Raw genomic sequence first — 576716 nt, forward strand, 5'->3', positions numbered from 1 at the left:
GGCTCAGTATTGGCCGACACTGTTCACGTGAGCAGCACGATGCATAAGTGTGATGCTGACGCAGGAGCCGGCCAATAGAGTCGCCGTTCTGACGTGATTACAAGTTTGCCATTTTTTTCTCACTTGGACTGAGCTTACTTGTTTGTTTTATAATAATAATAATAAATAAATCTATTTTTTGGCAAATGTAAAAGCCCTTTCACACAAAAAGTGAAATGAATAAGCCTCTGGCTGAATGAAATGCAAATTCAAGCCTGTACAGTAGAGGGCGCAGCTCAAATAAACCTTTCAGCTGTGCTGCTATTCTGGATGGCCAAAGAACAACGCAGGAGAAGAAAGTTAAACACTTCAGCAATAAAAAAAAAAGAGAGAAAGAAACACAAATGTGAATGTTTATCTGAAGTCATTTTTGCTTATTTAGTATGCTTGAATATGATCATCAAAAGCCAGCAGCAAAGACAATGGTTAATAAAGTGAGATTAAATACATAAAGTATATTTGTATTATTTAGGCCGTTGTGGCCTAGTGGTTAGAGAGATTTTGTGTACTGCTAAGCTGCTAGTGTGCATTATAATCACTGAACCACTAGTCCAGATGCAGACTGGGAATGAATTTGCAGTCACTGATAATCTTGTAACAGGGGAGAGTTTTTGTATTAGACAGATGTGATTGTGAGCACTGTGTAATATGCTGCACAGAAATACACTGCACTGTCAGTTAGTGTGAGGTCGTTGATAATCAGAGTGCCATTATTTCTTCCATCTCCTTTCATTTTGATCTTGTTTGTGAATTCAGGCTCTTTATTATCATCTTTGTAATAAAGGTATCCCATCAACTTGAGGCCCGACATGTCCTGACTTTGTTTGTACCACTGTATGACATTATAGCTTTGTTCTTTGTGCGAACATTCAATCTCTGCAAATTCCTTTTCTATCTTCAGGAGATCAGGAGGAGTCTGGACAACACGTTTACCAAGAATGGTCACTGTAAAGATACATATAAATGAATAAACAATATAAAGCTGTGAAGAGCTCATATATCTCAGTGACACAAAGTATTAGAAAAACACCTTTAGACTAAAAAGAATTACCTGCAAGACACAGGACAAAGAAAGAAACACTGAGATGAGGAGCATTACTCATGTCGTCTCTCTCTGCTGATTGATTCCACTATGAATTAAATGCAGGTGATGAAGGAAGTGATGTCATCTAGTGACGCATTGCTGAATTCTGAACCGCATAAGCCTGTTACTCTTACTGTTTCTGCCATAGAAATATATGGAAAATGTAGTACAAGAGGTAGGTGTATATAGTAGTATGTGGTTCTGAATTGTTGAACAGGAAAGTATTAGCTGTCATTGCACAAGACATTGAATGGAAGATGCTCTTCATCTGTACTAGAGTGCCCCCTTTTGGAGAGTATATTCATGATATGTGTACAAGCTGTTTTTGTACATCTGCCTTCAGTGTTTGATTCACTGTGTTTGCTCACTGAACAGAAATATATGGCACTATCATCTGGCTGTGCATTCTTCACAGTGAGAGATCCATTTTCAGGAACACTTTTATGAACGTCAAATTTGTTTGGATCAGAATCCCCATAGTCTGGTTTGCTCAAACTGCTTGTGAACACAATAAGAGTCATAGTTTGTCCTTGCCGTTGTCGATACCAGTACATCTGGTTTTATGTAAATTCCTTTTTGTGTGTGCAGTTCATTTGAGCTGAACTCCCCTTTACTGCCATTAAAACATCTGGACTTTGTGAAACATCACTGGAACCTGCAATTGGAAATAAAAATATTTCTGTAGCAATTTCAAAAGCTTATTCTGTTCTGTATATTACCATTGAGATGGTTTGAACACCTTGGCTCCAATGTACTGAAAGAATCAACAGAATAATGTTCCTCATCATGTTACGTTGAGGCTGGATGATGATGCGTTATATTATAATCTTCAGTGATGATTCAAATTATAGTTGTTAGTACAGGATGTGACATCAGTATCATGGTAGTGGTGATCTCAGGGTGGGGCAAAATTCAGAATTTATGAAAAAGCTTCCTTGAATTGTGATGTGAATTGAATTGACCACATTCTACAAGACATTAAGCAACACTTTAAGCAAGACTAAAACTTATTGTGTTTAGCATTGGCACTGAGTCAATATCCACAGGTGTGAAGAGAACTGCAAATATGCTTGTCACAGAAACAAGACATTTAAAAGAGGAGGTTTTTGTATTAGACAGATGTGATTGTGAGCACTGTGTAATATGCTGCACAGAAATACACTGCACTGTCAGTTAGTGTGAGGTTCTGGATAGATAGAAAATGCAATTTTTCTGTGCATCTCCCTCTAATTTGATCTTGTTTGTGAATACAGGCTCTAGGTGAACAGCCTTAAAATTAAGGTATCCCATCAACTTGAGGTCCAAGAAGTCCTGACTTTGTTTGTACCATAGTATTCGGTTATAGCTCTGTATATTATGAGAGCATGTGATCAGAGCAGATTCATCTTGATTCTTCAAGTGATCATCAGGCGTCTGGTGAACAGTTTTACCAAGACAGGCAGCTGTGGAGAATATAAAACAGGTGTTAAAATGAATGTTTACAATGAAATAATCTGTATAATGTCAAAGTATCCTAAAATGATTACTTATTTACTTACAAATATTTAAGTCCATATTTGTCCATAATTACCTGTTATCATCATTAGATACACAGATATGGTAAGGAAAGTGTTTATCATTTTAGCTCTTTTTACGAAGTGTTTCTTGCTAAGGCGCAGCTCTATCAAGTTCTCAAATAGTGAAACTTGGAAAAAAAAGGTTGCATTTTGATGCATTTTTTTGTATAGCTGCTTTGAAACCACACTATCTTAAATCAGTTGTTGGGCAGGAAATAAAACCACCTCCATCTGGAGGTGAAGCACATTATTTTATACGTCTAAGTTATTTTTCTGTGGTAATAGACAGCATGCCACAGATGCTGTCTATAGATCATAACTTGTATTCAGCTGTTTTGACATGCAGCATATTGGTTGTACCAGACTGCCACCTGTTGACTAATGCGGTCACTGATCTTTCATGTACAGAATGTTTTTGTACAGCACTCTCCAGCCTATGGCACTGTATTCACTCACTGAACAGAAATATATACAGCTCTGGAAAAAATTAAGAGACCACTCCAAGTTCAGAAATCAATGTTAAGAGGTCTCTTAATTTTTTCCAGAGCTGTGCGTATGTTCGTTCTCTGCACACACATCTGAGAAATGATAAGATCAATGGTTTCTACGCAAAATTTTATGAATGAAAACCCAGAAAACATGCATTTTTATTAACTTTTGTTAACAAAGATTAACAAATACAGTAACAAATGTATTGCTCATGGTTAGTTCATGTTAATTAATACATTAACTAATGTTAACAAATAAACCTTATTGTAAAGTGTTACTAAATATTTATACATCAATCCTCAGAGATTACCACAGATGTTAATTGTTGGCCATTTTTCTGGCAATCGATGTCAAGTAGACACAATAAACAAGATGACATTAAATAATTTATTTCCCTTTCTTGATAATACATGCTTTTGTATAAATTGGGAAAATGACCTGTACATCTATGTACATGAAATATTACCACTTGAAGGAGAAAAAAAAAAGAAAAGTACAATAAATATTAACATTTGAATTAGGAAGAGTTTGAAATATGAAGCTAAAATTAGCTGTCATTTCTCAATTTTGTGGCATATCAAACTAACATTTACTCACACGAGCAATGATGTCATAAAGACAAAAAAAAATTCTGTCAAACTACGATTTTGATAATCATGAAGAACAGAATATTAAAATTCTTGTCTATTTGACAGTTTCAACAAAAAGGTAAACTATATAGACAATTTATGTCAATCTAAAGATTCATTTCATAAGACTCGTTTTGTAATGCAGATGCTTAGGGAATGTCACTCAAGCAGATGCCGTCTTGACAGCTTAATAGAATTGAAAAAAAAAAAAAAAAGAGAAGAGAACAGGTGAAAATTTCTGGGATCACTTAAGTACAAAGTGCAAGTGGTAAATAATAACCGCAAAACATTCCACGTTTGAAGACTAGTTTCTAACACAGTATCTGTAAAGAGAAACACTACACCATATTGTGTTACTTAAGCCATAGAAATCGATCCGGTGCAATTTAAGAGTCGCTGTCTTCCATTTAAATTGTTAAAAGTGTGGTTAGGTAAGAGATGATTATTGTAGTAGAAATAAAAAGAATGATACTACTAAATGGCTCATTTTTGCCCTTTTCATAGTTTACAATAACTTCAGTATTTTTTAGGTTTAGATTTTGATTCTCACAAAAAACTGTCAAGAAATGGCACCCCAAATTCAAAAGAATAAAATAAAATATATTTTTAAATTTTAGGGTTTTTTTTTTTTTGCATTATTATTTTAATCAAATTAGGCACTATTCTTGAATTCTCAATTCTACGGAAGAGGATTAGGGCCAAGCAATAATAATATAAAAAAAAAAAGGTTGAGATAAAATGTTGAGAATAAAGTCATTAAATTACGAGAAAAAAGTCGTTAAATTACGAGAACAAATTCTTTAAATTATGAGAAAAATGCCATTAAATTGATAAAAAAAAGTCATTAAATTACGAGAAAAAAGTAATTAAATTTTGAGAACTCGTTAAATTTTGAGAAAAAAGTCGAGATAAATGTTGAGAATAAAGTCATTAAATTACGAGAACAAATTTGTTAAATTATGAAAATAAATAAGTTAATTTAATGACTTTATTCTCAACATTTTATCTCGACTTTTCTGGAAATTTAACAGCATTTTTCTCATAATTTAACGAATTTGTTCTCGTAATTTAATGACTTTATTCTCAACATTTTATCTCAACTTTTTTCTCGAAATTTAACGACTTTATTTCTCGTAATTTAACAAGTTTATTCTCAACATTTTATCTCAACTTTTTTTTCTAAATTTAACAACTTTAATCTCGAGATATTTTTTTTTTTTTTTTTTATTATTATTGCTTGGCCCTAATCCTCTTCCATACAATTCTCAGTACTGTATGCAAGTCAATATATGAATCAGCAGTGAAGTATACATCATAGAAGTATTTGTTGTAATTTAAGTTGATTTTATTTTTTAACATTATATGACTGTTACAGTAATAAGAATGTGTGTGTGTGTGTGGGGGGGGAGGTTAAAACAATATTAAAACCCGAAATGGTCCTGAAATAGGCTTCATTGTCTTTATGCACAGTGTTACTTTTTTTGTTGTTTTTTCTTTTGATTTTGGGGTGAAATATGACTGTGATTTTTTGTGAGATTCTCCCTTGCATCCAACATAAGACGTCATGACGTAACCAACACAAGTCACATTTTAAATTACTTGAATGCTGTTGTATAAATTAAATGATGAGAAAACCCATGGCACAGAAATCTTGTTCCCTACAAGACACTACACCACATCATTCATAAAACAGATAAACATATGATATTAATAAACTATGACATGAAGGCACTACAAGGACGTTTAATAGGGGGCTGAGATGAGACAAATCTAGTTAAATCTACTCCAGCGGGAGCTGTGCGTCTCCAGTTCTGCGGCTCAATGACTCCAGTTACATTAAATGTCAAGCACAAGTGCTGTTGAGAAAAAAGCTCCAGTCTTTCTCCGGTACTTCATTTGGGGGTTATATTTGTGCTATCACAGCCTCTAGCTGTCTGTCACTCAGACACCACAAACGCTTTAAACTAAAGCATAAGCAGCAAAACAGAAAAACTGGTCTCATATGATCTTTACAGGCATAAACACACCAATACATAAAATCCAACACACATATCTGGGCTAAAAGGCCAGTATGAATATCAATTTTGATGTAATGCAGGCCAGCAGAGTAAATTTCAGTGAAGAGAGCTCACTCTTCTCCTAGGCGCCATTTTTGGGACTCTTCCTGACGTGCATCTGGGTGAATCTGGTTCCTCATGCCTCCCAGCACATTGGACGTTGCTTCTGTGGCAACGATAAGAGGTTTAACAACAGCTGGAGGAAGCTGCCGCAGGACTCCGCCCACAGCGCCTGTCATGCCCCTCTGTTCATGTTCGCGTGTCGCAGTGTCATAAATGGTCAGAGCTGTGTCGGTAATGCCCTGCAAACACAGTGCATAGGAACGGTTAATATAAACAAACCAGTATATACCTCAGTCACTCTTAAAGGGACAGTTTGCCCCAAAATGAAAACTCTGTCATCATTTACTCACTTTGATGTTTTAGAAAGTTACATAATCCATATAAATTGAGCAGTTTACCCCACGTCGTCTGAAAGGACATGATCGCTTTATCTGATGAAGATGTTATTTAGGCTATTATTCACATATACACAAACCTCATTTGTTCTCGCACATGAAACAAACAATGTTTGAGCTTTTGTTTACCATATTTGATGTTCTCTATGAATTTGCGCTGATCTATGCTATATGTTAATAAAAGGCCTAGGTTAAATCTGTTCATTATATAAAATGACTGAACTAATCAATTCACATGGATTACTTTTATGATGTCTTCATGAACTATAAAGGTTTGGTGAAATGGACTTTCAATGGGGGGACAGAAATCTCAGATTTCATTAAAAGTATCTTCATTTGTGCTTCAAAGACATGTGGATGAATACATTCTCCTATTCCTTAAAATGCTGATGAATTGTGCAATTGGGAATGTGCATTAAAAAAATGATTTTATATTAACTTTCTATGATTACACATACAGGGGCAAAAATGTATATTATGAGCCAAATAAGGGGACAACAAAGTGCTCATACCTCTTTTACTACGCTGTATGCCTTGGCCACCCCCTCTCTGAGGTCCACTGGCTGATGGGCCAGACAGTAATGCGAGTACCGTTTAATCTTTTTGGATTCTTTCTCATCTGGCACGGGAGACACCATGTCATAAGCCGTTTCAGCAGCCGCCTACACAAAACAGAGCAAATTAAGTTTAATGTGATCAGTATGATAAATATATCTATGCTCATCTTCCATTGTCATATGTTGATGAAAACATTCACATACTGCCACAGTCGCCCCAAAAGGTCACACACTAAAAGGAAGTAACACAAATCAGGGTTTACCTGTATTGTTCGCACCATCCGATTGGTGAGCTCCAGAGCGGCCATTGCGGTGGAGGTTCCGAAGGAAGCTGTGCCCCGCTGAAAGCCACGCACTATTCTTCCATCCTTACGGTACTGCTCAATTGGCAGCCAAACTAGATCCCTAAAACCTTGAACTATAGTTGCAACAAAGAGGAAACAATGCTTAACACTGAGAACTCTGATTAGACAACTTTATTTACATGGTCAATATAAATATTTGGACAATAAAACTTTATAACAAAAGTACTTATTCAAGTGTGGATGGAATAATGTGTGTACGAATGTGTTGTGCTAACCTAGCTGAACCAAGGAATGAATTGGCCCCACGCCTCCCAGAAGCCCCGGCAACTGGTTCTTCTTTATGTCATTCAGCCACTCATTAATGGCATATGAAAAGAGTTTGTCAACACCCAATAACCTGGGGGAAAAAAAAATCACATTGAATATATAGGCTCAAATAGATTTGTGAGGTAAATATAATAAATACAATTTTTTTAAACGCTACATTTTGTTAATTTTTCTTACCCTTGTCTATAACACAGGCGCCGTAATTTAAGCTCTGAGCAGTTCAGTTGTGTCAGTCCAATCACAATACCAGCAAATGTGCCCTGTAGAAAATAAAAAGACAAACATTATTTTATATACACATTATAATTAATTCATTGTTTAGTTACTAAGAGAAAATGAAATCTACAAGCTTGTTTTGTAGCAAAATATTGTGTTACTTGACCCGTGCTTTTTATTTAGATCAAAATACCATTTATTACATCTAACAGTGCAGTTCAGGTATTAACCCACTATCAAGTGAGTTTTAAACCTAAAATCTGGAAAGATTTTATGTGTTTTGGCCGTTCATTTACACAACAACGCAAACTTTTGAAAACTGGTTTCAAAGTGCAAGTTTTTGAAAACGATACCATTATTGTCTCCATGTAAACTGCAAAAACATGAAAATGGTGACGTCATGCATTTTATGTAATCAGTCTATAAGTGTGTAGTCTCTTTACAAAGTGACATCGCCAACTACTGGCCTGGCATGCAGAATACAGTGTTTTTAGTCAGAGATTGTTTTACACTGCCGTCGCCTGTAAGTGAAAAACACAAAGGAAAAACTTTTCTGTTTTTAGCACATTGTCGTTGTGTAAATGTAAATGATTCATACCCAAAAAAGGAGTTTTGTTGACTAATAATTGCATGCATATATATATATATATATATATTATGTCACTATGCTCTTGTTACAATTCACAAATTCAAAATACATGGAAAAATGACGCCAAATGTATTTGATATTTGTATTTGATATTTGATAATAAAGAATAAATTCTGAATGAAATATGATATTTAGCAAAAGAGTAAAACAATTTGTTGTCATTTGGATTTTGTAGATAGCTCACCTGCTCCATGGCCATGTGTTTTCCATGGTAGTCTAATCGAATTGGCACCTCTGAAGTGAATCGGAACTCTCTGGAAAACAACACGAGTAAATGTTTAATGTTGTAAATGAGGGGTGTCCAATCCTGTTTCTGGAGAGCCACCGTTATTTCCAGCCCTAATTAAAACAGCTGAAGCAGCTAATCCAGGACCACTAGAAAACTAAAGCTAGACATCAAATTTCTGGAGGAAAGTGGCCCTCTCACTGGACACCCCTGTTGTAGATGTGTATGAATACTGCTTCCTCTCACACACCTGAAGAATATGGGCTGGTCTGTGAAAGATGTGGAGGCAGTGTCTGTCTCAGCAGTGCTGTCTTGGCTGCAGGTGCGGAGGAGGCTTGGACTAGAGCGGCTTTGTGTTGGCACTGAGATGATGGGCGCAGGGTCTTGAGCCGCTGCACCGTTGTACTTGGAAAAACTGCAGGAAACCTCCGGGCCAGGAGGCTTCTTCATTGACACACAGAATGCTACAATACAAATCAAATAGTCACATAGATGAAACAATTGCTTGCAGAACAGAACTGCTGTTGCAAGATCTAGTGAGCTGCCTTACTGTCTACTGCCTACATACATAGAAAGCAACTCTGCATGCCAAACAAACAGCGCTCCTCAAGAGAAGTGCATAGACCAACTTGAATATTAGTTTCAATGGCTTTGTCAGCATAAATAAATATACAAAGTACATGCCAAGTATTGGGTATAATACTACAATTTTAATTCAGTTCATTTTATCAATGCTTTTTAATATTTAATTAAGTATATTGACATTCAACTTTTCTTAAAATCACTTAGCTTTCCATTTATGTGTTGATGCCATGTTGGAATTACCATAAAATTCCAACTTGTGAAAAGCGTTCTTTGTAGAACTCATAATTACAACTTAGGTAGTAGTAACAGTAATTAGGACACGGTGTGAATGCAGAATAGACATCTTTTTGACTAGTGAACCTGCATTGCCATACAGAGTTAATTTTGCATATTGATTGTTACCTTCCTGCTCTGGTGGGGAAAACAGTTCAACCTCTGCTGCCAGACTGGTGAAGAAGTTCTTCAGGAAGAACAATGCATCCTGTACAAAAAAAAAAAAAAGTGACAAAAATGAGGGGGATCACTGACATTTAGTCATCAGTCTGAACTATGCAGTTAAAAATGTGATTTGAACAGTTTTGTTCTGTACCTGATCAATGTTCAGACGGAGGGGCATTAGTGACACACGTAGACAGCACTCCTGAGGTGCCTGTCCTGCTTCCGCACACAAGTGTAGGGCTCTGATGGTCAACTGATGTACACAACACATGCTCAGACGATATCATTTGATATTTTAGAAACCATACAAACCACCTCTAGATCATGTAATATATAAAGATAATTATCTGTCTGTGTCTATTTAATCGTACCATGTTGGAGTGAGCTTTCCTGGGCATCTCTTTACTGGAGTACAGGTAGAGGAACTTGTTCATCATAGAAGAAGCCAGCCTGTCTCGTATCTCCAGATCCTGCACTGAGAACACCTGTCTGGACACCGGCTGCTCCGTCAAAACGCCTGCCTCTGGAGCCATCTGAGGATACACTTCATGCTGGAACCGCACCTAATATAAGACATGAAGAAGCCTGAGACTCATGCTCACGACTGCACATGCTCATCGGCTGGTCTAAACTGAAAAATTCGCTTTTTTAATGCTATTTGAACATAAGAAACTACATTTATGGGACAGTTTATGTCAGATTTTGTTGCAGATTTTAAATAAGTTATTTAATTCTGAGTTCGGCCAGCAGCTTTTGAGATTTCAGGATTCCCCCATTCAAATAGATAGGACTTGGTCTTGGATGCCTGAAATTATGGAAGCTTGTTTGCGCCACTGAATAAAAAATAAAAAGGTAACTGCTGCATTTTATCTCGCAATTCTAAGCTTTTCCTCAGAACTGGACTTTAAAACTTGCACTTGCGAGTTTTTATCTCAAAATTCTGAGAAAAAAAAATCTGAATTGTGAAATAAAGAGTCGCAATTATCCTTCAATTTTTTTTATTCCGTGGCAGAAACAAGCTTTCATATGAAATAGTTGCCCAGGGGGGTTGCAAATATGGTCGCAGAGTGAACGGACTTCCCTTGAAATGGACAAAAGGGCTGCTGAATGCTTGATTCTGATTGGTTGACGAACTAAGCTTTGCAATTATTTTCCAGTAAACGCATAACTATGAAGTAGTTCCAGGTCTGTTGACGACTTTTCAGTTCAATATAACTTCAGTTATTTCAAAGGTCCTTTTAGCCTACATTAGTAAAAGAACCATCAACCAATTTTCATATTTTAAGCATTATATTCATGTTCATATATTAAGCAGGCAGATGATTATGTTTTTCTGACCTTACTGAGTTGAATCTCCATCAGAACATCAGGGTTTCTGCCCCATCCTCCAGCACGAGAGCCTCTTCTCACCTGTCTTACAGGAGTCTGTGATGGAGAACTGTGAGGAGTGCACCTACACACACACACAAACATGCTCTCTGAATACACATTGATAACACAAGCAGATTTATATGAAGCATGACCTAATTATGTACCCTTGACTGCGAGCTGGTGATGAGGACAGTGCGCCACCGCTGAAGTCCTTTCCTCCGTAGAGGTGCCACACAACAGAGATCTCTTTGACCAGGTATCTGATTTCCGGCACAGGGAAATGAAGCGGCCCCTTATTCGAAGTGCTGCCCTCCAGGGGGAGACTGAAATATTCTTCCTTCACCAGGATAGGTTCAGAGGTTAGCTTCTTTACCACAGGCTCCTCATCCCGTTCCTGATAGGCAAAACACTTTTGATCAAGTAATGCATGCACTAATTAAGATGCCTATTTTAAAGAACAGTTCACCAAAAAATGTGAATAACGTCTTGAAATTCAGTCAGTTCTTCACATAAAGCTATTGTATTTATTCAGAAGAATAAGAGATATGCATATGTAAATACTTTCACCTTTCATAAATGCTTGAAATATGTATGAAATTAAGATCTCACCTCTATTCTGGAGCCTGGCGTGTCCAGGATGCAGAAGTCATCAGAGTCGTGGAGCACAGAGGGGGCAGGGGGAGAGATGAGTGGGGAGTGCAGGGTTGGGTATGTGGGGCTCGGGTCCTGCCCCAGGTTTCCACTCTCATCAGGGAAAAGGAAGAGGTCAGAACGGGGTGGCTCATGATCATGTGAACGGTCTTCGTTGATGCCTATACAAAAGACAGATGTAATGTGAGCAGTATTATTCACATACTATTATAGTATTTTTTATTTTAGTTTTTTGTAATCTTTTTATGTGCTTTTGTAATTTTTTTGTTAAATATTTTTATTTAGCTTAAATTGATTTTTATTTCAGTTTTAGTCATTTTAGTACCTCAACTTATTTTATTTCAGTTAGCTGCCAAGGCTTTATTAATGAACAAGTCTGACCGTTCTGTTGCAGCATATGGCTCTGCAGGCTGTCCGTCTCTTCCATTGCATCACTCATCAGATCCTGAAGAATCTGCTGCTCCGCTTCAGGAAGTAGAGGTGCCGGAGCTGGTGGGCGGCTCACTGCTTCCGTCTGGAGAACATTAAACGTTCATCATGACAACAATAGCTCAAATAAGCTAACAACTACTCAGCTATCAAAACATTTGGCAAGATTATAATTACTTTGATAGTTAGATTTTAAATATTAAGCTTAATGGAATGCGTCACTGTCGAATTTCTGTAGATTTTCGATTGACCTGACCTTAACCCTTTGTTTAGTGCTTCTGCGCTTGGCCTCCTGTCCAGAAGGGGGCAGTAGATCTCCATAGCTGGCTATGTACTGAATAAGGTTCATAAGAGCAGCACAGGAGTCTGAACAGGTGCGAATGTGAATAACATCACTTGAGCAACGCAGCTCAAACCTTGGCTCCGTCTACAGAGATATAAATGGCACAAGATAAAGACATTGGAACATTTTGCATAAGAGGGTAGACAACTTTTTGATTTAACGGAGGACTTTCACACCATTTTGCCATCTGCTCCTGGTTTGACTGCAGTGATCCTCAGTTCCAGAGTCCCCATATCAACCACTTGCACATAATCTAAATACACAACAATAAGAAAATGAAACCAGAGTGCTCTGTAGACCTATTCTGAAACAGCACAGACGAGTAAAACTGCACACCTCGCGCCAGATTAACAGACACAGCGTTGATCTTGTCAGACAGAAACAATGCAGCTTCATCTAAAATTATTCTATAAGGGAAGAAAGCATAAACCATTAGAGAAAAGTAACTAGGAAATGTTCAGTTATAGACAGAAAAATATTTCAAGAACTGATGTTGCATCAGTGCAAGTTTTTACCTCAAACTGGAGGAAGAGTGATCTAAAGACACACTGCTGGAGATGCTAAAGGTCTCCACAGTCAGCAGAGATCTCACAGGTAAATACAAAGGTCTGGAGAGAGAAAACTACTGCTTAGATCAAAAGTCTTTTAACAGAAAAGCACATATCATTTCTGTGTAGACTATGAGGATTATTAAATATTAAAGTTGAATTTATTTAAAAAAAATAATAATAATAATAGTATCACAAACACCTTTACAGTAAAGTTTGTTACGTTCTAAATAAAAACAACATATGTTGTTCAAAATTTATACTAAATTAATTTGGACACTTTTTGATGAAGTTCTATGCCTCACGTGTTTGCAGATTCACCCATTTAAGTGTCCAAACAGTTTTGGGAGGCACCGTTTTCTCTTTAAATACCGGATAGATGTATTGGAAAAGATAGTGCTAGAATCTAGCTAAATGCATCACCTATAATCCAGGGAGCAGCTCCATAGATGCAGGTGGAGGGTGGATACAGATGAAGGGGGTGTGTAGCCAAGCACCGGCTCATCTGACACATTTAAAAAGTCAACTATCTACAGTGGAAAGACAACCAATAATGTTTAGCACAGATAAATTAACTACAGTCAGCAATTACTTAGTCGGATTGATAATAATTGAGTCAACAACTCATTTATCAGTGCAACTTTATAAAGGTGACCTAGAACTTTTTTTAAAAGATGTAATATAAGTCTAAGGTGTCCCCTGAATGTGTCTGTGAAGTTTCAGCTCAAAATACCACATAGATTTTTTTTTAATTAATTTTTTTAACTGCCTATTTTGGGGCATAATTAGAACTGAGCCGATTCAGGGTGTGTGGCCCTTTAAATCTGGTGCTCCACGCCCCAAGAGCTCGTGCTTGCCTTAAACAACATAAAAAAAGTTCAAACCGCTAATATAACCCTCAAAATGGATCTTTACAAAGTGTTTGTCATGCAACATTACTAATCGTGTAAGTATAGTGTTTATTTGGATGTTTACATTTGATTCTGAATGAGTTTGAGGCTGTGCTCCATGGCTAACGGCTAATGCTACACTGTTGGAGAGATTTATAAAGAATGAAGTTGTTTATGCATTATACAGACTGCAAGTGTTTACAAATGAAAATAGCGACGGCTCTTGTCTCCGTGAATACAGTAAGAAACGATGGTAACTTTAACCACATTTAACAGTACATTAGCAACATGCTAACGAAACATTTAGAAAGACAATTTACAAATATCACTAAAAATTCGGCTGTGCACATCCAGACATTCTGCCCTTGTCTAATGCCTTTCATAATTTTGGGAACATTGGCTGGCAATTGCAAATATTGGGGGCGTACACCCCGACTGTTACGTAACAGTTGGTGTCATGTTCAGATTCGCCTGTTTTTCGGAGGTCTTTTAAACGAATGAGATTTATATAAGAAGGAGGAAACAGTGGAGTTTGAGACTCACTGTATGTCATTTCCATGTACTGAACTCTTGTTATTCAACTATGCCGAGGTAAATTCAATTTTTGAATCTAGGGCACCTGATGTCCACAATCCCAAAGTTCATAGGCGCTTTTGTATATATTAATATTATTATATTATTTTTATTACCTGGTCATACCAGCCCAGACTTGAAGGCACCACTCTGTGTTCCAGTGTGACTCCCCTCATGCCAATGGCTATGAGAAACTCCTGAAAATACAGGAGTTTAAAAACAGTAATAATATAAAATAGTATAACAATTTTAAATAACTTTTCTATTTTTTAAATGTTATTATATTTAATGGATTCTTTAATGAATAGAAAGTTCAAAACAACAATTTATTTGAAACAGATTTTTTGTAACAATGCAAGAAAGTCTTTACAGTCTTTACAGTTATACTTTTGATCAATTTAATGCGTCCTTCCTGAATAAAAGTATTTATTTCTTTAAAATATATATATATATATATATATATATATCTTACAGACCCCAAAGTTTTAAACAGTAATTTATGTTAAAATTTTAAACAGCATTTGTCTATGCCAGTTATGTGGCTTACCTTGACGTTGCGCTCAGTGTTGTGGGAGGAAATTTTAACAGCGACAGACAGCATGCTGTGGGGCTCCAAACTGAGCCCTTCAGAGGGAGATGCCCTCTCTGGGGCAGATTCAGACGCATACATAACACGCTCCAGCCAAAGAGGACGCGTCCTACAGGGCAGATTAACACTCCACTCGGGGGCATCCCCATCCACCGTGCCTGAGGAATTAAATACGCAATTATCATAAAAAAAATCATCATACATACTTATTAATTAATAACTTATTATTAATACTTATTAATATAAATGAGATATGAGAGAAAAATAGTATCATACAAATAATAAAGCACTAAAATATAATGAAGTAGGAGCATCTATTTCTGTTTACACAGTAACAATAATGTACCAGGAATCTATATAGACCATTATATAACTTAACTGAAAAACAACAGGTAAAACTACTCAAACAAAATATCTTGTTTACCATGGTGATAGAGGCAGGCCTGAGATGTGTGGAAGCAGACATAATGCTGGTCTTTATAGCCTTCATGTTGCGTAACGCCAAACAGCGTCCCGTTTTTCACCTCCATCCAGAATTCACCATGTTTTTTTTGTAACACACTATTATCATCCTGCTGGAAGAATTGGCATTTATAACATGAAACATCCCTTGACTCAATATTGAAGCACTATCTTTGCGATGTTGGTGTAATACCTTTAAGTGTGTGTGCAGAGCTAGCAGACCATGGTTAACAGACAGGACGATGGAAAAGAGGCTCTGAGAGTTCTTAGGCTGCATCTTACTCCTCTTCTTCCTTCTGTTCCTATAACCCAGTTCAGCAGGGGTGTAATACTGCAGAGTCTCTTCTTCAGAACCACTCTCTTCCTCTTCACACACATAATGAGAAAAAAAAAAAAAAACAGAACAAAAGACCAACAGACACAGGATGTCAGATTATTACCTGAAAACAACACCTTTCCAAGAATAAGTGCTGGCAGTAGTATCAAAAAGCATGTTAACGCTTTTTCTAGTCTGATATTAAATATTCAAGTGAGCAGAAGGCAAAATGATCTTTACCCTCTGGGCCAGTGGATCTAAACTGACTGAAGCTGTCTTTACTGTACGTGTTGATGAGTTGACTGGCTACAGACAGGCCCACTCCATATGGGATGTTCTCCACAGTCTCGACTGGAGATGGAGCTGTGGGTTCCCATAGCAGCAGGTCGTTATTAATCCTGGTACAAAAAAAGGACATGGTAGCTGAAACTCACAAGAACATGAATATGAAGTTTTTAATGATGTACATTTATAAGACAAAGCTGTGAATTTGAAGTTTTCTTCATGCATTAATAATAATTACCTGTTGTGTAGTTTCTCATAAAAGTCTTTATTGGGCAAAGAGAGCTGCACATTAGGGAAAAACAGCTCAAGGATGTAGCGGGAATTGCTCATGGTTTTATCTTGGAATTCCATCATCTCCACCACATCTCCTGGGATAACCATCTGTATGAGGCGCAAAGTTATTATGCATAATTAATAATTACTATTTATAAGTCTATGTAGAAATTATATTATATTATCCAAAAAGAAAAATAATTAGAAATTAAAATACAAAAATAAAAAAATCGAAAACACACCAAAAAAATAAATCTCCCCATACCTCCTCGTTCTCATACATGACACGTCGTGAGGAGAAAGGGGATGGCTCAGGTTTGCCAAAATCACACACATCCTTCAGGGAGTGGGCGGCACCTTCTTCTTCCTCCTCTTCCTCCTGTGAGTGACCATCTGCTTCTTCTTCCTCTTCCTCAGCCGTTACACGCTCTAAGATGGAGCGCACAGCCTTGGGGTTCACCTTCAAAACCACTCTGAATGGGTATTGAGCAGAAAATATTTTAGTTTCTGTATCTGGATGAATCTTATCAGTAAAGATCCACAGAAAGACTATGAACAAAACAGGATACACAGAGCACAGTCTACCTGGGCCAGTCGAATTTGCCACAGTCGGACGATGTCATATCCTCCTCCATGGTGTTAGCTACTCTTAAGAACCTTGCCGCAGGGTGATCTTTGTCTTTTTGGAATGACCCTAGTGTAACAGAAAACACATTGTATGGTTAAATGTATTAAAAATCAACCATTCTAATATTCTTTGGATATTATGTTATGAGGTTTTGTATTGCAATATCATATATTCAATTACTTTTATACTCTTAAAAAAATCTCCCATTGACTTACATTGTTAGATTGTGCACAAATCTAGTCAGCACAGATGACATAATTGTAAAATTTGCATATTACAACGTATTGTTATTGTAAAATAATATATATTCACAAAAAAATGGTCTTTTCTTTCAGGCATCTATTAAACCATCTATTGGTGCCATTAGACTGCAAAGGCAGTGTTGTGAGGATTCTTGTGCACAGACCAAAAAAAAAAAAACATACAGAAACATTCAGGAAATGAAAATCTAGCTCACATTAAATATGGTTTATTCTTTTTAGAAAAGAATAAGTGAAGCTTGTATATAAAGGTATCTCTGCATCCTGTACGTGGGGTATGCTGCAGAGGAACATTTAAACTGTTTCCTCATCCAGTGATTACTTTCAGAATTCACTCAAAATGCAAAGCTGGGACATTATTTTTGGCATGATCAGGTTGTTTGTAAATTAGTACCGCTGAGCTCTTTGAAAGTGAGCTCCATCTTGGTCTGCTCTGATGAGTTTCCTCCAGTGAACTCCGTCTTGAGCTCCAGATCTTCCAGCTCCAGCTGCAGCAGCTCTTTCTGCAGGGACTTCTTAAACCAGGGGCCCCTTTCCTGATCTGAGCGCAAGTCTGGGATTGGAAACCGCACCACTAGCACCAGTAGAGGTGCATTTATTGACACAGACACGTGGCAGTGCGCTGGGGTGCGACTATCATCCAGGAAGACCTCTGCAAAGGCTTTGTGCTTGTGAGGGAAGCACACAACCACAATAAGATGCAAAGTGATATAAAAGTAAAAGAAAAGAAAGTAAATTAAGTGCAGGTAGATAGTCACTAATGTTTCTCACCAGACTGACATGTTTATTGTAGGATGTGTACATGTGAGATGCCATCATCTCTGTTGTAACCAGTTTCTGAGGCTGTAGTAGGGAGTTGAGCCTGTCCACAATGCTGACGTCACACTCTGAGCGGACTTTACCCAGCTCCACCTGCAAATCTGCCTTGCGAGGTACAGTACTCAGGCGTACCTGCCCACCCTGATTAAAAAATTAATAAATGTTGGACCATGTTGACTGTCTGCTGTAAGTGACTAGATCTGTGATTAATTTGAAGTATAAAAAGTAAAAATCAAACAGTTAATGTCACTATTAAAATATCATATAAATGGACTAGTCAAGAACATAATCATGTGGTCATTTACTTTAGTATGAAGAAGTACTTTAATCAGCTCCAATCAACACTTCTAAAGAAGTGTTATTTCAGGCAGTTACCTGCGGGCCTCTGCGTTCTGTTAGTTTGTAGTGTAAATGTAGGCATGTAGGAGGGGGAGACTCACTACTGGCTGGGACATCAAACGCAAGAAGCTAATGTTTGACACAGAAGAAATGAACCATTATTATTATGTAAAATAACTATTCTGGGTGCATACAACATTTGTTAACAGACAAAAAGTACCTCTGTGTACTGGGCTCCACTCTGTGTAGTGTGGCTGTCAGTAGAGTACAGGCATTCCAAAAGCTCCACCTGACTCAGAGAGAGATCCGTGTTCAGCGTACGTACACTGGAGCCTTGGCAGTGCTCGTATGTCACCTTTAATCCCTGACCAATGAACCTGAAGATGAAGAAAAATGCATTTTAAATTTCCTGCTATCTTCAGTGGCACCTTAAAACATATACTACCTAAAACAAAAGGAAAGGTTAAATACGGAGTTCCACAAGGCTCTGTCTTAGGTCCTTTCTTGTTATCATTATCTTTTGCTTTCATTGTTTCATTGGTGATGACTCACAGGTTTAAATTTCCTCGACCCATTAAAAATTTCAGTTTTTCCAATCAATGAAGTGCAATGAGGGCATTAAAGACTGAATGCAAAGTTATTGCTGTCCCACCTCATCTTTTTTGTGAACTCACATCCAATGTCAGCCATTCAAGATAATCTAAATATTGATAATTGCAAGAAGGTTGGTAACAAAATAATAAGCGACCATTCTTATAATATTCTGTATTAAGTTTATATTGCTTAAACATGCCAATGGGCTACGCCACGGAGTCTTGGTTTCTCCAGTTTTCTTCCTCATCATAACATTTAAAGCAGGGGTCTCCAAACTCAGTCCTGGAGGGCCACTGTCCTGCAGAGTTTAGCTCCAACCGCAATTAAACACACCTGAATCAGCTAATCAAGGTCTAATTAGTCATACTAGAAACTTCCAAGCAGGTGTGTTGAGGCAAGTTAAACTAAGCAGGACAGTGGCCCTCCAGGACTGAGTTTGGTGACCCCTGATTTAAAGGGTTTGAAAGCCGTTTTTTTATTTATTTATTTATTTTTTTAAAGCTCTATTAATTCAACTATCAGATAGATATGACGAACATTTTTAATTCGGTGTTAAAAGGCTAAGAAGTAAAAGCTTACCTGAGATGATCATGTGGACAGGCTTCATCAAAGATAGTTCGTGATTGGAGGAAACCACCAGCAGGGAGTTGATTTACAGACAGAATACGGAAAAACTCTGAGGCCATTGGAGCAAGATGGCTGCGGGAGGAGTCTGGAGGTGGGAGGGGATCGATATGGAGAACAGACAGGCAGAGATTGCCCACTGTCAGCCTGAGAACCAGCTCAGGCCTGGACTCATCACAATGGCCTTTAGATGGATGAGCTGGAAAGATCACACACAGGGTATACAATGATTAAAGATAGTCATAAGGTCAACAATTACCATAAATCATAAAGATTATGATGGGACTCACATGTCTGGCGTAGCAACTTGTGGGTAAGCTGAGAATCTCTAGAAAGTTGAGGTGTTTCATTGATCTGTTTCTCCTTCTGTCTAGGAACATCCATGTACTCATCCCACACCGTCTAGGGAATGTGTCAAAAATGTTTTACACTTGCAATATCTTAAAGTATGTAAAAAAAAAAAAAAAAAAATGTATGTTAAAATACATTCTCTAGTTTATTGTTCATTAACTGCTATTAGTATGACATTAGTGGGTTTATCTCTCCCAACAAGTGTAAACATTGAAACGTACTCGGTTACTAACGTAACCTCGGTTCCCTGAGATACGGAACGAGTACTGCGTATGGGGAAAGGTCTCCCTTTTTCCCCGCTGCTGAAGCCTTTTTCAATAACGCAGTGTAACTGCACCGTCATTGGTTCACTCATAGACAAGTTGTTGAACCAATGGCGGCGCGGCATAGCTGCGCGGCCTATGGCGACAAAGCGCGCGAATATTCCCGCCGAAATGGGCGGGGTATAGGGCTATATAAGCAGGCGTTTCGCCATAGGATTTCAGTGTCAATCGACTGAAGCGACGACCCTGAGCCGCAGCCTCGTGGCACGGCAAGTGACGCAGTACTCGTTCCGTATCTCAGGGAACCGAGGTTACGTTAGTAACCGATGTACGTTCCCTTTCGATACTTCACTCGTACTGCGTATGGGGAACGAATTCAACCACGCCGTGCCACGGCTGGGAACGATATAGCTTGCATTTGGCCACCCAGAGGGGGCAAAAAGGACAAGCGGAGGCAAAGCCTAACCGAACCCATGGTTACACTGAAGGAAGATACTTCCTATGGTGGCGTGAAGCGGGACCTGTTGGAAGCCGCTAATCACACCGACAGGACCCGAGCTTGTAAGGTCGGGACATCGAGGTGATAGAACCTGACAAAGGTGGACGGCGAAGACCAGCCGGCCGCCTCACAGATGTCTTGGATGGAAACTCCGTTGGACCAAGCCCACGAGGAAGCCATTCCTCTAGTGGAGTGGGCCCTGACTCCTATGGGGCAATTAGTGCCCAGTGAGGAGTAGCACAGGTTAATAGCATCCACTATCCAACGGGAAATGCGTTGTTTCGAGACCGGAGACCCTTTGGTGCGGCCGCCAAAACAAACAAAGAGCTGATCCGACAGTCTGAAAGACTGTGATCGGTCTATGTAGGTCCTCAATGCCCTGACTGGGCAGAGTAGCTGCAGCTCTGGTTCGTCCGCCGAGGGAGGAAGAGCAGAGAGCGAGATGACCTGAGCTCTAAACGGAGTTGAGAGCACTTTAGGGGACGTAGCCATGCCTAGGTTTCAGAACGACCTTAGAGTCACCAGGCCCGAATTCGAGGCATGCAGGGTTCACAGAGAGGGCCTGCAAATCGCCAACACGCTTTACCGATGCTAGTGCTGGTAGCAGAGCGGTTTAGTGTTAGGGGCCTGAGGTCGGCTGAACCCATTGGTTCAAATGGGGCTCCTTTCAAGGCCCTGAGGACCAACGAGAGGTCCCAGGAGGGAATAGTGAGAGGGCGAGGAGGATTCAAACGCCTAGCACCTCTCAAAAAACGGATCACGAGCCCGTTTCGTCCCACCGATTGGCCAGCAATAGGAGCGTGGAACGCTGCAATGGCTGCTACGTAAACCTTAAGCGTGGAAGGGGAGCGCCCCATTTCCAAGCGTTCTTGGAGGAAAGACGGTATGGAAGATACGTCACTCTCCACAGGGTCTATGTTGCGTGTTGAACACCAATCAACAAAGACTGACCACTTCTGGTCGTAGAGGCGCCTCGTAGATGGGGCTCTAGCCTGAGAAATGGTATTTAGGACGTCCTCGGGAGGCTAGTCGGCTCCCATCGAGGGACCAGAGGTGCAGAGCCCAGAGCTGCGGCTGTGGGTGCCAGATTGTTCTGTTTGCCTGAGAGAGGAGGTCCCGTCTCAGGGGAATCGGCCACGGGGCTCTTAGAGAGAGCCTGAATAGCTCTGAGGACCAAACCTGGTTCCTCCAGAGCGGGGCCACCAGAAGGACTCTGTGCTGGTCTTCTCTGATACGCCTGATGACCTGGGGGATCAGTGCGATCGGAGGGAAAGCATAAAGGAGCGTGCTGGGCCATGTGTGGGCCAGAGCATCTACTTCCTTCGAGAAAAATGTTGGGCAATGAGAGTTGTCTTCTGAGGCGAAGAGGTCTACCTCTGCCTTCCCGAAGAACTCCCAGATCGTGAGGACCACTTGGGGGTGGAGCATCCACTCGTCGGAGGGGATGTTGCTCCGTGACAACATGTCCGCACCCAGATTGTTCCTGCCAGGAACATGAGTCGCTCTGAGCGACTGAAGCCTCGGAAGAGCCCATTCCAGCAGTCGTTTCGCCAGAGCGCATAAGCGGCTGGACGAAAGACCGCCTTGGTGGTTCAGGTATGACACCACCGTCATACTGTCTGACCGAACTAGAACATGACGTCCCGTCAAGTAAGCCTGAAAGAACTGAAGGGCTTTCATCACTGCTAGCATCTCTAGACAGTTGATGTGTAGATGGCTTTCCTCGTGGCTCCACGAGCCGAAGGCCGGTCTGCCCTCGCACACAGCGCCCCAGCCCAAGTTGGAGGCGTCTGTTGAGAGCACCGTCCTCCGTGAGACCGCCTGTAAGGGGACTCCGCGTTGGAACCATACTGGATCCATCCAAGGTTTCAGGGCTAGAAGACAGGCCCGATTGACCTTGAGACATAGGCGGCCGTGCCGCCATGCGCTGGGAGGAACCCGGAACTTCAACCAGTACTGAAGAGGCCGCATCCGAAGAAGGCCTAGCTGCAGCACCGGGGAGGCGGAAGCCATCAGCCCTAGCAGCCTCTGGAAAAACTTCAGAGGGAGATAGGCTTTGTTCGTGACAGATGCCGTGAGCTGCTGAATTGCCAGGGCGCGCTCTGGCGAGACTACTGCCGTCATACGGACCGAGTCGAAAACTGCTCCCAGAAACGAGAATTCGTTGAGTGGGGCATAGCGAGCTCTTGGCTAAGTTGACCCTGAGACCCAGGCATTGTAGATGGCTGAGGAGCACGGATCTGTGGCGTTCCAGCTCGTCTCGCGAACGGGCTAAGATGAGCCAGTCGTCGAGGTAATTCAGAACCCGGATTCCCATCTGTCTCAGAGGGGAAAGCGCCGCGTCCATGCACTTGGTGAAAGTGCGGGGAGCCAGAGACAGCCCGAAGGGCAGGACCGTATATTGGTATGCCACCCCTTCGTATGCGAATCTCAAGAATCGTCTGTGACGGGGGCTATCTGGATGTGAAAATACGCATCCTTCAGGTCCAGCGAGCAGAACCAGTCCTCGGGGCAAATGTGCGCGAGGATCTGCTTCAGCGTCAGCATTTTGAACTTCCGTCTCATGAGGGAGTGATTCAAAAGCCTGAGGTCTAGGATGGGTCTGAGACCGCCATCCTTTTTGGGGACCAGAAAGTAGCGGCTGTAAAAGCCTGTCTCGCTCTCTGACGGAGGAACCATTTCCACAGCTCCTTTTTCCAGCAACGACATGACTTCGGCCCGGAGGACATGAGCGTCGTCCGGATTGACCGATGTTTGAAGCACCCCGGCGAAGCGGGGGGCCGTCGTGCAAACTGGAGCGAGTAGCCCTGGTTTACGATCCCCATGACCCATTCTGACACATCGGGGATGGCCTGCCAGGCCTCGGCCCGAGTGGCTAGGGGTTGAATAATGTTGGGTGACAGACCGCCGTTGAGAGGGTCGTACACCGCGAGGGGTGGAAGAGGAAATTTGCTCTTTTTGTGATGAGGTAAAAATTTGTCCGCCGTGAAAACGGCGTTTAGAGTGGGCGCAACAGGTGTGGGCCCAGCTGTCACTTGGAGTATGTTTCCCACGCCCGGAAATAAACGAGGCGGAGGGAAATTACCCGTGGGAGCTTTGGGGTGGTCCGGTCGTAACGGGACGGTCCCCATCCTCTTCCTGTCCGACGAATCAGGACGACTTCGGAGGCACCGGGTCCAGCACAATCCTGGGCCGGGGTCCCTGGCGCCTCGGGAAGGAGGGCGCTTCGCAGGGCGCGGCGCTGGCGATGCTCCTGGGGCGGCGCTGCCTGTGTTGCAGGTGGGGCTGGTTTTGTTCTGCTGAGCCGGCGCAGTCCTGGGGCGGCTAGACGCAGAAGCGGAGCTGGAGCGCTTAGGCAAGAAATGCCTCATAGCCTGAGACGATTTCTGCGCGGCAGTAAAGCGCTCAGTGAAGCCATCCACTGCAGGCCCGAAGAGACCAGAAGGCGAGACCGGGGCGTCTAAGAAGCCGTCTTGTCTAGGTCTTTGATCTCCGTTAGGTTGAGCCACAGGTGGCGCTCCAACACGACCAGGCTGGCCATGGAACGACCGATGGCCTGGGCCGTAGCCTTCGTAGCTCGCAGGGCAAGATCCGTGGCGCTGCGGAGATCTTTGAAGGCTGGCGCGTCGATTCCAGACTCATCCAGAGAGCGGAGGAGTTTGGCCTGGAATGCTTGAAATATGGCCATGGTGTGGAGCGCAGAGGCAGCTTGGCCCGCCGAGGTGTAAGCCCGTCCAGCCAGAGTAGAGGTGGTCCGACAGGGCTTGGAAGGAAGGGCCCTCTTCGTCTTCCAACCCACAGCCGCGGGAGGACAGAGGTGAGCAGCCACCGCTTCATCTAGGGGTGGCAAGCGCTCGTATCCCTTCTCCTCGGCGCCGTCGACGGCGGTGAGGGCGGAGCGGTGCGTAGTGTGGAGGCGGGCAGAGTAAGGAGCGCGCCACGACTTCGTCAGCTCTTCGTGGACCTCAGGAAAGAAGGGCGCTGAACGCTGGCGAGGTGCTTGGCGGCGGCCTGGCAGAAACCATTCGTCCAGGCGGCTGCGGGGACGGCTCCTCTGGAGGGGCCCACTCGAGGTCCAGCTCTTCAACGGCTCTAGACAGGATGCGGAAGAGCTCGGCATCCATGCCCTGGCCATGCTCGATGGGTTCCAAGGGGAGGCGGTGGAGCGGGGTCTTCCGGCTCGCCAGCCCATCCTTCCGCTTCGGAAGCCGCAAGAGACATGGAGTCGTCTTGTTCGTCGTCTGTTCCCCCGAATGAGACGGGTCACTCGCTTCTGCGGAGGGACGCTGCTCAGGGCGAGAGAACAGAACTGGAGAGAGTTCCCTGGGAGGAGAGGGCGAGGCACGCGGGGGCTGGGCCGGCGTGAGCTCGCTCAACTCCTGGCGCTGAGTCGCTCTACCCCGCTGTCTTTTCCTCGCCGGACCGCGGGAGGAAGGAGACGGGAGGGCGCGGCGGCGAGATCGCCCTCAGTGAAGAAGGCGACCCGCGAGCGCAGGGAAGCGAGACTCATACACTCGCAGTGCGGGCATGAGTCTCCAGCGAGCGCGCCGTCTGCGTGGGGCTTGCCCAGGCAAGCGACACACTCGCTGTGTCCATCGTCGTCGTGCAGGGGGGCCCTGCAAGTACCACATGAGTGGCGGGGCATCGTGAGACGCCGCTGCCGTGAAAACGGCAATTGGGTGGCTCTTTTAGAGCGGCGAGGGCCGCGGAAGCTCTTAAAGCGGTGAAAACCGCTGGAAATCGCTCTTTTAGAGCGGCGTTTAAGCTTCGCGGATGAAGCTCTCAGGCGGCGCGCCGGATGGCGGCAGGGGACGCACAGGAAGCGGCCGGAAGCGGGAAGCGGGAGGCGGCGGCTCGGCGACGGCGCTAGAAGCTGCAGTCCGCGAGGGCGCCGGCGCTTTCTTCCACCGGCGAGTCCAGGCGAGTCCGCTGCGGGAGCCTCTTCAGACGGCGGCGAGAGCAGAAGGCGGCGAGCTTCTTCGGCTTCAGGCGGAGATCAGCGAAGAGAAGTAGATGTCGTCGCTGAAGGAGAAAACACTGAAATCCTATGGCGAAACGCCTGCTTATATAGCCCTATACCCCGCCCATTTCGGCGGGAATATTCGCGCGCTTTGTCGCCATAGGCCGCGCAGCTATGCCGCGCCGCCATTGGTTCAACAACTTGTCTATGAGTGAACCAATGACGGTGCAGTTACACTGCGTTATTGAAAAAGGCTTCAGCAGCGGGGAAAAAGGGAGACCTTTCCCCATACGCAGTACGAGTGAAGTATCGAAAGGGAACCCCAGGCACCATCTAAACAATGAGAGCAGTCCGCTCAGATCGGTCAACCTCTTTCCAGCTCAACCAACAGAGTGAGTTTGGAGCATGGACACTCTAGCAGGCTGAGCCAGAGGGCGTTTAGCTGGTGTGGGACCATAGTTCACTTGTTACATGGGAAAAGGCATACAGTTTTGGGAGGAGGAATGCAGGGCCAAAACAAATTTTGCTGCATTTAGACCTTCAAAGACTGTGTTCCAGTTAATATTTTTTACTTTGACATGTCTAGTGCAGACAGTCTCAAATAGTTGTGGCACATCATGTCCAAAAATGTGCTGAGTACAGAGGCGTTGGATGGGATTATTATAAGCGAGATGCTCACATTCATTCTAGAAGAGTGTTAGCCTACTCTACTTAGGTGTCACAGAGTTCAAAAGCCAAGACTTACAGTTACATTTCCAGATGGCGACTCCCCCAGGGAGGCAGAGTAGTTGCTATTTACAGACAAATCTAGATCCACCGTGGGAGGATCCCCAAGAGGAGGCAGAGATGATAGGCTATGTGACATGTCCATATCAGCCATGGAGAAAAAGACATCCTCTGTCCAACCAATAAGAAAAATACAAATTAAATATGTAGTTAGAGATATGAAGACATTGTGCAAAAGCAGAATGTACTAAGAAGTAAAAGATGTGCTGTGTTAAACTAACCTCTGCTGGACACCGTTCTGGTGGTCTGGCTTTCAAACAGGTCCTGGTCAGTGGCACCTGTAATGGTGTCTTTCTTCAGGCAGCGGTTGAGCTCCATGTGGAGGCGATACTCATCCTCCTGCTGCATGGGCCGACTCTTCCTGTCCTTTCCTATTGCAGACCACTCCTGCCCGGCTGTATTCCAATATAAAAAGTCAGTCACATTCACTGGAAATCATTTATCACTAACTTTATTCAATGAGGGACACATATTGCCAAATCATGAATAAAAAATTATTTAAAAAAAAAAAAAAAAGTCACCCGAGCTGGAGAAGACCCCAAACATGTCCAGTAAGAGGTGGACTTGTTGTGGTGACAGCAGCATGATTAGAGAATCAAACTGTCCATCAATATCCAACTGTGAAAAGACCAGCCATTAAATCTTGCTATTAAAAAATTAACTTTTATTTTGAACAACATTTGTATTGTTTTATAATTTAGACAAAAAAAGCATTTAAATACTTTCTAGTTTTCAAATGTAGTGGAACACATTCAGTCAAGGAGTTACCACTGCGACAAAGAAAGCTAATCTCTGCAATACTTCTATAGCCAGCTAGAATTCAAATGAGTGTATATTAGAGCTGCACAATTAGTCGTTAAAAGATCACACCTACGCAATCGCATTCCTAAATAACAATGAATTCGCCTGTGTCTATTAAACCTTTGACAAAAATTACACCGGAACATCTGTGAGCGAGAGAGAGCAATTGTCATGTACAGTATAGGTATGAAACAAGCTTCACAAAGTACTTTCAACCACACAGTTTAATTATTTCTGTGTTATAAATAAACAAGGATATAAGTTTATAGCTCAGATATAAACACTGATGTCTACGGTAGCAATCAAAATAGAGCAAATCACCTTTTGAAAATAACAACGCTTTAAATAACGACTGCATCGATTACACTGTTACGCCACCAGGTGGCGACAAGTGACTTAAAAATGTCATTGAATCATTCATTCAAAAGATTCATTCAAAAACGCGGATTCATCCAGTAATTAAACAAGTGAAATATGAGTGAGTCATTGAATCATTATTCAAACTTAAATAATTCTTTAAAAATTTTAAATGGACTGCAGCAATTAACATTTTGTCAGAACCTCTAGTAAATTACATGTTATTTTGTTTAGCTGTATGTTCATAATCGTGATCTCTATTTGAAGCAAAAAAATTGTGATTCTCAATTTAAACAGAATTGTGCAGCTCTAGTGTATATTAACTGTACTGTATACTGCATGTACTCACCTTAGCTCCGGGCATAGCTTCATTCTGCTTCAGAACCACAGACAGCTCCAGTTTTCCACTAAGGCAGCACACCTGCACTGGTTCGAATGGTGTACTGGAAGACACAGGCTCTGGGAACTGAGGGTGAGGCTCACAGATGATTTTTGGGTTCCAACTCGGTGAAAGCTTGGGTTCAACCTCCTTTAAATTATAAAAAAACATTTGTCTAAGAGGGCTTTGGAATTGTACTGGTAAACAGCAACAAAAAAACTCTTGTGAAACTACTGTACTGCTATATGGTTAAGTTAGGCTTAGGTTGCACAACTATGATTGTGCAAGATGATTACAGCAGAGCAAACTCACTGTTTGAGTGGGGGATGATTTGGGGCCGGCGCGTGCAGACTCTGAAAACTCATCCCAGAACACAGAAGCTCCGTCCAGAGTGAGGTTTTTATGTGCAAATGTAGTAGGCTGATGGATATTGACACTGGAGGCCTCCTCCACACTCTCATCACAGTAAACCATTCTAAATATCACAAAATGTGCAGACAGCATGGTGATGATTAAAATGAAAGCATATGTTGTTGTGTTGAAAATATTTAGTTACAGCTCTAGAACTTACTTATTGATTCGAAGTTCGAGGGCAATGCCAGTTTTAGAGTTTTCAGGAATGTGTTCCATCCGCAGGACAGTATCCACAAAAGTGACCTTGACTCTTCTCAACACTAACAGAGAGAACAGGGAAAGGTTTTCAAAAAACAATGAGTAAATAAGATTTTATGGTCTACGGGAAGAGGCATACCTGTCTCAATAGTCTCGGCAAACTTTTCCAGACCCTCCAGAGGTTGGAAGCTCTCTCCCTGCTCATCAGTGAGTCTTTGGCTTAGACACTCTTTGGCCAGCTGCATACTGCTGGTCATGAAGCTGGACCAGCACATGGGCTCCATGCCTGATGCTAAAAAAGATTTACAGTAGGATAAGATACACAACATTAAAGGGTTAGTTCACCCTCATGTCGTTCCAAACCGGCAAGACCTTCTTTCATCTTCAGAACACAAATTAAGATATTTTTGATGAAATCCGAGGGTTTTTTTTTTTTTTTTAATCTCCCATAGAAAGCAACGAAATTACCACATTCAAGGTCCAGAAAAGTATTAAAGGCATCGTTAAATTGTCAATGTGACTACAGTGGTTCAACCTTAATGTTATGAAGCGACGAGAATACTTTTTGTGCACAAAAACAACAAATTTATTCAACAATTTCCTCTCTACCCTGTCATTCTCTTACACAGTTTATGTTGAAGACACATTACAGCGCTTCCGTGTTCTATGTCGCTTCATGGATGAACCACTGTAGTCACATTGACTATTTTAACAATGTTTTTACTACTTCTCAGATTTATTAAAACCTCTCGGATTTCATCAAAAATATCTTAATTTGTGTTCTGAAGATGAACGAAGGTCTTGCATGTTTGGAACGATATAAAGGGTGAGTAATTTATGACAGAAATTTCATTTTTGGGTGAACTAACCCTTTAAAGTAGTCATAAAATGGAAATTCACTTCAGTTCACTTCACAATTCGTTCATGCACATGTTTCTTTTATAAAAAAGAAAAATGACCTTGTACTTTTTAATCAAAATGTCATAATTTGATCTTCCGGGAAAAGGACTTCTCTCTCATAACCTTCTCTATTAATTAATTTCGGATAAATGCCCCTTTTCCTCCAATCGACTAGCTTGGATTCAGATCTGCTTCCATCTAATCAACAACCAATGGATGGAACCAAATCCCTGCCCAACACTTTTTTCTTTTTCAGTAATCTGTTTCACTCTGACGTACATCAAATTACGAAAGAAATGATCTGTCAGCACTCCCCTTACATTTCAACTTGATGGTCTTGCCAGAGAAAAATTATTATAGAAAAAAAAAAATAGTATTATAAAACCATTTTTGTATTAAAATGACTATACAATAGAAAAACAGATCATTAGACAATAATAAAATAAACTATTAAATACAAAATATTAGAGGGTGAAGATATCATAAATAAGAATAAATTTAACAAATGTGCAGCATTACAAATCAAAGAATTTGTCAAGATCATGGCATATCATCTAAAAAGAGAGTGAATTCAAAGATGATTCCTACCTATTCGAGGTCTTGGCCTGAACACCATCTCCAAGCCCCTCACTTCCAGTGCGCAGTTGTCCTGGAGCAGTGAGGCCCATGGCACAGTGAGAGAAATGGCCTGGATGAAGCCCTCACTCACCTCAAATGGTGCATCCACAGACTCCAGGATCTCATTCAGGGACTGAAGATGCATGAAACATGAATGTCACAGAAGACAAACTATGGATAAACATCCTTTTTGGATGGGTTTAAAATACTACTATGTAAACCATTCTCAGTAATATCTGGAAATGGAACGTCAGATTCCTTTGGAGCTAGAAACAGATAAGGTACCTTTTATTAAATTTCAGAAGTTAAATTACGTATCTGTTCATGTCTATTCTATATCTATGGCTATTTTCATGGGAAGAAAAATGCATGGCAAACTAACAGTTTTTTTTTAAAATCTATTTTTGCTAAAAACTCAGAAACTATATTTGGTTTATCTTTGTTAAAATTTCTTCCAAAGTGTTTCTCACAAGGTTATCTAATAAAACATGGTTCAGTGATAAAGGATTGTGATGAAAAGAACTTCTCTTAATATTAAAAACTTGAGTGTCATCCTGGAACGGCCTATCGGCAACAGGTATAAACAATCTGATAAATTATAAAAACTTCACCCAACATTTGGGCTGATTGCATGGAGTTTGTTCCATATGGAATCAAATACGGGTCAACATCACATAAGTAGAGAACTTACCCATTTGTCCAACGGCACTTGAGCGAGCGAGCCCGTGCCTTGATAGAGGTCCAGACTGAGCTGGTCCAAACTGAGCTTCTCCTGGAGGAAATTTCCAAGATATCGATGCAGCAGGTACCTGCAGGCCCGCTTCTTAATAGACTCAGAAAATGGCCAAGGCATCTTGACCAGCTCTTGGGTTCAGTGTTTACTGAAACACATTAAGACATCCAAGGTATTAAATGCCACAGACTAAAGAGCATTTTACTGTAAACCTCAATGAATAGAGTGGTTTGGTGGCGTATTAAGATAGAACATACAGATTAATACACCCAAGCATAAAAAAATCCTCATGGAAAAGAGTGACATTTATTCTCAGAGACTGACATTGTTTTGCTGAAAACGCACCCACACAATTATACGGTGAAGAGCTGTTGATGACAATGACTCAGTATAAATACATGTTCTGATTCTAGCTGACTAATGTAGACCTCCAACTGATGTAGAAGCTGTCTGAACCAATTACATATGCTGTACTAGTAATTCAATACACTGATGCGCGAAGGACTGTTAGAGCCTGAGATTACCTTGGCAAACCTATCAGTTCACAGCAAATGACTGGCATTTAGCTATTCAATGCCTTTACAACAACATCAGAATGTGTGGTGATGAGCTCACTTTAAAAGACTTGCAGTTATAGTTATTTGTCTGGCATACCTGACGTTGCTATCTGACCCCATAAATACATATACAGTATAGTGAGCACCAGTGTTTGCGCAATCCCTTTAAGGTTGGCGAGTTTGTTTTTTAGCAGCTAACAATGCCAAATCATGGAGAGACGCTGCACAACAGCAAAAAGGTTTGCCATTTGTTTGTATGTACCGTGGTCATTCAAAATAAGAATGTCAAAGAAAAATAACTCACCTGTATTATAAAATAGCTGACTAACCGTTGTTCCTTGGCTTAGGGTGAACTAGCATGGCTGGCTAAACACAATCCTTTATACCTTCATTCAAGTTAGTCTCTTCTGCTGATGCATCGCTCACTAATAACACCTATGTTCGGCTGGAGATGGTAGTCTTCATGCGCATTATAAGTCAGGTCGTGTGAAAGCAGCATCTCTGATTATAAGGCTAATGATGGTGTTTACAAACACGCTCGTGACTGCGCACTCTGTCGCGCGCCGCTCCACGCGGAGTGTTCACGAGCATCCGCTCTGCGCAGCCATTACACAGCTCACCCGCTCAGCTACAGGAGTGTATTTTTACTACGAATTGGAAGAAATCTTTAATAGTAAAGTCACTTTATTTATGGTAAGTAGGCTTAAATTACATGGTGTAACGGATTTAGTTGATGATCTGATATCAAGGTTTGTAAGTCATATCTTTTGTCTATTTCTTTAAATATGTGATCTGATCCGTTAGCCCGTATTTACATATTTCAAACTGATAGTACATAATACAGTATAATATTATTCCGAAATAGGTCAAAATTCGCCAGTATGTATATGTATATATATATATATATATATATATATATATATATATATATATATATATATATATATATATATATATATATATTTACCATTGTATTTACCATTACATCATAAATTGATTTTAATAACCTACGTTACTCATCTCACCATTTTTTTCGTTGGCGAGTGAATATACATTCTAAAGTTTAGGAAATAATGCGAATAATGGGATCTTAAGACATAAATAAGTTTCAATTCATGCATGAACAATCCAGTAAATTTCCATTAGTGAATTTCAGTAGTAACACTTGTGGAAATGCGAGTGATGTCACCATTGATAACGAAAAACAGTCAAATTTAAGAAAAATAACACAAATTTTTCAAATTTAATGAAGTAAATTAAATGTATTCACATCTTTGGACAATAACAATGCTTTGATTTTATTTGTGGAAAATAAAGAATTCTCTAGAAGCCCCTCCGCCCCCCCAAAGCTCGCGCATCCACCCGCACAATTTGTTAAGTAATGAACTTAGCTGTTAGCTTTGCATTATCTTAAACGATCAACAGCTAAATTATAGATTTAGATATTTTGCTACAAATGTGTTTCCTAAAATATCGTAACGTTTGTTGAGGCGGATACGCAGAAGCTCGGCTGCGCAACTGCTGCGCATAATTGAGTCACACATGAGTCCCAGCCGGCATGAGCCGGAAGTGTTCTGACGAACCACCCCAGGAGGAGGTTAGTAACTTATAAAATTATGTTAATAAATACATATTAATCGCTTCAGACTTTATCATATAACATATTAACTTCTTATGTATGCTGTCAGACTATTATTCTCTCAATATAACCCGGAATTGGCGTTAAATGGAACTTTAACGCTCCAAGAGCCTCGATTGGCAGTAATAATATTGTTAGCTAGCACTTAATACCTTTCAGATTGCCTTTATGCACGTTACATATTACATTACACCGATGATTTGCATTAAACTGAGTGTTTCTTCCAAAAACTAAGAGCAAAACGTACTTCGTGACTTGTTAGTTGAGGAATTTGAGGCGTTAGCATGACTTTACAGTGCTCGCGCCCCCTCATGATCAGACGACGTCAGATGTTTATGTACATGCAGTTCATCTCTGCGGGTTATTTGTCTGATAATCCATAATCTGGAGGCTCGCTGTTGTGTTTAGGGGATGGAGGTGGACTGTAAGCCAGAGGACCTGTCTATGTGTTCGTATGAGGAGCGCTGTGTGGAGCTGGGAGAGGTTAAAGACATGCGGCTGGAGGCAGAGGCGGTGGTCAATGATGTGCTCTTCGCAGTCACAGACATGCACGTCTCTCACAGTCTCACCAGCGGACTAGATATGGCGTATATAAACGTGGAAACCAGAGAGGGAAACCGATACTGCTTAGAGCTCACCGAGGCAGGGTTAAAGGTGAGTGATAAAGTATCACCTTCAACCCAAAAACAGCATTTTCTCTATAGCATTGATTGTAATATTGACAATCTGATGTTTTCCCAAAGATGAAGATGGGGTCCACTTTCAATCTAGGCCTCTACTTTAAAGTCACTATGAAATAAAAATTGACATTTCTTATTTTGTTAGGGAATATTGCAGTATTTATTATAAATTATCTGTGCACATCAATAATATATATAATGTGTGTTTGTGTGTGTGTATATATATATGTGTGTGTGTGTGTGTGTATTTATTATTATTATAGGGTGTTTTTATGCATTTACCCTTGTAATCTTTAATCAAAATAATTTCCCCTCCCTCTTCCAATGTCATCTCTTCTCTGATGATGTTTACAGGTGCCAGGGCGGGACAACCTGTCAATCACATTAGATTTCATCAATAACAAAAAAACAGATGGCACCAGTCTGCCTTCCATTAAATAACTTTGCTCTGTTTTTAACTTAAAGGTACATTGTGTAACTTTTGGCTCTCTAGCGTTAAAAAAACAAACATGCACTGCATGCATTTTGAGGAAGAACATTGTTTTGACTGTGCTTTGGTTCTGCCAGACTGTGTGGATAAATATGAATATGGATCATAAAGCATTCACTAAGCTACATATGGCAATTTATCTGTTCAATAATATACCATACTCACCTGTTAAGTATAACGGCATCTCTGTGTCACTTCTACAACATTTCAAATCCTTCAGTTCTCACCATCTCTGAAAAACCATTGACTCATTTAATTTTGAACTAAAAAAAAAAGGTTACATAATGTACCTTTAAACACTAACAGCTGAAGATATGAAATCTTTTTTTCTAATATTTGTATTTTGTATAGAAATGTTGCATAATTTAGAGGTGAATATTGTCTAGGACCATGAAGTCCCCTAAGAACAAGAACAAAAAACTTGTTTTACTCAATCCTGCCACTGATCACAAAGATGAAAAGTGAGAAATACCAGATGGTATGTTTCTACTGAGTCCTAAAGACTTGTTTGTTATTTGTCAGGTGGTGGGTCACACCTTTGATCAGGTGGACGAAGGCTTGAACACCCAGTATCATGAGACTGTTTACTCACTGCTGGATTCCCTCAGCCCCGGATATAGAGAAGCGTTTGGAAATGCTCTGCTACAGAGACTGGAGAGGCTCAAACAAAATGGACAGTGACGGGTTCAGTATTATTTTGCTTGCTAACAGTTTTACCATGTCCTGTGCCGCTCTCAGCTTTAAGCATCAGTGGTACCTTTATCAGTTTTTAGCCTGTGATATGTTTTAACAGAACTTCTTGGTGTTAATTTGACAAACTGACTTGCCTGTGATGTTTTAAAGTATTTTACTGTTATTTAGAGAGGTATCATTGGAGGCAGCGCTATAACACAATGGGCCCAGATGAATACTCTGTTTTTATTTAACATTTATGCAAGTGAAATAACCCTCAGAAATGCTGTTATGTGGGCTATGGAAAAATGTTTGAACTAAAATCTTATGTTAACATACAAGTGCTCTGATTTTGGATTAATTGAGTCCTGTAAAATGAGTTTGAGCTCCATACTGTACTTCAGTCTACCGTACAGCATGGTTCTTTGAGGTATTATCATTAAAAACATATCAGATGCCTTACTACTTTCATTCAAATGTGTACATTTAACATGTTTACCAGATAGTGGTTGTCTGAAAAAAATCCTGATACATTCACATTCTTCTCTTGGCTTGCTATTGATAATGTATCAAACTCCATTTGTGACTGTAAGAATATGTCTATTGCTTTGTTTTCTTTCTCAATCTGTCAAAAACAGGAGAAAGGACTGATGAGCCAAAACAAACAAACAAAAAAAAAGTATTTTTTGAAGAAAAGAGACATTTGTCAGTTTTCTTAAAACAGTGCATTTTAGCACTAAAACAGCAGCTTTATACTTCTGAGTTGAACAGAATCTTTTCCCCCGCAATTTCATTACATAACAGCATGTTTGTGTGGATGTCAATGCTTGACTTTTTGTTGTAAAGAGAGGGATATTTCCTATGTTTGATGATGGTTCTGTATCAGCAAGAGCCAATATATCATGGTGGCTTTTTAAAAAATATTTAAAATTTTTATTGTTTTGGGGATGAAAGATATTAAGTTATGTAGAACCTTTGCTTGACTGGTTAAAACATGTTCAATACTGCGCAGAATTGCACTAAAAGGTAATAAAGCAGCCATTTTCTGGCTTTCTTTGAAAGGGCTGCGTAAAAATATGCTACAAAATTTACATTCCATTTCTTTTAGGTTTAGAACAGCATTTAGATACTTAAACGCATACAAGTTCTTGTATGATGGGTTTCTACCTCATGTTGTTTTTATTTTGGCCATCTTCAGCATGCCTGTAAATTGATGTGTTTCCAGCTGGTTTTGGATAAGGTAGATGATAATGTTATGCTGTTTTGTGATAACGGGGCCAATGATCACGTGGTCCTTTAGTGTATTGTGTTTGACAGGAATTTGTTAAAACCAATCTCTGTCCCAAACAAGCATCCAAATAATTTACAGAATGTTTGCTCAAACAGCCAAGAGGAAAACGAGTATGATGTACATGGCACAAATAACTTCTGTACCTGTAACTTAATTTCTGTAAGAAATGTTGCTCGCTTTTGTTTCCTTGTAATAAAAAGCACACATTCAAATGTTATTGTGGTTTAGTGATTCAGTTTTGCCAATAGTCATATCCTGCTTGCTTAAGAGTTTATTTAAAGAATATGATGTTTCTTTTTGCAAGTTTTCAGTAAAATAATTGTGTAGTGAAGAAGTTATTGCTAATGTCCAATATTTAAACATTAAAGTTAACTACAAATTCTTCTTGGTCATAATACATTTATAACCTATTAAAACAGAACTTGACACAATTGACCTAGTAGCCCACAAACACATGATGGGTGACCTCAAAAATGAACAAAAAGCAGCTGTCAGAAAGCAGAACTGGAACAAGACACTGGACTCAGAAAGGAGAAACTGAACAGATCACTTTAATAGACAACACATCAAATAAAGATATCTTTAGCTGTAGAGAAAGCACTTTCAGCTTTACATTGAGCCTTTTACACACAGTATTATGTTTAACTGGTTTGCTTAAACTGGAGTGCACTCTTAGCTAACCAGCTGAGCATAAACAGATACAGTGTCCCCACTATTATGGAAATTTTACCATTAAAAAATGGTCATAGAAGTCTACATAATCAATATATACACAGCATTCCCACATCTTAAACATTGATCAAAAGGTGTGAGAACACTGGGAATATTTGAATTTAACATTCTGGATAAAAATACTCAAATCATTGTATACCATTAAAAAAATAGTTTACTTCAGTAACAGTACATAGTTGCGTGTCAAAACTGGCCACATTCGCCAATGTTTTAATAAAATATGCTCATTTTAAAGATTCAAGTTTTTATTAAATATGCAGATTTAAAAATGCAAGTAAAAATACACAAATAATTGCTCAAAGATGGTATGATTACAAACATTAGAACACTGTCTAGCCACACAGCAGCTAGTGCACACTTGATTTAATCACCGGCACTGACCACTGTCATTTGTCAGTCTCATTCTGGTGAATCATTGACAAATTTAGCAACAAACTAAGATTAGGCAATGTTTGTAGAGTGACACTGTGTGCATAGTTAAAGATAAATGTTAAAATAACAAATCTGTCAGGGTTAGAAACAAAAAAGTAGTAGTATAAATCATAAAATCTGTGTCTACTAATATTAGATCTTAAAAAAGTCCATAGAAAAGTGTTTAGGCACACATCCAGAGGCTTCCCTTTGTAAGCGTTTTTTTTTTTTATCCTGGCTTCAGTGTAGACCTTCAGTTCACAATCTGAACTGGGAACTTGATGCAAAATAAATCTTTGTTGGCGTCATCTCTTAATTCCCATTCCACAACCAGTTTTAGCTAATAAACAAACCAAAAAATAAATTAAGTGAATGCCTGCGATATTAAAGCACTGTTTAGAACCAGAGAAAGATGAGGAACTTAAACACTTACTGTTGGGTACTCGCTCTTGACGGGCAGCTGGTTGACGTAGCTGTACATTTTTTGTGGAGCAATAGGACACTGAATTCCAGACTTGCAACCATCATCACAAGGGATGGGGAAGGGCACGGGGACAACACCAATCACTCCATGAACCACAGCTTTACTGGTCTGACTCGCAACATCTATGGGAAATACAAACAAGTTGTTGTTTTCCTAGATTTAGATCTGATTTATTTAAGCTGCTACTAGATGCATAAAGCCACTCACTGCTGCTGAAGGTTACATTGACTGTATAGGACTGTCCCTTGTGAAGCTGGCATGGCTGTTGTGAGCAGGGCTGGATGTCAACCTCCACAACATTTCCGTCTACTGAACCTGTAAGGAAGTGCAATGATTGAAAAAACAACAGGGCAGAAAGACAATACAGATTATTAAATTTATTGAATATATAAATATGAGTGAGTACTTACCACAGTCCACAAATTTCACCTGCTCAGAATTAGTGTAGGCGAGGAAAGAGAGTAAAACAACGCAGAGCATACGGTAATCCATGGCTCAGACGAATCCTGTCAGGAAAGAGCAAACTACCTGACTGAGAGACTACAACAAACACAAGAACAACATCAGGTAGTCACATGACAGTGAATCTCTGCGTACTTTCGGTATACTTCCTCGTGAAGATGAATGTAACCGTTACCAATAAACACACAGAAAACTCAAAAAATAGCAAAACAGGAGCGAGTTCAAACGTTAAAACACTTATAATGTATTTATTTACTACCTTAAGTAATAGCTTACCAGTTCCTTCAGACCAGACTGTGCTCACACCCGATTTCCTTGTCACGAGATCAGTAAGTATGACTGTCTCCACCAATCAAATACTTTCTGTGTGGGCGTCTTTTTGACGCACGCGCCTTTCGGCGAACTCTTAACCAATAGCAGTGACTCATGGAAACAGGAGGGCATTCTGTTGCCAGATATTTCAAAACCCCCCTTTTCAGGCAAGAATGTTTACGCAAAGATTGATAAAGAGAAGTAAAACAATATCGGTTTTCAAAACGTTTACCAAAACTTGACTTTCTTCAAGTTGTTGATGGGTCATTCTTCATTTGTGGAGGCATGTAGTGTCCATCTACTCTGAAACAGCTTAAATAAACTTTTAAAACCAATAAAACATAAAATGTTTGCATCTTTAAGTTGGCTTGAAAAAGCCAACTTACTGTTGACTAAAATTTCCAACTCTAACTCCTCCTAGAGCTTTAACTCTGAACACTCCAAACTCGGGTCAGATCTTCAGACTGTTCTGACTAAGTGTGCTATATCTTTTCTAACTGACTTACGGTTTTCCTAAAAATGACTGTTAAATCTCTGAAAAATCCCATTGACTTTCATTTGCGGAATGTTCAAATGAGCCAAGACTGTTCAAACTCCAACTGTCAAAATTCTAATTTAAACTACGGAAGCAACCACCCCGAGTACCTTAGCAACCGCATAGCAACACCCTAGCAACCACCTAGAATACCTTAGCAACTATCCCGAGTACCCTAGCAACCGCATAGCAATACCTTAGCAACCACACAGAGCACCCTATCACTAGTATCAAAATTACTAAATTAAAACTGAAACTTTCAAACTTTTAAAACTGCTTCAAACTTGCTGGACCGGCTTTTTCAAGCCAACTTAAAGTTTGTCTCGACAAACTTTTTTTATCTAGTTGTATTCTGTAAGGTGAAAAAGAGCATTCTTAAAAGTTACATTGTTGTTTTAAAATAGATGTATCCTGGTGTAATTGCAACAATATAACAGGCAAATAAAGTGGTTATATTGCTAATAATGATTTTATGTACAATTTAATTAAATTGAAAATGTAAAAATTGTATTGTATAAAATCAGCCAGATTATATATCTGCGATACTTTACATACTTTACAGAGCTCAAATCTGGCATATTTGAGGCTTGAATGAAATTTTAGTCATAATTATTGGTACAGATATCAGTGTATTTATTTTCTATATAAAAAAGAGTTTATCACAGCAGGTTATTTTTACAATGTAGAAGTCATTTGTTTTGCCAATAACACTTGTCATGTTAGTTTTAAGGGGGATGTTTAATTTAACATGATGTTTAATTTAACTTCATTTAACAACTTTTTTTACTAATCATTAAAAAGTTTTTTTAATAAAAAGTTTTATTATTATTATTATTATTATTATTATTATTATTATTATTACTACTACTATTTATTACCTAAAATCACTTTCGATAACAACTAATAAGTCTTTATTTTTACTAATTAAAAGAGGAATTACTTAAAAAAAAAATACAATGGTTTAATTAGTTCACCCAAAAATTAAAATAATGTAATTAATTACTCACCCTCATGTCGTTCTACACCCGTAAGACCTTTGTTCATCTTCGAGAAAACAAATTAAGATATTGTTGATGAAATCCGTTGGCTCAGTGAGGCCTATTGAGAGCAAAGCCATTGAAGGTAACGTTACTAAAAAGAGTTAATGTGACATCAGTGGTTCTATCTCAGTATTATGAAGTGGCAAGAATACTTTTTGTGCGCCAAAAAATAAAATAACGACTTTTCAACAATATCTATATTGGCCTATTTCAAAACACTGATTCATGAAGCTTCACTTCTGAGCTTTATGAATCTTTTGTTTCGAATTAGTGATTCGGATCTCCTATCAAACAGCTAAACTGCTGAAATCACGTGACTTTGGCGCTCCGATTCACTGATTCGATTTGTAAAGCTCCAAAGCAGTGTTTTGAAATCGGCCCATCACTATATTGTTTTTTTTTTTTTTTTTAGGCGCACAAAAAGGATTCATGTCGCTTTAAAATATTAAGATAGAACCACTGAACTCACATGAATGTTTTAAATATGTTTTTAATAGTACCTTTATGGACCTTGAGAGTTTGAATGGGGCCATAATAGACGCCTCACTGAGCCATCGCATTTCATCAACAATATCTTAATTTGTGTTCGGACGTGTACGGGTGTAGAACGACATGAGGGTGAGAGTAATAAATGACATTATTTTCATTTTTGGGTGAACTAACCCTTTAACAAAAACCTGGCAACCCACACTGTAGATAACTCCGTCATGCGCATGCGCACTTGCTCAGTCCTATCTGAGTTATAGAAGATGTCATTCGCAAGAAGACTGCTCATAAGCGCCCCTAAAACAGCGTCATTTCACCTTCTGAAGTATGCACACATTAGCGAAATGAAATCCGGATGTAATGTCTAATATAAAACGACTTTGTTTGGTACCTGTTCTTCGGTTAATATAGCAATCGCAGGTAGCTTAGCTAGCTAGCTTGAGAACAGTTGCGATTGAAAGCTAACAGCACAGATGACAACATTGATAACTTAAAGTAGCACATCAACACTTTTGAATGTCGAATGATAATCGCCACATGTACGTTAAAATATTTGCTTTAATTAATTGCTATTAATTTAATTACGGTGAAATTGTTGTCGGTTGCTTAAAATAAATGTATCTTCTGTTAACGTACACACATTAAGCGTAATAAATAGTTTCATAGTTATTTTTAATGTAATATAACCATAATACTGTGCTGTGGATATCGAAAATGGTTAGTGTGATCAAGGGCATTGTGTGCAGCAGTTCAGTGTGTCACGTGTGTTTGTTTTTGTTGTTTAGCGTTTCCTCGGCCAGAGTTCACACAGTGAGAACATGTCCAGCTCCTCTCACCTCCACTGCGCGCTACAGCAGCGCCTCCTCCACCAAACAACTGCAAAACTCATCCATTGCAGCTGATGACATACTTCTCAGTGATTCCTGTGTCAAGGTTTGAACTCGCCTACACTTAAGCATACATCACATTTTTGTCAGTTACAAAAAAAAACCCATCATACTAGACATGGACAACAACAAATAATATTAATCAAATAAAAATGTCTTTGTTTTTTTATTATTCCTGCAGAGGCTTGGTGAGATAATGGTTAAGGGAGAGTATCTGAGGATATCAGTGGAGGGAGGGGGATGTTCAGGATTCCAGTATAAATTCTCAGTGGATGGTGCTAGAAACGAAGATGACAGGTAATTACAAAAATCAGTGCGAGGCACTGTCCTCAAACAGGGCTTGAAAAACTTGAATCACTCAGAAATCCATGTTTTTCATCAACCTCAGGTCAATATCATGTTATATTTACATGTACTGTATTTTATATGAGTTTTTGAGCAATTTTGTCTAACTTTAAGTGAGTTTAAACCCATGATTTTGTTGTTTTCTAGCAACAAACAATAAATAAACAAAAATTAGATAATCTAGGATTTATGTTATAAATTAGAATAAAATGTTAATTTAACTTACTAAATTATACTTAAAAATATTCAGTTTATATTTAATATACAATAATAGTATTCCTATATACTTCTTTTTAGTATCATATAAAAGAAAAAAAAAAATTTTTGATCATTTTATGTACAAAATCTTTGGAAGTTTGATGCTGTAGAAAGAGTCTAAACTGTGTTACTACATATTAAAAAATATATATTATTGCTAAATAATTCAAATATTTTAACACATTTTGGATGAATATTGAATAAGGAGGTGAGAGCGCCATTTTAAAGTCCCTGTAAAATCATTTTAAAGTATGTGTTTTGAGCTTGTCACACCACAGAAAAATGTGTTATTAACCACCCAGCCAAATTTGAATTATTAAAAAAATCTGCAAGTAAATGAAATAAGTTATCAAAATCTCAAAAAAATAGGCAGCGCTCTCTGCGCTCAAACGCAGGGGGCGTGTCCGCTGTCGGCGTTGAAACCACGCCCACTCGAGAGAGCTGCCGTCTCAACTGACTTTTCTAATGAGTCAAACTGATGCATACAAACAAAAGAACCACGTAAGAGGGTTGCACATTTTAGTAGAGTTACTGTGGAGTACCTATTATAACATAAGCACACACGACAACTTACACTCATTGGGCACGTACTGTTGTCGAGTCGACAAATGACGGTGCCGCGAGACGGGAGGATGAAGGCCGGGACGGGAGAGACTCTGTCCGGCCATATATATCATTGGTTATCATCGGGACGGTAAGAAGGCCGAGGCGGGAGGGATGGACGAGGTCTGTTCAGTCACATTCACCAAAAACAGCGGATTATCTGTGAATCCCAGCTGTCTGATCAAAGTTTGTAAAATATCCGGTTTACAACGATCACTTTAGAATCCTTCATATCGTTTTAGGAAATTTAAATAAGGAGACCGATATTGTATATTTTACAACCATGTAATATGCATTTGCGTGACGAAGGCATTACTAAATGTACAAAGGGCTGTATGACTGTAATGACACTCGAGACCATAGGCTCGAGACACAGCGAATGAACCGCTGTAGAGTTAGAGGCGGCGCCACGCTCGGTGCGTCATCGACAGTTGTATAGTGTCAGGGGTGGGGCTATGCTCGGGGGACGATGTGCGTCATTAGACCCCCGTTTTAGCTCCGCCCAAAAAATCCTGAGCAGAGACTTGGTGAAAAACTGTTTAATGCTCTAACTTCACAATTAAGCATTAATCAATTCACAGACTTTGTAATGTTTCAGCAATACATTTGTAACATTTATAAAGTGTTTAGAAAGAATTCTCAGAATTGACTTTACAGGGACTTTAAGGATAAGGGTACAGACTTTTAATCAATGTAAAACTTCATTCTATGTTAATTGTATCTTGTTGATCTAACTTTTCTAATAGTTCTCTCTAAAGAACATGAGATTTGTGCCTTCCTTTGTTACCAAGTCTTAAGATTTATACTGCAGAAATCATTTATGAAATGAATTTTTGATTTCTTGCATTTATTTCTCTTTCTTTCCAGAGTGTTTGAAAGAAATGGTGTTGGGATAATAATTGACCAGGACAGTCTGGAGTTTGTGAAAGGATCCACTATTGACTTCAGTCAGGAGCTCATCCGCTCTTCCTTTCAGGTGTTGAAGAACCCGCAGGCTGAACACGGCTGCTCATGCGGCTCGTCCTTCTCTGTGAAGTTCTGACACATATTCTCTCCATCACAGTGTTGCAATTTGTTAAGTTATTAATGCATGCATTGCTATGTGCTGCTTTAAGATCAGTCAGAAGCATAATAATAAGCTAACATTAGAGATTCTGATATATGGCCACAAATGACATGATGGAAGAAAATCACAACCTACAGATGTTAGTGTGTTGTATATAAGGAAGATTGTAAATATATTTCTAATAAAGTTATAAGATTATAAAATTTTCCATTGCCTGTTGAGATTCTTAAATCTGTGGAATAGAGCCTGTTGAATCACAGTGTTTGGAGGAATCATGTGATCAATAGGTTAACATTTCTGGAGATAAAGCTCAGAAAATGTGTATTTTGGATTGATCATAGAACTGAGTTAAAAAGCTTCCTGATTGCATTATAAAAACCAGTAAACTGTAAGTAAATATCATATTATATGGGTAATGAGGAAGTTCATTATCGTAGTGTGCTGTTCTTTTTTTTTTTTACACTGACAAAGTCTTTCCCTTGAAAGAAGATCAAATAAACTGTGCCAAAAGATTGAAAGGAATGTTACGGGTTCAAAACAAGATAAAAGAACTTTGACTCAGTCCTCATTTGAATTACATTACTGTAAACTATACTCTGATAATCAACAATATGACACAGATTTGTATTGAACCCGGAACGATCAGTCCACGTCGCTTTAGAACGAGTGAGATTTCTATAACTTGCAATCTGATTGAGACGATTCAATAACTATGACAATGTTTTACATGAATGTGTCATATATGTACATTTTTTTATTATTAAAGTTGGCTTTTAAGAAACATTTCACAAAAATATACAAAAGAATGTCTTTACAAATGATATTTACATCGATAACAAGAAAATCATAATACGCATTAAGCATCTCTTTCGATCAGAATGTTAACACTGAAGGAGAGAAAATGTTGCATTTCATATCTTCAGTTCACTCTGAGCCTCGACAATCCAGCAGAGTAAAATCAAATGGAAAAAAAACCCAACAATGATAAAAAACTGATTCCTAATCAGAATGATTGTGATGTCATAAAGGCTTCAGCAGCAAGATGAACAGTGAATTCAGATAAGACAGCATTGGAACAAACTCTTTTCATTCATTTTCTGAGGGATTGCATCACCATTTTTTTCTTTTAAACTTTGATCTCAGACATAAAACACGAAGCATACAGTTCATTCCTACTCACACACAGACATTTACTAGTCGAGCTAAAGCTGCTACATACGAGGTTAGGAGTGTCATCTACTGTTAAGGGAGATCAGATCACGTTCAAGATCAACATTAAAAGACCACTGGACAACCACAGTGAGCAGGTCAAGTATACAGTGCATAGAATGCTTTGGCATGCTGACATCCTAGAATATAACGCCAGTGTTACATTCAGGGAGAAGGCCACAGGAGATCTATTAAACCTTGAAAAGAATCACCCAACTAAACCAACATTAAGAAATACAACACAAAACAATCAGGTTATAATATAAAACGAAAATCTCCAACAAAAACACCACACCTAAATTAACAAAAAACACTCAACGGGTATTTTAAGGCTAATCGTACTTCGCTTGCTACAAGTTCTTTCTCAGTTGGAAGAGAACCTCAAAAACATTGATACAGATGGACTCCAAAATAAATTACGTCCTGCAACTTGTAGCTCAAGATTTTCTTTTAAATAATAATAATAATAATAAAAAAATAATAATAAAAAAAAAAGAGGGGTAAACACATACACATCTGACAGATCTTTTACTGTATGTTGGGTCTTTTGACACCTTGGCCCAACTATCATTCAAAAACGGCTCAGTTCAGGTATGGGTGACACATGCATCCGGTCACGGATCAGACGGGTAGTAAGACTCTGTGAAGATCAGCTTCTGATCTGTTCACTCGTGCTGTCAGCTGGGCTCGTGATGGTTTTGAGGCAGAGGGGAAGAGACCACATGTCCTCAGTGAGGAGCGTGAACACACCGCCAAACAAACAGGCTGTAGAACAAACACAGAGAAAATGTAACATTATAAATAGGAAAGTTTCTTTCTTCATTGTACAACATTTAGGACTGACTGACTGACTGACTGACTGACTGACTGACTGACTGACTGACTGATTGATTGATTGATTGATTTATTGATTGACTGGGCTTTTTCTAGATGCATCAGCGCCAATGCATCTCAAACAAGCTGATTGATTGATTCATTCATTCATTCATTTAAAGTTTCACTTAACATTAGCAAATATGGCAAAAAAGTACATTTTGTATCCTAATTTGTCATCTGTTAGTCATGTGTTGTTCCAAAATATTCATATACATGCACTACTATTCAAAAGTTTGGGATAGGTACTTTTTTTTTTATGAATACTTTTATTCAGAAATTATGCACAGTAAAGACATTAAAGACATTACATTGTTTTATACAAAAGAAAAATCTATTTTAAATTATCTACTTTAAAGGTGCCCTAGAACCAGTTTTTACAAGATGTAATATAAGTCTAAGGTGTCCCCTGAATGTGTCTGTGAAGTTTCAGCTCAAAATACCCCATAGATTTTTATAAATTATTTTTTTTTAACTGCATATTTTGGGGCATCATTAACTATGCACTGATTCAGACTGCGGCCCCTTAAAATCACACACTCCCTGCATCCCGAGCTCTCGACTATAATACAGTGCATTTATAAAGTTCACACAGCTAATATAACCCTCAAATGGATCTTTACAAGATGTTCATCATGCATACTGCATGCATGCTTCGGATCATGTGAGTATAGTATTTATTTGGATGTTTACGTTTGATTCTGAATGAGTTTGAGGCTATGCTTTGTGGCTAACGGCTAACATTACACAATGTTGGAGAGATTTATAGAGAATGACGTTGTGTTTGTGGATTATACAGACTGCAAGTGTTTAAAAATGAAAATAATGATGGCTCTCTTGTCTCTGTGAATACAGTAAGAAACGATGGTAACTTTAACCACATTTCACAGTACATTAGCAACATGCTAACAAAACAATTTACAAATATCACTAAAAATATCATGTTATCATGGATCATGTCAGTTATTATCGCTCCATCTGCCATTTTTTGCTGTTGTTCTTGCTTGCTTACCTATTCTGATGATTCAGCTGTGCACAGCCAGACGTTAATACTGGCTGCCCTTGTCTAATGCCTTGAACATGGGCTGGCATATGCAAATATTGGGGGCGTACATATTAATGATCCCGACTGTTATGTAACAGTCTGTGTTATTTTGAGATTCGCCTGTTCGTTGGAGGTCTTTTAAACAAATGAGATTTATATAAGAAGGAGGAAACAATGGAGTTTGAGACTCACTGTATGTCTTTTCCATGTACTGAACTCTTGTTATTTAACTATGCCGAGGTAAATTCCATTTTTGATTCTAGGGCACCTTTAAATAAATACTGTTTCTTTTTCTTCACCAAAGGATCCTGAAAAAATGTATTATGGTTTCAACAAAAAAAATTAAGCAGCATAACGTTTTTCAAAACATAATAAGAAATATTTCTTAAACATCTATCATCTATCTATCTATCTATCTATCTATCTATCTATCTATCTATCTATCTATCTATCTATCTATCTATCTATCTATCTATCTATCTATCTATCTATCTATCTATCTATCTATCTATCTATCTATCTATCTATCTATCTATCTATCTTTTGAGTTAACAGAACAGAATAAAACGTGTTAAAGTTTTTGATAAAAGTAAAACAAAGCTGACAACTTAGATTGGACCCTGAAACTGTAACACAGAAAACACACTGAAACTTTCTCTATATGTTGATTTTAAATAGGAATAATGCTAAAGAAAGTACAGAAAGATAGGGGCCTGTGAGCCCCTATCTTTAACGAAAGCACAAGTGAACAAGCACCTTCTATCATCGCCTCCAGCACTGACGACAAAGCGATCCCCACTGGTGAAGCGGATGTTGGTCAGGTGGGCAGAGTGGCCCAGAAAACGTTTGTGTTTGGCCTGAGGAAACAGATTCTAGTGAGACAATTTGCAATTTTATCCTTGATAAAGCAGAAATATGTGCTGCACAGGTCAAAAGAGTGGACGAGGGAACATTTTATTTTAATATATAACAAGTATGCATATATAATGAAAACACAAAAGATTTTACAGTCTAATTCAACAGCTGACCTTTGGCTGTTGTGAGAATGTTTTGTTCTGTGTTGACAAAAACTGTCACATCCAGCCCTTTACTGTCTTGTGATGTGCTGTCACATGCTAGGGCATTATACAATATGCAGAGACAGCGAAAGTGGTTTCTATTTATCTGTAGGAACAGCACTATTGACACTTGTGAAAAAGAAGTACACTTTAGCATACTTATTACTGAAATAATAAAAAATATACTTAAGGGTCTACTGAACATGTTTACGGACACTTACAGTAATTGCATGTTATTTACAATTAAATGAAAATGTATTAGTTTAAATTTATATTAAATGCAATCAGCTGAACTTTGGAGTGCTTTATGACCCAGTTTAGTAGGGTGTAAGTACATCAATATATGTAATTCCATAATTCTATTGTCTTTGAAATACAGTTAAAGTGTACTGTTGAATACTGGCAAGCAACTATAGTACACAAAAATATAATTTTATATATTTTTTATAGAAACTTGTATGTAATGTATTTAAATATATTTGTAATTACACATGAGGTTACAACTGAGTACATTTAAAATATTATTAACTTTAAATTTAAAATTATAATGAAATACTTTACATGTGCTTTAGTATGTTAGTCAACACATCAAAATAAGTGTACTTCTTTACAGCACAATAGATTATTAAAACAATGATTTAAAATGTACTATAAATATGGAGTACAAGTAAAAATGTGCACTTTTTAAACCTGTAGTCTAGAAAGTGTGTCATGAAAGTGTACTCTCTTTAAGTACACTGAAGTTGCGTTTGATTTAATTAGTACTATAATATCTGCAAGTACACTTTAAACAAAATACTTGGTTACACTTTATTTTAAGGTGTCTTTGTTACTGTAATTATACATTTAAGTACTGAGTAATATTAAGTAACCCTACAGTAACTACATGTACTTACTATAGGGATAGGATTACAGGATTACTGGTTTGGTTGAGGGTTGGTAGCATGTAATTATGCATAATTTGTAGTTATTACTATAGTAAATGCATGTAACATATGTAACAGTGAAAATAAAATAAAGTGTAAAATAAAGTGTTAATACTTTTAAGATATGAAGTACACTACAAGTGCACATTCAGTATAATAAGAGCACCTCTTTTTCACAAGGGGACTGAAATCAGGTCAGTTTTGGAACAAAAAGGACATCTTTGTGTTTCTTACTGTCGTATCGTTGAGTTACTTGGGTAACTTATGTTTAGTTAATCACAGAAACTAATTACAACCACAAATTTGAACCATTTCACATGTATAACACACTTATTTCATATGCAAAGACTTGCTGTTTAAGTTAAAGGAGAAATGCTCCTTAAACAGTGTTTAAATCAGAGGTTCAGAAAAGGTCGGAACATGGCCATTTATGTATATAATATGACTGCATTGCATCATACCAACCATACCAAATCATACCAACATTATAAGTGGCCACAGGGAACATGCCACATTTGGATGTTGTCTATTCAAATATGGCAATTGAATTTTCCTGATGCTTCTCAACAGCATCAGTCCCCATCCAATTTCATTGTATGTAAGAGAGCAGCGTGAACCTTCTTCAAAACATCTCTTTTGTGTTTCATGGAAGAAAATCATATGGGTTTGGAACAACATGAGGGTGAGTAAATGATGAAAGAATTTTTATTTTCAATCCTTAAGACCTCATGGATGAACGTGATTTCACCAAGTAGACCATGTTTCTGAATCAACATCTTTGCTGATCCTGGAACAACATTCCAATCAACCAATCAGATTTGAGGGTCAAGTTTACAGTTTAGGCTTACAATCTGGGTTAAGTGCTTCTACATCAGTGTAATTCACCTATCATTTAAGATCATTTATGGGTAGGGTTAGGTTCAGGGACTAAAATTTTCAGACAGGAATGTTGTTCCAGGATCAACAAAATACGTCTTATATTATTCCTGTAAAAAACACAGTATACTTACAAATTTTTCTGGACATGGAAAGTCGAACAGCTTAACCATTCCAAAGTCATCGCCTGTCACGATGTTGAGGCCGGAGTGAGACACACAAGCGCAGGTTACGTCTGCCTTATCTGTATTTCTGGACCAGATCCCCACCACTTCATCCCCTAGGACACTACAGAGACACCCAAACACTTCAACACTGCAGTACTGTCTCAGATTACTCTTTATTGATTTCATTTCTGTTTTATGGGACGCCCGCAGGGCTGGAACCACCAACTGTTACCAATGAGGTCTATAATAAAGGTGCACCAGACAGCAAAACAAGAAATTTAGCTTGAGTAACAAAATAAATGAAAAGCAATGCAGCAACCACAGACTTTCCTGTCCAGACAGGATTAGATTCCCTGAGTTAGCTGAAAACAGAAGGTAATTTGCTGTGTAATTTTTTATCACTTATGTGAGGAAAAACATGTTCAATTTAAACTGAATAAGATTATAAATTTATCTAACCTCCTTACCAAATGGATACTTATCATTGTTGTGAGGAGAAAAAATGCTACCTTTCAGAAAATGAAAAGAAAAAAAAAAAACACTGTATTTTTACATTAATTAAAAACTGTGTTGTCAAAGCAAATATTGTCGCTTTATATATGGCCAGACACTTGCATGTGTCATTATATTATTATCATTTTAAAAGATCAAGTTCAAATGGAGTTACAAGGTCTTTGGCCAGCAAATATCAGACATATATGGAATTAAACCACACCATGTTCGTTGATCTGACCAGAGGAGAAGTGTGGGTGCTTTGCAGCATTACCTTGTCCATGTGGCCCAGGTTATTCTGTCTATCACTGCTTGCTCAGTGACTTGCTTCCCAGAAGGCACCTCATAGACTACACGTTTATAAGCACCAGTAGACAACTGTAGAGAACACAGACAGTAAATACATTTGTAGAGCTGATCTAAAGCTGCCTAGCAGAGAAACAGCATAGAGAAAGTCATTACAATATCAACAATGTTTTAAAAAAGAAAAACCTTATATGTAATCAAATACTTTCTGTAAAGAATTCAGCTTAGGCAGTGATTCCCAAACATTTTAATTCAATTCAATAATTTAACAACACATTCACGTTCACGGTTCTTAGATGTTGTTTAATGGTCACAGGACACACAGGTAAACAAATAAAGTATTTGTAAAATAAAAACAAACAATATTTTGGTTTTATTTTGATTTTTAGTAAATAATTTATTTTAATTTTAAATTCTTATTATTTTATTGTTAATTTTATTATAACTTTTTAATTAATTAATTTAATTAACTCTTTCCCCACATATTTGATCATTTTCACAAAACTTTAATGGCCCCCAGAATATTTTATTGTATGTATATCTGAACATGCAATATATCAAAAGAAAAAACAGAGCCTCTGCTTTTAAACAACAACAAAAGATGTTTTATTCTAGCTTCATGTATTCTTTTTTAATCAACACTTGAATGTGGGGAAGTTTCATTAAAAAAAGCAACATTTTGAACAAAAAGCTGTTTTGTCTTTTTTGTTTGTTTGTTTTAAAGACCACACAATGTGCAAAAGCAATCCTTTTTTTTTTTGCCTGTGTTTTGATTCTGAGATTCTCTACTATTTGTGCAATAGCGCCCCCTACCATAAAAGACCTCAGAAGAACAGGCGAATCTCAACATAACACTGACTGTTACGTAACAGTCGGGGTGTACGCCCCAATATTTGCATATGCCAGCCCGTGTTCCCAACATTATGAAAGGGATTAGACAAGGGCAGCCAGTATTAATGTCTGGATGTGCACAGCCGAATCATCAGACTAGGTAAGCAAGCAAGAACAACAGCGAAAAATGGCAGATGGAGCAATAATAACTGACATGATCCATGATATCATGATATTTTTAGTGATATTTGTAAATTGTCTTTCTAAATGTTTCGTTAGCATGTTGCTAATGTACTGTTAAATGTGGTTAAAGTTACCATCGTTTCTTACTGTATTCACAGAGACAAGAGCCGTCGCTATTTTCATTTTTAAACACTTGCAGTATAATTCATAAACACAGCTTCATTCTTTATAAATCTCTCCAACAGTGTAGCTTTAGCCGTTAGCCATGGAGCATACTATCAAACTCATTCAGAATCAAATGTAAACAATATAACAGTATACAATACTCACATAATCCGACGCACGCATGACGAACACTTTGTAAAGATCCATTTGAGGGTTATATTAGCTGTGTAAACTTTGTTTAGGCACTGTTTAAGGCAAGCGCGAGCTCTGGGGGTGGAGAGCACGAGATTTAAAGGGGCCGCACAGCATAAATCGGCTCATATTTAATGATGCCCCAAAATAGCAGTTTAAAAAAAATTATTAAATAAAATCTATGGGGTATTTTGAGCTGAAACGTCACAGACACATTCAGGGGACACCTTAGACTTATATTACATCTTTTAAAAAAAACATTCGATGGTACCTTTAACTCTTTCCCCACCATTGACAGAAACAGGTGTGTTTGACTTGAAGAGGTGCTGTGCATGACACGGTGTATGACATCAAAGTACTGCAAGCGCGATTCGAAAGCATGTGTAGCCGTCTGCTCTCTAATTGCTCTTGCGGTACTTTTATGTCATACACTATTGGGTCTGCACAGTGCCGCTTCAAGTCAAACACGCCTGTTTCCGTCAATGGTGGGGAAAGAGTTAATTATTAGATTAGATTAATTATTAGATTCCCTCAGAAACCCAAGTGTGGGTAACCCTGGCTTAAGGCGCAGGTATAATTCGTTTTCCATGTTCTTCTCCATCTCTTTCAAAGTATAATCCTTTGACTGTGAGCATTAAATAATTTCAAGCACTCAAATCACTTGTACAAAAATCGGCTGCACGTGGACAGTGTGTGTGGACATCAACGGAATGAACCGATGATCAACAATCTGTGAGCCAGAGCAGAACAAAAACAAGTGAGATATTCTTTCAGCTTTAGGCCCCTGGTGGTGACATTTAGAATGTTGTAGCAGCCTTGTGAAAAACAGTACACTTGTGTATTTGTAGTGTAGTCCTGCTTCAAATCTTAAAATTGTATTTAAAAAAAAAAAAAAAAAACTGTGCTTGAAGATGGTATAATATAATTAAATAAAAGACCACTTAAGTGTACTTTGTAATAATGTCAAAGACACACATAAACACAGCCTAACATGCTGTACCTGCACAAAGCAGCTGTCAGCAGAAAAATCCATCTGCATGACAAAGCTAGGGATGTCCCTACAGCAGTTGATGCGGTTGAGCTGCGGTCCTAATGTCAGGTCGTAAAAATCCACAGCATTCTCACTGGAACCCACAGCCAGGTAGCGCGAGTCTGGACTGAACCTGAAGGAAAAGAAACTTTAGTTTTTGCAATGGACCACATTATTGGTAGAATTAAGCCCAAAGTATATTTCAGGTTCCCATGTTCAGCGACAGTCCGCGCACTGACGAAATTTTCATCATCAGGAGGGTCACTGGACATCTGCACACACTGTCCGCACAACCAATTTTTATGTCTGTGCAGACGGTTCGTGTACAACAGCGCATGTGAGAGACAGAGCGGAACGCGGAAAATGAAGTATACCTGGGGCTTCAAATAGCATTCACCTATGGAAGTTTGTTTCTGCCTCAGAGTAAAAATGTTTTGTGTACCTCATTATTGTGACTTTATTTCATATTTTTAAATTACCTTTATTTTTCATGCTGCAGTGGAAAATGGATTGAATTATTTTAGTGGCTGGAATTATTATGCATTTGTTTAGAATATTAAATAATACATAAGTCTCACCTGATATCTTGTATGGCAGAGCGCCGATCTCTCTTCTTCCCCCAGATCTTGAGTGAGGTGACGAGAAGGATGATGAACTCTCCATTCTTCATGCCGATGGCCACCATGTCCCCCTCTGGGCTATAGCTGACCGTGCGTGCAGGATGACCGAGGTTCACTTTATTGAGCATCTTCTGTTTTTCCACACAAGAAGACATTTGAATAAGCTTGTATCTCAGAAAACAAATTGACTATGCTTAGGCAGTATAGAATTTACCCTCTCTGAAATGTCCCAGAGTCGTACAGTGCCATCCTCTGCAGCTGACAGGAAGACGTCTCGGGTGGGATGAGCACCAAGTCCCCAGATAGGACCGTCCATGTGGCCGTTAACCAGGATGTTACATGCTGCATTCTTCTCACCGACCTCAATGATCTCAGCATTTCGAGTGCCTACAAGGATCTTCCCCTAAAGAATCAAGCAAGAGGACACAGGGTACCATACAGGCACTGTTCTAACTTGGGGAGCCACATTATTTATGAAAAAAAGGTTATTGACCCTTTGTAGGGAGTTCGATTGACAGGCCATCTAACCAATCATAACACCGAATTCACCATTATGTCCGACAAAGCAGTCAGGGGAGTTAGGAGATTACCTCGGTGGACTTGAACCTGCAAAATGGTGTGTATTTACGTTTTTCCACAGTTGAAACAAGATTCTTTCTGATGTTCTTTCATGTTTATTTGATGCTATAAATGAACTAGTAGGAAGAAGATAATCGGTTCACGAGCCACTTGAACTGAGGCGCTACAGCGATCTGTCACGAGTCACGACACATTAAAGAGCCACAAAACAGTATTTATTGTTTGAATTTCTTTAAAAATTAAATATTTTAAATTTGAGTAGTAACCGATAGTAACCTTCTCTGCCTTGTCTGTCGATGCATTGTCAGTGTCCTGTTTGCTCCGTGATGTACCTTTTTCACTGCTTGAGAACATGATGTGTGGCGTGAGAGCGGCATGGCTTGTCGGACATAGCAACAGTAACTAAAGGGGGCGGGTCTTTGCGAACGGTCAATTAACCATTTTCTCTTATTTCTATAGCATAATTGCTATATTAAATAATTATCTGTCTGTCTATCTGTCTATCTATCTATTTATCTATCAGATATCAAAAATATTGTGGGTTATTAATTACATATGCACACCAGTATCCCACACAAGGCATAATTCAGTGGAGTAAATCTTTTTTAAAACAACTGTAAATAAATAAATAAAAGTGGGTCCACACTATTAACACAACATCTGTTAAACACCTTAATGACTGCTGACCAACATGTACTGTCAGAGGTCCAGTAGTGTCCATCCTCTAGTCTATAATGTATTGATTTTGTATAAGCACTGTACCTTGCCCCTGCAGACAGAGCGAACACAGTCTATGATCTGGCCCGTCTCCAGTCTGAAGGCTCTGCATCGCTTCAACTCCTGATCCCACAGTTTCAGCGCGCCACCCTCCTTAGACCTGCAGAGGGCAGCCCACACAAATCCTCTCATTTACTACAACATCTTTTGAGGATTTTAATGCAAGTTCAGAAAACAAAATACTTTAGGTATAGATAGTCGGAAAGGTCAAGCCACTTACGGTCGTTCTTTGCCTCCCGTCACAATGAGTCCATCACGTAATGTGGTGTACATGGTGAACACAGGTCCAGTGTGAGCCTTAGCCACGATTCTCACTAGAATGTGTTCCTTCCACACACACACATCTCCACTAATGGTACCTGTAAATGTCAAGTTATTCTGAAAAGAAAACAAACCTGCACTAATCTAGTGACCTCTAAGAGAAAAACAGCACAAACATGGCAAAGCACAGCATTTTTTACATCTTTTTACACCCAATCTTTAAAAGTGTGAAATGTGATTTTTGAAGTTAAATATAATCATAAACAACTTTTTGAATTATTTCTTGACTTAACATCTTGTCCATTTAAGCTCTGACACACAAGTGCACAAACAAATGCACAAATGCACACATATGCTTGTATATATACATAAATACCGACTCGCACACATTCCCACATTCATTTAAAGGAATAGTTCACCCAAAAATAAAAATCTCAAATCTCATTAGTGCTTGTGTACATTAAAATATGGCATACACTACCGATCAAAGGTTTAGTGTCATTAAGTTTTTTTGTTTTCTAGTTTTTAAGTTTTTAATTAATAGGGTTAGGTTAGGGTTATGATTATTCAGCAAGGATGCATTAACAAGAAATGAGTCTTCAGTAATACCAGCCTTAGTTTCTGCACAAGCCTGTGTAGGTTTGTATCATATTTGCATAATGCCTGCCTATGGTCTTTTTTTGGCTGCCCATAAAATCTATAGCTCACCTTCAAACACTGTAGTTGTTGCTGAGGCCATCTGACCAATCAAAGAAGTGTAGACTCGTGGAAAGGAAGGGTTTAGCGAGACTGAAACCTTAATCGAACCCAGAATGTGTCTGTGAAGTTTCAGCTCAAAATACCCCACAGATCATTTTTTATAGCTTGTATAGCTTTTATAGCTTTATAGCTTTGGGTGTGAGCAAAAACATGCTGTTTTTGTGTGTGTGTCCCTTTAAATGCAAATGAGCTGCTGCTCCCGGCCCCCTTTTCAGAAGAGGGTGGAGCTTTAACAGATTGTGCTTCAATTGCTCAACAACAACAAAACTGGAGAATCTCACGAAGCCAAAATGAGGATTGTCAGTAACGGTGTTCAGCCTTACATTGTTCAAACCAGAGTCCGACACTGATGGAAGAAGTTACAACTTATAGAATACATATGGACGTTTCCGAATGATAAGTGAATAAATGTATGTAGTTGCTGTGGAGTTGATTCAGTTCATCGACTAGCATGTGCCGTCATGTTAATCTTTTGTGCAAATCAAGCATTGAATTGACCCTCATTTGTGAAGCAGTCCGGCGTAAAATGACGGCAAGGAAACAACACTGTACTACAACAACTCTTCCTCTTCTCTAAAGCAGCCCAACATGGCCTCACCCCCTTTGCTGTGTGTTCTCGAAGGCAGGGTTTATGTAAATTTTAGGGTTAGTGATGTCACTAACCCAGGAAAAAGATCATTGTAGTCTCTACCAGCCGTTTGATGTAGTCCTTAAAAAGAGATTTTGTAACTCTTTTGTAACTCATTGTAACTGCAGATATTGTTTGAGCTCTAACAGCAACATCACACACTAACTAAAGTTAAAAAAAGTGGAATCATAATCAACCACCTTTTAAAACTGCAATACTATTTATCAATATTACTGTTTTGCTGTTTTTTTTAATCAAATAAAATGCAGCCTTGGTGAGCATAAGTGACTTTTTCCAAAAATAATTAAAGAAAAATCTTACCTTACCCAACCTTTTCAATGGTAGTGCAGATAGAGCTTAATTTTGGGTGAACTATACCTTAATCTCTTAACATCATGTAAAAACAGAAGAATACTTACAGCTCCAAATGCCACTGAGAGCATGGTCTGCATACGGGCATCCTCAATGGAGCTCAGCACTCCTTTATTACTGAGCAGGGCCCTGCCGGCCAGCGTCCAGAACCGCACATGTTTAATCCCCACTGACACAAACTGAGTGTCCGAATCGGGTCGGAACTCTGCCACAAAGATCCTCTGGGTGTGACCGGCCCGACTTGCTACTTTGGCACCTTCAAAAAAAATTAAAACAGGTCACAAACCTGATATAAAAACACATGAAAGCAGCTGGAATGCTGTGGGTTGGTTGACCTGTACCTTCCTGCCACTTCCAGATGGTGAGGGTGTGCTGGGGGTCCAGACCCACAGAAAGCAGCAGTTTGCCAGTGGCACTAAAGCTTACAGAGCAAACGCCCCGAGAATGATGGCAGCGCAGCACAGAGAGGGTCTGTTTGTTCATGGCTTCCCACACGTGGATAGAAGGAGAAGTGGCTGCAAATACAGAGACTTTATTTGTATAAACTAATTTCACACTAAGTTTTAAATTTTTTTCTTAACCTCAGGTAAAGACCAATGTTTTTAGTGTGGAAAATTGTGAAGAGCCCAAAAGGGTTCTGAAGTATGCTAATATTTCAATAATGAAGTGCTAGTATGGGACAGCATTCCATGGAATTTTTTAAAAAACATAGAATGTCTCTTACCTGACATATCACCAGCATCACCTAAGTGAACAACAATAGCAGTTAAACATGGTAGGAGCAACACGTTTAAAAAATAAAAAATAAAATAAAAATTAGATAATTTTGAAATTAATTGGTGGAAAAATGTACTGTTTTCAAAAGTGTAGCACCACAATGTCCAAATTAAAAAATGAAATTTTTTTTTTTTTTTTTTTTTTAAATAAAGAACATGCTTCAAGCAATATGTGCAAATGGCAATAAAGTACAGCAGAGCAGAGGTGCAACTATTGGAAGGGAAAATTCAAAATTAGATTTTTTTTTTTTTTTTTTTTCAAAAATATTTTTCTCTTGAGGAAAAAAATCAAGTGATCTCATACACGTTTTGTCAAAATCAAAATCAAAATATTTTTTCAATTTGAACTTATTTCTCAGTAAAGTCTTCCAAGATCAACTTCTCTAAGCTATGCTATCCATGTTGTTTTTACAGCTCTATACTCTGACTGCATGTCATTGTCTCATTTGTTAAATGTTTTAGAGAAACATCCAGGACAAAGCTGATACCATGGCAGTCAAAGTGAGAAGAGAGGGTGAATGTTTTCACAAACATACCTACTTGGCCAGTTGCCACCACATTGGGGAACTTTGGGTGCTGATTAATAGTCAGGCACAGAATATCATCACTGTGTTCCAAATAGAAGCTCTGGCAGGCTGAAGGCAAGCAAACGGAAAACAGAATAATGATGCTCAACAACATTTTTGTCACGTCTTTATGCCTAAGATATAGATACCTGCCATATGTAGTGCATGTTTAATGCAATTTAATGTGCCAGAGTGGGTGGAAGTAGTGAGCAAGCATGGATTAGATATGAATTTTATTCATCAAAATTCATATCTAATCCATGCTTGCTCATTACTTGCGCCCACTCCAGCACATTAAAATGCAATAAACATGCATTACATATGGTAGGTATCTATGAGTTTTCTCCCCACCTGTTGTTAAGTTTAAGACGACCCCTACTGAGGCAGTGTGGTAAATGATGTCCGCCCCCTCATTAAGATAATGCACATTGTTACGGCAGTCGTTGCCTCGGTAACCAAACACCAGTTCAAGCACCAGGTCCTGCAGAGAGAGTCAAAGAGGGGTGTCTGAGGTCGTATCCATGACAACAGCAGAAAGTATCTGGCTCTCAGGATGTGAAAGGACAAGCACAGAGAAACTGGGCTGCAGTTCATTCAAGAGAGGTTAGGAAGATCATCTAACCACTGAGGAGACTGTAATGAACATTTAATGGATTGAAAAGTTATCCATATCCAAACTACAAACAAAACCACTACTAAGTAATTTAAAGTATAGTATAGTATAGTATTGAATAGGATAGATAGTACATGGATATGAATATAGTACAGTACTGTGTAGAACTGCATAGGATACTACAGAAAAAATAAGTGTGGCGTAAATGCGTAAGGCCACGTCAGGGAGGAGTAGGGCTATATATCCTGCCAACAACGATAGATAGATTGTTAGCACATTGTGTCAGTCTTTGAAAACCCCTGGTATATAGTATATGTAAGTAGTACAGTACTGTAGTACAAGACAGGACAGGACAGGACATGAAAGGAAAGGAAAGGAAAGGAAAGGAAAGGACAGGAAAGGACAGGAAAGGAAAGGAAAGGAAAGGAAAGGAAAGGAAAGGAAAGGAAAGGAAAGGAAAGGAAAGTGTAATAAAATAAAAGATGGGACAAGGCAGGAAAAGACAGGACAGAGTGGGATAGGATAGGATAGGATAGGATAGGATAGGATAGTGCAGTTAGGGTTCAGGTTAGTAGTACAAAATATAATGGGACAGGGCAGGAAAGGACAGGATAGGATAGGATAGGATAGTGCAGTGTAATAGTAAAGGACAGGACAGGATGGGAAAGGATATGTTAGTATAATATACAAAGAAAGGAAAGGAAAGGAAAGGAAAGGAAAGGAAAGGAAAGGAAAGGAAAGGAAAGGAAAGGAAAGGGTAATAAAATAAAAGATGGGACAGGTCAGGAAAGGACAGGCCAAAGTGGGATAGGATAGGATAGTGCAGTTAGGGTTTGGGTTAGAACAAAATATAATGGGACAGGGCAGGAAAGGACAGGATAGGACAGGATAGTGCAGTGTAATAGTAAAGGACAGGACAGGATGGGAAAGGATATGCTAGTATAATATACAAGGAAAGGAAAGGAAAGGAAAGGAAAGGAAAGGAAAGGAAAGGAAAGGAAAAGGAAAGGAAAGGAAAGGAAAGGAAAGGAAAGGAAAGGAAAGGAAAGGAAAGGAAAGGAAAGGAAAGGGTAATAAAATAAAAGATGGGACAGGGTAGGAAAGGACAGGCCAGAGTGGGATAGGGTAGGATAGGATAGGATAGGATAGGATAGTGCAGTGTAATAATAAAGGACAGGACAGGGCAGGACAGGATGGGAAAGGATAGGATATGATAGTTTAATATACAAGGCAAGGCAAGGCAAGGCAAGGCAAGGCAAGGAAAGGCAAGGCAAGGCAAGGCAAGGCAAGGCAAGGCAAGGCAAGGCAAGGCAAGGCAAGGCAAGGCAAGGAAAGGAAAGGAAAGGAAAGGAAAGGAAAGGAAAGGAAAGGAAAGGAAAGGAAAGTGATGGATGATGCATGTTTGACTTGATTACATATAGCTATATTCCACACAAAAAAAAAACAAACAAACAAAATAAAAATAATGGTTCTGATCTGCCATCGCTCACTTCAATAGGCCTCTTTTTCTTGCCCACGTTGTTGGTCTGTAGTTTCTCTGGCATTGGTGGAGCCCTGCTCACTGGGGGTCTACATCCAAAGACAAAACACAGCCACTTTATCAGACTTACAGCAGTAATAAGGTCGGTCAGTGACCGGGTGAAAAGGACACCAGACATCTGGCATGGTTATGTTTCACTTTAAGTGTTCACTGTAACATGTAACCAAATACTAAAAACAAACATTTTGAGTCAGCTCTATATCAGGTAGTTTGTGATGTATGATAAACGTTTGTGCAAAACTTTTGTAAAACTAAAAAAAATCCTTAAAGTATCAGGTAGAATAAGTTGTAATGGATCAGTCTAGTCTTACCTTGAGCCCCTTTACAAGCAGCATTAACAGAGAGAGAGAGAGAGAAAACATTAGAAGTGTCAATTGAGCAGTTCCCTCAAGTGCTCCAAAAACAAAGAAGCACAACACAGGGACATTGAGAACACAAAACAAAATACAACAAAAATGTATTCATGTTCACTTGACAGCATGTGTCAAACCACGGAATGACATAGAGCTAGTCAAGCAAGAAACCAGCTCTGTCTAAAGTTAGCTCAGTCAATAGGATCATTTCCTTACACTTAAAAGAATAGTGCACCTAAAATTCTTACTCATACCATTTGGTTCCAAACAACTATGACTTACTTTCTTCCTTATAATACAAAATGTGTAAGCTCCAAAATGACAAAAAGTCGCCATTAAAAAGTGTAATAAAAGTGGTACATATAATTTGTGTGCTATATTCCAAATCTTTTAAAGCTGTACAATAGCTCTTTGTGAGGAACAGACCAAAATTTAAGTTGTTCACCAAGCTCTCCTTGACATGTTCATGTAAGTTCCTAAGAGAAGTAGCCCCTTATTTCAATAGAAATTATATTAAAGTACATTTTAATTTACCATAAATGCTTTTCAGTATATTCAACAAAACACACAACCATATTTCAAAGACAATAAAAGTAATTATGACATAAGTGGGTCAAAAACACTCCTAAGTTCACACTCCTAAATGTATTTAAACATCGGTTTGCACTCAAGTATATTCTTTGAAAGTATTATTTCCGTAATAAGTTCTCTTTTGAAAAGTATGCCAAAGTGTACTTCTTTTTCATAAGGGACAAAATCTGATTCATAAACAAATAGTTTTTTGTTTGTTTGTTTGTTAGTTTTTGAGAAAGAAAGAGTCTGAATGATTTGTTCACTAATTAGACTGATCCTTGAATAAGAGCTGAAGATTATCAATGAATAACAAATTAAATTTTGATCTGTCCATCATACAAATATATAGTATGGCTTTATAAACCTTGCAATGTAGTGCATGAATCATGTTTCATGACACTTTTTTTGAAGATTGAAAAGCTTCAGTCCACATTTATTGTCATTGCATTAAAAAGAGTGACAAACTATCCATCCATCCATCCATCCATCCATCCATCCATCCATTTTCCAAACCATTTGTTCTATGTAGGGTGGTGGGGATACTAGAGTCTAAGTGATCAACTACATTATTTTAAATTTCTCCTTGTCTTACATGGAAGAAAGTAATGTTTGAAACAGCATGAGGGTAAATGATGCTAGAATTGTCATTTTTGGGTGAACTAATCCTTTAATCGTCTTGAGAGAGAATGCAGGGAGCAAAGCATGAGCAAATATCCCAGCAGCCAAAGAGGCAGCATTACTCTTTAAATAATTAGCAGTGGAGAGCAGTGATAAAGTCGCTTCAAAGCAATGACAAAATATCTGCCAGCAAAGCACTTAACGTAATACTGTGCCATCTACTCTAATTTAAGACTAAAATTACGTGCTTTTAAAGCAATCCGAATGTAAAATAAGAGCAAAAACTGAGCGACATGCGGTTTTATGATTCAGTTCAGGTAAAGGTAAGTGGGTTTATGGATATGATGGCTGTTGCCATGCGGCTTAGCAAACATCCAAAGAGCATGAGAGGAGGAGGCACATGAAACTGGTTATTTTCTGAACATATTACACGTTTTATTGATCTTCTTACCTGACTACGCCCTGCCTTCACATGGTGAGAGAGAGGAGTGGAGTTCAGAGACAGACAGAGGAGTGAGGAAAATTGGAAAAGACAGACATGAGGGTAGCATGTCACTCAAAGCCGAAGAGTTCCATGAATTTACACTCAATAATTGTAATACTTAAAAGAGCCTCTAGTGGACCCTGGTCACCATGGTCTATATCATAATTTTAGCAGTGACACAACTATTCTCAATCAATCAATCAATCAGTCTATGTATCTATCTGTTGCATCCCAATATAAATGCTTATTTGAAACCTACTACGTCAATTAACTCTCATCAGAGTATTAGTAGACTGTCTGCTTAATATCTGCTAACACTTTATTTTGATGATTACCCAACAGACATTCTACTGACTATAAGCAACTTTGCAACTATATGTCATCGTATCCCTACACTAACAGTCTACTAATACTCTAATGAGAGTTAGTTGACATGTAGTTGCAAAGTTACTTATAGTTAGTAGAGTGTCTAAAGTGTACCATCGAAATAAAGTGTAACTAATTCCTTAAGCTATTAAAGAAAGACAAAGTGATGAAAAAAGTGAAATCCGTGCTCCATCCAAAGTTGTTCGTCCTTACTGTTTGAACTTACTGTAACATTATATTACAGAATTGTCTTGCAGTGTCATTCCTAACCTACCTTTCGTCTACCGATGGTTCCTTCTGTTGGAAGTGGGGCTTGACCCCCGTCATGGGTCGCATGTTTGTGGATAAGGCCTTGATTACATATATAATCTCATTCTCCCGAGTTACATCACTGTCATACCCTACAGAAAGAGAGACAACTTACTTTTAAATCTTGACATATGGCATTTACATGAACATTTTTTCATATGATGGATGGCTTCCCTCTTTAAATCTAGATGGCAGTGAATGGCAGTGATGAATGATCTTTTTTACCTCCATCATCTTCACTCTCAATGTCTGACTCTTCGCTGTCACACTGTCTGGCCTCTCGGCAGCCCTCGGTCTCATGGCTCCAGATCATCAGACAGGTGTCAGAGCCACCGACGGTTGCCAGCAAAGAGTCATCATGTGACCAGCGCACATTAGTCACATGGGTACTGTGGGCCAAGTACCGTTTAAACTTGGCATATTTTCCCTATTCAGATCATGAAAAAATAAGTTATAAAAATCCAAAAAAGTTAACTTACCTATAATAAGTTACATTTTGCCTTATGTTTTGAGAAAGTATATTGATTAAGAACATGGTTTTATAATAAATATTGTTTTTACTTTGTATGAATCTTTTTGTCTTTGAGAACAAAAAAATTTGGATAAAAAAAAAGATACAATAAATAACATTACAATTTGATTTGAGCCATAATAGCACAGGTGGTGCACTTTAACTGTTTTTGCCCCTACAATGAAAGTCAGTAGAGTTCAAAACAACACTGAACCTCAATGACTTTCAATGTATAGTCAAAAAACAAATAAATTTTTTTTGTGTGTTCCACAGATTTAAAAATATATACAGCAGTCATTTGAAGTGGATCGAAAAAGTTCATCAAAGTTGTCCTAAGAACTAAGTTGTCCTAAGAAGAAGGTTTTAGGAACTTTAACTTTGATGAAAGGTTTTGTTCCACTTCAAATGTTGACTACTATATATACTATATATATAAAGAAAAGAAAGTCAAAGTTCTGGAAAAACATGAGAGTAAATGAGAAAATTTTAATTGTTGAGTGAACTATCCCCTTAGTATGAGTGATAGTAATAATCAATAAATAAAAAACATCTTAACCTTGACTGGATATTTGAAGAGCTTGACATATCCAAGGTCATCCCCAGTCGCTAACAACTTCTTGTCATTGCTAAGACATGCGGACGTAACTTCAGTAACTTCACTGACCACAGGCCAAATTCCCTCACAAGAACTTCCAAGCACACACGTCCATGTGCTCCAGTCGATCTTGTCCACCTGAGGAAGAAAAAGGCAGCATGGAATCTTCTGATTAATCTCAAAACGGCCAGTAAAAAGTTAAACATTTTCATGAAAAAATTTAATTGCTTGTGTCTTTGCCATGTCTTTCCCTAATTAGAACAATATTTTTTAACCAATATATAGAGTTTATGCTTTAAAGCTGAAGAATTGAGCAACACTTTTAATGAAAATGAATTGGCAGCACTCATTTGGATATTAAAATCCAACTCAGTCCAACAGAGACTGGCCAAAATGCTTACAGAAGCTGTGCACTTAGCTGAAGGCAGGTGATCAGAAACATTGAAGGGCTTCCAGCTCTTACTAAATCTTAAGTTATTAAGGTAAGCGTTCACTGTCTGTCCCAACGTACCATGGCCTTAAGCACGGCCTAATTCCCTGCCTCCAAATTTAGAGTCAAGCTAATGAAAAGTGGGCCATGTTCTTGCCCTAAAGAGTGCCCTTCCCCTCGCAGGGTGACACACAGTGAGATGTTCAAGATCCATACCTCTGTGGCAGGAATGGTTTGCTTCTTCCCACGAGGGGCCTCAAAAAATAGCTGCTCCTTCACCGATGTGTTGACCTGCAAAAGCTTCCCTAATACAAGACAACAGAAGAGAGATGCTGCGATGTAACAAAGTTAAGCAATGACAATCTCAAAAAATATGAATTCAGTATGAACAACCTGCAGTTTGTGATTATATGTAGAGTTACTATAGACCTTTTGCGGCAGAGAAACAAGTGTACAGCCATCTTTAGAATTCTGTTTTTGCGGTAGCTCTGTATATTTCTATGGCATTGCTGACGCTGGTAAAATGGATGTACTTATTGTAGAGTTAACGAAAGTTATCACGAGCATTGTAATGTTTGAAGTGGATGTCATAACAAAAGTCAGTAGATCGGGAAGATTTTAAAATGAGCGGTTCATTTATAAAGCTGTAAGATGTTACCTTCATGCTGTGGAAATACAAACCGGAAGACATGGTGAGGCTACATAAGGTCTTTATGAATCTATGTGCTTGTTTACATGAACTTCATATTAAGCCTTATTAGTAGGGAAGCAGTTTCACTCCTGAAGGGGGTGACCTGACAGGTTATCATGTGGCTACACTGTCAGTAGACTTCAGCTGTGGCATTATTTCCACTACAGTAAACAACTGTGCCCTTAATTAGATTTTTCTGAAGTCGGTGTACTTTACCAAGGAGACAACGGTGTCAATGAAGAACTTGGGATGAAAAAATAAATCAAAGAACAATCAAGCTAAATATCCTTTGTAAGCAGAATATTTTACTGTGTGTCATTTCCAATTAAGTTGTAATATTGTCAAATTATGCAAAAAGTGTGAAAATGTTATTAAATGTGAAGTATTTTGGGTACATAAAATGCTAGATGTAACATTAGCCTTATTAAGACAAAGTAGTCAGCCAGTTTGTTCCAAAAATTTTAGAAAATGTAATTTCACAGAATGTTGTCACACACAATTCATCTTTTGAAATATGGTGGAAATTACATTATAGTGGGAGTTTTCAGAGCTTTCACACACACAAAAAAAGGACAGATTTTCCCATGATATATACATGTATCAATTCTGGTATATATATAAATTTTCTATACATAAAAAAAAAATAAATGTAGAGTGTAGTTAAGGTTTAGTACGGAAGAGGATTAGGGCCAAGCAATAATAAAAAAATAAAACCATCTCAAGATTAAAGTTGTTAAATTTCGAGAAAAAAGTCGAGATAAAATGTTGAGAATAAAGTCGTTAAATTACGAATTTGTTCTCATGATTTAACTACTTTTTTTCTTGTAATTTAATGACTTTATTCTCAACATTTTATCTTGACTTTTTTCTTGAAATTTAACAACATTTTTCTCATAATTTAAAGAATTTGTTCTCGTAATTTAACAATTTTTTTCTCGTAATTTAATTACTTTATTCTCAAAATTTTATCTCGACTTTTTTCTTAAAATTTAACTTGTTTTTTCTCGTAATTTAATGAGTTTATTCTCAACATTTTATTTCAACTTTTTACTCGAAATTGAACAAGTTTTTTCTCGAAATTTAACAACTTTAATCTCGTGATGGTTTTATTTTTTTATTATTGCTTGGCCCTAATCCTCTTCCGTAGTTTAGAGTGTAGAGTGTAGTTAAGGTTTTATTTTCAGAAGGCCAAAATCCTCATATATTTTATTTGATTTCATAACCAATGACTTATAGAGACGGAGCGTTTTTAGGCCACACCCACACCGAGGGGAAAACAATCCAACCCTCTCCATTGACTTTGTATTGCGTGAAGCTGCCTCCTTTCTTGCTTCTAACAAAAGAGAAACAATGCCTAAAAGCTGCTGTGTGACAGGGTGTACAGCAAATAAGCTAAAAAACCCAGAGCTAAGTTATTATAAGCTACCGAACCGTAAAAGCCAGCCTTTAAGGAGACAAAAGTGGATAAAGGCAATAAGACGTGAAGCATCAGCAGGAAGAATGGGTAAATTGTGGGATCCTGACACAGCCTCATTATGCCTATGTGTGCAGTGAACATTTTGTCAATGGTTAATCAAATATCCAAATGTCAGTTTTATATATTATATTTTCTGTCGCCGATTACGTTCCCCTCCAGTGGGCGTAGTAATGTGACACGTTACGCTCTATCTCAATTGCCTGCACCCACTTTTGTGTCCTTAAATGCTTTTTTTTTTTTTTTTTTGGGTCGGCAGCTTATAAAAACTTAGTTCTGGGTTTTTTTAGCTTGTTTGCTGTACACCCTGTCACATTTAGAAATTTCTCTGTTTTTTGTTATAAGTCAGAAATGACAAGAAGGCAGCTTCATGCAATACAATGTATATGGAGAGGTTTGGATTAACCCCCTAACCCTTTCTGACATGGTTTTCCATCTTGCCTACACTCAAATCTACCAGGACACAGATCAAAAAGAACTCCAATGTCTTTATTTCCACTAGTCGCCACATTGCATAACTACTTAAAGTTAACCTCAGCTAGTCTTTCATCACCAGACACATTGCCTCTGTTTCTATCGCTCATTGCCTGAAATCCCCTACTCTTAGTGACGATGAATGACTTCTGGTCACTTTGTTGCTGTCAAAACTCTGTCAGTGTGAAGGTCCCTTGACTCATCCTCTCTTTGAAATACAGCCGCTGTGCCTTTTATCTCTCTCACCTCTCTTGTCCCAGTCCAGATGGGTGATGTAGTTCATGGATCCTTTGCACACACCAACCCTCTTGCTGTTCATCACATTGTAAATATCCACAAAGCTATCACCTGATGCCACAGCCAAATACTTGCCTGTTACTGTAATAAAAAATCAGATTTGAGCTCTTATCGTGACCCAGATCTCACGTTCTCATTAATATGTTAACACATTCCTGCAAATATTCATTAATTACATTAGCGTATGTGAAGGTACATAAATAGTTCATACTCTCTGTATCAGTCTTGTGTACTGAAATGAGTGTGTTAACTAACCAGGAGAGAAGCGGATTTCTGATATGATGTCTTTGCGGTGATGAAATGACACTAGGTCTTCTAGAGTGTCTGCGTTGACGATGAGGAAGCAGCCATCATTGAGGCCCACAGCCAGAGCTTTCCCATCTGGGGAGAAGCAGCAACAACGCCCACCTGCACAAAGTTATAAAGGTTAAATTCCATGTCACGTCAAGCATTTTGATGTTAAAAATCTATCATGACAGCTGAAAAGACTGGTTCTCTTTATAGCTGCTTATGAATCAATGTCGAAAAAGTAAGCAAAAGTATTCTGCATGCTACTATGTTTACATTTATATTCCCTTTGCTGACATCTAATGTTCACTTAATGTTAGTCTTAAAAACATTTGAATACACCGTTAAATGTAATCTTCAGAAAAATTCAAAATGTATAATTTTTCATATTGTACATTAGAATGTTGTGATGGCTAAATTCGTGTGTAGCATTAAAATGATTGATTTTAGTTAATGTTTAATTTTTTTTACTATCTAAACTATTTGACAAATTATTATAGAATTTTAATATCAACCATAAGATAAAAATATAATAACGGCCATAACATTAAATTAAAGGGAAAATTCTGTCATCATTTACTCACCCTGATGTGGTTTCAAATCTGTATGACTTTCTTTCTTCCGAGGAGCATATGATAAGTTAATTTGAGAATTTTTTTCCCCATCCATGCAATGGAAGACAATGGTAACCAAAATTTTTTTATCAACATTCTTTACAACATCAAAACATCACGCGAGTGAGTAAATAATGTGAACAATCCTTTTAACCCTTAAACCACCGAGGACTTCGTTCACTACTCTCCCTCTCATTCATTTTTTTAAGTTAGACATCAACCTTCTTAGTATTCATCAATCTATTTATTAAAAACAAAATAACAAGAAAAAAATAAAATTATAAAATAATTCCTGTTTTTACGGAAGAGGATAAGGGCTAAGCAATAATAAAAAAATAAAACCATCTCGAGATTAAAGTTGTTAAATTTCAAGAAAAAAGTCTAAATAAAATGTTGAGAATAAACTCATTAAATTACGAGAAAAAACTCGTTAAATTTTGAGAAAAAAAGTCGAGATAAAATGTTGAGAATAAAGTCATTAAATTATGAGAACAAATTCGTTAAATTTCAAGAAAAAATTCGTTAGATTATGAGAACAAATTCATTAAATTATGAGAACAAATTCGTAATTTAATGAATTTGTTCTTGTATTTTAACAAATTTTTTCTCGTAATTTAATGACTTTATTCTCAACATTTTATCTCAACTTTTTTCTTGAAATTTAAGTATTTTTTTCTCAAAATTTAACAACTTTAATCTCAAGATGGTTTTATTTTTTTATTATTGCTTGGCCCTAATTCTCTTCCGTATGTTTTCTAATTAATTTTTTGTAAAAAGTGTATAGGGTCACTAACGACCTGAGGTATGTAATAGTGCAAGTAAAAAAAAAATTCTGTGCAACATTAATTGAATTTCTGATGACTCAACAAGTGCTGCTCACCATTATTCCTCAAGGTGGCAATGTATGATACACAACAATGACATGATATTTCACTCATAACTACCGCAGGCATAAAACAAAAGAATACATAAGTATATGCCTGAGCTTGTGAATATGAGCTAGATGCTGAATGTACTGGGCAAATGAGTTATGATGATGACAGTGATGATGGTAAAATCATCTGCTCAAATTGAAAGTTGCTTTATATGCTTTTTTTTTTTATTTCTTTGTAATTGTTATTAAAATATCAGGTGAGATACTGTTGCAGCAGTTAGAGAACCATCCGTGTTAGATATAGATCCGGGTAGCTAAAGACCAAAAAATGTAATAATGATTGGCGAAACATTAAAACACTACATAAAAATACTAATAATCTTTAATCCCTAATGAAAATACCAGCCAAGCTTGTAGCCACTGGTTTTCACATGCCACATGACTGATTGCAACAAGTGAAGTACAAATAGCAGTCTGTTTTTCACAAAAAGTTAAATGGTCTACATTTATTAAACTTTATTTCAAAAGAACATTATGAACATTCAGTTTTTTTTTTCTGCAGAAAATATCTGGAACAATATGAGGATACATAAAGGTGATTTGTTAGGTGAATCTCTTGAACCCATTACACAATCCTCTGATCATTGTCAAGTAAGTTATCATTATTCATTAAAGTAAATATGCAAAGACCCAGTGTACTCTAAGGATGACCATCATAATATAATTTAATTAGGATTGATGAAGAGTTGATAGCTCATCTTAAGGATTTGGCCTATCAAGCTTTATTTGATTAAATCACTGGTCTATATGGTATTCCATGGATGAGTTGTACAAAATGTATTGCAACCATTCCCTTTAGAGATTCTGCCCTCAGGCAATCAATATGCTCTAAGGCTAATTTGCATGCTGAGTGTTCTTCACTTAAGTTATATTTTTCAATGCAAATTGAGTTTCTGAAGCATAACGAGGTCAAGCATGTAAAGGCCAAGCTTGGAATACAAATCACAAGGCGAGTTCATAGATAAGGAGCTATTTATAATCAGACAGAGGGGCTGTTTGTAGACGGTAATGCATTTGTGCTTAGAATGTATGTCAGTGAACAACAAGCTTAACTATATTTGGCCATAGTTATTTCTCCTTGTTACATCATAGTAGTTGCCCTAAGCATGGCTTATATTGCTGTAAGGGTTACTTTTTTGTAATTTACTTTTTTCACATTTGTGAACACAAAACCAGTCATAAGTCGCACGGGTATATTTGTAGCAATAGCCAACGATATATATAGTATTGGTCAATATTATCGATTTTTCTTTTATGCCAAAAATCATTAGGTTTATAAATAAAGATCATGTTCCATGAAGATATTTTGTAAATTTCCTACCATAAATATATAAAAAATGTATTTTTGTGGGTGGATATGCATTGCTAAGGACTCCATTTGAACAACTTTTAAGGCGATTTTCTCAGTATTTTGATTTTTTTGCACCCTCAGATTCCATTGTATCTCAGCCAAATATTGTCCTGTCCTAACCATCAATGGAAAGTTTATTCATTCAGCTTTCAGATAATGTATAAATCTCAATTTAAAAAAATTGACCCTTATGACTGGTTTGGTGGTCCAGGGTCACATTTATTGCACTGAAAGTTCTTCTGTCCCCGTGCAGAGGTGTTATGTGCGCTGTGTGAAAATGATGGATATTGTAGTTCTAGACTAAACATGCATTTACTCATCTCACTTGCACGAAAACGTTCAGTATTCCTTAGAATGAATAAAAACAGTGAAATGCAATCCCAGAATTTTAGTAGCGCAAAAGTAATGTAACGTGTTACTTTTCATAAAAAGTAACTAACACAATTAATTGCTTTTTTTAGGGAGTAACGCAATATTGTAATGCACTTTCCCCAACACTGATTGCAAGTAACTAATACCAAAACTAACCCTAAATCTATAGTAAGTACATTCTGTTAATTCATATTTTTAACTCATATTACTCAGTACTTACATGTGTAATTACACTGCAACAAGGACACATTCAAATAAAATGTAACTCAACGTTTTATTATGTTCTCTATGAACACATGAAACAGTGGAATTTTTAAATCTAGTGTAACGAGTAAGCCTTTGCTTACCTTTCTTGAGTTTGCGTACGGCGAGCATGCAGTGGCTGGGGGAGAGGTCCCATATGCGCAGGGTCTTATCGTCGCTGACAGTGGCACACAGTGGCAGATGTGGGTGAGTGGCAAGACCCCAGACCTCGCCCTCCATGTGACCCTAAGTACAGCCCCACCACCCACACAAAGACACACACACACACACACACACACTATTTAATATATACTAACAAACATACCTGCCATTCTTTTTAGCACAAACACGCCTCCATACTGTGAAAGTTATTCTCATTATAGAAAAGTTAGCAAATTCCATCACACTTTTACTGCATGAGAAATTTTATTTAAAATAGATGTTCAACTACATTTTTCTAGTGAACACGGCAGAAGTAATTCATCAAGTGATGAAGAAGATCATTATAACTGGGCATAAATCCAGACATATAGTGTTAAAGAGCTGATTCAGGAGTCTGGAACACAGTGATGGAGTGATGCTGTACAGTCCCTGTATGGCAGGCTATGTTCAGACTGCAGGCAAATCAGATTTTTTCTAAAATATAAGATATTTTCAGGCAGACTGTCCATACTATTAATTGCAAGTGATCAAATAAGATTTGTGTGTCCAGACATAACCAACCTATCTGCATGGGTTGCTTTGGCGAGGCTTTCATAACAGATGCAGGAAAAATGGATGTGCATCATACTGCTCTCCAAATAAATACCCTGTCGAGTTGCAGTGCAGAACTTTTCCCATCGCACAGGAAAATGAGGAAATCTTTGGACATACCATTTGAACACTGTATGAACACTTCCAGCATTTCCGTCACCAGTTTTGTTATGTTAAAAGTGAAGAAAAAGACAGTTTGGAATCTGACTGGATTGGAATTACATTTCAAACCATCTCCATATGTGGTTTGAATCAGATTTTAAAAAAAATACAATTTTGTGTGTTTTTTGCCGTCCAGACTTTCAAAAATTCATCTGGATAAAATATCCTCCACAACCTTTTTTGGTTATCTCTGTGGCTATACCTTTTTTTTTAATTTATTTTATTTTATTTAACCTTATTTTACTTTATTTTTTTTTATTTTACTTTAATTTATTTTATTTGTATATTGATTGCAAAAAAAATAAAAAATCCACTCAAATAAATAATGCTGTCAGTGTGCACAATTTCCCCACAGTGTATTCTGCTATAAACTGGAATTGATGCACCCATGAGATTCATAAAATGTTTTCCCAAAAAGCACTTTAGAGCACAATAAATAAGAATTTAATCAAGCTCAAATGTTTTCTAGCAGCGAGTAGAGCCTAGAAAAAGCTTTGACTAAGGCATATTTACTTACTAAATGCAACATGCATTTTTTTAATTCACCTTAATAATCACTGACATAATGCAATGCAATGGAAGGTATGTACCAACTGATATGTAACATTAATAGGTAAACAAGTACATCAATAACATGCACATACCTTTAATTAATGATTGTGCCTGACTCTAAAACACAAGTCGCACAAGCCAAACAAATACACATTTAAACAGCTGTTCCCTGCCATGCTGAAAACTAAACCATGACTGTCTGAGTACACACTAAAAATGTTGGGTTGTATCAACCCAAATTTGGGTCAAATATAAAACAAACCCAACCACTGGGTTCAAAATTTAATTTAAGCATTTTTTTAGAGTGCAGAAATATTGGGAAACTACTATTTTTGCCTGGTCTGCAGCTACTGCCATTTACCATTTATTACAACAACAGCCCCGGGACCATTCTATTTGTTTCTAAAATGAAACTGGAGCAATTTAGCTCCAGTGATGCTGACAAAACCCTTGTGCAGAACACAACATTACAAAGTGGTTCAGTGGTGAGGGCAGGTGCAGAAACAGACATCTGACTGACTCATTCATTCTCAGGGTCATTTACAGGTGCGGCTGTAAGAAAAAAAAAGTGTAAAAAGTAGATCTGAATTTCCAGAAGGAAAAAACAGTGCTTGCAAGTTTGCAACAGGCCTATCACAGACCTATCGTAGTTCAATATGCAAATATTACAATGATTACAATGATCACTCTCATCTAGATTTTGAATGGTAACATATTCTAACAATGTAAGTCAAAGGGAGATTAACTTAATTTAAAATTAATTTTAAAAATTTAAGTGTACTAAATTGTAACTTCATTATTAAAAATATTTAATTACAAATATATTTAAATACACAACATGCAAGTTTCAATTTTAGAACAGCTCTCTTAGTGTGTGTGCGTGTGTGTGTGTGTTCTTGTATACATGGTTAATGAGGACACAATTGTGTATAATGACATGGGTATTACAATGTAAACATGAGTTGCGTCCCAAATGACGCACTACACACTATGCACTTAAACACTGTGTACTTATGCATTATGTACTCACCCATGTTGTGTATGAATTTTATACGTTTTTTTTGTCATTCATCATCGGAGTCTGATCCCCCCCCCCCCTCCCCCTCCACAATGTAATTAAAACCAGTTGAATGCATAAAGTGTCCAACATTCCATTCTTTTTTCCCGTTAATTTAGTGCATCATCCGGATATTTAAAGCACACTTTTTTTTTTTTAATTTTCTGATGTGAACGCACTAGTGGTACAAGGTCTTGTACCACTCCGATAAACACTCAAATTTTAAAAATTAAAAGAAAATGAATTTCTGGTTAAAATGACCTGAGGGGAGGATGAAGTAGGTTCATATCCAAAGATGCATGTAAGTTTATGTAACATGACAAGCAGCTCCAGGGTCAGACTTGTAAAGCCCTGTTTAATGAATCAACAAGGCCAACTGAACATCTGAATTCTTCATTCAACCATTGTCTTATTTCTCACCGAGTTATTGTTATTATTTTTTTTAATCAAAATGGTCATGTTTTGTGGCTTGTAAAACTCATCAGCTTATTCAGCTTATCAACTTATTCAGACACCTGAATTTGTGCCTTACCTGAACCAGGAGAGTGATGGGCCCATTTTTGTCCACCTCCAGAATCTCTCCGTTCTTTGTTCCTACAAGAATATGCCCATGACCCAAAGATATGGCACGAATGGAGGGGTTGTCCTCTAAAAGCAAACCTGCAGGAAGGGACATGTTATAAATAAACACGCATCCATGACCTTGGCTTCCTACTTATTAAACACACTGAATGTTCTTGGAGGATGCATGGAGGTGTTTGACCTGATTAGCTTTAATTGCCAAGTTATTTAAACTGTTAAAGCTATACACCGCAAGAATTTTAGCAATTTTGTTTTGTTGTCCAGTAAAAAACATCTAAAGATTTTTAAATGCATAACTGTAAAATAATAACTAAAATAATTTACTGTGTAAAATAAATAATTAAAATATTTAAAAGAATTAAAAATTAAAATATTTAAGTTGTTTATAATTGTAATAAATTGTAATAACACATTAATAACTAACATTTATTTTATTTGTGCACAATACTTATAAATACTTAGAGTTAGGGGGATGTTTACATTTTTAATTACATTTAACTACATTCATTCATTCATTTATTTATTTATTTATTTATTTATCCAGCCACAGTTTTTCATTAACTTTATTTTTGCAACCCCTTTGACAAAGTATTCTTTTCTTTTTTTAAGCATAAACCTGATTCATGCAAGAAAGATAAGCATAGAAAATCTATATAAACTAGAAATACTCCCTGAAAAGTGTTATTAAAGAAATAGTTCACCCAAAAATGAAACTTTTGTCATCATTTACTTCCACTGTCTTACATGGTATGGAAAAAATACAATGGCTGACATTCAATACAATTCAATACAACAATACAATTACTGACATTCTTCAAAATATCTTCTTTTGTGTTCAGCAGAAGAAAGAAATTCATTTAGGTTTGGAACAACTTGAGGTTTGTAAATTTTTGGGTAAACTATCCCTTTAAATCTTATCATCTCACGACATTCTATTCTTTAAGTAAATGTATCTTGTGTTTCGATCATATTTTTTATTGGAAATCAGGACAAAAATTGCTCAGTTTACGAGGCATCATGTCTATAATATCTAAATTGTCATTCAAAAAATGCAAGTGACGTCCTCACCTTTGGAGCCTGGGGCCAGTACCGCTCGTTTTATGGCATATGTCTTGAGGCATCTTTCAAACGTGTCGTCCCACAAAGCCACTATTCCATCTTTTCCACCAGTCACAAAACCCTTTGCAAAATATATATTTGCATTTCAGTTCTAAGCATATTTAAAGAGAAAGGGACTCTGTTTGAAGCTAAATCTGATACCTTCTCCAGTGCGTGCATGCTGAAAACAGGCCCATCATGAGCTTTGACAGTTTTCACCAAGAACATATCTCTCCAGATGCAGATGTCTCCAGTGCAGGTTCCCGAGAACACCATTTCTTCGGTCCAGCCATACACCGCGCACATCATAGTCTCGGTTTTTCCCATGCTGCCCTTCTTCCCAATCAGTCCGCCACCTGAGAACATCAAAGGTTTGTGAGGTGACCTCCGATCTGCAGTGTACAGTGATTCACATATTTCACAAAAGGTTTATAGTCTTACCTGCTCTATGCCAAAACTTCATGTGTTTCACTCCAGCAGTGATCAGTTTGTCTGGCATGTAGGGGTTGATTTTAATGACAAAGATTTTGTCCTTACTTCCCCTTTAAATCAAAAAGAGAGGCATTTAATTTGTTAAAATGTATTTGGGATTCTTTTGCTTACGTGTTTAAAGGTTCACAGTAGGCACTGTAGGGCTGTAATTGACCTGTCTGCTGTGCTGTCTCCACTGTCTGAGTGCCAGGGGACAGTGGGTGTCTGCGGTTTTGCATTAGGCCTGATGCGAAGCGGGCAGAGCACTGAGCAGTGACTGCACTGTCAGGCTCTATTTACTTCCACCCGCACAAGCATCCTCGCTACCAGAGAAAGCCCCAGGGAAGAGTCGCTGGAGCCTTGCACTACCTCTGAACTCAAGAGCATCCAGCCAGGGGAATACAAACGCTTCAGACTGTAAGAGGAGGTACAGTATATGCTCTTTGAGACCATTCTATATTATAGCAATAAACCATGATAGGATGTACATTATAGTGTTTTACCACGGTAAAGAGTTGTAGTTGCTTGTAACTGTAGCAACAGATATTCTACACTAGATTTTGAGAAATTTTAAAGGATTAGTTCACTTGATCATTTACTCACCCCCATGTCATCCAAGATGTTTATGTCTTTCTTTCTTCAGTCCAAAAGAAATTAAGGTTTCTGAGGAAAACATTCCAGGATTTTTCTCCAAATAGTAGACTTTGCCAGGATACAACGGGTTGAAGGTCCAAATTGCAGTTTCAGTGCAGCTTCAAAGGGCTCTACATGATCACGGATGAGGAATAAGAGTCTTATCTAGTGAAACGATCAGTCATTTTCTACAAAAAATAAAAATTATATGCTTTTTAACCACAAATGCTCATCTTGCACTGCTCTGTGATATGCCACGCATTACGTAATCACGTTAGAAAGGTCACGCGTGACGTAGGTGGGAGTACCATGGTAGTACCATGGTCTCCTCCAACTTCAAAATTATCCAACATCATTGTTTTAGCCTTTTTTTTGTAAAGGTCATTTGACTTAGTCTTTGCACATTCGCTTTGTAGACACTGGATCAGTACTTCCACCTACGTCAAGCATGACCTTTCCAACATGATTACTTAATGCGTGGCACATCGCAGATTAGTGCAAGATGAGCATTTTTGGTTAAAAAGTATATACATTTTTATTGTTTTTAGAAAATGACAGATCGTTTCGCTAGATGAGACCCTTATTCCTCGTCTGGGATCGTGTAGACCCTTTGAAGCTGCATTGAAAACGCAATTTGGACCTTCAGCCTGTTGATCCCCAGTGAAGTCTACTATATGGAGAAAAATCCTTGAATGTTTTCCTTTAAAAAACTTAATTTCTTTTTGACTGAAGAAAGAAAGACATCTTGGATGACATGGGGGTGAGTAAATTATAATTCTAAATTTTAATTCTGAAGTGAACTAATCCTTTAAGTCATAGCCAACACAGTACTAGAATGTTATGGCTGTTTGCCAGGGATTTCCTGTTTAATATTTATAGGGAAATCTCAAACCCAAGTTTGAGCAATAATAATGATTGCTTTGGCATCACTAAGCCCCAAGTAAATGTATATTAATAATTAAATGTTGTTATAAATAACACTATCATATAATATCAAATGCGTAATAAGAGGCACTTTAACAACACTAATTAAATTATAATACAAATGATAATATTGCTTTGACCATGGTTTATCCACTCAAATTGTAGAGTTTTAAGGTTTTTTAATATGCTCTTGCAAGTGACGCTCTTTCTGAAATATTAAGCTTTATATTTTCATGTACAAAGACACATTTATATTGTGAAAAAATACAATATTATATTACAAATGTGATAAATATCATCTGGAAAGTATTTACTTTCTATTCAGTTGACTTTGTATCCATTTTTAACCCACCTGAACATAAAAACTGATGGCTGCCAGTTAATAAACTAATTAACATAAAATAATTTGTGATTGATCTCATGATTTCTTACAAATCCTTATAAATTTAAGACATTTTACATTTAAAAAAATATCCTTATCAGACTTCACACAACTTTAATTAACAACTAACACAGTACATTCTGACAGAAGGCTGAAACAATCCCTTGGTTTCCATAAATTAATCACGAAACGTATCATGAAGATCACTCTTCAGGGAGAGAAAATGAGAAAGGAGGTTTTGCGAATCTGTCCTGGGGTAATGATCATGCTGAGATAAAGAGTGTATGATAAACAGGCTAAAGTCATGAAGAAGTGCTTCGATGCTAATCTGCTGAAATGGACTGATACAAACATATTTTTAGAGGATGTATAACAGAAGAATAAAGGCTATCTGTAAAAATAAATATTTAAAAGAATTTAACTGCTTGGTGAAGAAAACTTGGTGAAGATTTCTCTTTATTCCCCAAGAAATAGTTTGATGAATGCAATTCACTTTTCGTGTGTTCCTTTTGAAACAAGAGGTTGGGACTGAAAATATCAAATTACTGGTCTCTTTTTTCAAATATAAGGGTTTGGTTTATGGCACACTGGGGGAGGAACATGATTCTAGACATTTTATCGGACAAAAATTTGTGTATGACATCAGATGAGATGAGTCATAAATATTTTTTGTCCATTAGACACTTTGATTTCCAAATGCCTATATCTGCCAAAATTGTATACAAGCTTTTAGGAGTACACTAGTATATAATTTGCCCCAAGCTAGCAAACATGCACTACTAGCCACAAAACTTCAACTTTAAGGAAGTAAAGCAGGTTTTATTCACACACCGGATGGTGGAGATCTTTTCTCCTTTCCTCCATTCCCAAAGGACGATGGTATGATTGTCATCCAGACCCACTGAAGCCAGCCTCTTCCCATCCGCTGCAGAGACAGACATCATACCCCTCTGATTACACTCAACATCAGCCAAATAACAGCATGCATATCATGCATTATACCCTCTCCACCCTGCTAACAATGAAACAAGACATCTCAAGTAATACAATCTGACAGCTAACAAAGACATCACTCCAGTGGATATTTCAGTTGGATGGAATCAAATGAGAATAATCATTTATGTTTAGGCCTTTGACATTGACAGATACTTGGAGGCTCTGCTATTTTTGCTTTGTCAAAAGAAGCTCTTCTATACACCTGACTCATTTATTTTAATCACGAAATATGTTGTTTAACATAAACTGTAGATAGTTTGTTCACAGAGAGTGTTCAGAATTATCACTAGTTTGTCCTAAATGGACTCTTCCTGTATACATTTTTTGTAAAGTGTTTTCAGAAACACTACTTATAATTAAGATACAAGAACTGAGTTTGTTACAGTTAGTTAAGTACTAATTAGCATTCCATACCTGAGAAGTCAAGTGCACACACCCCAAACTGATGGAATCCTTTAAGTACAGACAACGGCTTCAAGAACTCTGTTTCCCATATATGAATAGACGAATCACGGCCCACCTGTGTAAGAAAAACACAGATGTTAATGTGCCCAGACCATAAGGTGAACTGAAGTGATTCTGATGTATTCAATTGAGAAAACTCTCTGCTTTGTATGCTGCTGTTGACAAAGACAGACATTTGTCCAGTTTGACTGTACCTGGCCTGTGGCTACATAGTCTTTGACAGGGTGGATGGCCAGACAGAGGATGTCATCGTCATGGCCCAGGTAAAAGCGCTGTGTGTTCTGCTGTCTGTTGTACACCACTCCCACAGCTGCCACATGATACACAATCTCACCGGTCTGAGTGTAGAAGAGGTTACTTCTGCAGTCATAACCTCTGTAACTGAAACACACATTCACACACATGTTGGGTTTCCACGTTTTATGGGGACTTTCCATTGACATAATGATTTTATACTGTACAAACTGTATATTCAATCCCCTAACCCTAAACACAACCCTCACAGAAAACTTTCTGCATTTTCATATTTTCATAAAACATCACTTAATATGATTTATAAGCTGTTTTCCTCATGGGGACCAAAAAATGTCCCCACAAGGACAAGGATTTTGAATATTGCCATCTTTGTGAGGGCACACAAACACACACAAACACTGCAAATGTTTTCACAACCATATAGGTCACCCTATACAAGAATGAATCACTTTATGTAATACTCCATGTATGGATCTGAATTTTATAACCAAATTTGGATATTGTTATTGGTCTGAATCTTTTGAATCCATTCACCAAATCAGTTCACTCAGTAGGTAACTTCATTGATCCAGTATGTGGGAACCAGTAAATGTTTTTTTGTGTGTCATGTGTGAGTCACTGAATGAGTCACTCAACAGACTTGTTACAAAAAAGCATCGATCACAACTGAAAGAACATTCCATTATATGTAAATTTCAACATTACCAATACGTTATTAATATCTTCTTAACATTAGTTAATACACTGTGAACTAATATGAACAAACAATGAACAACTGTATTTTCATTCATTAACAATAACAAAGATTATTAAATACAGTAAAAAAAAAAAAAAAAGACATTCCATATTACGACATTCATCCAAGTTTAATGGATTATCAAAAAATTTGAAAATGTTGGATGAAGACTTGGTTCTATGCATCAGCTGTTGACTGGATTTTGAAAAGTGAGTGTTGCATTCCAAAGTGAAGGCATGAAATGAACATGCACTTGCAGGGGTGGGGCTTAAAGGTGCCATCGAATTGAAAATTGAATTTACCCCGGCATAGTTGAATAACAAAAGTTCAGTACAAGGAAATGACATACAGTGAGTATCAAACTCCATTGTTTCCTCCTTATATAAATCTCATTTGTTTAAAAGACCTCCAAAGAACAGGCGAATCATTCTCAACATAACACAGACTGTTATGTAACAGTCGGGGTGTACGCCAACAATATTTGCATATGCCAGCCCATGATCGAGGCATTACACAAGGGCAGGACATCTGGATGTGCACTGCTGAATCATCAGACTAGGTAAGCAAGCAAGGACAATAGCGAAAAATGGCAGATGGAGCGATAATAACTGACATGATCCATGATAACATGATATTTTTAGTGATATTTGTAAATTGTCTTTCTAAATGTTTCGTTAACATGTTGCTAATGTACTGTTAAATGTGGTTAAAGTTACCATCGTTTCTTACTGTATTCATGGAGACAAGAGCCGTCACTATTTTCATTTTTAAACACTTGCAGTCTGTATAATTCATAAACACAACTTCATTCTTTATAAATCTCTCCAACAGTGTAGCATTAGCCGTTAGCCACGGAGCATAGCCTCAAACTCATTCAGAATCAAATGTAAACATCCAAATAAATACTATACTTATGCGATTAGCCATGCTGCATGACGAACACTTTGTAAAGATCCATTTTGAGAGTTATATTAGCTGTGTGAACTTTGTTTATGCAGTGATAGAGTCGAGAGCTCGGGAGGGGGCGGAGAGCGCTAGCAATTAAAGGGGCCGCAGCCTGAATCGGCTCATATTTAATGATGCCTCAAAATAGGCAATTAAAAAAAATTAATTAAAAAAAAATCTATGGGGTATTTTGAGCTGAAACTTCACAGATACATTCAGGGGACACCTTAGACTTATATTACATCTTCTAAAAAAACGTTCAATGGCACCTTTAAGTGAACAGAGAGGTCTGGCTTACTGGTACAAGTAGGAGCTCTCGGAAAACTCCCAGCTTACAAGTTGTAATTACAATATCTTCGATGATGTGAATGCTTTTTACAAGCAGAAATCTTGTAATTATGGTAATTACGACATGGTGTAAAAGCTATAATGCATTTGAAAATAGATAGGGTGAATGATAATTCCATGCCAACTTTAAGTGTTTTCTATACAAATGACAACAAAGCATTTCTAAATTTTGACTTTTATTGAGCTTTAGAAAAGCAACACTGGCGTAAATACATTTAAAAATGTCCGTACATCATTTTAACTGTTTATGATCATTGCCATTTTTCATAATTTTTCCATTTCCACTTACAGCACTGTAAATGTAATTATTATATTTCAATAAATGGACAAATAAATAGAAACAAACAAATGGTATTTTATCTAGTGACCTAAATTGCCTTGCCTTGAATAAACTCATCTGAATATTCTCCTCACCATCATCTCTTCATCCTCTTAAGGCAGATTCAGGTGTGCTGTGGTAGCACATGCACATCTTCACTGAGCAATCACTATTACTGCCATGTTCTTGTTCAAATGTAAACATCCAAATAAATACTATACTTATGCGATTAGCCATGCTGCATGACGAACACTTTGTAAAGATCCATTTTGAGAGTTATATTAGCTGTGTGAACTTTGTTTATGCAGTGATAGAGTCGAGAGCTCGGGAGGGGGCGGAGAGCGCTAGCAATTAAAGGGGCCGCAGCCTGAATCGGCTCATATTTAATGATGCCTCAAAATAGGCAATTAAAAAAAATTAATTAAAAAAAAATCTATGGGGTATTTTGAGCTGAAACTTCACAGATACATTCAGGGGACACCTTAGACTTATATTACATCTTCTAAAAAAACGTTCAATGGCACCTTTAAGTGAACAGAGAGGTCTGGCTAACTGGTACAAGTAGGAGCTCTCGGAAAACTCCCAGCTTACAAGTTGTAATTACAATATCTTCGATGATGTGAATGCTTTTTACAAGCAGAAATCTTGTAATTATGGTAATTACGACATGGTGTAAAAGCTATAATGCATTTGAAAATAGATAGGGTGAATGATAATTCCATGCCAACTTTAAGTGTTTTCTATACAAATGACAACAAAGCATTTCTAAATTTTGACTTTTATTGAGCTTTAGAAAAGCAACACTGGCGTAAATACATTTAAAAATGTCCGTACATCATTTTAACTGTTTATGATCATTGCCATTTTTCATAATTTTTCCATTTCCACTTACAGCACTGTAAATGTAATTATTATATTTCAATAAATGGACAAATAAATAGAAACAAACAAATGGTATTTTATCTAGTGACCTAAATTGCCTTGCCTTGAATAAACTCATCTGAATATTCTCCTCACCATCATCTCTTCATCCTCTTAAGGCAGATTCAGGTGTGCTGTGGTAGCACATGCACATCTTCACTGAGCAATCACTATTACTGCCATGTTCTTGTTCTTAAACTTTAATCCGTAACACTTAATCCATTTTATGACCTATGGATGCACTTGAAATGAATGGTACACATATGCAGTTCAGCTGTGGTTGAAAATGCAGCCCTTTGAGTTCACCTGTGGGTTCTTCAGAAGGATTAGCAAGCCTTAAAAGACAAAAATTGAAGGCCAACTGTGTCCAACCCAATCCAGCTTCCAGCACAACTTCTATACTGATGTTCTGAAGCAGCAGGTGAACAGCACAAGACAGTCTTTCACTGCACTCCAACTCACCGCCAAGTTGGAAAGTATGAACTAGTTTTAACTACCTTCAGTCTGCCATATAAGTGTGAAAAGGAAAGCAGACAGTAGGGTTCCCTGAGGCACCTCAGTGCTGGTCACCATCTTCTCCAGAACACTGAACAGTAGGCTGTCAGAAAGGTGCTGCCTAATAATCCAGCTGACTGTGAGGATGTCCATCTGCATCATCCTGAGTCAGAGAGGCAGGCTGATTTTGAAGCTACTGGTAATGTCAAAGAAAATCATCTTAACTTTGAAGACAACCTTCGGAAGATGAAGTGTGAACTAACAACAACTGGTATATAGCTAGCCCCTAAGGGTGCTAAGACTCATCTTTGGGACTGACACTGGCACTTCTCAGAGCTGTGGCATGCATATTTATAGCTGGATAAACTTTGTTGCAGATATGCAGGTGCGTAACTAAATCATGTAAGCTTAATAGAGATCTCCTTACACTGTGTCTAAACTGGAAATGTGTCCTATTCAAAGCAATCGCTCCCAATAAAATGGAGAAAATACAAAAGATGCTGCAGAAGATGTCTTTATTTTCCACATCTCTCTGAAATAAACGGATTTTATTAACAAAATTTGTTAATATCTGGTGTAATATCTGCTATGAATTTAAATATAAGAAATGTAAGGTAATGCTTGAAAATATTTAATATTAAATTTAATATGAATATGAATATTTATTAATATTGATATATTGTTATATTACCTGAAATATTATGAGAGAAACAAAAAAAAATTTAGTGTAGGTGATTTTATAGCTTTGTAAGAGAAGATGCTTTTTTGCTAATCCTGAAAAGTATTAAAAAGTAGCATTTAGAAGTTATATTAACTAATAATATAATTTTCTACCATATGAATGCACCTAGCTAACAACAACTTGCTTTGTTCGGGTTTCACCTCAATCCAGCCTAAATTAACTGATTTTATAGGTAGGCCTAATTTACTACACATTTTCATTTAAATAACCTGAAAATATTGTGGATTATTAAGGCTAATTTTACTAACCACTCTTGCTAAATGGGGTCAGCACACTTATGTTCTCATTTCAGAGTTCGAGTAAATTATTCATTATAGACCGTGTGGACAGTTGTCATGATTCATTAAAATGAATCTGTTCAAATGAGTCATTAGGTTGCGAATTGGACATTAGCGGACGTTGACGCGTTGCGTGCGAATCGCGACTGTTATTAGGACATCGCAAAAGATGTCAACACAGAAAACACTTCACCACTGGATAGGATTTTCTTTTTGTTTACTGAAAGTGTGGTTTATGTCAGATGCACGTGCAGGGCGCCTGTCAGAGAAGATGAGGTGACGTTCTTTTGAGCACTATTCACACCCAGCGGTTATTCAGGAAAAACATTCTTCGAATGCGCCTCGTGAAACATGGATTCGGTCGTGCGAACTTTCAGCATTGTGTCAGTTGATTTAGATTATTATGTGTGAGGTAGAGAGAGTGCAAAGACGGTGCTTACTTTCTCGCACGCACGAGGGAGGAGCTCTGCTCGTTCTGTCCGTCAGCGCAGCAGTCCTCTCCCTCCTTTATTTTACAGTCGAATGGTGACTAGAACGGCTCCAGGTTCAAAGGTCAATACGAAATGGATTAATCTGCGTTATTTTTTTAATGCGTTATTTTTCTCAGATTAATTAATCGAAATTAACGCGTTATTTTGACAGCCCTAATTATATTATATTATATAACTCAGTATTACAAAATGTATCCAAATATTTTAACTAAGTGTTATAATAATGCCCAACAAAAATAAATTCCTTGCCAGAAAAAGCAGATCATAGTGGTCAGACTGTTTGCAACATGGTAGCTGGTTTGTGCACAAACTGCACACTACTAAATATGTTTATGTTTGAGGGACAAACTTTGCATGGTACTGATTTATTTGCTATTTGTTCAGTACTTTTGAGAGCTCAATAAATAAACCACGATGGCTGGCCGTGCGATGCTGGGGATCTACTGAAGCACTTACCCATGTATAAAGTGCAACCTCATTCCACTTGCTGGAGCTCTTTCCCTTTTCTTCATGGCCATGGCACGATGCTTCTCCTTACACTGCTCTTTAAGTTGAGGTAGATCTTCTTTGTAAACCTGAACAACACATTTTCATCATAAAACTTACCACACACAGAACTGAGGAGGGAATTTAACAAAGGATCCATGAGGAAGAGGATCTGCTTATACAGTATGTATAAAACAATGTCTTTTTTACTAATGTCATAACAAACCTGTCGGCGGTAAGTATGTTGTGTTTCCTGTTCGATTTCAGAGTCCATCTCAGGCACGTCTGACTGATCCGAGTCAGATTCCTCACTATGCGAGTCTATTAACGTCTCTGTAAGGTAGAGAGGGCAAAATTTCACCTCTTGCACTGATTATGCATTCCACTCAAGTAAAACAAATAAATGAATTAACAAATTAGCACAGATTCCATTTATCATGCTCTCCAGAGAAACCCTGAGTAACTTATTCGTCATTTCTAAGTGCTGCCCCTCCCCTTTATAGATTTATCACTAAGAAAACTGCTGATGGCTAATAAACAGAACTGCCAACGTGAGCAGTGCGAAAACCATTAGGAAAATGAACAGTGACATGGTAGACTGAGCATCAACATGCAAAGAAAAAAGACACAAGAAAAAGTAGACCCAATTTGCATTAGTAAAGGTGCTTTGCTTATTTAATCTAGCACATATTTCATGAGCACAGCCATTGCCTTGACATTCATTTATTTCTTCAATAGATTCATCCATAATTCAAGAGATTAAGGCTATGTGTCCACCATTTTTAACCAGCTGAAAACACCAGCCTCGCTGTGATTTGGTTGCCATGATATGGAATATCCGCGGAAGTGTTACTAGTATCTGATTTCAGAGGCAGTTTGTTTCTGAATATAAAAATGTATATATAATGTGAAGTATTTGCTCTGGCTCTAGTTTTAAATGAATTTGTTCCGTTGTTGTGCTTTTTGTTGTCGTCTGTTGCTGGTGTACAAGCAGGAAGTGGCAGTTGGTCAGTGTGGTATTTGTCCAGCCCCTTTTCCACTGTGATTGGACGGCTGAGTAAAAAGTGATAGTGATGAGCGCTGTGTTTTACCCAAATCCGAACATTCTTCAACTCTTGCCGAATGTAAAAAAACTAAATAGAAACTCAGCGGCTTTAAAAAAGGCGGCACTTCCATTGAAAATAACAGAAAAAAGCCTCAGGGGAAAAAAACAAAAAACATTTTGGTGGACACACAGCCTAAAAGTAATCTCTAATAATGCTGATTAAACTTGTCAAAAAGCCAGGCATCCAAAGAGAATATGGCTCACACCTTGAGGAGCTATATGAAGAGTTTCTTTTGACTTCCTTTCAGGGACAAACTTCCACTGGAACACTGAATGATCGGCTCCACCAATAGTAATCACCCACTGATAATCATGTGACCATCTGACATTGGTTATGTGTGCTGAATGTCCTAAATATTTTTTAAACTTTGCACCTAGAATGAAAATCACATACACTGAGTAGGCAAAACAATTTAAAGAGTGCAGTAAACATAAAAGAAGCTGAAAAAAGATGACCCACCTTTTCTTACACATGGGTACCGAAATAATTTAACTAATCCATAATCATCCGCTGTAACTAAAACTTGACTACTGAAGTTGGCATCTACAGAGTTGATGTCATTGATATCAGAGTATTTAGGCCAGATCCCGTTCACCTCCGGCCCGAGGACACAAGTCCATGAAGACCACTGGACAAGCTTCAGTTCTTCTCTGTTGGTCACTTCCTTGCCACCTAAACACATAGTCAAAACCATAGTCATCATAGTGCATCCGCTAACAGGAAATGCTAACCAAGTATTTGAAACTTGAGCTGCAAGTTCAATGGCTAGTGGATACTGATGCACCAATCAGCTGTGCCCTACAGACAATGATGTGATTGCAAGCAGAATGAGTTAAGGACCTATCAGCCTGCACCAGTTTCATGACAGAAATTTGTGATTCCAAGATGGCACAGAGCTCTTACTGGGCATCCTGTAGAAGAGCCGCCGACCGTTGCCATCATTGGTCTGTAGATACTTGCTGTCAGTGGACCAATCCATGTGTGTGATGAAGCTACTGGAGCCCACGCATTCGCCCACTTTCTTATAGCGCTGCACAACGCCGTAGATGTCCACTGAGTTATCGTTAGAGCCCACGGCTAGGTGCGCTCCGTCAGGGGAGTACTTCAGTTCATGAATGGCCTCTTTACGGTCCTTAATGTGGACCACCTCCGTCATGTCCCTGCAAAATGAGTGCAGTTATAACCGATTTGCATATTTTACTGCGTAGTAACATATTTTAGGTTGCTTTAGACCAGAGATACTCAAATTGTCCAGCTTAGGGGTCACTTTTAAAAAACTTGAAAAAAATTATCTGGTAATAGTAATAAATATTTGATTTGGTGGATACTTGACTAGCTTTAAAATGTGTAGCAACAAATAACTACAGCTTTATAAAAGCCTCATATTGTAATCACTTTATTCATCAAAACAGCAAGTGTCAGTTTATTCAAAGACCCTTTTCATTTTCTTAAAAATTAAACATGCTGGGTTAATGATATACTTTACTGTTCAAAAGTTTGTTTTTTTATTAATATTTTCATTCAGCATCAATTGTAATATTGTATTCTATTTTGAAAATTAACCTCTCTGTGACATCATTTCCTGTTAAATGTTTTTTTTTTTTTTTATATGCGTTGGTTGCACCATGACAAGCATTTTTCAAATATTAATAAGCAGTGAAGCAGTTTTGATAGCTTGTGGTATAGGACACATTTGTCGAGTATCCCTGCTCTAGGCTATTTTGCTTGGGTGTTTTTACCTGACTCTTAGCACTGTAAAGGATCCATCTTTCATGCCCAGAGCGAGGTGGATACCATCAGTACTAACAGCAGCACAGCGTATCGGCTCCTCCATGTTGCAGCGTGCTATTAGCGCATGATCTACGAGACTCCAGATCCTCCAATTTAAAAAGATATAGGCAGAGAAAAAAAGGAAGTAATGGCCCATAAAATACACAAATTAGTGCATTGAACATTAAAGATCATGTCATTAATAGTCTTGATCTAATCCAAGGAAAACTGTACTGCTCAGACCATCTATTATAGTCTATATTATATTATGGTCTAAGTGTTTAATGTCAATTACTTATTTTCTGTATCACTAGCAGCATCAAAAGAGAATTACACAAGTAATCCCTCATGAAGAAGGCTTAATTGTATTAAATGTGCACTTGTATGGTACTTGAAATCTTATGAGTGTATCATAACGTATAAAGTATATAAAAAAAAATGTGCAAATTATAATATAAATGGGCCCCTCAAATGTACTTTAAAAGTACATTTTCATGACTATGTTTCTTAAGACACTTAATTACACTTTTAAAAAAGTGTTACTTTACAGTACATTTTAAATCATCAATGTTCAGTTAATTGCATTTAATATAAATTTGAACTATAATACATTTACATATAATGCAGTTGAATGCAATTAAAACATTACATTCAGTTCACACAAGTATATTCCTTTAAAATATATTTTTCCATCACACGTATTAAAAGTGTGGACTTTTTCACAAGGGTTTCTTTAAGAAAAGCTTGTTCTCCATTTAATCTCATTACCATCTTAAAAAACAAAACAAAACAAAAAAAACACTGAGCAATTAATTTATTGATTATATATTAATTATATATCTCAGGGATGGGCAACATCAGCCCTGAAATGCTGCCATCCTGCAGAGTTTAGCTCCAATCCTAATAAAAAAAACTCACCTGCTAGGGCTGTCCTCACCTAAAGATTTTTCTAGTTGACTAGTAGTCATTCATGTAAGCGATTAGTCAACTAATCGTGCGTTTATATTAATAAACCAGACAAATCATAATAATGAGCCTTTAATCGCCTATATATAACACATACTGTGGCCTAAGGAGCGCTCAAACGCACAAATAAAGCTTGCAGCAGCGCACTGGCAAACGTAATGATTATGAATGTGGCGTGAAAAAACAGAAGGAGACTGTCTGAATATTTTAATAATTTATTGATAAATTAGCGTTTTGTGTGTTTTCGGCTGCAGATGAAGTTGACGATACTGACTCGTCATCTACGCAGTAGTGAACGTGCCTATATGCACGTTTCATATGGATTAAACAATCTGAGAATATTTGTTTTATACATTTCAAGTTTTCCATAGATATATTTCTCATGTCTGAGAGGCAAGTATATGCTAGGTTTCAGTTCATTTTTGTGACACGCTTCAAGTTCACTTGAGAAAGAGACAGCAGAAATCGCATCCTGTTTATAAAAACATTTTATAAAAGCACATTTTGTTGTTATTGTGAGATTACAGAAATAAAAGCAACCATTTACATTTTCTAATGTTGGATTATTCTTATCTGTGAGACCAAACATGTATTTTAAGTTTAATGTAAGTGATTGCACCAGCACCTCCAAGTCATGCAGTAAGCGCGCTCTCCACACAAACACTTGGATATGCGAAAATAATAGCACACATTTATCTAGGTTAATGTTAGAGCGAGCAGACATGTAAAGTTGCTACTACTCACATGTTTCAAGTGATAAGCCACATTGTAAAAAATGACCGTGATTTTAACAGTAAAAGACTGTAAAAATGCTGCGGTGAAAAACTGTCAATTGGTTTACAGAAAGTTTCCGTACTATATACGGTAAATAACTGTAATAGATCTAACTGTACATTTAATGTAATTTTACGGTAAAATACCATTAAATTCACAGTTTTTGGAAGTGAAAAATAACAATTCATTGTAAAATTTACAGTGAAAAACCATAAATTGACATTTACAAGTCCCTGCGTGACACTTCACATTTGATATATTTTCGTTGAAATAACTCTGTTTCTTCTTAGTTTTTCTCATTTTTTTCTAATCAGTTATGTACATTAGGGTTTTATGTTACATCTAATGTTGTTAAATTAATGTTTATTGCATTTTTAAAATTTCATGCATGTTACCATGATGGTGTTTAGTGTGTGTGTGAATGACACTGTGTGCACCTTCTATATGTTAGTGTTGTCCTTCTCAGCTTGTGGAAAATCTGCTTGTGATGAACTTTGATTCATCATGTGACTCTTATCACCACTGTGTTTGGTGACTGTCAGTGTATTATAAAGGTACAAAACAGATATTAGTACTTAATTAGGTTGGTAAATTAACATTATATCAGTTAATGAAATACGTTATTTCACAGTATATCACAGACTGCGTGATTTCTCCACTTCATGTGGAGTTTTTTTTTTTTTTGGCGACTGACCGACTAATTTTAATTTTGTCCGACTAAGCCTCTTCTCATCGACTAATGGCTAGTTGACTTTTAGGGGGCAGCCCTACCTGCCTGTAGCCTTAGTAATCTTGAAGACATTGATTAGCTTGCTCAGGTGTTTGATTTGGGTTGAAGCTAAATTCTGCAGGACAGCGGCACTCCAGGACCAATATTGCCCATACCTGATATAGCGAATGATTTCTCTTTTCTATAGAGTGATTCAGATTTATTATTCGTTATTTATTTTTTTTACTGCTTACCGAACAGAGCGGTCGTCACTGCCGGTCATGGCGAGGGGTTTGGTGGGATGAACAGCGAGGGCCCACAGCTCGCCCTCACAGTGACCCTGCATGATGAGGAAGGGCTTGGTGCGATCATGCACCACCACCTCAAAAATCTCACTGTCCTGCGTGCCCACCAGAATGTGGTCCCCTCTCCAGCACACGCTACGCACTGACAGGCCTGCACAGATCCATCACAAAAACAGTAAGTATGGAAATGAAGGTAATCGTGGAAGTAAACAGACATGATCCTGAAACATACTGAAGGATGTACACTGTAGACCGTCAAGGATGGAGAGGGTGCTTGGGTGCTTGATAATACATATAGACATCTGGGATCGGTGACAAACAGGGGTAAGAGCTATGGATATAACACAGGGCGGACAGCCCGCATAAAGAACACTGACAACTACAACGCACCTCTTGAATTTTCACCTCTAGCTACTGATGAGTCATAGAAAAAGAAAGTAAAAGAAGAAAAGAGATAAAGCTCTGTTAGAGACAAAGGACTTTTGCATTGTGGGATCCTGAGTATTTAACAACAAAAGATAAGTGGCAACTTAATGGATTAGACAAAATAAATGTCAGTGTAGAGTAATGCATTCTGGGAGTTAGTAGACTCACCCTTATATCCCTGGTCTGTTTCCCTGAGGTCAATGACGGTGATGGGTTTGAAGTTCAGGTCCCATAACCGGATGCAGCCATCCCTGCCTCCAGTGGCAAAGCCCTCTTCACATGCATTCATGCTGAAAATACCAGACTACACAAACACACACACACAGAAGCTCTGAGAGGCTGAATGTCTCTGACAACTGAAACAATTAGAGAACCTAAAGTCTCAAACTTTCACTGTAGTGACAGAACTAAGGGTCAAATAAAGTACACTTGAAAAACATTTGCAAATCTTAATGGGTTCATATCATGAGAAATCCAACCGTTCTCTTTGTTTGTAAATGAAACAATTAATTGCATTATTTAAAAATACAGTAACTAGTAAAATTCAAAACTTCATTTCCAGTTAAAAAAAAAGTAAGCCACAATACTTGGATTTCATCAGAAATCAAATTCAAATGATAACCACCCACATTTACACATCAACAATACCAATTTAGAGTTAATGAGGGAGTAGAATAGATCCGATTATTCTTAAACACCAAAGTAAAAAACAATAATATGAGGAAAAGATTGAAAGCTGTAATATTACTTTAATAAAAATTTATTTAATAAAATAATTTCAATAACATAAAATTAATAAATAAATTACATATACATGTATAATAAAACATAGTATGTTTAGTAGCCTAATATTAGTTAATTAATTTTAGATTAAAAAAATAAATATTACCTGAAATATTAATATTATGAGTGGACTTTAGGGGAAAAATGAAATGAATAAATTGCAATGTATTAATTATTTTAAGTAATACAATTTCTATTATATTATATTATATTATATTATATTATATTATATTATATTATATTATATTATATTATATTATATTATATTATATTATATTATATTATATTATATCATATTATATTATAAAAAATGCCCTTGCTATTTATTTGCCTTTTCATTTAATTTGAAATATTCACAAAAAAATCTAACCTTTAATTTAAGTAAAATGACAGAAAAATCTTTCAATTATTTTACATTAAGCAAAGTTTTGATTTTGTAAATATTTTGATTGAAGGACAAAGAGGTAAACAGCAAATACATTTATTATTTATTTATATATTTCTAAATACTATTATTATGAGCGGACTTTAGATGTTATATTGTATGATATGAAATGCTTAAATAAAGTATAAATAATAGTTTACCTACAAAAATATTATTGGTTAACTGGAAATCGGAAATGACTAACAGACATTAATTATTACAGTGGCAAAAGTAATCATTTGCATAGACCACAGAGTATTAAAAGCTGTATCAAAAATAAGCATTTAGTAGGCCAAACTCAGTTCATAAATCAGTGTAAGCAGATACCAAAGTCACTCAGGAGTCAGACAGAAGTCATTCTGGAGATGCTGTGGAAAATTAGCCCTCACTTACCCCATGAGCCCCTTGAACTGTCCGGATTAAATTGATTCCCTTCCAGACATAGATGTCCCCGTTCAAGGCACCTGAATATGTGATCTCGTCCCTTGCGCAGGCCAGACAGAGTATAGTCTGAAGGTCTCCAGTCTTCCCAAACACGCCACGCTTAGGAGTCAGAGCGTTCCCACACAGACTCCAAAACTGAGGGCAAGGGAGAGACATTAACAATATATGTAAATTTCATAAACACACTTGGGCTTCATATTTTAATGGCACTCACTATTGCACATAATTTAAGTCTGATTGATGAAAGATGAATCATAAGGGTCTTTTATTTTGGAAATCAAAGATTTATATAGCAAGACAATTGCTGTTTCCTGCTAAATTTATTGTAACAAATACCCTATTTAAAGGCCTTACAGAATAAATTGTGTGACAGCTTAATATTGCGAATGCGCAACAGCATACATAAAGGTCTATTCACAAGCTAAATAAATCGTTGCGAACACTCACACGCATGCTCACAAACATACTAATGCTTACTCTCGTTAAACACATCATTAAAATGCACAGACACGATCTCAGTTCAGAACAAACACGGAAAGCTCCAACAGCCACCGCATAATAATTGGCTCATTGATTTTGATTCAGCTGTGTGTGCATGTGTGCGACACCTCAGAGCTCTATTTCATAAGGTCACATGCTCCTGATTAAGAGAATGGCAGGATCAACTCTGCGTGTGACCTCATCCTCAGTGGTCGAGTGCAAGAAAACCGAGGTGTAGTCCGACATGTCATAACTATTTTTTAGGTTTTCCACATTCATAGTTGTAGTGGCACCTAGTTGCTTTTAATTCTTCTGTACCACTTTTTGAAGTCAGTCTACAACCAGTATTTGGAAACTCGAGCAAACCAACAGTCTTCTTTTTAGATGTTTACTTCCAAAACAATAACTTACATAGACATGGTATGCACAGTCAAAAAACTGTGTTGCTTCCAACGTCTCTTACTTCAAACTAAAACTAACTACATCCGATCGTTTACGCTATGACATAGTGCTATCTGATTGGAAGCACAAAATACAGAAATGTTATCAGATCCAAACATTACTAAATTATGCATTTTAAACCAATAACTTATGAATTTTCATGAAATAGTTTTTTTTTTTTTTTTTTTAGATGAACTATAGTCCTTATGTGGCTCTTACATTACCGAATACAAAATGTAATTTTAAATTGAATGTACTATTTCAAAAAAGAGAGAGAGAGAGAGAGAGAGAGAGAAATATTATAGAATTAGCTATTAAGTCTCAATTATGTTTGCATACTCCTTCAAATATGGCACATAAAACACAAAGTTATTTCAATCATCACAACTCTTTGAAGATTTTTAGCATGGTAATGGATATGACAATGTTGATGTATTTGGTCTTGGCGGAATAGATCTACTATGCTGCTGCTGAATTGTTGCTGCTGTAGATTATTGTTGCTGCTGCAGAGAAAGTACAGGAATTTGCTATTGCCAATACACTGATACGCTGCTGCGAGTAAGACATAGTGCTGCTGCACAATAACATATATCAATAACCCATTGCAGATCTTTACAGGTGAAGCTGGGGAAGGTATGTACACTACACAATATGTTTTCATGTCATTATAAATTAATTACCTTAAGATACAGATTTAAAACTTAGACAGTGAAACAGTATGCACACAGTACACTACATGTTTTCATATCATTATGAATTCAATAATTTGTTGACTAGATGCTGCATTAGTACACTGAAAAAAAAAAATCCCAGTAAAATTTACGGTAAAAACACAGAAGCTGTGGTTGCCAGAACTTCACAATAAAAAATACAGTAGCAACAAAAAAAAATCTGTTAAATTTACGGTAAAATAACGTATTTCATTAACTGATATAATGTTAATTTACCAACCTAATGAAGGACTAATATCTGTTTTGTACCTTTATAATACACTGACAGTCACCAAACACAGTGGTGATAAGAGTCACATGATGAATCAAAGTTCATCACAAGCAGATTTTCCACAAGCTGAGAAGGACAACACTAACATATAGAAGGTGCACACAGTGTCATTCACACACACACTAAACACCATCATGGTAACATGCATGAAATTTAAAAAATGCAATAAATAGTAATTTAACAACATTAGATGTAACATAAAACCCTAATTTACAATGAATTGTTAGTTTTCACTTCCAAAAACTGTGAATTTAACGGTATTTTACAGTAAAATTACATTAAATGTACCGTTAGATCTATTACAGTTATTCATCGTATATAGTACGGAAACTTTCTGTAAACCAATTGACAGTTTTTCACCGCAGCATTTTTACAGTCCTTTACTGTTAAAATCACTGTCATTTTTTACAGTGTAGCTTGCAGTTTTATAAGCTACAGTTTAAGATAGTTTCCCACTGACAGAAACATGTTATACTGTAGTATATAGTAAGGAAACTTTCTGTAAACCAATTGACAGTTTTTCAACGCAGCATTTTTACAGTCTTTTACTGTTAAAATCACTGTAATTTTTTACAGTGTAGAGAAAGGATGTTTCTGGTAGCACAGCTAAAATTACTATTAAGTTCACCTGTATGCACCTGTATCACCTTCTAGTATGTTAGTCAACATATCAAAATAAGTGTACTTCTTATGACATTTAAAATTACTTAAAAGTAAAACTTTTAATTTATCATTATTACAAAGTACACTTTTTAAAAGTGCACGGACTGTAAGTGTGTTAAGAAACATCCATGAAAATGTACTCTCTTTAAGTATCCTTTTATTTCATTATTATTATATTATCTGCAAGTACAGTTTTTTTTTTTGTAAATACAGTATATAATTAAGATTTGAAGTACACTATAAAGTGCACATTCAAAAAAAAAAAAAAAATCAAATTTTCTTCCCAAGGGTCAGTTATTATATATATATATATATTTATATATATATATATATATATATATATATATATATATATATATATATATATATATATATATATACACACACGTTTATGAAGTGAAGTATACCAAAATCATGAAGTGCCAATATCAAGAAGACTAAAGTTGTCACTGCATTTTTATGGTGAATTTCTGGCAATCATAACTGCTAGAATGAAAAGATGAAAAAACAGTCGCTGGCCCATTAGCAACCTACACTGGGGCAGACGGAACGGTTCCAGACAGCCAGGCTGCCTTACATCACGGAGATTCAAAGCCATGGTGAATCACGGGCTCCGTTGTTTCTGCAGGTCTGTGCTCTGGTAAAGCTTTAATATAATCAAAATGAGTCAGTGCTATTCATCTGCCAAGACTCCATTAGAGGCAGACTGTCTTCATCCTGAGGCACGTCCTCCCCCTGTCTTTCTGCTCTACGGGGACAGCAACCTCCTGCTCGTGTGTGCAAGCCATCCTGAATCCAGCATATCTAGACTAATCAAACAGCCTTAAAGTCACCAAGATGGCTATAATTAGCATACTGCGAGAAGGAAAAGGATAATTAGTCCAGGGTGGCCCACTACACCTTAATCTAGTTACATCTAATTGTGTGGTCTGCGGCTCCTGTCACATATCTGATTTCTAAACCACTGTTGTGATGGCCATGTTGTAAATATGGTGATTTTGTTGGACCCTGTGGGCGAGGCTGTGATTATGTTGTGTGTGGTGGGAGGCAGTGAGTGGGATTGTTTGAACAGGCTGCCTCAGTTTGCTCTAGTCTAACCATAAAGGATCATCATGAGACTTATTGCACTATATATGCAGTTAAGTGGATTGAGAACAGCCTGGAGGGTCTGAACAAAAACCTCAGGAAATTTGTCAAAAGCTCAAACACATGCAGGCTCAATGGCTATGGTCGGAATAGAATACAAGCTACCATTTATGGAATTTTGCACAGTATACGCAAATAAAATATTTAGTAGCCATTTTGCAATGATAAACATTTCAAATAGTTGTTTGCCACATTGTCAGCAGGTGTGTTACTATTCTTTGTAATGCGTCCCAGTAAAATTCTGCTGCGCCTCAATAATATTTGACTGACAAATTCATAAGCATTTTCCATAAGCTTATCTCACCATCATTGAATCCATTTGTGATTACACGAAGAAACAATGAAACTAAGACAAACTAAATCCAGAAGAACTGTGGCCGTTTCTCCAAGACGCTTGAAGAAACCGACCTACAGAGATACAGTACTGTGAATAGTTTTAGGCACTTGTGTAAAAATGCTGTGAAGTGAGGATGCTTTCAAAAATACTGTCATAAATATATTTTATTTATCAATTAACTTCTATTAACTAAATCAAATCAATATTTGTTGTGACCACCCTTTGCGTGTTAAATCAACTTTCATATCATGAAGCTGGTTTGCTTTATCCAGCCGAGAATCAAAGTTTTCATATCATCTGGCCATACAGCAGTGGGATGTTTCGACGTTCCGCTCAGACAGGAACAGCGCAATGCGGGAGGGCACGCGCTCTTCAGATACAATGACAGGATATGACAGAGTTTTCATGTTTTAAATCAAAAAAGACATTGGAATGAATAATTCTCTGTGCCTTCTCTGATAAAATCAGCATGGACTTTAAGATCTTCTAACTGCGTGACGTAAATTATGTTATGACGCAATTTCACGAGCTTCCTTAATTTTTTCATGTTAAATGCGTCAAATTATTTTAACCCATTAGGATTTTGAATTAATTGCATGCGTTAATGCATTAACGTTGACAGCCCTAATACATATACATTATATATATATATATATATATATATATATATATATATATATATATATATATATATATATATATACACAAATGCATACATACACATTTTATTCTATATATTTTAGTGTCAAAAATCAGTGCCATTTTTTAAGAGTGCGCATATGCATAAATGTGTAAAAGAACCCCAAAGTAAGACACAAGAGGGAACCTGTGATGAATCAAATATCAAAATAGTGTGAAGTAGTTTTCACATGCCAAGTTACAGCAGAATTTCAGAAAAAATTTGTTGTGAAGAAAGCTGCTGACTGAATGAATCATATGTATACAGTGTACGCCAATTACTTGTTAACATGTACCAAATACATGTTAACATGATTTTAATAAATGAACTGCTTTCTGTTGTTAAATTAACTATAATAATCAGACATTAATTGTGATATCAAATTAATTAATTAGCATAAATTATTACTCCATAACCTGCGCATGATGTCATTAACATGACTAGAGTTCATTTTTCTAACGATGAATTGTACTATGGTGGTTAAGCAGCGAGTTACATAGTTGTATGGAAATCACAACCATGGGTAGCAAAATAGTTCGATTTTCTTTAATTTTTTAATTGACTCACTCCCTCACTGAATCATCTGATGTGGTTTCTCATTTGCTGACATAAAATATTTACCTAAACTAGCCTTAAATAACCTCCAAGTGCATCCTATTATTTGGCAGCAGTGCAAGTAAGGTAAACAATTGCATGTAATGCTTATAAATTACTCACTTCAAGTAAAAAAAAAAAAAAGAAATTCCAATTAAAAGAGTATCAAAGCACTTTTTTTTCTCCATAGCTTAATTTAATTTAACTATGTTGTTTTATTGTCTAAATGGTAATTATAGTTGATCATTTATATTTTAGGTATGTTCTGTTGTGGGAGGCTCATGCCTGATCTCACATAAAGCATCAGGACTGCTAACGGTAGAGTGCTCCAAATCAGTCACTTATGAGGTTTAATTTCAGTTAATATGTATGTGTGTAATATGTAGAGTATGTCCAGTTTCTTAAATGAAGAGCTATCTTTAGCTTGCCTTGAATAAATTATAGAACCACACAAAATTTTGCTTTTCATCTGGCACCAAAGAGTTTCAGTTTCTCTAGGGCTCTCTCAAAGAGAGAGAGAGAGCGAAACGGGGGATTACAGCGCGCTAAATCTCTGGCATGTATTGAGTGCATAATCGCTGAGTGAGTGCGGGCCTGGGGAGCAGATGTCATATGGTTGAGGGGGTAAAGACTCAGAAATTATGTGGGACAACTGCCACACCATTCTAACTACATGGAGAGGTGGCTTATATGAGAGAATGGGGGATATAGTAAGAGAAAAATACTGACACAGTAAGAGATATAGGGGATGCACAGTGTCTAAGAACAGAGTTGTGAGAGAGAAATAAAGAGAAAGATAGAGAGACACAGAAATAAAGATTAAAAGGTATAGCCCATGAGGATTGTGGATTACTTCATAACAGGAACCTAAAGCCAAATCTTTATGCTAACTGATGAAAGAGAAAGATACTCTACGTAATCATAGACAGCACTGGGTTTTACGTATGGTGTGCGTATTGTGTAATATTTTACTTATTTAATGGTGAAATTATAAAAATTAAGATATCTGCTTATGGCCAAATTCTAAGGCAGGAGAATGCACTGAAACAAGAACCGTGCTTGCTTGACGAACAAGAACAAACCTCACTGGTTCTTGTGGAAGCTCAACCGTGCTTGCTTGCAATCAATAAAGGTACCATTTTATTTTCTGTTAAACATATTTAACGAGTTCTGTGTTTGTGCATTGATCATCATAAAAAGCGACTTGTATTAAACTGCTCAATAGGTTGTTTGCAATCACGTGGTTCTGGTAACGCGCAAAATTCCGGTGGAGGGCAAGCAGTGAAAATTAGAATGGAAGAGATGGGGAAAAGTCCTTTCTTTGCTGGTTCAGAAAGGTATAAACAGAAAAATCACAACATATGTTGGACGCGATCCTTATGCTATGAAGAGGAGCGACTTTTCCGCTGAATTAAATTACTTTCCTGCCATCGAGGAGGCAGATATAGAGGATGTGAAGCTGCCCTCACGCCGTGTTCAGTTCTAGTCTGTTTGTTTATATCGCGCTGCCTTTCTACTAGTGAAGTTAGAGCAGTATTTTGATTTTCTGTTGTGATTGTGAAAAATGTCGCCATTGTAGGTCATTTATACTGAATCGGGAATTATAATAGGAACTCACGATATCGTTCGTGGAAAAAAAGATGGTAATACATTTTCACCTTGGTTAAGAAGGTGAGGGAAGACGACTAGCAAATGTAATAATGTCACTAAATAAACCCACTGCCTTTCACTCAAAATAATCACATACTTTGTTGAGTTTTGTATTTGGTTTTTGTGTAATAATTAACATTATGTTTTAGAGTACGATCACTCGGCTTGTGAATGATTATAACTTGCACACAGCCACTTCAAAACTGTTCACAAGCTTCTATGGGTTTGATTTTGGTTGTCATTGGTTGAAATAAATACAAAAATACAGCGTGTCTGTGTCCTGAACGTGACCCTCTGATTCTCCTCCATGGTCATATGGGAAAGTGAATATTTACAAAAACAACATTTAAACTAGATACATTTACATGCTTCCAACAAATAAATGGATCGACTTCTGTCAGCTTGTTGAACACATTTATTTTATTTGGACATTTTCTACCATACGATGGCTGAAGCAGCAGCGCGTGACATTGTTCTCATGGTAACCAGATCAACATTGTGAACAGAATACTACAAAACTGAAGTGAAAATACCAAATTATAATTAAATAGGATAAAATATCTTCTCCTCCCTGCAAACGATAGCATGAATGTGAATATTTAACCAAGTCAAAAAGGTAAGCAAGTATCCATATTCATTTACGTTAAGTATCAGCAGACGCAAAACGCTATAAAAGGCGACAACTTTTAAAATTAAAAAACGAAATAAGTTATAAAAAACGGTATAAGTTATGTAAACGATATAAACACCATCTGGGTTCTCGATTTTATCGATTTGAGCAACCATAAACGACGCAAAACATGCAAATTTTAAGTTTTTGATAGGATTCCTATATAGAATCATCACTCCCTGCCCTCCAGACTCCCTGCCCTCCAGACACGTCATGTGCAAACAACCTATTCAAATGCATTACTTTTATGAAATTTTCGTTGTGTTGACTTTCAATAGATGAACAAAAATGATGAGAGAATATTAAAAAATATCTTCATTTGTGTTCCAAAGATGAACAAAAGGCTTATTTACATTTACACCTTTGACTTTCAACTGCTTTGTTGGTGGAAATTGCTGTTGGTGGGAATCTGAATTTCATAAAGATGACCGACAGGAAGCAAAGTAGCATGCAATTTTTGGAAAAGGGCTTCTGTCTCCTGAGAGAACAACAATGATGGTTTCACAAGAGCGGAACACCCTCTTAACCCATTTGAACCATCTCACAGTAAAGATTGTGAGATGAAGAGATTGTAATTAGATCAGTAGCACTGTACTTCAATAGTATGAATCAACAATTGAAAGGTAGCTGAAAAAGAATTCCATAATTGCTTTCATCAAGCTGAGCTGGAAAAGTTTTTTTGAGTCCTAATCCCCTTCCTCCACTAACACTTCTAAAGGGATGCTCATGTTTTTTTGTTTTTTTTCCAGAACTGAGGCTGCAGAAATGAAGAGGTACATTTCAATGACTCACTGTTTGACCTAGTTCTGCTTTAAAGGTTTAGTTCACCCATAAATGAAAATTCTGTCATTCATTTCTCACCCTCATGTCGTTTCAAACCCATAAAACTTTTGTTCATCTTCAGAATGCAAATTATGTTTTTGATGAAATCTGAGTGCTTTCTGAAGATGAAGTCAAAATTGACCATTTACTCTTAATACACATTCCTGGTTGTATTGTAAATAATTAATTGGAGCAAATACTGTAACTCCAAAGAAAGATGTTTAAACATTAATCAAATGCTCTGTAATAACTCGCTCTTCCTCTGAAACGAAGGCTATTGCTTAACATTATCTAATATCCATTCCAAATAGCTACTGGCAAATGGCGTTGTTTTAGCAAAGTCATCTCCATTCTGGTATGCATATCTCACTGAATATCCTCTTTCACTCAGAAAGATATTATGAAACTACAGTGGGCTGCCAACAGCAATTCACATTGACTTTCACAAGTACAAAAGTATTTCAATACAAACATTTCTGAAGCCAAAACAAGAATAGGAAAAAGGAGAATAGGAAAACAGAGAATGCAAAAAGAGAATAGCAGTACCTTGATATGCTTGACTCCGCAGCTCACTAGCTTGCTTTGCTGATACAGGTCCCATGAAATGTCAAATATCTTAAAAAAGAAAAAGTAAAGTATGATGTATTATATTAGTAGGTATTTTCAGAACCCAGTAAAGTATATGCTGCCTTCAAGTCCTTGAAATTCCTACTTGCAGGTTTGTAAATCGTAATTTTAACATGATGGTTAGAGTTATAAGGTTGTGCTTGTTTAGCACTAGTGCAAATTAAGTATAATTGATGGTATATACACAACTATTCTGAAGGATCGTGTGACTTATTATGATCAGTACCTATAAGATTCTGCCCTGATTTTTTGTGTAACTGACATAGCTTCAACTCTGAATATTGGGGCTCAAAGAAAAGGCAGCGAGACTCTTGGTTACAACACACATGCAGGATAACCAGAGGCTGGTTGAGCAGAAAATAAGTTCTCAGGAGATTATGCAGAAATTACTTATGGAATTTTATAGTGAAGAACTATTTAATCTGTTTTAACTATTTGTGAGTTACAGAGTTAGAGAAATCAGAAAGGAAAATACAGCATGTGCAAATGTGTTTTGGCCCCGAGTATGTACCATAATTTGTTGCAGTGTTAATTTATGTAAAATGAAATTAATTCTGTCAGGACCACTTCCGTCAAAGATAATGACAATTAGCATACAGTTTGGATTTTCAATAGCCTTGCATGGATAAAAGCAGGGAGTGCAGCAATATCACCCCCCATGAACAAAACCGAAACAACATTAATGATATCTGTAATAATGTTCTTGATGACATTAGGAAATTACATTAGGAAGCTAAATCCTGACTGTTGTGAAGAAAAGGAGGAGCTGAGGATGGTGGATGGTAATTAGCTCCTAAGCAACACAATGAAAGGAGCTGAAGGATAACTAAAATGGCAACTAGGAATGCTGTGATAGGCATCGTATTCCTATAAGTAGACATGCATTAGCTAAGCATCAGCTGATGTGAGCTTGACTATCGTGACACTATACACTTGATTTCAGTGCATTCCCAGATGCTGTCTCCTTGAGTCCAAGAACTTATTCATTGCTAACATGCCTATGGCAGTCTGCTTTGTTTTTGTAACATATGATTGACGTTAGACTTACTGAGTGTAGCCTGAATGTAACTAAATTATTGAAGAAAGCCCACTAGATAATGAGAAGACAAAAGAAACGTTACACTGCCTGTCTACTGTGTCTAATGATGTGTGTGTGTTTGAGTTCTTACCCGGTCTGTATGACCAGGAGCAGCAGCCAAAACTTTCCCCCGTCTCCAGTCCCACACACAGATTGTGTTTTTAGAGTCCAAGCCCACAGATACCAAACACTATAAAGACAAGACAGAAAAGAAATAATATGATAACTGTAATAAGTTGGCAAAATCAATATGATACAAGACACCAACTCTAATCAAACACACTTGAACCAACTAACCAAAGGATTACTTAAAGGGGTCATGACATCTAACACCGTGTCCTACACCGGATGTGAGCGGCGCAACGCAACACATCAAAAGACAGTAGAAACCATTATAATCCCTGATATTGTCTACACTGGATGCGGCGTGACGCGACATGACAAATTCCCGACAGTAAACGGATTTACCGTTCTATTTCTGACGTAGTCCAACGGTCATCTTGTCACATTCAGTGTAGACAGCTTATAGCAAGGTTGGCTACGCCTGCTGTAAACCATTTATTAAGCAATTGCAAAAATGTGCTTGTGGCCAGATTTAGGGCTGGTTTTGAAAGAGTTTCTTAGTTCACCTGGTGATAAAATATAAGCTCTGTTAGCCTAAAATGTCTTAAAGCTCATTCACACCAAGTGTGATAACTATAACGATAACTAACTACAAAGTATTAATAATCGTTGTAATTTAATGAGAATAACGAAGCCCACATCACAGCTCTAACCAGAGTCTAGGAAAGTTAGTTTAAAATGAACAATATTGCATTACTCCCTAAATTTACTAATTTTACAAAATTAACTAATTGGGTTAATTAGGTCAGCAGTGACAAGTGAGTTTTAAATGACATTAAATACATAAAGTATATTTGTATTATTTAACATATTTAAATATTGCATGTTTACATAATATTGAGAATTTGCATTTCACTGTTTTTATTCATTTACTATTATGTTAGTAACAATACTATTATGTTCACACAGCACACGCAACACTTCTGCCCTTACTCCTGATTTCTCTCAACATGGGCAAAGGGGAGCTGTCAGTCAAGAAATTTGAAAACAAAGTAACTTACGTTATTTATTTGAAAAAGTTACTCAGATATTTTTTTGTAAATTTAAAAGTAATACATAACTTTGCTCGTTACTTGAAAAAAGTAATCTGATTATGTAACAAGTTACTTGTAATGTGTTACCCCAACACTGGCTATAATGATAATGGCACAGAGGAACAATATCGTTAACCTCACTTTCATGTTTTTTTCCTGCCGATGAACAATAAAAACTTGGCTAATCAGAATCCGCCTGACTTTAAAGAGCTCAAGCATTTAAAGCTATTTTTTCTATGTTGTATGTTGGTGTGGACGCTAATATAGTTAAACTTATGACACATATATGAATCTATTACCATCTAATATACTTCCTACTACAGTAACTACTTGAACTAAATTGCCAGAAACTTCAGATAACTGGATTTTTCTCTCAAACGGTGCACAAATCCTGTGTAATCTTCCAGAATGTTGTTTGCTGATGGGACCTCATTAGTTCAGCGCACCTTTGATGTGAGTATGTTGTTTTCCACCTCCGTCCCATCAAACCTGATGCACAAGTTTTCTTCTAAGATTGCACTATGCTGGCTTAGGCTAAAACGGAGTGCCTTCAGTCAATTATGGGATGCCAAACCTTTGATGAATTGGAGAAGAAAAGTGTTGCTTTAGACACCCCGGGTCTTTGAGACTGCATTTTGCCGCTCATCTCTTTGCCAGTTCATCCATCGGTGTGAAATAAATGATGAGGCCAATTTCCTGCTGAAACTCTGCAAATCACTTTCTCAGCTCCGCTGGGGGGTGGTGAGGGGTCAATTCTCTCAGTTAAAGTAAGAGTGAGCTAAGAAATGTGAAATGTCAGTCTCAGAGGTAAAAAAAAGTTTAATTCCATCACTCTTTCATCTCTTCCAGTGATGTGGAGTGCTTTTGATAAATTGACACTGTAACGAAACTCTCATTTATTCTGGTCTTTTATTGTGCAATGTTAAGACTTCAATATATCACATTTATACACTGAAAGTATTACACTGCCAGCCGTCTACATTGCACAATATTATATTTGTGTTTTGGATCAAATCAGGCTGGCTGAGCTCCCTGTACTCCCTGCTGCTATTAAATCAATATCACACTTACTTGCCAGAAACTAATTTTAACAATAATATTACTATTGTATTTAAAAAGTAAGTGCAATTACTAAAAATATAACTTTTTTTCTTATAAAAATGAACATTTGACAGTAGGCTACAGTTTTAAGTAGGCTTGACAGTAGGCTGCGTTTTAATTGGGATGCAGATGAAAACTTATGGATATTAATAACAGTCTTTAATAATCTTTAACTATATGGGTTCTAACTATATGGTTTCTATAAAATGGTGTTGTCAAAAAATATAATTTACAATATACTACAATAACTATAGTAATATATTTTTGTCTTATGATAATAACAAGAAACAAGAAAATAATTAGCTTTTTCTCTTTCAACAAAGCAACCGCAGAATTGTTGCAAGTATTTTGTTCCTGAATGTTTCAGTGTTTCGGTTAAGTAAATGATTCAGGGACTCATTCATAAAGACAGTCTCTTGTTTCATTCCTGAATAAACCAGCATTTTGAATGAACTGATTGAGTGAATGATTCAATGACTCAGCCTTAAAGACAGTCACTTAATTCATTCCTGAATTAACCAGTGTTTTTGAACTAATTGAGTGAATAATTCAATGACTCACCCATAAAGACAGTCACTTCCTGAATTACTTCCTGAATTAACCAATGTTTTTGAACTAATTGAGTCAATAATTTAATGATATAAAGACAGTCACTTGTTTTGTTCCTAAATATATTAGCATTTTTGAATCGATTCAGTGAATGATTTTGTTTCTGGAATGTGCAAATACAGATATAAACAGTGAAAGTCTCAGTGCTGTTGACTCTTTCACTCTTGGAATACTGTTCAACCAATCAGATTTTAGGTCTGTAACTAACTATAGTAAAATGAGCTATAAAACACTGCTTGAATTGGTCTATATGGGGCAGTTCTTACTAAGTGCAGCATCAATAGTTTTGCTAAAACGCTGAAAATTAATGGGAAGCAGTTTTATTGAACAATGTTGAACTGTAGCCATCCAGAAAGTGCAGCAAGAACATTTTAGCATATGATGGAAGTTTCTAAAGCCATTAGCTTCTAGCCATTGTCAAACCTCACAATGCAATGTCACATTCAATAAGGAATAAAACTAGGGAACCAGCAGCTCGACAAGACACGCAGTTATACAGTCTCACACATACTGTCACACTGCTGGAGTCACACCGTTGGTGTGTTCACAGGTCTGACTTCAACAACTAATAATAAACCTCACAGCACCTTACAGCACCTCATACTGAGAGATTAATCTTATGAGTTGTTAACAGTGTCAACTCCTTGGTAAAGAAGTGAAATCTTTCTTATTGCAGTAAGTTATTGCTCACAACACTCACCTGTCCATCAAGATCGAAGGCGAGACAAGCGATACCGTGTGTGTGCATGTCTTTCAGGATGGAAACTGTCTGCACAGTGTACGAGTCCCACACACAGATATAAGGCTCCTTTCCAACCTGTCCTGTGGCCACCAGAACTCTCTCTGGATGAAGGGCTAAACTGTGGAAAGAGAAAAATAATGAAGTTAGGACATTTAAAGTCTAATTAACAAGCCAATATTTGCCTGGCAAAACAAATTCATAAGTGTATGTGAATGCATACACTTTTTCAAACATATCAGTTAATTACCATTTGAACAATATTGCCTGAAACATATTCTATGCAAATACTTGAACTAATAGAGGGCTGCAGGGATGACATTTTTGTAGGCCAAAACAGCAACGATTTAGCATTTTTTTTTATAGATTTTTTGAATGCCTAAAATGAGGTCTGTGGTTAACACAAGCTCAAGATATTTTCATTTTATATTCTACGACATAAAATTCATCAGTGTTATTTTTATTTAAAAGCTTTTACTTAAAAAAAAAAAAAGTGGTTGCTAAAAAGGGGGTAAATGGGACTACAGAGGTTGCTGAGACGTCATCATGATAAACAGGTAAACTCATACTCACTAGTCCGCTTTTAAAGGTGCCCTAGATTGTTTTTTTACAAGATGTAATATAAGTCCTAGGTGTCCCCTGAATGTGTCTGTGAAGTTTCAGTTCAAAATACCCCATAGATTTTTTTAAATTATTTTTTTTAACTGCCTATTTTGGGGCATCATTAACTATGCACTGATTTTTTCAGCACGGCCCCTTTAAGGAATGCGCTTCCTCTGCCACACGAGCTGTCGACTATATTACAACGCATTTACAAAGTTCACACAGCTAATATAACCCTCAAATGGATCTTTACGAGATGTTCGTCATGCATGCTGTATGCATGCATCGATTCCTGTGAGTATTTATTTAGATGGTTACGTTTGATTCTGTGTGAGTCTGTTTGAGGCTATGCTCTGTGGCTAAAGCTAACATTACACACTGTTGGAGAGATTTATAAAGAATGAAGTTGTGTTTATGCATTATACAGACTGCAAGTATTTAAAAATGAAAATAGCGACGGCTCTTGTCTCCGTGAATACAGTAAGAAACGATGGTAACTTTAACCACATTTAACAGTACATTAGCAACATGCTAACGAAACATTTAGAAAGACAATTTACAAATATCACTAAAAATATCATGATATCATGGATCATGTCAGTTATTATTGCTCCATCTGCCATTTTTCGCTGTTGTTCTTGCTTGCTTACCTTGTCTGTGCACAGATCCAGCCGTTAATACTGCCTTTCCTTGTCTAATGCGTCAAATGGGCAGGCATTATGCAAATATTGGGGTCATACATATTAATGATCCTGACTGTTACGTAACAGTCGGTGTTATGTTGAGATCCGAGTGTTTTCCGGAAGTCTTTTAAACAAATGAGATTTACATAAGGAGGAGGAAACAATGGGGTTTGAGACTCACTGTATGTCTTTTCCATGTACTGAACTCTTGTTATTCAACTATGCCGAGGTAAATTCAAATTCTGATTTGAGGGCACCTTTAAAACTTCAATGTGTTTCTAATCATGCTCTTGCAAACTCTTCTAATTATATTTCAAACTTTCAGGGATTTTTTTTTTTAAAATAAAGACCAAAAGAGTTGTCGGAATCTTAATGGCGGTGACATATAAACTGGCCCTTACAAGGAGGACCGATGGCCAATATAAAGCCGATATTGTAAATATATATATCAATTTTAAATATAGCATAACATTGTACAACATTGCTGTAATTAAAAATAATTCATATAACTAGAGTAATTTTATGTTATTTATTTTACATATTATATTCATTAAAAAGATTTGAAATAATAATTTATTTAAATCAAATAATTTACATTTTAGTTTAGCAACCTCTCCTTGATTCTGTTTTGTAATCATATTATACTATTTCTTAAAAACATATTAATAAAAATGAAAATAAGCCTTGTAACCAACAGGCCCCTCAGTAATCTGGTAATCAGGCAATACTCAAGTCAATTTGAATTGACAATTTTCACCATTGCCACAAGAGGCACTACAGCAGCCAATTTTCATAGGGCTTCTATCCTGTCAAAACAACAGTTGGTGGGGAATAGAGACATGACAGGTGGGGCGCGAGAGGAACGAGAGGAAACGAGAGAAAATTTGATAATTTTTGTGCCCATCTCTTTTAACCTTTTGAGTCCTGTCCCACATATGGGATTTATAACGTTCAATAACGTCACTTATATGCCAGATTCAAACTGTGCTTTCGTGCTTTGGCTAGCGGTGAGCCAGAGACAGACCCGTTCAGCAGGTCTTGTCATTTGTCACAACTATGCAGTGTTTTTAACAACATAATGTTTATTTTAGGTGTCAGCCATTTAAATAAGAACTAGTAAAACCATACATTTAGAGTTTGTAAAGTACATACTGATGTCTATGGAAGCAGCAGTAACAATCAATTCAAATATAATTTGCCTACGTGTTTTATTCATATCAGACACACATAGTATAAGTAACTATAAAGTTTACTCTATTTTCTCCCAGATCACCGGCCACTTGCTAACATGGATTTCGGGAGAAATTGATGAATTCACATGCTATAAATCCGACTGACAGGGCTCGCTGAACAACTGCGCAAACAAACATGACGGCGCCCATCTCACGTTATAACTTAGATCAAGATCATTTATTAACGTTTTTAAACGACAAAACACACTCACTTATACATATTTGAGAATCAGAATATCAGATAGTTTGTGAATATTTTGAAAAAAAAGGAGAAACGAAATAAAAGTGTTACATCTGTCATACAGTGTTTATTGTGGCTGCGGTGTGTGACGTGACAAGCATGACGCGTTGCCATGGAAACAATAAAACCCTCAAATAATATTAAATTTATAATTTATATAAGTATAATAAATAAAGTTTTTAATGCTGTTATTTGATGTAATGTTTTAAAATGTAATGTTAATAAAATAAATGAATACATTTTAAATGTATTAAACTTAAAGCCTAGTTTATTAACATTTTGTTGGGGCGACTGGGGACAGGTGGGGCTCGGAACCCTTCCCTACCTCCAAAGTGGGGAATGGCAGAAAAAGTTTGAGAAACACTGCCCTACAGTAACACAAGAACACGTTAAGTATTTACAACAGGAAAGACCACAGTGCACTGGCCAAAATTCCCTAACTGGCCATTCTGCCAATGTTACACATTCCAGAAATCCATCATTAAATATTTGGTGAAATGGTCCCGTTCGAAATGTGGCCTTGATTTATACAGATACCTGATTTAATAAAAAAGGACATTGTGGAGAGCTATAATAAGATTAACTTTTTCTGGTTATCATTTATAATAGTCACGAGTGAATGTGAGAAAAAGACTTTTAGTTATCAGATACCCATGAAGAGATAATCTGAAGACGATGCAGTCTTCTGCAACCTAAGACTCATGAAACCGAAGCTCAGATAAAGTCCGTCAAACCAAGAAACATGCTTTGTGTGCTTTAGATATAAATGTTGTCAACATCCATTTCTATTCTGTATTCTGAAATAAGCTTTTATTTTTATCCCACAGCATGTAGCATTATCCATAATAATGCCCTGGTGCACAAATGATATAGACGTGAGGTGGAAAAATCAGGTCATCACTGTTCATGGAGCATTTTTCAATCTCACCATCACACTAGTCCACTAAATTCATTCAGGCTTGCCTTTACATGCCTTAGAAATCCCAGAGGCATCCAAATGTTGCGTAACATCTGTCCAGCTTTACTGTGGTCTCTCTCTCTCTTTCCGTCACGCACATATACACTCTTTTTCATAATTATCAGTATAAGGCTCAGCAGGCTTGCAGGCTCAGGGTCGTACACTGCGGCAGGCTGAATACCACAGTCTGTGGTGGGCTCTAGTGAATCCTCGGGTGAAGAACGGCTGGGCTCTGGGTCTGGAGTGGGACTTGTGTAGTCCTTCGCCATGCTAATGGTGAATGTCGAATTGTTGTTCACCAGCACCCACACTACGGAAGATGGACAGCGTGTCTTTGGGTGCCTTCACACCTGGTTTGATTGCTTGGACTGAACCCGAGTTCAATTGCTCCACCCTCCCCCTGCCCCCACTGGACTGTTCAAATTATATTATTTGGGTCCGACCCGCGGTTCGTTTGCGTCATCAAACCAGCAGCTGTTTACTCCGTTGCTTAGTAATGACAATGCAGGAGAAGGCGGCAAAATGCATAACGTTGCTCTCTTCACTTTTATTTTGTTTTTGAACCGTTGGTTTTGTATGAAGAACGCTGAAGGCGAGCAGAAAAGAAAAAGGCTACACTACAGCTCTCTGCTTGCAGCACATCAGTCACGCTCATCGGGAAAGTGAGTGAAACACACACACAAACACATATTTTAATACGGCATTAATAGCGGTTCACTTCTGCAATTTGGTGTGTTTACATTCATATCAGAAGCGAACCGTACCAGAGTTCACTTGAACGGTAACCTCAGACCACCCTTTTTAAGCGGACTAAAACGGTTCAAGGGTGCGCACCCGAGTTCAGAAGACAGTGTTCACATCATCCAAACGTACCGAACTCTGACGTCAGTCGAACCTGGGTAAGCACCAAAAGTGCTAATGTGAAAGCACCCTTAGACTTAGCTCAGGCTGGTGTGGAAAAAGACACAGAGCGAGAGGTCCATGTACACTCTAAAAAATGCTGGGTTAAAAACAACCCAAGTTGGGTTGAAAATGGACAAACTCAGCGGGTTGGGTTAAATGTTTGCCCAACCTGCTGGGCAGTTTTATTTAACTCAACTATTGTTTAAAAATTACTATATTGTTAGCTTAAATTAACCCAAAATATGTTGGAAATTAACATTTATTAATGTTTAATAAAATAACATTTATTAATAAGTTTAATGAATAATAATTAAACAATAACCATTTATAAAACTGCCCAGCATGTTGGGCAAATATTTAACCCAACTGCTGGGTTAAAAACAACCCCATCACTGGGTTTGTCCATTTTTAAACCAACATGGGTTGTTTTTATCCCAGAATTTTTTTTAGAGTGTAGCAAGTTTGGCATGCTAGATCGATAAAGTGTGGTCTTCTTGAGGACATTCTCCCTGCTCCAAGCAGAGAAGATGGACAGCTGGGTCAATGGGACAAAAACCTTCTGTCTTGGTTCAGTGTTCTGTCACACTTTGTAGTAGTATTCCCAAAGACAAGGAACTAGAGTGAACCGTCTTAGACAAGGAACTAGAGGAAACCATCTTAAATTCAATAATCCAACTCAGAAAACACCAGGAAATGAAGGAGTAAACACAACAAACAACTGATGACACTGAACCATCAACTCAGGAAACACAGGGCTTAAATAACAAGGAGAATTAATGAGATAATTAACAGAACAGATAAACGGACTCGGTAGCTGAGGGAACAAATTAAACCAGATCAAATCATGACAGGGAGACACACTGATCAAAACCATGAACCTGGCAGTCCATGAGTTTTTTTTTTTTTTTCATTCCACTACCGTGCCTCTCATGTTTTTAAATGCAAAACATGCTGTGTTGATGGCCTTTAACTGTACACTGACTCCGTAAACCATTGGGCTGTTGGAAAAGAACATAACAGCATAACAAAAGTGCTTGTTCCCTATCAGTCTTGGATTGGTTTAGTAGATTTTTTGGTAACACTTTACAATACGGTTCATTAGTTAACATTAGTTAACTACATTAGTTAACATGAACTAATAATGAACTGCACTTATACAGCATTTATTAATCTTTGTTAATGTTAATTTCAACATTTACTAATACATTATTAAAAGCTTGTTAACATTAGTTAATGCACTGTGAACTAACATGAAAAAAGAATGAACAACTGTATTCTCATTAACTAACACTAACGAAGATTAGTAAATACAGTAACAAATGTATTGCTCATGGTTAGTTCATGATAGTTAATCCATTAACTAATGTTTAACAAATGAACCGTATTGTAAAGTGTTACCAATTTATTCATGAACTGCAGGGGGAATCAAGAGGAACATTACATAAATATTAGTTTTGTAACTGTCCTCTTTATTGTAAGTTCACATAATATTGCAAATAGTATGTATTTTAATAATCTGCAATAGTGTCCACATTGCAGGGGAAGACCGTTTATAATTATTAATCAAATTATTTATAACTTACAAATTATTAATTATAACTATTAAAAGTATTGATAATGGTGTCATTATTGATAGTGATGGTCTATAAATATTTAGGTGTATGTGTATCTCTTAATATTCCTACATTTAGACATTTTTACACAGATTTTTCACCAAAAACTTTGTATTTTGAGCTGAAAATTCAGAGAAACATTCTGGGGACACTAAGATTAATTTTACATCTTGTAAAAAGGGATAACCATAAGGTCCCCTTCAAATGTGATTATTTTACGCTGTTGAAAGAACTAGTTTTAACAGATAAAATCTTATAATAAATTATTTCTCTGTGCACATAATTCTTTTTTTTAAATTCCCGTGCCCTTGTAATCTTAAATCAAAAACATTAACTTCCCTTCCCTCTAGCAACAATGCCTCTTCTCTGATGAACAAAATCAAGACCTGTCTTACATTTTTTTCTCATTTGAGAAGCCGTTTCACTTGGATATACATTACAATAGGAAATATTTAATTAATGCAACTTACGTTTCAAGACAACTTTTTTATAAATGCTATTTTAGAAAGTGGGACCCATGGGTTCCTTGCCAAAAGTTGTCAAAACCCTTAGTGTACATAGTTACTTGATGGTCAAATGACAAAGTAGACAATTATAACCAGGCATATATTCAGACAAATATACTAGAACATGGTCTACTGCATCTTTCACAACCTGGAACTTTGAAACGATCCGCAACCGCAAGATGGCAAATTTTGCCATTTTCTCACCAATTTGTATCCAGCACAGTTTTTATGGGTGCATTCAAATAAGCAGCACAATCAGTGAGTGCATTTCATCATTCCTCCACCCTCAGTGAGTCAGATTGGTGTAGACGGTCTGTTGAATCTGTTTCTAAACACAAAGACAGGGTCAGCTCAACCCTATGGATTACAGCGAGGTCTGTTTAGCCTTCACAACTGCTTTGTAAGTATGTGTTTGCCCCCAGCCTGTCTCATTAGCACTGCTATTGCCAAGTGAGACCAAGAAGATGGAGGGATTAATTAGTATTAATTATTAATCAAATTATTTATAACTTACAAATTATTAATTATAACTATTAAAAGTATTGATAATGGTGTCATTATCGATAGTGATGGTGTATTAATATTTAGGTGTATGTGTATCTCTTAATATTCGTACATTCAGACATTTTTACACCGATTTTTCACCAAAAACTTGGCCATGATAAAATGTGTATTGGTTTTTCCATTCACACTATAAAAATATAAATTAAAATTCATGTAGTAGTAAGAGTCCATTTCACAACTCAACTTCTTTTCTACTTTTTCTACAATTACATATTGTAGACTCTTGAATACTAATGATAGAAAGACATAATTTTGACATAACTGGTAAAGTAGCTGCCTTTTTTGTTAGAAATGGTCACAATAATGTATTACTCTCTATTAATTTAGTTTGAGATGGCAGAAGGTTATTTATCAGTATTTAAAACATTCCTTGTCTGACAGGATCAGCTTATGATCCTTGCATATGCAAAATGTGCCATAAATGTAGCATTTTGTCATGTTATGCCATTCCTTGTTGGAAATAAGAGCTACTGGAAAAGCTAGACCATTATGAAAACATGCGCTACTGTTGCTACTTTCCAACAGTAGCAACTTGTTTAGCTTCTCCCCAAGACTGTTTGAAACTTTGAAAAGAAGAGGATGAATTGGAGTGGATGAAATGATGAAATGAGGCTGTTTTTGTAAACCCAGTAGACTATGTGAGGGAACGTCTGTTTGGAGTTCAATGAAAAAAAGATTTCCTTTGCAGTGTTTGAAACCACACTCATCTAGGCTCTTGAATTGTCCAAGAGACACAATTTCACCAACAATTTACCATTGACTATCTGTCAAAACGCCTCCCTGTTCTAGAGGGAGTTCTGATGCCTGTCTCCTGCTCTTGACGGTGTGTGTTTATATTCAGCAAGAGTTTCCAGCTCTCACAGTCTGAGCCTTCAGATGAAGCTTTTTAAGCCTGCCAGGGTGATTCTGCTTGGCACTGAGGAGGAGTGACTACATTAAAACCCCTCAGGGAGCTGTACCGCTCATGAACATCGCTGTGTGTCTGCCTTGTCTGCCTTTATTAATCGGTCTCTCTTGCTCCCAGAATCTCCTTTCTCTTATACCTGTTCCCTCTTTCTACACCAGTAATTCTCATCCAGGGCTACAAGTACTTTGTTAAAGCTATAAAATTCAAATTATGACTTTCGAAATAAAAGCATTAGCACTGTCATAAGAGTAAAATAAAAAACCTATTTGCAACATCAGTTATGCTTTTTTCGTAAGTTGAATAGGGAAGGCGTAGGACGTAGTTGTAAGACTAATGCCGGACTGTCTGGACTGAGAAAGGGCTACTTGTTGAGAAAACAAAGGAAATTAACATTCGAACTCTCTCTTGCAAATTAGCATCCCCATTTGAGACGCAATCACATTGAGTCAATCACACTTCAGTATTGCCTTAATCTACATTTCCTTTACTTCACCGCCTCTTCCCCCATTTCTTCTCTCTACATGCAGAGATGACCTGAAATTCACCCAAAATCTATATGGTTTAATGTGAACATTTAGCATACAACATTATAAATGTTTGGTATCATTTGAAATGTCTCAGTGCGACTGGTACAAAGGTCTCATTCCCACAGAAGTAAACCAGAAGGTAATAAAGGTTTAAAGATTTTAGAGTTATTTTGCCCTCTGTAGTGGGTGTGACCACCTTCACAGGGTCTTTCATGCAAATGCACTTCTGTCCCTGAAAGGTGTAAACTACTCAGTCTGGGACCCTGATTAATGCAAATTCCAATTGTGAAGTCATGTTTCCATTTGAAAGAAGTTTCTGTCTTGGTCTGAGTATTTAAAGAGGTGTTGCAAGAGGCTAAGGGCTCGATCCTGTGCAGATGAGCCCACATTGCTGAGTGTCTTTCAGACAATCAGCAATGTGCATTTTTCTAATTTCAGGTATACATCTTTTACTCTGTTTCTGAGCATTTGATGTTTGTGTTGATCATCTTTGAGATGATTATGTAATTGGCATGATACATTTACCTGACTAATAAATTGTTACATTTGACTTTATTCTGACTTACTCTGAAATTATTGGCTCTAGTAGATTACGTTAAGTCCATAACCCCACAAATCTACGCTCAGGTTAGTAACGGACTAAAGTACAGTTTAGGTGGAGCAGTGGGGCACACCAACTGATATTTTAGAGCTCCGACTAGCACATTGGCATTAGTTAAGTATACTTAGACTGTGTAGGCTAATAATGGTTTTTTTTCCTTTTAGAGCAACAGAGTGTTGCTAGATCAATCTAAACAGGGTGGGCCTCAACCTCTGGTTATGGTGAGATTATTCTAACTAAGTGTCTGTGGGTAAACCACTGCGTGATTATGTAAAGTTACCAATAGAGGAAGCTAAATTGGTCAGCCTGATTTTATGGTAATGGTCATGGCCCCTAGTTAAAAGTAATCTTACCTTAATTCAGTGTGTTCAGATCTATGGGGACTAAAAAAAAAACGTATTCTAGAATTCTACGTATTCTAAACGTATTCTACAAAGTGGGTACGGCCTCTAGAATATTAGTCATCGCCTCTGTCTAATGACCAAGACTGATGAGATTGTGCGTATGAGATCGTATGCCCGGCCGGTGCGAGACTCAAAGCGTTATAGGAATCAGAATGAACGAGAACAATAAGAGTAAAGAGTTAAATAGAATCATCAAATGTATAGATAAATCGTTATACAAATGACCAATAATCAATTGACATTCTAAACTAAATTTGAGGTCATAATAAAATGGAGTCAGATAAAAGTTTACTTGGAATTAAACTACTTTGCCACACTGAAAAGACTGAATGCGCAAGAAACCTTCCCCGCCTGGTGGGAAAACGCCGTTGGGCCGATTGGGCGGGCCTTACATAGTGTAAGCTTTTGAACTGCGAGAGTTTTACACTTTCTTCATAAGTTAAATATGGAAGGCGGTCTGAACTTGTTAAATATGGATATTTTTCTTACACAAACACATTGCTGTACTTCAGAAGGCCTTTATTAACCCCCCGGAGCCATGTGGAGTACGCTTATGATGGATGGATGTACTTTCTTCAGCTTCATACTCGTTGGTCTCGTTCACTGCCATTATAAAGCTCGGATGCGTCAGGATATTTATTAATATAACTCCGATTGCGTTCATCAGAAAGAAGAAAGTCATATACACCTAGGATAGCTTGAGGGTGAGTAAATCTTGGGGTAATTTTCATTTTAAAGTGAATCCTTTAACAAATACAAATTTTGATTTAAATAATGTATTAGTAAATGTTGAAATTAACATGGACTAAGATTAATAAATGTAGAAGTATAGTAGAAGTATAGTTCATTCTTAAGTTCAAGTTAACTAAAGTAGTTAACTAACTAATTAATGAAACCTCATTGTAAAATGTTACCACAATAACAAAACTGATAGACTCCATACAGTCGTACATTTATGTTTGTTTTCATATTTACATATCATCAATGTAAGACAATCAAATCATTATCAAACAAACAAAATGCAGTTATAAAATAACAGATTAAATGTTTCTAAAAAAAGAAGCTACCTAGTGAGTCTTTTTCCAAACACAGTACTGACTGTTTTTTTGTAGTTTAAAACTAAATCCATTCTAATAATGACCATAATATTGTAGATCATGCAAAATGATATTTAGTATTAATCGAAAGCATCACATTTTGCACTGCATTGTTTTATGTTAAACTCAGTTGTGTTGAGACCAGTTAAAAGCAGTTCCTCCCAAATCTGTGCTGCTGTGTGGCTTCCTACATATCCCTGCTGTGAACGAACCCTCGAGCCAGTCGCCAGTCCTTATTCTTCTCTCTGTGGATTACATAATCTCACATAACTGAAAATAGAGCAAAAGCACTGAGCCCCGACACAACTCTGCATCACAGCACAACCTTTCGCTCAATATGAACGCAAACTGATTTCATCTCAAAGAAATAAATAATTGATGCAATTTATTCCATCATTGACCAAGAGAAACCCACATATTCAGGGGGATTTAAAAAGTCCTTCATATGACTTACAGTAAGAAGGAATACTTTGGCCTCTCTTTGAGAAACTGAGTAAGAATTCTGCTCATAACATCATGTGCAAAGTGTTACTATGTTTTTTTTTTTTATTATTTATTTTTTTATTACATTTCACCTAATTCCTATTTTATCATGAGATTAAAGGGGAACTACTTGACTTCTACATGGTGTTTGAATTTAAACGTGTTGGCAGTGTGTACACAACCACCCTATAATGGTAAAAATCCACCCACTCTTTTTTTCCCATTTCCTAAACAGTGTCTCACAATGAATCATTCGCAATTTCTATACGTTGTGATGTCACAGTGTGTCCTATTGGCTTAGATCCTCCCCAGCCCTGAGAGAGAAGTATCACAGTCCATCATGTTTATCTACTCGCTAGAGCAGTGGGAACACAAGAATGTCTCAGCTATGTAATAAACTATCTAAATGTTCTGTTGTTGGCTATATCAATGAACACAGAATGTGTTTTTCCATTCCACTGCGCTACTTTTCCATTGCTTTTATAAGTAAACACTATAGACGGACGCATTGGACAGTTGCTCTCGTGTCTCGCATTATTTTTAGACGCAAAGATGCGTTGTATTTAAATGGCGTTGGATGGGAGAAAAAAAAAATGTAAGGGTCTGAAAAATAGCATAGGGAAACAGCCCCATACAGTTACTTCTGTTTTGTTTGTTGCCGGAGTATCCGAAGCATGAGTTGTAAAGGCACAGCCCTCTTCTGGAAAGGGGCGCAGGGAACAGCAGCTCATTTGCATTTAAAGATACACACACGGAAGCCTGCTTCCACCCAAAAAGGGTCATTTTGGGCATGGTATAAGAAGTGATCTGTGGGGGTTTTTTATGCTGAAAATTCAGAGAAACATTCTGGGGACACTAAGATTAATATTACATCTTGTAAATAGGGGTATAACCATAAGGTCCCCTTCAAATGTGATTATTTTACGCTGTTGAAAGAACTAGTTTTTAACAGATAAAAACTTATAATAAATGATTTCTCTGTGCACATAATTCTTTTTTTTAATTCCCGTGCCCTTGTAATCTTAAATCAAAAACATTAACTTCCCTTTCCTCTAGCAACAATGCCTCTTCTCTGATGAACAAAATCAAGACCTGTCCTACATTTTTTTCTCATTTGAGAAGCCGTTTCACTTGGATATACATTACAATAGGAAATATTTAATTAATGCAACTTACGTTTCAAGACAACTTTTTTATAAATGCTATTTTAGAAAGTGGGACCCATGGGTTCCTTCGCAAAATTTGTCAAAACCCTTAGTGTACATAGTTACTTGATGGTCAAATGACAAAGTAGACAATTATAACCAGGCATATATTCAGACAAATATACTAGAACATGGTCTACTGCATCTTTCACAACCTGGAACTTCGAAACGACCTGCAACCGCAAGATGGGAAATTTCGCCATTTTCTCACCAATTTGTATCCAGCACAGTTTTTATGGGTGCATTCAAATAAGCAGCACAATCAGTGAGTGCATTTCATCATTCCTCCACCCTCAGTGAGTCAGATTGGTGTAGACGGTCTGTTGAATCTGTTTCTAAACACAAAGACAGGGTCAGCTCAACCCTATGGATTACAGCGAGGTCTGTTTAGCCTTCACAACTGCTTTGTAAGTATGTGTTTGCCCTCAGCCTGTCTCATTAGCACTGCCATTGCCAAGTGAGACCAAGAAGATGGAGGGATTAACTCCAAATTTCTCATTCAATCCTGCCTAAGGAACAGATGGGTCAAATCTCTGTTGTCCTCAATACACACATTCTCCAAAAACAGTTTGACACTCACTCTAAGTGTCTGTCTGTAACTAAGGCTGAGCTGTCAGTGAACAGATTAAAACATGAATTTGATTTTAACTTTGTCTGATGGAAAAAGTGAGTGCTGCTTTCATGCAGTTGCTATGGTTATTCAGAGTGGTTTAACTAAGGATGCAATGATATTAAAATTCTGTCTGATAGCTGATAATTATTTTAATGTCATGGTAAATTATAAAATTAAGATAAAAATAAGTCTGACCACTTAGAAAAGCAATAGCACACCTCTCCTCTACAGGTTACATGATTTGAGGAATCATTTATGTCCGTACCACAAAGTTGAATTCAAAGAGTAAGGGGTTTGTTCAATTAACAATAGTGTTCATATTGAATATAGTCAGTAAACTTATACATCACAGTCATGTGAAATTGATTATTAATTAGCAAGAACTGCTTGCTCTCTAGACACTTTACAGATACAAACTGTACTAATATCAGTGTGTGTTCCTCAGTGACTAGATATAGCTAGTTAGACATCTCTCTGCATATAAATGCTGTGATTTTCTGCTTTGATTTAATATGATCAGATGCCACAAGCCCACGCTATGTGGGCTCAGAGGAACTTACTCTCTGTAGTATTTCATCAGATGATGACCTGCCAATTTCAGCTCAAACATCTGAATCTTAAATGGTAGATATGAAAACGTAGAGATTTGAATTTGTGTAAGTGTAAAAATAAATTGGCTTAAAGTTGCATTTTCTGAAGTCATTTAAAAACAAATTAACACATTTGCTACAGTGACCAATAGAAAGCTGATTGATTTGAAAGTGATTTGTACATTACTGCACTATTGACAACAGATAATGTTTTTTTTGTTCTCAAAATTTCGAGAAAATTAGACCTGGAGCGATTTTTAAAACTTTAAAAAAAATAATAAATAAATAATCAGAATCAGTGATTCGGATTGTGTATCAAACTGCCAAAGGCAGGCCCCCCAGTGGTGAACCATTGAAATTTCAAAACACTTATGACAACAAAGCCTTGTTTACTGAAATTACATGACTTTCACGCTCCAAATGATTCGAAACAAAAGATTCGTAACAAAAGATTCGTAAAGCTGCAAACTTCATGAAGCAGTGTTTTGAAATTGCCCATCAACAGATATTGTTGAATAAAGTCATTATTTTATTTTATTTATTTTATTTTTTTTTTGTGCACAAAAAGTATTATCATCACTTCATAACATTAAAGCTGCATTCCGTAACTTTTTTTGGTTAAAAATGATCCAAAATCAATTTTTCAGCAAGTACATAACCGGCCAGTGTTCAAAACTATCTAATTATCTTGTCTCGATTCACAACGGTAAGCTTGTAATAATGTTTTATAATAAGAGCGACATGGTGGATTTCTGCGGGAAATTCGAGCAAGTCTATAAACAGAAAGGAAGAAGAAGTCCGTCTAGGCTAGTCGGTTTTATCAAACGAGGATGCTGCTGGTAGCGGATCATTTATAGCCTTTTCTCACAGCAGCTGAAATAATTAAACTTATCATTTTGATGACGGATTGTAATCCAGAAAGATCCAAATGACAATCATCAGTGACTATTGAAGATTAACCTGTAGCCAAAAAGCAAAAGACTTTGGATTGTGGAGTGGATACAGAAATTGAAATCTACAGGTAACGCTAATATACACTAAATACACATAGTCACGCAATGCTGATGTTGTTAACATTAACAATTTGAGAACAATATAACAGTAATAATAATTTGCATGGTTTGGCATGATCCGAGCTAAGCGATCATTAGATCATGATTAGCAGCGCAATTTATTGTTGGCCTAAAGCTTTTTTCCTCAGTTGGTCAGAACAAAAATGGCAGACATGTTACTTATTTGTTCAGATGATATTTTCCAGTATTTTCCAGACATAGAATCTGTGATTCTGAAGTACAGTATCCACACCGGTACGGTGACTGACAGCAAGCATTAGATTAATCCGCGCTGATGAGCTGTGCCGAGGCACAACGCACGTACACTGTTCCGCATATGACTGCAATTGCAGGTTTCAAACAGAGATGGCGACAAAGAGGAAAAATCGCGGACTGCAGCTTTAAGGTCGAAACACTGTAATCACATGAACTGCTTTAAATATGTTTTTAGTAGCTTTTTGGGCATCTGAAAGTGTTAATTATCTTGCTGGCAATGCAGGCCTCACTGAGCCATCGGATTTCATCAAAAATATCTTAATTTGTGTTCCGAAGATGAATGAGGGTGAGTAATTAATTACAGAATTTTCATTTTGGGGTGAACTATCCCTTTAACTATGATAAGTAAAAGGGCAAATTTTGATTTTCATAGTGAATTTCAGCTTTAGACAGGAAGGCGATTTGACATGTAACCCGTTCTTCATGTGGCTGAATATTAAATCTGCCTCTCAGTGATCTAGAAGTGAGTAAAAATACATATAAGTGCCCTCAGATAACCTCTTGGCTAATTTATTGGCTACCAACAGTCCATCAAAATCTTTTTTCTTGTTTTGCACTAAAACACTCTCCTTTCTCTGTCCTCTTTCTCTTACATTACCTTTCTATTAGCTAATGAGCTCGTTTAGTAAGTGGAGTGTTGTCACGGCACTGTTCCTGTGATGTACAGCCGGCCGCTAGCCCAGCCTATTAGCTAATGGGTCCGATGGAGGCCTTTAGTGGGTGGACAGGCCAGCGGTGCAGGACTGCAGGGCTGCTGGACAGATATACTGCAAGGAGTCTCTCGCTAAAGGGCTTGATGACTGCTTAGGTGGGCAGGTGGGTGGAAGCGTTTAGCTGCAGAAGAGATGAAAACTAAAGGCAAAGAGCTTCAGGGTGAGAAACAGAAGCATATCATGGGAGCAAGAGGAGGAGTGGGAAGTGAAATGTAAAGTTGGACAGCTGGAGTCTGCTGTGCCACCTGATAGAGATCAGTTCACATACAAGTTCTGTTTAATAGAGCAACGTTGTTAATGAAGCAGTAGAAGCAACAATCCAGTATTTTCTAAGCTGCTGTTCAGCCATGAATGGCTCTGCAGTGCCAGAGCAAAAGAATCAATCGATTCAAAAATGTCATATTAATTTACAGAATGCACAGATTATTCATAGACAGAACTGTACATAGTTGGATAGCAATTTAACATGCATTTTCTGAATAAGAGTATTAATTTTATCAATAAAAAAAAAACCCCTACTGATCCCAATCTTTTAAATAAAATTGTATATCAATATTTACTAAGAAAAAATCAATTCAATTCAATTAAAAAACATTACTGTGGCAGACTAGTAGACCATTGAATAGACATCAGTAAATATATTGTTTTTTCCATTAACATAACATTAGCCTATGCCTTATTATGAATTTATGAGTCTCACAACATGGTAAATATAAAGTAAAAATTCTTCCTAAAAAAGAAATTAAAGAAGTGAATATTTTCCTGTCTGCTGTCTTTGGTGTCACGGCTCATGCGCCAGCTGAGAAACTGCTATTGAGATGAATGGGAATGAATAACTCTCTCCACATATTATAGACCTCTTTGCAATGACTAGCTATAGTAAACTGCAAAACATGGTTTCATGAGTGAGTCTAAATTTATCTCTTTCCCCAATCAATTGGCTGCAAAGAAAAAGGCTGAAATTTATTCAAGTGTCCACATTGCTTTACAAGCTATCAAATGTGTTTTGTCACATCAACACTAGCAATTCACTAACAATTCTGCGCTCATTAAATCAGTTCATTCAAAGACAAAACAAAAGTTCAGCTTGTAGATTCAGTCAATCAACAAACCACAAAAGGTCAACAGTCATTGAAGAGGAAGCCTAAGGTATTTATTAGATCAAATGCTCGAATAAAACAAATGTTATAGACCTTAGTCAAAGTAGAAGCTGTGGTTTATTTGACATGAATGAAAACAAGACTATGAGGTATTGAAAGTGCAGTCCATTCAATGTCAAATTGTTGTGTATCTGTCTGTCGATTATTCGGTTGACAAAACATTGGCAAAGCAGACATATTGAACTTCCAGTTTTATTTGTGTCAAATTAAAAAGAACTCCACCCTGTTGAAATGTATTTCTGATCGGTCAAATAATTTTACTTGTTTTTGTTTTCCAGTCAGCTTTTTATTTGATCTTAATTGCAGGTCTGAGATGGCAAGCAGGGTTATCATTGTTAAAACTATTAAAACATTTTTGTTAACTGAATAGTTTGTTGAAGTTCCAAAATTACCAGCTGAAAAAATATGAGCTAAAAAATTTGAATTTATGTAACATTTAAAAAAAGACTTTTAAAAAGAAAAATGACTTTTAAAAAATACTACTAAAAAAAAAAAAACCTTAGTTATTAATATTAGTACTAATATTAGATGAAAAAGTTAATAAATAAATCAGTTAATAAAATGACAAAATAACAAAAAGTCTAATAAAAATTACTAAAATTAGAAATAAGCCAATATTATTACCTGGAAATAGAAAAGCTGAAATACAACAAATTAAACATAAATACTGATATTTAAAAATAATAATAATAAAAATGACTTAAAAATACCAAAAAACTAAAATTAAAATAAAAACAGAATATATAGTATTCAAAATACTAATAAAAATTATAATAGTATACAAATAATACTAAAATAAGACTGGCTGGCAGGATGGTACGTCACATTTGGGTTCATTGTGTCACATCTGTGCGACCCGCATACACACACACACATTCTGGATGGTGTCCAAATCAGGTCATAGCAGCTACTGCAGCAGTCACCTTGCTTGCCCTTGTTGTGGATTACCAGGAAGGAGAGGATTAGCACATTTCCAAAAGTCAGTATTTATCTTGCTTGCCTTGGCTTCTATAGAGCAAGCTAAATCCCGACAACCAATAACACTTCATGCTCAGCACCTGTCTGCAAATAAAAAAAAAACAAATATCCATGTGTGCCTGATACATACTACAAGTGTCACAGCTGTAAGTGTGTTAAATGAAGCAAAATAACTGAAATGCTTTGTGACTTTGAGAAAATGTTGTTAAATGCGATGTCATACATTTAAAAATGTTAAGTAACCTTGGTTGTGTCATATGATTGGACTGATGAAGTCTGACGTTTAATCTCTCAGTGTTTCCTAATGCAGCCCTGCTATAAAAATTAAGAGATAAAAATGGGCTACAATAGGATCAGACATTAGAAATATAATCCAATGGAGACAGACCACGCGGACAGAATGATCCACCGCTGAAGAGCTGCATTTGCTTGAATTTCTGGGCCACGTTTTCCAGCGTTTTAATGTCATGCGGCCCCCTGGCTTGTACAAATGTGCATTTCTACTTGATAGTAGGCTGAAAATGTTTTTGTAGTCACAATCTGTGATTTCTAAAGAAAAGGAGCCTATAGAATGCAGTTAGAATACCCCTAAAATGTAAGATATCAGGGCAAAAAGGGCTCTATATAATTTTTGGTCTATATAGTTAAGCAATATCACAAGAGTGATGTTTTTATCCCGAATAGCACAAGTGCAAATGTGCTATTGATTTTATACAACAGTTCAATAAATAAGTTGATACTGCATTATATTTTAGACACAATATTGTCTGTTTTTGCTCAATTTTGTCAACGAAAATATTTCAGTTTTCAATATTAATAAAACACCCATTAAAGGTTTAGTTCACCAAAAAATGTAAATTCTGCCATCATTTACTCACCTTCATGGCTAAAATTTTGCGTAATAAATTCTATGTTGAATCAAACAAAACTAATTTTTGTAATGTCTATCTGATGCTTTTTTCGCATTTAACACAATTATGACTTTAAATTATCTTTCGGGGGTAATGTCTCAGCCAAATTTAATGTGCGATTAATTAGATTAATTAATAGCCACGTTGTGTAATTAATTAGATAAAAAAATGTAATCGCTTGACAGTCCTAATATATATATAACAAGACAAAGGACAAGCTCCCTCATCCCTTTCTGGTTTTAGAGCACAGGGAATGCTCTGAGTTCCTTCCCTAAGTGAATTTTCTGTGTGAAATTAATATTAATGTTCAATATTATTCATTAATGTGCCTCACTTTATGTCAGGCTACTTACAATTGCACACTGTGTCAGGACTAGTTAATAAAATGCTTCTTAAAACTGCACTCTATTGCCCACAATTTTTTTTCTCATTAATGTTACTATTGAAAGATGTTTAATAAATTTTTTCACCCACATAAGATGAAGACTCCAGGCATATCAGTAGTCTAATAAAAGTTTTATTTTATATGTAGTGTGTCCCCTCATGGAGACTGCTATGTTGAGATCATATGACCAGATGAATACTAAATGAATGAATACTAAATTTTTTATGCAATTTTTTTATGCATTTTCCTCTCATTTACTCGGATGTATGTCATTGCTTACATTGCACAAGTGCCCACTACTAGAGGAACCCTTGTAATGTGTTTAAATAAAACACCCTAAGCCCTTGATCACTTGAAATCTGATATGGAGCTGATTTATTATTTACAGTTTTTTTCCTTATGAATCTGTTTTACGCACCATTCTATAGGCCTGTATGCTTGGGCTTTTGGAGAAAATATTAAAGCTGCTGTCCGTACCTTTTTTTGTGTTCAAAATTTACAAAAATTATATAATGAGAATGTACAACATGAATCCATTTTCCAAACCGTGTTTTTGTCTTACACTGAATCATTATGGTACACTTATAATAAGTGTTTATATTCAGACTATTTCAGACTGGACTGGTAGGACCCGCCGCAGAGTATCACAGTAACTGCGTGACTCGTCATAGACATACATGGAGAAAAGTAGCTCCGGCTACAATGTTCTTCCGCAAGACGCTTGCAGTTCTGTTTATTAATCGCTAGAGGGCCAAAAATCGCGGACTGCAACTTTAAAAAATTACACAAACAAAAATGATAACAATACAATAAACTATAACAGTCAGTGGTTAAGTGTCAAAATCTGCCTGAAGTGTACATATTAAAGCTGAACTCAGTAAGATTTGCGAAGCTCCCCCTACAGGTTCCTTCAGTGAATCACACTGTCGTAAATAATCCAAGCGCAGCTCTGGACTACAACGACTACAACGCTCACCAGCGCAGTAGTTTTGCAAATACAGTACAAGAAATCTCAATGGAGGTGGGTAATTTTCGAAATTGTCTTATAAAGTCATAATATATACATTGTTTTTGAATTACCGTAAAGCATTTTGTCACTTTCGCGTGAACGTGAACATGAGACGAGATTGTGTCGGGTCGGAGAAGCTCAACTTGCAAGTGCTGTTTTCTGGCGTAGACGTGCCAGAGGGGGTTAGTGCGTGCCTCAAACACACCACTACAAGACAATTAAGCATCGTAAGGACTTAGAAAACTATTTATGAAGGTAAAAAAAGTTACTTAGTTCTGCTTTAAGTAGACTCATTCCCTCAGTCAAAATCGATGGTCTGTCCAAATAAACTTCCCTAACCCACTTGATGAAGTTGAACGCACTTCAAAATGGCGGCGGAGATTCCCCAAGGGGAAGTACTTAGGGAAGTTTAAGTGTATGTCTAAAAGTTGAGTTAAACGCAGCCCTGTAATGTCAATGTCCCTACAATAGCAGACCATTGTGTAAAACTTTTGGACTTATTTTAAAAAGTCTATGCTGCGAACTTCACATACTTTCAAAAATCCAACATTTAATCAACAATGGATTTCTTTTTCCATGAGGGGGTTTGGCATCATGCCAACTTTGCTTCCAGACCATTAAAGAACGTGATACACACGTCTTCCGAAAATCATACAGAATCCAACCAGATGATGATTTTGAATGTCCTTAAGTGTTTTAGCCAACAGACCATGGACATGACATCTAAGGCTGAGGCTATTTTTCTGGTAACCCTCCTGTTATAGGAAATTTTTGTTCATGGAATAAATTAATTTTAGCTGACTGCATAGAAATCCACCTGCAATGGATCATGGGCTAATGGGCACACAAAGGGATGCCTTTCTTGGTCTCAAAACGCTCAATGAAAGACCACTCTGCAAAGTGAGGACATTTACACTGCCACACAAAACACACCATATGCTAGTGTGTGTTAGTATGTCAGGCTGTTTGATGTGTGTAGATGTGTCAGATAAGCCGCTTTGGGATAATGAATGAGAGGGTGATTGTAGCGTTCACTGGAACTACTATAGAAGGGGTGGGGATTCCCTGCCAGAGGGGCGGTCCATTGCTGGGAAGAGGGAAGCCTAGCTGATCGCTGTGAAACCGGTAGGCACAGGACGCCTGTCACCCAGCATTAGCGTCACTCTAATGGGCTCAAACACGCATGACTGCATTTTGTCAACATATATGCAGCATGCTTATTATGCCCAAACATACTGACTCATCCTGACACACACACACACACTAGCGCATGAATTTTGAGGTCTACAAATCTCATTAAAAGATAATCAGGCTGTAAGACAAGAATATATATGATACACCTTATCATTCAAAAGTTTGAGGTCGGTAAGGTTTTTTAATGTTTTTGAAATAATATCTCACAATATGCTCACTTACGCTGCATTTACTTGATCAAAATACAGTAAAAATGAGAATTTATTGCATCCATTAGGAATTGATTAGATCGTGAAAACTAAAAAGGACCCAGGTGGTTGAGAGGAGGAGGTAAAAATATAAGAGTTCTTGGTGATATCATTCAAGAAGAAAAGTTTTTGTTACATAAATTAATTTGCATTACATTAATATTTGATTACATTATATTAATTTTTGCAGTTTTTTTTCTTTGGAATAACATGCAAATTGAGACCAGAAACATTGAGTCTGCCCTAGCTTATGATCTGCTTTCATTTTCAAGCTAAATAAACGATAACTTTTCTATCTTAAAACCATCAGTGGTGATTTTTCTACTTAAGGATCAATCCTAGCACTAAAACATGGTAAAACAAGTGAGAGAAATACCACTATTTCACTGATTCACATCCCTACTATACGAGAGTCTTACAACTGTCTGACAGTATTCAGTGGGCAGTGATTTCTGCCTCTAGAGGAGGTTTTACTCTGTAAGCCCACAAAGCAATAGTTCAATCACGTTAGGTGGAGAGCTGCCAAGGCCGTTGACAAAAAGCTAACAAGCGGACTGCGCCCAGAGGGGCTTATATAGAAGGTATAAAACCCCTACATTTAATCTCAGTGGCAACTGAAGCTTCAATTTCAACACACATACACAGGGATCACAATCTAACCCAAACCCTTGACAGGCATTTGTGCATTGTGCGCACATGATCTGTGCTAAATTTGACAGCCAAGACCACAAACGCACAGCGCCACACACCAGTACACACTTTCCAACAGTTAGACTCATTGATACTATTAGAGTAAGAGCATCAGGAGGCAGCGCAGATTAAGGATTACATTAGAAATGAGTGCATATGAGTGCACATGGCTTACAGATGGACTCGAGCATGACCGAGAGAGGGAGAGAGCTTCCATCTGATAAGATCACATGGTTTAAACGCGACACAATGTCCACCCCTCCCCCTCACATGAGCAATCAAGTCAGTCAGTCAGTCACACACACTCATACGTGGCTTTGCAAATGTTGCTGAAGTCAACAAATCCTCATCTCAATAAGGAAAGAACCTCTTTTGTGGTATTCAACCTCCAAAATATCCGGGACATGAACCTTTTAAAGGGACATGCACGCAAAAATTCACAACAGAGAAATCTAGTTGATAGACATTCACTATCCAGTCACATGAAAAAAAGGGTGGATGGATACAACACAGCAGGTCGACAGATCTTTTTCAGTCATTCGTTGCCCGACATGTCCAGTCTCTATCTGCCCCTATTAATTTTTTGAACACCTGTTGTAAACAAACAATTGCCCGAGAGCATAAGGCCTCAGGAGCATGACCAACATGCACCTGTCCATGGGACTCATGTATGCTCACACGTGGACATTTCTGGGCTAAAAACGTGATTTTCATGCATATCGGATGAGGTTACACTAAGCTATCATATCATGTGCTGTTTTGGAAATGTTTTAAACCATTGTTTTAAGACATACAAATTCTGCAATAATTTACTCACACTAATGTTGTTTCAAACTCATATGACTATCCTTCTTTCTGAGTAGAGACCTGCACGGGACAGATTTTTCAGTCCCACTCCCACAAAAATGTGTTACCTTCTGCTGCTCCCACTCGTAACATTCATGTTTTGTCCCTCTCCTGCCCACAAAAGCCCACAGTATACATCGATTTTTTTAGTACGTCTATGAATTTTCCATGAAACAGTTTTAAAGTTACGTGTTGCCTAGCCACAACATCCCAGCATAAACACTCCTGTTTGCTACATTCACTACATTCACACTCCTACATTCACAATCCACTGTTAATTTTAAGAGAAAAGCAAGCATATGCGGGATTTGGCATGGCAGAAAGTGTGCTCCCTTTATAATCACATAAAAGCTGTCACTCATTTTAGTTAATTGCGATCTCACAAAGTTTTGTTATAATCAATGAGGCTGTCTACACTACACAAAAAATCATTTATTTACATTTTGTCTATACTTTGTTTGTTTTAATAAAATGATTCACGAGTGTGCAGAACACTGAACAAAAACTTTTTGAGCGGTGAGTGGATTCTAACTTAAATACTGAATTGCCATTGTGTTCTAGAAATCAACAGATATGTTTGTGATTGGCTTCATTGCTCAATACTGCAAAAACACGTTGTAAATAAAAACCTTTGACTCTCTCCAGAGTGCATACACAGATAGGCCTACACACTGGACCGCTTGCCAAATCTGTTTTGCAATGTGAAGTTAATACACGTAATTTCGTGAGGAGTACGCCCATCTAATGTTCCAATTAATACCAAGGTATAAAACCAGCATCTTACCTCTTCCTGTTGTTAGTTCTTTCGGCATCCCTCCTCCTCCTTTTTGTACAATTTTGCCTGTTATAGGGGGGCTCGAGTAGAATATCCTCTCCGAGCCCCTCTATAGCAGACAGCAAGCCAAATCTGTTTACAACTTACGCTAAGATTATATGGGCACACAAACTCGTGAAATGCTATTATCACGGAGAAAACTGATCCTAGACTAACAGTTATGGGCAGCTTTTCCCTCTAAAAGCGATCAAAAGCAGCAGCAGGCAGGGGAAGGCAAAGCCTTGCCCAACCTTAATATACTTCAAGCGAAATCAAAGAACAAACTAGAATGAATTTTAAACAAAATCAGGGAAAAACGTTGTTCGCTAACAGTATATCGCTGCTCACGTATTCTGAACTTCTTTTTACCCCTAAGTAAAAAAAGACAAAGAACTTTATTGTGTATATCAGGGCCTTTACATACACTTTGTCTATGCTTATCTATTGACACACATTTGATTTATTTCCCAACTATGTTCATTGTTTAAAGGTGCCATCGAATGTTTTTTTACAAGATGTAATATAAGTCTAAGGTGTCCCCTGAATGTGTCTGTGAAGTTTCAGCTCAAAATACCCCATAGATTATTTTTTTTTATTAATTTTTTTAAATGCCCATTTTGAGGCATAATTAGAAATGCACCGATTCATGCTGCGGCCCCTTTAAATCGGGAGCTCTCCGCCCCCTCCCAAGCTCTCGACTCTATCACTGCATAAACAAAGTTCACACAGCTAATATAACCCTCAAAATGGATCTTTACAAAGTGTTCGTCATGCAGCATGTCTAATCGCGTAAGTATAGTATTTATTTGGATGTTTACATTTGATTCTGAATGAGTTTGATAGTGCTTCGTGGCTAACGGCTAATGCTGCACTGTTGGAGAGATTTATGTCTTCGTGAATACAGTAAGAAACAATGGTAACTTTAACCACATTTAACAGTACATTAGCAACATGCTAATGAAACATTTAGAAAGACAATTTACAAATATCACTAAAAATATCATGTTATCATGGATCATGTCAGTTATTATTGCTCCATCTGCCATTTTTCGCTGTTGTTCTTGCTTGCTTACCTAGTCTGATGATTCAGCTGTGCACAGATCCAGACGTTAATGGCTTACCTTGTGTAATGCCTTGAACATGGGCTGGCACATGCAAATATTGGGGGCGTACATATTAATGATCCCGACTGTTACGTAACAGTCGGTGTTATGTTGAGATTCGCCTGTTCTTCGGAGGTCTTTTAAACAAATGAGATTTATATAAGAAGGAGGAAACAATGGAGTTTGAGACTCACTGTATGTCATTTCCATGTACTGAACTCTTGTTATTCAACTATGCCGAGGTAAATTCAATTTTCAATTCGATGGCACCTTTAAGACAAACAAACGGTTTATGTGAATAACTGCTAAGATAGGCATTTTGACAAAAAATGTATATTTGAAGAGTTTCGTTGCAAAACGAGATAACTCCGTTTTTAACATTTGTCAAAACATGTTTATTATTATGTTATCATGTTATTATTTTGTTTTATGGTGCTACTTGGCTGTATTTTTTAAGTTATGAAGGTTTAAATCAAAACAAACCAACTGCAGTTGAATTGATATTAATTGGAATGCACAACCAAAAAGCAAGATTTTTGGAAAATTAAAAAAACTGAGTTATTTCGTTTTGCAACGAAACTATTCATTTGTATATTTGAAGACTTCAGATGCAAAAGCCTCTAAGTGCCGTCTGAAATTTTCTTATAAAATGAGCATTTATCAAGCTCGTATGTTTAGGTTCAGTAATTTTACTTTAATGGCAATTAATAGGTCCTTTTCATTGCCATAATTGAACATAAACATACAAACTTGATAAAAATGCTAATTTTAGAAGAAAATTTCAGATGGCACTTAGAGGCTTTTGCATCTGAAGTCTTCATGGTCATTCAAGTGTAATAAGCTGCAAAAGAGAACTGAATTTAATATTGCATGATGTCACTTTCAAACCAAGCAGTTTTCTGTTTGTCAACACGACGTGGAGAAATCTGCTTGGGGAAATCATTTGCCCTTATGTGAAATTCAAAACCGCATAGATTCCAAATAGAATGAATTTCTCCTGCAAAAATTTGCCAAACAACAGTAAATGTAATGTGATTCTCCCTTAATACCTCATCAACATCAAGCACGTCTTGTGCTTTATTTTTCTCATTCATGCATACATTTTTACTGGTCTAGCGTGTCAAGAACAAGCAGTCCTGCACTGCAAGGATATATTTACATCCCACAACACACAATGTACTCGATACACACTTTATATTGTCACCACAATATATATTGTCATACCACCCACCCCTATAGCAAGGACATTCTGCATATTAACATATGGGCATATGGAGATATGCTCATTTCAGCTCAAAATTCAGTGCTTACCTTGGTGAGTGTTGTCATGTAACATTTACAAAGAATGGGGACATATATCAGCAGTTTTCGGCACAGCACAGCATGATCACACAGCTTGCTTAATAGAGTTGATTCAGACCAACTCACAGTACCATATAAACAGAATCACGTCTGTTAGGTATGAGAGGGTCTCTCATTCTCTCTCTCTCTTTCACACACACACACACACACACACACAAGCTGCTGTTCAACATCTGTAGCTCAGTCTGGGCTCCATCCTCCACCTCCCACTGAGCATTCTACTCAAGGGCAAATAACAAAGGATACAAACCAACTCCACCATCAACTACCGATCCATGTCAACAGCAACTCAGACCGGCCACTACAAGAAATACCTGTATTTGAATGATGTATATTTCTACTTGGAAACATTATTTGGTGGTTTTTTTTTTCCCCATCTCAGAATATTGGAAGACTTACTGTGTCTTGATGAAACAGGATGATTCACATTAGATCATCATTTTAATTAGGAACACCTCAAATGGGGAAACAATGTAGTTTTTATTAAAATCTTTTTAAATTTAACAAAGTATAAATACTGTACAATAATTAATATACCAATTTGAAAAATGTCATTTTTTTATATTTAATATTTCAATGTTTTTTTTTTTTACCAATTTATTTTTTATGAAATGTGTGTTCCCTCAAAAACTCAAAAGAAAAACATCATGATGCAATCCTAAAAATTAGAAAATGTGCTGAATTATTATGAAAATATTATCATAATACAAAAATATGGTCCTTTTCTTTATGCATAACATACTTTCTTTTCTTTTTTCCTTTTGATTTTGGTGATGAAATACTGTATGACCCAAAAATATTCCTCACAGGCTTCCCACATAGAGGCTTCATATTTCTAAATTGTCTTTTTTCATAGTAATTCCCTTATTCATTTTCTTCACTGGAACGGAGTAAGTGGTGTCATTATAGAGTTATTGCTGCTTCTGGCAGCGGAAAAATGTTAAAATATCTCCTTTGTTCAATATCTTTCACTTAGTCTTTGTTTATTCATTTGTCTTGTATTGAATGTATGAATAATCATTTGGTTCTGAATTGTATGCTTGACATATGAATCACTTATGACTTCTATGTATTTAGATACCTGTGCTGATAACTTAATAATAGGGCACTGCTGGCATATGGACGCATCAGATATGCATGAATAGCAAATAATGGCTCTCCCAGAAAGTCAAGCATTGTGTCACATTCTGATACTGAAGTAACCAGAGATGGATGGGCCCCTATGAGACATTTGACACACAAATGCACACCGGGGACATACTAGGAGGTAGTAAATGTATGTAACTAGTCATGGATTTCATATTTGAACCAATTTTATACACCTGAGAACACTGTAAAAAAATGTTTTATAAATATGCTATGTACAAATGGCAGCACATGCACACTGATGTGTTCACCAGCCATTCACACATTCAAACAAATGCAAGGCAGCCAAGGTCAGTTACTCTGTCACCTAATTAATAATAGAGAATTGAGGCAGATGACCGGCGGTGAAGCAGAACGCCACCCCCTCAAGCTCTCACTAAAACACCACACACGTACAACACACACAGACACACCCACAGACACAGACATCTGTAGGATGCCATAACCTTGATGATCATGTGACTGAATTATAATGTCTTCACCATCAGTCGAAAGCACCTTCACATGTATATGAATACAGCTCTCCCTAAATAACTGAAGTCCTATTAAGGTTAAACACAGATAAACCTTGGATGATCATCATATATAAATTAAGAGAACATACATCAATATCATGACTTCAGATAGAGGTCATTTCATGACAATTAATTGTCAAGATCATTGGATAATATTATATTAGCTAATGAAGTAAAGCTAACCTACAAAGCTAAACATTGACATACTGGGTCGCACTTTGTCTATAGATAGATAGTTAGAGCTATTATATTTACAGTTAATAAATGATATTAAATAAATAGTAATTCATATGAGCAGTTGTGTACCGAATGGACAACTCAATCTCATGGCAACTATTTGACATTTCGTATGAATTAGTATGATCTCATTTGTACAATTTTATATGTTCTGCTTATGCCCCAGTGACCGTTTAGGTGTGAGGTTAGTGGTGGATCTTCGTGCTTAATTTTTTAATAAAAATCTTACATTTTTGTACAATGTAAAATCATCAGAATAGAAGCATGGCAAAGTACAGGGTAAAAGCCAGCTGGAACTTTGTAAATGAATGGAGTATATGAATGGAGTGGAGTGACAGAACTCCTCAAGATCCACTCCGGGATTTCCATTTCACCATCCCTGCACAGTGCTGTTATAGTAAATATGATCACTCTTCAGTGTTGCCAAGTCTGTGGTTTTCACACGGAATTGAGCTACTTTTACACTGTTGCCGCGGGTTGTTTTTCATGTTTGCGGGTTGAATCGACCCCAAATAACATGATATTTAGCCCCTGGAATGAAAATTTTACCAGGGGGGCGCCGCCAAAAACACACGGTTTTTACCCCCTGGAACGCGATTTTTACTGTAGGATCCCCCCTGAAATGTGATTGGGCTAGTCTTGAGGAACAATAGGCCGGGTTTTGTTGTGAAAACCTGGCAACCCTGGCTACATTTACACTGTTGCCGCGGATTGTTTTTCATGTCCATGGGTTAAAATGACCCCCAATAACGTGATATTTAGCCCCTGGAATGTGAATTTTGCCAGGGGAGCCCCGCCAAAAACACGGATTTTACCCCCGGAACACAAATTGTACTGTAGAAGGACCCCCTTTGAAATGCGATTGGGCTAGTTTTGAGGAGCAATTGGATGGGGTTTGGTGTGAAAACCTGGCAACCCTGTCACTCTTGGAACTGCGGGGCAATTTCATTTCAAGTAGTGTGTTCACAAACTCTTCAGTACAGCCCCCTCAGAACTGTGCTTGACGAATGTGTATATTTGAGGACAAAATGCAAACGTTATTGAGATTCTTGAAGTTTTAAGATGCAGTCAAATTAGCGAAATTTCGCGTTCAAAAAAGGTCAGTATTGTCAATAGTGTAGCGAAACATGAAGCACAGCTCACTTTCAAACCAAGCAGCTTTCTGTCGTTCAACGCGGCGAATCTACCGTCGCGAAATCTGCGTGGGCAAATCTTTCACCCTCGCGTGAAATTTCCGTTGGCGTCCATTCCTAATTGAAATGACTGAATTTCACTCGCGAAAATTCGCTTAACATTTGTAAATGTTATTTATTTTATTAAAATTTAAAATAGCCTGTCGCGATTTAAAAAGGGCTGTTCACAACGGACGCGTCGAAAAACAGCTAGTAACTGAATGATAGAGAACGCGTCGCGATGCGTTTTTCAAAGTTGAATTACTTTTAACTTGCCACAAAACAGTGAGACGCGACGCAACGTACGCCTGTCTGACGCATGTGTACATAGACCAACAAAATAAAAAAATAGCGCTGACAGAATTCAAGTCCCGTAAGTTGCTGCTCTGAGGCGCTGTCCAGCACGACAGCCTCGTGAAGGTGATCGGGCGACCGCTTAGCGTGACGGAGATCACCTTCAGCAGCCTGGCGTGCTGGACAGCGCCTCAGAGGAGCAACCTCCACCTCCATCTCTCTCCACTTTCTCGTTCTCGCAATTAAATATACAGCAACGTCTGGTGTACAAGTAGCCTGACACTGGCTTGAATGCATTAGCACCATTGAGTTCACTACTTTAAGTGTGATAGTTTGCGTGCATTTGTATGGATTTCCTTCAAAACATCCACGTGAATGTGCCTACCTGATTATGTCATCGTTATGTCCCAAATAAAATTTCTGCTTGTGTTCCCGTGTGTTGTACACAACTCCGACGCCGGCGACGAAGTACACGATCTCTTTGGCGGCCGTGTAGTACAGGTTGTTGCGGCACTGGTGTCCCCGGTAGCCGTAAACCCACTCGAGTCGCAGATGACAGTTCGGAGCTGTTCTGTCAGCCATGTTCGGACGTGTTTTGCTAAGAAGCGAACGGCTGGTGCTTCTTCATTCACCGACGCGACGAGCCGTCACATTCAGTCCCGTTTATCCGCTCAGTCCGCTGTCAGCAGCGCAGCTTCGTCCGGCCAAAGACAAACGAATCGACGACATATTTCAGTTCAAGTGAAGTGCACAACTTTAGGCTGTTTGCATGATGTTAGGGCAAATGCTTTGTTTTGTTTCAGACGCTGTAAATCGGTTTGAGTCTGGCGTGTACTACTTGTGACATGTGCGAGGCATGAAGCTACTCTCTCTACTTCTGATCAGACGGGTGGCTTTGCTCTAATGACATGTCAAAACCTGAGAACATGGATTTTTCGCATTAGTTAACTGGGACCGGCCAATCACGAGCGGCGGTAGTGATTGACAGAAAGTATGGCCAATCACGTCGTCAGGATGAGTTGAATTAAAATGTGTGGACCAATGGAGAGCAGGAGAAGGATGGCAAAGGGGTCTAAGCTGTGTATGGCCTGCTCATTTAGCACAAATGGCAGTTTAATAGCTTTTGTTGTAGGCCTACTAGAGTACACTACTCTGAACTCTTACTGACCTTAACGACTTTACAAAAAACGGGACTGGATATTTTGTAACCCTCTAATATGGGATAACAGCAAACTTTTTAAGTTTAAGTACATCAAGTTAAACTAAATTAAAATAAGAAATGGTGTCTTGTCAACTAGACTAGCTAAAATTAATTTACCCCGTTTCACAGACAAGGCTTAAAGGAACACTCCACTTTTTTTTTTTTTTTTGAAAATGGGCTCATTTTCCAACTCCCCTAGAGTTAAACAGTTGAGTTTTACAGTTTTCGAATCCATTCAGCCAATCTCCGGGTCTGGCGGTACCACTTTTAGCATAGCTTAGCATAGTTCATTGAATCTGATTAGACCGTTAGCATCTCGCTCAAAAAAAATGACCAAAGATTTTCGATATTTTTCCTATTTAAAACTTGACTCTTCTGTAGTTACATCGTGTACTAAGACTGACGGAAAATTAAAAGTTGTGATCGGCTGAATGGATTCGAAAACGGTAAAACTCAACTGTTTAACTCTAGGGGAGATGGAAAATGAGCCTATTTTAAAAAAAAGTGAAGTGTTCCTTTAAGCCCAGACTAAAATGGAGGTTTGATTGTATTTTACTGAAAGCAACTTGCACTGACATATCTTAAAATATGTTTATAAAATGTTTATAAAAGCTACTTACATGTCCTGATTGAACATGTCTGTGAAACCAGGCCTTAGTTTTTATATTTTATTTTGTAACATTTATTTTTGTTTCTTTTCCAGTTAAAGGTGCAATATGTAAGATTTCTGTCCACTAGAGGTCGCTAGAGGCCCATTCAAAACAAAGGCGTAGCTTGATGACGGCAAGTTTGAGCACAGTATCTTGGGACATGTGGTCTTCACTTCAATGGCTGGTGGAAACAATCGGGATAGGACTCAGGAAGAAATCATGTTCATGTATGCGATTATTAACGTTGCTGTAGTATGAAGCAGAGCAGGACCGAGTGTTGTGGGAGCTGAACGAGGCCGCTGGAGCGATTGCGCAACACACACCACGAGCAGCGGAACTTTTATTATGACACAGTCGCCGGCGCCGCTTCCGCTTTTCCCTTCAAGCTTATGCGGTAACACAGCTCTGTTTATCATAATAGATACATTTGAGAGTGTTGAAAATGTTATTATTACGTTACTCTGTGCGTTCGCTCGGCAGCTGCTATGAGACACTGTTACACACTGCAGTAAACTAGAACCATTTTAGAATATATTAAATTCTGGATGGCTTGTGTTGATAAATGACATGCAATTAATTTTAAAACATATTGTATGATGGAGAAAGTTCTGAAATACTGTTACTAAAAATAAAGCTGCATCTGATTATGCTATGTTAGCTATTTGACAAATTAGTGTTTTTCTCTGATGCATGGTAAAGCATGGCACTCGCAAAAAATCAAGAAAATTGATTTAAACAATAAGACAAAACGTGTTGAGCTATATAGGAATTAGTTTTCTGTCTATAAATATATCAAAACAGTTGTTCCCTTGTCTATTAAAGCATGTAATATATTAAAGCGTCTTTGGTGTTTCCATGGTTTCTACAACCGAGGGTAACGCGGGTATGACAATTGACATGCGACTCCTCACACGTCCCGGAGCCTTGGTTAAAATTGCAATTTTCTCACGATTTACAAATAGTTGCAAACATTTGGGATATTGTAAGTACTCAAGTGAACAAAATATATAACTGGCCTAGTGGTTTTTGGATATTTTACTGCAAAAATCTTACATATTGCACCATTATTAATTCAAACAGGTATGGAGCAACATTAAAGGGTTAGTTCACCCAAAATTGAAAATTCTGTCATTAATTACTCACCCTCATGTTGTTCCACACCCGTAAGACTTTCGTTCATCTTCAGAACACAAATTAAGATATTTTTGATAAAATCTGATGGCTCAGTGAGGCCTCCATTGACAGCAGGATAATTAACACTTTCAAATGCCCAGAAAGCTACTAAAGACATATTTAAAACAGTTCATGTGACTACAGTGGTTCAACCTTAATGTTATGAAGCGATGAGAATACTTTTTGTGCACCAAGAAAACAAAATAACTTTATTCAACTGTATCTAGTGATGGGCGATTTCAAAACACTGCTTCATGAAGCTTCGAAGCTTTACGAATCTTTTGTTTCGAATCAGTGGTTCGGAGCGTGTATCAAACTTTCACGTGAACCATTGAAATTTCGAAACACTTACAACGTAACGAAGCCTTGTTTACTTAAATCACGTGACTTTGGCAGTTTGATACGTGCTCCGAACCACTGATTCGAAACAAAAGATTCGTAAAGCTTCATGAAGCGTTAGGCTTGTTTGAGATGCATCGGCGCTGCGCAGACCGATCGGCGCATGACATCAAAATGGAGAGCATGCGACTCTTTATGCTTTTGAATCGCTCTTGCGGTACTTTGATGTCATGCGCCGATCGGTCCGCGCAGCGCCGATGCATCTCGAACAAGCCTAGTGTTTTGAAATCGCCCATCACTATATTGTTGAATAAAGACGTTTTGTTTTTTTGGCACAAAAAAGTATTCTTGTCACTTCATAACATTAAGGTTGAACGACTGTATTCACATGAACTGTTTTAAATACGTCTTTAGTAGCTTTCTGGGCATTGAAAGTGTTATCTTGCTAGCAATGAAGGCAAGCCTCACTGAGCCATCGGATTTTATCAAAAATATCTTAATTTGTGTTCTGAAGATGAACGAAGATCTTACGGGTGTGGAACGACATGAATGTGAGTAATTAAAGACAAAATTTTCACTACCCTTTAAGGTGAGTAAATTTGCTAAAAACTTAATTAGTCACTTCTAGCATATGGACACATCTGATATGCATGAATAGCATATAATGGCCCTCTCAAAAAGTCAAGCATTATGACACTGAAGTAACAAGAGAAGTTGACCCCTGGTCTTGATGGTTTACGGCCCTAGTGAATATGTAAATAAGGGGGCCTGAAATCTTATATGAGACCCAAAACCTTGAGGATGTCAATAAATAATGATAAGAGACAGAAAATTTAGTAGGTGAGGAGTTTTTCTATTTGATAGCACAATGAAGGTAAAAGTACAGAGACAAAAGGTAAAGCTGCGTTGAAGGCCGTCATTCTCTCTGCCTCTCATAGGACTCAGACTTGGAGCATTTTAGGTTATACAAAACACAACCTTAATCTGAACAACTCCTCATTAGACATATAAACATATTCCAAATCTCTTGATATAAATATCCATGGCAAGCAAGAGGCTACACGTTCAAAACAAACAAACAAACAAACAAAACAAAAAAAAAACGAATTCTTGTTAAAGTCAACATGGCTCACAATCTTTAAAACTGCATTTAAATGACAATGACCATTTAATTTGAATTCCATAACAATGGAGGGAGTTATTATAGAAAAAGACCTTAAACAGTTTTGTACACCTATGAAAATATTAATCTTAAATGTTATATAACATTAAAAAATGGACCCCTTTAGAACAAGAAAAGCATTAACATAAGGTGCTAAGGGCCGATGAAGTGGCACTAAATGTTCACTTTATATAAACTGAACAGAATGGGAGCAGATGCTGACGACAGCAGTCCATTTGCACCGCTCTTGTTTACCACATTAAGACATTGTGTCAAATATCTCCACACATTCATTCCTTTCACAGTGAACAAAAACAAGCTGTTTTCTGTTGGTCTTCAAATGTGTAGGTGTAACTTTATGGGCACTAAGTGGGCGAAATTTCTTTCATAAACATGAATACACATAAGATGAACTTCCAATCTACTGTTTGAAAAAAAAAAAAAAAAAAAAACGTTAACGCAAAAAACTGCTGTGGGATGTCTAAGGGTTTCATTACATATGCAAACAAGTGCTGCAAATCACGTTTTGGATTTATTACATTTTAATTAATGTAAATATTGTTCAGATGGTTTTAATTACAAATATTGATATTAATTAGTGCTAAACAATTTTTGGAACACACCACATGGCAGTTCACAAAACAAAATGAAACGTTCCGCTAACTACATGATGTATAAAACAAATACTTTGTATTCATTAGTGATTTTCAAACAAGCTAGCAATTATTCCATTTATAACTTGGAGGAATATGAACAAAATTGTATAAATCTATGTTAATTTTCCTTTTAATCCAGGAATGGTAACCAAGAATCAAAGCGTTTTAACCTTTATGGAAGAGATATGTCCTTCCTTGCAATTAGAACAAGAAAAAAATACTACCAACATATACATGAACATCCATCTTATACAGTTTGTTCAAATATTTCAAGGGTGTGTACTAATCTGAAGCAAAGTCATAAATGTGACTTTCAAAACTGAATCATGTACAAAACATTAGAACTTTTAAAGGAACGCCTGCTAAAAACATCTCTCTCTCTCTCTCTCACACACACACACACACACACACACACACACACACACACACACACACACACACACACACACACACACACACACACACACACACACACACACACACACACACACACACACACACACACACACACACACACACACACACACACACACACACACACACACATACAGGGAATGTCAATATATTCTCTTGCAACCGTCCAACCAAACTTGACACTGACAAACAACAGAGTTTAGAAGAATTTTTAAAAGAATAGTTGAATTTTAGCCTCTTCGGGGTCTTTCATAAAACTATCAAAACATTAACGGTACATGACACTGTTCACCTGGAACTTCATCATTCGATTTTTCTCCCACTTCATATAACACCTCATGATATAATGCGTTGAAATGCACATGAAAAATGTCAGGTGTCACAATGTTTATGGAAAGATGATGAAAGTCTTTCGGAGCATAATGGAAAGATTACGGAGTGTCACAAGATCAAACACAGTGGCACACAGTCTGCAAGAGCTGCACACTGGGCCTTCATTCGGCTTACAGGGCAGATTTGCAGACGTTGCACAAAGATATACACTGTGGATCATCACAATATAGGATTGCCACTAAATACGGAGCACAAAGACATTTTAGGTGTCCTGGTTGTTAGATTATTGGGTGTTATTTTCAGTGTCATTAAAGACACTGATATCAGTTAGTCTTTTCCATCATCAAGAAAAGAAAACTTTCAGAACCGTCTTCCAGCTTAAATATCTAACATGCCTAGTATGTTCACTTAACTAACATCCAATGTGACTAATTTAAACTGATTTAGATGTTGATTTCCCAAAAGTTCACATTACAGTACTGAGTTGTTTATATATATATATATATTATATATATATATATATATATATATTATATATATATATATATATATATATATATATTAAAAAAACTGTATGCAAAGGCATAGACGATAGAATTCAATGCCCATTATCAACATCATTATGATTCCCAATATAGTTTATTTTTGATTACAGATATATTTTATCAGTATAATAGTTGTCATTGTATATTATTCACTCTGTTTTCACAATTTGTTCAGGGAAGGATGGCGGAGGGGTGGGACAGTAGGGTGACGGCAGTCATTGTGACGAGGCTTTTGTGGCTATCGTGGACACGCAGTGCTGTTGGAAGTTGGGGGACATGGCCGAGTTGCAGCCCAGTCTCTGACACGGGCCTTTCAGACCACTGTCACCCTCCACGATCCAGGGGCTGCTGTCCGACTCCTTGCCCAGCATGCCACAGCACTCCTGGGAGGGGGCGCAGTTGCGCTCTCCAGCGCCTAAAGCGGGCAGCTGGCTGGGAGGGGGTGGGGCCGAGGGGTCGTTTGAGGAGTGGTCTTGAAGGACACTGATGATGTGGTTGAGGAGGTCATTGAAGAACTCAGGAACGCCCTCATATCCTGAAAGGAGTAAAGACAATGTGGTCATGATGTTTCTTGAGTGCAGATTGGTCAGTGAGAACATATTTCATGATGAGATACATGATGATATTTTTATTTTGATTAAATAAATGTACTATATGGTATTTCAATAATGTTTTTTATTTAATATTTTGTATTTTATGGTAGCAAATTATATTTATGCAGTAATTATAATCCATTTATTACCTGTTAATACCCTGTTAATACTGTGCATAGACCTGCAAATTAAATTTCCAAATTAAACGGTCAAGAATCTTGAATGCTTTGGAGTTAAGACTTAAGTCTGGACACTTTTTAAAGTACCTGAATATTGCTGAAGTGAAAACTGTGAAAATGTGAACTTAAAAAAGTTATAGATGTCTAAGTTTATTATGAAAAATTCAATGTTTTAAATTTTTATATGATAAACATTTTCTAAAGCATGTTTTATTCTAAAACTGAGAAAATCAAAGCTATAAATGTAAATCATAAATCTAAAGTTGTGTTTCCAAATTTGAGGTTTATCTCAAACTATGAGCTTTCAGTAAGATTTTGTTTGGGCGCAGTACCAAATGCTTCCACTAGATGAAATGAATTTCCAATGCGGACATTTTTGAGTGTGACTATTTTTTCAGGACCATTTAACCCTTTTGAATCATGTCAATGATTTGTGTGCGTCCGATGAAGTAAAACATTCTCATAAAAAAAATTAAAAAAAGTAAAGTAAACATTTTTTTTGTCAAAAATGACCGAAAAGCAATACACACACAATATTTAAAAAGTCATAATTAGTAGTAATATAAATGTATTACATTTCATTTTTAATATTAACATTTTTTTTAATTAACATAATATAAATACAACATGATTAGACAAACAAATTACTTATTTAAATGTCTGAATAAAGTTTTTGGTGACATGATGCCAAAACTGTCTAACTTGCTGGATATTGTACTATAATATTTTATTTTAAATATTATTAAAAAAAAAATTAAAAAAACCTTGCCTGTCAAATGTGGTGTAACCAACATGTAGAAGCTATTTTGCTGTCATGTGACAAGAAAACCACAAAATATAAAAAATACTAGATATATACAAGATATAAGACACTCACATGTATTCAAAATCTGAGGTAAATATATTACTTTCACAAGCAAAACATTTTATGTTTTTCAAAAACATGAAACCAACATAAAATTATAACTTTTGACAATTATACTGTCACAAATACAAATGATTCATTTTTGGGAGATGAATATCTTCATTTTCTACTGAACCAGCATGTTATCAAAACAACATACTTTGGGGTTGTAAAGTTTGGGGTCAGTTTTTTTTTTTTTTTTGAAAGAAATTATTATTTTTATTATACTTTTATTTAGAAAGTTTTCATTAAATTGATCGAAGTGACCGTAAAGACATTTATCATGTTGCAAAAGTTTTATATTTCAAATAAATTATGTTACTTTCATCATGCTTAATGATGAACATAATAGACGTTTTTTAAAAACATAAAAAAATTGTACTGACCCAAAAGTTTGCACGGTAGAGTATGTGTGCAAAATGAAAAAGTTATTAAATGTTCTCCAGGAGTTCTGGACTCTATCTGGGCAAGGGAGAGTCGTCTTGTGGTTAGCAGGATGTTTGCATAGACAGATACACACCAGGGAATGCATTGATGTCAATGATAGCATGTTGGCCCGTCTGGTTGTTAATGATGACGTCGATGCCAAAGAGTGAAACCCCGAGAGCTTCCCGTAGAGATTTACACAGTTCCCTGATGACATCATCATTCGGGGGCTGAGAAACACCTTCTACATTATCTCTCTGTCAAAATTTCAAACAAAAGTGAAGTGAATAAAGAGCTTTGGCCAAAAGCTTTAGTGAACACAACACTGTGTGCCGACTAGCGAGAACTGCAATTTATACAGGATGCTCACTTACAGATGTGAGGTCAGAGGACGACTCTGGCTTGGACACATTGTGGCTATTGAAGAAAATCGCTTTTCTGTCTGTAAAGGCATAAAAAAAGCAAACAAATTCATGTAAAAAATCCAAACACACTCAGCTGAAAGTCAGTTGAATCAAAGTGAAAGTGTAACAGTGCAAGTGCACAGGAAGCCACTAGACAGCAGCAGAGAGTTGCGGTTCAGATGAGAGATTCAAGACTTCAGGAGTGCCAGGCAGAGAGGGAGAGAAAGAGACAGTGAGGAGGAGGAGGAGGAGGAAAAACAAAAATCTAGTGCCAAGGGAATGCTGAGATTTATGACTTCCCACTCAAATGGCAGTAAAGAAATTCATTAAGGGAGACAGCAATCCACCATTTAGCCTTCCTTCTGCAGACATCAAAACACCCCAAACATTCACAATGTACATCTATTAATCCTCAAAGTTATCTTTTTGAACTTAAGAAAATTCTCTTCATCTGTATATCTTCTAAACATGGCTGTTATGCCACTGAATAGAACAATGGACAGAACCCAGGAAACAAGCCATTACAATGGAATATACTTAGTTGCAATAGAAATCCATGTTTTAAAACACATTTAAATAGAACATGTATATATAAACCTTAATAATATTTGTCAAACAATTAATCGTATCCAAAATAAAAGTTTGTGTTTACAAAATGTGTGTGTACTGTGTATATTTATTTTGTATATATAAATACAACACACATACATTAAATTAAGAAACATTTACATGTATACATGTATATTTATATATTTAGAATTTATTTTATAAATAAATATAAAAATTGTATATATAATTATAATATATTTTTTAAATATATACATGCATGTGTGTTTTTATATATACAAAATAAATATACACAATAAACACATTATGTAAACAAACTTTTATTTTGGATGCGATTAATCATTTGATTATATATCATTTGATATATATATAGCAATTACGGGGCCAAGCACAAAAACGTCAGAGTGAGGTGAGGTGAGGTGAGGTGACAATGACATTTGCAAAGTTTGGTGTCAATATGTCAAAGCATTACGGAGATACAGCTTCAAGAGTCGTTTTTGCGTCATGCCTCAAATTCGTTGCTCCGGTATATGAAAACGGTTTGATGTTATCGACTTGAAATCCATAACTTTTTGTCGGCATGGTCTGAAGATGATACAGTTCAATATTGGTGAAAATCGGAGCGACGGTCTAAGAGGAGTTCGAAAAAGTAGGTTTTTAAAGAAAAACAACATGGCGGACAGGAAGTTCAGCCGACTATGTCAAATTTGATATCTATGTTCTCAGCATGACCCAAGGAATCTACTAAGACCAGTTTCATTACAATGGGCTAATATAGTCAAAAGGTATTAGCATTTTTGTAAATTTTGTTATAACTTTTGACCACCAGGTGCACCAAAAATTTTTGAGTATTGTCAGGACATGGTGCCAAAAACCCATACCGAGTTTCGTAACGATACACTAATGTGTTCGTAAAATACAGCATTTTAGCACAAAATTCAAAATGGCCGACGGACAAAATGGCCGATATGGGAAAATTGGATATCATTCGACTCGACATGATGTCCTGAATCATTCAACCCAACATGATGTTGGTCTAATGAGACCAGATTTATGATTTTTGGACAAACCCATCAGAAGTTATAAGCAAAAATAGCCATTTTTCATATCTCCGCACCAGTAGGGGGCACTGTGCCGAAGCAATGCATGATGCCTCAGGTCATGCTTGTGATGACATGTACCAAGTTTAGTCTGAATACGATAAAGCGTTGCGGAGATACAGCCTTATGTCTATTTTCGCAAGTACTACGTACAATTAGTTTGCGTGTTTTTCGAAAACGGTTTGAGAAATAAAGATAATCTGGTTCAATTTCCGTGAAAATCGGAGTAACGGCCTAGGAGGAGTTCGAAAAAGTAGGTTTTTCAGAAAATTCAAAATGGCAGAAAAATTTTCATGACGGAAAATGACGACATAGGGTGCAATCGATTCGTCTTGACCCAAGGAATCAGTTGTTCTAACCCTTACAGTTCAAAAGTTATTAGCATAAACATAAGTGAAATTTTGGACAGCTGGTGGCACTAGAAGGATTGAGTTAGAGACTCCAAATTTGGTATGGACACATTTCAGAATGTCCTCTAACTGTGTACCAAATTTCACAACTTTTTACCATACGGTTCTATGGGCTTCCAGAGACTTCTATGGCGGAAACGGAATAATAATAATAAGAATGCCAACAAGGGACTTTACAAACCCATAAGAAATTCAATTCAATGTTTTTCTTCTCGCCTTCATTCTTAGAAAACATTAACAACCTAATCTGTATTTAGAAACACAGTGCCACCCCTTTTTCTTTGTTTTAATCTTCTAAACAGGTTTTTTTTTTTTTTTGAATACTGCTTGAAGGCAAGGCGCGATGACATGGGAGTTAATTTTCATATGTGTGTTCATGCAGAGTTCAGCATAGTTTCATGATTCACAGGTATGACCTCATGAATTTGCATTAAACTAACAGGTCGCCCTACCAGGAGCCATAACTGGTTTGCATGGACTGCAAGTACATATGCATATGCAAACGGACCATCCTGTACAGCGGCCTGTGGCGGAAACTAGACTTGAGTAAGCACTTTTGCTGACAGGGTAGGAGCAAAACACAATTGACTGTTTCCACTGCAAAGTCAGCTATGCAAAGGCATCTGAGTTATAAAGCAGGAATGTTGTAACGTAAATCATGCCTAAACAAACTGAACTGTTCAATTGCAGTAAAATGAACCCTATCGCAGGAGTGGCCTTTCATGGAAATAACATTTATAAAGAGCTGAAGTGTGGACTGAAGGTTTACCAGATGGTCCAGAGGGGAAGTTCTTGAGTGATGGTCTCTCCACCACAGTGTATGACTCGCCCACCACAAACACCTTATAGAGCACGGCATTGTGGTTTATAAAACTCTGAATGACACACGGTGGCTTCACGTCCTTTAGGTCCTCGGCGTTGAATATTATAGCCATCTGCAGAGGAACACATTATCTATTTAAAATGATAAATACACTCTTTACAAATAAAGGTTCCAAAGGGGGTTTTTGCAGTGATGCCAAAGTAACAACCATTTTGGGCTCTCCAAAGAACTTTTCAGAGAACAGTTCTTAAAAGAAAATTAAAGTGTTTTTTGACCTTGGATGCATATAAACCTGTTGTGTTGTACCTCCAACACAAAATTAGGAACTTTTAAAATAGCATAATAGGGGCCCTTAAAAGGTTCTTCATGGAACCATAGATGCAGATAAAAAACTGTGGTCACATTTCACAAAAACAGATTTTCAAAAGAGTATTACCTCATGAGAGTTAGTTCCGTGAGCAACCCGTGTTTTGCAAACTGTGCAGGATGAGAAGAAAAAAACACTCTTGTTAAGTCTAGTTATCAATGCAGCTCTTTAATAAACCTTAAATGCAGTGAAATCCTTGTGAAATGCAACCTAATAGCATTTTGGTGAGTTATACTGTAGTCACAGCTGCAGTTTTTAAAATCATTTACATATTAATTTATCAATACATACAAATTATAGGTTGGTCAGTACTGGAATTTGCTGATACAATAATAATTATTTTAATAAAAGCAATAAAAAGACTGCAGATATTGTGCAGATTCTACTAAAATATAAATATTAAATGTGTTAAACAACAAATGTGTTTTTAGTCATTCCTTCCTATGACCGGGCAAATTAAATGCCAGATACAGTTTACTGTTTAACCAAAATTCCAATAAGAAAAAACAACAGATTTTACACATAATGTGGGACTTTTAATAATAATACACCGTGACTCTTATTTTGAAATGCTGCATTACTACCAGCTGCTCATTCATAATGAGGAGTAAGATAAAATATGCACTCTTACAACCATCTACAGCATATTACAATATACAAACACTATATTATTGATTGTGAACTGCTCTGAAACCCGATCCTGTAGAACAAAGGTGTCCAAACCTGTTCCTGGAGAGTTACTATCCTGCAGATTTCAGCTCCAACCGCAATCAAACAAACCTGAACCAGCTAATCAAGGTGTTCAGACAGGTTTGTTGGAGCAGGGTTGGAACTGAAGTCTGCAGGACGGTAGCTCTTCAGGAGCAGGGTTGGACACCCCCGCTGTAAATACGCAACATCACTGCATTTTGACTTAGAACATTTATTAATCACATTAGGCCGTATTGCGCTTCCTGTTTTTCGGTCCCCAAATTTAACACCACATAAAATTATATGTCAGCTTTTTATGGCCTAAAATTTGAACAAAATTTTAAACCTTTTAAAAAATTTCTGTGAAATTTCAAGGACAAAAAAGGTCCTTTGTCCATTGTCAATAGTGTAGGGATGTATGAAGCACAGCTCACACTGAAGTGACTTTCAACCCAAGCAGAATTATTTTGGTCAACACGGCAAATTCGCTAAACCAATATGAACCCACTGCGAAATCTGCATGGAGAAACCTTTCGTTGAATCTTTTCTCAAGCAATATTCCCAATTCCTTCTGCAATTAATGGATTTTGACACCAAAAATTTGTAGAACAATTGTAAATGCAACCGCATCTTTAGAGTGAGATTTATAGAATGAGATGCCTTGGTTAAGCATTGCTTCCTGTTTCAGAAAGGAAGAGGTGAGAATCGTGAGACTTACTGAAAGGGAATGTAAGACCATGCTGCTCAATCTGCTCCAGTGTGTCTGGGCCACACTCACTGTTCAGCACCATAAATGGAGGAGAACAGATCCTTACATCTGCAGAGAGAACGAAAGACAGGAAGAGACAGGTGAGTCCTGCTGAAAAGACCTGGTTGAATCTTATATGAATTATAAAGGGAAAGGCAAGGGTTTGTGAAAGTGGAGTTTGTCATATGACTACTGTAACCAAGGAAGTATGTAATACCCGAAGAATTAGCGCTCTTATTTATCTCAATGGTAGTTGATTGGCTGGCGAAGGTATGTGATTTGATATGTGGCATCTTTGCTCATGGACCAATAGAACTTTTTTAGCCAATCGCGTGAGAGATAAAATGCCATGTGACTTGTAATCACTCTGGAGCTGCAGGAAAATGATGTCATGATAATACTGATTGGCTGATGGCACCACAGGAACGTACACAGTCCCAAAACCCTTCTGAGCTGTGACTATTTAGAGCATAAAATAAAATAAAATAAAATAAAATAAAATAAAATAAAATAAAATAAAATAAAATAAAATAAATAAAATAAAATAAAATAAAATAAAATAAAATAAAATAAAATAAAATAAAATAAAATAAAATAAAAAATAAAAAAATAAAATAAAATAAAATAAAAAATAAAATAAAAAATAAAATAAAATAAAATATAAAATAAAATAAAATAAAATAAAAAAATAATAAAAACTGACCTGTCTCTTTCTTAAAGTTGGCATTAAAAGAAACTTGCAAACATCTTTTCTCCACTGTTATAATGTAGTGAGTGAAACAGGTTTCATGAGTTTGAGCATGTTTAGGCCCTCAAAAATGCGATTCATTTCGGAATAGAAGAATAATTGACTTAGCAATTACAATAGGGTCCTCACAATATCGGTGCTCGGCCCTAATAATGATACATTATACATTACAAACACCACAATATTTCATCTGACCAATCAGAGCAGATTAGGATCTCAGAAAGGACGGGTTTAGAGAGACTGATATTTAAGCAGGAAAAAATCTAAATCAATTTAAAGACATGAAATTTAGAATAGACAGGACTAGTTAGGTGAGAGTAGTCAGATGAGTTTACATCACAGGAATAATAGTAACAGTAGAAGTTATCGGCAGCGACTCCTATAAAACAACTTGTGAAAGGTCTTCAGTCATCAGTAGCCCCTCTGGTTGCCTTTGCTCCCTATTTATTTTATCGAATGGAGAACAATGGACACAAGGCATTGAGCTCTGACTCACTCTGCATAATGCAGGAGCCAGTTAACAGAATCGCAGCAATTTGACCCGCGGGTTCAAGGCTTTGTTTGAAAATACCGTATTCTCACTGTCCTGGGGATTGCTCTGTTGAGCAAACAGAGCGATAGATGGAACAAAAGCATCAATAGCTGTGAATGAGTAGCTATGTTTGCAAAATCCAACCGGAGGCACATTATCGGATGGGGATGAATCATCAAAACAAAGATGCATACTGGGCTTAACTTGAGAATAGGTTCTTCTAACTTGGGCCAGTAAGCAACCGCCTAGAGGTTTAGTGAATGAATCTGCTTCCCTGCAGTAGAAATTGCTTTCAGTTGGATGCCAGTGTTGTTATCTAGGTAGATAAGGCACATTTTGGGACTTTTTAATAGTGTAGCCAGGAAATTAGTTGAAGAGTGAAGCCTCAACAGGCCGATGACACAAAGCGTTCTGATAGGATCACGGTAAACCGCCTGTGTGGAGGTAGCAAAACTGAAGATAAGATGCTTTTCAATGTTGTATATTGGAAATACTGAACATGACACCAGGATTAATATTTAGCACACATTACGAAATTATATTTAAAGCAGTAGAACAACAACAATTCATTTTTCAAGACTCTACAACCCTCTACAATGCAGTAAATTACTCGCATGTGTGACCAAATTTCACATTAGGTGACTAAAAATGTCTTTTATTAGACAATGGCTAGTAAATTGTACGATTACAGCCTGTAATTGAGTTAGAGGCAAAAAATATAAGTTTAGAGCAGATATAATTTCATTGCCTGCTGAACTTTATGCACTGTCACTTTCTCTCATACTTGCAATCATCATGCGAGAAAGAGAGCAGAGCACATGCAGGGCTCGGATCGGAGCTGCGTTGTCATGAAAGTTTATAATTTGCATGTGTTTTAAGCCTTGCCAATATAAACATTCGAGATAACTTTCACAACTGACAGGATGCGAATACTGAATTAAGCTCTCTTTCACATCTTGCACTTGAATGGACAATTTCTCACAAAATTATGTCAAAGTGCCCGTCTTGGCGAGTATTCTAGTAAACCTTGTCGGTTATGTGTTATGTGAAGGTAAACAGTTGAGAAATAAAACATGTGTATAGTATCAATATATTGGATCCGTGCATTATATCTTAAAGTGACAGCAGCCTAATAATCCTATAGCTTGTAGTTTGATTATTTGTTCTTATTTTATTACAGACTGTTTACTTGAATTTAATAGTGTTTGAAATATAAATTTTATATTTCTATTGTCTATTATATTTATATAGAATTTATTTATTTATTAATTTATTTTCATTTGCATTGTTCTTGCATTCCATGTAAAAAGTCTGGCAGGTAAAATAAAGCAATAAGCCCCAAGAAGCCGTGGTTTACAGTGAATTTATAACAGCCAAGGCTGTTATTTATAGCAGTTATAAATTCACTGTAAACCACGGCTTCACAGGGTTTATTGCTTTTATAAAACAGTTACTACACAATACAAATACTGAAGGCAAAAAATATGTAACATTGCAACTTTCATGAAGTAAAATAATTAAAAACCTTCCTACCGTTGGAAAAAATTACGCCTTATGCCTCTAGATGGCGGCAAAGATTCTCTTTATGAGGGAGTCATTCAGTTGCAAAGACTTTTATATTGAAACTTGTTGTGAACACGGAACAAGATGCAAACGACAAATGCTTTGCAGGACATGGGTTGCGGTAGGGGGTTGCTCAACCGAGAACATCAAATACACTAAAAACACTAATATTGTGACATTGTATTACAATTTGAAATAGCTGTTTTTTTATTTTAATATATTTTAAAATGTAATTTATTTCTGTGATGGAAAATCATTTTAGCAGCCATTACTTCAGTCAATAGTATTACATGATCCTTCAGAAATTATATATGCTGATTTGATGCTTCAGAAATATTTCTATTATTACCAATGTTGAACAGTTATGCACCTTAATATGTTTTTGTAAAACCATGATTTTTTTTCATTATTTATTGATGAATAGAAGGCTCAAACAAACTGAATTTATTTATTTAAATATCTTTACTGTCACTTTTGATCAATTTAATGTATCCTTGCTGAATACAAGTATTAATTTCTTTAAAATATGAATACACTACCATTAAAAAGTTTGGGGTCAGTCATATTTTTTTACTCAATGCAAAGAGGACTCTCAACAACAACTTAAATCTCCTCAAAGCTAGGAACTTCAACAAGAACAGTTAGTTCAAGACAAGGTCATCAGTGATTGGTCAAAGTCCCATGCAGGAAAAAAACTGCAAGCTTTTCATTCACTTCCTGTTTTGTCTAGTTTTTGAACTGGTAAATGATGTTATCGTTACCGAAATATCCTGTAGTGTTGAAATGGAGAAAGCAGTGCTGGTTTTCTTATCATAGCTGGTTCATTTATCCAGCTGCTAGACTTTTGTTCTCCTATTCCAGAGGAAGCTTACATAAGCGTTTATGAAAGCCAGTAAAAAAGGGCAATGGCAATCTCCTGTTTAAGACCAACAAGCGGTTTTGTGGTGTAAGCAACCTACTATTACCATTTACAAACATTTTAACCACAATGAGCACACAGACTTACATGTATGGTTAGAAAGTATTTCCAACTTGTTACACCTGGTCTTAAGATGAGTTTTGGTTGAACGGATCACAAGTAGATGTAAGAGACACATTCCCGTTTACACCTGGGTTTTAATCTGTCTCTTTTGTCCACTTTCGACTACTTCTGTCCTGATTTCTTCGAGGGAAGGGTCTGTGGGCAGGTAAATATATGGGCCTTTTCAGATCTTTCGATTTAATGGACAAAATAAGCTTGCGCAGTTTACATATGAAACGATGGAGAGCATCAGCTTTCGTTTCCGCTCTGATAGCCTCAAGAATCAGGAATCAGGAATGGTTAAAGAACATTGTGCTTAGTACATTTTTCATCTTCAAATCAAACTTAGGTCTTCAGTCGAGAAAATTTAAATCCCGTCTGGCTAGCGCACTTCCCATAATGTTTACGGCATTAGGTTAGTAGGCGAGAAAAGGTGGTCTTTTGTGGTTGTTTGAATGCATTCGACCACTACGAAAGCAATCCGGCCGAATGCGTTTTCGGCTATCTCTAGAAGTGTTCAAAAGTGAACAAGCTCAAAATGAACATTTTGTTATCATTTACTCACCCTTAAGTTTTTCCAAACTTGTATGAATTTCTTTCTTCTGCTGAACACAAAAGTTTAGATATTTTGAAGAATGTCGGTAACCAAACAGTTGATGGGACCCCATTGACTTCTATAGTACTAACATTCTTCAAAATGTCTTCTTTTGTGTTCAGCAGAAGAAGGAAATTCATACAGGTTTGGAACAGCTTGAGGGTGAGTAAATGATGGCAGAATTTTCATTTTTGGGTGAACTATCCCTTTGCCAGGAGTAAACAGAACCTCAGATTGTTTAAAAGAAACTGAAACCAATGCAGTAATGCACATACAATAGAAGCTTATGGGGCAAGGTTTAAGCAATGGAATAATTATGTTCTTTTAATGTTTGTCGCCATTTCGTCAATACCACGAACATGTATATTAAAGCTGCAGTCCACGATTTTTCCTCTTTGTCGCCATCTATGTTTGAAACCTGCAATTGCAGTCATATGCAGAACAGTTATCTGTACATGCGTTGTGACTCGGCACAGCTCGTCAGCGCGGCTGAATCTAATGTTTGCTGTCAGTCACCGCACCGGTGTGGATACTGCATTTCAGAATCACAGATTCTAGGTCTTGAAAGTATGACCAATATAAGAATTTTCACTGGAAAATATTATCTGAACAAGTAAGTAACATGTCTGCCACTTTTGTTCTGACCAACTGAGGAAAAAAGCATTAGGCCAACAATAAATTGTGCTGCCAATGATGATTAAATCTTACGATCGCTTAGCTCGGATCATGCCAAACCGTGCAAATTGTTATTACTGTTATATTTTTCTCAAATTTTTATTGTTAACAACATCAGCATTGCGTGACTATGTGTATTTAGCGGGTGTGTCTCATACGTTCTGAAAAGTGAAGCCACGGGCTCTTTGATCGCCCCCTGGAGGCTGGATGCAGTACAGGTCATAAACCCCGCCCTCTCAATGCAGTCGAATGAGACTTCAGTGAAAACTTAAAAATAAATTCTGCTTCAAATAAAACTTTCTGAAAGATGGTTTTGGTCATTTAAGGTAGTTGTTATCACACTGATATATATTCAATTGTTCGTTTTTGTGATGATTTAGATTTTAGCTAGCAATTTGATGCTTAAAAACGGGGCACGTCGTCATGACTCGAACTTGATTGACAGCTTGTCTGAGGACTGTCGGAGCTTCGAGGGGAGATTGACGGTGTTAACTAACTGTTAATTTTCGATTTCTTTGTTATTTAACACCAACAAAATGAGTTGTTCAGCAGTAAACTGTACTAACCGACCTACAGGATCTGACGGATCACTGAACTTTTTTTCTGTAACATCAAATGTGGCCGTTATAAGATAATTAATAAATGTTATTAGTTAAGATAACACACCTAATGTTAACCATGTCGGGAAAAAGCAGGTGATCGTTATCTGGCAGTTACTTATTATTTTTATGGGTATAAAATAATAATTAGCAGGACAAAACTAATGATAGCTTACTCTAATTACAGCAATCGATCTCCTGTAATGTTAGTTGAACTTGATTTAAAATGGCAGGACCATTTCTGACGATTTAGAGTTGTTTCTAGTGGCATATTATATTGATTTTATCTACTAAATTTGCTGTTTCAAAAATATTATTGCTCTAGAAACAGAATAGCCTATTATTTTATAGGTAGACTTTTAAATTGTGTATAATTTTTTATAGTCTATTTAAAATACATGAATGATGACGCAGTCGTCTGGGCGGAAGTTTGATATCGCGACTCCGCCTCCGGCTCAACTGACGATTCCTTCTGCGCATGCCCCAACCTTTTTTTTTTTGACGTATTGCGTAACGTGTCAGCGCCCATTCGTCTGCCCATTTTGGCTTCAGTTCAATACAATGGAAGGAAGCGGCGTCGCGTCGTCCATCTTTTTTTTACAGTCTATGGTATTTAGTCTATATTAGAGTTACCTGTAGATTTCAATTTCTGTAGCCACTCCACAGTCCGAAGTCTTTTGCTTTTGACTATGGGTTAATCTTCAATCCGCTTGTTAAGTCATGACGTAAGGAACGCCGTTTCCGGGTCCAAGCCTCTAATCATTTCACTTGAGAATGCCATCGATGGCTGTTTATGAGCGCTATTTATTCATATTAAACATCAATCATTTTAAAAATTAAACATCTTAAATACTTACAGTCTACACAACAGTCTCCGTGCTCACAGCATCACAGACATTAATATTTTAACGATTTATAAAAGATGAATCATTGTCTGGCCATCTGGAATTTTGGTATGGAGATAAAGGTTATGATTATATTTTTTTTGTAGTATTACACCACATCGTGTGTGTATATTAGCACCATTTGTTGTTTTCTTGTGGTATGAGATAGAGCGTTAGGACCCGGAAGAGCTGCCTCGTGACGTCAGACTTAACAACCGAATTGTCACTGATGATTGTCATTTGGACCTTTCTGGATTACAATCCGCCATCAAAATGATAAGTTTAATTATTTCAGCTGCTGTGAAAAAAGGCTATAAATGATCCGCTACCAGCAGCGTCCTCGTGTGATAAAACTGACTAGCCTGGACGGGACTCCTTCCTTTGTTTACGGACGTGACGTAATGACGCACAGACGAACTGCTGCATGCTTGAATTTCCCGCGGAAATCCACCATGTCGCTCTTATTATAAAACATTATTAAAAGCTTACCATTAGCAACTGAGCTAAGATAATGAGATAGTTTTGAACACTGGCTGGTTATGTACTTGCTCAAAAATTGATTTTGGATAATTTTTAACCAAAAAAAGTTACGGACTGCAGCTTTAAGTAAACTCTATAACTTTCACTCAAGGATGCCAAATGAGGACATTACACAACTACCCACAATTATTATTTACATGAAGGAAACCTCACCCACAGGAATCATGTTAGAAAATCATAACCTAAATACTTAACTAATACAAATAATCGATAAAAAAACAAAAAAAAAAAAAACAAGTTAGATGATTTACAGATAATGTCAAACAATAAAATGTTCTTCCTGGATATTTCATGTAAATGCAGAGAAAGTAGAGCTACATATTTCTGCTTTTAAACCTTCAGGAACACTTGTCTTATTAACTTGCATTGTGCTTTATTTCCTTCTTTTTTATTTTTATCATCATTATCATCATTATCATTATTATCATTATTATCATTATTATTATTATTATTTGATTTTCCAAACTGAGGAACAAGTTGGGATTATTTTCTGTGGCAATCGACAACACATCACAGGCAAAGCTCTAGAAGCGTTTTTTGTACAAGACTTCAATACAGAGATATTAAGCAGTTTATGGCTGTTAATACATGACATATTATTAGAAATAGAGATTCCATTTAAATTAACCAAGAGATGTTCCGTAAATAAAAGGGGAAGAGTAATGAGATCCTCTTTAGCAGGTACAAATGCTTAGCAATGTTCCCGTTTCTGGCTCAGCGAGGGTCCAGGATCAATCTCCGCTCTGTCTAAACACTTCAAACTCTCTGCAGACCTGCCGGAGCCAGCCAAGAAGTTTATGAGACGTTTATGGAATATTTAGAATACGTTTATAAAGCATCGCTATGGAGTTTTGGCTCTGGTCATGCCGGACAGCACAGATGGCAAGCCTAATATCATATGAGACTCGTCCTCCATCCATTCATCCCTTTCTTACAGCAAACACAATGGTGGTTTTGTAAAATCTGACATACTGCCTAATCTGTAAAAAAAAAAAAAGTTCAACTGAATCTCTGAGATGACAGAACAAATTTTCCCAAAAGTAGCATGGAAAAGTGCAGAGACAGACAAAAAAATGTAACCTTGCAATCCATTTGAGTTGTTTTATTTGATCAGGTTTGAATTCTGCTAATAAAAGGAATAGTTAAACAATACCATAGAAGTGGATCTAGCTACGGATGAAATAAAAGGTGCGAACCTTTGCCTTATAAAGTCTGAAACACTCTTATCTCCTGCACAAACAAATGGTGTCCTGCTTTGTCTCCATGGACAGAATGTAAGACAGCATGACAATGCTTAGGTGAAGCTCTTCAGGATGTGCATGAGTCATATGGACAAGAGTCGAGCCAGAAAATGTGGCACTAAACACATCACTAGGCGTCTCATTAAGAAACACACTGGAAATGAGTGCGTGCTCAGATGACAAACAGCATTCATTACAGCACCAGTGTGGGGGCGACTTCCTGTGTGCTGTTGGTGAACATTGGTGGGAATTCTTCAACTGATACATACAAGCACAGATCATAGCTCTATTCCCCTAGTGAGCTACCAAAAGGTAAAAAAAAATAAATAAATAAAAGTTCATACATTTTTTTTATTATTCTATACCTGTTTCCAGGCATAGACGCCTTAAAAACATTTGCTGAACATGATCTGTAGCGCGACTCCTGTCCTGCAGATGTCAGCGAGTCAGTGGCGGATCTTCACAGATTTCCTCCTCTCAGAGGCACATTCAGCCTCTATCGCTCATCTGCTTCAGTTTTATTTAACAGGATTTCATCAGCTCTATGTTCAGTCTCAGTTCATCCCTCTTACTGAAAAGAAACAGTGCTTTTTTCAGACAGTACTACACTTTTACTATACAGTAGAGTACACCATGTACTACACTCTCCAATTCATCACTCTCTCACTTGAACTGCTGTCCATCTGTCCGCTCATGAGATAAGCCTCCTCACCTGTATGCATGAGGTATGCTGTGTAATATATGCAAATAGTACTGTGCAGTACAGTTTTCGATTGAAGCAGTAAAAAATGGGATGCACCAATGGAGCCGATAATAATTTTAACAAATCAATTACTGGCCGATTCCAATGCAGATATTTGTCACTTGCTCTCTTATCTTTTGTCATTAAAATAGATAACACTGCATATTCTTCACTGTATAAATTAAATCCATATATTATTATTACATTGAGACGTAGCTAAATTCTACTGTACGACAGTAATATATTTCTGTCACAATTACTTCAAATTAAACTGAATGTTTATTTTAACGGGTTGCAGTGAAGACCTTTGAGTTTCTGTGCGTTTATGACATGACGATAGATTTTCTCAAATGAAATTGTAAAATGCTCACAAAGTGACTCTAGAGATGAAGGTCATGTATTCATGTCCTCATGTAGTGAGGTGGCAGAGGCTGAAAAACACAGCGAGCATCACGCGTGCTTCAATGTGTGTGCGAGGTAAATGAAACCGCGCGTCTGCGCCATTCATTCACACAGAGACACGCATAACATGCAGGATTCATGTTTAAATAGTCTTTTTATGGCTTAATATTCACAGACATACGGAAGAGGATTAGGGCCAAGCAATAATAAAACAATAAAACCATCTCAAGATTAAAGTTGTTAAATTTCGAGAAAAAAACCCGTTAAATTTAGAGAAAAAAGTCGAGATAAAATGTTGAGAATAAACTCATTAAATTATGAGAATAAAGTCATTAAATTACAATAAAAAAGTTGTAATTTAACGATTTTGTTCTCGTAATTTAACGATTTTTTTTCTCATAATTTAATGACTTTATTCTCAACATTAAATTTAGAGAAAAAAGTCGAGATAAAATGTTGAGAATAAACTCATTAAATTATGAGAATAAAGTCATTAAATTACAATAAAAAAGTTGTAATTTAACGATTTTGTTCTCGTAATTTAACGATTTTTTTCTCATAATTTAATGACTTTATTCTCAACATTTTATCTCGACTTTTTTCTCGAAATTTAATGACATTTCTCATAATTTAACGAATTTGTTCTCGTAATTTAATGACTTTATTCTCAACATTTTATCTCGACTTTTTTCTCGAAATTTAACGAGTTTTTTCTCGTAATTGAATGACTTTATTCTTAACATTTTATTTTGACTGTTTTCTCGAAATTTAACAACTTTAATCTCAAGATGGTTTTATTTTTTTTATTATTGCTTGGCCCTAATCCTCTTCCGTACAGACACAAGTCTATAATCGCGATTTGATTTAAACGTACTGACCTACTTTTTATTGCTCATCAAAACTTTGACAAATTCCGTGACATTCTGTGTTATACAGTAAATTACGTTTTTATGACTGGATTCCACAATTCTGTCTGTTTTATGAGATGTGGAAATCATAGGACCCTATACATATTAATCCTTATTATGAATGTTACAAAAGTTATTTAGTAGTGAGTGATTTTTATTATTATTATTAATATTTTCGTCTTTTGCCGATTTATTTACATTAAAATGCAGACAGCAGCACAGCAAGAATATTAGATTATGGATTGTAACACAGTTCGTAAGTATGGGAAGCAGAAGGCTGGAACCGGCAAACGTTCAAACAAAGTTTTAATTCCAAAATAAACAGAGAACAAAAGGAAAGTAATGCCGGCCACATAAACATAATAAAACATAAAATAAAGTCCAGGCCTGGTCTTCTCTCGTCCTTCACTGTCGTCGCTCCTCCTTTTATGCTCTCGGAGCTCCTCCGTGAGAGACTCAAGGCGCCACCAGCCTTGCGCAGTTCCCTCACGGCTCTCGCGCCATTAATTTTGGATTATACAGCTCAGTGCCTTCACACATTTAATTAATAAACCAACGGTTTGTTATATCAGCCTTTTTCATGCTATAGCTGATATGTAGATAGTTGTAAATCGATCTAAAATCGGCAGCCGATACATCAGTGCATATCTAATTTATTATTATTATTATTATTATTATTATTATTATTATTATTATTATTATTATTATTATTAATAATAATAATAATAATAATAATAATAATAATAATAATAATAATAAGAGATGCACCAGTCGAACGGCCATCAATTGGAACCGGCCAGCTTTTGCTCCAAACAAAATCAGCAACCGGAAAGTTTTTTGTTTTATTTTGGCTGATTTCTGTTCAGGACTTGCATACAAACTGCACTGTAATCATTTCCCAAAATGATATTTGTTTGCACATATTACTAAGTCTGTAAACACGACGTTAACACAGGCCAGAGAAGGGACATGACACTGAATGCGGATGCAAAGAGGAGAGGAGAGCACAAACGCAACAGCAGAGAAAATACTGTATTGAATTTGGAGTGGGGGATTATATGCATCTCTGAAGGGAACTGACTGCCTGCAGAAAAGTTCAGATGCCATTTTCTTTTCCTTACACCTCCATATAATTGTTTATAAGCGCAGCGCTGCTTTGTGTACAGCGATAACCAAAAAAAAGCTATATTGCTTTTCCATAAGCGCCACCTACTGTCAGAGAGTGAATTTGCATTTACATTCAGTTCGTCTGCTGTTTTTGTTCTGTGCAGGTATGTTCTATGCAGCATAGTTTCACAAAGCTAAAGACAAACCATTTTGTTTTTGCTTTGAATCTTGAAATTTACTTGTGTAGCATCTTTGTTTGGATCGTGATTAAAATTCAGTGGTTGCCTCTAATTTCAAATTGCTTTCAAATTTTAATTTTTTTGTCAACAAAAAGGTAAATCCCCCAATGCTTTTCAACACGTTTATTAAAAAAAAAAAAAAATGCATTGAAGATGACAGAAATGTTGATTATAAATATCTCATTCAATACTAAAAACTATTTTACCCAATATGGTGTGAGCGCTGCTATGCTTAGAGTATCTAGAGCGGCTGCCACTTGTGTTGCTATGGTAACCACTGTCAGACATGCTTACGGTTGCTAAAGAGAGGGATGTGGCGCTGTGTCTGCCAGTGAATGTGAGAGGACGAAAGAAACTGAGAGGGTGACAGATGGCCAGAGTGTAATTTGGTAGTCGTGTTATCTGCAAACAAGTACTGACAGCGTCCAATGTAACATTTACATTACTGCATGTTTAATGTTGCAACTGTCAATTTTACGTGTTACGATTTAATCTGTTATATGGATTTTCCTACCATTGGAGAAAGCTTTTTCTGAGCCTGCAGGTAAACTACCTTTAATCTTGACAATTGCCACGATGTGTCATAATATTAAAAAAAATAATAATAATTGCGGACAGAATTCAAGAATGCATCTTGTGCGTTTTTGAATTCTTCATTTGGGGCCTTTTTTAACAAATAATTATATATGTGAATAAATCACTTTTATTAAATTGACATATCATGTAATTAATTAAATTTAAATGTTTGCAGCGTAACTGAACATGTCTTTCACATTTCTTGAAATAAAGAGTGGGAGGCTTTGATATCAGGGCAAAAGAAGAAAAGGAGAAAAGGAGAGACACAGACTGGGGGCTTACAGATGATTTTGTTACATAACCATCTGCCACGTCTGGTTCAATAGAACCCGGACACACATGATGCCCACAAAGACAAATATAGCCGAATATACGCGTCTGCACAGGGTAGAACCAAATGCTTTCTGTGCACGAGGAGTTAATATAATATGGGTATTTTGGATAAATAAATTATTAAAAAGATTACTTAGGTGCTGTAAGGTGGATTTTCAGTGAATAATGACTCAAATTTCAGCCTGTTTGTCACACAAAACTACCGCATGGACTGTAGACCATTTTTATTATACTTTTATGGTGTATTTTGTCATTTTGGACCTTGACAACCCCATTCCTCTTTCACTTCGGCTGTATGGAAAAGATTTCTTTAAATTCACTTTTTTATTCCACAGAAGAAAGTGATATGGTTTGAAAAGAAACAGGGTGAGTAAAATCAGAATTTTTAATTTTGAGAGAACTATTTTTTAAAACGGAATGGAACATGTTGCATACCGGACTCAAACCTGCTTGACCTACATGAGCGCCACAGCTCAACATGGCCATTACATTAACAAGTTCACCCTAAAAAATTAAAGGGACAGTTGTTGGGATTAACCCAACAAATTAAAGGGACAATTCACCCAAAAATGAAAATTCTGTCATTAATTACTCACTCTCATTTCATTCCAAACCCAGAACACCGTGTCTACACCAGAAGCGATTTCTAAGCGACTATTATATAAGCTGTCTACACTGAACACGACAATATCACAGCTGATGTGAGCTGATGAATGTTTATATGTTAATAAAAGCCTAAATTCAATCTGTTCATCATATAAAGCAATCGAGTCTCTTCAGAAAATTTGGACTAAACCACTCAATTCATATGGATTAGTTTTATGATCTCTTTATGAACTTTATGAAGTGTCAAAGCAGTCTACAGAGGGTCAGAAAGTGCTCAGATTTCATCAAAAAGATCTTCATTTGTGCTCTAAAGATGAATGAAGTTGGTTTGGAATGACATGAGGATGAGTAATTAATGACAGAATTTTAATTTTTGGTTGAACTAAGCCTTTAAGTACCAACTGACGGCTTCATGTAGTTGGGCATATTACCATTTGCAAAACTTGAAAACTGCATAAACTCACTTTCACGAATATTGCTGAAATGAGGAAAAGGGGCGCTGGATCACAGTACCTCTCATACAGGCCTCTATCCTGTGCACCAGCTGGTAGGACCTGCAGCGATCTAGCAGAGTTCGGATGGCTGGAAGTGGGTCAAGAATAATGGTCTCTGGGTGAGCATCAATATAATCCTGCAAGACCAGTGGAATAGGTCAGAACAATGAAAGTGTGGTGGTGACATTTAAAGGTAAGAAGCTAAAACAGCAGTGAATAACATGACTAATCGTAACCTTCAAGTATAAGCATTTCTTATTGGTGTTGTTAAAAGGCATCCAATATGCATGAATGTACACGCCACACATACAAAGATATGTACACATGAAGCCCAGTTGCACTGCTGTTACATCATGCTAACTGAATGCAAGGCTGCGAGGTTGTTTCTTTTACATAACCACTCGCTCTCTCTCTCTCTCTCTCTCTCTCTCTCTCTCTTCACTGTCCCCATTCACTCAACCTCTCAAATCATGAGTAATTTTGACTGAAATACGTTCTGAAATACACTCTTTTGTCATGCAGTTTCCCATTTCTATCACTCATTTACTGTCCTCAATGGGAAATTTATTCACAGATCCCAGTGTATTGATTCTTAGATCAAATCACTTTCAAAATATGAATGTATTAATACACATTCTATGAGCACCGATTAAATGGGGAAAAACAGGTTACGCAATAGCAGAAAACAAACAAATCAAGTTTTTCAGAGGCTTTAAACCAAACACTGTACTTCAGTTCATTTTGTGTCTTACATAAATCTATGTAATATACATTAAGCGCATGCTTAGTGAGAGCACGGTCTTAGGAGGGAGCTTTGTTTAAGAACATTAAGAGGCTCAGCACTCTTACGTTCTCATTTAGAGGTGAGTACCTGAGGTGACATTTCATAAGACGACAAAACAAAAACAAAGTTGTAGGATGGGAATCTGAATTGAAGTAGAAATGTATTTAGTGCAATTTTATTACTGATGAAAACTAAACCTAAAAAGCAGTAAAAATATTAAGCAAAAAATAAATACATACACCAAATAATAAAAAAGATGAATACATTACATTACATTAGGTGAATTTTGAATAGAGTGGTGCAGGGATGATGTCAGAACCCAGACTAAAGACTAATTTTACACATTATACATTATATCACACTCACATCCCAAACCGTCACATCTAGTTACTTACATTTCCAAAAATAAACAAAATTCGCGTTTATGGTATGAATGTGTGCAATTTATGTTGTAGAACAAAACGTCAAGGTATCGTCGAGTTATGGTTACCACCAGCTTTATTTAACTCATAAATGGAAAAACCCAATTATAAAACCCCATCGAAAAATCTCGAAGGAACCAGCGGCAAATTAGTCTTCCAGTTTTTGACGTTACCCCTGCGGCATTCTATTTCAGAAGTCATGGATGCACCAAACACCGAAGTCAAGTGTTTTACTTTAAAATTTAACTGTAGGAAATAAATAATATGAATAGGGCTGGAACAGCATTTCGACGTAATCAATTACGTCTTTTACTCTGCACATTTTCAGGACTCACAACCACATTCAGCGACCGTATCAAAAATGTCCATAACATCGGGAAGTTTTATCACAAATGACAGCGTGTTATTAAATAAACGAGTCCAATCAAGGCATGAGTTTATCCATCAGATATTTTAAACAACCAACAAGTTCTGACGGCAGAATACGTCTGAGCCATGCGCCTCACAGCAGTTCTGTCGGATCTGCGGATGAATGCAAATAATTTCTCCATCTCCGTGAATAAACTAAACCCATCATGATTACACAGTTCACTGTGGCTCTCACATTATATGACGTGGCAAACAACTAGTTGTCCATTGCGGTTCCGTTCATTCAGCGCGGGTTTGTCGAGAATACGGTTGTGAGTACTGGAAATGTGCGGGTGTCAGTTCGGTCACATCAAGGATGATAACTATAACGATAGAATGGGGTTGTCAAGCTCGTAAAAAATAAAACGCTACATGAACGCAACCACATTAAGTGGCGCTGCCATATGAGCCATTAGCATCTGCTCTTGAGTTTTGTTTTGTGTGAAACACGACAGAGGATTCGGGACAAACATAAACAGCGAGTAATTGAAGTAATCGATTACTTTGACACGTCGTTCCAGTCCTAAATATGAATATACACAAATAAATTATAATACAAGATGTAAAGAATAACATTTTTTATATTATATTGTTTCGGTATATTATTATTATTATTTATATATATAGGGATGTGTTGATACAATAATAATAATATTAATAATAATAAAATAATAAAATAATAATAAAATAATAAAATAATAAAATAATAATACAATAAAATAATAAAATAATAATACAATAAAATAATATAATAATAATAATAAAATAATAAAATAATAATAATAAAATAATAAAATAATAATAATAAAATAATAAAATAATAATATTAATAATAATAAAATAATAATAAAATAAAATAATAAAATAATATATATATATATATATATATATATATATCAACACATCCCTAATTTGAGAATTGAGATCCCTAATTTATGATGCAGTTTCATCTAAATCAAATACTGAAACTAGAACAAATCCTAACAGTAGTCACTTTCAAAGAATGAAAATGAGATTAAAAGTTTAAAATGAACCAAAACTAACTAAAATGAAAACCCAAACAGATAAAGATATTCAAATATTATTAATTTGGATAAACACTGAGCCAGCACCTGAACCTGTGTTTACTACGTTAACTGCGTAGGAGACTGACATGGAAGAGAAGAAACTGAGTAAAGTTGCGCACAAAAAGTATTCTTGTCATTTCATAACATTAAGGTTGAACCACTGTAGTCACATGGACTATTTTAACAATGTCTTTTCTACCTTTCTGAGCCTTGGAAGTGGTTGTCGTGTTGCAGTCTATCGGAGGCCAGATAGCTCATGGATTTCATCTAAAATATCTTAATTTGTGTTCCGAAGAGGAACGGTCTTATGGTTTTGGAGCAACATGATGGTGAGTAATTAATGACAGAATTTTTGGGTGAACTAACCCTTTAGGACAGCTCAAACATGCATTTTAGTCTGGGACTAGGTTTAACCCTTGTCTGTGAAACCAGGCAATAGAGATTAAATTCAGGTAGATAAAATTCTTGTTGCTTAATCAGTCTGAGATTCCTGCCTCCTAATCAGGGCTGTAGATCTGCTACACACATGCTCAGACAAGCCCACAACATGCTTCTCACCTGCACACGCTGGACCAGCAGCAGGGACTGGGTGTCATTCTGGTCCGCCTCCAGGATCAGGTCTGTTAGCTTGTGAATGATGACATCCAGGGGACCCTGCTCCTCTAATGGCTGACTCAGGTCAAGCTGCAGAGAACAGAAAGGTGAAAGGTCATCATTTACACTCAGAGCAGTGCTGACATTGAAAAAATCCAATGATGTTAAATACCACTGCAGTTTAATACAGACTAACATTACATGTACTGAACAAATTAATGTCTACTGACAGCCAGTCTGTGCTTCCATAATAAAAAAATAATGCATTGGCTGACACACTGTATGAAGGTCAACGTGATTTCAACAAAGTACAACATGTTCCTGGATCAACATAGAAATCAACCAGATTTGAAAGATAATTTTACAGTTTATGTCAGGTTTAGGCTTACAACCAGGGTTAGGTGCTTCTATATCTGTGTTTTTTACCTATTATTTCCCTCTGATTTTAGCTATTAGTTATGGGTAGGGTAGGGTTAGGGGTAGGAATGGGGTTAGGACAAAATTTTCGGACAGGAATTTTGATCCAGGAACATGTCTTACTTGGCAAACTCAGGGTGACCGACATATGAATGTGTTCATATCATTTAGGTTCAAGAAAAACAGCATGGGGAAAAAAAAGATCAACTGAGAATGAGTCACTTATAAACAGCATTAAAGGGTTAGCAGGGCTCGACAATAAGGACTGCCCCATGGCTTGAAATTGTCACTTTTTTACATTTGATTGCTTTATTCAGTTTCTGTACCTGGAAACTACTGTTAGATCTACCTCAAAAACCTTAAAAGCACTCTTTATTACATTTTCATGTTTGTTTTATTGTATTTATTTGTGCTATCGCTATTATTTGTTCTTATTTTATTAGTTTACTTGTATTTAACATTTTAAAGTTAGCTGTTTTTGCTGTGATATCAAAATTGGAGTTAAGAATTGTGAAATTTCACTGGCATCTGAAATTTGGTATCATAACCTTATTAATTAAGACTGCATGGGTCAAACACAATGAAAACTATAACTATTTCAATTTATCTATTTATTACTTTTTTGTGGTGGGGTGAGTGAAAATTTTGTCAGGGTAAGGAAAAATTTGAACCAGCGTTGAGCACTAGTTTGTTCACCCAAAAATTTAAATTCTGTCATTCTGTAAATAAAAAAATTTAAAAAATGGAAGGAAGAAACTCGGGCTCAGTCGGGGGACGAGTTCTCCTCTGGCCAAACGATATATATGTATATTGAATTATTGTTCAATTCCCTTTCTACACCTTCTACAATCACAAAAATGCCATTAAACATACATTAAACAAGGGGCATGTTTGCCAATGTTACGACCCAGATTAGGGACCAACATAAGAAGCCGTTCAAAGAAAGTTATAAACGAAATTCGCAATGGCCAGGGCAAAAAGAGATCAAATTTATTGGTAGTAGAAGTATCAAAACTATAACAAACAATGAAAACAAAAACAAAGCAACAAATGAACATACAAAACTCAAATCAGGACTGGTGAGCTAACTAATCTAAACTACAACTCAGAGTTAAACTTTCCTTACTCCCGAAGAAAAATAACAAACACAAAAGAATCTTCCGGGTCAGCTTACTTACCTATACCTTCCCGCTAACCTAATATAGCTAAACAAACAAATCTCACCATCCTGTACAAAAACAAAAAAAACAAACTCCAAAACCACCAACAACAAGTTTCTTGAGGTAGGCCCCAGTGGAGTGCCACCAGCAGCTCTTAAATGGGCAGAAGCCACAGGTGTTGGACATAATCAGGCTCCGCCCCCATCCAATTAGCAACTATGCTCAGAAAGGGAAAAAGAGAAAAAGAAAGAGCAGGGGCTCGTAACAGCCAATAACCTTTACATTTAAAAAAAAATAATAAAGGGAAAAAAAAGTGCAATGCACTATTTATGGCTGGGAGCGGTGGAACACAATTAATTTCCTTGTATGGCTGAATGTCTATACCCATCTGACTGCCCAAAGTGGCTTTATATTTAGTTGTTTTTTCCCTTCCACTTTGTTTCCAGCACGAATCGTCCCTCGGGTGGTCGGATGTCGATGTCAAGAGCAACTCCAGACTACACAGAGCTCAAATCCCAAGGTGCTGATGTGCTGACAAACCTGTTCTGCCTCCGATAATCTCATGCTTACTGTACACGAACAGGCCGTTCCACCACAAGCCCATTTGTGGACAGTGGAAACACACCCCTGACAGCCTATTATTGTGTGTTCATCCTTGCTAAGCAAGGTACAACAACCGCAACTCTCTCTGTCAGACAGTTTGTTGGCTATAGAGCAGCTCCTCCCTCACGCTGAGGGGCCATAAAGTAACAGGAGACAGATCGCTAACATATAACTACAATGAAAATGTGCATGATACTTAATGAAAGAAAATTAATACAGTGATGTAACCAGATCAGATTAGTTCTTACAAGTATTTCATCATACATTTTTCAGGAAATCTCATCTCATGTATTGCACTCTACAGTTTGCTGTACAGTGAATTTTACATTTGAGAGAAGATTTTAATCTTTATTAGGGGTCTGTTATTAAAATAAACAGTATAACGTTCATAATCTAACAAAAGAGTCAAAAGGGACCCCTCCCTACAATATAAAAGCAGCTATATAATTGTGTATATAAACCAATTATACTGTAAAAAAATACAAAAAATGTAAAATTAAAAAAAAAAAAAATGTAAAATGGAATATATTTATTTTTCGTCCACCATTGTAGAACTGTTAGAGGCATAAACATGAAGAGAAACATAGAATTATGGCAGTCAATGGAATAAAATAATTGACTAATCATGTCAAATTATGATGATGATGAAGATGATGTATTATTTTTATTATTATTAACTATTTATATTTATTTACATTTTATTTTTACATTTAATTATTTTCGATGACCTTTTCCTTGGACGCAAGAAAAAAGAAAGCAATTGTAATAAACATTTTACTAAATAAATGTTTTATTGACCCATTGACAACAGTCCTCTAGTTAATAATTTAGTAAAATTTAACACCCAATTGTGTATTGCATTAAACAGATTTACGTATACTTCTACGGATATGCTTACTAGAGTCAAAGGTGTAAACCAACTAGGTGCTTACCACCTAGCTTTAGTAGGAAATACTTCTTAGAAAACTTTCAGTTATAATGGTATTGACATGTATTGTTCCCAGGTGCAAGGAATTAAAAAGAGTAAAATTACTTTTGGTTTCCAGTGAAGGATCCAGCGCTACAAGGCTCAAGGCTACAAAGAATCATAAATATGGAGAGAACACAGCAACAGAATATCTGAAAAAGCTCTGTGTTTGTAGTCAACATTTCAAACTGGATTACTGAGCACTGTGTTTTAGGCCAAACGGAGGGGGAAAAAAAACAAAGAAACTGTCATTCCGTTAGTTCCGCCTGAAGCAAAACGCTGTCACATGCAGGTAAGAAAGCTGTTGCTGTAGTGTTCCATTTTACTATAATGCTGTTTAAAGAGTAGACAAAGTACAATTCAATTTTCAGTGGTAAATCTACCCTTACACTAGCTGTTCTGTTAATAACCCTCTGGACGTGGACGGGAATACAAAAATGCAGAAGTATAAATCTGTCAAAACACGTTATCCAGGTGACATTTGCTGACAAATAAACATAAATTTATCAGTGTACGAATAACACAGAGTATGAGTAAACCTTGTTCATTTACATATACTACCATAACTGTAGCAATACAAAGTATGATGAAAAACTGGCAGTTACGCTTTAACTGTTTCTTCCATTTTGCCTTCAATTGTTTTTGTTTAGTCATCTAATTTTCCCTCACAAAAACAAGTCTATTCATGATGCTGTGAGCCACTTCTTTTTCTCCATGCACGTCTGTGTAGACGTGACCAATCAGTTATTCATGATGCTTTATGCCAAGTGAGACAAGTAACTAAACACTGACGTCTGTCTGCCTGCTACTTAAGGCACAACATGACCTGTGACGTCTGTGTCTGTTTTAAAATGCCTTTCCATGGCTCATTTGCACTAAACAAAATTTATAAGCAAATATATAACCAATTTGACTCCAAAGAATCTATATCTATTCAATAAATGTCAGATTCCTCCTGTCATTACTAAAACATACTGAGAGCTCATGACAGAAATGAGCAGGCAGAGGTCAGACACTGACCCAGTCCTGCACCGATGACTCATGCCCGCAGATGGCTGGCGGAGGGAGACATGCGCAACTCAAGAGCTCAAAGATGAATTTAGCTGAGTCGCTCGGGCAGTAACATTCTGAAGCCGTCGTTCAGAGTTAAAATCATCAGGACAGGAGCTGATTAGAAGCAGCAGCAGCAGCAGCAGCTTTGAAAGCAAGGCATTAATGAACAGGAACAAAACGCAAGGAAATGGATTTCTGCTTGGTTGAGGCCGATCTGAAAGCAGTTAATATATAAACCGTTTTCCTATAACTTCTGACACAAACATATTTGTCCAAACAATGAGTAATGCCTTTCAAATCTATCATCTGCCATAACATTAACCAGCATAAAATGAAGATTTAAAAAAAGATAAACCTAAAATATATCTAAATATCTATTTAGATAATGTTTAAAGGGATAATTAACACAAAAATGAAAATTCTGTCATTTATTTATCCTCATATTTCAACACATTACTTCCATTAATCTAAGAAACATTTATAAAACACAAATTAAGGTATTTTTTAATGAAAGATTTCGGTCCCTCCACTTACAGCGCATTCGACCAAAATTTTTAGGGTTTAATTTAGAATGGTATAGCACATTAAATATTGTAAACGTAAGCTCAACCTTACTTGCTTCCTATATCTGAATAAAAAAAAATAAAAAAAATACTTAATTAAACCTGTTCATCATATAAAGATGCCATGTGTACTCAGAATACTTGGACTATATCTCTCAATTCATATGGATTACTTTTAATATCTTTATGAATCATTAAAATATAAATTTGGTGGAATGGACTTTTGGGTGAACTATTCCTTTAATGGCCTTGGTGATGTCAGGCGAGTTTGCTGACCAATCAAGCACAGTAACACCACGGTCATTGAACCAGCTTTTGGTACCTTTGGCAGTGTGGGCAGGTGCCAAATCCTGCTGGAAAATGAAATCAGCATCTCCATAGGGCTTGTCAGCAGAAGGAAGCATGAAGTGCTTTAAAATTTCCTGGTAGATGGCTGCGTTGACTGTGGAGTTCAGAAAACACAGTGGACCAACGCCAGCAGATGACATGGCAGCCCAATTCATCACTGACTGTGGAAACTTCACACTGGATTTCAAGCAACATGGTTTCTGTGCCTCTCCACTCTTCCTCCAGACTCTGTGACCTTAATTTCCAAATGAAATGCAAAATTTACTTTCATCTGAAAAGAGGACTTTGGACCACTGAGCAACAGTCCAGTTCTTTTTCTCCTAAGCCCAGGTGAGACGCTTCTGACGTTGTCTTTGGTTCAGAAGTGGCTTGGTACGTGGAATGTGACAGTTGTAGCCTATTTCCTGAAGACGTCTATGTGTGGTGGCTCTTGATGCACTGACTCCAGCTTCAGTCCAATCCTTCTGAAGCTCTCCTAAGTTTTTAAATCGGCTTCGCCTGACAATCTTCTCAAGCCTGCAGTCATTCCTTTCACTTGTACACCTTTTCCTACAACACTTTTTCCTTCCAGTCAGCTTTCCATGAATATGCTTTGGCACAGCACTCTGCAAACAGCCAGCTCTTTCAGCAATGACCCTCTGTGGCTTACCCTCATTGTAGAGGGTCTTGATGATCTGTCACGTCAGCAGACTTCCCCATGACTGCTGTTGGGATTACTGACCTAAACCCAGTATTTAGACCCTGAGAATGGTAATTTAATAGAACTTGAAATTAAATATTCTAATAATTTGAGATACTGATTTTTTTATTTTGATGAGCAGCAAGCTGTAATCATCAAAATGAAAACAAAAAAGTCTGGAAATATTTTACTTTATGTCTAATAATCTAGAATATATTTAAGTTCTACTTTTTGAATTAAATTACAGAAAAAAATAACTTTTTCATGATATTCTAATTGATTGAGATGCACCTGTATATTAGGAGCTAGGTAGCATCAATTTCGACTTTAAATAAGCATTCATCAGCAAAAAAAAAAACACCCTTGAATAGAAGGAGGAAGCTAAGGCAGGGGGTAAATCTTTCCCTGCTGATGTCATCACTCTTTAATCTTCTTTCATTCATGAAATATTGACACTCTTCCCTGCCAGTGCTCATGTTTGATGGATCCATTTTAGAAAATAAGCAGTGAATTAGAATAAAAGCACACTGAAAGGGGAGATAAGTACCCTAGAGTCTGTATCTCTGGGTATAAAAAGAACCACATAAAATTACCCCCAGTAAATTGCTAAAAACGATAATAGAGGGGCTCGACTAATGATTCGTCCCATTATGCCCGTACAAATGCGTCAATCAAAGAAAAAAAAACTGACCAAGGATTCTTCATGCACCAATGCACTTGAGAGAAACAGGATATGTTCTTCATCCTAATGGAGCCTCACAGCCTGAAAGCTGGAGAATTAAACATGAATCATGTAGCATTTAGAGAGGAAATGAGCCTGATGAAGTCATTGTCTAGGTTAATGTGGTTGAATGCATTACAATATCACTGGATTACATAGACAACCAAATTGGCTGACAAGTAGTCTAAAGAGGAAAAGAATAAGAAAGAGAGATGATCAACATTATTACAGCAATACAAATTGTGACTGAGGTGTGTTTTGCTTTATGCTTGAGGGCTAAATTTCTCAAAATGTCCTCGGAAATATTGTAAAAACTCTCAAGACCTGCATTATATCATGAGGACAGTACACACTAGCAAATAAGGTTTATAAATGGGCCAAAATCATTAAAAACAGTTCCTTTAATGTTGGGTTAAAGTAAGGGTTAGAATATAGTTTCTAAAATTAAATCAAATTAAAGGGTTCTCCCATAACCGACAATATCATCAATTACTCATTACAACATTACTACACTACTGTTCAAATGTTTGGGGTTGGTAAAATTTTCTTAATGCTTTTTAAAGAAGTCTCTTAAAAACAGTTTTTGTGGATATTTTTTGTCATCTTACTGATCCTAAATTGTTTAATGGTAGTGTATTAGTGTGGAACAATAGGTTTTTTTTTCCATGCAATGAAAGTCAATGGCCCTGTTTCCACCTGGTATTAAAATGCGTTTTGGTTGATTGGATTACAAGTGGACAAGAGAGACACATACCCATTTACACCTGGTGTTTTAATTTGTCTCTTTTGTCCACTTCTATCCTGATTTCTTCAAGGGGAGGGTCAATGGGCAGGTAAATGTATGTTTTTTTTCCAGAACTTTTTTTTCCCAAAAACACAGAGAGCAACATCTTCCATTTCTACTCTGACAGCCACGAGACCATGCTGAATGCGGTGAGTGTGTGATAGAAATCAAGAATGGTGAGAGAACATTGTGCTTGGTACATTTTTCATCTTTAAGCCAAACTTGGGCTTCAGCCGACAAAGTTTAAATGCCATCTGGCAAGCGCGCTTCCCATAATGTTTACACATTAGGTCAGTAAGCAGAGAGTATGCGGTCTTTTGTAGCTGTTCGAAAACATTCAAACACATGAGTGTTTCCACTACAAAAGCAATGCGGTCGAATGCGTTTTCGACTACCTCTGGTCTGGAAGTGGTCGAAAGTGGACAAGCTAAAATGCTTTACACCCCATTTACACCTGTATTTAGTGTCGTCCACTTGTGTGATCCGATTGACTAAAATGCATCTTAATACCAGGTGGAAACAGAACCAGTGGGGTCCACTGGCAGAATTTGTATTTTAACATGAACTACCCCTTTAAGAAAAACAGAAGTGAATGGAAGGTCCTCAAAAGTGCATGTACTCAAGTTTTGTGTGTGTGTGTGTGTGTGTGTGTGGTAAGGCAATTCCAAGGAGCTGGTTCTGGGCTATTTATTCACCAGAGACTCCTGCCTTTGTTTTTTCCCACACTTAAATAAAAAGACGTGAGGTCAGCCTGTAGGGACTGCTCGGTTTTGAGATATTTGCATGCATTGATGTGACCCCTGATTACAGTGAATGTCAAACGCACACATGAAAAGTGATGACATCACTAAGAGCAACCAATGCCAAATGACAGAACTCAAGAATAGGACATTAAAAACTATAAAAACTACATTTTCATAATGCTGGAGTTTTCTGAGTGGCTGCTAGGTGGTTCGTTACTGTACACATTTCTATAATATTCTGGTTCCAACAACAGTTTGTTGTATTGTTTCCAGCAGGTATTACTGAGAACTCTGTGGAGGAACTAATATGTCATGTAAGTCTTCTAAATAATATGTCATGTAAATAATCTGGAAACACCGCTCTCTCTCTCTCTCTCTCTCTCTCTGCACTCTGGGTTAAAGGCACAATATGTAAGATATTTGGAAAACCACTAGAACAATGTTATATAAAAGAGTTCCTCAAATCCAGTCCTGGAGGAGCACTGCCCTGCAGAGTTTAGTTCCAGCCCTAATCAAACACACTTAAACAAGTGAATCAAAGTCTTCAGAGTTACTAGAACATTATGGTAGGTAAGTTTAATCAGGGTTTGAGCTAAACTCTGCAGGATAGTGGCCCTCCAGGGCTGGATTTCAAGAACCATGGATGGATTTCAAACAGAGCAACAGACAATATTCTAAAGATGGCTGTGCTCTTGTTTCTCTGGTGCATTAGGTCCACACCACTGAAAAGGTTTCAAACTTCTATTTTAAACTTCTTTTGCACCCTTATTCGAAAAAAAGTAAAAATTAAGGCCTTAAAAGGGTTAGTTCACCCAAAAATTAAAATTCTGTCAAATTAAGATATTTTTGTTGAAATCCGATGGCTCCGTGAGGCCTTCATAGGGAGCAATGACATTTCCTCTATCAAGATCCATTAATGTCTTAAAAACATATTTAAATCAGTTCATGTGAGTACAGTGGTTCAATATTAATATTATAAAGCGACGAGAATACTTTTGGTGCGCCAAAAAAAACAAAATAACGACTTATTTAGTGATGGCCGATTTCAAAACACTGCTTCATGAAGCTTCGGAGCATAATGAATCAGTGTGTCGAATCTGCTTTTCGGAGCGCCAAAGTCACGTGATTTCAGCCGTTTGGCAGTTTGACACACGATCTGAAACATGATTCAAAACACCGATTCATTTATGATCCGATGCTTCCTGAAGTAGTGTTTTGAAATCGGCCATCACTAAATAAGTTGTTATTTTGTTTTTTTTGGCGCACCAAAAATATTCTCATCGCTTTATAATATATTGAACCACTGTACTCACATGTTTACTCACATATTACACTGTACTCACATATTTAACTGATTTAAATATGTTTTTAGTACCTTTATGGATCTTGAGAGAGGAAATATCATTGCTCCCTATGCAGGCCTCACAGAGCCATCAGATTTCAACTAAAATATCTTAATTTGTGTTCTTAAGATTAAAGAAGGTCTTACGGGTGTGAAACGGCATGAGGGTGAGTAATAAATGACAGAATTTCATTTTTGGGTGAACTAACCCTTTAAGTCTGATGATCTTCAAAAGTTGACATTCAATTGTGGTCATTTGCTGAAACACTGCAGGGAGATGTTCTACTGGCAAGGATTTTGTGGTCTCACTGTGAAAGGAAAGCTTTCCAGCCCTTGGCTTTGTTGAATGTTCAAATTTTAACATTAGCATGCTTAGCCAAAACCAATGAGAACAATTTGGGCTTTACTATCAAAACAGTATCTCTAATGAAAACAAGCTAACCACATTTTCCACTTTCAAAAATAAACGTAATAGAAAACGAGACAGAAATATTTTGTGTTTAGCACTTTCCAGTACTAAACACCTGCTCAATCTCCTAGGAATCAGGGAATGGAGCCTTAGCCAATAAGATTATCAACAGACCCGGACCAATTCATTCACATATTCAGTTCATCTGTCCACTGTAATACGCAAACAACTGCATACCCAACACATCTTTCTACTTCTACTGTAAACTACTACCAAACTTTCTATCTATAAAATCAGAGCTACAATGAACGCAGAGGTTGTTCAGGCTTGGTACACTATATGCCAGAAGCCACAAGTCAGTGTATTTTGTTTAAAATATTATGTTTAATGTGTTTAATAGAGTGCCCGTCTACCTTTTCAGTAGCCTTGGTTCTGGAAGTATTTTTCCTATATGTTTTTTAAAGGCTTTCATTAAGGCATTATAAGGCAACCAGCCAGCTATGAAGGGAATCACAACATTACAAATTTGAAGTTAAAAGTATTTGAAAATCAGACAAAAAAAAGCATGCAATCCCATGAAGCACTTTGAATGACAAATTAAAAATGATGGATATATGAAACTATTGATTTAAAGATTTATTGAATATACAGATCAATCAATTTATGTTGATTGCAAAATATGAATATATACAAATATTTAAGTAATTTGAGAGTTAAAGTGTTCTTTTTTGTTACGTGCTTTTTTATTTTCTGATTGGTGAAGATTTCTTTGCAGAGACATTGGTAATGTAGTTTTTCACCAGAAATGACACTTGAAGATGATTATTTAAAAAAAATAAGTTGAAATAATGCTTCAACAAAAGCAAATACCATTGATTAACAACCTCATAACTTACAGTAGTTCTGTCTTTAAAGGTTATTGTTAAAAATCAATTCCGCTATGGAGACAATGGGATTTTTATTTTCAGAACCCTGCTGTTGCCGAAGTTGGATTATGGATATGGCAGACTAGCTTGGTAATGTAATGCTAATGCTAACATAGCTAGCTATTGGGTCTGCCTTAGTCTCTCATGGCAACCAAACTGCATTAGACAAACATTGATAAACAGAGCTAGCATTTATGTTTTTATTATTTATCATTTTTATTATTGTGTAACATAGGAACTGAGTCACTGATAAATTTTATTTGCATTAAACTTAAGATTTTTCATTAACTGAGTTTTCAACTTCAAAGTTGCAATGAGCTGAATGAGAAACAGCAAAGGAAATCTTTCATGAACATTTTTCTGAAATGCCTATGAACAAGAAAAATGCTTGTGGACTTAAACACAGAAAAAGTGGGTGGACACCGTTTGTGATTTTACACATTAGATAAATATCTGAAAATAAAAGTTATGGGGAGATCCACTTACCTGCACAACATCTATCCCTCTTTTCCTGAAACAAACAAACAAACAAACAAACAAAGTTATTTTTTGTACATGCCACATATGTTTACCAAAAAATTAGAGAAACAAAACATATATTACATTAAAATTTTACTAAATTTTTAAATTCAAGATACTATCATAACAGATTACATTTTGACATGAAAATGCAGCCTGAATAAAAATATCTGTTGCCAAGCAACAGAGTTGAGATCAGAGAACCCCTGACTGGCTGTAGGAAGGGAATCAACACCATAGAAGCTGATTTGTGCTCAAACCTGTCGGAAGTCAGAGCCATCAACCCGCCTGTGCTGTTAGAAAATCTCTGCATTTAGACAGTGCACAACAAGGATCGACTGTCACAAAGCAAGCGCTAGTCAAATGTTAGAATTTACCCCAGTGTTTCTGTAAACAACAGGATAAGCTGACACACAAGAATGCTCCGTTTTCGAGCGGTTATATTTTTGCACTACATTTTGTAAAGTTAAATATTTTCTGCATTTTACTTAGGCTTTGTAGTGAGATCCTGAAATTGGATCCTGATATAAATAAAGCATGCTGGTGGGGAAAACCTTTGGATGATTTTAAGGAGCCATTAAAGTCGACATGAAACAGAAGTTGCGGTAGATTTTCTTCCCTATTGTGACATATGTCCAAATGAAAAGGCTGCTCGAACAAGAAAAAAAAAATGTAGGGCGAGACTTGATTTTGTCGATCAGCAATTGATTGAATCACTGGTTTGCTATTGCTGTGATGTCATGTGACTGACAGGTTGCCCTGCCCTCACACCAGTAAACACATCATCAGAGAAAAGATAAAAGATGATAAAAGATTACACATGAATGTTTGAAAAAAATAATGGTAATACTTTACAATAAGGTCTCATTTGTTAACATTAGTTAATGTAGCATGAACTAACAATAAACAATTACAGTATTTATTCATCTTTGTTAATGTTAGTACAGTCGTTCGTTGTTCATGTTAGTTCACAGTGCATTAAGTAATGTTAACAAATACAACTTTTGATTTTAATAATGTATAAGTAAACATTGAAATTAACTAACTAATATTAATAAATACTGTATAAGTATTGTTCATTCTTAGTCCAACTAAAGTAGTTAAAGTTGCCCTAGAATGTTTTTTAAAAAGATGTAATATAAGTCTAAGGTGTCCCCTGAATGCGTCTGTGAAGTTTCAGCTCAAAATACCCCATACATTTTTTTTAATTAATTTTTTTAACTGCCTATTTTGGGGCATAATTAGAAATGAGCCGATTCAGGGTGTGTGGCCCTTTAAATCTGGTGCTCCACGCCCCAAGAGCTTGCGCTTGCCTTAAACAACATTAAAAAAGTTCAAACCGCTAATATAACCCTCAAAATGGATCTTTGCAAAGTGTTCGTCATGCAACATGTCTAATCGCATAAGTATAGTGTTTATTTTGATGTTTACATTGATTCTGAATGAGTTTGATAGTACTCTGTGGCTAAAGCTAACATTACACACTGTTGGAGAGATTTATAAAGAATGAAGTTGTGTTTATGAATTATACAGACTGCAAGTGTTTAAAAATGAAAATAGCGACGACTCTTGTCTCCTTGAATACAGTAAGAAACGATGGTAACTTTAACCACATTTAACAGTACATTAGCAACATGCTAACAAAAGACAATTTACAAATATTACTAAAAATATCATGTTATCATGAATCATGTCAGTTATTATTGCTCCATCTGCCTTTTTTCACTATTGTTCTTGCTTGCTTACCTAGTCTGTTGATTCACCTGTGCAGATCCAGATGTTAATACTGGCTGCCCTTGTGTAATGCCTTTCATGATGTTGCGAACATGGGCTGGCATATGCAAATATTGGGGGTGTACACCCCGACTGTTACGTAACAGTCGGTGTTATGTTGAGATTCGCCTGTTCTTCTGAGGTTTTTTAAACAAATAAGATTTATATAAGAAGGAGGAAACAGTGGAGTTTGAGACTCATTGTATGTCTTTTCCATGTACTGAACTCGTGTTATTCAACTATGCTGAGGTAAATTAAATTTTTGAATCTAGGGATCCTTTAACTAATTATTTAAATAACTGTTAAATAATGAAACCTTATTGTAAAGTGTTACCAAAATGATGTGCACAGACAAATAATTTATAATAAATACTACAATATTCCAATAATCCATTTTGATTTCATGGTGACTTTAAGACAGGCCACCGTTTTCCCCTTCTTATGTCAGATTATTCCACACCAATGTCAAAATAATCAAACAGTGTATAAGCCAGAGCTTATTTATTATTCTGTCAGGAAACATCGTGAGTGGGGCTTGTGGGAATAAGTTTCAGCGAGACAGAACTTTTCTGTGTGGTATCATTCATTATGGAAGGAAGAATATTTTTGAGGGAGATAGATTAAAAAAATATGGAAACTGAAAAAAACATTTATCCAAAAAGTATTAAGCAGTGGTTTCAACAGAGCACTAGTGCCTCCCTGAAAACCACTGGGTCTGTCACAGCGAACAGACGAAACATGCCTGAACTCCTCCTGAATGTGGAGTATGTTGTCAGTATTATATGAATCAAAATGTGTGCCAGGAGGCGGGAAATCCGTTGTGAAAGGAAAGTAATTAAAATGAAATAAAATTCATTGACTGTACTAGTCAGAGGTCCTTGACCAATGGAAGGCACTCAAATGTCAACGGTTGTTCTCAGAAACCAACCAGGACTGCGTTTCTCAAAAAGCACTGTTAGCCAAGTTGATCATTGGTGCCAATGGTTCAATCTGTCAGTAGTCATTTTGTGCTCTGTTCTGAGAGAAAACTTCCTGAGGAGAACTTCCTGAATGAAATTAGGGTTTGTATTACATTGTATTCTATCACATTACTGTTCGTTGTTTACATGCAAGTCTGCTTGGAACACTACCCTTCTGCAGAATACACCGAATCTACACTCAGAGCCACTGTGGAAGTTTCACCTCCTGACAAACAAATGCATGACCAGGGCTGAAACACTACACACCACCGCTGTAATGTGTAACAAAGCTCCACTGACTACAATAGGAGCGCTTCTGATCTAGTGCACTAGTCGTAGCTGTGGTCACGCTATATGTTTGATGGGTCGAAACTTAAATGAGATGAGATAAGATGAGATGGCACAAGTTAACTATTCAAACATGAATATGTAATTTAATGAACTGGAACAGCCTACTGATACCAGTTCTTCCCACAGATTCCCATTGGCTGCTCCCGATGCTCCTGTCACATCTTAAAATGTTTACTAAATGTTAGAGTTTTTTATGATTTTATGATTCTGATCATTATTACATTTACATTTTTTTGGGTGAAAATAGTCTTTTGCACAGTGTTGTATATGTATGTATGCACGCAGAGGACAGGAACAGTCATATAAATACACACACACAAATATACATATTTATACAGTATTTGTGTGTATTTGTGTGTGTGTGTGCGCACGCGTGCTTTTGTGATTTATGGAGGACACAAATTCGTATAATGACATGAACACTGAAAATGAAATGAAATATGAGGACATTTCCTCATATTTAAAATAGCTTTAAAAACATACTAAACAATGTTTTATTAAAAAATGCTTGGCTGAAATTATCCAGGAGAAGTATGGTGTGAAACGAGACGCAGAGTTTTGGACTGAGCTGGGTCACAGTGACAGATCAGGGCCGCTGGATTTAGAGATACGGACAGAGGAAAGTGTGGCTCAGATTTCATTGGTTTCATTCTATTATCCAAGTGAAGCAGAATATGGGATAGAGAAAACAAAACATGGTGAGCACAATCACTTTTATTATGACTAAGATACAAAAGAGGGTAAAGGAAACAGTCCAACAACACAATGTGCTCAGTTTCAAATATTTTCCTCATAAACCATCTAGGTTAAACCAATAATGTAATTTATGCCAGAAGACGAAACAATCTCCAAGACCCATTTTCTTGTTAAAGGGTTAGTTCACCCAAAAATGAAAATTCTGTTATTAATTACTCGCCCTCATGTCGTTCCAAACCCGCAAGACCTTCATTCATCTTCGGAACACAAATCAAGATATTTTTGATGAACTCTGAGAGGTATATTAATCATCCATAGACAGCAATATAATAAACAATTTCAAGGTCCAGAAAGGTACTAAAGACAAAACCTTCGACGTGACTTCAGTGGTTCAACCTTAATTTTATGAAGTGATGAGAATACTTTTTGTGCGCAAAAACAAAACAAAAATAATGACTTTATTCAACAATATCTATTCTTCTGTGTCATTCTCATACATTGTTTACATCCAGCGCTTCCAGGTTCAATGCCACAACGCCGACTCATTATTGGCCGGCTCCTGCGTCAGCATCACATGCATGCGTCATGCTGCTCACGTGTGCAGCTTTGGCCAATACTGAGCCGGCATTCAGACGTAAACACGGAAGCCTTCATTGTGCTTACTGCGGCAACTGGATAATGACAGGAAAGAGAAGAGATAGTTGAATAAAATCATTATTTTTGTTTTGTTTTTGTGCACAAATGTATTCTCGTCACTTCATAAAATTAATGTTGAACCTCTGTAGTCACATTGACTGTTTTTACAATGTCTTTAGTACCTTTCTGAAACTCAAAAGTGTTGATTATATTGCTGTCTATGGATGAGTCATAAACTTCTCGGATTTCATCAAAAATATCTTAATTTGTTCCAAAGATGAACGAAGGTCTTACAGGTGTGGAACGACATGAGCGTGAGTAATAAATGACAGAATTTTCATTTTTGGGTGAACTTAACCCTTTGAAAGGTACAATTTGTAAGATATTTGCAGTAAAATATCCAAAAACCACTAGGCTAGTGTTATATATTTTGTCCATTACTAACAATATCTCTAATGTTTTCCACTACTTGTAAATCATGAGAAACTTCCCATTCTAAAACAGTGACACGGGGCAGTGCAGTCGCCTGTCAATGACATCAGTTACCCTTTGTTACCGCCTTTACTGACGTAGAAACCACATGACAACAGTGTCGTGGACAAATGCGGAAGTAGCGTTTAGCGTCCAGCAAACCACTAGCTTGCGTCTTTGCATTGACTTTGTATGTAATCCACTCGCGCAAATCGGTTGGGTAGAAGACAACAAATCCCATCATTCCACGCACCTTCTTAGCGTCATCAAACCACGCGATTGTTATTGTTTTGGTAGTGCGCCCTCTAGCTTGGAGGGTTTCATTTAGATTTTCTCAACTTTTGACTATAGCAACAATGAAGAGATGCACAATTCTGGATAAATTGAGAATCATGATTTCTTTGTTTGTTTGTTTCAAACAGATCACGATTCTCCCACAATTCTGAACAGGCAACTGATCAAAATACCATGTAATTTACTAGAGGTTCTGACAAAATGTTAATTGCCGTAGTCTATTTAAAAATATTTCATTTGAATTAATTAGTTTTAAAAAAGGGTTGAATGAATGATTCAATGACTCACTCATAAAGACTTGACTTGTTTCATTACTAGAAACCCTCATGACTCATATAACGCATTTCATTAATACCCAACCCTTTTAAATGAATGATTCAACACATAGCTGACTTTGCTGTCATTAAGCGTGGGTGTTTAAAATGAGATTGCAATCTTTTACCAATTAATCGTGAAGCTGTACAACAAAGTGTCAAAAAGTTTTTAGAATTATTGTTACAATATTGTGAAAAAGAAAAATCAAATAGTTAGGAATGATCTGTACCACATCAGTTATCAGCAGTTATTTGAGATTTTTTAAATTTATTTATTGATATCGGTCAATATTGGTTCTGTCACCTCCTCTATTTTTACATTTTACAATTTTTACTCTTATGTTTTTTCAAAGTTAATTTTAACACTAATAATATAACAACACTGTAATCTTTAGCAAAACTCAATTTTTCATACTGTACATTATAATGCCAAAATTCATTTTTAAATTCATTTTTTTAATTTGTTAACAAAATAGTATAGAATTTTAATTATCAGCCATTTAACAATTATCAGTCATAACACAAAAATGTTTTTAATCGGATTATAAGAATTTCAATGTCAGTACATCCATATACATACAATGCAATGCATAAATATTTGGACCTAATGTGAACAATTTTTTTAAGTTAAAGAAAAAAAAACATCTAAAAAATCTGATGAGCAAAGTCAAAAGCAGCCTTGTGTGCGATTCAAAGATAACATCCATGCTTCACTGAGCACATTCATTTCACAGGCCTGTGTTATGGCACATGTGTGGTTACGCAGCACGCACATGACTGCACCAACCGTGATGGCTCTGCCAACTTCCTTAAACATATGATTATACACACACAAGGCAATATTGCACCTGAGATTTGTCAAATTTAGTCAAAAGACCTTCAGCAGTTTTAGAGTGCCTGTCCTGAAAGATTATTGAATGTCACTAGTACATAACACACATCTGTCAATCCTTCATCAGACTTGTTTAATATTAAACCAAATCTATTTGACAAGATTAACAAACATTCTGTGAAACGTTTGAGATGGACAAAAAGGGGGCTGGAAATCGTGACCTCATTTCTACGAGAACACAGTCATGACCTCTCTAGACCTCTGTTTATCTCTGCAGCTGTGAGCGAGGACTGCTTATAACCTCTGCAGGGAATATCACAGCCATTTGCCGCCTGGGACAGGACACACACTCGCACATGTTGGCGGGGGAAATACTTGTGGTTACCAAAAACACAAACCGCTTTGGTCTTACACCTCTGTTGTTGCTATGCTTCCCTTGTTGCCCTGGTTACAAACAAACTGGAACTGTTGCTTGTTTAGTGTGTAGCCCACAATTAATTATGAAATGAAGGCATAAATAGAGTTTGTGCTACAAACATTCATAATACTACAAATCATGCAGATTGCTTAGGGAGAGGTATGTTATTACTTTTCTTCATGATCAGATGATTTTTCGCCTGTCGGGCCAAACCGTTCTCGTTGCTTAACACAAGGCTCCAGAATGTGACCTTTTTTCCTGCTGGTGCGACTAAATTTTGTTAGAGGTCGCACTGGTGCCACCACCTCATTGGCCAACTGATAAGAGCTGCCATTTATGTTGCATATGAGAAACAGCAAACGAAACGAAAGTGCAACATTGTGCCATGAACAAACAAGTTATAGAAGGCTTTTCAATCCACAAGTCACCAACATTCATACATTTAATGTAGTAACGCTAACTGTAACCATGGTATTGTGGCAGAAACAGTCAAATGTATTCATCTGAGGGTTCGTACAGCCTTTTGCAAGTCAAATTCAAGCACTTTTCAGGGGCTTTTAACTTTATACCTCAGCGATACCAAATCAGGTGCTGGTGCTACCATCTGTAAAACTTATAGTGGCATCGGTGCTACTGCTCTCAAATGTTAGTTTGGAGCCCTGTTTACCATTCCATTTCGTGCCAATCCGGCCCAGCCGGTACGGATATGGTTTCATTTTCCAATGTGGGGCTGATAACAGCTCTTTTAAAAGGTGCCATCGAACGTTTTTTTTACAAGATGTAATATAAGTCTAAGGTGTCCCCTGAATGTGTCTGTGAAGTTTCAGCTCAAAATACCCCATCGATTTTTTTTAATAAATTTTTTTAACTGCCTTATTTTGGGGCATCATTAAAGGTCCCATTCTTCGTGATCCCATGTTTCAAACTTTAGTTAGTGTGTAATGTTGTTGTTAAGAGTATAAATAAAATCTGTAAAATTTTAAAGCTCAAAGTTAAATGCCAAGCGAGATATTTTATTTAACAGACGTCGCCTACATCGAATGGCCAGTTTGGATTACATCCCTCTACTTCCTTCTTTAATGACGTCACTAAAACAGTTTTTTGAATAACCTCCGCCCACAGGAATACACAAGAGTTGCGTTTGTAGAGTGTGTTTGTCGCCATGTCGTCGAAACGCTGTTATTTTCATCCCGCAGTCCAATCACCTTTGTTTGGCCTTCCCAGGGACGCTGGACTTACAATTTATGTTTAACTCGGTTCCCGAAAATTATAATTGTGGTATCCTTACTGCAATAGTTAATGTTGGACTGCAGTGCACATAATGGCCACAAGAGGGGACTATGTTTATGTATATGGCTGTTTTCCGTATGAGGTACTCTTCTGAGTGAGTGCTAACGTTGTACATTTTCTGTCGCTGCTTGTGGAGACTAAAGAGTTCAGTCTCTCTGGAATTATTGTCTTTTGTGTTCATTCGGCACAACACCACAATAATCCACATGTAAAACTATGTGCAGCGCACGTTATGGTAAGAGGCGTGACCTTTCCGGGCAAGGAGCGCTAAGCTGCTGTCGAATCACAACACAGGAACCGCTGGCACAATCAGAACTCGTTACGTATTTTGAAGGAGGGACTTCATAGAACAAGGAAGTCATCAGCCCGTTTTTATGACAGTGGAAACAGCGGTATACAGATAAGTAAATTATGTGAAAAAGACTGTTTTTTTACACATGAAACATGAACACATGTCATATTGCACACTATAAACACAATCAAAGCTTCAAAAAAACACGAAAAACAGGACCTTTAACTATGCACCGATTCAGGGGCTGCTGGCCCTTTAAATCTCATGCTCCCTGCCCATCAAGCTCGCGACTCTATAATACAGTGCATTTACAAAGTTCACACAGCTAATATAACTCTCAAATGGATCTTTACAAGATGTTCGTCATGTATGCTGCATGAGTATAGTATTTATTTGGGTGTTTAAATCTGATTCTGAATGAGTTTGATAGTACTCTGTGGCTAAAGCTAACATTACACACTGTTGGAGAGATTTATAAAGAATGAAGTTGTGTTTGTGCATTATACAGACTGCAAGTGTTTAAAAATGAAAATAGCGACGGCTCTTGTCTCCGTGAATACAGTAAGAAACGATGGTAACTTTAACCACATTTAACAGTACATTAGCAACATGCTAACGAAACATTTAGAAAGACAATTTACAAATATCACTAAAAATATCGTATTACAGAATACTGGCTACTAGCAACACACTTAAAACTACCGTACTGTTCCAAATAGAAGTCAGTGTTATTTTCTTGGAAATACATCCATAAAAATGGGGTCATATTATATTCAGGATCTAGACTTCCAGTTGAAGGCACTGGATATTGCCAAAGAGCTGAACATACCCATCAACGAGCCCCTCATTTATTCTTTCGTCTACGTACTGACACACTTGCCTGTCAATTCCTTCGAAGCCAATTAGATGCAGCATAACGGTGCATGTCCACAGGGCGGAGCAGAGCAAACATTTTCAGTTCATTGAATTGAATTGAAGACGCTCGCACCATAAGAATGATGTGGCGTAATGGATTAGCTTTACGCTGCAAAAGTCTTGCCCAGCACTTGACCTCCGACTTCAGGGAGAAAATGCTGTCTTTTTATGAAATGCGGATCAAACACCTGTGTTTTTTGACATGCCAACATCTGTCACTGTACATAAAAAAAGAAATCAGTCATTGTGAAACTAAAATCTACTGGAAATGAGAACTACAGGTTATTTTTATGGTATGCCATAAAGTGTTCATTTTTAAATGTGATTGCTGGTCCATTTTACCAGTATTTACCATTCTTATAATATAAAAATTAGAAATAAAAATATAAAAAATATGCAATATGAAAATTATTTTCAAATAAAAGCATTTTCTTTCTAAAAGATAGGATATGGCCCTTAAAAAGCCTTTTTTCCATCTTGAAAAGGGGGGGGGTTCTCATTATGGTCAGGGTCATCTTATATTCCAAACAATATGGTACTACGGTAACTTTGATCAAAGAAAGATTAAGAAAGCTGAAGAAAAAACAATGTTTAAACAAGCAAAATGCAAAATGCAAAAAGCAAAATGTCCAGCAACAAAGCAAGAGAGAAATATGAAGAATGAAAAGAAATAAGCAGACTCCTTTTGTCCAATGACATGAGACCAAGTAAATTTATGATCATTTTATTGTCAGGTGAACTATTTCTCTAAATCTAAAATAAAAGCAATAGGTTTTTATGCAACACCGTTATCTTGCAGGATCTCCAACATCAAATGGATCTCTAGAGAAATCTAAACTAGAGCTGATAGAAGACTAGCGGCACTGTCAGAGTCAGTGCCAAAATATGAAAAACAACAAGACAGTGCTAGAGAAAGCCTGTCCCAGAAAATTATACAGTCATTTGAAAGGTGTGACATGAGTTAGAACAGCTGAATAGATCTTCGCTCAACTCAGATTGATTGACTCTGGACAGTTCAAGTAATTTGGTTGAAGAGGTTATAAAAGGATTAACATTTTAATCCACAAAACATTTTTAATCTGTGCTAGTGTGATTGACATGCTCAGAGGGTCACCAATATATCCAAGTGACATTCAGACTTGCATTAACTTGATTTACTCAAAAATGTGAATGTCCTCGAGTGGCCCAGCCAGAGACCGGACTTGAACCCAATCAAACATCTTTGGAAAGACCTGATAATGACTGTCCACCAACTGCCCTCATCTAACTGGACAGAGCATGAGAGGATCTCCAGAAAAAAAAAAAAAAAAGGCAGAAAAGCCTCAAATCCAGGGGCTCAGTTGCACCAGCTGTGTGTAATAGGAGTGGGAATCTCTAGGCACCTCACGATTCGATCCAATTATGATTCAGAGGGCTGCGATGCGATGTTAAAACGATTATCGATGTAAGTGAACACTGTAAGCATAAAAAAAGCAAAGCGTGTGTTTCTCACAGTGCAATGAAGCCTGCAATTGCCCTAGTAATTTGCTTCAACCTTTTTGAAATGTATGGAAGATTATTTATATTTAATATTTAAATTATAAGGTTTGAGGGTTTTTGTGTGTGTGCAAGTTTATTGGAAGCAAACAGAATGGCTGTTTCTAGACCACAAAGGGACATTGCGCATCTGCGGTTAAAAACGAAACTCAGAAATTCTCAGAAATTATTCAGAATCGCTGAAGAATTGCAATGCATTGGAGAATCTTTTTTTTCTCCCACCCCTAGCTGCAACAGAAAACGATACTAAGTTACTTACGCACTATTAATTATTTTTAAATTGCACTATTAAACGTAACTAAGTATAAACTAAATATTTACAAAAATGTGGATAAAAATTATTATAAACGTTGACAAAAGTCACATGTAGCAGATTATGCATTTGAAATTGTTTTTGTCTCTCATCTACATAACGAATCAAAAATATTGATGACTCATGTTGTACTAAACAGATTTCTGTCCAATCAAATGCTCTTAACAATGAGAATGCCCCTTCCCCAATACAACCTGTCTCCAGCTAGCTAGCTCAACTAAAAAAAAAAAAAATTGATTTGGGTCAATGACATGACAGGTCTTTTTTTTTTTTTTTGTCCAAAGGCCATAATAATAATTAAAAAAAACAAAGATATGACATCCAAAGTATGTAAGGTAGCACAACTAGACCTCTTTTATTGAATCCAAAAGGTTTTAATTATATTTTGCTACATAAAAAAGGTATTTTAAAGATTCTGAAGTGTCAAAAGGTCATTCGGTTTAACCGTCCAAAGGCCAATACAGCCATTTCATTAGTGATCAAAATATCTTAAAATGTAATAAATGTAATTTTTTTTTTATTCTGGCATGATTTTATAACATCATATATTAACGTAGTACAAAATGGCATTAAAATTATGTGTAGAAGTCGTTGCTTTGTTATGAGAAAGAATGTCCGGAAAAATGAATTTCATTGATGTCATTCAGAGTAACAAATATAAAGGGACCATTTTGGATCAAGTCATGTAGTCAATATCATGTGACATCAGACACCTGCAAAGAACCACATGGTCATGAAGCAAAGTAACAAACTCTCTCTTAACTATTTGAAAATGTTTTTACTTGCTCATACGCATGTCCCGAAACATCAGGTCATTCGGTACAACCGCTATAAAACATGGAAAATGTTGTAATATTTCAAAACCTAAATATAAAATATTTGATTGTCCTTTTGCTAGCTAGCTAGATATCAGCCTGTTAGCATTGTTCGAAAATATCGTCATTTGGTATAACCAAAGGCGTCATTCGGTAAAATCGAAATTTTGGTTAAACTGAATGACTTTTTAGTGACGAATATTGTCCGTCTTGTAAAAAAAATTTAAAAAGCAGTGTTAATTGATTATAAAAACCACAATCTCATTGTTAATACTTAATAAAACTTCTAAATTAATTATATCTCCATTATGTTTTTTTTACACTTTTATAAACCTTATTCATCAATGACCCATTTAAAATGAATAACAACATATTTTTTTGTCCGTTTCTCAAACAATGCTACTTTATGGCTTCAGAAGACTTGGAATAGAAAAGTCTAACATTTTTCCATTGTTCAGAAATTCAAACAAGTTCGGAATGACATGAGGTTGAGTAAATGATGACAATTTTCATTTTTGAGTAACGTGTCCCTTCAAAATTGCTAATGTGTAACACACAAAAACATATCCCTTTGCTAACTGGCTGACAGAGTTGACCGCTTACACTGCACACATTGTTGTATTCCCTCGATCCCTCACTTTCTCCAGCTCAGTCACACAATTCCTCACACACAGTCACGGCCACTAAGGAAATCCGATGCAATGCTGGCTTCACACATTACACAATTGTTCATTCAGCTGGAGACAGAGGGGCACAACGAGCAAAGCGCAAGACAAAAAAAAAAAAAAAAAAGAGAAGACGACGACCAACCCCACACACATAATCTTTCACTACACCACACATTTACGACACACACAAAGCGCTGTAACCTTAACCCTTTGCAGGTCCAGCAATTCAGTTTGCTCAGGTTACACATGCAGCCCATACAAACACAGCACCCAAGTGCATCGTCCAAGTGCTTGCTATGCCAACTTTCACTCACTCATTCACTCTCTCTCCCTCTGAATGTTGGGTAATAATCCAGGGGCCCTTCAATGATGAGTAAGCCAATCTGCCTAACTGCAAAGTCATAGGGAATAGAAGTGCTGGCAGAGTGTTAAAACAGCCAGGCCAAGACTAGTCACCTACATGCACCATGTAAAATCAATCAAGGGTATCATAGTCTGGATAGCAGAGATACTTAAGCCAAAGAACAGTCAGAGCATAACAAAACACAGGCTTGAGGAAAATACTGCAAATATTTTACAGCAAGCTCGGTTTTAAACTGGCAAATTACCCTTTTGACATTGTGCATTGTGAACGGAACAAAATAGATGACTCTTTATACAAATTAGACCTGCACGATTAATCGCTAAAAGATCGCAATCTCAATTCAAACACCCACGCAATCTCATTCCTAAATGACAATGGTTCGCCTGTTTCTATTAAACCTGACAAAATCACCAAGGAACATTCCTATCTGTGTTTGCGCTGCCGCTGACACAGAGACAGCAGGAAACAGCTTCACAGACAGTCTTTCACAGTATAGTTGTGTTTGTTACAAATATTCAAATGATCACAGAAGTACTGGGATAAAAGCTTATAGTTTGGATATAAACACTGATGTCCACAGCAGTGATCAAAATACAGCAAATCAGCTTTTGAAAGTAACTTGGCACTTCAAATGACGATTGTGTCATTACATCGTTACGCCAGTAGGTGGCGACAAGTGACTTAAAAAATGTATTTGTCATTGAATCATTCATTCAAGAGATTCATCCACTAATGAAACAAGTGAAGTCTTTATGAGTGAGTCATTGATTTTTAAATGATTTTTAAATTTTAAATTAAATAGACTGCAGCAATTAAATTACATGTTATTTTGTTCAGTTTGTCTGTCCAGAATTGTGGGTGATCTTTGTTTGAAACAAACAAAAAAAAAAATTCTGGATTCTCAATTCATCCGGAATCGTGCAGCTCTAATACAAATAAAACCACTTTAGAATAACCCTGCAGAGTAAGATAAAATAATATATTTTTGGGAGGGGAAAGTAAGTATGCAACCATGCAAAACTCACTACCACAATGTTAGGGTGCTGAAAGTAGTAGCCAGGAAATTGCTATTCAGTTGCCAGAATGTTCTTAGTGGTTTTCACCATGTTGCTATGCAGTTGCTAGGGTGTTCTGAGCGTTTGCTTAATGGTCCAAGACAAATCAGCCCAAAACCCAAGTGTATGTTATATTCTGGCCCCTACATATGGCTCAGGGGCCAGAATTAGAAGAATAAAAAAATTGAGGACAAATTATAAGAAATACTTAGGTATGTTCTTAAAGGAATAGTTCACCCAAAAATGAAAGTTATACCATAATTTACTCATCCTCAAGCCATTCTAGGTGTATATATGACTTCTTTCAGCCGAACACAATCAAGGTTATATTAATTGATATCCTGGCTCTTCCCAGCTTTGTAATGGTATCACTGGCTTACGGCAATGGTCGTATGCACTTTCATAAAAGAGTAGAGTTCTGGTGGAAAAGTGACCTCTAACCCGACGTATGACGAAGGACGTAGCCTAATCCTGCGTTCCAGATGAAGTTGGAGCTGGTAATATCCCAAATTACATGTCCCAATTCAGACCTCAGTGAGTTTCAGTCAATCACACGTCACGTTCACATGTTGACCACATGATGTCGTCAAGCTTTGAAAACAGCTGACGAAAAGCAAAAACGAAGGTATCATTGTATAAACAATTTCTAATGTCAGTTTGTTTTTATGTTTATGCTCATTGGGAACAGGGCTTGGAGACATCTTGGAAGTGACGTCAAATGACGCGTCTCGCCAAGGTCAGGGTTGATCAATGTACAATGAGTTCACACGCCGAATGTCCGACTTTTAGTGGCGTTGAATACGTTATTTCCCCATTTCCCAGAAGGAGGTGGGAAAAATCCAAATTCTGATCTGTGAAAGCAAAAGCACAGAGGATAGAGCAAAAACGCCGGTCACTAATTAGAAGTCTAAAACAAGAAGTTTTAAAGAAAAATGTTGGAGGATTTCGACATAAGAGAAGATGAGCTACATCTATAATATCTATTTTTTTATATATATATTATATTATATTATTATATTATATTATATTATATTATATTATATTATATTATATTATATTATATTATATTATATTATATATATCACACACACACACACACATTAGGCCTATATATTTACAAACTTTTGTTAGATGCAATTAATCATGATTAATCGATTCAGTAACTAAGGATTTTATTCAAACAAACAAACAAAAACAAAAAACACACCACAATTGCTAAAATATTAACAACACACATTTCCTAAATAATTCATATTTTCGAGTAATCGAGTAATGTCATGCCTGACATGTCAAGATTTGCTCAACCAATGCATGAGTTTGGGATGGTCTATCCCTTTATCCAACCAAACACAGACAGGGAGTGTTTGGGAAAAACCATTTAAAACTTGCAAAGTTGATTATTTTAGCTATATAAGTGTGGTACGAGTCATTTGCGCACTTCTTTAAATCAGATACACAGTCTGTCAACCTAAACAACAATTTCTGCTTATGAAACACTTCCACAAGAAATAGTGTCTTAATATGCATCTTATGTTAACATGGATCTCTGCTGCACAGTATTACACAACCTCAAGCAAGCAACCTTCCTGGATCTTTCTCAACCACAGTTCAAAGTCCTTTCTAACATGCACAATGAAGAAAACATTCAAGAAAAAAAATCCTGTCACATTTCTTTTTATTCAAACAACTCAATCAACTGATCTGTCAAGCAGCAGAGTGATACTGGAACAAAAGCAGACACAGAAAACAGCTGTTCTGGATGAACCGCTGACCACAAGTACGGCCTAAGCCCAACAGCAACAGACACCTGCTGTGCTCTTACATGGAAACACATGCAGGAAGAGATCCAGGCTGATGGATCTATATTCACCTCTCACCTGCACATCTCTGCAAAGGCCAAGAAATTGAGTTTCTTCATCTTCTTCTCGCTGAGCCAATAGCCCACTCGTCTGCCTCTCAGGAAAGTCTGCATTTCAGCGGCTGATGGCCAGATGTGACAGCAGTGTCACTCCAGTGAAAACAGGAAACAGTCTTCTTATACAACCCTGTGAAATCAAAGCCAAGAGAGATTATCAGTGCCTGAAATGATGAACATTTTTTCATGAGGGTTAAATCAAACACAGCTAATGACTTACAGTGAACAATAAAGAGGCATAAATGTGTCTGTAAATATACTAGCCAGATTCTGTCCAATATTAATGCTCCACGACCAAACAAACCTAATGAACTGCCTAGAGAAACTGAATGTTTGGGTATCAACAAGTGAGTTTCAATGTTCTATTAGAACAGTCAATTTAGAACATCATGAGATGCATCATTCAATAAACAAATCATATGCGAGTTTAATTCAAAACATCATGGGAATCAAAGGTTTGAATAAAAAGTCAAAAAAAAAAAAAAAAAAAGATTAATTACAAGCAAGTTTAAGAATTTGTTTTGTTCATGCAATAGTCTTAACTATTTGACAATCTGATGCATTAGTTATGAGTGCGAAAATGTGACTATTATAAGCGTTATGTCTGAACATCTGATGCATTATAAGCTAATTCAAAAGGTTCTCATGTCAAGTGTGAAAGCTCAGTTTAAACATTCAATGCATTATGCAAACATTCTCTGGAAATTCAAAACCTCATTGGTGAGTTCAGCGCCTTGATTCGAAAAATCAAAACATTATTGGAGAGCTTATACTACGGAGCTGTTGAATGCTCGAATCTGATTGGTTGACCAACGTTCTAAGGCGTGCAATTATTTTCAGAGAAACGCACAGCTAAAGTAGCTCTAGCTAGGGCTGACCGATATATCACATGTGTTTGTCACGCGCATTTCATCAGTAAAGCCGGTTCCCTGATTACCGGGAAATCGGCATCACCTACTTTCAAATGGAGCGGCATTTAATAGACAGAGCCGTAGTTCACTGATAAGCAACGCAATATCGTGTTCATTATTGCAGATGAATCGCCTTCGATATTGAACGCGATATTGCGTAGCTTGTCAGTGAACTACGGCTCTGTCTATTAAATGCCGCTCCATTTGAAAGCAGGTAATGGAGATTTAACGGTAATCAGGGAACCGGCTTTACTGACAAAATGCGTGTGACAATCGCATGCGATATATCGCCCAGCCATAGTTCTAGCAGGTCTTGACTGCTTTACAGTTCCATATCACCTCGCCAAATGATTTCAGTTATTTCTAAAGGTCCTTAAGGCTGGAACACACCAAGCCGACGAACTAGTGGTGACAAAAGCAGACTGCGGGATTGGCTCAAGTTGGCAGCGTTTGTGTCCAAAGTTGGCCTGACACACCAAACCAACGCTCGACAGCCGACGGCCAAGTAGCACGTCCATTCTGCGCCTGCGTGAGATGAAATGCCTTTCCGAACCAGCAGGTGGCAGTAGCTGAACAGCCAATCAGAATGATCAGATGGCTCAACGGACAGACAAGCTCCGACGCTGATTCAACATTTCGAATCGGCCGAAAAAGGTCGATGAGGACCAACTTCAGCCGATGGTGCAGAACATACTGAGAAAACTTTGTCGGCCGACGAACAAAAACTTCCCGACATCCGACTGTCGGCATGGTGTCCCTGCCTTTACAGCCTACAACCGCAAAAGATGGATTTACCTGCTGTAGAGTTCATGAAAGTTATCATGAGCATTGTTATGTTTAAAGCAGAGGTCTTAACAAATGTCAGTAGACCGGGAAGATTTTAAAATGAGCAGTTCATTCATAAATACGTAAGATCACTGTGGAAATACAAACCAGAAGTCAAAAGACAACGAGCGCAGCGCTGAAAAGGGGCGGAGCTACATAAGTCGACACAAACTTGCACAGAAATGTTTTGTCAGCGCTGCTCAACGAATTTATTAGTAAAATATTTTAGCAACTTAAAAGCTACATGCCATTTCTCACCAGCGAGGTAATAACTGTGCGGTTCTTGAGGTAGATAAACTTACAGGTTTCGCTATTAGTAGAGACACTGCTGCTGTTAGAGACGCACAGACTCAGGTAGGCTAATTCACATATGCTGCTTATTCTCTCAACTGCGTTAATGACTGTATCAACTGTATTATTCTGCTATCAAGGCTCAAACCTCCGATACTAGTTCTTAAACAACATTTTGGAATCAGCAATGGAGGCATGGGATGAGATGCGTAAGAAATTAGTCCCACACCCAAGAGTGTTTTAAGGACAAAAACCTGACAAATGTCTTGAAATACAACATTGGAAGTGTGTTTTGAGGTGTGGTAACCATAGTATAAGCAAAATAATTGACTCTGGAGTCAAGAAAATAATGCACACCCGAGGTGTAACGGCCACAACGCATTACCACCTCGGGTGTGCATTATTTTCTACGAATTCAACAGCCCAAAGTCAATTAAAGCAATAAGCACCAAGAAGCTGTGGTTTACAGTGAATTTATACCAGCTAAGGGCCGTTGTTAGGCACTACATAATGCAGTAAAAGCTTCAATTAACAAAATCAATAGAGAACAAACATACGTTTACATTGCTATAAGTGGTTACTAAGACAGAAGCAGCAACATACACACTCAGTGGCGAAGCGATACTTATGTAATGCGGTCAGCTGAATGTTTTCAGGAATTTTACAACGGCTTCGAACGCGGCTCAACCAATCAGAATCACTATCCGTTTTATAATATTCCTAAATTAATACATAAGTCCTGATGTTTGATTAGAATATTTGATAATTATTCGTCTTTGAACTTTCAATAAAAGCGAGTTAACATTATATTAAAAAAAAATTTATTCACTACATAAATGTAAAGGGTTAGTTTACCCAAAAATGAAAATTCTGTTATTAATTACTCACTCTCATGTCGTTCCACACCCGTAAGAGCTTCGTTGATCTTCGGAACACAAATTAAGATATTTTTGATAAAATCTGATGTAGGGCTGGGCGATATATCGCATGCGATTGTCACACGCATTTTGTCAGTAAAGCCGGTTCCCTGATTACCGCTAAATCGGCATCACCTGCTTTCAAATGGAGCGGCATTTAATAGAAAGAACCGTAGTTCACTGATGAGCTACGCAATATCGCGTTCATATCGCAGATGAATCGCCTTCGATAATGAACGCGATATTGCGTAGCTTATCAGTGAACTACGGCTCTATTTATTAAATGGGGCTCCATTTTGAAAGCAGGTGATGGCGATTTAGCGGTAATCAGGGAACCGGCTTTACTGACGAAATGCGCGTGACAATCGCATGCGATATATCGCCCAGCCCTAATCCGATGGTTCAGTGAGGCCTCCTTAGACAGCAATAACACTCCCTTTTCAATGCCCAGAAAGCTACCAAAAAACGTATTTAAAACAGTTCACGTTACTACAGTGTTTCAACCTTAATATTATAAAGCGCCGATACTTTTTGTACTTTTTTGTACTTTTTATTCCACAATATCCAATAAACACTGCTTCATGAAGCTTCGATTCTTTACGAATCATAGGTTTTGAATCAGTGATTCGGAACGTGTATCAAACTGCCAGTCACGTGAACTATTGAAGTTTCAAAACACTTATGACATAAAAAGCCTCGTTTACTAAAATCATGTGATTTTGGTGCTCTGAACCACTAATTCGAAACTAATGATTCGTAAAGATTCGAAGCTTCATGAAGCAGTGTTTTGAAATCACCAATCACCAGATATTGTGGAATACAGTCGCTATTTTGTTATTTTTGGTGCAAAAAAAGTATTCTCGTCACTTTATAATGTTAAGGTTGAAACACTGTAGTAACATCAACTGTTTTAAATGTGTTTTTAGTAGCTTTCTCGGCACTGAAAAAGGGAGTGTTATTGCTGTCTATGGAGGCCTCACTGAACCATCGGATTTGATCAAAAATATCTTAGTTTGTGTTCCGAAGATCAACAAAGGTCTAACGGATGTTGGACGACATGAGAGTGAGTAATAAATGACAATTTTTCATTTTTGGGTGAACTAACCCTTTTTAAAAAAAAAAAAAGATTCGAACATACGATGAATCATATGCGAGTTCGAACTTTCTGTGCGAACATTCGAACATTTGACGCCTCACAGACCAGGTAAACCGTGAATCGAACATTCGATGCTTCACAGGAGAGCTGAAACTTTCCGATCATTAGAAAGCACCGAGATGCCCACATACGCTGTCCAGGAAGGCAGCTCACTAGAATTGGAAACGCAGCCCATGTGTCCCTTCTGATGTAAGACTTACTTTCACTCTATCATTGCTTCAGAACAGTAATACACTTGATTCTACTCGTTATACATACTCTGTTCATTTTAGAAAACACATCAATACCATGGACCCAGTAGGACTCATGAAATCCGCCATAAGCAACCCATTCAGCAGCAGCGCAAACAAGCTAGCACTGCACCTACTTTCACATACAGATCATCTCAAGTCTTACTGATGGATGTCAGAAAGCTTCAACTCTTGTTTTCTCCCCGGTGGACACAGTGATAAAGCAGATGCAGAAAAGTAAATACCTGTCTAGCGCATGTTTTCGGACTCCGATTAGATAGCGGTTAGCTAGCTGGAGGGCAGTCTGGTCTCCATGACTCGTGTTGCTGCCTGTCTGTCGCTGAGACTGAGAATTAAAGGCGCTTTGATGATGATCAGATGAATCGAATGCGTTCTGGTCTCAATCCAGACACCTAGAGAGCGAGCACTGCCTCCTCCTGAGGTGGGGCTGGGATCAGTTCAGTCCGGCTAGCGAGTGTGTGTGTTCCTCCTGAAGCATGACAGGAGGTTTGTTCTGCTCTGCCCCTCACTGCTGCTGAATCCACTGTGTGAATGTTGCCGCAAGGGGGCGCCAGTGCAATACAATCTCTGGTATTGAGAACTTCACGCGCTGACTGGGTTTTGAAGAAAACAAGGTAATAAATTCAAAGCACTCGATGTGGTTATTTTTTGCGCGATGGAAAATACTTGTTTTCAACGTGCCTTACATAAAAAATGACTGCTGTAAATTAGGCGTGATAAACAACAGGTGTTCCAAAATGTTTATATTTTCTTGGTTATGTGTGATTTTAAGCTCCTAGAATTTTTATTTTTTTTTTCAAAAACATAAAATCCTACCGACCCCAAACTTTTGAAGTGCGTATATGAAGACATGTATATGTAATCATTTTAAAAATATGTATTTGTGGAAAAAATAAAAAGCAAAAGAACTAAACTTAAAAAAATTACTATTATCATATATAACTACAAGAACTCATAAATATGCTTTACAATTTAAAAAAAAATACTCTTTAAGCATAAGATTGTTTGCACTGCAATGAGCAACTGATTCTTTATGGGAAAAAAAGTATTATTTCTATAGATTTTGGGGTAAAATATGACACATATTTTGAGTTTTTGTGAGATTCATCCATTTATACTTGAATTTGCATTTTGTCATTATCAATAACCAGCTGAATACTTTAGTAAATCCTGCCCACATGTGCTTTAAATAAACACAGAAGAGAGAAAAAGCAATAATACACCAGGCAGCAGATGTTTAATGCTTGTATGTTTGTACAGCTAACATTTCATTGAAGCACTAAGTAGAAAACTGGTAGACAAAAATAAAGGCACCACGCACAAGATAAACACAGGAAACCCATTATGTACAACATAAAAAATATATAATTTTCATAATCTGTGGGACTATATGTACAAAGGTTTAAAAATATATATTTACAAACACTCAAAGCACATTCATGAGAATTTGACATTGCTGTCGGTGCTTCCGACAGCAACACACAGGTCATATGAACAAGTTCATTTGTGCTCCTCAGCGTCTGGCGGCAGGGCTGGCGAGAAGGCCCAGGATGGTGGAGAGACAGTGGAGTTTCTCTTTGACCAGCTCTGGTAGCTTTTCATTCTCTTTATACCTGAGAGGAAACAGACAGCATGACAATTCAGAACAGGAGCATTACCAGCATTCATTCTCAAACACAATGTGCAATCAAAAAAAGACCTATTTTAATGGTTTTATGAAATGTCCCTGGCCTTATTATGCAATTATGGAAGTTATGAATGTTGCAAATGCAGTCATTGTCCTTAAATAATTTTCTTTTGATTTTTCTATGTGACAAGCTTTACCTGGTGATTTGTCCATCAGGGGAAGTAAAAGTGATGCAAGAGACGCCAACTTGGACCATCAGCTGGGATCCGTCATTAAATTGCACCCATACCTCACCACTTGTTAGCTAAAAAACAAAAATAAAAATATAAATAAACTGACTTCAATGATAATACTATAGTTTATATGAGAAATGTTATACATATAAAGTTTATTATAAATTATGTTGGTATATCATTTCTAAATATGTAGTTTATATCAAATTATTTATATGCATAATGGTAGATGGTAACACTTTAGTATGGGGAACAATTCTCACTTTTAACAAGGTGATTATTAGCTTGCATATTGGCTGTTTATTAGTAGTTATAAAGCATATATTAAATGCCTTATTCTGCATGATCATATTCTACATCCCTAAATCATACCCCATACCTAAACTTACACGCTACAACAACTACCTTACTAACTATTATTAAGCAGTAAATTAAGAGTTAATTAAGGCAAAAATCTTAGTTAATAGTGAATGTGTGTTCCCCATTCCAAAGTGTTACCATGGAGAGATATCTATTTATATAATACAGGGTTATTATTAAATAAAAATATTAAAAAAAACAATTGTATAAAAAAAAAGTCATTACTTGAAATCAAATAAAATATTAAAAAAAAAACTATTACTCATTTTCATTTAGTTTAGATTGATGAACTAAAATAACTAAAATTAGATAAACTAAAACTTAGACAAAATAAAATGACAACTTTAATATCAAAATGAACACAACAAAAAAGAAATCAATCTAATTCAAAATATTAACAAAAACTATAATAGTATATCAATGATAAATAACACTGGGATGACAAGGATAATAAATAAAAGCAAATAAATTATTATTTATGAATAAATAAATATAAATACATACATACATACATATAGTATCTTGCGGACAGCATTAAAATGTACTTTTTGATAGCTAATAATGGTGTATGCATATGTATATATTTATACATTTATTTAACATCATAAAAAAAAGTCTCCAGTTTCACAGACAAGGCTTAAGCATGTTTGAGCTGTTTTAACTGAAAGCAACTTGCACCATTGTTTTGTCCCAAGATGCACACCGGTGTTGTTTTTTCTAAGGCACATTTATAAAAGGTACTTAAATATCCTAATTGAACTAAGGTCTAATCCTCACTTAATCTAAGCCCTTACTGTGAAACCAGGCCTTTAAGTCTTAAATTAATTTATTCCTAAACTATCCAGTCAAACACTTTACCTGAGAGGCCCAGCCAATGTTCGGCACAAAAATGGACTTGAGCACCTTTCCTGTGTTAATGGTGCGTTCATCTTTGCCTGACTGAGGTGAGCTGCCTTTAGCCACACTTGCTGTGGTGAAGTCCGATCCCGCGTAGGAAATCATCTAGGCGTGAACACGACACATGAATTACTATTAATGAAAAATTGTATTTCAGAGAAGGACGTACTCAGAAATAAATAGATGTGCTTGGAGATAATATGCCTGCATGACTTACTGATGGTGTGATGTGGGGTGGCTGGGGCGGACTCAAACACACCTGAGCCACCTCTGCAGGTGCTGCTGGGCTGGAGCCAGAGGAACACTGAGGCTGAGGGGCTGGAAAAGCTGGATTGGTGGGTCTCCTGGTGGAGCATAAGACAACCAGTGTGAGACATGCCTCATGTATGACATTTAATCTCAACCAATAGCATGGGTTTATTTTTAGTTAGCTGGTGACACAAGCCTCACCTGCCGATAGTGATGGGAAAGAAAGGAGTGTTTTTAGCACTGCGCTGCTCCTCAGCAGTAATTGCTGCTTCCAAAGACAGACACATTCGATGCCCCTAAAAAAAAAACACACATTATAACTCTAGCAAGCAGCACGACCAGACATCTATGAGTCCTGAAATAAATATGAAAGCTTTAAACGTGCACCTATCAAAATGCATAAAGTCAAGTGCAACATGTAACCACAGTTGCAGTAATGCATTACCTCCTCAGAGAGCTCCATGTAGAGTCTGCACTCAGGACTCAGTCCGCTCAGCCCTACATCACCCTTCACTGTATACGATTTCCCGCTCTTCTCCACCACACGCACCTGTTCGCTCGTCTTATGGGTTTTTGCACCTAATGGACGAATAAAAAAGAAGAAATCCTTAAGCCTAAATTGGATACACTCTGCACTGCACACAGTTCATTCTGCATGAGATATTACTGAATCATTTGTGCCCCTCACCATCGTAGAAGCACACCTCCAGGTCTGCATTAGGAGTGTTCTCCATCAACATGCACTTGGCAAACTTTGTGTACAATGTGACTTTGGGGGTCTTCGATTTCACCAACTGTACAAACTTTGTAGCATACTGATATTTCTTCCAGTATTTTTCTGCAGGGAAACAGAGTTAAATATTGAATATTACATACACATCTTGCTTCCAAAAGCTTTTCCGTCAAGTCTTGTATAAGTCACTGTACCTGGTAAATCCTCATAGCTGCAGATGAGAATGTCTTCAGGTGGTGAGGGCGGGTGGTCCAGCACAGGGAAGCCTTTACCTTCATTAGGTTGGTACACTGTAACCTAAAGACAGTAAAAATACAAAAGCATGAGAATTAGAGATTTCTGGGGTTCTTCTGGGGTAAATTTCTATAGTAGTAAACGAGAGATAACAGCAATTTTTTGTATTTCTATTTGCTCCAATAGCAAAAAAAAAAAAAAATTGTGATAAGTGTTTCCACGACTTTCCAAAAGAGGACAAAAAATATAGAGAGATTGATTACACTGGTCAGAAACAAGTTATGTCCATCTCTCATGTTAAACTCCTTTCTGTGTTTGATCCATCCTGTAACTTCCACACATTAATTATACTATATTAATTATTGATTTTTTAGTCCCTCACCATGGATCCGTCACAGGATATCCTAAGTACTTCTTTGACTCTCTCCTGAGCTCCTTGTCCTTTCAGCAGCTCCATACACACCTCTCCAGAATCCAGGATACTGACCTAAGGAAATACACGTTGTAACATTATGTTGTTCTAAATGAGCAATTCTAACTTATAAGTTCTCTCTATCTATCCATCTATCTATCCATCTATCTATATATCTATCTATATACACACACACATAAATTTATACAGTACATATATAAAATATTATAAATATTAATGTCATGATTTTCTGTAAAGCTGCTTTTAAACAATGTGTATGTGAAAAGCGCTATACTGATAAATTTGACTTAAATTGTACCCATTATAGGAGATAAATAGCTTCACTCACCACAGCGTTTTTGGTCTTTTGTCTGATGGGCTTGAGTCTGGCAGCACAGAGCGGAGGGAAGCTCTTTGTAGGACATGCCTTCTCTTTCTTCTCTGTGTTTGCTTTGCCTTTGGAAAGGGGTGGACCCAGAAACTGCGGCTCCGAGTAGCCCTGAGGTTCTGACACATGTCCTGATCCAAACCCATCTTCCCTGCAGGGCCCTGGATTGTTGTGGGGGAAAAGGTTGGGTTGCTGCTGAGAATGAAGGCCGCTGGGTTTGTCGCTGCAGGAGGTTTGTGTTCCGACGGGCCCTCGTCCAGAGTGAAAACTACCACTGCTGCTGTGACTGCTCAAATCTGCTGGCCTCTTGAACATTCCTAAATGCAAAAATGTTTTAAGGTTTAAAATGTCTCAATATGCAAAGCTTTTAAAATAAGTCATATTAAAGTAATAATTCACACAAAAAGTTTTTTCTAAAGTTTTATGATTTTTCTTCTTTCCATTGTACAAAAAGGAGATGTTTTGTAGAATGTTCATGCTGCTCTTTTCCATACAATCATTAAAGCAATCCACATCTCATGCATTATTTATGTTCAAGTCTTCTGAAGCTAAATGATAGCTTTGAGTGAATACAGCTTAAAATTGAAGTCATTACTCTGAAAATATCTGCCTCTGTTATAGCTGTCAAAATCTCATACTTGAGCATATTTAAACATGACGCCTCATGAAGCATTGATCCAGGTTTGACATGATGATGTTAAACGGAACTGTTTCTCTCATGTCTCAGTCTCACCATGAGATTCGTTCGAATGCTTTAAATTTAACATTAGCATTAATAGGACTTGAAAGCTAAGATGTAGAGGAAGTCAAGCACAACAAATACTGTTCCGTTTCTCATAAAAATCAATTATATGGCTTTTGAAAACTTGGAATATAGTGCACAAGTTGCATGGACTACTTTCATGGGGGTTTTTTATTCTTTCTAAAAATGTTGGCAGTGTGAATCAACATTCATTTTCATTGTGCTAAATGAGAAGCTTCGACATTCTACAGAATAGTTCCTTTTATATTCTACAGAAAATTAAACAAATACTGTTTGTACGGAGCCCAGTACATGACATGCAAGATATCATGGCCATGAATTAAGAATTTGTTCACTTGTTTTAGGTAAAACATTTTATACTAATTTGTTCCCTTGTTTTAATTTAGTTAAGTTATGGCCACAAATCGGGGGAACAAATTCTTAATTTGTGGCCACAATATCTTTTTTTTTTTTTTTTTTCCATAGGATGTGTGGGGTAAACGATGACAGAAATGTAAATTTTGCTGAAATATTTCTCCTATAAATATAACTAAAAATTCAGCAGGGCATGATACCATCGTTGCTGAACCAGGCCTGTGTTTGAGAATCAGGGATCTGTGGTCTCATCGAATGGGTGGATGTAGAGAAAGATGATCCCGGACTGAGGAAAGAGGGGAACAAAAAAGAAGCAAAAATGTAATAATTATAAAATAGTGAAATGATGCTGAAATCCAAACATGCCAACTGCACTCAATACATTATTAAATTTTGCAGTCATTTTTGATAGTTTGACAGAATCACACGGCTCTTACTTTGCAGGCTGTTTTACAGGTGGAGAGGGAAGACGCCCATGCTCAGAGTAGCCATGGTGAACGTTTCTGTAACTGGATGTTGGTTGGAATGACCGTCCAGACCCTGAAAGCATCTCTTCCGAGTGGCATCTCTCGAGCTCCGCTTCCTGTGGAGTGTGGCTAAACCCAGCACCGGATCGATCTGATGAATGAGCCCGTCTCAAGTAGCGAGAATGAGGCCTTCCACTGTCAGCACCCAAGGGAACTCTCCCAATACCCATCCTTGATAAATCATCTTGAAAATTTGTCTGCCAGTCTTGCCCACTCTTAAAACTGGAGCTGGTAGAATGATGGGAGTGGCTGGGGATCGGAGCCATACGATTGGGTAATGGCTGTCCAATCATCTTCCTGGTTTTCCTCTGTAGCCGGCTACTGCTGCTGCTGCTATTGGTGGCATTGGAGGCTGTGGATATGGTGGCTATCCCGCTGTCTATGGACCCTCCATCACTGCTCCCAGAGTCTTTGCTTGCAGTAGGCCCAGTTTGAGTCATAAAAGGGTGGTCCAGCACCGCAGAGAGACTGGGCCTGAGTGCGGGGTTCTTTTGCAACAGCTGCTGAATCAGGTCCTGCGCTTCTGCTGATATGTGAGTGGGCATCTGATAATCTCCCAGAACAACTTTATTGAGTGTGTGTTTCACAGTGTCTGTGTCAAAGGGAGGTCTGCCCGTGAGAAAGGCGTAGAACATGCAGCCCAGTGACCAAACGTCCGACTCCAGGCCGTGAGCGCTGCGTGTAGCCACCTCAGGAGAAATGTAGTTCGGTGTGCCGCACATGGTGAAGTGCTTCTCGCTGGGAAGTTTGAGTTGCGTTGCCAAACCAAAGTCTGCAATTTTAATGTTCATGCTGCTGGTGAGCAGGAGATTAGATAAGGTCAGGTCCCTGTGCATGATCCCATGAGTGTGAAGATACAGCATTCCCTTTACGATCTGATGCATGAAGTGCCTCGCTGTTGATAACACAAACAAAAATCAAAATAAAGACTGAAAACACAGTGTTCAGAGACAAGAGGCATTTTTTATGAACAGAAACTGAGAGTTTTGATCAATTAAATGTATTAATCATGAATCATTTCGTTATTCTAAAAGTTTCAGAAACTTTGTTCTGTAATAAAAAAAAAAAGGTTTGATTTTTAGTTTTTAGTTGTTGATTTAGTTGTTGATATATATTTTTTGCATTTTAGTTTATATTAGAATTAGATTATTTTATTATACTATTTTTTTTTTAATGCTTTCAATACTTTTTGCTTTAATTAAAAGAATCCTTTAGGATTGTTACTTGAATATTAATCTAACTCTATGAATCAATATTTAAAGATGTGTTATGTTATGAAAGGTAATACTGTTTTGTTTAGCACACATTAAACCTGATGAGGAAGTGCTAGAAATGCAATGAAAAAAAAAAAAGAATTCTGCAGGAAACACCGATATAGACATTGCATACTAATAAGATATATATATATATATCTGTAGAGTAAAAGTAGCAGCAGCCACTGATTTTAAAATGGAATTACATACAGAAAAGATTTTTTTAACATTTATAATGCATGAATGTGATGAACTCACCCTCCTCCTCTGTAAAAGGTTTTTTCCTCTCCTTCAGGTAGCGGCTCATCTCCCCATTGTGACACATCTCCAGCACCAGGTACACATAATTACTGTCCTCAAAGTAATTATACAGCTTAAGAAAGGGAAATAACAGGAATGGTCAATATTTAGTTTATGAATACAAGTCATTCAGGATGGCAGTTTCCTTCAAGTAATATTGCAAGTGCATAATAATGTCACATTACACAAAAGCTGCAACATTCATGCATATAGTTCTTTCTTCAGTCCATATACATCTCATTGCTGCTAACAAATATAAAAGCAAAAATCTGTATTATACTTATTACTATATAATCTTCCATTATCAATCAGTGTTTTTGGTGTTCTCATATCTATTAATGCAGTCAGGTCTTCCACACTTTTTTGTCCAAATAATTTTTATGACTTATCTATGACCTTTGCAATCATTTTTTACTAAATAATGATAAAAATAGAATTATTAGTGTCCAAATGTCTTCCATAAGACCCTGATAAAGACAAATCTCTCTAGCCTGATTCTCAATGCATTAAAAAGACTAAAACAACTACAAATCAAGACATTTCTTATGTATAATTTCTTTTTATTTAACCCTATTTTTTCATTGAAGAACCAGGGTTTGCAAATGTCTTGAAAACTCTACATGAGGCAGCTAATTTAAAAAAAAAAAAAAAAGTATTTTATCATCTAGAAATAATAAAAAATATTTTTAAAATCATTATCCTTATTCAGTAAATCACGAACCAAACTTATAGTTAAAACGAGTGGGAACCTTGAAAAGCATTCAGCTCTGCAATCCCGAAATTTAATTCACACAAACAAGGAGTATTGCGCCTTCAAATACTGTTAAGGACAATGAGGAATCATCGCTGTAGCTGATGAAACATCATAATCAAAACAAAAAATTTTATTTCCACTATATATTTTTCTGTGGCATTTTAGGATTTTAATGATCTGTATAAAACTATGCAAATCTTTTTCTTCATTTAAAAGTAAAATATTAATTCTAATCTAACATGAGCATCAGTTGAAGTCCGGTTAGGTCTGTGATGAGTGTTAAGGGCTCACCTCAAGAACTGAAGGATGCTTTAACCGACACTGAATCTCCACCTCATTAATGACTCTCTGCACCATGCCAGCTTTGTGCATGGCTTTCTTGTCAATCTGCAAGTACACATGGGGATCAGTGGACGGTTTTGAACAGATGCTGCACAACCACAACCCTGGCACTATGGTTAATTAAACAGAAAATCTCGTTCTTACCATTTTGATTGCCACTTCCAAGCCTGTGTTTACAGATTTTGCTCTGTAGACACATGCAAATGAGCCTTTCCCCAACAAGGTGAGAACCTTGAAGTCCTGAAACATAAAAAGCAATTGTTTGAATTAGATGGGAAAATAACACACAGACCAAATGAGATCATTTTAAGAGCCTGTCCCATGAGATCGATCTTGTCCCCTTGAGAGTTTCTGTGCCCCTAAACCTCTAAATGACATCCCTATTGAAGCTTGGTTCCACCACAGAATAAAAAATTGCAACTTTTTATCTAACAATTCTTACTTTTTTCCTCACAATTGCAGAAATACCTCATTATTTGGACTTATTTTCCTTCACACAATTGCAAGGTATAAACTTTTAATGAGTTTCTCATTATTCTGACTTCTCTCTCAGAAAATTCTGGGTTTGCATCTCGCAATTCTGACTTTTTTTTTTTTTTTCCCACCACAGAATAGCAAAATAAAACAGGTATTTCTTACCTCACAATTCAGACTTTTCCCCTTACAATTCAGACTTAATTGAGAGTTAAAATCTAACAATTCTGACTTTTTCTCAGAATTATGAGGGGGGGGGGGGGGGAGTCAATTACCTTTTTATTTTATTATTATTATTCCATAAAAATCTCCTACCTCGATTTTAAGATCCACAGATGATGCCAAAATTCTGTCCTCATGTGGATCTTTTCCTTTAGAAGTCAAATTTATCAGGAATGATTGAATCACTTCCAACATGTTTCATAAAGTGTTTCGATCACGGATCAAGCCGACAACACAAAAGCAGCCCGTTGCGAGCACTGTGCAATCTTTGTTGACGAGTCACTAGTTACCTGCATCTGACAGTGACATCTGTTCATCACTCTCCCGCTCTCCTCCCGCGACTCTACCTGACACTGACGCTACCGCACGTCGCCTAGCAACAGTCTCCATGCTCCCAATCCCCAAAACACCTTTGGCTACACTGAAAATTTACCGCAGATGGATGAACAGAAGGCGCGATCCAGACGGAAGTGTAACCGTGTGTGGATAAATCAGAATGTTTTACTACAAATGTTATGAATTGAAGTTTTGTTACTGTTTAACATTGCGTTTTAAATGTTTGACCAACTAGAAATAACGAAAGCAACAACAAACCAAAGTAAAGACCAACAAATGGATAATTTTAGCTGGTTATGGGAGCCTAAAATATACACACAACCTCCGAATTTAATACAATAGTCAGTCGGGTTGGATGGCTCTCGAGCCGCTAGCGGCCGCGCTACTTACCTCAATTTTATCACCGATTGAGACACTCATTTTCACTTCATAATCTCTTCAGTCCGTCGACTCGTGTGTGTATTTAAAATATCCTTATTTTTCCGTGATGTTTTGACTTGAGCATGACGTATAAAAATGCTTTTAATCGATATATTTGTATTCCCCTCCAAAATGTTTGCCTTTCCTCCATTTTGAAAAGTCCGCCCGTTAGAACTCGTAATGACGTGATCGACGTCGCTGCGCAAACTGACCAATCGGTGAACAGCTTATAGCACAACACAAAACTCATCCAGAGCCTGTCAAAATAAAAGTTCTACATTTTCTACGTTAACGATATCAAGTTTTTAGTACATATACATATTTATGGAATACATAAAGTAATTCAATTTAATGGTTGTATGGTCTTGTTTATGATTGCAACACTGGCTTCTCTTTAATTAATAACATTAAATACAACGTTCACTTAAACATTGTTTAGTCAGGGATTCTCAAAGTTTTTTGTCCCTTTGACCTAAAATATTAACTATAAGATTTTAAGTTAAAACATTTCAGTGTTTAATAACACATTCACAGTTCTCTGATATGAGGTAATGGTCAAATGACAAATATTTTTATGGAACAAATTTTTTTTTAGGGCTGTCAAAAGATTAATTGCGATTAATCGCATCCAAAATAAAAGTTTGTGTTTACATCATGTATGTGTGTGTACTGTGTATTATTATGTATATAGAAATACACACACATTCATGTATATATTTAAGAAATATTTGGATGTATATACTGTATATAATTTATTACATAAATAAAAATATTTTATATATAAATATAACAGATTTTTCTTAAATATAGACATGAATGTGTTTGTGTATATTTATATATACATAATAATTATACACAGTACACACACATATATTATGTAAACACAAACTTTTATTTTGGATGTGATTAATCGCGATAAATTTTTTGACAGCCCTCATTTTTTTTATGATTTAATTATTACCTCTTCATCAACTCACTAACCCCAATTTGTGTAAAGTTATTATGCATCAATTTAGAAATATTTTGTGGCTCATTAATTACTCCAACAAGTAATACAAATTGAGCAAACATCTCTTATTATCGGAAAAAAGTATATTCGTCAGTTTAAATAAGACTGCAAGTTTGTAAATAAGGAAAACAATTTGTATATCCTTTGACTTATTTAAATCTAAATTAATTAAACTTATTTAACTTTAAATGAATACAATGCATTTTTGCCTGTATGTTTTGCAAAAAATAAATAAATAAATAAAAGTTCTAACACTTTTTCTATATATTTCTAACACTTCTACAAACCTTCCTGTTCTTATAACTATAGAATTACACTTAAAATCTCTCATATAAACTGACACAAACATTAAAATGGCAACAAACGCATTCAGTCATAAAGGCATGTTTTATTATTTGTGATCATCAAACCTCAAGACTTGATATGGGACTGCATGAAAACTGGGAAAAAAGGTAATGACCGGCTCAGTACATTCTACTTTCATATGACACTACGGAGCTGAAAGCATTGCAATGTCAACAATAGGAGTGTACCTATATCTAAGCACCCATAAATTCAAATTACTAAAATAATATTTACAGGCTCTAAACAACACATCCTTTGGAAATTTATATTTTAAATACAAATATAAACCATATATTTATATGTATTGCATACATATTTGCTTGTTTCCCCTCAATCTTAACGATTGATCGAACAGTATTTTGATTCATGTTCCCATAACAAGTTACCGTGTGATATGATTCACCTCAAAAAATGCCTTTGGCTCTCCCAGAATGCAAGTATCACATTGTTTTAGGGATAGCTTTTTGTTAAGAGCGGCAGCATCGTTTCAGCTACTGAACTACATCTATTCTATATGATCCTATCATGGACGTCCAATCCCGGACTGAGTTTCGAATACAGCTGCAACATTCAAAGGACAGCCTGTCCTGATCCCTTAATAGGTACAAGAGAAAAACCAACAGAGGAGCAGACTTCAACAAACAGATGCACAAATACAGCCAACTGAGTGGTGGACACAAAGAGAATGGTTCCAGCTATTGGTTCAGTGTAAGTTGAAAAGGTTTAATGGTGGCTTAAGTGAGAATGGCAGCAGAATCAGATGGTTGAGTGTGGAAGAGCTCAGTCCACCTCCATCTCTCCAGATGGAGGCTTTGTCTGCTGATTGCCTTTGCTGTCAGCACCTTGCTGCGCCGTGGGGCCGTTGTGTGCCCCGTTGTTTTTGTCTCCCTCTTCTACGGGCTCCTCTGTTTTGGGTTTGGGTCGGTTGAGGACAGGATGGCAAATTTCCTCTAGCTCCTACAATTCAACACAGAGCAGATGGATTAATTTATTAAATTATGCAGTAGGTTAGACTATTGTCAGCCAGTACCAGAATATAAGGATTCTTTATGGGGAACTATTTTGCATCATAAATAATATATATATATATATATATATATATATATATGAAAATGTATTAACTTTTTTTTTTACATGAATTAAAGGGAGTAAAACAATTACTGTGCTACAATGATGTATGAATACTTTAAAAATTACATTTAAATATTTACTGTATATATTTTGCATTTAAGTAATGAAATTAAAAGTTTTCACATTATAGTAATGAATTTTTTTTTATTTTTTTACTTTAAATTTGCATAAATGAATGACAAAAACAAATACTACCACAAATGTATAAATATTTCTAATTAATATTAATTATTAAATAAAAATTTGTAGTATACTTAAAATATACAAAAGGTATCAATGTAGTTATGTAGGACTTTTATTTTGACAGACGGTCTAGTTCTTTGTTCTACTATAATTAAATATTGTATATTTGTTTTAGAATAATGACAATTTTTTTTACATTACTGTAATGAAAATTTGCGAGAAAATTGTCACAATGTGGTTCAAATTTTGGCTCTAAAACACTCCTCTGTTCTGAAAAAAATTGGAACCAAATTTTTGGATTTGGAACCAAAAATTATTCAGACACTTTGACCTGACCATGTTTTGCTCAAGTGTTATCTGACATAATTAAGATTATTTTTTTCTGACACAGTTTAGCTCTGAGATCTTGTCATATTTTATTACCATTTTTTAAACTATAGCGAATATAATAAATATAATAAATAAAATATAATGTATTTTTTTGTAAATGTCAGTTAGCTATGTTTTCATGAGATTTAGTCATATTCATTCTCAAAGAAACAGGTGTGATCATTCTAATGACAGTGAAAAATTTCATTGCAACTTTATGGGAAAGCTAGACAAACAAACCTGAATCTTTTGAATGATCTCTGCTACTTTGACTGCTGGGTCTTGAGCGATGGTGAGTTTGCTCTGGGCGTTCATCTTCGCATTCATCCAGCCTAAAGCTTCATTTACACTCTTCTCAACAACACCCATCTCCTCAGTGCTCAAGTGTTGGTAGCGCTCGTCCTGTTGGTCAAATGGCAGACATTTCCACAGTATTTAATGCATCACAGCTCCCATTCATTTCAATAATATCCTTTTCAGTGCTAAGTGTACCTCAGCATTACATTACCTTTAAGTGCATCAACATTGATGATAAACAATATGACCATCAACAATATGTGAAGGAAATTAATGTGAAATGCTCTTAAAAATAAGTGAGCCAATCTGAACAATGCTAAAGATTAAGATTCAGTCATAAACACAATTAGTCTGACAAATACATCACTATATAATGACATAAATGACCAAAACAACTGATATAAAGATGGTCACTTGAAACTTCATCTAATATATTAAAAAAGAAGAAGAATTATAAAGTGAATATGTTCCCTAGAGAATAGTGGGAGACATAACAAGGTAAATTAAATAGCTTGTATATGATGAAAAAAAAATGTAAGCTGCGAAAGTAATTAGGCCAGTAGATATTTGGAGATATCCCAAAATATAACCCATTAACGTCTGTAAAAAAAAGAAGAAGAAGAACAAAAAATGTTTCACATCATTCTAATGCTGCTAAAAACACAACAGGCTGCTTTATAGTTACAAAAACAAAAGCTTTTTTAAATCAATTAATATTAACAGAACTACACAAAATCAAAAAAGTATGTAATTACAGCTTACCTTCTGTTTATACATGTCCACTGCCTTCATAAAAAGCTGAAGTTTCTTGCCCAGCTCATCAAACGCTCTGGGTCGGCCCTCGTGCTCTCTGTACCGCTCTTCAATGGGCTCACCAAACTTCTACAAAACCCCAGAAAACATTTTCAGTTGAGGTTTTCATTGGAAGAACTGACACTCATGAAAAACAAGCACACTTAAGTATACTTTTAAAAAGAGTACGTATTAAAGAGATAATATACTTTAAAGAAAATATACTTAAGTGCGAACTGAATATGTCTTCAGACACTTTATTAGATGTTAAATGCAATGGAAATGTATTCTAGTTTAAATTTATAATAAATTCATTTAGCTGAACACTTAAATAGGACTCAAGTATATCTTTATATGTCATTTCATAATTAAGGCAAGGCAAGGCAAGGCAAGGCAATTTTATTTGTATAGCACATTTCATACACAATGGTAATTCAAAGTGCTTTACATAAAAAAAGAATAATAAAAATAGAACATAAGGAATAGAAATAATTTTGCTATCTGGATGGAAGAGCTAGGAAGTCTCAGGGAGTTTGTTGTTGTTGTTGTTGTTGTTGTCGTCCATCAGAGTTGGATCTAAACAGATCCATTCATCAGAGCAGATCAGAATGGATCTTCCTCATCCAACAGGACTGCTACCTGTTAAGGCACTTCAAACTGATAAACATAGTTTCAATCTCCCCTTTTGCCAAGAAACCTCAAACTCCACCACACAGCCCTAATCCCCCTTCCGGAGATATCTTACCAATGGAACGCAGTTCAAATTTTCCCTTTGGAAATTTCCCCCTTTGGAAAGTGTCCTGACTGTAATCCAGAGATATCTTAACCATGCACTACAGCTTAAATTTCCCCATGGTTTGTCAAATTTACCAAATTTTAACCTAATCAATTTCTTCCTAATTCTCCCAGCTCTTTCAACCAGACAGCAATAATGCATTAAAAGTCAGAATAACAAGATGATACATAAAACATATAAAATACATTAAAAATGAAATAAAAACAGGAAAAGCAATTAAAAGAATAAAAAGATAATACGTATAAAATAAAGTGCAAACAATTACTCATATTATCTTTTAAATATGGGTAAAGTGCAATGCCGATTGTACTGAAAAGTATTTATGAAACTTGTATGTCATTTATTTAAATTTAAAATTACACATTTGTAATGACGTTTAAATGTAATATTGAAACATGTTACAGTTCAAATAATACTTTACATGTGCTTTAGTATGTTAGTACACACATCAAAATAAGTGTACTTCTTTAAAGCACAACAAAGCATTATTAAAACAATTATTTCAAATACACTTTAAAACCAAAATTGTAATTGTGTTAAGAAACAGTCATGAAAGTGTACCCTCTTTAAGTACGCTTGAGTGGCCTTTTAATAAACTAATATTATATTTTCCGAACATACCGCTTTTTTTAAAGATACACTTTTAAAGTGCCTCTATTATGCTATTTTAAAGGTTCCTAATTTTGTTCTGGAGATCTTCAAAACGCTTTAATTTTCTCATAATAGTACTGATCTGAAAATGATTCGGTCTCTCTAAACCCCTCCTTTCCGAGGGTCTACTCTGCTCTGATTGGTCAGACGGCCCAGTCTTTTGTGATTGGTCAACCGCTTACAGCGCTTGTCAAAAAAGAAAAGCCATTACCATGTCTGAATTTAAACTCTGGATCTTCATCAGCGCTTGATAAACAGTGATACAAATGATGGCATCAGTTTTTCAGTATCGGTTCCAGCATAAGACCTCATCCTTTTGAGGTGCAGCTAAGTGGATTTGCAGAACTGAAAACAGCGTCTTCTCAACATTTTGACAACTCGAACCAAACTCTTCCAGGCCTCAGTGTTTGAGGGCAGGTCAAAGTAGATGTTGTTCACAGGCAGCCAATGAAGACCATAGACTGGCATTATACATATTTGTTGCGTTGTTATGTAGGTATGTAAGAGGAAGTGAGACTGGAATTGCTGACAACTTATTTTAGCAGTTCAGAATCGATTCTTTCTTTTAGGAGACAATAGCTTTACTTGTCATGCACTTTGATCTTTAAAACTTTGCAGAACTTTTACATTCACAAACAGCTATATTACACACTGCATGAAAGGTAATATTTGAAAAAGCATAATAGGGGCACTTTAAGATTAGAAGTAAACTACAAGTGCACATTCAATACAATTAAGCACACTTCTTTGTCGCAAGAAGAAACCATTGCCTACATGATATCCATTTGTTTAGCAAAAAAACGAATTACCGAATTAAATTAAATCATGCTTGGAGAAAAATATTAACCAAAGAAAAGTATAAAAGATATATGTATATAAAAGAATAATTGTATAAACAGTTAGAAATAATGCAAAATGTCACAACTGTAGAACATACACATGACCTGAAGACTAAAACACCTACTTTGAGTTCAGACAGTTTGTCTTGATAGATTTCTTTCTCCTGGTCCTCTCCTTCTTCATACAGCCAGTTCTCTGTGTCCTCAAGCATTATGGTGAGCTGGTTGCTTTCCTGCAAAAGAGAACATCAACACACATACATTATAAGCCTTACCTGTGCTTTGTTTTGGTAGCTATATTTATTTGTTTATATTCTGTTTGATTTGTAAAATGATTTGATATTCTCTGAATTGCAGAATTGAGGCAGATAAAACATAAGCTCCCTATTGTCTTGTCTGAGAACATCAGCTCCGGATATCAAAGAGATTATGTGCTCACATCTTCAGTGACATATTTCTCATAGATGCCACACAGTTTGTCTCGCAGGTCGTAAACATATTCCTCCACACCATTTTTAGCATCATTCCTCTCCTTTTCCAGCTTGTCTTGTATGATCATTTTTTTCTGAAAGACAGAATGGAAAGAAAACATTCACAAACTGGATCATTGAAACTTTCCACCCTTTTCCCTTTTCATTCACACAAAAATTCTCAAACACTGTAATTATCCACATGGGACAGTAAACATACCCTTGTGACAAGAAGTGCACTTACTTGAATGTGGATTTGTTGTGTACTTCAAATCTTAAAATGATAAATATATATATATATATATATATATATATATATATATATATATATATATATATATATATATATATATATATATATATATATATTATAATTTACTTGCAGATAATATATTAATGAATAAGTGCACTAAAAGAGAGTACACTTTCATGATATGTTGTAGTTATCAGTACACTTATTTTGCTGTCTTGACTAACATACTCATGTAAAGTTTATAATTTTATTCAATATTACATTCATTGTATTTCAGTGTACTATACTAATTATACTATACTAATACTAAATTGCAATGTCATCATTACAAATGTGTAATTATATAATTACAATTATAAGTACAGTGGCATGAAAAAGTATGTGAACCCCTTGCAGAATCTGTGAAAATGAGAATTATTTTAATAAAATAAGAGGGATGATAAAAAAATGCATGTTATTTTTTGTTTTGTACTGTCCTGAGTATGATATTTTACATAAAAGATGTTTGCATTTAGTTCACAAGACAAAACAATAGCTGAATTTATTAAAATAACCCCATTCATAAGTATGTGAACCATTGATTCTCAATACTGTGTGGTTACCTGATGATCCACGACTGTTTTTATGTTTTGTGATGGTTGTTCACGAGTCTCTTGTTTGTCCTGAGCAGTTAAACTGAGCTCTGTTCTTCAGAAAAATCCTCCAGCTCCTGCAGATTCATCAGTTTTCAAGCATTTTTGCATATTTGAACCCTTTCCAGCAGTGACTGTAGGATTTTGAGATCTGTGTTTTGGACAACTAAGGGACTCAAACTCAACTATTAAAAAAGGTTCAAACATTCACTGATGCTCCAGAAGGAAACACGATGCATTAAGAGTCGGGGTGTGAAAACTTTTGAACAGGATGAAGGTGTCACAATCTTTCTTATTTTGTTTAAATATTGTATATTGTATTATATATTGTTTTTCATTTAGTACTGCCCTTCGTAGCAACAGAAGATACTTGCATGTTTCCCGGCAGAAAAATTAAGTACAATTTACCTTGATATTTGAATTCAAAAGTTTTCACCCCTCGACTCTCAATGCATCGTGTTTCCTTCTGGAGCATCAGTGAATGTTTGAACCTTTTTTAATAGTTGCGTTTGAGTCCCTCAATTATCCTCAGTGTGAAAAGATGGATCTCAAAATCATACAGTCACTGCTGGAAAGGGTTCAAATATGCAAAAATGCTTGAAAACTGATGAATCTGCAGGACCTGGAGGATTTTTCTGAAGAACAGAGCTCAGTTTAACTGCTCAGGACAAACAAGAGACTCATGAACAACCATCACAAAACATAAAAACAGTCGTGGATCCTCAGGTAACCACACACAGTATTGAGAATCAATGGTTCACATACTTATGAATGGGGTTATTTTAATAAATTCAGCTATTGTTTTGTCTTGTGAAATAAATGCAAACACATTTTATGTAAAATATCTTACTCAGGACAGTACTAAACAAAAAATAACATGAATTTTTTTATTATCCCTCTTATTTTATTAAAATAATTCTCATTTTCACAGATTCTGCAAGGGGTTCACATACTTTTTCATGCCACTGTAGTCCTACTCAAGTGGGTCAAAAAAGCACTCTGAAGTTCAACTAACTGTATTTAAATTTAAACTATAATACATTTTCATTTAATTGCAATGAACATGCAATTAAGTGTCCGAAAACATTCACTCCACACTTAAGTATACTATTTTAAAGTATATTATTAATTCATGTAATAATATTAATTATATGTTTAAAAGTATGCTAAAGTGTACTTATTTCTCATAAGGGTATATTTAGACAAAATAAATATTATTGTAACATTATTGAATCTGTAATTCAAAACCTCCGGTATGGAGACAAAAAAGTGCAGCCAAACATTTAATATTTTGTAATGCAAAGGGATATTTTAAATAAAGCTGTGATGCCAAAGCTAGCCTCGATTAAAAAGCTTTATATTGTGAGATTACACACTACACAAAAAACAAATTGAGTATTTATTTTCTAATGATAAAGGGCATTAGTTTAATGCCTAGAGCTGTGCTGTTGCATCACTGACGTAATGATCTACTAATATCTTTTCCCTGTGGTCTGAATTGAGCTGTGTCATGGATATTTAAATCCCTCATACGATTTCAGCAACATGCAGAGAACAAGATACAGTCAGTTCTGCTGGCAAGTGTTATGAACAGGAGCTACAAAGAGACTAATATAATGAGAACATATAACCAAAATGCATACTGCCTAAAAGTGCAGAAAATGGAGCCCCGAGTTGAGATGGGAATCAAAAATGCACGGGGTGGATGATTCAAAAGAGGACTTCTTTGAACTGAGCTGAGTTAAACTAATCGTAACACTCCGCATGTTCTCCAGGGAAATGAGGCAGACTGAACGTGAATGGAAAAGCACTAGACTTGCCTCATATTCAACAAAGTTGTTGAGCACATCTCGATCCAGCTGTCGGGTGGTGTTGGACAAAATGGGCAGATCAACACTCTTCACCTTTGACTTGGCTTTGCTACTGCTTGCACCTTGATCTTGTTTATCACCATCCTTTAAGAAAATAAGAAAATTGAAAAGATATAAGCAAAATACACAAATATCAGGAAACACACTGCCATTAAAGGGGTCATATCAGAAGAGAGATGTCTAAAGTACCGACTTCGGTGCCAAGTCGGTACTGAATTTTTAAAGATTTGACCACTGTTGAGCGGATTCATAAACACCTCTGATTGGCCATTGTGTTGACGCGCTCATCAGATATGTCTGTGATTGGCTTCACGGATCAACGCTTCAAAAACGTTGTAAATAGTTATCAATGACGCTCTTCACCGAGTGTTTACACAGATACACACAGGAGCTTTTGAAAGCAGGCATCTATCGCGGACCAGTCCACTGATAGACGCCTGTTTTCAAACACGCTCACTTTCAAAATGCTTTCAAATCCAAACACTCCCATGCCTTGATCATTGTAGCCAATCACAGATATATTCGATGACCCCATGAACACAATGGCCAATCAGAGGTGTTTACGAATATGCTCAACAGCGCTCAAAGCATCACATTTTTTAAATTTCAGTACCGATTGGTACCGAAGTCAGTACTTTTGAAAACTCTATATCAGAGAAATCAAATTGTTTAACTATTAATTTCAGAAACCACAACTTATTCCACAGTACAGAAAGACTATCTATTGAAAATAAGCTACAAACATTAGATAGATAGATAGATAGATAGATAGATAGATAGATAGATAGATAGATAGATAGATAGATAGATAGATAGATAGATAGATAGATAGATAGATAGATAGATAGATAGATAGATAGATAGATAGATAGATAGATAGATAGATAGATAGATAGATAGATAGATAGATAAGATGTAAATTGTACCTTGCTGCCAGAATTATTCAGTCTTTCCTCTTCAGTGGGCTGTTCTCCTTGGCCTTCCTGGTCCACCTGCATTTTATTCTATTAACAAATGTGTAAACACAGCGTCAGTGATGTAATCCTGCAGCTTTACTATCCATAAATTCATTTAAAAAAAGCTCACAGCGCTAAAAATTTTTGCTTGTTTTGAATATTCTTCATAAACAGGGGACCATTGAATAGCTGAGGCTGAGAGCCATAGAAATCATTACAATTCAGACTTCCTCCTCTCGCATTCACAAAACAAATGAAACAAAAGCAATGCCATGAATGAAATGAATAAAAAGGCATGTAACTGACCTGAACTAAGCCACCAACCCCAAACTTTTCAATGGTAGTCTATTTAATTTTTAATAAATGCATACACTATCAGTCAAACTTTTTAACACACTGACTTGATGTTTCTTATTATGTAAAAAATTGTTTGCTCAAAATACTTGATACTATTTTTTAGACAAATTTAAATACAGTGCATAGTATTATGTACTGATTGATTGAATGAGGTCATAATTGTGCGCCAGGCCATCTTTTGGCCTAGTTTATAAACCGTTGTACCAAATTACAGCTGTTGAAGTCATGTCAGAACCCTGGTAAGCTAAATAAAGTAACACCCAACAAAAGAATGACAATCCACCTCCTCCAGGACAGAGATGTCATTTTCAGTGCCGAGCGCAAATTAGTTACAAAGAGCAAAAGTAATGCTAATGTTGTGCCTGTGTATATAATCATTTTCCACAGAAGAAAGAAAGCCTTACTGTATTGGAACAACATGGAGATGGCAGAATTAGCATTTTTTGGTTGAACTAATCATTTCTCTATAGTCTTGTCAACAGCGGAATAGCCACAAAACTAGAATTAGATTCATTTGTTATAACATGACTGAACTTTTTTTTGCTGGTCAGTGTCTCCAAAGACTATAGAATAACACAAAACATGTCACTCGTATTGTTTTGAATGGGAGAAAGTGTAACGCGCAATATGGCGGAATAAGTCCCGCCTTCTAAAAAGAGCCAATCGCCGACTGGTAAAGTCATCGCGTCACTGCAGCGGCCGTTAGAATCACCGGTTTCTATAGAAACAGTTAGCACCTCCGAAGAGACGCGCATTTAGGTCTGCGCATGCGCATTAGCTTGATCCAGCCTGAAAAATAGGTTTTTTTGTCATGATTCGAGCGTTTAAAACTAAATTTATGAGCCGGTTCCTGTTAGATTTCATTGGTGATTTTAAATATGAAATTTAATCATAAGGTTAGCGAAAAGTTTTGGAGAATTTGAGTGTTTCCCCATTCAAAGAGATTGCATGATGCCCATGATGCCCGAGAGGCGTTTCAAAGATGGCTGCCGAGTGAAATGACTTGTCTTAAAAGGACTTTGGTGTCTCTTACCTGTTCTTCCTGCCTGCCCTCATTCTGTACAGTTGGCTCTGTGTCCATCTGCACATCCTCGGCCTCTCCTTTCTGCTTCTCTATCAGAGAGGCACTGGACACGCTGAAGATGCCGTGCACATTCACACGCACTTTCACCTTGACCTTTGAACTGTCCCCATCAAGTTGTGGCACAACATTCTGGACGGTAAAGCGGCCTGACCACAACAGAACAACATGGTAATCAGAACCAGAATCAGACAATAATAGTATTAGTATGGCAGCATCAGAAACTAATGATGCCTTGGGGGCAAAAAAGTCACCAAAATTAACAATATGCCCCCTAAATTCAAGATAAGGGGTCAAAAAACACACAATTAAACTAAATCTATTACGGCTCGAGCTTCCGGAAGAGGTTTGATCTTGTGCGTCATTCAGGTTCAGTTGAGCTTCTGCTTATGTTCACTGATGCAAGTGAAAGCCTAAATTAAATTTGTTCATCATCTAAAGTGACTGTCTCTCTTTAGAAAATTTCTGCTCGATTCATATGGATTAGTTTTACGATCTCTTTATGAACTTTTTGAAGCGTCAAAGTTTCAGTTGCAAAGGCAGTCTATGGAAGGAAATCTGATAGCATTCTGTCATCGAAAAGATCTTCATTTGTGTCCTGAAGATGAATGAAAGCCTTACAGGTTTGGAACGACATGAGGGTGAGTAATTAATAACAAAATTTTCATTTTGGGGTGAACTAACCCTTTAATGTTAATTTCAACATTTACTAAAACATTCTTAAAATCAAAAGTTGTGTTTGTTAACATTAGTTGATGCACCCCGACCTAACATGAACAAACTATGAATAAATGTATTGTAAAGTGTTACCGAAAGTTCTTTTGCAAGTGTTGTCCACCTAACAATTAAATACAATAAAACATACACTGGCACATGGAAATCAATCCCAGGGGGCAAATAAAGTTAATTTCTGACCCTGTCATATGGAAAGTTAAGGTAGACCTACACACACTCAACAGACACTCAGTATTAAGAGATGTGATGGGAGTTAGAGCTTTAGGGACGTCATGTCTCAGTCCTAATTACCTGGCTGTTAGATGTATTTTGACACCTCTGTGACACCCCCAACCCTAACCCACTTCAGTTAATGTGTTGAAGATATAACAGGTGCTCGGACACAATGGATCACAATGCTGAGGGCATTCTTAATCAAATGAGGACATGAATGTCTATTTAAGGATCCCCTGGGCTTCGCACCAGAGTGATTGGTCTCATTTTGGTCGTAAATTAGGCTAGACTAAAACTCAAAGTGAATCATTTTATATTTATTTATAGATGTTTAAATAAAGTCTGGTTTCAGAATGCCTTTACAGAATGTAGTCAACATGATACTGAGGATACCACACAACACACAGTAATACACACCTATTCTGCTATCTGGATAGGGCAGCTCATGTGGAGAACTATAGAATGCTTCCAGGTCAAAAGGTTCCTTCTTGTGAAAGGTGATGACTTTGGAGAAAGGTGCTGCATGGTTCTTATTGTACACCTCACATTCCCTGAAGATGGAAAAACAACAGTTAGAAAACAAATTCAATATAAATTATTTTTAATTTGTTTATAATTCATGTGCCCTCATAATATTTTATCGAAAACATTAATGTCCCCTCCCCCTCATGACAGTGAATGTCGAAGTGTGCACCAGCACAAGGGCTTGGCAATAAAGTTGTCCCATGGCCAGACAAGTTTCAATTTGTCCTTTCCAACTATCTGTCACTCATTTGAAACTATCGCAGAAATTAGCAAACATCCAAAATCCAATCAACTCCGATGGACAAAATCAAGTCCCGTCCTAAAATTGTTTTCTAGGATATATGTCACAATAGGAAAGAAAAGACTATTACAGTTTCATTTAATAGTTTCAATTTCTTTAAGAATACATTTCTTACTTTAGTTCTAAAAGAAATATTTATTTATTTAAATGATCATTAATATTTTTTTATTAAATTATGAATAATTACATTCATATTTAAATTAATATTTAAGGGGTTTCAAATATTATAACATTATATTACATTATTATACAAATTAATTCAACAACATTTTGTCATTATATATATTCTAGCATATTTTTTAACATATTAGATGCTATAGTTCATACAAAAAGATCAACACCTCATATATTTCGCACAAAAAGGTTGTTAGATGGTTGATGGTATTGTTATTATATATATATATATATATATATATATATATATATATATATATATATATATATATATATATATATATATATATATATATATATATATATATATATATATATATATATATATATATATATACAGTCAACAGTCAAACCAAAAATTATTCAGACATTTTTGATATATTTTTACTAGTGGGTGCAGGACACTATAGTTCATTTATGTAAGTGAGGATAGAAAAATAAAGTAAACTGTGACATATTATACCCAAATATTCCAGTAAAATTGATAAAAATTAGGAACCAAAAATTATTCAGACTCTTTGACCTGACCATGTTTTGACATAATAAAGATTTTTTTTTTTAAAGAGTTAATCTCTGAGATCTTGTCAAATTTTATTACCATTTTTTTTAAACTATAGTGAATAAATTGAATTAATGAATGAAATGTTCAAGGTATCTGAATACATTTTGGACTATATATATATCTCTTGACAATAAATTTATCCATCTAATAACCTTTTTGTAACCTTTTTAACATCTAATAGAGTATTATATATATATATATTATGTGAGTGGTGCTGCCACAGTGCTAAACTGGGTCGTCGTCTCTACTGCATGTAGCTGCTACAGTGATTTTTAGCACATTACTATGAATTTGCTAGGATGATATGGTTGGTTTCTAGCATTCGCTGGTCTGTGTTATATTCTCATGCCTAGATGGCTTAGGTCCCTTCTGTAGGTCTTTTTATGGCCCACCAGGTGCAAATGAAAGTGTGATTGCCAAGAAATGTAATATCACACCTCTCCTCAATAAGCCGCACGATCTGAGGTATCATTCACTGGAACCAGTTATATGTTGATGTTCAATTCTTGGAGGGTTTGTGGTTTGTTCAAAACCTTAACTCTAAGCACGAGCAATAGCAATACTGATGTGTGCCTTAGTGAGCACTACAAAATAAATGATGACTTGGTAAAGAGAATAACTGGGACACAGTGTACTAATTCAGATATGTGCACTGGATTCACGGTTTATAATGGCTTCGGTTAAGTCAGAATGAGAAGGCTCTTACCCAACACTTTCATCAGTCTGAGACTTCCAGCGAAGAGTAATCGGGAAGGGAACCGCGTCTGTAATGGAGAACTCTCGGACTTTGAAGGCCGGAGACAGGATTGCACACTTACGCACAAAAACACACACACACACAAAATAAACATTTCTGTATATACAAGCAAATGCAGTTACATAAGCTGTCTAAATAGGGTATTACTGTAAGGAATCAGAGACAGCGTTGGATGGTAATCCATGCATGCATCACACAGATTTCATCTTGTTTCTACACCTCTCCCACAGAATCCATTACCTCCCCAGGGAAGTATTGTTCAACAACTGTTCAGTATCACAGCCTCACACTGTTCACACCTTTGCTGAGTCTGTTCTGACATCTATTACGCCTGTTATCAAGGCCATTTTAAGTGCTTTAGTCAGATTATGGTCATGCACCTAATTTTTTAATGAGGCTTTATGACTTTTATGGCTTTAAGGATAATGGCACGTTTTACCTGTAATGCACATCCACGTGCTACAGCCTCGTCTGCGTTCAGTGTGGTGCTGATGTCTTTACAGAAGAACTTTGAGATTTTCTCCTTTATGGCTGGGATTCTGGTAGCTCCACCCACCACCTCAATGGCATAGATCTCGTCTCTGCTAAGCTCTGTACCAGGATGAATACAAATTAGGAATGGATTTAAATTTCACATCTGTGATAAATGATTTCTTTGGTGAACCGTCTGCTGCTACTTACTTGATTGTTCCATGACCGATTTCAATGGCGCCTCCACTTTCATCAAGAGCTGAGCGCACATCTCTTCAAACTGAGCCCTGTGCCCAATCACAATAACATATTTCTGCTCAAACCATCAATCCAACCTCAAAAGAAAAATTATCATTTTGTATTAAGCCTGAAATGTTTCATTTGCATATATTTAATTTCACAACACTTTGGATCTACTTACGACAGTCAATAACAACTCTAACCTTACCTCCCTAACCTTATCCATATCACACCTCAATAGCAGCAAAAGTTTTTGCAATGCAATATGAACACAATACAATTACATTCTTTTGACGTACATACATAGTAGAATGTTGATATATTTAAAGAGTGACCCTCTGTTTTTGGAATTACCTGTTCATTTTGCCATGGACATCAATGTCATTCATGAAGCACTCAATGTTGAGAGGGAGATCAGAAGAGTTTGCACTCATGAGTTTCTTCAGTTTCTCACACTCCTGATAGAGCCTTAGAAGGGCTCTTGGGTTGTCTTTAACATTTAGTTTGAAACGGTTTTTGAAGTCTTCACAGAAATACTCCACAAGTATTTCATCAAAGTTGCGTCCGCCTAAATATGGGTCAAATGCTGTAGCCAACACCTGAAACAATAAAAGGTTTGATAATATCTTTGAGAATGGCTTTGTAATGGATTAAGCATTATATTTTGAAGCAAACATATCTCACAAAAGGATATGAATAATACAGACCTTCAATTTCCCCTTGTTAAAGGAAGCAATGGAGACTTGATAAGATGAGTGCCCAATGTCAACAAACACAACATTACGGGGTTTCTCCTCTGGATTTGGCAAGTCCTGTTTATAGATGCCGTAAGCCAAGGCCACTGCAATAAGAATAAAATGACAAATTGTAAAAAGGCCTTGTGGACGGTAGTACTAGACAAGAGGTGAAAATAATTCTAAATGTGGTTCATCCAAATATTCAATTAACATTATAACCAACAATTCTGTCTTATATATTGCACAATTATGTATTCTAGCAATAATATACAGTGGGTACGGAAAGTATTCAGACCCCCTTCAATCTTTCACTCTTTGTTATATTGCAGCCATTTTTCTAAAATCATTTAAGTTAATTTTTTTCCTCATTAATGTACACACAGCAGCCCATATTGACAGAAAACACAGAATTGTTGACATTTTTGCAGATTTATTAAAAAAGAAAAACTGAAATATCACATGGTCCTAAGTATTCAGATCCTTTGCTCAGTATTCAGTAGAAGCACCCTTTTGATCTAATACAGCCATGAGTCTTTTTGGGAAAGATGCAACAAGTTTTTCACACCTGGATTTGGGGATCCTCTGCCATTCCTCCTTGCAGATCCTCTCCAGTTCTGTCAGGTTGGATGGTAAACGTTGGTGGACAGCCATTTTTAGGTCTCTCCAGAGATGCTCAATTGGGTTCCGGTCAGGGCTCTGGCTGGGCCATTCAAGAAGAGTCACAGAGTTGTTGTGAAGCCACTCCTTCGTTATTTTAGCTATGTGCTTAGGGTCATTGTCTTGTTGGAAGGTAAACCTTCGGCCCAGTCTGAGGTCCTGAGCACTCTGGAGAAGGTTTTCGTCCAGGATATCCCTGTACTTGGCCGCATTCATCTTTCCCTCGATTGCAACCAGTCGTCCTGTCCCTGCAGCTGAAAAACACCCCCACAGCATGATGCTGCCACCACCATGCTTCACTGTTGGGACTGTATTGGACAGGTGATGAGCAGTGCCTGGTTTTCTCCACACATACCGCTTAGAATTAAGGCCAAAAAGTTCTATCTTGGTCTCATCAGACCAGAGAATCTCATTTCTCACCATCTTGGCGAACTCCATGCAGGCTTTCATGTGTCTTGCACTGAGGAGAGGCTTCCGTCGGGCCACTCTGCCATAAAGCCCTGACTTGTGGAGGGCTGCAGTGATGGTTGACTTTCTACAACTTTCTCCCATCTCCCGACTGCATCTCTGGAGCTCAGCCACAGTGATCTTTGGGTTCTTCTTTACCTCTCTCACCAAGGCTCTTCTGCCCCGATAGCTCAGTTTGGCCGGACAGCCAGCTCTAGGAAGGGTTCTGTTCATCCCAAACGTCTTCCATTTAAGGATTATGGAGGCCACTGTGCTCTTAGGAACTTTAAGGGCAGCAGAATTTTTTTTGTAATCTTGGCCAGATCTGTGCTTTACCACAATTCTGTCTCTGAGCTCTTCAGGCAGTTCCTTTGACCTCATGATTCTCATTTGCTCTGACATGCACTGTGAGCTGTAAGGTCTTATATAGACAGGTGTGTGGCTTTCCTAATCAAGTCCAATCAGTATAATCAAACACAGCTGGACTCAAATTAAGGTGTAGAACCATCTCAAGGATGATCAGAAGAAATGGACAGCACCTGAGTTAAATATATGAGTGTCACAGCAAAGGGTCTGAATACTTAGGACCATGTGATTTCAGTTTTTCTTTTTTAATAAATCCGCAAAAAATGTCAACAATTCTGTGTTTTTCTGTCAATATGGGGTGCTGTGTGTACATTAATGAGAAAAAAAAATAACTTAAATGATTTTAGCAAATGGCTGCAATATAACAAAGAGTGAAAAATTTAAGGGGGTCTGAATACTTTCCGTACCCACTGTATATATCAGTTAATTAGCAATTACCCTCGCACACCTGCAGGTAATGGATAGGTGCGTAGGAGAAAGGACCAAAAAAAGTAAAAAATAAAAAGAAAGTCCCACACACTATTAAAGCTTAGAAAAGTATGAAAATGTCTTATTTATCATGACGTTTCAGTCACATGATCTTCATTTTTAAGCAGTAATATACATGAAATACAAAATATTTTACACATAATAGTGTTTTTATGAAAGTAACATTTGCACACAGTAATGACTAACAATGAAGATTTTCTGGCCAAGATAATGTAAGTAGTATATTATTTATATTATAGTATATAATTATTTATAACATTTAACTATTATAACATTTTGTGGGCATTTAGTATTTTATGGTATAATATAGTATAATGGGTATACTACTAAGCTATGCCAGTTTCATGCATCTCATATCACTTAGCAATCTCTTTCTTCTAGCATAATCCAATAATTTTATTTATTAATTTATTTGGTAAACATCTGAAGCAAACAAATGAGAAGAAAAAACAAAAACTGAACATACAGTACATAATTGTGTATACAATTGAGTTGTTTAGTTGCCAGCAGAACACCAGCTTCAGACAAACAATGACACTCAAAACTGTCCTGTTACTATAGCTAACATTACAACAACAGCATATTTTGGTTCTGTGAAACACAGCAAAACCAGTGTTACTCATGTATGGAGTAGAAACAATGCAACTTCTGTGTCCATTTTCAGGCCTTCCCACTTAGGTCTGTCCAGCACTGGAAAGCTGTTCTAATATTAACGCGGGTCCTAAAGCTCTTGCCTGATCATAACCCTTCTTTTTCCAGTAATATTTGACCTTTTCTCTTTTGTGATGTTTTTCAGCCATCTCTCTCTCTCTAGAGTCTTTTTTCAAATCTCACTCTTGCTCACTCTCTCTCCTCCCCCATCATGAGTTGACACGCCCCTACTGCTGATTGGCTACAAGTGTGTTGTGGTACTCGGTCCAATCCATTTTCAACAGCTTTTCTCAGAAATTGCTTACTGCTAACTAAATTAAAATGAGGTTACAATATGGCCACAATTTAAGTAAAACAAGGAAACAAATTAGTATAACATACAGCTACAATTTAACTACAATGAGGGAATGAATTAGTACAAAGTAGTCACAATTTAGCTAAATTAAAATGAAGAAATAAATTAGCACAACATGGCCACATTTTAACTAAGAAGAGGGAACAAATTAGTTCAACGTGGCCACAATTTGACTAAATTAAAACGAAGGAATGAATTAGTGTAAAATTACCACAATTTAAGTAATATAAGGGAACAAATTAGTACAACATGACCACAATTTAAAATAGAAAAGCAAGGAAACAAATTAGAACAACGTGGCACTGGCAAGTTGTTGGAATTTGTTTGTTTTAATAAAATTGTACAATGTGGCCATGATTTAACTAAAACGAGGGAACAAATTATAACAACTTACATTCCTAAGTCGTAATTTTGTGATAACCTGCTGACTGTATATTATGCCTTACTTAAAGGTGCCCTAGATTCAAAAATTGAATTTACCTCAGCATAGTTGAATAACAAGAGTTCAGTACATTGAAATGACATACAGTGTGTCTCAAACTCCATTGTTTCCTCCTTCTTATATAAATCTCATTTGTTTAAACGACCTCCGAGGAACAGGCGAATATCAACATAACTGTTATGTAACAGTCAGGATCATTAATATGTACGCCCCCAATATTTGTATATGCCAGCTCATGTTCAAGGCATTACACAAGGGCAGAACGTCTGGATGTGCACAGCAGAATCATCAGACTAGGTAAGCAAGCAAGGACAATAGCGAAAAATGGCAGATGGAGCGATAATAACTGACATGATCCATGATTACATGATATTTTTAGTGATATTTGTAAATTGTCTTTCTAAATGTTTCATTAGCATGTTGCTAATGTACTGTTAAATGTGGTTAAGGTTACCACCGTTTCTTACTGTATTCACAGAGACAAGAGCCGTCGTTATTTTATTATATTTTCATTTTCAATCTCTCCAACAGTGTGTAATGATAGCTTTAGCTACATTCAGAATCAAATGTAAACATCCAAATAAATACTATACTTATGCGATTAGACATGCTGCATGATGAACACTTTGTAAAGATCCATTTTGAGGGTTATATTAGCTGTGTGAACTTTGTTTATGGTGTTTAAGGCAAGCGCAAGCTCTTGGGGCGTGGAGCACAAGATTTAAAGGGGCCGCGTACCCTGAATCGGCGCATTTATAATGATAGGCAGTTAGAAAAATTAATTTAAAAAAAAAAACTATGGGGTATTTTGAGCTGAAACTTCACAGACACATTCAGGGGGCACCTTAGACTTATATTACATCTTTTGAAACATTTTCTTTGGCACCTTTAATTGTGGTTGGTGTCTGAGTTACTATTTATGATGACTAATCAAATGCACTTGACTTATTTTGTTTGTAGTAGATAACACGTTGCTTAAACATGTGGCCATGAAGAAGACTCTCCACAGTCAAACAACTTGTACATAAAACAAACAACTGTTTAGCTGCCCAACAGGAGCACTGGCCAGCATCATTATTACTGCAAACACTTACTGTCCAAGATGCTGAAAATAAATAACTAAGGAAACTTCATTACACAAGGGAAGGAAACGGTAATCACTTGTTTCATGAATCATGTACTTGTCAAACATCCCACATTAAATATGCTTCCGTAACATCCTCACACATTCAGCTAGAGCAGAGGATTGACAACCTTAGCAGGGTTAATCACTGTCATGAGAGCAATAGCGAGAGAGAGAGAGAGAGAGAGAGAGAAAAATATGTAGTCATTTTAATTAGCCATTTAAAAAAGCTGAAATCCCATATGCATGTGCAGTATGCCAATCTTCCCTTACAGTAAATCTACATAATAGTCATGCAGCCTGTTTTAGGATGTGTTCACACTTGCCGTTCGGTTCCCTTGGTTCTTTCAAATAAGAAAATACTACATTTAGTCCTAGTTCGCTTAGCAATCACAATGTCATTTTTAACACTGAACATAAAAAAACCCAGCTTTTATGACGTATATTTTGCAAACTTACTAAACATCCAAAACTATGCTGTGTGCTGGGCTAAATGTGTTTGTTGTATGCGCGTACATATGATATATTTGCCAGGTCAGAACTCACAAAGAGTTTAAAAAATGGACCCAGAATTCCTCCGTCACACACACAAACGAAGATCTGCTGCAAGGAGATGGCAGTTCTGACACTTGTAACGAGCAACATTGTGACTATGACAAGAAAAAACAGGTATGCTTGAGCATTCTGTCATTTTTAGGTTCAGATTTTATGACATCACATCCTGTTTTTGGTTCGTTTAGATGTCTTTGGTTCGTGCTGAGTTCAGTTGTTACCTTAAAGTGCTATTTGTACCTTATTTATTGCATTAAAAATTGGTTTTGTTGGTATACATTAATGTATTTAGGTTAACTCAAAGATGTTAAACTTGAATAAAACCAGTTAATTTAGATGTTACCATTAGTAGGTTACCATTTTTTCTGTGTAGTTGTAGATAATGCCAACATAAAAACCATTTTTCAGCTTAATTTTACTGACCTGCTGTTGTGTCATTAATCAGCCTCAAGCAGTTCAGCCCAGCAATCTGAGTTGCATCCATCAGGGATCTCCTTTCAACATCCGTGAAGAAGCTGGGGACCTGGAGAGAACCCAAACATGTCAAAGAGATGTCAAGCATGTCAAATCACTACTGGAAATATGCGAGGTTCAATGATTCACAAGCACTCACAGATATCACACAATCCACCACAGGCTTCTTCAAGGCATGCTCAGAAGTTTCTTTGAGCTTGGTGAGCAACATGGCTGTCATCTGCTCGATGGTAAACACCTTGTCCTCATTCAGGTAACGTACCTGTGATGTAGGTAAATGTATGAAATCTCTGGCACATTTAACATTCGACAAGTTGTTTTTTTGAAGGGGCTATATGTAAGAATTTTTATGTATTAATCGCTTTGCCAATGTGTGAACAGCTTGTAATGAAACTTGAAAAAGAGACCTTCCCCAACTTCCTAGGTTGTCTATAAAAGCCTGTAGACTGATTTTTATGTGAAGAACTGGGGTCGTTTTGGCCGGGAAAATCAAAAGGATGTGTCTTTTATGAATGCTTATACAATGTTCAGGAAAAAATCCACAATGCTATGATCAGATGCTTTCTTAACTACTGTTTTCTCACAGCTGTTATTTTTGTTGTTTTTATTTTGTTATTGAGAGGAAAGCAAGCAGCACGTTTACGTATTCATCTAAACGTCGCTCATTAACTGTATGTTCGTTAACAGTATATTGCTGCAAAGGTATTTTCAACTTGTTTTTACAGAAGAACAAAAAAGAACTTCACCATGAGTATATCGGGACATTGAATCACGTTCAGTCTCTTGTGCATGAGGCTGCAGTTCACTTAACAGCCACTGGTGTCGCTAATAACAAGGGTTGCTGATTTTTACATACAGCCCCCATAAAATAGCCTAGATTTTGGATGGTGGTCTACAACAGCAAAACAGCAAGTGTTTCAGACTGTTGGCAGAACACAGTTATAGCATATTACCTTTATTCCAGCGTTGCCATTGTCCAGTTTGTGAAGGCTGTAAGGCAACTTGGATTTTTCCCCTTGAACAAATGGATCATCAAACGCTCGACCGTGAAACTTCTTAAAGCCATGAACTGTGTTCTTGAAGTTAGTTATGATCTGCAAAGGGGATGTTTATTGATTAATAGCCCACTTAATCTGAGTACTTTTACAAACAACAAAGGTTCAATAAAGTAGAAAGCATGAAATGACTAGCATTTCATACCTGACTTTTGGCAGCATTTCCAATGGTCCGGTTTTTAGAGGCCAGAGAAATGCACGCTCTGTTGGGAAAGATGACATGTTCATAAATGTATCACGCATTTCGGTAATATTTAATTTCCAAACTGATGCATTAAAGAACCTGGGTGAGTAGGGTGTGGATCAGCACCTTGGACAGCATCTTCACTAGTGTTTATCAGAAGCCTTTTCTGAGTCTCAAACTATGTTATGGTGTGAAATAAGCTTTTAAGATTTGAAAAGGCATGTCAAGGTATATCAAGACTGCTAGCAAATGGAGGTCTTCAAAATAATTTCTCATAAGGTGACTTCTGCATTTCATAGCCACTAGAATTATGATAGTGGAACTTATTAGTGGAATTAAGCTATGAACTGAAGAAAAAAATAAAGTTGTATAAACGAGTTGGACTGATCTGTTCAACATGTTCAAAACTGTTTGGTTTGGGTATATTTGGGTGCAACCTCCTGCTGAAATGTATGTTTTCCATGCTATCAATCAATACAAGCCAACATCAGATACAATAATGTGTGAAATGTTAATTCACTTAAAGAATGAATGATATAAGACTACAGGATGTGACAAAAAAAACAACAACAAAAAAAAAGCAAATCAATCACACAAGTCAGTAGGCATTTCGTTTTTCTGTTATTTATAACTACTAATATGAAGGAAATTTTCTAAAAATCCCAAACTATTTCTTTAGAAATTGTCACCTTAATGAACCCAAAACAGGTGAAATATGTAAAGATGAAATTAAAGAGATATATATTAACATTATGTCTCCCTCATGTCTTTCCAAAACTGTAATGACTTTTGTTTAGTAAAATGTTTTTGTCCATACAATGGATGTCAATCGTTATCAAAACCATTTAGTTAGCGACATTATTAAAAATTATCTTCTTTTGTGTTCATTTGAAGAAAGAAATACAGATTTGGAATGACATGAGGGATAGAAAATAATGACAGAGTTTTCATTTTGGGGTAAACTACACCCTTACGAAAAATAATAACATTGATATTGCCTGATTTTTGTTGCTGTAAATCACTACCATTGATTAGGAGCGCAGCTGTAAAACTTTCTACATTTTCTTCTTCCAGGGCATTGTAGCAAAATTTCTGTTTTTCATAACTTTAATATATATTAACCAACACAAAGTATTGAGTTATGGTGTGAAGACAGATGGTTTTTGAGATCATAAGTAAAAAATCAAATGAAAGCTGCATTTGTGTAATGAACATCCTTGTCATCTCTGATTGATTTCAGTGCAAATGTTGCTATATTAAAAAAATGATTTGCAGGTACAGTTGTGCTACCATATTTCCAGAATAAGTGTCATCCATAACTAGTGTTGCAGGATAAACTGAGGATGCGCTAAAGACATAATTCGATTTGAGTAAGCACTGCAGTGACCTCCTACAACACCTCAATTTGACTGATTTCCTTTTAGGCCATTTGTCCAAAAGCCAGTGTATGAAAACACACGGATAAAATACAACAAAATATTGAGTTTTTATTTGGATTATATGTGCTGCCGCGCCCAAACGAGAGTGTCGACAGAACAACCTACACGACGCCGCGGTCACAGTCTCGTGGATTCACCCCATGAAGGGTGTCAGATTATATCGTTCACGTGCAGTGCTCGTGCACGACATGCAGTTTTGAATTCGGGCAACACTTGTGAAAAAGCCACAGACAGTTATTTTAATCAATTTCACTAGCGACTGAATGTTTGTATGGCATGTGGGAATTACACGCCGTGTATCCAAAAACGACAAGCCTTTGTGTTTTCGTATAATAAGCAAGCATACTTTAGCACTGCTCTCAGACAATCATTTATAACACCCATACAGAGGTTAAAGTTGGCTACAGCTTGAAATTTTAATGCAAAATGGAGGTTTAGCATCCCCAACATGCACTGGATCGGGAACACTGCCAGCTAGGCAACAGCAAACGTTGCGTAACAACACACAGCATCATTTTACAGGGATGGCAATGCTATACTTACGGTGTGCATCTGTCACTGTATTCATTTGCAATGGTTTCAATACCGCCGCTCCTGGCAACAGCGATGTAACAGTTCTGGAAACCCACATCAATTCCCACCACAGACATGTTCAGTCCTTATTTCTTTATTCTTAACACCTCCGGTCCAGTTTTAACAGTGCAGCTGGGTGAGAACACAACACCCCTATTCTACAGTATGTGCCTAAGTGCGCTTGTAACCGAGCTAGAAGAATTATACGCTATTATGTAAGTCAGGCTTTTTATAGATAATTCTTCCTCTCTAATCCTAGCAGAGAACGCTTCTACTGCATTCTTGCAGCCTCCACTGATATTCTCAACCGGCAATATGGGTAAACCTGCGCATTTGTTAAGAGCCTGGAATTCAGTCAAACCCCGCCCACAGGTGGTTCTGATTGGCTACTGGACGCCAACCATCAGTTCGATTGGTGCAGCATCCCAGATAAGGACGAAAAATCTAGAACCTCGCGAAAGAAGCTCACATTTTTACGTCACTGGGAATGACCGTGCAATTAAACGACCTATGAGGATGTCAGGGGTCAATCACTGGATGTGCTGAAAGGAAATAAATAAATATTTAAATAACCCTTATAATTGAAAATATCTGAATATAATTGAAGGCAGATATTTATTGAGATATTACAGAAAGGCGTTGCTGGATGGGTTTATTTCTTATTTATTTATTTTTTTGACGGGGTGAAATTAATTCGTAACACCAAACGTGTCCTATACATTGTAAATACGCTTATTTTCTCAGCAGTTCAGTTCTTGTTTTGCAGTGAACCTAATTAAGAATCAAATTATCATTTAAAATATTCAAAGCCTGGTGAGACCAAAGAGTCGCTTTATCAAAGGGTTGCACTATTTAGTTTCTAAAGCCTTTACCAGTGAGCCGCAACAATGAGAAACAAACAACATAGGGAATGAATACCCCCAAAAAAAAAAAAAAAAAAAAAAAAAAATATATATATATATATATATTATTATTATTATTATTATTAATTATTTGATTTTCGATGTTTAAATCACTATCCTAAAAATTAATTATTTTATCGTGTAGTTTTAATGCCGTTAATTGTATGAAAGTGTATTTATTATTTATCACATTATTTATTTAAATTGTAGAATATTGTGACGACAAAATTTACTATTTAGACATTAACAAACAATGACAAAACCATTTATATTAATTAATAAATGTTTAACATCACCATGGTAATGCAGATAATAATGACTAAACGTTTTTATGAATCGGCAACTAAAATGTTTGAATCATGCGGATGTAGGGGGGGGGGGGCATAGGGGGAATTACAGGTGGAGTCGGACTTTTATTTTGAAATGTAAACTATACTCCCCATAACCGGAAATTACCTATGTTGTCATACGTCGAGAGGCTGGAATCAGGAAGTGGACTTGTAATGTACTATTTAGGTTGAGCTCGTCTCTGTTCGACTATTTAATTTACAAGTTTAAAATGGGGCTTTTTGGAAAAACACAAGAGAAACCACCGAAGGACCTTGTAAGTGAAACATCGATCACAGTGGACGACGGGTGTTAACGGGTTTTAATAAATGTTCCATTGTAAATAATAGCAGGCCTATAAATAGCTCGCTTGTCATACTTGTTAGTTACATGCTGTATTACGTCATGTCTTTATTATTTACACACTTTAAAGTTGTGACCCGTACGTGGATTTTTATGAAAACCAAATTCAATAAATCGGCTTTACACGCTTGTTGGTTAAGCCCAATCACAACAGGTTGTTGATCTCAAACTGTCTTCATCTCTTTTCCACAGATCAATGAATGGTCTCTCAAAATCAGGAAAGAAATGAGGGTTATTGACAGACAGATCAGAGGTGTGGTCAAAATACACTGTTTATTATTGATTTGATCAGTCACAGTCTATTCTAATAATGTAATTGTTCAATTTGGTAACTGTACTTGTGTGTAATTTTCCTTAGATATTCAAAGAGAGGAGGAGAAGGTGAAGAGATCCATCAAAGATGCTGCAAAGAAGGGTCAGAAAGACGTCTGCATCATCCTCGCCAAAGAGATGATTCACTCAAAGAAAGCTATCAACAAGCTGTACGCCTCTAAAGCCCAGATGAACTCTGTGCTACTCAGTATGAAGAATCAGTTGTGTGAGTATAGTTTTCATTTTGCAGACCCAACAATAAAAAAAAAGATACATTTCTAGTTTCAACATTTTTTGGAGATATTCCTCTTTAAAAGAAAAAAAGTATCAGCTATATGCAAAGTGACCCACATTTGGTTTTTGACCACTGAAAATGTGTACAATTTACTCATGGAGCCACATTGAAATCATTTTATCTCTGGAAATGAGCCATATAGGGCCATAAAATATAGATACTAAAAGAAAACTTTGTTGATAAACAAAATATAAAAGAATATTAAGAGATCATTAATGCTCCTTGAGTTATAGGCATGCAGACTTCAGGCAGAAAAAAACATTCTGGCTCCAAATCTCAGCTGAAAATGGTCCCCCTACAAAATAGTGAATTACTCAGTAAATATACATCCATGACATTTAATATTTTGGTTTTATACTATATTATACAGTGGTATGTCTGATCATGAACGTGATGACACAGTGGATTATTTACATAAGCAGACCGAATGACAGAATTTTCATTTTTGGGTGAACTAACCTTTTAACATAAAAAACCTTATTGTAAAGTGTTGCTCATGCTTTTGTCCACTGGTTTCCCATTACAGCTGTATTAAGAGTGGCAGGTGCCTTGCAGAAGAGCACAGAGGTCATGAAGGCCATGCATAGCCTGGTTAAAATCCCAGAGATTCAAGCCACCATGAGAGAACTCTCAAAAGAGATGATGAAGGTACTTACATGAACACTTCTTCAAAGAAACTTCTTGACGAGCACATGTAACACATCTAACGTGGAGCACTCATACTACACAGGCTGGCATCATAGAGGAGATGCTGGAAGATACAATGGAAGGGATGGATGATGAGGAGGAGATGGAGGAAGCAGCAGAGGCTGAGGTTGACAAGATCCTCTTTGAGATTACAGCTGGTAAGGAACCACATATCCATCATCCAGGATGTGGAAATGGCCATTTTATCTCGCATCCCAAGGCTTTTCTTATTATGATAAATGCTTTAGCACAAAACATTTAGCCATTTTTAGGGTTTGGATGAAAATATTGATTTCTCAATTTTCATTTTGATGAACCAGTATTGATTTTTAAATCCCAAGAATGAATCTTTTCGATAGCACCTGCCGTCCAATAAATCGCATTAAGCTTTGTTACTTTTGCTATGAAAAGCCATTCAATGACCATAACTCATAAAAAAATTAAACTCTATAGAGGAGCGTTTTGATAAATACATACACTATTTGCATATTCATTAAATTTATTTGAACTCCCCTTGTGGTGAAAATCAAGTTTTTAATGTTATGTCTATTTGGTGTTTTTAACATTTTAACATTTCAACAAGTCAACACTATTGTTGAGTATTTTGTCTTCAAAACGGCAGTGATCTAAAGACAACATGTGGTTTGAAGTCGCTAGTGTCACAAACTACCTTGTAACCAATCACGTTAACTTGCGGGCGGGCTTTAGCAAAGGAGTCGTGTAAAATTAGCAACACATTATTAGCTGTTTGATAACACAGTCAAGCAAAAAGACTAGTTATATTAATTACCGTTATGTGTCCGATGTTGTAAAAAGCTATACCATTGTGCGGCGTCTACCTCAGTAATTTGACTGAGTGGATCTCTGACCTTGTGCAAGTGAGTTGGAGATGGGACTAATTAGCATAATCATAGATCCGTGTGTACTAAATGAAGCATGGGTGTATAGTTACATTCAAGCTATTTTAAGGCATGAAGTTTTTCTCACGAAAAAATAACATTTAAATATTTCATTTTGGTGATAAAAGATTAGTTTTAAAGGGTTAGTTCACCCAAAAATGAAAATTATTTAATTGATTACTCACCCTCATGTCGTTCCAAACCCGTAAGACCTTCGATCATCTTCGAAACATGAATAAAGACATTTTTGATGAAATCCGAGAAGTTTTTTTTATCCCCCATAGACCGCAATTTAACCACCACTTTCAAGGCCCAGAAAGGTACTAAAGACATTGTTAAAACAGTCGATGTGACTGCAGTGGTTCAACCTTAATTTTATGAAGCGACGAGAATACTTTTTGTGTGCAAAAACAAAACAAAATTAATGAATTTATTCAACAATATCTTCTCTTCTGTGTCTTTCACTTACGCTGTTTACGTCCAGCACTTCCTACAGGTTCTTTTATTGATATGAAAGAAAAAAAAGAAAATTGAAAAGAAAATATATACAGTGGCATGAAAAAGTATGTGAACCCCTTGCAGAATCTGTGAAAATTAGAATTATTTTAATAAAATAAGAGGGATAGTACAAAAAGCATGTTATTTTTTGTTTAGTACTGTCCTGAGTAAGATATTTTACATAAAATGTGTTTGCATTTATTTCACAAGACAAAACAATAGCTGAATTTATTAAAATAACCCCATTCATAAGTATGTGAACCATTGATTCTCAATACTGTGTGGTTACCTGATGATCCACGACTGTTTTTATGTTTTGTGATGGTTGTTCATGAGTCTCTTGTTTGTCCTGAGCAGTTAAACTGAGCTCTGTTCTTCAGAAAAATCCTGCAGCTCCTGCAGATTCATCAGTTTTCAAGCATTTTTGCATATTTGAACCCTTTCCAGCAGTGACTGTATGATTTTGAGATTCATCTTTTCACACTGAAGATAATTGAGGGACTCAAACTCAACTATTAAAAAAGGTTCAAACATTCACTGATGCTCCAGAAGGAAACACGATGTATTAAGAGTCGGGGTGTGAAAACTTTTGAACAGGATGAAGATGTCACAATCTTTCTAATTTTGTGTAAATATTGTATATTGTATTATATATTGTTTTTCATTTAGTACTGCCCTTCGGAACCAACAGAAGATACTTGCATGTTTCCCAGCAGAAAAATTAAGGAAAATTTACCTTGATATTTGAATTCAAAAGTTTTCACCCCTCGGCTCTTAATACATCGTGTTTCCTTCTGGAGCATCAGTGAATGTTTGAACCTTTTTTAATAGTTGTGTTTGAGTCTCTCAGTTGTCCTCAGTGTGAAAAGATGAATCTCAAAATCATACAGTCACTGCTGGAAAGGGTTCAAATATGCAAAAATGCTTGAAAATTGATGAATCTGCAGGAGCTGGAGGATTTTTCTGAAGAACAGAGGTCAGTTTAACTGCTCAGGACAAACAAGAGACTCATGAACAACCATCACAAAACATAAAAACAGTCGTGGATCATCAGGTAACCACACACAGTATTGAGAATCAATGGTTCACATACTTATGAATGGGGTTATTTTAATAAATTCAGCTATTGTTTTGTCTTGTGAACTAAATGCAAACATCTTTTATGTAAAATATCTTACTCAGGACAGTACTAAACAAAAAATAACATGCATTTTTTTATTATCCCTCTTATTTTATTAAAAAAATTCTCATTTTCACAGATTCTGCAAGGGGTTCACATACATTTTCATGCCACTGTATATATATTTATAAAATGGTTAGTTCCTGTCCTTGATTCAGATTGGGCAATAGCTGTGTTTTATTCACGATATAACCGCTTCACCCAATGGTTCTGTGTATCACTACACAACACCCTTAGCAACCACTCTGAGCAACGTAAACTGTTTGTTCTCAATTTATATTGTTTATTGAAGCTTACTGTATTATGTAGAAGAGTATTGTGAGAAAAAGATCGATTGAACGAGTTTATTACCTGCATTCAGATTTAGCATTTTCCTCCAGGTCAGTCCTATGTTCATAATAAAAATCTGTTTAAATGTCCGATGTATTATCCTTTCCTTTTAAAAGTTAAGAGGTTTTCCCATGACTGACAGCGCTAGTCAAAGCATTTGTCAGTTTTTGTCTTGTTCCGTGTTCACAACAGTTCAGTCTTTTCAATGTAGTGCTATACAAATAAATGTGGATTGAATTTAATTGAAAAGTCTTCGCCACTGACTGACACACTCACAAAGACTTTGTCGCCATCTAATGGCACAATAATGTAACTTCTGTTGCTGTTCATGGTCAGGGACTATTTTTTCCGGCAGAAGGAAGGCTTTAGTGATAGTTCATGAAAGTTGCATTGATATATACTTTTGGCTTTAATATTTGTATTGTGTGGTAACCATTATATAAAAGCAATATGGTACTCGAGGCTAGTGCTGTATCATTAATAAGTCACGGCTGAAGGGGTTACAAGCACTCTGCTTCACGTCGAGCCTTCAGCCGTGACTTATTCACGATACAGCACAGCCTCTCATACCTTATTGCTTAGATATGTGTATGTATATATCCAAATTAACTGAATCAAATTATGCAATTTGGGTCAATGCCCAGTCCTCATTATGCAGTCACTGATAATTAATGGAGAACCAAAGCTGAAAGTATTGCTTTGTTTAACAGGTGCACTTGGAAAAGCTCCCAGCAAAGTCACAGATGCCCTGCCTGAACCAGTGCCGGTCGGGGCCACGGCAGCCTCAGAAGATGAAGAAGAAGAAGAAGAAGATATAGAGGCAATGCAGTCCAGGCTAGCAGCACTGAGGAGCTAAAGGACCTGTGTTCCTTACCTTCAAGCTCTATAGGCATAGATAGCATATCTTACTTCCTCTGTAGCTTTTCTACCCACAAAGACACTTTGGCATGTTAAATATAGAACTAAATTCGGACTTCACGTAAAATGAACAAAGCTATATTGAAGTGGATATAGAATAGAAACAAAAATTCTATATTTCTATCAATTTCTAACTCTTTATTATGTGTGATAATAATAATAATAATGAACAGTGAAGTCAGATATTCAGTTGTTGTATTCATATGGTAGCAGGTGGATGGCCGTTTCAAATCATTCATTTTTTACAATATTTTGGCTCCACTCATTTGAATCTATGCCTATAGCTAAGCAGCTTGTCCAAGGATCTGTTGTGCAGTGTTGTCATATCGGTGTCGGTCTTAGTCGTTTTGTCTCTGTTGTCGAATTCGCAGTTTTATCTCAAGCCTTTCTTTGGCTAAGTGAGTAGTTCTTTACTATATCTGGCAAATTTGTTTTACTGAGTAGGACAAATTCATGGAAGCCATTACTTGTAAATCTTGTACAAATACTGAATATAAAAATAAATCCGTTTGCATTATTTTGTAAGTAAAGTTGTCGGAAAGTTATAAGACAGGCTTTCAGAATAAAGGAATGGCTGTGCTCGATAACTGACTGGCTTTTACACGCCTGGTGTTTTGGAACTTGAATGAGCTGATCCCGTTTCTGTCTTTGTTTCTGTTTAGTTTGTTACTTTTGGATGTTTAATATGGTTTAAATCCACTTCTGTCTTTGTACATTTTTTCTTATGAGTATTATGCCTTTGCTTTTAGGTGACTGAAATGCCTGTTTAACATGATGTAAATGGCTGACAATTTATGTTATGCTTTCTTCAACCTGGTCCATATTATATTTTAAGTTGAATGGTCAGCTGAGTTAGTTTGCTATTATTCTAACATGTCTACATATGAAACAGATGCTCTTTGTGCATTATAATTAGTTTTTTAGTATGGCGTGACCATTAATATCTGCTTATTTGACATAAACTGTTGCTAAGTATGGATTTTATACAGATCCAATCTCAATATGTTGGCTCATGAACCAAATGGATTATTTTAGCTTCATTTCATACCTTTGCTGTTGTGGAAAAACATTCACATCTGCATAAAAAAAGTTTTGTAAATGGGGAAAAATAACACTAATAAAATTTTATAGACAAAAAGAGTACATTTCACAACATTGATGAAACGATGTTGTATTGTTATCTGTTAATATCTCATATAAGTTATGGGGTTTTTACAGTAACTCAATAGCCCTTGTGGACTATGTTATTATCTGCTGCTTTAGTAGAGATTCTCAGAGGGTTATTTTACTTACCTCAATCTCTCTCCTTTTGACTCCCTCCCTGTCCACTCATCCAAAGCTTTGTGAAAGAAACCAGATCTTTTTTGGAGTCTTTATACTGTGAATCTGGGTTACTTCTCTATAGAAGCACTGTTTATTTCACAAAGACGGATGACTGCTTAAAAGATTGAGTTTAGAGTATTTAAAGGGTTCACCCTCATGTCGTTCCAAACCCGTAAGACCTCCGTTCATCTTCGGAACACAATTTAAGATACTTTAGATTTAGTCTGCAAGCTTTCTGTCCGTCCATTGAAAATGTTTGTACGGTATACTGTCTATGTCCAGAAAGGTAATAAAAACATCATCAAAGTAGTCCATGTGACATCAGTGGGTTAGTTAGAATTTGTTGAAGCATCGAAAATACATTTTGGTCCAAAAATAACAAAAACTACGACTTTATTCAGCATTGTATTCTCTTCCGGGATCCTTTCCATTGAATTGATTCCACTGAATCCTTTCATCTGTCGGCATTAGAAATGCACTTTTACGTCGCCGTGGTTGTTTTTGGTGATTAGGTCATCCGCAACATTTTGAAGCATCGAAAATACATTTTGGTCCAAAAATAACAAAAACTGACTTTATTCAGCATTGTTTTCTCTTCCGGGTCTGTTGTCAATTCGCGTTCACGACTCCGCTTCTTCTTCTTCTTTCCTGTTTTACGGCGGTTGGCATCCAGCTTATTGGTGCATTACCGCCCCCTTCTGCTGCTGATGTAAGACGCTGCTGGCGTGTTATCTAGTGCGCCCGAGCTTCGTTTACAGTCTGAGGGAGACGCACGCTGTATTCATGCTATTCTACATCGTTTGTATTTTGGGATTGCTATATTTTTTTTTTTAAATGGTGCGTAAGTGTGCATGTCAAGGATGTCCTAATCACCAAAAACAACCACGGCGACGTAAAAGTGCATTACCTATGCCGACAGATGAAAGGATTCAGTGGAATCAATTCAATGGAAAGGATCCCGGAAGAGAATACAAAGCTGAATAAAGTTGTAGTTTTTGTTATTTTTGGACCAAAATATATTTTCGATGCTTCAAAAAATTCTAACTAACCCACTGATGTCACATGGACTACTTTGATGATGTTTTTATTACCTTTCTGGACATGGACAGTATACCGTACAAACATTTTCAATGGAGGGACAGAAAGCTCTCGGACTAAATCTAAAATATCTTAAACTGTGTTCTGAAGATGAACGGAGGTCTTATGGGTTTGTAACGACATGAGGGTGAGTCATTAATGACATCATTTTCTTTTTTGGGTGAACTAGCCCTTTAACTAGCCCGAACACAAATTAAGATATTGTTGATGAAATCTGATGGCTCAGTGAGGCCTCTATTGAGAGCAAAGCCATTCAAACTCTCAAGGTCCATAAAGGAACTAAAAACATATTTGAAACAGTTCATGTGAGTTCATTGGTTTTATCCTAATATTACAAAGCAATAAGAATACTTTTTGTGCGTCAAAAACAAAATAAAGACTTTTCAGCAATATCTATATGGGCCGATTTCAAAACACTGCTTCAGAGCTTTACGAATCAGTGAATCGAGCACCAAAGTCACGTGATTTCAGCAGTTCAGCCATTTGATTGGAGATCCGAATCACTAGTTTGAAACAAAAGATTCATAAAGCTCAGAAGCTTCATGAAGCAGTGTTTTGAATATTATAGATATTGTTGAAAATTAGTTATTTTTTTATTTTTTGGTGCACAAAAGTATTCTTATTGCGTTGTAATATTGAGATAGAACCACTGAACTCACATTAACTGTTTCAAATATGTTTTTAGTACCTTTATGGACCTTGAAAGTTGAGGCCTCACTGAGCCATCGGATTTCATCAAAAATATCTTAATTTGTGTTCCGAAGATGAACGAAGGTCTTACAGGTGTAAAACGACATGAGGGTGAGTATTAAATTACATTATTTTCATTTTTGGGTGAACTAACCCTTTAAATAGCATTTTAAAACCCACCCAATTACTTAGTAATAAACAACTAGTATAATTTAAGATTATATAAAACCACAATTATAATTACCATATTTTTTTCACTAATGTTACTTAAAAATATATCTATATTGTTATATTTAAAACCATCATCTTTGGGTCATATAAGTTGCTGTTATTTTTGCCCATTATCTATAAGCCACATGTTCAGATCAGAGCGCCTGCGCTGTTGACGCGTCTGTCAAACGATAAATGCCGACAACAGTCTCGAAGGAAACTCCTCCCTGTTGACAACACGCCGCTCTCAGCGCAATGGTCTCCTGGATTATTTCTAGGCTTGTGGTGTAAGTCTTCATTCTGCTCTTGTAAAGCATTTTCATTGAGATGCATGAGAATGCTTAATCTTTTTATGAATATGTTGTTTTTAGCTTTTTTTTTTTTTTTTTTTGATGCGATAACGCAAGGGTTTCTAGGGCACCTCTTAATTCTAGGCAGAATAGAATCACATATGTAATGATTATGTATCAGGTCAGATTCGTCCTGATTAGTCTTTTGATTATTTTGTTTACATATTGACAAAAGCTAGCCTACTGTACACTTGCAAGATATGGATGATTTCCTTAAATAGGAATCTGACACCAAGTGACACGGTGAATTATGTAGGATATAAAAACAGTTTTAGCTCAGCTATTGAAGCAATTCGTTTTATTCAACACTTGATTCAATTACATTATCTAGTATTTAGTGTAAACGCACATGTAGGATGCGAATATTGAATCTGTTGTTTGGAATCGTAGGCACAGAGCAGGTCTTGGATGTGTCAGTATAATGGAGAAAAACAATGGGATGGTCAATCAGCTGATGCCCACAGATGTGTGTGTTTTTCAGCATTTAGTTTATTTTTCATTATCGCTATAATAATTAATTGACTTAACATTAGCGTTTTTAAGTGCGCATTTTAATATATTCCACGTAAATGTCTTAGTTTTGTTGTAGCGCTTCATTCAATCCTCTTGCTGTGTGTGCAAAATCTCTAAATAGCTGTTCAATTCATTTTAGATCACAATATCCGATGACATTGCACATATGGCAACACTTGTGAAGTAAACTAGCTGTGTGAAGAGTCTAAAAATAGACAACAAACCTGTGTTTTAGCTTGGTGTGCCCTAGATAGTCTGCTGTGTGCTGTATGTAGTCGGTAATGTTTTGTTTTGTGGGTCTCTGACGGTCAGGGGTGACTGAATTCGGTTTGTGGGTCGGTCATTTGATCGGGTCAGAGGCGCAGCTGTTGCTGGGCTGGCTGGTTTGGAGAAAGAGAGGACACTAGAATAGTGCTAAACTGAAACGCTTAAACACAGGTGCAGGGCACTTCTTTTGGCTATCTAGCACTTTCCAATCACCTATTTAACCTGTACAGGAGTGCGCAAACGGTATTCGTTCCGTCCCATTGGCTTCTGAGTTTGCGCCCTTGACGAGCATTCACTTGTCGGGTCTATTTTTATCAAGCATGCAGAATGTAAACCTGGAATATAAACGGGGTCGTACCGATCTGTCGCCTGTTTACGTGTTACAATGGCGTTAGAATAGGCAAGAATTGCAAGAAATATTTTCTAGGCTGAGTAAATAAGACTCCAGGCCTACTAAAGGGAGGTTATCTCAAATATCAATAATGGAAAGGGAGTGGAGCGGTTTCCCTTCAGGGAAGTAGAAATAGATGGGAATTATAAGTGGCTATTGTTATGTGATTTTGAAATAATATTGAAATCACGTAATACTATTGTCTTTAATTTCTCATACAAATAAACCCAAATTTAAAAACATGTTAATTCTGAAGAGATCCAAGTACATGCGCAAATGAGGTAAAACAAGCAATGATGTCATTTTGATGAATTTTCTGGTAAGGGAGACTGGGAATAGTTGTCACACTCTTTATTGCAGTGAATATTTTCCTCAAAGTAAGTGTCTTTTTGAATATCAATAATTCTCCATTATTGCCCAGGGGTGAAAAAACACTTAATTTAAAGCACATAGCCTGTAGGCTACTCTATATGGGATAAGTTGTCACGATTGGAACATGCTGGTTTTTTGAGACTGATCTTTTTTTTTTTACATTTTAATACAATAAAATAAAACATAAACAATTCAATGTAGCATACTACATAATTTTGATTAAATAAAATTGCATATATTTTAAAATACAACATATAAAACGAATGATTACACTGAGTGGTTGCAGTAAAGATGAAAAAGAGCAGGATCTATGCACAGTTATCTTTAATTAATATTATACAAACTCAGAATAACAAAAATATAAAAAATCTCAAAATACGAATGGAACAACCATCAAACATTGATGAGAACAGAACAAAGAATGACTGAAAACAAGCTCTATCAAGGTTAACAAATGGAGGAAACAAGAAACAGGTGAGGTGCATTATTCAAACAATGAGTAACCATAGTAACTAATTCAAACAGGAAACAGAACTGAAAACAATGATAAAAAGCAAAAACAACTTTGGGGCCGTTTACACAACACAGTTTTCAACTAAGAATGAAAAATATTGTGTGTTTTGGCTGTTCATTTACACGACAATGCTGTTTTGGGGGCCTGAAAGTGCTAAATTTTGAAAATGGGTTTTTTGAAGTGCAAGTTTTTGAAAATGATACCATTATCATCTCCCGGTTAACCACAAAAATTTGTGAAAACATTGAAGTCATGCGCATGCATATGTGTTCAGTTTATAAGCATGTAGTTTCTTAACAAATTGATATTGCCAACTACTGGCCTGGCATGGATAATACAGTGTTTTTAGTCATTTCCATGTCCCATACGAATATGATGTCTTGCCAGTGAAAAATACCCTTGTCCTGACTGAGAAAATACGTTTGTTCTTTTCTATCTGTTTTCCACTTATTTATCTTAAGCGTGTTTGTTGCATTTCTCACAGGCTTATATTTGGTACCCTTTACCCAGCATACTCCTCATATAAAGCTGTTAAATCAAAAGATGTGAGAGAATATGTAAGTACAGCTCAGATACTTTAGTTTATCAACCTTAATTTTTTTGCCTGCTGATTCTGTGATCTGCTTTATTTCAAACAGGTGAAATGGATGATGTACTGGATAATATTTGCACTTTTTACTACAGTAGAAGTGATTACTGATATCTTTTTGTGCTGGTAAGTACATGCGCCATTGCTTTTGTCATATCCCATTGTTAGGAATTACTCATATTTTTATTTCTGCTGATGCATATGGCAGTTTGATGTAGGCGGAAACCAGCATGACACATGAGTGTATGACTGTATTTTATTGTCTTTTATTGTCTTTGGTTTTGAAGGCTCCCATTCTACTATGAGCTCAAAATTGCCTTTGTCGTGTGGTTACTTTCCCCGTACACAAAGGGATCCAGTGTCCTATATAGAAAATTTGTCCACCCTACACTGTCCTCTAAGGAGAAGGTACTGTATCTGATGTGATTTGTTCACTGTTCATTTTAATTTTTTTCCTTTACCCTGTCTAGGCTGAAAAAATACCCAAAGACACTGTAGAACTTTCACTAATACATTTAATATTTAATACAAAAGCATTTCTATTGTAAATGTTCAAGCATCATCCTTAACAGCTGTGGAGAATCTCAACTGTTTTAATGCTAAGAAACTGAATTGTTGGAGGAAGTGCACATTTGACTCCTTTTCCTGTAACCTTTTTGAGTTGATTTTCCTGGTTGACCGAGGATGAGCAGAGGTAAGGAAATGGTACTGTGATTTTCCACAGTCTTTCCTCTGCTCTTTATTCTTGGGGCAGGAAATTCGTCAGAAGGACAACTTAAGTCCAAATGGATTTGACAAACACTGATAACAAAGAGAAAATATAAAGTATTAAAATGTTCTTTTGTTCATATAAAAATAAAACATGATGCTGATGTGAAAGAGTACAATGAAATGAATCATTTGCACACTGTCAGTTTTATTGTACATACAGCATATGTGAAATATTCTTTGACTCTTTCTCAGGACATCGATGAATACCTTTGCCAAGCAAAAGATAAAAGCTACGACACCCTGGTGCATTTTGGAAGGAAAGGCCTGAATGTGGCAGCTACAGCTGCAGTAATGGCTGCCACCAAGGTAATCTAATACTGTTATCTTGTTGTTAGAGTTTCACTTTCCATGAATATAATACAAAGGCTTAAAGCTTTGGTATCAAAATGAGTTACCAAATTCTGAATATAGGTTTGTGTGATTTCATTATTGTCTATCAATAAACAACAAATAAACATGAATAAGTACATAAATAAATAAAAAAAAGTAAGCAAACAAATAAAATTTATAACAAACAAAGTTAAAATTGGTAACAGGGTTGCAAATTTAGCCTAAATAAAGCTATGACTTAGCAGCTTCTTTGAGACAAAAATGACTTTGGGACAATATTGTAGCCTATAGATATTGATAAAATTATATTTTCAATAAATTATACAAATCAAAAAAGTTGGGACACTGTACAAATTGTGAATAAAAACAGAATGCAATGATGTGGAAGTTTCAAATTTCAGTATTTTATTCAGAATACAACATAGATGACATATCAAATGTTTAAACTGAGAAAATGTATCATTTTAAGGGAAAAATAAGTTGATTTTAAATTTCATGGCATCAACACATCTCAAAAAAGTTGGGACAAGGCCATGTTTACCACGGTGTGGCATCCCCTCTTCTTTTTATAACAGTCTGCAAACGTCTGGGGACTGAGGAGACAAGTTGCTCAAGTTTAGGAATAGGAATGTTGTCCCATTCTTGTCTAATACAAGCTTCTAGTTGCTCAACTGTCTTAGGTCTTCTTTGCCGCATCTTCCTCTTTATGAAGCGCCAAATGTTTTCTATGGGTGAAAGATCTGGACGCAGGCTGGCCATTTCAGTACCCGGATCCTTCTTCTACGCAGCCATGATGTTGTAATCGATGCAGTATGTGGTCTGGCATTGTCATGTTGGAAAATGCAAGGTATTCCCTGAAAGAGATGACGTCTGGATGGGAGCATATGTTGTTCTAGAACTTGGATATACCTTTCAGCATTGATGGTGCCTTTCCAGATGTGTAAGCTGCCCATGCCACACGCACACATGCAACCCCATACCATCAGAGATGCAGGCTTCTGAACTGAGCGCTGATAACAACTTGGGTTTCCTTGTCCTCTTTAGTACGGATGACATGGCGTCCCAGTTTTCCAAAAAGAACTTCAAATTTTGATTCGTCTGACCACAGAACAGTTTTCCTTTTTTTGCCACAGTCCATTTTAAATGAGCCTTGGCCCAGAGAAAACGCCTGCGCTTCTGGATCATGTTTAGATGTATGGCTTCTTTTTTGACCTATAGAGTTTTAGCCGGCAACGGCGAATGACACGGTGGATTGTGTTCACTAACAATGTTTTCTGGAAGTATTCCTGAGCCCATGTTGTGATTTCCATTACAGTAGCATTCCTGTATGTGATGCAGTGCCGTCTAAGGGCCCGAAGATCACGGGCATCCAGTATGGTTTTCCGGCCTTGACCCTTACGCACAGATATTGTTCCAGATTCTCTGAATCTTTGGATGATATTATGCACTGTAGATGATGATAACTTCAAACTCTGTAATTTTTCTCTGAGAAACTCCTTTCTGATATTGCTCCACTATTTTTCGCTGGGTTTGTAATAATTTTAATAAAAATATATATATAATTTATTTTTACAATAATGGTATCAGGGTTGAATAGTTGATTATGACAAATGCAGTCAACACTACAATTCATGTAAAAACTTATTAGATGTCACAATGTTTTTTTTTTAATTTTCCATCTTTTATTTTTTTAATAAGGGAAAATCATGTGGGTCCCACATCTATAATGAACTGAATATCAGTTTAAAAGATGTCAAAATTATAACACTGGTTTGATACAGTCCGTTACAATTGAGAGGGTCAAGACCATTTAGGTGGGACAATGCATGTTATGTAAGATAATAGCTTACCCAATAGTTCTTACGCCAAAGAACATGGTATTTATTGCTTAAAAGTATCATCCCTTTTGGGTACATTTTAACATATGCCATATCAACTGAGTTTATTTTAGATAATGTGTTTCTTTTGAAGTGAATATTTACTATATTTATACCTTATCATAATTTAAGCAGACTGGATAAACAAAACTTAAATACTTCTTCATGCTCATTTTGTCCAAACAAAACAGATTGTTGATGATCGTCTAGTACACAGCATGACAGTATTTAAACACTCTTAAGGAGTTCCATCTGACTCTCCGTGTTCTCGATCCAGGGCCAGGGCGTTCTCTCCGAGCGACTTCGCAGTTTCAGTATGCAGGACCTGTCATCTTTCCAGGCAGAGGGCCAGGCAAAGAACGCAAGTTCTGTAACCACTCAACCTGCAGCCGCACAGCACAGGACACGCACGATGATGCGCAGCAAATCAGAGACTGGTTACAGCAAGGGTAAGCAATGCCAAGCCAAATGATCAGTGCTGCATTTCTCTTAACCCTTTGAAGAAGATACTACTATCAGCCAATCAGATTTCTGCTAATCCTGTTTGGTTTAGCTGCTTCTCTCAATCATCCCTTACATGTAATTAATCCTTAACCTGAGCACTGTAGCCCTGCCAATGTCCTGGGTAAATGTTTGAAATTGTTTATTGCTCTCTATTTTTCATCTCCTTCTATTACACATTACTGTGATTCAGCAAAAGGATCGTAGATAAGCTTTTTTTTCTCTCTTAAAGGGGTAGTTCACCCAAAAATCATTATTCAGTGTCATGTTGTTTCAGATCCAAAAAGAGATATTTGGCAGAATGTTCCGCCAGTGGCATACAGCAGTGTTCTGAAATGTGGAGGCAAAGTCCTCGCAATTCTTTTTATGTTTATAAATATATTTTGTAATTTCATGTCCCAGTTTTGATGTTTTAATTTGATGACTCATGTCATCATACTCGGTACACACTGGTCACAGACACAGAAATGTACCTTTAATTTCACCAAGCTGATTGTGATTGCTCACTAAAAAAAAAAAACATTTCAAGTCCATTTTAAATTTTGATGTGACATAAACAGGTGATATCTAAGTGGCTGAACTGTTTACTCACTGTTTAACTAGTCCTCCCATTAATGCCATAATTTTGTTCATTCAGACCAATTCGCAAACACGCATGAAAACAAGAGGCGGGATTTATCACACAAACCAATCATATTCAATCATGACCAATCATATCGAATCTTAGCATGATGCATCTCATGTGATTTCCCTCCATTCATTTTCAGTTACCCCCCACCAGACCCACCCCATGCTTTAGGGGGTCTGTTAAAACTCAATGGGCTCAGGGGAGGTAAGAGAGATGCGGACTCCTGCTGTAACTTTACCTGTTGGTGTCGCTGTTGGGCAGTTTTACTTAGAAAAACAAGCGATTAATACACTTTTTAATGTCACATTTTGTAATATTTTTGTTGTTTTATTTTTGTAATATGGATTATTTTCTTATCTAATATTTTGAGGAGGCACTGCCTCTCTTGCCTCCTCAGAGGAAATGTCCCGGTTCCTGCTCTTTTCCATACAATTAAAGTGCGTGATTAAGGTCCGTCTTTGCTCCAAAAATGCAGAAAAGGACCAGAAAAGTACCATACAACCATATACCAATATCTGCCAAATTCCAAGTGTTCTGTAGTCATTTGATGGCTTTGGATGAGGAACAAACTTAAATCTTCACTTCCACTCTAGCTTTCAAATCTCATTGAGAGGCGCAACCTGGCACAACATGTCTTCACATGCCAATCGTACATGATCTGAAAGCTAAGTGGAAGATTTCAGAAAAATAAAAATGTTCATTTCTGTTTCTCACTCAAAGCCATGGCTTTTTTTTTTTCACTTGTGCTAAAAAGTGCTGCTTGGACATTCTGCAAAAGATCTCCTTTTCTGTTCCACAAAAGAAAGAAAGTTAAATGAGTTTAGAAAAATTTCTCATTGAAAATATACATTGTTACATATATTATTAATTCCACCATATTGTATCTCTCTGCCAAACATTCATCAACCCATGCAAAGACTTCACGCCTGTTCACACCATGGATGGTAACTATAATGTTTCAATAATTATTACGTTTCTATGAAAATACCGTAGCCCACAACACATCAATAAGGGGCCGTTCGCACAGAATATGTGTTCTTTTCATTCCACTGCGCTGCTTCTCCAGTGTTTTTCTGGATAAACATGCACTAAACAAACATGTTTTACCATTGCCCTGGCATCTTTTTCAGTGTATCACGCTAAAATTAAAAACTTTTTAAAAATGCGTCTTTGCATTTTTTTTTTTATTCCACTTTACTGTCTCACGTTTTAAACACGAAAACACATCATGTGTGTTAACGGCCCCTAACAATAATGATACAGAGAAAACAATTTTTTTTAAGCTGATATGTTAATAGACAGCCAATCAGAATCCAGTCGGCTATAAAAGGCTTGAGAATTTAAAGTGGCAGATGACAACTCTTATAAAAAACAAAGTATATTAACTCGTATATAACTTATTATAGTTTTAGTTATCATGCTCTGTGTGAACAGGCCTTTAGTGTTATTTAATACAACTGTCTAATTTTCATTTTATCCATCTGTTCTCCTAGTACAGGAAGTGATTAGCTAGGAATAAACAGGCCTTTCCTATTCCAGTTATAGATGTGAGGATCTTATTTCAGCACAGTTTAGAAACAGCAAAATGTAGCAGAATCGCTTTCCTGAAGAACAGAAAGAATATTGTCCACTGCACCAATCATTTTATCTTTCACACAGTGTCAAAACTCTGTTATTCAGCTTCACATGATTTTCAAGTCTTCCATACTGAAATTTATATTGGATCTAAAATATATTCAGAGTTTAAGTGCAGTTGGTGTCACAGTCTTTGTTTTGATTGTCATGGTACAGGCCATGATTTTGACATGACCGAATATGAGATGTTCAACTTGGAGCAATATGCGTCTAAGGAGCCTCCTGGCCCGCTGACTCCCACACCCACCCCGACCCCATCGCAGCCCACTGTGCCTCAACCTGAGCCCACAACTCCACTGCTTTCCCCCACTGAGTCCTTCCAGGATAATTCCGCATCCGCACCTGTAGCCTCAGAGGAGCCTCAGGAAAAGGAGGAATTTGCCTCATCTGCTTCACTCCAATTCAGATTTAAGAGGCGTGCCCCTGAGGTACCCCTGCTTTCTCGTGGCTAGCTGTTGACTTGCCTGGCTGCACCGGGGCTCTGTTAGCTCTGTTGTGACTAACCTGTGTAATCACTAACCAATGCTGCTGTTCACCAGCAAGAGTCAACTGAGTGAGTCTCCGAGTGAGTCTAACACTCTTACCTCAGGTTACACTGGAAGAGTTACAAAGGCATCTCTAAAAGCTGTGATGTTCATCAGTTCACTGTAAGACAATCTGTCTATAAATGGAGTTCAGCACTGTTGCTACTCTTAAGAGTGGACGTCCTGTAACAATGACTGTAAGAGCACCAGAATGTTATACTGTGATTAATATCAGTATTCCTGCTGCCTTTTACAGATGTGTGGAAGGACAAGATTAACATCTAAAAACCCACTTGCCTGTACACACCGGGAACGCACGCGTTTATTGCCAGCGTTTTTCGAGACGTTTTTTGTATTCACACCATAGGTTAACACCCAAGCGATTTTCACTGGCGATGCGAAGAGTGAACGTGCAAATTCACCGCTTGTGCTTAATGGTAGTGCAAATAAACATATTTATGATATTAATAAAGTTATAGAAGATACAAATGCAGATATAAACTATCTACACATATAAACACTATCATTTTCAAACGTTTTCCAAAAGTTGCTCATCCACACTGAAACGTATGAAAACGCTTACATCCCCCTACTGCTCATGAGTAAAGCTTCGACCTGCGTCATTCCCGCTAGGCGTTTATTTCCGGCTCTTTGAAACTTTGAGGCAATGTCGAGGAAAGGCACTGAGTTTTTTAAAAGAACACTCCACTTTTTTTGAAAATAGGCTCATTTTCCAGCTCCCCTAGAGTTAAACAGTTGAGTTTTACCGTTTTCGAATCCATTCAGCCGATCTCCGGTTCTGGCGGTACCACTTTTAGCATAGCTTAGCATAGTTCATTGAATATGATTAGACCGTTAGCATCGCGCTTAAAAATGACCAAAGAGTTTTAATATTTTTCTTATTTAAAACTTGACTCTTCTGTAGTTAAATCGTGTACTAAGACCGACAGAAAGTGAAAAGTTGCGATTTTCTAGGCCTATATGGCTAGGATCTATACTCTCATTCCAGCATAATAATCAAGGAACTTTGCTGCCGTTCCATGGCTGCAGCAGTGCAATGATATTACGCAGCACCCGTGAGCCCCTGCTTGCACAGGGAACGTGCCTTGCAACCATGGAGACGTTTGTGAGAGACGCTGTGTAATATCATCGCACTGCTGCAGCCATGATACGGCAGCAAAGTTCCTTGATTATTACGCCTGAATGAGAGTATAGTTTCTAGCCATATCAGCCTAGAAAATCACAACTTTTCATTTTCCGCCGGTCTTAGTACACAATGTAACTACAGAAGAGTCAAGTTTTAAATAGGAAAAATATCAAAACTCTTTGGTCATTTTTGAGCGAGATGCTAACGGTCTAATCAGATTCAATGAACTATGCTAAGCTATGCTAAAAGTGGTACCGCCAGAACCGGAGATCGGCTGAATGGATTCGAAAACGGTAAAACTCAACTGTTTAACTCTAGGGGAGTTGGAAAATGAGCCTATTTTCAAAAAAAGTGGAGTGTTCCTTTAAGTGGACCGACCCGACAGTGTGGTGGAGTTGTTGCTGCGAGTAACACAGGAGTATAAAGTGGCAAAGCAAGCGAGACTGGGGGACGTGTCTTGGCTGAATAGAGTGCCTCAGGGATGACGCGTTTTTGTAGGCCAACCCGGAAGTTAGCGTCACACGGGTTCCCTCAACTGAAAGCCTATTCATTTTTCCCATAGACTTTTGGAAAATCGCAGAAAATAAGCTCTGTGTTTAACAAAGGGTTATGACACTTACATGTTTTGTCTATCAAGATAATCTTTACAAGTGAACACCACATTTATAGATTTTGAAGCCTAAATAAAGTCGTCAGATATAAAAGGCTAACAGTAGGCTATAAACGAACTACAGCACACCATGGTCGCGGATCAACGTCGTCACCACTAAGCGTCCTCAAACTGTATTTAAAAAACAACTTTATTTAAAAACATGCTCACTGATTATGATATGCGCTGTGTATAAATACTTATCCACTTTTTCATGAGAAATGCTGTCCAAATGTCCCGTTTTTAATGACTACGTCTAAAGTCCCCGCCAAAGGAAGTCGTCCCTTTTAGCAATTTGTTAGCAACCGCCGATTTGAAGACACAGTAAAAGTTTAAAAAATCACAAGTGGGTTATAACTGGTGTGTTTTATGTCATATATCAAAACGTGAAAGTATTTAGAGGCTTTGTTAACCACAGACCTTATTTCAGGCGATTTACCAAAAACCCATTCAAAAAACCCATAGACTTTACGGCGTTGGAACCGGAAGTCCTAAAATGCTAACTCGCTTCCGGGTTTTGCCTACAAAAACGCGTCATCCCTGGGGCACTCTATTGGTCATATAACTGCATCACATGACTAAAAATGTGTCATCGTATTCAAAAGCCTCCGTTTTCACAGTGCACACTACGACGCGAAGACGGCGTTTCAAATTTATCCGCTTTGGAGAGCGTTTTCCAAAAGCTATGTTTTTGCTGACTTGAAACGCCGTCTCAGTGTGGACAGAAGGCCTTACTGTAACTTCAGCAGCTCCAGGCACGTGAACAAAAGCACCAATATCATTGGTCGGCCAGTTTTTAACGCGGCGCGTCAAACCAAAAAAAACGAACCCGAGGCGTTTTTTTTTTTTTTTTTAAATGACGCTTTTTTTCGCGTCGGTGTGCACACTCACATCGGCGCCCGTTGTTTAGTCACGAGCCGTTAAATATATTTAATTATAGCGATATTCGTCCCGGTGTGAACAGGACTTAACTGTTCTATTTCTTGGTGTTGCGACTGATTTTATATCTCACAATTGTGTTTTTGTTTCTTGTAGTTGTGATTTTATTTCCTGTTATTACGACTTTTATAAAAATCCATCATTTTAATAATTTAGACATTAATTCTTGTAATTTTGACTTGTATCCCACATTTGGGACAATTTCTTGTAATTGTGACTTCACAATTGCAATTGTATTTCTTTTAATACAGAGATACAGAAATACAGAGAATAATACTTTCATTCTTATAAACATGACTATAGGCTATCCAAGAATTTATTTCTTGTCAATGCGACTTTGTCTAACAACTTTATTTCTTGTAATCACACAATTCTGAGTGTATATTGTGGTAGAAATTCCCCTACGCACCTGACTTAGGTTAAACTAAGTGTAGCTTTTCCTAATCGACACTTTATGAACTCTTGCGCATCTACTGGCGACAACTTGCTTCGAGTCGGATGGTGTCTCGCCCCCTATGAACACTAACATTTGGGATTCATTTCTTTAGTGTTCCACTAACCTGCTCTACAGCAGTAATCAGACAACAATCCAGACAATGTCTTCAGTATGCTTTAATCGATCACGGTCGGGAGGATCTCAGACCAATTTCAGAGAGAACTCCCTGATCAAGAGGGTACAATAGTTTTTATTAAAAAAAAAAAAGTGACATGATGCATTACATAATTTTCCTCCAACTTGATTGGTTCTACATATTCTTTTTTACTAGGAGCTAATCTGGATAACTCCATCATGAGTTTGGACATACATAACAAAACTGGACACCTGTCTAGTTTTATTTCTCCTTTTGTTATTTTCAGACACACAGTAATTCTGGCCCAAGTGTTAGAGACATACAGTATTAAAACATATATAATTGTTATCCCTGTAAGGAAAGAAATGTTGATTATTAATAATTAAAGTTAAAATTTCTTCCACAATATCTCACAATGTGACTTTATTTGTTTTAAATTTCACAATTACCTTTTTAACTGACACCATGTCTACACCTGGCAGGTCCATTGCCACATCGTATTGCGCCGCCACAGCTTGAGGCCGTCTACACTGAACATGTCAAAGCAAAAGAACCAAATCCATTTGTCCTGTTGTCAGAAGTAGTGCAAGCATGGAGTATTTTAGAAATAGAACAGAGCATCAGCTTGCTGTTGATGTTTTGGCATGTTGTGCCATGCTGCATACAGTATAGACAGTATCTCAGATTGTGATGGGTTTCAGATTTGAACCAATCAGATTTGAGGGACAACTTTACAGTTTATGTCTAGTTTAGGCTTACAACAAGGGTTAGGTGCTTCTACATCACTGTTATTCACCTATAATTTAGGGTTAAGTTTAGAGGTAGGAATATGGTTAGGACTACATTTTTGGACAGGAATGCTGTTCCAGGATCAACAAAATATGTTGACTCAGGAACGCATTCAACTTGGAACAATCAGGACATGCAAACAACGTCATAAGTTTCTAAATGATTTGAAATTTCAATGGTTCACCACTGGAGGCAATCTCATGAACTCATGAACCAGTGTCTATATATGACTTTTACCTGATCTTGGATCAATTTTATAAATATGTACACATTTAAAGGCACATTTGTATAATAAAATGGGAGAGTTGTATTTAAAAGTCTCTTATTGGTCTGATTAAAGCTCTCCATACGCCTGATTTACAAGCTCTAAAATTGATCACAGATTATAAAGATCCTTCATATTTAATGGTATTACATGATTTGTTACATGCATTTAATTAATAACACCTTCAATACAACATTTGCACTTGGTATGTAAAAGGTGTTTTTATGCATGTTTGGGCATGTTTTATGCCACTGCATTTATACTGTTTTAAACCAGTGTTTGTCAACCAGGGGTCCATGGACACCTAGTGGTCCTTGACATAATGCCAGGGGGTCCTTATAAAATATCTGAATATCTGATATATTTTTTTGTGTATTTTGACATTTGACATGTTCCCATAAAAGAAGATAATATATGTATAATATAACTGACTGTATGAATATAGGACAAGTCAAGTAAATTACACTTGATTGCATTTGTTCATCACAAAGACATTAATTATACCAATTTTATTCTGGGATCCTTGAGGATGGTTCCAAATATGACGGGGGTCCATTACTCAAAAAAGGTTGAGATTCACTGTTCTAAACAGCAGGAACAGTGAATCAGTGAGTCATTTTGTGAAGCAAGTGGTTCAATTGATTCAAAGTTTCGAAAAGCTTTGTTTCTCCCATCACTTCCCAGGGGGCACTACGTGAATTACCTCTCATCTCGACAAATCTCGTGAATGCAAGCAGAGTCGGTCTACCCAGTAGGACATTTTCTTTTTTCAAGCACTGCGTAAACTTGCTAAATAGAGCCAAAATGTGTGTGCCAATAATTTTGTTCTTTTATAAACCAAAGCTGGTGGACCAGTTTAACTCCTGACCATAATACAACCTAACTGACTAAAAACAGGCCTTTGTGCACAAAGCATCCGTTTGACATGTGTTTGTCTTTCTTGGATTGACACATCACAGAAATATACATGTCCTCACTCATGTTGACCTGATCTTGTGATCATGTTTATTTGTGAACAGTAAACATGAAGTGTGCATTGCTCTCTGATTTGACCTACTGGTTCACCGAATGACTCTATCTCTTCTCTCTCTCAGCCTCCTCCTAGATCCCTAAGACCTGTCACCCGATCCAGATCAAAGAACGCCCTCTCTTCAGACACTGAAGCCATGTGACTGTGCATATGCTGCGGGAGCGCTTTAGCTGTCTAACCTGCAACATTAGGAGACACAAGAGAAGGCAAAGAAGAAAAAAAAAAGGAATGCAGCCAAAATGTTCAAATATTCAAAAGCAGCCTTGCTCTGTAATGAGGTAACCAAAGCGATGTGCAACCTTTCGCTTCTGATCTTTGACACTCAAGGGGGAGGGTATCTATTTAGGCAACGCATTTGTGTACATACTGCTGCTCTGAGACTCTTTTGAGGTTGTTACACTTGTTTTGTACATATTTATGATATGTTTGAGTGTAGATTGTTTGATTTCTTGGTATGATTTTGGGAGAAACAAATGCATGCATGTCCCTCTGGTTTTATGTCTCGAGTCACCCAACCATAATCACTTATTGTTTATGGGCATACTTTATTTTTGGGGGGGCTACGCTCATTTGGGTCACCCGACTACTGGGTAGCAAGATGTTTCCAAACCAGTCTTTTTTAGAACAATAGTTATTAGCAAAAATGTACTGCACTGATATGATTGGTGTGTTTGACAAACGTAACATTTATTTAATCATTTATGTATAAACAAATGCAAATGTTCTTCTGAAGAGAGGGACTTTTTAAAACAAACTCGTAGTTGAACCAAATTAAGGTATTGATTGACAATGCCTGACATGATTTATGATTTAAAATAGATGGACAAAGTGCAATGGATTTTACAATTCTGCTAAACTATCAATAGTTCAGCCATAACTTCATTATATATTTAGTGCATATATAAAAATGCACTAAAAAAGACCGAAAGAGACAATTGAATTGATACTTGTTTATCGACATTCTTATTTTACTTCATTACTTTAATTATTATTAGGCATGTACAGTATTTTTTAGTATTTAGAAACCTTTCAAAACATGGCATTTTTAAGTCTTTAAACCAAATATTTCTGTTTATTTCTTAAACCTCTTCAGTTGCTTGATGTTGCATGTATCAACATTGACAATTTGAATGTGTCTCACATTATTAGCCTCCACTTTCTGAGCGTGTGTTAAAGTGTTAAAGTACCTTATCAGAGTTTAGCAGGCATTAGTGGTGATTTGGTACAACACAAAGCGGGTCCTTCACTCTAGTAGTTTTACTTTTGTAGCATTTACAAATTTAATCATATGTGGGAGATACAAATGTCTGAAAACACTGTGCAATTACACTAGCATGTATCACAGAGAAACTCACAGTTTGGTGTTGTTATCGTTCCTGATCACAGTCGAGTGTATTTGAGTCACTGTAAATCTCTATGTCATGGAGAGGGCAGCAGTCTATCAACTCTCAAAAGCATTTCACTATGGAAAGGGTTTCACTATGTGTTTTATACTGTGAAAATGATGACAATCCTAATCTCATATACATGCTTTATCAAATTAAAGGTTCTAAGTATTTGATATCTTGTAGCTGTTCAAATGGTTATCAAACTTCACTGAAAAAAAAAAAAAAATCTGCCTCAGGAACAGTTTTTGTCATTTTATCACAATTTTATTTACACTTGTGAAATTATCTAAGGTGTGAACTAAAAAAAAAATAATTGGAATAGTGATAATCTGGTTGGCGTTCTTTTTGTTGCCTTGTGTTTCCAGTTTTAACAGCATTTCTTTCTCTATGGGTTGATTTTAAAGTGCTCTGTGGAACCATCTTTGGCCTTTTATAAATATAAAAACTGTTGCTTCTTTAAATATTCAGGTCATTAAAGGCACAAAGTTTGAAATTTCTTACCATGTGAAGAGCAGTGTAGTTGCTGATTTTGGTCTTCTATTATTCAGTAGGAGAATATATAGAACAGCTATTTATGAAGCAGTGTTAATTTCATTGAATAATTTTCATCATAATTTTCTTCATCGACATTTATTCACTGACAAAAATGATGATGAGATGATGATGACTAAATAAAAACCAGTTTTGAATGACAAAAACTATGAAGAAAATCTACTGACATTTTCGTCAACAAATAAAAAAAGAGATGAAAATGTCAGGGAGGGACAATGTGGGAAGATATCCAAAAGAACGGATGCGCTGCATGGTAGATGCGCACATTTGAATTGTAACGTGTCCGATCTACCCGGCAGAAATTAAGTTTAAATGTTTTAAACTCAAATGTTTAAAAATGTAAACGTCCGGGAGAAAGAGCAGTGCAGACATATGAATATATTTGAAAAACTCAATTCAGTCCAAGAAAGCCATAGAAAGCCAACTCAAACAGCACACGAGTACTGAATTGAGTTCTCTTTCGTGTCTTTTCGCATTTGAATGGACAAATACACACAAAACTGTCAAAATATCTGTTTTGGCGAGTATTCACGTAAACACAGTTGGTTATGTCTTAAGTGAACATAATATGATAATATGAACTTAAACGATTTTCATATTACAGAGCCCCTAAAGGGACACGTTGATGGGGGAAAAAAATATGAGATGGGAGGAAAAATTATACATCAATGATTTCGCTTTCTCTCACAAATGTTCCCCCAGGTAACTTTGCGTTCGATGGAAAATGTTTGCTTTCCCTTGAGAAACATTGCCTTCGCTCTCAAAATGTTTGTGTTTGCTCATAAAACTTTCTCGGAAAACGTTAAACTTTTGCGAGATAACTCAAATGCATTGTAATTTCTCTTATTTTTTCCATCACCATGTCCCTTTAGGAGCTCCATACTACGTCAACAAAATGGTGTTAAATATGAATCGCGTCGAAATATGCATCTGCAGTTTTCGAATATGAAAGTGAGACATTACACATTCGTGCTTTATCATGTCAGACAAAGATACTTTTAAATGCAGGGACTTAAGAAGAGGCTGTGCCTTTAAAGACTATTAAAGTCCTGGCTGTCTGTTAAAAACCATTTGAAGCTTAAATAATACCATGTATTTTTGAGTTGTTTGTGCCAGGTTGTTCAGAGTAGGAGTCAAAATGTCTTCACTATCCTCTTAAAAACATAATAGCTTGTAGCATCTCCATATTCCATAGCTGTCATGTCTGGCAGGCCAGAATATACTGTATGTCACTGTTCAAGTCCTTTATTGAATAAATCTTGAGTGAAAAAGACAGAAGTTGATGTAAAAAGAGTAAAATCTCTGTTTGAAAAAAAACTTCAAAATGTATTGGAATTCAGAAATTAAAAGTTGAACGTGAAACCCTGTGTCCTGGTACTTATTTAATCTGCAAAATAAAAGATTTGCTTTTATTTCCTTACCTGATCTGGTGTAAATAATCACATATAAAATATTAATTATATTATTATGATTAAATAATCTATGTGATTAAATATATTAATATGTACATCAGTTTATTTTACTGAAATTTACGGAAGAGGATTAGGGCCAAGCAATTATAAAAAATTGAAACCATCTCGAGATTAAAGTTGTTAAATTTTGAGAAAAAAACGTGTTAAATTTCGAGAAAAAGGTCGAGATAAAATGTTGACAATAAATTCGTTAAATTACAAGAAAAAACTCGTAAAATTTTGAGACAAAAAGTCATTAAATTACAACAACAAATTCGTTAAATTATGAGAAAAAATGTCGTTAAATTTCGAGAAAAAAGTCGAGATAAAATGTCATAATTTAACAAGTTTATTGTCAACATTTTATCTCGACTTTTTTCTCGTAATTTAACAAGTTCATTTTCAACATTTTATCTCGACTTTTTTCTTGTAATTTAACGACTTTTTTCTCGTCATTTAACAAGTTTATTGTCAAAATTTTATCTCGACTTTTTTCTTGAAATTTAGCAGTATTTTTCTCATAATTTAACGAATTTGTTCTCGTAATTTGATTTTTTTCTCGTAATTTAATGACTTTATTCTCAACATTTTATCTCAACTTTTTTCTCGAAATTTAACAAGTTTTTCTCGTAATTTAACAAGTTCATTCTCAACATTTTATCTCGACTTTTTTCTTGTAATTTAACGACTTTTTTCTCGTCATTTAACAAGTTTATTGTCAACATTTTATCCCTACTTTTTTTCTTGAAATTTAGCAGTATTTTTCTCATAATTTAACGAATTTGTTCTCGTAATTTAAAATTTTTTTCTCGTAATTTAATGACTTTATTCTAAACATTTTATCTCGACTTTTATCTCGAAATTTAACAAGTTTTTTTCTAGTAATTTAACAAGTTTATTCTCAACATTTTATCGACTTTTGTCTCATAATTTAACTACTTTTTTCTCGTCATTTAATGACTTTATTTTCAACATTTTATCTCGACTTTTCTCGAAATTTAACAACTTTAATCTCGAGATGGTTTTATTTTTTTATTATTGCTTGCCCCTAATCCTCTTTCACAGAAATTAACTAGTTTTAGCTATTGAAACTAAATCAGCCACTTATTGACTAAATCATTTTTACAATAAGACAACAGAACCATTTAATCAAAAAATAAAAATGGTAAAATAATCAGTTAATTCTTGTTCTGAATTATCAGTTCATTAAGTTTCTACGAAGCCCCTAGGGACATAGTGGTGGAAAAAAATATATGAGAGGAAAAAAATATATTTCAATGCTTTTGCGTTCCCTCGCAAAACTTTTGTGTTCTTTGAGAGTAAACAAATTTTCTCGGGGGAACGCAAAACATTTGTGGAAGAACGCAAAAACATTGAAATATATTTTTTCCTTCTGTCTCATTTTTTTTATTTGATTTTTTTTTAATCAGTCAATTAACTTACAGACCAGTTTGTGAACCACTGCATTAAAAAAAATAAACAAAAAAAGTGCAAAAATGTAGTATCCACCCATTGTAGGGGATACACATTTTTAAAATAAATTTTTTTTTAACTTTTAAAAATAGAAAGAATTACATTTATTCAGTTGCATTTACACATGATGAATTTCAATAGTGAATTCATACACACTTGCATCAATAGAAGACAACAGAAATACAGATACACATATCAGACACATCTTTATTTGCTTGAAAACGGAACAGAATAAGGTTAGGAGGGTTTTACACCTTCAGGTTCACTCTATCATGGTACTTCTGGTATGGGTCGTTGAGGTACCAGTTCCTTCTTTTCCAAAAGGATGTTGTCATTTTGTCCAGTAGTTTACATTGAGTTTTATTACAGAACACATGTTCTCTCAGCCGCTTCTTCCGGGCTGCTGACTTTTTCCACAGCTTTTTCTTATATCCAGCCTAAAAAACAACAGCATTATTTAACACACAAAGAACAAGTTTCAGTTTAGGTTCGCAGTCTGGGTTATTTGAACATCGGACTGGATTTCCAACATAATGCCAAAGAAATGTATGACAGGACAGCTCTGAATAATATGTGGGCATGCTTTACCTTTCTCCTCACCCACAGGCCACAGTGTAGCCTGAGAAACCTTTGAACCACTGACTTCACAGACTTCCTCTTGCCTTTCCTCAGACTGTAGTAGGTTAAGTTCCTGACTGGCTGGAGCATCAATGAAGGGATGAGGGGAGTTACGCTGAAGAAAAAGAAAAAACGTCACCATTACAAAAAGAGCAAATCGTCAGTCAAAAAAAATGCAACTAAAAAGATATAGTCATAAATCATGGGAAAACATTTTTTGTTGTTTTTTTTGTTTGCTTCAACAAAAATGGTTCTTAACGAAGTCAAAGCAGAATCAACTGTTCTGCATCCCATAGCAAACACACAGAAGAAGTTTGTTTTGATTCAATACAGACAGTCACTTGTCCCCACCTACTGGTTTAACAATGGGAAAAAAAAAAAAATCCCGAAACTAAAAGCATGTTCACACCAACAATTCCAGCTGATGAACAAAAAAATAATTGACACCCAACCAAAGTGATAAAAGGCACACTATGTAGTTTTCGCCTCTAGTAGTTTTCGCCTCTAGAGGTCGCTATTCAAAACAAAGGCGCAGCTTGATTTCGCAGAATTATGGGAGGAGTTGTCTTCACATCTACAGCCGGCGGAAAAGAATCCGATGAGACTCGGGCAAAAATCATATTCATGGATGAGCTAATGTATTAAAGATTTATTACCATAACTGTAGTATGAAACAGGGTGTGGCTGAAAGCCGCTGGAGCGATTGCTAATGAGAGACGAGTGCGACACACAGTTCAAGAGCAGTGGAGCTTTTATTATTCTTCAAAAGACCGCTTCTGCTTCTTCCAGTCAAGCGTATGTGGGGTAACGCAGCACTGTTTTATCATATTAGATACATTTGAGTGTTGAAAATTGTTATTGTGCTTCTCTGCATTCGCTCGGCGGCTGCTGTGAGACACTTGTTGCACACTGCAGTAAGCTAGATCAATATTAGGCATGATAAAACATGGTACTCGCAGTAAATCAAGAAAACGAGATGTAAACAATAAGACAATGTGTCAAGCTATATAACAATGATTAGTTCTCTGTCGATTAATGTATCCAAACAGTTGCTCACCTGTCTAATAAAACACAAAATATATTAAAGCATCTTTGGTGTGGTATGATGTCGCACAGACATGGTCCTTGTTCTGGTTAAAATTGCTTATTTCTCTGAATTTACACATTTTTGGAAACATTTGGCATAATGAAAGTACAAGTCAACAAAATATATAACACTTGTTTAGTGTTTGTTTGTTTATGATATTTTAATCCAAAAAAATCTTACATGTTGTGCCTTTAGGCAATGTCTTACCGATTCAGCAGGCCGGTGTTTTGCACGGGAGCAGCAGTGTGAACAGGAGGCAGAGGTCTGCAGGCATGTCTCTGCATTACAGCTGAGAAGCGAGCTGTCTGTGTGAGTTTTAAAGCAGGGGTGAGACAGTCCCTGCCTAAAACCGACAAGGGTCTCAGCAAACCTGATCATCAGAGGAGAAAGAACTGTAGTTTACAGTGTTGATGGGATTTTACTGCATCATGACATTCCTTATATTCTACCACAGTAATATAACGACAGTGTAACAGAAAATATAGCATTCAAGTCGAATAATATAAACTAGGAATGAATAAACTTTAAAAATCCAGTATAGTGCACAAATAGTCTCCACACATTGTAGCAAACACAGGAAACTTTTAGTTGCGTATTCCAATGCGCATCAACTTTAAGTCCACAGAAACTCATTTTCATTTTAGCAATGTATTTATGACATTCAAAAAACATTAAATGTGCACATTTCATACCCGACAGACCTCTCGTCAAGGTGGCCGCCATCTTAAACGACACTGACGCATTAACTACAGTAGGTGGTTTGGACAAAAAGAACGCGGTGCAAGCATACACAGAGTAGAAAGGTCCTACCAAAAACTAATAAAAGTTGATTCCCAGAAAGCATATATATATATATATATATATATATATATATATATATATATATATATATATATATATATATATATATATATATATATATATATATATATATATAATACATACACATACAAAAAATTATATATGCACAATGCACATATATATAAAAGAGTCATCTTTTTTTTTTTTTTTTTTTTTATGCTACGCACTGGATCTAGATATAGAAAACTATGAAGCAAAGGGATGCATGCTTTGTTCCAACAAGTAATTAATAATGATAACTGATATTTGGAGGAAACAAACACCACTGAGATAATTTAAGTGTTATTTACATAACTACTCCTGATGTTCTCATTGTGAACGATACAAGGTCTGATTAGTAAAAAGTTGGTTAATCTAACCTTCTAATCTTTCTGAGATGGATTTGATGTTGTTCTTTATTTGTCATATGACAGTTGAGAAAATGAAAGTTCATGTTGGGGATTTTTTTGAAGGGAAGTTCCTAGAAAGAACCGCACTGCCAAACCAGCAATAATAGTTCGTTTTGTGAGCAGAAGAAACAAAGCTGAACTACTGCGCCAGGCTCGGAAGCTTAAAGGGACTGGGGTGTACATTAATGAACACCTTACCAAAAAGAACGCCGATATTGCGAGACAAGCGCGGAGTTTATGGAAGCAAAACAAGATACAAGCAACGTGGAGTAGAAATGGTCGTGTGATGATTCGATTAAATGGAACGCCAGAAGAAGCAAGAGTGATCGTGGTAAGGGAAATCATCGATCTGGAAAAGTTTAAATGACTATTATGGGGACATTGCTGAACGAATTTTGTTATATTATGAGTGTTTTAATTAATGTTAAGTTGATTTTCTATAATAAGAAGGCTTTTTGTGTTAAAAGGAAGACCTGTAAACTTGGATATAAGATTTTCGTTAAAAGTTGTCTGTCTAATGGCCTAAGACCAAGGATCAACTCTTATCCTAGCCTAAATGAATTGGATATTTATCAGCAGAATGCTTATTTATTTTGTTTTGTTTTTTATTTTAATTTTTTGTTTGTAGATAGTTATTTATTTGTTTTCTTCTGTTTATTATTTCATTTGTGGGGATGGGGAAGGATATGATATTAGTAATGAGTAATACAGATCCAGAAAATGATATAAACCTAATTTCTAATTTAGGCATTCATGAAGATGATGACATAGACTTATTTGACACATCCAACAACTTATTTGACTTGTATAATTTTAAATTTATCAGACCCAACAAGTATGATATTGAGAGAGAGATTGACCCAGAAACTAATCTTTATAATGAACTAAATTGTCAGTATTATACAGAAGAACAATTTAATAGTAAAGTCAATATGAAACAATCTTTATCTGTAATACATTTCAATAGTAGAAGTTTATGGAAAAATTTTGCTAAAATTAAAGATTATTTAAACAATTTTCCAAAGTTTAGTATAGTGGCTATTTCTGAAACATGGCTGGATAAGGATAAGGTATCAGATGTAGAGCTGGATGGATATGAACTGTTTGTAATGAATAGGGAAGATAAAAAAGGAGGTGGAGTTGCTATTTATGTGGATTCTAATTTGCAATCTAATTTAGTAAATAATATGTCAACAACAATTGATAATGTCTTAGAATGTGTGACTGTTGAAGTTAAAATTGAAAAAAGAAAAAATGTAATAGTTAGTTGTATGTATAGGACTCCTGGTTCACCACTTGAAACTTTCAATGAATTTATAGTAGATTTATATCAAAGTCAAAGTGGAAACAGGACCTATATTGTCTGTGGGGACTTTAATGTTAACCTGCTTAATCCGGGAGAACATAGAGGGACCACAGATTTTATTAACACCTTCTATAATATTACATTATTTCCAGTAATAGTAAAACCAAGTAGGATAACAACAACAACAGCAACATTAATAGATAATATTTTTACTAATGAAATGGATAAATTAGATGCAGGGCTTTTAATAACAGATATTAGTGACCATCTACCTGTTTTTGCAGTTTTCCAAAATGTATGTAAAGTGAATTCCAGGTCAACATATGAGTCCAGAATTGTGAGACACAGAACACCAGAAGCAATAGAAGTATTTAAAGAGGAATTGGGCCGGCAAAATTGGGATGAGGTCTATGGTTATGAAAACCCAAATGAAGCTTATGATGTTTTTCTGGAAAAAATATTAAAAATTTACGATAAATGCTGTCCACTTAAAGCAATCAAAGTCACTAATAAAATACAGAAACCTTGGTTTACTAAAGGCATCATAAAAGCATGTAAGAAGAAAAATATATTGTACAGAAAATTCCTGAAATCTAGAACAATAGATGCTGAAAATAAATATAAAGATTATAAGAATAAATTGGTAAATATAATTAGAAACAGTAAAAAAGAATACTATACAAAATTGTTGATAGAACATAAACAAAATATACAAGGAACATGGAAAGTGCTAAATAGTGTAATACATAAAAGAAAATATAAGGGTGAGTATCCAAATCATTTTATTAAAGATAATAGAACTATAAATAATATTAATGAAATGGTGAATGAGTTTAATGATTATTTTGTCAAAATTGGTTATAATTTAGCAAATAAAATAGTGCATCCACATAATAAATCTATAAATATCGATTCTATCCACAAGAGTTCAAATTCATTTTTTTTAAGTCCAACCAATGAAAATGAAATATTAAGAATTGTGAGATATTGCAAAGGAAAACAATCGGTAGATAAAGATGGGTTGGATATGTATATAGTTAAGGAAATAATGTATAATATTGTTCAGCCTTTTACCTTTATTTGCAATCAGTCATTCAAAACCGGTATCTTTCCAAATGAAATGAAAATAGCCAAAGTTCTTCCGTTACATAAAGATGGTGATAAGCATTTGTTTTCTAATTATAGACCCATTTCGTTGCTTTCTCAGTTTTCTAAAATATTGGAAAAGTTATTTGTTAAAAGGCTGGATAATTATATAGAATTGAATAATATTTTAATGGAACAACAATTTGGTTTTAGAGCACATAGGTCCACAACAATGGCAGTTATTAATTTAGTTGAAAATATTACACAAGCAATAAATAAAAAACAGTATACAGTTGGAATTTTTTTAGATTTACAGAAAGCCTTCGATACAATAGATTATAATATCTTATTACATAAATTGCAAAAGTATGGTTTTAGGGGGATAGCACATTCTTGGGTTGAAAATTATCTAACAGATAGGTTTCAGTATGTACATATAAATGGTGTAGACTCTAAATTGCAGAAAATAAGTTGTGGAGTCCCGCAAGGCTCGGTGTTGGGACCTAAGTTATTTTTGCTCTATATTAATGATATTGGTAGGGTGTCTGATGTACTCAATTATATTTTGTTTGCAGACGACACCAATGTTTATTGCTCAGGCCAAAATTTGGAAGAGTTGGTAATGGTAGTGGAGAGAGAACTGTGCAAATTAAAGAGCTGGTTCGATTTAAATAAACTATCTTTGAACTTATCTAAAACAAAATTCATGGTATTTAATAATAAATTGATAGAAAATGATATTAAAATTAAAATTGACAATAATATGTTAGAAAGAGTTAATTACATTAAGTTCTTAGGAGTGATTATAGATCATAAAATGGCATGGACATATCATATACAGAATGTTCAAAAGAAAATATCAAAAATAATTGCAGTTTTATATAAATTGCAATATATTTTGAACAAAAGTGCCTTATATATACTGTACAGTTCTCTCATCACTCCATATTTAACATATGGAATAGAAATCTGGGGAAATACATATAAATCTAGAACTACTCCAGTTTTTCTACTACAAAAAAGGGCTATTAGAATAATTACACATTCTCCATATAATACTCCAACGAATCCTTTGTTTACCAAGTTAAAAATATTAAAATTCTATGATTTGGTAGATTTGTATACTGCTAAACTTGTGTATAAGGCAAGACAACACATCCTCCCTCAGTCCTTGCAAGCTATGTTTAGCTTGAGAGACAGTAATTACGACCTTAGAGGGATATATATGTTTAATATACCATATTGTAGAACCAATTTAAGAAGAAACTGTCCATCAAATAAAGGTGTTCTGCTTTGGAATAGTTTCCCTGATGAGTTAAAAAAGGCTATTTCATTAACACAGTTTAAAATACTTTATAAAGGATTGGTAATGAAAAGATATACTGAATAGTGATGATAATGTTAGTAGTAGCAGTGATGATAATAACAACAATAATAATAATAATATTGTATGTTCTTCTAAATATATATTGTTATATTGATGTCAATTAATATGTTAGTGCTGCTTGTGTGGAGTTAAGGGTAGGCATGATAAGCTTTAGCTTCAGCCTACACCTTTTGGTCAATAAGAGTGTAAACATCTTGTTTTTTTTTTTTTTTTTTGTTTTTTTTTTCCCTTTTTTTTTTTTTTTTCCTTTTTTGAATGATCTTGTAATTATTTTGATTTGTAAGGTTATGTATGTGTACATGCATATGCATAATTGTATGTATCTGTAAGTTTTATGTTTTCCTGTGCAAAAGGGAATTTTGCTTGTTGACCAAAAAATAATAATAAAAAAAAAAAAAAAAAAAAAGAATCAGCCATCAAACTTGCATAGAAACACTACAGTTTTATATCAAAGTTGTGCAAAGCTGTTTATTCCAGTATACAACATTGGAAATTGTCAAAATTTTGTTTCAAAAGTAGCTAATATGTAACATCACATGTTAAATACAAGAAATAATGGGCATTTATATAATATAATGTACCTTGAGTTGTCGAGTACCCCCAAGTAGTCAAATGTAGTGGTACCAAAAAATAAACACACATATGAACAAAATAAGCTTAATCCAGCAACATAGTCCTTTTTTTTTTTTTTTTTTTCAGTGCCATGGCTTAACTTAATATCCAGTGCAAAATTAAACAAAAGAAAACACCCCCCCAAAATACTGAATGGTTTACTCTTCAGACTCGAAAAGCAGTCAGAATCAAATCTATAAAGATGTAACTCCATAACAAGATCAGTAGTACACAGGTTTAAAAATGGAATGCAGAAAACCGCGTCTTCATTCATAAATATTTAATAGTATCTTACCAATATAAAGCTTAGAACAGTTCAATAAAAGTTCAAAATCAGGGGTGTCCAATCCTGCTCCTTAAGGGCCACTATCCACTCCAGCCCTAACTAAACACACCCGAATTAGCTAATCAAGGTCTTAAAGATGCTTCGATACTTCCAGGCAGGTGTGTTGGAGCGAATCTATGTAGGATTTTAGCCCTCCAGGAGCAGGATTGGACACCCCTGTTCTAACAGAAACATTCAGACAAAATATGTGCAGTTGGAATGTACATGATAATGTCACCAGCCTGCATAAACAGGCTCTGCATCACAAGGGATTCCATAGAAGCGACCAGGTGGACGGTCTTTTCGCAAGAGGGGTGTACGGGCGAGGGACAGCTCACTGTCATTATCTCTTCTCCTCCGCAGAACCAAAACAATGATGAAGAGAAGACCCACTGTAGAGGACAAAAAGAATTTAAAGAGGGTGACAACTGACCTTATGCCAAGCACCACCTTAAAAATGTTACTGACCAATCCTAATCGATTAAGTGTAAGTAGAAGTTTGATGACAAACTTTGATGTTGGCTTGACAAAGCCAGGTCTGAAAGTTTAATATAACTTTGAACAGCTTTAAGTTTGAAGGTTTTACTCAGAAAGTAAAACAATGTTACTAGCATGTTTTGCTAATGTTTTAACAGGTTGTTAGACAAATTAACATGTTTTGCTAGCATGATTTTACACATTACTAACGTGAATTAACATTATGCGAACAGGAATTAACATGTTTCTAACATGAATTAACCTGTTGCTAACTCGGGCTGCACGATTTATCGCACGATACGAAAAATAACATTGAACTTAAACACGATCATCATTTAAACGCGATTCTTAGTGCGTTTTTTTTATGTGCAGCTTGTCAATGAAGTATGGCTCCAAATGCTAATCCATCTGAAAGCACTGCGAGTTTGAGTCGCTTATAATGTACATTTGAAAAAGCAACACGCGTCAAACTTCTTTTCAGACACGAGAAGCATTTAATAACATCTTGTCCAACAAAAGACAACATTTAATAAAATGTTTTACTCCAAACTCACTTCATGACGGCAGTTAAGCATCCTTCTGTGAGATGATGTGGCTTCTTACACAGAATGTGTGTTTATTAGTCAAGTTTAATCAATCAAAACACTTCAATCTTCTGTTTATTCAGCTACAGCGATATGATGCGTGTTATCGTCTTCTGTGTTAGCCCCCTCTGGCTTTCAGAAAAGCATTTACTACCGATCACAGAGCCATACAGCTCTGACAAGCTGCACATAAAATAATCAGAGCTTTTGCCAAATCACATGCGGTTTAATAGCGATAAATCGTGCAGCCCTATTGCTAACATGATTTAAGACTTTGGTAGCCTGAATTAGCATGCTGCAAACATGTTTTATCACATTGCTAACATGATTTAACACTTTGGTAGCATAATTTAACATGTTGCTAACATGTTTTAACATGTTAATGCCATCAACATGTTGTTGGCATGATTTAACATTTTGCTAACCTGAATAAGAATGTTATTAACATGTTATTAACATGAATTAGCATGTTGTGAGAGTGAATTACATTACTAGCATAAATTAACATGTTGCTAACATGAATTAACACATTGCTAGCATGAATTGGCACATTGGTAGTATGAATTAAAATTTTGCTAACATGAATTAACACTCTGCTAACATGATTTAACATTCTGCTAACATGAATTAACATTTTGTTATGTTGGTAACATGATTAGTATAAACAAACACATTGCTAGCTTGTTTTAGCATGTTGTCCTAGGATAGTCATTAAGCTTTGCTAGTTATAGCTTAAATACTCTAATTGTACAAAAGTCTTGACGCCCTCAATGAAAGTCTATAGCGTCCCAAAAGGCGCACTATACACTATGCACTTATACACTGTGTACTTATGCACTATGTACTCATCCATGTATGAATTTGATAAGCTTATTTTGTCATATTGGAGTCTGATCCCCCTTCCCCCTCCGCAATGTAATTAAAGCTGCGACAGTTGAGTGCATGAAGTGTCCAACATTCCACACTTTTTTTCCTGTTAATTTGGTGCATCATCCTGTGCACTTTTTCTTTTTGTAATTTTCTGTGTGAACGCACTACTTGCACTATTTATACTTAAAAATGTTACAGAATAGTGGATAAGTATGCATTTAACGAAAATCCTAAGTCGGAGTTAGAAAAATATAGAGTAGGACACAGAGTCAGAACAGTCTGGAGGTCTGACCGGAGTTTGGTGGTTCTAGCTTGAAAGAAGGAGGAAACACTGTTTAAGTCTCGCTCATAATAAGCTTCACATCAGTATGTTGGCTCTATCTAGTCAAGATAATTAGTAGACATTAGTAACTTAAGCTTGTATGACAAAGTAAAGGTGCGATCACATTTACTGTTGTTCAGTGAATTTTCACATGCAAAATCAAGTAATTTCAACGGGAATCCGCACAATAGGGAATTTGGTGTGTGGGTGAAACATTTCCCTCAGCAGATTTCAATTCCATGTTGATCAACAGAAAGCTGCTTGGTAAGAAAGTAGCTTCTGCGTGAACTCTGTTGCACTATTGACAATAAACAACAGACTTTTTACTGGCAAAATTCTGTTGAAATCTCGCTAATGTGACCTTATGTGTAAACAAGGGGGCAGAGCTTAGCAAATAGACTTTATTTTGTGAAACTGACATTTTTTCACATTGTGGTTAATGAAAGAAAAGTTCAATGTGATGCGAATGTTCATACCTCCTCCTCCAATAACAAGCAGTGCAATAGTAACAGGAGCAAGTTCACACGTCTCCCCGACCTTTCTGAAGAAGGTCTCCATGCAGTAACCAGGGGCCGTGCTGCCCTCAGGACAGAACGCATCAGTGGGACATTGGATCGGATTTACATCAGGACTCTGGAGCATACAGACAGAGGCACATGTATTATATAGTGACATTTCATCATTTTCTTAGATAAACAAGGAAGTAATCACTTTTTAAAAACCTACAGTATATGATTTGCATTTCTTTGTGTTCAAGCAAGAGGAACCAGTCCTGTGGTAAAATTAAAGATTGTACGTGTGTGTTTGATTAAGGAAGTAATAGCTTACAGGGCAGTAATGGTTTTCAGGACACAGGTCACAGTTCTCCTGACCCCAGCGGATCTGATAGAAACCACTGCTGCAGATCTGACACATGGTTTGATAGGAAGGCTTGTGCATTCCTGTCAAAAAATATTGACATTTCATAAGTGTACCGTAGAAATACTGATTTACTTATCAAGACCTATATTCATGTACTGATCTATGACAAAACTGATGACCAATCTGATTTCTGAGTAGCTTTCATTATGTGGATGACCTGTCTTCAGAGTTTTATATCACTAAAGCTTTCATTAGTTTGCATGTTGTTCATATATTTTGAGTAAGCAATGTGGCTAAAGGAAGATACCTGGGCGACAGGGCGTACATTCTTTGGAAGCGATCTGTAGAGCCTCTGAGCCTGCAGGACAGATCCGGCACTGGGTACAACTGGAGGAACTATCAAAAAGGGAGAAGGGGAGAACTGTAATGGCGAAAAAAACTCTTTATAACAAATTATAACTGTCATTTGGCACTGCAATGACACCGTTATAATGATGGCGTGCCAACGTAATAGAAAAACAGTCAGCTGAAAAAATGTCATGAAGTCTATAAATGGAAATGCTTTTATGTTTAGGAAGTACGCCCAAAAATACTTATACATACACATATACATATACACATATACATATATATACACTCACCGATCAGGCAAAACATTATGACCACACTGACAGGTGAAGTGAATAACACGGATTATCTCTTCATCATGGCACCTGTTAGTGGGTGTCCTCAAAGTTGATGTTAGAAGCAGGAAAAATGGACAAGCGTAAGGATTTGAGAAAGTTTGACCAAATTGTGATGGCTAGACGACTGGGTCAGAGCATCTCCAAAACTGCAGCTCTTGTGGGGTGTTCCTGGTCTGCAGTGGTCAGTATCTATCAAAAGTGGTCCAAGGAAAAAGAACAGCGGTGAACCAACGGCAGGGTCAATGGTGGCCAAGGCTCATTGATGCACGTGGGGAGCGAAGGCTGGCCCTTGTTGTCCGACATAACAGACGAGCTACTGTAGCTCAAATTGCTCAAGAAGTTCATGCTGGTCCTGACTGAAAACGTCAGAATACACAGTGCATAGCAGTGTGTTGCGTATGGGACTGCATAGCCGCAGACCAGTCAGGGTGCTGACCTCTGTCCACCGCCACAAGCGCCAGAACGCCAGATCTGGACCACGGAGCAATGGCCTGGTCTGATGAATCATGTTTTCTTTTACATCACGTGGATGGCCGGGTGCGTGTGCGTCACTTACCTGATGACACATGGCACCAGGATGCACTATGGGAAGAAGGCAAGCCGGCAGAGGCAGTGTGATGCTTTGGGCAATGTTCTGCTGGGAAACCTTGCGTCCTGCCATCCATGTGGATGTTACTTTGACACACACCACCTACCTAAGCATTGTTGCAGACGGTGTACACCCTTTCGTGGAAACATTATTCCCTGGTGGCTGTGGCCTCTTTCAGCAGGATAATATGCCCTGCCACAAAGCAAAAAATGGTTCAGGAATGGTTTAAAGAGCACAACAATGAGTTTGAGGTGTTGACTTGGCCCCAGATCTCAATCCAATCCAGCATCTGTGGGATGTGCTGAACAAACAGGTCCAATCCATGGAGGCCCCACCTGGCAACTTAAAGGATCTACTGTTAACATCTTGGTGCCAGATACCACAGCACACCTTCAGGAGTCTAGTGGAGTCCATGCCTCGACGGGTCAAGGCTATTTTGGCAGCAAAAGTAGGACCAACACAATATTAGGACGGTGGTCATAATGTTATGCCTGTTTGGTGTATATATAGACAGCTGAGACACACATTTGATGGTGCAATGTTCAGAATGTTCAGAAAAGGAACTTACTTGCAGTACGTGCCTTGTGGACATGGGTTACATGATGTTGAATTTTGCAAAGATGCGTAGAAACCTGAAGCAATAAATTATTATTTTTTTAACCTTTTCAATTTTTATTGAATGCTTAATAAATCTTTAATATTTCAGATTACATTTTATGTCTCATAAATGTAAGATGTGTGTGTATGTAAAAATACATCATCTTCATAATAAATTTGAATTTATATTTTATATATATATATATATATATATATATATATATATATATATATATATATATATATAAAGTTATTTATATTCCGATATGTATTATCATTTTTTCTGCTTTTTTTCTCCACCCCTCTGTGTCAAATCATTCATATAGCAAAGCGAATGAATGAAGGAATGAATGAAGGAAGAAAGGAAGGAAGGAAGGAGTGTTTAAATGAAGAACACATCACTTGTTACCTGGTGTGCAGGCCCTGCAGGAGACAGAGCCTGTGTTATTGTTGTAGGAACCAGTAGGACATGCCTGGCAGACTGGGCTTCCAGTGGAACTAATGCAAAAAAAAAAAAAATGTATATGCTTATATAAAAAAAAGCATTTGCTTATGCTTTGAATAAACATAAACAATGTAATACTTTCTACTCTCACTTGCTGTAAAACCCAGATGAGCAGGGCAGACAACCCTGCTGTCCTGCTAGAGGCTGATAGAAACCCTGGACGCAGAGAAGACAGTCTTCAGGTAATACACACAGGCCTGCCTCAGGACAGCAAGAACACAGTAGAGTTTCTGAGAACACAGAAAGAGAAAGTGCATGTGTCAGCTTCAACATGTGAGGAACACTTTAAAGTCAACAATACATGAAAATGAACACACCGTTATAGGAGTAAGAGCCAGGAGCGCAGGCCGTGCAGGTGGAGGTGTTGAGCGCGGAGCAGCTGGGCCCTGTAGTGCTGGGAGCGGCAGTGGTTACGTTTGCACTCACTGTGGTGATAGTCACAGCAGGACTGAGTGTTGTCTGACTCATCACCACTCCTACACAACCGCAGACACATGAAAAACCAGCTTAAAATAAATCATATGACATAAAAGCATAATTAAATGCTTTTAAAGGCTTAGTTCCACCATCACCCCACATGTAATTCAAAAACACATCATTTTCTTACTTCTGTAAAGCACAAAAAAAAACATATTTTAAAGAACCACACACTGTTGAACGGCAGATGGTCAGTTTTACTAAATATAAATATTGTATCTAATTTAGTGTAAAGTACTGAACAGTCACAAATATGATATGATGTTAATTCTTGCTCATTTTGACTCAATACTGCTCGACTTTTTGACAAGGTCATTTTATTGCAATGGCATCACATGAATCATGCTCAAATTCTTTCGACTGTGTGTGTGTTTTTTTATTGTCTGTTGGTGTATACTGTAAATGGCACAGCATGCTTGTTAACCATCAGCAAAATAGGCAAACAGAGTCCTTATTGTGAGCATAATCACATTAGCCATGAGGCCGGTCACCCTCAGCGACTCAAGCTCCCACTGAAGAAATACAATTATTCTGAGGGGACGATCATATGACTTGATTTCACTCCAGAAATACTACGTGAGGGAACCAGGAACCATTTCTCTGTTGGTTCTCTTCCAAGCTTTTCCTATTTTTGATACTTTTCAGCTCATTTTAACAAAATGAGGAGGTTGACGAATCACATGTATATTGACAAAAGAAATAAAGGGGTCATAAAAAACAAGTACAGGTTTACTATACAGCAGAGGTTCTGGCCAACATATTTGCACATATTTTTAGGTTAAGGCCTGTTAGTAGATTTCACAAAGAAGATTGTTGTTGGTAAAAACCCTCAAAGATGTACTAAAGTTGTATCTGTATTGGAAAAAAAAAATGCTCCACCACCTCTGGTTATTTTGTTTACTAAAGTAAAAATGGTGAAACCTCTGGTTAATTTGTTACAAAAGGTAAAAATGGTGAAAAAATGATTTAAAAAGGTCAACACCTAAACAAAATTCCTCTTTTTTTATTATTATTATTATTATTATTATTATTTATAAATAATCAACTTTTATGTTAATAAAATAAACATTGTCTGGATAGATAAAAAAATATATATAAATATAAAAAAATAAAATATATTCTTGCCGAACAGGACGACTATTGCATGTATCTAAATAATAAACGCTAAATAATACAATACGTTATAAAAGCATGTTAAAAGTCACAGATTTTCTGTTGATTTGGAAACTCACCCAAAACACAAGCGGTAACGAGAACAGACAAAACCCTCAAACGCTCCATGATCCAGCGATTTACTTCAAGAGTTCCCACTGTTATCCATCTGCCTTCATCACGGTAGACGACAGCATTAGTAAAAGAGTGTAATATTGGGAACTAATGAAGATTTCTTCCCTCACTCTCATTCCCTCTGTCGAGGGCTCATCAAAGTCATATGACACTAATCATGTGATCACATTCCTAAACACTGCTTGCTTACTATAACTTTACTATTTTATCATCTACAAACATTCTATACGCATGAACTAAACTAAAACACGACAGAAGTTAGTTGTAATATTTAAGGTGGGTGACACATTAACCAGCTGGACGCAAGTTAAAAGTCCAACAGAGTTTTTCAGAGATTGTTCTGAAGTCCCGCCCTTTTTACCATGGTAACTGTAGGGCAAATACTGAGATCACCGGTTACCACGGTTGGTGTTTTTTGAAGAAGTAAAGACATATGAAAATTTCTGTAATTTCGCCACGTTTTACACAGTGACACAGCAGTAGAAAATATAACTAAAGCTGGATAATTCTACTTTTTCACACGGTCCAGTCTGCTCCATTTCAAATGACTGACATTCTTGTTTATTATATACTTACAGAGCTGGGTAGATTACTTATGAATTGTAATCAGTTACTGATTACAAATTGCATGACAAAATTTGTAATCAATAATATAATCTCTTAGATTACAGATTTTTGGTAACGTAATCGGACTACTTTTGGATTACATTTAGATTACTTTTGTGCTAACCCTTATTTGATGTCACATATATTGTAGGATAATCTTGTGCTATTTTGACAGATACAAAAAAATATATATATTCCAAAAAATATATTCTATTCACCAACAAGATCCTTGACAGATTCTTTTTAAAGTGCAATGTATGGACAGTTAATACTTCAAAATACTAACACTACTGTACCTGTTAGTGTTTGCTGATAGTAATACTGAATAAAACAAAATCACATCTTATGATTTTAAAAAAATTTTACTTCAGTAAATTTAGAAAATGGCAACATTACAAAAACAAATATTGAAAAACATGCAATTCACATCAATATCACTGCTACATCAAATATTTCATCTATATTTCATATTATATTATTATTATATTTCATATATAAATTTCATCTATATTTCCCACTCACCGCCGGAAAAACTTATATACGAACGTATATAAGCGGCAGGTTTATTATGATGAAAAAATATAAATGTTAAAAAAGAAGAAAAATTAGGAGAATCAGTGAATTGTGAACAACTTACTGCCATTGTGTAAATAATATGTAATCATGTAATCCATAAAAAAGTAACTGTAATACGAGTATTTTAAAAAGTAGTTTACTCTAATTACAAGTACTTGATTTTTGGAATCTGATTAAGTAATCCAGATTACATGTAATCCGTTACTCCCCAGCTCTGCGTACTTATATATTCTGAACTACAAGGAGAGAAAAAACAGTATTTTTTCATTAATTTCCTCTTAACCGTTTATTATGGTTTTAAGTGCAAACACTGACTTGAGCATGCCCTGAGTAACACATAGGCTATATATCACATCACACCCACACTACAGAGGTAACTAATACATTCAGCAAAAACTTAACCAAATTTGTACATGATAACACTGATGTATTAAAACACTGCATATACACAGATACAGAGTGTAAAACAGCCCTTTATGGTGAACAATCACAGAGATGGTCATTCAATACATGGCGATTACAATATAAAAGGCGAAAATATATATGGCTAGAAGTGTGAAAGGTGATATATTTTATCCAACACAGCATTTGGTGGAGTTTAGCTTGAGATAAGTTACACATTGGGCATAATAAGTAAACAACATGTACTTTTGCATTAGAACAGAACATTTTTACAATAACCGTTATTTTCTCGGTTTATTTATGGCTTGTTACAAGTTAGTAACCAAACAGAGCTTCCATTTTTGGAAGCTGGAAAAGCAAAATTAACATAGTCCAAAGCAAATTGACCAATTACAAAGAAAAATGTTCTTAAAAGCTTTGTTTTAAATTAATCACTTGATGGAACAGTATTCACACTAGATGCTTAGCTGACAGGTCTTTTTTTACTTCCTTCCCTGTCTTTGGTGGAAACTTCTGGGCAATTCCATAGGGAACATGAGCCGCCACAGTTCCAAGTTCCGCCGCTCCCTCCACATGGAACATTTGATCGTCGAAGAAGATGTGAGGTCTGATCTTTTCCAGCATGGGGCCTTTAGGGGCTCCTGCTAGGAAGAGAGCCTCATCTGTCTCCAGGCCCCATGAACGCAACGTCTTGAGGGCCCGGGTGCCTGAACTGGCTGCACTGCGAGCTGTAACCAAATAGGTGCGGATGGGACAGTCCAAGCGCTGGCCTTTGGCATAGAATTTCTGCTGCAGTTTCCCCAGGGCTTCCAGGAACCCTTTAAGTGGTCCCTATAGGAAAAAAAGATAATTCACTATTGTCAAAAGTAGGGTTGTCATTGTACCAAAATTTCAGTAGTCGGTACAATACCAGTAAAACTTGGTACCAATTTCGGTACCTGAGCAAAAACTGTTGAATGGCCTTTTACATGACACCATTTTCAACTAAAAACTGAAAACTTTTATGCATTTTGGCCATTTATTTTTACGACAGCGGCCTTTTGGGGGCATAAAAATGCAAACTTTATAAAACGGGTTTCAAATTGCACGTTTTTTAAAACGAAAGGCTACCATTATTGTTTCCCAGTAAACTACAAAAAAGCGAATTTGTTAAAATGGTGATGTCACGCGCATGCATATAGAGTACCTCAGGGATGGCGCGTTTTTGTAGGCCAACACGGAAGTTAGCGGTGCACGGGTTACCTCGGTTGAAAGCCTATGCATTTTTCCCATAGACTTTTAGAAAATCACAGAAAATAAGCTCTGTCTATCAAGATAATCTTTACAAGTTAAAACAACATAAATACATTTTGAAGCCTAAATAAAGTCGTCAGATATAAAAGGCTAACAGTAGGCTATAAACGGACTACAGCACACCATGGTCGCGGATCAATGTCGTCACCACTAAGCGTCCTCAAACTGTATTTAAAAAACAACTTTATTTAAAAACATGCTCTCTGATTATGATCTGTGCTGAGTACTTATCCACTTTTTCATGAGAAATGCTGTCCAAATGTCCTGTTTGTCATGATGACGTCTAAAGTCCCCGCCAAAGGAAATAGTCCCTTTTAGCAGTTTGTTAGCAACCGCCTTTTTTTAGAAAAATCCCAAGTGGGTTATAACTGGTGTGATTTATGTCATAGATCAAAACATGAAAGTATTTAGAGGCTTTGTTAACCACAGACCTTATTTCAGGCGATTTAGCAAAAACCCATTAAAAAAACCCATAGACTTTACGGCATTGGAACCAGAAGCCCTAAAATGCTAACTCGCTTCTGGGTTTTGCCTACAAAAATGGGTCATCCCTGAGGTACTCTATTACGTTCAGTCTATAGGCGCGTAGCGTTTCTTTACAAAGTGATATCGCCAACTACTGGCCTGGCATGAATAATACAGTGTTTATAATAATTTTCGCGGATCATTTTGCATTTTCCATTTTTAGTACATCGTTGTCGTGTAAATGTACCCTAAGGTTGCCTCTAAGGGTCCGTTTACTCGACAACGATGTACTAAAAACGGAAACGTTCTCACATACGCAGTCTTTTACAGAGCACTGACCCCAAACACGCATGCCTATAGACTAAATGTAATACACGTGTGCATACCATCACCATTTTCACAGATTCAAGTTTTTGCAGTTTACACGGAGACTGTATCGTTTTCAAAAGCTTGTACTTTGAATCCCATTTTCAAATGTTGGCATTTTAAGGCCACCAAAACACTTGTCATGTAAATGAACGGCTAAAACGTGTAAAAAGTGCAAGGTCGCTGAATTCTGCACTCTTACGAAAACTCGTTATAATAAAATTCTGTATTAATCGTACAATGAATCTCTACATCTTTACATCCTGTTTACATTTTGTTGGTTATAATGAACAGCTCACAGTGAACAAAGCAAAACCTCATGCGTTTTTAGCGGTGTTAAACAGAAAACTGTTCAGCTTACTGACTAGCACCTCTGATAGGCCACTGAGTTCATACGCTCAACAGATATGATTGTGATTGGCTACAATGCTCAATGCTTGTAAAAACATGCTGTAAAAAGAAACCTTTGATGCTCAGAAAGCGCTCAAATAAAACACAAATGAGAGTGTTCGAAAGCAGTGTCAATCAGCACGTACAGACTATAACCGGTACTACATTTTAAGGATTCACACTGTATAACATTACACTACTATTAAATTGAAATTGAACATACACGATCAAGGGGTTTATTTTCATGGGCTTTCTCATGCTCAAAGAACTTGTCCAGTCCGTGGGCTTTATAAATCCTCTCCGACTCATCCGAGAAGAGAACGGCATCTCCATCAAAGGCCACTCGCAGCTGAGTCTCCGGCACCTCTGTGATTTTTCCTTGTGAGAATACTGTAGCTGCTGCAATTCCTAAAAAAATAAGAATTTCACATTCAAACAAGATTTGTATATTTATGATTCTACCGTTAGATGATAATTCTCCAAACACTCCACTCACCTTCTTCAATGGCTTCTCTAACTTTCAGTGAATCAGCTGACAGATAAAGGTTGGTGTGGTAGGCTTTCAGATACCCAATGGGACTTTTGCCTCCAGTCATACAAAAGCGCTCTATAAACAGCTCTAGAATTAACAGACAACCCAACACATTATTTACACTTTTACATAATTACATAGAGATGACTACCGCCAAACTGAAGCCAAGTCAAGTCATCTTCATTTATATAGCGCTTTTCACAATACAGGTGCTGGTCATATGATTAGAATATCATGAAAAAGTTCATTTTTTTATTGTAAATTATTTTTAAAAAATGAAACTTTAATTTATACTAGATTCCCTACATGTAAAGTAAAACATTTCAAAAGTTTTTTTTTTTTAATTTGTTGATTAGAGTGTACAGCTAATGAAAGTCTAAAATCCAGTATCTCAAAATATTAGAATATTTACATTTGAGTTTCATTAAATGACCATCACTACAGTATAAATTCCAGGTATCTCTTGTTCTTTGAAACCACACTAATGGGGAAGACTGCTGACTTGGCAATGGTCCAGGAGACAATCATTGACAGCCTCCACAAAGAGAGTAAGTTACAGATGGTCATTACTGAATGTGGTGGCTAACAATATACAGATGATCTGAAGGCTCAATAGTGCCTCAGCAGTGCCACAGGCTGATCACTTCCATGCCACACTTCACTGATGCTGTAATTTGTGCTAGGAGCAAGTCATTTGCTGTAATATGTGCTGCCGACCAAGTATTGAGTGCACAAATGAACATACTTTAAAGAACTTGAACTTTTCTGTTTTGCAAATCCATTTTTTGATTGATCTTAGGAAATATTCTAATATTTTGAGATACTGGATTTTGGACTTTCATGAGCTGTACGCTCTAATCATCAAAATTAAAAAAAACTAAAAAAAAAAAACTTTTGAAATGTTTTACTGCTTTTACATGTAGGGAATCTAGAATATATGAAAGTTTCATTTTTAAAAATAATTGACAATAAAAAAAAAATTTTTTTCACGATATTCTAATTATATGACCAGCACCTGTACATATTGTTTCAAAGCAGCTTCACAGTGACAAAAGGAAAATTATTATCGAGCTAAAGTTTTTGATTGAATCACTTCCGTTGCACTTAAAAAGCTACTGTTACGTATGAAAGACACAGAAAAAGCATACAAAAACACATTAAAGAAAACAGGTTTTCTGATAAATCAGCATCTCTGGACGTAACAATACCTCAATACAGTCTTTTGATAACTGCATTGAGCTCATTAAGGCATGAATTAAGCATCTGTAAGGAAATAGATGCAGCTTTGGTAATATGTGAACTTAAAGGGATGGTTCACCCAAAAATGAACATTCTAATACAAGTTCACCATGTTTCAAAGGGACACAAATTCCTGATGTTTATTCAGCGAAAAGCAGAGCTTTGGGGTCAAAGATGTTTTGACTTACGGTGATGATTAATTGAATTTATGAGCCGAAGTCCCACATGAGCATGATTGCTGGTCATCAGAACCACATCAAAGAGCTCTTCACTGTCTGGATACAGCTCTCTGAGTCGAGCATTCACTGCCTCCACTGCCTACACATGAAGAACAGAACATTTCCCTATATCCATAGCACTGTTGGACAGAGTGAGCATTCATTTATGACAGATAATTAATTATCTCCATTAAGTTGAGATCATTTCTATATTCTCATTACTGATACCATTGCTGTGCGTAAGTACATTGGAACAGGTTTAACCTTAATGAAAGGGAAAGCAGGTCCGGGTGCAAATGGTTCGATCTCATGTTGGATCTGGTAGTTCAGGTAATCCTCCATTCCCTGCTGCTCATAAATGTCCTGCTCCTGATCCATATTGAAGAGGGCGCGGGAGGACACCGCGATAGTGATGGCATTCTGAGGCTTTGGCTGAATAAACAATTTTGTATTATTGAAAGTAGGACAAATATTTTTGATTACTATTTGAGTGTTATTTTCAAATTTTGTATTAAATAAATACATAAATAAATTAGGCTATCAATTTACAACTGATGCAAAAAAGACAAAATTGTCAACAACCAATTTTAAATAAATAAATGGTCAGAAACCACTATCAAATGTTTTTAGACAAGAAAGAAAGTTCCCATTAACAACATCAAATGTTAAATAAATAAATAACAGTGCAATAAGACCAAAAATGGCAATAACCAGTTTCAAATGTTTTTAGACAGACATTAAAATGTTATTTACACAAACAAACAAGATACAAATAAATAAAATAAAGACAAAACAATTGCTATTAACATCACTAAATGTTAAATAAATAAATAAATAACAGTGCAATAAGACCAAAAATTGCAATAACCAATTTTGGATGTTTTTAGACAAACAGATAGATATTAAAATGTTATTTACACAAACAAACATAAATAAATAAAAGACCAAACAATTACCATTAGTAACATCAAATGTTAAATAAATAAATAAATAACTGTAAATAAATAAATAAATAAAATGTTTTTAGACAGACATTAAAATGTTATTTACACAAAGAAACAAGATACAAATAAATAAAAAGACCAAACATTGCTATTAACATCACCAAATGTTAAATAAATAAAGTGCAATAAGACCAAAAATGTCAGTAACCAATTTCGAATGTTTTTAGACAAATACATATTAAAATGTTATTTACACAAATATACACATAAATAAAATACCAAACAATTGCTGTTAACATCAAATGCTATTTAAAAAAGACCATAAAATCGCAAGTAGCAGCATTAAATGTTAAATAAATGAATAAAATAATATAAAGTTCATTACAGTAAGACAAACAAGTGACCTAACCAAATGTCTTCAAAATAAACTATTTTTCGTCGTAAATCGCTACGCAATTTGCGTTGTTGCAACAGTAATCAAATCACCTACATATAAAAGAGCAACTGGTCCTAAGCGTTTGCTCATATCGCATTTTCTAAAAATGTACCAAATTTTGCGTTGTGATTTTATCTCGGATCATAGTCCCTTTCTGTTGATTGCCTTATTATTTTGTTTGCTGATACACTGTTGAATACAGGCTATGTTTTACTCCCACTTCAAGGCATCACTGCACCAAACGCTCTCACGGTCACGCCATCGTCCGCGCGCCTGTTTAATATCTCGTTGCAGGTGTCGCGTGTATTTTTAGAGGCATTATCAAATGCAGATAACTGAGCTCAAAACAAACCTTCATGTTTTTCATCACGACTAGTGTATATACTATCATGTTGGTATATTGTAAGGAACTTTAATAGACTCACCGGTTTAGGTTTCTTGCTGGGGCTCGACTGGTTCTCCTTCCTCTCCCAAAAAGTGTCTTTCATCAGTGGTTTATTCATGATAAACAGATGGGAGGCTGATGGTCAGAAGAGCCCTGCCCTGTTTGACCTACACACACACTGAGCAGTCACATGCCCTGGAGCAAAGCAGAATCCAGAAAGCAATAACACTGATTTAGATGTGGTCAAACTGAAGGGACGCTGCCTTCATCCTCATCTCTTCCCACACCATCACATCTCCATCATTTACTGCTTCCAGGGATCGATGATGGAGGATCTCCCTGTGGCATCCACTAAGCTATGAAAGTGGGTTTACATCATCTTTGCAAATGGAGGAAATGTATTTAGGACTCTGGGGATCTTAGCCAGCTGATGCAGATCTCAGAAATGTTCCCATGACAACTGCTGGTGTTAGGAGGCACCTAAAAGACATACTTGACTGATTCATAAGAGCACTTCATAATGACTTCAAAATACATAATGTAATATTTTTCATATTAAAATATAGGAAAAGGTCAAGTTAGTCAGTTTTTTTTTTAAAGAAGTCTCTTATACTAATTTTTTTAAAAGAAAAAAAAAAAAAAAAAAAAAAAGAAAAAAAAAAAAAGAAATATTATATTTAAAATAAGAGCTTTCTATTTTAAAATATGTTAAAATGTAATTTACTGCGAATGGCAAACCTGAATTTCCAGCAGCCATAAGGCATTACATTATGATCTTTCAGAAATCATTCTGAAATGATTTGGTGCTCCAGAAACATTTATTATTATCTATGTTGAAAACAGTTGTGGTGCTTAAAGGTGCCCTAGAATTAAAAATTGAATTTACCTCACCATAGTTGAATAACAAGAGTTCAGTACATGGAAATGACATACAGTGAGTCTCAAACTCCATTGTTTCCTCCTTCTTATGTAAATCTCATTTTTTAAAAGACAGGCAAATCTCAACATAACACCGACTGTTACAGTAACAGTCGGGATCATTAATATGTATGACCCCAATATTTGCATATGCCAGCCCATGTTCAAGGCATTAGACAAGGGCAGGATGTCTGGATGTGCAAAACAGAATCATCAGACTAGGTAAGCAAGAAAGGACAATAGCGAAAAAAGTGGCAGATGGAGCAATAATAACTGACATGATCCATGATATCTTGATATTTTTAGTCATATTTGTAAATTGTCTTTATAAATGTTTCGTTAGCATGTTGCTAATGTACTGTTAAATGTGGTTAAAGTTACCATTGTTTCTTACTGTATTCATGGAGACAAGAGAGTGTCGCTATTTTCATTTTTAAACACTTGCAGTCTGCATAATTCATAAACACAACTTCATTCTTTATAAATCTCTCCAACAGTGTGTAATGCTAGCTTTAGTCACGGAGCACTATCAAACTCATTCAGAATCAAATGTACATCAAAATAAATACTATACTTATAGGCGATTAGACATGCTGCATGACGAACACTTTGTAAAGAACAATTTTGAAGGTTATATTAGCTGTGTGAACTTTGTTTATGCTGGTTAAAGCAAGCGCGAGCTCCGTGGGCAGGGAGCACGAGAATTAAAGGGGCCGCAGCCTAAATCGGCTCATATTTAATGATGCCCCAAAATAGGCAGTTAAAAAAATGAATAAAAAAAAAAATGTATGGGGTATTTTGAGCTGAAACTTCACAGACACATTCAGGGCATACCTTAGACTTATATTACATCTTTTAAAAAGACGTTCTACGGCACCTTTAATATTTTTGTGGAATCCTTTATACATACAGTCAAACTAAAATTTATTCAGACACCTTGAACATTTAATTCATTAATACAATTTATTCATTATGGTTAAAAAAATGGTAATAAAACATGACAAGATTCGAGTTAAACTGTGTCAGAAAAATTAATCAGATAACACTTAAGCAAAACACAGTCAGGTCAAAGTGTATGAATAATTTTTGGTCCCACATTTTTATTCTGCTATCCTCACTGACATAAATAAACTAGTGTCCTGCACCCACTAGTAAAAAAAAAAAAGATATCTAGGTGTCTGAATAATTTTTGGTTTTACTGTATATTTTTTAATAAAAAAAACAAAAAGTTCAGAAGAACAGCATTTATTTGGAATATAAATATTTTGTAACATTGTCTTTACTGTAACTTTTGATTAATTTGAGGCATCATTGCTAAAGAAAAATATTAATTTCTTAAGAAAAAATTCAGAAGGACAGACAGATTAGATTTTTCAAGATCATTAAAGACTATTGATTGTCTCAAACCATTTCATGGTGAGTTAGCTTTGCAATCTTATTGAAATAGGTTTTGTCATTAGGCAGCAGGCTCTGTAGAGATGTTTCTCTTGGTGACGAACATTCTTTACAGCTATGAAAACTGCTTCAGATGATGGTGATATTCCTCTGGAATTAAACTGGAAGATTCACATGCCCCGTTACATGCACACATTTATCAAACAAAAGCACTGATATCCTCTCACTTTAATACTTCAGGTTCTAATGTTTTAACAAAAGTTTAATGATGATTTCAGAGCAGCATATAAAAATGGTGTGAATGAGTAGGAATGCTTAACTGTTTAAATTCCATGTGCTTTTGTTTTGATTGTATTCCACTGATGGTGACTAGTGGCTGAATGTGTAATTGCAAAGGTGATTACTGAATACTGTGGTGATGTACTTTGAAATGTTTTACTGTTTAACATAAAAAAATAATAAAAAAATAAAGTTGAATTACAAAAAAATAAAATAAAATAATAATAATTATGATTTCAGCATGTAAAACAAAAACTGGGTATATGTGATCTTAATATCCAATGCACATATCTCAGAATAGGCCAATGCACCTTGTGTCATCCATTTGTACTCCGAAAACAAAGACACAAGAAAAACAGCAGAGACCTCCAGTTATGTAAAGAAAACTTCATTTATTACTTTCATCGCATGACATAAATACTTAGTAGACTTCGAAAAGTTCTTCTTTACATCTTATTAGACTGAACCGGCCATTACAAAATAAGAACAAGCTTTGAATAAATAGAGTAAATTCTCTCATTGTGATTCTCTTTATACAGAAAAAAGTAATTTTGTACATATATAATTTCATTATTTTTTTCTCTGTAAAATAAAACATCTGTATAATTTTAAAGACTCGTATCTTATTTTTAATACAAAAAAAAAAAAAAAAAAAAAAAAAAACAAACAAACAAACAAAAAAAGATTCAGAAGAGGGCACAAATCAGAAACTGAGCTTATCACATGACAGGCTGGAAGTTGAGTCTTCAGACGCTGAACCTGCCATCCGAGGAAGTATTCGACCTTTGGCTGATTCTCAGTCACCGTCTCATTTCAAATCATAAAACATTCCAAGAGTAGCTGTAAAATCAATCCTTCAGTATCAAGCCGATGTACAATCAAGACATTCCTGAGGAACACTCATGGTATCAAAACAGGAAGCAACAAGAAAAATGACAATTGTTCCACTCTGCAAATGTCTACTTGATCGTACCACTCAATAAAGATGGAAATCTGTATACAAGTCTATATCGCATCTACCCGGAAGTGATTCTAAAGCTATAACTGGAGTAGTGTGCAACTGCAAATTGATTCCAGTGTCAGGTGAAGCAGTCTATCCCAACACTGACAGACCTAGAATGTGTTCAGCTGACTACAGGTGAGTAATATGAAGGCAAAGCAATCAAGAGGTACTTTCAAATCTTATTATAACAACCAACTCCAGTAGTGGTAAATCTGGAAATAATCAAAAGACCTTGCCGTTAAAGGGATAGTTCATCCCAAAATTAAAATTCTGACATTTACTTACCCTCAAGTTGTTCCAAAACTGTATGAATTTCTTTCTTCTGCTGAACACAAAAGAAGGGTTTTTTGAAGAATGTTGGTAACCAAACAGTTGATGGGCCCCATTGATTTTTTTCCCCATACTATGGACGTCAATGTGGTCCAATGAAATGTTTGGTTACCCAAAATTCTTCAAAATATCAGCAGAAGAAAAAAAAAAAAATCATACAGGTTTGGAACAACCTGAGGGTGAGTAAATAATGACAGAATCTTCATTTTTGGGTGAACTATCCCTTTAAGAAAAAAAAAAAAAAAAGGAACTGAAAAGTCTGAATAAATATAGCTGTACCCTGCCGTTCCAAATGATCATAAGGGAAACGTAAATGCCATTTATCATTATAAACCTTTAAATATGCATAAATGAACAACAACAACAACAAAAAAGTTTTGCAGAATTTTAAAGCTGTAAGTCTGTAGACATTGTGAATGTCCAGTAAACGCAGCAGTATGATGAGAGCGAGGACAGGTTTGAATACGGGAATGATTAGCTTTAACACTCGGTCAAAGGTAATGAGGCAGAAAGAGGTAAAGTATTAACCATCAACCAGCAGAATCAAACTGCCTCAAGTGTGATGTAGCTTACAATATTGCTAGAACTGGTCATACTCAACTTAATAAACGCCACTTTACAAGATGCATGCAAACATTATTAGACCTTTATCTTACTAGAAACCATTTGTATTTGGCTGCATGGGTGCCAAGGACTTACAATAATAATTTTGGCAAAAAGGAATGCGTTCTGTACTCATTAATAAGGCTAAATAAATATATGACATGATAAAATTATGTAATTCATACCATTTCAGAGTCAATCAGACTCTTTAGTGTTGGAAAACAGTGTCTAATAAAGTATCTACTGAGAATGTTTAACACTAAGATCTCAGAAACATGTAATTAACATCTGAAATCAGGTGCAAGATTCAAGATATCTGACTGTAAAATGACTTGAGATCATTACACATAATAAATCGTCAAATGTGGCATCGATTGCAAGCTGTGGCCGACTTCAAATGCTCCTCTATTTGCCATACAAAGTGCATAATATGTTAGCCAGTAGTGTTTGTCATATCGCTCCATTTCAGATAAAACCGTTTTGAAGCACAATATCGACATGCTCAATCTTAGACCAGCTTGACTGCAACAGCTGGTGCATTTATACGGCTCCTGCGTAAATTTATAGCAATTACGGATATTGCCTGTTTATAAGAAAATAATCCTGTTTGATTTCTGAAAAGTGATGAAGTTATAAAAGCAGGTGTTTTGCAGTTAATACTGAGCCAAATATTGAGATTTCAAAAGCAGTGAACAAAACTAAAAAATGTTCCTGATCGCATTAAGATCCTAAACCAACACAGGATCATGATGTAGTATTTCATTCATTAGTTAATGTCAAAAGGAGGTCAGATTTCCAGGTTATCCCCAAAATCTGAAAAAAAAATTGCATAAAGAAAATGAAGCCAATTTTAGGCTGATTAAAAATAAAATCAGCATGAATTGAATTCAGCACAATTATTGTGAATACATCACAATTTATTTTTTCACATTACAATAATGAGAATTGGCAAAGTGCTAAATGACCTTAACATTAATGCAGAAATATAATAAATCAGCTTCATTTCCTTTATGTAACATAAATTAAAACATCTTTTTATTTTGAGGTAAAAATATGACCCAGATGTCATATTTTTGACAGGATTCATGAGATTCGTCATTATACATCTTCAAATATGATTAACTTTCTACAATTGCAAATAAAACGTAGTGGTTGGTCATTATATAATCCACAAAAAAAGTGCAAAGACAAAGAAAGGCATCTGCCTATTAGTGTAGAAGACAGTCAGGATTGACCGATACGGTAGTGTAGGCATACTGTAACGGGATGGGACAGTGTGAGAGGGGTCAACAGGGATGAGGTAGGGGGTGTAAAGTGTTCTTTTGTACCAGAGGGAAAAGCAGAAGGCTCCCAAACTGCTGTAAAAGGCAATTACTTTACAGTTACAGAAAGAAAAAAAAGAAAAAGAAAAGAACATCCAAGTGTTGCACATTCATTTGCATGAGGAATATGAGAGAATCTTCTCTTTTGGAAGATATATTAAATCCATGTCAAACTTTCAAGCATATATACACACATCTTTTTTTTTTTTTTGGCCATTCAACTAAATCCTCAAATATTACTTCTGTTTTACAGAAAGCAGCATTATTTCCTTAAAAAAAAAAAATTTTGGGGAAAAACAAACATCTGTGCTATATTGTGCCACAAAGGTGTCACTGATGGTGCAGTTAGTGTTAGTATTATTGTCTTCATAAGTCACAGTTTGTTATTCTCATATTTATAATGTGCTCACAGTTTACATTCATTCTAGAAATCTGAGCCCATAAAATCTCCGGCGCTAATAAAGCCGCAATTACTGCCAGACAAAATCCTGTTAACAAGCTGCATGTCTCTTGTTTGTGTTGTTCGGGTGCACTTCTGTTTCACAGAATAGACCGCTTGTTCCATGCTCGATTAAAGCAAATTTGTAATTAAGCTCATTATTCAAAAGCAAAGCCCTAAATAAATACTTTGGCTCCCATAGCGATGGGGTACTTCCTTTATGTGCTTGAGGCCTTCCCAACCCGTCCATTTGAGTCCTTCTTTGTTCCCTGGTCAAGGATTTTTCTTTTGCTTTGAAGTGATTGCATTTAGTGTTCATATTTACATTTTTTTTTTTTTTTTTGGATGATGGTGAAAATGATGTGCATGTCTGTTCTCACTGAAGTATCAAACCTCAGTAAAACTTCTTGTAGTGTGCTTATGTCTTTCTGTGTTGTGTGGATGTATGGTGTGGTCAAATACCAGTCCTGTCGCTGTAGAAAGGCGTTACGTGGAAAATGTAGCAGTGAGTGCAAACTCTCACCGGCTTCATCTGACCGTATCTAGGCAACGGAGCCGAGTGTGAAGAGCAGCGGGAACAGAAGATCTGCAATAAATATAAATCATCTGATTAAGATTTGAATCAGGTGAAATTGTTGTTGCAAACAATGTTCTTTCAGCTGAAAGCAATAGAGAGCAAGAGTAAGTGTGTTTACATTCACAATCTTACATAGATTAAGCTTAAAGGGTTAGTTCACCCCCCCTAAAAAAAAAAATTCTGTCATTAATTACTCATCCTTACGTCGTTCCAAACACACAAGACTTTTGTTTATCTTCGGAACATAAATTAAGATAGCAAACATGCTTGAGCTTCCACTTACCACATCTAATGTGGTTAATGAATGTTTATATGTAAAAAATAAAAGCCTAAATTTAATCAGTTAATCATATAAAGAGATAGTGTCTCTTTAGAAAATTTGGACTAAACTGTTCAATTCATATGGATTTGTTTGGCGATCTATTAAACTTCTTGAAGCGTCAAAGTGTCAGTCGCGTACCTGTCTATGAAGGGATAGAAAGCTCTCAGATTTAAAGGTCCCGTTCTTCGTGATCCCATGTTTCAAACTTTAGTTAGTGTGTAATGTTGTTGTTAAGAGTATAAATAAAATCTGTAAAATTTTAAAGCTCAAAGTTCAATGCCAAGCGAGATATTTTATTTAACAAAAGTTGCCTACATCGAATGGCCAGTTTGGACTACATCCCTCTACTTCCTTCTTTAATGACGTCACTAAAACAGTTTTTTGACTAACCTCCGCTCACAGGAATACACAAAAAAGGGGGCGTGGTCTTGTGTGACCAGAGTGTGTTTGTCGCCATGTCGTCGAAACACTGTTATTTTCATCCCGCAGTCCAATCACCTTTGTTTGGCCTTCCCAGGGACGCTGTACTTAGAGATCAATGGTTACAATTTATGTTTAACTCGGTTCCCGAAAATTATAATTGTGGTATCCTTACTGCAATAGTTAATGTTGGACTGCAGTACACATAATGGCCACAAGAGGGGACTATGTTTATATGGCTGTTTTCCGTATGAGGTATACTTGTAAAACTATGTGCAGCACACGTTATGGTAAGAGGCGTGACCTTTCCGGGCAAGGTGCGCTCTCTATGGCTCTAGGTGCGCTAAGCTGCTGTCGAATCACAACACAGGAACCGCTGGCACAATCAGAACTCATTACGTATTTCTGAAGGAGGGACTTCATAGAACAAGGAAGTCATCAGCCCGTTTTTATGACAGTGGAAACAGCGGTATACAGATAAGTAAATTATGTGAAAAATACTGTGTTTATTTACACGCGAAACATGAACACATGTTATATTGCACACTATAAACACAATCAAAGCTTAAAAAAATAAAAAACACGAAAAACGGGACCTTTAAGTAAAATTTTTCTTCTTAATTTGTGGTCCGAAGATGAACGAAAGTCTTACAGGTTTGGAACAACATGAGGGTGAGTAATTCATGATAGAATTTTGATTTTTGGGTGAACTAACCCTTTAATATCCTGATAGTTATTAAACTGCTCATACAGTTTAAGCAAATGTTGATCTGCACAGGAAGAGTTTTGCCATTATTTCCCTCTGCATGCAAACAAAATGTTCTAGTGGCTTGTTCAGCATGGGCATGTCTTGCGCGTGTCTATTTAGGTTTTGACATCAAAACCAAAGAAATTTTCATTTCAGGGTTCCTACATATTACAGTGTCAAAATGACTCAAATTTCCAAACCTCTCTAGATTTTTCACACTGTGTTTGTGGTTCATACAGCATTATATTTGGTATATAGTACAATCATCAGTTTTTTTTCCCCCTCGCAGTAATAACATGCGCTTACATGAGAAGAAACCTAAAACCCTTTATAACCTACATATATTAATTTCTGACACAGTTTGATACTGTAATCATGGTTTGATGTTGAATGATCACCAAAAAGCAAAGTACAGTCTGATTTGGATGACTGATTGTCACTTATGGTAAAAGACCAAGAGCTTTGCATAATGAAAATGTGTACCTTTTCCAATTCCAATTTCGATCAACTTAAGCTTACAACGCTTTTGGGAAATGCTGCCCTATAAATTACTCAAATGAAATTCCATACTTTTCCAAACTACGTAGGAACCCTGTCATGTAAACTTGGTTTTCTTGCATATTTATAATGAGCTGAATTATTTTTAAAGAAGTTTTCTCCCATTTATTTTCTACATAGAAAGTAACAAAAATAACAAAAACAGCAACAAAACTTTAAACCATAAACCAAATCTTCCTTCTCCAAAATGAATTACAACATTACAGACATTGATTTGAAGCAACAAAAAAAAGTTTAGAAAAAAAATAGTGTTTTTTTTTTTTAATTTAATTATGCTTGCTCATTTTGCCAATTTCTACATTTAGACTACCTTAGGTAAAATGTAAAGCTCATTTAAAAAAAACAAATGGATTTATATAAAGTAGTTTAAGAGTTTAGGCAGACTGACTATTTATAATTTTATAAGTTAAGTTAGTTTATAAGTTACATTTTACAGCTATGGAGAAAACGAATGGGATTTTTACGTCTGGAGCCATCTGTTGCACTCTACAGTTTGAAGGGTTTGAAGATCTGACTGCTGTACCTTTCCACAGCTCCTGCAGTGATGTTTTCTTCTGATGACTGTAAATGGTGCTTTACATGCAATGCAGGAATTGCAGGCCTCATCTGGTACCCATTCAGGAGGATCTGATGTTGAAAGAAGAACAGAAAAAGGGTTGCAAAAACTGATAGAGGTCTGCAGGTGTTGTAAGCAGTGGCTGTTTACATATTACTTATTAGCATTAAAATAAATAAAATAAAACCCAAAATAATTCTCATTTTCATTTAGTTTAACTTGAAGTACTCAAATAGCTAAAAATGAAATAAAAATTAAACTATGAAGAAATTTACAAATTTAAAGTTATTAATTACTATATGCAACAAATTTACTAAATTTAAGTAAAATTTAAAATGATATTAGCAAGTCAATGATACTAAAATAACACTGTCTAAACTTCAATATCAGATGCATTTTCACCAATCCTTTCACAAGTGGACGACGCTAAATACAGGTGTAAATGGGGTCTAAAACGTTTTGAGCATGTCTACAACCACTTCCAGAGGTTGTTGAAAAACATTTGACTGGTTTGATATTGTAGTGTAAACACTCATGTGGTCAAATGTGTTCAAATAGCCACAAAAGACCCAAAAAAGACAAAAAACAACAAAAAAAAAAAGACCAGAAAGTGGACAAGAGTAGTATGTCCAAATTCACAGCTTCATAAAACAGCAGGCAGAAAGCTCCTGGATGACCTACTACTTCCATCAAGAATCTGAATGTGCATACTAAAGAATCTTTACTATCCCAAAAGGACACGGGAGAGGATTTGTAAATGGTGGGTAAGTGACGCAACTTACGTATTAGGTCACATGACAGTGCCAACAAGGTGGATTTAGACATATTCATACTAAAGAAAACATACTTTGTCACCGAAAAAAAAAAAAAACAAAAAAAAAAAAAAAAGTAAAGTACGTACTTGAAAAGTACCTATTCAAAGTATGCGATTTCAGATGCAGCCTAGGTTTTGAACACAGTCGTATTATGAACATCAAAATAAAATTCTCTTCATATTGTGAGCATATAGGTGGTGTACTGAACTAACCTTCAAACTGTCCCTCTCGGGCTTTGGCAGCGAGCTCTGATGAAGAGATGGTCTCCTGACAGAGAGCGCAATCTTCCAGTACTGCACTGCCGAGACACGGACCTGAGGTGCATATCAAACAGCACATTAAACTAATGATGTCTGGCATCAAGCGATGAAAACATGCTGTTATAGTTTCCGTATCTTTCAGAAGCACACTGACCTTTCTTGGGCTTCTCATTGTCCCCTTGATCGGATTTTGTAGCCATGACCTCAAATAAAGTCTTTAAGATGCTTCTCAGGTCACTCGCATAATTTGTTTGCAACTGATCAGCCACACCTTCAGATGTTTGAAAAGACATCAACACAAGAATTGTTACTTAGTTCCTGGGGTTTAATTTAGTAGAAAATATGCTTTACCACTTAAACATGGCTTTACCAGTTCACATCACAAAAGCTCCACAGGCAACACATCCATGTCAATTCTATGTCATTAGGTAACACACCTGATATGCAGACAAAAAGACGATGGATGAGGTCACTACTGCTATGGAAACGGGATCGAATTTTGTTGTGAGCAGCAAGTTTGGCAGCTTGCAAAGCCACTTGAATCTCCTGGTGATCCAGATCCTCAGACATGTCCGAGCTGGTTGTCAGGCTACTGACAGGGCTGAAAGAGAAAAATATTAGATTTAAATGAATAATAATAATAATAATAATAATAATAATACCATATCTCTTCTAAAATATAATTTATAACAGCAAATTTAAAAAACAAACAAACAAACAAACAAAAAAAAAAAACTATGAAGTGTGACTAAGTAATTCCATGGTTTGAAAAAGGGTGAAGATTGCTGGCCTTCATCAAGGGAGAAATTCACATAATCAAGTTAATCCAAAAAGTGTGACCCTATGGCTGAGGGAACACTGTGGATTTTGTTTTTGCTGGAATTACAGGGCAAATTTTAGGATTTGATTTTCACATATCATTCACATCAGCATTAAAAGAAATATTTCTGAAAAAAATATGCATTTTCCACTGCAAAAGTGGTGCTTGTCAAAGTGTTATGTCATTGCTATGTGCAACAAGATATTCTGAGAGGTTGTTCAAAGCATTGCCATGTCATTACTGAGGGTGGTTGGGTGGCTGACAAAAAGGGTAAAAAAAGAACCCACTGCTAGAGTTCTCAATATCTCCAAAGCAACTGCATTTAAAATATACATTTAATCAGTTCAAGCATTTCCTGAGAAACGAACACAGGACGCTGGCAATGTTAAACTGAGCCATTAAAACATTACTGTGTTTGTTTGAACATCTCAACTCGAAACAGCACCATTGTCTAAACATTGGCTTTTGGGAGGGAGTAACAATGAAAAATGGGTAAATGAGTATTTAAAAACCTGTTTGAAAACCAAAATTACACACCTTAGCTAGTACAACCACAAACTAAACAACCTACAGAGTGCTTCAGGAATGAGTCCTAAAACCCGGTAATAAGTTGCCATTTTGCTCTTCTGTTCTATAGTCCCAAGTCAATTGGTTTTATAAATGGGTTTTTGATTAAATGCCAGAAATAAAGTCTTTGGTTAACACAAGCCCAAGATATATATACATATAATTTTTATACATTCACAAGCCATTATGGGTCTTGAAAAAGGTAGATGCTCACAAGTGGCTACAGAGGTTGTCCTGGACATAAAATAGCCTCACGCTGAACAGAAAAACTCATTTCCTCACTAGTCGCCTTGTTTATAGCCTAAATTTAGCTTTTTATTTCTGGTGATTGTATTTAAGCTTTAGAGCTTAAAAGGGTTAGTTCACCCAAAAATGAAAATTCATCATTTACTCACCCTGATGTCATTCCAAACCAGTAAGACTTTTCAACTTCATTCAACACTCTCACATTTTATTAAAAAGTTCTTCATTTGTTATCAAAAGATGAACGAAAGTATTGCGGTTTGGAACAACATAAGGGTGAATAATTAATGACAGAATTTTAAAGGTGCCCTAGAACTGAAAATGTAATTTACCTCGGCATAGTTAAATAATTAGAATTCAGTACATGGAAATGACATACATTGAGCCTCAAACACCGTTGTTTCCTCCTTATGTAAATTGGATTTGTGCAAAAGACCTCAGAAGAACAGGCGAATCTCAACATAACACCGACTGTGAATCAACAGTCAGGTCATTAATATGCACGCCCCCAACTTTTGCATATGGCAGCCTAAGCATTAGACGAGCCTGTATTAAACATCTGGAGCAGCACAGCCGAATCAACAGACTTTATGCAGGTAAGGAAGCAAGGAAAACAGCGAAAAAAGGCAGATTGAGCAATAATAACTGACATGATCCATGATAACATGATATTATTAGTGATATTTGTAAATGGTATTTCTAAATGTTGCGTTAACATGTTGCTAATGTACTGTTAAATGTGGTTAAAGTTACCATCGTTTATTACTGTATTCACGGAGACAAGAGCCGTCGCTATTTTCATTATTAAACACTTGCAGTCTGTATAATTCATAAACAACTTCATTCTTTATAAATCTCTCCAACATTGTGTAATGTTAGCTTTAGCCCCGTTAGCCGCAGCATAGGCTACTATCAAACTCATTCAGAATCAAATGTAAACATCCAAATAAATAAATACTATACTTACATGATCTGATATGCTGCATGACAAACACTTTGTAAAGATCCATTTTGAGGGTTATATTAGCTGTGTGAACTTTGTTCATGCAATGTATTATAAAGCGGCAAGCTTGGGGGCGGGGAGAGCGAGCATTTAAAGGGGACGCGCGCTGAATCAGTGTATTTATAATTATGCCCCAAAATAGGCAGTTGAAAAAATTGAATAATAAAAAATATATGGGGTATTTTGAGCTGAAACTTCACAGACACATTCAGGGGACACCTTAGACTTATACTACATCTTGTGAAAAAGGGTTCTAGGGAACCTTTAATTTTTGTGTGAACTAACCCTTTTAGATTAATAAACCCTGTGTTTAGTTGTGAATATTATCTTGATGAACAAAACATGTACGAATCATAAACTTTTGTTGGTGACAGAGCTTATTTTCTGCAATAATCCAAAAGGCAATGGAAAAATGCTATTTGCTTTTTGTCAAGGGAACCAGGCTCTTGCTAACTTCTGGGATGGCCTATGAAAATTCATCATCCCTGCAGCACTCCATAGCAACAGTGCTCACATATTCCACCATTACCCATCAGATAAAACTTTACCTGGGTGTGTATGAACTTGACAAACTGCATGTAGTGACAGAAACACCATCAATGTCACTGCTGGGGACAGAACTGAGGGGGGACCCTTGAGAACTGCTGCAGACCATTCCGAAAAACATGAGGGGGGTGAAAATGAAATATGAGAACTGAAAAGAACGGCAACCTTCATAATGAAATTAACTCATATACAAAACAAGGTAACAAAGAAAACATTTCCAAGGTTTTTCAAATCAAGAAAACCTTAATTTATACTCAACAAAAATAAACAAACCTAGAGATCTTTCTGTTATCTTCTTTGGACTGTTTTCCAAAACCTTCCGATCTCCCTTTTACTGTAGTGCTTTGTTGCGTATGGCATCCTGTGTCCTGATGGGTGCAACTAGGTCCTCCATCCCCTTGTCCCAAGCCTCTATCCTGAGCCAGAAGAACCCCTGAGGTGCATTTCTCACAGCAGGAATAGTGCGTACAGTCCTGACTGCCATTCTCTTCTCTCGCTTGGTTCTGCACAGAACAGTGTGGTACAGAAGGGGTGAGGTGGCCCTGAGAAGGGGGCAGGGTGAGCGGTAAATGTCCATTTCCCTTCCCTGGGCTGGCAGCAGCTACTGCTGATTGGATTACAGAGCTTGTGATGGTGAGCTTGTGCTTCTCAAATCCCAGCGCCATGCCCCGGCCAGCAGGCTCCATGGCATCCTCGTGGTTGTCAACGCATCCGCCAGCACAGCACACACAGGAATTAAGCAGGCACTGAGTGGCAACTAAAGTCCCACCCTCACCGGGTTCAGGAACGTCAGCTGAATGAGGCAAGACGACGGCTATGTCGGTCAAGCTTGGGGAATGAGGGTTAAAAATAACAGTGGCAGAAAGCTTCATTCCACCGGTGCGATTGGCGATTTCTTCCGCAGTCTGTACGCTATCTTCCTCCTGTGACCCTTCCCAGCCATTCACCATGGGCGATCTGTCGGAGTTCTCCACGGACTCAGCCGATTGGCTCAGTTTGCGCTGACATTCCAGATTGGTGGTGTTGCTTGATTGACAGATTGTCAACCAAGCATTACTTGATGAGTCAGTCAACGGGATGGGTCTACTGTCCTCAGGGGATCTGAGGCATACGGTAGGAAGGGCAAGTTGTCCGCGACACAGTTCGCTAGTTACACCAGACTCCAGGTCGTCCATAAAGAATAATCTATCGTCATCATGGTAGGAACCTGGGGCTCTCCTTGGAGATGCCTGCTGGCTGGAGGTGGCACTGGAACCATCGAGGCTACTTCCTCTATAGGGTCGAGGCTGGTGGGCTGGGGACTGATTCTGACTTGGAGGGGAAAGAAGTGTAGACATTTCATCCCCCACTTGATGCACCATCATATTAAGTTGCTCTATCTCTTCTTCATCATACTGCATAGAGCAAGCCAAGTCTGTATCTGTGGCCTCCTCTTCCTCACTCTCACTGGAGGTGTCGGGCTGCTCCATCTTCACCTCATCCTCTTTCCATAGAGAATCTTCTTCCTGTGCTACACAAAGTGTGAGATCCACCACCTCCTCAACTCTATCATCCTTTTCCAGTGTCTCTAGATTGCTCTCGGGACCAGTGGAAGCGGCCGGGTCATTGGTCGATGGCATGCTGGAACCTGCAGGGAATTCTCCATCCTGGGAGATGCAGAGGCTACGCTCCAGCGTCATGAGCTCTTCTTCTGTTAGTGTCTGCAGCAGATCCCTGATGTGAAGAACACAATTATATGATCAGAAACCTGCCAAGTTCTTCAGTTGCTACATAAAAAGTTAATATGATTTAAATTTTAAATGCCAGTTCTACCCAACTACAATTACCTTTTTTTGTCTGTGAGATTGAATCATTTTCAACATGTGGAAGCATATTCAAAGCTATTCCAGGGCTCAACGTTATGAGTGTTTCACTCGCATTTGCGAATAAAAATAGATGTGCGCAAATTGTAAAATGTATTTAGAAGTATGTGTATTTTTTGTATTCTAATAAATTAAATCATTTTGCTTGTGAATGTCTCACTGAATCCTTTATTAATGAGGTCCTAATTTTTTTAAACTTAGCGTCAAGCCCTGTATTCCGAAAGTTATAAGAACACATTTAAAGGGTTAGATCACCCAAAAATGAAATTTCTGTCATTAATTACTCACCTTCATGTAAGGTTTTTGTGCACAAAAAGTATTCTCATCACTTCATAATATTAAGATTGAACCGCTGTAGTCACGTTGACTACTTTATTGATGTCTTTAGTACCTTTCTGCACCTCAAAAGGTGCAAATGTCATTGCTGCCTATGAGAGGATCAGATACCCTTGGATTTCATCAAAATATCTTAATTTGTGTTCCAAAAACAAACAAAGGTCTTACGAGTTGGGGACGACATAAGGGTGAGTAATTAATGACAGAAATTTCATTTTTGGGTGAACTAACCCTTTAATTCTCACAGAAAATCATATTCATGTTATGGCTGACAACCAATACAAAAGCAAATATTATAAATCTAAATAAAGAAATAAAGTTTATTGCTTTTGAAGACTCATGCATAATGTTGGAATTTGATAAAAATAGTAAGTCTACACCATATGTGAATGGTGCAACAAACTAAAAGATATCCCATTATAAGCAGTAGTACTGTCTAGACTACATGTGGCATGGCACGGCGTGACTCAACGAAAACAACGACAGTTCTATTTCTGACATACTCCACGCACTTGCGCTACATCAGACAACAGTACAAATGGAGCGTTCAGTGTTCCAGATGTGGCGGTGTGGTATAAACACGGTTACTTCATTGACTACAAATATCAACCAATCAACACCAAAAAACAAACCAGATGAAAAATAAAAACAAATAACCAAACTTAACTGAAGGAAAATGCCAAACAAAAAAGCAAAGCAAAAAATCCAAACAAAAAACTAAATTGAAAATTAATCAAACAAAAAAAGCAAACCATACCTTATTTTTCTCAGCAAAGTACGGAAGGGCCGGAAAAGTTCAGACATGTCCTCTGGTTTGCGGTCGAGGTTAAGAGGTCCTTCAGAGTAGATAACAAGGCCACTAATAAGAGATAACATGACAAAGGATATCATTACCAGGTGAGCAGGCAGAAACGTGTATATATATATAAAAGAAAAGAGTATGACTACAGTGTGAGGACAATACTTAAAGAGGGATTTAGAGGTGAATGACAAAGAAAAGACAGATAATTAGAATGACATATCACTTACCAGACAATGGCAAGTCTAGGAATTGTAAACATAAGAGCTGGTTCGTAGTCATCAATCATGTCTTGTGTAAGATACTCAAGCTTCAGGGCCCTTGAGGTGGGAAAACATCAATACTGTATAATAATATATATAATATACACATATGCATATAATTAATATGTTACTTCAAAATTATATTGATCACGATTCTACTCCTGTTTCTTTCCAATTGATAATGCAATACATCATGAGTATTGAATTGCAATATAGTTGATGATGAAACCCAATCCAAGACCTGAATATTCACCTCTCAACTGTCTCACAGAAGAGCACAATCACCTCCTGCTGGATGTAATACTCTTTAGGGGACTTCACAGGCACCATGGCTGACACGTAGCTACAAAAGGAAATAGACAGATCCATGATTTGATCACATTAATTTCACGTTTTGTAATAATAGTACTTTTAATTGTCTGCTGAAATGATGTTTGCAAAGATATCTTGTAATGATTTATGAACCGTCCAAAAGCATAAATACAGTCTAGTCATCATTATAATTATATCATCATAAGTGGATGCAAAAATCGAAACAGCTGTACACATTTTAAGGTACCTGAGCTCAAACTCAGCGAAGAGGATGTCAAACTGACGTAGCGCTTCCTTCATGCGGTCTGTGTAGTTGTTGAGATCTCGTAGCGCTTGGTCTCGGGTGATGTTGCGTACTTCCTCCAGGCTACGGGTGAGGTCTTTAGCCAGTGGTCTCATGGCCATGCTCTCGATTTCACGATTCATGATGATCGATCCTGCTGCCAGGCACTGGAGAGAGAGGAGGGATAATAGAGTCTCTGCTTCTAATAGCTTATGCCGCCCTGATTCATGGCCACAAGTGACAGCTATGATACACTGATGGTGAAGTAGATCATCAAGTTCTTTATATTCATGTTCTTTTGAAAGTTAACAAGAAAGATTTCTAGGGAAGATCTCGTTCTGAAGGAAAGCAGTTAGTGTGCACTACCTCTGCGCCAAACCACAGCTGCCCGGCAAGGTTGTCATGACGGATCTCTTCTGGGAACTTCACGCAGAAGTCTCTGTTGGCTCGGTCTTCAGGTATGCATTCATCCATGATCTGATTTATGATGTTCAACACATTGTCCTATACATGTATTGAAAAGATACATAGAATAATCACTTGAAGGATCTACGCGAGACAGAATTGTAATTTCAATTTTTCCACTTTTCCAAGACGATTCCACTTATGGGATTAAAAAAAAAAAAAAAAAGGATTAGAGACTGCACTCAGAAATTGAGAATAATTTTAATTAAAAAAAGTATATATTCACTATAAAAATTCCAATTTCCATTACTTTACCAGGCCTAGAATTATTGATTTTAAAATTCCCTGATAATCCTGGTTTGTGTACAACAGTGAAGATCCTACAAACAGCTTCAAGGTATTTAGTGGATTTATTAAAATTAATTCACTCTATCCACCACCATTCAAAAGTTTGAGGTCAGTAAGATTTTATTAATTTAAAATAATCATAAAAAAATAATTATAATTTTAATATAATTTTATTCAGCAAGGATGCATTAAAGGGGTTAGTCGACCAAAAAAATGCAATCGGGGTTATATTTAAATATATATTTAATATCCTGGCATTTCCAAGATTTATAATGGTAGTAAATGGGGGGCGTGATTTTAATAAAGGCCTTCTGAAGTAAAGCGTTTTTGTAAGAAAAATATCCATATTTAAAACTTTATTAACTATAACTAGCTTCTGGCAGACGACCGTACGCATACTGTGCAAGTCGGCTTGTGCCACAAGAGTAACCTTTGACACGACGTATGATGGAGGATGTAGGAGTATAAGCTTCAACGCCTCTCGCTGCTCAAACAAATAGGGCTGGGCAACAAACTCAAGCTCATCTTCTCATCTCGAAATTCTCTGACATTTCTCGTTTAAGACTTCTAATTTGTGACCGGCGTTTTGTTTTGTTCTATCCTCTGCGCTTCTGCATTCATCACTACGTCAATTTTTTAATTTTTTGCTGACTTCAAAAGCTTGGAAAAGCCAGGATATTTTAAAATATAACTCTGTGTTTATCTGAAAGAAGATTGTCATATACACCTAGGATGGCTTGAGAGTGAGTAAATCATGGGATAATTTTCATTTTTGGGTGAACTATCCCTTTAAATTATTTAAAAGTGACAGTGAAGACTTCAACATTTTTACAAAAGATATCTATTTCAAATGTTCTTGTGAACTTTCTATTCATCAAATGGGACAGCTTTCAAAAACATTCTCAGCTTCCCCAAAACTTTTGCAACTTGTCATTGAAAGAAAAATGAGTGAAAAAGACTTAAAGGTCCCGTTCTTCGTGATCCCATGTTTCAAACTTTAGTTAGTGTGTAATGTTGTTGTTAAGAGTATAAATAAAATCTGTACAATTTTAAAGCTCAAAGTTCAATGCCAAGCGAGATATGTTATTTAACAGACGTCGCCTACATCGAACGGCCAGTTTAGACTACATCCCTCTACTTCCTTCTTTAATGACGTCACTAAAACAGTTTTTTGACTAACCTCCGCCCACAGGAATACACAAAAAAGGGGGCGTGGTCTTGTTGCGCTCCCACGGAGAAGAGCAAGAGTTGCGTTTGTAGAGTGTGTTTGTGGCCATGTCGTTGAAACGCAGTTATTTTCATCCCGCAATCCAATCACCTTTGTTTGGCCTTCCCAGGGACGCTGTACTTAGAGATCAATGGTTACAATTTATGTTTAACTCGGTTCCCGGAAATTATAATTGTGGTATCCTTACTGCAATAGTTAATGTTGGACTGCAGTGCACATAATGGCCACAAGAGGGGACTATGTTTATGTATATGTCTGTTTTCCGTATGAGGTACTCTTCTGAGTGAGTGCTAACGTTGTACATTTTCTGTCGCTGCTTGTGGAGACTAAAGAGTTCAGTCTCTCGGGAATTATTGTCTTTAGTGTTCATTCGGCACAACACCACAATAATCCACATGTAAAACTATGTGCAGCACACGTAATGGTAAGAGGTGTGACCTTTCCGGGCAAGGTGCGCTCTCTATGGCTCTGGGTGCGCTAAGCTGCTGTCGAATCACAACACAGGAACCGCTGGCACAATCAGAACTCGTTACGTATTTCTGAAGGAGGGACTTCATAGAACAAGGAAGTCATCAGCCCGTTTTTATGACAGTGGAAACAGCGGTATACAGATAAGTAAATTATGTGAAAAATACTGTGTTTTTTTTACACGCGAAACATGAACACATGTTATATATTGCACACTATAAACACAATCAAAGCTTCAAAAAAAAAACACAAAAAAACGGGACCTTTAAACATTAATCATCCCAGAATGGAAAACAAACACTTGATAAAACTGTCCAAACAAGACTAAGCTCTGTACTGTGAGACCATTCAGTGATTAACCTGGCAGGAGCGGAACTGGTTGACCAGCAGGGTACACCTCTGAGGGTCCTTCCTGCCGTCCAAACTGTCCAGCTCAGTGGCCACCTGGTTCAGCTCTTCATCTGCATAGTAGAACTGGGCCAGCAGCTGCGGATCTGACCTCTGCATGGAAAAAGAAAGTAAATGTAAACAGATGGTCTGAATGATCTAATCAAGTACCAGATGATCAAACAAACTAGTGCTGAATTAAGCAAGTATCAGAGTTCTGCAGTATGGTGTGTGTCTGGCACAGTGTAAAAACATTTGTCATTTAAACAGGCCTATCTTGCCACAACAGCATGTCGCACACATGAGAAGAGCATTTAAGGTACTAACTGAATGTAATGATAGATGTCAGCACTGGATTCAAAAGCACTGATGAGGATTTAGACCTTTGGACCCCTTCTGCTCCATTGGGCACTCAAGAGGAAACATTCTCTTGCATCATAGACAGTGAATATAGTCCAATTTCAAAGATCTTGGTGTCTCACAAAAAATTGGAAACAATTTTTGATGGAATATGCACACTACTACCAAAAACAGAATATGAATTCAATAGGTTTTTCTTTTTATCAAAAGGGACAGTTGTTTTCTAACGCCATAGCAGCTTCTGTGGCTATTTTCATGGTGAGAAAAAAATTATGGTAAAACTATATCAGGTTTCAACAATCCATTTTTGCCAGAAAGAAAACTATTAGGTTTAACCATTTTATAATGTTCTTCAAAAGTGTTAACGGAGTAAAAAAGGTTTCTCACAGGGTTAAACCCAGCACAATCTAATAAAACATGCTTCAGGGATAAAGGACTTTGACAGAAATAATATATTGGTGGATGATCTTCTCCTAATATTAAAAACTTGCGTGTCATCCAGAAATGGCCTATTCGGCTTTACATTGTTCTCTTTATCAAATAAATACTGTTCTTTTGAGCTTTCTACTTATCAAAGAAGTATCCTGATTTTTTTTTATAATAATAATAATAATAATAATAATAATAAGTTTTATTTATTTAGCGCCTTTCAGGAACCCAAGGACGCTTTACAGAAAGTTGCAATATAATATGAATACATATAAGTATACAGTCTGTATCAATCAACCAGATGGAACAGACAAAGAAGGTTAATCACAGTGCTGGAAAGTTGAGGCAGACAATCAATTAACAAAACATAAAGTGAATAAGTATGTTTTGAGGGCAGTTTTAAAGGTCTGAAGAGAGGAGATATCACAAAGGTTTTGTGGTAGCTTGTTCCAGAGCTTAGGAGCTGATATGCTGAAAGCCCTACCACCCACACTTGATAGACGGAACTTGGGTACTGCAAGCAAGTTTTCAGTGCTCGATCTCAGAGTACGGGCAGGGACATAGGGGATAATCATTTTGCAAAGGTAGGAAGGTGCTAAGCCATGACGAGCCTTAACTAGAATACGAATTTTAAACTGGATGCGGTAATTAACAGGGAGCCAGTGTAGTTGCTGTAAGACAGGGGTGAGGTGAGCTGATTTTTTGGTAAAAGTGAGGACCCTAGCAGCTGAATTCTGAATGAACTGCAAGCGATTTATGACTTTTTTGGGTAGACCATAAAGCAAGGAGTTACAATAATCAAGATGTGAAGTTATAAAAGCGTGAACAACAGTTTCTGCATCTTTGAGATTTAGTGAGGGTCTTAAACGGACAATGTTGCGAAGATGGAAGAAACAGGACTTGACAAGCTGATTGATGTGGGGTTCAAAACTTAGCTTAGAATCGAACACCACACCGAGGTTTCGAATAGTGGGAGAGGGTTGAACCAGGACACCGTCAATGTTAACAGAAAAATCGTGTTGGGTGAGATCAAGGGATTTAGGAGCTACTAGCAGAATTTCAGTTTTTTCCATATTCAACATTAAGTAGTTTTGAGCCATCCATATTTTGAGATTTTGTAAGCAAGATGTTAAGGAAGGGGGAGGAAAAACAGAGTTAGGTTGTACAGTGAAATAAATGTGTGTGTCAAATGTCAGCATAACTGTGAAAATTAAAGCCATGGCGCCAGATGATCTGACCTAGGGAAAGTGTGTAGATTAAGAATAAAAGTGGACCAAGGACAGATCCTTGAGGCACTCCACGGGAGAAGGGGACAGAATGAGAGTTGAATTTGTCAATGCTAATGAACTCTTGCCTGTCTGTGAGATATGATTTTAGCCATTGTAGAGCCGTTTCTGAAATGCCGATTGCAGACAATCGGGACAAAAGTACAGAGTGGCAGACAGTATCAAAAGCAGTCATTCTTTCCACCTTTTACAACATTGATAATAAGAAAAAGAAAAAGAAGAAAATGTTTCTTGAGATGCAAATCAGCATATTAAAATAATTTCTGAATGATCATGACGCTGAAGACTGAAGCAATGCTGAAAATATAAATTTGCATCACAGGACTAAATTATATTTTAGAATATATTCAAATTGAAACCTGTTACGTAACAGTCGGGGTGTACACCCCAATATTTGCATATGCCAGCCCAAGCAAGGACAATAGTGAAAAATGGCAGATGGAGCGATAATAACTGACATGATCCATGATAACATGATATTTTTAGTGATATTTGTAAATTGTCTTTCTAAATGTTTCGTTAGCATGTTGCTAATGTACTGTTAAATGTGGTTAAAGTTACCATCGTTTATTACTGTATTCACGGAGACAAGAGAGCCATCGCTATTTTCATTTTTAAACACTTGCAGTCTATATAATTGATAAACACAATTTCATTCTTTATAAATCTCTCCAACAGTGTAGCATTAGCCGTTAGCCACAGAGCACAGCCTCAAATTCATTCAGAATCAAATGTAAACAATATAACAGTATACAATACTCACATAATCCGACACATGCATGACGAACACTTTGTAAAGATCCATTTGAGGGTCATATTAGCCGTGTAAACTTTATTTAGGCACTGTTTAAGGCAAGCACGAGCTCCGTGGGCGGAGAGCGCGAGATTTAAAAGGGGCCGCACAGCATAAATCGGCTCATATTTAATGATGCCCCAAAATAGGCAGTTAAAAAAATCAAAAAAAAAAAAAAAATCTATGGGGTATTTTGAGCTGAAACTTCACAGACACATTCAGGGGACACCTTAGACTTATATTACATCTCGTAACAAAACATTCAATGGCAACTTTAATCAAATAAATGCAGCCTCGGTGAGCATAAGAGACTTCTTTGAAATACATAAATAATACCAACCCCAAACTTTTATTTTCCCATTTCTGAAGAGTTCTTTTTTACACTACTGAAAATGTTGCATGTCTGGGCAAAATCTCCACTATTATAATACTGTGGTTGCCAGGGTGTTGCCATGTGGTTACTAAGGTGTTCAATGCTAGCCTATTCTTTTTTTATGCATACTTTATCATTCATAACCGGTCCATTGCGCAAGCTATGCAGGATGAGTTACACAATACACCAAAGTTTTATTCAATTCCTTAACCTTAAACATAAAGATTAATAATAGCAATGTTTGCCTTAGCAAGCAAAACTAACATGTAGGTTTATGGCGTGTCTCATGTAGCCTGTACCTAAAGTTGAGTGTTATCTGCAAGTTGTGATTTGGAGTGTATCCAGATTGGGACATCTATGTTTCCTGGACTGTGGCCATTTGTAATCTGCACATGAATTTGACTGGGAAGTTGCACGTGGCTGGAACATGGACCAGAGCTGAGTATAAGCTGATTTGAACCCATCAGCCCTATGATGCCCACGCAGGTGCAATCAAACCACTAGAGACTCCAAATCACCAAAGAACAACTAACAGAGGTGTAAAGACTACCTGAAATCCACACTTGAGTAAAAGTACAGATATCTTACAGTAAAATGACTCAAGTCACCAATTCCAAAACGACTTGAGCAAAAGTCTTGGGCCTGGTTTCACAAACAGAATTAGGTCTTAGTTCAAATAGGACATTTAAGTAGCTTTTATAAACATGCCTTAGAAAAAAAAAGAAAAAAAAAATTACCTCTGTGCATCTTGAGACAAAACAATGGCACTGACATATTTTAAGATATTGTCTGTGAAACCGGGGGTTAGAGTATCTGATTTTAACAGTACTTAAGTATTTTACTCGTACTGATTGTAGGCTCAAAGATACACTAGTACTCAACAACTGAGAAACATGCCAGTGAAACACAAGAAACAGTTGATTTGTGAGGAGAGTATTCACGTTTTTAGATTCTAGAATCAAAATAAAACTCAACCTAAAAATTGCAATAAATCAAGGTTGACACAACAGCCTCTTAAACGTCTACAGACACTCATGTCTCAGTTAAACGCTCAAACAGGGCATAAGCAAAACAATATCATCCAAAATGTTCTTGTCAATTTAATGTATGAATAAAAAAATGTTAAGCAAAATGAAATAGTCAAAGCCTCCTTGCACTGGATATCATCGGCCTCATCACCGGCTGCAGCCATGTCCTCGTCTCATATATGAAACACCTTGCCAATACACTCGCATTCACATAAAGTAACCTTGTTGACAAGTTCGGGTGAGTAAGGGAAAAACGCACAAGATATAGTACCTTCAATGCCCTGTAGATGGCGATAGTGCTTCTTTTGTAGCAGAAATAAACTGCTACAGAAAACTTTAGGTGCCAAGCAAAATGAAACGAGTAATCGCATTACTCATTACAAATGTATTGGAGAAAAAAGTACATATACTTACTCAAAAATGTAGTCAAGTAGAGAGCAAAAGTTGCTAATATCAGTAAAAGTACAAAGTAGCCAAATAGTAATTAATTATATTTACTCAAATACTTTAAACAACTGGGGCCAGTTGCACCAGCTGTGCGCAAGTTACAACGTAGACTAGTTTTCACGGAAATGGGCACTAAGTTACAACTTACGCACTACTAAATATTTTTGTGTTGCACCATTAAACTTAGTTGAAGCGTAACTCTACGTACACACTAAATATTTATGGAAGCCTCCTATCAGGAGTAACGGTTGGAATAAAATAGCAGACTGACTGAACTGCATCAATAAGCTCTTGTTTTACCTGACAGACTTCATTCTTTACACATATATGATGCTGCTGACATTTACACTCTCTTAAATTTTAAGAGAGAGAACATCATGTGAAAAGATTACTTTGTTAGACACTCTTCAACACGAACCCGTTAAACAGCGCACCGCTGTGTGCGTCGGTCCTATCACTCTGTGTTGTGCATGTCAAATAAAATCAGTCATAATCAATAAATGTAATTTCTTATGTTTTTGTTGTTGTTTCAGTATTTATTTATTGATCCTTATTAATTTCGTTTCAAATACAGTTTCTGAATGTTATTTACATATAAAAACATTTATGATTAAGTAGTAGGCTATTATATTTAATGGGAACTTATTTTTACTGTTAGCTACGTGAGGCAAAATAAGTCAGAATGAAGGATAAACTGAAATTCACGGCATTTCAACAACTTCTGCTCCTGTATTTGAAGGATAACTGAAGGTAAACGTCATATTATGCGACTACGCATTACTTTACGGAGACCTTACGAGCTACTAGCTAAGTTCTGCCTTAAGAACAAATGGTGCAACCGAATAAAGTACAGAGTTAGTTACAAACTAGCTAGTAGTTACTAAGCCACTAGTGTGGACTTTACGTTCCAATTTAAGAAAGAACTTACGAACGGCTGGTGCAACCCTACCCTGATAACTAAGCGCACATGGAATTAAATAGGGAACTAAAAGATGCGGAAGGCCTATACAGAAAGATAAGGAATCAATATTTGTGTGACTAGCTATTTGGGTTGTGCATGGACTTCAAAGTGATGGAAATGTCTGTACAGTAGTTATAAAACTACAGAAAACTAAAAATAAGAACCTGCATCATGTGACTTTCGAAGCTTCATCCAATCATCTCGCATATTTGAATAATCTTTTCTATTTTACTGATTGTGTACACTAACAATCTGTTAATTTTAGAAAGGGTCACATACCATAGTTCATTCCCAATGACCACAACAGGCATGTTTGTGAAGAATGTATCCAAGTGAGTCACAGGCACAGAACTGCACCCATGGGCCAAGGCTTCTTTGACAACAATGAGTGTTTGTACATCTCAAGGGGTACCCAGGGTTTAATTCCAACAAAACACTTTTCTGCTCTAATATCCTGTTGTAAGATTATTCTGATTTTTTCAGACATGTTCCCAAAAATGTATTAGACTGAAAAGTGACCCTAATCTCTCATAGAAAGTCTTTAATGCATTGAAAACAGGTTGCAGACAAAACTGTAGCAAACCACAATTGCATCAGTTGCCCTAGGTGTGGACTGCAAGAATATTTCATAGCTAAAGCTATGAGCTGTGGTGAAATGTGTTTTTTGATGTGTAAAATACAAACTGCTGACAGCAAGAAAGTTTGGAGCCACACAAAGGGCCATTAGACCTCAACCTGGTGACAAACCTATAGCTACAGCCAATGTACAGAAATATCTTATCCAATCTAACTGTATTGATTTTTTTTTAAGGTTATTGTTGTCAACTAAAAAACATTTATACTAAATAAAAATATAAATATCAGATGAAAAACAAACTAAAATGAGAACTTAACTAACTGAAATAAGGCGAAGCACTAAAATGAATAAAACTAAAACTGAAATAAATAAAAAAATAACCTTTTAAAGCAATATTATGAACATGACTTTGTCCCTTCATAATGAACGAACAAAGTCCTCTGAATGAATAATAAAGGGCTGTGATTCAAAGATCTTACCTAGAAATAAGATAGTTCGCATTAAATTATGCCAAAAAAGCTGTCTAGGTAGGCAGCTCACATCATGTGATGCTAAAAGACTGTTTATGTAGACAGCTAGCCTTATACGACGCCCCAAAATGCTGTCTAGGTAGGCTGCCCACATCATATGATGCCCCAAATATACTGCCTAAGTAGATAGCTCGCTAGGTTTTAAAACACATTCATTTAATAATAAAGCTATCTGATGAGTATTTATTAATTGAACTGATGGCAAGCTTACCTTTGGCTTATAAAGCCACTTTCGGAACCGATTCATCTTTGGTCACCTCGCCAGTTTAGCGACAGCTCCGTACCAAACCCGAACCGAACCTTTAAACCCGCACACAAACACACAGCTAGCGTGCTAAGCTAGCGCCTGCTCTTCAACAATGCCGTGCTTACAGTATTAAGCAGAAGCCAAAATAGCAGACACGGACAGTGTTAGTCCACTATTAATTAATCGCAGGCACGGACTCTGCCCTTATATCCAGCAGTCGAGCGGTTGTCTTTGTCCCCAAACACACAGGCTGCTCATGACTAAGCTATTGAGCTAGAGCTCAGTCTGACTACGGAAGTTGCGCTGCTTGATGACTGATTACACTCGGGTTGCCAAACAATCCGCTTTTTTATTCCTAAATAATTTAGTGTAGTTGTTTATCGCTCTTCTGTTTTAGTTTAGATAAATAAACAAATAAAGGAAAAATAATATTGTCATACTGTCTTCACATAATAAGTTTTTATTTTGCCATTTTTTTTTTTTTTACTTTTCTTGTTTTTGTGTGTGTAAAGCACTTTAAGCTACCAAAACGCGTTTTAAATTAATTTTATCAATATTATATTTTTCCACTAAATGTTTATTTGTTTTGGACAAAAGAGAACAAAGGGAAATAGCACTGGATAATGAATAGTAATAGGCTACTGACGTCCTCTCAGGAAAAGTCGCACCGCCTCGCTGTTTCCAGGCAACAACAAAACACTGTCGTTGCTGGATGGATGAATGTTTTTCATAGGATTTTATCGTAATTCTAAACCTATTCATGTGGTTCAAGATAGTCGTATACTAATCAATTTTTATTAAATTGCTCCAATAATCTGAATCAGATAAGCTAAGTGAAAAATTAGCCACATTATCGAACTGCTGTCTATTAGTCAGAAAGTATATTTAGTTTGGCTGAGAAATCCAGTGAGGATGAACTACAAAGACCTTATCAACGAAGTCTCAAGGTTCTTGGACGAGTTTCAAGAAGATAAACAATGCATTGACAATTTTACGCAGGATGCTGCCAAGGATCTTAAGGTATATTTTCAATATATGTCTTTGTCTATTGTATATATGTCTATATATGTATATTTTCCTCCATATAAATCTTAATATGTGTAAAATAATGGGTATTTACAAACCCGATTCCAAAAAAGTTGGGACACTGTACAAATTGTGAATAAAAAAGGAATGCAATAATTTACAAATCTCATAAACTTATATTTTATTCACAATAGAGTATAGATAACATATCAAATGTTGAAAGTGAGACATTTTGAAATGTCATGCCAAATATTCTTGGCTCATTTTGGATTTCATGAGAGCTACACAGTCCAAAATAGTGGAGCAATATCAGAAAGGAGTTTCTCAGAGAAAAATTACAGAGTTTGAAGTTATCATCATCTACAGTGCATAATATCATCCAAAGATTCAGAGAATCTGGAACAATATCTGTGCGTAAGGGTCAAGGCCGGAAAACCATACTGGATGCCTGTGATCTTCGGGCCCTTAGACGGCACTGCATCACATACAGGAATGCTACTGTAATGGAAATCACAACATGGGCTCAGGAATACTTCCAGAAAACATTGTTAGTGAACACAATCCACCGTGTCATTCGCCGTTGCCGGCTAAAACTCTATAGGTCAAAAAAGAAGCCATATCTAAACATGATCCAGAAGCGCAGGCGTTTTCTCCGGGCCAAGGCTCATTTAAAATGGACTGTGGCAAAGTGGAAAACTGTTCTGTGGTCAGACGAATCAAAATTTAAGTTCTTTTTGGAAAACTGGGACGCCATGTCATCTGGAATAAAGAGGACAAGACAACCCAAGTTGTTATCAGCACTCAGTTCAGAAGTCTGCATCTCTGATGGTATGGGGTTGCATGAGTGCGTGTGGCATGGGCAGCTTACACATCTGGAAAGGCACCATCAATGCTGAAAGGTATATCCAAGTTCTAGAACAACATATGCTCCCATCCAGACGTCATCTCTTTCAGGGAATACCTTGCATTTTCCAACATGACAATGCCAGACCACATACTGCATCAATTACAACCTCATGGCTGCGTAGAAGAAGGATCCGGGTACTGAAATGACCAGCCTGCAGTCCAGATCTTTCACCCATAGAAAACATTTGGCGCATCATAAAGAGGAAGATGCGGCAAAGAAGACCTAAGACAGTTGAGCAACTAGAAGCCTGTATTAGACAAGAATGGGACAACATTCCTATTCCTAAACTTGAGCAACTTCCTCAGTCCCCAGACGTTTGCAGACTGTTATAAAAAGAAGAGGGGATGCCACACCGTGGTAAACATGGCCTTGTCCCAACTTTTTTGAGATGTGTTGAACCCATGAAATTTAAAATCAACTTATTTTTCCCTTAAAATGATACATTTTCTCAGTTTAAACATTTTATATGTTGTATTCTGAATAAAATATTGAAATTTGAAACTTCCATATCATTGCATTCTGTTTGTATTCACAATTTGTACAGTGTCCCAACTTTTTTGGAATCGGGTTTGTATTTCCATTAGAGACAAATGATCATATTCTTCTCATGTCTTCTGTCTTTTAGAATTTTTCCTCTACTGACCAGAAGTTTATTATTGATACTTTATATGGATGTATCACACACAAAAAGCTTTTGGATGTTGTGGTCAACATCTTTTACATTCACCATGGAAAATATTTATTCAGAGTGGACCGAAACCTGTTCATTGGTAAGTGTATTTTTGTTGATGTCGTGTACAAAAATAATGTATTACTATCGCCCAGCTGCTGTTTCTTTTTGCTGTGAATATTACTTCATGTCAGACATTCAAAAAGGTAACAAATCTTGTTTGGTTTTATCAGTTGTCTGTTATCTTGCCATGTTCCATCTTGATGATCTTGGCCTGAAGCATTTCAGTAGAATTATCAAATCTCTAGACATCTCAAAAATGCACAAAGTAAGCAACGCACATACATAATCAGATTTAAAAATGATATTTTTACCTATTAAACATTTATAATACAGTGGAATTGAATCTTAACTAAAGCATTTCAATGTTGAATTATACATTTTCTCATTCTTTGCTTTCTGTCTCTGTTACGGGGCAAATGTCCTGTCCGGTACCTCAGTTCCTGAGCTTTTTCTTTAACGTCAGCAATCTCACAACTCATATCCAGACGGAATGGAGTCACATCTATGATGCTGCTGTCGTAGATAACAACTGGATCACCCCATTGCTGAGGTAAAATGATAATAATAAAAAAGGAAAGAGTGTTTAGTAGTGCTGTATATCACATTGTTTTACACTCACACTTGCTACCTTTAGCTGATGAAACCAAAGGATGGTGTTGCATTTAGGCATGTAAATGCTTTGAAAATTAATTCACACTATCACAAAAGAAATATGTATCCCATTACTGAATTGTGATTGTAAGGGAGAGTTGTTTATAAATCATTAATTGAATTGGGTATATTAATTAGGTGGATATTTTTAGGAATCATTCAATTATTAATGAGAGTATGAATACTATCCACCATTGCTGGAGGCTTGAAGAGGTGTGGCACAGGTTTTCCTGATGCTAGAACATGTAACTAATACTGTACAGTATATCCTGCTGTAAACAAGACTTTTAGTTCTGTTATTTATTGATGGTTGTTAGCAAGCATTGTGCAGTGATGTCTTTATTCTCCTTTATAGATGGTGCAATGAGATTGAGGAGCTGCTGGATCAGCTTGCCAAAAAAATGGGCAGAGGAAGTCTGCCAAAAAAATCACCCAGGAAAAACACAGAACCCAGGGAATTTGATCTGACCCAGCCCAAAGCTCGACCACTCCCTGCTCCCGAAGTCATTCCACAGCAGGAAAGTCAAGTCAAGTTCAAGCAGGCAAGAATCAAAATAAATACTTGAAATAATGGAGTATGTGTTTTATGAGTCAGCATTTTTTTTATTTTAAAACACATCAACTCCTTTCATCCAATCATCATTTAATTATTGCATGATTTGTTGTTTGGTAAAAGGTCAAAAGATTGTACATTTTGAAGACTTTTTAATACTACAAAGATTCAGAGATATACTGTCTTTTTATTTTCAGCAATGACACAGATCAATACATTATGACAGTGGTTCTCAACCAGGGGGCCGGAGCCAATAGGGGGCCACAGAAAATTTCCAAGAGGGTCATAGGATGACTGAGTATTTAAATTAAAAAGATCATTATTAAAGGTGCTCTAAGTGATCTGGGTGTTACTGGGTGGAGTAACTTCCCGTTGAAGTTCGAAGTGTTGTCAAACAAAACAGAGGCTAGCTAGACCCTCCCTCCTCCTCCTCCTCCTCCCCCTCCCCTCCGTGCTTCCTGAAACAGTCATGAACGCGCATTTAAAATCATTCTCGTCGATTATTGGCTGGAGCATGTTTATTATGATTCGTGGTCCAGGCTGCACCAGTTTGTTTTTATTGCCGTTTTCGGAGCTTGTGGCGACTACAGAGACCGCGTTTTTTTACAGTGTGTTCAGGGGACAGGCAGCTAGCGGACAGTGAGGAGATGTTTGCTGTATGTGACAAAAAATATTTTGGCCTAAAAACGCATGACATCGCTTAGAGCACCTTTAATATATTTAAATAATCTGTAAATAATCTGACATTAAATTAAAATGCTAAAAACACAAACAATCAATAACTATTAAGTCAATAACTAATAACAAAAAATCATTATTGGAAAAACATACAGTTTATGAAACATCTGCAATCACAAAATGATTTGCAGCTTTGTCATAATTACAGCAGAAATACCAGAAATATTTTAGCCTGTATGGGGGGAGGGGTGGCCTTTGAGTCAAAAAGGCTGAGAACTATAGCATTCTCAGTAGTTGATATTATGACATTGTTCACTTCAGATTGTAAAATTATGTTGATTGTGGCATTTGCTTCCCTCAGGTACCAGTCACCACTCACAGATCTCCAAAGGAACAAGAGATTCTGGATGAGATGAAGCAGAGGAACCGACAAGAAGCTTTGGTAAACAGAGACAAACTGGGGAACTGCTTTTAATTTTGTTAATATTGCTTACTTTGTGTTCAGACCTTACCTCATGAAGTGCCTCATTTACTCTTCATTAGAAAGTCCTGAATGAAGCAAACTCTCAGCAGTTCAGATGTGCAAACCCACAGAAGTCTGAGAAAACTCAAGTAAGTGTCTTACAGCACAATTGAATGCATCAGCTGTTTGATGTTTCTTTAATGCCACATCATCACAGAATATAATTTTTTTTATATTTCCTGATGAATAGAACGTAATATCCCAAATTCTTCAAAGCCGTGATTCAGAACTCAAATTTGACCAGCTTTATACTTCTGGAAGCCCTGCCACCCAAAAGGTAATTCTGACTAGATAGAAAATGCATTTATGATAAAATGTTTCTTGACACATGCATCATGTGCTTTTGAACTTATTTTCTACAACTGAGTATCTTTGTGCAGTTAAATAGTGAACATATATTTATTTACAACGGCACAGACAAACAGCTTACCGGTCAGACTGAACACAACAGCCATACTGCGAGAGGGAGCTTTATATAATCGTCAACTGGAAGAAGCGTTACAAAGGTAGTGTCACATAACTCCTCGATGGTAATCAGATTTTATTATTTTCTTTGTGCAATTAAAAGCACCACAAACTGTCTGTATGACATAAAAATGATGAGAAATATTGAAAATGTTGCACTATTATTTCTGTCACTAATAAAATGTAATGCCATTGACTCGTTTGTATGAAACAGCTTCAACAATTTGGACCAAATTACATGTAGATGTGAATGGGAGATAAATGTTCTGGTTGATGGGATAATAAATATGAATATAGTTTGACCCATGTCAAGTCTTTTGAAACTATCAACAGTTTTGAAATTAGAAATCTCAAATCTCATTTGTATATATTTAAATATGGTGCATAAAAACAGACCACACTCTGACATCAATAGGGGCAAACAGCATTGGTTCTTGAGTCGTGTGGACTACATTTGTGGTTCTTTTATGGTGACTCAGAAAATCATGAGATTTTTGGGTAAACTAACTTTGAAGTTCAATCATAAGAGTCATTGAGATGTTCTCCACAACATTCACTTACATCAGTGTTCTGGCGTATATGTATTTTGGTGTTCAGATTCGAGCGATTGTCACAGGGTGCAAGCGAGCCGTCCGCATTCCTGCAGTGGCAGAAGGAGATGAAAGAGAAGGATCTACAGGAGGAACTAGCTGAACTGGAGCGCCGAAGACTGGAGGGACGGATCAGCCACGAAGAGGCGGTTCTTGCACGAGAACGCGTCTTGGAGCGTAACCACCATAAAGCTCAGCAGACTAAAGAGGAGGTGATCTCATAACAAACATCAGTGTTTACAGCAATACATGACTCAGTCTGTATTATGTTTATGATGATGTAATGTGTGATTGGTTCAGACTGCACAGCTTATGCGCAAGTATGCAGAGAAACGTATGAAGGAGGAGAAGGAAATGAGAGAGCTTGTGCAACAAGTGGCCGATGGTCACAAGAACTCTAAAGCCGCCAAAGATAAGCTACAAGAAATCAAACAACGCATAGGTACAAAGATTGTGGATGATACGTATGGCATAATATTTTCACAAGTCATGAATTGACAATAAAACACTGTTTTTCTCCGAGCAGTTAAGGAAGTCTCAGAGCAGAGCAGAGAACTCCTCAGCCAGGCTCTGGAGGAAGCTCAGGCCGAGCTAAGCAGGAAGATGGAGCTCATCCGTCAGATTCGCGCTTTTGAGTCAGTCTCTCTGGTCAAACAAAACTTTGTGGATGACACTGAGGTTAGTGTTTTATCTTGTTACGTTTATCAAAAATAGAATAAAACAATATAATGATATACCAGTCAGAAGTTTTGACACAGTTGATTGACACAATTTATGTTTCATGATCTTGAACATTTTTAGATCTTAAGATTTATGCTACAAAATGAAAGTAATTACTTTTATAGACAAATATACAGTAAATTGTGCTAAATCTGTGTTATTACAATGAATTAATTGACATTGGCCTTGATTTTACTAAAGCTGAGCAGTTGTATAGATACCTATGGGGATGAAAAAGAATGTATGCATCATCATGATCCAGCTATTTTGTTATATTACTCAGACTGCAGGTCATGATTTGCTGTGTGAGATGTCTCTGGCGGAGCTGCGGGAGCGTTTGGCACTCCTGAGAGAGACAGAACAATGTGAGCTGGAGGACAGGAGACAGCGCATCTTTCAGGAGAAACAACTCAAAGAGCAGCTACTACTCGAACAGCTGGACAATATCGCTCTACGCAGAAGTCTTGCAGAACATGCTGCTTCACGCAGGTAACATACCGGTCCAATCACACCTGTCCCTGCATCAACCTGCGGTCAGGTCTAAAAGAAAATTAAAAATGTTTGTTTTTTCTATTTAAGCCTGTAAAAAAAAATTAAAACAAGACAAATGAGATACAATGCACAGCATAAATGAGTACACCCCCTTTGAAACTTATGAAAGACATGTTAGGGTTCTTTAGAGATATAATTTTCCAGCAAGTCTGCTTAATCAGTTACCAAAGAAGCATGTCAAAATTATTCAGGAAAATAAGATTTTCTTATCAAATGTTGTGTAGCAAAAATGAGTACACCCTCCTAAAAGTTACTAAATAAAACTAAATAAAAAGTTTCTTAAGTAAGTTTAAGGCAACGTTTGATCAACAGGTAAGTATGTTGAACCAAAACATTTAAAGAGAAGTAATTTCTTGACAATTAAAAGTGTTATATAGCCCACTGAATCATTCTCAGACTTAATGCTGACAACAATGGAACCACTTGGGAGAGAACTGTCAGGAGACGTATTTCTTAGCACAAAAGAGGACAGTGGTACAAGAGGATTACCAAAACATTGTTTTAAGTGTGAAAATATAGCAAAAGTAACACAGAAATTCAAAAACAATGAACTTGTGACAAGGCCCCTGAAATAACCAGGCCATCATTTTTTTTTTTTTTTTTAAGCTTTCATTTAGTCATGAGGGATTTTTTTGCTAGACTAAAAACAGGAGAAATACCAAGTGAGTGTCTCAGGGTCAGCAAAAGCTATGAAAAGAGTGACTGTTTATCTCACAGAGTAAGATGCAGCCTGCAGAAATGACATGCATGGTTGTTGTTCTCACTGAAACTACTGTAGCCAAAGCACAATAAAGTCAGTTAGCCATTTCCAAAGCCCATATTTACAAAATATAGATTCTGGGAATCAATACTCTGGTCTCATGAGACCAAATCAATCATTCTGGATCTAACAGCATCCAAAATGTTATGGTGTTGCTAGAGGAGGAGTACAGTGAGAAGTGCCTGGTTCCCACAGTAAAGTTCAGTGGTAGTAAAGCTCTTATATAGGGATGTATGAATCCGGAAGGTGTGAGGGAGTTGTGCTTTATCAATGCTGTCATGAATTCCCACACCACGGTGTAATTTAATTCACAAACTTGAAACAGAAGATGTTACTCTTTCCTCATTCCCTGCATTGTTGGGCATTTTTTTCAACATGACAATGAGGATATGCATTTTCCTGGGGTGTACTCATTTATGCTGTGCACTGTAGATAAGAAATATTGAAGATTTTGCAATATTTCTAGATCACTAATTAAATAAGTCAATTTGTGATATTTGTACAAAAGGTCAGACTGCTTTAATTGAAATTCATGAAGACTTCCTATCATAGTACTTGTCAGAGTTACAAATGACCTACTTATGTTATCTGACTGTGGTTGTATTTCTCCACTTGACTTTAAGAGCTGCCTTTAACACTTATCATATTCTTCTGGACAGGCTTAAGAATTGGGTTTGCATTTGTGGACAGGCACTAGTCTGGTTCAAATCCTACTACCGCTTAGATCACTATGACTTTGTTTGGGTAGTGGAAATGACATCTGGGGCAAGTTGCATAAACATAGACATTATGTTAAGACATTATTTTAGCCTTGCTTTAAGTACAAGTATGACCAACTAGCAGTTAGTCAAGGGGCAGTCAGTCTTACTTTTTAGTATCAAATTAGACCAATCTCCCTTTTTATGTAACTGACTTAAAAGAGTTATGAACAGCCTTAAAGAAAAAAAAAAGAAGTGATGACTAACTTATAAGACCGGCCCCTGATCTTACAGTGGTAAACTATGGTGTGCCACAAGGCTCTGTATTAGGTCCTTTCAGGTTTTGCACAAACATACAGAGTTCATGCCAGCCTGAGTGCTGCTGTCCTTAAAGGGATAGTTCACCCAAAAATGAAAATTTGATGTTTATCTGCTTACCCCCAGGGCATCCAAGATGTAGATGACTTTTTTTCTTCAGTCGAACGCAAATTATGATTTTTAACTGCAACCGCTGCCCTCTGTCAGTCAAATAATAGCAGTGATTGGGAACTTGAACAATAAGAGTCGAAAAAACTTCCATAGACGAATCCAAATTAAACCCTGCGGCTCGTGACGGCACATTGATGTCCTAAGACACGAAACGATCGGTTTGTGCGAGAAACCGAACAGTATTTATATAATTTTTTACCTCTAATACACCACTATGTCCAACTTCGTTCAGCTTCCGGCTAGTGAGGTCTGATCGCGCTCTGACAACGGAAGTGATGTCTCGCGCTCATTGAAGTATATGGGCGAGACATCACTTCCGTCTTCAGAATGCGTTTTTTGACCTCACTAACAGGAAGCTGAACGAAGTTGGACATAGTGGTGTATTAGAGGTAAAAAATGATATAAATACTGTTCGGTTTCTCGCACAAACCGATCGTTTCGTGTCTTAGGACATCAATGTGCCGTCACGAGCCGCAGGGTTTAATTTGGATTTGTCTATGGAAGTTTTTTCGACTCTTATTGTTCAAGTTCCCATTCACTGCTATTATTTGACTGACAGACGGCAGCGGTTGCAGTTAAAAATCATAATTTGCGTTCGACTGAAGAAAAAAAGTCACCTACATCTTGGATGCACTGGGGGTAAGCAGATAAACATCAAATTTTCATTTTTGGGTGAACTATCCCTTTAAAGCAAAAAAGGGAACAAATAAAATACAAAGAAATTCTCGAATTCATGTTAATCTTTCAATCTAACTTTTCACCTGTTATGCTGCTGATATAACTTATAACGAAAATATTTGAATTAAATTAGAAAAATTATACATATGAATGATTATTAGTATTTATATATTATGTTTAGTTAAATATGTGGAAAAGAAGGGCTGAATGATTTCTGTTTTCAGTCAAGAAGAGAAAAGGGTGAGAAGTGAACTGCGGGAAGCTGTCAGGAGAGATGAGAGAGTGCTGACCCTACAGAAGACCCTGGAGCAGAAACAACAGGAAAGACATAAGAGAAAGACTGAAAAAAACAGTATGAAGAAAAATGAACAGGTGTTTCCACTCACAGTGAAGACCTCCCTCAACAAAAAGGTGAGAAGAGACTAGAATACAATGCAGAAGTCACAAATTTTGCCACAATAACAGAACACATGTTTATTATAGTGTTCTTTTTCTCCATTAAATGATACAAGCAGCAGGTTCTTGAGGAACAGCACTGGCAGGAGTTGGAACGCAATTTGGAACAACAAATTCATGGGGCCTTGCAGCAATCTAAAAAAAATAGGCCAGTTTTCTGATGCCTTATGTCTAACAATGAAAAAGAAAACCTTTTCTTAAATGTCTAGAAGCAATTGATATTGTAAAAATATATCTAGGCATTGTAGAAAAATACATAGTAATGATGCTCGGTATAAAGCTATCTATATTTTAAGTTGGTTTTTAGGTAATCTAACTCAGGTTTAACTGGCGTTACTAAAGAATGTGGGATGATGTAATGGAAAAAGCACTTTTACAGTTAAGTGAACAATGTCTTGGGTGTGGAAATTCAACAGAATGATTGCATGATTTTTTCCATACTGAAATATTTCTAATCAAAACACTACAGTAACAAAGGGCATTTTCTGTACTGCACAGGCACACATACTGAATAAGGACATCAGAATAAAATCAGTTTAGTACAACTTTAATGAAGTTGTTCCATTTCATTTAGAAGAATTACTGCCAATATCTTTTCCTGTTACATTAATGCCCAGAGAAAAACTAATGTTTGATGAAAAGTTAGTTACTCTAAGAAAAAAAAGAAAAACCCTGAAAAAGAACAGTTTCAATCAAAAGAAAATGTATTGCACAAAAAGTACCATAACAACATGAACCATCTCGAAAAGTAATCTACAACAGCACTTAGTATTCCACTAAGTGCTGTTGGAGTATGTGTGAGCTACTTAAACATTCAGATGTGTACATAAAAAGAAACAAAGATATTAAACAAATTCACCCTAAGACATTTTCATACACACTGTACCCTACATACAGCGTTACATAGTGCGCAGACCTTATAAAACACATTTAAACCATTTAAACTACTTGATTCAATACAACAGTATGAAGATTAAACCCTTAGTGTCTAACATGAACATTTTTAAAATGTTAGTTATTTAAAAGTATTAGTGTTTAACTGTATAAAATCATTCAGTCCAAAAATCTAGTTTCTACTGCATCTTCACCTACTGATTCTTTAAAAATAAAGCAGAAAACCTGCACATTTCCATAGCAGACATAATTTCTTATTGTATTATGACATTATTCTGTGATTGAAAGAAAAAAAAAAAAAAGTAACTGAAATGATGCAGCCGCAGTGGACCAAAATCTTAAAGTGCTTAGTTGTAGTGGTTACATCATGAGTGGTTATTACAGACAACTAATATTAATAGATATGATAGCTACACAACCTAAACTAGATCAAGATTTTAAAAGGAGTTGAAATGAATTGGGCCGCTATTCAGTCTTGAAAGTGAAAGTTATCAATCTATTAACAACAGGACCTAATTAGGTTAAGTATGCAATTAAATCAAATGAATGCGATTAAAATACTACAAAAATTACAACTTTTGTCCGATTATAGATGTTTGTTCAAGATAGAACAAACAAGATAGGTAATATACTTTCACTCCCAGCATTTTCATCTACATTCTCCTGACCCTTGATATGGATCAATAAATGGGTAGTTTATCTCCGTACGAGTCCAAGGACGTTTTATCTTTCCATAACAGATCATTAAAATCAAAGAGATGTCTCATGCCTCATTAATTCACCAGGCTTTTGGATTCATCTTGTCTCTGAATGACATCCTCAATTTGTTCCTGGGGGCCGGTACAGGTGGCTGAGGGACCTGACTGAATTCTTTCCCAGGATTTTCTGGCATATCCGACTCGTCATCTCTTTTTTGCGGGACGCAAGTGTGCTGACAGGGCTCGATCTGTCCAAGGGGTGCGTTTTTGCGTGTGGATGCGTGGCTCTTCTGCAACTGCTGAATGATGGCAGAGAATTTAGCATCCAGTGAGGGTCGCCCTGTCCGAGGCCTCGCCCCCTTACAGTTCTCTTTCTCCTGATTGGATAAGACGCTGGTAAATGGTAATTTATCTGGAGGGGGTGGAGGAGCTCTCCTCTTCTTTTTGCTGCCCGTGAGGGGACTGGTAATAGACTGATTGCTTTCTTTACCTGGTGACAGAACCGTTTTTTGTACTACCATTGGCCGGGATCCTTCAAACAGCGCTGCCCAATGAGGCGGCTCCGTGTCCTCCTCATGACCAATGAGAAAGCGGCCATCAGTTTCCTCAATCTTATTGTGAATTATGTCAGTCAAGCTCTCAAATTTCCCAGGGGACCCAATGCCTGAAAATAATACATTAAACAAACAATGAACACATACACAAAAATAAATAACAGGAAGTTGGACTAAACTGGTTCCTCATAATTCAGTCCAACCAAAAGCAGTACAAATCACTTTTATATTATAAACGATACATATAATATCCTTGATTACTCACTCAGATCATTATAAACAGAGTCAGCTTGCTTTGTGAGAAAGAGCGGGGGTTTTCGTGGTGACAAAACCTCAATGTCCATGAGCTTGTCACATGCATGTTGCCACTGACCTAAAAAATAAGTTCATAATAATTGTTAACACATACAAACTGTAGTAAAATAATTTCTGAATGATGTTAGTTGAACCAACTCTGGTCATAAATGTGCTGCCAGAGGGCGTCCAGCCACTCCTGCAAGATTTCAGGAGTTTCAGTAATGAACACATGACTGACGGAGTCTCCGTTTCTCGGGTTTATCAGGTTGAGTTTAGAGCCAGTCCTCTGGTGGTCCTTTTCTACCACACGAATACGGGTCTCCTGCATAAACAAACACATAGGATGGTTCTTCAATGTATCCCAGATGGTAAAGCTTTGTCAGTTATTTGCCATTATTGCTGTAACCTTTAACATTAACTGCAATTAAATTACTGTGTTAACTATAAGCTTATTAGATTAAGAAGGCTGCATATAGCAGTGTGGCCATATAGCCGATTATTATATAACCATGATTGGCTGATATTGGAATTTTTTATAATATCCCATAATTTAACACTAGTAGATGTAAAAAGCACAAAACAAAGTTGTGATAATTCACATGTAGTATATAAAAACGATTAATTTTAGTTTAAGCATTTTATTTTCAATTTACATGGCCAAAATAGCACATAAAATGAATGTTGCTTCAAAAAATTAAAGGGATATTTACCCAAAAATGAAAATTCTGTCATCATTTACTCAACCTCAAATTGTTCCAAACCTGTATGAGTGTCTTTATTCTGTTGAACAAGAAGTTTTGAAGAATGTCTGTAACCAAACAGTTGATGGACCCTACTGAATGCCATAGTATGGAGAAGAAAAAAAAAAAAAAACTATGGAAGTCAGTTAGGTCCATCAACTGTTGGTTACCCATATTCTTCAAAATATCTTCTTTTGTGTTCAACAGAAGAAAGAAATGCATAAAGGGTTTGGAACAGCTTGAGGGCGAGTAAATAATGACTGTCTGAATTTTCATTTTTGGGTGAACTATCACTTTAAGAGATTGAAAAATTAATCCAAACGAATGGAGTGGTTTAGTCCAAACCTCTTTATATGATGAACAGATTGAATTTAGGTTTTTATTCACATAAAAGCATTCATCAATGCACACATCTGATATGGTAAATGTAAGCTCAAGCATGCAAGAACCAATGAGGTTCATTCTCATGTTACACAGCACTTTAACGTCTCTTATGTTCACTGAGCAATGTTTATACGTGAATAAAAACCTATATTCAATCTGTCTTCTGAACACTTTTAGTCTCTTTTTCTTTTGGCAAAAATATACAATCATGCACAAAACCAAGAATTTTTATGTAGTGGTGACTTCAAAACACACTTGATCTTATACATTCCTTCCTAAAAGCAAAGTTTTGCATTCTGAGATTAAGAAAAAAGTGGCCATTTTAGAAATGTTTCTTACCTGGTTTATGGGAATAATGAGGCTGGGCTCCACTTTTGCTTGAATCTCTTCAGGAGTGTAATAGCATGAAATCTGTCCAGCCTTCAGCACACAATATAGCTTACAGTGGCGTTGCAAGCCCTCAATGCTTAGCTAAATGGACAGTAAGCAAAATGCTGATTTTACAAATTTCATTTAAAAATGATGATATGAATCCTTATGCTATATAATTTTCCTAGAAAAAAAGACCAGTTGATAGCTTACCTGTTGGCTCAGGTAACTGCTCATCATGTCTTGTGTCATGCAGTCAGGTTGTGCCACCAGCTGACAGCACAGGTTTCCATACAGCGGCAGCCATGACGAAGCCTCCACTGACAGACCAATAGCAGAAGATCAATCAGAATCACTATGCTAGTCAATTATTAAAATGCAGCTGGTTCGCACTTACCATTTTGCAGAATTATAAGAGAATGAGACTGGAAAGATCCCTCTGCCTGTTCCAAGCCCAGTGTGGTGTAGGCCAGCAATGAGTACCGTGCACCTCTGACACACACACATAAAAAATTTACATGCAATTCTCTGGTACTACAATTTAATTATTAAGGTAATAGAAATTATATCCATCCTTGCATACAATGGTATTGGGTTGGACTGGAGGAAAGTGTCTGGGTCTCCTCCATCCAGAAGAGGGCAGAGTTTCCTGCCTGAAGATCTGCCAAAAGAGGAGCGCAGCTTCCTGGCCAGTTTTTTGGGAGTGTTGACAAAGGTTGCTTCCTCCTCCAGTCCACAGCTATACAGCTCAAACGTCAGTTCAAAGTCCGGCTTTGCGTCAGAGCTGTTCAAATGATTGAAATTGAGCTCAGGACTCTACAGCAGTCAGATTTTTAAACAATCATATTTTATTATAGTTTTCAAATGACTAAATTTGCAGTGAAATAGGGAAAGCTGAGAACTTACAAAATTTTGACACCTTCAAAGCAAATATCGGTCATTGAGGGGTCTGCAATCACCATTTCTGTGTCAAAAATCTCTGAACCAATCTTTATCAAACAAAAGACTGCCACCCGCTGTGCATCTGTTGGGTTCAGATATGCATGACATCAGGATAAATGACAATATGAAGATATTATTTAAAATATACATACACATTACAGTTCATCGGTTTGTGGTTGTTAAGATTTGTTGCACTTTTTTGAAAGAAGTCTCTCACCAAGTGTGTGTTTACTTAAAATAATGGTATAAACAGTAATATTGTGAAATTTTACAATTACAAACTACTAAATTAAAAATATAAGAGCTGCATTTTCAGCATTACTCCAGTCTTCAGTGTCACATGATCCATCAGAAATCATTCTAATACGCCGATTTATTGCTCAAGAAACATTTATCAATTTTGAAAACAGTTGTGCAGCTTAATATTTTTGTGGAAACTGATACTTTTTCAAGATTCTTTAATGAATAGGAAAGCATTTATATGAATTAAAAATCATTTGTTATTTATAAATGTCTTTACTGTCACTTTTGATCAGTGTACTACAGTATGTTGTTGCTGAATAAAAGTATTAATTTCTTAAAAAAAAAAAAAATCTTACTGACTCAAACTAAACTTTAGAACTGTAGGGTGTGTAAGCAAAACCATTCAATTAATAAACACCAAAACAGACTTTGCATTTAATAAATAATTACAATAGTTACAATATGATAGTTTTTATATTGTCACTCACTTCCTTTGCTGTTAAAGTGTTCTGAATCTTTCCAAAACAATGGAATTCGCAGACCTGGATAGGTAAATGAAAAATACATGAACCAAAGAAACACTGAGATATTATTAACAACTATAACAAACCGGGATATATGAGGGAAAAAATTAAAAACTGATTCCTTACCAGATATGGCTACCTTTCCACTACAAGGGATTTGATCCTGAGAGACTGAGGATCTAAGAAATTTGTTTGTTTGTTTTTTTTTTTAAATAAAAATGTATTATTTCTATGCATGTTTGTTAATTTACATTAAAAATAAGATAATTTTCCACTAAATACACCTGCTGTTCTAACCTTCTGATGTCCTGCTGCGCTTTCCTCCTCTGGCCTTCACTCATGTAGGCTTTAATTCTGGCATTACAGGTTAACAGACTCCTGGAAGCGTCCAACACCTGCTCTTTTTTAGTGCTGGCAACCAGAAGCTTGTAAGCCCCGGCTCTCATTCGCATCTCAAACTCCAGCTTCTCTTGAATATCACAGTCCTGTTGGGAAGGGTGAAATCCATACTGTAGCTTTATAGACAAGAGCTCTCAAAGCAGTTCTGGGTAAAAACTAATTCAGACAAGAAGAATAATGTCATGAAAGAGAATGACTCTACCACACAGTCTATTCTACACAATAACTCCTGATGCAGGTGGATGCTGATTGATGGAGAGATGAGGGCATTGGGCACCAATGAATGTGAATGATATAAAAATAACAGAAGAGAAGAAGAGCTCACCCTACTTTAAGCCATTATTATCATAAGAGTAAAAGCAGGTCTCTTAGAACTGACAATGGTACATGGATTGATGAAAGTGAGTGGAAGTAACGGAACTCCGAGTCATTTTCGGCGAATCGGTTCTTTTAAAAAATAGATTCAATAATTATTTTGTCCATTCGTTATCACTTGGACACTACACGCTCCAATAAAGTTTTAATTATGTTGTTTAGTTTATTAATAGTCATTTCATTATTTAACTATTAGCTCATTTACTGGTTCTTGACTCATTCGTTTAAGTGAGTCAGCGCTTTGTTGACGCAAAAACCGCTCGCAATAATTCAGAACGATTCGTGAACAGTTCACTCACCCTGCATCACAATGTGCATACTATCCACCCTAAATAGTATTGAATATTACTAATGTCACATACTATTTAGGATTAATAGAATGCACATTGAGACGCAGGTTCAGATTTGCTTTGAGAACCAATTTAACAAATTCACTAAAAAGATCCGATTCACATGAAACGATTCGCCCAAGAATCGGATCCCGCAAGTGGGTAGTGAAGACTATTTGGACAAAAACATCTAAACATTGACACTTTCTAAGAAGCAATACAGCTTTTAGGAGGTGTTTGATGATGTTTCCAACACATAACATGGTATATAGAGAGAATATGAATGAAACATGATCACACTCTCCCCAGACTACCTTTAGTTTCTTAGAAGTCTGTCTTATGTACAACAAATTCATGTCTTCTATAATCTGCTGTGTGTCATGCACACTTGTGCATCGCTTCATATGTCTGTTTTTGGCCTGAGAAAAGTATTGAATGTGGCGGTTAGTCTCGAATCACATTACAGACATGAAAAACAATAACGCGAATTTTAAAAGACTCACCTCATTTTGAAAAAACATGCTTTCTCTTATTTTCTTTCTCTTGATCTCCATGGCTAGAGAGGAACACGATGATACCGTGGATCGAGTGGCAATATTTCGTTTAAAATGTTGAATATCCCGCGGTGGATCCATACTGGCCTCTTCCTCGAGACAAGCCCCTCTCCGCACAACAAACCAACGGATTACACAACCGCAAATCGACCAATCAGCTCATTCCAAAGCTCACCGTTGCCTATACAACAGTTGGGCGATACCATTTTTAAACTGAGAAGGGTCGCGGTAGCGAAAAAACTAATATGTGTGCTTAAATAAGTCGAATTTGTTAATAGATTTTATGTAAATAATACTAAAATGTAAAATTAGTACATTACAGACTAGTTTATGCTAACTATTATAAAGCGAGTTTAATGTTAACGCTGTGATTTTGTGCTCATCTCCCCCGTCTGTCTTTAAATAGATTAGACTGACGGTCTGCCGCACTGCATTCTAATGAATCTGACCGAATCTGTTCAGTCAGTGGCTGCTGGATCTTTTTAGATCGATTGTAATTTTACAGATAATGCGATGACATTTTATAACCATTTTGCACACGAAAACTGCATTCAGCATCATATGATAAGAAATCAATATCACCTCTGTCGCTGCTGTCACGCTCATTCTTGACAACGTCGTTAGTACCCAGATGACTTCATACACCTAGATATCGTTTCACTGTATCTCAATCAGAGAGGGTGGCCAGTGGGGTTCGGACTGAAATATCAAGCAACAGATAATCCGAAGGATCAACAGTTTGATTAAAGGTTGCAAAACACAATCCCATTGGAGCTCGTTCATTAAGGTATGATCGCATGCTTGGTGTTATAGATAATGTCAGCTGACTACCTGTCTGATTTCAGACTCTGGCCAGTAGATCGCCTGCTTGCATAAGAAGATTTGCATAAATATCGCTTTGGCAGTTTTATGTAAGTATAGAAAAAATTGTGGGTCATTAAAAGCATATAAGTAAAACATTTGCAAATGCATTTGATCTCACCATCGATGTGCATGCATTTGATTTGCCAAAGCTTTACATTAACCTATTTAAACCATGGATATGCTGAAATTAAGAGAGAACATACTAAAATAGTGGATGGAAATTTGTCTTTGTGTACTGAATGAATATCTAGCACGCAACCTAGTCGTGACAAGTCGTTTCTCTGTCACCATCAGCATACTGTCTTATTTGTATTTTAATGATACAGTCATTCATTCTGTCTATGTAAGGCTTTGAGAAAAGCTTGCTCCTGTAGAAAATGACCAGTTAGACAGTGAGGGATGCTGACTAACGTTAGGTGTCGACAGATATGGATTTTTCAATAGTGTATGCCGATATACAGAGAGTTCAGGGTGGCCGATATAATCCAGATACTGTCCGGGGCAAATTGTCACACTTTTGCTCCATTGAATATTTCCCAGCTTAGCTGTATTTTAAAAGCTAATTTCTGTATAAGCACATACTTTAATATCTGGGCTACAAAAAAATATGTTGAACATTTCCACAAGTATTGCCCAGGAAAAAAGATACAGTTCATTTAAAGGGCTAGTTCACCCGAAAATGTATTACTCACCCTCATGCCGTTCCACATCCGTAAGACCTTCGTTAATCTTCGGAACACAAATTAAGATATTTTTGTTGAAATCCGATGGATCAGTGTGGCCTGCGTTGGGAGCAATGACATTTCCTCTCTCAAGATCCCTTAATGCACTAAAAACACATTTAAATCGGTTCATGTGAGTACAGTGGTTCAGTATTAATATTATAAAGCGAAGAGAATATTTTTGGTGCGCTAAAAAACAAAACGAAATAACGACTTATTTACTGATGGCCGATTTCAAAACACTGCTTCAGGAAGCTTCGGAGCATAATGAATCAGCGTGTCAAATCATGATTCGGATCGCGAGTCAAACCGCCAAACTGCTGAAATCATGTGACTTTGGCGATCCGAACCGCTGATTCGACACGCTGATTCATAGCGCTTGAAGCTTCCTGAAGCAGTGTTTTGAAATCGGCCATCACTAAAAAATTAGTTATTTTGTTTTTTTTGGCGCACCAAAAATATTCTTGTCGCTTTATAATATTAATATTGAACCACTGTACTCACATGAACTGATTTAAATATGTTTTTAGTACCTTTATGGATCTTGAGAGAGGAAATGTCATTGCTGGCTATGGAGGCCTCACTGAGCCATCGGATTTCAACTAAAATATCTTAATTTGTGTTCCGAAAATTAACAAAGGTCTTACGGGTTGTGTAATGGCATGAGGGTGAGTAATAAAATACAGAATTTTCATTTTTGGGTGAACTAACCCTTTAATGCTTGTTGACGTTTTGTGACAACATGTCCCAGTAGAGTTGACAAAAATCAAAGCAGGATAAAACATAAGACCTAATTAATTATAAATTGGAAGCTGCTGTTACAAATGATATATTTTTAATTCAGATTCATGCAACATCTACCAGCAGGAGCTAATGTAGGCTAAATAGCTAGTTACTTCACCATCCTAACATGAAAAATACACAATGAAAATATATAATTGCACTTTTTTACATATTACATCTTTTTAATACTCAAAAATCTCTACAAATATTTGCATTTTTGCAAATAATCCCACGTGAAAATACTATAGTAATTTATAGTAAATACTATACTGTACTACTATACTACAGTACTTGAATTAATTTGTTGTGGTAATTCTATAGTTGCTGTGGTAATATACCAACTATAGTACTATAAACAAATTACTTTACCCAATACTGTACTAAGTTTTATAGTGTATATTATACTACAATACAGTAGTAAAAACTGAAGTGTACTACAGTATTTATTACAGTTTATCAGTTCACTATAGTAAATACTTTAATTCATTAACAAAGTGTTGTAAATACTATAATATAAACTGTATACTACTGATTTACTAGAGTACGGTTCAAAAACACTGTAGAATTTACTATAAATTACTATAGTACTTTTTTCATGTGGGATGTGCATTGACAAGACCATTTATTTTATAAATGATCAAAAAAGCACTACAAATATTTGCATGTATGCAAATAATGCCCATTGACAAGACAATTTTTACATAATATGTAAAAATCATTACAAATATTTGTATTATATTCAAATAATGTGCATTGACAAAACTTTTTGTTTTAAATACTACTCAAAAATTGCTACACATATTTGTATTATATGCAAATATAGACAGATTAATCAGCCTGCCTGATATATTTGTCTGTGACTAAGTTAGAATCATGTTTATGGTTGTTCTTTCTATACGGCAGAGGTGAACAAACTTTTTACTACGAAGGAACAAAAATCAAACTTGAGTGCCTTGGGATGAATGTAAATGTTGCATTATATCCAACTATGTTATATTAAATTAACACGATTAAAACAAAAAGATACTTTAGAAATGAAGATAATGCTTCAATATTTTCCCACTGTTGTGATATGGTGGGCCAAATCAATGGTCATCACAGGCCAACTCTAGCCTGCGGACCCTGGTTTGGCATTTCTGCTATAAGGTATTTTTATATCTAAGAACTGTGGTGCCAAATTTGTTTTATTTTTTTGTTGACAGGTTATCTGTGTCATGCAGCAGAAAGTGTGCACACGCAACACAGCGCTGTTTGTGAAGAACGGTCAGGCGTGTGGAGCCGGGGCCCCTCCTCAACTTCCTTTCCGCTGCCCGCGATGCGGAGAGCACGAACGTTTCCACAGTCTTTCATCTCTCAGAGCTCACCTTGAATACAGCCACCCGTTCCACACTAAACATGACATCAGCCTCCTATCCACAAGGGATTTCTGTAACACGGACCATATGGAAGGCTGCAAAATCTCCAATTCCGACATGCATAAAGTACGTGATGCCGGCACCAATACTAACTCAACTACGAGAGGAGAACACAAACACATATTCGCCGTTGACCAAGCTCCATCCCAGCAGCCCGCCAATCAAAAGCTCACGCCCCCCGAGAGGAGCCTCAGCGTTGGGGACGCATCAGCTGGTGCTGGACCCCTCTCGGCTCCAGTGGCGTCAGTGGAGAAGAGGCTGGAGGGGATGATGAGGACAGCCAATAGCAGCATGGAACGGCGTCTGCTGCGGCTGAGTTCTGAGCTGGCGCAGACGGACACGGCTATCCTGTGTGAGCGCGCTCACTCGCATCACCTGGCCCAGGAGAAACAGGAAGTGCTGGAGCGAGAGCGAGCGCTCAGCAGACAGGTAGATGCCGCTGTTATGGTGATCGCCACACTGAGGCAGCAGCTCAGCATCTCGGAGCACGAGTTGGAGCGGAGAGAACAGTGAGTTAAAGATTTAAAGAGTTACATACATACAGAGAGATCATACATAAAGCGAACTCAAATTTGGTAAATGGAAGCTTATGTATGCGCAAAGTTTGTTTGAGCTTCCACAATATTCCATAAGGTTTGTTCTCCCGCATCTAGCGAGCTTCTGTTTACTATATTTGAGGGCTCTATGTATGATCGCTGATCAATTTTTATGTCAATAATATGGAGAACAAGAAATGACTTAAGTATAAATAAGTAAATTAATTAATGAATAAATACATAAATGCAGAATTAAATAAATAAATACATGTAGAAATACATAAATAAATGAAGAAATAAATATATGATGGAATAAATATAGAAATACATAAATAAATAAATAAATAAATAAATGCTGAAATACATAAATAAATGAAGAAATAAATATAGAAATACATAAATAAATAAATGCTGAAATAAATAAATGTAGAAATATATATATATATATATATATATATATATATATATATAAATGCTGAAATAAATAAATAAATGTAGAAATGCATAAATAAATGTAGAAAAAAAAATATATATATATATATATATATATATATATATATATATATAAATGCTGAAATAAATAAATAAATGTAGAAATACATAAATAAATATATGAAGTAATAAATGTAGAAATACATAAATAAATGAAGAAATAAATATATGAATAAATAAATAAATAAATATAGAAATAAATAAATGTTGAAATACATCAGTAAATGAATGAATAAAATAAATGAAGAAATAAATAAATAGATGCTTAAATAAACAAATAAATAAATGTAGAAATAAATCAATAAATGTAGAAAAATGTAATATAACACAAATAGTACAAAAATAGCACAATTAAAAATGACACTTGACAAAAGTATTTATGTATTCATTCATTTATGCACGTCATCTGCATTTATTTATTTATTTCAGCATTTAATTATTTATTTCTTCATTTATTTACTTATGTATGTATTTCTATATTTATTTCTTCATTTATTTTTTCATTTATTTCATATTTTTATTTATTTAATTCTGCATTCACATATTTATTTATTTATACTTAAATCATTTCTCGTCCTCCATAGAATAAAAGCCTAAATTAAATCGGTTCATCATATAAAGCCATCGTGTCTCTTCAGAAGATTTGCATTAAACCGCTCGATTCATATGGCTTTATTTTATGTTCTCTTTATGAATGTTTTGAACTGTCAGATTGAATAGGTGTGTAGACTTTGAATGAAGGGACAGAAATCTCTCAGATTTCTTTAAAAATATCTTCATTTGTGTTTTGAAGATTAATGAAAGTCTTATGGGTTTGGAACTACATGAGAGTGTGTAATTGATGACACAGTTTTCATTTTTAAGTGAATTGTCCCTGTTAAATATTTATTTAAGCTTTGTGAATACGTCACCAGATTTGTGGTTTATCAGTATGGGTTTCAGATGACCTCTTCTTAAAGGAACAGTGCACAATTACTTGTCCTCATGAATTTTAAAACAAAGTGATTTTCTTTCCTCTGTGAAACACAAAAAGAGATGTTTAGCAGAATGTCCATTGTCTTTTCCATACAATGTTACTTGATGGCCTTTTTTGGAAAACCTATTACTGAACATTCTTCTTTTGTGTTCCACGAATAAAATAAAGTTATACAGTGTTGGAATGACATGGGGGGGGAGTAAATGATAATGAAATGAAGAAAGTGCTCAACTCTCTGGCTTATTTTTACACATAAAAGGGCTTCTTCAGTAACTACCTTTTACTGTATTGCAGGGAAGTTGTTACCATCCAGAAGTTTCTGGAAGCAGCGGCGCAGCATGAGATGTGTGGGAAGGTTCGTTTGCGGCGGTTCATTGAGAGCCTCTTGCGGCGGATTTCCCTGGCCGAGAGACTACTGGAATATTATCAGAGCGCCCCCCACAGGCATTACTGCACGGCTCACTCTGTATGTTACCAAAATGTGCATCAAACACTGTATATTTCACAACTCAAAATTATAAAAAAAAAAGAAGAAGGTATTTAAACATATTTTTGAAAGTATTTTTTTCCACACAGGGCCCCTCCGTTTCTATTGTTTTCATGTTAGATATACCGGTACTGTGATTTGCCTGACAACATTTTAAATAATATTTTAGAACAAAATTGCTTCACGTCTTTTTCAAAAGAAATTATATTAAAAGACTATGCCAATATTTCAAGAATTAAAATAATTTAATAATGAAACCATTTGTTTTTTAAAGACCCCCTGTGGTGAATATCAAATTTTTATTGTTGTTCATATGTCTATGTGGTGTTTTTAATATGCTTTAAGACAAACTATGTGCACATTCATATGTCAACACCATTGCTGAGAATTGTTTCTTTAAAACTGCAGTAAAAAAAGAAGAGAGTCTCAAGAGGGTATCCCAGTTTTTTTTTCTGATAATATGAAAAATCATGTAGATTTAGCAATATGGCGGGTGTATGATGAATGTTACAATGTTACGATGAACTATATGCCTTTCTCCACTGATGTTCTGAGTTGTTCAACGCATTTCTAAGGAGATTGTTAGAAGGCAGTCTGACTCTGGTTTGTGTAACATTAGCAAAACTTTATTATCTGTTTTATAACATAGTCAATCAAAAGGCTAATATTAATTACTGTTATGTGTCCGATGTTGTAAAGACCGATACAATTTGTGCAGAGTTTGAGCGGGTTCATCTCTGAGCTGCGTGAGTAAGTGGAGGCGGGGCTAATTTGCATATTCATTGATCCACATATACTAAATGAGGCAAGGGTGTAGAGGTACATTCAAGCTATTTTTGAGGCATGAAAAAAAAAATTTCACAGTAAAAAAACATTTAAATGTCATTTTGGTGATCAAAGATGAGTTTTAAGGGATATAATTATTGATTACAGGGGTTATACCACTATTTTTCTAACTTTAAGCTCTCCAAAAATGACAGATTTTTGATATTTTCCTATGTATTTTTACATGAATTGCATTTTTGATGCGATTTTAAATTTTAAATGACAAAGAGCATCAAGTCATTGACCATGTTGTACAGTACTGGTATAAAAAAGGATATTCCCATCGATAATGAATCACCTGACATGACCTACTTCAGGATTGCAATAATGAACTTCTATTTCAGAAATATGTCATTCTCTTCATTTCTCTAATTTGTCATTATTTCAGGTGCCTCTGCCATCAGAACTCGGTCCACATAGAATAACACAAAGCAGGTATTGCATGATTGGTTTTACTTTTAGGATTAAAGTCACATTAATCCAGTAATGAGTAATTCGTACAAGCATTTAACTTTTAACCATTTAATCTTCATTGTAAAAAGTGCAATTGTTACCTTAAAGAGCTGTTTTTTTACTTGATTTAACTAATAAACATTTATTTTGTTGGTATAAATTAATTTACTTAGGTTGATTTAGCAATATTAAATAATATTTTTGACTTGAACCAGTTAATTAAGATGTTAACATTTTTAGGTTACCTTTTTTATTTAAAGTGTTTATCTATACTTACCAGTTCAGAGCACTTCAATATAAATCATGTCCTTATTTGACTCAGGGTGCTCATTTTGTCCCCTCTAACTAATTCATGTGATCCTATCAAGACAGTAGAAGATCATGTTGCCCCTTGCCATAAATTACCTGTCTGTGTTCTTTTCCATTTAATTAGCCTTAAAGTGTGTAAAAAAAACCCATAAAACTTCAGTAATTTGCATTGTTTTGACTAAACAAGATTTGATATCTTCTTTTAGCTTATTTGATAATTGGTTAGTTTGCTGATTGCCATTGTATTTTATCAGGAGTGTGTTTACTATATATGTGAATATGAAATCCCTTATTTGTTGTTCCAATTGCCTGACTAAGACCTTGTTTGGTTAGAACATTGAAATATATATATTGAAGTTTTATGCGAGCAGATAAAGCAGTGTGCCATTTTCGTTGTGTGCTAACACTACTTTGAATAGTTAAATTAACTATACATTACTTATTTTGTTATTTTGCTGTTATTTGACACCAGGTCTTCAGGAGAACATCTTGAGCAAGATGAAGAGCAGCAGTTACTTGCACAGTCTGGATGGGAACTGTCCGAAGGTTCTGCTGGGAGACTGGGTTACGACAGCTGGTCCCAGCGGAGGAGGTCAGATGGGTATGAGGTTTAGGGACAGAAGCGGAGCTTAGCAATGAGTGTACATGCAAATAACACTGTTTAAAATATTGAAGTGAATATGTTGAGTATATTAACAATTATACAGTGGGGTCCAAAGGTCTGAGACCACATTGAAGATCTGGGATTTAAAATCTTTTTTCTTTTATTAAAATACACTACCGTACAGAAGAGGATTAGGGCCAAGCAATAATAAAAAAATTGAAAAAAATTAAAGTTGTTAAATTTTGAGAAAAAACTTGAAATAAAATGTTGAGAATAAACTCGTTACATTTCGAGAAAAAAGTCGAGATAAAATGTTGAGAATAAAGTCATTAAATCATGAGAAAAAAGTCGTTAGATTATGAGATCAAATTCGTTAAATTATGAGAAAAAGTCGTTAAATTTCGAGAAAAAAAGGCGAGATAAAATGTTGAGAATAAAGTCATTAAATTATGAGAAAAAAGTCATTAAATTATGAGAACAAATTCGTAATTTAATGACTTTATTCTCAACATTTTATCTCGACTTTTTTCTCGAAATTTAATAAGTTTTTTTCTCGTAATTTAACGACTTTATTCTCAATATTTTATCTCGACTTTTTTCTTGAAATTTAACGAGTTTTTTTCTCGTAATTTAACGACTTTATTCTCAACATTTTATCTCGACTTTATTCTCGAAATTTAACAAGTTTTTTTCTCGTAATTTAACGAATTTATTCTCAACATTTTATCTCGACTTTTTTCTCGAAATTTAACAAGTTTTTTTCTCGTAATTTAACGACTTTATTCTCAACATTTTATCTCGACTTTTTTCTCGAAGTTTAACAAGTTTTTTTCTCGTAATTTAACGACTTTATTCTCAACATTTTATCTCGACTTTTTTCTCGAAATTTAACAAGTTTTTTTCTCGTAATTTAACGACTTTATTCTCAACATTTTATCTCGACTTTTTTCTCAAATGTAACAATTTTTTTTCTTGTAATTTAACGAGTTTATTCTCAACATTTTATCTCGATTTTTTTCTCGAAATTTAACAGTTTTATTTTTTTATTATTGCTTGGCCCTAATCCTCTTCTGTACTACCGTCCAAAAGTTTGGGATAAGATTTTTTTTAAAAGAAAGTAACACTTTTATTTATTTCCTGCAGTCTGACTGTAGCCTTAATGACTAATTTATGACTCATTACGAGAACCAGCTCAGAGTCGGACTCTGGTCACCCTGTATGTTTGTTTTTGCATGCAGCCAGCAAGGATAACCTAAAAGAAAAACATGTTTTCTTCCTATTATTTTGCGGTATATGATGGGTTTTTTTTCATATCTTTTCACATCCAGTTTCGACTACTGATTCAGAAATGGTGAGATTTATACTAATCCTAAAATACCAAATACTCCAAAAATTGCATTTCATGCTAATTTTTCAAAACAACTGTTATGCTAATGAAATAATATGAAAAATAAAATCTAAATGGAATAATTTTCACTAGTGACTTTGGACTCCACTGTATGTAAATATAAGTTATACAAAACTCCAATAAACAACAGCGATGTCCGACTACAGATGGCAGATTAGTTCTTTGATACTTATTTGATTCTTAAATGTGAATATGGTCCATTTAATAAAATTGGCTCTAGTATGAACACATGGTGAAACTGCCCTTTAATTTAAATAGATAGAGCTGTTATTACAAGTTGCTTACATAAAGTGGAGATATAACCTAGTTAGTAATGCTACATGCTTGTTTTCTAACTAAAACTGCTGTTCAGGAAAATGAATGTAATTATATTATCTAAATGGAGGATGATGTTAAAACAAAACCTGTCGCACAGGTCGGATGTTACGCCACTTTAAGCTTGTAGTTTGTTCACAAACTTTCTCTCATAGAAAATGCACTGTTTCAGCAAGAAGCAAATGTATGTAGCAAATATCTAAATAATTTACTTGGGTCTTTTTTTGAAGGTACTGTTGTGTATTTTAAATAGTGGTGCTACATTTTAAGGGATGAATATAATGTATTTCCCTGCTTGTTAGCCAGCCTCATTAGAAACTTAAAACAGGAGAAAAAAAGGAAACTTGAAAGTCAACTGAAGTTCTCTTTTGTTTTAATACATGCAGCTATTGAAAGATGTTTTTAAGTGTTCTTAAATTCATTGCCAAGTAGTTTGATAAAAGATCCTTTTTGCCATTCTGTACAGTTGGAACAACAGCACTTTGGCTGAACTGTGAAACAATTCTGTCAAAGAATGTACTTTGATTTAAAGGGATAGTTCACCCAAAATTAAAATTCTGTCATCATTTACTTGCTCCAATACCGTTCAGTGATATTTTGAGAAATGTTTCAGTGTTTCTACAATGGAAGTCAATGGTCACCAAAACCACTATTCTTTGGTTGGTTTGGTTAACACTATTCTTTAAAATATCTTCTTTTGTGTTTCACAGAGGGGGAAAAGCATACGGGTTTATAACATGAGAGTGAGTGAGTAAATTATGTTTATTAGATTTCATTTTTGGTTTACTATCCCATTATGTAATTATAATTACACTAATTAAGTCAATTCAAATTGCAAACGAATGTTTCTGAGACAAACCTGTTTGAATTATCCCTCAGTTTTTAAAAACAGAAATTTTGTTTGTTTTTAGAAGCTATGGGTTAAGTCACAATTGATTTTGTGATATTTGTTGCACGTTACAGATGCCATAAAGCTTAAAGGGGTCATGACATGGATTCTTTATTATTATTATTTTAATTGTTCCTTGAGGTTCACTTATAATGTTAATAAAGTTTTTTTGCATAAGAAACTAATATATTATTTATATATGATTATTTTCAACCTTCATTCCGACCCTCTGTTGGAAATGATCTGTTTTTAGGGGGCGGCTCGGTCAGTCATTAAGCCACTGAATGCCAGTGGTGCAATGATGTAAAACTATTCGTCGATGTTTTGCTCTGAAGGCAGTCAAATGAAAATGTATTTGCTCGTGTGACGTCACAAATCCCACAATATCAAAATGAGCTTGATTAAATAAATGCTTTGATTATTATGAGGAGGATATTTTAATCTATGAAACTTGCAGGATGTTTTAATGGCACAAAGACCTCGTATATGTCAAAAGATCATGGCAAATTTGATTTCTCAAGTCATGACCCTTTTAACTTGTTCAAAGAGCTTAAAATGGAACATTTTATTAAATAATTACCAGTCAGTAAAGAAAGATCATTCTTGGCTCTGTACAACTGGAGCAGTAGCACTTATTCTCATCTTTGGCAGAGTTGTGAAACAATTCACTGAATAGTAGTATAGCTACTTTAAGTAATTACCAAAGTCCTGACATCATTCTTATATTAATATACAAGAAATACTGACATACAGTATGACATTTGAAATATAATTTCATGTATGATGAGGGTAGTGTCTATAAAACCAACAGATTTGAGGAACAGGGTAGTGCTTTTGGTGCATTGTTTATAGATTATAGGGGTCGATGCACGTATTTGGGTAGACCCTTCATTTGACTTTGACTTCACAGAACTTTGACTTCACAGTATTCAAAACTGACAATGTTTAGTAAATATTAGTATGTAGTGTGTCAGATGCAGGGTAGATCTTACACACAGCACCTTAGTCTTCATATGAAACCAGTCTATTTTGGGGGAAAAAGCCAAATGAGGGCATTTGCTAACATTTCAGCTCAGGCTACTTGTTCTGTTCAGTTTAAGCTCTAATGTTTTTCCCATGTTGTTGTACCAGCTGCATGTGACCAGCTAAATAGGACCTCTCAGCTTCATTTGTGAGACCTTTACCTTATAAATATACAAAAAAAAAAATAATAATAATAATAATGGGACTTGGATATTGAGTTCAGAAGATGAAAGTATAAAAACAGCTTCTTATTTCAAAGGTGCACTATGTAATATTGACAGTGGAGAGAGTTGTTTGCCCCACTCCCGGGTTGCCAGATTGAGGATACGCAACAAAAACTAGGGTAATTGACAATGAAAAGTGACGAGCCTTACAGTATAACTTGATTAGATAATGTAAATAGGGCTGGGAGATATATCGAATGCTTTTGTCACGCGCATTTCGTCAGTAAAGCCGGTTCCCTGATTACCGCTAAATCGCCATCACCTGCTTTCAAATGAAGCGGCATTTAATAGACATTTAAGCGGCATTTAATAGCGGCAAACAATAGTTCGCCGATAAGCCACGCAATATCGCGTTCAATATCGACGGCGATTCATATCGATATTGAACGCGATATTGCGTGGCTTATCAGTGAACTACGGCTCTGTCTATTAAATGCCACTTCATTTGAAAGCAGGTGATGGCGATTTAGCGGCAATCAGGGAACCGGCTTTACTGAAGAAATGCGCGTGACAAAAGCATTTGATATATCGCCCAGCCCTAAATGTCAATGTATGAAATGTTGTCGGGTATAAATTGCGATCTCTGACCCAGTTTGTTTGATGGCTTCCATCACTGTGTTTTCCACCACTTGGCAACCCGAGATGTCAAAATACTATTGGGTAAATCACACAGACCAAAACAGACATTCCGACACTGAACACACATTTCAATGTAGAAAAACCGGCTGTAGCATTGTTTTTCTGAGAAACAAGTATGTTTCCTACATCTCTGCAAACATATTATGATATTTTTATACTTTAGTACTGTCAAACAAATTACATAGAGCACCTTTAACCTCTCTTTGTGATGTTTTGTTCAGTGGTGGCAATGTCGTCCACTCCATTGTTTGCTCAGTTTTGACACTGTGATTATTAGAATCTTATTTTGTCTCTTGTGGTTCCTTCAAGATTTTGTATCACTTGAAATGTTGTGTTTACTTAGAAGGAGAACTGAAATACTGTAGTGCTGTTGTTTGAGCATGAGGTAGTTCACATCCATCAGTATTTTATTGTAAGCATGCTTTAATGCTTTATCCAGTGGCTTGTGCAATATGTGAAAATATTTTCATGATGGAGGAAAAGAAACGGTATACTGTAAAGAGGAAATTGTGAGGACACTAGGGTCAAGCAAGACAAAGCGGGGCTCAACCAAATTCACTTATGTGTTTATTTATTTATTCTTATTTTTTATTTTCCCAATTATCTGCATTATAAATGTGATCTGAGACAGTGTTCCAACAATATATTTTATTGTCTCATTATTAGTCCCAACTAATATTATGGATACTGAGCACAATGTCCAAAACACTGGTTCAAACCATCATTTTTAAGAATTGACAATATTTTTGCACTGACTGAATACATAAATATGGATGATGCTAAAAATAAGATTAGTATTAGTAGCATTAGTATATACTGTATATATGGTAATATATATATATATATATATATATATATATATATATATATATATATATATATATATATATATATACACACACACACACAGGTGCTGGTCGTATAATTAGAATATCATCAAAAAGTTGATTTATTTCACTAATTCCGTTCAAAAAGTGAAACTTGAATATTATATTCATTCATTACATACAGACTGATATATTTCAAATGTTTATTTCTTTTAATTTTGATGATTATAACTGACAACTAAGGAAAATCCCAAATTCAGTATCTCAGAAAATTAGAATATTGTGAAAAGGTTCAATATTGAAGACACCTGGTGCCACACTCTAATCAGCTAATTAACTCAAAACACCTGCAAAGGCCTTTAAATGGTCTCTCAGTCTAGTTCTGTAGGCTACACAATCATGGGGAAGACTGCTGAATTGACAGTTGTCCAAAAGACGACCTTTGACACCTTGCACAAGGAGGGCAAGACACAAAAGGTCATTGCAAAAGAGGCTGGCTGTTTAGAGCTCTGTGTCCAAGCACATTAATAGAGAGGCGAAGGGAAGGAAAAGATGTGGTAGAAAAAAGTGTACAAGCAATAGGGATAACCGCACCCTGGAGAGAATTGTGAAACAAAACCCATTCAAAAATGTGAGGGAGATTCACAAAGAGTGGACTGCAGCTGGAGTCAGTGCTTCAAGAACCACTACGCACAGACGTATGCAAGACATGGGTTTCAGCTGTTGCATTCCTTGTGTCAAGCCACTCTTGAACAACAGACAGCGTCAGAAGCGTCTCGTCTGTGCTAAAGACAAAAAGGACTGGACTGCTGCTGAGTGGTCCAAGGTTACGTTCTCTGATGAAAGTAAATTTTGCATTTCCTTTGGAAATCAGGGTCTCAGAGTCCCAGAGTTTCCACAGTCAGTGATGGTTTGGGGTGCCATGTTATCTGCTGGTGTTGGTCCACTGTGTTTTCTGAGGTCCAAGGTCAACACAGCCGTACACCAGGAAGTTATAGAGCACTTCATGCTTCCTGCTGCTGACCAACTTTATGGAGATGCAGATTTAATTTTCCAACAGGACTTGGTACCTGCACACAGTGCCAAAGCTACCAGTACCTGGTTTAAGGACCATGGTATCCCTGTTCTTAATTGGCCAGCACACTCGCCTGACCTTAAACCCATAGAAAATTGATGGGGTATTATGAAGAGGAAGATGCGATATGCCAGACCCAACAATGCAGAAGAGCTGAAGGCCACTCTCAGAGCAACCTGGGCTCTCATAACACCTGAGCAGTGCCACAGACTGATCGACTCCATGCCACGCCGCATTGCTGCAGTAATTCAGGCAAAAGGAGCCCCAACTAAGTATTGAGTGCTGTACATGCTCATACTTTTCAGGTTCATACTTTTCAGTTGGCCAAGATTTCTAAAAATCCTTTGTTTGTATTGGTCTTAAGTAATATTGTAATTTTCTGAGATACTAAATTTGGGATTTTCCTTAGTTATCAGTTATAATCATCAAAATTAAAAGAAATAAACATTTGAAATATATCAGTCTGTATGTAATTAATGAATATAATATATAAGTTTCACTTTTTGATTGGAATTAGTGAAATAAATCAACCTTTTGATGATATTCTAATTATATGACCAGCACCTGTGTGTATATATTTATAAATTGACCAGATGTCATTATATATATATATGGTCAATTGCATCAATATTTTGTCAATATCAATAATTGTCAATATTTTTTTTTTACCAAAAACAGGTATTTAGAATATATCAGCCTTTGGCCACTACATAAAAATAATTATCAGCCGTTGTTTAACGATGCATCCCTAATATTAATACCAGTATGATTTTTTTTTTTTTTCTTGTGAATTAGGTTGGACCCTAGAAGTGTAGGTATGCCATTAAAGATGACAATCAGAAGTAGAACAAAGCTAAATAGCTTAAACGTTTTGTTGTTTCTTGATAAAAATTAGTATAATTTGAGCTAATGTTTTAATGTTGTGCCCTGTTTTTTGTAAAAAAAAAAAAAAAAAGAAAGATTGAATTTGTTTTCTCTAGACTTATCTTAATGTTTGTGCCTTTCTCTTGAAACATTGTTGTCTGTATTACACATGTGATACTGTGAGATTTGAAGTCTCACGCTATCCTTGCTGCTGTACGTGAATAATAAATGTGATTAGAATTGATAATTTAAGATTGATTTGTTATTGCAATGCCTGTTATCCATCTCTTGTGGAAACTGCAGCATTATTAAAATCGAGAATGGTCATTCATTTGATTAGACACACTTTTTTCTGTTTTTTTTTTTTATTTTCTTATGATGTTATAGTTTTACATATGAATTTAAATTGTATTCACTACAATCAAAAGTGAGTCTTTAATTCACTTCTTATTTATCACTGCAATGCAGAGCATGAGCACTAGAGGGTATCCTTGATTTTACCATATGCAAATCTGATTTTAGGATCTCTGTGAAGAGCTTCTTGTACTTGTGCAATTATGAAAAACCCTGATCTAGAAGTTAAAATTCAGTAGGATCCAACTGGCTGCATCCTTACGCAACAATGTATGAAATAGAAGAGATGGTGGATTAATAAAACTATGTCATGTGACATTTTAAAATTTGCATTTTCAGACCAACTTTGGAAGATGTAGTAACCCCTGTGCAATCCAGTACATTGTAGAGTAAAACATCCAAGTATCGTCTAGTTATGTTCACCACAGACCTTATTTTCTCATAAATTAAAAAAAACCCATCATAAAAACCCATAAGAAAATAGTTTTTGCTCTGTGGATGTCTGTCATTTTAACAAGAAACTATGCTTATATATCCACACATTGTCTAATTTTGTAAATGAAACCACCAATTCAACATTAAAAAAAGAATGAAAGAAAATTTTGTCATTTACTCACTTGCATGTCATTCCAAACCTGTTTGATTTTCTTTCTTCCATAAAACACATAATGAGATGTTTAAAAGAATGTTCATGCTGCTCTGTTCCATACGATGAAAGTGACGGGGGCCAGAACAATTCTTTTATAGTGAACTTGTGCACTATACTAAGTCTTCTGAAGCAATACGATAGCTTTCTGTGAGGCACAGAATAATTTTAGTCATGCCAGTCATTTTCATTGTATAAATGAAAAAGCTTGAACATGTCTATTTTTTCCTTTTGTGTTCAGCAGGGGGAAAAACAACTTGTGGGTTTGGAATAACAGAATGGTTAGTAAATAAATTTTCATTTTGGTGCAAACTAAGTAAGATGTTCAAAGAATACTTCAAGAGATCTGTAGGTCAGGAGAGCTTTGGCTCTCACAGGCAGGCTGGGTGTCCAGGGAATTTGGCTCTATGTCAGGGAAAATAAACGGAACAGAAACACACATGAACCAGACAGCGTAGACCCCTCTGCTACATTAAATAAAGATGTCTTCTAGGAACAGAGTGAAAAAGAGTCAAGCTTATTATAAGGAGCTGTACTAGTACTAGCTCAATGAAGAAGATGGTTCATGTTAACATGAAGATCAAAGAATCTCTTGGCAGTGCTTTTGATTGGTTTGCTCTCATTGTTGCCTTTGAGGGGCTTTAATGGCTGCAGCCTCTAAGGCTCGTACTGACGTCACTCATTACATTTAGAAAGCTGAGGTCATGATCTCTCCAATTTACATTTTTCAGAAGGTTTTTTTTTTTTTGATGGAGGCCATTCATGACCATTTTATTCTGTGAAAACCAATATGGAGCAGAAACAACGCCACTTTGGCGTCCATTTTCAGGCCTTCCTGCCTCTCCAGTGCTGGAAAGCTTTTCTTATATTAACACGGGTCCTAAAGCTCTTGCCTGATTATAACCCTTCTTTTTGCAGTGATATTCCTCTGAGCTTTTCTCTATTGTAATGTCTCTCAGCCATCTCTCTTTCTACAGTGTTTCTTCAGTTCAAATCTCACTCTCTCTCCTCCCCCATCATGAGTGGACACGCCCCCTGCTGCTGATTGGCTACAAGTGTGTTGAGCTGCTCAGTCTCATCCACTGTCGCAGAAATCGCTTACTGTACCTTTAAGACATATTGAGATCACATGTCTAGCCAAAAACCATATGCTTTATCTCAGTAATCCCCTGTTACTATTTCTACTACACATTTCTACAATGACAGCATAACCAAAGACTATCTTGACTCTTTTTTTTTTTTTTTTTACTGTTTTATAAGTTTGACAAAGAAAAATTAAAGTATTCCTAAGTTCTTGGGGTCACATACCCCTCGTCAGCTGTTGTGTTGTTGTTTTGGCAGCGGTCAACTTCTAAAAAAATTGCAGAAGTTAAGTCAGAAGTTTACTGCAAAGATAAATAAACTGACTGAGATGCCTCTGTTTGTTTGAGTTGGATATGAAGTAAGTTTACAAGCCACATTATTAGGAGGAGAGAGAAATAAGCAAACTAATATTAGTAGACGTGTTTGCGTAGTCAAATGTGTTATTCGGTCATGATATGTATCATGACATAATGAGGACTGGGGAGTTTATGCATTTATAAATGTCTGGTGTGAATTCCGATGACATGGAGCATCCTCATGATGTCATCAAAAATTTTCTTCACAGTAATTTTGTGATTCACACACAGTGTGTATGTGGTTTTACAAGCTCAGAAGACTGGAGTAGGCGGTAGTGTTGCATCCTGTTCCATAGCTTTGGCTTTTTATAGATGCTCTGTTTTTATGTGTATGCCAACAAATTATCAGGCAAAGTATGTAGGAATAACAACATGACCACAGATGACTAAACCCCCCACATGTCTCTTTCTCTATAAATATATATTTTAAAACAATGTCATTCTTACATGTTTGTGAGTCATGATTGGTTGGGCAACAGCCAGAATGTCAACGGTCTGCTTCTGCACGGATAATGAGATCATTGTTTCATCACTTGCTATTGCAGTCAATTGTTTATTGATTGATTTATTGCCCATAATTAGGAATTTGATTTGAGTAACATCAAATTTTATAACAAATTATTAAATTGTGTCATTGTGGATTGCATTATACAGAAAAACAGTTCATTGTCTGCTGACACATTTCCATATAGACTGTGTATAGAGTGACACTGTGTTCAGTAGAGGGATAGTTATTTCTGGATAATACTCTTCACAGTGACACAAGTTATTGTGTGCATAGGCATATACTTATAATTGAGGCCATGGAAAATATGGAACCTAAAGGGATAGTAATTCTGTTATCAAAGAATTAATTATGATTATGATTTCACTTTTTTAACTTTAGTTTGTGTGTAATGTTGCTGTTTGAGCATAAACATATTTTCTTTGAAAGAATTCTCTGATTAAATTCTACAAAAAACAGCTAGTAGGGACTACAACAAGCTTATTCCCGGGTTGGTGAAATCACAAACCCCAAAATTTACCTAACCCTGCTCCCGGGAACACGAAGAAGAGTTGTTGTAGTAGAGTGTTTTTGCCATGCCGTCATTTTACGCCGGACTGCTTCACAAACGAGGGTCAATTTAATGCTGGATTTGCACAAAAGTTTAACATTACGGCACATGCTAGATGATGAGTTGAATCAACTCCACAGCAACTACATAAATTTGTCCACTAACCATTAAGAAATGTCCAGTTGCGTTCTAAAAGTTGTAACTTCTTCCTGAGTTTCTCCATCAGTGATTCCGGTTTGAACAATGTAAGGCTGAACACCGTTACTGACAATCCTCATTTTGGCTGCGTGAGATTCTCCAGCTTTGTTGTCGTTGACCAACCGCAGCACAAGCTGTTAAAGCTCCACCCTCTTCTGGAAAGTGGGCGGGAGCAGCAGCTCATTTGCATTTAAAGGGACACACACACAAAAACTTAAAGTTTTTTGCTCACACCCAAATAGGGGCTAATTTGACAAGCTTATATTAAATGATCTGTGGGGTATTTTGAGATGAAACTTCACAGACACATTCTGGGGACACCTGAGTCTTAATATTACATCTTGTGAAGGGGGGCATTATAATTGGTTACTGTATTAAAACCAATGTTAATTTTTGTACAGGGCTGCAAGTGACAGGCTATTGTACCGCAAAATGTATTTTTTTTTTCCTGATAGATTTCTTAAAGGTGCTAAAGAGGATGCTTTGTTTTATACATTTCTGCAATATTACTTGAAACTGTCTTTACTAACTGATAAAAGACTATTTATTAGGTGCACTGAAAGGAATAATATTAATATACATCATCTGTGCACGAGGTCGGGCCTTAAAAACATCAGCCAATCTTAGCGCGATAATTGGCCCTCTGGCTTGTCAATCACTTCCGTGTCATTCCTTGTTAGAGACGTGCGCGGTTGCGCGCTCCAGTAACTTTCCACACTCCACAGACGCCGCATGCAATGTTTTTGTCAGGAGACAGGAGTAACAACTGCAGATTATGAGTTACCTGCGGTGAGTCCGACATAATGAATCCACAACATGACACAGCGAATGCCGGTGATAAACACTCGTGTTCCAATACTCGTGCACGAGTTTTGGGAGGCGTTCCCTCGAAAGGAGGGGGGGTTGTTCTTATGCATGCGCTCATTTCAAAAACTCAGTAACAGTCTTTGGTTTTTCAGTCGACGAAAAGATCCTCTTTAGCACCTTTAACAGTAATTACAGAGCATAACATAATCCATTTGATCTTTTAATGATCACATAAATTAATTGCAAAAACTAGCCTAATAATAATAAATGTAACATAATTCAGTAGTTCAAAAGTTAGGGGTCGGTAAGATTTTTTTAATGTTTTCGAAAGAAGTCTCTTCTGCTCACCAAAGACTGCATTTATATAAAAAAATACAGTGAAAACAGTATTTTGTTTCCTATTTTAATATATTTTAAAATGTAATTTATTTTTCTGATGTCAAAGCTGAATTTTCAGCATCATTGCTCCAGTCTTCAGTGTCACATGATCCTTCAGAAATCATTCTAATATGCTGATTTGATGCCTAGGAAACATTTCTGACAAGCATGATACTTAAAGAAACGCAGCTTTATTTGAACAAGCACTGTGAGCGAAGATTCAGCATCGAAAGCTCACTATGATTGATTCATTCTGTCTTGTATGTTCAGATGTGCAGGAGAAATAGTTCTATCCTACACAATTATTCGCGAACATAGTTAATTTTTTCCACTTAGAAGCTTATTTCACGCTCTAAATTTCTTGATAATTACATTTACTGTATGTTACCCCTCAGTAGCCTATATATGTAAAATCTATATGCCTCTGCTCTCTTTCTTTAAAATAATTTCATGTTGTAATGGTAGGCTGTTTATACTTTTATGTGTCCAAATACTTTTTAGGGAGTTAATAAGCCCACACGGACCATGACCTCCTTTTTAAGTCTCACGGGCATTTTCAAATCTTGTGTTTTCTCTGAGTGTTGGTGAAGGACTTAAGTGTCATTGCCCCTTGAAGAGCAAGTATTATGGGAGTTGTATTGACCCGCTTTAAGTTTAATATCTCTTGTAGCGTCCATATAGGTCTTTACAAAGATATTTCTATTCGCTGCAGACCAGTGTAATTAAAGTTTTCAAATATTAAAGCACGAGTTTCTAGAATAATTCGTTTAGCAGTATCACTTCAGTTGCACAGTAGTAAAAACGACGTTTCCCATAATTCTCTGTATGACGTAACGCACTGTTGACATTGCGTACGTGTGAATCGGATGCCTGTATATGGAGTAGTCATGTCCATGAATGACTTGATCCTAACTGTATTCCCAGAAATGCGTTTAAGCTTGTACACATGGTGTCGATTTTGACGGCCCGAATACGAAGGTAATCTTTGAATTAGGAGTTGTACTTGAGAAGGAGCCAAGCGCGTGAAAAGCGGCGCGTGAAGTTGAAAGTCAAGTTGACGCTGGACACTTGCGTTATGATGCCACGAGACAACATGACTTCCACTGTCCAGAAAATCGCCAGACAGGCCCTCACGACATTCAGAAACCCCTCTGTCGTCGGAGAACACAATAAAGTGTTTTTGGAAAATCAAAGCAAGCTGAAAAGCCTTTTGGCGGAGGTCAGAGCGGCGGACTTGAAGATCGTACCCCGGACCATCGAGAGCGCCCCGACGCCGCCTCAGCGTGTCGCGCCTCCTGTCACATACATGCACATCTTCGAGACCGACACTTTCAGCATGGGAGTGTTTTTATTAAAAACAGGCGCTTCTATACCTCTGCACGATCATCCGGGAATGTACGGCATGCTGAAAGTGATCTACGGAAAGGTGCGAATCAGCTGTTTCGACAGGCTGGATAAACCTAGAGACGGTGCCAGCGGCGTGCAGTTCAACCCTCCGCTCATGCCCTTCCAGAGAAGCAATTTACGGCCTTCGATGCTGAGATCGGTGGGGGAATACACGGAGGAGAACGGCCCGTGTGTGCTGTCGCCCCAAAAGGACAATATCCACCAAATAGACGCTGTTGACGGACCCACTGCTTTCCTTGACATCTTAGCACCTCCATATGACCCTGACGAAGGGAGAGACTGCCACTATTATAAAGTTTTAAATGCCCATTCAGAGGCTGCAGACAGAAAGAGTGATGCTCAGGAACATGGTGATCTGTGGCTTATGGAAATACCACAGCCTAGTGAGTTCTGGTGTGGTGGCGAACCTTACCCAGGGCCTAAAGTGTCCCTCTGAGAGATCTGAATATAAACTGGCTTCTATTGATCATAGCCTTGGGTGATTCATTTTCCTTAATCCGTCAGACTGGGTACTTTATCAAGATTCTGGTTGTTTGAAATGCCTGTGCCAATCCACTGCCGCTGTCCATACAATTGTTTTGCATGTAGACTGTGCAGATTTAACAAAGGAACTAGTCTCTGTTCTTTACTGGCTTGTTGCTTTTGTAAGGCATGTGATAAATAATTGAATATTTGCAACAGATGTGAGATTTGGTTTAACAGATGCTTTGCAATAGTTGAACATAGCAGGAATCTTATCTTATCTTGTTTCTATTACTGTATATTGTTTTTGCATTATCAGAACTACAGTTTGACTCAGAAAAGTTTAGCTCTGCGACACTCACTTGGCACTGGATGCTGTTTTGAACACTCTTGGTAATTATGACAATAAAGCACTTAGAATGCAAGTAAAATAATAATACTAATTTAAAAATCAATAAAACATTAAAAATATTATAATTTTACATAAGAAACTAAAGTTCTGTTTTCCTTCCAATAAACTTGAACTAATAAAAGAAGTAAAAGTGTTGATTATTTTAATACATTTTTAGATTATTTTTTATTTTTTTTTTTTTATTTATTCAAAAGTTTGGACTTTTGCTCACTAAGAAGGCATTTATTCGATCAAAAATTTCAGTAATGTAGGGCTGTCGAACGATTAATCGCATACAAAATAAAAGTTTGAGTTTGCATACGTATACAGTACAGTCCAAAAGTTTGGAACCACTAAGATATTTAATGTTTTTAAAAGAAGTTTCATCTGCTCACCAAGGCTACATTTATTTAATTAAAAATACAGTAAAAAACAGTAACATTGTGAAATATTATTACAATTTAAAATAACTTTTTTCTATTTGAATATATTTGACAAAGTAATTTATTCCTGTGATGCAAAGCTGAATTTTTAGCATCATTACTCCAGTCTTCAGTGTCACATGATCCTTCAGAAATCATTCTAATATGATGATCTGCTGCTCAAGAAACATTTACTGTGTACAATTGTACAAAATATTTGTGTACAATATTTTTTTTCAGGATTATTTGATGAATAGAAAGTTCAAAAGAACAGTGTTTATCTGAAATCTAATCTTTTGTAACATTATAAATGTCTTTACTGCCACTTTTGATTGATTTAATGCATCCTTGCTGAATAAAAGTATTCATTTCTTTAATTTCTTTTCAAAAAAATAAAAATAAAAATTCTTACTGACCCCAAACTTTTGAACGGTAGTGTATAATGCTACAGAAGCTTTGTATTTCAGATCATGCTGTTCTTTTGAACTTTCTATTCATCAATGAATCCTGGAAAAAAAAGTAAACAACTGTTTCCAACATTGAAAATAATCATAAATGTTTATTGAGCAGCAAATCAGCATATTACAATGATTTCTGAAGGATCATGTGACACTGAAGACTGGAGTAACGATGCTGAAAATTCAGCTTTGCATCACAGGAATAAATTACTTTGACAAATATATTTAAATAGTACACAGTTATTTTAAATTGTAATAATATTTCACAATATTACTGTTTTTTACTGTATTTTTAATTAAATAAATGTAGCCTTGATGAGCAGACGAAACTTCTTTTAAAAACATTAAAAATCTTAGTGGTTCCAAACTTTTGGACTGTACTGTATATAAATACACACAAATTAATGTATATATTTAAGAGAAATATATTATGTACAAAAAAATTATTTATATATAATATAAATTATATAAAAATATACATAAATGCATTTCTTGTAAATATTTCTTAAATATATACATGGACGTGTTTGTATTTATATATACATAATAATTACACACAGTACACCCACATATATTAGGCAAACTCAAACTTTTTTTTTTTTTATGCGATTAACCGTTTGACAGCCCTATAATAATGTGAAATATCACACTTTAAAAGATTTGTTTTCTATTTTACTATACTTTAAAATAGAAATTATTCCTGTGATGCAAAGCATCAGTGTCACATGATCCTTCCGAAATTATTCTAATATGCAGATTTTCTGCTCAGGAAACATTTGTTATTGATGTTGTAAACAGTTCTGCTTAAAGGATTAGTTCACTTTGAAATGAAAATGCAGCCCAAGCTTTACTCACCCTCAAGCCATCCTTTATGACTTTCGTCTTTCTGATGAACATAATCAGAGATATTTTAATAAATATCCTGATGCATCCGTGCTTTATAATGGCAGTGAACAGGGTTCACGAGTAAGAGCTGAAGAAAGCGTATCCATCCACATCCATCCATCATAAACATATTCCACACAGCTCCAGGGGTTAATAAAGGCCTTCTGAAGCAAGGCAATGTGTTCGTGTAACAAAAATATCCATATTTAACAATTTATGAAGTCAAATAGCTTCCTAGACCGCCTTCTGTATTCAATGTACAAAGTAAATGTAAAACTCTTGCAGTTCAAAAAGCCTACACCTTCCCTATTCAACTTGTGGAAAAAAGTAAGTGATGCAATGCAGGTTTACACTTTCTTCGTAGCTTGAATATGGAAGGCAGTCTGGTGGAGGCTAGATATTTTACTTAACTTGTTAAATATGGATTTTTTTTACATAAACGCATCACTTAGCTTCAGAAGGCCTTTATTAAGAGCCGTGAGGAGCAGTGTTGCCAACTGCTTTCAATTGAAAGTAGCTAAAACTCTTAGCTAAATGTAATTAGATGCACATCACAATGGCAAATTCATTGATATATATGAATATGAATATAGATCGGGGGGGAAATGAGAATCCAGATAAGGTTCGTCCAAGAAGTTGCTAGTTTTGTTCCTAAACTTTTGAAAACAGTCTCAAAGGGGGGCATTAAAGTCACTAAATCTATTGACAAAATCCCTAAATTGGCAACACTGGTGTGGCGTACGTTTATGATAGAGAGATGAATATGGATGGAAGCGCTTTCTTCAGCTCATACTCGTCGTTCACTACCATTATAAAGCTCGGATGCATCAGGATATTTAGGCTATTAATATTTCTCAGACTGTGTTCTTCAGAAAGAAGAAAGTCAAATAGGATGGCTTGAGGGTGAGTAAAGCTTGAAAGTGAACTAATCCTTTAATATTTTTGATGAAAAGAAATGTCAGAAGATCAGAAATCTTATTGTAACATTATGTCTTTACTGTCACTTTTGATCAATTTAATGCATCCTTGCTGAATAAAAATATTTCTTAAAAAAATAAAATAAAATCTTGCTGTTTGAACGGTAGTGGGTCTATTTTACCAACCTGCACTTGATAGAGCAGCCGCACTCAATTGTTTCCAAATTGCGACCTCTAGTGGTAAAACATTTGCAGTGCCATGCGACACTTGTCACTTTCACTGGAAAGCTGATTCTCAAAAAAACACACTTTGTGTTCATTACAATTTATTAAGACACATAACAGTAATAATGTCAATAAAAAGACTCACTGTAAACACTATATCTCAAAACAACTGCATTTTGAACCACATGAAATGTTCTGTGATAATCAACTATCCTACTACAACAAACATTCAACACTTGATTCAGAAGCTGCCTTCGTGTATTTGTGCGCACACAAACAGAGCGATATTTCCAAGTTTTAATGGAGCAACGATTAACCCAGCAGTCAAAACCTGTTGTTCACATCGCTGTGCCATCGGCGCTCGAGCTGTGAGGGGGCACTGACACTTTTTTATCTCTCTGTCTCTGGTGAATTTTTGTGTGCCTCCTTCGCTCGTCGCTCCTCGCGAACTTTCTGCCGCAGAAGTCACAGGAGAAGGGCTTCTCGCCCGTGTGTGTGCGTATGTGAGTCGTGAGGTGGTCGCTCCGGCTGAAGCTGCGCATACAGATGCGGCACTGAAACGGCTTATGTCCGGTGTGGATGCGAACGTGGCGCGTGAGCTCATCCGAGCGCGAAAACCTCCGGTCGCATCCCTCAGCCGGACAGGGATACGGCCGCTCATGGACCGGCGTCTTGCAGGGTCGGTTCGGGTATTTCCGTGGCCGCAATATTGGCCTCAGTGGGACGTTTTGCGGATTGGTGCCGTCCATAGGTGGCCTTGACCCGTCTAGCGGACACGCCAAAGTAAAATTTCTTATAGTGTTCAAGGGAGTCAGAGGTGGTGGGACTCTAATAGACTCCAAAGAGCACGAAAATGGCTTAATGTCCTGAAATGCAGCCATGTTGTCCCTTTGGCTGTTGCTGGTCTGATAGAAACCTCCATAATCGGGAATGATGGAGAAAAGCGCCCCGTCTATAGTTGGTTTTGGGGCTGAGTAGGACGGAGTGGCGTATGTAATGGGGCAGGTAGTGGTGGAAAGGTAGACCGAGGGGTCCTGGTAACCTTCAGCACTACAGGTGTAAGGGGGCGGGCTTGTGTATATATGCTCCATGTTGGGAAAAGTTTGGTCTATTTTGGAGCAGTCTGGAGTTGGACCTGCGGGAGAACCCGTGGAGAATGATCCCGAGGAAGGTGGCCTATCTTGCACTCCTGCACTGACAAAGTTGATTATTCCCTCTTGATTCCAACTTCCTTGCGCGTCGATGGAAATTTTCCCTGTGTAGGCGACGGGCGCGCTGTGTGGAGTAAACCTGCTCGGGTCTGTCAGATCAAGGCCCCGTTTTTCCACGCCGAAGCTGTCGGTGCTCAAGCAACCTGTAGGAGTAAAAGCAAGACGTTATTGAGCAATTCCTTCTTATTGCGTTATAGGTGAAGCTTACGTTTCTACCACGTGGGATCAACTCTAGGAATTTTCAGTAAGCTATTTGTTTTCAAAAGATTGTATGTAGGTGGAAAATATATGCGGGTATCTCAGTATTCTGATTGGATAGATCGCAGTAAAATATACAGGCTATGCTTTTTCTAAAAAAAAAAATCTGGAGATAGAAATCTAAGTTTCTTTTATCGGCCTATCAATGTAGGGGGCCAAAATAACAGATTTTTTTCTCCAGTATTTCTTAGCACGAGTTTATTTTATACCCACGTAAAAGTTATTGAACATTTTCATCTTTTGACAACATGACGCGGTTTTCACCGCAATATAAACAGTAAAAAATACACACAAAGAAATTTAAAAAGGTACCCTATACGTACAAAAAGATCGAATTATTGTTTTGGACGACAGAAATTTTAATAATTGTATACATTTACAAAATATAAGTATGTGCGACGATGACAGTTCAACCTTCATTTAATCTCCTCTTGCCTTGCATGCCAATGGTGTTAATTTGTTTATAGCTATTTCAAAAATATGAATAACCAATATATATATATATGAATTAATATATTAATATAGCTACTTCATATTCATTTCATACACGAAAAAAAAAAACTTATATTACTGAGCTACAGCATCTTCATTTTAGTATTTCAGCATCTATTTTCTTACCTCCCGACGCCTCACTGAACTGGTCAGAACAAACCCCCACATCCACATCAGAGAATCCCGCTGGCACAGATGAGGGGATCTCATCCAGAGAGTAGACGTGTGATGGCAGACAGCGCATTAAATCATTTAGCGACGCGTTAATTTTGTCCCTGCTACTAGCTGCTGCTGTCATGTTGATCCTCGATGTTGTTTTAAAAAAGCAAGTTGAATTTTATTAAGTTGTTCTCAGAGCTTTTATAATCTGTGTTCACCTCAGTGTTGTCATCATAAACGCGCGCGTCGGTTTGTTAGAGCTCATCAGCTCCCTTCATATATGCCGCGGCAATAAGTGAAACTTTATGTGGTTGTATGCATTTATGAAGAGCCTGTCAATGCCCAGTGACGTCACTGACCATACAAGGACAGAAAAACGGGTTGGGCTTCTTCTTCTTTTCTTTTCTTTTTTTTTTTTTCCTGCTTTTGGCCATGTGACGACACGACCTCTCTTTTTAGACAGATCTCTGAATCTGATATTGCTATTCTTTTTTGTCTTTCTCTTTCTTTCTTTTTTAAAAAAAAAATAGAATAGAAATGTTCTAGATTTGTTAATGTTATATTTAAATATATGTGTGGTCTGTGGGAACAATTACATGTTTATTTGTGAACTTTTTGGTGCATGTTATTATCAGGAATTCCGGTTAGGGCGCACCCCATAAATGGATATTATCCGGTAACCTAAAACACGCCCCTTTTGACTTATATGGAACGCATCCGGGAAACTCGACACGGAAAATAACGAGCCGACTCGAGCTCACGTCCCACAGAGGAACCGCAATAAAACTAAATTCAGGAAAGTCATATTTGAATATGTTGGAAAGTTATTCTAGTTTCTAGAGTGTTAAGGAAACATATTTATTAATATACAGAACGCTTTTTCCCCTATAACAAGACAAGACCATTGTGATTATATATTTCTGCCTTGTAGGAATTGCAAACAATTTTAATATTTAACTATATTTTGAAGGATTTTAAAAACTCTCAATATAATTTCAAGCACTTTAGTTTTCAACTGTCACTCCCACATGAAAAAAAAAACTATAGTAATAGTGTTTTTGAACCATAGCTACTAAATTGTAGTATACTGTATTATAGTATTCACAACACTGTTAATGAATGCTACAGCATACTGTAGTATTAACTATAGTGAACTGATACTTAATACAGTATAGGGTAAAGTAATTTGTTTATATTAGTTGTTATATTACCACAGCAATAGAATTAGTACTTTAATAGTATGGTTCAGTATTTTTCCATGTAGGCTGATATTTGTTTGTTTAGCATATATATTTACAAAACAACCCTATATTGTAAGATCTTATACTGTATGTTCTCCCGTAGTATGACTGACACATGTAAGGCCGTCCTTGGCTCTTCATCATCCCTCTCGTCACTTTTTGTTTTTCTGTCACCGTGTTCTATTTTCATCCATAGCAGCATGAGCAACAGAGCGTTTTCTGTATGTGCGACTGAAGCCTAATTCATAGCCACCCACACTATGGAACAGCCCCTTCTCCATGGCGTCCTAGAGCAAGTGGAGCCTCTCTGAATAGATCTGCATCTGCCCTCCTCTTGCTTCTGTACAGACACCCCCAGCCTGCCTCCCTTCTCTCTGTTCCCATTCACACTCGCCCACATGCACAGGCTCTGCATGCTGACTGAGCTTCTGTGCATCAAGTATTGCACATTACAGCTCTCAGGATCTTTTTTTAACAGATTTAATGTGAAAACATTAAGCCATAAAGATTTTTAATCATCTACTGATATGGCAAAACTGTGCTTCCAATAAAATATTTACATAATTTGTTTTCAATATTTTTTCTTTTGTCAAAAATCAGTAATTAATGTGGTTCAGATAACATAATATTTTGAGTTTCTGTTGGTTAAACCAATCGCCTTCATTGTATTAACTCAAATTTTCAATTTCAATGAACTTAAAATTTTAAGGGAAGCACTTAACTTTTTTAAGTTAAACCAACAGTTTTAAGAGTGTAGGTATATTGAACATTAAACATCATGGAAAAGTGTATTAAACTGTTCACCAATATCACCAATATAATGTATCACTCAAAGATGTTTAATGGATTTTTATTCTGGAGTATTTTTTATTTTTTTTTAATCTATCTATTTTACCTCAGTAACTTTTCTGCTAGTTTTATTTACTTATTTTATTTTAATATTATTTTTAGGTGCAGTTTTAAGTGTTTTTGTTTTCACTTGGTCCCTCACTTCTTTATTTTATTATTTTATTTTATTATTTATTTATTTTAAATATACTTTACCTTACTTTACCCCTTACTTACTTTTTTTTGTGCCAAAAAGGTTAATTGTATGTATGTGTGTTTGTGTATTTGTCTCAGGTATGTTTTGTGCCAAAACGTAATTTTTTTTTTTTACTTTTTTTTTTTTTTTTTTTTTTAAATATCATTTTTAGGTGCAGTTTTAAGTGTTCTTATTTTATTTTATTATTTTTAACCTCAGGAACTTTTGTGCCAAAAAAAGTTAATTGTTTGTGGGTTTGTTTGTCTCAGGAATGTTTAGTGCCAAAAGGTTCATTGCATTCATTTGGAGTTGAATAAAGAGCCCTAACAAACCTTGTTTTTTAGAGTTTTTACACAGAATCGAAGTAACGTTCTAAAGGTGGGTGAGGGCTGTTGTGAGTAATGACGTGTCATTAAGGAGAATTAAGGTCCTCAGTATTAAACACACATTTCCCTTCCTGTCATCTCTGATGTGACAGCTCTGATAACGTGCCTGATCTGAAAGCATCATCGCCACCTCAGCAGCTACTCTGAGTGATTTTAGCAGCATCCTGCCGTCATTCAGAGAATCAGATGTTTGCTATCTGCGAGAACCTCTTCAAAATCTGTTCCCTTCTAAAGTTTCAAATGGGTATCACTGAAGTGAATTGTGTTGAACAGCTCAGTATGTTATTATGATTTGTGAGTTCAGGTGTCTTGTTAAATGAATAGCATGTTTCTCACAAAAGCCAAACATCTATTCATTCTCAAAATTGTTGGAGGGAGGGCAAATGTTTGCTTCCTTTGTCTTACGCCTACAGACACAAAAATTTCTTGCTATTGTGTCATTGCTGCTATTCACCAGGAAAAGTTAATTGCAGCTGTGGAAGACAGAATACTTATATAAGCCACAAGACAACCAGTTATAGCAGAAATGATCAAAAATGATATAGAAAATATTAAAAATAACTGGTAACAGAAAATTGATCATTATATGAAATAATATTTTTTAAACTAAATGTATTCTTCTTAGCAGATGGTAGATTATTTCGGCGGGTTGTTTGGTACCCCCCATCCCAACGGCCCCCTCCCTTTGTGCCCCTCTTATGCCCTCTGTGCCTTGCTCGCCCACGCAGCGCCATGTTGGGATGGGTTCACAGCCCATTTTGTTTGCGTTGGCTTTGGTGTTGCGTGGGGGTTTGGTGACCCCTGCACACGACGATTAATCAAACGTCACTCTGTGATTTCTCCAAAACTCATTATTCCTTTTTTATAACACAACACGCCTCTCTTAAATTCAGCTTTTTTGATAAATCACCCCTTTAGGCCTGTACACACTTCCATCTGAATCTTTTTACTCATTTAATTTAGTCAAAGAAATTCATTTTTCAAGTTTCGATAACTGTTCATTTATATTGTCAGTTGTTTTATTCACAAAGAAACAGACACTGTGCCATTTCATTTTCATGCAAAAAAAAAAAAAAAAAGTAATATTGTTTTAAAATTGGAAATTAAACTAGTTTATTAAAAAGTTTTGGAGAAATCACTTGTGAATATAACAAGTTTGGGGTTTGGTAAGGTTTTACAGTGAAAATAGTAATATTGTGAAAAATATTTGAATCTAAAATAACATTTTTCCATTTTTATATATTGTAACAAAGCTTAATGATCCTTCATAAATCATTCTAAAATTATTATAAATATATTATAAATGTTGAAATTGGTTGTGCTACTTATTTTTTTTGTGGAAACCATGATATATTTTATATATATATATATATATATATATATATATATATATATATATATATATATATATATATATATATATATATATATATATATATTCAGGATACTTTGCTGTTGTTTTGAACATTCAATTCATCATTTATTTATAAATAAAAGTCTTTACAGTCACTATTGAGCAATTTAATGCATTCTGACTGAATAAAAGTATTAATTTCTTTAAAATAAAATCTTTAAAATAAAATATGATCCCAAACGTTTGAACAATTTTTCTTTTAGGATATGTAATGAAATCTAATTTCAATATTAATTGTCAACTGTTTTCCCATTCATACATTTCAACCAAACATTGCAATTGTGAGTTTTACACTTACCATTCTTGATGACTGCATTCTGCTGAAGACGTGTTTGATTTTCATATCAACGTAGAGCTTTTCTCTTGTTCAGGTCCTTCACGGCTTTCTTCTGCTGTTACGCAAACACTACCAGCACTGATCAGATATAGCCCTCTACATCTCTAAGGAGGTTCATATATGCTTTTCTCTTCATTCAGAAACCCTGGACAATGCACTTGTTCCCACCTCCAAACACCCTCACAACTCAAGCTGGTATGGTAATGAGTGAGATTTGGGGAGGCCAGCAGATTGGGCCACAGAGCGGCTCTTTGGGTTGTGGTTTAAGCGTGTTACTCTAAAGGCGTGGCTTCAAAAAACAGCGGACCCTCTAGTGATGGAGGTCCAAATTAGATAACTGCAACATTGTCTTACGTTTCAGTTTTGATCACTTTTTGAGACTTTTGATGTAGTATGGTAGTCCAGTGTTGGTGGTAACGCATTACAAGTAACCTGAGTTACCTAATCAGATTGTTTTTAAAGTACTGGATTACTTTTAAAGGTGTTGTATGTAATTTGTTTGGCTGTACTAAAGCATAAAAATACCATAATATGCAGATATTTAGGAAAAATGCTAAGTTTACATACTTGTTTCTCAGAAAAACAAAGCCACAGCCAGTTATTCTACTTTGAAATGTGTGTTCAGTGTCGGAATATCTGTTTTTGTGTGATCCCGCCCACTGCCGATTTACCCAATAATATTTTGACACCCCGGGTTGCCATTTGGTGGAAAAGACAGTGATGGAAGCCAGCAAACAAACTGGGTCAGAGATCATTCAAGACCTAAAAAGCCTCAGCATCTGTCTAAAAATCTCTATGATGGGAGAATATTAAAAAGCAGATAAATCAACTCATCAATGTACAGTGTAAGGCTCGTCACCTTTCACTATCAGTTGCATTCACTCCTGTTGTGTGTCCGCAATCTGGCAACCCATGTTAGCGTTGAGTCTGAGGAGGAGGGGGCGGGGCAAACAAATCACTCCAATATCAACCGCTGGCTGTCAATATTACATACTGCACCTTTACATTTACAACAAAATATCTGAGTTAGTTTAGTTAGTTTTTTTTTCTTCAAGTAAGTAACTTGTAAGTAACTTTTTTCATAAGTAACCCAAGTTACTCTGTTTTTTTCATTTATTGAATAACTTCAGCCTGAGTTTTGTCCATTTCACTTTTGGTGTGAAAGGGCCTTTACATTTGCCAAAAATATAACTTTTTTTAATTAAAAAAACAAATAACCAAGCTCAGCCCAGGCGAGAAAAAGAAACTCAAAAGTAACATAATGCATTACTTTCTATAAAAAGTAACTAAAGTGCAGAGCTGGGTAGATTACGAATTGTAATCAGTTACTGATTACAAATTGCATGACACAATTTGTAATCAGTAATATAATCTCTTAGATTACACATTTTTGGTAACGTAATCTGACTACTTTTGGATTACATTTAGATTACTTTTGTGCTAACCCTTATTTGATGTCACATATATTGTAGGATAATCTTGTGCTATTTTGACAGATACAAAGAAAAAATATATTCCAAAAAATATATTCTATTCACCAACAAGATCCTCGACAGATTCTTTTTAAAGTGCAACATATGGACAGTTAATACTTCAAAATACTAACACTACTGTACCTGTTAGTGTTTGCTGATAGTAACACTGAATAAAACAAAATCACATCTTATGATTTTAATTTTTTTTTACTTTAAGTAAATTTAGAAAGTGGCAACATTACAAAAACAAATATTGAAAAACATGAAATTCACATCAATATCACTGCTATACATCAAATATTTAATCTATATTTCATATTATATTATTATTATTATATTTCATATATATATTTCATCTATATTTCCCACTCACCGCCGGAAAAACTTATATACGAACGTATATAAGCGGCAGGTTTATTATGATGAAAAAATATAAACGTTAAAAAAGAAGAAAAATTAGGAGAATCAATGAATTGTGAACAACTTACTGCCATTGTGTAAATAATATGTAATCATGTAATCCATAAAAAAGTAACTGTAGTCTGATTAGGAGTATTTACTCTAATTACAAGTACTTGATTTTTGGAATCTGATTACGTAATCCAGATTACATGTAATCCGTTACTCCCCAGCTCTGTTAAAGCGATAGTTCACCCCTCATGTTGTTCCAAACCTGCATGAATTTCTTCTGCTGAACACAAAAGAAGATATTTTGAAGAATATGGGTAACCAAACAATTGATAGCCCCCAATGACTTCCATTTTTTCCCATAAGTCAATGGGGTTCATCAACTGTTCGGTTACTAACTCTTTCAAATCCACTGGACATCCTAAATAGTCTGGTGGAGGGTTACATTTTGAAGAACTGATCATTAAAAAAGCCCCATTCCAACTCAGAAGTTATTCTAATCTATTTACTTGCCTCCATTTTTATAAATGGAAGCTCATTCTCAGTTATGAAGCTATTTAGGAAGTGCAATTTATTTAGGTAAAACATTGCCAGGGCAGAACATTACACAAATAGCCTCACTGCAGGCTGGCCATTAAGATTTTGGCTGATGTTTCAGAATTGCCGTCCAACAGAACCAATCGCCTGCGTGCCTAGAGCTCCAGATGATACAGCAAATAAATTACTGTTTAATCCACTGCTGGAGAACAAGACTATAATTAACAATTAAGAACTGAAGCAGTATGTAATATTATTGTCTCATGTTAAACTATAATAGAAACATTAGTTGTTTAAACAGGGTGAGCTGCGTATTATAATTCATTTAGTATCTGAGAGTAAGTGTTAATGTATATAGTAAAATACTTTAGTTCAAATTTATATTAGTCTATTTAAATGTTTAATTAAGATGATTATGCAGATATAATTTTAAGTTTATAAAATAATGTTTATTTAATATAAGTATTTATTAAATGCAATTTTACAGCTATATCTGATTGACTGATGAGTAATTTCAAGAGCTTCTGAGCAGATAAATATCATGCAATAATAACTCAAGCCAAGTATTTCTGGATAAGAAGCTCCAGATTTTTTTTTTCACAGGGATCAGTGAACCCCCATCACGCAAAATTCCCCATGCGTAGGAGGAAAGAGCAGGAAGATGGATGACCAAGCCCCTATAGTTTGATGGTATTGCCCATGTCATCACCAAGAAACAAAGACAGAAAGCAGCAGCAGGGAGAGGATGGGGAGCGTGGATCATTAGATGGAAAATCAACATGGACCAGCTGAAATACCACTATCGCTTTTCCATGACTTTGTCTTTATGTGCTCCATCTGTGTGAAGGCGGCGTGTATTTGAGTGTTAAAACAAATGACCGGGTTTTGAACTGATTTGATGTTTTTGCTCATGTTGTGTCTCATTTCAGCAGTTCAGCCAGCAGATATTGCTCAGGGTCCCACAAATGATTCTATGAATAGTCAAAGACAAAACATCCACCCCCAATGAGCACATGCTGGAGTACACCAACCTACATATTCAATAAAACAGTCAAATCAACCAATCAGAATGTGTTACACTGAATAACAAAATCAATGATACAAATAAGAGACTAAACAGAAAATACAGTTGAATTATTAAACCCTAATCCTAAAAGACATTATTATTATTGTCTCTAACTGTAAATGCGACATTATTTCAACCAGTATGTTCGGAATTTATTCTGAATAGATATATTGTGACAATATTTTTGTAATTTGGGGCAAGAACTGATCACCGCATTTTCACCCTATTAAAATACTGAGCTTGAAATGTAATGTTTGAATGTGACTTATATTTTGTATAGCACTTCAAAGAGATATCGAGAGCTCTATCAAATGTGATTGAGTAGCCTATCTATGATTTTTCTTGTTTATGTCCTGATAATGATCCATTTATAGGCTACACGTGACGCAGGTAATGCACTGCTGCTCATCTAAACAAAACAAGCATTCCACACTATTTACACACGCTCAATGCTGTTTTCTTATCAGTAGTCTTTTTGGTCTATGGTCGTGATGCGCCTGTGTTGTCCAGCAGATGGCGCCATACACTGTGAGTCAGGCTCCCGTTCTCACGTGACCTCACTTACAAACGCGCTCGTGAAGTTGCGCAAGGTGTCCAGTCACTGATACTGTTTGTCCTCGGAGTAAAATTAAGGAGTTAAACATTGGTAAATCGGTCAAACTACGGATTAAAATAGAAATGGAAGTAATGGAGAGCCCTCTAAATCGTGTAAGTGATTTTTAAATAACAGTATAACTTTATAATGTGCTGGCAAGTTGCGGTTACTGGAGTAACGGTTAAAATAAAGATTTTTTTTTTCTGTTGTGGCTTTACGTGTTTAAAGTTTTAAATGTGCAAAATATGTCCCACTTTATGCCTTAAATGTGATTCATAAGTGTTCATTTGACAGACCCTTATGTTAATAGCTTATTTATGCCTAGTAAATAAGCTTTAAGTTTGAGTAAATAAATAAAATTTATTTAGCACCAACGGACTTTTCTCTGGATCTTCGGGAGCAGATTTAATTTGTACATTTCCAGAACTGTTTATTTCACACCGAAATAATGTGTTGTTCTCCGATTTTCGCGGCTCCACTTCGCGCTCACTAATTACTCAAGATGTCAGCGCCATATTGACACACTTAAAGGGAAAATAATGTTATTTATTACTCACCCTTGTGTCGTACTACACCCGTAAGACCTTCGTTCATCTTCAAAAAACAACAAAATAACGACTTTTCAACAATATCTAGTGATGGGCCGATTTCAAAATACTGCTCCGGAGCTTTACGAATCGAATCAATGATTCGGATCTCCTATCAAACGGCTAAACTGCTGAAATCACGTGACTTTGGTGCTCCGATCCATTGATTCGATTCGTAAAGCTCCGGAGCAGTGTTTTGAAATCGGCCCATCACTATATATTGTTAAAACGTCGTTATTGAGTTTTTTTGGCACACAAAAAGTATTCTTGTCGCTTTGTAATATTAAGGTAGAACCCTTGAACTCACATGAACTGATTTAAATATGTTTTCAGTACCTTTATGGATCTTGAAAGTTTCAATGGCTTTGCTCTACTGAGCCATCGGATTTCATCAACAATATTTTAAAGGGTTAGTTCACCCAAAAATTAAAATTATGTCATTTATTACTTACTCTCATGCCGCTCCACACCCGTAGGACCTTCGTTAATCTTCGGAACACAAATTAAGTTTAAAAAAATTTAAATCGGCCATCACTAAAGTCGTTATTTAGGTTTTTTTGGCGCACCAAAAATACTCTTGTGCTTTATAATATTAATATTGAACCACTGTACTCACATGAACCGATTTAAATATGTTTTTAGTACATTAATAGATCTTGAGAGAGGAAATGTCATCGCTGGCTATGCAGGTCTCACGGAGCCATCGGACTTCAACTAAAATATCTTAATTTGTGTTCCGAAGATTAACGAAGGTTTTACGGGTGTGTAACGGCATGAGGGTGAGTAATTAGTCACTATTTTAAGACTCAAGCACCAACTTATTTATTGAACCCATAAGTGTCTTTAACTACTATGTACTAACATTTAATACAATGCTCTTATTGTGCTAATACATGTTTTTACATTGTAGCCTACTTGTTATTTTTTAAAATACCTGCATCTAATTTTAGTTGCTAATTTCTGTAATTACGTCTATAATTACACTGTTGACCTTCCCTTACATCCTTGAATCCAATCATACCACCAGACCTGTCTTAACCTTACACATATCCCACCTCAATAGCAGCAAAAGTGTTTTGCAATACAGCATGAACACCATACAATGTACCTAACATTTTTTAATGCAACTACATAGTAGTTAAAGACACCTAAATATAAAGTGGAACATCATTATTTAAATCCTGTGACCCTTTTCCCCCAGAAAACATGGCAATTGTCTTTACTACAGGCCCATCATTTTGGCGGAAAGGCAGATCAGTTGTTGGCGAAAGAGAAATATGAGGATGCGATTTTATGCCATAGTGAAGCAGCAGGTAAAGTAATGAAGCCCCCTTTGTTCTTCAGACAATCCACACATAAAGAATTGGCACAAAATAAACGAAAGAGTAAATGAATGTGTTGTTGTCTCTCTCTGCTCAGAGCTGTTGAAAGAGGCCTTATCAATGACACAGAGTGAACAGGTAAGACAAGGCAGGTGTGACTCCATTCCAACTGTCTGCCTTTGAGTAGCACTAATGTTAAGTGTCCTTTTAGTTACTTGTCCTTTCTTACAGTTTTTTAAATGGACTTTATAATATTCAAATACAAAATTGAAGTTTTTTTTTTTTTTTTTTAAGTTTAAGAGGCATGGTAATAGTTGAGCATATCACAAAAATCTCAAGGTTTTTTTTTGTAAATATGTGCAACAAATATAGACAGACCCATGGAATCTGGAGAATTTTTCCTCATTTTTGTCTGCATCAATTTTAAGGCAAAAGATACAGATGGTCTCAAATTCCATGTTGGCCTACTTAGAGTACATTAGTTGTGCCTTTAAGTGCAAAGACTTGCATTACTGTTTAAAGTTTGGACTTCAAAGGGTTTAAAAAAATGTTTCTGAAGGAAGTTTCAACCAGGCTGTAATTATTTGTGAATAAAGTATACAGTAACATTAATATTGTGAAATATTATTATAATGTAAAAATATATTTTTATATTTTAATATATTTTTAAAATTATATGAATTTTCAGCATCATTACTCCAGTCTTCAGTGTCACATGATCCTTCAGAAATCATTCTAATATACGGAATTTCTGCTCAAGAAACATTTCTAACAAATTTTTATTGAGACAGTTAAAATGTTTGTGGAAACTGTGATGCATTTCTTTAGGATTCGGAATAGAAAGTTATGTGTTTACTGTCATTCTTGATCAATGTAATACATATTTACTGAATAAAAGTATTAAATTCTTAATACAGTCCTCAAATATTTACTAATTTTCCTGGTACAAATATTTAGGTACAATATTACAGTGTGCTTAAATTCTTTTGACAGGTTGGATATCAACATCACACTAGAAGCCTAAATGTATATAATATAATTGGAATATCGAATAAAACATTTGTGAATAAAGCAGTGTTTCCATTCCATGTGTTCAAGAGAACAAAATCGTCACTTCCTCGGAAATTGGTGTAAATATCTGTAATAAAAAGGGAAGTTGCTGTAATCGGGGAAGCCACTGTAGCTCTATTTTTCTCCATAATTGACTTGAGTCTCAGAGCACGCAGACAAAACACAATAAACACTGTCATCTTGCGTTTAAATGCTGGTGTTTTGGAAAGCAGACGCTATTGTGAGGAAATTAAATCAAATCATTCTGATGTCAGACTTTGGCTCAGGCATTTCAGAATGAAACCAAATTTTGAGATGCAGTGCAATGAAATTGGTCCACTGGATAGTCCAGTTATCTAATCACATCCACCGATGAGGCAAAGTCACATGAGTTTTTTGTTGCACATCAATTTATTCAGTAAAAGTGTTTCTATTGTAGTTTATGCTCATGTCTTCTTATTGGATAAAAAAATGTATACACTTTTTATGCGCATTTTTAGAATTCATGCTGATCCTGGCATTTCCATCCAGCATTTTTTATGCAATATCCCAAAATGTGCATAAAAATAGGTGGATGGAAATGCGTTATCATCTTTAAGGCTCACCTACAGAAATGTAGCTCTCTTAAATTTGTACTGTACAGAAAGGACAAAATGGCATTTTGAAAGGTCTCCCGTTTACTTTTTAAAGGGTTAGTTCACCCAAAAATGAAATTTCTGTCATTAATTACTCACCCTCATGTCGTTCTACACCTGTAAGACCTTCGTTCATCTTCAGAAACACAAATTAAGATATTTTTGATGAAATCCAATGGCTCAGTGAGGCCTCCATTGACAGCAGGATAATTAACACTTTCAGTGTCCAGAAAGGTACTAAAGACGTATTTAAAACATAAAAAAAAAAAAACATAAAAATGTGACTACAGTGGTTCAACCTTAATATTATGAAGTGACGAGAATACTTTTTGTGAGCCAAAAAAAAAACAAAATAATGACTTTATTCAACATCTAGTGATGGGAGATTTCAAAACACTACTTCATGATGCTTCAAAGCTTTATGAATCTTTTTTTGTTTTGAATCAGTGGTTTGGAAAGTGAATCAAACTGCCTCACAAACTTTGGCTCACAAAAATTATTCTCGTCGCTTCATAACATTAAGGTTGAACCCTGTAGTCACATGAACTGTTTTAAATACATCTTTAGTAGCTTTTTGGGCATCTGAAAGTGTTAATTGTCTTTCTGTCAATGGAGGCCTCACTGAGCCATCGGATGTTATCAAAAATATCTTAATTTGTGTTCTGAAGATGAACGAAGGTCTTACGGGTGTGGAACGACATGAGGGTGAGTAATTAATGACAGAATTTTCATTTTTGGGTGAACTAACCCTTTAAGCACTTTTACATTATGTACTAATTTCTTAATGTGCCTTTTTTTTCACAGAGTCTAGACACTGTTGTAAAGAACAGTCATTTACAGTATAGTCATTTTAACTATATTTTGATATATATCAAGGTCCGGCTGTCTTTAGAGCTCCAGAGAGAACGACATCTCCAACAGCAGCGCCTGATCAAGATGAGCTGCAAACAGGCTAAACTCAAAGGAAAGCTCATGGTCAGCCCTTCAAAACACACCTCATCCCTGAAAACACAGTGTCCCAGTCAAACAGTCCTCCAGAGTCCTCCGCTCGGCTGGAAGGCTGCCAAAGATGACAAGACTCGACTGGAAGAGCAGAGCACTGCCATCGCTGACCTGTGGAAGCTCATTGGTTTCCTGCTCATGGAGAACAAGCGGTTGCTGGAGGAACACGAGAAACTGAAGGCAGAGAATGCTAGTCTGAAGAGAGACCCTTATGAGGAGCATCAGAGCCTCCTGGCTTCTCTAGCTCAACCTTCACCGCTGGGTATGAGGCTCCTGAATGTGCCCTCTGACCTCCAGCATGAGATCCAACTACTGTTGGAGACGGCAAATGACAGCTAGTCCTGCATCCACCTACACTACCTCAAACTATTGAGCACTAGTGAATCACCTTACATGAGAGCAGCCACTGAAAGCATGAACTTTAGTCAGTGTAATGTAGTTTAAAATGTCAATATTGGGTTGAAGTTGAGCCTGTTTATTTACTTTTTTAATAGACAAATTTTCCTTGTCTTGTTGAACATGTAATAATAATAAATAGGAAAAAAACTTTTTCTTGTTGAATATCCCTGATTCACTCTGAAATACATCACAGATGTAAAATGTGTTGCTAATGCTTTTTCATGACTTTAACCGTTAGATTCCAAGCAATATTACTGATATGTGTAAGAATTGAGCAGTATTTGTCTAAAAACTACATTCTTCTTTGTTTTATATTTCACTTTATAAAAGTGTATGTGAGAGCAGTGAAGTGAAATGGGCAATAGGGAATACAGTCTTATGAACATGCAGTCAGTGACAGAAGACATGGTCAAAGTCAGGATTTTTGCTTAAAGGGATGGTTGATTATGATTTTACTTTTTTTTACTTTAGTTAGTGTGTAATGTTGCTGTTTGAGCGTAAACAACATCTGCAAAGTTACGACGCTCAAAGTTCAATGCAAAGGGAGATATTTTCTTTTAAAGAATTCTGTTTAAGGACTACAACAAACAGCTGGTATGGACTACAACAAGCTTCTTCCCGGGTTAATGACATCGCTAACCCTAAAATTAACAAATCCCGCCCCCGAGAAAATGCAACAAAGGGGGTGAGAAGAGGAAGAGTTGCTGTAGAGTATTGTTGCCGTGCAGTCATTTTACGCCAGACTGCTTCACAAACGAGGGTCAATTCAATGCTGGATTTGCACAAAAGATGAACATGACGGCACATGCTAGTCGATGAACTGAATCAACTCCACAGCAACTACATACATTTATTCACTAACCATTCAGAAATGTCCAGTTGCATTCTAAAAGTTGTATCTTCCTGAGTCTCTCCATCAGTGTCTGACTCCGGTTTGAACAACGTAAGGCTGAACACCATTAATGACAATCCTCATTTTGGCTGCGTGAGATTCTCCAGCTTTGTTGTTGTTGAGCAACCGAAGCATGAGCTGTTAAAGCTCCGCCCTCTTCTGGAAAGCAAGCGGGAGCAGCAGCTTATTTGCATTTAAAGGGAGGCACAGAAATGGAATGTTTTTGCTCACACCCAAATAGGGACAAATTTTACAAACTCTAATAAATGATCTGCGTTTTTGAGCTGAAACTTCAGACACATTCTGTGGACACCAGAGACTTATATTACATCTTGTGAAAGGGGTTATTATAGGTCCCCTTTAAATAATAAATTAAATTTTGGTTTGTTTATCACCAAAGCCTCAGAACACTGTTTTTGTTAAAGCTTGAAGCTGGTCACTGTTCCATTTTATTGATTGGCGTGAGCTATTTTTGTGGACTGAAACAGTCATATGGCATTAGATCAGGGGTGGGGAACGTTGATCCTGTTGGGCCATTGTCCTGCAGTTTAGCACCAACCCTGAAAAAACACTCACCTGACTGTAAATTTAGTAATCCTGAAGACCTTGATTAGCTTCAGGTGTGTTTAATTAGGGTTGGAGCTAAACTCTGCAGGACAATGGCCTTCCAGGATCAACATTCCCCACGTCTGCATTAGATCAACACATGAGTAAGTAAATAATATTTGGCTGAACTATCCTTTTAAATAAAAACCTAGAAAACTGACTGAATAACCTTTCATTTCTTTAATTGATGGAGCACATAAACAGTCATGAAAGAGAATTTTTGATTATTCCATTTTTAATGGAAAATGTAAAACATTTCTTTAACTTCAATGTACATACAGTAGCAAACAACACATACAGCAAATAAAGCACACCATGTTATAGAAAATCATAATTAATATATATATTTATATATGTATATTCTGCTATTTACATAATACATTTCAGCTGAAAATTTCACAAGATCTTTTTTTCAAACAAACACATTTCTTTAATATTCTCCCTCTGCACAGTGAATATTTGCCAAACTGTAAATAATTTAATGTTGCTTAAACATAATAAAACCTGTCAGTTTGGCAGCTGCTGATTTGATGGAATGCTGCAATGATTGCGTTAGAATCTCGGCTCTCTCCAACTGTTCAAAACACAGCATGACAGCATGGTGAACACTTCGCAGTGCAAGAACTACTGATAAAGAACATGGATCATTATCTCCTTTGGGAAAAACATGTATTTGCCAGTGTTCTTCTTTCTAATTGTTTTCCATGGCCCTCTGCATGTGCGGCAAGTGGAAGCGATGGGCTTTAAAGCTCATTGCACCTGTCTGGAGAGCACAGTGTTCTACTTTTATCTCTCCGTTTGTTGTACTTCCACCCCTTACCTCACTTCCTGTCCATGCAGGAAGACACAACAGGGAGGGGCAAACAAAGAGAGAAAATCAAAGAGAAGAAAGTGACATCATAGAGGAAGTCACGGCCCGTTTTGTTGGAATCAAAGTTCTTTCCTGGAGAATCTTGGGATAGTCTTTATGCTCCAAGGGTTTGGAAAGAGGAAGAGATGCATTGTCAGGACTTCTCCTGTTTTAGCTCATCTGTGTTCTCCTTTAAATGTTTCCTCAATGTGGCCACAGCATCTTTCACAGAGTGATAAAAGATGTTTTTCACCTGAACAATAAATGAAAAGATATTGTGAATCAGATAATGATGCCTAATTACACTATGGATTACGAAAAATTTAAGCATCACAATCAGGGAATTTAAAACTGTAATAGCAATTGTGGCTACATCATGCCTCTTATTACTGAAGGCTGAAATACACTATAAGACTTTCAATCGTTCTAAACACATTCAAACTCACATGTGCATTGTTGCTAGGAGACACATGACAAATGAAAACAATATATGTTCTAATCTAAAATTTTAAATGTTTGATCCTCCAACTCCAACTGACCAAAATCTGCACACTGGCTCTGACTTCTGACAACTATTGCTGACTCCTTCGGACTGTAAATGGCAGCTAAAATCATGTAGTGTATTCCAGCCATAAGCCAAAATTAAAAGGAATGAATTGAAAATACCATGAGACACACCACCACACAACCAATAAGAAAGTATTTGATGATTAATATAGAGTTATGCGGAGCATGATTTTGGAATAATAAGATTTCACTGTGGGTGAGGTTACCAGCATGATGCAGTAGAAATGGAAATTAAACGATCGAAAAATAGGTCACAGTAGGAAGATGGAAGTACCTGGAGTTTGTCTTCATAGTTCACTTGGTCTTTGAGAAGGCGGAGCTCTTGAGTTAGATAATAGGAGTTGTGCGCATGTTCAGGGGACACAAAGTCTACATTCACTTGGATGCAACTGTGCAGATTCATCACCTAAAAAGACACAGCGTGAAATACTGAATGCTGAATGCCTGGTGGTTTGACAGCTTTAAAAAAGCAGCCATCCTTCCCAAAAGCACAGGACAGATTGCTTTAGGAGGATGTAGCTGGTATTGTGAGTGTTGTAATGTACCTGGTGCAGAGCTCCAGCAGGGATGATAACAGCATCTCCATGGAACTGGAGGAGTGTGCGGCTCTCAACGCCATATTCCTCTTGTAACTTCTTTCTTAGCCTGGGGCTCAGATACCATCCGCCCTCACGCAGGGGGTCGGCATCACTATCCCACTCTGAGTCCGAGTCCGTCCCTGGATCTGCTTCGGTCTGCTGCTCAGCAGCAACCTACACACACACACAAAAGCATGCATATAATATCCTCAGTGAGTAGGGAAGTGTTTAGTGAACTAATTTAATCTAGAGGTCTGTGTCATCTTCATAGTAATGCAAGCTAATGCCATGATTCAGGAGCATGTACTGAGAGAACAACAAAGGGCCCAAGACAGAGCCTTGTGGTACGCCATACTTTACATGCATTAGTTCAGGCAACTCATTCCTTACCAGTAAGTACATAAGGTCTACATGATCAAGTAGTGTGGTACCTTTTGTAGGAACTCCTGGATCTTTTGTAGGTCTTTGCTCATGTAGATGTGCCACAGAGCACCTGGCATCTCATTAGGGTCTTTCATTCGTTTCTTCACACTCTCATCCAGAAATTCCCCCTCCAAGAGCTTCAATACACCTAACACACAAAGGGATTTAAAAACCAAATTAATGCAGTCTTACACACACGTTATGGCTCACAATATTCCTTTAAAAGCTCTCATGCTGGCATTTTAAAGGACACCAATAAAGTTTTAGCAATTCCCAAGACTCTGTAAACACATAATTATACTAATTATACACGTAATTATAAAACCTTAGTGGCAAATCTCAAGCCTGAGTCTGGTAAATAAAAAATTGTTTTATTTCTTATCAACATTAAAAGAGACATTGTTAGCAATGATGTTACAGGAAGTCAAGGAACGATTTTGTATGTATTGACTGTTGAGTCATTTTATTTTTAAACATTCAAATCCACCTCCCTTATGAAGAAATACATTTTACTGTTAAATAATGTAATGAATATGCAAACTTACAAAGGCAAATCAATATTTTAGAGGAAAACATCAGTGTCATTCAGCCTCATAATCTAGTACCTGCTTTGGATGGGGCTCCGTTTCCTTTAGCCACTCCAACATATACCAGAATACTCATGGTGTCTGAGATTTCAACATGTAGATTACTGGTCCCGAAATCTTGCTCTGGACATGTTGTTATGCCTGAACAAACACAGGAACATGAGGTCCACTGTATAACAAAGAGCACAACAGCACTGTCAGTGACTACAGAAAAGAAAGAATACCGTGGGCGCAGCAGAGGCGAGGACCAAGGTCGGGTCGAATGAAGAAGGAGGGCAGATGTGAGGCTAGGTTCAGATGAGCCTCTGGGTCTGTGTATTCTGGTACTGGCAAAGACTTCATCACATCATGATATCTGAGATGGGCACACAAGATATGCCATTAAAAGCAATGTCATTTTTTTTAACATTAAGATTCATAAGAATTTATGTCAAAACTATTATAAAATTAAAATGCATTCTGCTTATTATAATAATGATGACAATAATTCTGTTTATATTGTTGTTTATAGTGTTGTTTAATATGGCTTGATGGTTTAATAACATTTTGAGCACTCATCATTTATAGTGGATTCTTTTTTTGGATTTTAATTTTAATGCATTTACTTTTTTGGTCAAAATCAAGAAATAATGTAGAGTCTGATGGAAGCGTTTGCAAAATAAAAAGCAATGCCACATTTTTCTTTAAAGGAGTAAATGATGACAGAATCTTCATTTTTGGGTGAACTATCCCTTTAACTAGAAGGCTGGTCAAATAGGAATCTATTTCTCTATGGAGAAATTAATGCGTTTTTAATTCTGGCACTTGTTCCACTCTATTATAGCATTCCTAAGTTCTAAGCTTGTGTAGAGGTGCATTCAAATAGTGGTAAAAGTGTATTCAAATTGAGAAAGCATTAGCAGTACAAAGTGGTGTTTTATGCAAATACTGGTGAGGTCTGAAAGACAACATATGCTTCAAATGTTTCCAAGGGCGTCAGTACCTGGCAGGCATGAGTGCCAAAAACTCCTCCCCTGATGGCCAGTCTTTCAGTCTATACACTACTGACTCCCCTTTAGCAGATTTAGGCCTCTCTATGGGTCAAATACACACACACATTCATGAGTCAAACTAAATCATATTCAGCGAATTAGAAATTAGTACAGAAATGCTAATCTGGATCACTCACTTGACACATCTTCAAAACCATCCCAGAACTCCTTGACCTTGGAGTTTGTGACGCTTCCGTCTCTGCAATTGTACAGGTCACTGTGGAGGCTGGAGAACTCACGACTGAAGTGCTCAGGCTTCCACAGATTAGCGTTCAAACTCTTGTGCAATCCAGACACCAGCACTGGCTAGAGTGACATACAAACTTCAGCTTCAGAATCATACAATACAAAGATTGTTTTACATTTGAATTGTACATTTTTAAAAACAAACATACAAGAAGCCTTTTCTATATTCAGCTAAAAACAACTTATATCAAAAAACTGATATTTCCTTCTCAACTAGTATCTATAGAGACAGTTAATACTCCACTAGCATGATATACAAACCTGCTCTTGTGTCCAGTTTTCTTTGAACAGTCTTTGGTTGCCTTGGTGACGGTGATCTTTGAGCCAAAGCAGCCGGTGGTTTCCTAGCCAATTGTGAGGGACAACGGTGTGGGGATCAGCCAATGGGCTTTCGTCAAGCTTTACCCCCTCTGGCCTCTGCCCCACCTCCTCCTCTGGCAGCAAATCCTGATTCAGCCCCATCCTGGCCATCTTTGTAGCGGGAATCTTATTTTCTACTACAGAAGCAATGATGTCATCCAGGATGTTGGGCATGCGAGTGTTCTGGGTTACCTAAAGAATGAAGCAAAAATAGAGTTTATTACATATTACAAGCCTAGTTTAGTTATCAACATATTATACTGTCATTTGTACAATCATGTATATATCAAACCTGTTCAGACATGTTGAAAACTGGTGCAAAAGCACCTCCAGCAGACCCAAGGCGTAACTTCCCAGCTGTGGAGGTCAAAAGGTCACGCAATGTTGATCCTTGTTCAGGGCTCACGGACTTCCTACTGTCACACTCGGCCTTCTCTGGATAAAAAAGAACATATTAAAACATATTGATGCGTTTTCTTCAGAAAATACACAATGTGTCAAAGTTGTGTTAAAACCTGGTGTGACAGGTTACTACTTTTCAATGAAAACAAAATGCTGTGCAAAATGACAAAAGCAACTCAGAACATATTTGATTTTCAATACATTATGTGAAGGAGAAAATCTGAACCAATGAGATTTCACTGTGGGCAGGGCCTACCTGCATGTTGTGAAAAAATAAATAAAATGTCTTATTGCGCATTTCTATTTGTAGACATGACTGGTTTGGAAAAAATTAAAATGGATGATGCAAGAGCAGAATGGATGAATGATCTGTGTTTGGTTTTGTGCCTTTTTGTAGGCACTTCCTTACCTCTTCTCTCAGTGTGTGCTCTCAGTGTGACATTCTGTGAGTTCTTCTGCTGATCTGGGATCTGCCGGCTCTTCAAGTCACTCTGATCTTTGTCTGAAAGCTGAGGTTACACAAACACTTTCATAAAACAGCTATACATTCAACTATACAGCTTCATATGCATCTAAACACTCCTGTAGCTCAAGCTGTACAGCATGGCTTTAGCAAAACCAAGGGTATGGGTTTAATTCCCAGGAAATGCATTAACTAATCAACTGTATACCTTGAGTGCAAAAACGTAAGTCGCTTTGTGTAAAAGTGTCTGCCAATTGCTTAAATGTAAATATAAATCTAAAGCAAGTGGAGCTACACAAAATTTGTGACTTGCCATAAAATAAATTATCATGTGAAGTTAGAGTCTTACTGGTGAGAGTCCGTTGGTAGTGGCCGCACTGGGGTTGAGGGTTTTGTCGTCAGTGCAGGGACAATGGGATGAGATTCCAAACTTTTCTTTCATCGAGTGCATAGAGCTCTGCATGTCTGCCAACACTTAGGGAAAGATGCACTATTTTTACTATCAGGTTCACAGTCAAAGGTGAAAAAGAACAGGATGTTATATTTAGATACAAATAAGTACACAAAACTACACCAATGCTTACCTGTTTCAGGTACAATCTGAGTAGGCATTAGGTTCTTCAGGTCATGAGGCTGGTTCTTCACGCATCGGACCCAGACATACAGCTCCTTATCTAATGACAAAATAAGAAAAATATACAAATTATGTGGAAAGAGAAAGCCAAAAAACCTGATGAAATGACCAGGATATTTTATGTTTTGGATGCTGATGGCCTCATAAGGCTTTTTAACTACCTTAACCATTAACCAAGACTTCCTTGGTCAACATGACTAATGAAAACAGTTCTCCCACACCTTCTGATCAATGACGTTTTGACTTTCTTTTGAGTTTTCCACTTTGAGATTTAAAAAAAAAAAAAATTTATATAGATTGAACTTTCCATCACCTTTGCTATAATGGAAATCACTGTTTTAAAATTTTCTGATTTTTTCAGGTTTTCAATGACTACTGGATTTCTGTTAGCAAGACCATGTTGATCATACCAGCTAATTTTTTAACCCTCGAGACCAAACCAGCATAAACCACATTGGACCAGCATGTCGGTCTAAGCTGGCTGCTTCCACGGAGAGGTGAAAAGAAAAGGGAATCTTGTAAGTAAATTTAAAATCAATAGTAAAATCTGTGATGTATGGAAGAGGATTAGGGCCAAGCAATAATAAAAAAATAAAACCATCTTAAGATTAAAGTTATTCAATTTCAAGAAAAAGGTCGAGATAAAATGTTGAGAATAAACTCATTAAATTACGAGAAAAAAGTTGTTAAATTACGAGAACAAATTTTTTAAATTATGAGAAAAATGACGTTAAATTTCGAGAAAAAAGTTGAGATAAAATGTTGAGAATAAACTCATTAAATTATGAGAAAAAGTCGTTAAATTACGAGAACAAATTTGTTAAATTACAGGAACAAATTTGTTAAAATATGAGAAAAAAGTCGTTAAATTACGAAAACAAATTCTTTCAATTACGAGAACTTGTTCTCGGAATTTAACGACTTTTTCTCCTAATTTAATGAGTTTATTCTCAACATTTTATCTTGAAATTCAACATTTTTCTCATAATTTAACGAATTTGTTCTCGTAATTTAATAACCTTTTTGTCGTGATTTAATGACTTTATTCTCAACATTTTATCTTGACTTTTTTCTTGAAATTTAACAAATTTTTTCTCGAAATTTAACAACTTTAATCTCGAGATGGTTTTATTTATTTTTATTATTTTTTATTATTGCTTGGCCCTAATCCTCTTCCGTAGTGATGTTATTTGCAAGTGACCTTTGGATTTCTTCTTCTCCCTGGCTTTGTAGCAGTCCATGCAAACCACAAAGCCACATTTGTGACACGCCCAGTGCATGTTGAAGAGAGTGGCCTCGCACGCATCACACATCTCCCTCACACCTCTCACCGCTCGCTTCCACATGATCTGGGCTGGAGAAAGGAAAAAAGAGAAAAGACAGCAGGGCAAGGTGAAAAAGACAAAATGACAAGGAATAAGAGACTTTGTGTATCCGTCATTCCACACAAACGTACTGTCTTTCTTGACCCAGGTGAAAGCAGTGTCCTCTGTCTTTATGAGCTGGCAGAACTTGTCTCCGATGAGCGCAAGGACAGATTTTGATGTCTCAAGGTCCATCTCTCTCTTCTTCTTATCCTCCTCGTCCTCTGAGCTGCCCGTCCACACTGTAACCGCCTCCTCATCTGTCTGCTCAGACATCGAAAACCCATCCGCACGGACAACGCCATTCTTACTGAACGACAGACTGAAGAGAGAATGGGAAGAATTAGAGTTATGTATGAATTGTGCTGTTCAACTAATGAAATAAGGAAATTTGTCACAAAATTACCATGTAAACAAAGTACAAATGTTCAGATATTCTTGCTTTCATTAAATCATGGATAATACGATTATTAGGTTTTATGCAAATTTTTTAAAGGTGGACTTCACTGTACTTCATGAGAGTTAAATAAATGTTGCACCAATGATGAAACAAACCTAAATGAAATGCATCACTGGGAGTTCACATATGTCCAAGAACAGTGTTAAACACTAGCCAACAGCATGAAAGACTAACCGTCGGAAGTAGTAAAATCGGCAGAAGACGGGTGAGATGGCAGGCTCCTGAGATTTACGTGAGCGATCCAAGCGACACTCTCGGCACTTCTGCACATTGGTCCCGATCTCTTTACATGAGTCGTCCTGCAAGAAAGTTTCTCCAGTTTGCTTGAGCTTTCTCACCTTCCTCCAGTCCTTCAGCACAGAGCGAGGGATGCCATCTGAAACAGAAATAACATAGTTGAGATGAATACACATTTGTATTCTCAGCGTCAGTTTGAATATGCCTGATTTGAATTGTCATGGCCTTCATTCCTTCTTCTGAATGCCATGGTGAAACTGAGACTCAATTACATTTCAGTGAAGACACATTATGTGTAATTGTTCAGCCAGTCAATCTTAAACGGGTTGCTTAAACAGAGCTGCTACAGAGTGCCACATTGAATACTGCAAAGGTTTATTATTTTCCCATTCATTTTTTTCCATAGGGTTTTGAGAATCTTTTATAAAGACCCATTAGGTCTGTACAGCTCTATACAAATATAAATGAAAGTTATTTTATCTTTAATACCAATGACAATGTTTTGATGTTCTAATTATTAACATTCTCTTCAGGCCTAAACATACATAAGCATTTAAACAGGTGGAAAAACTCACTGCTGTTAGCGAGCCTCTGTTGAGGCTTATCATTTGCACTTTGCAAAGTTCCATTGGGTTTGGCCTCTTCTTCCTTTTCCTCCTCATCTACTTTCTTCTTCTGGTTGTCATTCGGCTTTATTTTAAAAGAGGACTTAGAGGGCCGTTTAAACCCCCGTCCTGATCCACCACTCTCACTCTCATTGCCGGAGTCTCCTCCACTTTCGCTGTTACCGCAGGACTCTAATGGGCGTTTCTCGCCTCGTTTCTCCCTCTCAGGCTTTATATGTGTTGGGGTTGATTGTTTTTCATTTGCTTTCTTGTCCTCCACAAAGGACTCCTTACATTCCAGCTTTCCATTTCTGTCCAAGACAGGTTTAACATCATCCAAGGAAGACTTCTTGCCTGCTATCACTGGTTTCTCATAGGCTATGACAGATTTTTTGTCCTCTGAATTGAAACTTGTCCCATTACTATTAGACTTCCTGTCCTCTAAACCAGACTTCCAGTTGTCTTGAGTAGGCTTCTTGTCAATTATTTTGGACTTTCTGCTGTCTAAGGAGGAATCTTTGTCCTCCTGAGTGCACCAATTATCCACCAGTCCATTCACTTCCTGTTTGATTGGCACAGAGGTGCTTGTGCTGGTCAAAGTTACAGCTGTCTTAGTGCCATCTATTGTCTGGGAGGCCGTACTGCCTCTATCTTGCTCAGAATGGCGGGTCAGCCAGGCTTTTTTCAGTTTATGGTAGTTGTTCTGACTGAATTGAGCTGACTGGTTGGTTACAGCTGAAGCAGATATCTGCTCATTGGCTAGCAAACCTTGTTTGGTTGTTGGTACCGGGCTAGAAGTCCCTGATGCCAGTCTGAAACATTCAGAATTGCTAGTGTTGAATACAGACTCTTTTTCTCTTTCAGAAGCATGTGTAGAACACACAGTGTGTGTAGTGAGTGTAGTGCAAGTCCCATACCTACTATTTGAGAGGAGAGAGGTATGTTTCATAGTGTTTAAAGGATGTGTAGTGTGTTGAGGCTGAATCATATGTGTGTTAAGTCTAGATTCAGCAGTAACTAGTCCAGCTCTGTGTTTCTTCAGATGAGGGAAGTCTCTAGAAATGCAACCAGAGGTGGGAGAGGGCTCCATCTTCGGTTGAACGGCTAGACCATCTCTCCTCTTGCAGTGTTCTGCGATCAGATCTATCCTAGAGCATGTGGCATTCATATTTATTAAGGGGTGTGTCGCTCTGTGACTCGGTTGATCTGTGTTAATAGGTTTGGTTGTCATGTTTATGGGTGTGTTGAGATCTCCCTTTTGGGCAGTCATGTTGATTGGGTGAACAGTATCCATTGGAGTCCACAGGACACCTCTCTTATGCTGAACACTGCCCTCCTTAGAGTGTGGGTTGGATAAACTTTCCAATGGCTTTATGTGGCCACAATGCACCTGGGAAACTGAGCTGTCGGACACTGTGTAATTTATTGTTGCATGTGTGTGACTTGTTGGTCGTACAATGACTGACGCAGTGGCCGACTGAGGTTTGATTACACCTCCATTTGTTGTGTGCCCACCACCTACTTTCTCTCTGCCAAACATGACTCCACCCCATTGGTTATCACAGGCTTGTAATGAAGTTGCTTTCTCTGGCACAGGTCTTTTACCATCTAAGGTGACATGTTTGAGCTCAGGCAACAGGGTGGGTGGCCTCTGTTGCTTCTGACCTTTACCAGACAAGCTCATTGGCTGAATGGGTGTGAGAGTAGGTGGGGACAATCTGCCATGTCCAGAATCTTTAGAAACTAGAATGGTTGGTGCCGGAGGGTGGAAAATAGGGGCACGGTGAAGTAAAGGCACATTGCGGGGACAAGAGGAGACAGAAATGAGAGAAGAGCCTGGCCCCCTTCTCTCCACAGTCGCTACCTCTACTGCTTCCATGGAAGATGCTTTATGTGCAAGTTGCTCTGTGATCTTTCCCAGGAGACCTTCTTCTTTCTCGTGGTGGCGTTTAATGAGAGGTGGAGGTCTGGCTCTCATTGAGACCTGTGAGCTGGAAGAAGTTAAGACAGGGGTAACAGTGTTGCTGGCACTGAGCCTCTCATAGAGTTCTTTGCTGGCTGGCACTCTGCGCTGTGGAGGCTTGTTCTCTATACTGTTGGACAGAGATGTGTAGTAGCTGCTCGGAGTGAGGGTTGGGGTGGGATGGGCCGAATGTGGCCGAGGAGGAAGAGTGTGTCTGAATGCATGCACATCTCTCTTTCTCTCCTGGTCTCTCTCTCTGTCCATCTCTCTCTCCCTCTCCTTGGAAGGAAGGACGGATGTGGGGCTTCTAGGGTATCGCGGTTCCCTATCCGAGCCCAGTTTAGCAGTGAACGGTGCCACCTCACTGCTCTCCAGAAGAATGCGCCGGTTCTCTTCTTGGTAGCAGTTGGGTCTCTCACCTGTGAGATCATAAACAACAAGTGACTGTTTGGTTCGACTTGGAGGCGACTCAGGGGGGACTGGGGAGTAACTCTGTCCATTTTTGCCCAATGCTGCACGGACACGCTCCTGTTCAGACTTGAAGTGAGTGTGGATGAGTGTGCTCTCGGCGACAGCTCTTCTATCCAGCTCTCTAGAAAAAAAGGACACCAGGAATGAATGTGGAAAAGCTTGTTGTAAGGGTCAGTATGTATGATAAAAAAGATAATTGACAATGGACCATAGGAAATTAATTGAAAATGAATGCACACAATTAATGCACATCCCAGGTTGGTAATGTGAGTTTTAATAATTCAACACTCAGATCTTGCTTAAGACAGCCTGAGCCACCATTTCTAGATCATGAAGAATATGGAAAGTGATCTGGAAGTGCAATGCAGTCAATAAGCAGTTATATAAAATGAATAACACCCAGGAACATCTGTCATACCATCAGAAAGCAGTGTTCTGTAATTAAAGGCCCAACAATGATATGAAGTCAAACAAAAAGTGTGTACAGGGTTGAGCTGGAAACTTACTCTGTGGTTTTGGAGGAGGGCATGCAATGTTGAGTGCTCCTAGATGCTCTCTGAGGGTCCGCACTGGAGGGTCGGATGGGGAGTGGTGGTTGCATCCCTTGACCATCTGCATTAGTAACAGGGGTGGGCTGAGAAAGCCAAGGGCTTGAGGGGTTCTGTTACCACACAGAAAAAACAAGAGTTTCAGGCAAATGTATTTATTTATTTAGTTTTGGATCGATCTAGAAAAGTCAAAGAACTTCAAAGCTTAGGGAGATCAAAAAAAAAACTGATACACAATGTGCAAGGACGTAAGTCAATCCCCTCCTAGTATACAAAAGAACTCACACTGATAAACAATCTTTTTTATATCTATAATACATGTAAAGATGAACAGTGGGTTACAGATGACTCAAGGATTTCCTGATACCACATGAATAAAAAAGGGGGGGGGGGGCTTAGTCTGCTGCCTGACTTTCTTTTAGTTCATCATTCTTTTCACCACTTGTTGTGTTTTTTTCATTGTCTTGTTCCCTAATCTTCTGTCCATCTCTATTTACCATCTCACCCACAAGAGTTATAGGAGCCCTAAAAACCCAGGTCCCCTCAACCTCTTCATGTGTCAGAGCAACCCACTCTGTACCACAGCCTGACCAGGCTTAATATCATGACTGTTTCTAAAATCTGGTATGTGCATGCTAGAAGTGTGTGAGGATACTTACCCTCCTCACGTTGCTGTCAGAGATACCAGTGCCATCTGGGTGTGTCCATTTGGATGCTTGCAGGCCCAGTCCAGGGTAGCTATGGGCTCCATTGGGGAAAGGAGGCCACAGGAGGGGATATAGGCCAAGAGGTGCCAGAGGAGCTGCACCAGAGGTCTGGCCCATGAGAGATGGGTTACCTGAAAGGGCTAAGGGATGGTGGGGAAGGCCCATAGCTCCGATACGAGGATGTCCAGCTAAGAGTGCGCCAGATGGGGGCAGCGCAGGCAGAAGGGATGGAAGGAGGTGCGGGTGAGGGATGGTTGAGTGGGGTGAGCTCAGGGAGCAGAGGGGAGGCTGGGAGTGGAGGGGAATGGGAGAGAGATGTGCAGGATGAGGGGAGGGACTCAGTAGCTTGCTGTGGGAGGAAGTAGGGGTAAGGCTGGGTGAGCTGGAGGAGGGAGATGGTGCTTTCAGGTGGTGTTTGGGGTTTGGGGGTGTGTGAGGGGGCTGGATGTAGGTGGGGTGGGCCTCAAGCTCTGCCCTGACTAAAGCAGGGTCTCTGTATATAGTGAAAGGCTCCTTCCTGTCAACAATGAGGGGACTTTTGGAGGACTTGTCTGGAGTGGGAGTGCGATTAGGTGTACAGGGAGGAGAATGTGTTGGGGTTCTGGATCGGTTTGGGGATGGAGAAGGAGTCTGAGTCAGGACCGGAGTTGCAGAGCAGGTCATTTTCAGATTAGGTGGCATTTTAAGGCTGCTAAGGGTTCTGTCCATAGATTTAAGCAGAGGAGTGTCCTCTTTCAACATCTCTAGAGATGCACTCTGCTGTCTGGAAATCTCCTGTACATTCTGAGGTTTCGATATGATCTCGGGAGAGGAGCAAGGACTGACGTGCACACTAGGCTTGTGGGTAGCTTCCAAAGAAATGACAGGTCCGTATTCTGCGTTCACAGCTTCTGGAGAACATCTCCGTTTAGAATCATCATCCTCCTTTTTGCTGCAAGGTTTGACAGGAGAGTGAGGGGATGCACCCCTTGGCTCCTCTTCTACTGTGACCGCAGTGTCATTGCTGGTGGTAATAGCCACACAATGGGGAAATTCTGACCTCTTGACCTCTGATTGGTTAAACTCAGACCCCTTAGCTTCTGCGTGGGTGAACTCTGACCCTCTGACCTCTGGATCATTTGTCGACATCTCATGCTCACCTTCCGCTCCTTCACACTCCAGAGGTGATGCATGTAGCAGCACACACGTGGTTTCCATGGAGACCAGCTGTTCACTCTCTTGGGATGCCAGCAGTGCAGACACGGCCTCCGAGTCCTCCCGAGACGCCCCCTCAGTCCTGTCTTCTATTTCTGTCGTTCCTCCATCACCTTTCTCATTTGATTTCCCACCACTGACACCAGCAGCACACTCCTGTGCCTCTGTTTTCCTGAATGCCCCATTGCAGGATTCACTAGGGAAATCGGTTGGAGGAGTTTTTCCCAATTTCTGAGTCTCGCACTCTCCTAATTGGCCGGGGGAATGTTCCCCGCCTTTATGGGAGAGGTGAACCTCACAGTCCAATGATCTCTTTGAAGTGTAATGCTGTTTCAGCTGTCTCTTTGATCCTGAATCCGAGGATGAATCCTGCACTCTGCAGCTGGAATTTTCAGAATCAGTGTTCTCAGACAGGTCGGACACCACACTGCACGCTTTCAGCCTCTTCAACCCACATCTTGTTCTCTGCTTGTCATCTTTTTCCTCATCGTCTTTCTTCCTTTTTCTCTCACCATTGCTGTTTTTAGATTTGGAAGAATCTAAAAATAAAAAAATATATATAACAAGATCAATAATACTGATTTATAAAAAGTTCAACAGCTACATCTAAGATTCTCATTGACACTTTGAAAAAAAATCAGCACTCCATATCAAGCTAATGCCATAAATTCGAATCCAGCTCAAAGTAATTTAACACAGATGGAGCTCTTAATATCATCATAATCATTATCCATGGCTACAGCTCACCTCTTCCCTCATCACTCCTCTTTCCGTCCCTCATTCCTTCTTTTTCATCATCTTCCAAGCCGCAGTTCTGTGAGCTCGGCGCAGATTGCTGCTGCATTGCCCTGGAGGTGCACAACTTCAGCACAGAAAAAGAGTGTGTTGTTAAACAAGATGATGTATAAGCATTCTGCTGTCACGCATTTGGAAGAGTATTAAAGTCTCTACCTGTTCATTTGTTGTAGTGTTATTTGATATGCTTTCTGTGCCCTGGAAGACACAAATACAAACATTTACGGTAACACTTTAGTATATGGAACACATATTCACTATTAACTACAACTTTTCCCTCAATAAACTCCTAATTTACTGCTTATTAATAGTTAGTAATAGTTAGTAAGGTAGTTAAGTTTAGGTATTGGGTAGGATTAAGAACGTAGAATAAGGTCATGCAGAATAAGGCATTAATATGTGCTTAATAAGTACTAATAAACAGTCAATATTCTAGTAATATGCATGCTAATAAGCAACTAGTTAAAATACCCTAAAATAAAGTGTTACCACATTTACTTAGCTATCTAAATGAGGACATACCATAGACTTCTATTGCTATAAAGTCAATACTAAAGGTAATTATAATTGCTATTAACCCTAACTGAAAACTTTTTCTGTATCCCTAACCCAGTGGTTCTCAAACTTTTTTGCTTGTGTCCCCCTCTCAACCTTTAAAAAACTCCGGCAATCAGCAGTTGTTTCATTCTGTGTTGCTGGTGAAACGTTTAAACATATATAACAATAACAGAGAATAACAGAGCAGTACTTTTCATTTAAATAAACAAAAAAAAGTAATTATTTCAGTGATGCTGATTTGTATGAACAATATATAATCAGTGGCTGCAGTGAGCTCTTTTGACGGCTGCCTCAGAAGCTCAGCTTCTTGTATGTCTTCTCGCTGGAACACGGCAGGGGAGCGGCGAGTTCACAATAGCAGCATGTGATGCAGTCTGTTGAAGAGGTGCTGTTCTACAGTGAGGATCATCTATATTGGGCTTGTTCAGATGGTGCGAAGTCAACAGTTTGAAGAAGAAAGATTTGGAGGAACTGGCATTTGGTGCCACTTTATAAGACAGAGAGCCAATCACCACTCATGCACTTGAATGCCTTTGCCACGGCTGTTTTCATTTTTTTTGTTTTCTTTTTCTGCGGATCTCCCGCACCCCCACCAACACCCCACACTATGAGAACCACTGCCCTAACCAAACACTTTTTTACAATGAACACATCCCCAAATGTCCCAAAGAAAAGTTGTCAAATAAACCATACTTTAAGGGGCGATTCTGGCCCAAAACTATGTAAAAAAAAGAAAAAAAAGATCATCTTTACTCACAAGAAAAATCCTATTGATCTTGGTGATATGTGATTTGCGTTTTGAGTTGTCTCCCATTATCGAGGAGTGGGTGATATCATCTAGTAACACCACCTGAACCAGCAACGGATCTATATTCACAGTCTCTCGAACCTTTTGAAGATTAAAAAAAAAAACCTTTTATATAGAACATATTTTTACATTACCTTACTCGCAACATACTCAACATGATATATATGTGTGTTTATGTGGTCTCACCTGGTCAGTCATGACAGCTACGGTTCTTTTGTTCTGATCGTAATGTGCGATGACTCCAGGAAGCCACTGGGTTTTGGACTCCTGTCTGAACACTTTCACTCTAAGGCCATTAAGAGAACAAGCACCTGTCGCACAAAAGCATATATCACACATATAACTAACATTGATTTTACAAAACATCTTACTCTATACCTTAAATCACCATTGAGATAATCAAATCATAAAAACACTCATGAAACTATTTCTTGAATGAATCAAATCCTTAGTTATAAAATGGACGGTTCTAAAATGTGTTCGTCAGCACTCATATTAATGCACCAACAGTAAGATTAAAAAAGTATAAAACTTGGCAAAAGAATTGGTAATGATTATTATTAATAAAATGAATTAATGAATTTATCAAACATTGGTGACTTATATTTCTGTTGCGATTATTTTACTATTACCATTGCTGTTAACCTTATTTTCATTGCTAAAAATACTATAATGCAAGGCATCTTGTGACTGTTTGCCGACCTATAAAATAAATGGTTTGGACTGTAAATTTGAATTGGATTAATCACATTCAAAAATGTGATGCACATGATTTAGATTCTATATGAACATCCCACATTGACGTGTCCTAACCAAACTCGATGCACTAAAATGCTAATGACAAGCAATTTGTCTTTCCATATTAGACACAAGGCTACAAGCCACAACATTAATCACAAATCTCAGCCAATCAGAAGAGTGTGTGGGCATAGTCTTTCTGCATTACCCACAACGAAATGTGTACATACTAAATTGAATAAAAATGAAACAATTTTAAAAAATTGTTAACAATATATACTAATATATACTATACTAATATTTTTGTCATGGAATACACTTGTTTGTTCACAGATTTCACAGTTTAAACAATCCTGTTTCCTTTCATTTATTTTATTTACATATCAGAGGTTATCCATTGTTGCTTTCATTATGGATATTATAGTCATGAACAATGATATTCAAACTACAATTAAACTCTTTTAGGATTATATAAAACACATAATCAGTACCTGTTATTATCATTGACATTTGACACAGTTTGTATGTCCCTGTTCCTAGCCAGAAATTGAAAAGAAAAAAAGAAAAAAAAAAAGAATCCCCTGTAAATTGTTGCATATCGCAGTCATGGTTGGTTGGAACAAAAAGAGATACCTTTTACTGTGTGTCACGGCCTCTGGAGTTGGGCTAATGAACTTAATAACAATTGTTTATTTTGATTAATATTAATACATGTAAACTCAGATTGTGCCTGAGGAAATCATTGCAATGGCCTCACGTGGTTTACAGCTTTATATGAATCCAGTCAAACATGAGTGTCAGCACTGATGAAGATACTGAATATGTAAAATCCTCTGTGTACTCAAGCAAACAGAATACACTGAGCAAAGATGTTTGACAGTAAGTCTTCAAACAGTCGACTCTGAGTTTATCAGATTGCTTAAGCATCCTTATCAGCCACAGATACCAAGAACAAACCAAATCACAGGATCTTTACACGATCAACATAAGAAAGATCTTTCCGCTAGAGAATCGAAAGCAGAGAGAATGTAGACATGAATACCTTGCTGAAGAATGTTCTGGAATTGGTTCTGTTTGAGCCAGGCCTGGACCTGTTCCTGCAGAGAAGGATCATCTCTCACAGCCGGATTTCCATCGCCCACTTCATCCTTTAACAGCAAAACAACACAGCTTGAGACAAGTTCTGGTTTTCTTTGCTTTTTTGAGGAGTGCAAAAGGTTTTATCTGCAATGATCATACTGAAAGCTCCAGAAGAAAAGATGAAGATGAAGGAAAGCAACAGTTGCACACCAGACAGTTTCAGATGGGGGAGGGATGATAGAGAGAGACAGTGAGAGAGCATGCACACACACACACACACACACACATTATTTACACATGGTATTACTCATCCATGCACACAATAGACACACCTCCTCACTGTACACACACAAGACTGGAAATTATGTAACGTAGTGTAGTGTGGATATTTAAGCTGAACTCCAGCTGAACTCCCAAAACCTCTGCCTGTTCCACACAAAGTGCATTAAAAATATATTATTTCCAAAAAACTATTACATCACATATCATTCTCTTTCTGTCACCTGAAAACACACTCACACACACGTTCTCTATACACCTATGATTTTTCTTCTTCTCAGGATTCAGGTTTATCTCTTGCTCTCCTTTAAGTTAAACTTCCTTGTTCCTAACACTATAAGCTACTCAATACATATGTCCAAAGAAAAAAAGAAAAGAAAATTATTGTTACTAATAAATATCAATTAATAATATTATTATATAAATATACTATTAATCAATAAAATTAATAAGTAATAACATTTATTACATGTTAAATATTATATAATTAGTATTTATTGTATTTATTATTTCTCATTAATAATCTGCATATTATTAATTTTAAAATTATTATTAGAATCATAATTTTATTTTATTGTTATGTTCTATTATGTTAATTAAAACTTAATAAATTAAATAAAGCACTTTGTATTAAGCACAGACAAAGATGAGTGGACCAGTTAAGGAAGACTTGCATGGATCTTTTTTGTTTTCTTTCTCTCTTTCTTTTTTCTTTTTTTGGTTGAAAAAGCAGTCAAATCCAATCCCAGTTATCAGCGCTCTCTTTCTTTCTTTCTCTGGCCATCAGTCTTCATCTAGCTAGTCTAATACCTCAGTCCAATTTCTCCTGTGTGACTCGTATATGGCTGACCCCAGAGTCTGCATCATCATCTTCCCTTTCTCTCTCTCTCTCTCTTACACACACACGCGCACACACACACATACACACACACACACACACACACACACACATAAACGTGCACGCATAGCGAGACTCAGGTGCAGAGAATAGAAATCTTTTACAGCAAAACTGTGAACAGTTTAAATTGACTTCAAAATGACAGAAACAGCCGAACTAAAGAAACAAATGATACTGATTGTGCTGATGTTCATCCAGCATGACACATTTATCAATGTGTGACAGAAACTGCTCTTGATTTCAGAGATGCACAGAAGCAGATAATATCAGGCACTACTGTAGTATTGTAGATACTGTTTCTATGCAATGCTAAGCGGTTGTATCATGAGAAAACAAATTTTCCTTGACAATGAGTTTTTTGCAGTAGAGTTAAAAGATCAGAATGTCCATTCATACAGTTGTAATTTAATTTCTTTTTAAATTACTGGCCATCATAATGGTTACTAGCAATATGTAATACAATATGTAATGTGTACATAAATGTAATTATTTGCTTCTGATATCAGCCAATTAAGCTGTATCACATGAGTAAGAGTGCTGTTGTACTTGAGAAAAAAAAAAAAAAAGACGAAAAAAACATGTGTAAATAAATCTGATGCAATGCTAGCAGATCTAAATGTAAAACTGCAATCAAGCCATAACAGATTTTAGTGTGCAGGGGTATTTTTGACACCCTTATCTTGAATTTAGGGGGCTTTTTTCTTCATTTTTGTGCCCTCATTAATTTCAGACCCTGTTAACAACTTTACTTTCAGCAAAATTAAATATATTGATATATATCTATCTTAATGACCAATAAAAATTACTCATTTTGATATAAGATTTTGGTCATTTCACCCATAAACATTAACAAGAGCACACCGCAGTACAGCAAAGAAAGCTGCTGCTGCCCAGCTGTGTAGGTGTGATCCAAATGTGTGCGTTTTTAAAGAGTTCTAATAATATCAGTGTGTGTGAGCGGCCATCTCTGATTACTATCTGCCCTTGCATAGCAAACATAAGGCGGTGTGTGTGTAAGAGAGCAGACTGCATTAGAGAGGGAATGAGAGAGAGAAGGGGAGCAGGACAGAGAGAGAGAGATAGTGCGTGTCTGTGTGTGTGTGTGTGTTACTCATCTGTGCTTCAGTTCTCAGGACGAAGGGAAGACATGATTTATTCATTTACCCACAGGCAGGTTTTGATCTCTCTTTCTCTCTCTCTGGCTCAGACTGTCTTTCTTGTCTAGCTCACACAAACATACACAGTCTCTCTCTCCGTCTCTCTCTCCCCCGCTGTTTCTGTGCCTCTCTCACCTCGCTCTCTATTTCTCTCTTTGACAAACACACACACACACACAGCTCTGCTTCACTGGCCTTTAGGAGGGGGGGGGGGGGCAATGGAGGAGGAATGAGAGAGGAGATAATAAGACAGGGGGATGAGGGAGGTGTGATTGGAGAGAGCGTTATGTGGGCAGGATGAAGGGCAAATTGAGCTAACGATGATGGTAAGGTTAATTAGTGTTAATTAGCATGTTTCAGCACAGCTTCCTTTGATTGGTGGGCTGTTTTCCTGCTTTTAAAGTTCTCTAAACAATCTAAAATTCACTCACTATGTCAATCAAGACAAACAAACACACACACACATAGTCAAACTTGCTCTGAAAATAAAAGCATCTCTGCATTTCCCTCATACATATGGAACACACACATACACACAATACACGATCACAATCACATTAACTCCCAAACATCCGCACACACAAACAAAACCTGAGCACACACACCTCAGCTGACCTTAACATGAGGAATGAGATGAAGGCAAGAGTGAAAAGAAACACAGTGACTCAAACACGCACTCCAGAGAATGAGTGACGCACCGCAGGACAGAATGAACATGATGATCAGAAAATTAGATCCATTAATAATGCATTTCATTTATTCAGTTTGTTCTTTATCTAATTTAACAGTACATATGGATATTTTAACTACAGATAGTCTGTAACTGCGAAGGCTGTGTTAAAGTTCACGTCTGACATTATGGCAGCCACTTTTTTCAAAAGAGCATGAAATTATCTCTATTTACGGTATTAAAATTGAACCCCGGTCTTGAATATTCCAGGTAAAATAGCTCACACAGAAAAGCATGGCCCTGCCAAAGCCAAGGTCAAGAGTTTGATTCCTAGGGAATGCATGAACTGTTATTAAATGCAATGTGAGTTTCTCTGGGTATAAGCATCAACTGCATATGAAATGAAATGAAATGTAATGTGAAGCTCGATTAACAACATGCGTGATATTCTGTTGACTGCCAAAGGCAATTACTCAGACTCATACCTCAGTGTGTAAAAACAGAAATGTGTTGACAGTTATGAACGAACGATGGTTAACTTGTACGGTTAACATTAGTACGGCTGCATCTGAGGCAGTAAGTGCATCGAATTAAGTTTCCGTCAACTTACAGGTTATGAAGTTTATTGCAGATGTAGCTATGTGGGAGCTCTGTTTTTTCTGTCATGTGGTCAAAATCACATGTTATTAAAAGGAGCCAATGAAATTACGAGGTTTAGTCACAAGCTGTTTTCAACACTTTTTATTGGTTAAATATTTGCAAAATCCACAGACAGATGTAAAAGTGTGACTAACAGTAATGATTTATGAAGAAAAATAAAGACGAAATATGGAGATATGAGGTTTCTGCCTGCCAGTGATGATACTTTACATGTTATTAATTCATTAAAGTAATTTTCTTAAAGAGTTTTAGCATTAGAATGAAATAATAATAATAATTAAATATTATTTCTCCTCATTGTAATTGGACATGCGAGCATAGACACATGCCTAGAATGCTTATGCATAAATCCGGCCGTGATTAGAATGATTTCTGAAGGATTGGAGTAAGGCTGCTGAAAATTCAGCTGTGCCATGACTGGAATAAATTACATCTGAAAACATATTAAAATAGAAAACAGTTGTTTAATTATAATGACTATTTTTACTGTATTTCTGATCAAATTAATGTAGCCTTGGTGAACATAAGAGACTTCTTTGGAAAAAGATACATTTTTACAAAGTGGATGGCGTGTCTCAGGCTGCACTTGACTTCGAGCAGCAGTGTCCGCGAGCCACAGGTTGAGAACCTTTTCAAAAGAACAAAAATGCTTCTTTATGTAAATTTAAAAGCTTTCTCCACCTATAACATTATGGCCTACTTTTCATGATCCAATCAGCAATAATACTCTGTACTTAGAAATATTAGTGTCACGTTACAGAATTTAAATTCTTGAAACTAAATCAGTTAATGGCATATTCAGAAATATGCATGCTGTAGTAAATAGTATGAAAGCCTGCAAAAAGATTAGAATGTAACAAAGTTTACCAAACTTATAGAGCTTTAAATGAGTTATGCCCAGCGTTGGGGGTAACGCATTACAAATAACACAAGGTAAGTAATCAGATTACTTTTTCATGTAACTAGTAAAGTAACGCATTACTTTTAAATTTACAACAAAATATCTGACAGCTCTCCATGTTGAGAGAAATCGGGAGAGCAGAGGCGTTGTGTGCTGCTGTGTGAACATGATGGTTATTCTAGACTAGTCCTAAGCTAAATGTGAGCGTACATTGCCTGCGTCTCAATATGCATTCTATCCATCCTAAATAGTATGTGACGTTAGTAATATCAAAGACTATAGAATAACACAAGACGTGTCACTCGTATTGTTTTGAATGGGAGAAAGTGCAACGTGCAATATGGTGGAATAAGTCCCGCCTTCTAAATAAGAGCCAATCGCCGACTGGTAAAGTCACGTGTCACTTCAGCAGCCGTTAGAAGCACCGGTTTCTAAAGAAACAGTCAGACGCGCACCTCTGAAACATGGCAGAAGAGACGCGCATTTAGGTCTGCGCATGCGCATTAGCTTGATCCAACCTAAAAAATACAGTTTTTTTGTCATGATTCGAGCTTTTGGATAAAACATTAATAAGACAGCTGTTGTCAGATTTCATTGGTGATTTCAAATATGAAATGTAATCGTAAGGTTGGCGAACAGTTTTGGAGAATTTGATGTTTCCCCATTCAAAGAGATAGGGCATGATGCCCAGGATGCCCGAGAGGCATTTCAAAGATGGCCGCCGAGTGAAAAGACTTGTTTTAAAGGGACTTTGGTAATATTCAATACTATTTAGGGCGGATAGTATTTAGGGTGGATAGTATGCACAGCAAGGATGCAGGCATTTACTCATTTACTTCTCCTGCATCCTGTTCTTCTGTATTCTAGAATGGAAGAACAGCTGAAAGGCTTGTTTGTTTGAGCTGCGCCCTCTACTGTACAGGCATGAATTTGCATTTCCTTCAGCTGAGGCTTAAGGTTTCACTTTTGTTGTGAAAGGACCTTTACATTTGTCAAAAAACTTAAAAAAAAACTGAACTTGAATGAAAAATTTAAATTGAACTTGTTTTTTTTGTTATAAAAACAAACAAGCAGCCTAGCCCAGATGAAAATGCAAAAGTAACACTTTACATAAAAAGTAATGCAATTAGCTACTTTTATAGGGAGTAATGCAATATTGTAACGCATTACATTTAGAAGTAACTTTCCCCAACTCTGGTTATAACAATTAACTACTATAGCACACAGAAAAAAAACTTAATCAAGGATAACCACAAACCAAACGGCACTAAACAGAATTCATGGACACTGTACACATAGTTCTATTTTTAGAAACTCAAGTGAATGTTTGTAGCCACAGTTTAGTCTTGAGGTTTAGTGGTTTAATTCCAGTTTCAATCAAAGTTGGGTTTGATCATTTTCTCCACTGTCGTTTCTAGGTTCTACAGGATGTGAGGTGAGACAGGACGCACTGCTGCGCGAGAGACAGGATGGGCTGATAGAGTCATGCGAAGAGTGAGATGACCTCAGTCTAGCACACAGCCAAAGCATCACCACGGCAACATGTGCAAGAGAGACATCAGGCTGATCCAACTATTGCATCAGGAAGAGAGAGATGAGGGGGGGATGGAGAGAAAGGAAGAAACAGAGAGGGAGAAAAACAGACATACAGACATATACAGACAGATTATTGAAAAGGATGAGCTAGTGTGTTTGCGTAGCATGTACAGAGAAAGATTATAACTGGAGAGCAGAAAGCAAGAAAGAGAATAAACAACCTTGTTCTCCTTCCTATGGCGAGAACAGCCACACACACATATATCCAGAGAGAGATAGAGGATTAGAAATAGATGATGCCGAAACGTGCATCACTGAATTCAAATTTGAGAGAAGAGAGAGGAAGAGAGAGGGAAATGTGCATGTTATGAGAGAAGAGAGACAGAAAGACTTGATTGAGAGGGACAGAGAGAGAGAGGGTGATGAAGTAGATGAGATAATGACAAACAGAGGAGAGTGAGTGAGAGAGGAAGTATAGAGGTGCAGACTGACACACACAGAAAGAGTGCTCATAAAAATCAATGCAGGAGTCTGAAGACCTGTCCTTCAGTAAGAGAAGAACTGAGAGCGCGAGATCAGACACAGACAGAGAGAGAGAGAGAGAGAGAGAGAGAGAGAGGTGCCCTTTCCTCTTAAATAAGAAACCCTGAACTATATCACTGTCAAATGAACTGAAATATCTACAAGGCATCTTATGCTGTCTCTCGCTGTGTCGACAGCAACAATTGTGTGTGTTTGGGGCGAGATTTTCTGATCAATAGCAGACTGTTTGAAAACAATCATATTTTTCTAATTGTTGATGATAGTGGCACAAAAATTACAAACTTTAATTGAATGAGAGGATCATGTTGTAGTCCATATTACCAATGAAACTAGATTAAATGCACCATTATATAATATTGGTGTGAACACACTGTTCACACATGAAATCTTATTAATCCTATTTATTTTCTTAATGTCTCAAATTATTGTGAATAATTAGTGCATGTTAAAATAATAATAATAATAATAATAATAATATTTACCAATAACATGATAATTTTACATCCATCCCATCAAATCCCAATGAATAAAATTATTTATGCACACACTGTACAGAAAGTGTGGCTTTTATCAATAACTAATATTTAGTTTTATGTTATGACTGATAACTGATATGATTATGATATAAATCTATACTGTTTTGCCCTTTTTCCAATGTTTACACTTCAATTTAGAGTATTAAAGTTGGATAAATAGAGTTGGATATGTGGGATTACAAATTTAAGAATCTGTTTAAGATCTGCGGATCTTACATCCTGACCATTTGGCAGGACAAGCTTAAGATACAGCAGTGTCTTTGTCTCTATGATAATGTAAAGGTATGGGCGATACTGTCAGACTGATTGGATTAGCACCTATGCATTTGAATGACACATTTATGCTGATTAGATCATGGCTGGGAAATGTAGGGAATGATCTGATTCCTTACTGCATTTGCATCCTTTGTTTAGATTGTCCACACCTCTACTCTATGTATCCCTCCCCCTTGAATGTATATGAACTACCAAGTCACTGCCTTAGTTAGACTTTGGATGACCACAGCGACGCACAGCGTGTTTCTCAATAAAGAGTAACTTCTGCTTCAAGAGATCCCAAAGTCTCCTGGTCTATGCTTCTGAGATTTCCAACAGATAATATATCCAACTTTTATTTAATTCTACTGATCTATTGAGTGTAATAATCAATAGAGTAGAGTGGAATATACCAGCATTGACAGTCAATAAGAGCAAAAGAGGATAAATTAATAAATAAGAGAGTGAAAACTGAAACAAGGAAGGTGAGAAAAAACTAAAAAAACTAATGTGAATGTGTGTGAAAAACAGAGATGGAAAGCAGCTTTTCTTTTATACGCACTGAGTGAAGACTGTGTTTGCAAGTGTGTGTGTTTGTGTCTCTGTGTGTGTGTGTATATGTGTTTGTGTGTGTTCTTGTATACATGGTTTATGAGGACACTTCCTGTGTCCTCGTAAACCAAATGGCTTAAAAAAAAAACCAAACATACTAAATAGTATTTTTTTGAAATGCAAAAAATGCAGACAGTTTTCGGTGATGGGTAGGTTTAGGGGTAGGAGTAATGTAGGGGGATAAAATATACAGTTTGTACAGTATATGGAGAGTCCCCGTAAACCACATATACATGTGTATGATCCCTATGATAAAGGGACTAAATATCCCCACAAGGATGGTAAAAAACCTGATTTTTTTTGACATTGTGAGGACATTTCCGGTCCCCATGAGGAAAACAGCTTATATTAAATTATGTATTTTTTGAAAATGTAAAAAACGCATAATGTTTTCTGTAAGGGTTCTGTTAGGGTTAGGGTCAGAATGTAAAATTTGTACAGTATAAAATCATTATGTCCATGGAGACTTTTGTAAAACACTAAAACCCAACACGTGTGTGTATTCGTCTAGATTGAGGGTAGCTGACTCACAGCCCAGTGTCTCTCTCACCACAGCCTCAAAAGGGAAAGTGTTCCACAGAGCCTAATGGAAACCACTCTGCCTGCTTTTCCCTTCAGTAAACCTCTCCCCCTTCTCTCACTTACTTCAGTCTATCTCTGTCATACACAAGAACACACACTCACTCATGCAGGCAAACACACTGTTTGGAGCTTCCTAAAAACAGCTGCACTGTTCTCATTTCAGCGTAACAGGTCAACAGTGCTTAACCCTTCCTTCCACACACACACACACACACACACACACACACACACCCACCCCGTCTCATTACTCATCAACTCACATACTTTCTCACACACACACACGCCCCTTAACATGTACTAAGTAAAAACACAGCTTTGAGTTGTCAAGGAAACAGCAATAAATACACAGTGCTCCATCCATGCTCCATTTTCCCTGATAGATCTCTCTCACTCTTTCTCTCCACCTTTATCTCTTTCTGTCTGTGTCCTTCTCTCTCTCTCTGTCTCTCTCTCTCTCACAGGCTGCTCAGTAATTTACTCACGTCTTAGAGCTCAACATTCAGAGCTGTGGGTAATAGAGCAGTGGAGAGAAACACAGTATAGTAAGTAGAGCAAAGAGTAAAGTTGAACATAAAAAGGAACAGTATAGTGAAGTACAACAGAATAAAGTAGAACAGAATAGAATGAATACAGCAGCATCTAATAATACAGAACAGAGTACAAGTGGAAAAGAACAGCTTGGAGCACAGTCGATTAAAATAGAATAGCGTGTTGCACAGAATATAACAATAGAATACAGTCAAGGGCAGTAGAATAAAATACAACAGAACAGAAAAGGAAGGAAGAACTGAATATATAGACTAGAGTAGAATAGAACAGAGTAATAAAATAAGTGCATAAGAACAGAAAAGTACAGTAAAGTATATAGCATAGAATATAGTATAACAGAATAGTAAAATATAATAAACATATGCAGGCCAGGTGAGAATGGAGAACAGTACAATTAAACAAAATGAGACTGTAATGTACAGTAGAATGGAGAATAGTAGAGTGTAGTACCATAGAATGAAATAGAATAAAATAAAAATAATAGAGCAGAATGGTGTAGAGTAGAATAGATCAAACAGAATAAAAAAACAGAATAAAATAGAGTAAATAAAAGCAGAATAAATGAGCAGAGCTGAGTGGAGTTCAAGTAGGTACATACAACAAAAAAAGAATAGAACAGATAGAATTATCTGCATAGAATTAGAATGGACTTGAATAGAATAGAATAGAATAGAATAGAATAGAATAGAATAGAACAGAAAAATAGAATAAAGTGCACACAAACAGAACTGACAAAGAACAGAAGAATTAATTAGAACAGAGTAGAACAAAAGCAGAATAGAAAAGAACATAACAGAATAAAATATAGACTAGAAAAGAACAGAATTATTGAGCAGAGTTGAGTGGAGTTCAAGTAGGTATGTACAACAGAAAAGAATAGAACATAGGCGCACAAAATTAGAATGGACCTAAACAGAATAGTGAAGAACAGAATAGAATTAAGTGGCCAGAAACAGAACAGTGTAGAATATAACTGAGTACAGTGGAGTACAGTAGAAATAAATAGAACAGAGTAGAACAAAAAGAACAGAGCCAAGTGGAGTAGAGCAGAATTGGGAAGAACAGAACAGAATACAATAGAGTAAAAAAGAACAGAATTAATGAGCAGAGTTGAGTGGAGTTCAAGTAGGTATGTACAACAATAAAGAACAGAACATAGAATTAGAATGGACTTAAATAGAAAAGAATACAGTACAGTAGAATAGAATAGAATAAAGTGGCCAGAAACAAAACAGTGTAGAATATAAATGAGTACAGTAGAAATAAATAGAACAGTGTAGAACAAAAAGAACAGAGCCGAGTGGGGTATAGCAAAATAGATAAAATGGAGAGGAACAGAACAGAATACAATAGAGTAAAAAAAGAACAGAATAAACGAGCAGAGTTGAGTGGAGCTCAAGTAGGTATGTACAAAAATAGAATTTATTAACAGAAAAGAACACAACAGAACAATAGAATAAAGTGGACAAGAAAAGAAAAAAGTAGAATTCAATGAAGTACAGTGAAGTAGAGTAGAATTAACTAGAACAGAACAGAATAGAATGTGGGATCAGAGTAGAGTATGGTCGTGGTTTTGAGGCTGTTCCTCACAGAACTGCAGCATTCAGAACACATCAGTGTCATGCGCCAGTGCTTTACCCAGACACTCACTCTCTCTAATGCTTTCCCTCCCTCTGCCTTGTGTTTCTTTCTCACAGCCTCACAGTTCCCTCCACACACACACAGATGAAAGAGAGGGGGTCTCTCTTTTATCATCCATCCACAGGCATCAGAGACTAGCAGTGATGAAATGATGCAGTGGTGTGTGTGTGTGTGTGTTTCTTCACATCTCACAGTGAAAGTAAACAGTTTTACGCAGAGGACTACAGTCCTGTGTGTCACCATGTCTTCTCCTGCACTAAATTATATGATTGCTCCATGTGATTATGAAAAACAAACACAGCCTGCAGGAGTATTTAAAGGAGGAGGAGCATGTGTCTAGGGCTAATTACACACCCCTTACAAAAACACACACTCATACACTGCTGAATACACCATGAGAATACTCTCTAAAACACACTCTAAACCTAACATGTGTTACACACTAAGAAAAGTATTTAACCCCTTCTGCACACCCTGCAACTATCAAATCTAACATAAAAACATGACATTCCTGATAGAAGTTAGCAAAACAGTATTAAAGACATCATTAGTCCAGATTCTAACCATTAAGATATGTTGCAGTTTTCCAAACTTTCCAAAGCTGATGCAGTTTCTATATATAACTTTGTGGGAAAAACTTCTTCCTTCAGTGGTGGGTTTGTCTTTGCTAGTGCCCCCTTAGATTCTTTCAATTGAACCAATGTGACAGTATTTTAAATTTGACCCAACATATATTTAGATCTGAATAAATTTGCTTCAACATAAAACTCATTTTACATGCCAGGCAGTAAAATTAACTTTGACATGCAAAAAGATTTTTAGCATTAAATATTCTCATTTCTCAACCACAGGCAGCTGTACACTGACAGGCTCATTATTTCTATTAAATATACTACACATAATGTACATGTACAGTATCAGTCAAATAAATGTTCTTTTGAACTTTCTATTCATCAAAGAATCCTGAAAAAAAAAAAGTATCGCAGTTTCCACAAAAATATTAAGCAGCATATCCGTTTTAAACTGTGGTGGTGATTATAATAATAATAAAAAGAAGAAATGTCCTTTGAGCAGCAAATAAGCATATTTCTGAAGGATCATGTGAGTAATGATGCTGAAAATTCAGGTTTGTCATCACAGGAATAAATTACATTTTAAAATATATTAAAATAGAAAACAGTTACTTTAAATTGCAATAGTATTTCACAATATGCCTGTATTTTTGATCAAATAAATGAAGCCGTTGGTGAGAAACTTCTTTCAAAAAGATTTTAAAAATTATACTGAACTTTTGAAAGGTAGTGGACCACTATATTCTGAACAAATACTGCAAAATACTGACAATATTATATATAAACACTACAGAATATAGTCAAAGAACATCCTATTAAGCCCGGGACACACTTAACGATTGTAAGGCCGATTATGAATGTAAATTGATACTTATGACTGATCGAGCTCAAACGTGTCCAGTCAGAGCCAGTTGCGTTCAGTTGGTGTTCAGATTCCCTGTGTAAGTACAGTGGCATGAAAAAGTATGTGAACCCCTTGCAGAATCTGTGAAAATGAGAATTATTTTAATAAAATAAGAGGGATGATAAAAAATGCATGTTATTTTTTGTTTAGTACTGTCCTGAGTAAGATATTTTACATAAAAGATGTTTGCATTTAGTTCACAAGACAAAACAATAGCTGAATTTATTAAAATAACCCCATTCATAAGTATGTGAACCATTGATTCTCAATACTGTGTGTGGTTTTTTGTTTTGTGATGGTTGTTCATGAGTCTCTTGTTTGTCCTGAGCAGTTAAACTGAGCTCTGTTCTTCAGAAAAATCCTGCAGCTCCTGCAGATTCATCAGTTTTCAAGCATTTTTGCATATTTGAACCCTTTCCAGCAGTGACTGTATGATTTTGAGATCCATCTTTTCACACTGAGGACAATTGAAGGACTCAAACACAACTATTAAAAAAGGTTCAAACATTCACTGATGCTCCAGAAGGAAACACGATGCATTAAGAGTCGGGGTGTGAAAACTTTTGAACAGGATGAAGATGTCACAATCTTTCTAATTTTGTTTAAATATTGTATATTGTATTATATATTGTTTTTCATTTAGTACTGCCCTTCGTAGCAACAGAAGATACTTGCATGTTTCCCGGCAGAAAAATTAAGTACAATTTACCTTGATATTTGAATTCAAAAGTTTTCACCCCTCAGCTCTTAATGCATCGTGTTTCCTTCTGGAGCATCAGTGAATGTTTGAACCTTTTTTAATAGTTGTGTTTGAGTCCTTCAATTGTCCTCAGTGTGAAAAGATGGATCTCAAAATCATACAGTCACTGCTGGAAAGGGTTCAAATATGCAAAAATGCTTGAAAACTGATGAATCTGCAGGAGCTGGAGGATTTATCTGAAGAACAGAGCTCAGTTTAACTGCTCAGGACAAACAAGAGACTCATGAAAAACCATCACAAAACATAAAAACAGTCGTGGATCATCAGGTAACCACACACAGTATTGAGAATCAATGGTTCACATACTTATCAATGGGGTTATTTTAATAAATTCAGCTATTGTTTTGTCTCGTGAACTAAATGCAAACATCTTTTATGTAAAATATCTTACTCAGGACAGTGCTAAACAAAAAATAATTTTGTATTATCCCTCTTATTTTATTAAATAAATCTCATTTTCACAGATTCTGCAAGGGGTTCACATACATTTTCATGCAACTGTATGTAAATCTGCTTCAGTCGAAGGAAACAGTCTAGAATGTTTCAGCTAGTCGTTATGTGTGTCCCCGGCTTTAGATGATAAGCCTTAGTATCAATAATGTGCCATCTGATATGTGAGATTTTTTTGATTATTTATATAGAAATGTTATTATAGAAATCTACATTCCCATGTTTACATCATAATGCTATTTTCCAACAGTGTTATCCCTGGAAAGCTACATTAATTTGACTTTCAGTGATTTTGTGAATATAAATCTCATTATCAACAAGTTTTATCACTTTTTTTTTTCATTGCCATGAGATGAAATGGTAATTTGCAATTAAACAGTCTGTCTGGGACATACATTCCTAAAGGCGGTTTCACAAACGCTCACTGATGCTGGAACACATAGACTAATTAAACCAGTAATGACTGGGAAATGTCATCATACATCACACTGTTATGAGGAGGTCTAAGAGAGCAGCAACACAAATCTCATCTTCAGCAAAAAAGAAAAAGAAAAGTAACATCTAGAGCAAGAGAGAGAGACTCCGCATGGAGGTTTATTAAATATGATGGTGTTGACACAAAATTAAATTCACTCAATTTTTTTCAGCCTAAACTGAAGGGAGATGAGAAAAGGCTAAATAGATTCTTATTTCATGCTTGAAAATATAGCTGTACATATCATCATATTTTCATTCTTATTTTTCATATTGCAGTGATACTTCAGGTCCTTATAATGATATTTTATGAATGTGTTTCATTCATTCATGTCATAAAAGTCTTCATGACTAAGTCAATAGATCAAAAGCTCACGTCCCAGAATTGCAGTCACCCAAAGAGACAATGACTTGCCCTAAGAATGCTTTGTTCAAAACTTTATACATTTTAACAAACTTTTTTTAAATGTAGTGGCCTGTAATTTAATCACATGAAACAATGTATTAATCATACATACAATCAAACATACTTACACAAATGCAACAACAAAACATTAATAACTTGCGCACACACCTCAAATGGCTGGAGATCCTCTTTTTCCGTGTAGAACTCCAGCTGTCTGTCAGAGATGAACTCCACCACCGACAAGCCTCCCACGCATGACTGACCAATCAGAGGCCGGAATCTCTGTAAAGCAAAATATCACAACCATTCAGTCCACTTCATCAGAAGGCAAAGTTATCGCAAACTTTTTCAGAGTCTTGAACTCATGTGAGTGTTCACCATTTGAAACATTATGTTTATAAAATGTTTTAAAATATATATTTCAAGGTAAAAAAATGGTATTCTTTAGAAATTATGGATTCATAAATTTCATTAGGTTTTTTGGGAGTCACACCACATTTACAAAGGCTATGTTTACAGTGTAAGTCTAAATCCAATTATTTGTGTATCCGATTGGAATCTAATCTAAATTACTGACTGACTGTCCACATTGTAGATGCGATTTGTGTGTCCCATGTCGCTCTTTCATTTTCTGGAATATCTGCATTGGTTTCTATCGCAATGACACAAAACAACATTTTACATGGCATGAGAAAGTCACATAAACCACACAAAATCCAATCAGAGCAGTCAGACTGAAATGGATTTACAGAAATGCAATTTGAATAGGATTTCAAACCACTTGAAACAGTTTTGTAAACATTGCATTTCATGTGATTTTTTTGCCATTCACACTTGCTAAATCTGATCGGATTTCAATCTGATTTGCACGAAAAATCGGATTTGGAATGACAGTCTGAACATGGCCAAAAAGAGTCAAATTATCTGCTATTTTAAGAGTTTTTAAACTTGACACGGATACTTGGGGGTCTGCAGGTCCTCCCTATTTCCTATTTCCATCTTTTTATGCTTGTTTTTGCATGTTCATTGGACCACTGGACTTTTTTGGTTGCACAATGTAAGGTTAATCCAAGGGTCGGCAACCCAAAATGTTCAAAGAGCCATATTGGACCATAAAAACAAAAAACAAATCTGTCTGGAGCCACAAAAAAATTAAAAGCCTTATATAAGCCTTACACAGGATGTATATTAGCTATATTAGCCTACTATCAAAATGACTCAGTAGGCTACAAATACATAATGAGGTATTCCCGAGGTAAGTTATATATTTAAAATCTGCTGAAAGCTACAGAAAAAAAGAAGCAAATGGATCGGTGCAATTCACAGAAACAGCTGGACTCCAGCAGAGAAACGTGGATTTGCAGTTATCATTTTGTGTCAAATTGTTGGATTTTGAGGTAAAATTATTCCATTTATATTGTATTGTTATATATTATGTTGACGAATCATCTATTAAATATTTTCCATCTTATATTCTGCATATTTTTTTTTAAAAGAACAACGAGACACAAACCTTTACATTCAATCCTGTTTGTGCTAGGGGGGTTGGGGGGCATGCTCCCCCGAGAAAATTTTGATTTCCTTGGTGTACATATATGCATTTTAATACGTTTTAAGGCCAACAAATTAGATAACAATAGCTTTAAACCATGTCAACAAATGCATACATGCATGCACAGTTTTGAGGCAGCTTTAATCGCATGTTTGGTAATTTCATGACTTCATTTACAACAGAATAACGACGGTGCATGCCCGTAGTTTCTTCTGCGCTTTAGTTAAGCTATAATAAAGTAATATGCAGCGCGCGCCGGCGCATTTGCTCGAGCAATTCTTGGGTTCACGCTTCAAGCACAGTAGGCTATAGCCTAACGGCTGATTGGAGTTTTACTGACATAGCCTGACAACATCTCATCTGACCGCAGTTCACTGTTGAAGCTACCTCCTGCCATCACAGGAGCAAATTACATTTTGAAATATATTAAAATAGAAAACAATTCTTTTAAATTGTAATAATATTTCACAATATTTCTGTTTATACTGTATTTTAGATCAAATTAATGCAGCCTTGGTACGCATAAGAGAGTTTTCAAAAACATTTAAAAATCTTACACTGACAAAATTTTTGAACTCTATTTAATGCAATTTTAATTGCCATTTTTCAACAAAGATTTTTTTTTCTTCATAATATCAGGACAGTTGATCACCCTGACTCCACCACTCAAAAATAAAAAATAAAAATGACTTAAATAAAAAAAATAAATTGACCACAAAAACAAAATAAAAAAACCTCATGCACAAAAGTAAGCATGTTGAATGCTATACCGCAGGATTGACCCTATGTGTGTGTGTGTGCGTGTGTGTGTGTGTGTGTGTTTGTGAGAGAGAGAGCAAGTATCTTGTGAGAATTCAGTTAAACTCTCATTGATCAAGTCATACTCTCTATGCATGGTTTCTATTTATATAAATACTAGGCCAGCACACTCAAAGTTTCCATGTCTGGCGGTGTGTGTGTGTGTGTGTGTGTGTGTGTGTGTGTGTGTGTGTGTGCTTTTGTTTATATTACATTGTGGGGACCAAATGTCCCCATGATGTAATATAAACCTGAGTTCACCTACATCGTGGGGACCAGCCAGCGGTCCCCACAATGTAAATGGGTTTATAAATCATATAGAATGAGTTTTTGTGAAAAAGTAAAAGTTTGCACAGTTTCCTGTGAGGGTTAGGTTTAGGGGTAGGGGCAGGGTAGGGGGATAGAATGTACAGTTTGTTCAGTGTAAAATGCATTGAAGTCTATGGAAAGTCCCCACAATTCACAAAAACAAACATGTGTGTGTGTGTGTGTGTGTGTGTGTGTGTGTGTGTGTGTGTGTGTGTGTGTGTGTGTGTGTGTGTGTGTGTGTGTGTGTGTGTGTGTGTGTGTGTGTGTGTTCAAAGTGTAAGTCAATGTGTATTAGTCAATTTGTAATACAGTCAATTTGCAATACAACAATTTTCATCTCTCTGAGGTATGCTGAAGTGAAACCTAATCTAAATGTGGCCACAGTGTTATGGGATGTGCATGTGTGTGTGTATGTGTGTGTGGGTCAAGTTTTGCTTACATTGCAGGGATAAAATGTCCAGCCAGTGTGGAAAACAACTTAAACATAATAAATGTTCTAATGAAAATGCAAAATAGTGTATGTCCAAAGGACAGATAATATCATAAGCTCAGTATAAAAACAACAGAAGTCCCCAACATGAACGAAAAACATATATGTGTTTTTGCAGAAGCATTATGCACATGATGACTTCTGTGGAGCCAAACATCAATCAACCAAAACCTCAATTCACTGTGTACTGTGTGCCAGTCTGACTATGTGTGTGTGTGACTCATAAACCATGAGCTGGAGGGTAAGGGGACAAACAGAACGTGTGTGAGCTATTTTTAGACACTCTACTGTGTGCAGTGCACTCGCATACACTCTGTCGCACACACCCCTAACACGTTTACCGCACTGTGGTTTGAGACTCTGTTCTGTCAGTGAGGCATACAGAGAGAAAGGACAGTCAGGACAAATATTCTTTTGCAGAAACAGCATACCGACTTCACTAAGACACAAATCTGTGCACAATAAACACATTTAATGCATGTATGTACTAATAGCTAAACTAATACAATTCTGCTTCTAAAAATATATAAATAAATAGACTAATTTAAAATACTATACATAACAGAATAGGTAAAGTGATCGACCAGACTGATAATTGAACATTTTGTAAGAGTCGTCATTAGCCAGTTAATGGTCAGTTAGAAATCATCAACATTCAAACATTTTCTGTTTCCAAATATTGTTTTTGGAAGTACACTGAGGTTCAAAAGTTTTTGGGCAGTAAGACTGTTTTTAAAGAAATTTATGCTTTTTTCAGCAAGGACATAAAATTGATCAAAAGTGACAGTAAAAACATTTTCAACTGTTTTCAACATTGATTAGACCAAATCAGCATTTTAGAATGATTTCCGAAAGATCATGTGACACTGAAGACTGCAGTAATGATGCTGAAAACACAGGAATAAACTACATTTTTAAATATACTACAATAGAAAACATTTCTAATTGTAATATTTCACAATATTACTGTTGTACTGTATTTTTAAATCAAATAAATGCAGCCTTGATGACCATTTTTCAAAACATTAAAAAAAAAAAAAAACTTTTGAATGCTAGCATATTTTAAGCAAATATTATCAAATACATGTTAATTTACATTTCAACTGCATGTCTCATTTCCCTTCATTTATTTAAATATTTGTAATATATCAGCATATATTGCTAGTATATTGTCCTTCATCCATTCTTCGCAGCAGATATCAGTGTTGGCTATTAAAAACCCTTATCGGTGGATCGCTAATGAAAATCATTAATGTATTGAGTAAGGTGTCCATGCGAGAATAAACCAGTGTCTGGAGTGTGATAGCACAAAAGCTGCGGTTAGCCATAAAACGAAGTCCAATCTAGTCTAATCATAAACTTAAATGAGATCCACTCCACCTTCAGTTTCTTTTTTATTCAGTGTCTTCATGTCTGTTTAATAACTCAGACACCATTTCCTATCATGCTGGGAACTTTCCACTGACTATAATTTTTATAGTGAGCTAGTGATATTTTCTACCCCAACCCTAAATGTACCCCTTCACAGCATTTTCATTAAGTGTCTTTCATTATTGTTCCTGCCCCAATTGTGGTCTTTGAACCTGATCACTTGTCTAGTTACAAGACGTATTTGCTATATATTTTTCCAAATATGCATGAAGACCGCAAGTGTGTGTTGAACTTTTGATTACTTGACGGGACAAACTTGCAACATGTTGGTGTAAAAATGTTTTTTTTACAAAGTTGTTTAAATAAACATTTTGATTTTCAATACATTGCACTTTAAAATAAATATCTAAATGTCCAGTAATCCCAATGTAACAGGCAACACAATTTAATTGTGGTGCTTCTAAATATGTGATAAAAGCTGCTGCAAAAGTTTTACAAAATACAGATACCAATCTCTGCACCATTATAATATGCAACACTATGTTTTACTACCAAATTATATGTAATATCTAAATAATTTAACTTTGGAAAGTTTTCCTCAAGTTTCCTCATTTTGTGAGATTGGCGTTGTAAGATATAAATTCACATTGTGAGATATTAGAGGAACAGTACACCCAAAATATGAAAATTAAGTAATTTACTCACCCTCATGTCTTTCCAAACCTGTATGGTTTTCTTCTGCGGAACATATGATATTTTGAAGAAACAGTTTTGGTGACCATTAACTTTCATTGTATAGACAACCACTGAAAGATTTCTGTAAATATCATCTTAAATGTTCCACAGAAGAAAGAAAACCATAGAGGTTTGGAACGACATGAGGGTAAGTAAACAATGACAGAGTTTTCATTTTTGGGTGAACTTTCCCTTTAAGTCTCAGTTGCGAGAAATAAAGTCACAATTATGTGAAATAAGTCGATATTAGGGATGGCTCGAAACCACAACTTTGGCTTTGTTTACAGTACCACAATCTAATACCATAGTTCTGATATTAAATCGATACCACTGTGCATAATTTAACTCATTCTCACAAGTTTCGCATTTATAAAGCGAGAAATTACCACAGATGTTTATTAGCAAATTAATCAACACAGATTTTGACATCAAATCAGTCATTTTAAATCTTTCTTGTAATAAGTAATTTCACCATATTGAGAGATAAAAAGTTGGAACATTACAAAATAGAGTAGCAATTTTGGGAAACTAGGTTACCATCTTATTTTTGAACTCTGTAGAAGAAACTAGCTTCCATAAGTGTGTTTATGAAGCCATTTTCCCCGAGAGAACCATTGGCTGGGTGATTTCAGGTTTTACTGTCCTTGTGGGGACTTTTGGTCACCACGATGTAGAACCACGGACATCACATTCAACACAAGATAAAAATCTGGACCACAAATGCCCATGTGATCAAACTCTGGAAGCCTTTTTAACCATGATCACGCACACACCACTACTTTCCCCTCTCCCTCTGTCCTTTCATTTCTCTCTCTCTCTCTCTCACTCGAACACAATCTAGGTCACACACCTGCTGAAGCACGGCCATACACCCTCACTCTTGGCAGAGCACACAGTGTTGCCATGGTTTTTGTGTGTGTGTGTGTGTGTGTGTGTGTGTGTGTGTGGAACATTAAGACTTCATTAAGCCTTTAAAGCTGCTTGGGTCTGTCTCTACACATGCTTTGAGGGACAGAGAGTGTTTTTGTGTATGTGAGGGAATGCATGAGTGGCTATATTTGCATTTGAGACCAATTGTATTTTGTGTGAAGAAGGATACGTGTATGTAATTAGAAAAGTCTGCTCAGCACAAAGCCATATTTAGGAACACTTAATAAAACAGGTCAGAGTGCACACATGTCTGGTTCACTATCTTTGTAGGGACTCTCCATAGACGTAATGGTTTTTATACTGTACAAACTGTATATTCTATCCTCTTACACTAATCCTACCCCTCACAGAAATCTTTCTGCATTTTTACATTTCCAAAAAAAAAAAAAAAAGTGAGTTCTGTATGATTTATAAGCTGGTTTCCTCATGGGGACCCCAATTTAGGTCCCCATGGTGACAAGTCTCCATGAGTCAGTGTGCATTCAGGTTGAAGTCCCCACCGAGACAGAAAAACAAGAACACACACACACTCACACACAAATACACAAAGGGACAATCAAACACAAACAGGAGTCACTGCTGATTGAAAAAAAAAACAGAGATAAAACAGAAACAGTTAGACAGTAAATGTCATATCAGTCCACACCCACTGACAGAGAGACAGACAGAGAGAGAGAGAGAGACGCTGGGGGAATAACAGCAGTGTTAATCACTGACCCTTGGGCTATGACATACTGACACGTGTCTCACCACAGTAGCTGCTCTTTAACCCATGCAGGATCAATTTCAGCTTGACTCTCCTGTAAATAACATGTGTATATTCTGTACTGAACTTGTGTGAAGAAAAATCACATTAATACCCCAATACTCCATTACACGAATACAATTTAATGGAGAACAAATATAGGCTTTTGAGAAGTCTAGTCAGAGTTGACTTCTGAGAAATAACCCAGGAAACTCACGTCTCCTCGTGAGTTTCAGAAGAATAATGCCTCACACTGAGGTCACAAGCTAGACAGTTCAACTTTCAGTATTTCTCAAATCCTCTCAAGTCCATATTATCTATGCTGCCCACCTGAATTTCATAAGAGCAACCTATACGAGCAATATCATTGTCCTCTGGGGAAGTACCAGTGCTCGAGAGCTCCTAAATGTTTCACAGCGAGGCAGAAATTGTTTGAGTTGTCCTGCTTTGTTCTCTCTCTCTCTCTCTCTCTGGGTAAACGTGACCTTTCGTGTCTGTTTTTCCCCTTCTTGGCAGGGCTGCAGTCACAGAGCTTGTTCTGGATGAGGAACTGTCTCTGCTTTGAATTTCTGATGAAGAGATTCAGTTAATACTTTCTTTTAAGTGCTTGACTGCATCCAAACTGCTCTGATTTAGTGTGGAAATCCCACTCAAGCTGTCTTTCATGAGAAATATTTTATTATGGAAAGACTTTGATTCATGCTTACTATATTTATACTTTTCCAAGAGTTGTTTCTGCTAAAGAGAAACTTCAATGTCCCTTATATTCACATACATATATATATATATATATATATATATATATATATATATATATATAAAGTTTGTTTATGTGTATTGTGCTCTTTTATAGTTCAGATGACTTTGAATATGAATATTATCTCAGATATTTCTCTTAATATTCCTTAAAAGAACTGAAAGCAGATTATGAGTATAGTGCACAAATATTTTGATATTTTGAGAAAGTGAAAGTCTGCAGACTTTAGCTATGTGCTTAGGTAATTTTATCTGTTTTTTCTATTTAATATTTCTATTTAGCTTTAATTTATATTTATTTCAGTTTTAATACTTCAAGTTAAACATTTTATTGCAGTTATTGAAGTTTTTCATATAACATTTAAACAGTTTAAGTTTGTTAACAATAACAACACTGAAAAGGACCTCATTTATTTTGATGTTTCTATTTTCTTATATATTTTACTGTAATTTTAATTCTTGAAATTATATTAGAGAGAGTGCTGCTTTTGGGTAGAATTTGATAAAAATGTACCAGCTGTGTTAAGCTGCTATCATAGATCAGTTTTAGTCAGTCTTATTGCGTTTGTGTGGTTTACTGAGCTTCTGTTAGGTTGTTGAACTCACTTTAATTATCAGTTTATATTGCAACAGTGTGATAAGAATGACTGTGATCTGATAGATAACAGAAATATGACCACAAACTGAGCACTAGTTGACTTCCCTTTAAAGTTCAACCAGTAACATGACTGTGTCTCTCTGACATGGCATATCTGGGAAATAATGTACTATATATGTGTTTTGTGGTAATTAGTTTTAATGATGCTTATTGTCAGTATCATTAAACACACATTCCAAGAAACAAGAAAGTAAAGCCCACAAAAAATGATCAGGGAAGCTGAAATCCTGAGAATATAGTGTGATATGAGTGCTGACTCTCACACTTTGCTTCATGACAAATGCTCACACACAGAAAAACCAACAGTGAACAAAGCTTGTAGGCCTTAGAGATATCTCAAAGTGCACAAAGACGGGTGGTGAGGTTCTTACTCTTTTCTTTTTCCTCCTCTCGCTCTCTTGCTCTGTTTATGTGTGTGTGCGCATGTGTGTGTGTCAGAACCCTCTTTGTTTTGGCTCTCCAAGTGGCTGACACACAGCCAACAGCAAGACAGAGCCTCAGTGTGTATGTGAGAGAGAGCTAGACAGACACACAGGGAAAGAGAGAAAGTGTGTGTGACTGTGTGTGTGTGTGGTGGGTAAATTTACGTCCAGCTGAGTGAGTAATAGTGAATGCACTCCCACAGAAATGACTCTCTCTCCCACACACACACACACACCGGCGGTAAATATGTACACATAAAAAAAACAAATCTGCCAGCCATAAATAGAAAATATAAACATACATCATAGACGACCTTTGCTCTGCTCTACACACAAGCAAAACTAACACATACACACCAAACTTGTGGTAATGTACACACAAAAAAACAAATTTGCCAGCCATAAACAGAATGTTGTACATTAACTTTTCTGCTATACACTCATACTGCTTATTACTTCCACAAACACCAAATCACTTGCTTAACTGACGTTGCTAATGGCAGCCTGGATAGACATCCACAACTGCAATTCTGCTCTCTCTCTTTCTGTGTGTGTGTCCTGGAAAACCCTATACTGTGAGGACCAAATGTCCCCACAAAGATAGTAATACCAGTCATTTTTGCCCTGTTAGGGACATTTTTGGCCTCCATATGGAAAACAGCTTCTAAATCATACTAAGGGATGTTTTTTGAAAATATAAAAATGAAGAAAGTTTTCTGTGATGGGTAGAGTTAGGGAATAGAATATACAGTTTGTACAGTGTAAAAATTATTATGTCTATGGAAAGTCCCCATAAAACATGGAAACCCAACCTGTGTGGTGTGTGTTGTACTGTCCTTGTTTACTATTTCTTTTAGTGTGATTGACAAAACAGGAAAGAGGGACAGAGAAAGAGAGTCACTTTCAATTTAATGATCAATTGAGATAGCAATTTAGAGGCATCATCCCCCCCTCTCTCTCACACACACACAAACATGCACCGACATACTCCCACATAGTCACTTCCTGACTGAGTCACACAACTGATTAGTAATGTGTGTGTTGAATATGAATATTGTGTTACAGTAAGGGATGAAAATCATTAAAGGGTTCGTTCTTCTAATGGACAGACTGATACAACTGGCTGTAACTCTAAACAGAGTGAGCAACCTGGACAGGATTTCTGGGCATCATAAGCAGATTAACATTTGAACATTAAAACACACTTATGTTTTCCAGAACTGCTGATTCAAACACTCAATATTACAAACTTTCAAATATACTTATATATGTAAGAATAATCTGATTAATCAAAATGCTGCATCAAATATGCATACAATATGAACATTTAAATCCAACCAATGAATGAAACTATGATTTAAAATAATGGATTATTGGACTGAAGATTCAAATGCACTATGATGATGGCCCAAAATGGTGAATCAAACATACAGTATAATTGTTAAAACTAACAAATAACACAGAAAAATGCTGAATTAAATGTATAAAAGTACAATATAACATTTTCAAACTTACAATGACCAAAAATGTAGTTTTGGCAGGCAGCTCGCTGACAGAGAGAAAATATGACCAAATGTTTTTAAAAACGCACAAACAGGACAGGGCAGAGCGCAGGACAGAACAGGACGCCCATTAAGGACAAATGTGGATCCATCAGTTTTTTATTCACTGGTTTAACCAAATTTCACTAGATTCATTCCTGGAAACAGAGTGAATTTAGTTTGGTTTGTGAGGAACTTGAGATGTAATATGTCTTCTGTGGCTTTCCTGAATCTGCTGTGATTCATTAAAATGACATTTGGGAAAAACGAGCATGTGTGCGCAGCGCCACTGTTTGTGTGTCTATTTCCTCTGCACACACACTGAGTTTAAGCAATCACAGCACAAACAAACATCAGTGTGTGTGTGTGTGTGTGTGTGGTCCTGTCTCTTATTAAATAATGACATCATTGGCGCTGACTGGAGCTCATCACACACAGGCTTTATAATCTCTTAACTTGGATCTATTTAACCGCCTGCCATTACAGACAGCAGAATCATCAGATAGAGAGAGAGAAAGAGAGCACATGTGTGTGTGTCTAACACACAGCAGAGCACCGACACGTATGTAAACACTGCGGCAGGGTGAATGCGTGTGTGCGAGACGGAGAATTAGTGAGTGAGAGAAGAGAGAGAGAGAGCGAGCTCGTCTGGTGGTAGATGTCGACATGTGGTTAGACCGTTACAGGCACGGTGCCAAGAACAGACGAGGGGGTGGAGGGTCACACACACGTATACACACACATGCTAAATATAGAGTCCTGCTGAGGCTTCAATCTCACACACACATTGTGAGACGAGTACAAACACACAGACAACCAAGCATGAGATGAAACAGATAACAAAACGTAGAACAATATCGGTGCGTCAAAATCGCGTACTGAGTGTGTAGGTACTACATTTGAATTTGAATTTACTTTGCGATCGTTAAAAAGTACGCTCTATATAGTATGAATATGTGTAGTACGAATGTAATCCAGACATACTACATCGTCTATGTTGTCATTATCATGTGACCTACCTTCACCTCCATTCATAAATCCTCTCCCGTGGTCTCATGGGATAGTAAAGCGTACATCGAATGCACACTTCCGAATCTCGCCCACAGTAGGTCATCCGGGGACTTTTTGCCTACCGTTTTTCGAATATGTATTCGGACATAATACTCTATTTTAACGATCTAAGCACATTGTCTAAAGCGCACGGCGCAAGTGCACTTAGGGTCATATCCAAATCCACTTTTGCTTAACAACAGGAAAAAATGGTCGGCGCGCCTGGCGCATGGTCTAAAAGGGTGGCCCCTATTCTCTTAATGAGTAATGGGTGTGTTTTGGGCGCAACATGCAATAAACCAATCAGAGTGTCATCTTCCATTTCCTTTAAAAGCCAGTTGCACTTGCGCCATGGCGGATTCGCTACTTACATGGTGGAATTTGCAAGTGGAAAATTTGAAAGCCTCTCTAGCGAAGAAACAGATCTGCTCATATAATGATCTGTAATTATTGTAATCCTTTTATTTGGCATGTTTGTGTGCTGCTGCGTGTCCCTGTGTGTGTAATAAGCATTGTGCACTCACCTATTGTCCACTCACCATTGTCCACTCACGCATATTACTAACGCACTCTTTAAAAAATAATAAAAATATAGCGCCATTGACTTTAGACAAGGTTTTTGTTGGTCAATGGTGCGGCCTATTTCAGTTGCCTCAAAATAGCAACACGCCTACAATGCGCCTGAACACACCTTGCTTTTAGACCAGCATGCCCATGGGCGCACAAATGGGCACAAATGCATTTGCCATTTAAACAACATGGCGCAGGATGTAAAAATGATAACTGCGTCTGGCTGAAACTAGCAAAAAACACTTGTGTCGCACCTGGCGCCGCATTGCACCGGGTGTATGATAGGGCCCTAGATAGTGGGTAAGTATTTGATGTCGGATGCAGCTTATGATTCCCACGAGGTGGAAATCCAAATCGCAAATCTAGTCATTAAAACGTAATTTACTGAATAAAGGTGCGGTCACATTCGCGAAATTTTGCTTTAATTTTGCAGGCAAAACAGGTCCATTTTCCACTGTCAATAGTGTAGCGATGTATAAAGTACAAAAGTCACTTTAAAACCAAGCAGCATTCTGTTGGTCAGTGTGACAAATTCCGATGACCAACTTTAACACAAGTGGAATCTGCATGGGGAACTTTTTCGCCCTTTTTCACTAAACTCCAGATCGCACAGATTCCTATTGAAATGAGTGGATTTGCCTGCTATAACTCACAAAATATAGGTTAATGTGATGTGTAATATCATGGAATTTGACAAAATTTGGATGAATAAATAAAAAGTAGGAACATACGATTCAATAAAATTAAATTGCAAAACTGACTATGGTCTGTAATTATTAAACCGCAAAAAGAACTTTCAAGTCTACATGTTTTGCTTGTCTGTGAATACGTTTCATCTACTACTCAAACATGCATGCTGTTTTATGAATTCATTTGATTACAACAGTTTTTGATGATAAATTTGTAAAAGAATATAAAAAAACAAAACAGAATTTGTGAAAAAAATAAATAAAACTGATTTCATACACTGTAAAAAAAAATAATTGTAAATAAAACAGATTATTGGTGTAAATCCTACACCAATGTTTTTCAGTGTAAGGCCCCATATTAGTTAGAATTTTAGAATTTTTTAAATTTTTAAAGTTTAATGAATGTAATTGATTAGATATGCTTTTTGATTCTTAAAATTTAATAACACCATTACATTTTTCAAACGGAAATGGAAAACAAAGAATTTAGGAGAAAAAGATGGAATTTGGGAAAATTTCATAGGGCCCTAAAAATGGACGTGCATGCTTTCTCGTGCAGCTGTGTGTTACAAGTTCCATCTATGTAAAAAAGTTGGAAACATTCATATAGCGGAAAACCAACACCGATGAGAGAGAGAGACCCCAAACCCCCAGAGGAAATAAATTTCCTAGGACACACAGAGCCGTGCACACAGACGTGCGGTTGACCTGTTATTCTGCGAGGTCATGGAGTAATGTAAGCTCTGCAGCTGGTACATAAATATGACTTTGAGAGCAGAGTCCAAGGTAACTCGACACAACTCTACAGCTGTGTACAAACACACACACACACACACACACACACACACACACACACACACACACACACACACACACACACACCTAACTCTCTATTTGAACTGCATTCAGAGTGATGAAGTGTAGCAAGAAACAGGTTTCTCTGTTCTGTGCTCTGCTGGTCTCTGGGAAGATAGAGAGGGAATAAAATGGGGGGGAAACAATGAAAAGAACTGTCGGTCTCTCTCTCTCTCTCTCTCTCTCTCTCTTTCCCTCTCTTTTTTTCTCTCTCTCCCTGCTGAAATGATGGCACTGCTGTGCAACATCCCTTCGGAAATAAAGTAAAGCTGATGTCATACTCTCATGTGAAATGTGCACACATTCACATATATCGCAGAGGGAATGACGAATTGGCACTGAATACTAATATAGTTATAATGACTGTTATCTTTACAGTTATTGTTTTGTTGTGAATGGGCCTTACAACTATTCATTTAATGATTAGTATTATTTATACAAAAAATAATAATTAACACTAATTACTCATTTTAAAAGCATTAATATTTTTTACAAATATCATACTGATCCCAAACTAATATCATGACTTGGGTAATACCAGCCACTCATTAAGACCATCCAAGTTTACATTAGTAAGATTAGAAAAGATTCTTAATATTGCACTAATATTTTAAATCTTTATATCAATATACTTTTTACATTTATGCATTCATGCACATGATTTTCTAAATAGTTAATTTAATGAATAAGCAGTTTGTCTAAATAAGATGCAACTGAAACAATTACAATATTGTGATATATTGCAATGTATATTGTATTATAATGTAGTTTATGATACCCTAAAGGCCCCAATATACTTCAAACGAAGTTCTTTTTCGTTTTTCATTTAGGGGTAAAACGAAGTTCGAAATTTGGTTGAAATGACGTGCTGTGAAATGATTTTGTTCGAAATGACGTCACATCAGTTCGTTCTTCGATTTCATTTGACATATATCGGGGCCATAGTCAAAAAAGCAGCCTTATGAACAAGAGCGTGAACAATGCTGCATTTATTTTGTAGAGGTTAGCCTATCTTAACAGGAGTCATTTACAAAAGTTTTAAAGGTTAACAGCCATTTAACAGTAAAAGGAAAATGGTCAAATAAAAATAAATTACAACTTGCTGGCAGAAGAAATCCTGATTAACATTTTAAATGGACCTTGAGAAACAAACTGTTAAATCAATGTTAAATTCCCAACATGATTTTTGGTTCAATATCGACTTTCTTGTATCAAAGTAGTCATAATCACTCTCATTTCCCAGAATCCCCTCACTTCCCATTCCAGTAAAAACGCAGGTCTTTTTGTTTTCATAGTGTCAATAAAAAAGACCGTAAAGGTCAAAACATCTCTCAGCACCTACAAATATGTACGAATTCCCACACACACATAAAGACAAATACACACACATCAAAGTACAAACACATAAGCTTTTCCCCCTCCCGACATGTTCATCTTTCTCTCTCTCTCACACACACACACACATAAGAACTACATAAGCACTGTGTTAATGGTCTGTCTGACAGTAACACGCACACACTGACTGGCTTTCATCCCATGAGTGAGCGTCTGTCTCTTCCAGACTCTTATAATCTCTATTTCTCAGTCTGACAAGTACTCTGACATATATGCAGTGTTAATTTTCAACAAAAAAGGTTGGACAGTGATAGCGAAAGGAGGGTCAGGGAGATTATACTAGAAAAAGAGAGCTAAAGGGAGAAAAAGATGGTGTGTGTGTGTATGTGTGCAAATGTGGGTAGGTCACTGTGATCGAGCACGGCTGCTGACTCAGTGATATTCTACAGCAGAGAAAGTCACAAGCAGATCAGATCTGTGTGTGTGTGTGTGTGTGTGTGTGTGTGTGTGTGTGAGAGAGAGCGAGAGAGAGAGAGAGAGTGTGTGTGAGAGAGTAAAAAAAAAAGGAAACCAGAGTGTGTCTGTGGCTGTTATAACCTACAGGAAAATGTATTGCTCAGAGGTTCCTTTCATATTCTATGTGTTCTCAGTTTTCATTTCATTTAAGTTTCTACTAACAGAACAAATTACATTATTAAAAGACATGCATTGAGAGTATAGACTTATTATTGTTTGTTTGGTATGACTTTATATACCATTCAATGTTAAAGATATTACAGGTATATTTGTGGCACAATTTAAAGTGCCCCGTTATGCTTTTTCGAACATTACCTTTCATGGAGGGTATATTATAGCCGTTTGTTGAATGTAAAAGGTCTGCAATGTTTTAAAGATCAAAGTGCATGACACAAAGTTATTGTCTCCTAAAAGAAAGAATCGATTCTGAACTGCTAAAACGAGTCATCAGCAATTCCAGTCTTACTGTTACATACCTACTTAATGTAACATATTTGGGTTACACTTTATTTTAAGGTGTCATTGTTACAGTGTAATTATTATACATTTAAGTATAATCAAGTACTGGGTAATAATAATTAACTTCATGTACTTACTTTAGGGTTAAGGTTAGGATTAAGATGTGGTTTAAGTTAGATGCATATAATTAAGCACAATTTGTAGTAATTACTATAGTAACTACATGTTACCTTTGTAACAAAGGCACTGTAAAATAAAGTGCTACCCTAATTTTTAAAATCCAGTCTATGGTCTTCATTGGCTGCCTGCGAACATCCACTTGGACCCGCCCTCAAACATTGTAGTTGTAGCTGAGGCTGGAAAAGTTTGGTTTGTGTTGTCAACATTTTGAGAAGACACTGTTTTCTGTGCTGCAAATCCACTTTGCTGCACGTTGCACTGCAATTGATACGGGAAAAAAACGACAGTATCACTGTGTATCAAACACAGAGAATGATCTGGAGCTGAAATTCAGACATGGTAATTCATTTCCAACAAGCACTGTAAGCGGTTGACCAATCACAACAGACTGGGCCATATGACGAATCAGAGCAGAGTAGACTCTCAGAAAGGAGGGGGTTAGAAAGACTGAATCTTTGAACTAACCGTTTTCAGTCTCTTTGAGAAAAAAGGTGATGTGAAATTGAAACTCTTTTTGACGTTCAATGCATGTACTGTTGAAGACCTCCAAAACAAAATTAGGTTAAAGAAATTGATTCACCTTATGATTGCGACACACTGAAATTGGGTCACAAATTGATATAACTCCATTATTTTGGAATAACTCAATTATTTAGCAAAATATGCTTCATATAAATGTAACAGGAAGTAAAATAGGAAGAAAAAGTGAGAGGAGTAAAAAGGAGCACATGAAAAGGGAAAGAAAGATGTTAGTGTGTGTGTGTGTGGGCAGATAAATGAGAGGAGAGGAATCAGTAGAGGCTGTGTAAAATTGCTCTCTCTCCCTCTCAGATGTTGCTGCAGAAATACCTTACTATACTGACCACACTGACATATAAAAACACTCTGCCCAGCACACACACACACACACACTTGCACTCTTTTATCAAAGCTATAAACACACAGTGCTCTGAATGGTGGAAGGTCACACACATACACTTGTTCACTCTTATCTCTGCAGCACGTTGACCAAACAGAGCTCTGTTGCCACAGTTACCCACTCCAGGTAACACATGGTAACCCATAGTAAGACACAGTAAGCCACAGTGACGTGCTGTCATAAATGAGGTTACATAATGCGTGATTGTAGAGTATGAGCCCGTAGTGGCACAAATGACTGCTTTAACGGCTTTGATCTGCCGTCTGGAAGAAGAGGAAAGGGTTTTTTCTTTTTTTTTATCTTTATGACACAGATGGCAGCTAATGACTCAGTCTAACAGGACTCAGTTAGGACTTATAAAACACATCAGCCAGCAAGTCTCCAGCAGTGGATACAGCCATATGAAAACAAAAGCCAGTTCATTCATTCTTTGCTGAGTGACTTCATCAGCTTGATGTTCATAAACACACAGATTATCAGCATAATGTGTGATGTGAGAATATTGCAGCTGAAAGCAACATACAGACATTACCAACCACAGTTCGCTTTTGAACATGACGTTTGAGGGTAAATCAGCATTTCAAAGTGCTTCCCACACCATTTTTTAATGGCAATTAAACATGTCTTTCTATTGAGTTTTCAAGAGCAAATAATCTATGGGCCATTTGTTTTGATGATTCATTCAGAAAAGCTCACAAAATTTACCGGTCTGAATCCTTCTGATGAATCCTTTGCTAAATGAACTTCGTCAGAATAGTTACTGAATCATCATCTGACTCACTTATCTTTCTGCAAGTTATCATTACTGTCAGTAAAACTGAAAACAGTATCATTAATAAGTGAAATGTGTAGTTAAAAGTACACATTTGTATTTTGAAATATAATATATATATACAGTCGTGCTCAAAATTATTCATACCCATGGTAAATATGACCAAAGAAGGCTGTGAAAATAAATCTACATCGTTAATACTTTTGATCTTTTATTTAAAAAAATCTACAAAAATCCAACCTTTCATTGGAGAATAATAATTTTAAATGGGGGGGAAATCTCATTATGAAAGAAATGTTTTTCTCTAATACACACTGCTCACAATTAATCATACCCTTTTATTTAATACTTTTTGCAACCTCCTTTTCCCAAGATAAAGGCTCTGACTCTTCTTCTATAATGCCTGATGAGTTTGGAGAACACCTGACAAGAGATCAGAGACTATTCCTTCATGCAGAATATCTCCAGATCCTTCAGATTCCAGCTCCATGTTGGTGCTTCTTCTCTTCAGTTCTCTCCACTCATTTTCTTTAGGGTTCAGGTCAGGGGACTGAGATGGCCATGGCAGAAGCTTGGTTTTGTGTTCAGTGACCCATTTTTGTGTTGGTTTTGATGTTTGTTTTGGATCATTGTCCTGATGGAAGATCCAATCACGACCCATTATAAGACTTCTAACAGGAACAGTTAGGTTTTTATTTTTTATCTGTTAGTATTTGATAGAATCCATGATACCATGTATCTGAACAAGATGTCCAGGACCTCCAGCAGAAAAATAGGCCCACAACATTAAAGATACAGCAATATATTTCATTGTACACATGGGGTACTTTTTACCTCTGTGTGCACCAAACCCATCTTGAGTGTTTGCTGCTAAAAAAGCAAATTATTTTGCTTCATCTGAGCATAGAACATTTGAAAAGTAACTGACACTACTGGAACTTCAAACAGGATGGGTTCTATACTCAGATGAAACAAAAATACATGGTATAGATACATGGCATCATGGATTCTATCAAATACTAACAGATAAAAAATCAAAACCTAACTGTCCCTGTTAGAAGTCTTATAATGGGTTGTGATTGGATCTTCCATCAGGACAATGATCCAAAACAAACATCAAAACCAACACAAAAATGGGTCACTGAGCACAAAACCAAGCTTCTGCCATGGCCATCCCAGTCCCCTGACCTGAACCCTAAAGAAAATGAGTGGAGTGAACTGAAGAGAAGAAGCACCAACATGGAGCTGGAATCTGAAGGATCTGGAGAGATTCTGCATGAAGGAATGGTCTCTGATCTCTTGTCAGGTTTCTCCAAACTCATCAGGCATTATAGAAGAAGAGTCGGAGCCTTTATCTTGGGAAAAGGAGGTTGCAAAAAGTATTGAATAAAAGGGTATGATTAATTGTGAGCAGTGTGTATTAGAGAAAAACATTTCTCTCATAATGAGATTTTCCCCCCATTTAAAATTATTATTCTCCAATGAAAGGTTGGATTTTTGTAGATGAATAATTTTGAGCATGACTGTGTGAGTATATATATATATATATATATATATATATATATATATATATATATATATATATATATATATATATATATATATATATATATATATATATATTCACAAATGTAAACATGTATTTTTTATTCATATGAATTTATATTACAGTCTCTGCTTCTCATCTCATATATTTAGAAACATATTTAATATAGTAATATTCTATATATTTTAATATTCTCTGACTGCGTAAAGCCAGCCAATCACTTTTAAGCTCTTGCCATTTTTGTGTATAATATGCATCAGACGTGTATAGTGCGAGTGGCAGTAATTTCAGGATTTTTGTGGACTCACCAGGGCGGGATGCAGTCTCCTCTTCTCCTGGGCACTGCTGCTGCCATTTGTGCCGGTTCTCTTGGCGGCCCAGACGAGTTCCTGCTCCAACAAAACCACCTCACATTCCTCTCGGAGTCTCCTCCACTTCCTCTCCGCGCTCTGCTCGTCATCCCAGTGCACACACACCTAATGCATAGAGAAAGAGAGAGAGAGAAGGTTGGTAGGTTGCAGATGTATGTACAGAAACACAGGTGCGTGTGCAGACGCATACAGAGAGCATATGTGTTCACAATTAACTTGATTGATGCAGCTAATTAATAAACCATTCAAAGGTGATAGATCTAGTAAATTAGAAACAAATGTCAACACACCAACAGCATACTTAACCACATAACTACTTGCACACAAACATCTGCCTACAAGCTCACACAAAACATGAAACAAAAATGAAAGATTACTTACATTGATGATGAAACATTCTTAGACAGACACACACACACAAAACAGATTACACAGTCCTGTCCACATCACTCCAGCTCAGAACCAAGTAAAAAAATTTCATTTGTAGGTCTGAATTCAATGATGTCATTCATATTTGTCACTCAGAGTGTCATCACAGCGTCATAAGCGCTGCTTCTGACTGATGACTGAGCCAGACAAAATTAAAACTCACTCACCGGCTGCAATGAGCCATCCAGCTCTACTGCAGCATGACAATATGGCTCAATCTGTGGCAGATCTGAATCACAAAGTCACCCATCACAAACTCACTATTAATACAGAACTGATCTAACCCTGCTTGCAGTGATTCAGAATTCATACTAACTTGACAAAACATTAGCAGTTAAGGGTAAATAATAAGGTGGGTTATCTCTGCTTTTCATCTGTGGTCCATGTGGAAGGAGAATCCAGCAGGACTGGTGATATACAAATGTGGGTTGTGCCTACTGAAATAGAACTGAGGGTACATTTGGATGATATTATTTGAATGTTTTATCAAGCATTTTTTAGACATTATAACTGCATTTAAAGTTTAATTTAGAATTAGTTATTATTATTTTAGAATATTTTAGACATTGTTCATTTTAGAAGACCTTTCAAATGTTTGATCTAGTGAATGATCCAGAATGTTGGATTATGTGCATTCAGAAATTGGATTTAACCATTTGAATGATAGATACAGACGTTTTGGATATCATAGGCTTGTTTCATTTTAACTTGTGAATGTTTGATTCTGTATTTTTTGGCCAGCATTGGTGCGCTTAAACATTCAACAACTCAAACTTTTAAATTTTCAATTTATCATTTTAGAAATTTGTAATCAAATGGTACAGCAACTCCCATGATCACAGCCTCAGCTTTTGATTTCCAAGGAACACACCACTGAGAAAATGTATAGCCTGAAAGCGCCACAGGATGGGTAAAAGTGTCTACCAAATACATATATGCTAATTAGTAATTAGAATATTCAGCATCTTTGGCCATTCTGAGTACATTTGAATGTTTGATTTAAATGTGCAAATGTTTGATCAAGTATTTTGGACATTATAACTGCATTTAAAAGATTTATTTAAACTTTTGAACATAACCTCAGAATATTTTGGACACTTCAAGTTTAATTCAGAAGATTGATTTGACCATTCAAATGTTTGATCCATAATTTGAGCACCGTAAATGTATTTAAAAGTTTGACTTAAATGGGTGGTTGATCAGGATTTCACTTTTTTTAACTTTAGTTAGTGTGTAATGTTGCTGTTTGAGCATAAAAAAAAACATCTGCAAAATGCTCAAAAGTTTGATACAAAGGGAGATATTTTCTTTTACAGAAATTGCTTTTTAAGGACTACAACAAACAGCTGTTAGGGACATGCTAGTCGATGAGTTGAATCAACTCCCAATTTCTCCACTAACCATTCAGAAACGTCCAGATGCATTCTAAAAGTTGTTACTTCTTCCTAAGTCCATCAGTGTCTGACTCTGGGTTGAACAATGCAAGGCTGAACACTGTTACTGACAATCGTCATTTTGGCTGCATGAGATTCTCCAGCTTTGCTGTTGTTGAGCAAATGAAGCAGCTGTTAAAGCTCCGCCCTCTTCTGAAAAGAGGGCCAGGAGCAGCAGCTCATTTGCATTTAAAGAGACACAGACAAAAACAGCATGTTTTTGCTCACACCCAAATAGGGACAAATTTGGCAAGATATAATAAATGATCTGTGGGGTATTTTGAGCTGAAACTTCACAGACACATTCTGGGGACACCGGAGACTTACATTACATATTGTGAAAAGGGGCATAATAGGTCCGCTTTAAGTGTTCAATTCAGATATTTCTGCACTGTATCTGTATTTTGTAATCGAAATTGTAATTGAATGTTTAAATGTTCACTAATGCAATTTTTGGCCTTTATAGGCACATTTAAATGTAAACATTTAATAATGATATCCCATAGGCATTAAGGTAAAATTTTATTTTGATAGTCCACTTTCATTCAGATATTCTACTAAGTACCTTTGCAACTACATGTCAACTACAAATAATTATAGTATTAGTAGATATATATATATCTGCTAACACTTTATTTGAATGTTCCCCCAACAGACATCCTACTGACTATAAATATCTTTGCAAGTACATTTCAACTTATTCTACAAACCATAACCAAACAGTCAGCTAAAACTCTAATGAGAGTTATTTGACATGTGGTTGCAAAATAATAATGACAGTAAGATGACGTAGATGTAAGATGATGTAGTTGCAAACTTACTTATAGTTAGAAGAATGTCTAAAGTGGACCATCGAAATAAAATGTAACCAAATCAAACATTCACTACATTCTGTACCAGTCATAATGGGATCATCTCGTGTTTTTGAATGAAGATCTGAAATGCTTTTGGTGAGACATAAGAGTCACAGAGTTCACCCTCCTCTAGTTTGCTCTAGAATAGCAAACTTCACACATTATTAAGCATACCGATGTGCCTCAGCGTGCCTGTGTATGTGTGTGCGCCAGACAGATGATCTGTCTCACAAAAAGCCCTAAAATATCATGCATTGCAAGGACACACGTTGTCATTGGTCAAGATCCTCTGAGCGTGAGAGAGAGAACAGAGAGGAGAGAAAAAGGACCATTTTTTGAGTTGCTATGCTACCAACATCACTGTCACAGTCTCTCCATCTCCCTCAACTCCTTTTCTTTCTGCTGTCTTTCCTCCTCACCTTTCCCCTTCATCTTCTCACCGTCTTTTTCACACAAAGACACACTCAAACTCTCTCTCTCTCAGTGTAAGGATGCGTGTCGGACACCGAGGTGATTTACGTGCACTCTTGCCATTATCTCTGAGATGTGTGTGTGCCTGTGTGCCTGACTGAAAGTGTGTGTAAAAAGGGGGAGCGTGAAAGGAAAACAGCAATTATTCATTTAGAGGATATCATTAGTCATAGGAACCAGTCCTACTGCCTTTCGAATCCACACACACACACGCATTCACACAGAGCTTCATCTGTCCTGCGAATGTGAAGCGAGTCTACCATCACGTTAGGTTGTCATTTTTCACAGTGACTGTTTTTTCTGCCGCGTGTAATTATGATGATGTATGTGTAGCGTCTTTGGGCGTGTACGTGTGTGTCTCAGATGGTATTTACAAGTTGTGAGTGAGCTAACAAGAGGCTTTTTCCTGCTCTTCTTGCTCGCTCACACACACACCGGCTGTTCGGCCATGAAGCGTCGACAAGCTGTAACAGGTCAGGGAAGTGCTTCACACATACAGTCACATGGCCGCACACACACGTGCATACAAACTCACAGGTGCAACGGCAAATCAACTCAAGCATTGCATACTCACACTTCTGCAGTATCTCTTATTGACAGACTGCAGGAGAGAAACATTTACACACACACACACACTCTCTCTCAGTAAACACTTCCCCGAGGCTTGTGGGAGGGAAACATTCACCGGCATCAGATTTCAGCCTGGACCACAGCCAACGCTCAGGCAGAAATGTGCTTATAGCATCAGCATTTACACACATACACACACACACACATAACCTGACACTGCCTTCCTGTCTGACAAACCACACACACCTTTTTTTTTTATGGGTGGTTTTTGAAGAGATGTACATGTAAATATATTCTGCTAAATGTAATAATCTGTTCCAATCATTTCTGCAACACAAGCGGAGTGAATGAGATGGGTCTGGTGTGTTCCTGATGAAACCGACACCGTGTGTGTGTGTGTTTGAAAGGCGAGAGAGAAAGACAGAAAGAGTCTGGGGAATAAAAGCATGCTGCCAACATAGTAGCATGAGACTATCATGTGACTTTGTGTGAGCGTGTCCGTGTCTGTTGTACATACTGTCTTTAGCGCTGAGTGCAAACACACACACATATTCACAAACTCTGTGATCCACGGAGGCGCCTCACTGATCAATAATTTACTGAGCGGAGAGAGAGGGAGGAAAGGTGGGCGGGTGAGAGAGAGAAAGACAGAACAAGAGAGAGAAAAAAAAGACAGATGAAGACAGTGAAAATGTGAGTACGTTTATAAAGTGAACACACAGCTACACGAGAACACAGTGTGTATCTGTTAAATTATTAAAGTAACATTCATAATTTTAAATAATTTCATTTTAAATGTGTCATTTTCTGCATAACAAACAAAGATTAAATTGTAAATGAAATTAAATTGTTAAATAAATTATATTAATTGAAAAGTAATTATTACGCAATTAAATTAATATGTAATGTGCAACATGAACACTGTAATGTATAAAGCAAAATATTTTCGTAAGTTAAGGGATCTCATAGTGTACTGTTGCTAAACCCGAGGACGTGCTTGATATTAAACCATGTTATTAAAAGCACACTAAGCTGCAAAAGAGACACTGTTCCCCAGGCGACCTTCTTTCCTTTCCGAGACGGAGCTGAACGCAGAAATGCAAAGTATAAGTGGGCTTTGGATACACGCCTAAATGGTCAAATAGCCTACACACAAAAAGTCAAAGGAAAGTGCCGTTTTGGCAAGTATTCTTGTAAAAACAGTCGATTTTGTCTTTAAACATACACAATTAAGAAAGAAAACACATGTGTAACAGTATATTGCATCCATGCATTTGGTCTTAAAGTGACAGCAGCCTAATAATAAACCTGCTGATAAACAACAAAAGGCAAAGGAAAATCATTCACTAATCTTGAATAAATTAAGTAGCTTTAATAAGGCTAAATCAATATTGAATCATACAGTAAAAAAATGCAGTGTTATTATTTTACATTTGACTATTCAATTTTTGTTGTAGGCTATTACTTATGTGAATACCACTGTTAGTACATCTTTCTGAAAAATTAAAACTCTTTAATATGTTTTCTTCTGTTAAATGTATTTGTATTTTGTTTGTAATTAGTTTTTTTGTCGTTATTGTATTGCTGACTGTTTACTTGTTCTTTTTAAGGACCTTTAACTTACAACTAGCTTGGTGGTTAAGTATTGATAACTGTGAAATTTCTAGGGCTGTAGTCAACCAAAGAAATGCTTAGTCGACCAAAGTCCTGTCCTGCGCAACGATCAGTTGACTAAAAAAAAAAAAAAAGACGCGATGTCTTTTTTGATTGAACATTTATTAAACAATTATAATAGAGCATTTATAAAACAACAACGAAAAACATCAATAACACATAAAACTATAATAATAATACAATTATTTGAAAATTAGGTTATTTAAACTGCAAAGTGAGGAGTTCTGTCCTAGGTCTATAGTGACCGTCACAATCGTGCACCTGACCACACCACACGCTACAAAAAAAATAAAACTGCTAAAACTGCCAAATAATGAAAAATCCTCAACAAAAGCTCTCGATTATACAGGCTGTATATATTCTTCTTTACTTTCAAAACTATGGGTTAACTTTTGTCCAACCGATCTAGGCGTTTTAAAACAAACACAAACAAACCCAAAATAGCCTTAAAAAACACTAATAATAATAGGTTGTATAGTAGGAAGGCCTATAGATTTATTTCCGTTTTGTTACATTATATAGGCTACTTTCAAACGCGTCAAGTGTACAAATAAATTGAGTCAAAATCTATTGAGTCAGCATAATAAAGCCGTTTAGGCTACTTACAGATCTGCAGGCTTAGTCCACCTATTTTATGTTGTGGGCCAAAAACACTAACATGTCCACATTCTTGGGTAAAAGACAGCTCCTCGACTTGTTAACAATAAATCCTGCTTTGGAAAATATGCGCTCTGCAGGAGTGGAGGTTGCAGGGATGTAGCGTTCAAACTGAATGAATACAGCAAAACTACCTATATTCCTTACTGAGCGCGAAGCAGCAGTGCAGCCAGCCACAGGAGCGGTTCCCGAGTGTTCATGTGGTGCGCTAAACTGTGGCGCCGTTATAAAATAGCCTAAATTAAAGCATTTAAAGTTTGGTATAAAACATAGGCTAATTATATTTAGAATACAGTAATATATAACTGCTAATAAAGGAATAAATATCAAGGAGTATATCAATGAAAATTTCTTTATTGGTAAAAAAAAATAAATAAATTTGCAACTGGTCGACCAATGAGAATGTCAGTCGACCAAAACGGCATCGACTGATTAGTCGACTAAACGACTAAAGTTGACAGCCCTAGAAATTTCACTGATATTTAAAATTACTCATAGTATTGGCGACTACAAAAATCAATCAAACACCACAGCCAATCAGAACAGCATGTGGGCGGAGTCTCGTGCAAGTGCACGTCACAAGAGACAGCACTCGCAAGGAAATGTGCAAAGTATATAATCAAATTCATGGATTTTACACCATTTTAACATTATTATAAATACATACTGAGTTACTGAAACCATCTTTGTCACAGAATACACTTGTCTGTTCACAATGAATTGACAGTTTTAACGTTCTTGTTTCCTTTTATTTATTTTTAACATCTGAGATTAACTGTCCATTGTTGCTTTCAATTTGGCTATAAAAGACACACAAATTGATATTCAAACTCATGTTAGATGTTTTAACATTAAATAAAGCACATAAACAGCACCTGAGATTATCATTATCACACGTTGAGTTGTTGTTCCAGCCGTGACGTCGCAGAAAAATAGAAACCGTTTCTAAAATAGAATCGTCACATTGCAGCTAGTTAGGATAAAACCCTTATTAACATGGAAAAGATACCTTTTATCGCGTGTCGCACAGTGGTATCGTGAAATACGACTTTGATCATATCACCTACCAATAATCGTGTAAAATAATCGTGATTTCAATATTGACCAAAATAATCACGATTATGATTTTTGAAAAAAAAAAAATCGAACAGCCCTAGCTGGAGTGTGTGTGGTTAGGTGTGGTGGAGGACAGTGTTCTACATGTGAGTGAGTGTGTGTCAAGAAGGAGAGACCCAGACACACTGCTAGTGAACATAATAATGATTTGATAAGCTACAGTTAGTGTGTGTAACAGAGGAAGACAAGAAAGGACAAAGTGTCCTTTAATATCCTCATATAATACTAACAAAGCAGCAGCAGGCATTCTTTCACAGGAGGAATGAAAAGTTGGACACCTTGTGCGGCTGTAGGCCAGCTCTCCGGTCCCGTGACTGTGATTCTGTCATGCATAATATTCCACAGTTTAAACAAACTCTCTCTCTCTTCAGTCTGCCAGACACACTCTCTCTCTCTCTCTCGCTTGCTTTCACACTCTCTCCTCCACACATATAAAGACACGCAAACATTCACACAGATACTGTGAGAGTCAAAGAGACGAGCACGACTACACAAACATCCGAAACAACCACACCGAACTCCCAAGGGCCCTTAAATCAAAAGACGAAGATGATTTCACAGATTCTGCAGGAGTAATAGGAGATTCTCTCACACAAACAGACACATCAATGCAAGTAATGCATCATCAGATGGAGAAATGACAGAGTGTGGGAGTTGAAACAGCTTTGTATTGTCCTGTGTGTGTCTCAGCAAAGCTTAGATCTACAATCACACAGCCTGAGCCGGACTTCTTATGTATTTCAGGAGATAAGCTACAGCACACACACACACACACACACACACAAAATCTGTCTGCTCTGCAGAATCACACATTGCTTCCCTGGCAAAGCTTCAAACCATCTGCCAAAGGTCAAGGGTCAAATGAAAAGAAAGCTGTATATGGAGCACACCAACACACATTTTGCAGACAGACAGACAGAGGGTCACATAAACATATAAACAAGAATTCACAAGTTACGTCAACAAAGCATTAAAAAGAGAGACTGTTTTAAAATTTTCCTTCTCTCAGAGCTGATGAAATTCAACCCATGTCTCTGACACTGCAGAACCATATATCTGTGTCTATGTGTGTGTGAGAGAGAGAGAGCTGGAATACGGTGCTCAGTGCGAACACATGCACGGACGGGGAGGGGGAGAGGAGTGCTTAAATAGAGCACAGTACAAACACGCACAACCAAGAGAGAGAGAAAAAGACAAGACAGAGACGAGGCCAAGCTGAGACATCTGGCTTTAGTTAATGCAGTGCAGAACAGAATTAGAGTACTATCAGAGCGAGTCGATAAAACACACACACACAGCTGAAATTAATCAATGTCTGTATCAGACGCATGATATCACAGGATGAATATTACTGCAATATACTTGTGCAATCCAAACAGAAACACTGTCTGCGAAAAATAAATCATGCATCATAAAATATCATAATATTTTACAAGAGGCAATATTGTGTATATTATTATGGCTAAAGCCAAGGTATGATGTGCAGCATTCCAATATATACACAAGGACTGTCTATTTGCTTTTCAAAGTCAGAAATCTAATTAAAAACAATTGATTAATCTAAATACATGAATACATAAAAACGACTGGTTCATCTAAATACATTAGGTTACACAATCCTATTGCAATTCATAACTATTTTATGTTTTGGCGAATTAGTGGCTAATTTGTATTAATTTCTACTATCACAATTGTATGTTTTCGTATCTTCTTACATCCCAGTGATGTTATGTTTAGGGGTGTTGTTTGGGGATACACCTTCAAGCTTACTTTTTTTTTATAAAAATTGTACAATTCACATCTATCATACAAAAATAGTTATATTTTCATGTAAGATTGTGTTATAAAGGGTTGTTTTAAGGGTCAGATCGGTAGAAACAGACCCAATTTTAATGTTTTTTTTTTTATATGCATCATTATAATGATACTAATTTAAGTTTCACAAAATTTTAAAGGTTAGTTCAGCCTAAAATGAGAATTCTGTCATTAAGAATTGTCCCTCATGTTATTCCAAAGACTTTTGTTCATCTTTGAGACACAAATGAGGATATTTTAAAAGGCCTAAATTAAATCTAGCACATATAAAGTGATTATCATCAGAAGTCTTGGATTAAACCACTTGATTAATATGGAATTTGACTTTCAATGGATGGATACAATCTCTCATGTTCCATTAAAAAATCTACACTTGTGTTCCAAAGATGAATGAAAGTCTTTGGAATGATGTAAGGGTGAGTAAATGATGACAGAAAATTCTTTTTGGGGGGTGAACCGGTCCCTTTAAAGGTGCCATAGAATTAAAAATTGAATTTATCTTGGCATAGTTGAATAACAAGAGTTCAGTACATGGAAATGACATACAGTGAGTCTCAAACTCCATTGCTTATATAAATCTCATTTGTTTAAAAGACCTCAGAAGAAAAGGCGAATCTCAACATAACACAGACTGTTACATAACAGTCGGGATCATTAATATGAACACCCCCAATATTTTCATATGCCAGCTCATGTTCAAGGCATTACACAAGAGCAGCCAGTATTAACATCTGGATGTGCACAGCTGAATCATCAGACTAGGTAAGCAAGAAAGAACAATAGTGAAAAATGTCAGTTTGAGCAATAATAACTGACATGATCCATGATATCATGATATTTTTAGTGATATTTGTAAACTGTCTTTCTAAATGTTTCGTTAGCATGTTGCTAATGTACTGTTAAATGTGGTTAAAGTTACCATCGTTTCTTACTGTATTCACGGAGACAAGAGCCGTCGCTATTTTCATTTTTAAACACTTGCAGTCTGTATAATTCATAAACACAACTTCATTCTTTATAAATCTCTCCAACAGTGTGTAATGTTAGCTTTACCCACGGAGCACTATCAAACTCATTCAGAATCAAATGTAAACATCCAAATAAATACTATACTCACATGATCTGATGTATGCATGCAGCATGCATGACAAACACTTTGTAAAGATCCATTTGAGGGTTATATTAGCTGTGTGAACTTTGTATGCAATGTATTAGAGAATCAGTCTATCGGCGCATATTTAATGATACCCCAAAATAGGCAGTTACAAAAATTAATAAAAAAAAATGTATGGGGTATTTTGAGCTGAAACTTCACAGACACAGTCAGTGGACACCTTAGACTTATATTACATCTTGTGAAAAAGCATTCTAGGGCACCTTTAAGTATACAAACCTGAAGCCATTATATTATAATTTTTCTATATTTAATTCATAGCGTTAATATTTTTGTAACTGTGTAATTTAAACAGCTAGTACGCCATATTGACCCATCATAATCCAGGACTGCAACTGTTTTATATATCACACGTTCTTTCACATTCCTTTATTATCCCATTCAATTTTCCTGTAGTTTTAAAACTAAAAATAGTGCATATAAGCGGTCAAGCCAGGACACTTTGAAGATTGTTGGAAGTTCGAGCAAAGCAGCACTTGTGGTAATCCCATGAGAATTCAGCACAGTAAAACAACAGGCTATGAAAGAGATGAGAAGCATTAGGAGATATCTCTCTATGTGTGTGTGTGTGCGTGTGTGTGTGTGTGTGTGTAACACGACAGGAGGTTGTAACTCAGGGAAAGCTGTCAGTCACACGGCTAAGCCGCTGTTGCCACGGGGACATCGTCTAGCCAATGGTGTAAAAGACATGAGCCCCCAAAGACAAATACACACCAACACACATGCAGCACTTACAATCTCATGAAACACAAACACAAAAATTACACCAGGAGAGGAAACCGACAGCTGTTCTGATAAACAAACCAAGCTCTCATGTATATTCCCCAGCTACAACTATAACACCAGAGAGATTTTTCATTGCAGAAGAAAACTGAGGACACATTCCAAATAAATACTAGTACTATATAATAAGATTACAGTTTTATCTAATAAAATTGACTTCACAGAGGGTGAAATAAACTCTCATACAGTGAGAAAATCCTGTTGGTGAGAGTTTACAACCACAAAGACCTTGTTAAACAAACACACACACACACACCCTACAGATATACAAGCAATTCCGCACCTGTACTGGGAAAATGAATGACAGATTTGAAAGCAAGCCCCTGCCAGTCAGTCAGACTGCATATAATCTGCACAACAAAGCCTGTAATAACCACATTTTACATTTACATTTATTCATTTTAGCTTTTATCCAAAGCGACTTACAGTTGAAGAATACCTTTCTCTCTCATTCACATACAAACGCACAGTGAAAGACTGTGTGCAAACGACAGCGTGACCAAACTATCAATGCACATAAACACTGATATCAGAGAATGAATTAAACACAGTCATACAGACCGACACAAACCATCTTGTTCACGATGAGCACTTAGATCAACGTTTCTACTCAAACAACATAATTATTCTCTGTTTTTGCACCCCAGTGGAACACATAATGTAAATTTGATTTACACTTGAAATGTCAGTGAAACAAACCACCACAACTTGTTCAATCAGTTACGCAGTACGATCCTCAGAGGGTGATCTGCTCTTTCTCTGAGCACTAGTGCAGGAGGAAACTGTGCCTTTGACCCCCATAATTAGCTTCACAGTTGTAAAAATGCAAATATGTCTATACTGCAGTACAGGTGCTGGCGAAGATTCAATCCAACTGAACTGTAATGGCTTTAATGGAGTCAACATGCATTTAGCACATTTAGGAATGTGCAGGGTTCCCACAGCACTTTACTAATGAATTTTCATGGCTTTTCCAGTTGTTCGTGTTGGCTTTATGGATTTTTAAAAACGTTTTATAGAGTTCTCAATAATCAATCTGCAGCCATATATTTCAGAGCCTGAAGTCTACAGCATATGTGCATATTCGACATGTGTGTGTGTGTGTGTGTGTTTGTGTGTGTGTGTGTCTGTGTGTGTGGGTGTGTATGTAAATATACAGTCAAACCAAAAATGTTCAGACATTTTTGAAATATTTTTACTAGTGGGTGCAGGACACTATAGTTCATTTATGTAAGTGAGGATAGCAAAATAAAGTAAACTGTGACATATTATACCCAAATATTCTTCATACAGTGGACTACCAGGAAAATTGATCAAATTGAACCAAAAATTATTCAGAAACTTTGACCTGAGTATGTTTTGCTTAAGTGTTATCTGACATAATTAAGATTGATTTTATCTGACACAGTTTAACTCTGAGATCTTGTCATATTTTATTACCATTTTTTAAACTATAGTGAATAAACTGTATTAATGAATGAAATGTTCAAAGTGTCTGAATAAATTTTGGGTTGACTGTGTGTATATATTATATATATACTATATATATTATATACATTACACTCACATAGATGTGTATGTATATGTGTTTGTAAATAAATATATATATATAAAATGTATGTATATATGTGTGTAATGTATATGTGTATATGATTCATTTAAATGTTAGTACATAGTAGTTACATACATGGATTTCTATTACTTTTCCATGTCTGAAAATACTATTTCAAAATTCCTATTTCCATGACAGTGGGAATCCTGAACACACCACACAAAATATTACATGCCAACAAATGCTAGTAAGGCATATTACATGATGTTGTAACTGAACACTACTGAAATGTTAAGTACAATATAATTACATACACAAATACGTACTAACTAGTTAGTCATTTGACAGTACTTACATATGTAAACACATTAACGCTGTAATGTAAAGTGTATCATTTCTTTCTCACAATCAGTTTTAAGTAAATATCAATATATGAAGATAAAAGGAAAGCGTCCTCTAATGTAAGACAAGTCGTGATGAAGCTGTCTCAGTGCTGTGGTGGAGTGATGGAGTCATTAGGCGCTACAGCGGCAGTGCAGTAAACTGTCTCACAACAGCTGATTAGTCTGAGTGAAGCCCCGCTGAGCTATGACCACACACACACACACACACACACACACACACACACAGTTGTTTTCTCTATCATAGTAACACGCCCAGCCTTCGACTCATAGTAAAAAGCCGCCTGAATGTTTGTTGGCTAAACAACTGACAGAAACCAATGTACAAGCTTTCAAAACAAACAACTTTCGCTGTCATATTAGTAGTTCCGTCAAACTTTTTTTCTAGCAAACAAGCGAAAGGCAATTTGTAGAAGCTACTTCAACTGAAAAAGGTTCAAAATGAAGCGTAATTTCAAAAGTTTTCCTAAATGAGAGTAGTGAGGTAAGTTTTACCGTCAGCGCAGGCGAGTCAGTGATCGCGCGGATGACTCCGGCTCTCCAGCTCCAGCGCGAGACACTCGCGAGCTCCAACGGCTCTCCGCCGCTCACGCACAGGCAGCGCTTCCCCACCAGCTCCACCGCCATAGTCTCGCAAAAAGTGCGAGAAATGTCCGCGGACAACAAACAAACTTCCTCCTACTGTGTGCTACGGTGTTGACACATTATTAAATTATGGTGATTAAAAGAATATTCTTGTGTGTTTGAGTACAGGGGGGTTAAATTCCCTGCGTACGTTCTCTAGCGAACGCTGATGTCTCTCTGCGCCGAGAAACTGATTTACACTGGGAGTAGTAACAGTCATTATGGCTCCCTCTCACTAACTCTCTCTCTCTCTCTCTCTCTCTCTCACTCACTCACACGTGGTATTCATCCGCCCCTGTTAAAAGCACACAGGACTATCAAACCGCAGAGAGCAGATTTGTCCGTCCGCCAGACTTGAGTTCGCTCCTCTTTTGAAGGTACTGCCACAGACTACAGAAAAGTAGTCCCTCCTCATCTGCGTTTATATCCTGCACTTGAACTTCTTAATCATATTTTAAAATTACAGCTGGCTTTGATTATTTGGCTTTATCAGAAACTGCAGCTTTATAACAAAAATTACTATCTTTTTTATTAGCTACAGACAGTTTACCAAACTGTTTTGCTCGGAGAATGCAAATATTCACCAATACACCTGTATTATTTTTATCACCTGAATATTTTAATAACCTTATAGATAAGCGCTAAAATGTCACACACCATAAAAGGAGGTTATGCACTTCTGTATTCTGTAAAATACGTTGCATCGCTTCCCATTCAGGTATTTTGTATGTGCTTCAATAAAGGTGTAATGTGTAAAATTTGGGAGGATCTATTGACAGATATGCAATATAATATACATAACTATGTTTTGAGTGGTGTATAAAGACCATACATAATGAACTGTTATGTTTTTATTACCTTAGAATGAGCCATTTATATCTATATACACCACGAGTCCCCCCTCCATGTCAAGTAGTCATTTTGCGCCGGCATGTTTCTACAGCAGCCCTAAACGGACAAACAGAGTGCGTTTCATCACTTTGTTGTTGTTCTTCTAAATCGTTCGTGTTTTTAGAGGAAGTTTGCATCATCACTATGTTTAATATGCACAAAGAAGTAGTAGTAGTAGTCGTCTGGTTTATTAGAAGCAGAGAACGTTCTTTGATAGAAGTAAGAAGAAACCTCATTGCTTGACTGGCTAACGTACTCTCTGCTCGACAACGACGGGCTGACGACATATATGACTTGTGTCGGCCAGACGGCCACCGTAGCTTCGAAAGGGAGGAGTGAGCTGCTGTTGGTTGAAGTTTGCAACCTCACTGCTGGATGCCACTAAAATTTACACACTGCACCTTTAAATACGGAGCCGTTTTACTCAAGATCAGATTTGGGCTACTTTTAACAACATTGCAGAGGGCCGTTTTTCATGTCCGTGGGTTGAAGCGACCCCACATAACATGATATTTAGCCTCTGGAATGTGAATTTTACTAGGGGAACACAGCCAAAAACGTGGATATTTCCTCCCGAAATTTGTTGTGAAAACCTGGCAACCCTGCTCAAGATAGATATTTAAAATGTTAAAAAATGTTTACATTTTTAAATTTACAATTTTTTCTTCTTCTCACTTACATTCTACAACAAAACTCCATATATTGCTGTCAGTTCGTGTTGCTGTTAAAACTTTTTTTGACAAGCGGATGTGATAAGATCGACATGTTTTCCTATTTGTTCATGTGACGTTTATGTGAGGTTTTCACAACAAAACCCGCCCAGTTGCTTCTCAAAGCTTGCCCAAAACTAGCCCAATCGCATTTCAGGGGGTTCCCGTGGTAAAAAAATGTGTTCTGGGGGGTAAAATCTGCGTTTTTGGCCGGCTCCCCTGGTAAAATTCACCTTTCAGGTGTTAAATATCAAGGTTTTTGAAAAACAATCCGCGGCAACAGTGTAAAAGTTGCCCGATTCCGTGGGAAAACCACAGACTTGGCAACACTGTTCAACATAAAGCCTATAAGCCTATGGCCTGGTTTCACAGACCGGGCTTAGACTAAGCCAGGACTAGGCCTTAGTTAAATTAGGACATAAGTAGCTTTTATAAATGTACCCTAGAAAAAACATCACTAGTGTGCATCTTGAGACCAAAGAATGGCACATATTTGAATAAATGTCAATTCAAGTTGCCATCAGTTAAGACAGCTCAGCATTTTAGTCTACGTTTAAGCCTTGTCTGTGAATCCGGGCATATATGTACATATATTTTTAGGTAGTTTATCGAAAAATAAATAAATAAAAATAAAAAATTCCCTTGAGAATGCCAAATTTAAAATCTGGTAAACTGCAATCTAATTTCATTCACCTTACAGATGTGTTTTATTCTAAAGCAGTCTAATATTTTGTTCTGTAATTTGATCTGCCATCTGTTGGGTATATTCCTCTGTACAATGTTGCTGAAAGCTGGTGTTAGTGGTTAATTCTGTATCAGATGATTGTAGTGTATACTCAGACTGGTTGATGTCATTGGGCATGACTGGTGTGGTCATGTGAATGGTAAAAATAAACTGACTTACGCAAGTATTTGTGTGTTAACAATGAGGAAACTATTTTTCTTAATGTCAATACACTCTGGAAACAGCTTAAATCGTATGACATGTAACCTTCTAAGTTTTTGAATGTTTAGGAAATTAAACTGTCCCTTGACAGAGAGGAAATCCCATCAAGAAATTATAATTTGTCTGTCCTGCATGTGCATAGAGGAGACCACATGGAATTTGGAAGTAGGCCTGCCTACAAAAAGTGTACCAGACAAAACACCATTTTAAACAGCTGTGGTTATTCTGCCACCTGCTGGTTATAAGTTGCGCTGCATGACTTGACTTGTTCAAATGGCGTGACGGAGTAGTTTTTCAGTGGGTCCAAAACTATTTTAAAATGACATTGCATTAGATAACAAAATATTAAACCAACTGGGATCTGGCATCTGCCCTTTTTGTAGTTACTTAACCAACAGGTCTCAAAGTGACCTTTAGTGGATGAATGACATTCCCATCAAGTTCACACGACATGATACTTTTTTGGACCACTCTTTGATGTCTTGAACCTTCAGAGAGAACATTCAGAAATAACTTTTTCATAACTTAATGGGAACGAAAGCAAAACGTTCCGAATATTTTTGCTAGATGGTTAGCAGGTTCGTCAATAATAAGTCACCAATTGATTGATCAAACGTATCTCAGGGCAGAATAACGCAAATACTAATCAATAAAAGTGCAAAAACGAACAAAACATAACCAACAGGGGTCCATTTTGTGCACATGTCACTTTTTTTTTCACTTGTTTGAATCTGTTTAATCGCCCACAAAAATACGAGTCACCTTCACTGGCAAGTAAAAAAGTATTTTCAAGAACTTTACATTATACATCATCAAATGTTTTAGAGAAAATAACAAAAAACTGTGTGTCGCCTCAAGGCAACATTGTACTATAATGGAATTGCAAAAGGTCATGCAGGCATAATAGGTTTGAATACAAATGTATTATATTTGTGAGGAAAAGAGTTAGAATTATCTAAATATTTTTGCATTTTCACATGATTTTGTAATGCACTTATAAAAATAGTAATTCACATACTATATCTGAATATATTATGGTCTGCACATTTTCTATAGCACTTAAAAAAGGTATAAAACACAGGTAGCAGTGCCAGTTGATGAGGATGAGGGGTCATACTGTGATGAGGAAGATGAGGTCATAGTGAAAATCTGTCAGGGAGACAGTGAGGGTGAGAGCAAAGATGGAGATGAGGATAAAGATGGATATTATAACTTGATATAATAACATACAAATATGATGGTTTGGCAATACTTGTTTTCCACTATGGTACAATGTTGCCTGAGGGCAACAGCTGGATATAAAATGTTACTTTTTATTAAATATGAAACTTTTAATACATTAAAAACTGGATAAATTTGTTTGTTCAAATGTTTAGTTAAAGAAATTGATGTTTTCAATACATATATTTCTTTTTTGTACATGAAAATGCCAAATGTTTACATTTTTCCATTGTGGTACAATGTTGCCTCGAGGCAACATACTTATAAAAAAATAAATTAAAAAATTATGAAAATGTTTATTGATTTTGTTAAAGTGTCCAATAATTTTAAGCAGGAAAAACAACACAATGTTTTTTTTTCATCATTAATATTGCGTACTATAGAGGGTTCATCATCATCGTAAATCTTGCAAAGTTTTGCAATATAAATATATATATATATATATATATATATATATATATATATATATATATATATATATATATATATATATATATGTATGTATTTATAACACTATAATTAGTATTACCTTTTCATCACATTACAAAAAAATAGTTAACGCTGAGGGTGTTTCTAATACAGCGGCTATGGGAGTGACGATAAAGTTGACATCTTTCTCTCTTCTGACTGCCGTTATCAATCTCTCTCTATTTTTTTTCTCTTTTTGAAAGTTATGAAAACACTGTTGTTGAGTTTTTCTTTTGCTATTTGAGAACATGTGAACACAAACAAATATATTTAATGTATTCTCTCATTCACTGCCATAGTATTTTACCCAGCTATCACGACTTCCGCTTCTGAGAAACCCGGAAATGTGAAAAGGCTTTATCAAGAATAATAAAATAAACACGTGGATGGAAAAAAAAAATGGTTTGAGGATTGTTTACAAATCTCATGCCGCACGTGACAGGGGCGTTTCCTTTGTGGAGCTCGACCCCCTTGTTTTTCCCCCCATTCATTTCTCATTCAGTACTTCCTGTGAAAGGTAAACAAATGGCGCTCCGCACTTTAAACCGTAAAATGTATAAAAATGTAAGCCGAATACAGATATTTAAGAGTTTAAAATGCCCGGACAGAAGAGAAAATATAATGTTCGCTTTCCACCCGTGAGTATTTCTGTATTTCGAAGTTTCTATGCTTTGTGAAGCCATCAACTCTGCTGCTTAGATGAGCGACACTGAACATCTCAACTCATCCTCCTGTTCTCCGCTTGGCCAGGGACGCATCAAGAAAATAATGCAAAAGGACACAGAGGTCGGGCGAATCGCTACAGCTGTACCAGTCCTCATATGTATCCTTTAAACGCTGAATGTTGACTATAAAATCATTTATAGTCAGGAGTCATTTGCCAGTTGAATCTTTTGAAACATGTAAACAACTCTCTATTGTTTTCTTTTGTTGTTGTTTTTTTTCTTAACGAAGGACCATTAAGAAATATCATATTTACGATAGTTAAAATTTAGTTTTGCATTATAACATTATTTTAATTACATGTAAATAGAGGTGTGAAGCTGACTCCAAAAGAGTCGATTACTCAACTCCGACTATTCGGTTCTTTTGTTCTAACGACTCCTTAGTATCTATCTATGTATCTATGTATCTATCTATCTATCTATCTATCTATCTATCTATCTATCTATCTATCTATCTATCTATCTATCTATCTATCTATCTATCTATCTATTTGTCTATCTATCTATCTATTTGTCTATCTATCTATCTATCTATTTGTCTATCTGTCTATCTATCTGTCTATCTATCTGTCTGTCTATCTATCTATCTATCTATCTATCTATCTATCTATCTATGTGTCTATGTATCTATGTATGTATGTATGTATCTATCTATTTATCTATCTATGTATGTATCTATCTATCTATCTATTTATCTGTCTATCTATCTATGTATGTATGTATCTATCTAAGTATCTATCTATCTACGTATCTATGTCTATCTATCTATGTATCTATGTCTATCTATCTATGTATCTATGTCTATCTATCTATGTATCTATCTATCTATGTATCTATCTATGTATGTATCTATCTATCTATCTATTTATCTGTCTATCTATCTATGTATGTATGTATCTAAGTATCTATCTATGTATCTATGTCTATCTATCTATGTATCTATGTCTATCTATGTATCTATCTATGTATCTATCTATGTATCTATCTATCTATCTATCTATCTATCTATCTATCTATCTATCTATCTATCTATCTATCTATCTATCTATCTATCTATGTATCTATGTCTATCTATCTATCTATGTATCTATGTATCTATGTCTATCTATGTCTATCTATGTCTATCTATGTCTATCTACGTATATGTATCTATGTATATCTATCTATGTATCTATCTATGTATCTATCTATCTATCTATCTATCTATGTATCTATGTCTATCTATGTATATCTATCTATCTATCTATCTATCTATCTATCTATCTATCTATCTATCTATGTCTGTCTATCTATGTATCTATGTCTATCTATGTCTATCTATGTATATCTATCTATCTATGTATCTATCTATGTATCTCTCTATCTATGTATCTATCTATGTATCTATCTATCTATCTATGTATCTATCTATCTATCTATCTATCTATCTATCTATGTATCTATGTCTATCTATGTATATCTATCTATCTATCTATCTATCTATGTATCTATCTATGTATCTATCTATCTATCTATCTATGTATCTATCTATCTATCTATCTATCTATCTATCTAATTATCTATGTCTATCTATGTATCTATGTCTATCTATCTATCTATCTATCTATCTATCTATCTATCTATCTATCTATCTACATATTTTAGACTACATTATCACAATTCCTTCATATTACTGTTAAGTTCCATAACTGCACATTTAGCTAAAGCTTTAGAAATGTTCCTCAGGTCTCTTCTCAGCATGACCTGTAAAATAACCCAATCCAGAAACAGCAGAGTGATGTCCATCAATCACATGTGAGGTTCAAAATAGCCTCCTGTCTTAAATAACCATTCTCATGTATTGTACACTATTATACGAGTCCATCTCTTGTATAATCTTTGCAGGAAACAGTGCATTCATTCAGAGAGGTTGTTTGACTTCCTGAAGGATTTGGCAGATCAGGCCTCCACTGCGTCAACATCAGAGTGCAAAAATAAGGGCAAATGGCAGTCACTCGGGTACAGTACAATTAAATAAAATGTCCAGGTGCCCAGCAAATAAATAATAGTCCAGGGGTGTCCAATCCTGTCCTTGGAGATCTACCTCCTTCAACCCTGATCACAAAATTAAGATCCTTGATAATTACAGACAGTGTGTTGGATCAGGGTTAGATCTGAACTCTACAGGAACAGCATTGGGCATCCCTCCATAGTCCATACAAGCAATCGATGACTGCGTCCAAAATCACATACACTCTTGAATAGGTACTTATTTTGAACTAGTTACTTCGCGGCCGCTAAAAAGGTACATTCTATATAGTATGAGTGTGTAGTATGGATGTAATCCAGATGTACTACATTCACCATGCTTTCATTATCATGTGACCTACCAGTGTCAGTTACTTCATGTCACTGCCATTCACAACTCCTCTCCCATGGCCTCATGGGATAGTAAAGTGCCCATTGTATGCACACTTAAGAATCTCTGGAAGAAGTAGGTCATCCGGGTACTTTTTGCTTTTATGAGTGCTGTGAATTCGGACAAACTTCTTTTGTGATATTCACCTACTATATAGTAGGGATGTTTGCAATTTCGGATGCAGCTATTGTAATGAAATGATTTTCCTTTAGGAAACGGTGGAAAAGTGTGTCTATCAAAGCCAGGTCACCTGAGAGGGAGGAGCCACCCCAAAAAGAAACCAATGATGTGGTCATCAACAGTGATTCATCCAGTGTAAGTGACTTTAATATTTTATTGACATAAGGTTAAGAACTTTGATGAGAGATATTTGTGACTGTCTTCATTCTTTTTTTCTTTATCAGGAGTCTGAGCTGTTCATCTGCTTGGAAACACATTCACCTTAAGCGGGCTTCTGATAAGGTGAGATTCATTGTGATAAGTTCATGTGTGTAACTAACATTTTAACTTATCAATCCACTGTTTAATCTTCCATTTTATTCTTATTTAAGTTTCGCAAGATGCAACAATCTCTCACTGAAAACTGCAGTGTTATTTTTGAAGACTCTACATCTTTTGGGGGGTAGCTATTCTTAGCATCTGACACAAATATTTAATTTTTAATTTGTGAAATTGCTCTGTTGTGGTATTATGACCATGAAATTAATTCTATATTTTTTGTTTAAGTTTTCCAGGGAGTTTTAAATTCCCAATAGGGAAGAAAATCCTTTGTTTATTATATAACAGAGATTTTGTGATAGTGAGCAGCTCCACAATTTTTTTTTTTTCAGTTGGATTCATAATTAAAACTGTAGTTTGAACTGTCTAATGTTTATAACATGATTCTCTAAGCTGTGACTTATGTGATATAATATTTATAGATAAAGGTAAATATTTTCTTTTTCTTTCATCTTTAAATGTAAGTCACTGGTTTTGTTAACCATTAATTATCCACAGTAGATTGCAGGGTTCTTTAAGCGGCATATTGTATATTTGTATTTTATAGTGAATATTCTATAAAGTATGTTTTAAGATGGCGATATTACACAATATTGTATAAATATGCATTTTCTACTCTTATCCTAACTACTGTGATAACAAATGAGACAAGATGTAATAAAAAAAAGTTCAAAATCATCAAGAATCTATTAGAGTAATGCAAAATAATGGCTGAATAAAATATGAGGATGACGTTTTAAAGGTACTTTTATTTTAAGTAAATGATGCTCTTTGTATCGTCACAAAGTGTGATGCAGAAAATATACAAGAAAATAAATAAAACTCCAGAGGCTATAAACCTTTTTCTGAACCATAATTTGGGGAAATATATTCAACATTTTCTTCTGTTAGTTACTGAGTGACTTTAAATTGTGGTTTTCTTTTCAAGCATTTCAAACATATCAGAAGCTAAAATCATTGAAATACAGTACTTGCAGTAATACAAAGCAAATAGAAAAGCAGTGATCCAAGTTGTGCATTTGACATGATTTTCTTTTTAATATACTCTGTTTAACACATAAGAAACAGGCTTTCTGCACCTTGTTTTTCTTGATGAATATAAATGGAGCAAAATCATGTACATGAATAATACCATTTCCATCAGAAAGAAACATTAAGTGGTCTGAAATATCTCTTTATTGTTCCTCCAAACCATCACGAAGATCCAATTTTCATAACTCTGACAAAAGCCGCCCAGTGCATAAAAGGCACCATTCAACCCTGTGACCTTTGACAGAACAGGAGAGGAGTGCCATCAGAGAGTTACCATGCTAAAACAATTATATTACACACATACAGATATTTCATATGACCCAAGTCTCCCTTCTTTAGCACTCTTTCATCTCTTTTCAATTTCTTTTTCTTTATTTACTGTAAACATCAAAATCATCCAAATAAAAAAGCGTGATAATGGACCAATGTGATGCCTGCCGTTCAGTAGAGTCACTTTCAGAGCCTTCTCTTATTTGTAGGTGGAGCGAAATGAAAAATAAAAACAATACAACAAAGGAAAGAGCCAAAAAACCGTGGCTGCTACATCCTAGGCTCAGCAGAGTCGTGCGCCGTAGCCAAATGTCTGTTTAATAGCGTGGCAGTAATACCTCTGCCAGCCATCTCGTGTTCGTTCCTCTTCACTCTCAGGAACCGCCCGACATTCAATCTTTAACTCAGTCTCATTACCCTTGTCTATGAAAGTCAATGTCACCGTCGCATAGTGCTCTGAAATGAAAAGGACAGACAGCGAAGGTGAACAATGTGCCGAGACAATCCGCTAGACATTTCTCAAAGTCAACTGTCACACGGTAAAAGAGAGAGCCAATAAATATATTTATGATGTAGCATGCATTAGAAACAACAACATGGAATTTCAGACTCAAATGGTAAGAATTACTTCTTCAGCCATAGAGTAAACTATACTACCTCTCAAAAGTTTGGGGTCGGTAAGATTTTAGCATTTATATGATAAAAAAATACAGTAAAATATTATGTTACGTTTTAAAATATTACAATTATAAAACAGCTGGTTTCTATTGTAATATCTTTCAAAATGTAATTTATTCCTGTAATGCAAAGCTGATTTTTCAGCATCATTACTCCAGTCTTCAGTGTCACACTATCCTTCAGAAATCATTCTAATATGCGGATTTGCTGCTCAAGAAACATGACTTATTATTATCAATGTTGAAAACAACATTTCCAGTATTCAGTCCATTCTTCTACACTAAGAGCTCATTTGTTGATTGGGATCTGACGCTCTTAGATCTGACGCTTACATCCTTATTATAGCAACCAATGTAGATATACCAGATACTGAATAGACAATCTAAACAAATGTATCTGATTTCCTAACTAGCAATATGCAAGTCTGGACAGTCAATTGTCTGAGGTGTGAACAAAGCTGGTTTAACTTACCACAAGGCCATGAGTTGAACCTCCATTTCATGACTATCTTCTGCTCAGGTACCTGTTAAACCCACAGTACATGTTTTCAGAAACCAAATCATAATCCAGTCATCACTGAATGTACTTTTATCAGAGCTGTTTATTTACAGTAGAGCATATCCTGTAATTCTTATGCTTTATGTAACTGGAAACTGAAGTCTCACCAGCTCCTGAAACTCTCCATTCACATTTCCGTCCAAAAGGCGAAACTTCCCACCTTTTTCAGCTTCAACCATGGCGCCACTGCGTGTGAAAGCCTGAACCAACTGTAACACACAATTTAACATTCCTTTCACACAAATGCAATCACTAATGAGAAATAATTCAATAAGAGCCCAGAGAGTATCACTATATTTGAGATGCTGTAGCAACTAATGGCCTGTCAGCTGTGGTGGTGACACAAGACTCACCTCCTGATTGAGAAACACCCTGTAAAGCTCTTCTGGTGAGGTGAGGAAAGTGTCCTTTAATGAAAACTTGCAGGTGGGGATTTTTACCCCTGTGTTGGAAGGAGGAGGAGCGGCGCTACATGAGCCAATCTAAAAAACACACAAACGATGAGTTTGAACCAATGGATCTGATGAATTAAAGGGTTAGTTCACCCAAAAATGAAATTTCTGTCATTAATTACTTCAGAACACAAATTAAGACATTTTAAATTAAATCCAAGGGTTTCTGAACCACACATAGGCAGCAACGTCATTGCAACCTTTGAAAGGTAGTAAAGACATTGTATATATTGTTGATATATTCTAGTGTATATATCTATGGAACCACTATAGTTAGTAACCATTTAAAATAACAACAAAACTAAATGGTATTTACAAAATTACAACTTTACACATTATGAAAAAAATATATATGAGAACATATGATACTGTATTAATTTTTATATACATTATTCTAATTGCATTTAATATTTTATGTTCACAAACTGTGAATATACAGATAATTTGTGTATTTCATCCACCACTGCTTTTTTGCAGATGCCACTTGTTTTAGATATTTTGCATTCTCATCCATGTGGCATAAGTGGTGTTCACATACTTTTTGGGACCCCTGGATAGCACACACATCGATTTTTGAAGAAAATCAAGACCCTTTAAGGCTCACCTGAGTTTTGCTCGTCTTAGTTGTTGCCTGGGCTGTTTGCTGTTTTGTCACACCATTGGCTGTAGGCAGGATCATGCCCTGTGTGAACTCTACAACAGATAATAAGATTAAAGCAATCCACATCCAACACACAACACTTCCAACATCTCAGCGAGACGTACCTGTTTTAAGGAACCCCACATAGCTGGCCAGTGCTGTGCGAATTTTATCAGCTCCCTCCTTCCTCATCAGAGAAAGCAGCGCCGTCTCAGGCTCATCTTTACAAAGACTCACACTGATCTGTGTGACCCCGAAAAAAACACTTAATATCATCACTCACATAATCTATATACTCAGCATGGCTATTTAATAAATCACATCCAACATCAAAAATATATACTTTTGTTTCAGATACTTTAGATCAGGGCTTCTTAACCTTTTTGACTCCAAGGCCCCCCACTGTCCACAAGAATTTTCGAAGGCCTCATGACTTTTCCAGTTGTTTGTGATTTACTAAGGATTAAGGATAAGGATTTTTAAAAATATATATTTTTACTCACAATTTCTAATACTTTGGAGCTTGGCTTAACTAGAAAAACGTTCCGTCATTATAAAAGCGCGTCAATTTTATTTACATGACATTTCCAGGTCTAGAATTCAGACTTTTAAAATGAGGCTTCCTTCATATATCCAGGTTATCCAAGGAAATGGGAACACAGGTTCTTTAAAAACATCAAATGAATAAAAAAAAAAAAAAAAATCTTGATTTTAAATAATTTTACGTCATCTTGAGGCCCCTCTGGAAGTTTGCCTAAGCCCCCTAGTGGGCTCCGTCTCCTAATGGAGAACCACTGCTTTATATTCTCTAACACTTCAGTGTTCAAAGAGGCTATATGTAGAATTCAGAAACAATTGTGATTAGCGACACTGGTGGCCGTTAAGTGAACTGCAGCCAACAGCTTATTGCTTGAGCTAGTATGTGTGCAGACGTAACGTACAAGAGACTTAATATGATTCAATGCCCTGATATACTCATTGCGAAGTTCTTTTTCTTCTTTGATTAATGTAAAAAAGGTGGGAAATACCTCTGGAGCAATATATTAGCAAACATCTCAAAGCAGTCCACACTGCTAAGAGCAATGTTTAAATTAATATTTAAATATGTGCTGCACTTTCCTCTTAATTAAATAAATACACAACAAAAATGAGCAAAAAAGCAGCAGTTAAGAAAGCATTTGATCACAGAGACGTGGGATATGTTTGCACCAGCTCTGCAATTCACCAGCATCATGTTGACAGATGAGGTAGTTAAAATTACATTTATGATTGTTTGATTTATAAAGTATATTTGAGACTATATGTATAGACTATATAGATCTACCTATGTGAAAGTATAGTTTGAATAAATCCCTTTTTTCTTTGCATGACACAATGACATTACAGTACGGAATGACTCTTTCGGCATTATCCTGAACACTGTATAAGTATTCATTTAGGGGCTCTCAGTGGCGCGTAAATATCACATTCTTTTGATTTTTCCCTGCAAAAACATCCCAAGTCCTTCACATAAAAATCAAACACAAAAAAAAAAATTACAGGCTTTCACAGACAACCTAGGAAGTCAGGGAAGGTTGTATTTTAGATTTCATTACAAGCCGCTCACACAATGGCAATAAAAAAGCGATTAATACATAAATTCTTACATATAGCCCCTTTAAATAAATTGACAATGTTAACAATACACTGCTACAGTAGTCTTCTGTAAAATCTTCAGCCTGGTGATGCTACGGTATATATAAAATGCAATGTGAATAAGTTTACTTACATCAAGGTCGTCCATGTCATTTTCATCTGAAAGGTTTGGAACTTCAATGTTCCCCTTGTATTTGATGCCTGATTTTGATGTCCCTGTACAAACACAGACAGCCCAAATCATGTACATGAATATTAAAGCCAAGTCCCTGGTGTATTTATTTACACCAGGTATGAATATCATTCTGAATTTTAATACTGCATTTAAATTGACTGTTATTTCTGGCTATATTCTAATAAAGAAATATTTATATAAGGTCATTATATCATTGTTAAAACAACATCTAATGGTGGCCCAAGACTTTTGCACAGTACTGTGTATGTATATACAATAGGGTTGCACAGTGTACCGGTACTACGGTAGTACCACGATACTAAAGCTTCAAAATACTGGCAATGCCATTGTATTTTTTTAAACGGTAGTATCGTCAGTGCCGTAAGGAATGTTGTATGTGCGGCAGGTACACTTCAATTGAACATGCGTGCCTGCAAAAACATTACAGGAGACTGCCGTTGACTGTCTGCTGTGCCCTGCGTAGTAAATGCTCTGTAGAATTAGCGCCTTATTGTTTCCTGATGCTTCAGTTACTTTTACAATGAGATAAAGTTGCACTTGCCCATTGTTGTTCGCAGTGCATTTTATCTGGAGAAAGGGTCTGAAATTCACTTAATTAACATCATAAAATCTTTATATAAAAAATTAATTCTCACAGTTTTTCCGTTGCTCATTTGACCACTTCTGGAAAAGATTAAATAGTTTGTTTCTAGAAATGTCTTTGCGAACACGATTCAGACAAATGCAATTCCATTCATCAATAAGCTATAGCGGGTTTGCACTCGGTTCTTATCAGTCATATCAATCGTGATTTTATAATTATAAATGTATTATATGTTTCAATATACATACTGCTCTCCAGTCAGGGTTAGATATTTCAAGATAGGCTGGCAAAAATGCTCCTGATAGTTCGTGACATGAGCAAGAGCGCTGTTTTTGTTGTTTCTAAATGAATCTGTTTTTGAACAATTTGTGCGAATCACTGACTCACTAATCCATTCATTAAGACAGTCATTTGCTTCGTTCCTGAATGAATCAGCCGTTTTGAACGAATCGGTTGAATGATTCATTGACTTATTCATTAACACTTGCTGCCACCTGCTGGCGATTTTAGTCTCCCATCTAAAAGTAGGCCTATTCTATTATTTTTTACCATCTAAAAGTAGGTCTATCAATTTTTTCCGCCAGCATTTTTATTTCTATATTCAGATTTTTATATTTGAAACATTAATATCATAACACTATTTATGAAATTGTAATTGAAGTGTAAATGCATAAATGCTACATTGTAATGTCAGTTGATACAGCTTCTCTGCAGTGCTAACATGAATTTTGTTTACAATGATTCATTTGATTAGTAATAAAAGTCTATTATTCATTCTCATTAATGAAGTATTCTGAGAAAAATCTGGTCTGTTTTCATGTTTTTATGAAAGTTTGGTTCATTTTGTATACTGCATGGTATCGCGATACTACTTGGTATCATGATACTTCAGCTGGTATAGTATCGTAAGACATTTTTATGGTATCGTGACAACCCTAATATACAGTACATGCATATTTCCTCACCTGTCCAGGCAGCCTTCAGATTCCACTCATAAAAGAATATAAGCTTCCCTTTGCGATTATTTATGGATGCTTCTCCCTCCACCTTGCTGACCTCTGTGACCTCACACTTTCCTTCTTCACTCTCCACACACAATCCCATGAGCAGTTCCTTCAGCTTCTCTGATGACCAATTTGTGGCGTCCCTCTCCGTCCTGGTAATAAAGCACATCCACTGATATTACACCCTTATTTTGCAAGGCTCAATGCTACATTTTTTCCCCTACTGGTCCAATTTGCCCAGTGGTTCAGATTTTTACTCACCCTGGCAAAATTTTCACTTGTCCCAGTTTTCTATGACTTAATCACTAACCAGTTGTTTGTGGTTACTGTACACAGTAGGCCTGTCACGATAACTACTTTTTGTTGTGCGATATATTGTTTCAGAAATAATTGCGATAAACAATATTATTGTCATTTTAAGACCATTTTATGCCACTGAATATATAATCATAATATAACAGCATAATTATGCAAGTAGGCTACACACTTTCAAATGACAACAACCATTTAATTATTTTTAGATCATGGAAATGAAAGATCAAAAAATGTAATATCTAAAACTTGAATAAATGGTAAATATTCTCAATAAAGTAATGGTGCACTACTGTTGAAAACACAGATTACACTGTGACTGGCAAAATGTTGGTGACATTCATTACCATGTAAACATAATGGGTGATATATTGCATCACCAAAAATGACTGAGGTCAGATACATATATTGCACGATAAGTTGATATATTGATTATTGCAACAGGCCTAGTATACAGACTTAGATAAAAAGATATAAAATATAATAAATATTCTATCTATACAGGTCACTGATGTAGATTTCCATTTGTTATGCATCAGTTAGAATTCATAGATTAGATTACTGGGCTATATTTGTGTACAAAAGTCCCCAAGAACACAAAAATGTCCTGAGATCGACATCCATTCAATGGGGAAACTGTTTAATGAGCAATTACGTAACAGTGTTGTGTTGAGATTCGCCTGTTCTTGAGAGGTCTTTTAAACAAATGAGATTTATATGAGGAGGAGGAAACAATGGAGTTTGAAACTCACTGTATGTCATTTCCATGTACTGAACTCTTGTTATTTGACTATGCCAAGATACAATCAATTTTTAATTCGAGGGCACCTTTAAAAAAAAAATCACAATAATAATATTTATTTCCAGATTTCCAGACTGTGGAACCCTGAGAATTGTTCTTGACAAAACCTTGCTTCAATGTGACTGTCTTGTTGAATGGCATTTCCTGATGAGACCATGGTTGAAACTAGGATCTACAGTATTTAAAAGCCATTTAAATGGCCAAGAAATTGTAAGGTAATGGTAATGCGTCAGATTCATCTAGACACCTTCATAAGCAGTGTTAACCTAATTAACCACCCACTTTAACATTTAACTAGCTCTACGAGAACTGAGAGCATCTCTTCCTCAGTGTTATTCAACGTCCACGCTGCCTTCCGCTTATGAAGCCGAGACACTACAAGAGCAGAACCGAAGCGACTTGTCAGACAACAACAGCTGACAACCCAAGAAATAAAGAGTAAAAACTAAATTTCGTCAAATTATAAAAATATATCGACAAAAAAGCCGTCGCGTGAAGGATGCGGTGAAAGCATGGCATGAATAAACTTGTGGCTAATGGTCCACTAGCCAGACATCAGAATAAACACCAAAACAACAACTAACTTAGAACCTTCTCTGTGGCAGGGAGCTGTTCCAATGCCAAAACTATATTTTCTTCGGTTGAGAGTCTTTGTGAGGCAGTTGGTTGAAAGAAGACAGCTCGGGTCAGTGGCGAGTGTTCTTTAGCATGTTAGCATCAAGATGGCTTAAGTAAGTGAGCAAATGTGCCGGCTGACTCTCACCAGTGCCAGTTGTTGACGTTTGTAGCATCCGCTCTCTCCTCCACGATCCAGCGAGGGTCTCCTTCTCCCCACTTCGCCATACTGATTTAATACAGCTGTTCTGAATCTTGAATTAATTAAAATGTGGAGCTTGGCAGAATGTGTCTGACACGAGTGAGCTCTCGCTTCTGGAATCCTCTCGACTGCTGCCTCTGGTTTTGTTGCCCGTAGAAATTACTGGAAACGGAAGTCGCGCGCAAAGCAGTCCGTGCTAAACACAAGGCTGTTTGGAGATGATTCCGCGTCAACATGTTACAGGTGAGCTAATTCTGTTTGTTTGGTATTATATTAATAGTTTTTTAAAAAAACATAAATGATGGCAGTAGCATTGACCGAAAAAAATTATATTTTGAAATATTAAAAATCGTAGCTTCCTCGGAATGAGATGACACTTTTTGACTTTTGTCGCATTAGCAATAAATCAAGGACATGATTCGTATATGTTAAAAAAAGAAAGAAAGAAAGAAAAAAAAAAAAAAAAGTCACACTTACCTTCTTCGCGGTCAAAAATGACCGACATAGGAAATTAATGGGAAATACGAAAAAAATACGAAAACTCAGAGAATCTTTTGTTGGTACAAACTACAAATCAGCCGCTGTTCAGGAAAAAAGTGCACAGCAACGAAGGGGTGACACTCCTAAATGCCAAGAGAGCAAAATAGACACTAGCACGACTATAACACAGAGCAAGTTTATGCACATGTGTGAATAAAAAAAATAAAAACAATGAACAGCAAGAAAGAGGTTACACTCAAAAACATCGAGAATACAAAAGGGTAACACACATACACTTACACACATTCACAGACTCACAACACACCATTATACACACACAAATGACCTGGAGTGGCTGTAAGAATATGGTAAAATTGAGCCAAAACTCAAATAAGAGGTTGAAATCAGATCAGACACGGATTTATTAAGCTGTAATAAAACATACTGGTTATATTTTTTTATTAAATTTAATGTTATGTGTAACAAAATGCCCTCCTCTGTGTTCAGGTTTGACTATACAAAAAAAAAAAAAAAAAACTAAACCTTGACAAATTTAACCAAAACCAAATCCAAATTTAAAACTTAATAAAAATAAGTATTTGTCTAAAAACCACTAGAGAATTTATAAGCCATTTTATATAGAACTCTGTAGGAATCCAGTGGTTACACCATTGCATTACAAAAGTTTTTCTTTTTTTTTTTTACCCCCACCAGATGGCACTAATCTAATCTACCTTCAAAAATTGGATTTTAAATGCCTTGTCTCTACTTTAAAGGTGCCCTAGAACCAAAAATTGAATTTACCTTTGCATAGTTAAATAACAAGAGTTCAGTACATGGAAATGACATACAGTGAGTCTCAAACTCCATTGTTTCCTCCTTCTTATACAAATCTCATTTGTTTAAAAGACCTCCGAAGAACAGGAAAATCTCAACATAACACCGACTGTTATGTAACAGTCGGGATCATTAATATGTATGACCCCAATATTTGCATATGCCAGCTCATGTTCAAGGCATTACACAAGGGCAGCCAGTATTAATGTTTGGATTTGTGCACAGCTGAATCATCAGACTAGGTAAGCAAGCAAGAACAATAGCGAAAAATGGCAGATGGAGTGATAATAACTGACATGATCCATAATATCATGATATTTTTAGTGATATTTGTAAATTGTCTTTGTAAATGTTTCGTTAGCATGTTGCTAATGTACTGTTAAATGTGGTTAAAGTTACCATCGTTTCTTACTGTATTCATGGAGACAAGAGCCATCGCTATTTTCATTTTTAAACACTTGCAGTCTGTATAATTCATAAACATACATACATAAACTTCATTCTCTATAAATCTCTCCAACAGTGTGTAATGTTAGCTTTACCCACGGAGCACTATCAAACTCATTCAGAATCAAATGTAAACATCCAAATAAATACTATACTCACATGATCCGATGTATGCATGCAGCATGCGCGACGAACATCTTGTATAGATCCATTTGAGGGTTATATTAGCTGTGTGAACTTTGTAAATGCACTGTATTATAGTCGAGAGCTCGGAGGAGGGCAGGGAGTGCGCGATTTAAAGGTGCATAGTTAATGATGCCCCAAAATAGGCAGTTAAAAAAATTTATAAAAAAAAATCTATGGGGTATTTTGAGCTGAAACTTCACAGACACATTCAGGGGACACCTTAGACTTATATTACATCTTGTAAAAACTGGTTCTAGGGCAACTTTTAACATGGAATACTGCTTTAATTGAAAAATAATTAAAAATATATTAGAAAAAAAAGATTATTATTTTTTAAATGGGGGAAAAATAGTTAATAATAATTTTGTAAATTTTCCTGAAAAACAAAAAAGTTACATTTCAAGGATGAAATGTATATTTGAAATGTTAAATAGAGGTAGCTATAAGTAAGTGGCAGATTACTTGTCTGAAAATACAGACCTTATGCACTGAATTAACCTACATGGTGACGTCAACAGAAAAATGCATTCTGTGCAAGTGTAAATGTATTTAAGGAAAATCAGTTTAAAATAGGGCTGTCAAACGATTAATCACGATTAATCACATACAAACTAAAAGTTTAAGTTTGCCTAATATGTGGGTGTGCTGTGTGAAATTATTATGTGTATATATAAATACAAACACATCCATGTATATATTTGAGAAATGTTTACAAGTATATGTATTTATTTATATTTTTATATAATTTATATTATATATATAAATACATTTTTTGTACATAAATAACATATTTCTCTTAAATATATACATTAATTTGTGTGTATTTATATATACATATTATTTACACACATTACTCACACATATATTATGCAAACTCAAACGTTTATTTTGTATGTGATTAATCACGATTAATCGTTTGACAGCCCTAGTTTAAAAATCTAATTATTTACTACTACTTATTGCATTAATTAATTAAACATATCCGTCAGCTGCTGTTGATACATTTCAATTCTAATGTATGTTGATGTTTATCACGTTGGTTTAATGTTTAAATTAAATGTTAATTCTAGTGTGTGCAATGGTAAAAGGGTCATTATAGTTGCAATTAGAATGGAAATGAATTAGGCACAGACAAAAAGTTTTTGACTGAGGTGATTTTTGACCATTACGCCTATTATTAGTCATATGGATGTATCACAAATACATTTCGCATCTTTTTAATCTAAACAAAGTCATGTAAAAAGGTTATTTGTTAATTAAAAAAATAATACATAATAAATAATAAAACATCATTAACTGTTCAACTGTAACAAGTAGCCTGTTCTGACAGTAAACCACTATTGGCAGCACACAGATTTATAGATAACAGTTCTGTCATGAAGTTTGGCATAATTCACTAGAAGTACCAGAGATTTGTAACCCTCCTTTAGCCAAGTGGATGCTAACTGGCTAGTCTTTTGGCTATCATTAGCATCAATTCATGTGTAAATATGGTCATTACCTGAGCAATCTGCAGGGGGGTTGGGGGTGTGTGTGTGTGTGAATGGTTGCTGGTGGCTTGTTTGTATGTGTGGGGGAGGGAGGGCTGCTAAAAGCAGAGAACTTGATTGACCATGAGCCGGTTTCAGAAAGGAGGCACTGCAAAAAATGCTGTTCTTACTTAGAATTTTTGTCTTGTTTTTAGTCTTAAGTTCTTAAATCAAGAAGCATTTTCTTGACAAGTACAAATTATTTCCTTGTTTTCAGGAGAAATAAATCAAAATTGAGTACTTTTTTCCTTAAAACAAGCAAAATAATCTGCGAATGGGGTAAGCAAAATAATCTTAGTCCAAACTGAAAACAAGATTATATAGCTTATTCTTGGTTTGAAATAAGATTATTTTGCTTACAACATTGGCAGATTATTTTGCTTGTTTTAAGGAAAGACTTACTTAATTTTGACTTATTTTTCCTGAAAACAAGAAAATAATTTTTACTTGTCAAGAAAATGCATCTTGATTTAAGAACTTTAAGATATTTTGACTAGAAACGAGACAAAAAATCTAAGTAAGAACAGCATTTTTGCAGTGGGTTAAGTGAAAACTCTGAGTATGTTAACCCTGAAATGAGGGAGTGCAAGTGATGTTTAAAAAGTTAACTCACTCATTCACACTGCAAAAATGCTTTTCATACTAAGTATTTTTTTATCCTATTTCAAGTAAATTTAAAAAAAAAATCTTAAATCAAGATGGATTTTCTATATGAGAAAATTATATATGATATTTAGTCTTGTTTCCTGGGGGGATCTAAATTAAGTGCATTTTACTTAAGTAAAATGATCAATATCTGCCAGTGTGGTAATAAAAATAATCTTAATGCAAACGGAAAGTGTTGGAGTGTCTACCCAGGTGAAAAAAAAAGTGCAATAAAATACACTTTATTTTAGTACACTTTTACACTTCCATAATGTTCAGTGCTCTATTTCCGTGCACTTATTTTGTACTTAATATACTAAAAGCTCTTCTTTAGTACTTCTTAAGATAATCTTAAGAACATCTAAGTGTACTTAACTGTGCTATTTTGAGACACCATGAATTTGAACTAAAATGTGCTTTTAACATACTATCTCTGTATAGAAAAATGTATTTAGTTACCACTTGTAGTACACTTGAACCCATCTTTCAAACACTTTTAAAAATGGACTTATGATGTATTTCAAATATAAGATTAATATATAATGAATATATACAAAATGTATTTATAATATATTGCCAGGCAGTGCCAGGATTGTGAGTGATTGCTGGAATGTACTCACTCACTTTTTAATATTATTGTACAAATGGTTGGTTTCTTTATTTTATTTTGTACTATTTTTATCAATAGATCTCAGCAACAAAGGAAAAAAAAACATGTGTGTTGATTTCTCCCTAAGATGGCAAAGTGAAACACAAGTTTCCTTGAAGTGGCTCAGCATGGCCCCACATTGTTTACATAACAAAAGCAACTGTTCACAGCTGATTAAGGATATTAGCCTAAAGCCTTCCAGCCATTCGGCTGTCCTGCGGGTTTTATAGGTAGAAAAGCCAAATGGCTGCTCTCTGGGACTTCTAGTGTTAACTGTTCAACTGTAACAAGTAGCCTGTTCTGACAGTAAACCACTATTGGCAGCACACAGATTTATAGATAACAGTTCTGTCATGAAGTTTGGCATAATTTCAGAAAAGCCAAGGACAAGAACTACTAATATTGCGACACAAAGTTAAACAAAAGCAAATACTGGAAAGTGCTGTTTCTTTGTAACGACATTTAAAACAGTAGAGAATCTTCAGCAATTGTACCTTTTTTTTTTTTTGGAAAAAGGTGAGTTTCAATTTCAAAGAATGGACATTATTTATCATGTTAAGTTTTTGTGTGTGTTAGAGAAATTAATGACATTACATTATGTCTTTTCCATTTTACAAAAAAATTTTTACCAACGGATTACAATTTAGAGTTTTCTTGTACTTTACATTGTGAGTCGGTGCAAGAAAGGACTACATTACAAGAGCAACAGCACTTTACATATTTAGTAGTCTGTTGAACAGTAGACGTTCAGTATATGGACTCATCGGATTCATTGGATGTGTTTATGACACTGAGATCACTCACCCTCAGCTGTTTTCTTCTGCTCAAAGGCACAATGAAGCTCCTGATTGTGGCTGTTTTCGTTGAACTGTGTTTTGCCCAGCACAACCCAAACACTAAACATAATAGGACCTCCATTGTTCATCTGTTTGAGTGGCGGTGGGCAGATATTGCTGAAGAATGTGAGAGATACCTGGCACCAAATGGCTATGGAGGAGTTCAGGTATGGTTGGAATTCTTATTGAGTCTGCTCTGTTTTTAAGGAACAGCATGATAAATGTGATGTTTTGAACTTTTAGAGGAGTTGTTTATAGAAGGTTGTGAATTATGGAAGGTTATAAAAGTGTCAAAATGTCTTTGATTTTACAGATCTCTCCCCCGAGTGAGAGCATTGTGGTGACCAATCCTTGGCAGCCTTGGTGGCAGAGGTATCAGCCAATCAGCTACAATTTGTGCTCCAGATCAGGAACTGAGGAAGAGCTGAAGGACATGGTCACACGCTGTAACAATGTTGGGGTAATGCAAAAGTATTGTAAACATCCTATCATTTTTACAAAAAAACAAACAAAAAACTGGCAGCTGTGGTTGCCAGAATAGTTCTGTAAAAATACAGTAAAAATGTAAACATATTTACAGAACAACCTGTACATTTTACAGTCTAAAACTGTAATTTACAAAATAATAATAATAATAATAATAATTTTATTCTGGTAAATCCAAAGGCCATTTTTGCTGAATTAGCAAGGCCACTACCAAAAAAAAAAAAAAAAAAAAAAGGAATATTGTTCATTTTGAAAGTCTTTTGGTTCTGACAACTGTGTTTGTATAGTTGGGACAACATTTGGGGAATTCTGTTGGTTTAACATGGGTTTTTATGTAGTTTAAACTCAAAAGGTCCTGTAACCTGGAAAATATGTAGTTGCTTGCTTTGACAGAGTGTAGACAGCATCTCCATTGTCTGCTTTGCCACAGGTGAACATATATGTGGATGCAGTCATAAATCACATGTGTGGAGCCTCTGGTGGAGAGGGCACTCACTCCAGCTGTGGATCATACTTCAACGCCAACAAGAAAGACTTCCCTTCTGTCCCATACTCATCATGGGACTTCAATGATGACAAGTGTAAAACTGCCAATGAAGATATTGAAAGCTACAGTGACATTTTCCAGGTTCTTAAAAAAACAAAACAAAACAACACGACAACTTCATATTGACTTTTATTTCAGCGGAGGGCAATTTTAAGTCACCAAGATATGAAAATTCACCCTATTTATTGCACAAATGCATGTTGTTGAATGAATAATTTGTGTGTATGTTTAGTTTTTAATTTTTAAACTAAAGTGTCATAACTTGGTCTTCCAGTGAAATGACAAGCTTCTCTCTGGTGACTCTGGTATGCTGGACTTCTTCAGTCATTTTGTTGGCGTAAACCCCGCCCCTCACTTACAATTGACTGCAAGCTTACATTCAGATCTGTCTGCAATCCAATCAACAACCAATGGATAGGAGCAAGCCCCTGCCCTACATTAGTTTACATAGTTTTCTTTTTCAATCATTTATTTCACTCAAATGTACAGGTGCTGGTCATATAATTAGAATATTGTGAAAAAGTTCATTTTTTTTATTGTAAATTATTTTTACAAATGAAACTTTCATATTATTTTAGATTCCCTACATGTAAAGTAAAACATTTCAAAAGTTTTAAAAGCTTTTTTTAATTTTGATTATTAGAGCGTACAGCTCATGAAAGTCCAAAATCCAGTATCTCAAAATATTTGAATATTTCCTAAGATCAATCAAAACATGGATTTTCAAAACAGAAAAGTTCAAGTTCTTTAAAGCATGTTCATTTGTGCACTCAATACTTGGTCAGCAGCACATTTTACAGCAAATGACTTGCTCTAGCACAAATTACAGCATCAGTGAAGTGTGGCATGGAAGTGATCAGCCTGTGGCACTGCTGAGGCACTATTGAGCCTTCAGATCATCTGTATATTGTTGGATCGACTGTTTCTCATCTTTCTCTTGAAAATATCCCATAGATTCAGGGGTCAGGCATGTTGGCTGGCCAATAAAGCACAGTAATATCATGGTCAACAAACCACTTGGAAGTGGTTTTTGCACTGTGGGCAGGTGCTAAAGTCCTGCTGGAAAAGGAAATCAGCATCTCCATAAAGCTTGTCAGCAGATGGAAGATTAAAGTGCTCCAAAATCTCCTGGAAGATGGCTGCATCGACTTTGCACTTGATAAAACACAATGGACCAACACCAGCAGATGTCACGGCCCCCCAAATCATTACTAACTTCAGAAACTACCCACTAGGCTTCAAGCAGCTTGGATTCTGTGCCTCTCCAGTCTTCCTTCAGACTCTGGGACCATGATTTCAACATGAAATGCAAAATTTACTTTTATCTGAAAAGAGGACTTTCGACCACTGTTCACTGTCCAGTTCTTTTTCTCCTTAGCCCAGGTAAGATGCTTCTGACGTTGTTTCTGTTTCAGAAGTGGCTTGGTAGTCCTTTTCCTGAAGATGTCCGAGTGTGGTGACTCTTGATGCGCTGACTCTGGCTTCATTCTACTCATTGTGAAGCTCTCCCAAGTGTTTGAATCGGCTTTACTTGACCGTATTCTCAAGCTTGTGGTCATCCCTGTTGCTTGTGCACCTTTGCCTACCCAATTTCTTCCTTCCATTCAACTTTGCATTTAATATGCTTTGATACATCACTCTATAAACAGCCACCCCATTCAGTAATGACCATCTGTGACTTACTCTCTTTGTGGAGGGTGTCAATAATTGTCTCCTGGGTCCTTGCCAAGTCAGCAGTCTTCCCCATTAGTGTGGTTTCAAAGAACAAGAGATACCTGGAATTTATACTGTAGGGATGGTCGTTTAATGAAACTCAAATGTAAATATTCTAATATTTTTGACTTTCATAAGCTGTATGCTCTAATCAACAAATTAAAAAAATTAAATAAAAAAAAAACTTTTGAAATGTTTTACTTTACATGTAGGGAATCTAGTATAAATGAAAATTATTTTTTTTTAAATAATTTACAATAAAAAATGAATTTTTTCACGATATTCTAATTATATGTGACCAGCACCTGTACGTCACAATATGGAAGAAAAGATCTGTTGCTACTTCACTGCGAATTAAAAAAAATCCTAATTTGATAGCTATTTGAAAATTTGGAGGAAAAAAAACTGATTTATACAATTTATAGAAAATATTTAATTTGTATAAATATAAATATTTACTTTTGAATTGCAGTCAGTGGAGGAGTCAAGTCACATTAATTTATATGGCGCTTTGCACAATAGTGACACTCTGAAAGCAGCTTCACAGTAACAAACAGGAAAATAAGTTGCAAAATTTATCAGTTATGAAACAACTTCAATTTCAGCTGTAAAGCAGCTCAACAGATGATAATAGTGTCATTTTCAGCTTAATTTAGTTTAATGTTAACTTAATTCAATTCAGTATCAATGTCAATTTTGCAAAGTTCTTTAAAACCAATTTAAAGGTGCAGTAAGTGATTTCTGAGAAACAGCTGTTGATATTTGAAATCAACCCAAACAAATACACCCCTCCCTTCATTGCTATGCCCCCAAAATTCACAAACACGCAATGCAAGAGTGGATGTCTTTTTATCATAGCTGAAGAGAGGCAAAATTTGTATTCACAAAAAATAAAGCAAGAACAAACAATGTACATACAGTACACAAGAGTACATCCAAGCAAGAGTCGGTTGTTAGTCGCTAGCAGCACATCAGCTCCAGACAAACGATGGCACTCAAAACTGTCCTGTTAACATTAGAGCTAACATTAAAAAACAGCCATCTTGGTTCTGTGAAACAAAACAAAATCAATGTTACTCATGTTTGGAGTAGAAACAATGCAACCTTGGCATCCGTTCTCAGGTCTTTGGTCCGTCCAGCGCTGGAAAGTTTTTCTAATATTAACGCGGGTCCTAAAGCTCTTGCCTGATCATAACCCTTCTTTTTCCAGTAATATTTGACCTTTTCTCTTTTGTAATGTCTCTCAGCCATCTCTCTTTCTACAGTGTTTCTTCAGTTCAGATCTCCCTCTTGCTCACTCTTTCTCCTCCCCCATCATGAGTGGACACGCCCCCTACTGCTGATTGGCTGAAGTGTGTTGTGGCGCTGGTCCGATCCACTTTCAACAGCATTTCTCAGAAATCACTTACTGCACCTTTTGTTTAGCTATAAAGTAGCTCTACAGAAGACAATTGTGTCTTTATTCAACTCAGTTTATTTTAAAGTTGATTCAGTATCATTAACAATGTTGCAAAGTTCATCAGTTATTAAACTAATTCTATTTAGCTATAAAGCAGCTCTACAAAAGACAATTGTGTCATTCAGCTCAAGTCAGAGTCAATGTTGATTTAAAAAAAAAACAAATGATGGTATAGTTACAGTATCTACCAGCAGGGGGCACACTGCTCAAGCTAATGTTGGGTGCACAGCACTACAGAAAGCTAATCTTATATTTAAAGATATTTTCTGTTGTGTTAGTGCATGCTTTTCATAAAAAGCATTATCTTCCCTGACTTTAATTACAATCCACAAACTGCAATCCAAGTAGTAACACTAGCATCTGTAACTAGTCACAGCGTGCTTTATAGTTGTGTACACTAGAAGCCTGATTTCAATTCCCCTGCTAGCAGTTCAACAGGCTGTTTATTGCTGCACTGATTTTAAGACTTGCTGACTTGTTGATTTTGTGTTGACAGGTTAGAAATTGTCGCTTGGTGAGTCTCCTGGATTTGGCCCTGGAGAAGGACTATGTTAGAGGAAAAGTGGCTGAATACATGAACAAACTGATCGATATAGGTGTGGCTGGATTCAGAGTAGATGCTTGTAAGCACATGTGGCCTGTTGACCTTAGTAATATCTACGGCAGACTCAAGAGCCTGAATACCACTTGGTTTTTACCTGGAACCAAGCCCTTTATTTATCAAGAGGTATCACCATCTCATCCAGACCAGAGTTACTTAAAATGGTTGTTGAACGCATTAACAAATTTCTTTTTTCAGGTTATAGACTTGGGTGGGGAGGCCATTAAAGCCAGTGAATATTTTGAACTTGGAAGAGTGACAGAGTTCAAGTACAGTGCAAAACTGGGCAAAGTCATTCGTAAATGGGACAAAGAAAAGCTAAGCTATCTCAAGTATGCAACAGTAACCTCTATTATTATGATGCTATGTGGAAAATTTGATTCTGATTGGTCAATCACAACATTGAATGCTCATATATTTTTGTACATTTCACTGTTGTCCGTGGCAAATATACCAGTGCTATTTTAATGTCTCTCATATGTCATTCATTTAATTTTACGTCTCTCTTTTCATACCAGCGCAAGTGCAGAATAGTTATTTAAGGGCCACTTAACAACTGTTGCGATGTCAACTGCTAAAAAATAACTACATTGTTCATTCATAGCAAAACTAATCTGGATTTCAGATTAGTACTAATATATCTTAATACTGTTACAGGGTTTGTCTTGTTGCTAGGCTGACAGTTTTTTTTTATTTAATGATCTCCAGTATATTTCTGAGCATTAAGCAAATATACAATTCCTTACAGGGTCCTGATTACCATGTATGGGTTTATTTTGCAAAATTTACCAGCTTACTGTAGACCATATGTAGTGATATCTTCAATTTTTACAAAAATATAAGTGTTACACTTAATGACAATGGAACATTTTGACATTTTCACTTTCACTTATTTGAAACCTTAAAAGTAGACATTTTGCTTGCATTTAATGTGCTTTCTATGTACAGTACAGTCCAAAAGTTTGGAACCACTAAGATTTTTAATGTTTTTAAAAGAAGTTTCGTCTGCTCACCAAGGCTACATTTCTTTAATTAAAAATACAGTAAAAAACAGTAATATTGTAAAATATTATTACAATTTAAAATAACTGTGTACTATTTAAATATATTTGACAAAGTAATTTATTCCTGTGATGCAAAGCTGAATTTTCAGCATCGTTACTCCAGTCTTCAGTGTCACATGATTCTTCAGAAATCATTCTAATATGCTGATTTGCTGCTCAATAAACATTTATGATTATTATCAATGTTGAAAACAGTTGTGTACTTTTTTTTCAGGATTCCTTGATGAATAGAAAGTTCAAAAGAACAGCATTCATCTGAAATACAAAGCTTCTGTAGCATTATACACTACCGTTCAAAAGTTTGGGGTCAGTAAGAATTTTTATTTTTATTTTTTTGAAAAGAAATTAAAGAAATGAATACTGACACTTTTGACTGATTTAATGCATCCTTGCTGAATAAAAGTAAAGACATTTATAATGTTACAAAAGATTAGATTTCAGATAAACACTGTTCTTTTGAACTTTCTATTCATCAAATAATCCTGAAAAAAAATATTGTACACAAATATTTTGTACAATTGTACACATTAAATGTTTCTTGAGCAGCAGATCAGCATATTAGAATGATTTCTGAAGGATCATGTGACACTGAAGACTGGAGTAACGATGCTGAAAATTCAGCTTTGCCATCACAAGAATAAATTACTTTGTGAAATATATTCAAATAGAAAACAGTTATTTTAAATTGTAATAATATTTCACAATATTACTGTTTTTACTGTATTTTTAATTAAATAAATGTAGCCTTGGTGAGCAGATGAAACTTCTTTTAAAAGCATTAAAAATCTTAGTGGTTCCAAACTATTGGACTATACTGTATATAAAGTCACTTTTGTAAATTTCTATTGATGAGGACATCTAAATGTCTTTGACCCTCATAACTTTGAGAGAACCTTGCCAGAAAGTTTGAACAAAGTTCTGAGAACGTTTCCTGTTTGCTGGGTATGATCATGCACAGCAATCTTTTGGCTTTGAAGAGTTATTGAAAGAGCTGTTTGAAACGGTGTTTTGTCTTAGGAACTGGGGAGAGGGCTGGGCTTTCATGCCCTCTGATAAAGCCTTGGTGTTTGTGGACAATCATGATAATCAGAGAGGCCACGGCGCTGGCGGAGCTTCTGTTCTGACATTCTGGGACTCTAGGTAAAGTATTTTGTACAAGAACGACGACTATTCGTACTGTGAGTGATTTGTTAACAAAAAGTATATTTTGCAGGCTTTATAAGATTGCTTCAGCGCTCATGTTGGCTCATCCATATGGTGTCACCAGAGTCATGTCTAGTTACCATTGGGATCGACATTTGGTGAATGGAAAGGTCAATATTTAAAATGATTACACTTTTATTTGATGAACCCATATGCTTCACATTACATTAATGAATAGCGTGCAGCGGGGCTAAGGGCGCATCAGGGTAAATCCCCTAAACTACTAAATGGCACACAAACTCACTACAGCACTTTCCTCACTTTCCTATCCATGTTTCAATATGCAGGTGGAAATTTGGCTGATTCAAGAAGCGATTACGGGCAGCAATACAAAATAGATTCTGTGCTCGGTTGATCTAATAGTTAATGTGTTTTAAAATTATATAGATTTATGTAGCAAATGATAATCGTTAAAATTAGCAAATACATTTGAAGACAAAGGTCTTGTTAATGGTTTTCAGTTGTGTTTTGTTCAAGGGAATCAACAGTTTTTCAATAAATGAAGATTATGTAAAAGTATAGTATTTGAGGTAAAAAGCATCCCTATTAGGTTTAAAAGCACAATAATTGGAGTAGTGAAAATAATTTTCCTAAAGGTTTGCCTTTAGCCCTGTAACACCTAATAGATTATTTCATACCACACAAGTCTATAAAACCTGAACAAATAATGTTTTGGTGAAATAAAACACAGGATCAGAATGACTGGATGGGCCCTCCAAGCAATGCCAATGGATCCACTAAGCCAGTACCCATCAACCCAGACTCCACCTGTGGGGACAAGTGGATATGTGAGCACAGATGGCGTCAAATCAAGTGGGTGTGAATTTTACTTTTGCTGGACACATTTTCTTGAATTCATTGTCAAATCCCAGCAATTCTCTTGCTCTATTCCCCACCCCAGGAATATGGTGATTTTTCGCAATGTGGTCAACGGCCAGCCTCTCTCCAACTGGTGGGACAACGGTAATAGTCAGATCGCCTTTAGCCGCGGCAGCAAGGGATTCATTGTTATCAACAATGATGATTGGTGAGAAACTTGCAACACTAACCCAAGAATATTGAACATGTTAAATGTGTAATAATACAAATTTAGCATATGATTAATTAGGGTTAGTTCAGCCAAAAATGAAAATTCTGTTATTAATTACTCACCCTAATGTCGTTTCAAACACGTAAGACCTTTGTTCATCGTCGGGACACAAATTAAGATTTTTTTTTTTTTAACCAGGTTGAACCACTGTAGTCACATGGACTATTTTAACAATGTTTTTACTACATTTTTGGGCCTTGTAGTGGTACAGGGGTCAGAGAGCTCTTGGATTTCATCAAAAATATCTTTGTGTTCCGAAGATGAACAACAGTCTTAGGGGTTTGACAGAATTTTCATTTTTGGGTGAACTAACCCTTTAAGTCAGCATGGAACGGAAGTTGTGATAGTCTTTTCTTCCCTATTGTGATGTATATCAGAGAGAAATGGCTTCTCGAACAAGGAAATTTTTAGGGTGGGACTTGATTTTGTCCATCGAGAATTGATTGGATGGTTGTGGTTTGCTATTGTGATCTCATATGAGTGACAGGTTGTCCCACCCTTGCACTGAAAAACACATCATCAGAGAAGAAAAGAGATGCATGAAGCCCCTAAAGGGACATGGTGATAGAAAAAAATGGGAGATGGGAGGAAAAATTATATGTCAAAGCTTTGGGGTTCTCACACATTTTTTGAGTTCCCCAGAGAAACTTTGCATTCCCTCTTAATGCCTTTGTGTTCCTTCACAAAACTTTTGCGTTCCCCAGAGAAACTTTGCATTCGCTTGCAAAGAACTTGCAAAGGTTTGCGGGTTTCTCGGAGGGGAACGCAAACATTGTGTGAGTGAACGCAAACGGATTGATTTAAAATGTTTCCTCCCCATTGCATATTTTTTTTTTCATCACCATGTCCCTTTAGTGACTCCGTAGATATGTCACTGCAAGAGGGAGGGGAACCTATGTTCATTAAAGATTATGGGGGCTTATGAATTTTAGAAAAAATAATGATGTGCACAGATAAATCATTTATAGTAAACAATGAAATATTCCACACTCTTAGAAGAAAAGGTTCTGTATAGAACTTTAAAGGGTTCTGTCGTGTGCTTCATGTACAACCTTTTAGGAGTTCAAATGTGGGATAATTTTATGGATTTAGTTTTAATTCATTTTTAATTTTTATGAAGGAAACAATTCGTAAACATACTTTATCACTACAAAAAAAAGCAAAAAAAAAAAAAAGTATTAGCCTATGCAGACATTTTAGACATTTCTCCTTATACAGAACCTTTTTGGCATAAATGGTTCATAAAAATTGAGTCAAGAACTTTAGGGTTCTCTATAGAACCCCACTGAACATTTTTTTCTAAGAGTGCATAAAAAATAAGAATTGTCCATTTTGATTCATGGTAACTTTAACTGGTTTTGATTAATGCCACAGGCAACTGAATGTGACGCTGAACACTGGCCTGCCCGAGGGCACATACTGTGATGTCATCTCTGGAGATAAGAGTGGGGACAGTTGCACAGGAAAACAGGTGTCAGTGGTTTCTGATGGACGTGCCACTTTCTACATCAGGCACACAGAGGAGGATCCATTCATTGCCATCCATGCTGACTCAAAACTGTAGATTCACTTTGAATAATCACAATAAAGCAGAATCACTAAATTCAACAGTGTGGCGGAAAAGCTTTTGTTTACGATCACATCATAAATCATATCATGACAAAGATCAACCAAATTGTGTTATAGCCCACAAAACTACAGTCTCCTAATTCAGTGAACAAGCAGTCTACAAGTCGCTACATGTACATATTTTTTGATGTAAAGGAGTCAGATTTGCTGGGTTGAGAAATGGGTTTTTGTAAATCTACTGTACTTGACATTTTAGGGGAGGGGGAAACATTTATTTACATGAAATGTTTAAATTTTTCATTTTTTATTTTTTTTTTACAAAATAGAGGCCTATTCAAAACAAAGGCGTAGCTTGATGATGCCAAATTTGAGCACAGAATCTTTGGACATGTGGTCTTCACCTCGATGGATGGTGCAAAAGAATAGGGATTGGAGTCGGGAAGAAATCATGTTCATGGATGTGATTATTAACGTTACTGTAGTATGAAGCAGAGCAGGACCGAGTGTTGTGGGAGCTGAACAAGGCCGCTGGAGCGATTGCACAACACACCCCTCACGAGCAGCAGAACTTTCATTATGCCACAGTCGCCGGTGCCGCTTCCGCTTTTCCCTTCAAGCTTATGCGGTAACACAGCTCTGTTTATCATATTAGATACATTTGAGAGTGTTGAAAATTATGTTATAACATTACTCTGTGCGTTCGCTCGGCGGCTGCTGTGAGACACTGTTACACACTGCAGTGAGATAGATCGATTTTAGAATATCTTATTAAATGCTGGATGGCTTTTGTTGATAAATGGCATGCAATTAATTTTAAAAAATGCTTGAGAAAATGCTGTATTACTGTTACTAAAAATAAAACTGCATCTGATTATGCTATGTTAGCTCACAAAATAGTGTTTTGAAGCTCTGAAGCATGATAAAGCATGGTACTTGCAAAAAATCAAGAAAATTAGATTTAAACAATAAAACTAAACGTGTTGAGCTATATAACAACAATTCGTTTTCTGTCTATAAATATAATAAAACAGTTGTTCCCTTGTCTATTAGCACGTGTAATATATTAAAGCGTCTTTGGTGTTTTCATGGTTTCTACAAAATAAAACCGGAAACCAAGGGTAACGCGGGTATGACGCAATTGATGGGCGACTCCTCACATCCCGGAGCCTTGGTTAAAATTGCAATTTTCTCACGACTTACAAATAGTTGCAAACATTTGGGATATTGTACTCAAGTGAACAAAATATATAACACTGGCCTAGTGGTTTTTGGATATTTTACTGCAAAATTCTTACATATTGCACCTTTAATTTGGTTGCTTCTGGAGGTGAGTAAAGTTAAAGTACTTTTTTTTTTTTTACTAAATAAAATACTTAAATGTGTGAAGAATGGTTGTATAAGATACTAGTGAACACAAATAGGAACATTACAAAAGAAACGTAAAATTTATTCTAGGTAAATGATGACCAAATCCACTTCAGGAAGTTATTAAGGAAACGCGTAAACGCTGCCAATATTTTTTGACGTAAACGAGTCGAATTTGCGGGGTTGGCAAATTAATTTTTGAAAATTTCCTTGGCATTTTAGGTAAAAAATCACGCTTATTTACATTAAGTGTTTAAATGGTTTGTTTAAAAAAAAAAAAAAATAAAAAATAATTCAAATGGCTTGTACCACACGAATGAATCAGTGTGTCAAATCATGATTCGGAAACTGTTGAAATCACGTGACTTTGGCGCTCCGAACAGCTGATTCATAATGCTCTGAAGCTTCCTGAAGCACAAAAAATATTCTTGTCACTTAATAATATTAATATTGAACCACTGTACTCACATGAACTGATTTAATTATGTTTTTAGTACATTAAAGGTGCTAAAGAGGATGTTTTGTTTTATACATTTTTGCAATATTACTTGAAACTGTCTTTACTAACTGATAGAAGACTATTTATTAGGTGCACTGAAAGGAATAATATTAATATACATCATCTGTGCACGAGGTAGGGCCTTAAAAACATCAGCCAATCGTTTACGCAATCTGGCTTGTCAATCACTGCCGTGACGTTCCTTGTGAGAGACGTGCGCGGCTGCGCGCTCCAGTAACTTTCCACACTCCACAGACGCCACATGCAATGTTTTTGTCAGGAGACAGGAGTACAACTGCAAAATAAAACCGGAAACCAAGGGTAACGCGGGTATGACGCAATTGATGGGCGACTCCTCACATCCAGGAGCCTTGGTTAAAATTGCAATTTTCTCACGACTTACAAATAGTTGCAAACATTTGGGATATTGTACTCAAGTGAACAAAATATATAACACTGGCCTAGTGGTTTTTGGATATTTTACTGCAAAATTCTTACATATTGCACCTTTAATTTGGTTGCTTCTGGAGGTGAGTAAAGTTAAAGTACTTTTTTTTTTTTTACTAAATAAAATACTTAAATGTGTGAAGAATGGTTGTATAAGATACTAGTGAACACAAATAGGAACATTACAAAAGAAACGTAAAATTTATTCTAGGTAAATGATGACCAAATCCACTTCAGGAAGTTATTAAGGAAACGCGTAAACGCTGCCAATATTTTTTGACGTAAACGAGTCGAATTTGCGGGGTTGGCAAATTAATTTTTGAAAATTTCCTTGGCATTTTAGGTAAAAAATCACGTTTATTTACATTAAGTGTTTAAATGGTTTGTTTAAAAAAAAAAAAAAAAAAAAAATTCAAATTGCTTGTACCACACGAGCACCACAAGACAGGAGTGATTCTGGGCGCGAAAATTTAAGACTAGGCGACCGTTAATCTGGTTGCTTCCGGAGGTGAGTAAAATGTACTTTTCTTACTATATATACTACTTAAATGTATAAAGAATGGTTGTATAAGATAATAGTGAACACAAATAATAACATTACAAAATAAATGGAAAGTTTATTCAAGGTAAATGATGACCGTTACTCCACTTGTCTTACTTGACCGTTAAGTTAACTTACTTGATGTTGTCTTAATGAAACGTTATCATAAAAGCACTACAGACATCGTAATTAAACTTCGTTATAGTTAACGTTTAACTATTTGTGTAAATAATTATATTTTGCCATAAACATTCGCTAGGGCAGCAAATTCGACTCTTTTATGTGCTACAGTACCTACATTTAACCACTAGACGGCGTAATAGTAAAATTCAATGACGTTAATTTACCCAAAAATGAAAAAGTTGTCATCACTTACTTACCCTCATGTTGTTCCAATCCAAGCCTGTATGAGTTTCTTTCTTCTGTTGAACACCAAAGAAGATATTTTGAAGAATGTTGGTAACCAGATAGTTGACGGTAGCCATTTACTTACATAGTATTTGTTTTAGTCAATGGCTAACATCAAATGTCTGGTTTGAGGAAAAAGTAAAGTTTAGACTTACAACCAGGATACTATTTGTTGTTATAATTTAAATATTATACTTAACAATTTGCTAATAGTTGCTTTGATCTAGGTTAATTTGGGTTATTTTCACAGTAATTATTTTTCTAAAGCAGCCATGCAGATGTTGTGTAGCAGCACTGAAGAGGTGACACCAGGTTCAAGCTCTGAACCCAGGCCCTGCAGCAGCACTGTAACCCCGCATAATTTGTTCAGCTACAGTCCGGTAATCCATAGATGGCAGTATCCTCAGTCATCTTCTGGCCTACTGACTTCACGTGGATCCGATGACGTCAGGAACAGTCGGTGTGCAGGATCAAGCACTGCCACTGATACTGTGTTCACAGAAACAAAACAGACTGGAGGTGAGAGACTGAAAGCAACAATACATTAATATAAATATCTAAAAAAAAAGAGCATGATTACTGAACTTGACTTTGTAATAACCGATTTAGCAATGGATAATAAATTATTTGCTGAACAACAATACTTACTCCAAATTTAGAAAACAGAAATTGTTTAAGTAATTTGTGTACATCGCTTTTGCTAACATTAATTATATCCAAAATATTTACACAAAACAGTGGGGACCAGGGCTCTCAGGTATGAGACCACTAGAGAAAATGTTTTTGTTTTTGCTAATTAGATAAAAATGTTTAACTGCAAAACAATTTGAGTAAACCTTTTAATGAAAAATTAAGATTAATCGCACAGTTTCCAATGGCGGATTTAAAGGGTTAGTTCACCTATAAATGAAAGTAATGTCATTTATTACTTACCCTTATGGCGTACCACATCCATAAGACCTTCATTAATCTTCAGAACACAAATTAAGATATTTTTGTTGAAATCCGATGACTCAGTGAGACCTTCATAGCTAGCAATGACATTTCCTCTCTCAACATCCATTAATGTACTAAAAACATATTTAAATCAGTTCATGTGAGTACAGTGGTTCAATATTAATATTATAAAGTGACGAGAATATTTTTGGTGCACCAAAAAAACTAAATAACGACTTTTAGTGATGGGCCGATTTCAAAGCACTGCTTCATGAAGCTTCGGAGCATTATGAATCAGTGTGTCAAATCATGATTCGGAAACTGTTGAAATCACGTGACTTTGGCGCTCCGAACAGCTGATTCATAATGCTCTGAAGCTTCCTGAAGCACAAAAAATATTCTTGTCACTTAATAATATTAATATTGAACCACTGTACTCACATGAACTGATTTAATTATGTTTTTAGTACATTAAAGGTGCTAAAGAGGATGTTTTGTTTTATACATTTTTGCAATATTACTTGAAACTGTCTTTACTAACTGATAAAAGACTATTTATTAGGTGCACTTAAAGGAATAATATTAATATACATCATCTGTGCACGAGGTAGGGCCTTAAAAACATCAGCCAATCGTTTACGCAATCTGGCTTGTCAATCACTGCCGTGACGTTCCTTGTGAGAGACGAGCGTGGCTACGCGCTCCAGTAACTTTCCACACTCCACAGACGCCACATGCAATGTTTTTGTCCGGAGACAGGAGTAACAACTGCAGATTATGAGTTACCTGCGGTGAGTCCGACATAATGAATCCACAACACGACACAGTGAATGCCGGTGGTAAACACTCGTGTTCCAATACTCGTGCACGAGTTTTGGGAGGCGTTCCTTTGAAATGAGCTGTGAAGGAGGGGGGTTGTTCTTACGCATGCGCTCATTTCAGAAACTCAGTAACAGTCTTTGGTTTCTCAGTCAACGAAAAGATCCTCTTTAGCACCTTTAACGGATCTTGAGAGAGGAAATGTCATTGCTGGTTATGGAGGCCTCACTGAGCCATTGGATTTCAACTAAAATATCTTAATTTGTGTTCCAAAGATTAGCGAAGGTCTTGCGGGTGTGGAATGGCACGATAGTGAGTAATAAATTACATTATTTTCATTTTTGGGTCAACTAACCCTTTAAAACATAGGAGGCACACTAAATTGTAGTATTCTGGGTATCCCCTCCCAAGGAAATTTATTTACTTTTTTTTTTTTTTGCATGTACAGCAAGACAATATAAATATCATTTCACACACCTAGCCAGTCACTTGATGCAAAAATCCATCCTTCTATCTTTATTAATGTCTGTGTTAAAAGAGCATGTTCTGCCATTTAGTGAAGCTGTTTGCTGTAGCCTATATCCAGATCAAATAATATTCAGTAATTCTATTCTCCATATTTAAGATAGTTGGTACATTATCCGCAGTTAGCGGTTCAAACTAATATCACATAATTTACGAATCTATGCAAATAGTATAGATAAATGTCTGTCAATGTCAGTAAATGTCTGCCAGTAATTATGGAGGCAACATGGAGACATTAAAATATAAATATTAAATACATTAATCATTTATTTGCTTATTTATCAATATCCATGCACTTTTTTTTAAAGTATCAAGTGTTTCTGATGAAGTTAAAAATGCATTAATAATTCTCACCTCACACACACCGATCTGATTGGAATACATCACATCCAGTGTGTTGCAAACAATGTAGTTGCCTTGTAGTAAACTGTCTGGTCCATCAGTTGTCGTATGCTGTGTGCAGTGGAAAGGCGGCTTTAGACTCTTGAACCCCACTGTATTTTGACCATCTGCAATCCTGATCACTAGATAAGATATTTGTATGAAAACCCACATTGGTCGAATAGTTCTCTTTCTACTTAGCTTGGTGGCATGTCTCTGGAAGAGCAGACAGGATCAGCTCTTCTGTGGGTTCATCTGTCCACTCCTGGAGCTCCAACACGCCACATCTGAAGACCACACCTGCACTCTCACACCATGGCCAAACCCCTCAGAGAGACCTCAACAGTACGTAACTTACTAACCCACACCTGGCACTCAAGTTTTGATTTTTGTTTTTTTCTGGATGCATATTGTTAGTAGCTAGTCTTGATTAATTCATTTGTTTAGAATTAATGTGTTAAAACAACTGGTATCTCACTGTGCAACTTTTTTAATATAGTGACAACGTCTTCATCTGCGTCTGCGTGTCATGCGTCCTCTGTGATAGTGGCTGTGGTGGAGGGACGTGGTTTAGCTCGGGGGGAGATTGGCATGGCCAGTATCAACGTGAAATGTCCAGAGCTGGTGCTCTCACAGTTTGCAGACACTGGAACTTATGCTAAGGTAAAGATGCATCCATTCTCCAAACTGCCTGTCTTCTGTAGGGTCACAGGTAAGGTAAAGATGAAACCAGTTGTTGCGAAAGCAACAAACATTAGGAAAGCAATATTTTAGTGATAAAAAAACACCTTCTGTAAAGCTAAGACAATTTCATGCAGTAGAGGACTATGCTCTTTATAAAACTGACACAAATGATTTTGAATATTATTACAGGTAATTGCCAAGCTGCATAACTTGATGCCTCTGGAGATTCTGATGCCAGACACTGCTAGTGTGAAAGGGCAAGGAACCAAACTCTACAACCTCATCACAGAGACGTTCCCGGTATCATACTTGTTTGCTGTCTCTATCTCGGGTATAAATCAGGGTTGGGTAACTCACACCATACAGACTGTAAATCAGCACTATTGTCAGAGATTCTGCCCACAAACTGAGTTTTAGAATTAGAATCTTATTTAACTGAGTGCAGAATATTTATCTCTTTTTTTTACCTGTGCAGTCAGTCACATTTACTGCCGTTCTGAGGAGGTACTTCAACGAGAAAAAGGGCCTGGAGTACATACAGCAGCTTTGTGTCCCTGAGTTCAGCACTGTATTGATGGAGGTGCAAACGAAGTAAGCCATTCATCAATGATAAACTTTGGTTTTATGTATTTCCATGTACCTGTTTCAAGTTTTTGTTTTAGTTCCAGGATTTTGGATGTACATGATAAGTCACATTATTTGTAGTGCTGCACTAGTATAAGAACTCATTGTGACAGTGTGAATTATTATTATTGACAGTGTGAGTTTCAGTTCCATTTCATCTCTATGAATACAATAATTAACATTATTTGTAAGACAGGGGTGCAAAACTCTCAGTCCTGGAGAGTTTAGTTCCAACACACATAGTTTTCAAATAAGCCTCAGGGAATCAGTTGTGTTTAATTAGGATTGAAGCTAAACTCTGCAGGGCTGTGGCCCTCCAGGAAGAGAGTATTGCACCCCTGATGAAAGACATCTCAAAAATGCTAAATATGACTGAAACAATATCAAATAAAACATGTTGTCTCTCTATAGATACTACTGCCTGGCATCTGCATCTGCCCTACTAAAATACTTTGAGTTTGTTCAGAACTCAATATATGCCCCTAAGTCACTGAAAGTGGTCTTCACTGGTAGTGAGCAGACAGCCATGATTGACGCGATATCAGCCAGCAACTTGGAGCTAGTCGTGAACCAGAGAGATCACAGGTTAGAAATTAAAGACACAGAACATGATATTGCATAGATAAAATGACCTGCACAAAATCTTTATTACAGAATTCCACAGAAAACTTCACAGATTTCTATAGAATTTGAACACCTGTCATCCACAAAGATCCACACATTCCCTGCCCCATGTTCAGCTCCATTTCACACAGTTTATCGTATTTTAATACACACCAAAAAATGTAAAAAAGCGAAGGTGTGTGAAGCGACAGTTCCTTTTTTTTCTGCATCTAACGTTTTGCCTAAACTTTAATTAAAAACTGTGCGCATCATTTTTAAAAAAATTAATGTGCCCTCATAATCTTTAATCAAAATAACTTCCCCTCCCTCGTGCAACGACATCTCTTCTTCTCTGATGACGTGTTTACTAGCATTAGGGCGGGACAACCTGTCACTCACATGACATCACAGCAATAGCCAGGCATCCAATCAATTCCCGATGGACAAAATCAAGTCCTGCTCTACATTTTTTCTTGTTCAAGAAGCATTTTTACTCGGATATATGTCATAATAGGGAAGAAAGAGCTATCAAAACTTCTGTTTCATGCCGACTTTAATGTCAGTATCTATATGCTGTTATATGCAGAAGTGAGCACACTCTGTTTGGGGTCTTAAACTACACTAAGACTGCCGGTGGGGAGCGGCGGTTACGCTCCAATATTCTTGAGCCCCTGCTGGATGTGGCCACTATCAATTCACGTTTGGACACCATACAGGTGACCGCCTGTTATCTGTCTGTTTTTCTTTTTCTTTTTTTCACTCCGTTGTTCTGTCATTAGCTAATTAAATAGTCTTCTCTTTGATTTGTTTCCAGGAGCTGTTGCAGAATGAGGAGCTCTTCTTTGGTCTGAAGACTGGTAAATACTACAATTTATGTGTCAGTTTTAGAGACTGTTTCAGATCGTTTTTCCACCTTGTTTCACACTTTGAGGCTGCAGTTTAGAATGATTATTTGTTTATTAGGTCTGTATTGCACCACATGTGTAAGCAGCATGTACATGGTTTGCAACAGCAGGCTTATGTTGTGCTTTTATGCTAATGGTGTTTCTACTGTGTAACAGCAATACAGAAAAAGGTTATTTTAGGTCACTGTATTGAGAATTCAACCATGGTTATCAGGAGTGGCCCACTGAGAATTATGGCAAACATAATTGTCATGAAATCTTATTTATTTGAGGAGGGAGGCCACATTTACATTCAAATATTAGCCTAATTACACAGATCAGAACCCAAACCCTAAAGGCTTGGACTGATTTAAAATTGTTGAATAGAAAAGCTGTCTGTAACTTGCATCAAGCCATACAGATGTCTTTTTTTTTCTCACAAATAATGTGTGAGTAGCTTGCTTCATTATTGTTGGTTCCTTGATAACAGCCTATATTGCAAAAGACTATTGATAAATAGGCATTTTCTTACATTTATAGAGTATTGAGTATTGACACAAAAAACAACAAAACAAAACATACAAAAAACAAACAAACAGGTTCTGTACCAAAACTTTACAGTGTATACTGTAAACTGTTAATATGGATTCCAAAATAAATTTGCAGTGTGAAACAGGCCTTACTTGTTATGTGTAATTTTTTGGTGCTCTCAATAGCTCTTAAGCTACAGGATCACACCTACCTAGAATTGCACCCACAATCTTAATATAGTAATGTTAAACAGATGCCTAAATGTTTGGCTGGCACCACTCCATGGCAGGACATTACTGGTATTGTGCTTTTATTCACAGCCATTTCACACTTCCTGGATATAGATGAGCTGCTGTCTGCTCTTGTTCAGGTCCCAAAGCAAGAGACGGTAGGCATAGGAAACACATTTTCCAGAGTACTGACCTTAAAGATGTTGCTTTCTTATGAGAGCGATGGGGTGGGTAATTGATTTTACTATATTTTAAAAAATTCATCTTAATTTAGGATATCATTGGTGAGAGAATTTTACACTGTCTACAGGTCTACACTGGAGAGAGAAAAAAAGCAAAAACATCTGAATTAACTGGTTTTGTTCAAGTCAAAAATAAAATTTAACATAATTGAATAAACCTAAATAAATTAATTTATATCAACAAATCTATTTTTATGGGCTAAATCAGCTCTTTAAGTTTTAACAATTACAGGTAATACATTTTTACATTAAGTAGCAGGCAAAGTTCAGTAGATTATACATCCTTTAGCAAGAGAGAAATTTGGCTTAGAAATTCAAGCTTTTCATCTTCATAATGACATTTAAACTATTGTTTGAATTAGTGACCCTCAATAGTTTAGCAGTTACTCTGTACAAGAGATTTTTTAAATGATTTTTTTCCCATGTAGGTACCGGTGGCTGAAGCAAAAATAACGCAAGTAATTCAGCTAAAGCACATTCTAGAAGTGGTCCCATCACTGAAGGTAACTTTTAATAAAATACTGTCATTAAAAGGCCTGTACAGAATCACCCATATTTTTATGCATTTTGGTCAGTGTAACTAAGGATGTAAATGTAAGCAAGTAAATTCTCCCTGATTAGACGGTGCTGCAACCTTCCAAAACAGCCTTGTTGAAAGCATATTGTACCTCACTTGAAGACAGTAGGTAAAAAGTTTTACACACTTAGCTCTGTGAAATATATTTGCATAGTTAAACAAGAAAGATGAATCTGATTAGATGATGTGTCGTGCATACAGCAATAACACAGGCAGAGAGTCCCATGTATGTGTGCCGAGATCAATCAGCACTTTTATATGTGCATTTGATGGTTTAATTCTAGTATGCCGCCTATCAGGTTTTATTATATTATCTTTAATATTTTTCATTTGTGTTGGTTTAGGTTCAACATCATTCTGGATCAGATCAAATCGGTGATTACTGATGACACCAGCTATATGAAAGGCAGTTTGACTATGCGCACACAGAAGTGCTATGCTGTGCGGCCCAATGTCAGCGAATTCTTAGATATTGCACGACGAGCCTACACAGAGGTGATAGATGACATAACAGGTGAGCTCCTTAACCTCAGTGGACTATGAAAAGGATGGATATGTAGGTTTTTGTGAAATACTAATTCATCTGCACTAACCACACTGCCACAAAAAAATTTAATTACTGTTAAATACTTTTTATTATTTAATAATTTTATTATTAAATTTTAGTTCCTGAAGTCAACTCATAATGTTTATTAAATTCATAATTTAATAAGAAGTTTCTGAATTCCAAATAGGCATGGTGAATGTGGTTTGTCATGTGTGCATATGTTCAAATTAGTGCTGTTAATTGATAAAAAAAAAAAATTAACTAATAAATCATTTAATTTTTCTGTAAATAATCAGGATTAAAAACATTGGAGTTTTTAATATTTTTGTATTGTAATAATTTCACAGTTACTCTCCAAATTAATGTAGAAACAACTTAAAGACAGTATATTTTAAATATTTGTTTAATGGCATCTTTTTATGAATGAAGGCCAGTATCACTGATACTAATACTGCTACTGATGTATCGATGCAATTGTTTTTTTGTTTTTTTTAACATTAATTATAGACATTCAACATTACAGTATAACTGAAAGCTATCTAGCAGGTAGGAAATATACAGAAATTGGATAAAGTTATCAAATACTTTACAGTCTTCACTGCATAAATTATAAATGAAATATGTGTTAATCCTTATTAAAGTTACAGTTTTCTGTTACCTTTGATCTTTGATTAACATTAATTACAGACATCACAGCAACTGGTTTATTAGGCTGTTGTGACTTTAAGAGCTGCCGCTGCCAAACATGATGCGGATCTGACACGCATCTCATTAAGTTCATTTAAGACTTTATTAAACTCATTTAAAACTGCTCTTATGAGGATACTCAACAAAACCAGGTATTTTGGCATAATTCTGTGTGTAATTGTTTGTTCAAGGGCGAAAGAGAACTGGATTCTGGCGTGTCTTTCTGTGCACAGGAGTCGTGTGTGTGTCTCACAGACAGCGTGTTCTCCTTTGTTTTGTGGTGCTTGAATGGTTTAAAAACATTTGCATGAATAAGAGTGTGATCATATAATGTAACGCTAGCCAAATTAGGACTGAAAAATGGATGATGCGTTAATTGTGTTAAAGGTGCCGTAGAACGTCTTTTCAAAAGATGTAATATAAGTCTAAGGTGTCCCCTGAATGTGTCTGTGAAGTTTCAGCTCAAAATACCCCATAGATTTTTATTTTATTAATTTTTTTAACTGCCTATTGGGGCATCATTAACTATGCACTTTTCAGGCTGCGCGGCCCCTTTAAATCTCTCGCTCCCTGCCCTCCCCCGAGCTCTCGACTATAAGTGCAGTTATACAGTGCATAAACAAAGTTCACACAGCTAATATAACCCTCAAATGGATCTTTACAAGATGTTCGTCATGCATGCTGCATGCATGGATCAGATCATGTGAGTATAGTATTTATTTGGATGTTTACATTTGATTCTGAATGAGTTTGATAGTGCTCCGTGTCTAAAGCTAACATTACACACTGTTGGAGAGATTTATAAAGAATGAAGTTGTGTTTATGAATTATACAGACTGCAAGTGTTTAAAAATGAAAATAGCGACGACTCTTGTCTCCGTGAATACAGTAATAAACGATGGTAACTTTAACCACATTTAACAGTACATTAGCAACATGCTAACTAAACATTTAGAAAGACAATTTACAAATATCACTAAAAATATCATGATATCATGGATCATGTCAGTTATTATTGCTCCATCTGCCATTTTTCACTATTGTCCTTGCTTGCTTACCTAGTCTGATGATTCAGCTGTGCACATCCAGACATTAATAATGGCTGCCCTTGTGTAATGCCTTGAACATGGGCTGGCATTTATTGCAAATATTGGGGGCGTACATATTAATGATCCTGACTGTTACGTAACAGTCAGTGTTATGTTGAGATTCACCTGTTTTCCGGAGGTTTTTTAAACAAATGAGATTTACATAAGAAGGAGGAAGCAATGGAGTTTGAAACTCAATGTATGTCTTTTCCATGTACTAAACTCTTGTTATTCAACTATGCCGAGGTAAATTCAATTTTTGATTCTAGGGCAACTTTAAAGCTGCAGTCTGCAAGCCTCTTTGTCGCTATCTCTGTTTGAAACCTGCAATTGCAATTACTCGGCAGTCCGAAATCTTTTGCTTTTGACTACAGGTGAATCTCCAGTTGTCACTGATGATTGTCATTTGGACCTTTCTGGATTACAATCCGCCATCAAATGATATGTTTAATTATTGCAGCTGCTGTGAGAAAAGGCTATAAATGATCTGCCATCCTGGGACTCGTTTATGTAAACGGATGTGATGTAATGATGCTGCATGCTCCAATGGACTATATGCACGGAGCGTTCTTTAGAACTTCCGCATTAATATAAGCCAGCTCGAAAACTTCCGGTGAGATGTCATTTGCTGGTGTGTTGAGCATCAGTAGTGTAATACTTAGTTTATAATCAGAATATAGTCACTTAAATAGTGTGGCATAGCATTAATTTAGTTATTCAAACGTAAGACAGCATAAAAAATAAATAAATAAAGACGTACCTCAATGTTCCTCCTCGGCTAAATTCAATTCGACCATTAGTTTTCACACTTTTATGTGGAAAAAAAGCTTCAAAAATTAAATATTTATTGTGCACTTTAGTTAGATTGATTGAATAAATGTGTGTTTTCACAACTGCTGAAATCATTGATCTTGCACTGCACTGACTGACAGCTGCTGTGATTACAAAGGGAGAGCACGGTGCTCGCTTTCTGTGTAATTCACAATAAAAGTTATTGTTATTCATAAGATTTTGTGAGTATTTCATACTTCACATTGACAAAATGTATTTTAAGCCTAGTTATTTTATAATGTTTAATATTTAGTCAAAAACGAAGTGAAAAACTTTTAGAAGAAATGGCTGATATGTGCGCAAATAAATGTTACTTTGCCGCCATCTGGTGGTTAAAATGCTAATTACTGTCTTTTTTATTTTTAGATAAGTGTTTTCTATCAAATGTTAAATTTCCTATATTTTTAAAAGTTCGGTTTTACAATGGGGACAATCTCAGAAGGATGAACAAATAATGTTTGTGGTCATCGCATTAAAAATAACATTTGAAGTGCTGGGGAAAAAATGTGTGTGCGTGTCTAATTACAGACACGGCATTTTTAAACAGTTCCAGTAGCTTCGTCTTTATTGCAATCAATAAAATTGGTTTATTGGCAAATTAGGTAAATGTGATAACTACATTAAAATATAAATACAACATTAAAAAGTCAACCATAGATGGTTTTGTGTCGATGTACAACGACTACAGAATGAACAGCTAACAGTTCACCGGAAGAGCTCGAGCTGGCTTAACGACAACCAGGAAGTAACCCGTGCATATAGTCCATTTCCCACGGAAACCCACCAGTACCGCTCTTATTAGAAAACATTATTACAAGCTTACCGTTGTGAATCGGGCTAAGGTAAGGAGATAGTTTTGAACACTGGGTGGTTATGTACTTGCTCAAAAATGATTTTGGATCATTTTTAACCAAAAAAAAGTTACGGACTGCAGCTTTAAATATTTTTAACCTGTTAAACTGAAAAAAAAAAAATGTATTGCATGCATTACCAAATTAATTTTGATAGCCCTAGTTCAAATTAAATGCCACAATCAATTATGCAGTCCATATAGTTTATGATTAATCAGATCTTTCCACAATCCATCCTGTTTCTTTGTTAGACATGAACATTAGCATTATTGATGTATTGTGTTGTTGCTGATCAGGACTGGTGGCTCAGCTTGGAGAGAAGTACAGCCTACCTCTCCGGACAAGTTTCAGCAAAGCACGTGGCTTCTTTATTCAAATGAGGCTGGAGGGCGGGGTCTTACCTGGGGGGAAGTTACCAGAGGAGTTCATCAAAGTGAGCAAAAGATATTAACTTTTAAAAATTATTGAACATTTTCATAAGTGTTTAATGTCACATATATTAAACACATAATCTATGTGCATGTAAACAGTATAATTATTGACAAACATGATGATTCAAAATCTTAAACAGACAATTATTGCACTTTCCCAGCTAAAGGTTAACCCTATAAAGCCTATATCATATTTGATAAGGGCATTTTCTAATGCCTTTAAATGATCAATACTTTGCTGAAAAACCTCTTTGTATACAATCTTCTGCATTCCTTCTGCCATCTGATTGATAGTTTATCCTTTTTAATCAAGTAAAAGGCCTTTTAGTATAATTCTAAAAATGTCCACCTTCAGGTCATGCTACACGTGCCTTTTTGCTGGAAATCTTTACTGATTTTGAAAAGGTAAACAGCAATAACTTTTATATTTATATTTCAAGATGAAGCAACTTAGGTTTACTTAACAGGGCTGTACATTAACTTTTTTTTTTAAAATAGCAGAGATGTTGAAAGTTTTGTAAAACAGGCCACACAATTATTGAACAAGAATAAAATGCCTGTTACCATTTATGAAACCATAAATAGTGCAGTATTTATGTTATCAATAACATCAATAATCATTTAGGGGTGGGCGATGTGACCAAAACATTTATTTCTTACAGGGTATTTAGTTCATTTTATATTAATAAATATATTTAAAAAAAAAAAAAAAATATATATATATATAATATACACACACACACACACACACATACACACACTTCCCAAAGGTGCTCTATTGGATTGAAATCTGGTGACTATTTTTTATTTTTTTTTTCATATTTTGTCTGAATGTATATTTTTTGATGATTATTTTATATGTCAGGCTTTACAGGGTTAAACTGTTAAATAGCACATTCTTGCTAATGAGCTTAATATCAACACTATAGGTGACTAGACAGAAGAGCAACTATGGGTTCACCACTGTAGACCTCATGAAAATGAACGACCACTGTGAGGAGGCTTTGAAAGACATTTTTCACATGTCTTATGTGTGAGTATATTGTAGCTCAAAGTAAGTTTGACTTGTGCAAGATGACTAAATGACAATGTCTCATTTTATTCATCATAATATTTATGTGCACTGCAGGGTGGTGTCCAGGTTACTGAGTGAGGTCTATGAACACATCCACTGCCTATACAAACTGTCTGATGCTGTGTCAATGCTGGATATGATGCTCTCTTTGGCTCACGCCTGCACTGTCTCAGATTACGGTACTGTTTAAGCACAATGTAGGCGTAATGTGACATGAATTTACATGAATTTTTCATTCTTTAGATACTGATAGCATTGATTTATTTTTATATTATTTAATAACTTATGTATTTGTTTCCTTTAGTGCGTCCTGAGTTCACTGACACATTGGCAATAAAGCAGAGTCGCCACCCCATCCTGGAGCGAATTTCTGGGACACAACCCATCTCCAACAATATCTATGTCTCTGAGGGAAGCAATTTTGTGATCATAACAGGCCCCAACATGAGTGGCAAGTCCACCTACCTTAAACAGGTGGCCCTTCTCCAGATAATGGCTCAGATAGGTACACAGAGTTGATATTATATAAAAATTAGGGTTTGTTTGTTACTTGTTCACATACTTCCCATAATTCCCATACTCACAAACACCACTAATACAGACTAATAAGTGTAATGAGAAGGTTTGGGGTAGGTTCTAGGATAATGGATTAATTTGCGTGATTTAGCACTAGCTGTCTCCTAGTCCCGTGGGATCAAAACAACCTTATTCAAAATGTCTTCTTTGTCCCAGGATCCTTTCTGCCTGCGGAGTACGCCTCTGTTCGTATTGCGGATCAGATATTCACCAGAATAGGAGTGGATGATGACTTTGAGACCAACTCTTCCACATTTATGGTTGAGATGAAAGAGGTAAATTGTGGAAAATCAAAAACATTTTATTGATCTTTCATCAAGGAAACCTAAAATATGTATTTACGTGTGTATTTTTGTGTTCATTCTGAAATAACCATGAAATTTTCTACTAGACATGAAAAGTATATAGCTATAACCTTTTATATAGATACATATACCTATAGGTCTGAAGCTAGTCTCATATGCAATTATAAAAGTATTTTCTCATTTAAATACCTAACTGCACTCCAGGTGTCTTACATCATCCACAATGTAAGCGACAATTCACTCATCATTATTGATGAGCTGGGCCGAGGCACCAGTCCAGAGGAAGGCATTGGTGTTTGCCACAGCATCTGTGAATTCCTCATCAATTATAAGGTGCTGTATTTATTTTATCAACAGTATATTTGGTTCAATAGGCAAGAGGCAAATAGAAAACAAATAATTATTGTTATATGCCAAACATATGTGACTAGTTACTCTAACATTGCTCAACTCAAAGTATTTCCTTAAGAGGCTAACAAAACTTGTGCTGTAGGCCTTCACGCTCTTTGCCACACACTTTCTTGAACTGTGCCAGTTGCAAACTCTTTACCCCAACGTGGAGAACCATCACATGCAGGTTCAGCACGTCCGCGCAGAAGATGGCAGAGCAGAAAGGGTGGTCTACACATACCAGCTCAGCCAAGGACATTCAGAGGAGCGCAACTATGGTGGGTGAGACTATTCCAAGCTTTTCTAAACCATTTATTTTATTCTATATTATTCTTTTTTTATGGCAAATTATTCTGTGGCAGTATATATAAACTACATTTACAAATCTGTCGAACAGATATGTGGAATAAGTGAAGACGACACATTTGCTGCGTTCCAATTCACATACTTTGCATCCTAGAATTAGTGTGTCCCAAATCGTAGTATGTTGAAATCAGTATTCCAAAGATTCCCGATGGTCTACTTTTTCCAGTTAGAATCTGAAGTGCAGATCTATGTATGCACACTCTAATGGCTAAAATTGCTCACAAGGATTCGATTAGATCTACAAACACGAAAAGTGTTTAACTACAACCAGGTGAATGTGCGAGACCAATGGTTAAGTAGAGAGGTTTAGATAAAGGGGTTTGAGTGATTAATAATCAGTATCTAACCTGACAAAAAATATATTTATTCAGTGTTATCCACAAGATACACTATAAGTTTTGGGACGCCTGCCCTTGTGTGCACATGAACTTTTAATGACATCCCATTCTTAATCCGGAGGGTTTAATATGGAGTTGGCCCACCCTTTGCAGCTATAACAGCCTCAACTCTTCTGTGAAGACTTTCCACAAGGTTTAGGAGTGTGTTCTATCACAGTACCACGCTGAATTCCATGATTTGGAGGGGTGTCCTAATACTTTTGGCAATATACAGTATTTAATCTGCAGCAGCATTGTGAACTTTTATAAACATATGTTTGGTCATTACCTTTTAAATGCATCATTATGCAAACACATGAGTTGAGTTCTCTGCATGAAAGACCCACATCTGGGAGATCAACGCGCTACTGCATTTCTCTCTGATATGGTGTAAGAAATGAAATTACATTGAATGTAGATGACCTTAACTGTGACAAGATGATTGACAGGGTGGTGACAGGATGCACATAACTAATCGACAGAACGGTCCGTTAAAGATGCAGTTATGGTGAAGTAGTATGTCCTAAAGCTTGCCTACTCTTTATGCTACACACTCAAAAGTATGTCTGCTGTTTGTTTAGGTATAAGAGCAGCAGAGATGACCAATTTACCAGAAGAAGTTATTGAGGAGGCCAAAACTGTCGCAGCTAAAATCAGCCAAAAGCTGTGGGTATGTAATGAGTCATGAATAATATATTCCAGAGGTACAGGAGAAAAATCATATACAGATAACCTACAGAGTTAGTTTACCCTATATCTTCATTGTCATGTTCACAGGCCAAGCATTATAGTGATCCTGCCACTATCAATCAGAGGGCAAACTATCGTCTAGCCACCAGACTGCTGCAGACAGCCCGTAACTCACGGCTGGACTCAGAGGGCCTACGTCACCATCTGAAGGGCTTGAAAAGACAGTATGAGGCTGAACTTCAAAATGCTACAGAGTCAGTGCAGAATCTAGAGATAGAGAAGTGAGGTCTGCGCTTTGGAATGGGATGGTGGAGTTGGAATATTTGAGAAAATAGTTTGAGGAAAACAGATAAAATACACTTCTTGTTCCTGGTGTAAATGCATTTTTTTTAATCCTGAGTTGTTTATAAAAGGTTTTTTTTTTTTTTTCACAGTACAAGTTTAGATTCAGATTGTTTATTTTTTGTTTGTGACTAATCAAATATGTTATTTTAAATGTTAATTCATGTAATCCATTTTGAGCTGAAATAAACTGTTAACCAAACGTGTGAGGTGATGCATTTCTTTGTGGTGGTGGTGGTTCACCAGTGCTTTTAACGCAAATGTTCAGTCTCACAATCAGGCAGCTACTGTGCATGTAATATGTAATAGTTTATGAGACTTTGAGTTGGGGCCATTTTTGTTGGGACTGATTCCCGATCACTGGAAGTAGTATTGGCCGATACTAATCACCAAAATAAATTAGGGCTGTCACAAACAGTTATTTTGGTAATTGAGTAATTGGTCGATTGTTTTGACAATTAATCAGATATATTTTTTTTATTTCTGATGACTTGTGATAATGTAAGATCTGTAAAATTCCCTTAAGGGGGTCAAAACAACCCCTATATCTATTTTCATCTATTTTTGACATCTGACCAGTCTATGACATAATGGATAAATCCATTTGACCTTTTCTTATTAGAACAAAACATAAGTTTGAGTGGGATGTAAATTTCCCTATGCTTACGGTATAAAATGGGCTGAGTCGTTGATAGTTTAGCTTTTTCCTTCGCTTTTCTTTACTCTTCTGCTTCTTCTTTTCTAACTATTAATTACTTAATGAATTTGTTTGTCTATAATATAATTTAAAAAAATTGTTATTCCTTATTCAAATTTAAAGGATAAGTTCACCCAAAAATGAAAATAATGTAATTTATTACTCACCCTTATGTCGTTCTTTCATCTTCGGAACACAAATTAAGATATTTTTGTTGAAATCCGATGGCTCAGTGAGGCCCCCATAGCCAGCAATGACATTTCCTCTCTCAAGATCCAGTAATGTACTAAAAACATATTTAAATCAGTTCATGTGAGTACAGTGGTTCAATATTAATATTATAAAGCAAAGAGAATATTTTTGGTGCGCAAAAAACAAAACAAAATAACGACTTATATAAGAATGGCCAATTTCAAAACACTGCTTCAGGAAGCTTTGGAGCATAATTAATCAGCGTGTCGAATCATGATTCGGAAACCGTCAAACTGTTGAAATCACGTGACTTTGGCGCTCCAAACAGATGATTCGACACGCTGATTCATAACGCTCTGAATCTTCATGAAGCAGTTTTGAAAACGGCCACACTAAGTCATTTTGGTTTTTTTGGCGCACCAAAAATATTCTCGTCGCTTTATAATATTAATATTGAACCACTGTACTCACATGAACCGATTTAAATATGTTTTTAAGTACATTAATGGATCTTAAGAGAGTAAATGTGATTGCTGGCTATGGAGGCCTCACTGAGCCATCAGATTTCAACTAAAATATCTTAATTTGTGTTCCGAAGATGAAAGAAGGTCTTATGGGTGTGGAACCACATGAGGGTGAGTAAGAAATTACAGAATTTTCATTTTTTCATTTTCTACTAGGTGTAAAATATATTGTTCGCTGCAAACATGATGATATTACATTTATTAATTATTAATTTACTATTAATAAATGAGTAAAGTTGCATAAAATAGAAATACTCAATAAAGTAGGCGAACTAGGTTACCTCAGATGTTTGAATGGATTCCACAACTGGTAAAATAAGACAATACATTTACTGTAGGAGCCATACAATTTAATGGTGACTTAATTAAAAAAAAAATTCTATTGCGCTTCTGATTTGGCAGTGAAATTCACCGATTTTGGGTGTGTAAGATGTGAAGGATTCTATGATCCAGTAAGTATATTCACCCCATAATGGCGGCCGCGTCATCTAGTGGCTGTTACCCAAAAAGCATCAAAGTGTCGCCTCTTGACTGAGCTCCTGCCCAACCCATTCAGCAACAGCAAAAACTCCTCTTCTCGCGAGATTTCCGTAACCCGTCACCCCCGGTCTCTCTGGCAGAGTTCCGTTTTCTTCTCTCACTGTGCGTTTCATTCCACACTGACCTGACCCTACCAAAGCGAAACAAGTAGACGTGCCGCCTACAACCGGGCCGGAGCCGCAGTCCACAGCGCTTCCCCTTAAGGAACGCCTTTACATCTCGACAATAACAATAATAACGAGGACACCACCGCAGGTACGTGGAGCAGCGGCTTTATCTCGCTTTATATACAGATTGTGGCATTGAAGTGGAGCGTGAATGGATGGAGCAGATCACACGGGGCCTAGCGCACTGCTTGCTCCGCTGATCCTTCCCCATGCCACCATGCCGCCGGAAGACAGGCAGCCTCGCGCTGGACAAGGGTGTGGATTGAAACGGTGAAGACCTGAGATCCCGGCTAACACAGGATCTTAGTAAATATGTGCTTTGCATGAGGGGTTTAAACCTGCTGAACAAGCTGATGATGTCCGTTCAATCCACACCTCCCTCTTTACAGCTATGCTAAGCTAGTGATACTAATCAGTGCGATAGAGCTGAAGATATGCGTTTTCATTTCCCTGCTATTTTTTACCCTCTTTCGCTGTCAAGTTTAGAAACATGCTTGGCTGGACAGTCTCAGCACGCGCTGCGCTTCTGGTTAGTCAGTTCTTTATTAAACGTCCCGACCAACATTAAGTCATTTCAGCGATGGGCAGGTGTTCTCTAAGGACTTTGCCTCTTGTCCCGACCTCATGTTATCTTATCATGAGGTTTATTGTAGCTCTGGTGTTAATATCCAACTCACTATGAAAATATTTGTTGTTTTTTCTTAACTTATCTCTGCTTGTCGCAGCCATTAGAGCCTGGCTTGATTTAAGTAGCCCTGGTGCGCTGGACATTTCCCTTGATGAAGCAAACGGAAAGGATTATCTGTCAGTAGTAGATGGGTGGCTTTAAATAGTAGCTTTAAGTTTTGCGCATGCGCAAAGACTGGTCATTCAAAGAAATAAGGACGCCTTCATGCGTGCCAGTCATCATTTAAAGGGTTAGTTCACCCAAAAATGAAAATAATGTCATTTATTACTCGCCCTCATGTCGTCCTACACCCGTAAGACCTTCGTTCATCAACACAAATTAAGATATTGTTGATGAAATCCGATGTCTCAGTGAGGCCTCTGTAGTCAGCAATGCCAATGTAACTCTCAAGATCCATAAAGGTACTAAAAACATATATAAAACAGTTCATTTGAGTTCAGTGGTTCAACAATAATGTTCTAAAGCGATGAGAATACTTTTTGTGCGGCAGAAAAACAAAATAATGACTTTCCAACAATATAGTGATGGCCGATTTCAAAACACTGCTTCGGAGCTTTACAAATCGAATCAGTGACCCGGAGCGCCAAAGTCACGTGATTTCAGCAGTTTAACCGCTTGATAGGAGATCCAAATCACTGATTTTTTGGCGCACAAAAAAATATTCTCATTATTTTTGGGTGAACTAACCCTTTAAAGACCTTTAATGAAATCAAAATTGTACTTTAGTGGCTTTTAATACATGTCTATTATCTATAGCGCTCCTAAAAGTTCTATTTTAGCAGGTATATGTATGTTTAAAATTAATTTTTAATAGGAAAATAAACCTAAAATATCTATGACTCAGCAGTCAGGTTCTGGGAAATAAAAAGCCCATTCATTTTCTCCATAGGGGAATTGATTTGAATGATATCAGGTCTGATAGTCTCTATAAGAGATCTATATATAAGAGTGAAACGGCTTCTCGAACAAGAGAAAATGTAGGGTGGGACTTGATTTTGTCCATCAGGAATTGATTGGATCATTGGGTCATTGTCTCATGCTATTGGTTGATCTCATGTGAGTGACAAGTTGTCCTGTCCACTCGCCAGTAAACGCGTCAGCAGAGAAGAGATGTTATTTTGATTGAACATTATCAGGGCACATAAATGAGAAAATTATGATGTGCACAGATAAATCATTTATAATAAATACAACAATATTCCATTAAAAAAAATAAGAATTAATACATTTTGATTTCATGGTGACTTTAAAGACAGACCTTCTGTAAGCTACATTGTTGGTAACTGATGGTACAACTTTTTAATGAAGCCACTAGCCCAAATTATTTTTTTGATGCTGTTCAGTTTATTTAAACAATTTGTTTTGATTCAACAACATTGTATCAGGTTTCTGGTTTAAATGTGATTGATTCATGTTAAATTGACTTGAAATGATTACCCTTTGACTTAACTTGATGTTTTCATATTGAAATAACATGTTTCAATCAAGTAAACCCAACCAGGACTCAATCAAACAGGATTTTCACTTCCCATCATACTTTGCAAACTTTGAACTAGGAGTGTAAATGTTGAAATAAAGTGTTATTTTAAGCAGTTTTTAGGAAGATGAGAAAATGGAAAGACTTTTTAATGTTTACGGTTCTATTTTGGTATTTAAAGTTTCTGTTAATTTAATAGTTTTAGGGTTACCATTGTGGTGAATTGTTGTGCTTGGGTTGAGGACCTGCTAACAAACTTTCAAATTACTTTAATGAAAAAATTAATCACTGTGGTAGTGCATTTCCCAAAAGCATTGTAAGCCTATGTTGATTGTAAAACCATTGCCACTAATGGACTTATGTTCAATTTAGGCATTACAATGTTTTTGGTTAAGGCAATTTAGGATGAATCCAGTATCACATCTAGATTTCTAACACAGAATATCGCAAATGTTACATAAATCATAAAATTAAACAAGAATAATTAATTGAAAAAAAATCAATGTATATGAAAACAATTTATTATTTATTTATTTATTGCTTTTTATTTATTTTCCAAAACATTGCAAATTAGTTGGGCTGACACTATTAAATTAAGCTGTGCCCAACCATAGTAAATAAGTTGAATCAACCTTAATAAATTAAGTTGACCCAACGTAAGTACATTAAATTGGAATAACAGAATTGCATAATGCTGAAATAAAGCAACTTAATCATGTGGAAATCCTTGCCATGATTTATTTATGTTCGTTCAAAGAGTTCTTTTTTTGAGTGTTCATTAAAGCTGTTAATTACACAGTCTTGTACTTTTGTCAGGTTACCAAATGCTTTGTTGCTTTTTATGTTGCGATTCACTTCGTAGCTTGATCGGTTTGGAGGAAATAATAAAATCTAACAGACATTTTTTTAAATCCCTGTGGGAAAGTACTTTCGGAAACAAGGCCACTTAAAAAGTGGGCGGCACTCTATTGCATTTGCACTCAGGGGTGTGTACACATTTCTGTCCAATCAGTTGCTCTAAAGAATGAGAATGCCCCTCCCACTATTACCAACTGTTTCTTGATTAGCAACTAACTAATCATGGTCCTCGGCTTTGTTGTATGATGTTTTAAATGTATGATGTGTGATTTATGATATTAAAACAAAAAGGATATGTCCAGTCCCATTCCTGTTTCCATACAAAATGTTATTACGGTAAAGAAAATAGTGTGATTGAAGTATTTCGAAGAGACTTTGGAGAACTTTTTGTTTATATTGGTGTGGAGCTGCTCTTTTTACACCTTTTTACGCCTTTGCAGCAATACATAACCCTAGTTTCCTCTCTTTGTCTGAAACATTGTTCTGAGTACTGTGTGTGTATATAAATAAACAAAGAGAGAAGTTTACGTAATTAAGACAAGTAGATGACTTCATTTTCACTTCCTGTGCCTACTGAGTTGGAGCTTGCTGCAGCACAACTGGCTTACAAACAAAGGGTTTTCTTTGTCTTTCATGGATCTGAGACCGTTTGATATAAGCGTGTCAGTCATGCGAGTTTAAAATGGCGGAAGGAGGCGAAACACAGACATGAATATTAAAAAATGCACCTACAAATTTTAAATCTGAGATCTGGGCACACTTAATACTAGTGTTCATTTACTAGTGTATTTACTCTGTTCAGACTTTTTCAGTTTTATTTGAAGCAGATAAAATAAAAGGGAGTTCATATATCTGACTGCTTGTAGACTATTTACTGATGAAAATGTAGCCATGTGCAGGATTATTGAAAACCGAGGTTGCAAAGAATGCATCGTGAAATCGAATTGAATCGAATCGTTGACCATGATAATCATAATCGAGTTGAATCGTGAAACCAGTGCCAATTCACACCCCTAGTTAAAGGATTAATTCACTTTCAAATGAAAATTAGCTCAAGCTTTACTCACCATCAAGCCATCCTCAGTAGGGCTGCACGATATATTGCATGAGATTGTCACGCGCATTTCGTCAGTAAAGCCGGTTCCCTGATTACCGCTAAATCGCCATCACCTGCTTTCAAATGGAGCGGCATTTAATAGACAGAGCTGTAGATCCCTGATAAGCCACGCAATATCGCGCTCATATCGCAGATGTATCGCCTTCGATAATGAATGCGATATTGCGTGTCTTATCAGTGAACTACGGCTCTGTCTATTAAATGCCGCTCCATTTGAAAGCAGGTGATGGCGATTTAGCGGTAATCAGGGAACCGGCTTTACTGACGAAATGCGCGTGACAATCGCATGCGATATATCGTGCAGCCCTAATCCTTAGTATATGTGACTTTCTTTCTGATGAACACAATCGAATATATTTTAATAAATATCCTGACGCATCCGAGCTTTATAATGGCAGTGAACAGGGTTTGAGCTGAAGAAAGTGTCTCCATCCACATCTATCCATCATAAACTTACTCCAAAGGGTCCGGGGGTTAATAAAGGCCTTCTGAAGCGAAGCGATGCAAAAAATAAATAAATAAATCCCATCTTTAACAAGTTATAAAGTCAAATATCTAGCTTCCGCCAGACCGCCTTCCAACTTACGAAGAAAGTGTAAAACTCTCGGAGTTCAAAAAGCTTTTTCTACGTCCTACACCTTCTCTATTCAGTTTGTGGAAAAAGCTTAACTGACGGCAGTTCCGTTTTTTTTTTTTTCGTTTTTTTTCTTCATAATTTGAATTCAGAAGGCGGTCTGGCGGAAGCTAGATATTTTACTTCATAACTTGTTAAATATGGATATTTTTTTGTTTGTTGATTTTCAACATGAAACTTTGTGAAATTTTATGTGTATCAGTACTTTTTGAACTTTTCAGCATATTTTAACAATACTGTGATAATTTTGATAACTCTGTGATCATTTTGGCCACTAGAATTGTGATGTGAAATTTTCATAGCGTTTCATCTCTACACTAAACCATTTCAATTAATTTCCTAGTTCAGGGACTTTATGACTAATAGTCGATCTTGGCAATCATTGTTTGTGTTTGGATTGAAATATGCTGTATATATTGCTTCCAATTTTGTAAAAATAGACTAAAACAGTAATGATAAATATGTAGTGTGCACTGTAGTATATGACATGTCACGTTACCTGCATTCATTGCTTTTATACTTGTATTGCAATTTAGCAAGTGGCATTCATTTCAGGTATCGTCTTGGAAAGAAATACAGTTGATTTTTAATTTATACATTTCATATTTAATTTTTATAAATTAATAAATTAAATAATAAAAGTCTCATTTTGGCAGCCTGATTAAATACCAAGATGTTAAAATTATGGTTGGATTTACATAGTTTATTCAACATATTAGAAATAGGTCATGTTGAGCATGTTGCATTGTGGGATACAATACCATACAATACCATACATTGTGAGATACAATACCCAGTGCACAGTAAGCTCTGATATACACATATTGGAAAATGTAGACCAGCCGGGTATTTTGTGCATGAAGACAGTTCACATACTATGCAAAGTGCTGAAATAGTAGAGTATTACTACAAACGAATGCATTTCTGAACATATAGGGAGAGGTATAGTTTTGTTGACCAGATACAAGGCCACGGGTCCGCTGTGTTTGGCACCAGCAGTGGTCTCTCACAGATTTGCCATAGCTAAACACCTCATCCTGTGGCAGCGTTCTCAGACGCACTGCTTCTGAGTGATTCTCAGCTTTGTTTTCGTTTTCCTCTCAGCACGACAAAGAAAAGTACATACAGTTCAGAGCAAGTGAGCGCACCACACCCATCTCCACTTTGTTCTCTCACACAGGGCTGTGCGAATCAAACACATGTGAAGCCAAAGAAATGTGTTTCCACTTACTTAACATGGAATATGCAAGTAAGGGCAATGAGCAGATTTAGCTTACACCTCAACAGCTGCTTGTCCCGTCTTGTATGTTTCTAAAATTCCTTTCCCTCATTTTTCTTAGTCCATTATGCATTCACACAAGTATTTTCATTTTTATTATCATACTTGTATTTCATTTACAACAAAATTGTATGTTTTAACTGACAAAATAAAAGATGCAAGTTGATAATTGAATCACTTCAAAAAGCATGCATGCATTTATGTCAGTCAAACTGAGTGTAGTCATTTTCATCAAAGCTACTACAGTCATTTATCTGTCAGTCACGAAGCCGCTTTTAGTTGCTACCCAGATTAGTTTAAGCAAACTCTGGTTTTTCGGGTTCAAGGAGGTGGATTGGTGTTTAGTGGTGTTCATCTCCATTGTAACTTGCGCTACACGGCTAACCTGCTCCGGAGCAGGTTTCATTCTGGGTTAGAGTTCGCAAACCCAAACTGGACAAATCAGCTGTGAATAAAATGTGACATGTATCTGATGCAATAAAGGCTGTATCTCTCGATCCAAAATTGCTTATCTTTTTCTGTTAATTAATTATTATAATGATGTATAATTCATATATTAATATAATTATTATATTAATTGACAATATTACACTTTGCTTTTAGTTTTAAAAACAATCTCTTAATCTTCAGAAGAGAAGTGAATTCGCCATCTCTCGCGCGTAAAGTGAATCAAACAGACACTGATCCATGTGATTGGCTGTTTGCAGCACATATCACACTTTCAGGTGAAAAGACCACTGAACCTGGTTGGATTTATCTGGATTTTTGGAGTTTGTTCAGCTAGCTTCATACAACAGGCCACAGATCCTACAGAAATCATTCTAATATGTGGATTTGTTGCTCAAGAAACATTTGCTGCTTAATGTTTTTGTGGAAAGATACATTTTTTCAGGATTATTTAATCAATAGAAAGTTCAAATGAATAGCATTTATTTGAAACCTTTTGTAACATTACAAATATCTTTACTGCAAATTTTGATCAATTTATTGTATCCTTGCTGAATAAAAGTATTAATTAAAATAAAAATTCTTACTGACCCTAAACTTGGTAAGATAACATGGTAGTGCAGGTTTTAAAGGTGCTAAAGAGGATGTTTTGTTTTATACATTTTTGCAATATTACTTGAAACTGTCTTTACTAACTGATAAAAGACAATATTATTCCTTTCAGTGCACCTAATAAATAAATATACATCATCTGTGCACGAGTTAGGGCCTTAAAAACATCAGCCAATCGTTTACGCGATAATTGGCCCTCTGGCTTGTCAATTACTGCAGTGTCATTCCTTGTTAGAGACGTGCGCGGCTGTGCGCTCCAGTAACTTTCCACACTCCACAGACGCCGCATGCAATGTTTTTGTCAGTAGACAGGAGTAACAACTGCAGACTATGAGTTACCTGCGGTGAGTCCGACATAATGAATCCACAACACGACACAGCGAATGCCGGTGGTAAACACTCGTGTACCAATACTCGTGCGTGAGTTTTGGGAGGCGTTCCCTTGAAATGAGCTGTGAAGGAGGGGGGTTGTTCTTACGCATGCGCTCATTTCAAAAACCCAGTAACAGTCTTTGGTTTCTCAGTCGATGAAAAGATCCTCTTTAGCACCTTTAAATGTACCTTTATTGAAATGTGAACAAATGCAGATTACTGATTAATGAAGACTAGTCCCTTACGTTACTTAATTTAAAGAAAAGTAGTCGCTGCCCCAGGCTCTTGTCCATGTACGCAGATATGATTAGATACACTATGTACTTATGCACTATGTTCTCAATCGTGTAGCATATGAATTTTATTTGAAGGTTATTTTGTCATTCAACATCAGATAGCCCCCTGATAGCCCCTTCCTCTCATCTACGTTATTAAAGCTGCTACATTTGACTCGTATGAAGTTTCCAGCATTCCACACTTCGTTTAATTAAGTGCATCATCCGGGTATTTAAAATGTACTTTTTCTATTTGCAATTTTTAGCGTAAACGCACTCCTTGCACTATTTACGAAACTGCATAGAATAGTTCAAAAAGTATGTTCAAAAGTACTGTAACGTTAGCAAACAGTGGGTAACGTTAGCAAAATCTGAAAAATGCTAACGTTACCCATCAGATTGTGCGGGTAGGTTAGCTAGCTAACTCAGCACATCATTGCTTGGAAATAATGACGGTTCTTTGTTCATAATGCATATATTTGAACGTGAAATAAAATGATTAAAGGCAAGGCAGAGTTACGTTAGCCTGGCCTGCTAAAAATATAAGTGGAAATATGTTATCATTGCAAAGTGGCCAGGCTAACGTCTTGTGTTTATTCCACAAAACTTATGGATAAGCTGTTTGAAAAAAAAGTACACCTATTGTTTTCTAAATGAGAACTTTATTTTCTAATAATACAGACTCTGCAGATTTTTTTTTTTTTTTTTTTGCACAATTTCATGTAGAGCTCACCCGATATTGGCTTTATGTCCAAAAAAACAAGTTTCCTATAACGGATATGGAGTATAATTGTTCTATATTTTGTTTTATGCAATCATTCTTTTGGAAAATCTGAGAAATTCTGCACAATTAATTGCATTTTTACAATGTTTTAGATGAAGCTGACAGTACTACTGGTAGCTAAAAGCATAATCAAATTAATCAAACTGGACAGTAGAATTTTGCAAATGACAAGCATTCCAGTTCTACCCTAATTGTCTCTGTCTGTCTTGGGAATAATTGCTTGTTAAGAGTATGAAATAGTGTACAAATAAAGAGTTCACATGCATCCTTATTTCTTGGAAATGGTCTCTTGTTGGCTAAGTAACATTGTGAGATGTGACCGGAAAATGGAGAATGTTAGACTGATGACCTCTTTAGGGACTCCTGGGAAATTGCAATAGAACGGTGCTCCTAAATGTATTCTTAATGTAATCGGCTTATCCAGATTCCCAGCACAGTGGATCTCTCGGACACGCTTAACCGAACAGACTCCAGGCAGACAGAGAGCAAAAGGCTGTTCCAAGACCTGGTGCTTCTTGTCGTTGTTTTTCCTCACTGTCCTGAAGGCAGAATTCAGCCAGGCATATCATCCAGCACAACAGTGCAATGTTTCTGTTTGCTGTGAATTTTTTTTTTTTTTACAAAAGCATTCAACCAAACACCCACTTTTATGGCTTCCATCAGGCTGTCTTTTCCTTGTTGCCTCGTTGTAATTATAAATTTTTTCTTTCTTGGGTAATAATTTTTTTGATAACACTTTACAACAAGGTCCCATTAGTTATGCATTAACTAACAACGAGCAATACATTTGTTACAGTATTAATCTTTGTTAACATCAGTAAATAAAAATTTCATTGTTAGTTCATGTTAGCTCAGGTCCATAAAAGGGGCCTATTATGAAAAATTCTCTTTTACATGGTGTTTGAACTTAAATTGATCCTTCGCTAAGCCACGCCCGAAAACCGCCACAGGCCAATCGTGGTTTAGCAACCATTACTAGGCGCGGGAGGTCTGTCAAGCTTTCGAGCGAGGGAACATGCCGAAGCGTTGTGCTTATGTGTTAACCTGATACCCAGTATCCTAAAAGTTTGGACGGGGTGGTGGAATTTTTTTCCCTTCCCGAAACCTAAAACCCAAGGGGAGAAATGCCGGTGCTCTGACAATTTGTGCTACCCTGTCAGATTTTGCTACCTCCCATTGAAACAGTGGGTAACGTTAGCAAAATCTGAAAAATGCTAACGTTACCCATCAGATTGTGCTTCCAGCGTGATATTAATGTGGACTATGGCTTTATTAACATCTACACCTACCCCAACCCTGAACCTACCCTTACAATAATGCATATACCGTAATTTTGTGTTATTTATCATGACAATAATGATGTAATATTGATGTATGCTATGCAGTAAGCCCGGGTAGGACAATCTGACGGATAGGTTAGCTAGCTAGCTAACTCAGCACATCATTGCTTGGAAATAATGACGGTTCTTTGTTCATAATGCATATATTTGAACGTGAAATAAAATGATTAAAGGCAAGGCAGAGTTACGTTAGCCTGGCCTGCTAAAAATATAAGTGGAAATATGTTATCATTGCAAAGTGGCCAGGCGAACGTCTTGTGTTTATTCCACAAAACTTATGTATAAGCTGTTTGAAAATAACCTAATAATTATAAATCACAAATTTCACTTAACCTGCTGTGGATGAACAAAGCTTTTCCTCAATAAATTGTGTGTTTCCCATTTGAATGGTCAGCATATGAGGCGGCTGCTGCTTGTGCTGGGAGCTTTAGCTTCAATTTTGATCAAATTATTTTCTAATCGGTTGCATATTATGTCATGGATATATCCCTTGAATGCATACTGCAGCCCATTTTGTCTTCCTCTCTGATATTTCACCTGTTCGCCAAAAAATGACAAATTATCTCCTTGAAAATGTCTGACACCGGTGCATACATACTGTAAATGACTTGCCAGATGCGAAAGCTTGACAGGCGTAGCAACAGTAACTAAGGAGGGCGGGGCTTAACAAAGGGTCCATTGGCAGTGTGTGTTTTTGGTTAAAAAAAAATCCATCAACTCTTTTTATTTTCATATTTCCTGTAAATCATAAGCAGTATCTCAAAACTAGTTATTCACATTTTCTGTCAATGTAACGTCACCGTGTTACAGATTATTGTTGCTTCCACCTAAAAGTATAAAACCATAAAATAAACACTAACTGAAATAAAATTTTAAAAATTATTTTATTCCAGCTAGTTTCCAATGCAACATTTCTCATTTTCTTAATTTTAGTTCGTTAAAGTACTAAAATAACTCAAACTTAATATAGACATTAAAAAGGAATGAAATTGACAAAAACACTCAACAAAATGGCTTAAACTTTAACTAAAATTATATATATATATATATATATATATATATATATTAATAATATTAATAATATTAAAAACTAAAATAGTATATCAGTGATACTAAAATAACACTGGTCAGACTAACATGGGAGGTGTTTTTGTTGTTTTTTTTGGGATGTTGTTTTCTTCCACTGGTTTTAATATCAACCAGCCGCAAGATTCACATTCAGTCTGAACAGATTTTTTTTTTTTTCGTCTGCACTGTGGCCTTTAATGGCTAAGCTTTGGACAGATTAGCATTGAGGGGGGGAGTCGGTGCCGTTTTCAGATCTGAGACCACTCGGTGTCAGCGTACTAGAGTGACATTTTCCCCGCTGGATATTTTTGTTGCTTGCAAAGCCCCTCTGCACTTGAGTTTAGGATGTCAATTGAGTTAGCTAGGGTGTCTTGAATGACCACTCTGGGTTGGAGTAGCTCCACGGTGTCATCTATTCAACAAAAAAATGCTTTTCTTGTTAATAATAAATAGAGGCAGTTTTAGCTGTGTTTTTATTTAGCTCAGCGATCATCATATTGCTCGTATGCAGTCTCTGTTCGAGAGCGAGTGTCACCCGTTAACAGGTACTTAGCTCGGTGTCAATAAGTAAAGCCAGATTGCTGCCCTCAGCACACATACTAATTGGCTCATACCACTGCGAGAGGGTGGAGGTGGAACGGACAAACCGGAGATATGGAGGAGGTGATGAGGTGTGCTTTTCAGAGTAAAAAAATGTCAAACAGAAGAGGAGGTGTTCCAGGGGAGTCAGTGAATACTGTTGGTTGGCCGTATTAGAACGTCTTATGCAATATGCTGAATAAGTGTGCCATGCATTCCATTTTTTCTTTTTCCAAGGAAGGAAGGTGTGCTGATTTTTGCTATGCCTAAGGTAATCTGTTATGCACTGCCTTTAAAGGTAGGCAATTTGTTTTATAAACACTTTTTGTTACACTGGTTGAAACTCTCTTCACATCCTGACAGCGATCAATAATAGATGTGGTCTAAATATTAAAACATGTATGTTTTTTGTGGAAGTCTCAGGACCAAAAACAATTTGCCCAATCATTGCATTCGGTCTCATTTCCATACCTCCACGCACCCTGCTCGCGCCGACATTACACATCATCAGCGTGTTCCATACGGCTATGCAGAGTTGTAGACACAGACAGTCACAGAGTGCCACAAACAAACAGCAGCCGCCTTTTACAGTTCCTTCTAAACCAAAACAATGAGCTTATGCTGCATTCATAACTGTAATTAAGAGATGGCAACTCTTGACGTTCTACCCAGAGCTGTTCACGTCCTCAGACTCGAATTTATGCATTTCTGTCAACACTATCAACGCCGAAATTAATCTGCAGCAGTCAGGTGGTACAACTAATGTTGTAATGTTATGTGCTTTGAGACATGAGGTAATTTAATGCAGTCTCTCGACTCGTGACACTTTGCAGACTGCTGTGAGCGTTCATGTGTTTTGAAGGAAGTGTGGCTTTGGAGAGCGTTCGGAAGGGAGGGTGGTAGTTGTCAAAAGTCCCGACTTCGGTACCTATCGGTACTGAAATTTTAAAAATGTGACGCTTTGAGCGCTGTTGAGCGGATTCGTAAACACCTCTGATTGGCCATTGTGTTGACACGCCCATCGTATATGTCTGTGATTGGCTGCTATGATCAACGCATGGCAGCGTTTGAAAGCACACAGAAGTGTTTGAATTTTAAAGCGTTTTGAAAGTGGGAACGTTTGAAAGCAGGCGTCTACCAGCGGACTGTTGGTGAAGAGCTTCATTGATGACTATTTACAATGTTTTTACAGCGTTGATCATTGTAGCCAATCACAGACATGTCCGATGAGCCATGAACACAATGGCCAATCAGAGGTGTTTACGAATCTGCTCAACAGCGCTCAAAGCGCTCCATTTTGAAAATTTTAAATTCTAGGTACTGAAGTCGGTACTTTTGACAACTCTAGAGGGTGGGATGTCATGCCTTCAATGTCTCATGTTGTTTAAAGGGTTAGTTCACCCAAAAATGAAAATTCTGTCATTTATTACTCACCCTCATGTCGTTCCACACCCGTAAGACCTTCGTTAATCTTCAGAACACAAATTAAGATATTTTTGTTTAAATCCGATGGCTCTGTGAGGCCTCCATAGGGAGCAATGACATTTCCTCTCTCAAGATCCATAAAGGTACTAAAAACATATTTAAATCGGTTCACGTGAGCACAGTGGTTCAATATTAATATTATACAGCGACGAAAATATTTTTGGTACGCCAAACAATTGTTTGTTTGGCCTTGTTGTTGTTGTGCATCCTGCCAGACTGAATATTTGCGCTAATCTGTCTTTTTACTCTTTATTGTGTTTTAAGAATGGCGCTGGACATGGCTGACTCACAGTACCTTCTCATCCTGGCACCGTCACTGGTAATTGCTCTCATGTTCCTCTTTTTCTGGCTCTTCATGAAAGAGACTTCCTACGATGAGGTTCTGGCCCGCCAGAAGCGAGACCTTAAACTGCCTCCCATCAAGCCCGAGGCTCGTAAAAAGAACGAGAAAAAGAAGAACAAGAAGAAGGAGTCCGGCGGAAGTGGAGTGGGAGGAGGAGGTGGAGGTGGTGAGTCGGAGGAAGACCTGAGGGATTTCGATACATCTGATGCCACTAGCCCTGCCTCAAATGATGAGGATTCTGAGGTGGTAACCGTGAGTCCACCTGTTGCTGCTCCGGTCCTGGCAGAACCTCCATCCGGGATAAGAGAGAGGAAGAAGAAAGAGAAGAAGCCAAAAGCTTCTCCAACCGCTGCCCCAGCTGCTGTCCCAACGGTTGTACCCCTTTCCCGTACCACCCCAACTACCCCTCCTGTCTCAGAAGAACCGGCAGTCAATGGTTCCAAACCTTCTGTCCGTAAAGAGCAAGCCATCCCGCTGACCAAGCAATCCAGCCCACCGCGGCCTCAGACCTCTCCCCCTGCCCACGCTGAGACTACCAGCAAAAAGAAAGCCAAGAAGCAGAAGATTGAGTCTGGTGAGTGGCAGTGTTAAATGGGTCATTGACAAATAAGGTTTTTTTTTAAAGTGTAAAAAAACATAATGGAGATAAAATTAATTTTGAAGTTTTATTAGGTGTTAACAATGAGATTGTGGACTTTATAATCAGTTAACACTGCTTTTGTCTTTTTTTTTTTTTTTTTTTTCAAGATGGACAAAATGTGTCACCAAAAAAGTCATTCACTTTAACCAAAATTTCGGTTTTACTGAATTACACATTTGGTTATACGAATGACGATGTTTTCAAACAATGCTAACAGGTTGATATCTATCTAGCTAGCTAGTTAACTTGCTAGCTACCTGGCAAAAGGACAATCAAACATTTTATATTTAGTACAAGTTTTTAAAATATTACAACATTTTCCATGTTTTGTAGCGGTTGTACGAATGACGTGATGTTTCGGGACATGAAAACATTAATTTTTCAAATAGTTAAAAGAGAGTAAGTTACCATGTGCTTCATGACCATGTGGTCCTTTGCAGGTGTATGAATGATATCACATCCTGTCACATGATATTGACCGCATGACTAGACCCAAAATGGTCCCTTTATATTGGTTACTCTGAATGACATCAATGAAATTCATTTTTTTGGACACTTTCTTATAACAACGCAACGACTTCTACACATGATTTTAATACCATTTTGCACTAAGTTGATATATGATGTTATAAAATCATGCCAGAATAAAAAAATATACATTTTATTACATTTTAAGATATTTTAATCACTAATGAAATGGCTGTATTGGCCTTTGGACGGTAAACCGAATGACCTTTTGAAACTTCAAAATCTTTAAATACCTTTATATGTAGAAAATATAATTAAAACCCTTTGGATTCAATAAAAGAGATCTAGCTGTAGCCTACTACCTTACATACTTTGGATGTCATATCTTTGTTTTTTATTATTATTAAGGCCTTTGGACAAAAAAATGACTTGTCCCGTCATTGACCCAATTACATTAACAAATATTTTTTGTCATAGTTTTCATTTAGAAAACGAGATAACTAAATAAAAAAACATTTTAAATGAAAAAAACTGATGAAAATCTATTGACATTTTTGTCCACTAATAAAAACGAGATGAAAATGGGGCGATTTGGGAAGAGATCCAGTCCGAACTGATGTCCTGCATTGTAGATGCGCACATTTAAATAGTAACATGCTGATTTGCTCAACGATACAAAAGTTGGCATACACTTGCTGCGTGTCTCATAAAACGTTCAAAAATGTGGAAAAAAATGGGAAAAGATAACAGCAGACTTATGATTTTAAAAAGTGTGATTACGTGAAAGAGAGCTCAGTTCAGTCCGGTTTTCCGTGCGTACACAGAAAGCTGCCTCTCACCGCACCAGTACTGAATTGAGCTCTCTTTCACGCCTTTTTGCGTTTGAACAGACAAATACACAGAAAATATCCGTTTTGGCGAGTTTTCATGTAAACATATTTGGTAATGTCTTAATTGAACATAAATAGTAGGGAGAATTTTGGATGTGTCAAGCAAGTGCCATGTAAGTGGTCAAATAGCAGTTAGTGATTTTCTTTGTTGTTTGATTTAATGACAGACAGCAGCAGGAATATTATTTCCTCTGGTGTTATTGTGCTTAAACAATTTAAAATCGCTTGACCGTTTAAACTGGCAAGACATGCAAATGATGTTTCATTTCACCAATTGGTCAAGTGACATCTCCCGTCAACTGTCCCAAGCTTATTTCACCGAAAGCCCTGGACTCGGGTGGACTCAACTCGCACTCAAGTCAGAGTAATGCATCCGAGTCCATGACAAGTACAAGTCCATTAAAAGTTGTCCCAACTCTACACTGTAAAATGGAAGTTCTTTTATTTGTTTTTTATTATTATGACTAAATATATTTTTTACTGAAATTCTTTTTTTCTCATGTTCCTCTCTGAAGATTTCTTGCTCTCTTTTCACACAGAAGAGCATCCACCTGAGGTCAAGCCTGATCTGTCTCCTGTGATTAAAGAGGAGCCTGTGATCATGGAGGTAAAGGTACAGGACGGAGCCGCCCCTGTTGTTGCAGCAGCACCACCAACTGCCTCTAGTGGCAGTGGGCGTAGGAAGAAGAAGCAGAAGGTGGAAGCTGTTGTTACAGGTAGGAATACACCAAAATCAAACAAACTAGAGAGGATAAAATTCTCAGTTGAATCAACAGTGAGAAAAGACTTCTTTGAAAACCATTAAAAAATGTTCTAAAGACAAGTTTTGTTTGTTTTTTTGGATAGAAGTGTTTATTATATTATATTTCTGTTATTATATGGAAAAGAGCTGTGTGAACATTCTTCTTTGTGCTCCATATGAAGTGAAGTCACATTTGGAACAACATAATGATGACACAATTTTAGTTTTCCATAACTTCCTTAAATGTTTCCTGTGGTCATATTTGTTTTAGTTGATGAGGCACATGTCCAGTCCTCTGCCCCAGTCACTCAGACTGACTCTGCTGCCCCGACAAACCACCAGAGCAACCAAAACAACGAGACTCCGCCTCCTGCTCCTGCACCCACCAAACATGGCAAGAAGCAGAAGAGTGAAACCAACAAAGGTACTAGGCATCTTTACATGCGCGTTTACAGTAGTACATAAAAATATATATGGGTATAATATGTGAGGATTATAGTCAGATAATTATTTTAAACCGTTTTTATTGATACTTTTCCATGTTAAACGAGATCCAAGTATATTCATAATCAGCATTTCTCTCAAGTGTTCCACCATCTTAGAATATTTGATTCACTCAGTTTTTTGCAAAGCATAATGAGATGGCCTTCTCCATGAAGGATGTTTGCAATCTTGATGTAGAATTTGGCCTAAAGAAGGCATATTAGGTGGCAGCATAAAATAATGCCTACGGGGGGTTTTAAAATTCATTTCCTGAAGGCCCGCAGTGTGAACAGGTGGCTAATATGTGTCTGTTTTTGTACAGAGAACTCTGAGGTGAAGCTGAAGGAGCTGCTGGCCAGTCTGAGTGGACTGGTGCTGTCAGATTCCGATGTGGTCAGTCTTGTCTCCCTGCTAAGAGACAAGAGTCCCAATGCTTTGGACAACTGGTACAAGGTTAGAGGATGAGGTTCACTTTTACTTTTTGTTTAGTGTTTTTTGCTGTCATGCAGTAATCAAATATGTTCAATAGTGAAAGTTTGAGTAGTCAAATTTATGATGATTTTTCTGGTTTTGTTTTATCAGACCGCAGCTAAGTTTGAGCCTTCGGCCCAGCAGCTCGCAGAGAAAGATCGTCTTCTGAGCACGTTACAGGAGGAGGCGTCCATCGCCAAGGGCAAAGTTAAACAGTTAAGCCAGGTTAGTAATTTATGTCTCTTATGTTTCCTGATATGAGTACCAGGCTTCCTGGTTTGTATGTGGAACTTTCTATGAACAGGGTACAAATGAATTAATTAAAAAAAAATTAATTCCTCATATGTGGGTCAATGATGTAATGGGTCTTTTTTTTTTTTGTCCAAAGGCCTTAATAATAATAATAAAAAAACAAAGTACGTAAGGTAGTACATAGGGCTGGGTACCGAACTCGATACTTTTTAGGTACCGATCGAACTGCCTCGATACTACCGAGTATCGAAAAGTGTCTTGTCATTCGGTACCAAATTTCGGTACCTCAGAATGGAGCCGAGGAGAGGGGCGGAGAAATGCTTTCGCTGTCTCGTTGAGGAGCAAGTAACGTTGCGCTACATTGTTATTTATATCTAAATGTATAAAACTATACGCGCGAGAGAGACCCTATGTACGAGAGGGCGATTGAATCAACGGTTTCGTTTTCAGTTTATCTCCGAATGGACGGGTGAGAAACAGCTGTTTATGTGAGCAGCCGGTTCACTACAGATACTGTTAACAGAAAACAAAAGTGTAGCACTGCCTGCAGAAACAGCGGAACGCGCAATGTTTTTTGTAGTCTAAGCTAAGGTACAACACACAGCAGCTTTACATCAGCGTTCGTTCCTCAAGTCTATGGAAACACGCGACCGGTTCGTGACAGGCTCGTTCGCCTGCACGAGCACAGGCTCTGCCTTTGGCTCCAGAACGCGAACAATTCTGCTGAAAAAGAGGTATCAGCGTCCTCCTGATACTGCGGATAATTTGCGGGTCGGGCCAAGTAATAAAAAAAAAAAAAATAACATTCAAATTAATTGCGGGTGGAAGAGAGATGAATCATTAATGTGTTGATTTTAACCCTCTGGAGTCTGAGGCTGATTTGGGGCCTGGAGAACTTTTGACATGCCCTGACATTTGTGCTTTTTTCAGTTGTTCATAAACATATTAATGGAAAAAGTGTCATTACACTGTATTCAGCACAAACTAGGCTACAATAATATGTGAGGAACATGTATGTACATGTTTGTGTTTTTGAAGGAATAACATTTATGCGTGGTTGTTGAAAAAACAAAAAACTTAAGTCACTGAAATAAGGCCAAAAAAAGTATAATAAATCTGTGTTCATAAGACTTTAGGGTATTGGAGGTTGTAGACTAGAGTTTTTGCTTCAAAATTATGTAAAAATTATGCTGCCTACTCCTTCATATAAAACAATATATTGATTTAGTTTTTGTAAGACACTTTTTGCCAAGAAACACAGTATGCGAGGAGGCGTGAATCACCACTGAAAATGGGCCATTCTCACCTGAGAAGACAAAAGAATTGGATAGTAATGAGCTGAAATGACTTGCATATTAATGAGGCATTTCAGTCAGGTAGGCTGTGAAAAAAAACCTTCTGTGATGTCTCAAGCTCATTATGATATATGAAACATACAGAAAAATATTATTACAATATAAAGTAATGATTTTATATTATACTTTAAAATATAATGTATTTCTGTGATGCAAAAAGATATAGATATAGACTTTTAGTTTAAAAGCATGCACATTTGGAGAAATATTGGATTCTCATATGCTTATGTCAATTTTCTATACAGAGGAGTTATATTAACTTAATATTCATTGTCATTACTATGAGCGCTGGTGTTTTCAATTCATCCTTGAAGTCGGAGGGCGCACTGTGTATTTTTAGTCCACAAATTCATCTAAAAGAAGAAGAGGCTATTCCATGAATGGAGTTTCCAATTCATACAGCAGCAGGAGGGCGCTAAAGAAACAAAAACTCATCTAAAATTCATCTGTAGAAGAAAAGTAAACAGGAAGTAACTGCATGTCTTCTAGAGATCGCTAACCATGACTTTTACATCCAGATAAACACTTTTCAAGACAATAAATACACGATTGAGACGATGAATGCATGTATTGACTGAATTAGCGTCTGAATAGCGCTGGATCCGTGGGCGTGGCCGCATTAGCAGATAATGAGCTGAATCACGGATTTCTGACATGGCTCTCTTTTCATACAGATTACATAAACACAGAAGGTTTGTTTTCGATTTGACTTACATGACTTAAAACCTGACATCTTAACGTTTTTTTAGACATAAGTGTAATTTTTTTTGTCATTAGTATTCACCAAGTTACAGTTCATTTTCTGAGAACTATCAGATTGGAGTTCGTTCAGAGGGAGACGAGAGATCACGCATCATGTTAGTTTTCTTTATTTTACAAAAAGCACAACATTCTGTTTTTACTCTGAGTGTACACAAATGAAAGAAGATATTCCACAGATTAAAATGGTGTATAACTCTTAATTGTATGTGCAACATTGACGGAGTATTTTTAGTCTCTTTCACACTGATAAGAAAAAAACCACGGTGGTATCGCCGGCGATACCGTCAGACCTCAGAGTGTTAATGAAGACACAGAACTCTTATTTCACGGTAAGACGCAACAAACTTGCGTCACTCTTACTTCCACTTTGATCTTGTTAATAATTAATTTTTTGAAGAACAATTGCTGAGTGATTTAAAAAAGAGCCTCACATACTTAATTTTTGCATTGAAAATTAAACTTTATTAAAACTATTTGCACTGATTTATTGTGTTGGGTAAATTTTTTTAATTTGTGCTTTTTTTATTCCCAGCAGTGGCTCAGGAGATGAGTCTTTGAGTCTGAAAAAAAGTCAACAAAGTTAAAATATAAAACCAAAGATTTTTTTGAGGTTATGTAATCTTGTTTAAACATATTTTATAAAACTGGTACCGAAAAAGGTATCGTTTAGGTATCGGTATCGAAGTCAAGGTATCGGTATCGTCTCGGTATCGAAAATTTTTGAACGATACCCAGCCCTAGTAGTACAACTAGATCTCTTTTATTGAATCTAAAAGGTTTTAATTATATTTTGCTACAAATAAAGTTATTTTAAAGATTTTGAAGTGTCAAAAGGTCATTCGGTTTAACCGTCCAAAGGCCAATACAGCAATTTAATTTGTGATTAAAATATCTAAAAATGTAATAAATGCATATATTTTTATTCTGGCATGATTTTATAACATCATGTGTCAACATAGTGCAAAATGGTATTAAAATTATGTGTATGTGTTATGAGAAATAATGTCCGGAAAAATGAATTTCATTTATGTCATTTGGAGTAACCGATATAAAGGTGAGAGGATGTGACATCATTCAGACACCTCCAAAGGACCACATGTTCATGAAGCAAAGTAACTTAATCTCTTTTAACTATTTGAAAAATTATTGTTTTCACTTGCTCATATGCATGTCTCAAAACATCAGGTCATTCGGTACAACCGCTATAAAATATGGAAAATGTTGTAATATTTTAAATTTTTTTACTAAATAATAAAAATTTATTGTCCTTTTGCTATCTAGCTAGCAAGCTAACTAGCTAGCTAGATAGATATCAGCCTGTTAGCATTGTTTGAAAATATCGTCATTTTGGTTAAACCGAATGACTTTTTTGGTGACACATTTTGTCCATTTTGTAAAAAAATGACAAAAACAGTGTTAATTGATTATAAAAACCACATAATCTCATTGTTAACACCTAATAAAACTTCAAAATTAATTATATCTCCATTATGTTTTTTTTTTACACTTTTAAAAACCTTATTCGTCAATGACCCATGTATATCAAGAAAGAATCTTGTTCCATTTTCAACTACATTACTAGAACATTGATTTACATTAATTTATTGGTTATTATTTGATGACATTTTTTTGTTAATTACTTGTAAATAACCAAATCACATTAATCAGGGTTTAATCTTGAAAAAATTGCAAACCTCATATAAAATTAACCTGCATATATATTTGATTACATTTTCTAAGTAAGGTTCTGAATAATTAGCAATTAACAGCAGTTATTACTTCTTGCAATTAATTGTAATAATAATAATGTCTAATTAGTATTTTCTGACTTTTGAAAGAATTTAAAAAAAAAAATTTGCAAAGTGCTTCATAGTTAAACCCATAAAGGCGCTGTTGTTGTCACTGAATTTAGGAAATAAATACCATAAATATAACTGTCATCTTTGCTTCATTTTGATGAGCATGGTAGTAATTGATTGGATGGGATTTCAGGAACTGCAGGCTGAGAAGCAGAAGACGGGCCGTGTGGAGTCTATGCTGCATGAACATCGTGTTGCCAGAGACAAAGAAATCATGCAGGCTAAAGCTCAGAGCTACCAGGAGATGCAGATCAAGGTAATCAATCTCATTAGACTGTCATATAAAGGGCAAATTGCATATTGGTGGTTAACATCTGACCTTGTGTGTCATGAAAGAGGCATTAGTGATGTAGTACGTCGAGTGTGAGAACATCCAATGGCAAGTGAACTTTCTTTCTGCAGTTTCAACAGGTAAGAGAGCAGTTGGAGAGTCAGATCGCTCGGCTGCAGCAAGAGAATGGCATCCTGAGAGATGCTGTGGAAAGATGCTCCACCACCAACCAGATGGAGTCCAAGTGAGTCCTGCCAACCTTTCCATTTTGGTCCACTTATTTGTTAAAAGATTAGTTCACTTTAAAATGAAAATTATCCCAAGCTTTACTCACCCTCAAACCATCCTAGGAGTATTTGACTTTGTTCTTTCTGATGAACACAATCTGAGTTATATTAATAAATATCCTGATGCATCCAAGCTTTATAATGGCAGAACGGGACCAACGAGTTTTAAGCTCAAGAAGGTGCATCCATCCATTATAAATGTACTCTACAAGGCTCTGGGGGTTAATAAAGGCCTTCTGAAGTGCAGCAATGTGTTTGTGTAAGAAAAATATCCATATTTAACAAGTTATAAAGTAAAATATCTAGCTTCCTCCAGACCGCCTTCCATATTCAACTTCTGAAGAAAGTGTAAAACTCTTGCAGCCATAATCAACTTAGGAAAAAAGTTGAATACGGAAGGCAGTCTTTTTACTTTATAACTTCTTAAATATGGATATTTTTCTTACACAAACGCATTGGTTTGCTTCAGAAGGCCTTTATTAACCCCCTGGAGCCGTGTGAAATACGTTTATGATTGATGGATGCACTTTCTGGAGTTCAGAATCGATTCTCATTTCCACAGTTCAGAATCGATTCTTTCTTTTAGGAAACAATAACTTTATTTGTCATGCACTTTGATTTTCAACACTTTGCAGAGCTTTTACATTCACAAACCGCTATATTAACAAACGACATGAAAGGTAATATTTGAAAAAGCATAATGGGGCACTTTGAACTCAAGACTGAAATGATCAGGGACCTTGTTAAAAATAACCTTCTTAAAGCTACATTATATTCTCATAGAACATCAAGCTATTTTCTCTTAAAAAGACAGAAGAAAATGTAATTCCTCATGATATGGCCACTTTAGAGTGCTCATATTGTATGTTGACACTTGGAGTTTTCAAGCACTGAAATTGGTGGAAACAGAGAGAAATTTTCACAATCTTTGAAAACTTAGATGGTTACCATTTAATGTGTGTTTTCAGGCAGTCATCCGAGCTGAATAAACTGCGTTCGGAATACAACGGCCTGATGAAAGAGCTAGCAGAGACCAAAAACAAGCTTCAGCAGGAAGAGTTGCAGCGGAAGGGTCTAGAAGTCAACTACAAGCAGAATGCGTCCCAGCTAGAGGTGCCGATTACATCACACCCACAGAACCATTGCACAATACATATATTTGAACTGAATCACACTATTATTAGAAATAAGGCTTTTACAAAATAAGTTAGCCATGTTTTATGATGTGCGAAGTGCAATATATAGCTAATTACATTGCATCACCGTGGAATTATAAGGTTCTATCTGATATTTTTGTCAGTTGAGTTAATCACATATTCTCATTCTGTAAAAACTTATTTACATTATGTGATGCTTTTTTTTTTTTTTTAGTTGTGTACATTTTGGGACTTTTTTTTAAGAAAACAAAAAGGGTCTATCCACAAAGGAGTATGGAATGCAAAAACTTTGAAGCTCAGTATCTCAAAACTGCTCAGAACTTGGATGGAACTTTATAACTCCAAGGTGGCGTACCAATTTAGAAGTGTGACTTCTTGGCTTAAACAAACATTCATGTTCAGATGTGCTAATTGGCATTCAGTTGCAGAGTTTTGGAAGTTAATATGAAACTAGCATAGCTTGCCAAGCTACTGATGGTTTAAAGATGCAGTCACAACTGCACAAAGAAATTAATAGTACTAAAAATTTGTTTAAAAAATATAAAAGTTATTTTAAATATTTATCAGATTTTAAAATGATAAAAAACCTTACTGACAACAGTGAGGATCTCAATTAGGTTTACTTGAATAATTGAATAAAGTAACTGAATTAATTAACTAAATGAATTTTAAACCACTGAAGCAACCAACTTTTTTTTATTTATTTTTTTGCCATGACAGAAAAACAGTGACAACAATAGTTAAATAAGCCGTGACTTTTATAACCATGAACAAATAATGGCAAATCTGTTTGATTGATTAATAATAATACCTTTATTTTATATTGAGCCTTTAAAAGTGTCTTTCTCAAAGCGCTTATTTATTTAAATATTCACTTGTTTTATTTTTTTAAGGCGAGACACCCCAGGTGAATAGGGAAAAAATTAACTAATAGATATCTCCATACAATAGATATCACCAAACATTTTTTGTATTACAAGTTTTCTAAAATGCTAAGTTTAAATATGCAAATGAGGCGTTATCTAATGAAATATGCACTAATTTGCATACATTTCTAAAACAAAAATCTGAATATTGGATGACGTCAGGTTCAAAATTCTCATTAAATTTTTTGGACATATTAAATTCAAAGGTTTTTACTGAGGGATTTTTGGATATCTCTTTTATATCACTCCATAAATCAGAAAATACTATCAACAGCCAGAAAAAAAAATATTTTCACCTTTTTTTTTTTTTTAGGAATAAAATCTTGTATAAAATCAGGCAAATTATATATCAACAAATCCCTCTGTAAAAACCTTCAGAATATAGATGGGAATAAAACTGTAAAGTTTGGTGTATATAAGTTCTGCTGAAGTGGAGATTTCTGACTGAAAATGGCCTTTAAGGATATTTACTGTAGTTGGAATCTATAGACGCAAATAGACAAAGTGCTATAAAATATACACTTAAAAGTTTATTTTGGATGTTTTCTTTCCACCAGTCTGAAAAAACACTTTATGAAAAGCCAAAAAGTGCAAAATCTCAAAATTGACAGGTGCCTGAAAAAAAGTGTTTTTGCCTGTAGTGTCTCCCTTTAAGTAGTTATTCAAATTTTTTTTTTTTTTTTTTTTTTTTTTTACCTGTTCATTGAAATGAATTGATTTGGTGAAAAAAACAACAACATCAAAACCAACCAATTTACTCATATTTATTGGATCAGCTTCAGTGATTATAATGGCAGCGATCTTTGCACGTTTTCTATATATAATGCCTATATATTTTTCATGCTGCTAAGTACACATTGCAAAGTTTCTGGATTGAAAACCATATTTAAATGCATCTATTTTGGACTTATTGTTAGTGCTCGCATTTTACATGGTTAGGGTACTTTGTACCATGTGTGTTGATGGCTGTTTGTCCGACCATTTTTGACCCAGGAAAAACCTTGTCACTACATTTAGTTGGCTAATCCCCAACACTAAACTGTTTTGTACCTTTTGTTGCAGGATGCGAAACGTAGTTGGGATGATCTGCAGAACTATTTACACAACGTGAATGCTGAGAGAGAAAAGCTCCAGGCCACTAAACAAGGTAGAAATACACACGCACACCACCTTAAAGACATCAAATGTTCTGCACTGGCCACTCAACATGTTTATCCTGTGTCCATCTCAGAGCTGCAGAATAAGGTGATGGCTGTGGAGAGTGAGATAACCACTAAAAACAAGGAGATCCAGAATCTCCACAGCAACCTGAAAGACTCCATCTTCTTTAAGGAGCAGGAGCAGCAAAAGGTCATGCAGCTGGAGCAGAAGGTCAGGCAGCTGCTTGAGGCGTCAAAGCACTCCATGCAGCCTGACGACCAACTACAGGAACAACTCCAGGTACCTCTTACTAGTCACTGTACTCCTCAAACTCAACAGAAGCATGTTTACATGATATATTGCTGCTGATCGTCGCACAATGTTGTTGTTTGCAGGATCTTCTTAACGAAAACAAAACGCTAAAAGTTCAGATTGATAATCTGCAGACTCAGCTCAGCACTCAGGTATGTGTGTGGGCTGGTGAATGAGGCTGAATCTGTCTCTGCTTGTTGGTGGACATTCATTTTTGAGTCCTTTCTTCTTTCTTTTAGGCTACGACAGTCTCACATTTCGATGAGCTTCAAAAACTGTAAGTGATCACCTCAAAGTTTACTTGTGATATAGTTTCGCACAGAGGCCTGTTTTACACTGCACAAATAAGCGGTTCATATATATTTTACCACCCATATTAAAGGGATAGTTCACCCAAAAATGAAAATACTGTCATCATTTACTCACCCTCAAGTTGCTCCAAACCTGATGAATTTATTTCTTCTGCTGAACACAAAAGGAGACATTTTGAAGAATATGGTTAACCAAAAAGTTTATGGGCCCCGTTAGGGGCTTTCGCACCGGAGGAACCTTTTCATAGATCCTAGTAGTTCCTAACTATTGGCAGAAGTACCTGGATTATGTCGTGTTTGCACTGCAGGAACTAGGAACGATTTTAGTTCTAGGATCTCTTTTTGGGGGAACTGAATTGACTTCTACTTCAGAGTAGGGTCTAAACCAGCACTATACGAACTACCACTGACATAAGTGTATGTTGATTGGCCGAATGCACACAAAACATTGCTCTTTTTTTTTTTTTTTAATGGCGGGTGCCAGTGTATGCACACACAGTTTATAGCCTATATATTTACTCCACAAACTAACTCTACAAACATGGAAAAAAATGATAGATTGACCTCTCGAGTTAAGGAGAAAATCCAACGCAACTGTAAGGGGACCAAGTGAAACAACATGATTGTTTTTCTGCTCAGCTAGTGACATTAGACATCAACCACACAGCAAACGCTAATACTTTTTCATATACTGTCTTTCTTGGCGTTCTTGGCGCCGTCAAAATAAAAGTCACAACAAGCACAGCTTACGTCACTTCATAGTTCCTACTGGCGGTGCGAATGCAACCAGGAAAAAGCCCCTATTGACTTCCATAGTATGGAAAAAAAATACTATGGAAGTCAGTGGGGTCCATCAACTGTTTGGTTACTGACATTCTTCAAAACATCATCTTTTGTGTTCAGCAGAAGAAAGAAATTGAAGATTGTGAAAATCAAAAATAAAAGATATCCCATAATTTACTCACCCCCATCCTAGGTGAATGCCTTTTTTTTCAGTCAAACACAATCAGAGTTATATTAAAAAATATTCTTCAAAGTTTTATGAGGGGAGTGAATAGTAACCAATATTTTGAAGCCCAAAAAAGCAAATCCATCCATCATAAAAGTAATCCATACGGCTCCAGGGGGTTAATAAAGGCCTTCTGAAGTGAAGCGATGCATTTTTGTAAGAAAAATATACATACTTTATAAAAATAGAATCATTCAAATTCATAGAAATCATAGAAAACATTAAAACCACAGTTTGATACTGTATAGTATTTGATATTTAATCAGCGTTCCCACATGCCTTGAAAGTACTTGGATTTCAGACACATGATTTCAAGGCCTGGAAAGTACTTGAAAACAAATTTTGGTCCTTGTGTCTTATAAAGTCAGAATTGTGAGAGATAAATTGCAATTCTGATTTTTTTTTTTTTTTTTCTCAGAAGTGCTCATTTGTATCTCTCAATTCTGACTTTCTTTTCTCAGAATTGCAAGCTTATATCTATAATATATTGTATATATTCTGACTTTAAGCCACAATATAATATTAAATTATAAACAATTATAATATTCTCTCTATATTATAATGTTTTTTACTCAAGTAATGATTCATAAAAAATGAAAACCAAAACTAGTATGGAATAATTGTTAACATTAGGGATAAGAAAGCTGCAAACGGTTTTAATTTATTTCCAAAATGAATGTACAAATGATTCTGTACCTTTTTCCGGGTTAAAATGGATGCAAATGCAATACTAGGATTAAAATGTTAAGAAGGTCTTTCGTGACGCTCCATATGTGATTTGAATTTGATAGGTGCTTGATATAAAATAAACAGTGCTTTAAAAAGGCTTTGAATCTGGTGTTCATGAAAGAGTGGGAACCTTGTTTAATATAAAGCTATGTGGAGTGGTATTTGGACCAATAAGACCAGCATTCAGCCTTAGTCCTAACATAGAATGGATTTATCACTTGCCGCTTTATCATGCCTCACATGGTTGGCACACAGTTCAAGGCGGTCAGCTGTCTTAAACCTCATTATACGTTATCTTGCATGTGTCTCTCATTAGGCTGGCTGAAAAAGAGCTACAGAGAAAGAGTCTAGAAGATTCTCTCAATGCTGAGAGGAGCAGCGGCGCCAGCAGGGAGACCAACATGCAGGCAAGTGTCACCACCGTTGTTTCAGTTGGTTGAACTGAAGTTTGATTTCAGCTGTGTAATAAACACGTGGCTCTCTCTGCACTCTGCAGGCCATGCACAATGAGAATCAGACGTTGAAGGCAGACCTCCAGAATCTGCAGGCACAGATTTCTGAGCAGGTTAGACTTCAGTTGCTTTTCTTTCCACTAATCCAATGATACATGTATACATTAACGCACACCACTGTCGTGTCTTCTCTTTCCCCAGGCTGTATCTGTGGATCAACTTCAGCAGAGGTGAGTGCATTGATGAGAAATGGTTAGAAATATGAATAATATAGTGAACACTGGTGCTGCACTGATATTAAAATTCTGACCAATACCGTGTAACCCAGTTATTTTCATGTTATGGCCAATTTTAAAAATCTATATTTTATCTAGCAAAAAATTTATAAATGAAACCCAAAAAGTACACAACAGTTTTAAATATTACCCATGTTTTATGACCAATATTAAAAATCTGTATCAATACTATTCAAATATTTTGTCTAAAAAAAGTAATAAATTACATTAGGGCTGCACAACGATTAATCGCGATTAATCGTTTGCAAAATATAAGTCTGTTTACACGTAATATATGTGTGTGTTCTGTGTATAATAATTATGTTTATATAAATACATGCACATGTATAAATTTAAGAAATATATACATGTATAAATAAATATACATATTTATATATATTTTATATTACATATAAATATTTTATATATAAATATAATTTTTTTCTTAAATATATACATGTATGTGCATGTACTTATATATACATAATTATTATACACAGAACACACACATATTACGTAACAGTCTTTTATTTTGCAAACGATTAATCACAATTAATCGTTGTGCAGCCCTAAATTACATTGATTTACAGCATAAACATGCATTTACAGCACAAACTATACATTTTGAGATCTCAAAAAATAATAATTTTTAATCCAAGAAAAGTGCTATATTATAATAGAGGTTTAACATTTGATTGCTGGCAAGAAAAACTCTGACTGGTGAATAGTAATAACCAGTCAATTTTGATGATTACTTTGGTTTTATAGTTTGTGTTATTACAACTATATCTAAACTAAACGACATAATGTAGGATGCAAAAGAAAATTAGCATATGAAAATCCACATCATGGATTTTAGTTTAGACACGCTTGTGAAGTTGAACTGATGTTTATTTTGTGTTTCTAAGTAACACATGTAAAGTTTGTAATTTAACCGATTTTTTTTAATTCACAACCACTCGCAACTCTGCTTTGTGTGGAGAATGGACTGAAATATAAATTCCTTCTCCATTTAAGCTGTAATGCATATTGTTTATTTAAGATTATTAAAGAAAATTAATGTGTTGACGTATTATGTGTCTTTAGCCTTCAGCAACGTGATGAGAAGCTTAAAACGGTGGAGACTTTGCTAGAGTCCAGTCTCATTCAGATGGCCAATAAGGAAGAGGAACTAAAGGTGAACAAGAAAATAGTTTTATATTTATTTTAGTTCATAATTTATATAGTTTTATATATATATATATATATATATATTTATAAAATATACCCCCGGTTTCAAAGACAAGGCTTAAGCTAGTCCCAGACTAAAATGCATGTTTGAGCATTTTAGTGAACGTTTATAAAAGCTACTTAAACACCCTAATTGAACTAAGGCTTAGGCTAAACCCTGTCTGTGAAACCGGGCCATATTGTTTGTAAACTAGCTAAAGCATCATGAATTCTTATGTAAAAGTGCCTTATATTTTTTATTATTATTATTATTTTTTTTTTTGGACTGTACTAAAGCATAAAAAATACCATAATATACATGCAGAGATGTAGTATACATAAGCTAAGTACATGCTACTTTCTCCGATAAACAGTGCTACAGCCAGTATTGTACTTTGAAGTTAAATTTGGAATGTCTGTTTTTGTTTTGGTCTGTGTGATCCCGCCCACTGCCAATTTACCCAATAGTATTTCTACACCCTGGGTTGCCAGTTGGCAGAAAACACAGTGTATTGCAGACTTGGAAGCTAGCAAATAAACTGGGTCAGAGATTGCAGATTCTACAAGACCTAAAAAGCCTCAATATCCTAATATAATAAAACGTGGATAAATCAACTCATCAACTTGATATAAGGCTTGTTGCCTTCATTGTCATTTGCGCTCATTCCTGTTGTGTGTCCTCAGGAGGAGGGAAACAACTTTCTAGTATTTTGAATTTGAACTGCAGTAACAATTTCAACTGCTAGTTGTCAATATTATATACTGCACCTTTAACGGTAGTTAAATTATCTATTTAAATTTGTTGTATTGAATGTATTATATGAATGAGTGTTTTTTTTTTTAACAGGTGATCAGAAATGAATATGAAGGTTTGAAACAACAGTTGGAAGCAGTACAGAAACAGTCCACAGAACAGGTAGCTAGTGCCACTACCACACACAGACATTATATGTGGAGGAGAATGTTGTATTGTGTTAAATGCCTGCCAACGCTGCCCACTCACATTCTTCCTGATTCTTACCATCACATTTTTCCAGACAAAGTCAGAAAAGGCACTAGAAGAGCTACAGCAGAAGTAAGTTACATAGTCACAACTAGAGATTATAGTTTGTGTAGTATTAGAATGTTTGAGAACACGAACTTAGGAACATTATAGAGGCAGAAACTATTTCTTGATTGATTGAGTATTTCAACTTCCTGTTTGTATCAGGATTCAAGAGAAGGATGAAAAAATTCGATCAGTCGAGGGAAGTTTGCAGTCAGCAATGGACAAAGAATCCGAGAGAAAGAAGGCAATGGAGGTAAGTGTGTGCTGTTTGTTCTGTTCATCTAGATGTTTCATTGCTGCGGTCTGTTTCATCCATTTGTATGATGGGTTAAAGACTGATTCATATTTTGTCCACAGGATCTACAACAGCAGGTTGAGGCTCTAAACACTGAGCTTGCTCAGCTGAGGAGCAGAGAAACTCAGGAGTCAAACTCAGACTTGAACGCTAAACTTCAGGAGCTTCATGCACAGTATGTATCTCTCCTCTCAGGTACCCTTTTAATTGTCAGTCCATTCCAGATGGAAAATCAAATAACATCTTTTTTTAAAAGTACTTGTTTCTCCTTGATTTTAGCCTTGATATATTTTAGCCTTAATTTTTTTTTTCCTTGATAGAGATATATATATATATATATATATATATTTAAAGTTTTGTAAAATTATTTTGTTAGAAAATTATTAATGATACATTTGTATTAAAACAGTCAAGGAATAATAAAACGTAAAGAAAAATTTTTTTTGGGAAAAAAACCCCAAAAAATACTAGATTTCATGGGACCCTTATTTAAAAGGTAGTTTATTCTGTGGCTATTGCTTGTAAACAAACAAGTTTAAATTCATTCTCAGTGTTTAAAAAATATGTGGAATGTATTTTCTTCCCTATTAATGGTATAAAATGAATATCATGATCCATTTCAATATCAAATGATGCAAAAAAAATTTATAATATTTTAGGCCATATCCTTAGAGACTTCCCAAAGTTATCAAGTTCAGTTCCATTGACAAAAAAGTCAGTTCCTGAAACAAAAAAATACTTTAAAACAGTGAAAACAATTTAAAACTATATTTGAGCATATAACATTTACAAAACCTTTTGCTGAAATTGTCATGCCAATAGTTTTTTTTTACAGAAACATATTTTGTCTGTAATGTTTTGGCCCCAAATTGACTCCATATTATTGTACAAGAGCCTTTTAGAGCTTCCCAACCAAAATCTGTGTTGAATTATTTTGAGTATGTTGTAATCACTGGATGTAACACTGATTTCAGTGTTTGAAACAATGAATTCTACAGATCAATAATGCATGTGTGTATAATAGGTTGACGGCCAAGGATCAGGATGTTGAGAGACTGCAGAGAGAATTGGAGGAGAAGGAAATGCAACAGCAACAGGTGAGAGTGCTGAGAAATTCATAACAGATGCCACATAAACAACTATTAATATGAAACATTAGATTTACTCCAAGTAAATTTGCTGGCATTGTGATATTCACTTTGCATTTAATATAATCATTTGCGTCTCTTTATCCCAAAGCAAACCGTTTCAGCAGCTCCCAGCCAGGAATTATTAACAGCGTAAGAGTAACATCCTTTTAGTTACGATATATGTTGATCATCTCAAACATATTCCAGTATAATAAAGGCTTATCATCATAATACACACATTCTGTTCTGTGTCTGTCCTCAGGCTGGCAGAGAAGGACACGCGGCTATCTGAACTTCAGGAAGAACTGCTTGAATTGAGGCAATCGGTGGAGCTTCATCGTAAGAAGAACAACGTAAGTTGAGCAAGGTTGAGTCTTTTTGCTATGCAGCTCCTGTTGAAGAGCTTTAGCTTTTCTTGCTTATCGCACATGCTAGTGAGTATGCTATTGAGCAGGTGACTTCAATTTGAATGGCAGCTCCATAGTATATTGACCAGATACAGTGCATCCCTGAACCTTTGAAACTTGTAATGTCAGTGACCTAAACAAAAAAAAGCTGTTCTATTCTACATAGGTGTGGTCCCCCTACATCGAGACAGCCATTTTATGATTGTGTGACAAGCTGAATACTACTCACTTTATCTTGATACATTGTCCCCACATTGTCAGACACTTTTTGTTAAAGAGAAAAATTAATCCGCTAATAGGGTATTCCTTAATTGGAACCTTTTGCTTGTGTGATGCTACATCCACACCAGTATAAAAGTTATGTAAATTAATAAAATCCTCAACTTCAACTTCAACACTTTATTAGATCCCCGAGGAGCAAATTGTTTTGCAGCCAGTGGCAACAAACAAAGAAAAACATGCATCCACCCAGTCGACAACAGGACAATACAATAAAAACATAGGGATAAAAATAAACAATAGTTAAATGAGTTTGGAGAAATTAAGATAAATTAAAATAAAATGCCTCATGGGCATTTTATACATTTTATGAATATACATTTTCCTAGTTGTGCATTTTTCTAAAATATTTCAAGTAGAAATTGAGAAAAATTCTTATCCAGTAAATCATCTGGAAAAGTCATGGGGCCTTCGAATATTGTTGTGGACAATGGGGGGCCATTGAGTCAAAAAGGTGGAGAACTACTGGTTTAGGAAGACTCGTGTACATCAGCTCAATATATTTGGTTTAAATTTATTTCGTTATTTTTTTATTTTATTTTATTATTATTATTTTTTTTTTTACATTTGATATGATGTTATTAGTTTAAATATCCTGTGTTTTCCACCGCATTTTAGTTGAACATTCTTCATGGTACATTTTCATTTTCCCTTTTTTTTTTTTCTTGTAATTCTTGTATTACAGGATGATTTTGGTCTCTGTTAGGGAATTTAAACTGTTTATGAACATTCATAAACCCTTCACAATGGTGAGGCTGTTACTAGCCTAGAAATAATTTTGTGAACCTTCAATGTCTATGTAAAACAATGGTACATGGAAAGTGCCTTGGTTGGGCCTTGGACTGTATACAAGGTTTTATAAATGGCAAAATGAATGGGACAATCATTTGTTTGGCAAGAGTTTAGGCTGAACTGAAAGTGGTGTTTCTCTGAAACTGACTAGGAGCTACGGGAGAAAAACTGGAGCGCTATGGAGGCGCTGTCAGCCACCGAGACCATACTTCAGGGAAAACTCACCAAGAGCGCCAAGGTTCGCACCACAACTCCCAAACTACTTCACTCTAGAGTCAAATCAAAGCATCTCCAATTAGCCATTTTTTGACCAGTGAAGTTCTCATTCCTAATTAACTTCCTCATTACTTGCTGCATACTCATTTCATAACTCTGAACTGCTCAGCTGCATGCTACTAATGTGCTTTGTTGAATGCTGAGAGATAATAAAAGCTTCAATCTTGCGAGCGAATGGCAAATGCACTTTGAAATTTGCTTAGAAATTTTGGCTGAATCTTGCGGTTTTATTTATTTTTTTTAATTCTCCAGTGTGTGTGTTTTTATAAAATTGTTTTAAACCAGACACCTGAAATGAGTCTGCAGCTATTTTTATTTATTTTATTTGATTAGGAATCATTTTATGCCCAATATTTAATTTGATCATTCATTAATGACATCCTTTCATTTGACCTACCTTGATTTCCCCCACCCCACCCCCCACCCCAAAGCATGCTGATCACCACCTGATTTCCACTATTCATTGGGCACCAGTTTATATCTTATCACAGTTTATCCAGAGAACCATTTATCATGACAAAAGCAAAATCAGGAAGAAAATGATTAAATCCGAAGGCACACAAAATGACTTTCTTGAGGATCGTGTTCTCTATTAGTTGGGTTGCACCCATCCAGTTTTTCCCTTTCCTAACACCTTTTATGCCCTCACCATCTCTCTCTCTACTCGTGCAAGGTGTGTAGACTGATCAGTAATCAGAAACTCCTGCCCCTTTAGTATGGCGTCTCCTTCCAGTGGATTGGTCGGTCATCTAAATGTAGCGAGGCATTTGAGTTAACGTCTATGTTACAGCGTAGAGTAACCAGTGGTTCTATAAACGGTCCTGAGGCTATAACTAACCTTGCTTACATCATGAGTAATTCTACTGTGGCTCGGCCTCCTGTCACTAGTCAAGTGGACAGCATGTACTGTCCGGTTTGTCGACATCTGCTCTTAGTCGTCTACAGCTGTATGAATCCCAGGCCTGCACCTGCTGTACAAACTCAGCATTTGATTTGTTTTTGTTTTTTTTCTCATGCTCTTCTGTGGATCTCTTCACTTCTGTTAAATACATTCCAAAAAATACAAAAGTGGTTTATTATTTGGTATTTAAAGCCAACCTGAAATCAAAATTAACACTTTTTCTTTTGTTGATGCACGTTTTTAAAATAGGTAATTTGTTTTTTTTTTCTAGCTTGGTAGGCATTGTTTTAGGAAAAATTTTATTCGATCTGGATCCGTTCTGGTACGTAAAGCTAACCAATCGCAATCTAAACAGTTTCCATGGATGTAATTTCCTACTTATGTTCTCAAATTGATAATTCACTCAAAAAACATAATTTACTCACCCTCATGTTATTCGTTCTTCACTGAACACAAAAGATGTTTTGAAGACTGTTGGTAACCAAACTGTTTCTGAAACCACTGAATTCCATTGTATGGACAAAAAAAAGAAAACTTGACTTGACTTGACTTGACTTGACTTTTATTATTCGTCACGTACATGGTTATATGGAACATATGACCAGCAGTGAAATGTAAAACAGGTCCGCTCCACAGGCAATGCAAATATTAAGAGTACAAACAAGAAAATTATACAAAAGAATATGAAAAACCAAATAAAAATGATGAACTTATAAATAAATTATATAAGACAATATACTATAGACTAATAAATATTATCAAAAGCAAAATGTACAAAGAAATATAATGTGCAACAAATTGTGCAGAGTTTATACTTGACAGCATCACAATCATATACAAGTTAAAAACGGTGTGCTTGAATTTAGAAATCTGATGGCCTGGGGAAAAAAGCTCCTCCTAAATCTTTCAGTTTTTGCCATCAAGCTACGAAAGCGCTTACCAGATGGCAACAAAATGAAAAGAAAGTTGCCAGGGTGTTTTGTGTCCTTAAAAATTTTAACAGCTCTACTTTTACAGCGTTTAAGATAGATGTCCTCCAAAGAGGGAAAAGCAGAGCCTGAAATGCGCTCAGCTAAGCGCACAACTCTATGCAGGGCTTTACAATCTTGACTAGAACTGTTCCCATACCACACTGAAATACCCTGAGTCAATACACTTTCGATGGCCCCTACATAGAAAGTTTTCTGAATCGCTGGTGAGACTCTGAATTTCCTCAGCTGTCGCAGATGGTACAGTCTTTGTCTGGCTTTCTTAACCTGAGTTTGAATGTGGGTAGTCCAAGTCAGATCCTCGGAGATGTTTACACCAAGGTACTTGAAACTACTCACCCTCTCCACAGGGGTCCCATTAATCATAAGAGGAGTGTAAGGCTGCTGATATCTCTTCCTAAAGTCCACAATTAGCTCTTTAGTTTTACGCACATTCATAGAGAGACAATTGTCCTGGCACCATGATGTAAGTTTCTCTACCTCATCCAAATAAGCAGCTTCACTATTATTGGAAATAAGGCCCAAAATCACAGTGTCATCAGCAAATTTAATAATAAATGTAGAGCTATGGGAAGACACACAATCATGCGTGTAGAGAGAATAGAGCAAGGGACTCAGGACACAGCCCTGTGGAGCTCCCACGTTCAGTGTGATGGAGTTAGAGGTATACTGACCGACCTTTACCACTTGAGGTCTGCCAGTGAGGAAATCTAGAATCCAGTTGCATAGTGCGGAGTTCAGGCCAAGGTTCATAAGTTTAAAAACTAGCTTAGTGGGAACAATAGTATTAAAAGCAGAACTATAGTCAACAAACAGCAGCCTTACATAATTCCCCTTACTGCTGTCAATATGCTCAAGGGAAGAGTGCAAGATGTGAGAGATGGCATCATCAGTGGATCTGTTTGAGCGATAAGCGAATTGAAGAGGATCCAGAGTGTCAGGAATGGAAGAACAGATATTGCTCTTTATAAGTTTATCAAAGACCTTCATGACTATTGACGTGAGGGCAACCGGATGATAGTCATTCAGACACGAAGGGTTATTATTCTTGGGCACAGGAATAATAACTGATTTTTTAAAAACAGTGGGAACTACTGAGGTAGCAAGGGACTCATTAAAAATGAGTCATTTCTCAAAAAATGTTTTGTTCCACAAAAGAAAAGAAGTCATAAAGGTTCGGAACGACAAGAAGGTTAGTAAATGATGACAAAATAGCCAGTGGTTGCCGAAATTGTTTGGTTACCAACAGTATTCAAAATATCTTTTGTGTTCAGCAAAGAACGAATAACATGAGGGCGAGTACAAGATGACAGAATGGCTCATTAGACATTGTTTTACAATGCATCTATACCTGGGAGTCTCCAGAGGACACCTCTCCAGCTGAGCTCTCTCTCTCATTTCACCCAAAAATGAAAATTTGATGTTCATCTGCTTACCCCCAGTGCATCCAAGATGTAGGTGACTTTGTTTTTTCAGTAGAACACAAATGATTTTTAACTCCAACCGTTGCGGTCTGTCAGTCAAATAATGCGAGTGGATGGGAACTTCTAATATAAGAGTAAATAAAACTTGTTTAGACAAATCCAAATTAAACCCTGCAGCTCGTGACGACACATTGATGTCCTAAGACGTGAAACGATCAGTTTGTGAGAGAAACCGAACAGTATTTATATAATTTTATATCTCTAAAACACCACTATGTCCAACTGCATTTAGCACTCGCTTAGTGAGGTCTGATCGCGCTCTGACAACGGAAGTGATGTCTAGCACTCATTGAAGTATATGCGCGAGACATCACTGCCGTTGTCAGAGCGTGATCAGACCTCACTAAGCGAGTGCTGAATGCAGTTGGACATAGTGGTGTTTTAGAGGTAAAAAATTATATAAATACTGTTCTGTTTCTTGCACAAACTGATCGTTTTGTGTCTTAGGACATCAATGTGTCGTCACGAGCCGCAGGGTTTAATTTGGACTTGTCTAAGCAAGTTTTATTTACTCTTATAAAAGAAGTTCCCATTGACCCACATAAGACTGACAGACCGCAACAGTTGGAGTTAAAAATTATCATTTGTGTTCTACTGAAGAAACAAAGTGACCTACATCTTGGATGTCCTGGGGGTAAGCAGAAAAACACCAAATTTTCATTTTTGGGTGAACTATCCCTTTAAATTGTCTATTCCTATTTGTCATATTTGTATGTGTTCATGAGAATAGAGGTTTAGAAAGAGTTGTGGTGAAAAATGTCTGTATACACCAAGACATTTGCCGATTGCGTTTTTTTTCTTTTGTTTACATTGATTTTAAAATTCACCGACCAACAAGATATAACTTCATTTAATCTGGGATTGGTGTTGGATGTTATCCAGTATCATTTGTGTGTGTATATTATATGTGAAAATGGTTACATTTGAGTTAATGGCTTATATTAGGAGTGAGTAAATTTGCTAAAAGCACAGGTGTTTTGGTTTGTTTGTTTGTTTGTTTTTTTTTTTATCTCACTGATTGGTGGGGAGCACCACTTGTTTTATACTGATCTGGGCACAGAAGTGGTGTGGATTATGGAGTGACTTGAACTGTGAAATGTAATTAGATCATGTTTTAAGCAGTTTGATTGATTGAGTGTTTGGTCTGTGTTTTTGAACAGGAGCATCAGACGGTGCTGGAGTCAAAGGAGGCAGAATGCAGAGCATTGCTGCACAGACTCCTGCCGCACGTGCCACTGCCCACCGACCAGGTGCCCTAACACAGTACACACACATGCAAAGCAAAAATCTCTTTTACAGATATTATCATCACTGTTAGTCAAGAAACGGTATGTACACGGTATGATTGCAGAATCCTCTAATGTATGTTTACATTCTGATTGTGCAGAACCACCAGCAGTGGCTGCAGAAGTTTGAGACGTCCATGAGAGAGAGCTCGGCTGGAGAGGTGTCCTCTGGAGACTCCCAGGTATAGATGCATTGTAAAACAATGTCTAATGAGCCATTTCCAGCAATTCATGACTCAAATGGGTGTATAAATATTTTAAGCACTTGATATTGGTTTGTTTTCTGGACAGGCTTTAGCAGAAAAGTTGAAGGAGGCTGAGGAGGCCCAGAAAGTCTTACAGAAAGATTGTGAGACATACAAGAAAGTGCTAGCAGAAACGGTGAGTTGTGTTCATGGCATCTGTCTGCAATTTTAAAAGCTAAAATGGGTGACACCTGACAGAATGTTAGCAGCACAGTGAACTTAGACTATGTGTGGGCTGAGGGTTGTACAGTGGTTGCTACTGAGGGTTTTGTTGGTGTTGGGTGCACAGGAAGGGATCCTGCAGAGGTTACAGAGCAGTGTGGAGCAGGAGGAGACACGCTGGAGGGAGAAGTTGGAGCAGTCACAGGCTGATCACAAAGAGGTTTGTAAAGATAAACACACTACATCAGCTTTCCTAATATCTACACCAATCCTTAGACAATTAATAGTCAGGTTTAATAATTAAGTCTTGCAACTCTAGTGCTGTAAACATTTGCTCTGGCAGTAGTTCAGTCCAATTAAATGTAGGGTAGGCAATTTCGGAGAGGTTGGCAATAGCAAGCTAGTTTTGAAAGCATAAGATCCCACTTTCCTTTCAGAGCGCTCTCCAAAGCCACGCCTCCTCCAAAAGACTTAAACATGCATCATGAGATGAGACATGGCGTTAAAATACCTCTCAAAGCACATACCATTACAATAATGAATGTGAACAATTTACAGAGCTCTTACTTGTACCACCTGACTGCTGCAGATTCATTTTGGCCTTGATAGTGTTTACATAGAAATGCATAAATCCAAGTTTGAGGATGTGAACATCACGGGTTGCCATAATTACATTTACGACATGGCGTAAACGCAGCATTAGCTTGTTGTTTTGGTTCAGGGGGAACTGTAAAAGGCGGCTGCTGTTTGTTGTGGTAGGACATCGTATCATTTTATTCGGACCAAATGCAATAATTGGACAAACATTTTTTGTTCCTGAGACTTCCACAGAAGAAATATGTACATGTTTTAATATTTAGACCACTTCTATTATTGATCGCTATCAAGATGTGAAGAGTTTTAACCAGTATAACAAAAAGTGTTTATAAAACAAATTGCCTACCCTACCTTTGTCAAGTCACCTTCATTTATATAGCGCTTTACACTATACAGATTGTTTCAAAGCAACTTTACAGTGATAACAGGAAAATTATTAAAGTTCAGTGTTTAGTGTCAGCTCATTGTTGATTCAATTCTGTTGTAAAGATCATCAATTAAGTTAGTTTATTTAATAATATATTAATAATAATATTCTTGAATATTAAGTGTTCCTAACTAAGCAAGCCATAGGCGACAGTGGCAAGGAACCCAAACTCAGTCAGGTGACAATGGAGAAAAACATTGGGAGAAACCAGGCTCAGGCAGGGGGCCAGTTCTCCTCTGGCCAATGAATGAACACGGTGTGATTGATCCAGGCTGCATCACAAGCCAGAAATCAGATTGTGGATCGGTAGCATTCAAATATTTCATCCAGTTCCTTTTGCTTGAAGATCGGATTCATCATGCCAGTATGGAGACGAAGCTGGTCATAGGTCTGTGCAGAAGACTTGTCTGGTTCTTGTGGTCTTTGCTGCGGATCTGTGTCGATGAGGCCTTCACAGGGGATTGTCTCGTTGACAGGATCTCTGCTGACATTCAGGGCTGCATTGTGGTCGTTTCTAGGTGCAGATCCACTATCTGATCTGGATACAGACAGGATACGGCTGACTACGGTAACCTGGGGATAAACAGAGAGACTAATATTAGCGTAGATGCCATTCTTCTTACGATGTAACAAGTACATCGGGTGTTATGGGAAGTGTTCCTGGTTCCGGTCAGCCTAATTTATGCAGCCTAACTATCTATTAACACATAGAAATGTGGTAATGTGTATGCCAGGTTAAACGGATGTGTGACAGAACAAAATTAGGAAGCCTGTTCCAGAGTTTGGGTGCTAATTAGGAAAAGGATGTACTGCCTGCAGTTGATTTTGATATTCTAGGCATTATAAACTGGCCAGAATTTTGAGATTGCAATAGATGAGACTGTGTTAAGAGCTCGCTCAAGGACTGAGGAGCTAAGCCATTTTAGTGCTTTGTACGTAATTAGCAAGATTTTAAAATGTATGTGACGTTAAATAGGGAGCCATTGCAGTGTTGACAGAACCAGGCTAATATGGTCATACTTCCTGGTTCTAATAAGAACAATAGCTGCTGCATTTTGGACCAGCTGGAGTTTGTTTATTAAGCATGCAGGGCAACCACCCAGTAGAGCATTACAGTAATCTTGTCTTGAGGTCATGAACGCATGAACTAACTTTTCTGCATTTGTCATTGAGAGCATATGTCATAATTTAGATATATTTTTAAGATGGAAAATGCAGTTTATAGATGCTAGAAATGTGGCTTTTAATTGAAAGATTAGTATCAAAGAGCACACCCAGGTTCCTAACTGATGACGAAGACTTGACAGAGGAGCCATCAAGTGTTAGACAGTATTTTAGGTTTTTGCGTGTGGAGGTTTTTGGTTCAATAACTAAAACTTTCCTTTTTTTCCAGAATTAATTACTAGTTATCCTATATATATATCATTTTTTTTTTTTTTTTTTTTATAAACCCTGCATTCTGTTAATTTTGTGAATTGAAATGTTTCTTCATGGCGTGAAGAAATTTAGAGCTTAGTATCATCAGCATAACAGTGAAAACAAGCGGCATTCTTCCTAATGATATGGGTAGCATGTACAGGGTGAAAAGCAACGGTACTAGTACTGAGCCTTGTGGTTCTCCATACTGAACTTGATCGATATGACACCTCTTCATTTACAGATACAAATTGATACTGGTCAGATAAGTATGATTTGAACCATGCCAAAGCAATTCCGCTAATGCCAATGTAATTTTCAAGTCTATTCAAAAGAATGTTGTGGTCAATAGTATCATATGTGCACTAAGATCCAGTAACACTAATAGAGAAATACAACCATGATCAGACAATAAGAGCAAATAATTTGTAACTCTAATGAGAGCAGTCTCAGTATTATGATATGGTCTAAATCCTGACTGGAAATTCTTGCAGTTACCATTTCTTTCTAAAAAGCAACATAGTTGTGAGAATACTGCTTTTTCTAATATTTTTTTTGACAGAACAGGGGGTATTATAATATAAAACTTTGTATTATAAAGTAAATAGTAAATATAACAATTTAGAATGTGATTTACCAAAAAAAAAAAAACATTTTCCAGACATAATAGTAATACCAATTTGGAGTAAAAATGTGCTTAATTATCATGAACATAATAGTCAAAATACAATTTTTTTGTGTGTGTGCTTCTGGAGCTTCTGATCTAGTGTTTTTGTAAGAATCACCTAGTTACACTGCAAAATAAAAAAACTGATGCTGTCTTGTTTAGATGACTCAGAGGGTAATTTCACTGGAACAGGAAGTGGACAGACTGAGCACAGATGGAGATGTGGAGAGTGTGAGTTTGCTTTCAGTTTGATCCTGCTCTTTATCAGCTCTGCAACACAATACAATTGACACCTTAAATTTGAAAAACTAAATAATTCTAAGCTGAAGAATATGCATTTGAATACTGCTTTGCAATGAATATATTGTAGCTAAGAAGAGACAAACAGCACCTTGAGGCTGAACTGGAGAGAGCGGAGCGTGAGAGCGCCATCTATGTGTCAGAGGTCCGTGAGGTAAGACAAATCAAAAGCTTTATTGCATGCTTATATGCAATAAAGCAATGTCTCTCGTTCTTTTGTTTTATTTTGTTGCTTGTGGTTGTGTCGTTTTTAAATGTCTAACATATTGGGTTTTAGCAGCTAAACTAAAATCTGTTTATAGCTTTCAGGGTTGGCGTCTACTTATCTATCCTCAGTTCAAACTTTTTTTACAACTATCAGCGATAAATGATTTTATGACATACTTCACATGATCTTCCCAGTACTCTTTGTAGAAATCTTTTATTGTTTGGACTGAAGATAGAACTGTCTTAAAGGAATGTTCCGGGTTCAATACAAATTAAGCTCTCTGCATTTATGGCACACTATCGATTACCAGAGAAAGACATTTCGACATGTTCCTTCTTTTGAAGTAGAGGGTTTTTTAACATTGCCACATTTACTTCCATTGTAAGGGAGTCAAAATTCTTTTCTCTGGTAATCAATTCATAGTTTTCAGTCACATGACTGGCATGGAGACCTGGAGGATAAAACATCCATAGAACTGTGGCACAGGCCTGCCAATTTTCCATCCGTTTCAAGCTACAAGTATTTATTTATAAGATATGTGAACAAACTAAAAGTTTTGGCCACTTGCGATTCATATACATCACCCGATTTATTTCATTTTAAAAGATCAAATTCAATATACAACTTACTGGTGATGCAAGCAAAACATACTCTGGTGCGATTGCCCTGTTCATTTAAGGGTGTGTTCACATCTTTAGTTCAGTCCTCTTGGTTCTTTTGGTCTGGACAAAAAAAAGGAAATACATTTAGCCCTGGTTCGCTTAGCATTCACACTGTCATTTTTAAGAATGAACCTGAAAAACAAAAATAAAATAATAAAATAAAAAAATAAAATAAAAAATGTTGCACGAAACTTAACAACATCTAAAACAATGCTGTGTTCTGGACTAAATACAATCATTGTATGTGCGTACATATGGTGACATTTTGACTAGCTGTGAACTTGTGAAGGATCTTATAAAATGTGTAAAGGAGTCTAAACAGTAGCAGGAATTCCTCTGTTGCACGCAAACAAAGACCTGCGTTTCTGCTGCCTGTACTGAACTGTAATGGGCAACGTAGCTCCTATGATGAGGACAAAAAGGTATGTTTCAGCATTCTGTCCTTTTTAGGGTCGCATCTTGTGACATTACGTCCTGTTTTTGGTTCGTTTATATGTCTTTGGTCCATGTTGCATTAATATTTCAGCTGAACCGCAACCGAGTTCATTTGTATGCGGACCAAGGCCCATCTTTTCAGCGGCCTCGCTCCACTTGTTTGGTGCACACCAGGTTTCGGATAGCAGTGTTCACACTTAATCAGATGAACCACACATATGGAGCACATATGCACCAGAGTTTTAGTCGAACCAATCCTGCAAAGTGTGAAGGCTGCCCTTCAAACCTTGGTCCACATCAAACAAGTGGTTCGACGGAAATATGAACGCAACGTGGACCAAAGACATCTAAATGAACCAAAAATGGGATGTGATGTCTCAAGATGCGACCCTAAAGAGGACAGATTGCTCAAGCATACCAGGTTCTTATATTAAAATTTTGTACAGGCGTCTCCTTGCAGATTTTCATTTGTGCACAATGGAGCAATTTCTGCCATTGTTTTGGCCACTTTTCAAATTTTAGACATTGTGAGCCAAATATACATCATAAAAGCTGTTTTTTTTTTTTTGGTATCTTTAGGTTTGGTGTTAAATGTATAATTTTCTGTTTTGGTCCAGACCAAAAGAACCAAGAAAACTGAACTACAAGTTTGAACACACCCCAAGACATGGGTGTCCCCTGTCCAGTGCTGGTCCTGAAGGACCACTGTCCTGCAGAGCTCAGCTCTAACTCCTGTTAAACACACCTGAACCAGCTAATTAATGTCTTACTAGGCATACTAGAAATTTCCAGGCAGGTGTGTTGAGGCAAGTTGGAGCTAACTCTGCAGGTCATTGGCCCTCTTGGAGCAGGTTTGGACACCCCTGCCCTAAGGAGTATACTGAGTTTGGTCTTTAAATATCACTGTCTAGTACATTAGTACTAGACCTGTTAAAATAACTGGCAGGCAAAGGAGGAAAACCTAGTACGCCCCTCCAAGTGTAATGTCACGTTAACCTCCCCTGGTTGTTTCTCCAGGAACATGTCCTACTTGTGTAGATCTCATAAATCCATAGCATAGACCTGTAGCACGTTCACCAAACCTGCCTGTTAAATGTTCAGTAGAACGTTAGAAGTTCCATAAACATGTTGGAAATGACATAGGAAGTCCCTCATTTCCCCAAATCCAGACACCATCCTCCAAAACCGCCACCCAGCTTTTCAGCCCCGCTTATTCCTCAAATATCTCAAACTTCATTACAGCTCAAAGATCTCTTGACCGAGTTGCAAAGCAAACTCGACGGCTCGTACACAGAGGCCGTCAGGCAGAATGAGGAGTTGAATTTGGTAAGCCGCCCTCCTGGTTAAACTGAAGTAGCTTTCCCTTTCTGCTCTTGAGCTCACATGGGTGGGGGCACTCGCTTCAAGGGACTGGAATTTTACGGCAAGGAGTTGCTATCTGTTATCTCTAATTTCTAAACATTTATTCTGATGTAAATTTGATTTCTTAAAGGAACGCAATGATGACACTGTCATGCTGCAGTAATGAAAAAACACAATCATAGATACAGTAATTTAACAATAAATGCCATTCTTAAAAAAGTCCCTATCATATGAAACATTAGAGATGACGGATACACCTTGCCAAGATTATGATGTGTTAATCTGTCATCTAATACCTTACTCTGTTTACTCTGCTGTCACAGTTTGACTTACTGCCACCTTTGCTTAGCTTGGAACCGCAGGCACAAGCACACACATTTCTAACTGCTCAGCTCTTGTCTGTTACATACACTACTGTTCAAAAGTTAGCAGTCATTAAGATTATTTCAATACTTTTATTCAGCAATGATGCATTAAATTGGTTGAAAGTGTTAGTAAAGATGCTTACATTTACAAAAAAATTGAAAAATTTGAAAAATTTAAAATAAGCACTGTTCTTTTGATCAGGTTTCTTTGAAGAGAATGTTCAAATGTATCACAGTTTCCACAAAATAGTAAGCAGCAAGCTTTGATAATAATCAGAAATGTTTCTTGAGCACTAAATCAGCATATTAGAATGATTTCTGAAGTATTATGGGACACTGAAGATTTGAGTAATGATGCTGAAAATTCAGCTTTATCATCACAGGAATAAATTACATTTTAAAGTATTAAAATAGAAAACGGTTATTTAAAATCTTAATAATATTTCACAATATTTCTGTTTTACTGTATTTTTGATCAATTAAATGCAGCGTTGGTGAGCAAAAGATATTTTTCCAAAAAAATTATTCCAAATTTAAAAAAAAAAAAAAAACACATTGTCTGTAAACTTTTGAACGGTAGTTTAGTGTTTTTATTTTTTTTTTATTCTAGTGTATAATGTTTGTCCATTGTCTGTTTTTGTAACCTTTTATTCTCTGAACTAGTATCAAATCCTCAGTGTTTGTGCTTTTTTGACATTATCACATGCTCCACCCTTTTGTAAAGGAAACCTAAATTTACACAATTTAAATGTCCATTTCCTTGTCAGTATACACTTGAATAAGCTATTAGAGAGTTGTAACCAAATTTTTAATGCAAACATTTGTGTCTTAGAAAAAACTCACGTTTTCTACATGGTTGACAGTATTTCTTAAATGGATATTTCTCTTCAAATTGTCATTATTTATGTCATTCCAAACCAGTGTCAATCTTTCTTCTGTGGAACGCTGAAGCAGATGTTTAGCCGAGTGTCCGAGCTGCTCTCTTCCATACAATGAAAGTGAATGGGGATTTTGAAGTGTTTTGTTTTTTGGCCTTTTTGGCTGTTCACCTCCAAAAAGCCATAAAAAGCATCACTAAAATAGTCTTCTGAAGACATACGATAACTTTGTGTTAGGAACAAACTGAAGTCTAAGACATTATTCACTGAAAATCTTCCCTGACAGCCATGCTCAACTTTTATTGAATGGAAAATAGTAGCTTGGACATTCTGCTCCTCTTGTGTTCCACAGAAGAAAGTAAATTATACAGGTTTTTAAAGAGTTGATGGTGAGTAATTGATTTTCATTTTTTAGGTGAACTATCCCTTTATAAGTTCCATCTTTGACTTGTACATATGTCAGTAAAGTGATATTTGACCTGGGTTTTTATTCAGCTCAAGACTCGGCTGACTGAGACGTTGTGTAAGCTCGAGACGGAGGAGACTGAGCGACAGAAAGTGGCTGGAGACCTTTATAAGGTAAAGCTTGATGCAGGAGGATCTTTCTATCAATTAAATGGTTAAGAAGCTTGTTTGCTATAAGGTTTTTTTTTTGTTGTGTACCGTGGTCAGGCCCAGCAGTCTCTGGAACTGATTCAGGCAGAGATTGTTAAAGAAGCAGGCCAAGCTGACCTGATAGAGACCAGCGGCCTCACGCAAACGGTAAGTACTTTGTTACAAAATGATATACTGTTTAACATGAAGACAAAAGATATGTGGACACTTTCTGGTTCTCCGATGTTAGTTAGTGGGTTAGGGTTACCCTAACTATGATCATGTTCATTGTCAGTTTGATGAACTCCACCTGTGGTTATGCTATTAGGACACCTGTGTGAAGTTACGGAGAACAGACTTCATACGGTTGTGCTCATTTAAACTATAAAATACAGCTTTTTTCCTATAGGTTTCTGATTATTACTGTTGCAGAACTGTACATTGATGAAAATTACATTAGACTAGTTTATTGCAAAACAGCTGAGAAAAGTGAAGTTAGATCTCAATAAAAATCAGATTTGATTGGGATACCTTTAATCCAAAAAATTTGGATTTGTGTGGATTTCAGGAACAAAAATGTAATATAACTTGGTGGTCAAAAAAAATACAAAATTTTTGTCATGTAATATACATACACCTTTTTTTATTATTTTGCTCTTGGTTGGTTTGACTGTTAAAGTAATAAATTAGAAGTAGACATTAGGCTACATATTTAGCCTTTCAGTAACCTACTGTAAAGTAAAAAAAAAGAGATTTTGGTGTAATAAAATAATCCCCAGCTGTAAATGTCAAACAAAAATATTATATTTTAATTCAAAGGGCCCTATAATACACCCGGCGCAATGTAACACAAGGCGCAGCGCAAGTGTGTTTGCTAGTTTGCGTCCGGCGCCGTTCGCGTTTTCCCGTTCAGCGCCACGTCCTTAAATTAGTAAATGCATTTGCGCCAGTTAGTGCGCCCATGGGCGTGCTGGTCTAAAAAAGAGGTGTGTTCAGGCGCATTGCCGGTGCATTGCTATTTTAAGGAGCTGAAAATAGACTGCGCCATAGATCAACTCAAACCTGGTCTAAAGTCTAAAGTCAATGGCGCAATATTTTTTTGTTAGAGCGCGTTGGTAGAAACTGCACCTCTGGGCGCGTCCACTGTGCGCGTTGATTTTGCTTATTACACACAGGGATACGCATCACACAAACATGCCAAATATTAAAAACAAAAGGATTACAGTGTAAAAGAATATTATTGTGTAGGCTACATAAATATAAAAATGTAACTTCGTTTAACTTCTAACTAAACGTTTAACTTTGCGCACGAGCAGATCGGTTTCTTCGCTTGAAAAGCGTTCATTTTTTCCGCCAACAAATTCTGGCATGTAAATAGCAATCCGCCAATGGCGCGAGTGCATCTCGCTCTTAAAGGGAATGGGAGATGACACTCTGATTGGTTTATTGAACGTTACGCCCATTACTCATTAAGAGAATAGGGACAACCCATTTCAAAAATACGCCCCGGCGCACGGACCGTTTTTCCGTCGTTAAAATAGCAAAAGTGGATTTGGACACGCCCTGAGTGCACCTGCGCCGTGCGCTTTACACTTTGCGTTTAGATCGTTAAAATAGGGCCCAGCGATCGAACGCAAGGTTTCTCGGGTGAGCGCTATGCTGAACTTTTCTGAAAGAATGCAAAAGCATTTAAATGTGTTTTGTTTTTTGTTTTGTTTTTCCCTCCCCCAATCTCAAATTCTTTCTATCACCATGTCCCTTTAGCGCTAGTAATCCAGATTTGGTAATCTGAAAATACATATATCTGGATCAGGGTGATCCAATCCAATTTTGCTTTGAAAAACAATCACAAAAGTAAGATGGATTACCTGATCCTGGATAGCAAAACGTGAGATTTCCAAATCCAGACAAAACAATTTGAACAACTGGCTCCTGTATTTTGAAAGCATGGTCGTTGAGTTTACGTGTTTGAACATTTTGAAATTTTAAAAATATCTTCTTTTTTTTTTTGTGACTCATGTTCTTAGGAGGAGATTGACCGTAAGGAGAAGATGACTGCAGGGTTGAATCAGACTGTTCAGGAACTACAGGAACTACTTCAGTCTGTCAACAGACAGCTTACCAAGGGACAAGAAAGGGTATTATTATTATTACATATATAAATGACTGACCATGAGCTGTTGGTTTTCATGAATGAGCACTCAAAAAACACAAATGCTCAATGGACTTAAATGTACACTGTAACTTTTGGCCCTTTAGCGGTTAAACAAAACTGCATGCATTTTGCGGAGGAACATTGGTTTGGTTGTGTTTGGTTGGGCTCTGTGTTACTCTGGATGAATTTGGATCTTCTTCATAACTAAAAAAGAGAGAGAGATTATCCTCAGCTCATAACACATTCACTACTAGGCTTAAAGCCCGGGATAGACTGCACAATATTTGGCTGTCCCAGAAGAAAGATTGCCATCATGAAACAATCATGGCGATTTCTGTGATTGTGGCTCTTAATCGGTGGTCCTGTGTCGTACAGTGAGAGAGGTTCAAACTTGAGACCAAAGATAGCCTACCATAGTTTTCTGACAGTGTCAGAAATTCAGCATGATCATTGCACAGTGTATCTGCTGCTACGACCTACATCTGACCAGCCAATAAAAATGCAACATGAAATCAACACGACATGGCGCTAAAACTTAAACTGCTTACCTCTGTAATGATCTTAGAGGATTGCAAAAATCATGCAATGTATCCCGGGCTTAAGAGATACAACCAGTTTAGATGGAAAGCTGACCTGCTGAAGACGTTACTGTAGCTATAGTCATTAATAGAAAATAAATTCCAGCACAGCTCTACAACAACTGTAATGAAATGACCCTTCACAATAGATAATGCTTTACAATGAACTCTGTTAGAGAGCTATATATGGCAATTTATCTGTTCAATAAAATACCTTACTCACTTGCTGAGTAATAAAAACCTTGACGCTTTTACAACATTTTCAAATCCCTCAGTTCATGCCATCTGCATTGTGGTCTTGTGCCTTTCACTGTAGTTAACATATAAAAATTATTACATACATGCATTACACATTTTAAAATTGGCTTTTTACCCAATATTGGCTATAGAGGTTTTTCTGGCATATTATATACAGTACAGTCCAAAAGTTTGGAACCACTAAGATTTTTAATGTTTTTAAAAGAAGTTTCGTCTGCTCACCAAGGCTACATTTATTTAATTAAAAATACAGTAAAAACAGTAATATTGTGAAATATTATTACAATTTTAAATAACTGTGTACTATTTAAATATATTTGACAAAGTAATTTATTCCTGTGATGCAAAGCTGAATTTTCAGCATCATTACTCCAGTCTTCAGTGTCACATGATCCTTCAGAAATCATTCTAATATGCTGATTTGTTGCTCAAGAAACATTTATGTACTTTTTTTTTTTTTTTCAGGATTCCTTGATGAATAGAAAGTTCAAAAGAACAGCATTTATCTGAAATACAAAGCTTCTGTAGCATTATACACTACCGTTCAAAAGTTTGGGGTCAGTAAGAATTTTTATTTTTTTGAAAAGAAATTATAAAAAGAAATTTTATTCAGCAAGGATGCATTAAATCAATCAAAAGTGGCAGTAAAGACATTTATAATGTTACAAAAGATTAGATTTCAGATAAACACTGTTCTTTTGAACTTTCTATTCATCATATAATCCTGAAAAAAAAATATTGTACACAAATATTTTGTACAATTGTACACATTAAATGTTTCTTGAGCAGCAGATCAGCATATTAGAATGATTTCTGAAGGATCATGTGACACTGAAGACTGGAGTAACGATGCTGAAAATTCAGCTTTGCCATCACAAGAATAAATTACTTTGTCAAATATATTTAAATAGTACACAGTTATTTTAAATTGTAATAATATTTCACAATATTACTGTTTTTTTCTGTATTTTTAATTAAATAAATGTAGCCTTGGTGAGCAGACGAAACTTTTTAAAAACATTAAAAATCTTAGTGGTTCCAAACTTTTGGACTGTACTGTACATATATAAAAAAAACTTCTTTTTTTTTATTTTGCAGCATAAAACTTTAAAATAAACATTTACAGAAATTACAAAAAAGAATATCATCTGATTACTGTAAATTCATTGATCGTTCTGTTTTTCTCAACTATGATAAACAAGTGTCTTATTTTCTTTTTGTTTCAGGATGATGGGGATAAATTATACTCTAATTATAAACTGTAAAGAAATGGAGGAAGGCTTCAGTGCGCTCTCATAAAGCCACATGACATCGAACCACAGTAACCCACTGTCAGATTCCAGCCCTGTTTACTGCACCTGATCTACTATGTGATCTCCAGTTAAAGCAACCCACAATCCCTGCACACTCCAACCTGGGGTCCCATTCTCCCAGAAAGGCGCTGACGGACCCTGACGACGTGCACTCGGTGAACCGGATCCTTTCTCATGCTGTGTCAACTCCTCTACCTGCATTCCTCATATTCAGTAGACTTAAAGAGTAAAAGCATCCGACAGACGAGACGCTTAGACTCGTTGATGTTTCATTTGACCATTTTCCAGTCCGAATACTTTGAATACTACTTTTTGTTAGCTCTCTTTGACCAGAGAGGTTTTTATCCTTTCGTATAAAGAACATTGAGGATATTTGTGTTGTTTTAAATATAAAATAACTGTTAGGATCTACTGACGCTCACTATGTGTTTTCAGCTCTTGTTTTGAAACCCTAAACTCAGAGGCACATACAAGAGATCCGTTTAAACCAATAAATGCTTTTCCTGACTAATTATGCTGAATTTATTATTTGTTTTCCTGGGGGCCTGTTGTGATGAGGGATATATTATGGGATCATTGGTAAAAGATGGGTTAATTTAATTGCATCCTCCTCATCTGTTATCATCACACTCTATACTGTTGCTAATTTCATTAACACTGATATTTCATTTTTGTAAAACAGGTGACCAGTAATAAAAGGGATGCTTGATTTAAAAATGCAGTGTGGCCTCCATTTTTTTATTTTTTTTTTTATTTATTTTTTTTATAAGTGTTGATTTACAATTAATCTTACCTTGGAAAGCTACAGTTTTTGAAGGAAAGCAACAAAGAAATTAAAATGTCAATTTTAAACCAGGCTAACATCAAATTACACATTTGGGTGCATTTTAATATGGATATTCTGGGTGTGTTTTGCTCCTATAGTAAAAAAACATTTTAAAACAATATTATTGTACACTACTGTTAAAAAAATTAGGATTGGTGAGATTTTTGTATTGTTTATGACCAAAAAACTGCATTTATTTGATCACAAATACAGTAAAAACAGCAATATTGTTAATCTTTAATATGACTTAATATATTTTTTAAATTAAATTTAAATTTTCAACATCATTACTCCAGTCTTCAGTGTGACATGATCTTTCGGAAATCATTCTAATATGTTGATTTGATGCTCAAGAAACGTTTTTATTATTAATGTTGAAAACAGTTGTGCTGCTTAAAATTTTTGTGGAAACCATAATAGGCTACTTTTTTTTTTTTTTTTTAAGAAATCTTTTGTTTAAAGAAAATTCACCAGCATTTATTTAAAGTATTATTTTCTAACGATGTAAAAGTCTTTACTGTAACTTTTGATCAATTTAAGGCGAAAAAAAATGTATTTATTTAAAAAAATCTCACTGACAAACTTGAACTCGTAGTGTTTTGAGAAAATGAACATGCAATGACTCGTACACTACAGCAGGGGGCAGTAATCTTTTAATGCCTACTAGTAATCCATCATTTGGACGGGATCCTGTAAGTTTCATAATATAACAAAATACACAGTCCCATTATTTATCATGATGAACATTTGCTCATTCTCTGTAAAAGACGAAAACAGCTATAGTGGTTAAATCAGACTTTATTACAACAAAACAATACAGTTATTTATTTTAATGATCAATTATTTATAATTAACAATTATTTAGTTATTCTCATATTACACACACCAAGTGGACTTCTGATTTTTCTTACCATGGAACACAAAATGAGTCATCTAGTAGAATGTAGGAGCTGCTCTTTTATGAAAAAAAGCATAAGGGTGATGAGATGCATTTTTTTAGGTGTACTGTCCCTTTAAATGAATTACGTGTGCGTAATGTTCATACAATGCTTGAAATTCAAAGTACATCACACATTTTCACTTACCTTTGTTTTTTTTTCGATCCCACATTTATAATGATTTAGACTTTAATGAAGGGTGAAGAACAAGTTAAAGGATAACAACAAGACTTTTGTATGGCTCTGAGATCAGCAGACTCGCTAGCGTAGTCTCAGCACATTCCAGCCATTCCCTCACTGTATCACACTGCTATCAGCTGATCCCAGACCTGCCTCTGTCCATGACATTTGAACTATGGTCATTTTACTATCGTTTAAGGTCTATACACTGGCATGGAGGTAAAGTATAATGTAGGCTATATTAGATGTACAAAAAACGTGTGGACCCTAATTAGCGGCTATGGCCATTCCAGACATTTCTGAGAGTGCAAGTCGTGTTCAAACGAAAGATACGATAGACTTTTCGTCCCTATTGTGATGTATATGCGAGGGAAATGGCCTCTTGAACAAGAAAAAAATAGGGCGGTACTTTATTTTGTCCGTTGGGAATTGATTGGAGTGTTATAGTTTGCTATTGCTGTGATGTCATGTGAGTGACAGGTTGCCCCGCCCTCACGCCAGTAAACACATCATCAGAGAAGAGATGTTGATGCAAGAGGGAAGGGAAGATATTTTGATTAAAGATTACAAGGGCACATGATTTTTTTAATGTATATACAGCAATATTCCATAAAAAAATAAGAACTGTCCATTTTGATTTCATGGTGACTTTAATGCTACAGCTGAACAAGTTTGTACGGAGCCCCGGATATGGCATGCAGGAAAAAAATAGTAGGCTAAATCATGCACACAATCTTTTAATTCGTTCCCTCATTTTACAATTTCTTTCCCTCTATTTACTAAAACGTGTGCATGATTTAATATTTCGTTCCCTCAATTTATAAATAATGCGCATGATTTATAAATGAAGGGAATGAAATAGTAAATCGTGCACACGATTCAGTAAATTGAGGGAACGAATTAGTAAATCGTGCGCACGATTTAGTAAACCGAGAGAACGAAATAGTAAATCATGCGCATGATTTATAAATCGAGGGAACGAAATATTAAATCGTGCACACGATTCAGTAAATCGGGGGAACGAATTAGTAAGCCATGCGCATTATTTAGTAAACCGAGAGAACGAAATAGTAAATCATGTGCATGATTTATAAATCGATGGAACGAATTAGTAAATCATACGCATGATTCAGTAAATCGAGGGAACGAAATGGTAAGTCATGCGCATTATTTAGTAAACCGAGAGAACGAAATAGTAAATCATGTGCATGATTTATAAATCGATGGAACGAATTAGTAAATCATACGCATGATTCAGTAAATCGAGGGAACGAATTAGTAAGTCATGCGCATTATTTAGTAAACCGAGAGAACGAAATAGTAAATCATGTGCATGATTTATAAATCGATGGAACGAATTAGTAAATCATACGCATGATTCAGTAAATCGAGGGAACGAAATAGTAAGTCATGCGCATTATTTAGTAAACCGAGAGAACGAAATAGTAAATCATGCGCATGATTTATAAATCGAGGGAACAAAATATTAAATTGTGCGCACGATTCAGTAAATCGAGGGAACTAATTAGTAAGTCATGCGCATTATTTAGTAAACCGAGAGAACGAAATAGTAAATCATGCGCATGATTTATAAATCGAAGGAACAAAATATTAAATCGTGCACACGATTCAGTAAATCGGGGGAACGAATTAATAAGTCATGTGCATTATTTAGTAAACCGAGAGAACGAAATAGTAAATCATGCGCATGATTTATAAATCGAGGGGAACGAAATATTAAATCGCGCGCATGATTCAGTAAATCGAGGGAACGAATTAGTAAGTCATGCACATTATTTAGTAAACCGAGAGAACGAAATAGTAAATCATGTGCATGATTTATAAATCGATGGAACGAATTAGTAAATCATACGCATGATTCAGTAAATCGAGGGAACGAATTAGTAAGTCATGCGCATTATTTAGTAAACCGAGAGAACGAAATAGTAAATCATGTGCATGATTTATAAATCGATGGAACGAATTAGTAAATCATACGCATGATTCAGTAAATCGAGGGAACGAAATAGTAAGTCATGCGCATTATTTAGTAAACCGAGAGAACGAAATAGTAAATCATGCGCATGATTTATAAATCGAGGGAACAAAATATTAAATCGTGCACACGATTCAGTAAATCGGGGGAACGAATTAATAAGTCATGTGCATTATTTAGTAAACCGAGAGAACGAAATAGTAAATCATGCGCATGATTTATAAATCGAGGGGAACGAAATATTAAATCGCGCGCATGATTCAGTAAATCGAGGGAACAAATTAGTAAGTCATGCACATTATTTAGTAAACCGAGAGAACGAAATAGTAAATCATGTGCATGATTTATAAATCGATGGAACGAATTAGTAAATCATACGCATGATTCAGTAAATCGAGGGAACGAATTAGTAAGTCATGCGCATTATTTAGTAAACCGAGAGAACGAAATAGTAAATCATGTGCATGAGTTATAAATCGAGGGGAACGAAATATTAAATCGCGCGCACGATTCAGTAAATCGAGGGAACGAATTAGTAAGTCATGCGCATGGTTTAGTAAACCGAGAGAACGAAATAGTAAATCATGCGCATGATTTAGTAAATCGATGGAATGAATTAGTAAATTGTGCGCACGTTTTAATTTTTTTTCTTGCATGTCATGTGCGGGGCTCCGTAGGTTTATTCTTTCTTCTCCTTATCGTTGATTGTTATTCTGTTATAATGTAACAATAACTGTTAGAATGAAAATTAAACTGTGATCTGTGTAGTCGGTTTCACAGACAAATGACTCTTAAGAGTCGGTTCTTTTAAAGAATCATTCAAAAAGATTCACAAAATTTAGGAGTTATGAACTGTGGATATTGTGTGTCTGATGGGTTGCCGCTTTTATTGTATATTTTTCCATAATAAGTACACTTTTAAAAAGTATGCTAAAGTGTACTTCTTTTTTACAAGGGTATCCTATACTGCAGATTAGGATAGTATGGAAATATATTCCATAGCCATTGATCATCAGAGGTGGCTAAACAGGGTTTTCCTACTTTAGGTGTCCATTTTGGAAGTGGTGTAAAATATCACATGAACGCAGAGCGTGACATGACTCCTGTGACCCGAAGCAATAACTTACATGAGTCGACGTGCTCAAAGATCCTTATGAAGCTCTCACAGTCTCCTAGACTTACACATGTTGAGTAATAGCAACATAATTTACTGACTTTGCTGTTGTAGAAACAGTCATTGTGAATTAGATCTGACTCTGTACTTAGTCATACGGATCCTTTTGAACTTACATAAATGTAACTGGTAACAATGTGCTCTTTAGCGCTTTAGGCATCTTAGTCTTAAGGCACTAAAAACACAGCATAACGACGCCCTGACAACCACCCACAAAATAATCTAGCATTGCAATATTTTCTTCAGATCATCATGAGTTTTGTGTTCTCATATAGCATATGAATTGAAAAGAAATTATGATTCAGTCCAGACCTTCACTCTGTCTAAGTTGCGCAATCATTCTCTCTATGGTCATGCGTCATGCCTACTAATTTCTCCTTTGTACGTGCAGTTATATTCTTATAGTACAAAGATCTAAACCAGACACATGCCATTCAGGAGCAGCAGTTCATTGCATCTGCTATCAATCAAGAAGGAATGAGCGACCAAGCCTTTGATCCTTGGTCCAGGCACGTGTGTGGAGGGGTTGACTGTAATTCATAAAAAACCCTGCCTATATACGCAACACACATGTGGTCATAAGAGGCTGTCAGCAAGTGGGAAAAATTGAGAAATATTTAAGACATTGACACAACATTGTTTTTCATCAACATTCCAAGCAGAAGCTTCTTGTTTTTGTTTACTCAGAAGTGACATTAATGTAAGAACAGTAGAAGCACATTATTGGACACGCCTGCCGTGCAACTGACAGATTAAAACAGATTAGTGCTGCAGTAATTAATTACAAGAACTGGAATGTTCTAAATAGATGTTTAATTAAAATTCTCTCAAAATGAATCTGATGTATTTAAAGAAGAGAGAGTATTGATATCTGGTTTATAAGTTTGTTTATTAGTAGGGGGTTATATGTAAATGTTCTTTGGACGATTAAGAGAACATTTTAAAATATACACTATCTTTCAACTTGTGTTGTTTCTAATGGTGCTATACAAATAAACTTGACAGTGATATTTGACCTGTTCCATGAAGCTTGTTTAGGTGGATAGCTAGGTATGTTTCAGTTTAGTTTGCGCCAACCCTGGGTTTTTGCCATCTTAAAAGTGGCTTGGCTTTTAACTGAGTTCATTGCAATAGTAACTTGTGCTCTGTGGCTAACCTGCTCCGGGACAGGTTGTGTTCTAGGAAAGGCCCTGTTTACACCTGTTATTACCCCTGGTATCAAGAGAAGTTTTGGTTGATCGGATCACAAGTAGATGAGGGAGACACATTCCCGTGTTATATTTAGTCTCTTTTGTCAACTTTTAATCAGTCTATGGGAGGATAAATGCATGTTTTTTTCTTATTTTTTTCAATCTAATGGACAAAATAAGCTCACGCAAATTACACATGAACATGCCCAGAGACAACGGAAAAACATGGAGAGCATCAGCTAAGCTTTTGTTTCTGCTCTGACAGCCGCAAGACCACAGTGAACACCGTGAGTGTGTTAGACATCAGGAATGGTGAAAGTTGTGTCTTCAAACCAAACTTGGGTCTTCAGCTGACAAAGTTTAAATCCTGTCTGCTTAGAGCACTTCCCATAATGTTTATGCATTAGGTCAGTAGGCAGAGAGTAGGTGTCTTTTGTGGCTGTTCAAACTCATTCGACCACATGAGCATTTACATTAGGAAAGCAATCCGGTCGAATGTGTTTTTGACAACCTCAGAAAGTGGTAGAAGGTGGACTAGCTCAAAACGTTTTACACCCTGTTTACAGTACACCCCTTTCCGATCAACCAAAGCGCATCTTATACCAGGTGTGAACAGGGCCTAAGAGATCTCAAACTGAATTTGACCAATCAGCTGTGAGACAAGTCTGGCGCAATAAAGTCACTCCCCTTGAATATGTTAATTAGTAAACAGTTTCTCTGTTTTAAGGCATGTGATTGGCTGTTCGCTACTGATGTCACACTTTAATGCTCACGCGTTCCATGAACTCTGTCCTAAACTTCATGTGCACACGCGATATTTTGGACTTAACAATAGCCATCGCGTGCGCATGTCTGTTATGTCCACAAGACTGTAGGGTGTCCCATTTGTCATTTTGGGTTTCAGAAGGGTGCACGTGAGCGCCCCCCTTTGCGACCGATATGCGCCCTCGATGCCGAGCCCGTACTGAGGCGAGCTCCACAGCAGACTTTTTCCTGACAGTCAAAGTGGCATTACACCATGAAAGGTTGAACTCAGAGGAAGATCACGAGGGCTTAGGGTGACATTTGAAACAGGGCCAAAGTTGATGATCAACATCATGGTACCAACAAAGCCTGATTTTATTGGTCAACTCAAAACTAATCCTGTTCAACTACCATCATGGTACAAGCTCCAGGTAAAACAAACAAACACACACATAAATAAACATACATAAAATATGTAATGCAAAATGAAAATATAGCCAATTTTTAGCCTATATGCGTTAGCATTGTGACATTATTTTCATGATATTTAAGCTCATTGACCTCATTTCCATTATTACTGTAATGCATCCGGACATGCTACTTTTTTTTTTTTTTGTAATTCCCATTACTCATTTACATTTATATCAGCATTAAGTACAACACATACTGTCATATTGTGTGTTTGTTTATATATTATAAGTAGGCTTTATTTTGTTTTAAACAAAATATATTTTTCCTTATTTCTTTGCTTTTGCTTTCTTTTTCTTTTAGTTTTTGTGAAATTCACCAATATAATGATTCCAAGATTAATAAAATCTTTGCAGCGGTGATAAAGGTCAGTGTGTTAAGTTAATTATGGCAGAAGTCATTTGGAGCCCTGTTTTTTTGAGGGATGAGGGAGGTGAAACCCACGGCAAAAACCCAATTTGCTCTAGATGGACTGGTGACACTGACAGTGTGGGCTAATTACAATACTTTACAAAGGTGTGGAGGTAACACATTCAGCAGTGACGTGTGAATGATTCAACAGCCGTCAAAGCACATGGAGGAGTCTGATCGGGAGGTTTGGCCAAAAGTACACAAGTGGGAGCCTCACCACCTGTGATCAATAAGAAACTGTTTTAGCCTTCAATAATCCAGAGAAAGTGAACTGACAACATTCAGTTAAATAATAACATACACTGTGATTTGTCCGTGGAAAAAGATGGCAAGAGATCAATATTCTTCAAGCGGGCTAAAACGATATTAAAGTCACCATGAAATCAAAATCGACAATTCTTATTTTTTTTATGGAATATTGCAGTATATATTATACATGATTTATCCGTTTTTCAAATTTATGTGCTTTAATTAAAATAACTTCCCTCCCTCTTGTAACAACATCTCTTCTCTTTTCTGATGACGTGTTTACTGGCGTGAAAGCGTGACAACCTGTCACTCACATGAGATTGACCTATAGTAAACCATGACAATCTAATAAATTCACAATGGACAATATCAAGTCCCACCCTACATTTTTTCTTGTTTGAGAAACCATTTCATATTCGTCATAATAGGAAAGAAAATCTCTACTTCTGTTTCATGCCAACTTTAAAAAAAAAAAAATGTTTTTTTCACAATTTAATGTCATCATTTACTCAACCTCAAATCTCATTTGCTGTTCCATACAAAGTCATACAGGTTTGCAAAGAACATGAGAGTGTGTAAATGATGAAATAATTTTCCTTTTTGGCTGAACAAATCATTTAAGCAAAAAAATAAACATTTCTACAGTATTTCAAAAGGCTTAAAATACAGTCTACAATTTTAATTATCAAACTTAAACAGAATGTGAATGCTGCTGTGGATGTATGTATTGAAGAAAAGCAAACTCCAAGCAAATGGCTCATTCATGTGGACTGAGCTGTTAGAACAGCATGATGTCTGTGATGGAATTGATGGCATTTAACACTGCCATGGTTTACAGCAGAGTAAGTCAACAGTTTATATTCTCAGGCCTAGTTTACATAGTTATCACTGCTAATCATTTTTCCGTAAAAGAAAATTCCGTAAAAGAAAATTCTAAAATAATATTCAAAGTAATAATAATAATAAAATGTCAGAAGCTTAAAGTTCACTGCAAATTGTATGTGAATGTAAATTAAAGGGATAGTTTTAAAGATAAGTAAAGATTTTTCCACCTGATAAAATTACAAAGGGGTCCAAAGTTGTTTGGACCACAATGTTTTTCAAAATATTCTTCTGTGTTCTGCAACAAAAAATAAAGCCGTACAACTTTAAAGGTGCCCTAGAACCCTTTTTCACAAGATGTAATATAAGTCTAAGGACTTATACCCTATAGATTTTTTATTATTACATTTTTAACTGCCTATTTTGGGGCATAATTATAAATGCGCCGATTCAGGCTGCGGCCCCTTTAAATCTCGCGCTCCCCGCCCCCGAGCTCTCAACACTATATACATTGCATAAACAAAGTTCACACAGCTAATATAACTCTCAAAATGGATCTTTACAAAGTGTTCGTCATGCAGCATATCAGATCATGTAAGTATAGTATTTATTTATTTGGATGTTTACATTTGATTCTGAATGAGTTTGATAGTAGCCTATGCTGCAGCTAACAGGGCTAAAGCTAACATTACAAAATGTTGGAGAGATTTATAAAGAATGAAGATGCATTTATGAATTATACAGACTACAAGGGTTTAAAAATTAAAATAGCGATGGCTCTTGTCTCCGTGAATACATTAATAAACGATGGTAAGTTTAACCACATTTAACAGTACATTAGCAACATGCTAACAGAACATTTAGAAAGACAATTTACAAATATCATGATATCATGGATCATGTCAGTTAGTATTGCTCCATCTGCCATTTTTCGCTATTGTCCTTGCTTGCTTACCTGCATAAAGTCTGTTGATTCGGCTGTGCTGCTCCAGACGTTAATACTGGCTTGTCTAATGCCTTGAACATGGGCTGGCACATGCAAATATTGGGGGCATACATATTAATGATCCCGACTGTTGTGTCACAGATTCGCCTGTTCTTCTGAGGTCTTTTAAACAAATCAAATTTACATAAGAAGGAGGAAACAATGGTGTTTGAGACTCACTGTATGTCATTTCCATGTACAGAACTCTAATTATTTAACTATGCCGAGGTAAATTCAATTTTCAATTCTAGGGCACCTTTAAAATGACACAAGGATAACATTTTTAATTTTTTAGTGAAATGTCCCTGTATGATACACTACATTGTAGAGGTTGTTTTAAATCAGAGCAATATTTGATTACTGATATGCGGATTACTGTTAGCATGACACTTAATACATTTTTCAAATTGATATTATTATTATTATTGAAAATGTATTATCATTGTTTTATTATTATTTACATAGTGTATCCAAATGGATAAAGTTAAAAATTAAAAAACTGCTCATAATTTAGTGTACCACTTTAAATATGTCTAACTTCCAGTCTTTGTTTACATAATTGAAGGTGCCGCCTCAGACCGCCGTTGTGTTGGATTGTGCCGTTAGAGGGGGGCGAGTTTTTTTTTTTTATTAAAATGTGAAATATATCAGGATCAAACTTTCCATAACAGTTCATGCAAGAGAACACAGTCCTCAAAAGTATGTAAGCAGACACTGACCCACGATGATACTGTTAGAATATTTACTTTAATAGTTGGAAAGTTTCTTCCAACGCTTCCCCGAGTAAAGTCGTTATAAGTGAATGGTACGGTCCACCCCCTACTAGTACTGTTTTTCTTACAGCGGATGGAAGCGCTAAGTTATTCGCTGCTCCAATGATGAAGTGTCTCCGAGAATCAACGTTTTAATTTTTAAATCTCTGTCGGATGTACGATTTCATTGATTTTTTTTCTCTCTAAGAAAAGTACAACGCAAGATTGGGAGCAGGTAAATGGGTAATATGGCAGTTAGGATCGTCCTTTGAAGTCTATCCCATTTTCGTCGCTGGATTGATCGTGTAATTTGGAGTGAGGGGCGCTGTGTTGTTTGAAAAGCCTCATGTTTTCACCGGGTCAAGAGGAGCACTGTGCGCCCACCAAAGAGCCAGTAAAGTACGGCGAACTGGTGGTTTTGGGGTGAGTCCATACGCGCAGTTATTTTTCCTCATGTGTGTCCAATATTGACGAGTTCACCCGACTTTAGCTGTATTATTTGCTCTTTCCAAGTTACATACTTTTACGTGCCGTTGTTTCTCTCACAACAGGGTTCTTCAGAAACTCTCAGGCATATTTTTGAGCCACTATTTAGTGGATAACCGCGTTTTAGAGAGTACGGAAATAGTTTGTTTACACACTTGATATTGGTGTGCAGTGCGCGAGACCTCCCAGCTCTTAAAATTCACGCGCTCACGTTACTGCACAAACGAAACACGTGCATTCCTGCGAGTGCTGTCTGTGAGCTTACGGGAGCCAGATAAATAAATGCATTTAGGCTATTATTCTTTTAATGCACGAAAAATAAGAGATTTCAGTGATCTTGTCGAGGATTTAGAAACATAATTATTGAATATGATGTGGATTTTATTCCATAGTGGATGGTGAGTTGGTTTAATCCCAGACACTATTATGTTCTGATCTTGATGGGACTTTCTCATGGTGCTCGTTCTTCATCTGTACGGGAAGTCATAACGAGATGAAGGGCGGTGGAGGAATTCGGAAGCAGCCCACTAAAGTTATTGGACCCCCTCCTATTCTGTGACTGAGCAAAGAGCCTGTCTCCGTTTTACAATACCCCCTCTTCGCTCTGTTGGGTTGTAAATCACAAATGTTCAGTGATCTAGAGCAGGGGTTTTCAAACCATTCCTGGAGCACTGCATATGATGGATGTCTGCATCATTAGTTAGTTAGAAGGTGCTCTGTGTGCTCATCTGGATGTGTCACACAAGAAGAGCAACAAAAGATGTTTAACATCAATGATCTCGGGTGTACTATAGAAGGTTTCCTGTTTAGTGTAGCTGAAAATTGATTTTAACCCTATTAAGTGTTCTGTATCATTTTGATACACAAATTTCTAAGGCCTCTAAGTTATCTATATGATCAAAACTTTGCTGAAAGACCTGTTGTATGCAGTTGTTGATAGTTTATACTTTTTATTTATTAAGTAAAACACCTTTTAAAATTTTAAAAACGCCCCCCTTAGAGTCGTGATTCACGTCTTTTTGTTTTGAAATATTTATTGATTTTTATAAATCAAATGTAGTAATAACTTTTATATTGTTAGTAATATTTCAAGATGAACACTTACTGGACTGAAGCAACTTGGATTTACCTGACTATCCATAATTTATTTATTTTTTTCTTTAGAAACATCATTTTAAAATGGTATTATTAAATAAGACATGAGAAATGTTTGTGTACATTTCCCAATCATCATTATTGCATTATGTTTTGCTTCCCACAGTAAAAACTGCAGAGTTTTGATCATAAAACTAAGCATTTATATATATATATATATATATATAATATATAATAATCTTACTAAGATGTATTATTAGAATATATAGAGTGACCTCTGATATTTATGTATTTTATGTAATTAGTTCTCTTTAGTTCTTAAATTTCTTTCTTTTTGGCCACACAAATATCAGCAACTACACTAAATTGCATATTTTTGCTCAGTTTGGGCATCTGAATAAAATTCTGAAGATGCATTTTTTTCCCATCTTGAGCATAAGCTCAGATGTCAATCTATATGAGCCATGAAAGCCTGATGTATCAAATATGATGCTCAATAATTTTTTTTTTTTAAAAAGATTTGTTTTAGAGATTTTGAAAATTGTCTGACGGTTCAAAATACTGTTCCATTTAAAAAAAAAAATTGACTATTGTTTCTTGTCATACTTATACAGGACTAATATAGCAATGAGACGTGATACACTGAGGACTCGTGTTCATCAATCCCGAGGTCCACATGTTTTTGGTGGAGCAGCTTGTTTAAAAAGTACAGAAACTTTCAGTCTCCAATTTGTAGGCCAACCTGTCTGCAGGCATCCTGGGGTCTCTTAGAAATTTTCTGTGGGTTTTTGTTTAGAATAGTGGTTTTTGATTTGAGTAAATTAAGAAAGTCTGTGGTTAACATCACTTGAAGAGAGTTTCAGGTTTTGTTTCATAACGTAAGTGTTGTCTGATTTCACATCCTTATGGCGGTTGTAGTCCTTATTCAGCAACTTGTGATTTCACATTATGCAACTTTTGTAGAACAAAACAAAAAGGGTCTTTTCAAGTATTCCATTTTATGGAACTACCTAATCTTCAGAGTGCCACAACAGGTTTCATTTTTCTTTACGCATAATATAATTTCATAGTCAAATATGACCAAGACATGGCAGCTTTTATGAGAATAATATGCCCTTTAAGTGAAGTCAGGAATAACGTGTGTTCTTAGCACAGGTGAACTCATAAGTGGGAAACTCTGAATTGTACATGATACGCAAGTTTCTGACATCAGAAGTGGCATGTTGATTTGAAACAACAGAAACTCTGTAATACAGATAAATAAGCCATATAGCATGGCTACGAGTGTGATACTGCGTTTATATAATAGTTTGACACAAGTGTGTAAATAAAAACAAAACAAAAAACATTGGATATTATTTAATAAAAAAAAAAAAAAAAGTATTTTGTTCCTTCCAAATCCACATCTCAAGTTGACAGTTTAACAGTTGTGATCAAGCTGTTAAAAATGTTAATAATTCTAGAATGTCACTTTAGAACTAGTAACTGGGGAATGTTGAGTTGCTTCATTTAAGCTTATTGTATTATGTAGAAACTAAACAAGTGTTACCTACATCTGATATAGCATTCATTTTTCAGGTCTATGTCCATAATATTATATCCATTAAAATCTGTTTGAATGTCTGCTGAGGAAAGCTATATCTTTGTCTTTGTCCTTTTAAAACTTAAGGGGATTTCCCACAGCGCTAAAACAACTTTCTTGTTCTGACTCGCTCATAAAGACAGTCTTTGATGCCATCTAATGGAGTAATGTAACTTTCATATCACAATCACTAACGGACCCTTTCTCAATACCAAATACAACATTTATTTAAAATAATATGAGCAAAAGTATTTAAATGAACAACAATATCAGTGCTTCCCACACGCAGACTTTACTTGGGCGGGCCGCCCTGGTATAATAACGGCCGCCCAAGTATATTTGGAGACACATTTTTGCTTTTATTATTTTTATCCTCTAATACTTTTATATCTGCCCAATATAATGAAACCATCTGCGAGCGATTAACTAATCATTTCATACCTGCTCGTTATGTGTGCGTCAGAACTGTTTAAGCCGAGTTCAGACTGCACGATTTTCAAAGCAGTCGGGTCACTGTTCTTTTCACACTGCATGACTATCTTGGCCAGCATTCAGTCGCTGCTGTGTTCACACTGCACGATGGATCGGCGATAGAAGGTTTCACACTGCGTGACTTTACAATAGGAAGAATCGCCGACAACTCTGGCACGCAAACTACGTTTCACAACCAAACACACGCGAGACGTGACAAGGAAACAACGCGATATCACGCGTTCAAGACCGGAGTTCTCATGTGAGACTGGCCCTGCGTTTCAATCAGCTCCCTAGCTCCCTAGGTAGTGAATCAGTATATAATGAAAGTGAATGTGGCTGATACCCTGATCAGTGCCCTGACTACTGAACTAGGGAACTGATTGAGACACACGGTGGGATTATTATTAAAAATAGTAGTCCGCAAGAAGCTTGAAATATGAATTGCCTGTGCGCTGATTTGCAGCGAAAACAACATAAAGAAAAGAAGAATATGGAGGAAATGTTTGGGGAGACTGTGGATTGACGTGTTCTGCAAAGACAGTTGGAACTAAATAAATAACATTTCAATGTGCTTCTGTTGCGGATGGTCAAGCAAATGTTTGTGCTTTGTTTCTGTTTGATAGAATTGTAATGTTTATCTGAAACGAAGACATGCTTGCTGATATTGTGGTCTATAACTCCTCCCCGAACTCCCCGCTGATCTGTATCTTGCTCTCTCATTGGCTGTCGGTCATCGCCGATGTAGTTTTAGGTCAGAACACTTTCACACAGCATGATTTTGAATCGCCGACAGGTCCAGATATTTAGCATGCCAAATATCTCACGGGCGTCGGCGACTCGTCGGCGATTCTCTCAGATCGCGTCTTTGCTCATTCACACTGCGTGATTGTCACTCGCGTGAACGAGCTCCGATTTGCCTGTGACTTCGGGCATTTGTCGGCGATTTCTCAACCTGTCGGCGAGCCAAAATCGGGGCTAAAATCGTGCAGTCTGAACTCTGCTTTACTCTCACTGACATTCCCACAGGTGCTGCACTTTGCAAAGTCACAAGAGGGCGCTGTTGTGCGTTCTACAAGCTCTTCAGACTGCTTCAAAGTGATTCTCAATCAAAGAAAAGCGCAGATTTATGCCAAGCGATTACTAATGAACTCAAGTTGATGAATTATTACAATGTCTACTTCATAGCCTTTTATATAAAATGTTTTATATGGTGGTTTTATAATCTGAAGGATCAGCCTACAATAGTACAAACATTTCAAAATAAGAGTCCCGGTGTATTGCGGGCTTGTTTATAATTAAAAGTCACACGGTAAGTTTTTTTTTTTTTTTCTTCTTTTGGTCATTATTGGGTTAGTCTGTAAAGAATAATAATTTTTGAAGTTAATCACTCGACTTTCACGGTTTGCTTTATAATGTACTTTTATATAATTTCGAAATGTATAAATAAATATTTTTCTTAATTTTTAAATCTGATATAGTTTTTTTGTTCATTATAATTGATTCTTATGTCTTAAGGCTGCTTCCGTGTTATGTTCCCAACTTGAATCCATGACGCATTGTAAAAACAAATACCCATCTCAAGGAATGAGTTTCCCAAGGCAGCATAATTTCAGAAAATTATATAAAAAGTAACTCATCTTATGACCTAAATCACATGTAACTGTAAATGTTGATCAGCAGAGGTTTGTGGTTGTTTTGTTTTTTATATGTAAAGTGAACAATCTTGAATTGCAGAGAACAAAATGAATCAGATGGTATGGTAAAATGCTTGCTGTTCTTGGAGTGTTTGATTCACAGAATTTGAAACCTGGTGTGTATGAGCCAAACAGACCAATTGTAGCATATATTCCTTTAAAAAAAATCCACCTACCAACTTTCTGCTGCCCTGATTCATTGGGGTTGCCTGGCATTGGCTGCTGGCACACACAGAGCAGAGGCTGAAAGAGGGTATTATTGATCTGGGCACAGGCAGATCTGAGCCTCCAGTGCTCCTCTCTCTGTTCATTGTTTTCATTAGACTGACTGAGCTATTTGATAAGGCTTTGTGGGACACAACAACCCTTGAAAATGCACCTTTTGTAATGGTGTCTTTCCTCTGTGACTGATAGCTGTGGGGAGATGGATCTGGCTGACTCTAAAGTTTCTGCCAACTCACTGAGAGAGCCTTACAATCACTATCATTCAAACTCTGACCTCTGAAAGGAAGACATGATCAACCTAAAGGGTCCCAGATGTACTATAAAGGTCTCCCTGATTAATGCAATTAAAATTAATTAAATTGAAAAGGGATTTAACATGGTAAAAACAAATGATACTCTGTGTGCATGTGTAAAGATTCATGTGTTTTATAGGGTAGCGTGTCTAACGGCACAGAAAGCGTAGTTTGTTGACAAAAAAATTGATAGTGTATGTCAGAATAGATCTGTGAATTATGTCTCACGCAGAACAAGTTTTTCCATGTCACTGCTCTGCTTTTTCATTGTAAACATGCACTAGACAGACACTCAAGTCTTTTGTCTTTTGCAGCGTCTTGCTCAATACAAGTTCTAAAAATGCGGGGCTTAAATTAAAATAAGTTAAAATTTTATAAAAACGCATCGACTTTTTTTTTTCTTTTTCTTTTTTGTAATTCGCTGATCAAGTTCTGTGTGAATGTGTTTACACCAGACACGACAGTTCCGCTGCTTTTCCTTTGTTTTTCTATATAACATGCACTAGACAGACGAGTTTGATCGTTGGATCACATCTTTTGCAGTGTCTTGTGCATAACACTGCGCGATCACTTGCATTTTTTTTCAACTTAAAGGTGCCCTAGAATCAGAATTTGAATTTTCCTCTGCATAGTTGAATAACAAGAGTTTAGTACATGGAAAAGACATACATTGAGTTTCAAACCCCATTGTTTCCTCCTCCTTATGTAAATCTCATTTGTTTTAAAAGACTTCTGGAAAACACTCGGATCTCAACATAACACCGACTGTTACGTAACAGTCGGGATCATTAATATGTATGACCCCAATATTTGCATAATGCCAGCCCATTCGACGCATTAGACAAGGAAAGGCAGTATTAATGTCTGGATCTGTGCACAGACAAGGTAAGCAAGCAAGAACAACAGCGAAAAATGGCAGATGGAGCAATAATAACTGACATGATCCATGATATCATGATATTTTTAGTGATATTTGTAAATTGTCTTTCTAAATGTTTCATTATCATGTTGTTAATATACTGTTAAATGAGTTTAAAGTTACCATCGTTTCTTACTGTATTCACGGATACGAGAGTCGTTGCTATTTTCATCTTTAAACTCTTGCAGTCTGTATAATTCATAAACACAACTTCATTCTTTATAAATCTCTCCAGTGTTTAATGTTAGCTTTAGCCCGTTAGCCACAGAGCATAGCCTCAAACTAACACAGAATCAAACGTAACCATCTAAATAAATACTTTACTCACATAATTCGAAGCATGTATGCAGCATGCATGACGAACATCTTGTAAAGATCCATTCGAGGGTTATATTAGCTGTGTGAACTGGTGTTTATGCAATGTGTATATATAGTCGAGAGCTCGTGTGGCAGAGGAAGCGCATCTCTTAAAGGGGCAGTGCTGAAAAAATCAGTGCATAGTTAATGATGCCCCAAAATTAATTAATTAAAAATCTATGGGGTATTTTGAGCTGAAACTTCAGACACATTCAGGGGACACCTAGGACTTATATTACATCTTGTAAAAAAACAATCTAAGGCACCTTTAAAATAATATAATTTTTGTTGTCATGCAGATAAGAGTAATACAACATTCAGAACGGTAAAGGCTCTACTTTTATTTGTGAACACTGAGAATAACAAAACTCTGGTTTTGTAAAATAAAGAAAATGAACAGGATGCGCTATCTGCCATCTGTCTCCCTGAACAGCAGCGTGTCATATGATAAACCAAAACTCGGCATGTAGGCTACTTGCCTCACAGACATGAGAAATATATCTATAGAAAGTTTGAAATATCTACTTTTAAATGAACCAATTCCAATCGAAAACAAATACTCTGATTATGTAATCCATATGAAGGGTGCATTTCTCTCTATAGGTGTGTTACTGCAGAGATGAGTTGGCATCATCTGCTTCATCTTTGCAGCCGGCACTGGTTCAGAAAACACTAGTTTATTAATAAACAATTAATGTTATTTTATAATAAACTTCTTTTTCCAAAACTTCTATAATCATTACTTTTGCCAGTGCTTTGCTGCAAGCTTTGTGTGCGCTTGAGCATGAGGCATATATTCCACCCCCCAGTATATTTAAGTAATTAAATTAATGTAAACGAGCGCATAGTCAACTAATGGCTTAAATGAACAACTACTAGTTGACTAGAAAAATCTTTAGTTGGTGGCAGCCCTACTTTTTTTTTTTTTTTTTTTTTTTTTTTTTGCAAAAACCTCAACTTTTTGTACAAAGATTGCACTTCATTTTTTTTTTTTTTTTTTTTTGGCTTGTATTCCCACACCTGACCTGTTATTGTGGCATCATCAATTTCAGATAAACGCGTCCTTGAATGGCACATCAAACTGTGATAGGCCACTCTTTATACTGCTTAGACATCATGCTGTCTCCATCTGAAAGCTGAAGTAACTGCTTTGCATTCATGTATTGTGGCACTTTCTAAGGAAACTGGTTTTAGACAGACTCCCAAGGCACCATCATGTCTAATGATCTAGAACAAATTCAAATGAGCTTTAGTCACAACCAAGCAAGTAATTAATGGCTATTTCTCACTAAAAAATAAGTCATACGTTGACTAGTTTTAAGTGAGATGGCATTCTTTCCACGAACCGCTCGCACAGGATCATGAGATAAAGGCAGAAAAGGATGCATCTTCAAAGTCTGACTAGATAAAGACATCTCAGTAGACCTCAGTGGATTCAGACATGGCTTGGTTCTTTCTCAAATTGTGTAATATTTCTAGTGATAAGCATCAACAGGATGTTGAGGCCTCTCTTAAGTGCTGACATCATGCACGTCGTAGGGAATCGATTGTAGATTAGAATTTTACCCTGAATCCTTGTTCTCATGAATGCTGTTTGAAAAGAACCAGGAAAATCTTATGAAGCAATGGGATGAAGTCTTTGTATTGATAGCATTAGTCTAAGGTGTTCTGAGCACCATAATGCGTTTATCTATGAGTAGCTTATTAAATATAGTAAGTTTGATCATGTTGTGCGAGTAGAAAATTATTCATTTTTATGAATAAGTGACAATTACATTTTAAAGACTATACTTAAGTTTGCATGCAACACTAAAAAGAACCTAACCTACTTCCTTTTAGTGTTGTAACTTCATGAGAACTACACATGCGGTTAGACAGGAACATTTACATTTACATTGGGTCTGTCACAATTCCTTGATTAAATTTGAGTCCTTATTTTAAAAATCCTCGATTTGCAGTTTACCCATGTCGATTTAACCAACAAAATACTGGAAGTGGCGTATTCCACAGAAGAGAATCCATGAACTGCATTATTAGATCTTTTTCTAAGGCTGCGCAATATATTAAAACCATTTAATTATTTACATGTGTGCAGGTTACGTGTTTCTTCCAGCATCTCAGAGCGACACCGTTCACAGCAAATAAATGCCGCTCCATGTAGCTCGGTTAAAAATCTCAGTAGCTTGGTTAAAAATCTCCATCTTCGCTTATAACGTTCAATGCAACGTATGCCATTTCACCAAATTTGTAACACAAATAACTTATAAACATATGGCAACACTGGAGAATACATCTGTATGTTTCCAAAAATGCAAATTGTTGTTCATCGCGATTTTAAAATAAAAGTTTAAACCCTCGATCTGAGTTTGCATGTCATCTGCGTGTTCTTGTTCAACAAATTACAGTGGCTTTAGCATTTCTATCATTAAAGAAGTGGCTAAATAGTGAAGATTAAGTGAACAGTTAAGTTAAATGTTGTTTGGCCAATATTAAACAAGGATTTGACGTTTAACAATGACTGTTACCATTGTTATAATGCATAATGTTTGTTTGTTATATAATGTATATTGCGTTTTGTATTTTAACAGTGTTCAATAAAACCACAGGATTATTTGCTTTTTATACTTTATTTGAACCAATTGTTAGTGCCTCATTGTTATGCATGTGTTTGAAGTCATTTTAAAGGTATTGTTCACTTAGGTCTGTTTTTATTACATTTTATAAAAAAACAATTAACTCGATTAATCATCAAAATAATCGACCGATTACTCTATTACCAAAATAATTGTTAGTGACAACCTCAATTTAAATCACGTTACTCGTGGGTTGCATCAATTACATTGATGTACCAAAGCCAACAAGCTTACGATTCATATTTAAATTCAACCACACCTGATTTATGAATATGAACACACCTAATTTAATAATGTAGGTGGATGTTGTTGGATGTACTGTACCTAAATGAATTAATGTCCTATTTATTTCATTTTATTCACTGATAAAATCTATGGACTTGTTAGTGTTTTCTATGCTGACTTAGGCTGGAAAATCAAAGTAATTGTTTGGTGATTTATGACTTTGTAAAATAATCATATTGTGATGTCTGAATTTAAGGCTGATGTAACAATGGCATGACATCACTTTGAAACGGTAGCTCTATGAATGCTGTGCGACACCTTTTCTCTCCTAAATGAAGCTCTGTTTTGCTCCTATTATGCTGCCAGTAGAAACAACTTGCAGTGTAATAATGTTAAAAACAAATCTGACCTCAGTTGATCTTATTGTAAAAAAAAAAAAAAAAAAACATGAAAGGGAACGGTTTTCTTTGCATTCACATTGTACCTGTATCTTGCATGCAGGGTAACAGTAAAAACCTCATGTCTTTATTTTTTTTATTTTTGTGGAGAATGAAAACATTTGATATTCTGTATGAAAGTATATAATTCTAAATGTGGCAGCTTGTCATTTTTATTTTGTACCATAACTTGTGGGCAAAAACATTTAAAATTTTGCAAATTTGAAGATTCAATGTATTTAATGCTCTTTTCAGTCGAGCCGTACATCTTTGAACACCGCTGGAGAGGGAGTTTGGGTGGGCGAACCTCTCTGAGGCTGCTAGAATCACTGTATCGCAAGCTCCTTGTGTGCTGAATATGTGTAGCGCCGTCCCTATTCTTTGAAGCACATGCCGCATACTGTCTATACATTCATTTAATTGTGGTTTGATAATAGTTTAGAGGCACTGTTAGTTATACCAGCATGTTTTGAATGAGTGGCATTACAGTACATAAGAAATCTGTGTGGTTTTCTGGATTCTGTTGTTCTTCTAAAGTGGCAGAGATCTCTAAAGCAATGAAGCACCATTTTCTTGAATTGGAAAATGATATTCTGTGTTTGACTCCTTAAAGTGACATCTCCCTCATATGGTGTTATCTAATTTTTGATTTTCTTTGCTTAAACAGGTACAATGGTTCACTCCCCAATGGAGACAGAGGGCGAAGGAAAAGCCGGTTTGCCCTTTACAAGAGAGCCAAAGCCAATGGTGTCAAACCCAGTACTGTACACATCCTTAACACGCCACAAGCCAGCAAGGTAATCCCATATAAAACCTCAAAACGTAACTGTACTGCCTTTTTGTACAAATTATTTTGTTAGATAAATACCTTAACCAAGTTTAGTGTTTTGTTCTTAGTATTTAAAAAAAAAAAAAAAAAAATTATATATATATATATATATATATATTATATATATATATATATATATATATATAATATATTCCTCATATTTTGATGATTTAAGCAAACTTAAAAACACACATCTCCTCCAAACATCACTTTTGGTATATTGTGTGTTTGGTGTGGTTAGAGCCACAATAGTGCTTTTTAAGACCCTGCTTACTGTGGACTGATGGGCTCAAATCATCACTAGTGCACTGCTGCATTTTTCCAGTTGCCAAAAATGTCTTCATTACTTTCATTTCTGCAGTTAGAGCATTGATCTGAAAATGAGAGACGTTATCAAATTTCTTACAAAAAGAGTACCTTGACGATCAAGCCTGTATCATTTTATCATTTATCTGTATCATTTATATCTTCATTGGAAAGTGCATGGTCTCCTCCTCTCTGCTGCCATCATGTTATTCCTAACTAGGTTAGGATACAGCTCCAGCACTCTTAAAATAATTTCGTAGCTGAGACGTGGGCTGCATCCAAAATTGCATACTCCACAGGTGACAAAAGATATCAAAATTCACAGTACTCATAAAAGAGTAGGCACAAAGTACCCGGATGACCTGCTACTTTCGGTGAGATTCAGAAGTGTGCATATGATGGACACTTTACTCTTACATGAGCCCATGGGAGAAGATTTGTGAATGTCACTGAAGCAATGCAACTGACGCTGGTAGGTCACGTGATAATGACAGTATGGCGAATGTAGTACATCCGGATTACATTCATACTACACACACCTGTACTATATAGAACATACCTTTTAAGTAATTACTTGTTCAAAATAAGTACCTACCCAAGAGAGAATGCAATTTCAGATGCTGCCCTAGTCTTAACACTTAGGAACCTTTATGAATCACACATTTAAGTCTAGGAATAAGAGTAAAATTGTCATAATTTTGCTATTTGTTTGGTTTTATTTGTGTGTATTTGGCAGCATATGCCATTTGTATTCTGAAGTATTTAGAATCACTGAAGAGAGAATTGGGAGCCATCAGAGATTTTTTTATTATTTTGCCCTTCTCACTCCCACCCCAATAATATACTATTATAAATAATCTGACATTAATGGCACAACCGAATGCTTTGCCCTTTTGAAGGTGTGGCCTTTCAGTTTATATTTTACAGCAAGGGTGTGTCAACTCATTTTAGATTGTGGGCCATGGGGAAAGGTTAGCTTAGGGGGCTGATTTTTGTTTGTTAAACCATGCCATACCCATGCAAGCGCATGATAAACACACGCTCTTGTGGAGCTTGTGAAGTCCAGAATCAACTTTATGCAATAGCAATACATGGAATGTGAAAGAATTCATTTCAAATTCCAAGACTTTCCAGCTCCACACATCAGAGAGAAGTTGTGGAGTATGTTGGATCATTGCCCAGTTGTAAAGCTGCGCAATGCAATGTTTCGTTAAGGAGCATTGTGATTTTAGTTACTCCACAACATTGGCTACGATAGCATATTTAACCCCACCTTTTAAGTCTCTGCTTGCTACTGGAACATTCTTCAGAGATTTACAGGGTGGTACTAAACATGGGTGGAGTTGAGTTGTAAAACGTTTACTGTCATTCAGAGCAGCCGCTACCACTAAACAAAACTGTGCTGATACTTTGCCATCTCCAGATGTTATTGTAAAAATGCATGGAGCTGGATCACAGACTATCCTTCCCTCTGATACTTAAAGTTTTATGGGTGACGCAGTGTTTGATATGTTTGAACGATTTAATCAGCCAGACCACAACTTTCAATTCCAGCCCACATTATTCCAACTCCAGTGGTAGTATTTTGATTGTAACTTCTATCTCATTGACTTAACTTAGACATGTGATTTTAATGTGGTTGGTGACTCCTCTGTGATGATTGCTGATGACTGCCTTTTTCCAGTCAGCTGAAGGCAAACTGCCAACAGCCGTCATTGTCTGAGGAGATCTTTCTCAATGATAGCTGCTTCATTACAGCATTCAACTGTTCTGTTCCAAAACCTAGTGAGCTGTCCAACTAGACTGAATTTTAAGGCCATAGGCATTAGGGATGCTCCAATCAGGATTTTTGCAGCTGATACAGACTACCGAATGATTGACTGATACCGATCCCAAATATTCAAGCTTTATGTAAGTGAGATGTAAGCACTATGATGACTATGACGGTTTACCTTACACCCTCAAGGCATTTTTAATGATTTCACGTGATTACAGAACCCCTCCCGCCAAAACAAAATACCAATGTATCATCAAGTACATGGTCTCATAACCTTTCAAATTTTGAAAAAAAAAAAAAGATTATTTTGATAATGTTTGGAGGTTCTTATGTTACAACACTGCTGAGAGAACCCCAGAAAAAGTGATGCAATTTGAATTATTTTGTTATTCATGCCTGACATGATGACTATTAGAAAGTGTGTGTGTGTGTATGTATATATATATATATATATATATATATAATATATTATTATATATATATAATAATATAATATAATAAAAAAAAAAAATAATTATAATTATATAGAATAACAAGTAATAAGATCCTGGAATTGAGATGACCTGCTCTAAATAAAAATGCAATTTACTGTGGTTTAATGTTTTGCGAAGTTACAAAGCAGAACATGGCTAAAAAGCCTCATCTGTATGCTGTTTACATGCATTTTAGCTAGGGTGGTGGTGATACTTTTACGATATGACTGCAGTTTAGTCCTATTGGTTAAGATGCTCTGTCTTATAAGTCCAGCGTCTGGCAGCATTTTGGTTTTCCAGTCACGTGACAGGACGACGAAAAAAAAAAATAGACAAAATTACAGACAAAACACAAATATAGCTTTGACACTTTGAGACATTTCCGCATTCGAAGCAGTACTGACAGACTGGGAAGATAGGTGCTGCAACAATGTAAATTTGTGGATTTTTTTTTTTTTTTTTTTTTTTTTTGAACATTCAGGAATGAGGTTTACTAGAATAGGTTTTCAAAAACAAAATCAAGACTTTTTTTTTTAAAGGTTTAAAATTGCAATGCAATGTAAATTTTAACATTTAGTGACCTTTTCAAAAAGGTTTATAGAGGACAACCAACTTGAAGGAGGTCACCTACAAGTGGCCAATTGTTCATTGTGCTTGTTTGGTCCAACAGAGCAGAACCCTAAAGCTACGTTAGGTCACAGGCTGAGAATAGCCATGGCATTGTGCCACCTTGCATCCATTATCCTTCCTATCTCCTCAATCTTTACCTACCTGATTCTAGCAGGGCTGTACTTTTCTGAAGTTTACTCCTCAATAGACTTGCCACAATATCATAATTTTCACACCGGTCTCGGTGTTTAAATGGATATTAGGTTAAAACACACTGTCTTGCATTATTTTTAGTTTGAATTTTAAGTGAAAAATAATAAAGGAAATTGAATTTATACATTTAAACTTACAGCAACTATACAATAAGACTATTGTATTTAAGATATTGATATTGTTGTCATAAGTTTCATTCATAATGTTCTACACAAATAGTTTATGGTATAAAACATGTTCTAACATAAAATAAAACCCTGGTATCGCCCATATTACCATAGAAGATGGCAAGTCTTTGAAGCACAGCTCTGTCTTGCTTTCTCAGTTGACTGAAGGTGTGAAAAACAGCCAGTCGCACTGCAAAACATAACCATTCGCAAGCTTTGATTGGTGCATCTAAATATTGTTCCAGTCGCATGCAGTAATTTTGCAAATGTGACTGAAGTCACACTGTAGAGCCCTGTTTAGTTCTTTAAAATTTAGTCTCTTTTGGTGTCATTAAAAAAAAATAAGAATGTGATATATTTGTGCCATGTTTGTTTAACAGAAAGACCCAGGCTCCATAATTGAAGTCCCATGAACGCAAGGAATGTTTTCTTCTCGCCATGAAACTCGCTGGCATGCTGTATTTTTGGGGAAGTTTTGTTACTGTTGGCTGCTTATTATCCGTCCGCAGTGCCTCGTCAGAGCTGAAAATAGCCCAGCGCACAGTCATCTGTGAATCACGCTGTTCTTTGGGGTCACAGTGCTCTGAGGTGAAAGGCCTTCTGTGTCTCCAGGCGTCAGTCTGAAAGGGTTAACTAAAAAAACGACCAGTTCTCCAGCAGTGACACAAGTGCAGCTGCATCATTGTAATGTTAAAGTTGAACAAAGAACAGGCTCTGCGATTGCTCAGTGCACCAGCGAACTCCTTTCAGATAATGGGTCACAAAATGTCACTAAACTATTCCAGGAACAATATGTGATTGTTCATGGATGTCTTGGAGGTTTTTTCAGAGGTTAGAGTTGTTGCCACTTGCACTGTGGGCTGTCCAGTGCTGATGGAGGGTACAGTTGAATTGGATCCTGTGGCTTGAGGTTGGTGGCCGCAGCATCTCATCATGTGTTTACAACAAACGTGAGGCCCAAGCTGCTCTGGCGTCTCACAGATGGAGCTGCTTCATATACACTGTTGCCCAACGGGTGCGGCTCCACTACGTCTATTGTTTGGGGTGTTTTTTTTGTAGCTTTTGTGGCCCACTGTAAAACAGCAGTGGGGGATTGCTGGATTGACCCCCTGTTGTGACCTGGCAGTGAGCATGGAGAGCTGCCTAATGTTTCACCCTCAAGCCTCTTTGTTCCACTTTACTATGGGCACAAATGTGCCACCAACAATAACGTCCCAAATTTTAAACTGGGAGCCGGTCATACACGCCAAACTATGAGTCCCGTCACAACATTGAAAGAGGCTGGGTGGGTTAGATAAAAAATTAACAATATTGTGACATTTTCCCTTTTGACAGTGCTCAGTATATCTGTACTCATGTGTTTGTTCTGAAATGGCTAAAAAGGCAGAATGTCTTTTGAATCCATAATTATGATCAAATGTCTATCTACCACAGCTAGTTAGATAAATTACTAAATGCAAATAATACATTAAAATCTATTAAATGAGATATATATATATATATATATCAGTCAACATTTGAAGTGGATCAAAAAGGTTCATCAAGTTGCCCTAAGAAGGTTTTAGGACAACTTTGAAAGGTTTTGATCCACTTCAAATGTTGACTACTGTATATATCTATCTACTACTATAGATGCTTTATATTCTTTACAAGTTTCTTTTAAACTTGCTTGTAGTGGTACCTTTTTTATTTATTTTTATTTATTTAAAAAGTCATTATATTTACTGAAAAAAATCACAGGAACAAAAATCTAATTGCAGTTGCGTACTACTAGCTTGCTGCTTATAAATTTGAAGCAACTCGCTGTTAAAGGCACAATATGTAAGACTTTTAGATTGTCATTCCAGTTTTACTAATATCGATCTAATTACTGCAAAATGCAACAAGTCTCATAGCAGCCACTGAGCGAACGCACAGAGTAATGCTGTAACATACTCAACACACTCAAATGTATTTAGTATGATTGTTTTAACCATGTAAAACAGCGCTGCATTACCCCACAAAAGCATAATAAAAGCTCTGCTGGAATCGAGACTGGTGTTTCGCGCAGGTGTCTTTTTATTAACATTCGCTCCAGCGGCCTTGTCCCGCTCCCACGGCTCTCGGCCCATCCTGCTTTATACCACCGTAGTAAAAACTTTAATACATTAGCTCATCCATGAACATGATTTCCGTCCGAGTCTGTCGGATTGCTTTCCATTGGCTGTGGAGCTGAAGACAATGACTGGGATTCCACACTCATTCATGGTGTCCTCAAGCTATGCCTTTGTTTTGAAGAAGCAACCTCTAGCGGCAAAAATGACATTTTGTGCCTTTTAAGAAGCATTTGAAAAATGGAGAAATGTGCAGCACTTTCAATTCATAACTTATACAGAATATAACTGTAAAATGTTATGTTGTAAAAAGTTATGCATTGGGGGAAAGTATCTCAATGTGTAAAGCATTTTATATGCTTAAACGTATTTTGGATCCTGTTTTACATTTTTGAACTATTCATTAAGTTTGATTCCCTTCCACAATTTCAGTTCTTTAACAAACTCTTAAAATATCTGACTTAACTGTGTTGAGACAGAGTGAGCACACAGCTGTCCAACTGACACTTTTTTTTTTTTTTTTTTAATTTTTTTTTTTTTTTTTTTTATATATATAAAGTAAAGTTGCATAAAGTGCATTTACATGATGTCAGTTTTATTTTTGTTCTTGAACAATACCAGTTTGAATTTTAAAAACTTTGTTTTAGGATTAGAAACTCTTTATAGACTCAGCCAGAATCACTGTTTAGTCTGGGATATATCAAGGCATATGTGGGGCGTGAAATTTTGGCTTTCAGTATGCATATGTGAACTGCTTGTGACCTCCAGTGTTATTGAGAACGGTGTTATGTGCACTCGCACAGTCCTGTGCTTAGCATATGAACAGTGGACAATACAGTTTTAAATACAGTAATGTATTAGTTAGTGTTATATAGAAGCAAACCACCTTCCTCTCTTGGCTGTGTTTTTCCATTGTTGCACACTAGTGTAGTTACCATGACCCAGTTTCCACTCCCTCTTGAGCACACGTGATAGAGATGTGGGTAATTTGGAAATCACAGATTAGAGGAGAGAAAGGGTGAATCAGGAAGCGAGAAATAAGCACGCTGGGAAATTGGCTGTATTTAAACACTGCAGCACTGTGGTTTGTCTCAAGACACCAGAATAGTGTTCACACAGACTCTGCTTTGAAGTGAACTCAATTCGTATCGCAACTAAGATCATGCGTGCATATCTGTGATTGCTAATTTTTTTTTTTTTTTTTTTTTTTAAAGTAGAATTGATTAAGAATAGATCCCAAACCATACTTTTTCATTTTGTTAGTCATGTGATGCTTGCTCTTCTTATGCTCTTGGCTTGAATCATGTATGATTTATTTATAACAAGCTGCATATGACAGCTGTCTCAGTAATAAATGTTTGATGGGGTGTGTTTCACATAGACAGTAAAACACTCTAAACTGTACATGTCTGTTACAGTGGTGTTTTGGTTTTGGACGAACTTTAAGCATTTACAAAGGTCAGAGTTGTTAGTAGTGCTGCTTGCTAACCTTTTCACATTTCCGTTTAAGAGGGCAAAAGGCATATAGAGGAATCGTGTGAGGCCAATGCAAATATTATTGCAGCCTTCCCTTTTGCTCCACCTGCATCGAAAAAATCCACAGCAAGTTTTAAAATAAGTAGACATTGAATGAAAGAATAAATATTCATCGATAATGCTGTTTTTTTTTTCCTTTCAGTCAGTTCTTCTGTACCTATATTTGAAGCTATAAAGGTTTAAGCAATGCAGTGAAATGTCAAAATATCACATTTCTCATGCAATATTAAGTCTACTGATTTTATTAATTCAGCAAACAACCTTGATAACTAATAAGTGAATGATCCCTTAGCTAGATTTTGACTGCTAAATTAATGAGCCTAAAATAATTTTCTTTTTCTGAGCCATTAGTTTTTCTTTTGGCAGACAAAAGAAAGAAAGAAACAAAAAATGCATGTAGCAACTTGGCAAGTGCATAATCAATCTTTCTTATATTCACTCTGTATTTTTGCGGCAAACATTTCACAAACTACATTTTCAAAAAGTGTAAAAATCCAGTAATGCATTTGAGAACTAAAAACCTTTCTCTGTGTGCCACTGTATTAGATGAGATGTTTTATGTTGTAGCAGGAAACCCTTCCTGACAGATGCTTTTGTTGTGTTGTGACAGGCAGTGAACTGTAAGGGCCAGCACAGCATCTCCTACACGCTGTCCAGAAACCAGACGGTGGTGGTGGAGTACAGCCATGACAAAGACACAGACATGTTCCAGGTACTGTTCTTAAAAAAACCAAAAAAAAAAAAACACTTTGAAATATCTTCTCCTCTGTTCCTTTGTGCATAAATTGAGTGTCTGACTATTGACTGAAGTTGGAGAGAAAGAGATTTGCCAACTCACAGTGTGTCTGACCTCCACCACAGCTAATCAAAATCTGTGATATGGGACACAATTATATCGGCTCCCTAAGACACATGCTCAGATACAGGGTTGCGAATGTGTGCTTGTTTTTGAGGTCTGGTCTGCGCACGAGGGATCAAGTCATACAGCTTGTAGCAAATGAGAAGAAAAGCAAAAACGGGAACCAGCAACAGGGACAAAACAGAAACTCTCTCTATAAAAAGGAAATAAAGTGGGACCGTTGCATCTTTATTTCAGTAGAAGTATTTATATACAGGATTTAGTGCACTAAGCACCTCTCTATTCTTGGGAATTTCCATCCCACTTTTAAAACTAAAATAGGCTCTTCAAACAAGCCCCGGCACATGCATGACTCTTTTCCATCCTGTTTACTGTGAAGATAAAATAGTGTAGGGACAGTAATTGTCACTCCGCTCCAAACCTTACAAAACAAATTCTGAAAGCAGTAAGTTGTTTTTGCACTTGATTTTATGTTCCCAACACACCTGAAGACGTACAGAATCTTTTGCTGAAATTTGGTGATTTTAAGTTTAAAAGTAACAGTAAAGACTTTTTTACGTTGTTACAAACATTTCTATTTCAAATAGATGCTATACTTTTTAAACTTTCTATTCATCAAATAATCCTGAAAATAAAAGGTCAGTTTCCACAAAAATATTAAGCAGCACAACCATTTTTAGCTGTTAATAAGTGTTTCTGGCACACCAAATCAGCATATTAAAATGATTTTTGAATGATCATGTGACGCTGATAACTGGAACAATTTCAGCTGAAAATTGTGACCAATCACGGAAAGTAGGGACACAAGTCGGTTCTGGGGCATTTTGAGTTATTCACAGATTCTGAAAGTGTAGTCTCCAAGCTTTCCAATGGGGGCAATAACAAAAGAAACAAAAGCCGGCGTATCCGATTCCAGTAAGGAAATACAAACAGATAATGACACGCCCCTACTGCAAGAGAGAATCTCCGAAAAACAAGCCGATTTCAAAGTTAAAATTTACGCTTATAAATATACCAAAACTGCTATCTAAAACACGGAAAGGCTTCTTCGTCATCTCTACTAAAAGATTCTGCAAAAAAACGAAAATCACCATTTTTGAAAAAAAAAAAAAAAACTTCTTTCTCATTTTGCGCGAATGTTGTGCTGCCGACTTGTGTCCCTGGTACCCGTGACGGGTCACAATTCCCCTTTACCATCACAGGGGAAAGTTACATTTTAAAGGGGACCTGTTATGCCCCTTTTCACAAGATGTAATGGAAGTCTCTGGTGTCCCCAGAATGTGTCTGTGAAGTTTCAGCTCAAAATACCCCACAGATCATTTATTATA

At 36.5% G+C, this 576716-nt stretch overlaps 27 protein-coding genes across 54 annotated transcripts in view; 13 read left to right on the top strand and 14 right to left on the bottom strand.

The window, feature by feature from the left end:
• Positions 1-4793: 4793 nt before the first annotated feature.
• On the bottom strand, positions 4794-31869 carry atg2b (autophagy related 2B). 2 transcript variants are annotated; one of them, XM_067366691.1, is made up of 43 exons: positions 31730-31869; positions 30827-31016; positions 30106-30268; positions 28757-28909; positions 28577-28679; positions 28318-28480; positions 27976-28155; positions 26990-27086; positions 26690-26863; positions 26428-26579; positions 19900-20011; positions 19565-19808; positions 18612-18768; positions 18428-18520; positions 18005-18193; positions 17628-17901; positions 16931-17039; positions 16611-16818; positions 16311-16453; positions 16028-16185; positions 15665-15837; positions 15434-15581; positions 14968-15167; positions 14537-14617; positions 13381-13487; positions 12925-13017; positions 12746-12816; positions 12586-12662; positions 12323-12493; positions 12019-12151; positions 11596-11798; positions 11151-11380; positions 10954-11068; positions 9987-10178; positions 9767-9868; positions 9580-9658; positions 8843-9056; positions 8551-8620; positions 7679-7761; positions 7450-7571; positions 7133-7287; positions 6825-6974; positions 4794-6156 (listed from the first exon to the last, which is right to left on the bottom strand). In XM_067366691.1, the coding sequence occupies exons 2-43, from the start codon at positions 30986-30988 to the stop codon at positions 5926-5928; spliced, it is 6234 nt and encodes a 2077-aa protein (XP_067222792.1). In that variant the 5' UTR covers positions 30989-31016; positions 31730-31869; the 3' UTR covers positions 4794-5925. The 2 variants fall into 2 exon arrangements, with proteins under 2 accessions (XP_067222792.1, XP_067222791.1); XM_067366690.1 differs by having other exon boundaries at positions 15434-15584.
• gskip (gsk3b interacting protein) lies at positions 31598-36400 on the top strand. Of its 3 annotated transcripts, none has more exons than XM_067366694.1 (3): positions 31598-31664; positions 33473-33718; positions 34757-36400. In XM_067366694.1, the coding sequence occupies exons 1-3, from the start codon at positions 31626-31628 to the stop codon at positions 34913-34915; spliced, it is 444 nt and encodes a 147-aa protein (XP_067222795.1). In that variant the 5' UTR covers positions 31598-31625; the 3' UTR covers positions 34916-36400. The 3 variants fall into 3 exon arrangements, with proteins under 3 accessions (XP_067222795.1, XP_067222793.1, XP_067222794.1); XM_067366692.1 differs by lacking the exon at positions 31598-31664 and adding an exon at positions 31942-32118; XM_067366693.1 differs by lacking the exon at positions 31598-31664 and adding an exon at positions 32734-33022.
• A 330-nt stretch (positions 36401-36730) lies between these two features.
• On the bottom strand, positions 36731-38671 carry LOC137006510 (NPC intracellular cholesterol transporter 2-like). Of its 4 annotated transcripts, none has more exons than XM_067367331.1 (5): positions 38563-38671; positions 38235-38364; positions 38032-38139; positions 37774-37946; positions 36731-37680 (listed from the first exon to the last, which is right to left on the bottom strand). In XM_067367331.1, exons 2-5 carry the CDS (start codon positions 38314-38316, stop codon positions 37594-37596), a joined length of 450 nt encoding a protein of 149 aa, XP_067223432.1. In that variant the 5' UTR covers positions 38317-38364; positions 38563-38671; the 3' UTR covers positions 36731-37593. The 4 variants fall into 4 exon arrangements, with proteins under 4 accessions (XP_067223432.1, XP_067223433.1, XP_067223435.1 ...); XM_067367332.1 differs by having other exon boundaries at positions 38235-38330; positions 38563-38651; XM_067367334.1 differs by having other exon boundaries at positions 38235-38330; positions 38546-38565.
• A 2202-nt stretch (positions 38672-40873) lies between these two features.
• On the top strand, positions 40874-43977 carry isca2 (iron-sulfur cluster assembly 2). 2 transcript variants are annotated; one of them, XM_067367806.1, is made up of 4 exons: positions 40874-40984; positions 41445-41592; positions 41728-41843; positions 43620-43977. In XM_067367806.1, exons 1-4 carry the CDS (start codon positions 40923-40925, stop codon positions 43792-43794), a joined length of 501 nt encoding a protein of 166 aa, XP_067223907.1. In that variant the 5' UTR covers positions 40874-40922; the 3' UTR covers positions 43795-43977. The 2 variants fall into 2 exon arrangements, with proteins under 2 accessions (XP_067223907.1, XP_067223908.1); XM_067367807.1 differs by lacking the exon at positions 40874-40984 and adding an exon at positions 41004-41198.
• Positions 43978-44842: 865 nt separating this feature from the next.
• On the bottom strand, positions 44843-137649 carry eml5 (EMAP like 5). Of its 5 annotated transcripts, XM_067367088.1 has the most exons (44): positions 137453-137649; positions 107194-107353; positions 103718-103816; positions 102468-102536; positions 93387-93572; positions 91955-92090; positions 91310-91511; positions 88576-88713; positions 87740-87996; positions 87296-87508; positions 87042-87209; positions 85957-86063; positions 85701-85819; positions 79909-80095; positions 79664-79769; positions 79085-79178; positions 76285-76385; positions 76006-76199; positions 75814-75925; positions 74696-74823; positions 71744-71885; positions 68093-68245; positions 67787-67918; positions 65118-65206; positions 64433-64609; positions 63591-63792; positions 63331-63457; positions 62658-62672; positions 60974-60982; positions 60613-60691; positions 58861-58990; positions 58480-58578; positions 57892-57912; positions 57509-57682; positions 57215-57423; positions 55368-55525; positions 55133-55247; positions 54006-54194; positions 53750-53922; positions 53142-53304; positions 50739-50842; positions 49940-50093; positions 47702-47802; positions 44843-45792 (listed from the first exon to the last, which is right to left on the bottom strand). In XM_067367088.1, the coding sequence occupies exons 1-44, from the start codon at positions 137647-137649 to the stop codon at positions 45756-45758; spliced, it is 5925 nt and encodes a 1974-aa protein (XP_067223189.1). In that variant the 3' UTR covers positions 44843-45755. The 5 variants fall into 5 exon arrangements, with proteins under 5 accessions (XP_067223189.1, XP_067223188.1, XP_067223187.1 ...); XM_067367087.1 differs by lacking the exon at positions 60974-60982; XM_067367086.1 differs by lacking the exons at positions 60974-60982; positions 62658-62672.
• Positions 137650-141274: 3625 nt separating this feature from the next.
• Positions 141275-199832, bottom strand: itpk1b (inositol-tetrakisphosphate 1-kinase b). Its single transcript, XM_067368110.1, has 11 exons — positions 199548-199832; positions 194935-195102; positions 179033-179057; positions 167796-167921; positions 164576-164693; positions 150722-150820; positions 149383-149423; positions 148893-149058; positions 146017-146084; positions 145737-145899; positions 141275-144075 (listed from the first exon to the last, which is right to left on the bottom strand). The coding sequence occupies exons 2-11, from the start codon at positions 195027-195029 to the stop codon at positions 143756-143758; spliced, it is 1221 nt and encodes a 406-aa protein (XP_067224211.1). The 5' UTR covers positions 195030-195102; positions 199548-199832; the 3' UTR covers positions 141275-143755.
• A 725-nt stretch (positions 199833-200557) lies between these two features.
• On the bottom strand, positions 200558-210355 carry plk4 (polo-like kinase 4 (Drosophila)). Of its 2 annotated transcripts, none has more exons than XM_067367503.1 (16): positions 210172-210355; positions 208894-208989; positions 208699-208794; positions 207612-207726; positions 206011-206995; positions 205774-205859; positions 204418-204773; positions 204039-204143; positions 203617-203719; positions 203378-203527; positions 203135-203268; positions 202891-202985; positions 202658-202784; positions 202402-202545; positions 201148-201254; positions 200558-200936 (listed from the first exon to the last, which is right to left on the bottom strand). In XM_067367503.1, the coding sequence occupies exons 1-16, from the start codon at positions 210199-210201 to the stop codon at positions 200837-200839; spliced, it is 2829 nt and encodes a 942-aa protein (XP_067223604.1). In that variant the 5' UTR covers positions 210202-210355; the 3' UTR covers positions 200558-200836. The 2 variants fall into 2 exon arrangements, with proteins under 2 accessions (XP_067223604.1, XP_067223603.1); XM_067367502.1 differs by lacking the exon at positions 210172-210355 and adding an exon at positions 209539-209765.
• Positions 210356-211588: 1233 nt separating this feature from the next.
• Positions 211589-236068, bottom strand: hspa4l (heat shock protein 4 like). Its single transcript, XM_067366716.1, has 19 exons — positions 235726-236068; positions 233705-233762; positions 233458-233598; positions 232644-232766; positions 232454-232553; positions 226919-227052; positions 226566-226810; positions 226182-226258; positions 225940-226091; positions 225450-225556; positions 223599-223732; positions 222186-222382; positions 220766-220843; positions 219789-219923; positions 217053-217178; positions 216739-216846; positions 214298-214417; positions 213479-213640; positions 211589-212512 (listed from the first exon to the last, which is right to left on the bottom strand). Exons 1-19 carry the CDS (start codon positions 235830-235832, stop codon positions 212336-212338), a joined length of 2481 nt encoding a protein of 826 aa, XP_067222817.1. The 5' UTR covers positions 235833-236068; the 3' UTR covers positions 211589-212335.
• Positions 236069-237119: 1051 nt separating this feature from the next.
• chmp3 (charged multivesicular body protein 3) lies at positions 237120-243968 on the top strand. The gene is made up of 6 exons (XM_067367287.1): positions 237120-237261; positions 237540-237600; positions 237706-237885; positions 238481-238602; positions 238685-238799; positions 242259-243968. Exons 1-6 carry the CDS (start codon positions 237217-237219, stop codon positions 242402-242404), a joined length of 669 nt encoding a protein of 222 aa, XP_067223388.1. The 5' UTR covers positions 237120-237216; the 3' UTR covers positions 242405-243968.
• Positions 243969-245560: 1592 nt separating this feature from the next.
• Positions 245561-263946, top strand: reep1 (receptor accessory protein 1). 2 transcript variants are annotated; one of them, XM_067367282.1, is made up of 9 exons: positions 245561-245688; positions 245930-246074; positions 248679-248751; positions 248833-248909; positions 249071-249191; positions 249747-249860; positions 252039-252210; positions 254682-254953; positions 260505-263946. In XM_067367282.1, exons 2-9 carry the CDS (start codon positions 246043-246045, stop codon positions 260580-260582), a joined length of 939 nt encoding a protein of 312 aa, XP_067223383.1. In that variant the 5' UTR covers positions 245561-245688; positions 245930-246042; the 3' UTR covers positions 260583-263946. The 2 variants fall into 2 exon arrangements, with proteins under 2 accessions (XP_067223383.1, XP_067223384.1); XM_067367283.1 differs by lacking the exons at positions 245561-245688; positions 245930-246074 and adding an exon at positions 246166-248154.
• Positions 263947-265422: 1476 nt separating this feature from the next.
• On the bottom strand, positions 265423-267782 carry mrpl35 (mitochondrial ribosomal protein L35). Of its 2 annotated transcripts, none has more exons than XM_067368005.1 (4): positions 267711-267736; positions 267217-267379; positions 265893-266037; positions 265423-265741 (listed from the first exon to the last, which is right to left on the bottom strand). In XM_067368005.1, exons 1-4 carry the CDS (start codon positions 267730-267732, stop codon positions 265553-265555), a joined length of 519 nt encoding a protein of 172 aa, XP_067224106.1. In that variant the 5' UTR covers positions 267733-267736; the 3' UTR covers positions 265423-265552. The 2 variants fall into 2 exon arrangements, with proteins under 2 accessions (XP_067224106.1, XP_067224105.1); XM_067368004.1 differs by having other exon boundaries at positions 265426-265741; positions 267702-267782.
• A 4598-nt stretch (positions 267783-272380) lies between these two features.
• On the bottom strand, positions 272381-280531 carry si:dkey-21a6.5 (major surface-labeled trophozoite antigen 417). The gene is made up of 9 exons (XM_067367322.1): positions 280176-280531; positions 278784-278942; positions 278558-278696; positions 278371-278459; positions 277933-277996; positions 276397-276485; positions 276057-276169; positions 275705-275861; positions 272381-273367 (listed from the first exon to the last, which is right to left on the bottom strand). The coding sequence occupies exons 1-9, from the start codon at positions 280222-280224 to the stop codon at positions 273210-273212; spliced, it is 1017 nt and encodes a 338-aa protein (XP_067223423.1). The 5' UTR covers positions 280225-280531; the 3' UTR covers positions 272381-273209.
• Positions 280532-281481: 950 nt separating this feature from the next.
• nt5c1ab (5'-nucleotidase, cytosolic IAb) lies at positions 281482-288311 on the bottom strand. Of its 2 annotated transcripts, XM_067366872.1 has the most exons (6): positions 287810-288311; positions 286582-286749; positions 286288-286417; positions 284825-284947; positions 284552-284736; positions 281482-282645 (listed from the first exon to the last, which is right to left on the bottom strand). In XM_067366872.1, the coding sequence occupies exons 1-6, from the start codon at positions 287840-287842 to the stop codon at positions 282265-282267; spliced, it is 1020 nt and encodes a 339-aa protein (XP_067222973.1). In that variant the 5' UTR covers positions 287843-288311; the 3' UTR covers positions 281482-282264. The 2 variants fall into 2 exon arrangements, with proteins under 2 accessions (XP_067222973.1, XP_067222972.1); XM_067366871.1 differs by lacking the exon at positions 287810-288311 and having other exon boundaries at positions 286582-287074.
• Positions 288312-291031: 2720 nt separating this feature from the next.
• On the bottom strand, positions 291032-315816 carry zfyve28 (zinc finger, FYVE domain containing 28). Of its 2 annotated transcripts, none has more exons than XM_067366870.1 (14): positions 315493-315816; positions 308471-308611; positions 306028-306165; positions 305626-305828; positions 305320-305409; positions 305034-305123; positions 304762-304863; positions 302080-303519; positions 301809-301901; positions 299065-299228; positions 298782-298898; positions 298580-298681; positions 297520-297623; positions 291032-294957 (listed from the first exon to the last, which is right to left on the bottom strand). In XM_067366870.1, the coding sequence occupies exons 1-14, from the start codon at positions 315526-315528 to the stop codon at positions 294826-294828; spliced, it is 2952 nt and encodes a 983-aa protein (XP_067222971.1). In that variant the 5' UTR covers positions 315529-315816; the 3' UTR covers positions 291032-294825. The 2 variants fall into 2 exon arrangements, with proteins under 2 accessions (XP_067222971.1, XP_067222970.1); XM_067366869.1 differs by having other exon boundaries at positions 301809-301904.
• A 544-nt stretch (positions 315817-316360) lies between these two features.
• Positions 316361-326404, top strand: cfap99 (cilia and flagella associated protein 99). The gene is made up of 15 exons (XM_067367152.1): positions 316361-316548; positions 318087-318231; positions 318365-318459; positions 318632-318744; positions 319201-319387; positions 320438-320518; positions 320620-320688; positions 320790-320876; positions 321017-321105; positions 321662-321866; positions 321955-322096; positions 322181-322332; positions 322658-322863; positions 325776-325962; positions 326067-326404. The coding sequence occupies exons 1-15, from the start codon at positions 316441-316443 to the stop codon at positions 326166-326168; spliced, it is 1968 nt and encodes a 655-aa protein (XP_067223253.1). The 5' UTR covers positions 316361-316440; the 3' UTR covers positions 326169-326404.
• A 161-nt stretch (positions 326405-326565) lies between these two features.
• Positions 326566-333444, bottom strand: rtkn2 (rhotekin 2). 3 transcript variants are annotated; one of them, XM_067367151.1, is made up of 12 exons: positions 333259-333444; positions 331950-332137; positions 331779-331831; positions 331617-331670; positions 330850-330967; positions 330527-330727; positions 330341-330435; positions 330157-330263; positions 329914-330045; positions 328607-328772; positions 328419-328526; positions 326568-328263 (listed from the first exon to the last, which is right to left on the bottom strand). In XM_067367151.1, exons 1-12 carry the CDS (start codon positions 333388-333390, stop codon positions 327680-327682), a joined length of 1938 nt encoding a protein of 645 aa, XP_067223252.1. In that variant the 5' UTR covers positions 333391-333444; the 3' UTR covers positions 326568-327679. The 3 variants fall into 3 exon arrangements, with proteins under 3 accessions (XP_067223251.1, XP_067223250.1, XP_067223252.1); XM_067367150.1 differs by lacking the exon at positions 333259-333444 and adding an exon at positions 333070-333237 and having other exon boundaries at positions 326566-328263; positions 331617-331831; XM_067367149.1 differs by having other exon boundaries at positions 326567-328263; positions 331617-331831.
• A 2113-nt stretch (positions 333445-335557) lies between these two features.
• Positions 335558-341785, top strand: znf365 (zinc finger protein 365). The gene is made up of 5 exons (XM_067366915.1): positions 335558-335563; positions 336881-337602; positions 339392-339563; positions 340798-340844; positions 341644-341785. Exons 1-5 carry the CDS (start codon positions 335558-335560, stop codon positions 341783-341785), a joined length of 1089 nt encoding a protein of 362 aa, XP_067223016.1.
• Positions 341786-354778: 12993 nt separating this feature from the next.
• adob (2-aminoethanethiol (cysteamine) dioxygenase b) lies at positions 354779-356571 on the top strand. Its single transcript, XM_067367186.1, has one exon. The coding sequence runs from the start codon at positions 354992-354994 to the stop codon at positions 355757-355759; it is 768 nt and encodes a 255-aa protein (XP_067223287.1). The 5' UTR covers positions 354779-354991; the 3' UTR covers positions 355760-356571.
• Positions 356572-358939: 2368 nt separating this feature from the next.
• Positions 358940-361477, bottom strand: egr2a (early growth response 2a). Its single transcript, XM_067367185.1, has 2 exons — positions 361171-361477; positions 358940-360437 (listed from the first exon to the last, which is right to left on the bottom strand). Exons 1-2 carry the CDS (start codon positions 361340-361342, stop codon positions 359422-359424), a joined length of 1188 nt encoding a protein of 395 aa, XP_067223286.1. The 5' UTR covers positions 361343-361477; the 3' UTR covers positions 358940-359421.
• Positions 361478-369669: 8192 nt separating this feature from the next.
• Positions 369670-376304, top strand: nrbf2a (nuclear receptor binding factor 2a). 5 transcript variants are annotated; one of them, XM_067367431.1, is made up of 5 exons: positions 369670-369799; positions 370916-371052; positions 371475-371586; positions 371693-371733; positions 374157-376304. In XM_067367431.1, exons 2-5 carry the CDS (start codon positions 371047-371049, stop codon positions 374619-374621), a joined length of 624 nt encoding a protein of 207 aa, XP_067223532.1. In that variant the 5' UTR covers positions 369670-369799; positions 370916-371046; the 3' UTR covers positions 374622-376304. The 5 variants fall into 5 exon arrangements, with proteins under 5 accessions (XP_067223532.1, XP_067223535.1, XP_067223531.1 ...); XM_067367434.1 differs by having other exon boundaries at positions 371502-371586; XM_067367432.1 differs by having other exon boundaries at positions 369676-369799; positions 371016-371052.
• A 164-nt stretch (positions 376305-376468) lies between these two features.
• jmjd1ca (jumonji domain containing 1Ca) lies at positions 376469-441575 on the bottom strand. 2 transcript variants are annotated; one of them, XM_067366826.1, is made up of 28 exons: positions 441227-441575; positions 427740-427907; positions 408402-408515; positions 393811-393916; positions 393260-393298; positions 392217-392341; positions 391980-392111; positions 390821-390862; positions 390617-390731; positions 388628-390408; positions 387927-388081; positions 384957-387541; positions 384319-384520; positions 383777-384006; positions 383522-383674; positions 382271-382360; positions 382036-382160; positions 381633-381732; positions 381114-381256; positions 380723-381013; positions 380353-380521; positions 380167-380257; positions 379409-379539; positions 379203-379325; positions 378606-378745; positions 378142-378348; positions 377871-378002; positions 376469-377282 (listed from the first exon to the last, which is right to left on the bottom strand). In XM_067366826.1, the coding sequence occupies exons 1-28, from the start codon at positions 441356-441358 to the stop codon at positions 377184-377186; spliced, it is 7920 nt and encodes a 2639-aa protein (XP_067222927.1). In that variant the 5' UTR covers positions 441359-441575; the 3' UTR covers positions 376469-377183. The 2 variants fall into 2 exon arrangements, with proteins under 2 accessions (XP_067222927.1, XP_067222928.1); XM_067366827.1 differs by lacking the exon at positions 393260-393298.
• A 4526-nt stretch (positions 441576-446101) lies between these two features.
• LOC137006861 (dr1-associated corepressor) lies at positions 446102-449953 on the top strand. 2 transcript variants are annotated; one of them, XM_067367988.1, is made up of 7 exons: positions 446102-446229; positions 446342-446414; positions 448017-448110; positions 448201-448314; positions 448927-449029; positions 449119-449176; positions 449266-449953. In XM_067367988.1, exons 1-6 carry the CDS (start codon positions 446188-446190, stop codon positions 449158-449160), a joined length of 468 nt encoding a protein of 155 aa, XP_067224089.1. In that variant the 5' UTR covers positions 446102-446187; the 3' UTR covers positions 449161-449176; positions 449266-449953. The 2 variants fall into 2 exon arrangements, with proteins under 2 accessions (XP_067224089.1, XP_067224088.1); XM_067367987.1 differs by having other exon boundaries at positions 446103-446414.
• Positions 449938-458348, bottom strand: ahsa1b (AHA1, activator of heat shock protein ATPase homolog 1b). 2 transcript variants are annotated; one of them, XM_067367986.1, is made up of 10 exons: positions 458138-458348; positions 456222-456412; positions 454611-454693; positions 452968-453085; positions 452807-452895; positions 452104-452232; positions 451858-451959; positions 451664-451715; positions 450853-450970; positions 449938-450479 (listed from the first exon to the last, which is right to left on the bottom strand). In XM_067367986.1, the coding sequence occupies exons 1-10, from the start codon at positions 458215-458217 to the stop codon at positions 450467-450469; spliced, it is 975 nt and encodes a 324-aa protein (XP_067224087.1). In that variant the 5' UTR covers positions 458218-458348; the 3' UTR covers positions 449938-450466. The 2 variants fall into 2 exon arrangements, with proteins under 2 accessions (XP_067224087.1, XP_067224086.1); XM_067367985.1 differs by having other exon boundaries at positions 449947-450970.
• Positions 458349-463347: 4999 nt separating this feature from the next.
• On the top strand, positions 463348-473574 carry amy2al1 (amylase alpha 2A-like 1). Its single transcript, XM_067366803.1, has 11 exons — positions 463348-463480; positions 463795-463967; positions 464114-464260; positions 464717-464914; positions 468502-468732; positions 468805-468938; positions 470688-470810; positions 470884-470983; positions 471565-471686; positions 471775-471900; positions 473338-473574. Exons 2-11 carry the CDS (start codon positions 463800-463802, stop codon positions 473525-473527), a joined length of 1539 nt encoding a protein of 512 aa, XP_067222904.1. The 5' UTR covers positions 463348-463480; positions 463795-463799; the 3' UTR covers positions 473528-473574.
• Positions 473575-477064: 3490 nt separating this feature from the next.
• msh4 (mutS homolog 4) lies at positions 477065-492327 on the top strand. The gene is made up of 21 exons (XM_067366916.1): positions 477065-477311; positions 479655-479798; positions 479953-480116; positions 480327-480437; positions 480613-480728; positions 481173-481346; positions 481951-482080; positions 482179-482221; positions 483100-483167; positions 483680-483754; positions 483873-483937; positions 484173-484342; positions 488129-488265; positions 489193-489296; positions 489393-489517; positions 489643-489843; positions 490071-490189; positions 490424-490552; positions 490713-490887; positions 491934-492022; positions 492130-492327. Exons 1-21 carry the CDS (start codon positions 477065-477067, stop codon positions 492325-492327), a joined length of 2784 nt encoding a protein of 927 aa, XP_067223017.1.
• Positions 492328-494450: 2123 nt separating this feature from the next.
• On the top strand, positions 494451-546080 carry ktn1 (kinectin 1). 3 transcript variants are annotated; one of them, XM_067366590.1, is made up of 36 exons: positions 494451-494592; positions 507784-508436; positions 510400-510576; positions 510874-511026; positions 511408-511538; positions 511668-511781; positions 515918-516040; positions 516187-516299; positions 517311-517455; positions 519488-519572; positions 519657-519865; positions 519961-520029; positions 520117-520154; positions 522243-522333; positions 522423-522491; positions 522580-522608; positions 523740-523830; positions 524710-524778; positions 524900-524937; positions 525073-525163; positions 525268-525380; positions 526230-526302; positions 526445-526485; positions 526598-526688; positions 527965-528051; positions 532624-532713; positions 532851-532931; positions 533041-533130; positions 533284-533376; positions 536426-536494; positions 536634-536717; positions 539111-539194; positions 540969-541052; positions 541146-541235; positions 543095-543205; positions 545285-546080. In XM_067366590.1, the coding sequence occupies exons 2-36, from the start codon at positions 507785-507787 to the stop codon at positions 545321-545323; spliced, it is 3807 nt and encodes a 1268-aa protein (XP_067222691.1). In that variant the 5' UTR covers positions 494451-494592; position 507784; the 3' UTR covers positions 545324-546080. The 3 variants fall into 3 exon arrangements, with proteins under 3 accessions (XP_067222691.1, XP_067222692.1, XP_067222693.1); XM_067366591.1 differs by lacking the exon at positions 539111-539194; XM_067366592.1 differs by lacking the exon at positions 527965-528051.
• A 10118-nt stretch (positions 546081-556198) lies between these two features.
• peli2 (pellino E3 ubiquitin protein ligase family member 2) overlaps positions 556199-576716 on the top strand; it is a 28764-nt gene continuing 8246 nt past the window's right edge. Inside the window, exons 1-3 of the mRNA XM_067367857.1 lie at positions 556199-556529; positions 567194-567323; positions 575140-575241. Coding sequence (XP_067223958.1) covers positions 556453-556529; positions 567194-567323; positions 575140-575241 — 309 coding nt within the window. The 5' untranslated portion in view covers positions 556199-556452. The remainder of the gene's footprint in view (positions 556530-567193; positions 567324-575139; positions 575242-576716) is intronic.

Source organism: Chanodichthys erythropterus, chromosome 18 (genome assembly GCF_024489055.1).
Source record: "Chanodichthys erythropterus isolate Z2021 chromosome 18, ASM2448905v1, whole genome shotgun sequence".
Lineage (NCBI taxonomy): Eukaryota > Metazoa > Chordata > Actinopteri > Cypriniformes > Xenocyprididae > Chanodichthys > Chanodichthys erythropterus.

Bases quoted from the DNA above. Each gene is read 5' to 3' on its own strand.
- atg2b (XM_067366690.1), bottom strand. From the start codon at position 30,988: ATGCCTTGGCCATTTTCTGAGTCTATTAAGAAGCGGGCCTGCAGGTAC. The intron at 13,488-14,536 runs GTAATAAAAATA...TTTCCACTGTAG, and splicing joins GTCTGGGCTGGTATGACCAG to ATAGTTGACTTTTTAAATGT. The intron at 12,494-12,585 runs GTGTGAAAGTCC...ATATCTCTGTAG, and splicing joins CAGGAGCAGATGGCAAAATG to ACGGAGCCAAGGTTTGAGCT.
- gskip (XM_067366692.1), top strand. From the start codon at position 31,942: ATGATGGTGTTTACAAACACGCTCGTGACTGCGCACTCTGTCGCGCGC. The intron at 32,119-33,472 runs GTAAGTAGGCTT...TGTTGTGTTTAG, and splicing joins GTAAAGTCACTTTATTTATG to GGGATGGAGGTGGACTGTAA. The intron at 33,719-34,756 runs GTGAGTGATAAA...GTTATTTGTCAG, and splicing joins TCACCGAGGCAGGGTTAAAG to GTGGTGGGTCACACCTTTGA.
- LOC137006510 (XM_067367331.1), bottom strand. From the start codon at position 38,316: ATGGATTACCGTATGCTCTGCGTTGTTTTACTCTCTTTCCTCGCCTAC. The intron at 38,140-38,234 runs GTAAGTACTCAC...ACTTCCTTACAG, and splicing joins GGTGAAATTTGTGGACTGTG to GTTCAGTAGACGGAAATGTT. The intron at 37,947-38,031 runs GTGAGTGGCTTT...TATTTCCCATAG, and splicing joins CAATGTAACCTTCAGCAGCA to ATGTTGCGAGTCAGACCAGT.
- isca2 (XM_067367806.1), top strand. From the start codon at position 40,923: ATGTCATTCGCAAGAAGACTGCTCATAAGCGCCCCTAAAACAGCGTCA. The intron at 40,985-41,444 runs GTATGCACACAT...TTTGTTGTTTAG, and splicing joins GCGTCATTTCACCTTCTGAA to CGTTTCCTCGGCCAGAGTTC. The intron at 41,593-41,727 runs GTTTGAACTCGC...TTATTCCTGCAG, and splicing joins TCAGTGATTCCTGTGTCAAG to AGGCTTGGTGAGATAATGGT.
- eml5 (XM_067367088.1), bottom strand. From the start codon at position 137,649: ATGGCTGACAGAACAGCTCCGAACTGTCATCTGCGACTCGAGTGGGTT. The intron at 91,512-91,954 runs GTGAGTCTACTA...GGATCTGTGCAG, and splicing joins AACAGACCAGGGATATAAGG to GCCTGTCAGTGCGTAGCGTG. The intron at 86,064-87,041 runs GTGTGAGCCATA...TCTACCTTACAG, and splicing joins TCTTCATATAGCTCCTCAAG to AGACGTTAATAGACTCGCAT.
- itpk1b (XM_067368110.1), bottom strand. From the start codon at position 195,029: ATGCAGACTTTCCTGAGAGGCAGACGAGTGGGCTATTGGCTCAGCGAG. The intron at 164,694-167,795 runs GTGAGAAGCATG...CTGGTCTTGCAG, and splicing joins TGCTGGTCCAGCGTGTGCAG to GATTATATTGATGCTCACCC. The intron at 150,821-164,575 runs GTACTGTGATCC...TTCTCTCTGCAG, and splicing joins GATAGAGGCCTGTATGAGAG to ATGTAAGGATCTGTTCTCCT.
- plk4 (XM_067367502.1), bottom strand. From the start codon at position 209,640: ATGTTGGAAGTGATTCAATCATTCCTGATAAATTTGACTTCTAAAGGA. The intron at 204,774-205,773 runs GTATCATGCCCT...TTTTGCATTTAG, and splicing joins GGCCTGGTTCAGCAACGATG to GAATGTTCAAGAGGCCAGCA. The intron at 204,144-204,417 runs GTGAGTGAAGCT...GTATTTCCTTAG, and splicing joins AAAAGACCAAAAACGCTGTG to GTCAGTATCCTGGATTCTGG.
- hspa4l (XM_067366716.1), bottom strand. From the start codon at position 235,832: ATGTCTGTGGTGGGAATTGATGTGGGTTTCCAGAACTGTTACATCGCT. The intron at 216,847-217,052 runs GTGAGCACATAA...TCTCTTTTGCAG, and splicing joins AGAAATATGTCACTGAAGAT to GAAAGCAACCAGCTCACCAT. The intron at 212,513-213,478 runs GTTTGTTTGTCT...GTTGAATTGTAG, and splicing joins AGATCATTCAAAAGATTCAG to GAGCTAGAGGAAATTTGCCA.
- chmp3 (XM_067367287.1), top strand. From the start codon at position 237,217: ATGGGGCTTTTTGGAAAAACACAAGAGAAACCACCGAAGGACCTT. The intron at 238,603-238,684 runs GTACTTACATGA...CATACTACACAG, and splicing joins TCTCAAAAGAGATGATGAAG to GCTGGCATCATAGAGGAGAT. The intron at 238,800-242,258 runs GTAAGGAACCAC...TTTGTTTAACAG, and splicing joins CCTCTTTGAGATTACAGCTG to GTGCACTTGGAAAAGCTCCC.
- reep1 (XM_067367282.1), top strand. From the start codon at position 246,043: ATGGTCTCCTGGATTATTTCTAGGCTTGTGGT. The intron at 246,075-248,678 runs GTAAGTCTTCAT...CATTTCTCACAG, and splicing joins ATTATTTCTAGGCTTGTGGT to GCTTATATTTGGTACCCTTT. The intron at 252,211-254,681 runs GTAAGCAATGCC...GTCATGGTACAG, and splicing joins AGAGACTGGTTACAGCAAGG to GCCATGATTTTGACATGACC.
- mrpl35 (XM_067368004.1), bottom strand. From the start codon at position 267,732: ATGGCGGCCACCTTGACGAGAGGTCTGTCGG. The intron at 267,380-267,701 runs GTATGAAATGTG...TCTGATGATCAG, and splicing joins CTTGACGAGAGGTCTGTCGG to GTTTGCTGAGACCCTTGTCG. The intron at 265,742-265,892 runs GTAAAGCATGCC...GTTGTTTTTTAG, and splicing joins GCCTGTGGGTGAGGAGAAAG to GCTGGATATAAGAAAAAGCT.
- si:dkey-21a6.5 (XM_067367322.1), bottom strand. From the start codon at position 280,224: ATGGAGCGTTTGAGGGTTTTGTCTGTTCTCGTTACCGCTTGTGTTTTG. The intron at 278,943-280,175 runs GTGAGTTTCCAA...GCGGTTGTGTAG, and splicing joins CGTTACCGCTTGTGTTTTGG to GAGTGGTGATGAGTCAGACA. The intron at 277,997-278,370 runs GTAACAAGTGAT...TTATTGCTTCAG, and splicing joins CTGCAGGGCCTGCACACCAG to GTTTCTACGCATCTTTGCAA.
- nt5c1ab (XM_067366871.1), bottom strand. From the start codon at position 286,842: ATGTATTTATTTAATACAAAATTTGAAAATAACACTCAAATAGTAATC. The intron at 284,737-284,824 runs GTGAGTGGAGTG...TTATTTTTTTAG, and splicing joins TAGAGAAGCCATTGAAGAAG to GAATTGCAGCAGCTACAGTA. The intron at 282,646-284,551 runs GTATGTTCAATT...TTTTTCCTATAG, and splicing joins AAAATAAACCCCTTGATCGT to GGACCACTTAAAGGGTTCCT.
- zfyve28 (XM_067366869.1), bottom strand. From the start codon at position 315,528: ATGAATCGGTTCCGAAAGTGGCTTTATAAGCCAAAG. The intron at 306,166-308,470 runs GTTAATCACTGA...ATACATGTATAG, and splicing joins ACCAGTTCCGCTCCTGCCAG to GACAATGTGTTGAACATCAT. The intron at 305,124-305,319 runs GTGAATATTCAG...TCCCACCTCAAG, and splicing joins TTCTGTGAGACAGTTGAGAG to GGCCCTGAAGCTTGAGTATC.
- cfap99 (XM_067367152.1), top strand. From the start codon at position 316,441: ATGAACTACAAAGACCTTATCAACGAAGTCTCAAGGTTCTTGGACGAG. The intron at 318,745-319,200 runs GTAAAATGATAA...TCTCCTTTATAG, and splicing joins TGGATCACCCCATTGCTGAG to ATGGTGCAATGAGATTGAGG. The intron at 325,963-326,066 runs GTGAGAAGAGAC...TGATACAAGCAG, and splicing joins AGACCTCCCTCAACAAAAAG to CAGGTTCTTGAGGAACAGCA.
- rtkn2 (XM_067367149.1), bottom strand. From the start codon at position 333,390: ATGGATCCACCGCGGGATATTCAACATTTTAAACGAAATATTGCCACT. The intron at 332,138-333,258 runs GTGAGTCTTTTA...CCTTCCCAACAG, and splicing joins GCATGTTTTTTCAAAATGAG to GACTGTGATATTCAAGAGAA. The intron at 330,046-330,156 runs GTAAGCTATCAA...CTGTCCATTTAG, and splicing joins GCAGTTACCTGAGCCAACAG to CTAAGCATTGAGGGCTTGCA.
- znf365 (XM_067366915.1), top strand. The intron at 339,564-340,797 runs GTATGTTACCAA...TCATTATTTCAG, and splicing joins ATTACTGCACGGCTCACTCT to GTGCCTCTGCCATCAGAACT. The intron at 340,845-341,643 runs GTATTGCATGAT...ATTTGACACCAG, and splicing joins CATAGAATAACACAAAGCAG to GTCTTCAGGAGAACATCTTG.
- adob (XM_067367186.1), top strand. From the start codon at position 354,992: ATGATGCCACGAGACAACATGACTTCCACTGTCCAGAAAATCGCCAGA.
- egr2a (XM_067367185.1), bottom strand. From the start codon at position 361,342: ATGACAGCAGCAGCTAGTAGCAGGGACAAAATTAACGCGTCGCTAAAT. The intron at 360,438-361,170 runs GTAAGAAAATAG...TTACTCCTACAG, and splicing joins GTTCAGTGAGGCGTCGGGAG to GTTGCTTGAGCACCGACAGC.
- nrbf2a (XM_067367430.1), top strand. From the start codon at position 369,770: ATGGAAGTAATGGAGAGCCCTCTAAATCGT. The intron at 369,800-371,474 runs GTAAGTGATTTT...CTTTTCCCCCAG, and splicing joins TGGAGAGCCCTCTAAATCGT to AAAACATGGCAATTGTCTTT. The intron at 371,734-374,156 runs GTAAGACAAGGC...ATATATATCAAG, and splicing joins CAATGACACAGAGTGAACAG to GTCCGGCTGTCTTTAGAGCT.
- jmjd1ca (XM_067366826.1), bottom strand. From the start codon at position 441,358: ATGGCGGTGGAGCTGGTGGGGAAGCGCTGCCTGTGCGTGAGCGGCGGA. The intron at 393,917-408,401 runs GTGTGTGCGCAA...TTGCTGTTAAAG, and splicing joins AGGATCTCCAGCCATTTGAG to GATGAAGTGGGCGATGGAAA. The intron at 379,326-379,408 runs GTATTCTTTCTT...GTGTTTGTTCAG, and splicing joins TCGCCTCTGCTGCGCCCACG to GCATAACAACATGTCCAGAG.
- LOC137006861 (XM_067367987.1), top strand. From the start codon at position 446,291: ATGAGCGACACTGAACATCTCAACTCATCCTCCTGTTCTCCGCTTGGC. The intron at 448,111-448,200 runs GTGAGGTTCAAA...TAATCTTTGCAG, and splicing joins GTGATGTCCATCAATCACAT to GAAACAGTGCATTCATTCAG. The intron at 448,315-448,926 runs GTACAGTACAAT...ATTTTCCTTTAG, and splicing joins GGCAAATGGCAGTCACTCGG to GAAACGGTGGAAAAGTGTGT.
- ahsa1b (XM_067367985.1), bottom strand. From the start codon at position 458,217: ATGGCGAAGTGGGGAGAAGGAGACCCTCGCTGGATCGTGGAGGAGAGA. The intron at 456,413-458,137 runs GTGAGAGTCAGC...CTTTATTACCAG, and splicing joins AACGTCAACAACTGGCACTG to GACGGAGAGGGACGCCACAA. The intron at 450,971-451,663 runs GTAAGTTAAACC...TTTTCATTTCAG, and splicing joins GTTCAACTCATGGCCTTGTG to AGCACTATGCGACGGTGACA.
- amy2al1 (XM_067366803.1), top strand. From the start codon at position 463,800: ATGAAGCTCCTGATTGTGGCTGTTTTCGTTGAACTGTGTTTTGCCCAG. The intron at 470,811-470,883 runs GTAAAGTATTTT...TATATTTTGCAG, and splicing joins CTGACATTCTGGGACTCTAG to GCTTTATAAGATTGCTTCAG. The intron at 471,901-473,337 runs GTGAGAAACTTG...TTAATGCCACAG, and splicing joins GTTATCAACAATGATGATTG to GCAACTGAATGTGACGCTGA.
- msh4 (XM_067366916.1), top strand. From the start codon at position 477,065: ATGCAGATGTTGTGTAGCAGCACTGAAGAGGTGACACCAGGTTCAAGC. The intron at 477,312-479,654 runs GTGAGAGACTGA...CTTTCTACTTAG, and splicing joins AGAAACAAAACAGACTGGAG to CTTGGTGGCATGTCTCTGGA. The intron at 480,438-480,612 runs GTATCATACTTG...TTACCTGTGCAG, and splicing joins TCATCACAGAGACGTTCCCG to TCAGTCACATTTACTGCCGT.
- ktn1 (XM_067366590.1), top strand. From the start codon at position 507,785: ATGGCGCTGGACATGGCTGACTCACAGTACCTTCTCATCCTGGCACCG. The intron at 519,573-519,656 runs GTAGAAATACAC...TGTCCATCTCAG, and splicing joins GCTCCAGGCCACTAAACAAG to AGCTGCAGAATAAGGTGATG. The intron at 520,155-522,242 runs GTAAGTGATCAC...GTCTCTCATTAG, and splicing joins TTCGATGAGCTTCAAAAACT to GCTGGCTGAAAAAGAGCTAC.